Here is a 565,908-nt window from a genome sequence, read left to right as displayed (position 1 = left end):
AACTGACTATCGAAACCAATGTATTAGCTGTAAAGAAAAGGAAGTAAAATAATCAATTGTTTGTTTTGTAGAAGAGGATTTACTCCTATACAGTGGTATAAAATGTCATTATACTTTGGTTTAAAGTTCAACAATTTATATATAAGTAACATCGTTTTATCACATGCTACACCTTGTTTCCGGTTTAATATAACCATCACGTATTTTTTTATATTACACATGTGTAATATAACATTGCTCTTCATCTATTGGTCAGAAAATATATCGCTCCGCATTTATATAAAAAGTTAATTGGCAAAAAGGAACTGCTAATTGGTAATATTCCTGTATACCAAACCTTCAATTCTTATTTTATTTCTATAATAAATATTTGTTTGGTTAGAGTAGTTGAATTTCTTTCTAAATATTAAGAGGATAACAAAGTATGTCGTCTTGATATCTTGAAAAAGCAAATTTAAAAGCGTCCAAAATTTAGTTTATTTTAACCGAAAATGAACATAAACATAATGACGTCACATCTACTAGATGACGTCATGATGTTTATGTTCACTTCCGGTATAACAGAAAGAAAGATTTCGTTAAAATTAAAGTGTTTAGGGTGTGATTTTTACTGGATATCATGTTAGAATGCATTCTTAAATAAACGGAATTAAAACGATCGGGTATATATGCTGTTTTAAATAAATCCTGGTACTACATTCCTGCAATGCATGTAGCGCGGGAAATGACAACACTTGGTGATATTCGGCTCATCAGCCTCGCAGGTGAAACAGGTAGGTTTTTTTTTGCCATTTTATACCGGAAAAAGCATGTGATAAAAAGAATCTGACACTCGTTGTCATTTAATACCAATTTTTATTAAACTCGTCCAGGAAAACTGTTAGTAAGCTCGCCAAAGGCTCGCTAACTAACAGTTTACCTGAACTCGTTTAATAAAAATTGGTATTAAATGACAACTCATGTCAGATCCTCTATATAACAGTATAAATAGTCAACGGCATAAAGTAAACACAACACAACATAAGATTGTATCATTACGTCAATATGATAATAGTCACTTTTAATAATTTGTACGAGTGAACAATCAGATAGGGCAGACCAACTTTATTTAGAATTTAAGTATGCCCCACCCGTTTCGGAGAATTTCTGGCAACCCAGTGCTACGTCAAGAAGTTATATATTAAAAGTTGTTTACCATTATTGTCTTGTAATTTCAAACTGCGTGTTGCCCTAGTGTACACCATACATAGCTACACACTAAACGGGTGTGTAAACAAATTTATATTATTGAGTCTACAACTCATTGTCTGTTACGTATTATTAATAATCGTTAGGAAATTGTTGGCATTCGGTACAAAAAATATATATTCTAGAACTTTAATACCCTCCCCCCTTAAATGTGGTGGAATAACACATTTCAAATATACACATTTATACTTACGACATCCTTAAGAGGGTGTTTGCTTAAGTGTCAATAAGGGTGCATTTAAGTAAGCGAAATAGCGGACCTTAAAGTCATCAAAAACCGACATTAAGAGACAACATTAGCAACTAACATACGACATAATTAAGTACGTTGGCCCAGTATTAAAACATGTCGTTCAAGTAACACCAATTCTATCCATACACCCGTTTGCATGTTCCGTCCTGTGAGCTGCAATTGTTTGCCTAGTAACCTCGGCTGCATTTCAAAGAGCACAAACGCCACATTCATAGCCACATCAACGGTGCTTTTATCGTACCGATGACATCCTAGTCAGATGTCAGGTACCTAACCACTTTTAGAGTATTTTGGTGAAAGCTCGAATTGAACTCGGCACGCCTGATCCATACAAATTTTAAATCAACCACGTTGACAACTCGCCTGCGGAACTAATTGACAATACAGGGTTATTTGAAAATGTTTAATTGTAGCTTCTGGGATTTTGTTGGAAGAAGGGTTGTCTCCCCGTCATATTCAGTCAGGTTTTAGGACATACGATTAATGTAGTCGATTGACTTTGGTCTAAATTTGATAAATCACAAACATATTTCAAAAGAAAACTTTTTAAATCACTAACCATTTATATTTCAATCAGACTAGGTGATTAGGACATTACCTGATGGCCTGTATTTGGTGGCATTAAAAATGTATACTAATGTATACGTTTTTTTATTGCCGTGAAGCATTGATGCCAATACTTTCTTTTTTTAGTCAAGCAGTATATTGATTTGACTCGCCTATTGTGCTGTATTAGACTAATCCGAGTCAAGTTGGCGGACTGTTACATGTACTTAAAATAATTAGTTGTGTTTCGCATTTTCGCATTTAAGTGTGCATTATAATAATTGATTTAACATTTCCTAGAAAGATAAGCAGGACTACCTAACGAAATGGCTAGCCCCGGTGGCGCAATCGGTTAGCGCGCCGTACTTATAGACAGTATAGGCTATGGTATGCGGAGGCTGTGAGTTCGAGCCACACCCGGCTTACTGTTTTTGGTTATTGTATGATTAAACATTCCTGGTAAAGTATTTAGTAGTTAAATACAATACTGACAATCCCGAATACACATGATTGTCTTAACCAGTCTACAGTCAACAAAATACGAAATGTCCCTAGCGTATGTTTTATAGTAATATCTAATAATGTTGTGTATATGTAAGTAATTTAATCTGTATTTAGGGTTCAAATAAGCATTTGACATGAGAATTTCTTTTATTCGGAACTTATTAAAGTATCTATCAAAATAACTGTTTTCTTCATAAACTTCATTTAAACGAGTTTCATTAATTTCATATTCAATGACCATGAGTTATATATTCTATTTATATCATAAGTCTGATGTTCTAATTTTTACCGCTAAATACATGAAAGCTATATACAGCTATTTATTCATAAATTTGGGTCAAAGGTTAAAATATTAGCTAAGTATAAACATATATAGTGACAATAGTTCATGCTTATGACGTCAAGTATGCGTTTGATAGAGCAGAACGTGTATCTTTAATTTGAACTATTTAAATAGATGACGGACGTTACAGAACGACAAATGCCCATTGTTTTACAACAATATTATTTTGGAAGGTATGTAAGAAAAGAAAAATATTTTAAGTTCTGTTTCGTTTAAATATGGTTTTAATATAGCATGTATATAACTGTATGACATACAATGTTGCAATGTTTGATATATATGAAGAATAAAATATGTTTAATAAAATATATGTTTACCAAATAAGAAATGCTCGTTTTTATCGTTTTCTATCGTGTTTGTGTCTTGTTTCGTTGTTGAGGAACAAATTTATGAACACAAACAGTGAAACAACCTTGAAGGTGGGATTAGGAATACTATAAATAGTGTACTAAAAGCTCAATTTCACGGTGTGTTCCAGTTTGAGCATTTTCTTTTTCTTCTGTTTTGTGCTTTTATTGGCTAAACGTACATTCATGAAAACAATCGTAAATGAATTGTTGGCTATTGGGTTCGTCCCCGTAGTTTGTTTCCCGTGTATTATTATATCTTATTTTTAAATTCAGCAAAAAGAACACTTACATATGATAAATATTGTCAAAATTGGACGAATGATATTGTGATTTTAAGCGTGCTATACATATTTTGTTACTGTCAGTAAAAGCCTTTTCCTTTTGCTTCTTTGTTATAGAGAGGTAAGCTTGTATTTTAAGTTTGAAGACAAAATTTATTCCGTATGTGTGCAGTACACTTCTGGTTATAGTTCAGTGCATGGAATAATATATGTGGATAAGTGTGGGTACACAATCGTGACGTCACCAAAGGTACATTAGGACGACCTCGACGTCGTTCGATATACGCATAGACATTGGCAAAGAAGGGCTAGCAATTAGATAACAAGACCTTCATTCGATCACAAGTTTTCAGAAGTGGGCCGGGGTAAATTTGTTGTTTTTTGAATTGACATTTGATATGTGTATCACAATATATATTTTAATAATAATTACCAAGATGTCCATGGCAGTAACATCCAACATATATTAAATATATTGATGCCAGCGCCGGAAAAAATGAATGTCAAAACCACGAGTGTTTGCCTTTATCTGCAGGATGCGATGCAAAACAAGATTGTGCTGACGGCACGGATAAATAAGAATGTGATATTGTTTAAACGCAATTGCCAGAATCTACTAATTTGTGTTCAATATGATAATCTGATGTTCTTTGACTAGATTAATAAAAATGATTAAAGGTTTAACAGCTACAATTTTAATGGGGATAATGGTCGACCAAGTTGAATCATCGCCGTCATCATCATCATCATCATCAACAACATCATCATCATCATCATCATCATCATCATCATCATCATCATCATCATTCTCATCATCATCATTGCGAATAACATTATTTACTCAGCGTTAACAAGGTCAATCATTTTATTTTTCTTCAATTGCAGTTCAGATCCTTAAAACGGAACTACGACTGTGTTTTATCAAGATAAAGCCTATGCCGTGTATAAACGCATGCCCATATGTGCGGACAGAATCACGGCTCGATGCATTCTGTTTTTAAAACCTTTTTAATATCGTTTGTAATTCATTAATTTACTTTTTTGTGAAGGTTTATGAAATTAAGATTTTCTTATGTAATGTTCAATATAACAGTTTCTTGAATGTTAAGCTGGTTCACAAATATTTCATATGCATTTACATGGATAATACGCTAATATAACTTACTTGATGGGGTGTGCATCAATTCGCAATTAATGTGCAATTATTAGTATTTGTTGTGTTGTTACGTTTTTGTTGAACTATAAAAGACAGAAAATGGTTATGGAAATTTACATACTGTTGCAAATGGCATGACTATAGTATCACGCGTACTGATCTCAGGTTTAACCATTTAAATGATCATGGTGATACTATGTATAAAGAATGTATTGCTTACTGAGATCATGAACTTTCGATTATTGTCCGGTAGTAAATCGAAATGCTTTGTCCGATTCGATTCGATTATCGATAGCAAATTGAGTCCGATTTTCAAACACTTATGAACAGTATTTGCTAAAAAAAGATGTAAGATGTAATAATGAGTGCCTTGTTATTATTATTATTTGGAATATGTGATAATTCAGTGTGCGTTACTGCTGTTATATAGCAGGATAGGTGAAAGTAAACAAATGGATATAATTATATGGGTCGGTATTTCACACAACAATTCAGTAGTCATAGCAGTTTTCAATTCTTTCGAAAATGTTGAGTCATTTTACTAGCATGGGCTATACCAATCAGCTTAGTACCTTTTACATGTTTCCCATTGTGAACCAAGTGACGGAAGGCAAATACCATATTGAATCTTTGCTAGAGGCTGTATTCCAGATTTCGAAGCCAATCTGTGGCAACAGAGTTCCGCGTTTGATTTGTAGACTTTGTCAATTGCACATCATGGTTCTCTGAAGAATCGACACGCTTCGCCGATCTGAAGGTGTTGTGAAAGTCACGACCAAGTAACTTAAGCAGAGCTTCGTTTCTGTTGAAATGGGGTTTACCTTTGTTTAAGGCAGCATCGCCTGAAGATTTAGTCGCAACACTTTCCTGTACAGAAGCAGTAAGTTTTTCCTCATCTTCACTGGTTTCTGTATTGGTTCCAACATCTAAGCAATATCAGCCAAATATTTCTTATCCTTATCATTTCGATACGAAAACAAAAGCTGTAAAATTTCATCAAAGTTGAGGTTCACAGACTCTGTGTCAATAATCTTCTCGTTCTCATTCCCGTTTTACCAAAAGGATTCCCTTCATCAACTATAGCATCGGATTCGCTATTTTTTCCACATTTATTTATCCTTTTTGGTATATCTAAACAATTGTATTGATTGTGGTAAATACAATTTGATATATACTTTCGAACACTAACATAGGGGAACGTTAGTTTACTTTAACGAATCTTGTTCACGTAACAATAAAACCATAATTATTATTAAAAGCATGAATATCAATACATGAGTCACCAAAATTGTGTGGGCAGGTTTACCGATCTTTGCAAGTGAACGGGCTTTTATACATGATGTCAGAAATATTACTTTCCAAGTATGTGTACTTGTATTAATTTCAGAGTGTTTAATTTCTGGCTACATTATTGCCTGGTTTTAAAAAAGGAAGAAAATTCGTCTTACACACTGTGCTGTAAAATTTCGTCACTCACAGTGTCCAATCACATTTATGTTTCGATAGTGTTATGGTTATTAAATAATATGTTAACCGAATTTAGATGATTAAAAGACCTTTTTTCAAAAAGTTATGAAATGAAAGAATACAGAAGGAACCAATTCATTTCAATTAAATAGTTTATTAGCACAAACATTCAAGTTCATCGCCTTTACTTATGGCGGTTATATTTTTGTTACATACATGAGAAAAGCATGACAATATTATGACACACATTATTAACACTATTGATATAATGATAATTCAAGTATAAAACGTAATAATTAATAAGATTTTGCTTGAACGGTGGCTTACCCTAATTATTTACTGCACAATATGTATAAATTGACCTCCTCCACTAATAAGGTATGCGGTCAGGCATGTTCTGACAACAGCGGGTATGTTAGTGATTAAAAGGTTATCGTTGAAAGGCCACTGTTCAGAGCATAATTATTACATGTTTTAGTTCAATGGTCAGACTTAAAAAGAAGTAAAAACACAATCGTTTCTAAACCAAGCAATAATAAAAATACAAGAAGGAAAAAACATTTATTGGTTTATGATACTTTTTCGTCTTGAAGTTGAAAGCTATACATATTTAGTAGGTTTAATTTGTGTTCTATTCTGCTCAGCAGATAATAACAATTGAAACGTTTGCATTGTGGACCAACGACAAAAATATCCATCAAACATTCGTTCGTATGTCTCTGTATGAAAGACATACAAGAACAAAATGAAACTCATCTTCAACAACATTCACCTGACACAATATAGATTTACGTCCAGATTGTTCTATATTTCTAAAACAGCCTTCTTCGGTTGCAAGTTTGTGCGCTAAGCATCTTAATCTAGTTAGCAAAATACGATGCTTGTCGTTTTTAATACAATTTAGATAATTGTCGTAACCAAACGTACGCTTAATACTTTAATAAGTTTTTTATTTGGATGACGTTATTAATAGAGAAAACCAGTAAAGGCAATACTGATCATGTAATTTTTGTATGACACTGTTTTATTGAAGCAATGAAATGTCATTATTGTTCCATAAATAACTAAAACCCAAACTATTAACAATTGTTTATCTCTAATGACCATGACCCACGAATAGTTTTATTCACTTGACCACAATACACTTCATGCACCAAAGTACCTTAGTGTTGAGTAATAATTTTGCACCAATATTCCAGAATTCGCTCTTTACGTGCAATATCTAAGAGGAACCTTATATAAAGCTCACCATCTACATTAGCGTTAGTGGTTTGAATTCTCATCTTTAATACCTGTTTCAGACATTTTAAATATATTGTTTCCATATTTCTGCTCCATAATTAAATAAAGGCATGATCATGCATGCTGTCAAACAGATTTAAGTTTTACATTTATCCCCAGTAACACAACGTCAAAAAGTGAGTTCACTGAATACATAGCCTTGAATACCTGGTCGGCTAAAGCCTTTTGCGATCGATAAAATTTGTAATTTGAAAATAGCGTGACTCCTAGATATGTAAAGTTTGATACACAATTAAAAAATGTCAATGTTTTGAACTCGAGATCCCAATTTACAAACCATTGCTACAGGGTTTTTATAGATTAACAGTGATATTCCATTTTTTGCAATAATATGAAGCTTGTTTAAGAGTTTTTGTAGGGGGGTAGCAGAATTTTAAAACAAAACAGTGTCATCTGCAAACAACAAAATGAATATATGTAATTTGTTAAGTGACACAGGTTCAGCAGCATCATCATCATATATATGTGAAGACATATCATTTATAAACATAATGAACAGTAGTTAAGACAAGGTTTTCCCCTGTTTAACACCCATAAAACTTTCAAAATAGTTCGAGACATCGCCATTTGAACGAACACATATTTTGACAGACTAATACATAGATTATAACATGTTAACAAATTTTGAAGACGTATTATGTTTGAGGAGCTTAAACCATATTACATTTCTGTAAACTATATCAAACGTCTCTTTAAAGTCTACGAATGCACAATAAAGCTTTTGTCGTTGATGGTCTATTACTTTGTTAATACTTGGTTGTAAAACAAAAATGCAATCAACTGTATTTTTATTTTGCCGAAACCCAAATTGACATCGCGTTAGTATATCGTTATCTTCGGTCCATTTTCTTAGACAAGTATCTAACATAAGTGAAAATATTTCAGAAAACATACTAGTAAGCTTTATTCCACTGAAATTATCAACTATATTTTAATCACCTTTGTTAGGAACAGGTATCAAAATGCCTTTTGTCCATGATTAAGGATAAGAACCCGTATTGTATTATATACTTAAAAAGTTTACACATAATCGGTGCTAAAATATGTTTTGACTCAATGAATATATCGGGGGTTAACAGATCAAAACCGGGACTTTTTTACTTCTTTAAACTATTTATAGCCTTAATAACATTATCGACATCAAAATCATAGTCAATCTGATCTATTACTTGATCACCAAACCTGTCATTATTTATAACGTTTTCGGCATCATTATCAGTGAAATATTCAGAATCAGAAAATAAAAATGTCAAATGTTCATATTATGCCTATAAAAAACATCGCTGTAATTATTCTTATATTTAATTTTATTGCATACTTTAAATCACACCTAGCTTATTCGCACGCATCGGTATACCAAGGATACATGCTTTGTCCTAGGGGTATTAAGAGGTGTGTTTTCAAGTATTTTACCATTATTTATATCAGCATTAGATGATACAATATTTGAGACAATTTCATGAAGATGGTTTTCTTCATTTTAAATAAAATTTTCAGCTTTCATATTATCCCATACTAATTTATATATACTAACTGGGTCATTATTTTCATGAATATGATTTGAAATAACGTAATAATTGATCTGTTTTGGCACGTGAGAAGAGCAAGAAAAAACTGTCATGTACTATAAAACTTTATAGCAAAGGAAATAATTCACATGATGTAATAACGTAGTCAATTACACTTTTCCCGGTAAATGCCATAAATGTGAAACGCCCAATATCACCATCGTCCCCGTGCCTACAATTACTATGTACTTTTACATATATCAAGTAATTTAAACTCAGATGAGTTACATATCTTATCTTCACTGGTTCCAATAGGTACATGAATGTTATTGTTGTCTATTTGAGTATCTACCAAATTATCACGTATGTTATCGAAATTATTACTAAGTGACCAGTTTTCCAAAATATATATTGAAATCAAGGCCAAAAGTTGTGTATAGTGTCAAATGATCTGAATTTAATATGAGTCAATACTTTCAGCATGTTTTTAAATAACTGACTATTGTGTGTGTTTTTGTTACTGGTTGGAGCTTTTAAATGAGTATAAAGGCCTTTGTCTTGCATTATTTCAAGGGATTGTTTTGAATGATTACTATGAAACGTTTCATTGGTTTGGGATTCCCATTTAAAACAAATTGTGAAGTGCTTTAAATGGGTACATATCAAGAAATAATTCCTCTACCAGTTTGATACTCCAATTATGACGAAATACGAGAACGTTTCCAGAAGAAAAAGAATTTCCGTGTTGACCATATTTTGACAGAGGAATAAGAGTACATGTTACCACAGACCTATAAACCATGACCGTGATGTTACCAACAACTCTCAAAGCATGATTTTGGGTATATCCTATGTAGGGGTATGTAATGCTCTTCATTTTTGCTCCAGATTTAAACGAATATTTAATTTTTTCGGTGTTTATTACACCAAAGAGCACGATTCTTAATTGAGTACTGCTTTCACTTATTTCAAGTTTAAACGCATGCACAACAACGTCTTTGGGGAGGCAAGGGCAATGATGAACTTAAATCAGGTGATGTCACTACGCAGAAGTGAATATATGACCGCTTTAGGAAAATAGATACAAGATAGGTAGAAAGCTACAACTAGTGGATGCAATTTCGGCGAGCCTGAAATCATCGTGTTTTCAAGACATATTCTATAAACATTCTCTTTTGTGTTTGGATCTACATATGTGTAAAATTCATCTGAAAACAGAATCTGTCGAGACGAATTTACAAACAGAATGTAACTGTTTTTAAATTCGTAGACTTCATTTAATAGTAACTCAATTTGTTCACAAAAAGAAAATCTTGACAGCATGATGTTATATGAATACTCGTAAAGAATTTCTGCAAACACATACATAGAATAAATTGTGTCCTTAATTTCACTTGAATATTGCCTTAAAATATCATTCTCTTGCTGTGTAATAGATGCAATGCCAAATGGTATAACATACGAAGATCCAACACCAAATTGCCCAGAACGTGGAACAAAGTCACAAAACCTGCTGAACGTCTGTGTAACAACAAAGTCTTTGTTATTAACATGAATACGCCACTGGCTGTAAACTAGCCTGTCAGTATCAGCCAATACTTCAGCATACGACATCCGCTTGTTTCGTCTGAGTAAAGTGTAGATAAAGTTACTCACTGTTCCGTTTTTACCATAGTAAATTATATCTGAATAAACTGTCCAGAATTTTGCCCATGGCGAATTGAAGTTTACTGGGAAACGTTTCCCCAGGCCGCAAAGTTTGCTGAACACTTGTAAGAATTTATGTTCAGATATCTTAGGAGTCAGTGTAAAGTTGAGACAAATCCTATAATTTGGTACTATAACATCAAGAAATGGTGGTCCACAAGTTCCATCTGGCTTTAATAGTCGAGAGCTGGGACAAAACACAGGCCTGCATATCTAAAATAAACAGAAATGCATATGCATTCTTTGTAAATAAATAGTACAAACATTATCACATATAAACAACAATCCAAATGCTTTCATCGATGATTAAGAATGACACTTACTTTTGAAAGGTGAAACGTTAAGAATGATTCCATATATTTATTTCTTTATCTTGTAGTATGGTTTATATATGATATCAAAAATATGTCTCAAGGCTGAGTTATAATCATGACTGAATGGGATCGAATTGTTCTATTTTAAGATCGATTGTGCAGAGCACTGAAAGCTGTTATGAATCATATTTCGTGTTTAAACATTTACAAGCATTCATTAGAACTGCATTAAATAACATCTCAATTATTATGTTGGGTTGATAATCGGATTATTAAAAAGCGTCACAATAAAAAACATACGTTGACGATGCCCCATGTTGTGCACACACGTCTGAAATGTGTGCGTTTGGCACCGGCTTGCATGTTTATCTCCGTTAATGCTGTGTCCTCTAATAGAACTGTAAAGGCATTTGAAGAACCAAATGGTTTTTGGTGCTCGTCATAGGACAGATACGCCTGCTTTGGGTGTCGACATATGCCTTTATCTCCATGACAGGACTTACAAAAAATGTTTCTGTACCAAGAAACCTGATTATAGTAAGCAGTCAGGACAGGCATGAATGGACCGTGTTCACATATATCTATTAATTTCGTTGACGGAAATGATGATGACCCGTTACATGTACTTATTTGTTTTAGAAAACATTGTAGAACTCTTCTTGGTATTTGAAATGTTTTGTTTGGCAGCATGAACTGAACAAAACAAAATGGCTGTTCATCAAAGTTAGTATTTACTAGGGTCAGTATTTCGTCTAACGATTTAGCAGAAGCTCCATGTGTGTACATTTCGCATGTGAAAATAGTTTTAAGATTCACAGAGTCTTGAACATGATGGCATTGTGCACATCGCTCATTCTTGTAGATCAGTTTTCGTTCAGGGGAATATACAGGACTTAGGGTCCCCCATGAAGCTACTGTTTCTTCTCCACATACATAATTAAATTCTCTGGTGTTTGCCTGCAAAAAAATATTAATAAAGAATATTCGAATAAAGAAAAAACAGCTTATTTGGATTCTACAATATACTTTAACAAAAAATACTTAACTCCTAGTAAGCCCTTGCGATTCTGCAATATTCCATAGAAAACATATTACTATGGGTAGGTAGAAGGCATTGGGGATACACATCTGTCATGTCACAACCACTGAATAGATATGATATAACCAAAGTGTAAGGTTTTTCAGTATGTTGTTATAATTGAGGATTAATATCATACATGCTATTCCATTTTGAATCATATTTTTTACTTTGATTTGATACGTGAAATCTCAATATAAGTTTGTTTTACCATATCGACAAATTTACGACCTAAGACCATAGTTTTCTTTAATACATATATATATATATATGTTTCATGCATTTAAGGTAATACTGTTGCGATGACAAATTAATATACATAATGTTGTCTTGCAAACTAGTTATTGAATGTCGGTTGCAAAAACACCTTCGCACGCAGTTGCTGATATTTTGGGTTAACACTCTCATGGAAATGATATTCAAATTTATTTAAGCTAAATGTTTCTCTATATTGCAAAACCTTTTCTTCTATATAAACATACTGTCAAAAATTTCCAAACATGCGCTCTATTTTGCGTGTACTACCATCATGAGCTTTATTACTGCCGTCTTCAGATATAGCATACTTATATATCTGTCAGAAAATAAAAGTGTCAAATGTTCATATTATGCCTGTGAAAAACATCGCTGCTTTAGGAAAATAGATACAAGATATGTAGAAAGCTACAACTAGTGGATGCAATTTCGGCGAGCCGGAAATCATCGTGTTTTCAAGACATATTCTATAAACATTCTCGTTTGTGTTTGGATCTACATATGTGTAAAATTCATCTGAAAACAGAATCTGTCGAGACGAATTTACAAACAGAATGTAACTGTTTTTAAATTCGTAGACTTCATTTAATAGTAACTCAATTTGTTCACAAAAAGAAAATCTTGACAGCATGATGTTATATGAATACTCGTAAAGAATTTCTGCAAACACATACATAGAATAAATTGTGTCCTTAATTTCACTTGAATATTGCCTTAAAATATCATTCTCTTTCTGTGTAATAGATGCAATGCCAAATGGTATAACATATGAAGATCCAACACCAAATTGCCCAGAACGTGGAACAAAGTCACAAAACCTGCTGAACGTCTGTGTAACAACAAAGTCTTTGTTATTAACATGAATACGCCACTGGGTGTAAACTAGCCTGTCAGTATCAGCCAATACTTCAGCATACGACATCCGCTTGTTTCGTCTGAGTAAAGTGTAGATAAAGTTACTAACTGTTCCGTTTTTACCATAGTAAATTATATCTGAATAAACTGTCCAGAATTTTGCCCATGGCGAATTGAAGTTTACTGGGAAACGTTTCCCCAGGCCGTCAAGTTTGCTGAACACTTGTAAGAATTGATGTTCAGATATCTTAGGAGTCAGTGTAAAGTTGAGACAAATCCTATAATTTGGTACTATAACATCAAGAAATGGTGGTCCACAAGTTCCATCTGGCTTTAATAGTCGAGAGCTAGGACAAAACACAGGCCTGCATATCTAAAATAAACAGAAAGGCATATGCATTCTTTGTAAATAAATAGTATAAACATTATCACATATAAACAACAATCCAAATGCTTTCATCGATGATTAAGAATGACACTTACTTTTGAAAGGTGAAACGTTAAGAATGATTCCATATTTATTTCTTTATCTTGTAGTATGGTTTATATATGATATCAAAAATATGTCTCAAGGCTGAGTTATAATCATGACTGAATGGGATCGAATTGTTCTATTTTAAGATCGATTGTGCAGAGCACTGAAAGCTGTTATGAATCATATTTCGGGTTTAAACATTTACAAGCATTCATTAGAACTGCATTAAATAGCATCTCAATTATTATGTTGGGTTGATAATCGGATTATTAAAAAGCGTCACAATAAAAAACATACGTTGACGATGCCCCATGTTGTGCACACACGTCTGAAATGTGTGCGTTTGGCACCGGCTTGCATGTTTATCTCCGTTAATGCTGTGTCCTCTAATAGAACTGTAAAGGCATTTGAAGAACCAAATGGTTTTTGGTGCTCGTCATAGGACAGATACGCCTGCTTTGGGTGTCGACATATGCCTTTATCTCCATGACAGGACTTACAAAAAAAAATTCTGTACCAAGAAACCTGATTATAGTAAGCAGTCAGGACAGGCATGAATGGACCGTGTTCACATATATCTATTAATTTCGTTGACGGAAATGATGATGACCCGTTACATGTACTTATTTATTTTGGAAAACATTGTAGAACTCTTCTTGGTATTTGAAATGTTTTGTTTGGCAGCATGAACTGAACAAAACAAAATGGCTGTTCATCAAAGTTAGTATTTACTAGGGTCAGTATTTCGTCTAACGATTTAGCAGAAGCTCCATGTGTGTACATTTCGCATGTGAAAATAGTTTTAAGATTCACAGAGTCTTGAACATGATGGCATTGTGCACATCGCTCATTCTTGTAGATCAGTTTCCGTTCAGGGGAATATACAGGACTTAGGGTCCCCCATGAAGCTACTGTTTCTTCTCCACATACATAATTAAATTCTCTGGTGTTTGCCTGCAAAAAAATATTAATAAAGAATATTCGAATAAAGAAAAAACAGCTTATTTGGATTCTACAATATACTTTAACAAAAAATACTTAACTCCTAGTAAGCCCTTGCGATTCTGCAATATTCCATAGAAAACATATTACTATGGGTAGGTAGAAGGCATTGGGGATACACATCTGTCATGTCACAACCACTGAATAGATATGATATAACCAAAGTGTAAGGTTTTTCAGTATGTTGTTATAATTGAGGATTAATATCATACATGCTATTCCATTTTGAATCATATTTTTTACTTTGATTTGATACGTGAAATCTCAATATAAGTTTGTTTTACCATATCGACAAATTTACGACCTAAGACCATAGTTTTCTTTAATACATATATATATATATATATATATATATATATATATATATATGTTTCATGCATTTAAGGTAATACTGTTGCGATGACAAATTAATATACATAATGTTGTCTTGCAAACTAATTATTGAATGTCGGTTGCAAAAACACCTTCGCACGCAGTTGCTGATATTTTGGGTTAACACTCTCATGGAAATGATATTCAAATTTATTTAAGCAAAATGTTTCTCTATATTGCAAAACCTTTTCTTCTATATAAACATACTGTCAAAACTTTCCAAACATGCGCTCTATTTTGCGTGTACTACCATCATGAGCTTTATTACTGCCGTCTTCAGATATAGCATACTTATATATCTGTCAGAAAATAAAAGTGTCAAATGTTCATATTATGCCTGTGAAAAACATCGCTGCTTTAGGAAAATAGATACAAGATATGTAGAAAGCTACAACTAGTGGATGCAATTTCGGCGAGCTTGAAATCATCGTGTTTTCAAGACATATTCTATAAACATTCTCGTTTGTGTTTGGATCTACATATGTGTAAAATTCATCTGAAAACAGAATCTGTCGAGACGAATTTACAAACAGAATGTAACTGTTTTTAAATTCGTAGACTTCATTTAATAGTAACTCAATTTGTTCACAAAAAGAAAATCTTGACAGCATGATGTTATATGAATACTCGTAAAGAATTTCTGCAAACACATACATAGAATAAATTGTGTCCTTAATTTCACTTGAATATTGCCTTAAAATATCATTCTCTTGCTGTGTAATAGATGCAATGCCAAATGGTATAACATATGAAGATCCAACACCAAATTGCCCAGAACGTGAAACAAAGTCACAAAACCTGCTGAACGTCTGTGTAACAACAAAGTCTTTGTTATTAACATGAATACGCCACTGGGTGTAAACTAGCCTGTCAGTATCAGCCAATACTTCAGCATACGACATCCGCTTGTTTCGTCTGAGTAAAGTGTAGATAAAGTTACTAACTGTTCCGTTTTTACCATGGTAAATTATATCTGAATAAACTGTCCAGAATTTTGCCCATGGCGAATTGAAGTTTACTGGGAAACGTTTCCCCAGGCCGTCAAGTTTGCTGAACACTTGTAAGAATTGATGTTCAGATATCTTAGGAGTCAGTGTAAAGTTGAGACAAATCCTATAATTTGGTACTATAACATCAAGAAATGGTGGTCCACAAGTTCCATCTGGCTTTAATAGTCGAGAGCTGGGACAAAACACAGGCCTGCATACCTAAAATAAACAGAAAGGCATATGCATTCTTTGTAAATAAATAGTACAAACATCATCACATATAAACAACAATCCAAATGCTTTCATCGATGATTAAGAATGACACTTACTTTTGAAAGGTGAAACGTTAAGAATGATTCCATATTTATTTCTTTATCTTGTAGTATGGTTTATATATGATATCAAAAATATGTCTCAATGCTGAGTTATAATCATGACTGAATGGGATCGAATTGTTCTATTTTAAGATCGATTGTGCAGAGCACTGAAAGCTGTTATGAATCATATTTCGGGTTTAAACATTTACAAGCATTCATTAGAACTGCATTAAATAACATCTCAATTATTATGTTGGGTTGATAATCGGATTATTAAAAAGCGTCACAATAAAAAACATACGTTGACGATGCCCCATGTTGTGCACACACGTCTGAAATGTGTGCGTTTGGCGCCGACTTGCATGTTTATCTCCGTTAATGCTGTGTCCTCTAATAGAACTGTAAAGGCATTTGAAGACCCAAATGGTTTTTGGTGCTCGTCATAGGACAGATACGCCTGCTTTGGGTGTCGACATATGCCTTTATCTCCATGACAGAACTTACAAAAAATGTTTCTGTACCAAGAAACCTGATTATAGTAAGCCGTCATGACAGGCATGAATGGACCGTGTTCACATATATCTTTTAATTTCGTTGACGGAAATGATGATGACCCGTTACATGTACTTATTTGTTTTGGAAAACATTGTAGGACTCTTCTTGGTATTTGAAATGTTTTGTTTGGCAGCATGAACTGAACAAAACAAAATGGCTGTTCATCAAAGTTAGTATTTACTCGGGTCAGTAATTCGTCTAACGATTTAGCAGAAGCTCCATTTGTATACATTTCGCATGTGAAAATAGTTTTAAGATTCACAGAGTCTTGAACATGATGGCATTGTGCACATCGCTCATTCTTGTAGATCAGTTTCCGTTCAGGGGAAAATACAGGACTTAGGGTCCCCCATGAAGCTACTGTTTCTTCTCCACATACATAATTAAATTCGCTGGTGTTTGCCTGCAAAAATATATTAATAAAGAATATTCGAATAAAGAAAAAACAGCTTATTTGGATTCTACAATATACTTTAACAAAAAATACTTAACTCCTAGTAAGCCTTTGCGATTCTGCAATATTCCATAGAAAACATATTACTATGGGTAGGTAGAAGGCATTGGGGATACACATCTGTCATGTCACAACCATTGAATATATATGATATAACCAAAGTGTAAGGTTTTTCAGTATGTTGTTATAATTGAGGATTAATATCATACATGCTATTCCATTTTGAATCATATTTTTTACTTTGATTTGATACGTAAAATCTCAATATAAGTTTGTTTTACCATATCGACAAATTTACGACCTAAGACCATAGTTTTCTTTAATACATATATATATGTTTCATGCATTTAAGGTTATACTGTTGCGATGACAAATTAATATACATAATGTTGTCTTGCAAACTAGTTATTGAATGTCGGTTGCAAAAACACCTTCGCACGCAGTTGCTGATATTTTGGGTTAACACTCTCATGGAAATGATATTCAAATTTATTTAAGCAAAATGTTTCTCTATATTGCAAAACCTTTTCTTCTATATAAACATACTGTCAAAACTTTCCAAACATGCGCTCTATATTGCGTGTACTACCATCATGAGCTTTATTACTGCCGTCTTCAGACATAGCATACTTATATATCTGTTATAACCTCATTGTCTCACTAATGCATATAACCAATATACATATCGTATGTATTTATTAATTAAACCAATTGGAAACAAATAATAAACAAGTAAGAGTGATACGTTTTTAAATAGTTGTATAACATATTTAAATTCATTCTAAATGCATAGTCACTCTTGGTATATCCAAATTATGAAGCATCCTGGTTAAATTATACTACTGAGCTTTTATATATAACATAACTCTTATTCTTATTCAAGGGCATTATAATTATAAAAGTATTACCATTTAAAAACACACAAGGCACAATACCATGAAGATATAGATCAATACACAGAAGTTGTGTACTATACACGGATTTGGGGAAGAAGTCACTTATAGAAGACTTAAACTAGGCCCTTAAGCAAAGGATGAATAGTAACGGACTGTACCCATCTTTATTCATATACAACTATAATTTTAAATATAAAGAACAGATAACTTACAGAAAACATACCAAATTTGGTGGTTTGTTTTGCTTGGCGTTCTGTAGGGAACTTTACGATTTCATTATGATTTAGTTTAAATGTAAAATTATATATTGTATGTATTGCAGATTGACTTCTCTTTACCTTGTCGACATTTTTAACCGCCTAAAATGCATATATCGCAATTACCAAATGCAAAAGAAACCGAAAGTTACTTTAATTACAATCTTAATTTAGTGCACACAACGTCATTACAAAATTTGCATATCACGTGTCTCTCTAAATATCTTAAATTATATGTTGCTGTACATACTAATGCTTTGCTTTTCCTTACTAAGACGTTTGGGATTTATTTTTGTATCTGGATATGCATCTGAAAACACTTACTCTATCATTATTTTACTCTAAGATATCGAAATGGCAGAAAAAAAGAGATTATAGTGTAAATAGTATATTTGCTTTAGTGGGAGGCAAACCAACGTAAAGACAAGAAAACTACTGAGTTAAAACATCGTCTCAAGTACTAGACCACCATGACTTTCATAACTACAGGATATGTTTTGACTTTTGCATACATTGATAACAGCACGACGTGATAATGTCAAACAACCTATAACGCAACAGCAAAACTATTTACCCGTATATGAAAATTATAGTCTTCAAAACTGATATGTCTTCAAAACAGATATTTGAGCAAATAGCAACACTTGCTGAAGTGTTCAAGCTTTTGGTATCTCGGTTTTAACACTTATGATGATTTGCTACACTTTATATATAATTATTCCGTCATATTCAAAAAGGTGCATTTTATAAAAACATGAGTACCAATCTGCGAATTTCACTAAAAAGCATTGACAATTTTCATTCGAAAATACATGTATTACATTTATTTAAGAAACACAAATTTATTTTTTATATGTGAAATTCAATTTGTATATTTTTCAATTTTTTTCTAGATATTTCTCCAGCCTTTTCCGGCAACTGCACATAAATGGTTCGCAAAACATTATGCTCCGCCCACCTATCGACTTCATCAGCATATAGTAAGTCAGTGGTCTAGTTTAAATTTTCGTTGGTATTTCCCAAACATTTCTTTTTACTAAAGCAGCGTGTAAACCTCAGGAATTTATCAGACATTATATGAGACTCTATCATAGTTATATATACTCACTTTTATATTTGTCTCATATTATTTTATCCTAACTGGCACTGAGGCTTTAAGTGTTTTGGTTTTATTTTCACTTAACAAACAGGGACAACCCCAATAGTCAACAGTTTCACTTCGCACGAGGCTAACGCCATAAATACACTGAACTAGAGGAAACGAATTTGACGATATTCTTTTTCGCACTAAATGATATTGCGTATGGAATCACCAAGCATCATAGTTTCACAGACTTCGTTTTAAATAAATGGAACTAAGTACGAGTTGCCAAAATATCCAATGAACGAATAAGCTTGTGATTAAGCGAATCCGTTTGGGTTTATATTTAATTTTGATTCCTGGTGACCCAATATAATGTTGATATCATTTTGAAAGAGTGCTGCTTGCTGATTATATAATTATATATTATATACATGTTAAATAAACTGCTAAAATTACACACTTAAGACAAAGTTATTGTGGTATTTTTTTTAAATTTATTACGAAATGAAATCGGAAGTAAACATGTCTATTGCACATTATGCCAAGGCCATAACTTCTTGTTTTGTAATACTTTTGTTATTTAAGAATAACTATTACATTTGCAATCTCTGCTTAAAACTTGATACCAGAATAACGTCTGTAACCAGGTATCTACCTTTCACGAAACAAGAAAGGTTAGAAATAACTTCATTGACTTACGGGACATGTTGTGATCATGTACAGCCCAAACATGTCTTCTTTGTGTTTATTTCCCACTACAGAGGGAGTACACGTCAGATGGTCGGCCTCAGCTCTTTTGTTTGTGTACATTTCATCAAAACAGCAATTCATTGACACAGTACACTCTTTTGAACAGCTGCAATCTGAATACAAATGTTTTCTTCATTAAGGACCATTTGTTAAATATGACAATTCATTGCCTACTTTTAAATGACAAATATCTTTAACAGATTATGCCTTCAAATATCCATTCAGAATACATCGGCCGTTTTCAATCGAAAACAACCTCGGATGTATAAGAACGGTTAACAATGTCAGAAACTACCCTGCAAGATGATTGCGTAGCAATTTCAATGTATAAGTTAAACCTAATGACTATACGTAGAAATATTGACTATTTATGCTATTATTGACTTCACTGTGAATTAATTTCAACTTCAAAATATTCGTTGAAACACTACAATAAATAAAAACTATTATTTATGTTTACGAACTACTTCTACTAATGTATTGGCATTTGTGATGGAAAATGGCTGACGAAAACCGAATGGAAATATCATGAAGAACTCTTGTACTTATTCTACTTGAACATATCCACTGTACATATTTTAGCCGCACGAGTAGTGTACACATACAATGTTTGTAGGGTACACACTACGATTTTTTGGTTTTAACTGTCTATTGGCAAATTTAGTTGATCAATAACCTTTTAACCATAAAGGACTTTATAGAAAAATTTCTATTTAAGGATTTAGATACAACAAGTTGCATTTTATTGGGGTATGGTATGAAATTGGGCTGTACAAAATGAAGGACTTCACGAGCATTTTGAACTGCGCCATTGCATACCATAACCCAATAAAATGCAATATGTCGAATTTTAATACTTATATTTATATTCATTTAAATGTTCATTTCTGCTTAAATAAATAGATCATTTAAAAGCATTTTCTCTTTTTTCTTTCCCTGTTGTTCTCAACGGTGAGTAAATTCCTTATTCATGGGTTTAATTTTCTATATTTTCAAAGAAAACATATCTTAACAACGTATTATAACTGTATTGCAGCTAGAAAAATACAACTGGATTCATGAAAAATTAACAATAACAAGAAAACAACAAAAATATCGCCATCTTAGTTCTCATTATATCTAGCGATAATACGCGATAGTAACGTTTGTAAGTCACGAGTGTTCAAATTGGAGAAAATATCAAGTTATTTTACTTGTTGGGCGTTATGTTGAAGAATCAGTTGATGTATGAACCATGTTAGAATACGGTGTTGGTCAAATAAGCAAGTACATTGTCATTTCTTTGGAAGTTAAAATCGGATGAAACGACAGTGGCGGTGGGTTGAGTAACGTGTTTAGCAATGGGAACTTTCGCGGAAGGAAGACCATAGGACGCGAGAAGACTTAGTGTTGAACTGGGCCCTTTCTTCTGGACTACAATATGTTGTTTCATTTCCTCGATTTCATGTTTTGTCAGATGCTTTGTTTTTACCAAATGGCAATTCCGAAATATGTCGTCATCATTGTCATTGAATATTTTTTCAACTGTTCCATTCATCATGAAATCAAAATATACATTAAAATCAATCAAATTATCGTCGCTCATTTTGTTTTAACTGCTTTACTGCAGATTTTAGTTTTGTAGGTTGCCAATAAATTTACTACGATTTCATTGAAGAAAATAGTTCCGTAGTAAATATGCCCCGCCCATTAGCATTATTGCTCCCAATGGACAGAAGTATCGAACAAATGCACGCGATTTCGATGGAAAATGCCATTGCACTTTATACAGAAATAATGTGAAATTGATTAACAACAACCATCGTTAAGGAATGAAGTGTTAAAGTTAATATTGTGTTTTAGTGTAACTAAATCATTTCCGGTGTAAGTTTATCTCAGAACGCTATGTCATCCTGAACATTTACAAGAGGCAATTTGAAACCGCGTGATAACATGAACAGTCAAACGACGAAGTGTTGATACCCGGTGTGTAATAAAATGTCTTACCTGCACACTGGTTGTCACAGGCGTTAATTTTGAGAATTCTGGATGCATTACAACTTTCTTTCATTCGCTGATGGCATTGTTCTTCTGTCATTACATCGAATCTGTCCAGTGTAAAGCAACTTCTAGAACATAGAATTGCCAGAAACAAACACGAGTAGAAACGACGCATTGTAAATAGTGAATGAATGGAAGTATACGACTAGTTACTCAAGTTTAAATACTGTTAGTCTGGTACCTATGAAATACAATTAATGAAAAGGTAAAACTTATTTGTTTTGTGGTTGTCGAAGGTTGTCATCTAATTGGATAAAGAAACCCATATAAACATTATCCAAGACAATTATGGATATAAAAGTGTACATAATTTGATATATGTCTGATATATGTCACTTTGCTATTGTTTATCAGGGTTTTTAGAAAAAAACTTTTGCCGATAATGGCAAGTTTCGACCTCATATATTTTGTTTTCCAGTTTTAACGAATATCATAATCTATTCAAAGAATGCAAAGTTGTTCACCGTTAGCTGTTTTATGATGTCTATGGAAATTAGCGAATAATATTTCATTTTAAATGTAGTATAAGGCAGAAATTAATTATGTTTATAATGATACAGTTAAATGTCAATAACATTGTTATCAATATAATGGTATAAAAATACAATGGTAATGAGATAAAACCAAATGAATTATTACCGAGGTAAATTGAATATGAGTCATTAGAAAATGAAAAAAGGCGGATTGTCTGTAAGAAGATGATAACGCCTGCTACAGAATATTGTGTCAAAATTATGGAGGCTATTCGTTGCCAAAAGTCTAGATGTGTATGTGTGTATTTTATGGTTGTAACATTGATGATTTACCAATGTACATTTTACATGAATGTTTGCATTTCATACTGTACATTTCCATCTTTCAATGCGTCGATTGGAGTTTTATTCTCGTTGCATCTGTTCAACAGAAGTTTCAGACGTGTTTATAGAGTTGTGTATGGTAAACATTAGTCATTTTGAAGCGACCCTTGCCTTTTGGAGCGAAAACTGCCGCGTTATTTTTTCATGCATGGAAACAGACTCATTATATCTATAACTATTCATTCATGTTCTTGAAATCCCCCATTTGAATGTATATGTCTTTGGGTCACAGTCAGGGGCTAGTCATTCTAAAATGCCTTACAGGCGTGGACGGCAATTTAGAATGACTTAGTCAGGGGCGTACCTGAAGGAAGCCTTTTTGAACGTTACCTCTGTATACTTGTGTATGGTTTAGTCATTTAATATAAAACATATGTCTTTAGTTGTTTTTTTCTTTATATACTAAATTGTGCTGGAGCTAAAGAGGTGTCCCTTCTTCTAAAACATTAAAAAAGGGTTTTCACAGATCCATATTCAAGCATTTTGGACACCAGGAGTCATTGAAATTATGTGAAAACAACCCTGTTTATACATGTATGTTCACTATCTTAGTTTTCGAGTTTTATTATAGATTTCGAATTTTAAGCCCTCTATTACAATTGCTGATACTGATTTATACGCACGGGCGTAATGGCGTATCGCTGTGTATGCCCCTATCGTGAACATGATAACATTCTAACAGATAGTGGTATTCATCACCAATGACATATTTTGTAACAAAGAGAATAAGTTCTAAGGTTGTATACAATGTTTAAACGTCGCTGTTTCTCTATGGGATAAAGAGTTTTATATTTCTAAACTTACATAGTAAATTACAATACTTTTACTATACGGAATTATATAAAGATATTTTTCAAAACAGAATTCATTCATAAAGGAACGGTAAAATATTCATGTTGATGAATTGTCTACAGAACTTTGCTATTGCTGCAAAAACTAATCTTTCAATCTGGTACAAATAATTTTGTTGAAACTTACAATGTTATTAACGCTTTGGTTTAAGAAATATTCAAATAGCAAAAGTTCATCCCAGCTCAGATACACCCAACCGCAATTGTTGATAGTTCCTTTGCTCGATTCGACGGAAATAAACAAAAGAATATCCGATTCGTTAGCTCCGCCCATATACCTTCGTTCTTTCCGTGACATTTACCATTTAAAGATTAAAAGTCGACATTTTGCATTTCATTTGGGTATGGTATGTAATGGGGCTGTGCAAAATGGGTGGAGTCCGAAAGACTATTTATTAATCCAAAGAGTTTTCGACACAAGACTCCACTACTATTTTGAACAGCCCTATTGCATACCATACTCCAATAAAATGCAAAATGTCGAATTTTAATACTTATTTACATTTTTTAAATGTTCATTGTTGCTAAAGTAAATGGATCATTTTAGAGCATCATCGCTTTTCTTTCTTTCTTACTTTCGTTGTATTCATCGGTGGGTAAATTAGAATAGTTATTGTAACCTCATTTTATACAACAATGAATGCACAGATAAAAAAGTTCCTTGTTTAAGGAATCATTTCTATGTTTTAAGGACAAGAATATTTAAAAAACGCATAATAACTGTATTACAACTAAAAAAATTCAACTGGTGTTATGAAACATATACATTAACAAGAAAACGACAAAATATACAATATTCTCATTATATCTCGCTATAAAAGCGTTTGTAAGTCACGAGTTGTCAAATTGGAGATAAATTCCAGTCAATTTTCTTGTTTAGCGTTATGTTGAATGAGCAGTTGGTGTATGAACCATGTTGGAATACGGTGTGTGACAAATCAGCAAGTGCATTGTAATCTCTTTGGAAATTAACATTTGATGAAACGACTGTGGCGGTGGCTGGGGTAACCTGTTTAGCAATGGGTGCTTTTGTGGAAGAAAAGCCAGAGGACGCGAGAAGACTTAGTATTGAATTGAGCTCTTTTTCTGGACGTTGTTGGGTGCTCTACAATATGACTATATTGACGCCTAATTTCTCACTTCAAGGCCGCTGACGTTCATTGCTTGAATAGCTGTGGCCCTGATACTTTGTTTTGTGTACCCACCTGTTCTTTTGCTTGTTTTGCAAATTTCAGACATGAAATTGCAGTATGACCGCCTTAACAGAAGCGCATTCGATAAACCAAATGGCTTTTGCGTCAAGGCTTGAGATTGTTTTTTCAAGCAGGAATTGAACATCATCGATGAAGATTTGTCGGTTTTACTAACTTCAACATTGCTATAGGACAACACGGGTCACCTGTCTTATACATTCCGATGGAGCCTCATCCTTTGTTAGCCCACCTTGGAAGTTTGTATTGCTGCGTCTCGTGCTTCAGGGTGACATTCTCAATCCCGTCATGATCTTCAGTAAACTCAAAGTAGTCGATTTGAAGCTGGTGAAGCTGGTGATGAAATTCAAGGCCACGTGACACAAAGTGGAGAGCAAATTGAAACAATATACACTGTCGAAGAATTATAGGAGAGCAGGGAGCACTGGGGAAGAAGTTCGAAATGGTTTTAAGGTCGCTTTGCTCGATGATAGGCTTGTGATTTGTTGGTCGGGAAAGTCCGGCCTTAGCTTGATCTTTCATGAGCCCATCAAATGTCCGATTTACAGCCTTAATTGATATGCCATGAACAATCTCTATGTTGCGACCAAGGTCGGTCAGATGTCTGTTCAGAACAGATCGTATGTTCTTCATACTATTCTAATGGAACACCTTAAACCCAGCTCCGACAACATTTGAGCGCCTTTCTGGTGGCTGTGGGGCGACTTCGCAGTAGAACTTGCTCATATTCTGGCCAAGTTACTCTTCTCAGACAGTAGACATGTAAAGAGGCTCAGCATACTAGATATGTGCCAATCTGGAGTAATTTTCAACACATTTTCCTTAAATATATATTTTTTGGGGGTATTTTAGTATAAAATTAGAGTTAATAATTTTACTATAATGGATGTCTATAATAACGTTTCCCTGTTAAATGAATTCCGTTTATATTTTTATCAACGTGTCAAAATATATTTCTATTGTGAATGTTTATTTTTTAAACACTGTTTGTGTACTTTTTATGTTTTAAAATAAATTTATTTTGTCTATGCGACAATTGGAGAATCAAAATTAAATATTTAACACTGATTGTTCACATAGGATAAAAAAAAACACACGTTCATACCTTGAAATACCTTTTCGGTCCACAGTGTGTTTTCTCTTGTTCTCTTTGACTGGTGAGACTCTTCTGAAACCTTGATGTCTTCCTCACCAACTTGTCTAAAGCTGATACAATCTTCTTGTTTTTTCCTTCTTTTCTCATTTCATGTTTTGCCAAATGTCAAATTCTTTAAAATCACAAAATGTAAATACTTAATTCCAAAATAAGTCGTCATCATTGTAATTTAATATTTCTGTAAATATTTTATCCATCATGAAATCAAAATCTAGATTTAATTTTCTGAACTTGTCAATCGACTTATGTAAATCTGGACTGTAAGTGTTCATTATACGAATGCGAGAGTCGACTGTACGATTGCAGTTTTACATATGCATGATTCGGCTTTCTGAATTACTACATCATATTGTTGGAAGGTATACGATCGATGCTTGAGTGAGTATATACAGTTTACATAGGCAAATATACATTTTGCTACTATAATGACAATTGTCAAATCAATACGGAAAACATGACGCATATAAACAACAAATATCACGTCTACATTGACAAATGTAAAATATTTTTAGTACGATTATAAAGCACATTGTTGGAATTAATACGTCTGGACTTTTGGCAACGAATAACTTCCATAGTTGTTACAAAAACCAACCTGAATCAGTGACTGTTTATGGCAATGTCAAACGCCAATACTGTTGACCTATCACACTTTTGACGTGCGTTTGTTTCCTCTGGAAGCACTGAACGATTTCCTATAAAGCGGAACACAAATGATTTCTACAAACTAGTGTATTATATTGCGAATGCACATGCTGGATGAGAAATTCATATTATAAATAAAATAACACGATAGATATTCGAAGAAGACGACACTTAAATTACGTAACCACTGCGTGAGTATACAGTTCATTGAAATTTAGTGAATTTAGACAATATTGACCAAGATGCACATTTTGACGCTTCAGTTATTATGTTTAAGTCTAAACAATGATAAAAACAAAACGTATCCATGTTAACAAACGTTGAATTATACTGTAAAGTTTTGCAGTATTTCGCATGGCATAGTTAAAATTTGCATGAAAATAACTTTTATGAAAACGGCCGATGAGTAAAAATGGGGACATTCGAACAGGCGGTCGTTCAAAAACCCGCGGTCATTTAAGGTCACAGGTAGGCCTGACCATTATTCCTTCTATTTTCATATAAAATATTTTGACACATGTTTGAAACCTAAATAAGTCTAGGAGTCGAACACCATTGCCGGTCCCTAATACATAAATCATGCGCAAAACCTTATGAATACCTCAAGGTAATTATTTCACACATTTTCCCGAAAGCATGTTCCAAATAAACGTTCGGATTACGCGATAGATGACCCATTTATAGTATTACAAAACGATATTGATAATCTGTCTCGAAAGTATAAAAATGTATGTCTATTTGGAGATTTTAACTCGAGAACAAAAGATTTACAAGATTTTGTCACACCTGACTGTGAAATTTTTCATGAAATGCAGTTAGATGAATTATATTCAGATTTAAACTCGGATACGTCATACTTTAGCGAGTCGAACTTGTGTAAAAATAGATGCAATCAAGATCTCTCCGTGAATAATTATGGATATAAATTAATGGATTTTGTGAAGCTTAACGGCATGTATGTATTAAACGGTAAAACACCAGGTGATTTATTAGGTCACACCACGTGCAAATATGTTAGTACGGTGGACTACTTTATTTCTAGTCCGAATTTTTCGTAATATAGTTAATCTATGTGTGCACGATTTTTGTACCTTGCTTTCCGACGTTCATAATCCAGTGAGCCTTGATCTCATATTTTGTTGTAAATAAACAATTAGTAATGAACGTAATTGTTCCCAAACACATAATACGAATTTATGGGATAATACCAAACCAAACGAATTTGTAAGTAACATAAAAAGAAATGATATATACAATATTATACATGAATTAGACCATTTGCAAGAGCAAAATATTGTTAACAATGAGAATATTAATAATGTTGTAAATAAAATTGGACAGGTCTTTCACGACAGTGCCTAAACGTCTTTCGGTCCGACCAAGTTATCTAGACAGAATATAACCCAAAACAAAGGTAAAAATCAAATTTGGTTTAATAACGAATGTAAAAGCGCAAGAAAAAATTTCCATAGAGCAAAGTTTTTGTATAAACTTCGCAGGGATCCCCACCATAAACAAAGTTTTAATATAGCAAGTAAACACTATAAGAAAGTATTAAACACAAACTATAAAAAAACAACAAAGATTAAACGCTTCTAAGTTAAAACATTTCAGCAAATCTGACCCTAAAAGCTTTTGGAAATATTTAAACGCTCGAAAGCCTAACAACTGCTCTGCATCACTAAATGTAATGTTTGATCATTTTAAAAACGCCAACTCGGGCGATATAACTGAAAATCATGCTGATATCACTACGGATACAAATACGTTTGATATTAAAGCAGATGTAGATATACACATGCTAGATAGCGAAATAACACTTGAAGAAATTGAAAGTGCTGTTAAAAATTTAAAAAATAACAAGGCATCTGGCGATGATAAAATAATAAATGAATATCTGAAATATTCCTTTGATATTATGAAGATTGTGTATCTAAAGCTATTTAATATTGTCTTTAAAACTGCAACTATACCCGAAATTTGGACAATTGGTGTTATTAACCCAGTGTATAAAAATAAGGGTGATATGTGTAATCCCGCTAATTATCGCCCAATAACACTGCTTAGTTGCTTTGGTAAGCTATTTACTACAGTTTTGAATAATAGACTATTAACATTCATTGAAAAGTACGATATGTTAAGCGAATTTCAAACTGGTTTTGGACCAGCACATTCAACAGTCGATAACATGTTTGTTTTGAATATGCTTATAGAACACATGTACACATCTCGCAAGAAATTGTTCTGTGCCTTTGATTCCATTAATAGAAACATGCTATGGTTTAAACTACATGGACATAAGATACAAGGAAACTTTTTAAATGTTGTTAGGAACATATACGAACAAGCAAAAAGCTGTGTTAAGGTGAATTGGAAAAAGTCTGACTATTTCCCTTGTTGTGTTGGGGTCCGGCAAGGAGAAAGTTTATCTCCTTTACTGTTTTCATTCTTTGTAAATGATTTGCATCAATATTTTCTTAGTACCTTGGTTGTAAATGGTATTGTTATTAACAAACATGAACATGATTACAGGTTAATTGATTTTTTAAAGTTATTTGTACTCCTTTATGCCGACGATACTGTTATATTGTCTTAATCTGCTATAGATTTAAAGAATGCACTAAACCTGTATGAGAACTATTGTTTACAGTGGAATTTAACTGTTAATACCTCAAAAACTAAGCTTGTCATTTTCTCTAGAGGTAGACTAAACCACCATACGTTTTCTTTATGTAATGATACAATAGATGTTGTTACGGAATATAAATATTTAGGAGTTATTTTTACTAAAAGTGGCTCGTTTTGTAAAACAAAGGACTATATTTCAAAACAGGCAACAAAGGCAATGTTCTGTTTGCTTAAAAAGTCAAAATATTTATGTTTATCTATTGATTACAAATAGATTTGTACAACAAAATTATTAAACCCACTATACGGTTGTGAATGTTGGGGTTTTGGCAACAATTACATACTCGAAAAGGTTCAATTGAAATTTCTAAAATATATATTAAATGTTAAAAGTAGTACGCCAACATGTATGATTTTTTGGCTTTAATTGTCTATTGGCAAATACAGTTCATCAATAACTTTTTAACCATAAAGGACCTCATAGAAAAAAACATCTTTTGTATTACAGTGTATCGAAATCATTTCCTTGTGTGTTTGTCTCTGAACGCTATCTCATCCTGAACATTTACAGAGACAATAAGAGACCGCGTGACAACATGTGCAGTCAAACGACGAAGTGTTGAAATTCTTACCTGCACACTGGTTATCACAGGCGTTAATTTCGAGAATCCGGGATGCACTACAACTTTCTACCATTCGCTGATGGCATTGTTCATCTGTCATTTCAGCGAACCTTTCCACTGTAAAGCAATTCCTAGATAAAAGAATTGCCAGAAACAAACAAGAATTGAAACGACGCATGGTGAAAACGGTTAATGAATGGAAGTCTAAGACTGGTTACTCAAGTTTATATACTATTAGTTTGGTACCTATGAAATATAATTAATGAAAAGATAGAAATTGCTTGTGTTGTGTTTGTAAAAGGTTCTCATTTACTTGAATAAAGAAACCCATGTGAAAATTATGCAAGATATTTTTGGGGATGTCAATGTACATGATTTGATAAAAGTCAATTTGCTAAAGTTTATTAGGGTTTTTAGAAATAAACTATAGCCGATAATGGCCAGTTTTGACAGAATACTTTTCGCATTTTAACGACCATCATTATTTTTTCAAAATATGCGAGAAGATCACGCTAAGCTGTTTTATGGTGAATGTGTTAATTAGGCGAACAGTATTTCATTTTAAACGAGAATTGGGCAGAAATTTACTATGATAGATTAAATGTCAAAAAATTGGTATCAATATAATGATGGAAAAAACAAAGGTAATTAGCTAATACCAAATGAAATATTTCTGAGTTAAATTGAATAGGAGCCATAAAACAAAAACAAAATAGAGAGAATTTCTAAGAAATATGATACTCGCTTCAGCAGAATTCTGCGCCAAAATAGCGTCTGTGTCGGGTTTTTACTTGATAAGAACATTTGAGGACAAAGTAGTACTCCCGTTCCCGGGAGACTGTAACCAAATGACGTATTGGTCGGTATGGAAACATTTTATAATTGTCGGCGCTGCCGTGTTTGAACGTGGGAAACTTTACACTGAAAAAGTGTGTTATTGGTAGATCGCCGAGGGGAATGTTAATTTGTTAACTTGTTGACTTTTAGTAAAGGATTCATGTGATATAATTTATATATTTTATCTATTTCACTCATATTTTTCTGTAATTTACAGGAAACATGTGATCAACTTTAATTTATTTTGTACAAAAATCTCTTATTCTAAGACAAATTATATATGTTCATTAGATTTTGTATAGAAATCATGGGAGAATTCGGTTCTCCATAAATGAGAGGGGAGTTAAGTCCTCGAGGAGTCTCGTGTCGTTATTCTGTGCATTCAAGTTATCCTGGTGGTATTAGTGGAATCGGAACAGCCGTCGGCTCTAACGACAATCGCTTTTTTCTGTGATTATACGGTGCAATTAATTAGTCAGAATGGCTTTTATATGTGGTTTGCGACGACACGTCATTTCCCAGTCAAATTAAGTTTCTAATTATACATTGTTATTTCCAGGAGTTAAACTGCTTTTCACATGTAAAAATAATTATTACCACAACATGTAAGTTTGAATGTACTTGTACGTCATTTATTTCGTGGTAACGTTATTTTAATATAAAAAGGTAGGTGACGTTTATGTCCTGGTCTTCTTGTTATTTGCCAAAAATGATTTGATCCTTGTGTCTTTAAAAAAGCTGGGCTTGTCTCTGTTATTTCAATTGTATAGTTTATTTATAAGCCAAGAATTGGGAGCTCGTTTTAAGTAACTCAATTTGTAAATGAATAAATGAACATTACTCAAAGCCGCAATCTGATCAAATACCATAATGCTATGATATGTTCGTAGTGATGTTTTTCAATTCAATTCAATTCACTTCATTTAAGCAAACAAGGCCACCGGCCCAAAATACACATTCACAAAAACATTTAATAATGTAGTTGCAACATAAGACTTACATATTTATCATGTTTAACAGATGGTTTACAGAGATTGTTAACTTAAATATTGTATTATCATTTTCAGTAGACATTAAAAATATTATTAACTTAAATTATTACCAGATGAATACTGGGCGAGTACCTAAATCGGAACACTTTGGCCACTATTTTTGAAATATTTTAAGTTAGACTTGCACCACAACTACAAAATTTTCCACCAGCATACTAGGATTCAAGACCAATTGGTTGATATCAACGGCATTTTTTAAGATACTACCAATCTAAATAAAAAGTGCTTTATTAACCGCAATGTTGAAGACTGCCATTTTCGTCCTCGGAGTACCTAAATATTGAACAGTTTTAATTCGTTATTTATTTTTATGTATTCTTTTAAAATTATTGCTCCATGTTTTGTTTAAGTAAATTGATAATTTATGTTATTTCCAGCTTGTCTTTTATTGTCATTTTTTGTCAGTAAAATTTGATGGTTTCAGTAAAATACAGGCTGTACCAATATGCTGTGATTGTGGCAAGCATGAAGTCTTTCCCCCCACATGCCATGTATTGACATTTGAACATGAAAAACTTTAAATGATCGCAGTATTTGAAATTCTTACCGGAGAATCGTGTACCTTGGTACGTGTATCTGAAGCAAGCGTCTTTATTAATTAAAATCATAAATAAACTGATCTTGATCAAAAAAACACTTTTATAATGGGTGTTCCATATTTAGGTACTGTTCCGATTTAGGTACTCGCCCAGTACATATTTAAACAATATTGTCTCCGAATAATATCGAATTTAGGACATTGACAGAATGCATGGTAAGCATAATCAATAACTGTCAAATGTTGATATAGACAATATATACAAAGTCTCTCATCTTGTGGCGTATTTATTTATCTACCGAGTTCAATACCTGATTTTCTTAATTAAAAGACACAAAATCTACTGGTATGTTTCACTATCTTGCACGCATTTATATATCATATCTCAGGATGACCTCAATAAAATAGGCATGATACCTAACAAGAGATAAGCCTTGTTTCAAAATCAAGATTGCTGCTCTCATATCACAGAGCAATTACGTCAAATGGCATGAATATAACGCTTTCATTAGAAATCGGCGCACCAGGTGACCAGTATTTACATACACGAGGCAGTTTTGAATATATCTTTAGTTTCCAAGCGAACTGAATCGTATAAGCTATTTAAATATAAAAAAGAACTTTGTTTCCCGGTAGTCAAACAGTTAAAATAAATTGTTCCTTAATTGTCGCTAGCTTTCATCATATAATAACATAAAACATGTTGGTAAGATTGTTACTTTAGTCGTCGAGTCCTTCAAAAACTTTCTTTAATCCTTTCGGCGACCTCATTGGAAGTGACATGAGCATAACATTAAATGTATACAAGGCATCCGTCACTTATATGCAGGAAACTTTTTTGTGTATTAAATGGGCTCAACATTGATATGTTATTTTTATGTTTATAAAATAGTTGCAGAAATAATTAATGTTCTTTGAAATCCCCCTCTTTTAATAAAAAACTTAAACTTTTCCACCCCTTGTTTTTGTCCACCGAACTACATACTTCAATGCTTTAGACCGCGATTCAAAAGTTTATCAAAGATAGCATTCAAAACTGATTGACGTCACTCTTTGTAAAGGGACTATCATAGATTTATTTAAGGATATGGAAAATATCTCCGAAAACGTTCCTTTGAAGCAAACATAGAGATGAGGACCATGAGCATGTTTAAATGTATAAAATTGAGATGAGTAAACGATTGAAAATGTACAACCTCGCCGTTAAAAAAAATAAGCAGTTCAAGGCTTTTGCAAAATTACGTCCGAGTGGTTATGCTGCCTAAACGCATGAAAAATTAGAACCAACCTTCAGTACTCTGAAGAATTTATAAATAGTGTGTTGTTTGTGGAGTTTTGTGTTGTTGTTCCATGTCCCTGGTTTGTGATTGTTTGTTTTTCTGCTCTATGTCATTGACCCTCCGTCATTGAACGGAGTTTATGTTTAAACCTTCGATTAATGGTCTTGTTTTCAGTAGTTTTTCATATAAATAATGAATGGTCGCCTCTATCTCTTTTAAAGATGCACCCTTACTCCCGAAAAAGATTAACAACAATTCATACAATTGTTTTAATATACCAAAAAGGATAAATAAATGTCGATAACAATGGTTCTTATGAAGGATACAGAGTTTACTTTAAAAGAAAGGTGCAGAAAGTATTTCTACCTTATGAGACGATAAAAAATCACAGTAAATCTTTTATCACTCACATTCACCAATCATTTAATATGTTTGCGTGTTCAGCTATTAAATACGCGGTTACAATCTTGTTATCAGTAATAAATAGTTTCCATAAATGCATTATTCAGAAGGTAGTAGAAGGTTTACCATTCAATTTTATGTTTGGTATACATGTGAATATATTGATTTGAATGAGACTGTCACTTTAAATTGTTCTACGGGTTTCGATATGTCCTCGTCTACGGACTAACTGATTACGTTCAATAGAATGACATACTTTAAACGTGCAATTATATGACATACTTTTAATGAATGTTTGCAATATATGTATATTCCTATGCGAAAAATACATGTTAAAATAAACATAATAAACATAATAAACATAATAAAAATAATAATTATAATAATAATTACGCCCTCCGTCAAATTAAAGCTGAAATATAATATCTACATATAAGTAATCAGTCATTAAATTCCTTTCAAATGATACCAATAATATAACATTAAATGGCGGCATGAGGCATCAAATTTTAATATTTAGGTTAATGGATATCGCAGAGAACTATATTATCTGTTGGTTGAATTAAGTGATACATCAGTATCTATGTAATCTCGTTCAATCATATAGTGGCGTTCGGTGCCCGTAGCGTAATGCCGTAGCGTAACGTCGCGTAGCGAGTATTGGTTGTCTGATTTTAATGAGCTTGGTGTCCATGATGTCTATGTATGTTATATGTGCCCTTTGTTGATAAGGTTTTGTTTATTGTGCAATTATACAAGATCAGAGATGTTCGTTATTCAGTTGTTTACGTTGCGATAATATAATGAGAATTATTCGCTTCGCATAGCAAAGAGTATTGCTTGATTTTATCATAGATACACCTGTTTCCATTCCTGTAATACGGAAAGAATACACGAACGCTTTGATAATTCTCTAGTTGTTGCAATTGATAACGTATGGTTTATAATACAAAATGAATGCATAGCAAAACTGTTAAAACTATGGATGCGAAAAGAATCTTGTCCTTAAACTGCTCAATTGACCTTTCGAAGACGTCAATATATGTGGTGCAAGTGCGAAACCGGAGCTTATCTACATAAGGCTATGTTATATTGATTCGGACATGTTCATCATGGTTTTAGGTCCTAGAAACCATATAAAAGGAGTTTTCAAATTTCAAAATATTCCAAACTAAACCTCCATATATGGGGCTAACAAGTTGTGAAACCATTTTTAAAAGTGTATCAACAATAAACTTTGAAGTATATAAGCCAGTATGTGTGTTTTGTTGCTGTTGTTGTTGTTGTTTTTACATTGACATAGGCAGGAGTCAAGTGTATTGATCTCAAGGAGGATGAAGCTTAAGACAATCATTTATTAGGGAGAGGAATTTACAGTTTTGCTAAACTAGTTTTCTTTTACCTTATGCAGTAGTATTATCATTGTTATTCCAGTATTATCATTGTTAATCCAATTCAAATGTATCCAAAGAAATTTAGGTTTAAATTATGGCAATTATTCTTTAGAAACTAAAAGACAATTCCTGTTTCTTGTCGTTCTGGTTTTTCAAAGTTGACCTTTCCTGCCTGATAAGTATGGTGTATGCTGCGTGTGTGGTGTGTTAGTGGTGTTTGTATTTGTGTAAATGGTGTTTGTACGTTTGTTTATCCAGTTCATTGTCGTTTAGGTCATTAACAGGAATATTTATTTTGTATTGTTTATTTCTAGGCTAGTTCTTGTAGTTTCATTGTATTTTAAAAATTAGAACAATATTCTTGATATAGAATCAGTTTTGTATGGCCTTATCACGTACCGATTTTATGGTCTCCTTTTCATATCTCTCTGACGCATGTCACAAATGAAATTCGGTCGTCATATCATACAAAATCTTGCCCTACAGCACATGTAATTTGATAGACTGTGCAATGACGTATCTGCACTCCCGAGTCGTGTCCTTAGAGAACCTTATATTTCAATGCATTTGATAAATGACCAAACACCTTTCTGAAAACATAGATTAGAACAGGAATCTTGTTTGTCCATTGTCTTAGGATGCTCCTTTCTTAGGTTGCGGTATTGTCATAGCCTTGGTGTCGTCATAGTGCACAAAACATAAAATTTGACCATAACTCAAAAACCATTCACCCCATTCAAATGAATGGTACAATTCACTTGGTACAATTCCCAGAGACAGTTTACAAGTGTATAGAATGGTACATTACTCTGTATTTTATCATTGTCGAGATATGCCACTTGCTGCCAGAAGCAAACAATAACAGATGGGTGGGGGTGTTTGTGGCCTTCTTGTCTTTGATATGTAGTTGCATTAAATTAATTGTAATCCAGAATTATAATAATAATTCATATCAACATGCTGTCTTAAAAATATACAAATTCCAGCCTTTCTTTACGGTACATCATTTCGAAAATCCAAATGGTATGACATTTTAAATAAAGGTGTTGTGTAAAACCTTCAAAGTAGAATATGGACGAAGCGTGCAAAATGAGTAATTGTTTCGAAAGAAACTGAAATACAAATAAACTGTTATAGGAGCAAACCTCCTTAATCTTTGTGAAAAAGTGGTTAAATAATCGTTCGTTGAGAAAACAATGAATATTAAGCTATTCTTTTAACTTTATATATTTATTCGCTGAATTTGACGTTTTAGATATATGTTTGTCAAAGTATTTGAATCAGATCCTCGGGCAAACAAAAATCATGTAAACATATTTTAATTTGAACTGGCTTATAACATGGGAAAACAAAGATAATATTCATATTTAATATCTAGATTGTTCATGAAACTTGCCGCTGATCATCTGCCAGAATAAAGATAAGTGATATACTAGTTACGTGACATATGTGATTCGTATGACTATTGGTTTAAACAGTTATTTTATAAAAAAAGAGAACATGCGAGGATAATCAAACATAAAACATAATCAGGTGGAAATGGATTTACATAAGCTGCTGTATTGCTCGTTTCCCGATCCACAACATTATTTATGCTGATTTATTTTTGTGCATTGTATGTACCATGTTAGGATACTGAATAAACATTGTTTAAACTAACATGATATCAAGCAACTACCATAAAGAAGTACATAGAAGATGCACATGAGAAAAAATGCAAAATGATACGTAGATGTTTTGGACAAAATTAGGCGGAAAGCAAAGCTTACGAAATCTCTCGCTTCGGTCATTCCTTCGAGCTGCGAAAATAAAATTTAGACCCAAATGACTGCTAGACATGCCTGTCTAACCAAGATTATATTTTAACCTGTTGTAATGGGCGGTGCCAAGGACGCAACAGATCCCTTCAGAGAAAAGCATGATCGACGCTGAAGGGTTCGACTGGTCTTGTATATATAGATCCTAAACCTCCACACGGAGAATTGGTTATGCCAATTTGCACATTATCAAGAACATGAATGTACTATGAACGCACCTCCGCCTACAGCCGATCGTTACATTTCTTTCCCTTCCGAGAGGACTCGTCCCGAGTCTTTGCCTTGGATACTAGTGGGTAAGGCAACTTTGAGTCGGCAGTTGTGTTCATCCCACCGCTGCCACCATTTGTAACGTGCGAGGCCAAAGACGCAACAGATCCCTTCAGAGAAAAGCATGATCGACGCTGAAGGGGTCGACTGGTTTTATATATATAGACTCTAAACCTCCGCACGGAGAATTAATAATGCCATTTTGCAAATTACCAAGAACATGAACGTACTATGAATGCAACTCCGCCTACAGCAGAACGTTACACAATGTGTTCATCAAATGAAATTGCAGATTGGCAAGCATTAATATATTTAATATATTAGGCATGCAGCTTTCCCGAGTTATTAAGGGTCCACATACTGTCCTTCATCTTGCGTTTTTAATGTGTCCGCCAAAGAGGATTTATTCTAAGCTTAATACACTACAAAATTCAAGGGCTTGTACTTGGGTCAAAATGTTCAGCCAAAAATACAATCAACAAAGGACACAAAAAACTACACAGTTTACTCTATCCAATTCCTTCAGCAAACACCGACTGCAGTCGTGTGGTTTAAATTAAGCAACTTTTAAAAAAAAAAACTAAACATACATGCATGTCGTTGAAGTTATTTATAAAAATGAAATCAGATCCTTTTGTTTGACATGGTGTTTACAAGGTGGTTTACATGGGCGGGCAAGGTCTAAAACACTATACTGATAAAAGAAGATTTTCCGAAAGGTCGAATATTCATCTGTTCAAATTTTATAAACTAAAAAAAACTAGTTGCTGGATAAATTAGACGATTTTTGTGTTATACCTAAACTCGTTAAAAAGCTCATTAACATCACAATTTGAGACAAAATGTTTGCCATGCCATATCATCTGCAGACGATATTTAACCACAGGGATGATAATAGAAACACATTCTCACGTACTATTGCAGTCTGACCGAGGCCAAGGGTTTTTATGCTTTTTCAGCGAGTGTGTCAAGGAAATTATTTAGTAGTTAGCGTTCACATATGACAAAAAATGTTCCAAAGGTCTAAATTGCCTTTAAAAATTGCAAAGATTTTTGTTATTGCATAGCCTTTTATTTGTGGTGGGATTTGCCTTAATAGTCCAAGTGCTAACAAGTTCTCAAAAATTGCTTAATGATCGTTCTTTTGACTTATGATTTGCAGATCCTAGGAATGTACTCGTAAAAATATAGTTTGTGGCGATGTACATGTTATTGAAGTTATTGTTTGATAGGATGATGGACGGCTGATCGGAGAAACAACAATTAAATTTGCAAACCTTGGTCTCTATTCAATGGCACATGCTTAATCTCGAAAAGTGAACACGAAATTGACCTACAAGTTATCACTCATCTGGCTTGCCAGGTTAAATACGTAGGAAGACCCTCTGCCCGTTACTCTCTTCTCAGTTTGCAGAGCTTCCACACCACATTCATCTAACATGCTGCGTCTTGTCCTAGCGTTGACGGCAAGTATTTTTAAGTTTAATGACATAACTGTACAGTTAATTGAGTGTTAGTTATCGTTCATAATTTGAATTTTATGGAATAAATCATTAGCGAGCGTCGCATATAGGGGAAAGAATTGACTCACCTTCTCTATATCAAGGCGTCTGGGCATTTTATTGAAATAGTTTTCAAATGTCAATCGCAGTTAAGCGACTTCATTGGCGAACAAAGAAGGGCAAACTGTAAGTGTTGTATATTGGTTTCATGCAATCATCAAAACACACTGAAGGACCACTTTATTGATAACATGGTCAATATTAAAAAGGATAGGCTCAATCAAAGGTACTGCTCTGGTGGCAAGCATATTTAAGTTGGTAATTTTTGTTAAAATGTATTGTAAAATGTATGTTTATTTATTAGACGGCTCCAAAATAATTGATCGAAATAGGGTTTTCCCGTATATAAGAGAACACATTCTGGGGTGGTATTCCATATGCAACTTTAGTCAATCTTATGGTCATAAATCATTGACTCCATTCACTGTAGAGATCCGTTATTTATATCGAGAAATCCGATTAGCTACATCGTTCTAAGATCAAATGAACACCAGTATTGAATACCAACCCATACACTAAAAGGGCTTGATGTAAATGTAGGCAAGAATATTTCAAGTAATCATTCGTTATAAGAATTTTCTTAAACCTTTAGGTGGTGGCAGCCGCTTATGCCGCCACGACCGTGTCTCCTGCCCAAATCCTCTACGACGTGAAACACGTAAGTAGACAAGCTCATGACTCAGTGTATTCAACTTTATATTTTTGCTTATGTAAAGTGATAAAAGAAATTTCGTGGGCTGTCCCAGATATTGTATAATAGTTAGTTTTAAAGACAGTAGGAAAAAGGAAGAAAAAAAGAAAAGTATTTAACATAATCCCTTGCAGAAAAGGTCTTCAAATGTCGGGTCTGTGTAAAGTTATTTGCCTGTTTATGTGTGTTTATCTATACAAAAAGTTGTTAACAAAGTTATATTTGTTTTCCTTTACAGAATTTACTAATTCATACATGTTTGCCTATACAAAGTTCTAAATAAAGTTAAATAGTTTGCCTGTAAAATATTATATAAAAAAGTTATATATGTTACACAGCGGAATTTGAAGAGAACTACAGGGACAAAACAGAAATAACAAAGACAAGTAAAAAAAACAAACACTTTTCTTAATGAGGTTGTTTTTTTTGCAAATTCAACACTTTAATAAGACGCGTGTACGAGGGGTTTTAAAATACGCGGTATTAATATACGCGGAGTGCTCTCATTTCTGTAAACAGTTCGTGGTGTTAAAATACGCGGAGTGCTCTCATTTGTGTAAACATTTAGCGGTGTTGAAATACGCCGAATGCTCTCTATTCTGTAAACAATAAGCGGTGTTAAAATACGCGGAGTGCTCTCATTTCTGTAATCATTACGCGGTATTAAAATACGCGGAGAACTCTCATTTGTGTAAACAATACGCGGTGTTAAAATACGCGGAGAACTCTCATTTGTGTCAACATTACGCGGTGTTAAAATACGCGGAGAACTCTCATTTGTGTCAACATTACGCGGTGTTAAAATACGCGGAGAACTCTCATTTGTGTAAACATTACGCGGTGTTAAAATACGCGGAGAACTCTCATTTCTGTAAACATTACGCGGTGTTAAAATACGCGGAGTGCTCTCATGTCTGTTAAAATAAACTGACACTTTTACCACATGTCAATCACAATAAAGCCCGTTGATCAACACCATAAACTTGTTAATGTTGCCCGGCCCAAATTGTAGTATGTACATGTATAATGCCTCTGCTCTACCACCATTTACGCTGTTGCAGCACAAGGCGATGATTGTGATGAGTGACGGCTGCTACGAGTACCACCTTAACCATCAGGATATGGAGGACCAGAAAAACGACGCCACGAAGGCTATTTTGGAGGTAAACGTGTAAATGTCTTAACATGGCGGTACTCAAATATGTATCGATAAACATTTCTTTTTGCAAATAGTATTTCGCTGATGTATTTAGTGGTCCATGTGTTTGACCTCTTGTAATGTGCGACCAACCCATAAAGATATGGAGTAACAGGCAAACGGCGCCACAATGGCAGTCTTGAAGGTAAACGGAATTAAAGGCGGAACCCCGAAAAGTATCAATAAATAAGTTTTTTTGCAAAGATTTCTGTTTAAGAGACGTGAAATTCGGACCTCGGGTCGCGGACCTTTCCACGGCCGTAACATGGCCAGCGAGAAAACAACAATAATGCGGAAGGGTAAACATAAATGTTTAGTAACTATTCAAATCATTTGTTTTCATGCCGAGCTTGCAATGATGATAAAGAGGCAGGAAATGCGACACCACCATATTGACCACATGACCATCGAGATAACAACACTGATGCGGACGGATAACAATAAATGCATTGAAACTATTCAAATAATTTGTTTTAATTTAGTCCAGAATTCTTTCTGAGCTTGCAAAGACGATAAATAAGCAGGAAACGGGACACCGCCATATTGATCATATTAAACATGAGCAAGCATTATGATGACCACTTGACCCACGAGATTACAACAATAACGCAGACCTGTAACCATGCATGCATTGTTAGTGGGCAATATAATTGTTGTTGTTTTCATTTCAGGCCAGAGTGTTAGCTGAGCTTGCAATGGTGATAAATAAGCAGGAAATGCGAAACCGCCATATTGACCATATTAAACATGAGCAAGCATTATGATGACCACGAGATTACAACAATGACGCATGCATGCATGCATTGTAACTGGTCAAAATAATTGTTTTTCATTCTAGGCCAGAATGCTAGCCGAGCTTGCAATGGCGATAAATAAGCAGGAAATGGGACACCATCATATCGACCACATGTCCAACGAGATCCAAACAGCCTGTGCCTCTGTTCCCGTCTACAGCTGGGAGCTTCCCCCAGCAGATACTACTACCTTAATCATGACAGCCACGACTGTTTAGAACCCTGACATTACTTTTGATAAATTCTGATTTCAAAAAAAATAAAAAAATAAAATATTCGAGAGGTAAATTGTGGTTGCAATTGGTGTATTTCTATTAATATCACCTCGTCACCCTAGTACAATAACTGCATTAAGAAATAGGAGCAGTTATTGGGTTATTGCATTCATTTTGGCACCCATTTTTCCCTGTAATGCATCTGACAACATTTATAAAACAACTTGTTTACTCTTTGATACCAAAACACTTACCTAAAGGCCATCTACTATCGGCAGAAGCAGGGTTTTGCTGCAATTGCTTATTACAAATAAAAACAATATTAGTAAATATACCAAATGCCCCGTGGTTTTTGATGTCTTTGGAAATACTGAGCCTAAACAATTGGTCCTTGTGCTATCAAATAAGAGCACTGCAGACTTCTGACTAATGGGTTTTTCAAGCAACATCAATGTTATGCTTTGTTCTGCGGATCTTGGCCGAGAATATTTGGAGAATTTAAAAGAATTTCGCCCAAAAGCGCTTGTAAACAGGAGCGGGCGAAGACGAAATCACGAAATATTTTGTACGCCACTCTCAGTTTTTCAAAAACAATTGTCACAGACATAATATTACATTTTTGCGTTACTTATGCAACATGGCTTAGCTAAAAATCATTGACATTTGATTTGATTTTGTGACGAAAAATAGGAGCAGTCAGTTTAAAAAAAGCATCATCTGAAAAATATGTGTGGTAAATACGTACAACGAAACATCAGTATGGCGTGGCCTATTGTATTTTACATGCCATTAAAGTTAAGCCTATGATTAAAAGTTATTCTATGCAGACATTTGAAATCAGAGCAATGGCAATAAGATATAAATGGCCTACATATTACAAAAGTTTAGTAAATGACCTCAGATATAGAAATAATGTCGTCTGAAATAAACCATTTCTGGTCTTATAGATGCACGATGTTTTAAGTTGTTCTGATGGCGTATTGTACAGCGGGGTTATAAACACAGTACATACATCAACCAACACATGTTATGTCTGTTAAACAAATTTAAAGCTATCAATGGGCTAGACACCAGATGGTCCCAAAATCGGCAACTACATTATTTCCCACAGCAGTGGAACACCGTGTTATTTAGCGACGAGTCGCGGTTTGGCTTGAATCATGCCGATGGACGAATTCGTTGATTAATTTTAAAAGATGCAACGAACGTTATTCAGACACATATGTGCGTCAGAGAACTCGATTTCATGGACCTAAAGTTATGGTTTGGGGTGGAATATCTTTTCATTCTCGATCATAATTCATGGTAGTCTCACATGACGATATTGAGATTAGGTATTGAAACCAGGTTCTTTGACGCAATCAAACGTGACTACGTCCCAACTGGGCAATGCTAGGTTCCACGCCAATCGCGTAGCAACCACCTACCTTCCGATGAGAAATATCAAAGTTCTTCCGTGAACTGAATCACTTGACCTGTCTCCAGTCGAGCAACTATGGGACGTCTTGGATCACTGGGTTCCATGGCGTAATGTTCAATGCGCTAATTAACTTACACGTTTTGTGCACGAAATGTGTGCAGCGATACCACAGGAGAGGAAAATGACCCTGACCCCTCAATGCGACGTCGATGTATTGCAGCTAGGGACGCCATTGATAAACATTTCAGATACTGAGTGTGTTGTGATTTGCATATTTGCCTGATTGTTGCTACAGCAGCAATTAATCTGCTGATGTTATGAATTATTCTTAAATGGTTGTTTACCATTAAATTTAAAGACACTTTCAGAAAAGAAGTTATAGAGGGAAAAAATGATGATCAAAGGTATTGTTGTTGTGGGGGGGGGTTTCAGGGGAAGTATACAGGGGCGGTTCCAGGATTCGACTTAAGAGGGGGCGTTTCTTCTGGGCGTTACCTTTTGACTGGCGCCCCTCCTTCAGAACCGAAATTTATTTGGTTTAAAGTGTTCGTAGGGGCTTAAGGGGTACTCACCGAAGAAAATTTTAAGAATTTCTAGTCCGAAAAAGTGCATTTTGGGAGTATTTTATTCATTTTTTATCCTATATTGAGATAAAAAGTGAACTTGGACGATGGAAGGGGGAGGGGGGGCTTGATCTGTTAGTGGTGTATACAAAAAAAACCGTCAAACCGACATGAACCATACGCTTAGATTTGAATACGTGCTTGTTCTTTGCAAGAATAGTGATGTGAACGTAAAAATCGTGATTTTGAAACAAGGCTTATCTCGTGTTACTTACCATGCACCTTTTATGTATGTCATAGTTAGTTGTCTGCGTGTCTGATAATGAGACATACCAGTAGTTTTTCAAATCTTAGTAAACGATAACCTCCCTTTGCCTTGTTAAACACATAATGATATACATTGTTTTATTTCATAACCAACGTAATCTTTCCGTCTTTTTTCATCTGTAAGCAAGAACTTTGTCCGAACTCGAAAGGTCGACCATCTTTCATGAAACGGGATAGGCATCTTTTTTTATCACAAATCATGATATAAACATCAATCGTTCATATTTATAGGTTATAAAGTTGAACGGATTGTGATTTCAAAAACATTCTGAACATGTTGGGTCTACTTGATCTACTTCTTTAACATTTTCACCACATTGTTTGTACATTTACACTGGATTTGGTCACTTTATCAAAAACACATTGGCTATGTTCAACTATTTTTATTTTTCTAACGAGAAACTTAACTTTTTTCTAATTTGTTTAAACACAAGTGGGAATTTCTCCCCATATGTTTGGGGTCCTGAAACTCTTTAGATTAGTGTTATTTCGCGAACAAAGTGGTATATTGTCTATAGAAAATATAGGGAATTTATTTAGTAATCTGTGACCTATAGCTGCAATGCAACGTGCGTTGTTTGCTGATCAAAAAGGGAAGTCACTGTGTAGAGGATTGGTAATCCACTCTAATCGTCATGTTATCGTCATCGGTACTGCTGTTGGAGTTTACTCGATACACTTATGATCGAACGAATTTCTAAATATGTAAGCACCTCTTCAACTATTTTACTCTTAAAAGTTAACAACAATGTCATTATGCACGTTGTTACCTTTAACGAAGTTCTGGACGATAGGCCTGATGTGACATATTAAAAAATGGTGACAGTTGTTGTTTTTGTAATGTTTTTGGGCTTTGTGGTTAAGTACTGTGCAAGGGTTAAACAAAAGTTTATTCTTTGGTGCATGTTATTCACCAGTCAATTGTAACCACGGCCCCCAGGTCCCGGGAATAGCGGGAACTTTAACTTTCGGTCCAGCCAAGCCCGGGTAAAATCACGAACTGATGGTAAAACCCCCGCCAAATGCCCCCCCCCCCCCCCCCCAACCCAGGGACCCTAGGTAAGGCCCATTCCCCGCTGTATTATGCGCGAAAACAAACCTACCGCATTCACCCGGCACTGCGGGGTCGCCTGGAAGGCCCATTTCCCCGACTATCCCCGGTATACCCCCTGACCAGGGCGGGGGGGGGGGATGGGGGGACGTGGATATAATTGACTGGTGCATTACAAAGGAATTTATTGGGGGATTTTTTTTATAGTACCGAGCATTTAATCTAAAAATAGCATCCGTTCTAAAAATAGCATCCGGCATTTAGAATAATCAAATTGCATTTTGTATCCTTTAATAAATATACTCATTGTGATTCATATTCGGCCCACAACCAGGGGCGTAGCTAGTCCTCTATTCATGTGGATTCATAATTGTGCTAAGGGTATTCGGGGCATGCCCCTCAGAAAATTTTGAAAACCATAGTGCAATCTGTTGCATTCTGGGCGTTCTGATGTGCTTTATTTAGTACTAGAAAAGGGACAGTTTTAGGATCATGTATTCAAGTGCTCATATTGCAACTTTAGCTGTTTTTTGTCAGACTCATGTGGATTCAGCCGCGTACTCGCGTATCGGCACCTACGCCCCAGGCAAAAACATGATTTCGTTGACATGCTGCCAACAAGTCAATTCCAAAGGTGCTGCAGAAAAAGGGTGAAAATTGTGTCTGGCTGTAAGGAATTTGAACATTATGAATTTTACAAAATGATAGGAATTGTGCCTAATTGAAGTAATAGAAGGCTTTATCTTCTTAATATGTCAAGTTTGTGTGTATTTATAATTAATCATATTATCATATTGAGTCAATTTGACATGAAGTCGTTAGCATTTAATTTTATAAAAGCAGAAGGGTGCATGTCCTCGTATAAATGTGGGAAATATAATTTTCTAAGTTTGAATGTATATGAATTAGTAAAAAATTAATTTCCGTTTGAATGTAGCGTAATATCCGCTAGGTGGCGGATAATAGAAGGTTTCGTGCACGAGGAATTAAGTGTAACTGCCATTCGGCTTCGGGCAGTCGACATGTTAACTTCAACTTTTCTTTTTTATCAAAATTCGAAATTGTGTGTTGAAAGTTACTAATGGATTGGTAGAAATACATGTTTAACATTAACATAAGTTATTTACTATGTATGATGTTAAAATGATTAAGAAAAGGTCCTGTTTTATTCAGTTTAAATATATCATTGTGTATGGTTGTATGTGTATAATTGGTTGCCCAAGTGCTTAAACCGGTATTAAATCTGAAATGCTTGAAATGATATTGGCGTTCTGAGTTGTTTTTTAAGTTAGATATTAAGTGTGTTCATGGAAGATGGATGCTACCGAAAATGTTTTTTTAGTTAGATATTAAGTGTGTTCATGGAAGATGGATGCTACCGAAAAAGACAGGGTGCACTACCATTCCATAACTCTATCTAAAACGCTAGCAGATGGGTACCCTTGCTGGTCTTAGTAAGGGCTGAATGATGCAGCCAAAAAGGAGTGCAGCGGCCTTCCATACCCCTATGTTATAAATGGAGGAATATTTCGAAAATTATACCAGAAACTTATATATTCCTTATAAGATACATCCTATGTGCTATTACCTTATGTTTTATAGTTTGGTTTGTTTAAATGTACTTATATGTCACAAGAAAATATGAAGTTTACGTGAATAAAAATCTGTTCTGTTCTGTTCATATCTCTTTCGCTAATACCTTTAAAGAGAAATTTTGAAAATGACACATTGACAGAATTGTTATGGGGGTTTTTTTCTCAGTAGTAGCATATTTTATTGAATAAAAAATGCAGAAATGTCAGTAAACAGAGTTTTAAAAATATCGCAAATTTTAGATAAACAAAGTAAACAAACGCAATGGATATATAAATATGATAAATAAAAGACATTTGAATGCGTCGGTAAATAAAAGACATTTGAATGGGTCTTTCAATGTTACAACATCACGTTACACACATCGTTTACTGCCTTATATCCGCTTACAGAGGAATTTGACGAACTCTGGAACAAAATAACAATTTTCTTAAGATAACATTTCACTTCAATATTGTCAATAAACAAACGCCCGTGAGCCAAAACTTGAATTAGTTCCCTGTTATGATGCACAGAGTAAGGCACAAAAGACGAGAGACATAAAACTGTCAATCAAAATATCTGTGTGGCAGTGGGCGGACGTTTAAACACCCGCGAAAGGTGAAAATCTTAATCATGATTTTAAAAGCCTTAGTAGTACTTAATGATTGCCTATCTGCAACTCCATTGGTTGCAGGTTGTATTCTAAGTTTATCTTTGTTACAAGCCTTTTGTACGCATTTCACACGAAATAAAAAAAAAATGATGTCTGAACCTATAAAACGTGAATGAGCTCTTTAAAAAAAATGTCTCACCGTCCACATCAACTTTCTTGTCTTTGTTGACATCCATCAAATCACACATCTCTTTAGCTTCTTTCTGTGTCAGTGGCTCTCCGAGAAAACATAGAGCTTTTACTAACTCTTGGACGTTGAGTGAATTATTTCGGTCCTGGAAGAAAAACTGAATATAATTTATCGGTAGAACTTAGCTGTACTCAGTGTGTGTATACCACGTGATAAATTGCGTCATAAATGCTACGTCGGAAGGCAACATTTTGCTTAATATAATGACTGAAATCAAAGATTACTTTTCTTGTACCACTTCATTTTAAATAAAACAAAGGGCAGTCTATGCCTCTTAAAGAGCCTCGCCTTTGTTTTATTACCGGATTGGTTATTAGGTTAGATGATTAGTTTCATCAAACACTTCGACAAACCTGTTTTCAAAATAATGTGTGTCAGTGCTCCGTCAGACGGCCGTATTGTGAAAAGGTTTGTCGAAGTGTTTTAAGAAACTAAACTCTCAATCAAACTCTGGTAAAAGACCAAAAGCGGGGCTCCGTAAGCGGCGTAGACTGCGCTATGTTTCATTTAAAATTGTGAAGAAATAATGAAGTTATCTGTGTTGAAAGCCTTCAAAAGAGGAAGTACCATCTTGCAAAACGCCAATTCGTATCGTATTTCTTCTCCTTTTTGGCAAATATGAATATATTGACGATATAAGTAGTATTTTGATCCATTTGGTTTCTGAGATAACTTGTTAATTAATCTAAAAAGTCACGATAAACTTGCCGAATCGCATTATCGTAACTGCAGTATCGGCTGCAATCATAACAACTCGGCCATCTCCGGCAAGTTTGGAGCCAATTCTCTTGGATTGCATTTTGTATCCTTTGTATATAAGGTGTTCCGAATGGACTGCTAGCTAGCAGACGATTTCCGTAGACTCACGGAAATGTACGACTTGAATCGGTAAATAAACCTCGTGTAAAATGATGTGACATTCATAGCTGATCGCTGATAATATATACAGTCGAACCCCGATGGCTCGAACTCCCAGGGACTGGCAAAACACATCGAGGCTCGAAAAAAATCGCGCCAAACGGGATTGTTTACCTTCAGTATAAATTAATCGGTCCTTTACATCTAGTTCGAGCCAACGAGTAATTCGAGCCAAGCGAGTTCGAGCCAACGGGGTTCAACTGTAGTGTGGTATATTACCTTGTCAAATATTCGGAATGCTTCTCTCAACTCGATTTCTACGATTGCTGGGTCTTTAAGGTGTCCCTTCAATAACTCGACGTATTCGTCGTATTCCAAAAAACTGCTCCCTGTAAAATCGAGATTAATAAATGAATCTAAATCAAATAAGACAATACAGCTTATATCGAATAATTGGTACGGGCGAAAGGTCCGGTACCAGTATGTTGCTTCGGATCATTGTTAACCCCAGGATCTGTATTTAAAATAAACCATAAAACAACTGAACTATGGGAGCAAGAACAGTAGCCTTAAATTTCATCAAGATTCTGATTAAAGGCACATCAGTACTTTTTTGCGATATACAATACCTCTCCAGACAGAATAACCTTTTAAAGTTGAAAATATTAATACTGCACTTTTCTGATTTAAGGTTAAATAATTGAAAAAGAAGCTATAATAATGAGAGTGGTAAGGCCAAAACAGCTTTGTGTTGGGATATCCCAGGTTATTAGGAGTTGTGGCATTCAATATAATATTATTGTGGTTAAGTTCATATTAATTCATGTTTATATAACTTGACTGTGAAGAATTATATTTTCTTGCATGTGACCAGTGCTTGAAAAACCCATCTTACAACAACGCGCCACTTCTTATTTCATTTATTGTATGGTTTATGGACAATATATTATGCCATTTCAATAAAGTGCAATCAAATACAGATGTTTGCAAGACTTTTAATTAAAATTGAACATAAATAATCGTTAAAAACGCTATTTTTAGTTATTCAAAATAACTGCGCTCTATGACGTCGGTAAACAACGTCGCACGCGCTTTTTGGTGTAATTGTACGTTTTCAACGTCATTTTTTCCACAAATTGATCAATTTAGATATGCAAGCCTCGTTACCGGCCTACGCACGTGCCCTCGAGTCGGATGTTTCTATCCGTACCGGAAACACATGTTAGATACTTATAGTCTGATATGAATAAATTTCGAGTCCGCTAAACCCAGTTCTTGTGTCATTTTTGAGACGCCAAGATTATGTTTTTTCTGGTAGGGCTCGAACCGACATCACTTGAACCTGTATTGTGGACTAAATATCTTAAAGTGACACTCTAATTCATAATCAATACTTACATATGAATAAAAAACATAATTTTGGGGTGGTAAACCTTTAACTTCTTACTAAATAATGCATTTATGGAAAATATTAATGACTGATAACAAGATTGTAACCGTGTATTTAATAACTGAAAACGCAAAAAAATTAAATGATTGGTGAGTGCTAAAAGATTTAATATGATCTACTATCGTCTCATAAGGTAGAAAGACCGTGTTTTCTGCAATTTCCTTTTATTAAATGATTGGTGAGCGCTAAAAGTTTTCATGTGATCTACTATCGCCTCATAAGGTAGAAAGACCGTGTTTTCTGCAACTTTCTTCAAAAGTTAAACTCCATCATAAGTAGCTTTGCTTTCGACATTTATTCATTCGTTTTGATATATTACAACAATTATATTAATTGTGGTTAATCTTATTTGGGAGTAAAAGTGCATCTTTAAACTTCTATTTACCGTTTTTATCTGCCTTGGCCATGATCTCATCCACCTCTTTTTGGCTTGGGTCTTGCCCAAGAGCCTGCAGCACCTTGCCTAGTTCCGCCTTGGAAATGTGCCCGTCACCATTCATATCAAAGAGTTTAAAGGCGTCCATCATTTCTGCAGAAAGGGGCGTAATTGTGTTTGTTTATTTTCAAGTGTTTAAGGTACGCTTCCCGTACGGGAGTTTTGAATTTGCAGTACAACTCATAAAGCAACTTAAGTTGTATTTTAAGCTTAGTCTAGGCTGAATTTAAAGAAAAACTAAATATGTTTGGGCAGAAAAATATGAACATATGCAAAAACAATGATCTCAATTATTTATTATAACGTAATCATGGGAGGATAAGAGCGCCTGGTATGGTGCCCGAACGAACGTACGCAGGAACACTGGCACCGTGCTCTAACGGACTTAGACAACCGGTTGGCGTGTTATTAACCCCCAAAAAACTACAATCTGATGTTATCTTGTCGTATTATATGGAGAAAATATCCCTCGATCTATGATATTCTAATTCGAATTTCTCATTTTGAAATAAAATCACAATTAATATTTACGGCAACAGTTTAAGGATTAAACAGATTTTAAAAAACACACGAAAACTGCAAACTATATAGTGCAAAACAAAGTTTAAAGCATACCTTTCAGTTGTTCTTCTGAAATCCCCTCTTCTAAAGCCATCCCTATTATCAGAAATAAGGTAAGATAAGATGAATTTTATTTCCAATCATGGGTCATGTTATATGACATGTTAATCACAGTTTACATTATGCAGAAAATAAATTTAAACAATAAGGTAACATATTTAGTAAATGCAAATAAGGCTTAATTTTGATTTTTAAAAACAAACAACATAAGCTCATTTGGAAAACCAATAAACATGTTTCCCATTTCCTTCTTTAGCCTTACTAAATTACACAGAATTCAATTGTTGTGATTAGTGAAAATAATGAAATACCATAAACTAAACTTCTATTTAAGTATCTATTCTTGTTTTAGTAGGCATCTTGTTTGTTGAGATTTTTTCTGTTACCAAAAACTATAAATTTTAAAATTATATTCCTTAGAACACTTTAGACAAAAATATCAAAAAAGTTGTCAAAACATTCAATATGTGAAAGTGCAGCTTTAACTATTGGTGCAATAATACACCTCACAGGGAATCAGTTAGGTCTTTGTTAAACAAATTACACGTTAAAACAATACATTTTATTACTAGTATTCTTTAAATTTTCCCGATAAACTTCTACTGATGTACCAGCATTTTCGATGGAAAATGGCCGAAGCATTCCGGATGCCTTACTATATTTCATGTCATACCTACCACTGCGTGACAACAGTGGTTAGTTCATTTGAGATTGTAAACTTGATTTGCAAAATATAAACATTATAATATCTAAGTAACGAAAATCGGACTCTCATTCAAAATCTACAAATCACATTATTTATCTAAAAACTTTATTGCAATATAATGTAATCTTTTAACACTAAGCTTAGTTCGTAAAGTGGACTGCCATACAAGATCTACAAATATTACTTAAGCAGATATAAAATATTAATAAAACTTTATTGTGCACATGATAAAAAACGAAATTCGGACTTCAATTCAAAATTTTCAAATAACATTATTTATACATATACATGTACTATATTATTTAAAAATTATATAAATTTATCCTTTCATAATAAGCTTTATTTGTATATAATAAATAATAAGCTTTATAGCAATATTAGTTGGAATACACACCTTTCTCTTTGTGAATCAAATTTCCAAAAATATATAAATAATATATTCACTAGATTCTTTTCATGTTCTTATACCAAGATGTTTGAAATGTTCAATTCATATAAATATTAATATCTTATTTTGGACAGATTTGTTAATGCGTTCAGTGTATTAAACACGTCAATAATTTTGAATAAGTTTTAATAGGAATAGTATAAACCTGCATACATCTATAAACTGTACTGGTATTTAATCCCTCTATTGAATTTGGAAATACTTAAATATGGTCAAGTATTGATATACAGACTTTTCCCAAGTTTAAAGGCTCGTTCGCTTCGCTCACTCCGCCCATTCTTGATTATTAAAATGTTACTTCATGCCATCTTACTATTACATATTCGGTGATATTCATAAGTATGTTCAAATAATTAATAAAACTAATAGTGACAATGACAATCCAATGCTTCGCATTAAGCAAAGCAGAATCAACACAAATTTAATAACATAGTTTCGCAGTAATAACTCGTAGTTTAATATGTTATGTGTTAGGCATTCAAGCAGGATATATAAATATGTATATATATGCACGTATAAAGAGGTCTTACCACACCACAAAGTAGTCTGGCACTGCCACTTCTGCACCAAGAAGTACCAGGAAGAATGTGTGTCCATCCATGAACAATAGTTCATTTGCAAGATAAAGATTCATTTGTAAGTATACACTGCGGATCTCCTAGTTCTCAATAACATTATTATATTCGCAGCATCGTTGTTGGAAAGCTGGTGATATCTTGCACCATAGTTTAGCAATTAGCTTAATACTCCGTGTCAAAAACTTTATACAATATTGCCTTTGATAGGTTAGGATGAATAATGCTGAAAAATCTATGATGTTCAACTTCTGAAAGCACGTGAGTTTGTACGGATTGCTTCCATTGTTCCCTAGATGGCATTAGTTCTGGGGCGGTATTCATAAAACGTCTTAAGTCATTTCCTAACTGAAGTGTCTCTCTTAATCTCATGTGTAATAACTTTATAATATCTGATATACTTCATATTCAATAATTGTGTCAAAAATGCTTTTTTCGAACGTTTATATTAAATACATGTATACTCTCATTTAATTTGACGATGAAAATTCCAGGAAATCGACTTAAGTTAAGAAATGACTTATTTTAAGTAGTTTTTATGAATACCGGTCCAGGCATCTGGGTGTAACGAGAATCGATTATAAACTTTTGATACCTACAGGCACACTTACGATTTTGTAAATAGCAGGTATAAATCCTAAGGTAGCATTTCCATCTTTAAAAACAACTGAACATATATTCTTAAGAATATGTTATTCTGGTACATTTTGATCTAAGACAAAAAATTAGATGTAAATCAACACTTTCCTTATAATTACTGACGAGAACAACTTGTAACAACCCTAACCTCACGAATATCTGATCTAGTTCGTATATGAAATCCCTGGATTTTCTTAATTAAATGTTGAAGCCGATTAATTGTAGTTATATCACTAGCTGTAATATTATTCCACAATTCGCAACCATGTACAACAATTGCTTTTTTGCTTATTGACATTTCTCATTAATTTTCGGTTTTAACTTCTTTGAGGCCGAGGTGGTTCGCAGAATTAGTTTGATGGATTAATTTGTCACCATACATAATAGCAACATGAGGAGCAGCAGGCTTATTGCTGAATAAGATAATTTCACTTTCATATCATTTTTCCATCCTTTACAAAAGCAATCATTCGGAACTCCTCGGCCATTTTTATCGAAAACAACCCCGGTTGTATGCCGGTATATCAGTTGAAGTAGTTCGTATTTTTTTAATTATGTCATTAATTAAATGTAGTGTATTAGCTTGTATTTATTGATCTAAGTTTATATTGATTGCCAGTGAAGTGTATTATTGCAAACATAATTAAGATTCCCAAGAGTAAAGTCATTAAGTTTAAGTGCTAAATTAAATTACTACGCCATCTACTTACAGCGGACTTAAACATACAGATTTCTGAGTATGTAAACTTTCCAAATACATCCGAGGTTGTTTTCGATAAAAATGGCCCAGGAGTTCCGAATGAAAAGCGATATATCATGTCCATTTGGAACCACTCGGCCATTTTTTTCAAAAACAACCTCGGATGTATTTGGACGGTTTACATACTCAGCGTTTAAGTCCGCTGCATGTAGATCGCGTAGTATTTTTATTTAGCAGTTAAACTTTGTGACTTAACTCCTGGAATTCTTAATTATGTTTGAAATAATTCAATTCAATGGCAATCAATTTAAACTTAGATCAATAAATACAACTCTAAAACACTACATTTAATTAGTAATATAATTCAAAATTTTACGAACTACTTCAACTGATGTACCTGCATACATCCGAGGTTGATTTCGATAAAATGGCCGAGGAGATCCGAATGATATTATGTCCAGGGGCGGTAACGCTACTGATACAATGTCGTCAGCATGGGAAAGGTTGCCGGTCTTCGTAGATAGTAGAGAGCAGCAATTATTGATGTCGTTGAGTCGAGTAAAAAAAGTCAAAAGGACACAACCTTGGCGAACTGTTTTTTGTATTGCAAATACTAGTTGACTGGTTATCAGTGGATTTAACAAGTCATTTTCGATCGTGAGAAGAAGACTTCAGCGTTTGCAGAGTCTTTCATACAAGTTCCCAAAACTATCCAAGCTTGAGAAATAGACCAGTCGGCCATGCCTACACAAACATCGCTATTTCCTTGTATTTGTTGAAAAATCGTCTCTTGTATATTAGACCCAGTGGTAACACGACTGAAGCTCTTGCGGTAACTTTGCTATTGTTCAAAGTGGAAATCAATGTCATGAATGTGCTTTAGTTTGTTTACACTATTGATTTTGTTAAGTATCACGTTTTGATAAGATTTTGCTAAAACATGAGCTAAGCGAGATAGGTCTGTAGCTGCCGGAGTCTGTTTTTTTTTCTTTGCCTTTGAAGACAGGAATGAGCTCCATTCACATGAGACATGAGAGTCCTTTTTGTTGTATAATATGGAACTGAACAGAACTGCCAGGGCCCTTGGCAGCACTAAACCACAGTGCTCTGCATGTTCATTTAGTATAACATCCATACCGGGGCTTTTCTGTTGTTTTTAACGCTTCAAAAGGTTGGCAACTTCTGTTTGCGATATACCCCTAGTTGTCTTTTTATCCTCTTATAGATTATAATTTTCCATCAATGGTTTTGTCGTTATGAGCACAGTAATAACAAAACAATAGAAAACATGTTTCAAAGCCATTTATAGCATATCCGTTTTTCAACGGTTCGTTAATTACATAGAGATGCTTGTGTTGCGGAGTAGCTTCCAAAACAATATATATACTGATTCCGCGGTCTTATTAGGGTTGTTAACAGCTTTGATTTCAAACTCTTTTATGTTAATAAAGTTGAATACTCCGGAAAGGAGCGTTTAGCCTCTTTATAGGTGCAATACGAGGCATGAGGCGTCCATTTACATCCGGCGCAGGTGGCAGTCTTAGTGCAGCCTTTTCCTCTTCATACCAATAAGGTTTGTCCTTTTTAGTAAATCAACTTACTGCCAATACAAACAGCGTTAGTCATGATCTTGGTTGGAAACTCTACAGAAAATATTGGCAATAGTTCGTAGTGTTAACTGATATAATTCAGTTTTAGGGCCGTTTTCGTAAAACATCTTAAGTCATTTCCGTACTTTAGTCGATTTTTTTTTTAATTTTTCATAGTCAAAGAAATATATATATATCATTTTAACATCAAAAAATGTGTTTTCAATAACGTCAATTACAACAATTAATTTCAGAAATTATTATGTTTTAAGTTTTAATTTATTTATTTTACAACGATTGTGAAAATGTTATATTAATTTATATTGATTCACTCTCGTTTGCACGATGTTGCGCGAGAGTGTGGTATTGTGTTGTGTGGGAAACCGGAGAACTCGGAGAAAACCAAGTTGTCCGGCTTGGCGACCACCAACCAAACGCACATGCACCCCCACCCGAAATCGAACCCGTGTCGCCTTGGTGAGAAGCGAGTGCGCTTTATAAGTCTTTATATCATATGACCGATGAGATATTTAAATTAGGAAAGTAACTAAAGTTGGAAAATTACTTAAGATGCTATATGAATTCCAGTCCAGCTCGTTAAGAAAAAAAATCACGTATAGAACATTAAATGCCCATCCGTAAATTTATTCCAAGCTGCGTTAATGCGAGCAGATGAATCTGGTATTCTGATGGACGTCGCAGTCAGTCTGTAGATCAGTGGTGAATGGTTTGATGATATATATGTTAAGCACTATCCACATAAATATTAATACATCTATACAACCATACAGTCCATAGTGTATGAATATTTTGAATAACATACGCTTTTTTCATTTGATATTTTATAAAATGAAATTAATAGTAAGTTCAATACTAGTACAAGATAACATTATGATTAGGTATGATACATTGTTTGTCTTTCTTTTATATATCAAAATTACTTTTTGGGGAATGCTCTGTATTTTCAACTAAGGGGTATATCGATATGTTCAATTATAACGAATGTCGCATATAATTTTAAAACACTGTATGATTTGTAATAGATGGAACGTATTTATTTTACAACGAATGTCAAAACAGTTTTTACAACAGTATATTAATCACTCTCGTTGGCACGATATGACGCAAGACTATGATCTCTTGGTGGTCGGAATACCCGAAGGAAACCCACTTGTCCGCTTGGTGAAAACAAATTCACATGCGTCCAGGCTTACCCTAACCCTAACACTTGGTGAAAAGCGATATGCTTTACATGATGTGTGTTTGTTTGTTTTTGTAATTGTGGATAAAACTTTAATGTAGGTACCGTCTCCGTGGCCTAGTGGTTAAGCGTCCGCTTACGGAGCGGGAGGTCGTGGGTTCGATCCCTGGTCGCGTCATACCAAAAGACGTCAAAAGTTGGTACAAGTGGCCCCCTTGCCTGGCGCTTGGTATTTAAAGGGTAGTGCTTGGAAAAGTGGTGTACTCAGTACTGGTTTAGCCCAGGAAAGTTTTATCTCGTGTATCGGTGCTTTACACCGAGCACGTAAAAGAACCAAGGGGTCTCTTCGAAAAAGAGCTAGGGTATACCCCGGACTTCCTTGTATCTCTCCACTGTCTCTTCAGCTTGCTGTCACTTCAGCAAAAACAAAGGACCCCGTTGGAAATAAGTGCTTGCACTTTCACGGGTAATCCTTGACCGCAAAGTCGAAAGAAATACACACATACAATAAACTATCAAATAACAACTGGACAGTACATAGTGCAGGGTATATATTCTCCATTATCTATCCAACGTGTTTGGTTTCCTAAGATTAAATTATCGTTGAAATGCCTCTGATTCTAAGTTTAGATAGCTAACACTAAGTAATTTGTTTGTATTTCCTAACTTTAACCAGCCAAACTTTATATGCGCACTATATTGATCTAAAAGGAGAGAAAGGACAAGAAGCTTCGGGGGGGGGGGGGGGGGGAATGTCATAATAATTCAAGGAATCTTGCAAAATTGAAAGACATATTAATCAAGTGTTATCAATAGTGTATAAGAGTTAAAGGTTTTAAAATGCATTATTATTATTATTCCCGCTATAATTGCGGTTTACCATTTTTTATGCTATGATCGTATTATTGTTATACATTCCATTTACCTGCATGTTTGTAATAATATTTTGTATGCGATAATAAGCTGTATATGCTTACATCGAAAATAAACCTTATGTTATGTTATGTTATTAAAGTGCATGTACATGGAATTGTGTCTCTTAAAATCGACACTCATTTTGGTACCAGTAATTGCATAATTATCTTTATAAATAATTTAATTTATTTTCAGATCATTTATCATAATAACTGTTCTAACCATAATCGATAATTGATAAACTGGTGAAAAAAGCGAAAGGCAGTACGTTAAATTTTTCGTCATTAAGGGAGATCACTATATATGAAATTGTAGTCTAAATAGTGGATTGGTATTGGTACGGAACGATACGGGCTTTCCCATGGCTATTCTTCATTTAGAAGGTAAAGGAAGAAAAACAACCAAGGTTGCAGTACATGTTAGTATATTTTGCCATATTTTGTTATTGATTTCTACTTAGCTTATTTCGTGACATTCCATGAATGAAACAGGGTCTATAAACATTACTTATTTGTACTGATGACATGAATATTGCTTTCTTTATGTCCCCGTTACCAAATTAAGACGCTAACATTTTGACATTTTGTTGAAGAAAAAGAGGTCAGTCGGTGAGAAAACAGCTGATAATTGCGAACGTTATAAATATTCGTATACTTTGAATAGTTTAAACTTCACTTTTAGTTATGAATGATATGCATCTTTTATCATTTGACTTGTGGGTATATACTATTACTGTTTCCTTTTTCCTAGACAACTATATTTTTGGCAAAGTCATTGTCTGAGAAACTTGTTATGCAAGATGGCATGTTTCAATAGCAGGGCTTTTTCACCTTCTTTGCAAGGGACCGAAATAAGGCTACTTCACAATTGGGAAAAATGACATATTTTCCCAATTTCCAGATATTTTTTTCACAATTCCCAGATATTTTTCCCAAAAAGATCTTACTTCAAAAATTTACAATAAAAATTTATTCTGTTTGAGCAAATTATTCATTTTATCTTGTAAGTTGACATAAAAAGAATGCTGTATAATTTAAACGTTATTCAAGGACCAAATAGTCCATAAAATTATATTGTTATCAATTCTTTCCCTCAATTTAGAATCAACTCTATGAAGATTAAAACTAATCTCTCTCCTTCTCTTGTCATTGCGTCATGTTAAAAAAGCGAAGTCAAAGACATGATTTCTCCCCCAATAAGATCTACATGTGTATCAATTGAAAGTCTATACATTTTAGACCTATCAAACTTGACCCTGTGGAGTGTTTGTACACATATCATATTAAAAAGGCCATAATTGAAAAAAAAATCAGCTAGATTAAGTAGACTCACATGTAAGATATGAGCCTGTTTTTTGTAACATGAGTTCCAAGTTTCATATGGATACCTTGACCCGTGTTAAAAAGGTGTCTTCAATCATCATATGTGGAATTTCCCATTTTGCTACGTTTACACATTTTAATTAACCAATTTGCAGAATTTCACGCGTTTAAATTTCCCAAAATAAAAAGGCTAGGCCTCTTCACAATTTTTTGTGAAAAAGCCCTGAATAGTGTGCAGGTCAGGAATGCGTATATCTTATTGCATGGAAATTGGATCATTAGTGTACTGCATGCTCAGATTTCATCACTGCACTAGACATCATAAAGACGTGTAGTTAACTTAAATTGAACGACTTCAAATCCCATCTGAATATAATAGTAATACTGCGTTCAACACTATGAGTCTCCCAGTATCCCGAAGACACCACATTATATGGAAAGAAACCAGAACCCTGAATTTAGGTGTCCCTTTGTGACCCCATCATTTGGATGACCCCAAAAACAAAGTGTGGGACATATAGGTTTGCCATATTCCGTCCGTGCGTCCTCCAGTCTGTATAATATGTGAACTTTTGTCGCTCAAACTCCAAAACTATTTTACCTATGGTAAAGAAACCTTAGTGGAATGTTATTAAGGTGTTAAAGTTTCCTGTTGCATTTAGTAAAACTATACAAAAAACAGAAAGCCGACATGCAGACGAATTCATTCATTTTTGAAATTCCGGGGGAATATTGGAAGTTTTTCTTCCTGCCTCAGAGGATATGGCATTAATTTCAATGGGTCAAGTCAATTTCCTATGTTGTGGATAATAAGTGCAAAATATATATATATATTGCACACAAAATTACATTGACATTTTAAGTTCTTATTGGTTTTGAATTTTTTTGTGTGTTTTTTTTTCAGAATGTTGCAGAACCAAGCTTAAGATGTGCTATAGGTATACAACAAAATATGAACAGTTGACAAAATAACTGGTCTCAATAACTTGTATCGGAAGAACAATCTACAGGGTCACCTCAGTTAAATGGTAACCAGTGCTTCTTTCTGTGGAAAAAGGAAGCGGCAACTCCTGAAGAGTACCGGCACAACCAGGGAGGGGTGTGTTCAAGGCATGGAAAGAGTTCAGTCCTCTGTTGCATGGTATCAACAGAAGGTTAGTTACTGCTACAGTGATCAAAATTTTCACAAGCCTGATTAAGACCACCCAAGTCTTGTTAAAATTTAAGATACAAACAACACATTTTTTGCAAATCATGTTAAAATCTAGTTATTGTAATATGTTATCAGTGTTGGTTTTTTGGGGGGCTAAATTCCCATCTTGAAAAAGTGTATATCTTCCTCTACCTAGGTAAAGAAAATCCAACCCCCTTTCCTTTCTGAGTAGCATTGACCTCTTATCATTTTGCAAATAATAAATTGGGCTCAATAAATTATTGCGCCCTATTTATGGATATGTTGATAGGTTTGTGGAATAAAAGGCTTGATAACAATAGCGCTATATTGCATGATTTAGTAACCAATATTGTTCAGGAATTCTTAATTTTCATGCCTGGTGCTATATAAACCCATTCCTTCATTTTAATCTTCTATCCATAACCTCACACAGTAGATAAATGCATTAAAGCTGGATATGAAGTTATATACTGAGGGGATTAACGAGGGGCGGCTGATTAGACCACTATACTATAAAGGAAAGGGTTAAAATAGAATTGGATCTTTATATTAATTCATAGAGTTAAATCTGCTTCTTTTATTAGTCCCTTTTGGTCGGGGATTTTCTAACCATTTTGGGGCCAGAAAATTCAACCCAATTCCCCAAGATTGCTATACATATAACATTTTCAAAATGTGGAAATAAGATTCCCTGTTAACTGTTTTGAATTTTTAAATAAAAAAGTTAGACACCCATTCTGTTTTGGCTTGGAAGAGCTGTTTTATACTTAAGGATGCAAATTTTATCACATTATGTGAACTATTTAAAGCATTCCTCACTTTTAAGCAAAGTTAGAACAGCACATTGTTCGCTAATAGGCCATTGACAGCATTCCTAAAATGTTTGAAAAGACATGGGTTTTTTTGCAACCTGTCTGGTATTTTATGTTCAAATAAAATAATGGTTGAACCAAAATATGTAGTTTTAACTGTTTAAAGCTGCACTCTCACAGATTGACAGATTTTGACCTTTTTTTTTTGGTCTCAGAATCAGCTCATTTTGGCATCAATGCCTTCAATTCAGTTACAGTATACGAAATAACTCACAATAGAATAGATCTCATTTGTTTGGAAAATTTATTTTTCTTAAAGACTTAGTTACACATTTAGACATAAAACATCAAATTGCGAACTTAAATATGAAAACTGTGATATGCTCTTTTACCAGCAATCTTATATCACTGGTTTCGATACATTTACAAAAAATGGCTCATTCAAAGACAAAAAAGTAGTGAAAACATCTAGTGAAATCTATGAGAGTGCAGCTTTAATGGTGTTTAAGATGAGATCTAATCTAAACATTGCCTTATGCAGATTTTAAGCAAGTGTTTTTTGCCATAGCTTAAGCATGACTCTGATAAAAGCTGGATTGCATTCATGCCATCATTTAAACACAGTGATGTTCTTAATTAAATGATGCATTGTGATGTAAAATGAAACGTTCAGACAGACTTAAAGCAGGAATGATGAAATAAAGGATTAGTCCTGATATCTTTCTATGTCAGACTATCATACATTTGTAGAGTTGTTCAATGGTTTGCCATTTGCCTAGACACCTATTTAGAAGCATATTTAAAATGGATATTAAAGGGACTAGACACCAGATGATACATTTGCAAGAAAAAGAAAATTGTCAAAAAATTGACATCATTGTGTACAATGCATTGAATCTTCTTTACTGATGTATCACATGGCTTACGAGACATGCATATTTCGCAGTTTAAGGGCATTTTTTTCAATTCAAAATTTACTGGGGTTAACAACCACTTAATCCCAAAATTCAAAATAGCGTCGCTATTTATTTGTACTCATAAAATATGATTTAAACTGGGAAACCATTATGCATTTTTTTTAACGGGAAAACACATTGTTCGCATTGACATTCTAGACTTGTCATGAGGAAATCCTGTATTTGTCGATTTTGGAACCATCTAGTGTCTATCCCCTTTAATAGCTCTGAAAGAAGTTTCAACAGGAATCAAAGTCCCTTAAGCCTTTGGGCCTGATTCCCTCATACACAAACTGAATAAACAGGATGGAATTTTCATTTTGTTAACATCCCTTGTTCATACAGAAAGAGAGAATAAAAAAGAGAAAAGATCCAGAAAATACTGATGATTAACAAAAAGGCCAGGGAGGGGGGGGGGGGGGGAGGTTACCGTGTATTTGCTTACCATTAATTTAGACCCATTCATCAAGCACATTTTTATTAACAAAAAAATCCTAAATACATGTACTGTAATATATAAGATAAAATGTAGAACATGTAAGTTTGTTTTTGGTGTGTTTCAGATTGGATCATACGACAAGCAGCTCTGGGAACAGTCAGTTGAACAGAAAGTTAAGGTTCGTAATGTCTTTCATTTTGTTAACATTCCATTCGGGGTAACACGAAGTGTGTTTCGGTTATGCGCCCTTAACCTTGATTTCAGTGCCAGAAGATAAAGAACTACTCCTTAAGGGTAGTTTCTTGCACAAGAAAGACTTGTATGTGCCCTGAAACTATGGTGATGGTTTTCAGTGTGAAAATGATACATGTATTAAGATGTAGCTTCACTAAAACCACAAAGGCAGTGAAATCTAACAAATATATTTATGCCCCCGAAGGTTGGGTTTATTAAAATTGCATGTCCATCCGGCTCAATTTCTCGTATCTGGGCTGTTACTTTGTCTTGTTTGGACAGATTTTAAAATAATTTGCCACATGAGTTCCACCTTCCAAGACTGAGTTTTGCATCCACGACCTGTGACCCTACCTCTAAGGTCAAGGTCACACTTAACCTTATAATGATGCTGCATATAAAGACTAGAGTATAGGTGGACATGTCCAGGCTGTTACTTTGTCTTGTATGGACAGATTTTAAAATAACTTGCCACATGAGTTCCACATACCAAGATGATGTGTAGCGTGCATGACCTGTGACCCAACCTCTAAGGTCAAGGTCACACTTAACCTTATATGATGCTGCATATAAGGACATAGAGTATAGGTGGTCATATCCGGGCTGTAACTTTCTCTTGTCTGGACAGATTTTAAAAAAAACTTGCCACTTGTGTTCCACATTCCAAGATGACATGTCACATGCAAGACATGTGTCCCTACCTTCACTGTCAGTTTTTGTTAACAATTTAAAAGACATAGAGTATAGGTGGTTGTGTCCCAATTGAATCATTGTACATAACAATTATTGTTAAGTTTAATTAGTTTCAATAAAGTAATGAAAAGCAGTTTATGTTTGCTTTAATAACAGTTAAATATTTTGGAACAAAATTAAGCAGAGAAAACCCTGTGCAAAATTTTGGTAGTGCGATTGTGACAAATATCTTACGTCCAGTTTTCATGAAAAAGTTAAATTAGCAAATATAGCCAAAACTACAATATAGGACAAAGTCTTTATATCATTTGTCACTTTGAAAAAACTAATATTGTACAGAGAAAAAAAGCCTATCCTTATTCAGTATTCTATTTCGATATGGATTTTCTTTTATTTCGAAATCATAAATTTAATACTAGGAAGTGTTTTCACAGACGACAGACGTGACAGGAAAGGATATTAAATATTTACATTCCCATGCAGAAATTGTTATAGGTTTATCAAATGTTATCAGAACAGAACAAAAGGCTGTGGTACTTCACATGGCACTCTATCAAGGCCACACCTATTGATTTTTTTTGGTCTATGGAATTCAGTTAAAATAATATGGTTATAGCATCACAAGAAAAAATACAATGTTTCCATTTGGGTAATAATTAAAAAAAGCGATTGGAGAAAAAAAAAATTCTACATAACTTATTATTTAGAATGATATTCTTGAATAATGATAACTTTATATGCCTTTTTAAGTGTAATTTTAGCATTTATAGGAACGATTTTTATCAGCCAAATGCCAATATCCTAAAAATAGTTTTTAATTTAAGTCATAAACTCTTGCCCTGGTACCTGATACAGGTTGTACATAAAAAAAACATATGTCCCGGCATAAGATTGTCTGGTAGAGATTTGCATTAGATTTAGTATGGATTAAGGGTCTCAATTTCAATTTCAGATAAAAACTTGTTTATGGACAAAGGCATTATTATCATGCTGTTTAATAAAATGGCACTTTTATTAAGTTATGCTGTAACGCACATTTTATAAAACTCCTAGTTTGGTACCTTTTAAAATTCCAAAATTGAAATGCATTTAAAAAGTCTATAATCTATGCTATTAAAATGACCATGGTCAAGCCATAAGGCAGCCACTATTTGGGGGGTGGGGGCACACCACTGAATGACTATGGTATCCATTTACTTTGCATTGGAGTTGAGTCTTTATCTTTATAATATAATATACTTGTTAAAGGACCATTCAGCATGAAAGAGACCAGATTTAAAGCCCTCTAAACTGAATAATTACCAGCAAACATATTTATTTGGTATGTTTGCATATTCAGCAAAAATGGAGTTTCTTCATTACACATTTCCTAACTGAAATGACTCAAGTCATTTTTCTTAATTATTATCTCACTGGTCAATTGATATATTAACTTCATACAATCTGCAATACTTTATTTTCGTTGATTTTATTGACTATACAATTAATTATGCCCCCGAAGGTGGGCATATTAAAATCGCACCGTCCGTCCGTCTGTCCGTCCGGCCGGCCGGCCGGCTCTGTAACTTTCCCTTGTATGGACAGATTTTAAAATAAATTGCCACATGTGTTCCACATGCCAAGACGACGTGTCGCGTGCAAGACCCGTGTCCCTGCCTCAAAGGTCAAGGTCACACATAGTGCTTATTCACAATGGAGTGCTGCATATAAGGACATAGAGTATAGGTTGTCGTGTCCGGTCTGTAACTTTCCCTTGTATGGACAGATTTTAAAATAAATTGCCACATGTGTTCCACATACCAAGACGACGTGTCGCGTGCAAGACCCGTGTCCCTGCCTCAAAGGTCAAGGTCACACACAGTGCTTATTCACAATGGTGTGCTGCATATAAGGACATAGAGTATAGGTTGTCGTGTCTGGGCTGTAACTTTCTCTTGTATAGACAGATTTTAAAATAACTTGCTACATGTGTTCCACATACGAAGACAAGGTGTCGTGTGCAAGACCCATGTCTCTACCTCTAAGGTGAAAGATATACTAAGTGTTTATTCACAAGGGAATTCTGAATATAAGGACATAAAAGTGTAGGTTGTCAAGTATGGTTGGTATTTTTTATGTTCAGAGGCAATTTAAAATAACTTGCCATATGTATTTCAGACACGTAAAGGCAAGCTCAACTTTTCATGTACTGACCTTGTTCGTAGGTCAATGTCACATTTGGGGGCATTCGTCACATACTGTGACAGCTCTTGTTTTTTAGAAAATTACTTGATGTTTTGTTTTAAGTTGACAATGAAAATTTAGGAATTTGACTTAATTAAGATAAGAAATGACTTGTCTTATGAATACAGGCCCATGATTAAATCAAATAATTATATTACTATCAATATAATATGGATTTTTATCTTGTGTTATAATGATGTTCCAAGTGGTCAATTAGTAAATTTATATAAATTAACTGATATCATTAAGTGGCACTCTCACAGATTGACTATACATGTATTGTCAACTTTTTTTATTTTGTGTCTTGGAATGAGTCGTTAAAGTGTGGAAACCATTGATATTAGACAGCTGACAAAAATCAGATCACAGTTTTCAGCTAACAAAAGATCTGATCACAGTTTTTCATATTTACTTGCAAAATCGATGTTTTATTGCTAAAAGTGTAACTAACGCTTTCAGAAAAAAATGAGTTTTCAGCAGTTTTACAAACAATTCAGAACTGTTCTTTAGTGAGTAATCTTATATGACTGAATTGAAGGCAATGCTGCCAAAATCAACTGATTCTGTGACCAAAAATAAATAAAATAAAAGCAAGCTCCAACAGTCAATCTATGAAAGAACAGCTTTAATTTTCTGTAAGCTGAAGTCCCAGCTATAGCTAATAAAACACATTCAGATCATAAGTGAAATATAATACAATGGAATCCCTTACAATTTCACATTTTATCGACCCATTGACTGTTTACAAATAAATAATATCATTCACTTTTTAATGTCTGTTAACTCTTTCAGTGAATAAACAATTTCTATTACATTTCTATTACGTCGTTTGTTTGTCAGGATTTATGCTCAAGCACGGAGGTGGGGTAAATTTGCAACCCATGGGTATTTTATGTCACATAAAACACAACAATTGGTTTGCCCCCAGGGGGTATTAAAAGGGTTTTATGGTTAATCGTTGACAAATAAAACAAACAAAGGAAGTAAACTGTTATTAAAAACATCTTTATTTATTCTTTTGATTTTTTTTTAATTTCTCGACAGGCTGTTTCTATAAAGGTTTCAATTTTTTTTAAATAAAATATTTATGTATGATTTAAGTATTTTTCTGCTTTAAAGTTACAAATTATCTATTTGGTCCTTCTTGGAGACTCATTATTATGCTATCAGAATGAAGTTCTAAACCTTTTAAAGGGACATGCTTCTGTTTTTGATCAGAAATTAGTTTTCGCGGTAATGCATCTAAAAACACTTATTTTATCTTTATTCTACTCTATTACATCAAAATTGCAGAAAAAAATGCAATTATAGTATAAAAATGTATTGTAGTTTAAGTGGGGCGCAAACACACGCTGTTTAAGTCAAGAAAAATTGGAAAACTGTAACCTTCACCACTAGGCCACCATGACTTATACATTTACAAATGTGATGGATATTTTGACCTTTTAACAGTACACTGATAACATCATATGATAATGTCAATCAACCAATCACACAACAACAAAGTTGTATTAAGTGACCGTTAGAGTTATTAACGCTCATAAAAAATGTGGTTTTCGAAGACAATACTTGCATGAGCTAATATCACAATTTGTTGAAGGGTTCCAGCTTTTGGTGTCTTAGTTTTATCACTCCTAATGATTTGCCATACTTTATTTCATCATACAAAAATGAGTACATTTTACATATAAAACATGAGCCAGTCCCTTTAGGCACCAATCAATTTTACCCACAGTTTGTCCTAAGGGCGGGGATTTTACCCGGGGTTGGCTGGCACGAAAGTCGAAGTCCCCGCTATACCCCATAGCTGGTGGGGCAGTGGTTACAATTGACTTAATTGTGCATTATATGTACATGTTATTACAAGCTATAGTCTTATCTCAGCTGCTATTTTGGAATTTTATTCAATTTTAGATACTTTCTTGATTCTAAATTAGTTTTATGACTGAAACAAACACATACAGTAAATAAATGCTTTATGACAGAATGTCAATGTTCTTTTGAAGGACACACAGATATCCTTACTATTTTCCCGGAATACTGCAACATAATATCGCTAAGTGAAGATGAGAGGTATAAACTTACAGATATTTATATCATATGTTAGCAGGGCTTCTAAAACTTTGGAACGTTAATGTTAGTATCATGAGCGTCATTATTATATCATAAAATTATGTACTTTTCAGTACAAAAAACTGGCATTTTATCAAAAATATTCATTTTTTCTTACTTGCCATATTTAAACGCCCCATAACTGTACCACAGTTTACAATTTGCCAATGTGGGTATATTTGTCCCATGGGAATATGTTCACACATGTAAGCGCAGCATTTAATTTAATTCAATTTCAGCTGATATGAAATTAGGGCCGATATCCTAAATCAGACTATTAAAATATGCATTTTAACCACTGACGAGTGTGAGCCTTTTAACTATTTTTAGCATTATCCTTTCCAGATGTCAAACAACAAAATCACAACAACAAAAACCAGAATTCTAAGAATTCAGTTATGACTATGTCATAGTTGGAAATCCCTCCTTTATTGATCTTTCCAGAAATAACCATTGTTTGCATGACTGCTCAAGGTAATGTGTGTCACAGGGTACAGTCATAGCAGAATTCAGTGACTAAGTTGCAGGAAATCCTTCCTATAACTCATGGAGCATTCATATTTATTTAATAATTTCAGTCAACCTAGAGTTGTCTGAGAGATGTGTTTTTCTGTCATTTTTCCTTTCTTTTTTTGGTTAAAAAAATAGAGCGTTTGCCAGTCTTAGAAAAAAGCATCCGCCCGGCCTCCTGCGTGTCGGGTAAATTTTGGCTCATTAGCGACATTTTTTTAAAAATTTGATCAGTCTGACTGGCACATGAATTTTGAGAGTAAATAAAGCTGGGAAATGTTGATTCCAATATTCTATTAGAAGACAATAGTTTGCATACAGAATTATATACCAAGGATTATGCCATAATGTATATGAAGAGCAATTAATATTTATTTATAATCCCACGTGGTCAATTTTCAGAGTTCTACAAGTGGTAAAAATAATGGCGGATCACAAATTTCCATTCATGGAACTATGAGTGACGTCAGCATATAATGATCAGTTGGGATCCAAAAATTATAAAACAGGAACTAGAGCTAGCATTGAGCTTGTTTTTTTCTGGTTTCCCTCTTTGACATTGTTTGCCTAATAGTAGTACCGGTATGTATACAAGGCTTGGCTTGGTCTATTGAATTAAAGGAAAGCGACAGACCAGGAAGAAACAAACATTAAACAAGCAGTATGAAGCGAATTTGAAAACAGGATATATATATTTGTACAGCTGAGAATCGAATAAATTAAAGTCTCCTGTGTCACATAATGTGTAATTTGTTTCAATAAATCTATTCTTATATAACCATTCTTATTTATGAGCATTTACATTACTTCTACAAATTACATACATAATTTTGGTTTGGTAATTATTTTTGGGGCAGGTTAATTTTCAAAAACAAGTGCTTGGTTTAAATCAAAAGTAAATTTTAAAGACTGGGTTGCTAATTTTTGTTAGTTAATACGTTACGTTTTGCATTTTGTGAAAAAAATCAGTGCGATAAATCCATTGAAAGAGACATCAATTTGATGTGGCCTAAATGTCATTTAAGAGTTCAATAAGTCAAAATTTATATTATTTCAGTAAGTAAATAAACACATCAATACCTGCGCTTTGAAGAATGTACTTATTCACTTTTAGCTTGTTGATTTCGATTGAATGATAACCTTATATGACCCTTCGGTAGATATTTTAAAACTTTCTTAAGTATGAATGCCAACGAGTAGAGATTTATAGATAAAAGAGCTGAAACCGGAGCCATTTACTGATGTAATAAAAATATCTTATTTGTTTACCGAATTCCATTAGTCCTTTTAGAGTACATGAATCATGACCATGCAGAAATAGGTCTATTGTTAACTGTCTAAATGAGTAGAGCTGGGGCTTTTTGGTGTTCTGTGAAGATATTTTGATCGACCTTGAAAATACCCATATCCATCAAATTAATGTCACGCCATAAATTCTGCCTTTTTTTTCACTCACAACTTGACAAGAAACTATGACATTGTTTTTTATGTTGACTTCATATTTTCCTATAAAGCTCATTTTTGATTGTCACAGTGCACTTGTACTTGGGTCCATATAGAAGTATTACCGTATCAATCTCAATGAAATACCACAAATATTATTATGTTTTATAAATGGGTTAAGAAAAGTATCAATTTTAAGTATAATGATTAGATTTTCCATAAGATGCTTCTGTAATATTAGAAGTAGTAGTAATACTCATTTATTTATCTCAATGTTACCACAGATATTATGTTTTATAAATGGGTTAAGAAAAGTATCAATTTTAAGGATAAGGATAATATTTTGCTTAGGATGATTCTGTAACATCGCCGCCGTACACATACATGTACATGGAATAAATTTGAAGTCACTATTTTCGTCATGCTGACAACCTTTAGTGTTGAAGTTATAACCTCCGATCACTTTTATTGCCATAAAATTGGACAATTTATGTTATTTTTATGGCAATCCTTTTTTTACTTACAATTTACACATTCAAATTTATTCAATACTAAAAGGTCTACCTTATAAAACATTCTATAATTTCGTCCACTTTGCCAAATAAACCTCCTTCATCCACGGCACTAATCTAGTATTGTCTATACCTCAATTTCAATGTTTTGATAAAAAAATCCATCTTTGTTTGTGTAAGAAATGGGGTTAATTATATTATACATGAGCTCTATTGCACATGTGTAAATTCCGATAAATTGTAAACTCCAGAATCTCCACCAAGCCCCACGGCGGGTCGTCCAACCAAAGACAGAGCTTATCGATGTAGACCTGGTGCGTGGTTCGACGTTTACAAAGGCGAAACCGCAGGTGCCATGGACATATATCACAATCAAGACTTTCAGCAGGGTTGTGCTCTTCCCTTTCCATTACAAATGGTGAGAATGTTATGAGATTGTCCATTGTTTTGTTTTTATGGTTTTCCCTTTCTTAAAAAAATAAACATTTTTATTTTTATTTTTTTCTTCAGGAGCATTGACCTCTTAATATGTAAGAATTGTAGCAATATATTGCCATTCATTATTATATAACCATAAGTTTTTTTAATAAAAATGTCTGAAAACAAGTTGAACATTGCATCATATTTAACTTCGTATTATTCCCCTTTTTGTCATAACAATGCTTTTTTTCCCTATCGAAGGGACCTGCCACCATTCCCTTAAAAGTGGAAGAAAAACACTGTTGTCCATAAGTTCCGAAAAGTCTTCCAGGGTTAACCCTATCCCTAATATGATAAGAAAACTGTGTAAAGATTAAATGTACATTTAAGGTTGATTAAACAGACATCTGTCGTGTAAATACTAGTTCCCTTATGATTTTTTTGTTTGCATGTTTTCTTATGACTTCCTACACTGTGTTGATGTTCACATACATCTGTAACTTTCTTTGTGCAGGTGGATCCAGGTGTAAGAATGAACTTTATCATATTCTTTTAACTTTGTCTTTTTTTTTTTAAAGTAAATTTGGAATTCCCAGTTTGAGTCAAAATGATGTGTCGGGAGGAAAAACACTGATTGTTCACATGTTTTCCCGTTGTTTTCTACACTACTTCAGAATTATCTGTAACCCACCTGTAGGTCGTATCATACATTGCAGGTGTATCCAGCAGACATCTTTGTTGGTCACATGTTTCCTCAAGGTACTCTTCACACTGCAGATGTTCACATCCATCTGTTACCCAACTGTAAGCTGTATTTTACAATTTTAACTTCTTCTGTAAACTGCAGGTGGATCCAGCAGACGTCCCTGTTGTTCACATGTTTTCTCATTGTGCTCTTCACACTTCAGATGTTCCCATTCATCTGTAACTCAACTGTTATCTGTATTATACATTGCAGGTGGATCCAGCAGACGTCCCTGTTGTTCACATGTTTTCTCATTGTGCTCTTTACACTTCAGATGTTCCCATTCATCTGTAACTCAACTGTTATCTGTATTATACACTGCAGGTGGATCCAGCAGACGTCCCTGTTGTTCACATGTTTTCTCATTGTGCTCTTCATACTTCAGATGTTCACATTCATCTGTAACCCAACTTTGTATTATACATTGCAGGTGGATCCAGCAGACGTCGCTGTTGTTCACATGTTTCCTTATGGTGCTCTACACTCTGCAGATGTTCACATTCATCTGTAACCCAACTTTGTATTATACATTGCAGGTGGATCCAGCAGACGTCGCTGTTGTTCACATGTTTCCTCATGGTGCTCTACACACTGCAGATGTTCACAATCGTGGTCTTCTTCAACAATGTAGGGGATCAGTTGACTCAGGATGTATGTCAAATTAAACTCAACTATTTATAGATCATTTAAAGATCTTTTGAATTAGGTTTTTGATGTTAGTAAAGATCTACTTGTTTTAAGCTAAACAAAGAAAAATCAATACTAATTTTTTTACAATATTGACCTATCAGTTCTGAGTCTAACTGGTTCATAAAGATTAAAAAATGAAAATGATTTTGTAACAGTTGTGATTGTATTAAACAGTTCATGTTGTTACGAAAAAATGACGAAAAAGTAACTGCTACATGTATATACGTACATTTTATGTTCTATTTTGCACTAATTTTATAAGCAATTATTAGAATAGTCATGTCTGATTTAAAGGCCAGCTTTTGACTGAAATAGAAGCTTAAATTTGACTTGTTTAAAAGCCATTGATTGGCTGTTTTATTGGACAATATTTAACTGCTTTAAAAGCTCTCGTTGCACTTGTTTTAAGCCAATATTTGACTTGCTTATAATAAGCTGCATACTAAGATTAGTTAAGACTCTTGAATTTGACTGGTTTAGAAGCTAGTTTAGACACTATAATTTGACTAGTTTCGGAAGCTTGTTAAGACGCTTTCATTTGACTGTTTTAGAATGTAAGTTAATGCGCTTTAATTTGAAATGTTTAGAAGCTAGTAAAGACACCTTATTTTAACTGGTTTAAAAGCTTGTTAAGATGCTTTCATTTGACGTGTTTAGAAGCTAGCTGAGGCGCTTTAATTTGACTGGCTTAGAAGCTAGTTAAGACCATTTAATTTGACTGGTTTAGAAGCTAAATCTTGACTGTTTTTTACAGGAGCAGTCTCTGAGTGAGGTTGCCATTCCGTTCATTCTTATGGTGCTTCTGGGTCTTATCCACTCACAGACGGTGCTGACACATCTGAGGCCCCCTGTGAGGGACAACAAGAGGTGAGCACTAAATCTGGCCAGTATTACAGAAGCATCTTAAGCTGCACTTTCACAAATTGACAATTTTTAAACAAAAACTGTCTCAGAATCAGCTCATTTTGGCATCAGTGCCTTTAATTTAGTCCTATAAGATAACTCACAATAGAACAGATCCCAATTATTTGCTAAACTGCCCAAAAAAAATTTTAAAGCCATAAAACATCAATTATTAAACGTAAATATGAAAACTGTGATCTGCTCTTTTGTCAGCAGTCTTATATCACTGGTTTCCAGACATTTCATCAAAAATTGGCTCATTCCAAAACAAAAAAATGAAGAAAGTTGTCAAACCAATCAATGTGTGAGAGTGCAGCTTTAAGAAAATTTAACACATTTTAACTTAATGTTAAAATTAGGAATCGCTATATTTCTTGAAAAAAAACTAATTCTGTAAAATTTTGTTTTCTTTTTTAAAAACTTTAGTTTCAATTTTAATTGCAGAAAATACACTTAACATTACACTTTCTACCAGTGGAATAAAACACTTAAGAAAATTGTTAAATTTAAGAAACAGGTACAATTTTAACTTAAGATTCCTCCGTAATATGGCCCCTGACTATGGCCCCTGACTGGTTCAGTAAAGCCTTGTTTCAATGGAGAATTAAAAATATAATATATCATAGGTTTATTTTATAACTTTGCTCTTTATTTTCAAAGAATAAACTTAAACTAAAATAAAGGTTGAATATACAAGGAAAACTCAAATGCTTGCTTGTGGGATGTTACCACAGTCTTATATTTGAAACTTCGACTGAAATCAACCTTTTTGAAACGAGGCCCTAAAATCTGTCTTAATGTCTAAGACCTTTGATTGGTTTCTGAGTGATATCTTTTTCAAATAGAAACAAAACCGTGTGTGTATACCACGTAGTAAATAACATCATATCAGCTGTGTCAGAAGGCAACATTTTGCTTAAAATGAAGACTTAAATCAAAAAACTTTTATTTTACTTCACCATTTTAAATGAAACAAATGGTTCTTGGCCGCTTAAAGAGCCCCACCTTTGTTTTATTACCAGAAATTGATAATGTGGTAAGATTAAACACTTTGACAAACCTAACAAACCTGTTTCCAAAATAATGTTTTGACAGTGCTACGTCAGACGGCCGTATTGTTGAAAAGTTTGTCGAAGTGTTTTAAGAATCTATATACTCGGTCAAATGCTGATAAAAGACTGAAGGCGGGGCTTTGTAACCGGCGTAGACTACACTTTGTTTCATTTAAAATGGTGAAGAAATAGAAAAGTTATCTTTGTGTAAAGTCTTCAATCGAAGCAAAATATTGCCTTCCGATGTAGCATTTATGACGTAATATATCACGTGGTATACACACACAGAATAATTCCTTAAAATTAATGTGTAAAAATATTGACCAAGTTTCAAACCTCTTCAGTAGATGTTATTGATCATAAGTAATATTTTTGATATTGAATTCACTGTTTTAGAGAAAGTGAGGAGACTGTTGAATGTTTGTAAGTCTGTCTTGCTAAATGTCCCATGTTTGATTTGATTTTCACCATTTCCTTTGTGTTAGAATTCTAATACAATACAAAGAGATTGTTTAATGGTTTACAAGAAAAATGATCTGTGTCAGGGGGGGGGGGGGGTGATGATTAACCCATTTGGTTCCGAGACCCAGTAAGATAATTATGATTCTGGGCGTTTTCCAAAAACTGATAAGCCATCTGACTGTATATGACCATTATGTTGTATATACACTGATAACATCATAATTATTGGTAAAAGACCCAATGTTGATTTAATATTTGGAAAGGAAATAAAAATCATCACTTGTTTATGTAATTAGCTTGACTATTCGAAGAATAAGTGGGCTATACTACTCGCCCCTGCGTCGGCGTCAGCGTCCGGTTAAAGTTTTAGGGCAAGTTGGGATTTTCACTTACAAGTCCAATACCTTTCATTCAATTGACTTAATACTTCACACAGTTGTTGAGGGCCATCACATGATGAGGTTAGATAACTCCATATTATTCTTTACACAGATTATGGCCCATGATTGACTATGGAACTTAGGTTAAAGTTTTAGGGCAGGTTGGGATATTTATTGATAACTTCTATACCCTTTGTTCAATTGACTTAATACTTCACACAGTTGTTCAGGACCATCACACAATGAGGTTACATAACCCTATATTATCCTTAATACAAGTTATGGCCCCTGATTGACTTAGGTTAAAGTTTTAGGACAGGTTAAAGTTTTAGGGCAAGTTGGGATTTTCACTTAAAACTCCAATACCATTCATTCAATTGACGTAATACTTCACACAGTTGTTCAGAGCCATCACATAATGAGGTTAGATAACTCCATATTATCTTTTATACAAATTGTGGCCCCTGATTTACTATGGAACTTAGGTTAAAGTTTTAGGGCAGGTTGGGATATTTATTAATTACTTCTATACCCTTCATTCAATTGACTTAATACTTCACACAATTGTTCAGGACCATTACCGAATGAGGTTACATAACTCCATATCCTTAAAACAAGTTATGGCCCCTGACTGACTTAACTTAAAGTTTTAGGCAAGTAAAAGTTAAGGGCAAGTTGGGATTTTAATAAAAAAACTTCTATACCGTTCATTCAATGCACTTAATAAAATTCAAAATTATTTACGACCATCTTACAACAAGAAACATAACTTCATTTTAACCCTAAATACAAATTATGGCCCTTGATTTTTTTTTTTTTTTTTTTTTTATTTCTTTTGAAAAGCATATTTGTATATTCTTAACCACATTTTCATAATGGGAAATCAAGTTATTTGAATGACTTGCTTCATTGTTCGGGCGGCTGGTGGGATGGCAGCATCAAAGTCACCTTATGTATCGAATAATTTTGGTAAGGTTTGACATAAAGAGACCAAACTGTAATATTACATCGTTATTGTATTCACTTCTAAGTCAAAGCAGCGTAGTCGGGCGCGCTGTCTTACAACAGCTCTTGGTTTAATTAGCATGTGATTTTAAATAAGTTAGTTATTGGAAGTTAAACAGGTGACGATGAAAAAAATTATAACCAAAAACTACAAATTATTTTTTTACTATTTGAAAGGATTAATCCTAATTGAAATTTGGGTCTGTATTCACTTATGTCTTAGACTCAGGCTCAGGGGACATGATTACAAACAGTCTTAAGTCCAAGTTTAGACTCAGACTCAGGGGACATGATTACAAACAGTCTTAAGTCCAAGTTTAGACTCAGGCTCAGGGGACATGATTACAAACAGTCTTAAGTCCAAGTTTAGACTCAGGCTCAGGGGACATGATTACAAACAGTCTTAAGTCCAAGTTTAGACTCAGGCTCAGGGGACATGATTACAAACAGTCTTAAGTCCAAGTTTAGACTCAGGCTCAGGGGACATGATTACAAACAGTCTTAAGTCCAAGTTTAGACTCAGGCTCAGGGGACATGATTACAAACAGTCTTAAGTCCAAGTTTAGACTCAGGCTCAGGGGACATGATTACAAACAGTCTTAAGTCCAAGTTTAGACTCAGACTCAAGAAGTTTTATTTCATTACAAGGATTAATCATCTTTATTTCATTCCTTTTACAAAAAATAAATATGAATAATTTTACATTTTCCAATAATAGTGAAATTCAGCAATTTTCATTACCAAAAAAAACCCTAGGAAAGTAGGAATGAAATGAAGATTTGGAGATTTGCCACTTGAGTCTGAACTCAGACTTGAGATGGTTTGTGATCACGGCCCCAGGATTTTTCTAAAATCGGGATCATATTCAATAACGTTTTGATTCTGAGTTTCAGACTCGGGCTCAGAATAGCAAATCTTAATGTTAAGAATATCTATAATATTGCTCATTTTTGCAAACAATGTGTGCCTGATTGTAGATCATATTATTTGTAACAGATACAGCAATTTTTACCATCTGCATTTCTCAGTCTGAGTCTAAAAATCAGACTGAAGATGTTAGTAAATTTTGGCCCAGCATTCAGAAGTTACAAATTAAGACTATTGTAAAGTTTTTCGCTGAACATTTGCATTAAAAATGATAAGAAGTCCCTTGAAATAGGTATAAAAGGCTTTGGAACAATTCAGCAAGGATCAAAGCCCATTAAACCCTGGTTTTGGCTTGAATGCCTTGAGGCCAAACAGAATTATATGATTAGGATTTTTAGCATCCCTGCTGTGAATTGATTGATAAAATCCAGCATGGTCTTAGATTTTAATATCCCTGTTCTAGTTGACTTCCAAGTTTGTGTGTCAAGTACTTCTGATTTGAGTGTTTTTTTCTCCCTTGTAATATTGAAAATTTAGAAAAGTGTAAAGTTATGCTGGCATGTGAATTACTCTGGAATGGACCGATTTCTGCAGATCTTACGGTATATAAAGTATAAAAAAACACCTGTGTAGTGAAGAACGAACCCATGTCGGTACAGTCAAGAAAAAGATAGATAACTCATACCATATCCACTCGCCAACAAGGACTTGTACATAAGCCTATAGATATGTTAACCTTCATTGAATACATTTGTATCATCAAAATAATGTCATCATAATTTCAAACAACGGATCACACTAGAGCCTATTGCTGAATCACGTTATTAATGCTTTTCAAAATAAAAGGCAATAATTTGAGCATCAACATTTGTTGAAGGGTTCCCAGCTGACAGTAACATTTTATGATTTTCAACACTTTTTCCTTATCAAGAATAAAAATCCATAAAAAAGTGCATTTTGCAAACTATAAAATGGCTTGTTTAATGTTGAAAGAATAATGATTAAAATTATGAGTATTTTGTTTATATCCCATCATTGCACAAATAATTGTTGAATAACATTCTTTTGTAATAGCTTAGGTAGCATACAGCATTGATTAATTTTGTTCAAGAACTACTTTTTCTTGAAGTTTCAATCTATAACAAAATTAATTATGTACATTACCGGTATATGAAATGAGAAATATGGGTTTTTCATAAAAACTTGTCTAGGATACATACACTCATCCATAAGTAGACATGTGGGATGTTCTTGAAGACATTAAAAATTATCTTCAAGCATATTAACATTCTCCACCCACCAGTGTTTACATGTTAATTAACAAACTTCACAACGTAGCACTTCCCACTGGTCCAATTCCCACAAAACACTTTTCCAATAATAAAAATCATATTACCAACTCCACACAAAATATCGATAACGAAAATGTGACCGTTTTGCTTCCTTTCGAATTACATCACAATGTATGACATCACAGAATAATCTTGCAGGTGCCTTAGTTAGTTAATTCAATTTCGTTGAGTTTTTCAGTGCTAACATTGAGATAATCATATTGTCAATGACTTGGTCTCATGATAGAATTGTTTTATTTACATATACATATATTTTGGATTGGCAGTTACTAAAATGATAAAGAAAGACCTGTAGTGAAATCAAATTGCAGTTATCCATATTGGCTATTCCGATAAACAAGCCTATATTCTTAATTCCAAATCTTGAACAAGTTCTTCACCATTGTTGGGCTTGCAGTTTTTTGTTCACTTTAACCACTAACTTGTGATTAATTGCAGGGATGGTTGGAGAAGGAAGAGATCTCTTTCACAAAATCGCGGGAGCAATAGTACTGAAGGCTTGGCTTCTGGCGTTACCGTGGTAAATGATGGTGGAGCATCTCCCAGCCAATCACGATCAAGCATGAAAGGTCACAAAGGTTCAAGACCTCTAAGGGAGAGAACAAAGGAACGAAGAGTTAGATTAAAGGCCAGTAATCCACGCCAGAATTTGAGACGCGATAATAATGTTGATAAGCCTTCCCAGGAATCCGATGCGGCTTATCACACACTTGATGCGAGTGATTCTGTTCCGGAGAGGGCCTCATCCATTGAACATGATTCAAATGAGAGCGAAATTAAAGGTCAAGTATCAAGGAAAAATGACGCTACTCGTAAGCCTGAAATCTTGCCGAAGGTTGTTGTGAATGGTTGTGAGGTGACGAATATCGACTTCAGTAAGGTGCGCGAAAGCCAAGAAAGTGATTTTCCTGAGCGTTCAACTTCTGAAGACGAAAAGGATTGTATTAATGTCCATGGTGACGATAAGTCGAAAAGATCCAGTCAGTCCATCTCTTCAGACAATGAAGATGTCAGAGGTATCTCTGAGATGGAGAGAAAAAACTTTAGGTGCAATGGAAATGTCCCCGAAAAACAAATTGATAATGTTGTTCAAAAAAATGCCTTAGAAATGAAAACTTCTTTTGAAGGTGTTTCAGTAAATGTTAGTATTGATGCATCTGCAGAGACACTTAAGGAAGCATTGGAAACCAATAGTGAAAGCTCTTTCTTAAATCTGTCTTTAAGCAACTCTTCAATTGAGGAACCCATAAACAATGTTATTGATCTAAAATTATTGACCAATGAAAATTCTAGTCAGACTAGCCTCCCTGAATCTGCTAATAGTCCAAATGTTAAGCAGAGGACTTACAGGAAAATTAATCAGAAAAGATCTTTGTTGAATGCTGAAGATAATACAAAGAGTTCTCCCTCTTCTGAAAGTTCAACTGTACAATTCACAGCCGATCTTGTCCAGCTAAGGGAAATAACTCCAATAAGCTCAAGGGAGAGCACACCAACCCATACCCAATCAGATTGCTTGTTACAAGCTCAGAGAGTAATAAGGGGAGGTAAAAACTTATGTGATAAAACTGACACTGATACAGAATCTGAAAATGAAAGATCTGCGAAAATCTTGCCAAATAGACGTCGTAAGGTGTCTAGTCCAGTTCTGGAATCGCAGTCTTGTGATTCTACAGGCCTACGAAACAGGAGACAGCCAGGGTTACCCCTACTAGAGGCCAAAACCAACAGTATGACAGCACCGAGTTCATCTGAAGGGGAAACAGAAGGGCATAGCTCGGAGTACAGCAGAAGTGGCAGAAGGGTGAGAATTTTTCTTATTTTAAAGATGCACTATTACTCCCAAATAAGATGTACCACATTTGATACAATTGTTTCAATTTACCGAAAAGGATGAATAAATATCGAAAACAATGGGTCTTATGAAATATACCGTATTTCAGTTATATCTTATAATTCGAAAAGCTTACTGCATTTAAAGACCAATTCCTTTTTTCTGTAAAACATTGCATCAACAGTTCAGAACCTTGTTAAAGTTAACTATGTAATTAACATCATCATTGTTCACTTTTGAATTTTCTCTCCTCAGCCATGCTTGATTTATTTAAATTTATCAGCTCATTATTAAATATTTCACTTTGAATGTTAACACCATCTTTAATATCGTCATTAACTTCAACAAAGTAGTGAATAATTGACCTTTTATTATGTCTGTTTTTAAACTGTTTACGATATGCTGAGGCATTAGGCATTGAGATTAAAAACACATTTCAGGGTCGGACGGCAAGCTCGGATGAGTGGGGGGACCATCTTCAATCGGACGTCGAGTCAACATCGGAAGAAACCTCGCAGTCATCGCCGGAGATCTCCGAAGAGGAACACATCGACGAGGAATCGGGGAGTGAAGCCGCTATCACTATGACTACCAGCCAGGCACATGCCTTCAATCTGCTCACAGTGAGTATGTTGGGGGTGGGGGGAGTGGATGGGTGGATATAGGAGTGGGGGTAGAGGTTCAGTAAGCTAGTCAGAGCAATGGTACATGTGAGTGAAATTATAGCATAGCTTGCGTATCTTGATGTAATTTAGGAGAACATTTGTATAAAGGAGTATAGAAAGGGGATGTTGGTCGCACTGAAAGTTGGCCGGGGGATAGGGGGTCAAAGACAGAGGACAGGGGTGGTGGGAGGAGGGGGGGGGGGGGGGTCTGCAAGTAGGCTAATCGGAGGAAGGTGAGGGTTCAGACAAATGGTGGCAAGCATATTGCCTAAAGCTTGCATATGTTAACTTAGCTGAATAGGGCATTTATGTGGCAAAATTTGCTTCTATTTTTTTCCTGATTCAAGTGAGAAAGCAGATTTTGCACAAATTTTATTATTGTTTTAATGTCTGCTTTGCCAAAAGATTAATATTTGAGCTTGCATTTCTTTTGGTAATTTATATATTGCACTTTTAGCTGTCAAACTAAATAATTAGTTTTTACCCACATCAAAATCCATACTGAAGCATAGAAAATGAATATAAATGGTAAAAAGATTCCAACAAAAATATCGTCCACACAAGCAATAATATTGTATAAAAAATATATATATGAAAGAAAAGAAATGTTGAAATCTGCTTTTCCCACTTAAATGCAGGGTTGCTGTTGAAAAGCTTTCAATTTTTAATTCTGTTTAGGCCACACCAAAGTTATGTAGTATTTTTGGACAGATTTTCCGCGCCTTTTTTTCAAAAATGCAAAATGTTTTGTTTTTTATCATGCAACGGCTGCTATTTTTCACCTCAAAAATCGAAAAGAGGCCAAGCAATGCTAAAAAAAAGATATTTTATTGCCAATGCTCATTCCATTTTCAGGCCAAAATCTGTTAAACAAAAAAAAAAAATTGGTGTGGCCTTAAGGAAATGCTTAAATTTGTCTAAAACATTTTTAGTTTATACTTTTATTTCTGTATCAGACTACTGTGAGCATGTTGAAAAAATGAATTATTATTAAATTCACTTAATTATTAAATGATAGCTGTATTTTAACACTTGATATGGTCTCATGTTTTAATACTTCAAAATGCCGAAATAAAACTAATTGATTTTGCAATAAAGTTATTAACACACTCAGGGTAGGAGCATATGATGCTTGCATGATGCAATTATTAGGTTTGCTTTTTTAGCTCAACTGAGCACAAAGTGCTCAGCGTGAGCTATTGTGATAGTGTGATTGTCTGTACGTAGTTTGCGGCGAACGGAGGGGAGGTGGCCAGTATGTTGTCCGATTAGTAAGTTTTGAACCTTTTGTCCAGTCAGGTGAACAATATAGGCCCATGTTGGCCCTCTTGTTATAAGAAAGGAAAAAATGCATGATTAAAGATTGATTTCTTGAGTTTATAAGTTTTTAGTTTGTTACCCCCTTATTAATGATATTGCATGCCTGACACATGGTTATTTAAATGTTTAGTTGTACTTTTTGTGCTTGTTCTATAGAATGCAATGGTTTATTTTGTCAGAAACATTGAAATGAAATTGCATGATATACATTTATTTTGATATTTTTTTTTGGGGGGGGGGGGGACGAAATAAGGCACCACTACATTTACTAAAACATACTCTTTTTTTATTTCCTGGAATGTTTTTAATTTCAAACTTAGTCCAAACAATGCATTTTTACAAACAAAAATGCCCTTTAACCCTCTTTTCAAGATGGTGGGAAAAATAATGTTGTAATTTATGAAAATTATTAATTATATAGTATAAACATTTAAGGTGATTTTAGACAACAAAAAAATCATTTTTTTATTCATTTCATGCATATATTTCATGCTTTTCTGGCATTCCCTATTTTTGTGTTCGCATGCTTCATGTTGTGTGTTTTACTTTTGATTTCTTGCTACTGACATTTTCATTTTTCAATCTTTCTCACAGGCCAGGAGACAGGTAAATAGTCTCTAAACTGAGTGCAGTGTTACCATAAATAGCTCTGTGTTTCTATAAATAAATCTGCAATGCTTTATGGTTATATTTATAAATAACTTTTGAATAGATCTATAAATAGATTTCTGCTAGCAAATAATCTCTAATCTACATATATGGGCCTTTGAAAATATGCATATTAAAGTTGTTTAAGTATATGTTATTGTGAAACTGTTATCACAGATGATGTTGTTAAGTCACCATGATTGTTTGAATGCTGAATTTGATAACTTAAAAGATGTTGAAGGCTGTGAAAAGAGGGAAGCAGAGAAATTGCTTCTTTGTTCGTGAACTTTAAACTAATGATATAAGAGATGTTTCTTAATTTACAAAAGAATTACAATACATATTATTTTTTTTAATAGTTAAAAGAGATAAATGTTTATCTGTAAAAAAGAATTCTTTTCTGAAAATATGAAAATCCATTAAGTCCAGAAACATGTCAATTTAGATATTTTTGCTGTTTGCTTCAAACTTTGAATATACCCCCAGAATGATTGACAGGCACTCCATTGGCTGAGAGCTTTTAAAACAGTGAAGCTTTTATATAAACATAGACATCTGTATTCTGTTTATGTCAGATCAGTTCACTCTTGTAGGCAGCAAACCCCTCCCTCCTTAATCAAACATGCTTAATTGCTTGCCGACCATTAACTCGAACAATTCCCGACCTTCATTATACTAATGTCAAGGGCAGTCACCTAATGGGCTTAAATCTGAATGTGTGGTGGCCTAATTATTACAGTAAATTAAATCAGATTTGGATTAGAATGTGTGCCAAGGTCAAACATTTGTGCCAAGGTCAAACATTGGTGTCAAGGTCAATATCAAATGTAATTGGATGGTAGGACAATAACATTGTTAATATATTTCATTATATATATAGATTGAATTATTGTAAGTGTTTGGAAGGCCAAAGTCTAGCTATGAATAACATAACCAAGGTCAAGTTTAAACCAATGTTTGATAAAATTGTGTCAAGCCCTTGATTGGGCAATTTAAAAAGTGCATCTCACATACTTTTGGACTTGATATTAATGTTAAAAGGGACACATACATTTAATGTTGGCAACAAATTTTGTAAATCTTTGTTTGGTGTTTGTTTTTATTAACTTTTATTGACAAAGACCAAACAGCAACTGGCAAGCATTTATTAGAATTGACTTGTGTAAATCGAAGCATATTCATAACTGAATATAAAATTGGGTTACTAAAACATTTTCCGTCAAATATTTATTGAATAAATTGAATAGAGTTTAATTTGATCTTTTGGTGATATTTTATCATTGAAACAAGCATTTTTCATTGTTACAGCATATTAAAGGTGGATTTATTGCAATATTTGCTGTGTTTGTTTTAGATTTCTTCATTCAAACACCTCACTTTTTTGTACCCTCGTCTGTTTGTTGTCGTTGTTGTTGTTGTTAAAGAAAAAGTCTTTGTAATGTGAAAGCCTTAATTGTGTTGTCGCAATTGGCGTTATATATAAATGTTAACATGCCAAAATCTTTTACCCTGGCCAAAACTCAAAACACAGGTCAAGATATTCAAATGAAACTTGGTACATATGTTGCCAGAGACAATATACATCTGTGTAGCATTGCACGTAACTCTAGCTTGAATATGTGTTGAGTGAAGTCCCTTTTTTGACTGACAAAAACAGACATCTGTTTGCATTCGTTTGCAGTGCCCTCGTATTATAATATTTTATGTATTAATTTTACATTTTTATTTTTATTTCATTGAACAATTTTGAAACATTCTTGGTTTTGTTTTAATATTATTAACTGAAGAACACTAACTGGACTTATCTTAAATGAATTACTATAATATAAAGATTACTTTCAGCATGGCCAGTACAAGAATTTATGTTTTTATGTTGTTGTTTTTTTCTGTGTCCCAGGCAAGACTTTTCTCCAAGGTATTTGTTACCACGTATCAGGCAGTTTTGTACACACTTCTGCTTTCCAATAACTTCTCTTTTTCTCAAAAATATTGTAGGATTCGTGTAGTTGTTTGAGTAAGCCTAGCCATCAATATGAAACATTAATATTAACAAGGCAAATTTCATGATTATTAATTAAAGGCTTAAGTTTTCTTCGGCAAAACAGTTTACTGGTTCACTGGTTTAGGACTTACAGGCTTGGGCTAACTTTCCACCACAGTGGAAGTCTTCTTTTTGTCTCACTTTCTTTGATATCTTGGACATTACTTCGGGACCTAGCATTATGCTTACAAATCAAAGAATATAAACTGTTGTTCTGAAATTAAGTATATAACTTTGAGCAACTTTTAATTAAGCTTTGCTTTTTGAAAATAGTATTAGGACATACTTCTTTGAACAAATAAAATTTAGGACACAACTTTGGGCAAAAATAATTTTGCACATAACCTATGGCAAATAGAATTTCGCTATAATTTTGGCAAATAGAATTTAGGAAATAAATTTGGAAAATGGAATTTAGGACATAAGTTTGAGCAAATAGAATTTGGATATAAGTTTAGGCAAATAAAATTTAGGACAAAAGTTTAGGCAAATTCAGGTGTCTTATAAAATACTAACATGATACATGTATAAGTAAGTCCCATATTGATCTCCATCTTAATTATTGAGTGCTTTTTTATTTGTAGATTTTATTTTATTTTATTTATTTTCTTCTCTCTGCTTTCACATTTATTTTATTATTTAATTTTGTATTTTGTTTTTGCACATTTCAATGTTCTCTATATTCAGGTGTACACGTTTCTCTGTAGCCTATATTATATTTACGATAAACGCATGCAGATACATAATGTAAACAGGCTAGATTATTTTATTACCCATATTTAGCTTGTCTATCTCGAAGAAAAAAGTTTTGGTATTGCCTTGTTATTGATGGGGTTGTTGACTTCATCATTTTACAAAAACTTAATCTTTGCTACAACTCAAAAACTCTTCATGATATTCAAATGAAACTTGGTACAGATGTTGCCAGTTGACATGTATAACAATGCCCATAACTCTGGTTTTAATGATTTTTGAGTAATGCCCCTTTTGCAAAAAATATCAGACGAGCATTTGAGCTCATTCCAAGGTGCTCTTGTTTAATTGTAATCTGCTATTCCTAAAATTATTTGAATATTTAGCCAGTATTGACTAATTTGTCCAAACTGCTGGCAATCAACAACTGCCAAAAGCATCTTTAATACATAGTAAACTTTATGGAGAAAAGAAATAAAAAGATTCAACTTTTTAAAATGTCTATTCCTTCAGGTCAGGAATAAATTCATTCAAAAGGTTTTTTTTGTGTAAAGTTGTCTTTTATACTATGAAATGTGTTCCTTCCATAAAGGTCTCCATAATTTGGTGTTTTTCTTATTATTCATCGCATATTTTCACATATTTTCTGCAAACTGGATGGCCTTTTAAAGTAATACTATGTTTGCTGTTATAGTTTGTTTGTAGTGCAATTTTAATTTTGACTCTCTTTGAATTTCATTTTTTAATTTATTTTTAGTAAAGTATATAAAGCTTATGAAAGATGTTTGCATAAACATTTGCCGATGTTTTATTGAAACTATATTTATCTTATAATAATTGTGAAGAAATACTGTTAGTCACTCTCGTTGGCACAATGTTGCACGAGAGTGTGGTCTTATTTTTGTTGCTGAAACCACAATACCCAGAGAAAAACCCCAGCTAGGTGACCACAAACAAAACTCACATTACCCAGGGTCAAGAATCGAACCTTGGATGCTTTGGTGAGAAGCGAGTGTGCTAACCAATGTGCTTACAGGACATCATAGTTTTTTTACGTTTAATAGAAAAATTTAATCATTATGCAAAATATTCAACAATTACAATATTGTTTTTGACTTGTTGTCATAATGTCAATACTCTTATATTATTCATACAGAATAATCATGTTTTATTTGTGATTGTTTTATCTTGGTGCAATGTGTTGTAAATCCAATATTCAGATGGAATTGTTTGCATCAATTTGATCCATATGTCATAATAGTTTAGATCTCCTTCATGAACACTTTATTTCCAAGCACAACCACAGGGATGTGATGTGTCCGCGAATTCGCAGAATTCCGCGGATCTAATGGCCCCAGGGATCCCTCCTCACCCTGATAAAAAAAAATTATTTGGTTGCTTTCGGTTGTTTAAGATAATATTCCAGTGTGCTTCAAATTTGAAGTCAGGAGAGCCCTCAAAAGAGCTTCTGAAAAGCCAAGAGCACCCCAAGAACCCATGGATGGGCGAAATGGTTTCAGCCCTCCAGCTGCCAGGTCAAATCACATCCCTGAACCATTATATTCTTTTGTCTTATTTCTTTTACTATAGAGTCCTGTAGTATAAGACTTTTAATTAGTGTTCCTCAGGCCCTGTACTAATAGATGTCTTAGTCGTAAACCTTAAGCTACTTAAGAGTGCTCGAGGAAACCCGTAAAGTTACAGGAAAAATCTATGCAATAAATATCCATACACGGTTTGCACCCAATCTGAGGACATGCTTGGTTATTTTACGATCTAAAGCCATACTATCTTTATTGAATCAGAGCCTAGATTTCCGGTTTAAGTCCATTTAGTTAAATTAAATTATTCATAGTCATTAAAAATATCCCCAGCACCCAAGACCTAGTGAATTAAATTGAACAAAAAATAAGACTACAGCTTTTATTTCACTCTAAGCATTTGTGAAAAGACAATTATTTTTCAAAGAAGTAGCTACTCTTTTTTTGAGCATATGAATAATTTGAGGGGAGAATTCCTTATATTAATTGCTATTAAGATAAAATATGATATATTTGAAGTTGGGCATGGCAAGACATTGCAATAAACATAAGCTACAGAGCTTTTTTAACAGACTCGTAGTTTATGATGAAAATGTAACGGGAATAAGATTAAATTTGATATTTTAGTTGTTGTTTTTTATGGGGAGATTTCTGTTTGACAATAGCATTATAACAATAACCATTCATCCATCTGCTCTGTTGTTATTCTGTTTAACTTTGTTTATTTTCAGTCATCCACAGCCGTAAATTCCCATCCACCCGATAAAGGTAAAAACTATATTCTTTCTTTTTGTTTGTTTTGTGTAATTATAATTAGTAAAATCATGTATATTTCATAATTTTACAAGGTAATTAATATGCTAGATGCCTTCAGGTGCCTTTCTCATATTCAGTTTCACATTTCAATATATTAAGGGGCCTTTCTCATATTCAGTGACACATGTTTCACATTTCAATATTTTTAGGGGCCTTTCTCATATTCAGTGACACATGTTTCACATTTCAATATTTTAAGGGGCCTTTCTCATATTCAGTGACACATGTTTCACATTTCAATATTTTTAGGGCCCTTTCTCATATTCAGTTACACATGTTTCACATTTCAATATTTTTAGGGCCCTTTTTATGCCCCCACAAAGTGGCGGCATATAGGGTTGCCCTTGTCCGTACGTACGTACGTACGTACGTACGTACATACGTCCCGAAGATTGTTTCCGATCTAATTCTTGAAAACCGTTTGTCCAATCCTCACCAAACTTTAAACACATGTTTGTGACCATAATATCTTGATCAAGTTCGATAGTCATGGAAATCGCTTTAGTCATTTAGGAGTTACGGCCCTTTTTTGCCAAAAATTCCCGAAGATTGTTTCCGATCTAATTCTTGAAAACCGTTTGTCCAATCCTCACCAAACTTTAAACACATGTTTGTGACCATAATATCTTGATCAAGTTCGATAGTCATGGAAATCGCTTTAGTCATTTAGGAGTTACGGCCCTTTTTTGCCAAAAATACTTCAAAAATATATGTTTCCAATCTAATTCTTGAAAAGTATGTGTCCAATCCTCACCAAACTTTACATACATGATTGTGACCATAATATCTTGATCAAGTTCGATAGCCATGGAAATCGCTTTTGTCATTTAGGAGTTACGGTCCTTTATTTGCAAAAAAAGACTTGAAAAATACGTCCCGAAGATTGTTTCCGATCTAATTCTTGAAAACTGTTTGTCCAATCCTCACCAAACTTTTAACACATGTTTGTGACCATAATATCTTGATCAAGTTCGATAGCCATGGAAATCGCCTTAATCATTTAGGAGTTAGGGCCCTCAGATTATCCTGAATAATCATTATGGCTTATTTTCTGTGACAAAAAATCGAAGTGGGGGCATCCGTGTCCTATGGACACATTTCTAGTTCATATTCAGAGACACATGTTTCACATTTCAATATTTTTAGGGCCCTTTCTCATATTCAGTGACACATGTTTCACATTTCAATATTTTAAGGGGCCTTTTTCATGTTCAGTGACACATGTTTCACATTTCAATATTTTAAGGGGCCTTTAGCATATTCAGTGACACATGTTTCACATTTCAGTGTTTTAAGGGGCCTTTAGCATATTCAGTGACACATGTTTCACATTTCAATGTTTTAAGGGGCCTTTAGCATATTCAGTGACACATGTTTCACATTTCAATATTTTAAGGGGCCTTTCTCATATTCAGAGACACATGTTTCACATTTCAATATTTTAAGGGGCCTTTAGCATATTCAGTGACACATGTTTCACATTTCAATGTTTTAAGGGGCCTTTGGCATATTCAGTGACACATGTTCCACATTTCAATATTTTATGGGGCCTTTCTCATATTCAGAGACACATGTTTCACATTTCAATATTTTAAGGGGCCTTTTTCATGTTCAGTGATACATGTTTCACATTTCAATACTTTAAGGGGCCTCGTTCATGTTCAGTGACACATGTTTCGCATTTCAGTATTTTAAGGGGCCTTTCTCATATTCAGTGACACATGTTTCACATTTCAATATTTTAAGGGGCCTTTCTCTTATTCAGTGACCTGTATTATTTGGGAGCGGAATGAATGTAAGAAAGTTGAGCTGACGGCCCTCGATATTGGCTGGGCTATCATCGAAACTGTGGACAAAATCCCAGAAAGCTCAGACTACATTCTCATTGGTAAGGCCAAAATAATTTTCTTCCTGTAACTTGTTCAAATAAAACATAATGAGTAGGTTATGGTATGCCCTAATTAAATGCTCTAAGACTTTGACCTGAAACGGTATTGCTGTTGACAGTATCCATAACATTTATTTATTACTTGTCTACAGATACATGGCCATATGCGTAATATTTCTAAATTTTAAAACAGTGCCAAAGTGTTGAAATAAAATAAAATAAACCCCATGAATGATTCTTTTGTTTAATATTATATGGCAAAGTTTACATTGAAGAGTTGACTTGTCCACATGTTAATATGTGTAATATTTCTTAACTAGTAGAATGGTGCCAGTGTATGCACATCAAAAATAAATCTATTATGGATATGGATTTCAAAGGATTTATGTGCAATATTATTTGACAATTAGTATTGAAGAGTTTCAAATTTTACTATCAGGCTGTTTTCTATCAATGAATGTATATGAATGTATACTCTTTTCAGGCCTGGCGTTTTCTGTTATAATCAGCGTCACCCCGTTGTGTTTTGTTGCCTTCCACACCAAAGACCTACCTAGTGTTGCCAGCTGGGACATTTTCTCCATGTTCTTTGGCTGGGGCGCGTCAATCTCATGGAAGTACGTAAATGTTAAAGTTGAGTCTTAAAGGGACTAAACACTAAAGGGACTGAACACTAAAGGGACTAAACACTAAAGGGACTGAACACTAAAGGGACTAAACACTAAAGGGACTGAACACTAAAGGGACTAAACACTCAAGGGACTGAACACTAAAGGGACTAAACACTAAAGGGACTGAACACTAAAGGGACTAAAAGGGACTGAACACTAAAGGGACTGAACACTAAAGGGACTGAACACTAAAGGGACTGAACACTAAAGGGACTGAACACTAAAGGGACTGAACACTAAAGGGACTGAACACTAAAGGGACTAAACACTAAAGGGACTGAACACTAAAGGGACTGAACACTAAAGGGACTGAACACTAAAGGGACTGAACACTAAAGGGACTGAACACTAAAGGGACTGAACACTAAAGGGACTGAACACTAAAGGGACTGAACACTCAAGGGACTGAACACTCAAGGGACTGAACACTAAAGGGACTAAACACTAAAGGGACTGAACACTAAAGGGACTGAACACTACAGGGACTGAACACTAAAGGGACTGAACACTCAAGGGACTGAACACTAAAGGGACTAAACACTAAAGGGACTGAACACTAAAGGGACTGAACACTAAAGGGACTGAACACTACAGGGACTAAACACTACAGGGACTAAACACTAAAGGGACTAAACACTAAAGGGACTAAACACTAAAGGGACTAAACACTAAAGGGACTAAACACTAAAGGGACTAAACACTACAGGGACTAAACACTAAAGGGACTGAACACTAAAGGGTCTAAACACTAAAGGGACTGAACACTAAAGGGACTAAACACTCAAGGGACTAAACACTCAAGGGACTGAACACTAAAGGGACTAAACACTAAAGGGACTGAACACTAAAGGGACTAAACACTCAAGGGACTGAACACTAAAGGGACTAAACACTAAAGGGACTGAACACTAAAGGGACTAAACACTCAAGGGACTGAACACTCAAGGGACTGAACACTAAAGGGACTAAACACTAAAGGGACTAAACACTAAAGGGACTGAACACTAAAGGGACTGAACACTAAAGGGACTGAACACTAAAGGACTAAACACTAAAGGGACTAAACACTAAAGGGACTGAACACTAAAGGGACTGAACACTAAAGGGACTAAACACTAAAGGGACTGAACACTAAAGGGACTGAACACTAAAGGGACTGAACACTAAAGGGACTGAACACTAAAGGGACTGAACACTAAAGGGACTAAACACTAAAGGGACTAAACACTAAAGGGACTAAACACTAAAGGGACTAAACACTAAAGGGACTGAACACTAAAGGGACTAAACACTAAAGGGACTAAACACTAAAGGGACTGAACACTAAAGGGACTAAACACTAAAGGGACTGAACACTAAAGGGACTGAACACTAAAGGGACTGAACACTAAAGGGACTGAACACTAAAGGGACTGAACACTAAAGGGACTGAACACTAAAGGGACTAAACACTAAAGGGACTAAACACTAAAGGGACTAAACACTAAAGGGACTAAACACTAAAGGGACTGAACACTAAAGGGACTGAACACTAAAGGGACTGAACACTAAAGGGACTAAACACTCAAGGGACTGAACACTAAAGGGACTGAACACTAAAGGGACTGAACACTACAGGGACTAAACACTAAAGGGACTGAACACTACAGGGACTGAACACTAAAGGGACTGAACACTCAAGGGACTGAACACTAAAGGGACTAAACACTAAAGGGACTGAACACTAAAGGGACTGAACACTAAAGGGACTGAACACTAAAGGGACTAAACACTAAAGGGACTAAACACTAAAGGGACTGAACACTAAAGGGACTGAACACTAAAGGGACTAAACACTAAAGGGACTAAACACTAAAGGGACTGAACACTAAAGGGACTGAACACTACAGGGACTAAACACTAAAGGGACTGAACACTAAAGGGACTAAACACTAAAGGGACTAAAACACTAAAGGGACTAAACACTAAAGGGACTAAACACTAAAGGGACTAAACACTAAAGGGACTGAACACTACAGGGACTGAACACTAAAGGGACTAAACACTAAAGGGACTAAACACTAAAGGGACTGAACACTAAAGGGACTGAACACTACAGGGACTGAACACTACAGGGACTAAACACTAAAGGGACTAAACACTAAAGGGACTAAACACTACAGGGACTAAACACTACAGGGACTAAACACTAAAGGGACTAAACACTACAGGGACTAAACACTACAGGGACTAAACACTACAGGGACTAAACACTAAAGGGACTAAACACTACAGGGACTAAACACTAAAGGGACTAAACACTACAGGGACTAAACACTACAGGGACTAAACACTAAAGGGACTAAACACTACAGGGACTAAACACTAAAGGGACTAAACACTAAAGGGACTAAACACTAAAGGGACTAAACACTACAGGGACTGAACACTAAAGGGACTAAACACTAAAGGGACTAAACACTACAGGGACTAAACACTCAAGGGACTGAACACTCAAGGGACTGAACACTCAAGGGACTAAACACTAAAGGGACTAAACACTAAAGGGACTAAACACTAAAGGGACTAAACACTACAGGGACTAAACACTAAAGGGACTAAACACTAAAGGGACTAAACACTAAAGGGACTAAACACTAAAGGGACTAAACACTACAGGGACTAAACACTACAGGGACTAAACACTAAAGGGACTAAACACTAAAGGGACTGAACACTACAGGGACTGAACACTAAAGGGACTGAACACTAAAGGGACTGAACACTAAAGGGACTGAACACTAAAGGGACTGAACACTAAAGGGACTGAACACTAAAGGGACTAAACACTAAAGGGACTGAACACTAAAGGGACTGAACACTAAAGGGACTAAACACAAGATTGTTACAAATTCAGCAATTAAAGTATTTTCTCAAAACAATACTAGAATTGTCAACACGAGCTATGAGATAATACGGGCTTGAAGACAAACGCGAAGCGTTTGTCTGTACAAGCCCTCTTACGGTTTGTACGTGTATGCAAGGGACTACTTCTTTTTTGCCGGAGTGATAGGCATTAAAAAATTTGGGCACCACTGAACCGTGAAAATGAGAACCAGAAAAGCTTGTCATACATTGTTCATATAAAGCGCGTGCATGCCGGCAAGCAAATTGTACATGTTTAGGGCGGGGTTTGACCTCCGTTAACCAATGAAAATCAATACGGAAATACCCGAGGTACATGTACAATCCACCTTCGGCACTTCCATAAAAGGAGTGGATAACACTTATAATGAATACACGTCTAAAGAGTACTTCTTTTGACCGGAAATTATATTTCATAACTCTGCAATAATAATACAAAACGAACAGAGTTTGTCATAACAATTGTGTTTTTATACCCCACATCTTAGAAAATACCGTTTAAACTGGATATCTAAATAATTAAGTTAAATGTATTTATGCGCATATTACGACAGCTGATGTAAACAATGATTTGCATATAGGCCATTGCAGGTGCGCGTGACGTCTTCCTTCAATGTGTCTATTATATAGAAACTTTCATCATGATGCAATAACACGGATTTAACGTTGCTTTCACGGTAAGTTGTACTAAGAATTATACTTGTTATTGTAAATTCAATCGTTTATACGTTGCTTTTTGGACACCATAATGACATAACGTTGGTTTTTACGGATAATGAACAAGCTAAGCTGATGCAATCGGTATCCAGATATGACCTTCAGGTCATAATTTATGACTTATCACTATACATGCCAAACTAACTGTTAACTGTGCGATTGTGTACTTCGTTTATTGTATTGTAAAATTAAAGTAATGAATAAAAATGTTAAAACTTAAGTAGTGAAAACTAAATCTAAAAAAAAAAACATTCCTTTTTCATTAAAAATCATTGTGCATGCTTACAGTATGGTAAACCTGAGAAGAAAAGTGAGCCTGGTGTGTGGCTCAGACTCACGACCGCAGGAACACTAGCACGGCGCTCTTGCCAACTGTGTTAAATAGGCAACTGGTTTCAACTCACACAGACTAGACTCGTCCGCCCATTAAAGGGGCTGTCTCACAGATGATAAAATAGCGAAACATAGTTTACAATTTATTTAAGTAGGAGATATTTAATATTTTTCCATTAAAAAAGATTACCAGGTAGAATTCATTCATTATGCGTGATTAGCTAGTGGGTGTCCTGAGATTCGTTACAAAAAAACAACTTTTTTTGGTGCTTATAGATCTGTGACACAGTCCCTTTAACCATTTAGGCCGACATGTAGGCACTTCTGCTCTTTTACTGCTGCCACGATTGTGGGTAACCTGAGTGTAATTATGCCCAGTGAGGTGATTATACACAACACCGCAGCCGGAACTCTATATAGCTACTCAGAGCTATCTTGGCGGCTGGTCCTAACCCAAACACACTTCAACCCAGTTTAAAAATAAAAAATGTTTATTGAATAAAAAAAATTGTCATGGCAGACTGGGGCAGATGACTCACGAATACTTTAAGCGCTAAAGATGTATGAATGAAATTACAGAAAAAAACACTTCAGCACAAATAATGAAATCAAATGTTTAGTAATTCATAATTTGTATTAGAGGGGAGGGTTCGGGAGGGGTTTCCCCTCCCGACAACCATCAAATTTGGCATGTTTGACCTGGTTTCAACAAGCATTATAATGTGAGTATTATAGATTATGAACCCAGGGGAGGTTTCAACATAAAAGGCAGTGTATCATTTTGGCAGAATTACATGATAACACTAGAGCTACAGTGTCTTACTGGTGATTTTTTTTTTACAAAGGCTTTCAGAAGGATATCTTTAGGCAAGATGAAATGTATTGACATGTCATGCTTAAACTGGCACATATTTCCGCACAGAATTTCTAACTTTAAGTTAACCTCTTTTCAAAATTATTCAGCTGAAGGCATGTATAAGCATGCAAGACAGTTTTAGACAAACTCTTTCCTACAAAGTATAAAATGACAGTTAAGTTATTAATTATGTAAATGGGGTGGGTTCAATGTTCAAAGCAATGTTTATAATATATATGCAAAAAGCTACAGAAACATGCTCAGTAGCAAAAAGTTTAAACATAAACCCGGTTAAGTGGCAATGAGCAACATAGCTAAGATTATGTAAACCAAAAACTACCGATCACAGTCTCTGTAAAACTGGAAATTATGACAACATTAAATGTAAGTGCGGGGCGACTTTTTACAGCTTCCACACGGCACTCACAAAACTGCTGTAAATATCAATATATATGCAAAAAGCTACAGAAACATGCTCAGTAGCAAAAAGTTTAAACATAAACCCGGTTTAGTGGCAATGGGCAACATAGCTAATATTAACCTTTATTCTCCTGCATATAATACGAAAATGCGGGGTCATCAGTTCAGCACAAAAACAGTGGCGGTTTTTGCAATATTTTTCAGAAGTTTTTAACATGCTTGTAGGTGTGCAATTTACTCTTCCTAACAGCTGTTTTGACTTGAGATAGAATATGGTAGAGAAATAGTTTCTTCTCAATTTGTTCTTAAAACACAGTCTATATGAATTACTAAAAAAGCAATATAATTCATGTAAAATTAACAAGACATTCACAATGCCAGCTCTAATATAGTAAAGCATAGGCATAGCAAAATTCAAAACATTTTTATTATATATGCTTTGTGGTGATTTATAGACATTTATAAACAATAAAAACAATCTTTCACTGTTTCAAACATATTGATATATTTTTTACTGTCTGAAATTAAAGCCTGAACTCAATTTAAACTGGTATGCCAGAAATGTGTTGATTGAGTATGTTGTATAGGCTAAAAGGGTGTCAATGATTGTATGTTTGAGTAGGTGTTGTGCGGTTATTTATTTTCATTTCTTATTATTTTAAACAGACCCGGGAGGAAACGATGATGAACCAGCCAGACAGCCCGCCCGCCACCCGGCCGAGCTGTACTTGGTGTATGCCAGCATGCCGACATGCTAAAATTTGTTAGCTCTTCAAGATCTTATAATGGAAAATTGTATCCAAACTGAAGTATAAAGTAAGTAAGTTTGGTCATACAAGACCATTGATACTGTTTGTTCAATTCCTAATGAATTTCTTTCATGTTGTTTGTCAATCATTTCTGGTGCGGCTTTGATAATTATTAGGCAAAAAAAAATTGTTTGTTAAGGGTAACCTTCCCAAAATTTCTAGGTAGGGTAGGTAGGGATTTTTTTTATTTTATTTTATTTATTTTTTTCAAAATCTGTCGTAAGTTCAGAGTGTTTTCTTGCACATGGCAGTCTTTCCTACATTACTGTCATTGCCTGACCTTGTTTTATCAAATAAACAAGTATTCTGATTAAAATCTGCATTTATCCGCCCTTCCTAACTCTCTATTCGCTAACGAATATTTTTTTTGCTCAGAAACAGAAAAAAATAGTTTGGAGTCGGCGCATTTTTATAGGTAGGGTCGGGTTAACCGAAACGGACATATTTTTTTTTTAAAGCCTAAATAATATTATTTTCTAATGAAATTGCTGACTTGTATTAGTGTTTGGTCTGTATTGTGCATCTATTCGCACATTTTGTTTGCTCTTTTAAGCAAACATTACATTAATTGCAAATTTTATAAGCCATTAATCAAAACTTACTACACATTTGATGCAGCATGATGTTTTCTTCATGCACCAGTCAATTGTAACCACGCTTACAAACCCTAATTTATTGCTTATTTCAATAGCCAGCCTGGTTGCTGTAGCCACAGAGGAATTTTCAAGGACAAGAACTAGTGCTGGTCAAAATGTGGTCTCGTGTGGTTTTTCATACCGGTTCTCGGCAAGGATTTCCGAGAAAGGAATACCGTCTCCAAGTAAGAAGAAATTCTAAGCATGTCTGGTTTGAATGCTTTCAAAATGCATCTGGGTACTCAATAAGATGAGATTAACCTTTGAGTTGTTAATAACTGATTGCAAAATGTCCAAAAGACTATATATTTCATAAAATTGTCCTGGAAATCCTTGAATTCATGAACTTTTCTGCATATTTATCACATTTATGATTCATAAAAGATTGTGTATGCCTCAAATGAGTGTTCACAGGCCTTTTTCAAAATTTAACAGTAGTGGCAGATAGTTTTATTAGTGTAAAACATTGCTTTTGTGTCTTGCTTGCAGATCATGATGTGCCAATAAGCTCCAGTTAGCTGCGGCTGTTAGTCATTTCTGTAGTACTTGTTTATGTGTAAATGATTCCAAAGAGTGAGATTTATAGCAAATCAGGTGTAAATAAGCAACTTACAGACAATGGTGAAGTGCTGTACTCTGAATTAATAATGCCAAATCTAGCCTTCAAAACAGATACTTAAAGTATTTTTTTTTAAATGGGCATAATAATGCTATCTCTGCATTTTCTACATCATGTAGCCACCTCATACATGAAAACACTAGCAGTTGTCATGAATCTTTCAGTTTTGCCTTTTGGTGTTTTTTTGCCATTTCCTTTGTTGCGCCATTTGTCCCAGAAGCAAACAATTTGGCATATAGTGGTGTTTAGACTGTCTATTAACACATGATCACTAAATTTCTTTTGTTAAACTGAACAGTTCTGTTACCTTTGTATATAAGTGGACCAGAAAAGCAAAATTTTGACAAGTTGAAGCATTTCAGTTTGGCTCTTTGTCTTTTTTATATAAAACACTAAGCCGATGAAATGGAAAAACCTTATTTTGCTTAGAAAAAAACCTTAAAAGAGTAGGCAGGCCATTTTTTGTGGGCTGTTCTATAGACACTATTGAAAGCTACAAGGAAAACTTTACTTGGTCAAATTACTCCAATGCATAAGGAAATAATGGCTCTTCAAAGGTTTGCAGCTTACCATTTGTGGGAAATGGCTGTTTCCGCTTTTTTATGAAAATACCACAGGTGCTAATACTTGTCTCATTCATTAAGTGTTTAAAATATAATTGATTAACTTTAAGTATGTGTTGCATATAGCCTGAAGTTGAACTATAGGAGTTTTGAAGTATGTTTCTGAAAAAATGTTGCTTCAATAGGCTCAAGACCACAGTTATCTGCCCCCCGTTGACCAAGATCCGGATGTGAATACAGAAAAAAGAGTGCTTGTGTTCAAGTATCAATATTTTATTAAAGTTGAATGAAAGAGAAGAAACAGGTGACATAGAGCTTAACATAATTTGACACTGTATTGCAAAAACTGATAGTTTTCAGTGTAAAAATTAGAAAAATCATTGCCTGTGGAACTATGAAAATTGCCTACATGTATTAAAATGTATTGTGAATCTGGTTACAACCGGTGTTTGCCTTATTTCTAAACGACATTTCCGAAAAAATGACAGCTAATGTAAACAAACAATAATTACAGAATGAATTGATTAAACTTGAAAGTTGTGTTATGGTAAAAATCTTATATATATATATATATATATATATATATATATATGTATATAAATGTAACTGCAGGGCTTCCGTTAAAGGAAGTTTGGAAGTATATTACTCCCTAGAAATGGGTTAAAACTTCCAAAATTGATTCTTTGGAAGTACAAAAACTTCCATAAATTTGAAGAAAACTTCCGAAGTTGGAAGTTCAAAATATGAAACCTTTTTGTCAATATTACTTTTATGGTCACAATTTCAATCAGTTTAACTATTTTAAGTAAAATTAATTATTATAATACATAAGTCTGTGAATTTGGCAAGTTAAAGTTGCAAATTATTTGATTTTTATTATATACTTTTTGAAAAATAATTGAAAAAGATATTGTATGCGGGAGACTTAAACTTCCACATTTCAGTATAAAACTTCCAAAATTGATTGACAGGAAGTTCATACTTCTAGTGTCAAATTATTAATGGAAGCCCTGGTAACTGTGTTCAGTATAATAAAATAAATATTGCATGGCTTCCAGTGTGACAGTACATATTGTCAACATTCGGGTAAATACTGTACTGTCACACTGGAAGCCATGCAATATTTATATAATGTCGTATTTTGGGATATTACTCAGAACAAAAACATCAAGAAGACTTTATATCAAAGTAATAGCAATGTTTTTGTCATAGTTTAGCGATAGAGTTTCTATCCTATTTTTATCAGAAATTAAACAGCTTTCTATATAATTTCTTTTTATGACATGTGTGATACCTGTTTTTTTCCATTTATTGTGATATCTGATGTTAAAGCTGCACTCTCACAGATTAACGTTTTGACAACTTTTTTATTTTTTGTCTTTGAACGAACAAGTTTTTGCTTAAATATCTGCAAACCAATGATAAAAGACTTCTGACAAAAGATCAGATCGCAGCTTTTCATACTTCCGTCTCAAAAACAATGTTTGATAGATTTTTATTAAACCGTTAGTAACGGTTTAAGTCATAAAACATTTAATTTGGAATGGAAATATGAAAATCTGCGATCTGATCTTTTGTCAGCAGTCTTTCATCACTGGTAAGCAGATATTTACAAAAAAAAAAATCTAATTCCAAGACAAAGAATAAAAAAAGTTGTCAAAACAGTAAATCTGTGAGAGTGCAGCTTTAAGTAACAGCAAAACTTTTATGCGTTTTGATATTGTCCTCCATAAAGTGTGTGCAGAAATGACAACCTCAAATTAGTGGATTTTTCTTTATTTTATATCAATGCTTTAAAGGAAAACAATCAAAAGCAAAAAGTACTTGCTTTAGTTCATGTACAAACAGGAAAGTTATTAACAACTTCTAAACTTGACAAACATGTACATTACACCGCTTAATTAAGACCATGTAGTTACTTTCAATCCATTCTTTTTCAATAGATTATCAGTTATTCTTAGTATAAGCCTTAAATATATTTTAGCATTAACTTATTAATTCACTTATGTTGCCCTCCACATTCAAATGATAAAACATTTGAAACTTGTAAGGCTCACTTATGTTTTCATTTTCAATTTAAAAAAAAATCCATACATTTTTTCTGTTACTTTTTTTATATATTTATTTTCTAATTACAGACTTATTCTTCAATTATACTTACTATAAACAAAACACTTGTGATGGAAATATATTGCAGATATTGAAATGTGCTTTAAAAATATACTAGTTTTTGAAAATGGAAGTAAACTCCTTAAATCTTTTGGTTTGAAAAAATGAAGTTTTAATAAAAGCTGAGTAATGTTCTTAAGTTTGACCTCAATGGGCAATTTATTGCATTCATATTTTTCCTTAACTATTATTTTATTTTTATTTTTTCTGTGTAAACAATATATTTTTTTTAAATGTGATAATGCTGTTGACATGTGATATTAAAAAGAATTGTTTTATTTACTGTTAATCAGGGATTATACTCATGCATTTGGTCAAAGGAATATTTTACTGATGTTGCCGTTAAATCGACAATTCATATTTTATGAAATGGATAGTGTTGAAGTTATTAATCTTCAAATATGAGTATTGAATGTCATTGTTACAAGAATATGATAAATCACCTTAGTGCAATAACTCAATAACTGCATATAGATATAGAAGCAGATATTGAGTTCTTGCACTAAGGTGACCATATACTCATCTTTTACTTTTTTAAAAAATGTCTTCAGTATCAGCTGAATGCTCATGTTTTATCCTCATTATACTTATATGCTACCTAGTTCTTGTTTATAATAATTAATAATTTGTCTACTGCAACATAACTGTATGAATATCACATGACTCATTTACAATGGCCATGTGCATATTTATCTCATATTTTATAGCTTTAGTTTATAACTTGACGATAGTGTATCTATGTAAATTAAGGACTCATAAATAAACTGTGAAATACTTACTGCTTGCTTTATGGAAGGTGTGAAAGACCAATACTTATAAGGATTTACATCTGGTAATAGGAACGATTTCCTTCACACTACTTAGCCGATTTCTTTCAATATGGTCTTAATTACTAATCAAAATACTGAGAGATCATGCAAAGTATGTGGCAAGGAAGATGGCGAACAATAGAGATATGCCTGTATTATCATACTAGTGTTCATTAAATCATGGACAAATAATGGTCTGTATCTTTTACTTCTTCAAAAAAAATGGTTTTCTGGTAACTGGAGTGTAGACCTGATATCAAAATAATTATACAGCTGAAAAGCACATTCAAAAAAGCCTCTTCGTCCTTGCCATATGAATATTCATAAATCAAGGCTCTTTAAAGAACATGTACTGAAAAGTTTTTCGACTTGTCTATATAAAACAGCTTGTTGTTCTTGATGGCCCGAGAGGCCGAAAATGCCGGCCGCCATGTATTGTAGAACACGTGTTTCATAAAAAGAACTACGATTCCGGCAATTTCCGATTTTACTCCTAGTATGTTTCAATTAGTCATTAAGTAAACTTAAAGTGTCCGGCAATAACACTTCAAGCCCGTAGAGGCAGCGCCTTAGTTCATATTACATTACTTTACATGATCAAAATGATATTTTGTCACTGGCTCAGTTTACCAGTCTAAAAATAGCGCATCATTTCCTAGTTTATAGTGTATATATTTAGAATGTGAATGTCATGTGAGAAGTGCAGATACATATACTAACACTATTTTTAAAGTGGGTTTAATAAGTGGTAGACAAACCCAATAAATTTTCGAATTGGAAAAATACCCAAAACCTTTGAAAAGTACATGTGCACAGTAAGCGTTGTCATACATCAATATATAAGATTCAATGTGTTGTACGCAACATATCAATTTTACACAGGGTGTGTCTGAAAATGAATTAACATTCTGAATTTTTATCTTTTAACAAATATTACACTTTTTGTCTTTTAAAAATTATTACATTTTTTGTTCTAACAAATATTACACTTTTTGTCTTTAAATAAATATTACATATTTTTGTTCTTTAAACAAATATGACACTTTTTGTCTTTCAACAAATATTACATTTTTTTGTTCTTTAAACAAACATCACACTTTCTGTTCTTTAATATACATAACACTTTTTGTTCACTTTTTGTTCTTAAACAAACTTAACACTTTCTTTATTGCTGTGAGGAACATTATGCTGTTAAAACTGATTATTGTTTGCTTGCAGGGAAATGCTGATCCATATCAATGCAGTCATACAGAGGTTTTTTCTCAGCGCTATATTCTTCTTCCTTCTCTCTGTGGCCGATAGAACATTTAAACAGGTAGTTTGACACAAGTATATTCAAACTGTTAAAAATTGCAGCTGTCACCAAAATTTATCATAGAAGATTAATCAAATGTTAACATATTGCATAATTATTTTTGTGTATTTCAGTCTAGATGTTAAATAATCCAGCTGTCACAAAAATATGTCATGGTCGATTATTTAAATATTTCTGTATTTCTCTATAATTTATTTGCATTTTATTCAAATTGTTAGAAATTCCAGCTTTCACCAAAATAAATCATTAATCAAATATTTCTGCATCCTCTATAATTTATACACATTTTAATCAAACTGTTAAAAAATCCAGCTTTTACGAAAATAATCCATGGTCGATTTATCAAATGATAATATATTCCCCTTTATAAATCATGCACTTTATTGAAACTGTTGGAACATACAGTTGTTACAAAAAAAATAAACCAATGTCAATAAATCCAACATTGATGTATTTCTCTATACAGTCGAAACCCTTTGGCTCAATATCCCACAGGCCGTAAAAAAAATTTAAGCCACCCAAATATCAGCCAAGTGGGAACGCGTTCATTGTTAAAAACGATTTGGTACTTTACACCAAGCTCCAGCCAACGAGGAAATCGAGCGAAGCAAAGGAGCCAAGGGGTTTCCACTGTTTATGTATTTCATTCAAACTGTTGAAAAATCCAGCTGTCCCTAAAAAAAACATGGCCAACAAATCAAATATTAATGTATTTCTCTTTTTAAGTTTTATTTTGGGAATTTCTTTGATAAATCACTTCTTTCCTGTACAGATCTTTAAATCCTATATCTATTTATAAACAATGTTTCATTTGAGATGACTTTTGTTTCTGTCCGTAAAAATGTATAGTCTTCCTTGTCATTCCAGAGACTGTTATACGCCAAGCATTTCTGTTACCTGACGTCCTCTAGACGAGCCCGGAAGTTTGACTTACCCCACCTTCGTCTCAACAAAGTGCGGAATATCCGTACATGGCTGTCGCTAAGATCATATTTGAAGGTTTGTGTCACTTTAATTAATTTCTTGTGTAAATATTATAATAAATTTTATCTATTTATTTTTTTTACTAATAACCCAAGAAAAGAAAAGTTTGCCCTTATATACAAAATAAGAATGTTCCAGATTATACTACAAAAATCATCAAGAATATTCTCTCAAATTCTATAAGAATCATGTTGTTTAAAAACATCTATACATGGACGGAAGGGTGCTATTAAACACGGACAGGGTTCACCACCCTTCCATAACTCTTTAGCTTAAACTCTAAAGTGGCATTGCAAATTTTAAACATTGCAAAAAAAATTGGCCAAGAAACAAAAAAAACGCTATACAAATTTAAATATGTAATACTGAATTATCTCCCCTTTCTTACAGAGGCGCGGTCCCCAGAGGTCAGTAGATGTTATCGTGTCCTCGGCCTTCATGTTAACACTCAGCATGCTCATCCTGATGTGCCTACAGGTGAGTCTCATGTAGATTGTCTTGTAAATTGCTGATGTTTATAGAGTTGGCAGTTTGCTGTCTTAAGAAAATTAGCTTCATATTACTTATTCACATTGCACTGGAAAATTGTACTTAAAATTAAAATACAGTGTGTGTTTTTATTACTTTTTTTACACTTTCCTGAACTAGTCAATGAGGAACTACTTTTTATACTACATGGCGCTGTATGTTTGCTTACTCATGTATGCAACTTTGAGTTTAAAGAGTTTTGAGTTTGGCATACATGTAGGCAATATTATTACTCAGTATTCTGAAAGAGGCAGACGCCTTCCCCAACTTTTTAGTCAACTACTTATACTGTGATTAGATATGGTTTTATACCCATTCTAGTTCATTACCTTGGGCCTGAGGATATTGTATTAAGATTTGGAGAATTCTAGTTCAGATATTCTAACCAGGACTGTTTCAGCTTCTTAGAGAGGCACACACCTCCCTGAATGATCTGGGAACTACTTTTATTGACCAGGGTTCTTGGTGTATACCTACTCTTGAACGTTAGGATTCTAGTGCTAAGTAGGGTAGATTTTTTAATCACTGATAATTTATAATATTTTTCCAGCTTCTAGAAAAGGCTGGCACCTACCACAATTTCTTAGTCAACTGGGAGCTACTTTAATGGTGCATGGCACTTGGTGTATACATACTCTGGTGCATAACATTGGCTGTACTCTTATTTTCAAGTATTAAGTTTAAAAAAAGAGATTATATTTTTAACTATTTTCATATTACAGCTTCTACCAGAGTCCTACCTGAATTTCTTAGTCAACTCAGAACTACTTTTTTGGTGTTTACATACTCTGGTACTGTTCTTATATCTTTAAGTCTTACATTTAAAAACATAGATTTAATTTCTAATTATTTCCATATAACAGCTTTTAAGAGAGGCAGACACCTACCTGAATTTCTTAGTCAACTGGGAACTACTTTTATGGTGCATGGCGCTGGGTGTATACCTACTCCGGTTCATGACCCTGGGCCTCAGGATCAACAAGAAGTACCGGAACTTGTCCGTACTGATCACGGAGCAGATCAACCTGTACCTGCAGATGGAGCAGAAGCCACACAAGAAGGAAGAGCTCATGGTGGCCAACAATGTCCTCAAACTGGCTGAAAGCCTGCTCAAGGTTGGGATGGCACTAGTTTTTTAAGCCTGTCTGATTTTCAAAGAAAAAGAGTTGATATATTATCATAGCTTTGGTGTATCTGTCATCATCATCGTCCTTGGTGTTATGCAAAACCTTTATACTTGGCCATAACTCAGAAACTATTGAAGATATTAAATACGAAACTTGGTGTACATGTTGCCAAAAGACAATGTGCACAAGTATAGAAGGAGTCTTAACTCGGGTTTTAATCATTGTTGAATTATGCTCCTTTTTAGATTGAAGCACACCAGATGAGTAGTGGTGTTTGCTCTTTGACGCTCTTGTATGCTTCATTTAAAATGAAAGATTTTCATGCTATATTTCTGCTTGTATATTTCCAAAGATTCAGCTTTTAATGACTTTATGACCGTGATGAGTATTAAGAATAAAACACTGAGACATTTATTGTGTGGAAAATTTAACATGGCAATATAAATGCTTTCACAGTTCACATTGAGAGAATGGTGTATTTTGTATGAGTTTGAATTTGTTCCTAATTCACATGTATAAATATTCAGACTACATGTAGGTGAGAATCCTCAATGGCTGTTACTTCTACTTGAACTTACACAAAGCTTGTTGTCACTTAACCATTCAAATGTCCAATAGAGGGATTAAAATGTCGTAAACAAATAATAGTGCATGGTTTTATAATCCATTGGATTACATTGACCACCTCTGACAAACTACGTCTGACAATTGATGAGGCGATGTCAAGCTTCCATTCGTTTCATTCATTCCAAGTGTTTGCTTCTCTTTATCATTAAATGAGCCGCATCGCGCGATTTTGGGCCTTCGGACATAATTATTACAAATGAAATAATCATAAATAAAAAATGCTAAAAATAATGATTTTTTCTATGTAAATCAATTTCTTCCAAACTTCTTTCTATTTAAGGTTTGTCATTGGTGCATCATTTTCTCGATAATTTATGACCATTGGTTTACTCATGTTTCCATAGCAACCTTAAATTTCGTCCTGACATATTTTGACTGGATTGATAGTCTGTGTTTAAAATGGCCAAATGTATTAAAAATACAAAAATGATTCATTATTTTTATCTTAATTTATGTTCCTTAAAGATTCTGTGATAAGATATTGATACAATAATTTTGCACGTCATTTGAATAATGTACTTTCGTTACAACGTCATTTGAATGACGTCAACTTTAGTATTCAAAATGCGCAATACATGATCTCACTTGTAAACACGTAACTTACGCAATTTAAGTGATATCATCATGAAAATTTCAGAATATCTTTCTGAAATTACATGGCATTCAAATACCTCAAAACATTGTAATAGCAAAAAAATGTCTGAAGGCCCAAAATCGCGCGACGCCGCTCAAATGTGATTAATCATTGTTTTCCATTCTTCTCCAGGAGTTGGAGAGCCCATTCAAGATCTCCGGAATATCTGCCAACCCGCTTTTCCTGAACGTAACCAAAGTCGTTGTCCTATCTGCCTTCTCCGCTGTTCTTACTGAGCTCCTGGGATTTAAGCTGAAACTCTACAAGATCAAGTTAAGAGCTTAACTGCGTTGGGATTATTCTTAAAGATTCCCTGAACGTGACCACATGTTGTTGTCCTTGCTGCGTTTTCTGCAGTGCTAACACGGCTTCGGGATTCAAGCTCCATTTCCAAATTATTAAGCTTAGAGCTTTAACAAGTGCTGGAATGGAGTTTAGAGCTTAAACTACAGATGGTTTGAAGCTTAGAGCTTAAACCATACCAAGTTAAAACAAAAGTTGTTGTTGAGCTTAAAGCTGTAAATGAAACGAAACTAAGTCATAACGCTACTGGTATATGACAGAATTAGGCCAATATAGAGCCACAATTATGAATAAATCTAAGGAAAATAACAGCAGGTACAGGGGAGCTTAGAGCTTAAGATATTGTATGGTTTTGATGAAGTGTTATAAGATAAGACTGGGATTTTTCAATTACGATGTTGGGAGTAGAGCTTAAATGAATGAACTTGCACTAGTTCAGTTAAGCTAATGTTTATCTGAGAAGTTCAGTTATAAAGAATCATGACAAGATCATGTTTAGAGCTTAAACTGCAGTCAGGATAGACCTTATCTGACAGGAAGACAGCGCTAATGTTTGAAACCCATTCATGTAGATTCGTGGTTCGTGTTTGTGTTTATACAGATATTTTGTGTTTTACTTCGTTGACAATCATGACTTGATCGATTTTTAAAAAAAAAACAATTTATCTGTCTTCATGTAGATAATGATTTTGTTATATACATGCATTTATTGTCCACCATTTGTTTTGGTGAATTATCATACAAAATACATTTAAAGTGGAACCCTGTTGGCTCGAACTCCCAGGGATCAGCAAATATACCTCTAGCCTTGGGAAATTTGAGCCAAGCGGGATTCTCTACATTCGATGGAAACAAATCAGTCCTTGACTTCCAGGTCTAACCAACAAGGAAATCGAGCAATGCGAGTTTGAGTGAACGGGGTTCGGCTGTAGTTAAATGAACATTGAATGTATTTATCCATTCTATTTTACTTCAACCAATTGTATAAAAAAAACTTGTTAACTCTTTAGTGTGGTTAGTTTATAGCCAAAATGTTTGTGATTGGTCAATATTATCTGATAATGACTACCGACCAGTGAAATCGTTTTAATGTTTAAATTAGCCAAAATATAACCGGTGGACAATGGATTTAAGTTTTTTTTACAATTGGATGATGTTTGTTGTTAAATATTGTATTTGAGTTTATATGTCAATTAATGTGATTAACTCCTTACTACATGTATATTTTATTTGAGTCTTTCCCGATAGTTACTGTTCGTTTTGAATGTTTAAAATATTGAAATGCTGACTTTGCCGCGCATCATGATAATGTTCACGAATAAGGGCCAGTACAGTTACTGTTGTTATATAAGCCACATTAATGTTTTATTTCAAAAATGGAATTCCTTGTAAATGACTTTTACAGTGTACCGGTCGATTGTTCAATTTCAAGAGCGTTAAAATTCATTAAAAAAACATGAAAGTCTATCCAGTTCTGAATATAAACAATAGTGAATTATTAATATACTACAGCGAATTGTTTAAAAATGGTAATTATTTGTTGGTTTAGTAAAAGTTTTTTGATTGGTCAATATTGATAATAAAAAAATACTGTTAACCAATCAAATTGCTTTTTGTGTGCAAACTACCAGTATTCAAAGGACCTGAGGAAAACATATCCAGTTTTATTCAATAGGCTGCATATGTTAACTGATGATATGAAGGAATAACATCGCAATTATTAAACATTGGAAATTGTACTTGTTCTTAAAAAAATCCATAAAAAAACTTAGCAAAATTGAATTATTCTACAGTGATTAAAATTATGTATGTTCATTGAATTGCCAATTGTTTATTTGCAGTTTACATAGGTCATATAATGACCCATATTTTATAACATAGATATGTAATTTTTATGTATTTTATGTTATTTCGAAGACCGGTATTAAAATATGTGTTTCTTTGTTCTTTGACAATTAATTCGAGAATTGAATTTTGTTGTTATATCCGGTCAATATTTGTAAATAGTTTTATGTTGCATTTCCATGCCTTTTGGTGTAAAATATAATTATATATTGAGAGCCGTAAGCATATGATTGTAATCAGTCGCTCATGTTTAAAAAATAACAACATTTATGACATTGTATTAGAATTACATATTTTCTTTCATCATTTATTGGATGTACGTTATAATTGTTTGTCAAGTTGTTTTTTGGTGGATATTGCGATGTAGTTAAAAGATGTCACTTGTATTTAATATAATTATATGTTTATTACTATTGATTGCTGCTTTTATTTTGGGTGAAATATTAAAGAATACATCTTTTGGGAAATTCAAAACTGATTTTTAGCTAGTCTGTGTTTCAGAGAAAACAGGTAGTGGGATTGTTATTACCTTTGGTATTGCTGCCATTGGCATCATCATCGGGCAAAAACGTTAACCCTGGCCATAACTCAAAAACAATTCAAACCATTCAAATGAAACTTGGTACACTTGCCAGAGACAGTATATAACTGTATAGCAGGGCACATTACTCTGTCTTTTAACATTGTTGAGTTATTCCCATTGTCAACTGAAGGAAAAAAATAATAGACAACTGTTGGCTTTTGTGGCCATCTTGTCTGCTATGATAGATAACATAAATTGTAATGCAGAACCCTAATAATAATTCATATCAACATGTTGTCATTAAAGATATTAAATTCCTGCATAACTTGTTAAAAAATAAATTGTTTGGAAGAAAAGCCTCACAAATATAAATGAATCTACGGTAGTGACCTATATCTTGATCTCAGTATTGATGAATGATAGCGAGAATGTTCTAAGTGACGTTAATAATAGAAGCACTTAGAAGTTTTTCGCTTCCATTCCTCCATATATGTTTCTGTGAATTGCCAATGAGGTGCAATATTATAAGTTATGGGTTAAGTAGGTGACCCGATATGGGATATATGATGGGGCAAAGGAAACCATATTAGGTGAGAACGGAGCTAGAATCCTGAATATGGTTTCCTGTGCCCCGTATATCCCACATAGGGTCACCTACTAACCTTGTAAGGTATGTATCATGTTGATAACCTGTTTGAATTAGTCAATTAATGTGAAATGTTTCATTTATTTACCAGAATCAGAAAAAAGATGAATTTTTTGTAGGATAAAAAGATTGGTGACCCAATATGGAATGATATGGGGGCCCAGCTTGACCTGTTCTGGACCAATGGCCTTGCCTCATTCATGTTGGAGGCTTGATATAGCCATATTTTAGATAGTATAGTAATATGACACCATTTCTGGTTTTAATTATTTCATGCAAATGTAAGTTTGTTTATGTGCCGATTGTTAAGAACTTTGTTAAAGTTAACAACATGATTAACGACAGTTAGTTGTTAACTTTGAAACATGAAATAGTTGATAATATGCTCATATATTTAAATAAAACAAGTTCAGCTGACACAGCTGTCTCAGAGCTTGTTACAAAAACTGCAGATCTCAAGTGTGTCCGTTAAACTTCCAGAGCAGTAAAAAAATGAAAGTTAACAACGATTATGTTAACAATGTTGTTAATTTAAACAAAGTTTTTGAACAATCTGCCCAATGTGTCATAAAGTGTTCATCTGGTTTCAGACCCAGTCATGAATTATCTTTTGCCTGGCTGGAATTTCCTGTGCTAAAAGTTTTGCGGCAAACCAGTGCAAATGATTTCTGTTCTTATTTGGATTTATTGTATTGTTTGGTGTTGATATTGTAATATCATTATATTTTTAGTAAAACAATACAAATATTGTACAGTGTAATATTTTTCTTTGTTAAAACTTGTATTAAATATTAAAGACCTAACATTTGTTTTATTGTCAGTAGCTGTATTAATTCAAAATGTCATATGTTTTCTGTATTTACAATTTATGTAAAGGTTATTTTGTCTCATTTGTAAACTGTATACATTTCAAATTGATTGATCAGAAATTCATTACTTTAACAAATGTCTGAATGATAATGCATTTGTGTGTTATGAAACATTTTCAATATAGATTTGATGCATTTGATCATAAATATTTTAATAATTTATAATGGTACATATGACAGATTATGGATTTTTTTCAGTTTGTCAAACAGATGTCTTCTTTTTTCATATACCAGTATTAACTCAGTTGTCTGGAGATTTCAGATGATTTTCATCGACGTTTATGGAGGATAATTGTTCGTTTCAGTGTAAGATGGCAACATATTTCACGAGAGGCATAGTAATAAGTGACATATTTACTTTGATGCTCAAGGATATAAAATGATGGATAACTGTATCTTTTTTCTCAGAAAAGCGTGCAAATATCATTTCGAAAATGACGTTGTTGAAATTGTTTTCCAGTCCTAAGGGCATTAAACTTTGACTTTGGTAAAAATATTGAAATAGTGACAAATATCAAATTATTATAAGTTAAAAATATCATTTGTATTTCACTGTTAATCTCCAGAAAGCATATTTTAAAATATATTCCTGAGAAAAATCATTGTCCATCATTTGCTTATATGTATTTTGTCGTTATAACATTGCAAATCATTATTACTGCTATATTTTATAAAGGTTTTCATTTTTAAACATTCATAATGGACATAAAACAAAATGGTTCCATCTTTTTTTAGTGCAAGATTTTGCTTCACTCTCTGCATTAAATCATTTAATATGTCAAGTTCTTAAAGTTTCTTGTATTTTGGCTTCTTTCCATTTCGGTCCTTGTGTTTATTTTGTAATCCATCTTTTGTGCAGACGGATTAGTTATTTTTGGTTTGATTGTTTATTTTGTTATTTTTGGTTGGTTTGTTTATTTTGTAATCCATCTTTTGTGCAGATGGATTGTCAATTTTTGTTTGTATTTTAGTACACTTCATATTCTGTTGTATTTGTATATTAGTAATGTAATTTGATGTGATTTGTTTGGTTTTAAACACCTGATTTTAGCTCACCCGAGTATGGAGCTTGAAAATGTTTATAAGCTGTGTTTTTCTTCACATATCTCAGATGAGCGATTCAGAGTCATCATGGCCCTCTTGTTTGGATTCAGGGTCATCATGGCCCTCTTTTTAGATTCAGTGTCATCATGGCCATCTTGTTTGGATTCAAGTCAGTAATTAATGCTAGGGATATGTAACATCAAGATGTACCGTTAATGTCCTAATGAATTTGCATGCCCTAATAAATTGCAGGGGATCTCTTCGAGGATCAATTTTTGAAATTTTGAGACTTGAACAATGCTTGCCTTAGCTGTGAACTTTGAAAAAAATTCAACTGTTTCCTATGAAAATCATTGCTTCTCCATCACTTAATTAAATCTATGAGATAGACCCCTTAAGCGAGAAAATATTTCACTGTTATTTCATTATGATAAACAAAAAAGAAACACGATTCGAACACATTTTGAAAAACTTGTCGCCAACACAGAGTAGTTTTTTGTTTGGGTAATTTAAGCAGGGTGAATGTATTGCTTTAACATAAATTATAATACGCACAACTTTGTATTAAAAGTTATTTATTTGCATCAAATTTTACATTGTTATGAAAATTTATTATGCTATAGTTTATTTTATTTGTGTATTTTTTCACTTGCAAAGGTAATTTCACACACAACAATTAATCAAATGTATACATATACAACCGTCTCCGTGGCCTTGTGGTTAAGGCGTCCGCCTACGGAGCGGGAGGTCGAAGGTTCGAGTCTCACAAGGGGCTTGTTCTGACATGGCCGGTTGCCGACCCAGCAGCTAGTTAAATCTAGGGGTACCGATTGCCTTCCTGCCAGGCGCCTGGCATTTGGGATAAGGAATCGGGGTAAAGATGTTTACGAATGTAGGTGTCTCATAAGCCCAACGGGCTGGCCCTTAACTAAGAGGGGTGACACTATAATAAACAAACACTTTCCTTTACTTTTATACAAATAAATCTCCGCTCATGCTTTTTATTTCCTAAATAATGTTAGAAGTAATATATAGCACAGTGTGTTCGCTGTAATACTGGTATATTCATCATTCTTAAAATGAGATGAATTATAATAAAGGTTGAGTTCATGCGTATTATATTATTGTTAGTCAATGTTATAATGTTGTGAAAAATTAAAGGATTAAATTTTATATTAGTTATTGTCACTTTTTTAGGAAGCAGAAATTTTGTTGGCAATTATTCTGCCAACAAAAGGGGGCATTTTAAAAGTTTACCGTCTGTCTATTTGTTCCTTTTTTATGCGGTAACAGTGTAATGCACATTGCGATTTTAAAACAACTTGGCACAGATAAGTCACACGAAGTCAACCTGTTGTGCGTAAGACCCACATCCCTACCCTGAAAGCAGGCATATTCTATTGATCTGTCTGGAACTTCAAGGGTATTTGTCACTTATAGTGACAGCTGTTGCATGTATAGATCAAGATTCACATATGCTCCAGGAGGTAACCAATGAGGTAGTTGATTGTGCCACATCAGTCATGTTCTGACATGATTATTCTTATAGGACAATTTTTCTGGACTGTAACATTACTTTTTCTGGAAAATTTCCAACTTTTGGGCAACAAATCTGGAGAAGTGAGACATTTATATTTATTGGATCTTGAAAATGTGCCATTATTGTCAGTAAAGAAATGAGACAATTATTTATCTTATGGACTGCTGCGTTATTGATTCCACATAAACTGGAGTAATGGGCAGTGAAAATGGGCCAGTTAAAGGAATAGTGGACACGTTCCAGACCTACTGCACAACCAATAGTTTACTAGTCCAAACAACTGACAGTCTCAACACCAAACAGCTGACAGTTCATACACCAAACAAATGACAGGTCAAACACCTTAACCACTGACAGTCTAAAGAAGGAACAACTGACAGTCCAAACAACAAACAACTGACAGTCCAAAGACAGTCCAAACACTAAACAACTGACAGTCCAAACAACTGACAGTCCAAACACCAAACAACTGACAGTCCAAACACCAAACAACTGACAGTCCAAACAACTGACAGTCCAAACACCAAACAACTGACAGTCCAAACACCAAACAACTGACAGTCCAAACAATTGACAGTCCAAACAACTGACAGTCCAAAGACGGAACAACTGACAGTCCAAACAACTGACAGTCCAAACACCAAACAACTGACAGTCCAAACACCAAACAACTGACAGTCCAAACAATTGACAGTCCAAACACCAAACAACTGACAGTCCAAACACCAAACAACTGACAGTCCAAACAATTGACAGTCCAAACACCAAACAACTGACAGTCCAAACACCAAACAATTGACAGTCCAAACAACTGACAGTCCAAACAACTGACAGTCCAAACAACTGACAGTCCAAACAACTGACAGTCCAAACAATTGACAGTCCAAACACCAAACAATTGACAGTCCAAACACCAAACAACTGACAGTCCAAACACCAAACAACTGACAGTCCAAACAACTGACAGTCCAAACAACTGACAGTCCAAACAATTGACAGTCCAAACACCAAACAACTGACAGTCCAAACAACTGACAGTCCAAACAACTGACAGTCCAAACAATTGACAGTCCAAACACCAAACAACTGACAGTCCAAACACCAAACAACTGACAGTCCAAACACCAAACAACTGACAGTCCAAACACCAAACAACTGACAGTCCAAACAACTGACAGTCCAAACAACTGACAGTCCAAACACCAAACAATTGACAGTCCAAACACCAAACAATTGACAGTCCAAACACCAAACAACTGACAGTCCAAACACCAAACAACTGACAGTCCAACAACCAAACAACTGACAACTTCCACACACCAAACACAGTCTGTACGAAAGTTCGTCAGACCTCGGCTCCCGCCAGTAATAGATGCCGAGGTCCGACAATCGCAGCTATATTGTAGGCCCGCGTGTCCGGCAATAATTTTTGGGGCAAAATGATTTAATAGATATGTTTCAAACGTGCATCTTGTTAATTTTAATAACTAAACTATGTTTACTTGATCAAACGAACTTAATCAGGGCGTTTATCGACCCAAGCTCCCCGGGTTTTGATGCACAGAAATCGTAAATGATAAACATAAATTTGTAATATTAATGATTTGAAAGGAGCCGCAAGGCATAAGCTAAATGCCTTTTAAATCAATTAAAGACAAGAGCAATTAACACCCGAAGTGACAACTGATTATCGATCTGGAATCTATACAGTTTCTATGTCAATTAGCAGAACTTAAACTCAATGACATGATAACTCCACCCATAATGCAAATTAATGGATACCTCTGGCTTTTTCGCTTAGCACGATGGTTTCAAACACAACAATGCTTAAATATATTTTGTTTTAGTTTTATTATACCATGTCTATATCAACTTAAAGAATATATTTGTATTAGTTTTTAATGGTCAAAAAGCGCGGGAAACACTGGTGCACGCTTACCGTCTGTCAAGTTTAATGAAAGTGAAAGGAGAACTGCTAAAAACGTTGTCAGTGTACAGTAAAGTTTTATAATATAATAGTTTTATTGTTATCCCATTTATGAAAAAATTAAAACAGTGTTGCAATATATGACAATAGGAACGTTGTATGTTTTTGTTTACTTCCGGACAAAATGAAAAACATGAAAGTGAAACTGAAAGTAGAAATGAGAGATGTCGGTGCAACTCAACAATCACTGTTGCATGTAGGATTCTGACAAGGATGCATAGGGTTACATAACCCATAGTACATGGATAATTCCTGTTTCACGGAACATGTATTAAATAAACAATACGTTCATAAACGTCAGAACATAAGTTTTGACCCTGGGAATTTTTAACCACCTACATGTAAGAGCAGGAAATAAGAAAACAAGTTTTAGTCCAGTGCTCCAGCTAGGCCTAAATAGCAGGGCGTGGCACCCTGCTGTCCTTTTCCAGCCTTCTGCTGCCTTTTTACAACACCCTTCTGTGCCCTTTTGTTTGACAGAGCAAAAATTCAGAAATTAAAGTTTAAAAAATATACATCATTTTGACACTAATTAAATTAAAGATCAAACAGCTAAGGTGTTCATAGCAAACTTCTGATTACTTTAGTATTGAAAGAAGTTACTACACATACACAATAAGGAATGAACATTTTCCTCTTGCAATTATGCTCCATTAAGGCTCATTCATTGCCTTCAAGTGCCCTTTAATGGCCTAGCACCCTACCCTTTTCAAATACTGACTGGAGCAGTAACGGGATTACTATTAAGTTATATTGATCAATTTTTTCTCTTACTTGAGATTTTTATAGAATGAAAAGTGGATTAATACACAGCTGATTCTTATAAAACACTGGAATTTTTTTTTTTAAATTTAAGTTTTGGAATTATAGATAATCATGTACCTTGCAATGCCATCTTATGACAGATGAGAACTATAACCTATGAAAAAAGAACAAGTATTTAGAAAACACGGACAATGACACTTGAAGATCTGATTTTGACTCTTGGGTTTTATAGACCCTGTTGAAAGACCTGACTTTCACTAAAATGTACATAAAATGTTTGGTCCTGCAAAAACTGGTCCGGTCCTGCAATATAGACTGTATTGCAGGACCTCGTTTCCTGCAATGTGACAATGACTTTCGTACAGACTGCAAACAACTGACAGTCCAAACACCAAACAACTGACAGTCCAAACACCAAACAATTGACAGTACAAACACCAAACAACTGACAGTCCAAAGACGGAACAACTGACAGTCCAAACAACTGACAACTGACAGTCCAAAGACGGAACAACTGACAGTCCAACAACCAAACAACTGACAGTCCAAACACCAAACAACTGACAGTCCAAACACCAAACAACTGACAGTCCAAAGACGGAACAACTGACAGTCCAAACAACTGACAGTCCAAAGACGGAACAACTGACAGTCCAACAACCAAACAACTGACAGTCCAAAGACGGAACAACTGACAGTCCAAACACCAAACAACTGACAGTCCAAACACCAAACAACTGACAGTCTAAACACCAAACAACTGACAGTCCAAACACCAAAACAACTGACAGTCCAAACACCAAACAACTGACAGTCCAAACACCAAACAATTGACAGTCCAAAGACGGAACAACTGACAGTCCAAACAACTGACAGTCCAAAGACGGAACAACTGACAGTCCAAACAACTGACAGTCCAAAGACGGAACAACTGACAGTCCAACAACCAAACAACTGACAGTCCAACAACCAAACAACTGACAGTCCAAAGACGGAACAACTGACAGTCCAACAACCAAACAACTGACAGTCCAAAGACGGAACAACTGACAGTCCAAACACCAAACAACTGACAGTCCAAACACCAAACAACTGACAGTCTAAACACCAAACAACTGACAGTCCAAACACCAAAACAACTGACAGTCCAAACACCAAACAACTGACAGTCCAAACACCAAACAATTGACAGTCCAAAGACGGAACAACTGACAGTCCAAACAACTGACAGTCCAAAGACGGAACAACTGACAGTCCAAACAACTGACAGTCCAAAGACGGAACAACTGACAGTCCAACAACCAAACAACTGACAGTCCAAACACCAAACAACTGACAGTCCAAACACCAAACAACTGACAGTCCAAACACCAAACAACTGACAGTCCAAACACCAAACAACTGACAGTCCAAACAACTGACAGTCCAAACAACTGACAGTCCAAACAACTGACAGTCCAAACAACTGACAGTCCAAACAACTGACAGTCCAAACACCAAACAATTGACAGTCCAAACACCAAACAACTGACAGTCCAAACAACTGACAGTCCAAACAACTGACAGTCCAAACAACTGACAGTCCAAACAACTGACAGTCCAAACAACTGACAGTCCAAACACCAAACAACTGACAGTCCAAACACCAAATAACTGACAGTCCAAACACCAAAAAACTGACAGTTCAAATACTCAAAAACTGACAGTCCAAACAACAAACAAGTAAACCTCAAATAGTTTGTTTCGGATAGTTCCTCCAATTTAATAAGAAAAACCCAAAGGTGTGATTTTCCATCACATTATAAACGGAAATTTTTTAAATCAATAGAGTTGACTGACATACGAGCGCAGAGATATGAACATTTTAATAGTTGTTCTCACTTTAGAAATAACTATGTCTTATTAGAGTGATGGAATGGTAAAAACACACCAGATCTTAACAAAAACAATTACTGACTTCTAGAGGGCGCTGCTATAGAGAGACATAACTTCTATTTGTATATGGAGTTATGACCGTCTTGTGCTTCCTTTTATTTTTATAGTTCATAACAGAACACACATAATGATTGCAATGGGTTTTTTTTTCTGTTGTTTCAGTTCGTCCTTTTTATCTCACAGCTATGAGTTTTAACAATCCAAACTAAATCATTTCTTTCTGAGTACCAGTAGTGATGACTGCATATGAACAGCAACACGCAGAAAACAGTTTAAAGGTCTAGATTAAGCTGGTGGTGTGTGAGCTTATTTATACTTGCACTAAGGCCTTGCCCATTCGGCGAGTGCTCTGTTACGATTGTTAGTCATTTTTAGGTTTTTGGAGCATAGTGCACAGACAGAATGTAACCCTGGTTAGAGCTACCCTGGTTCTTTAACTACACCAATGTATAGCACTGTCACACGGGTCCCCCGTTTTATGTCCCTCCCGGAAGACGATTAGTATTTTTAGTGATGCGACGGGGAATCAAACCTTCGACCCCTGGATTGTCATAGTCAGGTGTGTTACCACGGATCCGCCACTAGTTTAAGCCTTCTATGCATATTGTTCATATGTATTAGAGAGACGATGAGATTATCTACTCGAAAAGTGTCAGCCCTACTGTGACACCAGTGCCACAAGAGGGGTCACAGACAGCTATATCCCCCACCTCATGGGGGCATTTTTTGTAACGAAAGCCAATCAATGGTAAGGTAGTTTCTCTTAGGCAATAACTCTTTCAAAAAAGGTCAAATTGCAAAAGCCTGACAATATGCGCTGGGTCACTATATAGTCATAAAAGTAAGAGGAGTTGCGAAGAAACCAATTTTAAATGTAAAATAAAGAAAGGGCAATAACTCTTTCAAAAATGGTCGAATCGCGAAAGCACGACAATATGCGCTGCGTCACTATATAGTCATCAATCTGTGAAAGTTTGGTAGAAATTGTATGAAAAACGTAAGAGGAGTTGCGAAGAAACCAATTTTAAATGTAAACAAAGGGCAATAACTCTGCACTGCTTCACTTTATGATCATCAATCTGTGAAAGTTTGGTAGAAATCGCACGAAAAACGTCAGAGGAGTTGCGAAGAAACCAATTTTAAATGTAAAATAAGCAAAGGGCAATAACTCTTTCAAAAATGGTAGAATCGAGAAAGCCCGACAATATGCGCTGCTTCACTTTATGATCATCAATCTGTGAAAGTTTGGTAGAAATCGCATGAGAAATGTAAGGGGAAATGCAAAGAAATGAATGTGGGACGGATGGACACACACACGCACGCACAGAATCGCGTCTACCATTACTATATCCCCTCGCCTTTTCAAGGCGGGGGATAATAAACAGGAGATGCACAGCTGGGGATTAACATGCCAAACATTCCTTAAACTAAAATAATTCCTTTAAGAGTTTTCACATAATTGGAGATATCATCATTACCGTATATGTCTTTAGAAATTTCCTTGGACTTAAAATAGCATGGCTGTGCATGTTTCATTCAAAGTAGCACCTATAAATTGAATAACATATTTGATGTAATGCCTTCAATGCATAATTTAACAAGAGGCACATCAGTGCCTGTGCTCCACTGGCCAAAAGGTTCAAGCAAAGACCACCTAACGAACATTTTCGTCAAGTTTCATAGAAATACAATCATCAATTTTTGAGGAGAAGTTATTTAAAAAAAAAATTTACTTTAATAGCTCTGGCTGCCATGTTGTGCAGTTGACCGAAATGATTTGGGCAATTTGAGTAAAGGAGCACCAAACAAACATTTCTGTCAAGTTTTATCGAAAAAAGGTCATCGGTTTCGACGACAAGTCGTATAAAGTTTTTTTTATTTTTTAGCTCTGGCAGCCATGGTGTGCAGTGGACTGGAACCATTTAACAAATTTTGGTTAATGACCATCCAAGGAACATTTCTGTTAAGTTTCATCAAAATCTGATCATCGGTTTCTGAGAAGATGTTCTTTAAAGGTTTTTCTATTTTTTTGCCCTGGCAGCCATGTTGTGCAGCGGACCGAAACCATTTGAGCAATTTTGGTTAAGGACCACCCAAGGAACAATTCTGTCAAGTTTCATCAAAATCTGCCTATCCGTTTCAGAGGAGATGTCGTTTAAAGATTTTGCTATTTTTAGCTGTGGCGGCCATATTGTGCAATGGACCAGAACCATTTGAGCAATTTTAATAAAGGACCACCCAAGGAACATTACTGTCAAGTTTCATCAAAATCTGCCGAACCGTTTCAGAGATGTCGTTTAAAGATTTTGCTATTTTTAGCTCTGGCGGCCATATTGTGCAATGGACCGGAACCATTTGAGCAATTTTGGTAAAGGACCATCCAAGGAACATTTCTGTTAAGTTTCATCAAAATCTGATCATCGGTTTCTGAGAAGATGTTCTTTAAAGGTTTTTCTATTTTTTTGCCCTGGCAGCCATGTTGTGCAGCGGACCGGAACCATTTGAGCAATTTTGGTTAAGGACCACCCAAGGAACAATTCTGTCAAGTTTCATCAAAATCTGCCTATCCGTTTCAGAGGAGATGTCGTTTAAAGATTTTGCTATTTTTAGCTGTGGCGGCCATATTGTGCAATGGACCAGAACCATTTGAACAATTTTAATAAAGGACCACCCAAGGAACATTACTGTCAAGTTTCATCAAAATCTGCCGAACCGTTTCAGAGGAGATGTTGTTTAAAGATTTTGCTATTTTTAGCTCTGGCGGCCATATTGTGCAATGGACCGGAACCATTTGAGCAATTTTGGTAAAGGACCATCCAAGGAACATTTCTGTTAAGTTTCATCAAAATCTGATCATCGGTTTCTGAGAAGATGTTCTTTAAAGGTTTTTCTTTTTTTTTGCCCTGGCAGCCATGTTGTGCAGCGGACCGGAACCATTTGAGCAATTTTGGTTAAGGACCACCCAAGGAACAATTCTGTCAAGTTTCATCAAAATCTGCCTATCCGTTTCAGAGGAGATGTCGTTTAAAGATTTTGCTATTTTTAGCTGTGGCGGCCATATTGTGCAATGGACCAGAACCATTTGAGCAATTTTAATAAAGGACCACCCAAGGAACATTACTGTCAAGTTTCATCAAAATCTGCCGAACCGTTTCAGAGGAGATGTCGTTTAAAGATTTTGCTATTTTTAGCTCTGGCGGCCATATTGTGCAATGGACCGGAACCATTTGAGCAATTTTGGTAAAGGACCACCAAAGGAACATTCCTGTGAAGTTTTGTCAAAATCCGCTTATCAGTTTCAGAGGAGATGTCGTTTAAAGTAAAAGTTTACGCACGCACGCACGCACGCACTCACGACGGACAATCTGTGACGACATAAGCTCCATGGCCTTCGGCCAGTGGAGCTAAAAATTAACAATTACAGACCCATTTCGGTTTAACTATTTTGCGATAATTCTACTTCAACGCTGAATTTAACATTTCCAAGCCAATGTATAATGAGGTAAAAATTTGGCTGTTTGAACAGCTGCAGCGTCAATGATGTCAATTGCTTACTTTTTTTCAGCAATAAATTGTAATTTGACCAATCAAGTTTCTTTTTTGTATTTTCAGAAGTATTTTGAATATTTTGCCTTTATCCGAATATGAATGCATTTGAAGTAATATGCAATCATTGAAGGAAGTGCAAAGGAGTTTTTATATTTGTAAAATAGGAGAAACAAGAGCTGTCACAGGAATGTGAGAAATGCCCCCGAAAGACCCGACAGACATTCCCTCATATTTGGGCCTGTTTGTACATGGAAATGATAAATTACTGCAAGATGGAGAGTATGTCAACTCACCTCTAGGCTTAAGCATTCTTCAGTTATTGATCGTAAACAGATTTTTAGCTCATGGTCACCACAATCCAGACCTTCCCATTAAATAACCTCAAAATCAATGAGCTTGTCCTGCTGGTCATTACCGTTAACCTGCCTACCAGGTTTGAGGTCTCTTGACCGAAGTGCTCTTCAGTTATTAAATGGAACCAGATTTTCAGCAGGTCATCCTGACTTTGACCTTTGACCACTTACTTCAAAATCAATAGGGTTTCTCTGCTGATCATAACCAACCTGCCTACCAAATTTGAGGACCCTGGGTCATAGCGTTTTTTATTGACCAGAAACAGATTTTCAGTTTGAAGTCACCAGTACAACCTTGACCTTTGAATCATTGACCTCAATATATACTCGTCATTACCAACCTGCCTACAAAAAAATGAGGTTCCTGTGTCATAGTGTTCTTCTGAAGAGGCCAAAACAGACAGACAGACAGACAGTGTGATTACTATATGCTGCCCTTTGGAGGCATAATTAACACATGTTCATTTCAGCGTTTTAAAATAAAAAGCCATAATTTTTACAAATTTATTTGAACAAATTAAGTTTCAGTCAAGTTCTTTAGAGGCAATGGTTATGACCAACAGTCAGATGAACTCATAAACGATGCAACTCACAATTTGTTAAATCTAAAACCATGTGACTTTTAAAGTAGAATTTTTATAAAATTTAAAAAATTAAGAGACAAAAAAAATCATTCAATTTTTCCATTGAAGACAATTACCAATCATACATCAGTTAAACCACAAAATGTTTAAAAACAATTTTTTTAAAGTCCCTGTGGTAAAAAAAAAGGTTGAAATTTAAACAACAAAGAAATATAACAAGCTATGATACAAAATAAAGCAGTAAATTGCTACATATAGTTTGTTCATAAATCGGCACCTGAAATGTTTTTTGAAGAATACTTAATGTACATGATTGTATCTATTATGAATAAGCATTATAATAACAAAATCAATCAAGTCACAAATAAAATTAAAACTTTACTTGCATATTCAAACTAATTTTAGTCGTAAATGTTAAAAAAAACACACAAAGTAATTGCCATTAATAAATATCACATCATGATCTTCTGCAGGGGATAATAAAAGCGATGGTATGATATTTTCGTTGATTAGTTTTCCTTCTGTATCAAAAATAATGTCTGAGCACAAAATACCATGATGTCGTAAACAGTTTGTGCGAGTTCATATGTTTGAAATAGCGACAATATAATCATACATTTACCAGCAGGTGTATATGACTGTTTATGAAATGCACATAAACAGTGAAGTCAACAGCATTTCTTTGTTTAACAATTCAGGGGATTTTTTTTTTTTCATTTTCATCCCTTAACAAACTTGAGATAGTTACTATTAAGGATAGACAAGGAAATCGTAAAAAATAAATAAAATAAAAACTACAGTCAAAACTCACTTTGTTTACCTCTGTTATCTCAATATTCCAGTTATGTCAAGCTTTTTTCAACTATTTTGGGTTTAGTTTGACATGTTTTGTTTTTTCGTACAATATCAAACTTTTTTCAGTTTTTTTTAAAGGTCCCAATAATTTTGACATAAGGAGTTTTGACTGTATTATTAAAAACAATGAAAAGATTTATATTCTCGGTACTTTCAAGGTATGACACATTAACAAACTTGAGATAGTACCTGTTTAGGATAGACATGGAAATTGTAAATAAATAATAAAATAAAACTTGTGTATTTGTTAAAAACAATGAAAAGGCTAATATTACCGGGAACGTTTCCAAGTATGATACATTAATAAAGCCGTGACATCATAAAAATCTGCAAATCACAAATTGTCTGAAATATCCCATATAAGATTTAAAGAAGGACAATTTTTAACAGACTTACTTTGCTTTTATATTACTGGCATACATTCGGCCACATGCCGATTAAAATCTGAGAAAAATTATCTGTAAGCATCATCTATATGTAATCTCAGCTATTAAAACAAATGAACTGCAAAATAACTGTAAAATCAATAGGACCTTAGACGAAACCCATAAATAATAAATGCATCTCTTTGAATGACTTATGATGAAAACTTGTGATGTATTATGTAGCGAAAATTTATCACAAAAAACAAAAATGCGTAGTTTAAAAATCTCATTTCAAGTTTGAAAATATCTTCATTTTCTAGTGTGAGTTTGGTTTAGTGGTCACCCGGCCAGACAAGTGGGTTTCCTCTGGTTTCCCTTACAACACAAGATCACACTCTCGTGTAACATCGTGCCAATGAGGGATAAATATAATGGTGTAATAACTTATTTCACAATCCAACCATTGTAAATAAATAAGTTTAAACTGTTTTCTAGAGTGTCGAAAATGTGTAAGACCTGTTTTTCTTTGGTCAAAATCAGTCATGGATATAATTTTCATAAAGATAATTGAGATATGTTTGAATTAATCCAAAAAAATATTCTCAGTGGATTTCAGACACTATTTTAATGTTCACATTTACTAAACAAGCAATTCATACAAAATATTTTTCATAAATTTCATGAAGATATTAAATAAAAAAATCTTTATATTGGCAAATGGCAATCTTTAGTTAATATCCTTTCACATTATCCACTGTCTCAAAAAAAGTTATAATGCCCTGTTATTTCCCCCCAGGGATATTACCTCAGCTTCATCATTTAAACCACAGAATTTGATATCTGTTATGACTAGTTTCTGTAAAATGTTCAATCTTAAAACATAAACTGTTTTTATGTGTAAATCTGAATTTCTACCTCAAGCAAATGCAGAATGTTATTGCAAAGCAATATTTATCACAAAACCACAAATTCTGCAAATTAAAGACAGTCCTTAAGACAAGATAATCAACAAAAATTCCTTCATGGCATAAATTTCAACGCAAAATAAATATTTCACAGAATATAGGTCAAAGGCAGTATCCATAAGCATCTTAGTGACAATTTTAAATTAAGTGGAAAATTTCCTTTTATCTATATAGGATTTGAAGAAATCTAAAAATGTTTGTACACCAATATTTTTGAATTAGCATTGAAATGGTCTGAATATTTTAGATGAAATTTAAAGGTTATTTTAAAACATCATTGTCAAAAATTACCAAAATGTTCACCATTAAAGTTGAAAATATTCACTTAGATGCTTTAAAAATATAGCCCCTGAGTACTATGGAACAAAGCTTAAAAAATACATCATATTAGTGTAAAGACTCGGAAGCTACATGTACATGGATGTCACTGAATCAAAAATCTACATTTAGCCTTTCAAAGATTTAACAGTTTTTAATCTGATAAAAAACACGGTCATAATCACAATTTATTGCTACGATAAAATGAGATTCTAAACTGTATCAAATTTACTAATTCTGAGATTCCAAATTATTCCCATCACTCATTGGTCAATTTTAAGCCAATCCAAACACAGTTCTATTCATCAAGCAACCAATGAGAATCTGGAACTACTTGAAACAGCCAATCCAAAGCAAGCTTTTCAAACCAATCCTCATTTAACCCATAATCTGGTGATATCAAGGTGCCAGCAATGAGTTTGCTAAAATAATGCATACTCAGACATCTTCCAACGACAATGTGAGGCCAACCTTCAAAAAATGTTTGTTTGCAGTCACCAACCAAATCAGTGAAATTGTCGAGATTAAAAAAAATAAATTATCCTGCAGTGTGAAAAACATTTTCTGTTTTTTTTCTACAGAGGTGCCTTAGAAGCCAATATGTGCATTCTACAGCAAAAAAATCCCTATCTACCCTTTCCAAAAAATTGTGGGAAGGGAAACTGAAAACAAACATTTTTAATGAGACCTGGTATGATAAAATATCACTGTCACAACCACATAACATTGTAGCAACAAATCCAATACTTCAAGTTTGCACTTGAATATCATTCAATACTGTTCGGTAGTCAAACTTCCCAAATAATGCTGCAGTTTTGAAGTTTTCCACTCACTGCAAACACACACTTGAAACCATCCAATCAGAACAAAGTATTGCTTGCTGTCACATGGGCACACTGTAGCCAATGGCAGCTGTTCTTAAAAGTCACATGACTATCACAATGACATGATAAGTTGCTATTTATAGAAGATGATGTACTGCTAGGAGCTCTGCCCAGGTTGAACTTGTTGAGAATTTTGAGTGCTTCCTCCCTGCCCTGCATCTGAAATAAAGAAATAAAATAATAAAATCTCGGTAACAAATCACAACTAATGGTTTAAGAGGGACCTAATCTAAACAGGACACAATGCTTTTAATGCACCAGTCAGTTTTGTAAACATGGCCCCTCCAGGTCCGGGTAATAGCGGGGACTTTGACTTTCAATCCAGCCAAGCCCTGCGGGAACAAACTGCTGGTAAAATCCCCACCAAATGCCCCCGCACCCTAGGGACCCTTGGTAAGGCCCATTCCCCGCTATTTTTGGTGCGAAGACAAAACCACCGCATTCACCTGGCACTGCGGAGCCACCTGGAAGATAAAAACACGGCCCATTTTCCAGCTATCCCCGGTATACCCCCGGCTCTGGGGGCGGCCGTGGTAACAATTGACTGGTGCATAAAACATGTGTTTGTTTAGCACGATCAAAATTTGATGATCTAGATAAATACAAACGCTTTCTTAGCAGCGCTTGCAATGTTTCACTAGCCCTTGTTAATTTTCATGTTGTTTGGGTGATTGTTTTCCTAAAAATGCCATTCATTGTTCTTACCAGATAAAAGGTCAGAATGTAGCTCACAGGGGAATGATGTCACAGGGTACGTGGGAACTCTCCGGTACACAATTTTTTTTGGTATATTGTGTCCATGATTATTTCATTTGTATTATATCTATGAAGTCCAAAGGTCCAAAAGCAGCAGTGAATATCACATCAGACCAAATAATATAAATCAAACATAAAAAGACTGCAAAAGTGTCTCATAGTGCCATTTTTTTCCTGGGGACCGTTTCAATAAAGATTTTTGGTCAATGTCGTCACGGACCTATAAACCATGGATTGGCAACTCTCATCTGTGTTAATGCGATAAGCTCAAACTCACGCGTGCAATGCGATTTCATTCCGAGATCTTACCGTGTGGTCGTTTTCGAGATGTCCACATCGGCCGAATATATACATGTAGGCACGGACCTATAAACCTGGTTTATAGGTCCGTGATGTACGAAAAGATTAATTAAAACTAAATATGGATTTAATCAGGAATATATTAGGTCCTGATTAATCCTTCGATCATTAGAGAAAATGCAATAACGACACTCTACAAACATATTACATGTGACATGTCGATCGGTGTTAAAAATAATTATCAGCAGAGCTGGCGGAAATCACCGAAGATCGCCGTTAATCACCGATCGGAGATTCTGTGAAATTTTCCGATATTTGCCAAGTGCGCGCTAAGGATTGTGGGTAAATTATTATTTCTTATCGTTTCACCGATATCGGGCAGTTGCCAATCCATGGTTTATAGGTCCGTGATGTCGTAGATTGGAATTATCATAGTATCATATTTTTGTTATTTTGCTACATATTTGTGTGAACTGAAATTGAGCCAGTATAAAAAATGAATGCTAAGTTGAGGAAATAAATATATGAATGATTTGTTGTTTGTGACATTTATACAGATTTATAATTATTGATATATGGACTAAAATCCTTTATTGAAATGGCCCCCAGACAGAAAATGACAAGTTGCAGACAGAGCCTTAGGGTGCTCTTCAGACTGAGTAAACCCTCTTCATTTATTGATCATCATTTCTTGTGAGATTTATTATCTCCAGGGCAAAAGTTCTCACATTTCTTAAAGAATTTGATGGACATGCAAACTTGTCACATGATGTCATGTTTTTTTTTTCAAGGTTGTTTATGCCTCATAATGTAATACTAATTACTTTAAGATTTGATACTTAGGCATGAAAGATTTCTTAGCTGTTCTTGTGCTTAGGGGTACAAAAAGTTAATTTTTACTAACCCAAAAGACCCTATTTTTTCCTCCCGACCCTACATTTTTGTGAGTGAAAATGTTAAAATTTGACCATTTTATATTTTAAAAACGTTTTACATTATTGATATACCCTCATATAAGTAAATTTGATACAGAATTTCGGCTTTCAAAAAAATCATGGCAACCTACCTACTCTAAACAAAAATTGAGATGTTAGTGGAATGAAAGACATTTTTTGCACCACTTATCACCAGCTGAAGAGTGAAAACCAACCCTTGACTGATGTTGGTTGTAGTTCAAGGGACACCACTCCACAATTACCAAAGCCAGAGTTATTGACCTTGAATGTTGTAACTTGTGTACCAAGTTTCGTATAAATATCTTCAACTTTAATCTTCTGCAAAAGGAAACATTCAGTCAAGCTTAAAAAATGATACAAAAAAATGGAATAATTTATAGATAAACCTACCAGGAAAATTGGAACGTCATGATAATTTAATACACATTGGGCTGATGGTTCAGAATTTTTTAACATAAACCTTAACGTCATCATTGTTAACTTTAAATCTGTGTCGAACATTTGCAAGTTTTACAAGGCAATGTAACACTAATTGCAACAGAGGTTTGCAAAATAAAATATAATTAAATCATGGTTTGACTAAATCCCCGAAATCTCTATGGATCAGTTTTGTGTGCAAAGCGTCTGCAAACGTGCAGTGTTGAATAACAGAACCCACAGCTTCACATTCCTGTACCCTAAGGGACTATTTTCCAGACATCTTCTGCACAAATATTCCACACAGTGTGTCAGCTTCATACAGCCGAGGAAATTTAACCTTCTAAAAGTACTTCATGGATTTTATCAGGATATAATATGACGAGAAATGGTATTAACGGACATGTGATGATTAGACAACTAGCATTCTCCCTCTAGGAACTGCCCTTTAGTAACTGTTATTTCTTTCTGAGGAATGTCATGATAATTTATTTCACTTTGGGCTGATTGTTCAGAACTTTGTTAAGGACATCATCATTGTTAACTTTTAAATCCTTATTGCTCTGCAATTTAAAATTGACACATTTTGATCTGCCGTATTTCTAAGAAGACACCTGTTTTAAAGCTGTACAATTGTTTCATCTAAATATATTAGCATGTTACAAAATAGTTCACCTTTTGTTAGTTAACAACAAAGTCGTTTATCATGTTGTTAACTTCTGAAAGTTCTGAACAATCCGGCCATTGTCAAGAAAAGGTACATATTACACAAATAAATAATTCAACAAGCTCTTTAAATAGCTACCTAGACACAAAATTTCATCACTATCCATCAATTTTTACTTAGGTTATTGGGTCAAAACCATTTCTCTATTTTTAGTAACAGTGACCTTGACCCTCTCCCCTCCAAAGCCATTCCAAGTTATCTCGTCACATAAGCTACCTACACACCAACTTTCACTACTATCCATCAATGCAAGCTTAAGTTTTTGAGCGGAAATTAATGTTTAACACGCCCGCCTGCCTTACAATTCCCCTTTTTCATTGAAAACCTGGTTAAAAAGCATGACCAAAAGGTATTCTAGGTATGGACACAATTACAGATGTTGAATATTAGAAGAACAAAGGTAAAAGGCAAAATGACAAAAACAAAAACATTTTCCACCATCCGTTATGTACCTAATTTTCAACAAGTGTTTGTCAATCATAATAGCAAAAGAATATAGTGTGTGGAATATTTTTGGTATTTTCTTTTATTAAAGCATCCAAATGCTGAAATTAATATGTTATTTTTTTGTAAATTTTCAGCTTTTATGGATCTACCCCTTTAAATGATTAGAAAATGCACTACAAAGTGATATCAGCAGCTGGCACACGTTGGCACAGAAACCTTATCGGCAGCATGGTTTACCCTGGCAACAGCTAGAAACCTATCAATTTAAGCAACACTTAATCACGCCTAAAGTCCCCACCTGAACAGTTCAGTTTCTCCATATCCTCGGCAAGCCCCCCAGTGCCAACTCCTGCATGATTTGAGTGGAGTATGTCAGGCATGGCGTTTCGTCGCCCGGTACGCCCCGATGCGATAAACTCCTCCAATGACTGGGTTGGATCCATGTCAGTGCCCGGTGGTGGTGTACCTTCAGCCTTGCTCCCAGTCTGAAAAAGGCAGATCTTATCTTTAGTATCTTAAAGCTGCACTCTCACAAATTGACAGTTCTGAAATATAAAAAAAAAAAATAGTCTCATGATCGGCTGATTTTTTAATGAATGCCTTTAATTCAGTCATATAAGATAACTCAAAATAGATGAGATCTCAGTTGTTTGAAAAATAAATAAATAAAATTGCAATTTTCTCAAAGCGTTTGTAAAGCTTCTAGCCATAAAACATCAATTTTCGACCATGAAAAACTGCGATCTAATCTGTAGTCAGCCTTCTTATATCACTGGTTTGATGACATTTACGCAAAAAATGGCTCATTCAAAGACAAAAACATAAAAACTTGTCAGAACAAACAGTTTGAGTTTATTGGCAATATCAGCAAGTTCATGTCTTAAATTTGGCCTAATACAAACATCATAATTTATGTACAGATGGCCACACAAAAGAACAATTAAACACATTAATATCTGACACAAATATAAATAACTAGGACAAATAACATTCTGTTTATAACAAATAAAAATGCAATACATTACATAAAACCAAGTCAAGAACAAAAGGAGACATTATTTTATCAATAATGATGTCAATTAAGGTGTCAATAATGATACACACTGGTACAAGCAATTATTACAAATGACCTACAAATGACCTTATAAATAATAGATTAGTTGCAAACCACAACTTTAAAGGGACTAGACACCAGATGGTTCCATAATCAGCAAATACAGTATTTCCTCGAAACAAGGCTAGAATTGTCAACACAAGCTGGTATGAGGCCGATAATACATCACTTTACTTGATTAAAAGAATATTTTATCACTAATTCATCTGAGATCACCTGTTTTAGAATAGCGCATAATGATTTCCCAGTTTATAGTGTTTATATTTAGCATGTGAAAGTCACATGATTATTACATAAACACAATTATACCGACACTATTTTTAAATTAACTGGGATTTATGTGGTAGACAGACCCAGTAAATTTTCAAATTAAAAAGATATGCAAAAACTTCCAAAGATTCATTTGTCGTAAGAGATGGTGTATACATCAGTAATTAAGATTCAATGCATTTTACACAACAATATCAATTTGTTATTTTTTGACAATTTTCGGGTTTTTTCTTGCAGTTTTATCATCTGGTGACTAGTCCCTTGAAATGTGGGATTGTGCATGTGTGAGCGACCTTATGTGCACTACGCCATGCTGGTATATGTACACTGTACAAGTTTAGCTTGACATGTATATTTCAACACGAGGAAATTGATTGATGCGAGTGTCTATCAGCCAGTCAACACAAACCGTTTTAAGTGAAATTTCACAAGAGACTTTTAAACTGTGATTTTAAATGTTTGTTTAAATACATATACAAGTGAGCATGCATACACATAGTGTTCCATAACCCCTCTTTGTGGTCAACATTATATTTTGTCCAATGAGAAGGCAATATTTCTCAAGTTTTCCAATACATTTATTTCAGTAAACCAGCAGTTAAATGTTTAAGATTTAAATCAGGTGAAGTGGTATATATCAACAGTGGCTGGCCCATTTAGTAGGTACTTCACGCAATAACATGTAGACCACTTAAGAACTTAAAGGTTATTAGTATGTACTTAATAATTTTGTACATACCTTAACAACCTTTAACCATTTACTAAGTAATAGTTAGATGGTTTTTTTTGTCTTTTTTTCTCTCCTAAATAATTTAGTCAGCAGGCTGGGCATAATGGCAACTAGTCATTGAGAAGAACATAAATAAATTCTAACTTTCTTAATGTTTAGTGCGAAATGCCCCACAAATGTGTTTATATAAGCTAATGCCCATGGAAAGCCTCAGCTTCTAAATAACTCACTTAATCAAACCAATTAACGACTAAAAGGAAAATTGGCAGTAAAACTGTTTTCATACTAAATGGAAATTTCGGTTGTCTTTAAATCTGCTGAATGGATTTTGGGTTATCGGGTGTCCTGTTAAACGACTATAAATTAATTTCCTTGATTTTCACCCAAGCCCGCCCCCTCTTTTTTTTTGCACCACCCCTTAAATTTTATTCATATTGACTCAAATAAAAATGCTGAATCGGGTCTGTATTTGCCAATCGGTCGAGTAATGTCTGGGCACAGTGTTTATTCATACCTATGTTGTCGATGTATAACATTCACATGTAAAAAAGGAGAATTGTTATAAAAGTATTCATGGTTCGTATGGAGACAAATGTATATAATCTCTTATGCAATAAGTAAGAGCATAAACACATATTTAACGGTGAAACAGTCATAATAAAAAGTAAAAAAAATAAAATGTCACCCCCATTTAAAAAAAAAATGATTAAAAATCAAGCAATTAATTTTTATTGGCATATAAACACTAATAACTATCTTTATGACATCATAAAACAACAACAATACGTACCAAAACTTTATAAATCAAAAACAATTTTAACATCTCCATGAAGCATAAAATATCAAATCCATAATTCATACACTTCAGTTCTTATGCTTAATTCAATACTGAACTCATTTACTATTTAATCCTTAATTAAACTCAATAAAATAAATTTTGAATTTTTACCTTTTTATCAAAAGATATACTCTTAAGCACTTTTGGTCCGAATTAAATCCCAAAATCTTCTGAATGAATTCCAAAAGGTAAATGGTTCCTTCTCCAGTTTAAACCTTCATAATACCATTTGTTGAATGAATGTCATACAATAATAAAATCCACACCAATCCTTCTTGTCTCTGAAGGCGCTTATAATCACTCCCACTAATTAGTTATTAGCATACAAACCAACCTATGCAGTATATGCACTGTGTAATGGTTAAAGGTTGTTGGTGACTATATAATGTACTTACAAAACTTGATTTTCAAACTCAAATTATTTTTTTAAAAATCAAAAAATCTTATAATTCCAAACTAAAAAATTACAATGCCAAAAAATATGAAAATCTGGAACCAGTGGATGTAACTAACAATCTTTAAAAAAGTTAGTGGTCTACAATTTATTTTGTCTACAATTTATATACTAAATGGGCAAGCCACTTTTCATATCTATCCTCATTAAAACCAATAACCGCTGACTGCTGATTAACTGAAATAAAATGATTTGGAAAACTTAATTACTAGTTGCCTTCATATTGGACAAAATAAAATGTTGACCACTAAAAAATTAATTGGTCACTAATACTGACCTGAATCATTTATCATTCTGTCGTTAAATGTTGCTTAAATTTGTGATAAAGCTATAAGATTTTATTTCTTATTCCACAACTGTAAAATTTAATTCTTGTTTTGAAAGAAAAATGAAAAGACAAAAATCAATGATTAACAATTAAACCATTTTTTACAGCCCTACTTAAAGCACAATACAGAACCATCATATGATAAAAACCTTGGCTCTGACGTCAAGATAGCGGATCTACGTTATACACATTGATCAAATACAAATCCCAGATCAAGGCTCTTTGGTTTATTTACCACAACCATTTGTATGACACGTAAATAATGATTCAAATTGCGTCATTAATAAACTTGCTTGACATTTAATAGTACTTTTTATTAAACCTGAACTGCAGTTGCATTTTTTTACTTAATAATTGGTTGATGATAAATAATATCAATTCATAATTGAATTAAAATTATACCAATAATAGGCTTCAAGAAATTTGTATGAAATGAACTAAATACCTGCTTTTAATAATTATCCACTAATTATTCAGTTATTAAGAGAATGGCAATTTCGTGAACAAACCATTCTGTCATAAATAATTATTTAGTGAACTACTAATTAATTTTCTTTTTGTTATTCTGTCACAATAATTATAATTATAATTATGTGTAATTATAAAACATGACAGGATAATTATTTATTGAAAAGACATAACAGTTTCATGAATTTATAAAGCATGGATTGTAGATAATAATGAATTTTAATAATAATTTATAATAATAATAATAATAATAAATAGCACATATTTAGTTTAAACTTAATTATTTAATAATACTTTTTAAGAAATTTGTGAAAAAACTTATTACAATATTATATTTTTCAATCTAAATGGCACGATTTTATCCGAGAGTGTGGTCTTGTGTTGTGGGGGAAACCAGAGTACCGGGAGGAAACCCACTTGTCTAGGCGGGTGTACACAAACAAAACTCTCATGCCCCCACACCGAGAATTATCACCCCTTGTTGGGAAGCAAGTGCGCCAACCACTGTGTTACCAAGACAATAGCATGTACATCACCAGCATTCCTCGTGCAAAAAAAGTATCTTAATCAATGAGATAATTATCACTAGCAGATGCGAGAGACCTTTTCATGTTAAAATCATGTCAGCAAAGATTATGCTGAAATTACCAGTACACTCAAATGTACCATTGTGGACTGAAATTAGCCAAATCCTCCCTAATAGTACATCCTTAAAAGATTGTGTGAATAAGGCAGCTTATAATTAACCATACATAAGTATACCTACTGGGTAGATATCGAGGGCATCAGGTAGGGCATTATGTTTTTTTCTATTGTGTTTCATACTCTAGACAAGCTTGCAAACAACATTGATCGATTATTTCCCATGACCTCCTCCAGACTCAATGACGAATTGGACCAGATGGATGATAATGTATACACTCCCTCTTTCTGTCCCTAGTGTAAGGGTGAGTTATGTATACACTCCTTCTTTCTGTCCCTAGTGTAAGGGTGAGTTATGTATCCAAACCCTCTTACTGTTCCTAGTGTAAGGGTGAGTTATGTATACACTCCCTCTTTTTGTCCCTAGTGTAAGGGTGGGTTATGTATACAAACCCTCTTTCTGTTCCTAGTGTAAGGGTGAGTTATGTATACACTCCCTCTTTCTGTCCCTAGTTTAAGGGTGAGTTATGTATACAAACCCTCTTTCTGTTCCTAGTGTAAGGGTGAGTTATGTATACAAACCCTCTTTCTGTTCCTAGTGTAAGGGTGAGTTATGTATACACTCCCTCTTTCTGTTCCTAGTGTAAGGGTGAGTTATGTATACACTCCCTCTTTCTGTCCCTAGTGTAAGGGTGAGTTATGTATACACTCCCTCTTTCTGTTCCTAGTGTAAGGGTGAGTTATGTATACACTCCCTCTTTCTGTTCCTAGTGTAAGGGTGAGTTATGTATACACTCCCTCTTACTGTCCCTAGTGTAAGGGTGAGTTATGTATACAAACCCTCTTTCTGTTCCTAGTGTAAGGGTGAGTTATGTATAAACTCCCTCTTTCTGTCCCTAGTGTAAGGGTGAGTTATGTATACACTCCCTCTTTCTGTTCCTAGTGTAAGGGTGAGTTATGTATACACTTCCTCTTTCTGTCCCTAGTGTAAGGGTGAGTTATGTATAAACTCCCTCTTTCTGTTCCTAGTGTAAGGGTGAGTTATGTATACACTTCCTCTTTCTGTCCCTAGTGTAAGGGTGAGTTATGTATACACTCCCTCTTTCTGTTCCTAGTGTAAGGGTGAGTTATGTATACACTTCCTCTTTCTGTCCCTAGTGTAAGGGTGAGTTATGTATACACTCCCTCTTTCTGTTCCTAGTGTAAGGGTGAGTTATGTATACACTCCCTCTTTCTGTTCCTAGTGTAAGGGTGAGTTATGTATACACTCCCTCTTTCTGTCCCTAGTGTAAGGGTGAGTTATGTATAAACTCCCTCTTTCTGTTCCAAAGGTGAGATTTGAATTGATTCTTCAGAAATTTCAATCTTTGGTAAATAAACAATGAGTATACTGACACCCTTTTTAAGGGGGCCATGAGAAAGTCCCCATAGTGGGGCTGGAACCCATAACCTCTAGGGTGACGGTCAGACAGACGACCTATATTTAAATTTTAAAGTATGATACAAAATCATTTATTTTCAATGTACATAGATAAAACACAGATTGTATAGATTAAAGATTCATCCCCCATGAAAAACCCAACACCATCTATTGTAAAGAGAAACATTTGCCAAGCACATTCCTTTGAAGCAAGGACTTTCTTCCTGTTGGAAGTAGACTCTTGATTTCGACAGGCATCCATTATTTGCTGAGAAAAGAAACACTTGAGATTATAAATTTGGTGCATTAAATTATAACCACATTGATGTCATTTTTGCCTGTGAATTGCTGATTTTCTAGACTCTTAGCAGTTCAGGCATTAATAACTGGTATTTATGCTGCACATTTAGCTTATAAGCCTTTCCAGGTATATTATGTTGCAATGCAGAATTTGAATAAAAATGTTTGTAAAAATTATTATGTATATTTTTTGCTTTACTTATAGATGAACATGAATTTGGCATAAGCCAAGCTGCCAAATTAAAAGTATATTACAAAACAAACAAGAAATAATGTTTTCAAACAGCCGCCTCTGAAAACTGATGTCTCCTCTTAAACAGGAGCTTAGCTTCATTATATAACATTTATGCTCACAAGAAAATATTTATTGATGTCATTGTCAGGATAAATCTGTTTGTATTCACTGTGAATGCACTGAAATGCCACAAGGGAAATCACAACATTGTCACCTACTTCATCTTTGTTGGTTACTTAAACAAATTATCAACTACGTTGTAAGCTATTAAGATATTATCTGGGTGACATTTGACAAAACAATCAAAATAATATAAAAACTGCACTCTCATAGAGGAATCAGATCGTAGTTTTTAATATTTATATATCAAAAATTGTTAATGCAGAAAAACTCATTTTTCTTAAATCGTTCAGTTAAACACTTTAGCAACAAAACTTCAATTTTCAAAAGTAAATATTGAAAACTGCAATCTGATATTTTGTTACCAATCTTAATTTTCACCTGTTTCCAGATATTAACGCAAAGATTGATTCCTTTCAAGACAATTAAAAAATAAAAAAAGTTGTCAAAACGGTACATCTGTAAGTGTGCAGCTTTAAAGCTGCACTCTCACAGATTGAACATTTTGACAACTTTTTTATTTTTTGTCTCGGAACGAGCCAATTTTTCATTATTTTTGCGAAAATCCATGTAAACCAGTGATATAAGACTGCTGACAAAAAAGTAAGATTGTAGATTTTTATATTTAAGTTCAAAAATTGATGTTTTATGCATTTTTCTTAAACCGTTAGTAACAGTTAAGCCATAAAACCTTAATTTTCGAACGGAAATATAAAAATCTATGATGTGATTTTTTGTCAGCAATCTTATATCATTGGTTTGCAGATATTTACATAAAAAACTGCCCTTTCTAAGATAAAAAATAAAGAAGTTGTAAAAATGGTAAATCTGTGAGAGTGCAGCTTTAATGGATATAAACAAAAGGAACATTAGAACCATACAGTACATGAAGCTAAGAGTTTAAAGACCTGGTGTAGAATGCCAAAAAAAAATGTGCATATAATATGTATATTAGATAGTAATTTTACAATTTTACACCGCATATTCAACTGCAAATACTTTCTGCCCTCGAGGTAGAACCCTGTCCCTTTTGGGCCCACACTGTCCCTTTTGGACCAATCCTGCCCTTTTTAATTTCTGGCTAAAACACTAAATGAAATATGTAAATTTGGTAGTTGTTCACTTCAATGGCTTTCTAAATGATTTGTTAAAGGGACTAGACACCAGATGAAACCATTGCAAGAAAAATTGTAAAATTGTCAAAAACTTACATAAAACTTATATATGTGTACAACGCATTGAATCTTCGTAAATGATGTATCACATCGCTAACGACAGATGTTTCTTTCGCAATTTTTGTCTACTTTTCCAATTCAAAATATTCCTTTGTAAAATTATGTATAAACGGTCTCATACTTTAAATGGGTATTAAAAGGCTAGGCTTGTTTTAAGGAAATAGTGAATTTCTCAATTTTGGACCAGCTGGTGTCTAAGTCCCTTTAAGAATCAATCTGGCAATCCCATTGATAGGAAAATGAGTGTACATTAGCAATTGTAACATTTAGAGTACCCTATATATTAAATGTAGCAATACAAAATTTATCAAATGTATTACCCACCTATTTACCATTAGTTAGTCACTGTAATTAAAGGGACTAGGCGCCAGATGGTCCAAAAATTGGCAAATACATTATTTTAACAATACAAGCATAGAACTGTCAATACAAGTTTGTATGAGGCTGATAATACATTATTTTACATTATCAAAATACTAGACAACAATATCAATTTTATGTAGGTTTTTGACAATTTTCTTTTTTTCTTGTAATTGTATCATCTGGTGTCTAGCCCCTTTAAAATATGAGTTTAATTGTATCTATATCTCCCCCATCATTCTCCCCTACTAACGCTATGACATATTTCTCTTTCTCCTCAAATCAAGGGGTAACAATCTTGTTTTCTGCAGACATCTCAAGAATAATTTGATGAAAGCTGAGAAAAAACACTTCTGAATTGATAACAAACAAATCTTGTTATCTAGAAAATGCTTGTAAAGCTATCAAATTTTGCTATTTCAACAGTTTTCTAGTATTGCTTGAGTATATAAATCTCTTCTAAATTGTACCCCACTGGGAATCTGCCCCAATATAAAATCATCATTTTTTGTTTTTATCTCAAATAGACTACTTAATAGCACAAAAAGAAAGTTAGGGCTGTCTGAGAGTTGTAAAGGTGTCTGCCGCACACCCAAGATGTCGTCACCCAAGATGTCGTCACCCAAGATGTCGTCACCCAAGATGTCGTCACCCAAGATGGCGTTGGTTCGAGCCGCACCACATAATCTCTAGTCTTCTCAAAATCAACACCAGGAAAAAAAAAAAAGTTTATCAAGCTCTGCCCGCATCTTTTAGCTGCATTGGATAATGGCTTGAGGCTATCATATTTAAATTGTGTTTAATTACCACAAGTGATGTTAGATAGAAGTGACTGCAATTCCCAGTCAAATCCAGTTATTAGAAGACTTGAAAACAACCGAGTGACATACAAGAAATCTGGGTGCGATACCCTAGCTCTTTGCAAAGAGACCTGATCTAAAAAGGTTCTTAAACATGCCATTACTTTTAAGGTGTAAATTACTGATACACAGTATCAATTTTTCCTGGGCTGAACCAGTGCAGAGTACACAATTTCCCAGTACTGACCACATTCTTTGTGTAAAATACTGATACACGGGATCAATTTTTCCTGGGTTGAACCACTGCAGAGTACACAATTTCCCAGTACTGACCACATTCTTTGTGTAAAATACTGATACACGGGATCAATTTATCCTGGGCTGAACCAGTACAGAGTAAACCATTTCCCAGTACTGACCACATGCTTGGTGTAAAGTACTGATACACAGGATCAATTTATCCTGGGTTAAACCAGTACAGAGTAAACCATTTCCCAGTACTGACCACATGCTTGGTGTAAAGTACTGATACACAGGATCAATTTATCCTAGGTTAAACCAGTACAGAGTAAACCATTTCCCAGTACTAACCACATGGTGTAAATTACTGATACACAGGATCAATTTATCTAGGTTGAACCAGTGCAGAGTAAACCATTTCCCAGAATTGACCACATGCTTGGTGTAAAATACTGATACACGGGATCAATTTTTCCTGGGCTGAACCAGTGCAGAGTACACAATTTCCCAGTACTGACCACATTCTTTGTGTAAAATACTGATACACGGGATCAATTTTTCCTGGGCTGAACCAGTGCAGAGTACACAATTTCCCAGTACTGACCACATTCTTTGTGTAAAATACTGATACACAGGATCAATTTATCCTGGGTTGAACCAGTACACCATTTCCCAGAATTACCCTTTCAATGTTGTAAACTTGCCAAGAGAGCTACTGGTATCATATTTTAACATCTTTCCGTTACCCTATATAAAATGAAGCAATACAAATCGTATCAAAAATATCACTCACATTTTTACAAGTTTAAGCAAAGTCACTGCCATTTAAAGATAAGTTAGATTCTATCTATATCCTCTCCCCCCCCCCCCCCCCCCACCATTCTCACCTACTAACTCTATCTCATATTTCTCTCTCAAATCAAGGTATAAACGATCTTGTTTTGTTCCGACATCTCAAGAATAATTTGATGATAACTTAGAAAAACACTTCTAAATTGATAACAAACAAATCTTGTTATCTAGAAAATACTTGTAAAGCTATCAAATTTTGCTATTTCAACAGTTTTTTAGTATTGCTCGAGTTTATAAATTTCTTCTAAATTGTACCCCACTGAGGATCTGCCACAATATAAAATTATCATTTTTTGTTTTTTATCTCAAACTATCTCATGTTATGTCTCCAAACATTTATCTCTACTTGCACAAAAAGAAAGTTAAATTAAGAACTGTCTGAGAGATGTAAAGGTGTCTATTGCACAACCAAAATTTCATGAGTTTGAGCTATATACCACAATGATCTCTAAGACATGACTTGTTCTCTCAAGATGGATACCAGTTAGTTTAAACTTATCTATTTTACAACATTGTGAAATAAGTTATTACAACATTATATTAATCACTCTCGTTGGCACGATTTTATGCGAGAGTGTGGTCTTGTGTGGTGTGTGGGAATCCGGAGTACCGGAGAAAACCCACTTGTCCGGTTTGGTGACCACAAAACCAAGCTCACATGCGCCCAGGCCGGGAATCGAACCCATGACGCCTTGGTGAAAAGCGAGTGCGCTTACCACTGGGCTAACCGGACAACAATGGACACCAGTTCTTAAGTTATATCAGTTTTCAAAGATTAGAGGTCAAGGTGTCTGCCTCCCATCCAAGTTGGTCCTGGGTTTGAGCCTTTGCACAAACATTGATCTTTTGCCAGTACTGGCTAGTACCTAAGACACAAGACTTCTGCATGAAGTTATATCAGTTTCTAAGGGTGAGAGTCTGCCAATGGTCTAATACATTCCTATAATAAAATGCGTGTTTCTGGGAGAGATTTCTGGGGCAATAGATGTGAATCCAAAGTACCCGTCTTCATTGCTGCAAAATGTCTGCCTGAAATCCAGGTGGCCGTAGGTTTGAGTCCAAACAGAGGGTTTGTTTTTGTCATGTCAAACAGAACATCAGTTCTGGTAGCTACCCAAGAAACAAGACATCAGTTTGATGTCATATCAGTTTTCAAGTCTAGAGAAATAAATTTCTAAGTGCTACATGTTTCTATCCATTAACAATTTAACAGTTTTGAAACTCATGAATATTTCATGGTCTCAGAGAATGTTTTATGGTCTCTTCAAACAGACACTGTCCTGATCAATTAAGTTTCATGGCAATTGTCTATCATGTGTGTTAAGTGTTCATCAAACACTTTCGTTTGTTGTTTGCATGACATAAAGTCATTCCCAGAAACAAAAAGGCCATAATAATCAAGCATTTGATAAGAAATAACAAATGCTTTCTGTCATATTAATAAAATTAATGTGAACTTTATGCAAGCAAGTATTTTTTCAATCGATAAAAAAGTCTTAAAACATTTTTCCTTTAAAACTATGAAGACCTATTTCTGATGATTTGTTTCTCATGACCTTTAGGTTTCTTTATTAATTTGAGTTTATCAAGGTCTGCCCACGCATATTAGCTGCATTATGGCTTGACCACGCTGTGATGCCATCATAACATAAATTGTGTTTAAATGCCGAAAGTAACATGGTATAGCAGTGATTTCAATTTCCCAATCAATCCAGATATGACAAGACTTGAAGAAACAGAGTGAGATACAAGAGATCCAGGTGCATTACCCTAGCTCTTTGTGAAGAGACCTCTTTAACATGCTTGGTGTTAATCACCGATACACAGGATCAATTTTTTCCCAGGTTAAACTAGTACTGAGTACACAAATTCCCAGTACTACCCTTTCAAGAGCTATTGTTACCATATAAATTAAACGTCTTTTGGTTTGCATTGACAGGTATTGAACCCCAGAAAATCTGCACTCAAAGCGAACATGTAATTTCGTGGCTTTTAAGAATATTTTTATGCTTGTATCTATGCATTTTAGAAAACATTAGTAAGCCTTTTTAAAGCTGCACTCTCACAGATTGACCGTTTTGACACCTTTTTTATTTTTTTTGTTTTGGAAAGAGCAGCTTTAAAAGGCCACTTGCAATAATATTGAACCAACAAAACATTCATAATTTATTCCTATATTGTGTTAAACAATGAAAATGCTAATATTCAATAATTTACTTTATTTTATAAGAACTTTAAATTTTATATCTGGCTTTTAACTTTTTAAGTAAAACCATTAATAAGATTCCTAAAAAGTTACACTTTTATTTTAAAGAAAATAACATCAGAAACAAGAGTAAAACAAAAACATACCTGTTGATAACGATGACAAGTACCCTAATAAGATTTTGTAACTTTATTGAAGAAATGTCCAAGGTGAACTGACCACTGGACTGAGAAAACAATTGGGTATATAAATACTGTCTGGGTGGCTGAGTTGGTAAATGTTTTGAGACATTTTTTAATCTTGCCATCAAAGAGCTAGGATTATGGTTTCCTTCCAAACACTTTAAGACTCTTTGTCCAGTTGATAGCTATCACAGTTTGCGTTGATATGCAAGCCTATTTCTTATGATTAGCCAAGATAGAAGAATAGATGTGTTAAAAATAGTGACAACACTCAGATATAAGAATTGAGTGTAGGACAACACCCCCTTCCACCACCCCCCATCCCCTTGATAAAACACCTTCTTCTCATTTGTGTTAAGGTGGACAAAACCCACCTCATCATTTGACAAGAAGGCCCAACACCCCCCTTAGGTTTTATCAATGCAGAAAAAACACCTCCCACTGTCATATTGTGGCTCCCATAAGAATGTTTCCTTATATGGTATTATAACTAGGGATGCAAACGAATATTTGAATATTCGAATATTCGATCGAACGTTTGGTATTCGAATGTCAAAATAGGTATTCGAATATTCGGTGTTTTTGTTGAATTAATAAATTAATAAACTTTTTGCCTACAACTGTCATCTTCGTCTTGTTTTTACAACGATGGACCCCTAATAGGTGTGAACTTGATGACACTATACACGCGTCATATCGGATATATCGCCGGGAACTATAAACAGTCCCCATAATTTTGTATTTACTGGCTGTTAGACAAGTGAAATAAAACACATTCCAATTATTTTGGGTACATTTAAAATGACCATGCCAATTAAGGGTTTAAAAGATCGGCCTTTATACTAATGTTTTGTCTTCACTGCTAATCAAGCTTGGCGATATTGCTCAAATCGCCTTGATGATATGAAGGACATGTGCTAGTTATGTGCTTTAAACTGTTTCCATGTTTTCAATATACACTCTTGCGTACAAAAATTAACTGTATGGTATAACGTTTAAGGATATATGTCCTGTATTGTTGTACAATTCCTAAGGCAAAAGCGACGTTTAGTCATGAGGTCATTTTCTATAAATATATCTCGTAAACATCAATCCCAAAACGAGGCTGCAAGTCCCACGTTGGCGCATATCGTTATTTAACCCGGAAAACGCAATTCCCTGATCTTATTTTGCATTGTTTACAAAAATGAACGCAGAGGAATTGGTACAATTCGTTTTTGTTATTTTGTTAAAGATATATCGCTTTTTCTTGGAATATATTTTGAAAATGGGGAAATTCAGAGGCTAATTTGTGGAACTATAAGGCTTCGTCGCGTGTTCCGAATACGACCAGGAAGGGTAACAGGGCCCCCGCTATTACGTTAGTGAATAATAATAGTTTACTACAATTCTTAAAGGTTCATTTTGGTGTTCGAATATTCGAATATTCGATCGAAAGAATAACCGAATATTCGAATATCACTTTTGCCATTCGTTTGCATCCCTAATTATAACTAATAATAATAATATTAATCTTGTAATTTAATTATAATTTAAACATTCAAACTTTCATATCTCACAATTTGAAACCTAATATTACCGGGTACTTTAACTTCAAACACAATTTCCAAAATTTGATTAGTTCTTCTCAGCCCAATTATCTCCCTTTAATACCAACACGCTTTTTTCGGCACCGCCATGCTCCTAAAACTGTTTGCATTTAAATGATGCTATAATGGCAATTGATCAACCATGTCCTTTCAAAACAGAACAGCAAAAAGTACCGTAAAGATAGAAAAGTACCGTATTGAAGATAGAAAAGTACCTTATTGAAGATACAAAAGTACCTTAAAGATATTGTTATGCAGAGCATGTTTTTCATCTTTTCTAGCAGCCAAAATTTTAGACATTTTTATTCCAAATTGTTTAAAAAATCAATAAAAAAATCCTGATTCATTGTTTGTGCTCATGGTTTAACTTAAGCTAGGGTAGTTTCGTTTGATTCCAAATGTAAGTCAATCTTTCATTAATATTAAATTGAGCTTGAAGTATTTATGTCATAAATTTCCAAAATTAGATATATCCAATTATTGGGTAAAAATGCTCTTCAATGATGATATTTTTAGTTATTTTCAAAATAGAATGGTGAGGCTGCTGTATTACAGGTTATACAAAGTTTACAGGCGCTGCTACAATTAACACTTCATCGAGGTTCTATAAATGGGGGAAAGTAACTGTTATTAAATGCCATAGACGCCCTGTTATAGAATGTAATAACAACATATGTCTGAAACTGCTAACAATCCTCAATTTTGTGTTGGCAAATAGGTGTTGACGACTCACACATTTCAGACAAAAATTGTTAATATTTGATAGAGAAGTGTGTCTATTAGTAAGCACAACCTAATACATACTTCATCATTATTTGCACATATAGTATGGATTAAAGCTGCACTCTCACAGATTGAACGTTTTGGCAACTTTTTTTATTTTTTGTCTTGGAACGAGCCAATTTTTGCAAAAAATCATGGAAACCATTTATATTAGACGGCTGACAAAAAATTTGATCACAGATTTATATATATGAGCTCAAATTTCAATGTTTTATGCATTTTTCTTAAACCGTTATTCGTTAGTAACGGTTTAAGCCATAAAACATTAATTTTCGAACCAAATATGCAAATCAGCGATCTGATCTTTTGTCAGCTATCTTTAATCATTGGTTTTCAGATGTTTACGCAAAAATTTTCTCTTTCCAAGACAAAAAATAAAAAAGTTGTAAAAGTGGTATATCTGTGAGAATGCAGCTTTAAAGTTCATGTTTAACAAATTAAACAAATTGATTTCAGAGAAGAGACAGCAAAAACAGGAATAAGTTTGTATAATTTGTATCACATGAACTTAAAATATTATTGAAATGTGTGTGCGATTAATTAATCAACTCACTTCACATACAACGAAAATAGAAATACAGGGCATAAAATTGAACATGTCATCTCCAAATCGCTTGTTCAAAATACTAAACTATGTCTAAACATTTTCATAAAAGACATATTTAAATTAATTTTTATGCATTACTTCAACAAAAGTACTTACGGTAAACTTACCACTTCTTTTATGCTGAAAAAATGGCAGTTTCACAAAAATAACTCATGTAAACTTTACATAAAAAATTACATTACCTGTTCCATGCGTTGACCATGTGCCCCTGGTATAAACTGTTGGTGGTTTTCCTGCAAAAATATACAAAGTCCTCTACATCTTGGACCGGTAGAAACACAGCCAGGTCTGTCACAAAACGCTACCCTAACAATCGGCTAATCCCCTGAAAATAGATCAATTTAATAATCTTTACAACCATACAGTGAAGAAAAAATATATTATAGGTAGATAGCCACATTATTCTGGGATTTAAGCTAAAGTGTCACACCCTCAGGCCTGTCCCTTATTCATAGCACCCTTCTGCCTTCATGGCATCTAACATGCCTACCCTTTTGCCTTCATGGCATCTAACATGTCTACCATTTCTGCCTTCATGGCATCTAACATGCCTACCATTTCTGCCTTCATGGCATCTAACATGCCTACCCTTCTGCCTTCATGGCATCTAACATGCCTACCCTTCTGCCTTCATGGCATCTAACATGCCTACCCTTCTGCCTTCATGGCATCTAACATGCCTACCCTTCTGCCTTCATGGCATCTAACATGCCTACCCTTCTGCCTTCATGGCATCTACCATGCCTACCCTTCTGCCTTCATGGCATCTACCATGCCTACCCTTCTGCCTTCATGGCATCTACCATGCCTACCCTTCTGCCTTCATGGCATCTAACATGCCTACCCTTTTGCCTTCATGGCATCTAACATGCCTACCCGTTTTCCTTCATGGCATCTAACATGCCTACCCTTCTGCCTTCATGGCATCTAACATGCCTACCCTTCTGCCTTCATGGCATCTAACATGCCTACCCTTCTGCCTTCATGGCATCTAACATGCCTACCCTTCTGCCTTCATGGCATCTACCATGCCTACCCTTCTGCCTTCATGGCATCTAACATGCCTACCCTTCTGCCTTCATGGCATCTAACATGCCTACCCTTCTGCCTTCATGGCATCTAACATGCCTACCCTTCTGCCTTCATGGCATCTACCATGCCTACCCTTCTGCCTTCATGGCATCTTCCATGCCTACCCTTCTGCCTTCATGGCATCTACCATGCCTACCCTTCTGCCTTCATGGCATCTACCATGCCTACCTTTCTGCCTTCATGGCATCTAACATGCCTACCCTTTTGCCTTCATGGCATCTAACATGCCTACCCGTTTTCCTTCATGGCATCTAACATGCCTACCCTTTTTCCTTCATGGCATCTAACATGCCTACCCTTCTGCCTTCATGGCATCTAACATGCCTACCCTTCTGCCTTCATGGCATCTAACATGCCTACCCTTCTGCCTTCATGGCATCTAACATGCCTACCCTTCTGCCTTCATGGCATCTAACATGCCTACCCTTTTGCCTTCATGGCATCTACCATGCCTACCCTTCTGCCTTCATGGCATCTACCATGCCTACCCTTCTGCCTTCATGGCATCTACCATGCCTACCCTTCTGCCTTCATGGCATCTAACATGCCTACCCTTCTGCCTTCATGGCATCTAACATGCCTACCCTTCTGCCTTCATGGCATCTAACATGCCTACCCTTCTGCCTTCATGGCATCTAACATGCCTACCCTTCTGCCTTCATGGCATCTACCATGCCTACCCTTTTGCCTTCATGGATTTAAATGCTAAAAAGGTCATATGTATTTTTCGTTTTGTTTAAACGAGTAAAACTGTGATGGTTCAAACAGGCGGTTGTTTGAGAACTGGTGATCGATCGAGGTCGAGGCTAAGTCCCAACCATTATTCCTTCTATTTTCATATAAAATATACTGACGATGAATCGTAACCGAAATAAGTTGAGGACCCAAGCACCATTGCCAGTCTCAAATACATAAATCATGCACAAAACCTTATGATTACCTCGAGGTCATTATATCACACATTTTCCTGAAAGCATGTTCAAAAATAAACAAACATTGCTAGGTCAATGTGTCCATTTCTCCATTACCGACAGTTGCCCTGTCACACAACTGCAGAATTCTGTCATTTTTAAAAACCTGGCTATTAAAATCCCTACACTCTATTGATTGAAACCACAGTAAACATTACACTTCGCAAAACTACATAAGGGCTAACAATACCCTTGAAGTAAAATGCTATCTGTAACTCCATGAAGTTTTGTTAATAAAACAAATACCCTAAGTAAACTATATTCTGATAGGCAGTCTTTTCTTATAAGTATTCCATCCTTTATGAATGAGCATTAAAATCAATATGACACCATGTGAATGTTTAAAAACAGTGTTGATAAATAAACATACCAACGATAACTACCAATCAATTCCCAATATAACAATACAGCACAGTTTCAGACAATTAAGACACTACAGACAATACATAGCTGGAATATTGACAGCATACTGTCATCCTGTAGGCGAATAATTCAATTTTTGGAATGAGGTTGCTGAGTCTGGACATGTGACAGAGGCACATGGGACCATAAAAAACAATGGCAATTTTTAAGGCAAATATGGTAACAGTAATAACAGTATTCCCCCCTGAGGCCTATTTGGAGTGTTGGTGCAGACATGCTTTCAAAGGCTGAGCTGGAACTCTGACACTGTTTAATTGCTGTGACGTGCTTTACCCCTGCATGTGACATGACGTTAAAATGTTTGGTCCTGTCATGTGTAAATGTTTACCGTAGGTAATCTGTATGACATGCCAAGTGCATGTATTAGGCAGGTTGCGGCAATTAAAGAGTTTCAGAATTGTATACACTAAAGCAAGAGCTAATCAATGGAGTCGCGTTGATTGATATCTTTATAGATACGCCTTTTTGACTTCTCTATCCATAACCTCATAGATATGCCTTTTTTATTCCTCGAACCACAGCCGCCTAGATACACCTTTTTACTAACCATATATACATATTTTTACGCAATTACTATAGAAATGGTAACAGCTGCACGAAATTTGCGCAGAAATAATAATTGATTTTTTTACTTTTACATCAGCAATTGGTTCTAATTTTGTAACATTATAGATGTGTATGGAGTTTCAAATAAATATTTTTTGTTTCAGAAATTCTAAAGTCTTAGGCAACACCAACCACACAATACCACAGATCACAATACCACAACAATTAGACAGAAAAGATAGAAATGTCCATAAATAATTCAGACATTGAGAAAGATTTTACCAGCTTGAAAACTGCGCTTTGACGCTTTTTGTTATGCACCAGTCAATTGTAACCACGGCCCCCCAGGTCCGGGGGTATACTGGGGATAGCCCGGGAAATGGGCCGTGTTTTTTACCTTTCAGGTGGCCCCGCAGTGCCGGGTGAATGTGGTGGTTTTCTTCAGTTTAAATATAGCGGGGAATGGGCCTTACCTAGGGTCGCTGGGGGAGCGGGGGCATTTGGCGGGGATGTTACCATAAGTTCATCCCCGCAGGACGGGGGTTTTACCCGGGCTTGGCTGGACCGAAAATCAAAGTCCCGCTATTCCCCGGACCTGGGGGGGCCGTGGTTACAATTGACTGGTGCATTATTTGACCATAGCAAACTAGGCAAAAACATTTACCAATCCAACTCAAATTTAAAGCTGGTGGGTCAGACAGATTATCTGTTTTACTACAACAAAACCAGTCTTGTGACGTCACAAAACCAATTTACTGTGAACAATTCCCTATCCACGTTTTACACACATCATTTACATTTTATTAGTTTGGTCAACAAATCTTCATGCGTTCTCTGAGTTAATCAATTGCTAGCGATATTAATGCTTTCATTTGGAAACATTCACAACCATCAGGCCGATTTTCTCCTTTTCCCCTTTATGGACTAATGAAAGTGTACGGTAATAAAAAATGTACAAGCTCTGGAACTGAGTGCAAACAGTCCTCTACAAAAAGGAGAACTGATGCCAATTCACTACGAAAATTCCTTTGAAACATTGAGATAAGCTTCAAGTATGCATGCATATCACTTTATTTAAGATTTGTACAAGATCAAAGCTACCGGGTCATGAAAATAAATTTTGATGTGTACTGAACATTGTCTGTTACATCTGTAGCATATAATATGTAAAAACAATCTATTAACCATGCAATCAATGTATCAACATTTTTATTTTTGTATTATTTAGTCTTGTCACTCCAATTAAAAGCTACTTAATTATCATCGCGGGCAACCATGTTACTTTCTACCATTATACTTCAAACACACCATCTGGAAAATTGACTGACAAAATCTTGTTCATATAAATATGTATGAGGCAGGGCTCAAACAACTAATCCTCCAATAAAATCGCATACTGTTAAAATGAAATACTCTCCAATAACTGTGCTGCAAGTTGCCTTCGCAGGCGATTGGTCTTGTTTAAAATTTGTAGTGATCAGGACTGGTGGACTTAGTTCAAAGCGAGATTTTCTACAGGAAAACATTTAAAGTATGAATGTCCGTTCATATGACTGAGCCAGATTTTTGGAGAGGTTTCCTAGTGGAACCTTTAAAACTGCCTCATTAATTATTCGTAATTACGAGATTTGCATCGTCAAATCGCCCAGGGTACACAACTTAGCAAAGCGCAGTAGGGTATCAGGGTATACGACAGTGCTGAATTATGGGTGAACAAGACAGTCAATGCAAGGAAGCTTGCCACTGAATGTTGAAAAGGTAACAAAGAACAAAATTTAATTAAAAAAAAACAACTTCAACTGACATCATTCTGCTTTTTAAACATTTTTACAGTGAATTGACCTCAGCTTTACATGAATGCAAACTTTTTTGGTAACAATTTCTGGAAATCATCTAGTTCTGTTGCAATCAACTACCAGGTGCTTCAGGGATTTCCACAGCAAATGTTGAAGTGGCAGCTTAATGTAATCTATTGCAACTTCAATCAGTGTAATTAGCCTGCATCACACATTCAAAAGCCCATAGCTGTTAGATAATTATGGCAGTCCACTGTGATTCTTTTGGAAATCTGCTTAAATGCTTCCCTTCATGTACTCACATATTTCATAGCCATGGGTCCTCACTAAAAGTAAAAACCTGTGGGCCCAAAGCCTTGTTTTTTTGTACCCATATTAGTTGACAACAAGGCGTCCTACTTAGATGCCCATTGTCATAAATAATGGGTCCCCCGAAAAAAAATGAGTATAGCAGTGATTCAGAGATTTGCATTAGCCAAATGTCTGTAACCTTGGTAATAATAATGTTTTAGGTTGGAAGAAATTTCAGTATACCTATGATTTATATACAACCGAGCTTGCATTATTTTTAGTGCTTAATATTAAATACTATAGAAATTCAGGATAGTGCTTGAAAATCTGGGCCCACAATTAGAAATGTAACGGTCCGTTGTAGGTGGCGGATGTGTGTTCAAAGTATTACATTCCATTATAGACGGAAATACGTTAATAGTATGTATGTTTACTTGGTTGGTAATATGCAAATTAGCTAAGTCTGGGTTCTATGTGAAAGAGAATTTACTGTATATTTTGAAAGACCAGCGGACTCCGTCACGGTCGAGCATGCTTTTCTCTGAAGGGATCTGTTGGTGTTTGTTTGACATCGCACATTACACAAACATTCTTAAGGGCGAGCTTATTCTCAGACTCACAAATTTATAAAGTTACAAAAAGTCATCTTTATTCGAATCCTTTGACAAACTTTATGTAAGAGATACAGGTAGTAATAATTTCCCATTAGCAACTGATTCAACAATTTTTTCCGTGAATGCTCTAAGAAGATTTACATTTTTGAGTCGACAGTCGGAGCTCTGTGAGACTTGAATGTATGTAAACATGGCCCCAGGATTTCTAAGATTCACTGGACTCAGTGGATGCGGAACAACTTGAAACATTGTGGCACGCTAAACCCTTTTCTTCACCGAGAAGGGGCCACATCAGCAGCCCTTAGCTAATCCCTTTATTATACAACTTTAGAGTTAAAAAGCTTATCTTACTATAGAGGCTATGGATAGGAGTCAAAAGGCGTTTCTAAGGGGCTTTGGATAGAGGAGTAATAAAAAGGCTTTACGAATCAAACACCCTATGGATAGAGGAGTAAAAAGGTGTGTCTATGAAGAAAATGGTTTATAGCCATGTTTATATACAGATTGCTCAGAACGTCCCAATTACATAATGCACCAGTCAATTAAACCATGCCCCCCCCCCCCCCCAGGTCCGGGGAATAGCAGGGACTTTGACTTTCGGTCCAGCCAACCCCTGCTAAAATCCCCGCTCTGCGGACATGAACTGATGATCAAATCCCTGCCAAATGGCCCGCACCCAAGAGACCTTAGTTTAAGCCCATTCCCCGCTATATTTTGCACGAAGACAAAACCATCGCGTTCACCTGGCACTGCGGGGCCACCTGAAAGGTAAAAACAGCCCATTTCCCAGGCTATCCCGGGTTTATCCCCAGACCTGGGGGGGCCGTGGTTATAGTTGACTGGTGCATAACCAGGGGTCTTTTGAAATCCTCTCCAAATGTATGAAACTTCTCCTTAAGTAATGATGAAATGGTATCCATGTTTGTTAAATCCAGCAATTTGTAGAGCCAGATTATTAGCAAACATTTCTGAAGATTTTTTGTCAAAAAGTTAACTTTTAACAGACATTGTACTCAGATGACCTTTATAAAATGTTTACAATCTTAAAAAATCATGATCTTGGTATTTAAATGTCATCATGTCATCATGTTAATTAATTGCTGGCAATAAGAAAATGCCACAGAATTGGGAAAGCCTGGATTGATACAGTTCTGCAATTCTGCTTGTTATACAAGATACAATAACAAGAATGGTTTATTAAGAATGTATTTATTAATAATTCAGATATTGCAATCTAGGACAGCCTACAAAAGGACAATATTCTTATTTCCAACAAGTTGTTACTGAATAGATAGCAGATTGGAAAAGATAGTGTTGATACGCTGTCAGAGAGCCCTAAAGTACAATATACTTATTTCCATCAAGTTGTAACTGTAGAGATCTCAGATTGAAAAAGATAGTTTTTGATACAGAGAGCCGGGGTTAAATAATATCCCAGCTGAAAGTCACTGAAAGTTTACCTGTCGCACCAAGTTTTTACCTGTCGCAATGTTAGTTTAAACATATTTATTTTACGACGATTGAAACAAGTTATTACAACATTATATTTATCACTCTCGTTGGCACGATTTTACGCGAGAGTGTGGTCTTGTGTTGTGGGGGAAACCGGAGAACCCGGAGGAAACCCACTTGTGCGGCTTGGTGACCACAAACCAAACTCACATGCGACCAGGCCGGGAATCGAACCCGGGTTGCCTAGGTGAGAAGCGAGTGCGCTAACCACTGCGCTAACCGGACAACCCGGTTCCATGTCGCAATGTTACAAACAGTATTCAGTTACATCAGCCTAAACCTTGATTTTAAGCCTCTTTTTCAAATAAGTTTTGTAATTCCCCATTATAACAGGTCTAGATCTTTTTGGTTAGATGTGTCCTACAGTACTATAATAAATTACAAAAAAAGCCAAACATCATGTAAAAAAAATCAATATTCGGATCTTATAAATGTCATAATTTTTTTCTTCCCTTGCCTCCCAAAAAGAACTCATATCTGGTTCGTCTACCCATGGAACAACTAGATCTTATTCTTTAATTCATCTTTAAATTAAAGATACAGTATGGTTATAAAATGTAACGAATTGTACTACAAGTCAAACTCAGGCACAACATTTATGCAAAAACGAAAGTAGAGTTCTTGTTATTGGCAACGTTAAACAGAGCAGAAAGAAAGTCAGCTCGGTATATTAATCATCATATTTAAGTTAACACGATTGCCGGGAACCACTTCGCCGAAAATAAATACATACGGAATTTTGTAATTTCCGAACATTTCCGTAAAATAAAAGTATTAAAGTACGAGCTGAAATCGGAACCTTACGCGTTTTATCGGCTTTTACGGAAATATGTCGAAACAGGGTTTACAAATAGTGATACTGTACACGGATTAACATGCTGAATAATCATGATATAATAGTTAAAAATAACTCTGAACATTTATTTAGAAACTGAAAGTAAATTTTCTGAAAATTAAACGGTGCTGACTTTAATTTTTCACCGGACATTGTGACCGACCAAAACAAAAGTTTCGTCGGTCAAAATGGAAATATACCGGACATGTCCGACTGTCCGACGGACATTCGCATTGTCTGCAGCTGTTTATTACGGGTAAAATAATATCCCAGCTTTTAATTACAGATTAAATAATATCCCAGCTGTTTATTACGAGTAAAATAATATCCCAGCTGTTAATTATGGATTAAATAATATCCCAGCTGTTTATTACAGGTACAACAATTTCCCAGCTGTTTATTACGGGTTAAATAATATCCCAGCTGTTTATTACTGGTAAAACAATTTCCCAGCTGTTTATTACGGGTTAAATAATATCCCAGCTGTTTATTACTGGTTAAATAATATCCCAGCTGTTAATTACTGGTTAAATAATATCCCAGCTGTTTATTATGGGTTAAATAATATCCCAGCTGTTTATTACGGGTTAAATAATATCCCAGCTGTTTATTACGGGCTAAATAATATCCCAGCTGTTTATTACTGGTTAAATAATATCTCAGCTGTTTATTTCAAGGAACCCTCTAGATTTTTTAATCTGCTGAGTTGGTACCATCTTCATAGTTGTCTTCCATATGAAGAGGTTGGCAATTGAGCCAATGACCTTCATCCCTAGAAACAGAGGCTTTACCAACCAGCTCAATTAGATTGAAAATATTTTGGTTCAATATATCTCTATGATCTTGAATGCACAGAAGAAAGGAACAACTTTGTGACATGGCTAGCCCTGTAGTCTTGTGATAAAAATACAACTATACAAGTTCAAGATAATATCATAAAATACATCCTGTTTCTTCGCATGAAACAATCATAAGACTTAACAGAAAAAAACACATTTCAAATTTTGTGGGGGGGGGGGGGTGCATTTAGCATTTAATCAACTCACATATCAAAAGAGAATTATGAACTAAATTGATTTTGCAATTTGATTTGTATCACAAACAAAATATTGCACCAAAGTTCTCGATCTTACGATGTTTTGTTGTATGCCTGTTGATTAGATGGCAGGCTAATTAGGTTGCTTGTTCAGATTTTTTTAAATGTTAACGACATGATCAACGACTTCATTGTTCACTTTTAAACATGAATTTTTTTATGATTTGCTTATGTATTTGAATAATACAAGTACAGCTGAAAAAATTATCTAAAATCTTCTTAGAAATACAACAGATCACAAGAGTATTTATTGAACTTTTATAGGGTATATAGATTTGAAAATTAACAACAATGTTGTTAACATAAGGCGGAATGTTGAGAAATTTGTCACAGTTAACAACATTGTTAACATCATCATTGTTAACTTCAAAATCATTACTGCTTTGGAGATTGATTAATACAGTTGTGATCTGCAGTATTTCTAACAAGATTTGAAACAACTGATTCAGCTATACTATTTATACAGTGGTTGAAATTAGCATAAGCCCATAAGCCCTGCCCTGGTAAAATGCTTTCTGGGCTTGCTCAAATTCTGAATTTTATATAGCAGGGCTTGTTAAAAAAAATTATGCCAAGCAATAATATATGAATTCAGGCTTGTTCATTCAAAAGTCTAATTTCAATGGCTGTTTATATATAAACATAAAAGCACATCATGAAATATTTTTCTGCAAACAGTTCACAACACTGTTGTTAATCAAGTTGTTAACTTTAACATAAAGTTCTCAGCAATCGGCCTTATGCCTATAATATCAACCACCCAATATTACTTTTGTAAATTGTAAATGTAAGCAAAAGAAGATCACCTTAACTCTTCACACGTAATATCCACTTAATTCCATTTACTCTTACTGGGAGAAACATCACATATTCCTTTATCTGATTATGTTTTTTCTATCCTCGATAAACGATTAAGCTATTGACAAGAAGTCAGTTTCACTCCAGCACTCAATTTATGATAACATCCAACTGATACTACAATGCATTTCTGAGAGAATATTGCCGACTGCCCTGCATACAAAACACACAGTGCAGGAATTTCACATTATAAACATTCCATGGAACTGACGTAATTATGAACCACAGCAGATTATGAAGAGGAAATTCGCTAAGATTCAACTATCCAACAATTGGACAAGCCTGTTAAATACTCCCTAATAAGCACTCGAGAGATGACGTAAAGGTTTTTCCTCTCAAACATTCCACTGATAATACCCAACATATAATGTCATTGATTTTTCCACTGACTGGTGCTCCCTGTGGGTCATTAGAGCACGTAGGTTTTTAAAGTTGTGGCTGTTTTTTCCTGGTTTTAATAGGTATCTAGGAAATAATAGCTTTGTGATTCCGTGCAACTTGGCTTTTAAAGTTGTGGCTGTTGTTTCCTGGTTTAAATTCTTATATATGAAATAATAGCTTTGTGATTCCGTGCATGTAGGTTTTTAAACTTGTGGCTCACATTATTTTCCCAGTTTAAATAGGTATCTAGGAAATAATAGTTTTCTGATTACATGCAACTTAAAGCTGTTCTCTCACAGATATACCATTCTTACTTCTTTTTTTGCATAAATATCTGCAAAACAATGATAAAAGTTTGCTGACAAAAGATCAGATAGCATATTTGCATATTTCTGATAGAAAATAATGTTTTATGTCTTAAACCGGTTAAAAACAAATGCATAAAACATTAATTTTTTAACTTAAATATAAAAATCTGTGATTTTACTTTTTATTGACTGTCTTACGGTATATTAGAACTGGTTTCCATAGATTTTGGCAAAAATTGGCTCATTCCAAGACAAAAAAACAGAAGTTGTCAAAACATTTAATCTGTGAGAGGGCAGCTTTAAAATTGTGGCTGTTTGTTCCTGGTTTAAATTTGTATCTAGGTATTGAAATATAGCTTTGTGAATTCGTGCATTGGATGTTAATTATTTCCTTGCTTTTGTACTTATGGCATATTTAATACCACAATAACATCGTACTGTCATGCTATAATGTACATGTACATCGGTAATTACAATATCAGGGAAGTGATTGACCATGCAGCAGCTCACTCAGAACAAATAAAACCATTTCAGCAATGTCGCTTTGGGCGGCACTTTAGGCCCTAAATAGGGGTGAAAGGGGGTGAAGCACTTTGTCACAGAAACAAACTGGCTTTTTAAGTCGTTTTGAGGGCTCTACTGATTCCAAATTTGAAGCAAACCAAAGTTTGATAACTAACAACAAATAAATTAACAACCAAAAGCAACCAGTTAACTTCCTTTAATCAATTAAAACAGTTTTTTGGTCCCTGGTGCCATCAGATCCTGAGAAATCCATGAATCCAACTGTCACTGGCAAAAAAATATTAATCAAAGCATTTCTCGAGACAATCCAATATGTGGGACATTTTTTCCCAAAGCACGAGCAGATTTAGGGTGTCAGTATTGGATTTTTTTATTAATGTCTTAGTTTGTGAATATTGTGAAAAAGAATAAATAAAATACACCAAATTATTTTACTGAGTGTTTTTTAATCAATATTGGGTAAGGGTGTGCGGCCTTTCTGTTGGGGAAATGGCATCATTAAAAGATCCAAATTTTTACTGAAATAAAACTTGTGAAAAACATTTATTTTTTTCAAAATAGAAATTGGGAATTTTATAAAAAGTACAATGAAGTTTTAGCATTGGGAATAGTGGCAGACCTGGGTTCCCAAATTGTTCGTTCAAGTACAGTGTAACATGTACATGTAGTTATTATAAGGATCTGAATCACTGTAACCTCGTCGCATAAGCAAATGATCAATTTTGGTTCTTTTCTTGATCACAAACTTCAAAAAAGAGAGAAAACCAGTACAATATAAGAGAATCCCTATTATATTATATATACAAAATATACAAATAGTATTTTTTTGGTATAGATTACATGAGAGGCAACAGTTTTGATTTAAAGGTTTTGTGGCCAAAAAAGAGGAAAATTGGCATCTCTGAATTATATACTTTATAATGGGCTATGTACACTGGCCTTTTTGAAATCCAGCATATTTACACTTCACTTGACGGATATCCTGAGTGTCCTTTCACTGTCTTTCTATTTAAAACACTAAGGCAAAAAAAAAATAAATTCGGGGACAGTTAGGTCCTTTTTAAAAACAGGCCGGGTAGGCTAAGTCTTTTTTTGTTTTTTATTTAGCTTTATGTAAGAATGATATTGTCATCATTTATTTTGAAAATAGGGTTTAAGTAATCTTCTGTATAAAGTTTTAAAACCACTTTAAATGTTTAAAACTACATATTAAAACACACACTTGAAAAATAAAAAGAATTACCAACTGACTTTATAAATGGTAGGTCGTAAGTAGGGCTTGGTTACCCAAACCAGAAGTGATTTTATTAGCCCTAAACCTACTGTACTTACACATTTCTTAAACTTAATAATATAGCACCTCGCCTTGAAATTATAGGGGCCCACCCAACGTTTATTTAGAGCCTTTTAAAAGAAGTTAGAGTGGATGCCTCTACTTCATATTCAGGAAGGCCATTCCACCATTGAATTACCACAATTTGATTAGGCTTCGAAAAAAATTGGTTTGGGTTACCCGACCCTACCTACGAATTAGGCGCAGACCCTACTGTTTTTATACACCTTTGGAAAAAAAAATAAAAAAAATATTCATTTTTTTGTATTTTTCTAGTGTGTACGTGTTTTGATTTGTAGTTTAAAAAACCTTTTAAACTTTATACTTAAGATGACTTTAACGCCATTCTCCAATGTCACCTGGACAATAACATTCTTACATTAAGTCTAATCAAAAAAATAAACTTTTTTGAAAAGGATGTAACCCAAACCAAACCATTTTAATTTTTTTGGTCTTACAGCCTCACCAAAGAAACATTCGAGTGATTTTAACATCAGGTATTCAGTTTCTTTTTTGCATTGCCATGGCAACCAGATGATCTCAATGGACCACTTATGAAAGAGGATGGCCAATCCTGTGTTGAGTTACATGTAAAATGAAACTTAATATCCCATTTTCCACCAATTTGTAATGCCTGCGGAAACAAGTAATCTTCACTGTATGCACAGGGAAAATAATAGTTGAATTTGAACACATACATATACATGTACATGAACACTAAATACACATAAATACAGACATCACAAAACCCTCAGTATGACAGTCCTGACCAGTAAATTTGGACTTGCCCCACTTAATTTGTCTGTCTGACTGACAGTTTTCACATCCATGTTGGAACTGCAAGTTTTCTTAGTACCAACAAAATATTGGAGGCTGTCGGTTCGATTGACTGACACTTTTTCTTAACTTTTGAAATGTCTGTAAATATTAATTCATTTTAATTATCTATGATTAATGAGAGACAAATGAGGCCAAGAGATGTTTTTTCAATGCATTATATGATTATTTATGTAGTCCATGCTCATAATATTTCTCCTGTTAAATGGTCAAATTGTGCGAATAAGAGATCCAGATTAGTTTTGTTCATGTTCCTAAAACAAGAAAGATGACTCTTGTATACATTTTGCAAGTGGAATATTTATAAACATGATAGCTTTTAAACCACATACACCCTAAATAAATCTCAAATGCAGTAAAGTTTATAATGATGGATGTCAGAAGACATGATTATTTTGACAATGAGAGGCGCAGATAAATGCGGGCTTGCAAAATCATAACATAAATATTAAAACTCAATGACACAATCGTAGTGCAGAATCATAAAACTGTCACTTCTATAGGCAGATATTTGATTAGCTCAAGGATCATGTGCACCGTACCTTTATCAAAACATACTTTTTTAAGGCAATTGATCATGGGTAAAAATGAATTATTACTAAATATGCTCTTGTTTTTTTAACTTTTAAGGGAATGGTGATCTTGTGGTGCACAGTATTCTCAACAATAAAAATGCAAGTAAACTGGAAAAAAAAGAAAATTTAGATTTAAATAGATTTAGTATGAAACAGGTTAAAGATTCGGCACAAATGCAAAAAATATATAGAAGTAATGTTTTATACCCATTCTTTCAAGAAATGCAAAAAAAAATCACATTAATGGGGTGTCAATTCATTAGAGTTGACTATTATGTAAACCTGTCTAGTTTAACTTGAGGAAAGAAGAAACTACAGGCTTTGGGCTCATTAGCTATTTTTTGTGTATAATTATGTATTTTAGTGAAATATGTTGCATATAATTGTGAAAAATACTTATATTGGTTTCTTTATTGTAGAAATGCTCAAAAACAATCAAACCTCAAGTTCAAGAATGTTTTGTATACATTTCGGACATTAACTAATTTGGGACAAAAGGTTTAAGTCTGCTTTAAAGTGTTTCAATGAATCTACATTGTGTACTTTTCTTTTGATTGAATTTGATACCGATTAAATTTTTGTCATTAATAGTAAGTCAAATAATAAACAGCTTTATCTGAAAACTAAAAAAAAATATGTATGACATTTAAATAAAATAAAATATAGTTATTAATGCTTAAACGTTAAACAAGTGTTATTCATTAATATCATTCTAGTATTAACATTCAATTTATTTAAAAGGAAGTGTTTGGTAAGCCAAGACTAAAGTTATGATAATATAGAGGCTTAGATTTCATAATGACGGGAAGTCAGATGCATTATATCAATTAATATTCAAGTTATAAGCAGAAAATACAAAAAAATATAAGATGCCAGTACCATTTTTTATGTTATTTCATTCTTATCAAAAGTATAGAAACATTTATGATCAAAAATTAAGGTGTGCAGTCCATGCAAGCTGCAATCACAATATGACACATGTAAATTTCATTTCCAAGTTGACTGTTCACCAATATTCTCAATCTGTAATAGTAAGTCAACAACATCCTACAGCTGTATAAGGCCAATTTACAAGTTTTCGGGTTGAAAAATAAAGCATTTGATTTACAAGTGTTGGTGCTGATTTTAAAATATAATCATTAAAAATCCATTTTTTGTTCGAAATTGAAATTGTTAACTGTACTGAATATCTCTTAAGTTGGATAAAAAGTGTGATAATTTCATTACAATATTCCAATATTTAAAAAAATCAGTGGTTCATGCTACTAATAGCTACAAAACATCAATTTTTAACGTAAATATGTAAAATTGTGAACTGATCTTTTGTCAGCAATCATGAATCACTGGTTTCAAACATTTAAGCAAAACTTGGTTCATCCCAAGTCAAAAAAAATTTAAAAAGTGGTCAAAAGTCAATATGTGAGAGTTCAGTTTAAAAAGAGCAGTCAATTAGCAATCGAGCAGTCAATTAGCAATCATCATCAGACAGAGGGCGATCACGTGAATACACCAAGACCCTCATTGAATGATTCACACGTGTTGTTGTTGGGTTTGTTTGTTTTTTATAAAAATCAGGGATTTCAACTGCAGTTTAAAGTAAGCATTTAAAGAATTATTGAGTTGTTTCTTGTACGGTGTGTAGTGAGTACGAATACTAAGGGTTATGTCAAACTCGTAGACGGGTAATCAGACCCACATTAAACGAAGAAACTGTGTCTGACACAGATTAAAGGAGTCAATCAATATCATAAAAAATAGCTTTTGCATTCGATAAGTACCTACCGTTAACGATAATCGAAAATCACTTGGCAATTTAAGGTAAGCACAACAAATGACTAATAACAACGAAACAACGCAAAGGAGTTTATGTAAAACCCGTAGTTGTCCGTACTATTGTGATCCCGACATAATAACTAATATCCATACAAACATACCTGATAAAGATGAGCACTAGCGTCGAATCTATGTATCGGATGATGATGGATATAAGATGATCGTCAAGAAGTAATAAGTCCGTCAGGTCTCAGTCGTGGTCAGTCAAAGTCTGTCTGTTTCCTGCTAGCTGGTTCCCCACATCAGCTTCTACTAGACTGGTTATCATAAATAAATAACGTGACTGGTTCCCAGATCACAACACACCTCCCCCTTCTATTTTTTCAGATGTTTCATTATCTGTCTAGATATATGAAAATAGTAAATAAGCCTTATGTCAATTTGACAAAGCTAAAATATACCCAACCAATTGGGAAATTATTATTTGTGAAAACTTCCCAAATTTTCATTAAAAAGATCACTTAAAACACCCAACCATTGGATGATACCCCATTAACTGAAATGTTTGATATTTACAAATATCTACATATATATATAAATGAATGTCAACTGAGTATTACTCACTTGAAAAGTACCCAGCCATTGGGTTATCACATAAAATTGGTTACTAGTTACCATGCATAACTGTCCACACACTTATGGAGCTGTATGCAATAAAATGTAAAAGTTTGACCCAACCATTGGGTTATAGTACAAAGAAATTGAATGTTATTTAACGAATCTGAGTTATGGCTTATTATCTGTCTTCCAATCTCCTTGTCGTTTATAATTTGTATAAACGTCTGGTATTTTCCATCGTCATGCTACATATGTCTTTTACAGTCGAGTTCCGACATTTGGCTATTTCAGCAGCTACATCCCCAATGAATTTGGGATTGTTCATACTAGCAGCTTTTGACATTTTCAGATATGGAGAATCCGTTTCAATTAATAACCGATTCTGTGGTACTTTCTGCAGTGCTGCTTGCTGATAATTGTCAAAGAACCAGACCATTCCAGTAAACCCAAAATAAGTATTGGGAAATTCCGACAGCCAACTTCTCATGGTCTCAGTTGTGCCAGTAAAGCAATGTAAATGAAAAGGTTGATTTCTGGCAGTGTTCCCACTAGTTTTGATGAGATTTAAACATCTTCGGTATAATTCTCCAGGTTCTTTGTCCCTTTGATCTCTTATATGTAGAATCACGGGAGTCCGGATTGAGACCAAACTTAAAACTTCTACCAACACCTTCTCTTGGTTCTCCCACTTCTCCTCTGGTTCCGTATGATCCAATCCTACTTCACCCAAAGCCACAACATTGGCAAGTTTTAATTGTTGATCTAACTTACAAAGAATTGACGGTAAACTGTCAATGGATGAAACGTTCCGTGGATGTATTCCTACCGAGGCTGAAAAACCGTGCCCAAGATGTGTATAATCTCCCAAAAAGTGTTTGGGATCGCAAAAATTGGCTATTCCACCTACCACTTCCACTTCATTTCTTGGAATTGAACCCACAGACACATTTATCAAATCTTGGGTAGAGCTGAACTTGTTTAAATTTAGTTTGAACAGTGAGCGGTCTAAATGGAAATGACTATCCATGGCTTTAGGTTTGGTTGGCACTGGAATCTCTTGTTGAACAGAAAAATTGTTGTCCCTGGCTTCAGAATTTGTTGGCACTGAACTGACTTGTTGAACCGGTGCCGTTGAAGTATTTATAGAAATTGGTTGTACTGTAGACGAACGAGTAGAAAGTTGGACTGCAGCGTCGTCTGTGTTTGTAGAATGCACTGTTCTTTTTCCTTCAGTTAGAGTAACTTCCAGAGTGTCTGGCATGTTTCTACGAAATTGATGCCTATCTTCAACTGACAGAGTTTGGATAAGTTCTAAAAGGATCCTCCAATGTCCAACCAGTGCCCAAGAATTAATTGGGTTAAACTGGAAATGTTTGGGACAATCCCAATTTTCAAGTTCTTTCCATAATTCCAACCACTCCTTCACTTCATCTGTAATAGGAACATTCTTGGAAATCCAAATTGTTTTTTGACAATAATGATAGAGTTTGACAATACTACGCTTGCTAACAATTTTCTCCGCGAGCCAAAACAAACTTTCAAGCCTAAAATTATGCATTTGGGAATTGTTCATGTTCTTTTGATGAAATTGTTTTGGAAGATGATGATACTCGACGTGTTGACGAAGATTTCTGAAAGCCCCACAAGACAGTGGACACGATTGGTCATTGATACGCACCTTTGACCCTTTGTTTGGAACTGAAGTATTGGGTCCTCTCTGTCTTAATGTCCTATCTCTTAGAAGTTGTGGATCTTGACTGGTTTCATCATCTGAGATTACTATTACATTTGAGTTTGAGTTTATATTGTTATTCATGTCAACCTCCATAGCTTCATCCAATATATTGGATTCTAATTTCACAGGTAGTATTGTCTCATTAATTTGACTAGACGAGATGTCAATAGAGTCTTTAATTTCAGTTTCCACCATCTCCTCTTCACCCAAAAATTGGGGTTCCAGATCCAAAATGGGAACAGATGTATTAATTTCAGTTTCCACTCTTTCATCACCGCCCAACAGATTGGGTTCCAAATCTAAACTTGATTCAGTTGTATGCATTCCACCCAGGTCTTTGGGTTCTAAATCCAAACGCGAGTCATTTGAAATTGATTCAGTTGTATGATTTCCACCCAAGTCTTTGGGTTCTAAATTCAATAGTGAGTCATTTGCCATATCATCTTCATCACCCAAAAGATTTGGGATAACTTCATCTGGGGTAACATTAGAGTCAACACTGAAAGAGTCCACCGGTTCACTTTTAACAGTATTTCCCAAAAAGCGAATATCCCTACTAGAAAAAACGTCATTACCAGTGTCTGTTGATAAACAGGAGTTTCCCTTTTTAATAGGTTGGTTACTCTTTCCCCAAATTGATTCCAATGATTTTAAACATTCGGTCGTTAGAATATTATCTGCATAACTTTTGGCCTCACGGATGAACTTAAAATTCCTACGCCCCTGTGCAATTTGGCATTGTTCTGTAACAATCCTATTAATCTTTTCTTGGTCCTTGACCAAACCTAATTGAAAGATCAATAATTTGGCAGATGGCATTTGGACTTTCCGTGAACAAAGAGTTTCCATTTCCCGTAAAATATCATCGGAATTAACTGGAATTATCTTTTCTGGTCCCTTCCATGATCTCTTTGGACTCCCTTCCAAAGACTCGGAATCTGTCATCCTGAAAAAATAAATACAGTTATACCACCTATGATGCCCTTAATCCCCCCTTTTACAAGCCGGACATTCATACACTTTGATGCTAGCGGCATCTATTTCTGTCACATTCACACATCTACCATGAAACCATTCCTTGCATTCATTGCATTGTATCATGAAACTACCATCATCTGTTTTTCTACATATACAATACAGTTCTTGCCTCTCATCCTTCTCTTTTTCCCTTGTACCCCGGTGGAAATTGTCCTTCAGAATTTCCCTTTCTTCCTGAATCCAAGCTGGCAATTCTGTTACTTTACAGGATTTCATTCTATCATGATTTACCACCGTTTCTATTTTCCGCAGCTTCACCTTATATAGATAAGGTGAAATTCTTTTTATGACCAGACCCGGGCCTTCCCATTGTTTTTCAAGTTTCTTCGACCTGCCTTTTTTCATTGATTTTTTCAGAATATAAATTGCATCCCCAATCTGATATTCTTGGCTGCTTAACCTGAGATCATAATCTTTTTTCATTGTCATTTGGGAAGATTGCAGTACCTTCCTAGCTATGCTATGAGCATTCTGTAAATTGAGTGCCAAAGATGAAACATATCCATCTGCAGATTTGTATACCTCACCTGGGCATGGATATATCAGATCTGCTGGCATAAACACTTCTCTTCCAAACATCATCTTATTGGGAGTGTATCCTGTACTTCTACAGATGGAAGCCCTTAGTGCTCCCGCAATCTGAGGTAAGAACTGATCCCAGTCATTTTGTTGATTGGAAACAAAACATCTCACAGCATCCATCAAGGTTCTGTTATAACGTTCCACCTGTCCATTACCCGAGGGCCTATAGGCAGTTGTTCTTGTTTTGTGTATTTTGAGTAATTTACATAACTCAATGAACAATTGACTTTCAAAGTTTGTTCCCCGATCAGTGAAAATCTCCAAAGGTAATCCCAACCTACTGAAAATATTTACCAACGCATTGGCTGTGTCTTCTGCTGATTGCGATTTGACAGGTACGCATTCTACCCATTTTGTGAATTGGTCTACAACCATTAAGACATGTTGGTTTCCCTCTTTGGTTTTTGTAAGAGGTCCCAAAAAATCAACATGTACTCGTTCCATTGGGCTTCCTGAGTGAAAGCTTGTTAATTCACACTTCGCTTTTGTGTTGGGTTTTTTGCATTGACTACATTCTGGACAAGTTTTCACATACTCTAGTACATCTATTTTTAAGTGAAACCAGAAATATTTCAATTTAATTTTCTCTAGGGTTCGAGTTTCACCTTGATGGCCTGCCAATGGTATGTCATGATTGAGCTGCATTACTTCAGTTTTTAAAGTATCTGGGATAACCAACTGTTTATCCCCAGTTTTGGGGTTAACGCGCCATATGATTTCGTCAGATAAAATAAATGTGTCCCGATTTACCCAAAAGTACTTGGATTGGCAGTTCATTAAGAAGATAGCACCCTCTGTTGGTGCTGATTTTTCCACCAACCATAATCTCAGAACTTTTAAATCGTTATCTTTTATTTGTTCTTGTTTAACAACTTCAGCTTTCAGATCCCACAATTTGGTTGGGGTCAATTTGATCTTTTGTACTTTAGATAACGGTACAGCTTCATCAACCTCTTCAACAAAAGTTCCCCAGGTCTTTTCTAGTCTTTGACAATAGGGACAACCATTACAGGGTAGTTCCCCAAGCTTGGATCCCAACCTGTAATGGTCACACATTTCCTCCCTTGGCATTCTTGACAATGCGTCCGCATTTCCGTGTTTGTTGCCTGGTCTATGAACAATTTCCATATCATAGTAACTCAATTCCTCTAACCAACGGGCAATTTGCCCTTGAGTTTCTTTGAATCGCAAAAGCCAAGTAAGACTATTATGATCTGTTCTTAGAGTGAATCTACGCCCTAACAGATAGTGTCTGAAATGTCTTGTCATTCGTATAACAGCCAACAGTTCTTGTCTAGTTGTACAATAACGCTGCTGTTCCTTAGTCATAGCAAAAGAGGCATACGCAATTACACGTTCTTCCCCCTGTTGTATTTGGTTAAGGACCCCACCAATGGCTTGGCAACTAGCATCAGTATCTAACACAAATGAGTCAGATTGATTGGGTAAACCCAAAACTGGAGCAACCGTCAAAGCGGTTTTCAAATTATCAAACGCATCTTGATGTTTTTTCTCCCAACAAAATACGTTTTTTCCTGTAAGCTCATATAATGGTTTTGCCTTGTGTGCAAATTCCTTTATGAACATTCGATGATAATTTACTAACCCTAGAAATCTTTCCACATCTTTCGTGTTCTTTAAATCAGGCCATTCAAGTAAAGCCCTGATATTTTCTTCCGTTACCTGTAATCCTTCAGGTCCAACCCACCTACCCAGAAATTCTACCTTTGGTTGACAAAGTACACATTTGTTAGGTTTCAGTTTTAATTGGTAAGTACGGAACCTTACAAATACTTCGCGCAAGACCTCCAAATGTTTGGAAAAGGTTTCCCCCATTGGCATGATGTCATCCAAAAATGACAAAAGTGTTTTCCAGTTCAGGCCCCGCAGAACCAGATTCAGCGCCCTAGAAAATGTTGATGGCGCATTACATAACCCAAATGGCATTCGTAAGAATTCATAGGTACCAAATTTGGTAATGAAAGCTGTCTTTTTCCTATCTTCAGAATATAAATTGCATCCCCAATCTGATATTCTTGGCTGCTTAACCTGAGATCATAACCTTTTTTCATTGTCATTTGGGAAGATTGCAGTACCTTCCTAGCTATGCTATGAGCATTCTGTAAATTGAGTGCCAAAGATGAAACATATCCATCTGCAGATTTGTATACCTCACCTGGGCATGGATATATCAGATCTGCTGGCATAAACACTTCTCTTCCAAACATCATCTTATTGGGAGTGTATCCTGTACTTCTACAGATGGAAGCCCTTAGTGCTCCCGCAATCTGAGGTAAGAACTCAAGGTCGCAGCGCCATTATTGTGATCCCGACATAATAACTAATATCCATACAAACATACCTGATAAAGATGAGCACTAGCGTCGAATCTATGTATCGGATGATGATGGATATAAGATGATCGTCAAGAAGTAATAAGTCCGTCAGGTCTCAGTCGTGGTCAGTCAAAGTCTGTCTGTTTCCTGCTAGCTGGTTCCCCACATCAGCTTCTACTAGACTGGTTATCATAAATAAATAACGTGACTGGTTCCCAGATCACAACACAACCGTTAATGATTGTTCCATTAGCCTAATGTTTACCTTTCATTCGATGAAAATGTTTTTTATCACAATTAGTGTTTAACTTTTTATTGTGAAACTCGTAAGTTCTTAGAGACTCTTGTCCATATCCATATCTTTATTATAAATGATTGTTGTTGTTTTTATAAAAAGGGGTCAAATTCCCAGTGTACTGCAGGTTAATTAAGCTGTATGGAGTTCAGGCGCGAGATGAGAAGGGGCAACGTCCGTTGTTTAGCCAGGACCGTATCGGGCAACTCCTACGCAGTGATCACCCATGACAAGCGGCCAATATCCAACTTATTGACTATCTCGGCCCCTGCTTACTGAATATTCTTATTTTTCCTTGACTGTTCCGGCGTGGGCGCGCACCCAACTAAAACCAGAATAGTTCTAGTTAACACACCGAGTGCTTTCAGATGCAGTTACGTGGGTGGGTGGGGGTGGGTAGGGGAGCAGACAAAACATAAGTGACTCTTTAATACGCAATACCAGAATATTATTTCAGATATTGCCCAACATTTTTATCTAAAGGAGAATTCTTGTTTATACTTATCTCAAAATCTTGTCAAATAGTTGCGCTAATTTTATTGGTCTATAAGTTTTAATATAAGTACATTGTAATTAAATGAGACAGTTGACCAAAAACCTGTTAACTTAATAATCTCTTATTTTTTAGAAGTTGTAAGATTTCAAAACAAAATTAATATGATGCAAAAGGTGAGGGCACAGTCTGGAACACTGGTGTATATATATGTATTCACATTCATTTAAAGGTTGTTTTTTATCATAAATCATATCAATAGCCATACGTGTCTTAAGATACGGCCACCGTGTTTCCACACGCCCTTAACAAAACATAAGCAAACACACTCTGCTTATGAGACTCGTTTATTTTGAGCCACAACAGATTCATGGGGTGACATCAAAACAATAGGAAATTCTTCCATTACAACAATTGCCTGAAAAACATACATACACATTTCCGAGTTTCAAATATTCCGATCAACAATTATGAAAAATAATCACCCCGAACTGAGCATGTCACGATTTTATCAGAATAAAAACACACGGGTAAATCAACTTACGCCATGCATTGTTTAGTGACAACATCGAATATTTTTCTCTGGGATACTAGCCGCCCAGGCAAAACCCCGTTTTTCTTTTTTAAATGGACGAGGAAACCTGTGTTCGTAACAATGCGCGAAGCAATTAATCAATGCTTCTTAGACTAACCCTCAAAATATGAGACAACGAACATATCTCAACATGCTCCACTCTACAAATACAAGTAGGATTTGATCATCCCTTTGATTCACATCGTCTTCTATACATGTGTATTTTACTATATATCAACATTAACATTAGAATGTCACATTAATAAAAGATTGTCACACCAATACATGAATGTAGCATCACATCAAAATGTACTGTCGATCAACACAAGTGTCAATTTATTGAACGTTTCATTTTCCATTTTCTTCTCTTGGAGAGGCACCGATTTTCTTCCCTGAAAGATAACAAAAAAGGTATGATAATATTTATAATGTCCATTTGAATTAAGATATTCTATCCAAAGTAGGAAAGTAACACGCCTAATTATTGCAATTTATTAATATACGTACATTTTAAATGAAATTTATTTGAAAGCAAATATATTTTACAGCTAGTCAACTAGCTTATATGTGGATCGAAAACCTTACACACGAGTGTCAATGTGGTCACATAACGCCCACCGGAGTAGAATAGCTTAAGCTAAGCAGGCAGATATTTATGGAAGTTGAAAGGTTTTTTTATGGAATGATTAAAAGAACAGAAGCGCCGGGGAGCGAACACCAATGTAAAACTTGTGTATATTGTCACTGGTACGGTTATTTTATTTAGGGCAAACTTTTCAATGCCTTTTTCCAAAGTCCAAGGAGCATAAGTTAAAAATCAAGCTATTGCAAAATTCATCATCATCATCATCATCATCATCATCATCATCATCATCATCATCATCGGCCATAAGATGCTTAACCCTTACCTGCATTATTACCATAATAAGGTATTTACCAATCATTTTAAATTTGATAAAACGCTCACCGAATTGATCTTGTCCGCCATCAAACCAATGCGTCCTCAATCAGGTATCCCAGATCGTGCCATTAGTCAGACGTCAGTCGATTGCTGGCAATTACCCAAGACACGCTCTGCAGGGAAGACGTTTTCTGCCGAAAGAATTATACTGTTATCATGTAAAATATTATGTTCCTGCAAACATTTGGATAGCAAAAAAAGGCGTACATTATCCTTTAATATATCAACAATAACATTATCACCGACAGCTTAATAATCATCTCCAGCATCTTCTTTAGCATCTCTTTAACATTCTCATTCATCAGCGGTTTGACAATGATAAATCAGACATGTCATCGCTCTGGTGTACGAGAATGCTCGTGTATCATCGATAATTTTAATCCTAGGCTTGAATGATAATTCTACTTTATTTATTTATGTTACACCATTGACATGCACGCTATACTGTGCTATTCCAATAAATGATGTTTTCACTAATTATTTTCCTCATCTTAATTATAAAATCAAAGAAAAGAATGTATTTTTGTTTAGTTCATACCATGGCTGCTCACTGATTGAGCATCACTTTAGGTTGCAAGGGTCCAAGGATCGCTTCCGGTTGCATGGACAGACACTTCCGGTACCGTGGACGATGAACTATTGAACCGATTGATGTACCTCCACTTCAATACAGAATTTATAAAATATATCATCATTAAAAAAAGATAACAAAATAAATAAAAGAGGTCATAAACAAGGGGTGTTCGTAAAGATTGTCAGACATGACGTACAAATATTCAAAATTTATTAAACAAGCATTCATTCAAAATATGTTTGTATCGCATCTAAGACGAATAATTATATTGTTTCCAAAAGTCTTTATTACTGTTAAATCAATCATTTATCCCATTCTAGATAGTATCAGTAATCTTGTACAAATGAAGATCCCTCCTGTTTTTCCAAATGTCTGCAACAATGTGCAATATTAAAATTACCATACACAGAAAATGAAACAGTTCCTGCTACACGAGTTCGGTTAAAGAAATCTTGGGAAATGTGCAGGCACCTTTAACACTTTCACTTTAAGATTTCTAAAACCAACAGAAAATGCCTGTTTCATTTTCGTGTATTTGCCCAATTCACTGTTTTAATTAATTAAATACAGGATAATTTGTGGGGGGGGGGGTCACACACTTGCAAATATAATAATAATTATAATATACATAATTTTTTAAAGTATAAAACACAATCAAACTTCAGGTTGCGAGGGGCATCACTTCCGGTAGAGTGGACGCTGACATCAAACTGATTTATATACTTTACTTCAATTCAATATAGTGTTTAAATAACATATCATAATTAAACAAACACATGTCAAACAGAGGAAATAAACTTATATCATTCAACATTTAATTAAAAACATATTTATTAAATAAGAATATCGAATGTCTTTGATAGTTTCTTATATTGTTGTTAACTTCATATTTCATCAGCTTTTCCTATAAACCCCAGTCTAGACAGTATTGCCAATCTCATACAAAGAAGCTACCTAAGGTCATTCCAAAATGTTCACACCAATGTGCATTTTTATATAAGAATATATGTTTATACACGGAAATGAAATAAATATTTTCTGCTACCCATGTTTGGTTCAAGAAATCTTGGGAAAAATGCTGGCACCTTTTACACTTTCACTGTAAAATTTCTAAAACCAACAGAAAATGCCTATTTGATTTCCGTGTTTTCTTCAAAAGTTCAGATCTTTTTGGAATATTAATACGAAGAATCAATGATTTATTTTCTAAAGTGAATTGATTTAATAATTTTCATCAGTATTGAAGCATACAATAATCACACATCATCTTCTTAAAATTAATCATTATTAGTTTTGTTTGACTATTGAGCAAAAAGCTTTTATTTCTAGCTAGACTGTTTTTTGTAAAAAAAGAGTTAATTATTATAATGCAAAACCTGTTTAATTCACTTTTACTTAAAATGTTTAGTAGATCCCTTGGCTTAAATCAAATTACAATACTAAATATGTGAGCAGATTCAAACTTATCTTTAGAAGTTGTCAATGTCGACGGCAGCTGGCTCGAAGACAGAGGGCGTGGTCGGGTAAAGGTGAAGGCGCGCGTCAAGGACTCGGGTTTGTGGCTTCGTTGATGGAACACCCCTTCAGGCTGCAAGGGGCATCGCTTCCGGTAGAGTGGACGCTTAAACATTAAATGATTCATACAATTATACCTTATTTTTGTCTGATTAATGATAACTTTCGAAATTAAACAATTCCAACTTTAAATAATTTTACCTAGGGCTTTTTTCGTTCTATTTCAATAGATAAAGCGGTAATTATAAAGCATAGAGACTTAAAACATATTTTAATACACAAATATGAGCGAAATAAAACTTATCTGTTGTTTATTTCTGTCGAAGACAGCGCAGATTAAAACTTACGACCCTAACGTCGATGTCGACGGCAGCTGGCTCGAACAGAGAGAGAGAGAGGTGGATATGGGGAAGGGGGGTGGGGGTTAAGGCGTGCGTCTAGGACTCGTTAAGAGTGGACGCTAAAACATCAAAACTGATTCATATACTTTACTTAAATATAGTGTTTACATAACATATCATAATTAAACAAACAAATGTCAAACAGAGGAAATAAACTTATATCATTCAACATTAATTAAAAACATATTTATTAAAGAATAATATCGTATGTCTTTGATAGTTTCTTATATTGTTGTTAACTTCATATTTCATCAGCTTTTTCTATATACCCTAGTCTAGACAGTATTGCCAATCTCATACAAGGAAGCTACCTAAGGTCATTCCAAAATGTTCACACCAATGTGCATTTTTATATAAGAATATATGTTTATACACGGAAATGAAATAAATATTTTCTGCTACCCATGTTTGGTTCAAGAAATCTTGGGAAAAATGCTGGCACCTTTTACACTTTCACTGTAAAATTTCTAAAACCAACAGAAAATGCTTATTTGATTTCCGTGTTTTCTTCAAAAGTTCAGATCTTTTTGGAATATTAATACGAAGAATCAATGACCTATTTTCTAAAGTGAATTGATTTAATAATTTTCATCAGTATTGATGCATACAATATTCACACATCATCTTCTTAAAATTAATCATCATTAGTTTTATTTGAAATAATTAAAATATAAAGCCCAAATATAAAGTCACCTATTGAACAAAAAGCTTTTATTTCTAGCTAGACTGTTTTTGTAAAAAAAGAGTTAATTATCATAATGCAAAACCTGTTTAATTCACTTTTACTTAAAATGTTTAGTAGGTCCCTTGGCTTAAAACAAATTACAATACTAAATATGTGAGCAGATTCAAACTTATCTTTCGAAGTTATCAATGTCGACGGCAGCTGGCTCGAAGACAGAGGGAGAGGTCGGGTTGAGGTGAAGGCGCGCGTCAAGGACTCGGGTTGATGGCTTCGTTGATGGAACATCCCTTCAGGCTGCAAGGGGCATCGCTTCCGGCAGAGTGGACGCTTAAACATTTAATGATTCATACAATCATACCTTATTATTGTGTGATTAATGATAACTTTCGAAATTAAACAATTCCAACTTTAAATAATTCTACCTAGGGCCTTTTTCGTTCTATTTCAATAGATAAAGCGGTAATTACAAAGCATAGAGACTTAAACATATCTTAATACACAAATATGAACGAAATAAAACTTATCTGTTGTTTATTTCTGTCGAAGACAGCGCAGATTAAAACTTACGACCCTAACGTCGATGTCGACGGCAGCTGGCTCGAACAGAGAGAGAGAGAGAGGTGGATATGGGGAAGGGGGGGGGGGTTAAGGCGTGCGTCTAGGACTCGTAAGAGTGGACGCTAAAACATCAAAACTGATTCATATACTTTACTTAAATATAGTGTTTACATAACATATCATAATTAAACAAACAAATGTCAAACAGAGGAAATAAACTTATATCATTCAACATTAATTAAAAACATATTTATTAAAGAATAATATCGTATGTCTTTGATAGTTTCTTATATTGTTGTCAACTTCATATTTCATCAGCTTTTTCTATATACCCCAGTCTAGACAGTATTGCCAATCTCATACAAGGAAGCTACCTAAGGTCATTCCAAAATGTTCACACCAATGTGCTTTTTATATAAAAATGTATGTTTATACACGGAAATGAAATAAATACTTTCTGCTACCCATGTTTGGTTCAAGAAATCTTGGGAAAAATGCTGGCACCTTTTACACTTTCACTGTAAAATTTCTAAAACCAACAGAAAATGCCTATTTGATTTCCGTGTTTTCTTCAAAAGTTCAGATCTTTTTGGAATATTAATACGAAGAATCAATGATTTATTTTCTAAAGTGAATTGATTTAATAATTTTCATCAGTATTGAAGCATACAATAATCACACATCATCTTCTTAAAACTAATCGTTATTAGTTTTGTTTGACTATTGAGCAAAAAGCTTTTATTTCTAGCTAGACTGTTTTTGTAAAAAAAGAGTTAATTATTATAATGCAAAACCTGTTTAATTCACTTTTACTTAAAATGTTTAGTAGATCCCTTGGCTTAAAACAAATTACAATACTAAAAATGTGAGCAGATTCAAACTTATCTTTAGAAGTTGTCAATGTCGACGGCAGCTGGCTCGAAGAGAGAGGGAGAGGTCGGGTTGAGGTGAAGGCGCGCGTCAAGGACTCGGGTTGGTGGCTTCGTTGATGGAACATCCCTTCAGGCTGCAAGGGGCATCGCTTCCGGTAGAGTGGACGCTTAAACATTAAATGATTCATACAATCATACCTTATTTTTGTGTGATTAATGATAACTTTCGAAATTAAACAATTCCAACTTTAAATAATTTTACCTAGGGCCTTTTTCGTTCTATTTCAATAGATAAAGCGGTAATTATAAAGCATAGAGACTTAAAACATATTTTAATACACAAATATGAGCGAAATAAAACTTATCTGTTGTTTATTTCTGTCGAAGACAGCGCAGATTAAAACTTACGACCCTAACGTCGATGTCGACGGCAGCTGGCTCGAACAGAGAGAGAGAGGTGGATATGGGGAAGGGGGGGGGGTTAAGGCGTGCGTCTAGGACTCGTAAGAGTGGACGCTAAAACATCAAAACTGATTCATATACTTTACTTAAATATAGTGTTTACATAACATATCATAATTAAACAAACACATGTCAAACAGAGGAAATAAACTTATATCATTCAACATTAATTAAAAAACATATTTATTAAAGAAGAATATCGTATGTCTTTGATAGTTTCTTATATTGTTGTTAACTTCATATTTCATCAGCTTTTCCTATAAACCCCAGTCTAGACAGTATTGCCAATCTCATACAAAGAAGCTACCTAAGGTCATTCCAAAATGTTCACACCAATGTGCATTTTTATATAAGAATGTATGTTTATACACGGAAATGAAATAAATACTTTCTGCTACCAATGTTTGGTTCAAGAAATCTTGGGAAAAATGCTGGCACCTTTTACACTTTCACTGTAAAATTTCTAAAACCAACAGAAAATGCCTATTTGATTTCCGTGTTTTCTTCAAAAGTTCAGATCTTTTTGGAATATTAATACGAAGAATCAATGATTTATTTTCTAAAGTGAATTGATTTAATAATTTTCATCAGTATTAAAGCATACAATAATCACACATCATCTTCTTAAAATTAATCATCATTAGTTTTATTTGAAATAATTAAAATATAAAGCCCAAATATAAAGTCACCTATTGAGCAAAAAGCTTTTATTTCTAGCTAGACTGTTTTTGTTAAAAAAGGTTGATTATCATAATGCAAAACCTGTTCATTTCCTTTTTACTTAAAATGTTTAGTAGATCCCTTGGCTTAAATTTTTTTACAATACTAAAAATGTGAGCAGATTCAAACTTATCTTTCGAGGTTGTCTATGTCGACGGCAGCTGGCTCGAAGAGAGAGGGAGAGGTCGGGTTGAGGTGAAGGCGCGCGTCAAGGACTCGGGTTGGTGGCTTCGTTGATGGAACATCCCTTCAGGCTGCAAGGGGCATCACTTCCGGTGGATTGAATGCTGAAACGATTGAATCAATAGGATTATATATCTATAATATAATTTAAGAAATACGTTTTTCAAAACAAAATGTCAGAAAGCTCTTGATATAGCTGACACATTTGTTTAGCAGGTCCTTTTAGAATGAGTCGATGTCATGATGTGAACGATTACTTTACAAACAGCCATTGCAAGGAAAACTTAAAACCAATAGAAACACATATGGCATAACCTCACAAAACTTTTCACTTTAATACTACCAAAATGGAAAATGAATCTTTAACACACAATATATACCTGAAAACAGGTAGGTTTGACAACGCCCGCCACTATGAAACGTCCGTATTGTCTCGTTTCTCGCCTTCAAACTGATCAATGTACATGCAAATCTTGCCACATATGACTCTGTTCACTCAAACCTATTAGTGCACATTTCCCCGGGCTAGAAGGCATTGTTCGAATTGTTCAAATACAAAAGAATTATAACACGTCCTATGTTCGGCGAGGCGTAGTTGAAGTATAGGTGCATTTTATTTGAAATACAATTTCATTTAGTTTTGTTATTGTTTTGTATGCATGTTTTTTAATTGACTGAATGTTTTATTATAGCTGCAGAGTGCAATGTAAATCATTGACAGCAATGTTTGTGACGTAGGCAGCGCGATGGACATCATTACAACCACGTGGTTTTCAGATTTAGGGCATAGCTAGAGAACATTCGATGCACAGATGGGTCAGGAACATGCTTCCCCATATATTTCTTTATTCCTAAAACACATCGAGTATGATTCAGATTTGATTTTGATTAAACTTTAGAATATCGAGGCTAATATAGAGAAATCGGAAGTGATTTTTCCTCTATTTCTCTTGCTGTCTGCGTTCGTTAGGTCTACGGTATACTGTATTCTTGTTGCCGTTGTCGTGAAACTAATTGTATCTGGGGCAGTGATTACGAACAGTCTCAAGTTGGAGTTCAGACTAAAGACGCAATATGGCAAAACTAAATTTTAATTGTGATTTTCCTTCTATTAAAGCATTGATGGTGAAATTTGCTGAAATATATTACTATTTGAATGTTTTACTATTATTGACATTGATTTTTTGTAAAAGAAATGGAATACATATGATTTTTTGTTCCTTCGTAAAAATGCTTTTCTGAGCCTGAGTCTAGACTTGGATTTGTGACTGTTCGTAATCATGGCCCCTGGACTCGTCCAAAAACACAACACAATTCCAATCCCGGTCATACGCTTTATGACATGCCCGGCATGGTAGGCTGGCGCGTCAAAGCTGAGCATTTAAAATATGTTCTTTTACCTGCCTGCGATAATGTATCCCGTAATACCGCAAACGTTTCGCCACTGTGGTACAGTGTATTGGTCGACCACTCGTACCGACGACTAAGTTTGCTGTCGACGTTGCAGCCAATCGACTGCGGATATGCCGTTGACGGATGCAAACGTCTTGACGTGCCATCGTTGCACGCATTGTACCCGGTCGTGGACGACCAGAAACGGAGCCGGTAGCGTTGAGCCGTCCAACAAGGCGAGCTATAGTCGAAATGTTATCGTTGAGACATCTAGCAACAACAGTTTGTGGCAACACTCCTTGCATTAATCCCAAAATTCTGTTTTGAATTTCATTAATTAATCTGGGCATTTCGTACATAAAAACAATTTGATATTTTCAATGATTTTCTCATTTTTTAATCCGAGTACACAAACATTAATACAATTAAGTAATATCAAACTGACCACATGGTAAACAAGCACGTAGCGCACGTGGAAATGCACCGGTTTCTCCCTATATAACCTAACGGTCGATTGCGCTTGATAATTTTAGCCATGATTTGTGTATGTCATTGATATATATATATGTTCTTAATGTTTAAAGTGTACCCATTTTGATCAGAATAATAATCAAAGTACCTGTTGAGTTAAAAATTCTTGAGTGTATATACACCAGAGGCGTATCCACGAATTAAGGATAGACGGAGCGGGGCAACCGTACGAACATGAATGTTCTATGGAAGCGTATATCGCATTAACAGATGTAATCTGGTAGTAGAGCCACAATGGGTAAAAAATCAACTGTGCGAAGTAAGCCAAACATACGACATTTGACTTTTGACTTGAACGTCGTGTGGTGCAACATTCACACATTGGACATAAAGAAAAAATAAATGCCGTGCTGGCATGATATTGAACCTTGGACATTGCTGTTACGACATCGGACTTTCAAAAATATGGCTTTTCGATATTTTCTGACATTGTTAAAGTGCAGTAATTCATAGTTATTTCTAGCTAGATAGTTGATAGGAGTGACCCCTTTGATAAATCTGAAGAATTTTTTTTTATATATTTTAGGTTAAATGTCACTAAATTTTGTACAGGTCAAACGACACCAATGCAGGAGTTCATTCCCATCAAATCACCGTGATCCCACTGCGCTCATCAAATCACTGTGAGTGGGATCGCCGCCGCGGGGCACACAGAGGTCGCAGTGCGAACGCAATTGTTATCGGTGGCCCTTGCCCGGCGATCGTTCAGCGTTCTCTGAGACGACACTGCGTCCCTTTCGCGCTTATACGGCGCTTACAATGAGTTTTATGTTTCTTTCTGCGCTCTTACAATGATAGTACGGAGCCGCCACGGCGATCATTGTGCCCCCAATGCTCTTCTACCGCGTCAATCGGCGTTTGCATGACCAACCCAATAGTGTACATACAGTATATTTTATGCAAATAAACATTTATTCCACCATGACTGATGTGCAACAGCAAGCAGGGCTACTGCTTGCCTACATGTATATGCGGGTACAGCAGATCCAGGATGATGTAGACGCTTTGGATCTCATTCTAAGGCGACTACGGAGGAGGGCCCCAAGGCGTAGGATGCTTTGAGTTTGACCATGGCTGGACAAAGGCAGACGGTTGCAGCATGGTCTCAAAAAGTTCGAGAGCAATGGAAGAATGGAGAACTGATGGAGATATCGTTTTTGTAGCAGTGCAAAATAACACGCGAATGACATCGCAGTTTAAGCGCAGTGTACATTGCAGTGCGCGCACCGAAACAGCACGATGCACGTAGTGAGAGCGCCATGAGAGGGTCATGAGAGCACAGACATTCGCCAACTAGAACTCCATAGAAACACAGTAGAACGCCATGAAATTTTGTAGAAACGCCAAGGTCGCCATGGGAACGCCGTGACATCACCATCTTCATGAAAGATATTATTTTTTCCAGCAATCTCACAGCGCTCTTGGAAACGCCATTCTTGCACACCCAAGTTATGGTGCTATGCATACCACATTAGATTTATCATTATCAAATCTCTGATGAATGAAGATGACTAAACGCCAGTCTGCACTTTTGTACTAGAAAAAAAGCTGTCTACACTTCCGTGTTGCAACTGTGCCTTTTGTTTACTTGTACACCCGTGAGCATGACTCATATGTTATCTGATATTCTTATCAAATTGACATATTTCGAAAATCGAAGAATTTGTAATCTTGTATGAACTTTTTATTACAGGGTGGCTACTATTTCGTTTAAATATCATGCGAACAGTGGTGCCTATTCCTATGTTGTTGTTTTTTTCCGGATGTTTCTGGGATATTCCTGGGTTAATGTCCAGGAAATAAAACCCAAATAAACATGTCCAAACTTTTCTGTTATAAAAAAAATCGACCTTTAAATATCTTCTCAAACAATCGCAACACCTCGGCCATTTTCCATCGAAAATAACCTGGGATGTATATGGACGGTTTACAATGTCAGAATTCTTAACATTAAAGTACGCTGCAAGTAGTTTGCATAGTAATTTCAATTTGGAAGTTAAACTTAATGACTACTTTTGGAATCATTTTTTTTTCATTACATTTCACTGGCAATGAGTTTAAACATAGAAACACAAAATACACCTTAAATCACTACAATATTATTTAATTATATAATTTTTAATTTTTACGAACTTCTTCTTCTGCTGTACGGGTATCATACATCGGAGGTTGTTTTTGATGGAATATGGCAGAGGTATTCTGAATGCGTCTCAAATTTATCTAATCAAGTAATCCCCTCTACTACCCTCCCCCCCCCCCCCCCCCCTTTCCAAAAAATATGGTGAATTGTCAGAAGCTTGATGTAATGTCATATTAAGATGTTAAAAAACAATATCTAGGTGTTTGAGAGATGTTGGTTTATTTTGGTAAGATTTAGGGGGGTTGGGGGGTAGAGGGTGGTGGGGGTGAAACAACGCACTGGACACCTGTGTCTGAGACCAACGTAAAGCTGTCTATTCTAGATTGCTGTCACTGAACAAGAGGAAATGGCATTTATTGAGCATGCTCCAGTCAAACTGAAATACTTCGCAGTGACAGATACTTAACAGGTATCTCGGTGGTTTATTAGATATTGACAAATCGTATTTTATCTGTGAGGTAGTAAGTCTTATAGCCACAGACGATAAAAGATGACAATGGGAAAATATTCTGTTCACTTGTTTGACAAGGATTGACTTCATAGTTTTTCTTAGGTGTTTAATAGGGGATAGCTTTGCACTCTGGTGAGATATTGACTCTTTTCTGTATAATTAACATTTTGCTAGTGTTTCTATTAAAGTGATACTCTTATTTAAAATCAATACATAGACATGTATAATAACAAACATAAATTTTGAGGGATAAACCTTTAACTACTTACTAAAAAATGCATTTATAGAAGATATTATTTACTGATAACAATATTGTAACCGTGTGTTTAATAGCTGAAAACGCAAAAATATTAAATTATTGGTGAATGCTTAAAGATTTACTGTGATCTACTATCGTCTCATAAGGTAGATATACCATGTTTTGTGCACCTTTCTTTCAAATTAAACTAGGTACCCTTCATAAGAATCGTTGTTTCAACATTTATTCATCTTTTTTGGTACATTAAAACAATTGTATTAATTGTGGTGAATCTTATTTGGGAGTAAGAGTGCACCTTTAAAATTTCACCATCATGGAAGTATATTGCTGTAAACATACAATTAACATGTAGGAGTTCTCGTTGTCACTGGTTCTGATTATAATTATTTCAAATAGATTGAGCATAATGTCAAGATTGTAAATATATTGTGAATAATTTTCGAAATTAAATGAAACTTGTGTATTTCATAAAGATTGTATCTATATCATAATTGTAATAAAACTGTACATATAGAAAAGGTGACAATTTAAGAATAGGAAACCAAAAACAATGATCAACTTGGAGTTATATATAATATACGCATGGAACTGCATATTACACTTAATATAAAAGCTGCACTCTCACAGATTGAACAACTTTTTTATTTTTTGCCTTGGAATGAGCCAATTAAGGTGAAAATGCATGTAAACCAAACATATAATAAATCTGTGATCTGATCTTTGTCAGCAGTCTTATATCACTGATTTGCAGATATATATATATACACAAAAATTGGCTCATTCCAAGACAAAAAAATAGAAAAATGTAAAAACGGTAAATCTGTGAGAGTGCAGCTTTTAGTTTGTGTATAAGTTTAAATTAAGTCAGTGTTCTGTTGTTGTTTTTCTTAAATTGACTTACAAAGATGGTTTAATTATACATGCAGTGGTCGAATTATGTGGCATGTTGAATAGAATGCTTCTTTGTGTTGTTGGAAAATATCTTGGATTAATTTTTTTGGATGGTTTGTAGTTTGTACAACCTACATGTACATAGTATTGAAATCAGAGAAATCCATCATATTGTTGAATTACACAGTTTCCATTTAATTAAAAAAAACTGTGAGCAATAAATTCTTAATTTATTGATAAAACTGCAATTAATTTGAAACTTTAAGTTCTGAAAGTAGGACCATAAATCTATTTTTCATTGATCAGATTGCTTTTTGTTTAAAACCATAAATCTTATGAAAGGGCACCGCCAATAATGGCTGATTTATTGTGTGTGTTTATGGAAAACGATGATTAAAAAAAATCATTTTTCATTTTTACTTCAGAAAGCCTCTGGCAGAATTGTCAATGGCGCGATCGCATAGAATGGACTTCACCTAAGATGAACAACAAATATACCAAAACCTTTCGAAAGAAACGGTATGTACTTTAATATTTCTTTAATTTGAGTCGAGCCATTGTTTTAATTTTATTAACTGTCCAATTATAACAGTAAAAATTGTATTAACAATAACCTGCTTAAATCAGCAAAATAGAATTAACATTATTTGAGCCACATTGCGCGAATTTGGGCCTTCGGACATAATTTTTACTAATGAAATAATCATTAATAAGAAATGCCAAAGATAACGATTTTTGCTTTGTTTATTAAATTTGTTCAAACTTCTTTCTTTTTAAAGATTTGTGATTGGTGCACCATTTTCTGAATGTTTCCATAGCAACCATGGATTTCATCCCGACTTATTTTGACTGCATTAATAGTCTGTGTTTAAAACAGCCAAAATGTATTAAAAATACAAAAATGATTCATCATTTTTATCTTTATTTATGTTCCTTAAAGAGTCTGTGTTTAGAAAATACCTTATTAAAATCATAAGCTAGTTGTAATACTGATACGTTATTTTTTGCGCGTCATTTGAATAATGTGCTTTCGTAATTTGAATAATGTGCTTTCGTAATGATGTCATGTGTTTGACGTCAAATTTATTATTTAAAATGCGCATTACATAATCTCACTTGTAAACACATATCTTACACAATTTAAGTAATATTATCATGAAATTTTCAGAATTTCTTTCTGAAATATCGCTTTATTGAAATACTTTAAACATTATTATTGCAAATATATATCTGAAGGCCCAAAATCTTGCGATGCGGCTGATTTATTGTTTCCAAATTTGGTGTATCATGTTTGTAGATATTTGATTTCTTTTAAAAATTAATGAATATGAAAAATCTCTTTATATGTGACACTGTAATTCTGTGGAACATGTTGTTTTTTCAGCATACCAACAATCGTTTTATTTTTATATCCGATAAACAAATAGACAGAAAAAAAGAAAACCAATGTCAAGCTAAATATCTTTTACCGGGTATATGAAAATATCTTTTACCGGGTATATGAAAATATCTTTTACCGGGTATATGAAAATATCTTTTACCGGGTATATGAAAATATCTTTTACCGGGTATTATAATGAAAATATCTTTTACCGGGTATATGAAAATATCTTTTACCGGGTATTATAATGAAAATATCTTTTACCGGGTATATGAAAATATATTTTACCGGGTATTATAATGAAAATATCTTTTACCGGGTATATGAAAATATCTTTTACCGGGTATTATAATGAAAATATCTTTTACCGGGTATATGAAAATATCTTTTACCGGGTATATGAAAATATCTTTTACTTGGTATATGAAAATATCTTTTACTTGGTATATGAAAATATCTTTTACTTGGTATATGAAAATATCTTTTACTTGGTACATGAAAATATCTTTTACCGGGTATATGAAAATATCTTTTACCGGGTAAATGTGACACAGTGTGTGGAACCATATTGTCTTTTTTCAACAAATTGACAATGGTTTCATTTTTATTTCCAATGAAAAATTAGACCATAAAAATGAAACAACTATCAAGCTAAAAAAAATCAGCTCATTTAAAAAACTGTTTTCTCGCGTTTAATATGTCATTTTTGCCTGTGCTCTGTTTTTTTTTCCATAGATTAATTAAAAATTGCATCACTTATATAAATTTCTTCTTCATCTATATTAAATGTATCTAGCTAGACATTTAATGTCTTTAATAACCGATATTTTCCAAATTGATAAATTGACTCATTTATATGATAATATTGTAGCAATAGAGGTATGCGATGTCTTCCGATTGACAACTGTTACACAATGTTCAATAGAATCATCTTATCGGGAGTCAAGTGTCTGTTATGTTTGAATAGTTAGTAGTTTGTTTGACAAGTTTCACATTTAAAACTGGTATCTGATTTCTTAAAATCCCTTTGCAGAAAATACTTTTTTTTAAATTTTAATTTATTTATTTCTGTAAAACTAACAGTTTTAGGGGTGGGGGAGGGGTGTGGGGGCACCATGTAGACTTAAAATTCTTATGTTAATATCTGTAAAAAAAAAGAAAAATAATAAAATGCAATGAAATTTGGAAAAAACAAACTAGCCAGCATTTTCCTGGAGGAAGCCCCAGCTTGACTACGGTACATTTCAATTTAAAACCTGTATATAGCATGTAGCTATGTATGTTCTGTTGTTGACAAATTATTTTATTTTGTATGACTATATTCTGTCATTTACTTTTAGATGGTAACATGATAGAAAAATTATCTGACAAACTGCATAAGGTCTTTATAACGTCCAGTAGCAGATGTAGGCTGGGCTTATGGGCATTGTTTGGTGCTTATTATATGTGTCACTCTGGTTAAGGTTAGGATTAGACTATATAATTATACGTTGACAGATTATTTTTTATGGTTTTTGATACGGCATATCCTTCAGTTAGGGATTGGAAGAATCCCATATAACACGTCTATTATTTTAGACTAGGGTTAGGATTCGTTTTAAAAACATATTGGGACAAAGTGCCGCCTTATTGAAATATATATATTTGTAGTCAGCCATTTTCACTTTCTACCAGATATTATATAGACACCACAGACAACTTGTCAACAGTTATAGACTTCCGTAGTTGTGGAACTGGCGTTACATCCGAAAAAACTTTTAAATATGACAATTTACTTGTAATTGACATACTAACCGTGTTAAGGTCCCCAGGGATCAATGTTCTAGTGGTTCAACACTTGATTGTCAATCCTAGGGTCGCAGGTTCGATCATGAGCCTGTCACCACTAAAAACATCTTTCTGGAGGGATGTTAAATGGGGGTCTCATGTGAAAATAATTTACCCTGGTGCAGGTTTAAAGCTGCACTCTCACAGATTGAACGTTTTGACAACTATTTTATTTTTTGTCTTGGAACGAGCCAATTTTTGCGAAAATCCATGGAAACCAGTTATATAAGACTGCTGACAAAAAATTAGATCGCAGATTTTTATATTCAGTTAAAAAATTGATGTTTTATGCATTTTTCTTAAACCGTTAACGGTTTAAGCCATAAAACATTAATTTTCGAACGGAAATATGAAAATCTACGATCTGATTTTTTGTCAGCAATCTTATATCATTGGTTTGCAGATATCTACGCAAAAATTTGCTTTTTCCAAGACAAAAAATAAAAAAGTTGTAAAAATGGTAAATCTGTGAGAGTGCAGCTTTAAGAACCAGAGTAGCTATTACCGTTGTTACTTCCTGTAACATAATTTCATTTTATGTCTAACATCCTCTATATGGTGATGTCTGCTGGGGGTCATGACACACACGAAATCAATGTTATTTAGCGCGCAAATAGGTAAATTGACTATTGAATATATATTGGAAATTTATTTAGTGGTCTCTAACCATTAGCAGTTGCACAGTACATCACTCCATCTGTATTACCAAACTATTCTGGAGAAGTTAAGTCCCTTGACAAAGTTTGAGACTAAATATATCAATAGGGCCAATATAAATTTATTGCTAGATTTTCATCCAAATTATTTTTACACATGTGAATGTTAACAATTGACACCGGCTGGTATAAATAAACGCGGTTCCTGGACAGTACGAACTTATACGCAAATAAAGACCCCAGTTAAACATTTCTATTTGAGTCAATAAACTTAAGGGGTGGTGGAAAGAGGGGGTGTGTGGGGATGAAAATCTAGCAATTAATATATAGTCGCCTTATGCCTGTACGCCCCCCCCCCCCCCAAAAAAAATCTGATTTTTTTAATGCTCCATTTAAGGTTGATTGGATACACAAGTTTAATAAATTATATCAAACTCTGCTACAAAGCTTAAAAGTTTTTCCACTTTCTAACTGCTATAATTTAAAGGGGCTATGCACTGTATGATGAAATAGCGAAAAAAAAAAGAGAAAATTGTCGTAAACTGACATAAACTTGGTATCAATGTGCACAATGCATTATAACTAACTAACTGAAGTACCACATAGTTTACAATTAATTTATTTTTCGCAGTTTTTTCGTATTTTCCATTAAAAAAGATTACTGGATATATATACCTAGTAGAATTCATTCTTATGCATGATTGGCTAGTTGATCTTATCACGTGATATAACCAAGTTAGGAAAATAGCTTAAATATTCCAAACGTTTAGCGTAAACCTTCGTAGCTCAGTGGATACAACACTGGACTGCAGTTTGAGCGACACCGGTTCCAAGCCGGTCACTGACTCGATTTTTTTTTACATTTTTTTTTTTTTTTATCAATTATGATATCAAAGAGTAAAACATTTTACTAAATAATTGTCCTGAGATTCGTTAGAGAAAAGACTTTGTTTGGTGCCAATCTGGTGTATAGTCCCTTTAAAGGTTTTGCTTTATTTTCCCATTCTTGTTGGTAAGCTACTAGTTGAAGTGATTTTAAGTTAGTGTTCAATGTTTTCCGAGGCAAAGTAAATGTTTGCTTAGGTTGAAAAAACATTCAATTAATATGAATTATCTTGGCTATTATGTTTTGATTTCAAATGAGATATTGATATTCTGTAATCATTTTTTTGTCAATGTCAGTTTATGATTCAATAAAACTTTTTGACAAGTTAAACACTTAATGCTTTTTTTTCCAATATTCAATTCTTCAAATGTCAGTCGGCATTTGTTTAGCTTAAAGCCTTTCAAATGTTTCCACAAATTGCTTCGATTCTTTAGATACTCAAAAACAATATTGATATTAGTGTTGGTAACGTAACACTCATGTACAAGAAGTTACACCACTCTGGCTGAAATGTTTCCAATTAGCAAGAGTTATTCCACTTGAGTTAATTCACTTGAGTTTCTCCACTTAAGATTAATTTAGAAGAATGTGTTTTATTCACCCTCTAACTTAAAGAAGTTTGCATGTACATATTATTAATCAACTTTGCACAAGCTTATTATAAGTCAGCACTAGCAAATTATGGCCTTTGCCAAATGCTCAACAGTAATGTTTGGGGGTGGGGGTGGGTGGGGGGAGAGGATTTTGTTTTTGTCTTTCTAGTAAAAAATCCTTTTTCTTAAACCTTTGTAAATATTTCTCTAGAACTCTTCACAGCCAGTTTTCAAAAGATGATTTCCAAAAAAAATTTATTACATCAGTAAAGTAAATATATATGTTCATAAAAGGCCATGAATAATACACAAGTTATAAGTACCACGCATAGCATATACAGGTTGTCTGGTTAGAGCAGTGTTTAGAGTTCTCACTTCCCACCTAGGCGACCCAGGTTCGATTCCCCGCCTGTGGGCACATGTGAGTTTGGTTGATGGTCAACAAGCCGGACAAGGGTTCTCTATGTGTTCTCCGGTTTCCCTCCCAACACAAGATCACACTCTTGCGCAACATTGTGCCAACGAGAGTGACTTAGTATAAGTTAATATAACTGTTTTCTCAATCGTTGTTAAATAAATAAATTTAAGATAAAGCCTACACAGATACTGCATATATTACAGCTACCACTCAGTCGACACAGATACTACACATGTTATATCTATCACTCACAAAACTGAAGAAAATGATAATTAGTATAACCAATAATATTTACAGGCATAAATGAGGGAAGAAGTCTTCGTCAGATGGGAGTGGGATGCATTGTCCTACCTCGAAACTTTGTTTACATGGATACTTCACAGGTCACAGCTACCACTCTCAGACTCAAAGAAATTTTTTGTAATACAACTTTTAATTTTTACAGGCACAGACGAGTGAAGGAGTCTTTGTCAGATGGGGAGGTGGATGGCTCGGCTCGTCTTGAAAGACTGCTGGAAGAACCCAGGCAAATACTGCACACGTTCCAGCTACCGCTGATAGTGTCCTTGGCCAGTGGTATTCCAACAATTAAGGAGAATGGGGTAAGCAGTTGTTGTTTATAAGAATAAAAGTGGATTGATGGTGGGTTTTTTTAAAAGTGTAGACATTTTCAAAGAAAAAAAAGGTGGCCTGAGTTTTTTGAAGGTCTTTTTTGCCAAAGCCTTTGTTGGGCCAGCTGAAGTAAGGCATTGAAATGCATTATTCTTTGATTTTATTAACTTACATCCAGAGTAATATCGTTACTTGGTAATTATAGATTTAATCTATTTTGCGCATATTTTTTTTCGAAAAAAGATTAAGGTGTGGTATAGCCTTCATCCTTGTTAGCATTGTTATTGGTGTCCTCAGTGTTGGCAGTGTCACTGTCGTACAAAAATAACCTGGCCATTTCTCTAAAACCATTCAAGATATTCTAATGTAATTTGGTATGTATGTTCCAAGAGACATGAATTGCAAGTCTTAAAATAAAATGTTAAAAAACAACAAAAGAAAAGTGTTATCTTTACTCGTTGGCGTCTTTGTTGTTTAAAACAGCTTTTGAGTTTAAAGCTGCACTCTCACAGATTGACCTATTTGACAAATTTTTCCTTTTTTTTGTCTCAGAATAAGCTTATGTTGGCATCAGAGTTTTCAAATAAATCATATAGAATAACTTACAATAGAACAGATCATAATTTTTTGAAAAACTGCCAAAAATTAGGTTTTTCTTAAAGCGTTAGTACGGTAACTCTTTTAGCCATAAAACATAAATTTTCAAACGTAAATAGGGAAAACTGAAATCTTATCTTTTCTCAGCAGTTTTATATCACTGGTTTTCAGACATTTACACAAAATTTGGCTCATTCGAAGACAAAAAAATCAAAAGTTGTCAAAACGGTCAATCTGTGAGAGTGCAGCTTTATATAATAACTTGAACATTATAACAGGAACCTGATAAGCCATTGTAAACCTTCTTTAACTCATAGTAATTTATTTTCAAATATTTCAATGTATTAAAAAATTAAATGTTAAGTATCGCCGTAAAGCTTATGATTTTATTAAGGATTTAACTTTGAAAATGTTTTTTTGTGAAAATTTAAAACAAAGTAATAAAACTGCAGTTGTTAAGTTTTGCCTCAAAGTTTATAGTTCTAGTAAGTATTTAACTTTGAATACTTTTTTTATGAAAATTTGAAAAAAAGTAATAAAACTGAAGATTTGTCGGTTTCAATAAATTTACTAATCTAATCATTAATTGCTTGTAAACAATTCAAGTACCCTTTAACATTTATTTTCATCTTTAAATTGACAATAAATTGTTGTCTTTATTGTTAGGTACATAGAATTATCTTTGTATTTAACACTTACGGTCATTTTTCAGTCAAGTAATTCACATTATCGGCTATAGAGCAGAAATAAGATATCTTGTATTTCGAATGAATGGCAGATGGAACAGTTTTCCACCCAGCACTTAATGTTAGGTGATGCTAAAGGCTAAATTTGCGTTAAGGCATAAAAAAAATATGTTTGTTTCAGGTTTCCCGACCTGCTCTATTTTTTGCCCCAAAACTTTGGTTTATACCAGTTTGTTTTAGCTTGATTGTTGCGAAAGCTGATAGCTTATAAGATCACTCGGGAGTCTGTTTCCTGGGTAGAAACCAGCACTGTGTCCTTTTTGAGAGCCATGAGAAAGTACCCCTGGTGGGGATTGATTGGTGGGTCACAGATTTCAATAGACCACTCTCATCTTGGTGGGGATTGAATAATGAGATTTTCCATCCTACCCTATTTTTATTATTTTTTTTTTTTTGGGGGGGGGACATGTGACCTGAAACAAACATATTATATTTTTATGCCTAAAGCGTGTTGTCAACATTTTTTATCTGTACTTTTTTTTCAAATCAGCCCTTGTTCCAGTATTTTAGGATTTCCGTTCGCCTAATCAACATGCAATAGAATTGTTTTGAATGCAATAGAATGAATAATGAATAACTTAGAAAACCTGTGCACATGCATTTTAATTAAGTGTATTGATTATGCAGTGATTTGAAGGTGCGCACTGCAGGATACTGTCAAAATAGTTAATATCTTTAAGAAAATAAGAAAGATTATTTGAATAAATGTTGTTAAAAGATAGTTTTTCAGTTCAGTGTAAAATGGTTTTATTCCAGTGTGATTTTGAGGTATGTATTTCATATCTTTATTAAAAAAAATATATCCTCTTTTTTTCTCCACATTTTAATAGCAGAACCAGATCTTTTTTTGCAAAAAGGATTTGAATGTAATTTAATAACTCAACTTTTCGAATAAAAAGCATTAAACGGTAACTGTTGCAATTATTATTGGCCACAAACAAATTTGAAGGAGTGAGGGTATATAATATTTGAGTCACCAAATTGGTCAGTTTGTTGTAAAAGGTTTGTGGAGCGAACTACTTTCACAGTTCAAGAGGTACATGGATTATCTCCCTTGGTTTTATTGGTATGCTTTTTCACTAAGGTGTGCAGTAGTGCCTGATATGTTTTGCTGGGTCCAAAGCCATCTTGTCTTAGAGTTATGTGCCCTTGAATAAGATTTTTTACACTTTTAGCTATATTCGAGTTTGAGGAGATAACTTTCTCCCTCAGTTTGAGAGATATCACTCTGGTAATATGTACAAATGATTACAATGATGGGTGAAAGTGCCTGACATATTTTTCTGGAATCACCGCCATCTTGTCTGAGAGTTATGTGCCCTTAAATAAGAATTTTACATTTTTAGCTATATTGGAGTTTGTTGATTAATACTTCTCCAAAGTTTTAAAGGTATCACTCTGATAATTGGTACAAATTACAATCACAATGATGGCTAAAACTGCCATGCTTTTGTGATCTACAGCCATTTTGTCTTATGAGTTATGTGCCCTTTGAATAAAGTTTTTACACTTTCATCTATATTGATGCTTGTAGTAGGAACTTTTTCCACAGTCTCAGAGGTATCACTCAGGTACTAAGTAAAAATTATGATGAAGATATGAAAAAGTGCCTTACATATTTTTCCTGACCTACTGCCATTTCGTCTAAGAGTTAATTGCCCTTGATTAATATTAATTCACTTTTAGCTATGTTGGAGTTTGTGGTAGGAACTTTTCCCACAGTTTCAGAGGTATTACTTGAATACTTGGTACACATTATATATCACCATGATGGGAGGTCAGTGCATGGCAAATTTATCGTGATCCAGGGCCAATTCATCTTAAGAGTTACAAGCCCTTGAACATCACTACTAACACTTCATGCTATAATGGAGACCTGCTAATGGAAATGCCTGACAGATTCACATTCAATCATAATTATAGAAGAGCTGGGACATTATAAAAAAAATTAAGCAGGCTATAAAACCGCCAAATTTCCATTAAGTAACAAAAACATCTGTCATATTTTTCTTTAGTCATGAATTGGTTTTATTTTAAGTGAGTTATTTAGAACTGGGTAACATAAAGACATTCGCAGTGGATTTGGCACTGAACACTTTATAAGAAAGTTGTTATTTATTTTTGGTCCTCTAAATGCTTAGAAGGTGCCAGGCTCTGCCTATCCTGCCAACTTAATCGTTAATAGACACTATGACTATAACTAGGGGGGTCAATAATGTTTTGACACTCTGATGGTACTAATGAAATAATGTACTTTAACCAAAAAACACATTAGGAAGAAGTGTCAAATATTAATTCAAAAACATTTTACGAAATATTAACATAGATTGTTATGTTCAATTTCAAAAGCTTTACGATATCATTTTACGCACGTGTTCATTTCTTTCACAGGTTTTAATTTTCAATAACAATTTGCAATACAAAGCTTTGTATGAGCTATTCTATCGTGAGACATGAAAATAAATGAAAAAGCAATTTATCAATCAATTTTTCTCAATTGAATATTAACCTGTCATTGTTTGCGTACTGGTTCATTTTTACTGTGAAGTCGTAAAATAATGTAATCGGCAAATATTGAAGTTTATCATATGTCTGTTAGTTTGGGATATTATTTCTATTTATTTTGTTTCATTACTTTTTCAACAATCCGATGGATGATGACCCTTGTGTCCTGTTTTCTTTGATATGGATTAAATGTTCTCATAGCAAGATGTTTATTTCTATGAAGCTATAGATTTGCCTTACATAATAGTTTGTATGGAGCTATAGCTGCAAAGATAAGAGTTTTTGCTTCTTTGCTAAATTAACAAACATTTTAATGGAAAACATACTATCATGAACAATCTTGGATGTTAAAACATTTGGATTACGATATAAAACAATATGTCACTCACGGGTTATTAGCATAAATTTAAAGGTGGTGATCATGACTTTAATATTGGACTTAATCTTGATGTGAGTTCTTATCTGTGAAATGATGCATTTCTTTTTAGTTTACATTGTATCTTGGAGTAATAAAATGCATAACAAAAGTGAAATGACAAATTTTGAGGTTATTTGGCTAACATTTAGTGTGATGTAACCAGAATGGGAACTATGGTAATATTACCTCCCATTTCATCTGAAATTCGAGAAAAGGTAAGTCTGTTCTTTATAATGAAATGTGAAAATGCTTTTTCCACAGTTTCTTTTTGATAAACAACTGTAACAGTGTAAAGGAGAAAGGTTATTACTGAATTCTTGTTGAAAATTTGAATATTTGTTATTAGCATGGGGGTAAAAATGATCTATAGGCCCAGGATGATTTTTTTTATCGCAGGATATGCTTTTGTGCTTTTTCCACTATATCTTTGAATAATAATAATTAGGGGTGAGAGTACTCTAGTGGTAAAGGTTTTCGCCTCTCAACCAAGAGTTGTGGGTTGATCCCCCAAAAATTTGTACTAGATGCTTTTAGCGTAAAAATATCATTTGTTTGTTTCCAGTTTCATACTCCCCAAAAATATAGTAGGTTGGGCGGAAAATCGTGTTTTTATAAGAATAATAATTGGCAAAATGTTGAATAGAGGCTGAGAATGGTATAAATGTTCGCCTCTCACCCAAGAGGTTGTGGGTTTGATCCCCACCAGGGGTACTTTCTCATGGCCTCTTGAAGGACACAGTAAGGCATTCTGCCCAGGAAATGGACTCGAAAGTGATTTTTAGCTTGTGTCTCAATCAAGCTAAAATAAATAAGTATAAACTGAACTGTGTAAGGGATTGAGTATAGTTTTCACCAAATTCTTGTTTAAGAATTGAATATTTGTAAATAGGGGTAAAGCTAAACTAAAGTTGATGTCTTGGAGGCCGTTTCAGTAATGGATATAGTCGTAACTTCAATTATTTAAATCTGTATAAACGTCACAAAATGGCAATACATCATTTTTTTTTTATATATTTCCTTAACATTGAGTTGATATTCAATGTTGGCTTAATTTCATAGCGCATAAAATAATGAAACTGGGTTACTACGAAAATTTCAATTTACGACTAAAATCGAATAAGATATTTATTGAAACGCCCCCAGGCCATGTTAGCTAGGGTGGTATGGGGTCATTCTCCTTCGCGATACTTTTTAAATCATTTTCCACCATAGCTTTGAATGATAAAACCAAAAAAGGATCAAGAGTTTTAAATTCATTTTTGGGCTTTTTAAGAAAAAAAATGCATGTGCAGGCAGTCCTAGGTGGAGCTTCACCAGCAGTTAACAAATTATATTTAATGGAAAAGTAATAGCCTGTTTCATTATCACAACTAGTAAATCCTTATCCTTAGATATGCCTCAGTGATTTGATTCAGCCTATTGGTCAGCTAGATATACCGGCCAATCAAAATGCTTAGTTTCTAATCTTAAAGTTAAGTTCAATCTAAGTTTTTTATTGAACACGGCCCACTTAGGTCCACACATTGTAATTATTGAATTATATTCTAATGAACTTCCATTTTATATCTGGACATGATTGGAAATGAGAAAAAATATTTATCACAATAAACATTGTCAAAATAAATAACCTATATCAAAAGCTGTTATTGAAAGAAATTGTAAACAGTTTGGCATAATTTAAAATTGTATGTACAAAATGAAACTTGTTGACCAGAGTGACTCCAAACTGTGAAATTTTCTGCAACTGGTCAAAGATTTTCCCTCTTGCTAACAAAACACTGCTTTGAGAGATCTAAAATATTGATAATAATTGTGCTTTATTAAAATTATAATATTTTTTCAATGATTATTTGAATTTATTTTTTAGTTTTATGTTGCATATAGTTTATACGCTTAATAAAGTTTTTGGTTTACATTTGCTTCTGAAGAGAGAAATTCTTACAGGAAAAACAGATTTCATGCTCTTTTTATGTTATCTTTAATTCTATTATAAGTTTAAGACAATCAGTAAACTTTTATGTTGAATCATTATAAATGATGCACATTAAAAAATCAGCCATTTTCTGAGAAATGGAACAGTTACTGTGTTGAAATCCAAAGTGTCTTGGAATTGGAATTTTACAATGGCCGACACTTTTTGGTTGAAGCGTCTACGTTTGAAACTTCAGCGGACAAAGCTCATAAATATTTGTGGGAAAAGCCTTCCTAACAGTGAGGTAGGAAAATGTTATGATTTTAATGTCTTATTCTGAAAGTTTAAGGTTCTGTTTATTAGCAATTTTTTTGTATTTAATCCAGATTTTGGGAAAGTTTGCTACTGTTACAGTAACAATTTTCTGCTGTAATGTGCTGATTTTGTTGTAAAGTTTGCCGAAAACGGAGTCTATGCTACAGTTTGTGTGTCTAGTGAATTGAGTCTCTGCTACAGTTTGTGTCTCTAGTTGTGTCGCCTGAAAAGACGACATATAGGGGTTACTTTTGTCGGCGGTGGTGGCAGCGGCGGCGGCGGTGGCGTTGGCGGCGGCGGCGTCCGCGTCCCATTTTCGCTTGTCCGGGGTATATCTCCTATAAACTATTAGTGGTATCAACTTGAAACTTCATATGTACATAGATATAATTGAGGGCAAGTGCAGTGCACAAGAACTGTTACTCTTGCTTCCATATTTTTTGAGTTATTGCCCTCTGTTATTTTTCATGCTTAAAGTTTTGTCCGGGGCATATCTTGTAGAATATAAGAGTTATCAACTTGAAACTTCATATGTAGATAGATCTCATGGAGGGCAAGTGCAGTGCACAATAACAGTAACTCTTGCTTTCTTAGTTTTAAAATTATTGCCCTTTGTTAATTTTCATGTTTAAAGTTTTGTCCGGGGCATATCTTGAAGAATATAAGAGGTATCAACTTGAAACTTCATAGCTAGATAGATCTCATTGAGGGCAAGTGCAGTGCACAATAACAGTAACTCTTGCTTTCTTAGTTTTAAAGTTATTGCCCTTTGTTAATTTTCATGCTTAAAGTTTTGTCCGGGGCATATCTTGAAGAATATAAGAGGTATCAACTTGAAACTTCATAGCTAGATATATCTCATTGAGGGCAAGTGCAGTGCACAATAACAGTAACTCTTGCTTTCTTAGTTTTAAAGTTATTGCCCTTTGTTAATTTTCATGCTTAAAGTTTTGTCCGGGGCATATCTTGAAGAATATAAGAGGTATCAACTTGAAACTTCATAGCTAGATATATCTCATTGAGGGCAAGTGCAGTGCACAATAACAGTAACTCTTGCTTTCTTAGTTTTAAAGTTATTGCCCTTTGTTAATTTTCATGCTTAAAGTTTTGTCCGGGGCATATCTTGAAGAATATAAGAGGTATCAACTTCATAGCTAGATAGATCTCATTGAGGGCAAGTGCAGTGCACAAGAACCGTTACTCTTTCTGCCATATTTTTAGAGTTATTGCCCTTTGTTAATTTTCTTGCTTAGGTTTTGTCCGTGGCATATCTCGTAAACTATAGGAGGTTTCAACCTGAAACTTATTCCGTAGGTATATCTGATTGAGGGTTCAAATGCCACCCACACTTGAAGTTAAATGGCAACATCATTGTCTATAAATGAATAAAATGCCAATCTAACAGCTATAATGTCGACAGTAAATAATTCGTCAGGCGACACATCCGACTCGCGGAGTTCTAGTGAATTGAGTCTCTGCTACAGTTTGTGTGTCTAGTGAAATGAGTCTCTGCTACAGTTTGCGTGTCTAGTGAATTGAGTCTCTGCTACAGTTTGTGTGTCTAGTGAATTGAGTCTCTGCTACAGTTTGCGTGTCTAGTGATTTGAGTCTCTGCTACAGTTTGTGTCTCTAGTGAATTGAGTCTCTGCTACAGTTTGTGTCTCAAGTGAATTGAGTCTCTGCTACAGTTTGTCCATCTAGTGAATTGAGTCTCTGCTACAGTTTGTGTCTCAAGTGAATTGAGTCTCTGCTACAGTTTGTGTCTCTAGTGAATTGAGTCTTTGCTACAGTTTGCGTTTGTGTGTCTAGTGAACTGATCTTCTGCCACAGTTTGTGTCTCTAGTGAACTGATCTTTTATAACAGTTTGTGTCTCTAGTGAACTGATCTTCTGACACAGTTTGTGTCTCTAGTGAACTGATCTTCTGACACAGTTTGTGTCTCTAGTGAACTGATCTTGTGCTACAGTTTGTGTCTCTAGTGAACTGATCTTATGCTACAGTTTGTGTCTCTAGTGAACTGATCTTGTGCTACAGTTTGTGTCTCTAGTGAACTGATCTTATGCTACAGTTTGTGTCTCTAGTGAACTGATTATGTGCTACAGTTTGTGTCTCTAGTGAACTGATTATGTGCTACAGTTTGTGTCTCTAGTGAACTGATCTTTTATAACAGTTTGTGTCTCTAGTGAACTGATCTTCTGACACAGTTTGTGTCTCTAGTGAACTGATCTTCTGACACAGTTTGTGTCTCTAGTGAACTGATCTTGTGCTACAGTGTGTGTCTCTAGTGAACTGATTATATGCTACAGTTTGTGTCTCTAGTGAACTGATCTTGTGCTACAGTTTGTGTCTCTAGTGAACTGATCTTCCGCCACAGTTTGTGTCTCTAGTGAACTGATCTTCTTCCACAGTTTGTGTCTCTAGTGAACTGATCTTGTGCCACAGTTTGTGTCTCTAGTGAACTGATCTTCTACTACAGTTTGTGTCTCTAGTGAACTGATCTTCTACTACAGTTTGTGTCTCTAGTGAACTGATCTTCTGCCACAGTTTGTGTCTCTAGTGAACTGATCTTCTGCCACAGTTTGTGTCTCTAGTGAACTGATCTTCTACTACAGTTTGTGTCTCTAGTGAACTGATCTTGTGCTACAGTTTGTGTCTCTAGTGAACTGATCTTCTGCTACAGTTTGTGTCTCTAGTGAATTGATCTTATGCTACAGTTTGTGTCTCTAGTGAACTGATTTTGTGCTACAGTTTGTGTCTTTAGTGAACTCATCTTCTGCTACAGTTTGTGTCTTTAGTGAACTCATCTTCTGCTACAAGTTGTGTCTCTAGTGAACTGGTCTTGTGCTACAGTTTGTGTCTCTAGTGAACTGATCTTGTGCTACAGTTTTTGTCTCTAGTGAACTGATCCTCTGCCACAGTTTGTTTCTCTAGTGAAATAGTCTTGTGCTACAGTTTGTGTCTCTAGTGAATTGATCTTATGCTACAGTTTGTGTCTCTAGTGAACTCATCTTCTGCTACAAGTTGTGTCTCTAGTGAATTGATCTTGTGCTACAGTTTGTGTCTCTAGTGAACTGATCTTGTGCTACATTTTGTGTCTCTAGTGAACTGATCTTATGCTACAGTTTGTGTCTCTAGTGAACTGATCTTATGCTACAGTTTGTGTCTCTAGTGAACTGATCTTATGCTACAGTTTGTGTCTCTAGTGAATTGATCTTGTGCTTCAAGTTGTGTCTCTAGTGAATTGATCTTGTGCTTCAGTTTGTGTCTCTAGTGATTTCATCTTCTGCTACAAGTTGTGTATTGGTTGTGCTACAGTTTATGTCCTAGCTAGGGTTTGCATTTTAGTGAATTTAAGTTATTCTACTGTATGCATCCCATCTTTGAATTTTAACATAAAAGAAGTGCATGTATATAATCTGCAATTTGATTGGTTTTTAAGTCAGTTAGTTGAATTTAAAATTAAGTGTTTAATCCATGAGCTCAAAGTTCACCCTATTGATTAATCAGACTTAGCGAGAGATTAACTCTAATTCGACTGTTTTAATATGCACCAAGTGATCATTGGTTTGATATGATTTGGTGGTCATGATACTCTTTGTGCTTTATAAGCATGTCAATATAATTGAACTTAATCTTTTGCTTTCTGTTCAATGGTCAATATTAGGTAAAAACATAAATTTATTCCTTGATGTTTCTATGGTTTTAATTTTGAAAACTTAAAAAAAACCTGTAATCATAGTGTATCACAACCGTTCTGTGTCATAAACATGCTGTTTCATAACCATGCTGTATCACAAACATACTGTATCACAAACAGACTGTATCACAAACATGCTATATCACAAACATACTGTATCACAAACATACTGTATCACAAAGATGCTATATCACAAACATACTGTATCACAAACACTCAGTATCACAGACATACTGTATCACAAACATGCTGTATCACAAACATGCTGTATCACAAACATACTGTATCACAAACACTCTGTAACACAAATATGCTGTATCACAAACACTCTGTAACACAAACATGCTGTACACTCTGTAACACAAACATGCTGTATCACAAACATACTGTATCACAAACACTCTGTATCACAAACATACTGTATCACAAACACTCTGTATCACAAACATGCTGTATCACAAACATGCTGTATCACAAACATGCTATATCACAAATATGCTGTAACACAAACATGCTGTATCACAAACATACTGTATCACAAACATGCTCTATCACAAACATGGTCTATCATAACTATACTGTATCATAAGTGGTGTTGGAAATCAGTTCCAGTTTGACTATCGATAAGCGGTTCCACTCAAGTAACTGATTATCGATAATCGATACAATAATTGTAGCTTTATTTTGAAAATTACTTGCTATCCTTAATTAAGCTTATGTTATGTGTATGTTTGAAGTTATTTATTGTTGTTGTTGCTAGTAGACATATTGTTACTATAACAACTGTTCACTTCCAAAAGTTTAAATGAAATCAAAGGAAAACATTGTTGGCAATTAACCAAATGCAAAAAAATGAGTAGAAAAAAGAAGAAAAAAACAGTGGTTGAATCGATTATCAATTATGACTAAGTATAATCAATTGAAGAAAAAAACACTGGTTGAATCGATTATCGATTATGACTAAGTATAATCAATTGAAGAAAAAAACACTGGTTAAATCGATTATCGATTATGACTAAGTATAATCAATTGAAGAAAAAAACATTGGTTGAATCGATTATCGATTATGACTAAGTATAATCAATTGAAGAAAAAAACACTGGTTGAATCGATTATCGATTATGACTAAGTATAATCAATTGAAGAAAAAACACTGGTTGAATCGATTATCGATTATGACTAAGTATAATCAATTGAAGAAAAAAACACCGGTTGAATCGATTATCGATTATGACTAAGTATAATCAATTGATGCCAATTTCAGGCCCAATCAATTTGCGATTATTATCTATCATTGGAACATCACTAATTATAACCAATCTGTAGTTACGCCCCCTTTATAGTCAATTCCTCAACTTGCCCCTGGTTTATTCACTTCTTAAAAAAAATCATTGTGAGGATTTTATTTTTTTATTATGTTGGTGGCTCGGACAATTTTGAACATCAGCAAACTTAATATGATTATTCTTATAAAACAAATGACCATATAAATAAAGTTGTTAAAATCTAATCCTGTACGTGCTTAAAGCTTGCACTGTTTTGTAACTTGGTACCCGAACGTAATATTTGGGGATTTATTGTTTTATAATCAGATTTATGTGCTACTAATCTTTAAGTTTAAAATTTGTGTAACTGCCATGGATTAAAAGACTAAAAATCTAGTGCGGTATTATCGAAAAAATATATATGGCATTTAAAGTTTTAAAAAATGGAACTGTCTTGTTCATATTTTATTATTAAATAGCCATAAAAAGTTCAAAAAATAAGGAGTATCTTGCTTCAAAAAAAAAAAAAAAAATTAATAAAAAAAAAATTTATGTTTAATTATAACTCATGGAATAAATAACCAAGACACAGTTACTGACCAGCACTGGATTACAAGTGGAATATACATTTTAACATGTAATAAAAAAAACTGGAGTGTAACAATAGTTGAGTTCTGTGTGTATATTTTAAGTTTTTTTTGTTATTTTTTGTTATTATGGAGATATATATAAATTCTATCAAAAACTGGATTTAACGGAATATCTTTGCCATCATGTACGATAAAACGGGCCTGATGCTTGAGTCTGAAAAAACGACCCTCAGTACGGAAAAGTCATCACTCAGTCTTAAAGCTAAAAGGGTAAATGTCTTTATTTGAGTTATTTATTTTGCGTTGTTTTTTTTTTTGTCACGTTTTATAAACCTAAGAATAGAAGTGTTTTGTTGTTGTGAACATAATAGTGTTAACTTTCTATAGCTCATAAAGATTTTGGCTTTGAATTAAGCAACGACTTGTGCACAGTGTTCATTTGTACCACATATCAATGATTGAAACTCACTATTATAAATTTTTGCTTTAAAAAGTATGCAATAAATACTTCCTCGGACTATGATTGAATGAAAGCAATCTCATGATATTTATGGACCTGTATAATAACAATAGTCTTAAGTTACACACAATTTTTCTCACTTTTTTTCTGTATATTATCTGTCTTAGCATATAATCTATAGTAAATATTGATATAAGTTTTTAATTTCAGTTCCGTTTTTTGATAAAATAAGTTATTGTAATTGTCCCAATGTGTCCATGTTGTACAGGCCGTGGTGAGTTCATACAAAAAATTGTAGTTGGCTTTTACTTGGAAATCATGAAAGATACTTAAATGAAACTTGGTGGATATGTTCACAATGTCAAAACACATCAAGGGGGTGTTCAGCAAGACACTGATTACTCTGGCTGAAATATTTGCCACCATATGACTCTTGTGCATCTGTTTTTGAAGGAAAAGAAATTTTGGTTTAGTCATAGCATTGGTGTCGCAGTCTGGGTCGGTGTAGGCGTCATAGTGCAATTTTAAACTTGGCCATAACTTAGAAACCGTTAAAAATATTTAAATGAAACTTAATTGGTATACATGTTGCCAGAGGCTATAACACACATGTACAGCAAGGTTCATAACTCTGACTTCATTGAGTGTTGATTTAGGTCCCTTTTGTACCCAAAACATGCAAACATGTGTCAGCATTTTCCCTCATGCAGCAGCGCCCTTGTCATTCATTTTGCAGTCATTCAGATGTTTTCACGACACAGACACGATTTTGATTTCGCTTTTGCTAGCTTGAATCACAGTTTTTGCTTTACAAACTAATACATTGCATTATATTTACAGCAAAGAAGTTTTATTGGTGACAGTTATGGAAAAAAGGTAGAACACCTTATATTCATCCTCTTTTCATGTATATGTTTGAAGGTATCCGATGTGTAAATAAGCCTTTCCTTTCATCGAGTGATCGGTTATAACGTTATTTTTTATGCCAGGTGACCTGATATAATTTTGAAACTATTTAAAAGGGCGGTGCTTGCTGATTATTAATTTATAAAAAACGAAAGAAAAAAAGCATTTTTAAAGTTGTTGCAGTTAGTAGTTTTGGTTTTAAAAACAGTATTTATTTCAGCAAGTTATACACAAAATCATGAGCTTTTAAAAAATATTCTGAACTAAGTTCGCCTTATCACTACAAATTTTAAAAAAGCTACTAAGACCACTCGCCTGTGGAGAAAACTGAGAATACAGGGTTATTGAAGCGTGTTTTATTGTAAGATGTGATTTCATTGGAAGAAGAGTTGTCTTCCCAGCCTCATGCATATTCATTAATAAAAAGAGATTTGTCAGTCAATTTTATGTATAAAGTGTAACGGAAGAAAGTTGCTGGCGATTAAGATCATCACGCATCCATAAGTATATAATTGTACATCAGATACCTTCTGTTATTGTAAGCCATTTCCATGTTCAAAAGCGCTTGTTTGCTAATATCATACAAGGGTGTTTGTGCTAAGTCCAAATAATTGTATGTGGAGGATTTTTTTATATGGCAAATCTTTCAGGGATTAGAGAAATCCCATATCGAATGTCTATTCTTTTGGACTATTCGTAGCTAGGTCAATTTCAATTTTAAATACCAGTTACAGAGTTACAGTACTTTACCCCTTGTGCTCCCATTATATGCCAGTTTTGCCATTGTGAGCAAACAATTTATTTCACTTTCGCAGCTTGCGTTTGTCAGTACAGTCCAACCCCGTTGGCTTGATCTTGCTTGGTTCGAATTCCTTGTTGTCTCGAACTGGATGTAACCGAATGATCTCTTTATATTGAAGGTTAACATTCCCACTTGGCTCAAATTTCTCGAGGCTGGAAGTATTTTTGCCGGTCCCTTGGAGTTCGAACCAACCAGTATTGACTGACTTGTAAGCTTTGTCCCAAGAAGAACATTAAATGTGCTTGGCTATAAATGATTAATATTTTATTTAGTGTTTTACATAATGCTAGTTAAGGTTGGGGTTGCAAGTATGATAGGGAATTTACGATTTTATCAGCAAACAAGCGCATTTTTATACATAGTGCTTTGGCTTTGAAACTTTCGTAATCCATTGTAGCCCAGTAACATTAGTTGTCCATTAACATACATGTTATGTCTTTCTGTAGCCACCCAGCGTATTTGGAGCAGAAAACAAATCATAATCGATGCAGTTTTTATTATTCTATTAGCAGGGCTGTCCCAGTGATTTGTATGTGTGTTGTTTTTTTAAATAAATATTCAATGGTTGCTTTTGGTTGTTTCTTCATTTGTTATTTGAATTCACAATCCTGTTTGCTTCAAATTTAAACTCAGGAGAGCCCGTAAACAGGCTTTTAAAAAGCCTGTTTCGCTTCTTAAACAGGGTGCTTCATCCCCTTTGACCCCAATTGGGCACTGAAAGCTTCCCGCCAAAACCAATATTTTTCCAATCTACAGTTGTTTTATATGCATTGCATAAAAATTATCACAATTAATCATACATGCCATATTTTCTGGAGACCATTCAGGGGGATTTGTTCAAAAGGCTGAAAATTCAGGGGGATTTTTTTAGCAGGTCTAAGTTGGCGAAATTTTAAAGTATTTTTAGACGCAAGTATGAACAAATGTATTCACATATAGTTTGCTTCGAAAACCTCTTAACTTTTTCATTATACAGAATTATTTTATGTCATGATTTATCATATTTTTATGATAAACTGTCATGTCATATTGTAATGCACTTGCAAAACAAAATATGTCATTGGAAAAATATGTTTTCGAGACAATTAAATTAAATTTACCTTCCTCCAAAGTCTTTTAAAAAATTGTGCTTAATTCTATCAGCTTTGATGACTTTCAGGCAATAAGAGAATAGAATAAATATTATTAATTTCTTCCTTCCAAAAGAGTAATATTTCTTTGCCTTTGATAATTACTACAAATTAATTGATCACTTGTTGTAAAAGTTTACTTTTGGAGAGTTTCGCACACATACTGTGGTTTCACTTTGTCATTATTGCCTGATGTAAAATAAAAAAATAAAAAAAAATAAAAAAAAATTCCGGGGGATTTTTATCTCCCGCCGGGAGACCAGGGGATGGATCGAAATTCCGGGGGATTTTTCACCCCGCCGGGGGATATGGCATGTATGATTAATTTTACGTTAAATGTCCTATTAAATGCACTGGCCTGCCTTGATAGACAGGCCAGGTCTATTGCTCAACAATGCTATCGTTTACTCTTAACTGCAAAACAAAGTAATTTTTTCAATGAAAAGAATATGTGGCAATATTAGAGCACCTGATTAGGGTGGTGATGTCATGCTTATACAGTAAAACGCCCTATTGTATAGAATGAAATGTTCCTGGTGCAGGCAATAGGACATTTACGGTTTTGTAGATGAAAAAATGAAACTGTCTGAATGCATTGCATTGGTTTATTTTTAATTTCTCTGTTATGAATTTACCATATAAATGTGAATAGATACAAAAAAAAATCAAAAGATATGTTTATTCAAAGGAACTAAATATTAAACTTAATATTTAAGATGAATGCAAATTTGGTAGCGATGACTGAAAGAATAAAGCTATTCCTGTACCTGGCTTGGCTTTTCAAGTATGAAACGTAGAACCAATTTCAATGCATAATTGTTTTAGATCAGTTGATAAACCAATATAATTTGCCTTTGTTTAAAATTTGTGTTATTGAAATATAACAGTGGGTTGAAATATATTTCTCCTGTTAATTGTTTTTTTAAGGTCTATATTGTAGAGATGTACAGTTTATACTTTAACCAAGCTGAGAGAAACAAGTGTTATTATGGAATAAAAGTGTTAGAGAAAAATTGGTTTACAGTTTCGTGAAGTTTGAGTAAATTCTGACAAGTATTGGATTTTAAACAAAACCTAATATTTTAGAGAAAAGAATTTTGAAAAAAGAAATTTCTTGATCTGATAATAACATTTTAGGTTTTTAAAAGTAGAATTTAATTGAACAATTATTATTAATTAAATAATTAGTTAATTATTTTTTGCAGACATTTGGTTCTCAAAAGCGATTAAGAATCAAAATGACCCCATGCTGCAATTGTAAGTTTTTTATTAAAATCTCTACAATCTTTTTTCTAAATTTTTTATCTCTCTTCAATGGTATTTATATGATTATTTTTTTAAGTTGTTTTTAGACTCTTTTTTAATTAAACTGAAGTAGAACCTGTACTCCATGTGAATTTAAAGGGAACCACTACAATGTTATTGACAAATTCTCTTACTTTAATGAACAAACAGCAACTGACACATACTTATTTGAACTTTTTTCAAAGTTCTTTTAATCCAAGCCTAAAAATTTTCATACCAATGCTTTTGGGAAAAACAGAGCATTTATTTCACATTTTAAATATTTGCTGACAAAAAATCTCCAAGTTAATTGTTTCTAAATCTAACCCCAAAAACCATGACCTTTTAAAGATAATAATCAGAGACTTTTCATAAAAAATCAAATCTTATTTAAGAGACAACTGAGCCTTTTTTTGCCATTTCTTTTGTTGAAGTTCTTATCTAAAACTTGTTTTACACATAAATATGGAATTGTTCTTTTACTAACAGGTCAGTGCCTCTGTATTGATTCTAAGACACCACAACAATTCTTGTAATAAACTATGGTCAGATATGACTCTCAGTGGGTGAAGTGTTTTGCCATCTGAAGTGTTAATGAAGCAAAAGATTGTAGCAACATGATTATATAAGAGATAGTACATGTCAGAAAAATTGTCAGTGACTAAACAGCAACATAAAGATTTTTCTGGAAATTGACTGGGATTGTATGATCTCATCAGAAAAACTCATCTGTGTTCTTTTTGGATGAAAAAAAAGAAGATTTTTATGGAACTGAGGGATTGTATAAGACAAGATTTCTCTTAAGAAAAATCTGATGAGACTTAACTGTGGGTGAAGGAATTTACATGTTTCTAAGGAATTGACGAGTGCTTCGTTCCTTTGATGTCTGAATGGAATACAAACATGGTGGTTAATGGTTAATTAGGTCTCATTAATAGGTAATTTACTTGATGAATGTGTAAACATAAATGGGTCTATACTTGGAAGGAGAAAAAAACAGATTATAAAATAAGAAAGAAAAATGGACTAGCATTGGAATTGTTGATTTTGTGTAATGAAAAGAAAAAGTCGGATTGTGAATTTTTTTTGGGTAGGAAGAGAGAAATAACCCCATAAACAAAGATAGGAGAGGATAACTATTCTTTTCAAGAATTTTCAAGAAATAAGTAAAATCAGTGTCCTGAAAATTATATGATTTTTTATGTGCTTAATTTTGGTATGATGATATTAATAATGTGCTTTGATATATATAATGATCATTGCATAATTGGAAGGAAAAAAGGGAGGTAATATAATCTAAATTTTTGTGAAAAATATACAATATTAAATTCATCAACATACAGTTGCAATTTGTGTGAAATATTGGGCTAAGTTGTCACAATGGAAGGCCTCTCTTTCCATGAGAATGTGTATAAGAGTACTCCTGTGATTTAATTAAGGGAATTAATAAACAAAAGGGAGTTAATAAGCCTTTAAAATAGGCCAAAGGGAGGTAATTAGCCCTGAAAAGGAGAGTCAAGGGAGATAACAAGGATGGAATACGGAATGAGGCTACCGATGGTGGGTGGGGGTGAAACGAAGAAACATCGCGTGCCTGTACTGCCGGGTGTGGGGCTAGCTGGGCTTGAAAGTATGACTAAGCCCAAACATGGCTCACAGGTACAAGTGTATGTAGTTTGATGTTGATAGTCATTTGTTCTAACATCTATGTATCTTGTTTCCATACTTGTTCTCTATGTTTTAGAAGTTGACAGTAATTTCACAAGGTGTTTGAAATAATTTTAATAGTGTCATGAACTGTTTGCCTTGCTTTGAGACTCATCTAAGTTTTAAATGGGATAGGGCCTATTGTGAACGTGTGCCTTTGGAGAGAGGTGGTGGATTTATTCCACTCCTGGGCCACTTCCATTGATAACATGCTACACAAACCTGTCATACCCCCTAATTTTTCAAAAAAACAAAAATGACATTAAAATTGCCCAAAACTCTTGTATAAAAGAACACTTTGTGATCTGGCATGTATACAAGAAATGGACTGAACATGATTCATTAAAGCTTATAGGCCATGGGCCATTTTCGTACAATAAAGTTATAATATCTACAATCAGGTTACTTAGTGGTCAACATCATATTTTGTCCAATGAGAAGGCAGTATACTTTTATACCAATACATTTATTTCAGTAAATCAGCAGTCAGCCATTATTGATTTTAATCAGGTGAACTGGTAGATATAATCAGTGGCTGGCCCGCTCAGTTTATGCAAAGTGTGTAGACCACTAAAAAAAGTTAAAGGTTGTTAGTATGTACTTTAAAAAAAAAAACGGTTATGTAAGCAGTCACATTAAACCTTTAATTTTTATAAGTTCATTTGAACAACCTTTGACCTTGACTAACATGCCGTGGGCAAGTCCGTTTTCATACAATAAAGTAATAATATCCACAAACAGGTTATATAGTGGTCCATAACCTCTTACACTTTGATATTATCTCCTTTTTATGGACCAATCCTTCCCGTAACAATCACCATTTTGTCAACTTTCTCTCTTTATTATTTTTATAGATTTATGTAAAAGCCACTAGTGTCAAAATATTGTCCTTTCTTTTCAATTGGCCCGTAATTATTTTTTTGAAATGGGCGTTTGTTGAAAAAATCATGAATCTATTAAATGCAAATTTCTGTACTGGTTAAGTTATTCAATGTGGTATCTGTAAAAGGATTATTGTTTTGTATTTTGATCTTATAAATAATTAAAAATATCTGTTTCAGTTCTGCATTTGGAAATTCTATAAGATTGCATGGTTTATTTTTAGTAATTCTTATTATTGATTTAAATAGAATAATTGGTTCGATTGTTTTCTGTTGCATAATGTTAACAAGTCAGTAAATAGAGATTTTAAGCCAATAATACTGCACTTGTGATAGTTTGTTTACAAAACATGACATTTATGTATTCTGTGAAAAACATTGGATATATTTAAATAAAAGTGTGCAGTGAATAAGTATCGCAAATGGAAAAAAGGATAAAATTAATATTAATTTTGAAAATATAAAAATGACAATAATGGAAAAATATTCACTTTTACAGATATGTTTGGGATAATCGTTACAAAAATAGAAATAATGTTTTGTGTGATTTTTGAATTTAGTGTAAAGTGTAAGTTGTATCACTATGGAGTATTATGAAACTTTATATAGAGGTTTAAAGTCTGCTTTGAAGCGATACTCAGGGGAAAATAAATATGAGGAAGATTTCAAGACGATATCTGCGGTGAGTGTATATAACACAGTGTTATAATGATCATTTTTAAGCATTTTAAAATAACATTCAATGTACAGTATATTAAGGGCAAATGTTTTCAAGCTGGCGGGTTCGATTCCCTGCTTACGTACATGCGAGTTTGGTTGGTGGTCACTAAACTGTCACTAAACTGGACAAGTGGGTTTTCTCCCTGTTCTTCGGTTTCTGCCACAACACAAGACCACACTCACCTACAACATCGTGCTGAATCAGTCGAAGTTAATATAACTTTCTTCCTAACCGTTGTAAAATATATAAAGTTTAAACTAAAGTCAGCGTCCTCTTACTAATACTGTTGAAATTCTTGTGAGACTTTTCCCTGTTACAAGCCCTTTGAAACCAGCAAAGTGACTTCAACTAATGAAAGAATAACAAGTATTTCACGTTTTATTGGCTCTGCTCACTCATATGATTGGCAACGCTTATTAGTAATATCAATATTGAGAACATTTTGTCTTCAACTTGAGATATTACTCAAGATTGAAATATATTCAAGATATTATAATTTGATATTACTTGGAATTCATATGTTTCAGCAAATCAAGAAATTCATTGACGTGTTTAAGGTTTCAGCGTACAAGGGATGTAATTCAGTATTGAAATAGAAAGACTAATGCCCCCGTTTGGACTAAATGGCCCTTGATTCATTGAACATTTTATTATGTCCTCCAAAATATTTATGACCAACTATTTGCAGGTTTTGTACGAGTGAAATTACATTGAATGATATTATCTTTTTATATTATTTTGATTAAACTTTGTGAGAGTGTTTCAATAGTTCACTGGATAAGCATAATTTTCAACAGAGGTAAAAATTTCATCCATTCATTGATAAGTCAATATTTATTTATCCATTCGTTGATTGGTCAATATTTATCCATTCATTGATTGGTCAATATGTATCCAATAATTACTATAAACCAATCAGATCACTTAAATGAGCAAATTAACCAAGTTTTAAACCATTGGCTGCAGTTGGATGGATATCCGTTTTGTAAAATAAACTTGAACATATTATAAACCTTTACATTACAGAGCCCATTTCAAATCATATGCTGCAATTATTCATCCATTCTGTAAAAAAAACTAAACATAACCTTTACATTACAGAGCCCAACACATGCCAGTACTCATCGGCATCATCGATCAAAGCAGACGGATGTACAGTCACTATCGCACTCCCAGACGATCCTGCAAACATCCAGTCAGCCGACGGCAGTTGTCCAGCCAAATGCTCATCACCATGGCAACCACATCTCTGCCACCCATCGCAGCAAGGAAAACGGGACAGACTCGGGGAAACAGAACAAAAACGGCATTATTCTTCAGGAGGTATGTTGAAGAATAAAACTCCTTAAAATGCTTCTTGTTTGTCCAACCGTTTTTTTTCTTAAAATCTACTGCCTAGAGCCAATGGGTCACACTAATATTCTGTCACACTACCAACTTATTGTTTACTCTTACTTCTGTAACAGTATGAACAACTGCACTGAAAATTTATGAATATGTTCATAGAAATGAAGAAATTCATTATTTTGTTAACCAGACAGCTTCAGGTTTTCTTAAAAAGAACCCAGAAAATTATTATCTTTGACTGGTTTTCGTGAAAAACATTACTGGGATATAAATCTGATACAAAATTGTTTGGCCCTGCACAAATGTACATGGAATCGGGAATAACGGCATCCGGCCCATGCGCAAATATCTAAATATGCTAACTTTACCTCCACAGGGCAAGTTGACAGCCACCGTTGCCCCGACGACCCTCCCCCATCTCAACCAATCAGAACATCACCATCATCACCGACGGCACAAGGAAGATGATAGTTCCACTCTCCCTTCTCTCAATAAACCTGAGTCGCGACAGAACACATATTCAACCATCGGGACTCCGGAGAGAAGCAAGCGGGACCAGTATGGGAACAAGCTTCCAATGACCCCTGCAGGTAAAAGATAGTGTATTATTGGTTTGAATTTTACAAGTAATTGTTGAAAATTACCTTGGAGCTCATACTCCCCTCCCTTGATTAACTGGAATGAAGGAAACAAGACCAGTTCGAGAATATGCTGCGATGGGCTTGTTTATTGATGAATTTAAATGTACAAGTAATAGTTGAAGGTAACCTTGAAGCTCAAATCCAACTCCCTTGATCGACTGATCGAAATGCAGCAAATGGGACTAGTTTGGAAATAAGCTGCCGTCTGGATTGTATATTGTTGGGTTAGAAAGTAAAACTAATAGTTGAATGTATCCTTGGAGCACATAATCTCCACCTTGTTATTTTTAAATCAGAACATAAACAGACAAAGCCTAGCATTTGATACAAACAGAAGATGTTGTGTTGTCAGTTGATGAACTCAACATTTTTTCAATAAAAACACCCGTATTTGCAAAGGTGAGGCAGTATGTACTTTGGGCACAGTGTGCTCCATAGCTGATATGTATCATCAAAACAGGTCCTGATTTAGCTTTGAACTGGGATGGGCCTGGCTGTTTTACATTAGAGTTTGAACAAACCCTTCAAACCTTTGTGTATGCCAAACTTGTGCTGTTTTTGGCCACAGTTATGACACCAGCAAGTTGGTCCTTGAAATGCTTTGTTTGTGTTTGGTATAAATGTCAAAGTAATTACAAATTTTAAGTATCAACTCAATTAAGCCTTCCCTTCAGTTCTACAGAGGGGTCAACAAGCATGATCCGGTATAACATGTCTATGACACCTGCAGGCTGTTTGTCCTATTGTGTCTTTTGTAAAGTTCAAGTAATAGTTGGTGTTAACCTTTGAACACATACTCCACCTTCTTTTTGGACATAAAAAGAAATTAAATATTTAAGCTGCATGATAGGTAAAATGTATGTCCTAAAGCTTTCTGGTGTCCTTATTTTCAAAGTTTTTCTGTGGCATTATTATATGATGACAGTATTAATTAACAGACGGACAAAATATAACATGTACATGTATACTAATATAGTTCTTCCCTCATCATATTCCAGAGGCTTTAAAACTTTACCGCGGAAAGTTAACATCGTTTGAACAGACAGAAATACTCGACTACCCGGAAATCTGGTTCCTTGGTCTCGAGGCGAAGAAGATTGAGGGAGAGCCGGGAAGTGCCCAGAATAATGGCTACGACGATGAGAATGGTTCATATATTAAGGTGGGTCTATGAAGAAACAAATGCTTGATACTGTCAAACCTTTCTTAGCTTTAGAGCAGAAGAAAAAGATGGGCAATGCATCAAAAAATGGCTATGACAATAAAAATGGTTCATATAATTATTAAAGTGCAGCTGCTGTTCTTAGATAAAAAACAAATTGAGGTATTAAAATTAAAATCTTAAAATTTCTAGATTAGAATTATTAATGTTTTGGCTAACAGATCTTCATTAAAATTCTGCTACAGTTATTAATAAATGCCTTTGAGCAGAAACTGCAAGAAAAGGATTAAAACAAGGATTCTATTCAGAAATTTTCTCTAAGGAATTATGACATAGATATGAAGTTAAATTGCTTATAATTAAATTCTAAATTAAAACACTACCACTATGAATACATGATCTCCGCTCCATAATTAGTAGAGGTTTTAAATTTACTTTGATCGAAGTATCAGCGCATTTAATTTACCATAATTTTCAGTCTGATGCACAAAATTGATCTGAGGGAGATAGGGTTATGACAAAATATCATCTGTATAGATAATTAAAAGGCATGCTTATTTTTGGACCGGTCAATACATTTGTTTTTGTGATCTAGATTATTTCTGTCAATGAATAAAATCAGTCAAGGACAATTTTTATTGGCTTAAACAGTGTGAAGTATTTAAATACTTGATTTATAGATTGTGATACCCATGAAATATGCGCTAAATGTTTACAAAAGTACTACAATGCAATATAAACTGCATTGTTTTTTAAATGCATCTATTTTGGTAACCATTTCAAATGATTTTGCCAATAAATTCTTCAGCAATAAGACCATAAATATATCCCCTTTTTTAAGTTTTATTTTTAATGATTCAATTGTGTTTCATCATACATTTTATCATTCAAAAACAATGACCAGTGTTTAACTAACAAATTAATGTCAAAATATAATTATACTTTTGACAATGTAAAACAGTTACACTCTTTTGCAATTCAGAGTGAAATATGGACTTTTAGATAAAGAAATTGAAATATACTTGTATGATATATTGCCAGGTATTAAATTTGTTATAAATCACCTTGTCTGTGAGGCCATCAAATTACCAGCATTTGGTACCCACTTGGACCAGCCCAACTGCGTTCATACCCCGATAATGACATCATCCCTGCAATTCATTCCTTAATTGAAAAACTTGCGGTTAAGAAGGTATTTTTATGCACTCTGATGACATTTTTGCACTGGGACATGTATATTGTGTTTTTAGATTAACAAAAACAATAATAATCAAATCAAGCAACTAATGATTTTTCAATATTATTATTAGATTGTCTTTGATATTTATTATCGGGTAATCTGAGAATTAAATTGTGAGACTGTTTTACTACATAGAATCACAGTCGAACCCTGTTGGATCGAACAAGCTTGGCTTGAATTTCTCATTGGCTTAAACTGGATGTTAAGGACTGATTTCTATATGCTGAATGGAAGCTTTCCCGCTTGGCTCAATTTTTCGAGGCTTGAGGTATTTTCGCGGGTCCCTGAGAGTTTGAGCTAACGTGGTTCGACTGTATGAACGAAATATTTGAATAAAATGATTTAAATCATTTATGCTAAAAATATTAAAACATTATAGAAATGGGTAGAAAGTTTTTTAAAGCAAAATTTACATTCAACACAGAACGTTTTCTAAATTTGTGTTACCTATTATTTTTCAAATGTTTTTACCTCAAGAAAATAAAGTATTTGGGATGTTTGAAGTTGAGGCTGTGTATGAGTCATCATGGACAGTATCTTTACTGGGCCCTAGCAACCTTATTTATTTGCTTTTTTCACAGTTGGATATTTTTGTGAAATTATTGGACTTTTAACGCTGTTTTTTTTTATCTTGACTCATATCTGTCTGAGGCCTAGCAACCGTCCATAAAATTATTTTTACAGTTTTCACAAAGTGTGATATTTTCACCACACAGGTGCTACACGACCACCTAGTCTACCGGTACGAGATATTCGAGGTGTTGGGAAAGGGATCGTTTGGTCAGGTGGTGAAGGCGTACGACTATAAGACTGACCAGATGATCGCTATCAAAATTATACGAAATAAAAAAAGGTTTGTTGCAGTAGTTATAGATGGTAGTCTTAACATCCTTCAAAACTTTTTATGTCAAGAACGATCTCGAAAAAATCACTCTGTAGATAATGATACAGAACTTATGATATGATGACTGGTTTAAAAAAATGTTTATAGGGGTTGTGTGTGTGCTAGATTGTGGACAAGAATTCAGTTTGCCAGTCATCAAGACTGTACTCTTAAATATTGCATGTTACAGTAACATTTCACGGAGAGTCAGGCTTTTAAAATGCTGTTAATAGACAAGTTGGGATATGAGTCTGTTGTGTGACTTTGCATTGTAAATCAAAATCAGTATTTGTGCCATATATTCAAATGGTACTCTCTTACATGAGAAAAACTACATGTATTTTACTGTTGTTAAGTAAAGGTAAGATTAAATGAAGTTAAATCTTAATGTTTAAGAATGTGTGGCCTGAGCAAAGCCATCAAGCCCTTCTTAATCAATAAGATGTTACTTCAGGTCATCTTAGCATACAGCCTATTGGTTGACACAGTGTCAATGCAAAAGTAGGCAGACCTTTAAACACCTGTGAAAATTGAAATTCTTAATGGTTAAGCTTAGTACCTAATGATTGCTTATCTGCAATTTCATTGGCTGACAATATTGGTTGTTTTCTATATGAAACCTATACCTTCCCAGGTTTCACCACCAGGCGTTGGTTGAGGTGAAGATTCTAGACGCTCTTCGCCGGAAGGACAAAGACAATCAATTCAACATCATCCACATGGGCGAATACTTCTACTTCAGGAACCATCTGTGTATCACCTTTGAGCTCATGGGGTAAATAAGTGTGAATTAAGAGCCATATTGTTTATAGGTACATATCGTACAGGTATTTAGGTCCATACAGTGTGTAGGTCCATATAGTTTGAAGGCCAGTGTAGTGTGTAGTTCAATAAAGTCTGTACTTTTTATGTCCATGATTTTTTTTGGGTAAAACCCCAAAATTTTAATCTGCTACGAAAGTGTCACAGTTTTAAAAGACAACAAAAAATAAATTTGTTTGCAGTTCTGGATATTTCCATATTTTGCATATGATATATTATTCCCTGCCAATGTTTTGCAGGATGAACCTGTACGAGTTGATCAAGAAGAACAACTTCCAGGGTTTCAGTATTGCGCTCATCCGACGCTTTGCCTTCTCCTTATTACAGTGCCTTAAACTCATACAGCGAGGGAAAATCATACACTGTGATCTCAAACCGGTAAGTGACATGTTTAAACTCATACAGCGAGGGAAAATCATACACTGTGATCTCAAACCGGTAAGTGACATGTTTAAACTCATACAGCGAGGGAAAATCATACACTGTGATCTCAAACCGGTAAGTGACATGTTTAGACTCATACAGCGAGGGAAAATCATACACTGTGATCTCAAACCGGTATGTAACATGTTTAGACTCATACAGCGAGGGAAAATCATACACTGTGATCTCAAACTGGTACGTAACATGTTTAGACTCATACAGCGAGAGAAAATCATACACTGTGATCTCAAACCAGTATGTAACATAATTTCGCCTTGTTGCCATTGTTATCGTTAAATCTTGCCTTGGTACCTTTGTTGTTATTGGCAGTATTGTGCAAAACTTCAACCTTGGCCATAAAACTTAAACATTACAGTCAAGTAATTTCAATGAAACATGGTACACATGTTGCCAGAAAAAAATAGACACAAGTATAGCAAAGCTTATAAGCTGGCTTTAATTATGATTCAGTTATTTTGGTTCCCAGTGGTAATAATTATGCTTTGACTTGAGTCCTTGAAAATGGGGAAAAGTACATGAAAAGTACCTGATTTTTTCCCAGGTAGTTGTGTTTGAATCATGATTGTGGTAATTATTTAAACTTTTGAATACTAAGCCTGTTTGAGTAGAAGTAAACTTGTTATAACAATATGGAGTTTACCACAGTATCAATATTACCTGGAAATAACATTTATTAATTAATCAACTTGCCAGACTGTTATTGCTTCACAATTCTACAAGGTGAGATATTAATACACTTGTTAAGGATTGCTCACAATAAAACAATGAACGATTGATGTTGTTTTTTTCTATTTCAGGAAAATATATTGCTACGACAACGAGGGCAAAGTTCTATAAAAGTAATTGACTTTGGTTCCAGTTGCTATGAACACCAAAGAGGTATGTTTTCTCATGCTGATAGCTAATATCTATATGACCAATTGACTTCCATTAAGGTTGTGACACAAATAAATTGGTTTCTGCATTTCAATACAAGCTTAATGTTGGGCAGATCTGATGATTCATAGAGATTTATCTATGAAATAAAAATGGTACTTGAATGTTTTAAACAGTGAAATAACATATTGATATTTTTCACTGTTTTAAAATTTAAGCCTGCTCTAACTTTCAATTTAGTCTTTCATTTTGTTCATACAGTTGAAAGCTGTTATGTTGAACTCTGTTATCTCTGGATATGTCAAATGTTTTTCCGGTCCCGATTTATTTTTTCTGTTTTAAATAAAAATCCGCTTAAATCAATTATTTTATGTCAAGATTGATTTCAACAAAATTTTATTTCACAGAAATGATTTTTTTCACCAAATTTTATTTCACTTCTTGTTTTCTCATCAAATTATATTTCACAGAAATACATATTTTTCACCAAATTCTTATTTCAACTGCGATGCAATATTTGTTCACCTTTGCCTTTGTTTCAGTGTACACATATATCCAGAGTCGATTCTACCGGTCGCCAGAGGTTATCCTGGGTCTGCCTTATTCCATGCCGATAGACATGTGGAGCTTTGGCTGTATTCTTGCTGAATTGTACACAGGTAGGTTCCCCTATAGCAGGATAGTTTAAAAAATGATAATTTGAGTCACTTGATAACTATATACAGTTGAACCCTTTTGGCTCAAACTCCAAGGGACCTGCAAAAATACCTTGAGCCTCGGGAATTCTAGCCAAGGGGTAATGCTTGCTGTCAGTATAAAGAAATCATTATTTACATCCAGTCCGAGCCAACAAGGAAAATGAGCAGAGCGATGTTCGAGCCAACTGGGTGTGACTGTACCCAGAAATTACCCATGTCATCATGTCAATCCCGTCTATCCCGTCTATCCTTCCCGCTTTGGTTTGCCGTCCATTACTTTTTTATCCTTTCTGAGATTTCATTTGGTGGAAGTGACCATCATAACAAAACTGTTGTAACTTGATATAGAAATAGAACGTGTTACCACAGTGTTCAACAAGATGACAACACGTGCCAAAGACCTGGGTTCCTGACTTCAAGGTCAAATTCACTGCTTGCCTCAGAACCAGTTCTGCTGTATACTAAAGCATTATTGATGATGGTGGTTTGTGTCCATTTCATAATTGTGTCATGCATGGTGGATAATTTCATTTTGAAATGGTTTGGCAGAAGTGACCACAATAGGATTACGATGTTTGCGCACAGGACCTGGGTCTCTATTTCTGGGTTAAGGCGCACCTCAACCTCAAAACTTACAAATGGTAGTGCTTTGTGTTCAGTCTGTAATTTGTCATTTATGGTTGGATTTCATTTGACAATTAGTGACCACACACAGAGTCCTAGATTTACATGTAATATGTAACTGAAGCATCTAAATTCTAGACATTTCTAATGAATAACAAAACCAAAAGATAATCAGATTTGGTCTTGTTGTAAAACCAAACAAGACAACCTTTAGGAACGATATGATGCCATGTTTAAAACATTTCATAATAAAATTAATATTAAGTGTCGGTTACATTATGTTGAACTCCTATATTTGCAGGATACCCATTATTTCCGGGAGAAAACGAAGTAGAGCAGCTAGCTTGTATCATGGAAATTCTGGGTCTACCTCCTAACTTGGTGTTGGAGCAAGCCACCAGGAGACGACTGTTCTTTGGTAGGTGCACGGTGTTTTAGCAGGTCTGCTTTTACAGAGAAAACTAGAATGGGCTTTTGAGAAAAGCGCATGTCTCCCCCGAAGGCTTAGTAAACAGACACTTACCATAAAAATGCAAAGGCCTTCAAGTGCTGCTGTTTCTCAGGGAAAAAACGGCAGGTCTTTTATGGACAAAAAACAAAATAAACAAAATGCACGAAAGTTGAAATGAGACGCCAGTTATTGATCGGAAACGGTTTTCATCTTCAAGCCCTTGTGGACTTGACCTTTGACCCAGTGACCCCAACTACTGCATGACCCTTACAAGCATGCAAAGTTTGGAGACTCCAGGTAAAGCAGAACTTAAGTTATTGATTGGAAACCGTTTTTCATCATCACTCTCTTTTTGGACCCAGTGACCCCAAAATTAATACGGATCATCTGCCCAAGAAGACCTACCAGCATGCAAAAGTTCAAGACTCAAAGGCAATAGGAACTCCACTTATTGATCGGAAACCTTTTCTTATGTTCAGGTGTCTGTGACCTTCACCTCTGACATAGTGACCTCAAAAACAATGCGGGTCTTGTACACCCGAGTAACATCTCTACAATTTTTGGTAAACATATGTGAAAGATATTACACGCAAATGATTTTTACATGGAAGGTCACCAAGACCTTGACTATTGACCTTGTTACCCCCAAAACAATTGGGATCATCTAGACATCATGACCAACCTCACTTCAAAGTTTGGTGAACCTAGATCAAAGCATTCTCCTGATATTGCACGGAAATATTTTTTTACATTAGAGGTCACAGCGACGTTGACCTTTGACCTTGTGACCCCCCAAAATATAGGAGTTTTCTAAACCTCATGATCAACCTCCCTACCAAGTTTGGTGAACCTAGGTCAAACCATTCTCAAGATATTGAGCGGAAATGTCTTTTACATTGGGGGTCGCCGTGACCTTGACCTTTGACCTAGTGACCCCAAAAACAATAGGGATCTTCTACACCTCATGACCAACCTCCCTACCAAGTTTGGTGAACCTAGGTCAAACCGTTCTCAAGATTTTGAGCAGAAATGTTTTTTATATTGGGGGTCGCCGCGACCTTGACCTTTGACCTAGTGACCCCAAAAACAATAGGGATCCTCTACACCTCACGACCAACCTCCCTACCAAGTTTGGTGATCCTAGGTCATGCGGTTTTCCAGTTATCGATCGGAAACGAAGTGTGACGTACGGACGGACTGACGGACTACCGGACTGACGGACAGGGCAAAAACAATATGTCTCCCCCAGAGAGGGGGAGACATAATAAGTATAAGTACTGTCATACCATTCACTTTAGGCTGTTGTTGCCAGCGTTCTTGTTGACATTGTTGCCAGCATTGCTGCTGGCATCATCAGTGTGCTTAAATTTCAACATTGACCATAACTATAAAACCATCCATATTATTTAAAGGAAACTTGGTCCAAATGTTGCTCAAGACAATATGCAGATTCACAGCAAGGCCCGTAATTCTGGCATTGATAATTACGGATTTATGATCCATTTTCGACTGAAAAAAACACATAACAGATAAATTGCAAATAAATAATAAAAGTTCCACATTGATGCCATGCTAGAAGGAAAGGTACAATCAATAAAGAATTGCATTTTTGAGTCATATATCTAAACTCAAGACTTGAACAAATGCCCTCAGCTCTTTGTTAGTTCTAGGTGAGTTTTTGTTGTTGTGTAAGACGTAACAGTATCCCAAGTTTTACTGTTCTTTAGTGTGTCATATATAAATCTTACTTCTATTTCAACATCATACAGATTCCAAGGGCAATCCCCGATGTATCACAAACAGTAAGGGCAAGAAGAGGCGTGTCTCGTCCAAGGACCTCCAACAGGCTATAAAGACTAGTGACGCCAACTTCCTAGACTTTATAAGGCGATGTCTCGAGTAAGTTTAACCTTAGTGGTCAGAGATGAGAGTTAACGATTTAATAATGATTTATTGGTCATGCTGCAGATTGGGTCAGAAAAATTGGTTTTCAGGAACAGAAACCTATTAATAATGATCAATTAATATTAGATATTTCATCATGTGCAAGATTTCAATTGTTTTTTTGGCTTCATTTTCTTACAACATATTTCTAATGCATTTTCTTATGTCTTTGTTATTTCATATTTATTCATTCAGCAATGATTAATTTCATTCCTTAAATTCAAGTATCTAACAATGAGTATCAATTTAGAATGTAAAGAAATGGAACTGAAATTGTGAAGGAAAAAAGAAAAGAAAACAGTTTTTAAGGCTATTCTCCAAATGATTGATTATGATGAATTCATTATCCATGATATTGACATATTTTCATATTATAATTAATCAGCGGAACAACATAACACTAAGCAAAATATTTTTTTATATTTCTATGCTTCTTTTCCTAACCTGCCCTTGTCTGTCCCACACCTGCCCCAGGGAAATTTATTATTTCACAAAATAACCAGCTTTGGTGTGGAGTCGTCAAAAATCAGAAAAAAAATATACAAAAATTCAAATATACCACATTTTTATTGTAATGTAAGAGAAGAAAATGTGGATAAGAATCTATGAATTATTTTTCTCTAACCTGAGAGTCAATATTTTTTACAGCTGGGACCCCTCCACACGATTAACCCCCGAGGAGGCGCTGCAGCACGACTGGATAAAGGATGGACTCGTTAACAGACGGAAAGAGCACGCCCAAAAACACTCGAAACATGGTGCCCAGTCTGCCGCATCTGACCATTCAACGGACCCATATAAGACGCCCGCACAGCCGCCCACCAAAGGTGGGTTCTATGATCAATATCTGTCTAAGTTGGTTTGGGAGATTGTGTTCTATTCTGCCACAACTGTTTTGATAGGCTTTCTGAAAATGCCTCTAGCGTGTTTCAGGATCCAGGGCTATTTTCAATTACCAACTTAGATCAAACTTAAGTTAAAGAGTTGAATCCGGGTGTTTTGATTGGACTGTAAATATAACTGGCCATAAGACTGAATGGAATCACTGAAGCATATCTAAAAATAAGGATAAGAATAATATTGAAATCTTCACCAGACTTTTTTCTGGTGCTTGTAAATTAAAGTTTGTGTTTATATATAGATATTTCTGCCTAAATTTCTAGTATATAAAAAAATCACTCAAAACACATTGGTTTTTTTAACTTTTGTTTCTAAATGTTTTGACATTATGCCTTCATCAGTTGGAAAATTCTATGATTAATTTACTACTGAAATACATGACAATATGTAAAAATCATACACAGGTCTTTTTAAAAACACAGCACTTAAAAACATTTGTATGAAGATAAGCTATGGTTTTAAAAACAAAAAATGATTTTTCTGTTGATAAAAATGGATTTAAGATATTCACATGAAACTAAGTACACATGTTTCCAGTGACCTTACACATGTTTAGCAAGGACCGTAACTCTGGTTTGGATACTTTTGGATACTTGCTGTTGGTTGTTTGTTTAGTGCAGTGGTTAGCACACTCGCTTCTCACCTGGTTCGATTCCCGGCCTGGGCACATGTGAATTTGGTTTGTGGTAACCAGCCAGACAAGTAGGTTTCCTCCTGGAACTTTGGTTTCCCCCACAACACAAGACCACACTCTCGCGCAAAATCGTGCAGAGAGTGATTAATATAATGTTGTAACAACTTGTTTCACAATCGTTGTAAAATAAATAAGTTCAAACTTTATAGTTACTGAGCCTGTTGACAATCTGAGAAATAAATACTTATGAGCATTATAGTCAGTTTGCAGGGAAGTTGTTGAAAATGATTATTAAATAATTGCAGAGAAGTCGAAGACAGATGAGTGGAAGTTGAACTTGAAGGAAAGACGAAGCTCGAAGAAAGAGGAGCGTGTACCCCCTGTAGGGGCCTCAGCAGAACAGAGTCAGGATGAAATAAAGTCTCACAGAGGTATGGTTACAGAGCCCCTTTGATTGGTCAACATGCTGTAAAGTACTTGTTTATGTTTTGATTTCAAGGACTGGCATAGTCTCCAATAGTACAAATTTTTTAGTGCATTTAGGTTTAAGTTTTTTGCAAGTTTTGGAACACTGATGATTTTTTTTTTTTTTTAAATATAAGTTAAAATTTTAATTGGATTCTTAATATATTTTGATGGTTAATGATGGTCTAGGAGTAAATATATCAACATCACAAATATTATCTGGGAATGAATTAGACTTACTCACTGAAATATGCAGTGTGCAAAGAAGAATTTTACTAGTCCAAAGGTGCAAGTTGAGGATATATAAATAAAACAATAAAAACTGCAGGGACAGGCCCAGAAGTAAAAAATAAACCCTGTTTAGCGACACAGGGCAAGGGCCAGAACAACAATGAACTAGAGACACAAACATATAAAAGACCACATACACAAATACAAACACACCAAACAGACTACATGTACCCCCAGTCACATCAAAATAGGTTCACCTATAAATGATGGGATTTATCGCCTTGAAATGGTCCGTGAAACATGAGTTTATTGGAACAGGAGTCTACTGGGGGCTGAAATTAGTTTACAGGCCATAATCCACCTTTAGGAAGACTTCCATTAATGTTTGTAAATTAATTTCAAGGTCCAAGTGCCAAGTCAGCGAGAGGGAACAAGAAACAGAGTCATCAGGAGAACACTGGGACAGAGGACGTCCAAATCACCAAGTTGAACCTCTCTGGTGTCCATAGCAACCATCCTGCCCATAGCAACCATCATAGCAACAGCGGTCACCATAGTAACAAGCAGGATACAGACAAAGGCAGTCTTCCACCTATAGCAAAATAGCTTAGAGATTAAATTTCAATTAAGTTGATTTGGGACTGTTTTGTAATTTTAAGTTGTAATCTTAAAATATCTTTTGCTCCTATGGAAGTGCTCAGATTTACAAAAGAGGCGAAATTAGATAACATGTGTTTCTTCTCCTTCAGTTGCAAACTTTCTGTATTTAATTAAGTACATCGCAAAAAGGAGGAAAATTTGTCTCATAATCTGATTAGTGCTTATTTAAGTTAAATAAGCTGGGACTGTGATGTTTTCTACTATTTGCAGATTCCATTTGAGCCTTTATAAAGATCTTTTATGAAATTTGCCCAATTTTTGAAAGTAGATTTTTGGCAATAATTCGAGTCTTGATGAGAATCCAATTATGAAATCAGCCCAGTTTTAGAAAGTAGATTTTTGGCAGTCTGAATATATACATGTAGTTCAAGTTCTGATAAAGATCTTTTTATGAAATCAGCTCAATTTTAGAAGTAGATTTTGGCACAAAGTGTATTAAGAAACATTTATAGAGAGTAATTGTATATATATAGTTATAGAAATTATCAGTCAAAGAGTTAAGCATTATTTTTCATGTTTGTCAAAGTGATAACAAAAGACTAGCTCTTGCCAAAATATATGACAGATTTTACATTTAATGTCTTAACAATCTGAGAAAAAATAAATTAGTATAAATTAGAAGTCAAATTAACATAATCAGTCTATATTTTAGATTGTGGATACATTTAACCAAAAGATTTGGAACTATGTATTGAGGATTGTATTGACAATTAATGACTCGTAGAAAGATGCTTTCAAGAATGAAGTTTAAATATATGAAGTTAAGATCTATCTACAAGCGTATTGCTGTTTATTACCTTTAAGAAACTGACAAGAACTTGAACTTTGAGCTTGTACTTTTGATTGGATTTCAGATAAGTTTTTTTCTGAACATGTTATTTTTTCATAGTTGTTATTTGTTGATTTTTGATGACATTTTATTTGAATTATTGTTGATAAGCTAAATTTCATTTTTGAAAACAAATCGGTTATTTATGATTGTTCAAGAATGATAGAATAACAGGATCATTTAAAGAAAAATTGTTTTTAGCTTCTGATTTTGGAAGAAAAAAGGTCTGGGTATTGGTGATAATATTGGTTACATTGGTGATTGCATCCATCGAAGTGCAAATTTGTTTACCTCAAAAATCATTCAAGATATTCAAATGAAACTTGGTACACCTGTTGCAAGAACCAATATACTTTACATCTAGGCAGTATAATTTGAGAAATAAAAGTCCAGTTTTGTTGGGATCTTGAATTCGTGGAATACCCAACCCATGAAAACCATGAAAATTAATGTCCCACATATAATAATGATTTTACAGTATGCTCATATACAGCAGTACTCTTTCTTTAAATTATCCCCCTTGTTTCACTAAATAAAGAAACACAGGTGAGTGAGTGTTGCCTTTCGCTCTGGTGTTCTTTATTATTATTGCCTATCCATATTTTGATGGCATTGTTAATAAGCTCAATTCGTACTTTGGGCTAAAACAGGAGAAAAATATAATTTAAGTACCGTTATCATTAAATTATTTCATTTGTTCCTTGTTGTGTTTTAATGGACTAATGCTCAGGACATAAATGGTCATATCATAACATTGCAGACGTCGCATAATAATATGAACATGTATCTTTAAATTTCAGGGAATGTTTGAATTGCATTTAAATTATATTTAAGGTCAGTGGTCAGATTTGTATGCAAGTTTCAAGAAATGTACTGTTATTTCATAGCATTTTTAATATAATTTTATTCATAATTATGGTTTCTTTTTGGAAGGACGTTATGCATTGATCCATAGAATAAGAAATATATGTACCAGTGTATTTCGCCAAATATTGCCATGCTATAGAAATATCATTTTTGGCATTATGAGTATAATGTAGTCCAAATAATTTTTTTATCATCTTTGTAAAATAAAAAAATGCAAATAATTTATAGTAATATTTTATCATGCATTACTATGGAAATATTGCTTTTGGCATGATAAGTATATAATGTCCAAATAAATTGTGATCATCTTTGTAAAATAAAAAAAGGAGTAGATAATTCACCTTTATATTTGAATATGTATTTTCTTTTTCCATTTTTAAGTATTATAAATAAGTATTATTTACATATGATTAACTAATAAGTTTCCAGTCATGGAAAAAATCTTACGTTTTTAGTCTTGTGAATTTTAAGTATACTGTGTATTCTTCATATTTAGTTAAAATAGTAATCAATGCACAATAATATTATATAAAAGTTAGTACCTATCTTTGGTTATTGAAACCGTTAAATCTGCTGAGGCTATTTCACCTTGCTATTTCAGTGGTTTAGAAGACCAGAAATAAACAGTTATCTTAGTCTTAAGGCAAAATAACACTTTAAATAACACTTTACTAAGCCAGCTGACATGCCTGATATTCTGAGTAACCCACTAAGTAAAACATACACAATATTATTAACTAAATCAAAATTTGGTGATTGTTATCGTGATCCCATTGGTCGATGAAAGTGCGGACACTAAATATATATATATATATATTTATCAAAAGAAAACATAGTGTATACATATGAAATGTGTATAAAGTTTACTGAAATGTAGATGATCATCGTTTTAATTTGTAAAAACAAATTTTGCTCAATCTCCATATAATCGTTGTATTAAATCTGTAGTTTGTGCATGATGAAATATGTCATATTTAAAACATTTTTAGCTCCACTGTTTTTCAAGAGAAAAAAAATCATGTATTGTCATAGCCTGGGCTTCGCTGTCATAGCATTGGCATCGCTGTCATAGACTGGTTGTCACTGTCATTGTTTGCAGCATTATTGTGCGAAAGCTTCAACCTTGCCCATCCATCAAAAACCATTCAAGATATTCAAATGAAACTTAGCATATATGTAGACAGAGAACTTACACACATGTTAAGCAAGGCCTGTAATTTTTATATTTTGGGGTTTTGCCCTCTCTTTTTTGACAAAGATTGCAGATGAGCGTTGTTGTGCACTTCATGGTGCTCTTGTCTGCTCTGCGGTGCTCCATGGTGCTCTTGTGCACTTCGCGGTGCTCTCGTATGCTTCATGTAGCTCTACTGCGCTCTGCAGTGCTCTTATGCACTCCGTGGTACCCTTGTGCGCTATGTGGTGATCTTGTGCACTCCGTGGTGTCCTTGTGCACTATGTGGTGCTCTTGTGCACTCCGTGGTGCCCTTGTGCGCTCTGCAGTGCTATTGTGAATTCCGTGGTGCCCTTGTGCGCTATGTGGTGCTCCTGTGCACTCCATGGTGCCCTTGTGCGCTATGTGGTGCTCTTGTGCACTCCGTGGTGCCCTTGTGCGCTATGTGGTGCTCTTGTGCACTCTGTGGTGCCCTTGTGCGCTATGTGGTGCACTCCGTGGTGCTCTTGTGCACTCTGTGGGCTCTTGTCTTTAAATCATGTCAAATTATACATAGATTTGTATAAAATATTTATATTTTGTGTTTTACCTGTGATAAGAATTTTTTTTTTCAAATGCATTTACCCTATATATTATTCTCGCTCTTTGAGTAATTGTATAATTAAAGTGTACTTTTTTTTTAAGTAATTGATTTTTTTTTTATTCTTTTTAAAAATGCATTCCAAAGAGTTTTTATTGTTTTGTTCAGTGGTGTAAAATTCATTCATCATTCTATTTATTTTTTAATCACAATGTGTCTTATGGTATCATGATGTTTTTATTTATTTTAAGGGAAATCCAGATAAATTAAATGGCAATCTAAAAATATTTATCAATAAAACATGACCAAGAACTGCAGGGTACTGTATAGCCAGTATTTTTCTGTGGGTTTTATTTTCGAAATATTCTAGAAAAATATATGCTATACAGAAGCCAGTTTATTTCTTTCAATAATGCTATAACAATCCAATGCAAAGCTCATAATAAAACAACAATATAAAGTGTACTTTTTATTGCATTTTTAAGTGATTTAGTACGTTTTTCTGAATTTTTGTTTAAAGTACAGTGATTATTTCCAATATTCAACTGTTAATTGTTAATAACAGAGTCTATTTTTATAGCAATATAGGCTATTTATAGATATATTGGGTGTTGTGTCTGCATAATGACACAATTTGTATGGTGACCTGTATTATTTACCTATTTCAAACAAACAGTCGAAACCTGTCGGCTCGATATCACTTGGCTCGATTTTCTCAAACTTGATGTGAAGGACCGATTTATTTTACTCTATGTAAGTATTCCAGCTTGACTCAATATTGGCGAGGCACAAAGATTTTTGGCAGGTCCCTGGGTTATCGAGCCAACGGGTTTTGACAGTACTGTAAACTATTTTTTCACAAAAAACTTAAAACATACAATATTTAGTCATTAAATTATATTTCTTAGTGAATCAATACGGTACACAATATTACAGTCATGTAATATACATGTTATTATAAAATCGGTTTATTTATATATTTCTGTAAATATTCTGTTTTATGTATACATGTCTCTGTCCTGCCACTACTTATATCAGTATTTTGCATTTTTGTCCGTTTGCTAGTCATATTTTTATCTATAATTTTCATCGTCATCATTGATATACTGTTTGTCTTTTATTTTCTATGCCCTTGGAAATAAGGGACAGAAACCCCCCCCCGTCATTTTGTGATCCAACATTATTACTTATGAAAGCTTGCGAACATTGAACGGGCCTTATAAGTAGTTGTTATCTTAAAGTATAAGATTGCAGTTTTTCAGATGTATTAATTATATATGATTACATTTATATTAAAATTATAGAAGAATGCATTTATCAGCCTCCTTCGTTTTTATGTATAGCTGTAGAAAAATCAAATATAAGACATAATTAAATGTGCCTTCATAATTTATCAAAATGTATCTGTGATGTTTATACATGTTATATTTGATTGATTACTGTATTTTTAAATGCAATATCAAATATTGTGTTGTTATGTATCTGTTATGAAATCAAATGTTTGTTTTGCCATCTGGTCTTTATTTTTTTTCCATTCAAGTGTTTTAAATACTTAGCAGCTAACGAATTGTATAAAAATGAATAACTTTCTGTTTGGCCAAAGTTAGCCAAAACATTATTTGATTGGGGCATATTCATACAATTATTTCTTATAACCAAAGTTATCATATATTTCCTCAAACACTGTTCAAAATATTTAAATTAAACTTGGTACACATGTTGCCAAAACAATTAACCCATGTACCAGATCTGGCTTTAATAACTGTGTCCTTGACCTAGCAAAATTTCAATATTGGTTTTGCATTTTGCTTGGTCAGATGAAAACATGACATGTAAAGACCAAGTTTCATCAAAACATGCTCACACATTCTACTCATCAAAACTCTGGGAAGGTGGGATAGTATTGTGCCCTTGACCTAGTGGCAGCATGGTTCAACAATGTATTAGGCACGAGTCGTCGAGATGTTTTTGTAAACAAAGATTAATTTACATCCTTCGATAGCATGGAGTGGGCATGACATGCAAGGTTAACCTGTTGACTTTATATTGTGACCTTGACCTTGAGCTTGGGTAAAGTGTTTTGCATGTTGAAGCAGCCTTGATGACCAGAAAGGTGACCAAGGTCTAGGAGATGGAGCTTACACATAATACAAGGTATTTCAATCCCTTGACCCTTGTACTGTGACCTTGACCTGTTGCTGTTCCAATATCAGGGCCCCTGATTACAAACAGTCTCAAGTCTGGGTGAGAGAGGTCAAGTGGTAAAGGTGTTCACCCCTGACGTTGTGGGTCCAATCCTCATCCAGAGTCCTTTCTCATGGCCTCTCAAAAAGGACACAGTACTGATATCAGCCCAGGAAACAGACCTCAGAGTGATTCTTATCAGCTTTCAGCTGCTATTACACTTGAGCAAAAATAAATGAGTATAAACCAAATCTGAAATAAAAAAAGAGTTCAAACTGCTTATATTTTTTCATTGTAACTTTCTTTCTAGTAAAGCATTAATGGTTATAAAGGTCTTAATTTATAACTATTTCAAAGTTTCACTATCATTTGCAACCTAAGGTAAACATGCAACTCAAATTTCATCAATATGCTTTCATTCAGGTGTATTAGATATGAGCGGACACAAAGTCAAGGCTTAATGTTATGACCTTTTATTGTTACCATGAGCCTGCAAAGTTCCATTTGGGTTTTGCATATCACATACGTTGCTCAGAAGACATGCCACCAAAGTTTCATCAAAATCCTTCAATGAATGTAGAAAATATGAATCGGACACAAAATGCAGGTCTCCAAGAATAAAAATGGAATGGACCTTGACCTCAGGATGGCTGAAAGGTCACATTATATTATTGTTATAATTATTTCAAAAAAGTGACTCACTCTTGTCCATCCAAATATGAAGGAAGCATGAAACCTATTGTTGTCTCAGGTGGGATGATTTTTATTTTTTATTAGTAGGACCCATCAACTCATTACTGTATTTTACTGTTTTAAAAAAAACTCGGAAAAAATAATTGTCATGCCTTCTTGCCCTTTAACTCTGAAGAACAGTCGGATAATGATAGTCTCATTATTATGATGCTAAAAGTATTGGCGTATATTGTCAATAAAGGTTAAACATTCATAGAGAACTGGATATTTATTCATAAAATCAAATAACAGAATGAATATTGTGTGCACCATAGCAGTTAAATATATATATAAAAAATCATACTTTCATCAAATTTTTAAAAAATCGAAAGTTTAACTGGCAATCATTTTTTTCTTTTTCTTTCCTACTCCAGAGAAAATATGATATTTCAAAGTATGAGTAAAACAATATAAGAAAATTCACCTAATAAATGTTTAAAGGTTGTCTTTTTGAAAACCTCGAAATTAAAATATTACAAAGTAGTATTACCCACCAAAACATAAAAAAACATGTTTTGAAATCTATATCATATTGAACAACACAGTCTATATACGGTACAAGATAACCATACAAGGCAATTTTAAATCTTATGACAGAACAAGAAACATTTCATTTGGTTAAAGTATAGTTTTGCAGAATAAATTTGCAAGAGAATCCATAATAACTAGGGTAAAACAGTTGTTTGTACAATATTAATCTTTTCTCCAAACAATGTCACTTAATTTTCACATTTACACTTACAAGGTTACCATGATTATGCCTGTGAAGTGTCCTTATGACCCACATAACCAAGGTCTTTACCAAAGATTTCCCACAATCCCTGGTCATGTGCCAAGGATTTCCCACAATCCCTGGTCATGTGCCAAGGATTTCCCACAAACCCTGGTCCTGTATCAAGGATTTCCCACAATCCCTGGTCCGGTGCCAAGGATTTCCCACAACCCCTGGTCCTGTGCCAAGGATTTCCCACAATCCCTGGTCCTGCATCAAGGATTTCCCACAATCCCTGGTCCAGTGCCAAGGATTTCCCACAATCCCTGGTCCTGTGCCAAGGATTTCCCACAATCCCTGGTCCTGCATCAAGGATTTCCCACAATCCCTGGTCCTGCATCAAGGATTTCCCACAATCCCTTGTCCTGTATCAATGATTTCGCACAATGCCTGGTCCTGTGCCAAGGATTTCCCACAATCCCTGGTCCTGTATCAATGATTTCTCACAATCCCTGGTCCTGCATCAAGGATTTCCCACAATGCCTGGTCCTGTATCAAGGATTTCCCACAATGCCTGGTTCTGTATCAAGGATTTCCCACAATGCCTGGTTCTGTATCAAGGATTTCCCACAATGCCTGGTTCTGTATCAAAGATTTCCCACAATCCCTTGAATATCCTCACGTGACTGTGGAGTAATTGTTCACTCGTATATAATTTATTGCTCCCATGAGCTACAATACCTGTCATACTGATCTGCACACGTATCTTAGTATGAATCGGAAGCAACAGTTACTGTTCACAAAAGTACCTGGGTCCCAATATCTAGTTCATCGCCTATGTGAGTTATCATATGCCGTTGAAGGGTTCTTTTGGCGGCGAAGGCTTTACCACAAAGATGACAAGAGAACGGTTTCTCACCCGTGTGAATCCTCATATGGATATTGAGATGGTTGGGTCGGGTAAATCCAGTTCCACACACTTGGCAGACGTGTCGCTTTAGTTCTCCTGAAGTGCACATAAATTTATATATTTATACATCTAACTTTCTGATGTCATTTGAAAATATTACCTTACTATAAAAGTAAAGCTCAATCAACATCTTAGACATAGAAAGCGGAAAGAGCTAATTAGTCAAAGCAGTTAGCCATTCAGGGGCCACAACTCTAGGGAGTCAAGGGTGATCTGGATGCTAAATAAACTCATCTGTAATTTAGCACAAATAAACAAAGTCATTATAACGTTCGACAATAGCTTTTCATAGTACCATAGGCAAAATGCAGTTCACCTTGCAAGAAGGAAGTTATCCAATTCAAGGGACAGAGCTCTGGAGAAACTAAAGAATCAGGGTAATTGAGCACATCCCAGAAATTGTACCCATAAACATACTTACCAAATTTTGTGGACATTGGCCAAACATAATTAAAGATTTGGATAGCTGACAATTAGGCCAGACCAATATAATTTTGGGACTGGAAAAAATGTTTGAGTAAGTGAAACATAAAAATATTCTCATTTATTTTTAACACAGGGGCATGCGAAAGCAAACTTTCTTTATCCCATAAAATTAATACTTGAAGGAACATGTTGAACAATTATCCACTGTTGCAATTTCAAACTTGAGAAATGTTTTTAGATAAAACCCTCATTTTCTTTTAAAATACTTTTTTGATTTTTTTAAGCAATATAGCTTTTTTGATTTTTTTAAGCAATATAGCTTTTTTTTTGGCATTTAAGTACAATGTATTTTGAAATATGTCTTTCATTTCAATTTATTCTTTATTCATACTATTAGGAAATAGAAGTGGTATTTTTAATGATCAAAATAAAAGTTTAGGCAATTTTCAAAAGCATTCGGAACTCCTCGGCCATTTTTTCAAAAACAACCTCGGATGTATATGGACGGTTTACATACTTAAAAAGTGGTACGTTTAAGTCCGCTGCAAATAGATCGCGTAGTAATCTTATTTAGTAGTTAAAATTTATGACTTAACTCTTGGGAATCGTAATTATGTTTGCAATAATACACTTCACTGGCAATCAATTTAAACTGAGAGCAATGAATACAACTCTTAAACACTACATTTAATTAATGCTTTTATTAAAAAAAATACGGACTACTTCAACAGATGTACCGGCATACATCCGAGGTTGTTTTTGAAAAAATGGCCGAGGAGCTCCGAATGTTTTCAAAAGATGAAATCTGTCAAATGAAACACTAATTTAGTCTGACCTCATAATATATTTTCATCTGTTAAAAGAATAAAAATGTATACTATGTATACATCACACTTAATAATTAATCAACACATGTAAATATAAAGCATTACAATGTACATGTACACAGATGACATAAGTTTTGGGGTTTTCACAAATGAAATCACTAGTATTATTTTCATCTGTCACACAAGTAATTGTGTTCACTCATAACTATCTGCTCTTGAAGCTTGCCGGTTGGGAAAAATATTGACAGATACATAGATTGGAAGCAAATTTTGTTACTGTTCACAAATCCAACAGTTCACTCTGAATCACTCACATGAGTGACTAGATGCCCTTGAAGAGTTCCTTTCGTCCTGAAGGATTTCCCACACAGATGACAAGAGAACGGTTTTTCTCCCGTGTGAATCCTCATATGGATATGGAGATGGTTGGGTCGAGTAAATCCAGTTCCACACACATGGCAGATGTGTCGCTTTCGTTCTCCTGAAGTGCATACATGATATAAACATAAACAATACATACATTTGATAAAACAAACATTGATAAATATGTTTTAACATGTATATATGCACAAATGTTCCTAAGTGATGTTTCTGAAGATGTGGTCTTGTGCTGTCAAGAAAACCGGAGTAAACAAACTTGTCCTGCTGTTTGATGAATCAAAGTTGACCCATTTGTCTTGCTTTGTGAATGCCAAACCAATTCAAATTACAATGCCAAAACCAGAAAATCAAACCATATCAATTTTAGGGCCATAACTCTAAATGTATCTGGTTGTTGAACTTTAGTTATTCATGCCAATAGATGTTATTACTAGTGTTGGGAATCGGTTCCAATTTTACTATTGATAATCGGTTCCACTCAAGTAACCGATTACCGATAGTACAATCGTTTTTTTTAAATACTAGATAAAACCTAAAGTGAAGTTTAATTCATGCACATTATTAAACTATTAATCATTATATGCATATACGTTATGTCTATGATTAAAGTTATTAAGTGTTATATAAAAAATAGTTCATTTTTACTTGCTCATTGTGGCTTTCATCAGCCATTTTGTTAAAGATAACATCTGAACACCTACTTATATTTTTTTTTATTTTTTTTTCGATGATCCATACATGCCATATTTTCTGGAGACCATTCAGGGGGATTTGTTCAGAAAGGCTGAAATTTAGGGGGATTTTGGTAGTATTCAGGGGGATTTCTTTAGCAAGTTTTAAGTTGGCGAAATTTCAAAGTATTTTTAGACGCAAGTACGAAAAAATGTATTTACATAATATATATTGTTATGAAAACCTCTAACTTTTTCATTATACAGAATTATTTTATGTCATGATTTATCATATTCCTATGATACACTGTCATGTCATACTGTAGTACTGTAAATTAAATTTACGTTCCTCGAAAGTCTTTAAAAAATTCTGCTATCAGCTATGATGACGTTCAGACACTAAAGAGAATGGAATGAATATTATTAATTTCTTCCTTTTCCAAAATAGTAATATTTCTTTGCCTTTGATCATTACTTCAAATTAATTGATCACTTGTTGTTAAGGTTTCCGTTTTAAGCATTAATCAAACCTTTTTTAAACAGTAATTTTACCCTTGTGGAGTTGTTTCTTTACAGTCAGTTTCACTCACATACTGTGGTTTCACTTTGTCATTATTGCCTGATGTAAAATCTCTAAAAAAAAAAACATTTTTTTTTTTTTTTAAATTCCGGGGGATTTTTACCTCCAGCCGGGAGACCGGGGGATGGATCGAAATTCCGGGATATTTTTTCCCCCGTCGGGAATATGGCATGTATGATCATCGATTATAACCAAATACAATCGATTGTCACCGATTTCAGGCCCAACCAATCGATTTTCGATTATAATCGATCATCGGAACTTCACTAGTTATTACCAAGTTTGTTATTTCAAACCATAAACAATCCCTGGTCCTGTGTCGAATATTTCCCACAATGCCTAGGTCCAATATCAAAATAACTGTATTTGTAAAAAGAGCAGATTAATCTTATGTGGCAAAATTGCATCCAAGGACCGTAATTCTAGTGTAGTTACTGTATGCTGGTTTTGAACTTGTTCTACATTTTATTCAAAAAAGTTGTTAACCAATATTATTAAAAACTACTGGTTGCTCATGTTAAAGTGTGAACTAGGAAAATTTGGTCAAATTTTGACAATGCAAGGGCAGTATACTCACAAGTGACTACAGCTGACTAAAGTAGACCTTTAAATAATGTTTCTTAGTTCATTGATAAAGGTTGCTCAAGTTCTTATAGTTAAAAGTGGAACACTTCAGTTTTAACAATTCAATGGTCAGAGAATCTAGGGCCTATAAAGAGAAATTTGGACGTATATTAAAGGGGCTTAACACCAAAATGATACAATTGCATGAAAAAGAGAAAATTGTCCAAAACTTACATAAAATTGATGTTGTTGTGTATAATGCACTGAATCTTACTGACTGATGTATCACATCCCTTACGACACCAGGCCCCGATTTCTCGAAACTTCTTAAGTCTCTTTATAACAGGATTAAGCTGAGCTCACTATTTTTGGTGTTCAATAAATTGCATAGAATACCTTCTTTGAGAGTTTTTTATACTTTGGATAGGAATTATCATTATGATAATCACAATAAACCATTTTTCATTTATCAAAATTAAATTTAAGTACCCCCGGTATGTATTTTGGCTTATTGAAATAAGCAACTTAAGCCTGTTAAGCTTAAAAAGTTTCGAGAAATTGGGGCCATGTATTTTTTTGCAGTCTAAAAGCAAAATTTACTGGGGCTGTCTACCATGCATATCCCAGTAAGTTTAAAAATTGCGTCAGTATATTTATCTGTACTCATAAACAGATGATTTAAACTTGGAAACCATATTGCCCTATTTTTTAAAAAGGAAACACAGATGAAACAGCAATATATTCGATACATTTATTATTTAGATCATGTAAAACTATGTACTATCAGCCTTCTACTAGCTTGCATTGATAATTCTAGCCTTGCTTTGAGGAAATACTATATTTGCCGATTTTGGGACCATCTGGTGTCTAGCCCCTTTAAAGAAAGGAGTCATAATCATCTGCATTGAACCAAACCCTCAATTAATTTATCACTTTGTTTTAAGGGGAAATAAAAAAAAAACAATGTCTGAAATACCAGAGGAGTCTACAACATAAAATTGTTTATTATCAGCAATGCACAATGAAATATTATCTAAACAAGCATGTTTTTAACAAACCTTAAAAAAGTCATACACAACCTCTTCATAACATACAATTAACAGAACGGTACTATACAAATGAAATTCTATAGAAATTGTTAAGAGCTTATTAATTAAAAATATGACTTTATGTAATAGATATATGACCTGAAGTAAAATCTTAATGATTAAGAATAAGCGCAGTGGGCATAGCAACTGAGCCCCTCTTAATCATAAAATTAGTCTTAAGGTCCTCTAACTGACTTAGAATACAACTTCATTGGCTGACACATTGTTAACACAATGTTTAATAATTCATGTATTTAATTTACAGCTGCCTTATCTTTTCTCACACAGACAATTTTTTTCTGGGTTTCATGTTATCTTTGGCAGACAGTGGTTAGTATTTACCTTGACAAAAAATCATACAACATGTTAAATACTAGACACAGTTTAAAAATTTGTACTATCACAAATCCAAATAAATCCTTGTTTTATTAAAGGGACACTGTCACACTTTAACAGGTAGGACATGACTAAATTTAACATTCTTTTAAAGAAAAAAAATGATAGGAAAATTGTTCCCCATATAAAATGAGAAGGTCCCTCTAATCACAAAATAAATGTCAAAAACAGGATTTTCATATAATGTTATGCACTGACAGCGAGTGTGCTCGAAGGGCGTGTTTCCTGCTGAATCGGTTTCCACAAAATCGACATTCGTACGGTTTCTCGCCTGTGTGCGTTCTCATGTGAATCTCGTATGCGGAGGGCCATGGGAACGTCAGTGGGCAGTGGGGACACATATACTTCGGTTTGTTTTCCCTGCCTTGACCTTGACCTTGACTGGTTTCGATCCTTTTAATTTCTTCTGGACTTTCATGCATCTCTGAAGAATAAATATGTTATAAATATTTAGGTTTAGTAAAATATAAATATGAAGTAAAAAATAATACAATAAAATTAAGTAAATTTGCAATTGCTAAAGAAATGCTTTTGTTTTTAATTCACTTTAAATGTGCTTATAAGTTTTATGATGCTACTTTGGATCAGCTAAATCAGAGGTGGCTAATTGATATTAAATTTAAGCCAAAAAATCACATTATTGCCAGATGACTCTAGCTAAAAAATATATGCAGACTCCATTTCTTTAATATGCCAATTCATCTTATGTAGATGAATTAGAAATGACAGGTTCGATCATTAATCTTTCACAAGAGTGCCAAAGAGTGAACCCCAATGCTTGTTTGTATTTTTTTTAGTTCAAAAAGGGGCATAACTCTACAATAAATTAAGCCCTAGTTACAGCTCTTGATGCAGAATTGTGTACTGTCTCTAGCAACCAAGTTTCATTGGAATATTTTGAACGGTTTTATAGTTATGGCCAAATTTACAGTTTTTGCTCAACACCGACGATGACAATACCTAGACTTTTTTCTTCCAAATATGGCCAAGACTAATATGTTATATAAGATTTTTTTTCTTGCAATTATGCTGTATTAACGCAGGACATGTGAGTAAATTCCATGTTTGGTTCTAGGTCTTCTTCGTCATTTAATTGCTCGCTTGCCCTACTGCATCAACACTCGAAAAAATGCGATCAATTCTTAAATGTAAATTTTTAAAAAAATAGTCATTATGATTAAATATTTGTAGTATCATCTGTGTTATGAGTATTTGTTCTTAAAGAGAGTAACCGACAACATCCATTTATAAAAAAAGAAAACCTGATGTTGTTATGTCATATATCATTGGTTAAATGACATCATGCTAATCCAATCCAAGTGCAACATTGAAATAAACAAAACTGAAATATGAACTGATTACTCTTTGCATGTTATACAATATGAACGTTAAGTTTTATGGATATCTATTCAAAGGTCTACTAAGGGGAATGTAAATACATTAAACAAACAGAAAATGCACGAAGTTAAAACAACTCTACTGTGTTAGATGCTACATGCAGGTTATTGTTTGTAATTTGGAAATAATAAAATACATCATTTAAATGGGTTGCGGGCCTTAAGGCCATGTAAAAACAAAGGCAAAAACATATCATTCTAGAACAATATTTTATTTGATAAATCTTACAAAATTGTACACATACACACATATTTCTTAATTATCAACAATGAAACAGATTTATATGGTTTTAAAATATGTATTTTAGTCAAAGCTATTATTCTTATATAACTAACGTTAGTGCATTTGTTGTAAATTTGTACAGTTTGGGAAAAGGACATAGCAATATTATGGTATGTGATGTGTTATATCTAGATAATTTCTTAAACAATACATTTATTAAAGCAATCTGCAAATCGTTACCATGGTGCCATGCTCCAGAACACTTAGGTGAGGGTTCGACTATTCAGAAATAGTTATGAATTTTCCTAGCACTAACTATTTTCTATACAGCTTGGCACTTTATAATTGCAATAAACACCTACAAGGATTTCACATATTGCTTTAGGGGTAATTTGAATCTCAGAGATTTTGTTGAGCAAGCTGTTTAAACTTTGATCTTGATAAAAGATTTTCAAGGAATTAATTTCATTTTTTTTTGGTAAAAAGTAAAAACATAAAAATAATCATATATGGACAAAATAAAAATATTTAAACATCCCATTCAACCTATACTTGTAACAGCCAATAGGAATACAAAGGGTTTCATAATTTATTTTATAATAACATAATGCCTCTGCATAAAAAGATGAACAGAGTGTGGGGATCAAACCACTGACCCAAGAATTATGAAATGCTAGAAGGGCTACTAAATGATCTACTATTTCACCTGTTATTCTTTTCTTAAGCAACAATCCTTACACTTTACCTTGCCATTTAAATAATTAGGTTCAAATAAAACATGATTAACTTAGATTTTTGCAATTTTAACATTGATTAGGGTTCAAATTACCTTAACAGTAAAATTCAACGATTACAAACTGTTTAACAATATAAATTTATAACATTTTCTATCCCTGCAGAACAACATAAAATGAACAATAACAGTCAAAAGAAAACTAAACGAGTATGGACAACTATGTATTCTTTTTTCTTGTTGTTTTTAAATGTAGCAAAATTCAGTTTAAACAAAACTCCAACAGCGTCATGACAATAATGAAACACAACGTTCACAGTCCATCACTATACACATTTCAAATGATCAGAGCAACATTCTACCACCAGCATACAGTTGAAATCACAATATTCATCCATTTCACAACGTCCAACCATTTTACAACGTCCAACCATTTTATGTTCAACCATTTTATAATGTCTAACCATTTCACAATGCCCAATGATTTTCAATGTCCAACCATTTTATGTTCAACCATTTAACAATGTCCAACCATTTCACAATGCCCAACCATTTCACAATGCCCAACCATTTCACAATGTCCAACGATTTTTCAATGTTCAACCATTTAACAATGTCCAACCATTTCACAATGTCCAACCATTTCACAATGTCCAACGATTTTTCAATGTTCAACCATTTCACAATGCCCAACCATTTTACAATGTTCAACCATTTTACATTGTACAACCATTTTACAATGTTCAACCATTTTACATTGTACAACCATTTTATGTTCAACCATTTTACAATGTTCAACCATTTTACATTGTACAACCATTTTACAGTGTACAACCATTTTACAATGTTCAACCATTTTACAAGACCTTAGGCAACATGGACGACCATGTTTGACTTGTCATAGAACCGTTTGGAACAGAGCAACCACAATTAGACCAAAAACATTTTTGTTGTCGGTAACGCCAAATAATTTCAATCAAAAGCCATAATTTCACATGTTCTGGGCATCATGGAGGACCATGTTTGACTTGTCATAGAACAGTTTGGAACAAAGCAACCACAATTAGACCAAAAACATTTTTGTTGTTGGTAACGCCACATAATTTCAATCAAAAGCCATAATGTCACATGTTCTGGGCATCATGGAGGACCATGTGCTTCTTCTTGTTTGTCTTGTTGGACAACGGTTTTGAACACACCATACAAGATTGAGACCACCGATGTATTGTTCTGGTTCAGCCACACAACCTCACTCAAACACCATGATTTCACATGTTTTGGACAACATGAACGACCATGTGCTTCTTCATGTTTGACTTGTCGGAGAACCGTTTTTCACACAGCATACACTTGAACGGTTTCTCGCCCGTGTGCGTTCTCCTGTGGACGTCAAGGCTGGATTTGAATTTGAAACATCGCCCACATATGTCACATGTAAGCGCCGATAGCTTCCCTGACATCTGAAGAGAGGTCACTGAAAATATATACAATAAGATATATTAATATTTTCTAAGTGTAGTATTGTTGTACTGGAGATTGCAGCATTTTCTTCCTATAAATAACACTACCAAAAGTTATGAATCAAGCAGAAATAAAAGAACAACACTACAGTGGATGCCAAAGCATGTCCAGACTTCTCCCAGTCGCACTACAGTTTACTGTTCACCATTTACCTCAAGCCAAAAAATAAATGGTTTGGTTAGGGTGAGATCATTTTCAAAAACAGGTAGGGTAGGTAGGCTTTTTTATTTTTTACTTTTGTATTAGGCTTTATATAGGAACGTTATTGTCATCATTGGAGAATGGTGTTAAAGCTCTCTTCTGTATAAAGCTTTAAAGGTTTTAAACTATGTACTAAAATCCACATTTAATTTTCTTCATTTTTTTATTTTTAACAACAGACTATAAAAAATGTAAGGTTGACCCCCATTTCGTAGGTAGGGTCGGGTAACCTGAGCTAAAACTATTTTTTTAGGCCTTTTATTGTTAAATCTTAAGTCGTCTGTCTTTAATGATTGATCATTTAGGGTCAGTAACCATTTACCAAATAAAGAATAATAATTTTTTTACTCAGTTGAAAATCTTAAATGATTTATTAAATGTTATTTCTTGATAGTTGATTTGCACGGCGCTGCCAGCACCTGGCAATAAAACCTTTGTTTAATATATACACTTCAATCTTTTTCTTAGTTTAGTTTAAACATATTTATTTTACAACGATTGTGAAACAAGTTATTACAACATTATATTAATCACTCTCATTGGCACGATTTTACGCGTGAGTGTGGTCTTGTGTTGTGGGGGAAACCGGAGAACCCGGAGAAAACCCACTTGTCGGGCTTGGTGACCACAAACCAAACTCACATGCGCCCAAGCCGGGAATCGATCCCGGGTCGCCTAGGTGAGAAGCCAGTGCGCTAACCAGTGCGCTAACCACTGCGCTAACCGGACAACCTAAAACAGGATCAAAATGCTTGCTGGGTCTACATCTTTTACAGCATAATTAGAGGTCAGAAAATTGGTTTGATGGTTGCAGTAAATTGCTTAATGAATGAATTAAAATTGTCTTTTCTTTAAAGCAAGTTCCAGGGCTGTTTTTTATAAAAACAATAAGTCATTTCTTAACTAACGTCATTAAATTTTGTCTAACTTAAGTATCTGACTGGTCATATGATTACTTTGTAAGTACTTGATTATATCTGAAATACTTTATTTTCATTGTCTTGAATTAACATAAACAACTTTGTGTTAAAAAACACATTTTACATTTATTTTAATTAGAGCATAAGAAATTAAAAAAAATACTTAGGATAGGAAATGACTTCAGATATTTTATGAATACATACTCTGGTCCAATGAAAGAACAAATAACAAATGTTACAAGATATTTATGTTCAAAATTACAAAATATTAAATCAACACAAAATAACAGCGTTCAAGCAAAAGCTTTATGTGAAAGATTTTATCACATATGTAAGTAAGCAGTTTAACATTTTAAGTTATTACATGTTGACTTAATTATGATTGAAATAATAAAACACAACCACTTTATCAACTTGTTTACAAATTCTATATATTTTCCACGTTTTCCCTAAACGGTAAAAAAAACAAAACTAAAATTTCACATTTTCACATTTTCAATAATACAACGGAAACAAAAAAAAATCTATATTTTGCGCTGACAATTATTATTGTGACTTTCCTGGGCTCATGTTTTCATCATCCTTATCAAATACATCACTTCCTGTGATTTGTGAACAAAATTTCTGTTTAACTGCATCCTGCATGCATCACACTTGAACCGTTTCACAATTTAAGTTGTGACTTCCTACAAACGCCAAATTTTATAGTTTCTATTTCCTGCTTTGATTGTTATAACCAGTGTTCATCACTCTCATCAAATGCGTCACTTTATGAGACTCCAGCACCGACTTCCTGTTGAACTGTTTCCCACACGTGTCACACTTGAATGGTTTTTCGCCCGTGTGCGTCACCATGTGTCTTCGCACTTCTGTCGGATATCGGAAAGGATGCCGACACACGGGGCACAGGTGTCGCAGGGTGCGGCCATATTTGTCGTGCGGAACTCTAGCGATATCTGAAACAGAAACAGTAGTATTTTTCATACTTATTCCTTCAAATATAAATTTGTCACAAAACAAGAAATAGTTACCACACCCACAGCTTGAGTCATTCAAATAATATATGAGCGCTTCAGCGCGAGTTGTATATAACTAACACAAGGGTAGAGCGTAAAGTTTCTTAAGTACCATGTTGTCAAAGACAGCGTTCAATTACAAGTGTGCAATAGTGAACTGCGTTGTAATTAATCCACATGATAAGCATAGTTATGGTCTGCCTTCTTGTTACCATTGTAATATTGGAGTTTAATGTACGGAGGAAAACAGGCGTTCAGGAGAGCGACATTGGGATTGTTATCATTGTTACTTTAATATATTTCATCATTTATGTACATGTGCTGTACTATTTGATAACCTATGCCATTTTCACGCTTCAATAAAAACAAATATGGTTGCTGCCGAAACAAGGCAATGTAAAACTTGCAAAGCTCAATTCAGATGGCAAAAACAAATACGGTCATTTCGAAAAATCGCCCAATATAAACACTGGCATTAGGCTCATCTGTAATTAAAGAATAACCATTAAAATTTGAAGAGTTCTGATTATGAAGAAAACCATATGGTAACTAAAGTTAACGATTGTCAGGTTAGCCCAGTGGTTAGCGCACTTGCTTCACACCTAGGCGCAACCCGGGTTCGATTATCAGCCTGGACACATGTGAGTTTGATTTGTGGTAACCTAGCCGGCTAAGTGGGTTTCCTCCGGGAACTCTGGTTTCCCCCAAAGCACAAGGCCACACTCTCTCATAAATTGTGCCAACAAGAGTGATTAATAAAATGTTGTGATAATTTGTTTCACAGAGTTTGTCAAATGAATATGTTTAAACTAAACTGACTAAACTATAATAAGAGATGTGCTTGACCTGACACCTGAAGGGCTTAAACCATTTTGGTGATGAGTTTTGCCGGCGCTCCAGGCCTCAAATGGGGTCAAAGGAGGTGGAGCATCCTGCCACAGAAGCAAAATTGGCTTTTTAAAAACCCTTTAGAGGGCTCCTATGACTTCAAATTAGAAGAAAACTTGAGTGTCATATCTTAAAACAAATGAAGTAAAAACCAAAAGCAAACAGTTAACTTTTTTTTCTTTGATTTTTCTTTTGTTTTTAATTGAGTAAATAAATCTACAGAAATCACCAAATTTGTGGACATATCACATCCCTGACAGTTTAAATGGCTCTATTATTACTAAGACATTTTAATATATTTGTATTTCTTAATATTTTTTAATGAATTTTTAAAAACAACAACAGACAAATGTGATAGGAAAATATTTATTTTCAAACATCATGAGAATTAACAAATATACAAGCATACAGTGTTTTCATAACTATACACCATTTATGAATAAGTAACAAAAGCCCATTAACAATTTCACTAGCTTAACCCTTAGGCTGCTGATGGGGATTTTAAAGGCTTTGCAAACAGCTTGGAACCAGACCAGACACCGAGCAGACGACAATTTACCCAGCATGCAAAGGGTTAATAAGCACAAAATGATGTGAATTTGTCTGGATTTCAAATCTGAATCATCAGAACATCATAACTGAACATTTATTAGGTATGAGAAATATTGTTAAAAGCAATAAACTCTCATTATTGACTTTTAAAGGATAAAAAATCAAACAAATGATAAACAATTATTTTTCAAGGCAATCAAAAGGTTTAAGGTCAGGGCAAAGAAATAGGGTAGGACGGGAAAACAGAAACATACATTATTTTTACACCTTAATAGACTAGCTCTAACAAGAGTGTGAAATGTACAAACAAACAAAAATTACAATATCTTGTTAAATCATTATCTGGAGTGGTATTCATTATTCATCGTAAATTAATGTAATGGTCATACATCATTGACTTCATTCAATGCATTGGTCAGTTATTAATAACCAGTGATCCGATAAGCTACATTATTCTAAGATCCAATCAAGACCAATATTAAATACCAGCCCTGATGTTATTCAAAGAAAATCCTTTTTCTACAAAATATTGCAGATGAACTAGCAATCTATGACAAGTTACATTTTAACATTTTTGAAAGTAAAGACAACCTTACACCAAAACAACAACAACAAAGTATTTAAGTTTACAATTCAAACAGATTTTCCTAACATTGTCTAAGAAAATTGCAATATCAATACTTACATGTAGCTCTCAAACATAAATAGGTGCAAACAAAGTCACAACATATTGTAAAAAAACATTTCAACTTTTTATACAAATTTTCTAAACAACTTTATTTAGAGTCACGATCTTTATCTTCATCTAGATTTACTGAAATTCATTGCAGGTACACAAAAACAAGTGAAATATCTTCTTGATAATGTAGTTAATACCAGCCTGGTAAACAGTATCCCTCTTGAACAAAAATAATGATCACTTCATACACACCAAACGATATTCACTGAATAGCACCCAAAACATGTTGAGCAGCGTGGACTTTTAGCGTGTGCCGTCGCGTAAATCTTTTCCCGCAGAAATCACAAGCAAACGGTTTCTCGCCCGTGTGTGTCATCATGTGACGCTTTAGCTCCGCCCTGCATCGAGAAAAGGTGCCGCATATCTGGCAAGTCTGATGCCCCAAAGTCGCTAGATCGGCTGAAATTGTAGGAAACAGAGTGTGATATGAATTTGATTAAAATGTTGTTGTTCTTTTCCTGTTTATTATTATGTTCATCGTTCCATCGAGATACAGTACCGCATAACAATGTACATGAGGTAGAGTAGCTGAAATTAAAATAAAGTATGAAGTATAATCATATTAAGATGTGCAAGGTTAGTTTAATCATTAGTTATTTTATAATGATTGTAATGAAAATTAAATCAACGTGTGCTTATACACTCTTGCTGGCACGATGCTGCACGACAGTATGTGGTCTTGTGTGATGTGGGGGAAACCTGAGAATTATTGACAAGTTGTAGCCTAGGTACTCAGGGTTTGACACAAATGGTAGTCCAGTCACTTAGTCAGAGACTTCCAGTATTTTGGTCAGACTACAAGAAATTTTGAGTCAATAGTCCATTGGACAACCAGCTAGGAAAAGTACTTATTTCTTTTTTAACAGTTTGATCCTGCTGAAGCTGTGGAGCAAACTACATGGAAGATATAATGGTGTCCATAATAGAAGCTACAGAAACTACCAAACCAAGATTTTTAACTGTTTTATTTTCATGTGCATCTTTCAAATAGATCAAATAGGAATGGAAATAACAAAAAACAAAACAGATGGCGTTGGTTTCATTTAAGTTAACAAAATACCAGTCGAAATAATGTCAGTTATTATTTTTTTAGTTGAACAATTTCTAGTACATTCAAACTAAGAAATTGTCAGTACATTCAAACAAAGAAATTGTCAGTACATTCAAACTAAGAAATTGTCAGTACATTCAAACTTAGAAATAAAAAAATTTGTCAGTACATTCAAACTAAGAAATTGTCAGTACATTCAAACTAAGAAATTGTCAGTACATTCAAACTAAGAAATTGTCAGTATATTCAAACTAAGAAATTGTCAGTATATTCAAACTAAGAAATTGTCAGTACATTCAAACTAAGAAATTGTCAGTATATTCAAACTAAGAAATTGTCAGTATATTTAAGTTAACAAATTGTCAGTATATTTAAGTTAACAAATTGTCAGTATTTTTAAGTTAAGAAAATGCCAATTGTTTAAAGTAAACATCTTGCAAGTATATGAAAAAATGCCAGTATATTGATTTCAGTAATCAAATTGCCAGAGTTTGGTGTTTCCCATAATATTGTAAAAGGCAAATGAAGGTGAAACACTATATGACAATACCCCCACACATATATCAACTGCAAAACATTGAAAATAATTGCAACATTTAAAACTGAGAACAGCATAAAAGTGACAAATAACACAATAAACAGGATCTGATGTAAGCTGCTAATTAACAGATATTGACAAAATGAAGTTTTTTTAAAGATGCACTCTTACTCCCAAATCAGATTTAGCACAATTAATAATATAGTTTTAATATTTCAAAAAGGATGAATAAATGTCGAAAACGATGGTTCTTATGAAGGATACCGAGTTTATTTTAAAAGAAATAAGCATAAAACACGGTATTTCTACCTTATGTGAAGATATAGTAAACCACAGAAAATCTTTTAGCATTCACCAATTATTTATTATTTTTGAGCTTTCTGCTATTAAATGCATGGTTACAATCGTTTTATCAGTAATGAGTAGTTTCCATAAATGAATTATTTAGTAAGTAGTTTAAGGTTTATCAGTAAAAATTGATGTTTGCTATACATGCGTATGTATTGATTTTATATAAGAGTGTCACTAATTCTTGATTGTTCTTCAGCATAAAAAACATATACAAAAGTCACTTCATGTCCAAATTGGGCAGGAACTTATCCTCTCAGGAAATTTTCTGTTAAATTTTCATTGAATGACCAAAGTTCCTTTGTTTCAGTAGAACATTTCAAATGTGGAGTGCTATGCTTTTCAAGCCCTTTTTTCAACAGTTTCAAATAAAGTAACTCCTAACTACAGTGGACAACTGTCAACTGAAGTAAAGAACTGTGAATAACTGCCAATTGAAGTAAAGAACTGTAAGTAATTGCCAATTGAAGTAAAGAACTGTAAGTAATTGCCAATTGAAGTAAAGAACTGTAAGTAATTGCCAATTGAAGTAAAGAACTGTAAGTAACTGCCAATTGAAGTAAAGAACTGTGAGTAATTGCCAATTGAAGTAAAGAACTGTAAGTAATTGCCAATTGAAGTAAAGAACTGTAAGTAATTGCCAATTGAAGTAAAGAACTGTAAGTAACTGCCAATTGAAGTAAAGAACTGTGAGTAATTGCCAATTGAAGTAAAGAACTGTAAGTAATTGCCAATTACAGTAAAGAACTGTAAGTAACTGCCAATTGAAGTAAAGAACTGTAAGTAATTGCCAATTGAAGTAAAGAACTGTAAGTAACTGCCAATTGAAGTAAAGAACTGTAAGTAATTGCCAATTGAAGTAAAGAACTGTAAGTAATTGCCAATTGAAGTAAAGAACTGTAAGTAATTGCCAATTGAAGTAAAGAACTGTAAGTAATTGCCAATTGAAGTAAAGAACTGTAAGTAATTGCCAACTGAAGAAAAGAACTGTAAGTAATTGCCAACTGAAGTAAAGATCTGTGAGTAACTGCCAATTGAAGTAAAGAACTGTAAGTAATTGCCAATTGAAGTAAAGAACTGTAAGTAATTGCCAATTGAAGTAAAGAACTGTAAGTAATTGCCAATTGAAGTAAAGAACTGTAAGTAACTGCCAACTACAGTGAACTACTGTAAGTAACTGCCAACTGAAGTAAAGAACTGTAAGTAACTGCCAACTACAGTGAACAACTGTAAGTAACTGCATATAACAACTAACAAGACATTTAATAACAAAACAACAGCAGGGATTGCCCCAAAGACAAAGCTTTGCTGTAAAAATCTTCCTTGCAATTTGAACACATGATGAACAATTTAGGTCATTTCAGAGACTATATGTTTAATGTTTCTAGCTTTTCCTCAATGTAAACTCTTTCAGCAAATAAATCACATGAGCGTAGTCAGATCCATTCAAATGATTGTGATTTGCATGTTCAGGCATCACTTTTTTGTAAACTCTACCAGTAAATTGAACACATGATGAACATAGGTCATTTCAGAGGCTATGCATTATAGGTATGTCACTAGTATTCACATGTTGAAAATCTCCAGGAAATCGAACACATGAACAAAGTCGGATCCATTAAAATGATTGTAATTTGCATGTTCACATGGCTTTTTTGTGAACTCTTTCAGCAAATGATAAATACATTCGTAGGTCATTTAAGATACATTTCAGCAGAAATGTGTTTGAAAGTATTACTGAATTGTTAAACTCTGCCGTCAAATTGAACACATGACTAGAATTTCTTTCAGATAAGTGAGGCTATGCAATAAACAGTGTTTAAAGGCATCGTTTCATTTTGAAACTCTTCCGTCAAAATTGAAACGAATTACCATCAGATAGATAGTTTCAGATATAAAAAGCTATGCTTTTTAAGGTCAATCAATTTTGAAGCTCTTTGGTCAAAATCGAACAAATGATCTAGGTTGGATAGTTTCAAAGGCTATGCCTTTTGCAGTGTTGTTTCATTAAGTAACCCTCCTTTTGAAAATCCTACAAAATTGATCATTTAGATAGATGCGTTATCCTATGCTTTTGTAGGTATTTCTTCTGTGCGAATTTTTTTTGGCAAATCGAGCACATATACGGTTTCTCCCCTGTGTGCGAACGAATGTGAGCAGAGACGAAGCATGGTGACCTGAATATCTTACTACATGTTGGACATGCAAACTTCCCACGGCCCAACTTTTTTATTTTGGGCTCAGAATTACTCTTTAGAATGTTAGGCTCAGAACCAGATTCCTGCATTTTGGGCTTGGAACCAGTCTTTTGAAATTTGGACTCTAAACCAGTCAGCTGCATTTTGGGCTGAGAACTTGTGATCTGGAATTTGGGCTGAGAACCAGTCATCTGGATTTTTGGCTGAGAACCAGTCATCTGGAACTTGGGCTGAGAACCAGTCATCTGGATTTTTGGCTGAGAACCAGTCATCTGGAACTTGGGCTGTGAACCAATCATCTGGATTTTTGGCTGAGAACCAGTCATCTGGAACTTGGGCTGAGAACCAGTCATCTGGATTTTGGGCTGAGAACCAGTCATCTGGAACTTGGGCTGAGAACCAGTCATCTGGATTTTGGACTGTGAACCTTTCGTCTGCACTTTGGGCTTTGAACCATTGTTCTGGGTGCTTGTCTCTGAAAATAACACTGAAAATCAAAATATGACCTATAAGTTATAATTGAGAGAGTAGACCACAGACTGTTCCCTGAATGTCCAACTAAAAATCTCAGGACCAGTCACAAGGATTTTTGGCTATGAAAATAAAGTTATATTCAGAAATTGAACTTTAAATTGAGTGGACACTGATTCTCATAATGCTTGTAAATCCATCTTCAATTGCCATTTAATTAATTAATTATGTTCATTTCTGATCTTTTTATCCTTAATGATAATTATACTTTCAATATATATAAATAAATATATCTATATATAAATTATACACTTTATGGTTATTTTTAAAGATTTATCAGTGAAATAAAAATGATATTTCACTGTCTCAAACAGTAAAATAACAATTTGATATTTTCACTGTTTTGAAATTTCAGCCCACACAGCACATGGCTGGGACACAATTTCCACAATATCATTTCTGAAACGACCTACATCTTGCATACAACCTGGCATGCTTTTCTGAAAAAGTACAATTAAATGTCATTTTATATCCCTTTTAAGCTTATCATAAAAGAAACATTGTTTGTTTCACTGTAAGATAGCAATATATTTCACCTCATAAACACCAAAAGTAAATATTGCACTCCAGGCTACGTCACTAAGTTTAGCTTTTGGTGCTTACTCGGTGAAATATATTATGATCTTACACAGGAACGAACAATTATCCTTTACATAAAAGTACTATAAATTATCTAGTTCAGATGTTGAATTACTTGAAAAACATAAGTACTTGGCCTATAATTTATTAATCGTTTAAATTCTGGAAATAAAGGCAATGTTTTGTATTTAATGATAGATCATGTCAAACATAAAAAATAACCTAATTTAACCAAAGTTTTATAAACAGCATCTTAAAACATTTCTTAAATCATATATTTATGTACAACTGATTATAATTAGTTTGTCATTCAGGCATTATATTCCACACAATAATGTTCTTTTTTTGAATATCAAACAATTTTGGTTTAAAAACTATTCAACTATTGCTAAACCTGTCAAAATATTTTTGGACTGTTTAAATGTGTTATTTTGGACTGTTTAAATGTTTCATTTTCGACCGTTCAAATGTATCTTTTTAGGACTGTGTCAATGTGTCATTTTCCAAATGTTAAATGCGTTTTTTATCTCCCGGTAGCTTATGTGAAATGCGGTCGATGCGTTTACATCAAATAGTCGATAAAGTCGGCCATATGTGTTTACATGCACTTATGGGCAATGTCGGCCAAACTTGTATACATGACCTAAAGGGCACCAGATAGAAACATAGCAAGTTTGCAATTTTATTTACAGTATGCAAGACATTCTACAGAAACCAATGCAAATTAGACAAGAGGCCCATGAGGGCTTATGTTTTACTAGCATGACTTTTTTGGTATTTTTTATCTAAAGCATGTTCATACTAGTACATAGGAAATAAACTGAACCCACATTGAAAGGGAATCATCCAGTGAATCATATTTGTAACAAAGGGCAAAGGGGGAGTAACACAACTCTATGTACAAATTGTCTCCCTTAAGGTATACTTTTGAGAGGGTTATACAATTTCAAGGGCCATAATCCAGTCATGCATGGACGAATAGGGCTGGTTAATGAAAGGAACCAAGCTCTCATTGATATCTAACTACTGTATAAGTTTGATTAAGGTACAATCAATACCGAAGACTGTATCATGTTCACAAGAAATTCTTTACGGACAGATGCACGGACAATGGACACCACGCCATCAAATAAGCTCTTTTGGCCTGTGACCAGTAGAGCTAAAAAAAATCCAGACATTATATTATTTTATATTTTACATAAAAACCGATTTCCAGTAATTTTTCTCCTTTTTTGTAGTAAAACAAAAGCAATCTATTCATAAATCTAACAGCTTTAGATTTCAAAAATGATTTGGTGACAAATTCTTTTCACATGGTAAAACCAACCATTAAATTGGCCTTTTGAATAAACAAGCTCAAATGTATACACAGCAGTGTTTGCATAAAAAATTGACAACAAGTCCTGCTATACAAATTCCAGAATTTGACCAAGTACGAAAAAATAAATATAAGCATTGAAGGTTTTTTCTCCAATTTCAAGCTCTGGTAACTATCAGAATTCAAGTCCTTGGTTTTTTTAACAACAACAAAACAATGCAGGATGCAAAACATTTTACATGACAATGAATAAACAAGACAGTCAGTTAAAATATTAGTCTTGTAATGATGGAAAGGGCACTGAATGTGTCTGGTCTAACGCAGGTGACTTGACTTAAATTGCAGACACAGTTTCAGTGGTATGAACAAGCATTTGCATTTTGAAGTGGTGTTTTTACAGTTTCTCATTGTCCGCTGTGACTTGTAACTCATTTTGTTGGACAGATTCACTCATATGGGCAAGTATTTTCATTTTGAAGCGGTGTTTTAACTTCCACGTGTCACATTACTTGAACCCTTTCTCATTGTCGGCTGTCACTTGTAACTTATTTTGCTGGGACGGTTCCACTCAAGTGTGCTAGCATGTGTGTCTTGAGGTGGTGCTTCAGCTTAAATTTCTTGTGGCAAACGGCGCATGAAAATGGTTTCTCGCCCGTGTGTATCCGCATGTGGTTGCTCACGGCGGACGGGTAGAAGAATTCCTTGAAACACAGTGGACACTGGAACTTTCCTGACACCGTCTTCAGAATTGGTGAACCTGAAAAGACACAAAATAATTTTTATGAAATAACAAGGTGAGAAAAGTAACATACATGTAGAAGTTTTCTGAATGGGATAAAATGAGTCATGTTGATTAAAATTGGGTATTCAAACTTTACTAAGAAGAGTGAGAATGATTTCCAAAAAAAAGACAGAATATATGAAGAAGAAAAAATAATAATAATTGTTGATTTAAAAATACATCAACTCTTAGAGCACTTCCTTTATTATTTTTCAAAACATATTGGAGCTGGTTTCCACCCAGGAAATAGACTCGAGAGTGATCTATAAGCTATCAGTTTTCGTCACAATCGAGCTAACAAAAATAAGACTAAACTACCATAAACTAATACATATTGGGAACTTTTTTCACATCCCCCCAACACTGTATTCCTCTTATCTGAAAGTAAATTCCCACTGCATGATCTATCTACATTATGTGCAGTGCTAAAAATATTTAACCCATTGGTTAGGTTACATACTAGGACCTAATAAAACATGGCTGCTGAACAATTTATGAGTAGCCATGCCTTCAAATAAAGTTCAAAAAAAGCCATTGGATAAAATGGAATGGATGTCTTATTGAAATATGAAAGTCAGACCACTTCTGTTGACATTTATGTCTTGTGTTCTTGCGTTGGTTATTTGCAATTGGTTATAACCAAGACTAACATACTAGCTGTACACAGAACAAAAACAGATGTTTCAAATATTCTTTAGATGTTAGGTGATTACATGATGTTCTTCAATGATATATTACAAACTAACAAAATTCTGATTTTCTTAATGCAATATGATTTTACATGTCACGATAATTATGCTTCGTACATCACAAAACACTGGGCCCTGAAATGAACCAATAGTGATAAAGGGCTGCATTCAATAACCACCTTAGATTTGACCTAATTTCAAGATTTGAATCCAAGTGTTTCGATTGGACTGTAAAAATAACTGGCCAATGGACTCAATGGAATCACGGAGGCATGTCTAAGGATAAGAATTAAAAAAAATGATTTGATTGGACTGTAAAAATAACTGGCCAATGGAATCATTGAGGCATGTTTAAAGAATACAATAAGAAGTGTTTTGATTGGACTGAAGAAATTAACTGGCCAATGGACTCAATGGAATCACTGAGGCATGTCTAAGGACAAGAATAAGGACGATATTGAATATAGCCCCTGTTCTGTTACTGATAGGTCAGGACACACAATCAGACGTCTTCAGAGTCCTTATGTAAATTGATAGTCAATTTAAAACAAAGAAACATTAGAAGCATTTTATATTTTTATTACTTTGAAATCTATATACACATGTTATGATTCATAATACAAAATAACACAAGAAATCTAATCAAGTCATTCATTCGTCATAATTCCACACTATAAGGCGTAACTAACTCCATTATAATATATAAAAGTTTCATTGACGTAAAAAAATCAGCTGTAGAATTTCTAGTACAAATATTTACACACATATATACGAGGGGTATCCCAAAAAACAAAAGACAAATGCAATTTATCAACATATTAAATTCCGATAGCTTTGTAGTTTTAAAAAAAACTTTTAAAGGATATTCAGTTATCATCGGTAAATAAATGGGAATGTTTTTGAAAAAAAGTTAATCATATCATTTATTAACAAATCATTGTAAGCAGATCAAGTAGACAAGTAATCTATGAAAGGGTAATTTGTTGGCCAGATATAGTAAATATCTATTCTTTTAGAAGATGATTACAGCATTATTTAACAAGGGTATTGCTGGAAGCGACAAATGCTCCCCATATGCCCATTTCCTATGAAAAGGCAAAAATTCTAATACAATGTAGAAGGTAAAAGCACCAATTATGAAAAAATGGTTAAGGGGAGATTACTTAATAAATATGCACAGAATGATCATGGTTTTCATTATCATCTATCTATATACCAAGTTTTATTTCAATCCCATCAGAAGTGTCAAAGTTATTCTGGGGATAAGGGTGTGACAGACCGAAAGGGCAGACAGACAGACAATGTGGCGAAAATATGCGATTAATTCTGGGAGCATATAAATAAGTAATGATACAAATATTCGTTTTTATGCAATGAGTATCAAGCTTACATAAAACAGTTATTTCATTACTGAAAGCTAAAGTTTTAAATTTAAAAATCATGATTTCAAGTGAAAGGGAGGTGCCGTAAATTGAAATATGAATCCAATATGTGTGAAAATTAAAACATGGTTATTTCAGTGCAGGCATTAAAATATATATCGCATATTAACTAAATACATTCACAAAATCACTATATCTGGGTTAATTTTATGTGTTTTACAAAAGTGTTTGTCTACAAATTGTCTAAAGATTAAATAAGGATATACATCATGGTAATTAAAGATTTTGTTTCCCAAAAGAATCCAAGTCCATGGGTATATATTCCTCCTGGGCTTATCAGCATTACAGTAATTCACTCACAGACAAATGTTTCACTCTGTGTAGTTTCAGCCTGTCTTTTCTAGCAAACCTTTCGGAGCAAACATCGCAGGCATACGGTTTCTCACCCGTGTGAATTCTCATATGGATATCCAGCAATGACTTGGAGATGAAGAACTTGGAACATACCCTGCATGTCGTTTTCTGGCGCTTCATGCTCAACTCGAAAGCCACTGAAAATGGAAACAATACTTTATCAGGTCCAACAGTTGTAATAAAGAAAACTCGAACAATCATAAGACAGATGAAAACAGCGTATTCAATTACAAACATCATTTATTGAATATAATAACTATACAGAAACATTTGTGACTGGAATCATAAGTAAAACTGCTTCTGCTAAGAAATTTTGTTTCTGTTGTTGTTGCTGTTTTTGCTGTTGCTGTGTGTTGTTGTTAATTTGAAAATATTTCATTTATCAAGTTATATATACATAGCATAAAGATAAACAGAAACACATGTACAATGTAGAGAAAAAGAACAGAAAAAAAGATAAATACATCTTGAAAAGTTCCTGTTGCCATTGTTGTTGCTACTGATTCTTGATTGGAATATTTTTATACCTTGGCATTCATTCAAACTTATGCATAATTATCCCAAATCACTCTCTTGAACGAGACGACCACAAGCAGATGCCTGGTTCATAATACATGCACTGTTTGTCTACCTTTCTTAGTAATCCAAGGGGAATAACTCATTACACATTTAAGTCAGAGTATTAATTCAATTTTGGACTTGCTACATACCTTCATTAATAATATTAAAATATATCACAAAATCAATATTAAACACCACACCAAAGTAAAGACAATTATTCACACAATAAATGGACCATGGTCAATTTTCACTAATGTCTTGAGACTGAATTTCAGCTTCAGACTCAGAAAACCTAAGGCTCTTGAATGTTTTAAAATATTCAAATAAGAACTAATTTTGACCTAAGATGTGCCCCTGATTGTTGAACAGATTATTTGCATCACATATATCATTTGTTACCATCCTTGTTCTTATAATAGAATTTTTACTACAAATGTATAATTGAGGTTTTCTGAGACTAAGACTCAATCAGGACATTAGTGATTACATCCCCTGGACCTATGTGAAGTATTTAATCTGTTTATTAACAAGTCTCATTTTTTTAAGACAGACTTCATAATTATTCTGACTGTTTTTTGCATTCACTGTTTGTAAGCTATTCCAGCACGGATCTTCTCTCTGCTTAAGTATTCTTTTCACTCAGGTTGTAGAAATGTTTCACTCGATGAAGCTTCAGTCTATCCTTCCTGCTGAACCGTTCCGAGCACACGTCACACGCAAACGGTTTCTCGCCCGTGTGTATCCTCATGTGGATTTCAAGGGCGTTTCTCGACGCTAACGGCTTGTAGCAAATCTTGCAAGAAAACCTTTTCAGCTTCATCCTGTCGTCATTGGTTACTGAAATGGAAATGAAAATGTTCTAATCAAAATTGTATCGTGTCTGAGACAAGTTCCTTTGATCTCGTCTATTGATCAAATCCCATATTGGAAAGGTAACAAGAAACCATAGCTAAACCATTAGCTTATAAGCATGCAAATAAATTACAATGCTATTCACTTATATTGCATGCTAGTTATTGAACATTGTCCATGACAACATGGTAAAAAAACACACTACCCTCAAGATTAAATTATACATTAGCCCTTCAATGCTCTTGTATAATTTCAATAACAAGTACAATAACTGTTACATGTACTAAGACTTTCCCAATTTGTTACACTAGTGTTTGGCATAAACGATTTTTAAGAAACCCTGTTATATAAAATCCAATTTTTTTTTAGCAAGCCCAAGAAGTTTTTTACCAGTGGGAGTTTTGCAGGCTTATGGTAATTATGAAACCACAGAAAATGTTGAAATTATTATACAAAACAAGAGGGCCATGATGGCCCTGTATCGCTCACCTGTAGCTTTGCTAAATAAAGTGAACATTCTAGTTGCATTGAGATTAGGCTAAAATTGTGACCTCTAATGTGTTCACAAGGTATTTCTACTAATTGACCTACTGACCTAGTTTTTGACCCCAGATGACCCAATATCGAACTTGACCTAGATTTCATAGAGATGATCAGTCTGACCAAGTTTCATAAAGATTAGGTCAAAATTGTGACCTCTGTTGTGTTCACAAGGTTTTTCTAATAATTGACCTAGTGACCTAGTTATTGACTGCGGATGACCCAATATCGAACTTGACCTAGATTTTATAGAGATGATTATTCTGACCAACTTGCATTGAGATTAGGCTAAAATTGTGACCTCTATTGTGTTCACAAGGTTTTTGTACTAAGTGACCTAGTGACCTAGTTGTTGACCGCGGATGACCCAATATCGAACTTGACCTACATTTTATAGAGATGATCAGTCTGACCAAGTTGCATTGAGATTAGGCTAAAATTGTGACCTCTATTGTGTTCACAAGGTTTTTGTACTAATTGACCTAGTGACCTAATTATTGACCGCGGATGACCCAATATCGAACTTGACCTAGATTTTATAGAGATGACCATTCTGACCAAGTTGCATTGAGATTAGGCTAAAATTGTGACCTCTATTGTGTTCACAAGGTTTTTCTACTAATTGACCTAGTGACCTAGTTTTTGATCCCAGATGACCCAATATCGAACTTGACCTAGATTTTATAGAGATGATCAGTCTGACCAAGTTTCATAAAGATTAGGTCAAAATTGTGACCTCTATTGTGTTCACAAGCAATTGTGAACGGACGGACGGACGGACGGACGGACGGACGACGGACGAAGAGTGATCACAAAAGCTCACCTTGTCACTACGTGACAGGTGAGCTAAAAAATAATGGAAAAGGAACAAAGTGTTGAAATTGTTACAGTTACCATGTAATTGTCAAACATTTGTTTTTATTTAAGAAAGGAACAATGTTCACATTGGAAAACAAAGGAGTAAAAAAGGAATAATGTTGATTTTCATACAAACTAGTGTAAAAGGAACAAATTCAAATTGTTATTACAAAATTTAATGGGAAAAAATGTTGATATTACAATATATACAAGGTATATGCAGAACAATGTTAAATGTTATACAAAAGGTGGAAATGGGAAACAATACAATGTTGTACATGATATTATACAGGTGTAAAAGGAACAATGTTGTACGTGGTATACAAAAGGTTGAAACGGACCAAAGTTATACGTGATATACAAAAGGTGGGAAGGAAACAATGTTGTACATGATATACAAAAGGTGGGAAGGAAACAATGTTGTACGTGATACACAAAAGGTGGGAACGAAACAATGTTGTACGTGATATACAAAAGTTGGGAAGGAAACTATGTTGTACATGATACACAAAAGGTGGGAAGGAAACAATGTTGTTCAAGATATACAAAAGGTGGGAAGGAAACAATGTTGTTCAAGATATACAAAAGGTGGGAAGGAAACAATGTTGTACATGATATACAAAAGGTGGGAAGGAAACAATGTTGTACATGATATACAAAAGGTGGGAAGGAAACAATGTTGTTCAAGATATACAAAAGGTGGGAAGGAAACAATGTTGTTCAAGATATACAAAAGGTGGGAAGGAAACAATGTTGTACATGATATACAAAAGGTGGGAAGGAAACAATGTTGTTCAAGATATACAAAAGGTGGGAAGGAAACAATGTTGTACATGATATACAAAAGGTGGGAAGGAAACAATGTTGTACATGATATACAAAAGGTGGGAAGGAAACAATGTTGTTCAAGATATACAAAAGGTGGGAAGGAAACAATGTTGTTCAAGATATACAAAAGGTGGGAAGGAAACAATGTTGTACATGATATACAAAAGGTGGGAATGAAACAATGTTGAACATGATATACAAAAGGTGGGAAGGAAACAATGTTGTTCAAAAATACAAAAGGTGGGAAGGAAACAATGTTGTACATGATATACAAAAGGTGGGAATGAAACAATGTTGAACATGATATACAAAAGGTGGGAAGGAAACAATGTTGTACATGATATACAAAAGGTGGGAAGGAAACAATGTTGTTCATGATATACAAAAGGTGGGAAGGAAACAATGTTGTACATGATATACAAAAGTTGTGAAGGAACAATGTTGTACATGATATACAAAAGGTGGGAAGGAAACAATGTTGTTCATGATATACAAAAGGTGGGAAGGAACAATGTTGTACATGATATACAAAAGGTGGGAAGGAACAATGTCGTTCAAGAAATACAAAAGGTGGGAAGGAAACAATGTTGTTCATGATATACAAAAGGTGGGAAGGAAACAATGTTGTACATGATATACAAAAGTTGTGAAGGAACAATGTTGTACATGATATACAAAAGGTGGGAAGGAAACAATGTTGTACATGATATACAAAAGTTGTGAAGGAACAATGTTGTACATGATATACAAAAGGTGGGAAGGAACAATGTTGTACATGATATACAAAAGGTGGGAAGGAAACAATGTTGTTCAAGATATATAAAAGGTGGGAAGGAACAATGTTGTACATGATATACAAAAGGTTGAAGTGGAATACTGTTGAAAATGTTACAGGAAGGGTTGAAAAAGGGAACAATGTTGAATATGTTAATCCAAGTATGAACTAGAAACAATATTCCAGGATTGGATCATGTTGCAATTGTTTAACCAAAGTTGGAAATGGAACAGTTTGGAATAAGTTTATTGACATATATCTGTACACATTGGCCAATAAGGTCAGGCACATAACGCCATAACTAAAGTACATTATTAAAATGACAGGCACCATTAATGACTATCAATTATTAAACTTGTTTATTATATTAGTTGTCATCCAGGAATCTTTACATAAATAAAACTTTGATGATTAATTTTTGTGTTTAAACACTTTTTATATAGACACTATGGATGCTGTTAAAACAATTTGGAAAGAAATACTTTGGGGCAAATTGGAACAATAATAATCAAGTAATTGACATGAATTGTTCAGAAAACAATGAGCCTTTTGACAAACCTAATGAAGAAAGAAGTTTGGAAGAAATTAAACCACATTAAAAAAAAAATGAAATTATAATTAATGATTATTTCATTTCCAATAATAATGTCAGAAGGCCCAAAATCGATGATGCGTCACATCCCATATCAATTACAACCCTCATAACATTTTATCCTTGCATTAGACTTGAAAGAAGTGTTTAACTCGATGAAACTTCAAGCTGTCCTTCCTGCTGAATTTTTCAGAGCACACCTCACAGACGAACGGTTTCTCGCCCGTGTGAATTCTCATGTGGATCTTCAGTGCTGCTGGGGAAGCAAACGTCTTGGAGCAAAGATTGCAAACGTGGCTTTTAACACGGTTCTGTTCAAGGCCAGACGCAGAAACTGAAATTGAAAGAAATATCATTGTTTCTTATTTTTGAATAATGAAGTCAGTGTTATGACTAGCTTAAATAAAAGCACTAAAAGCATTGAAAGGCTCTAGGCGAGAAAAGTGAGATTTAACTTTTTTTACAATTCTAATCACAGCCAATAAATATCAAATCCAAAGAATATTTTGAGAAGCCCAAGCCTGTGACCAATAAGTGCCTGTCATTACATAATAATAGATAATGTAAATTGATGGATTTTTAATACTTTTAACTTGTTTCAAAACAGTAACTGATAAACCTATATGAGCTATGATATATGAGCAAAGCTTTCATCTCACAAGTTTATTGCTAGTAAAAAGTGAATTCAATGAAACCCAATATTGGCTAAAGTGACAAATAGTCAAAGTAAGGCAGGGTCTTTTAGTCAACACCTTTCCTTTTTCTGCATAATAATCTTTAATAAGCTATTCCACTCGATTCCTCACCACTAAAATTATTTGAGATTCTTTGGCTTGCTTTCGAATTCACATTAACTTTCCAATCTTATGGACATATTTAAATAAAGAGGTATTTTAATTTGCAGTATTTTAAACACCATAATATGTCCCATTTTGTAACACCGGCGCATTAATTTTTTTAACATGTCAAATAGTAGATCTAACGATACCTGATTTTGATTTGCAGTACTAAAGTCTGTAGGCTTGTGGCCTACAGCCTAAAAATGATAACATCAGTACACATACATATAAATTCATGTATATCATTATAAAGTGTAATAGTAACAATATGTAAACTTTATGTGTATATCTGATGATGTTCTTTATGGTACTTTTTCGATTTTATAATGGGTCATATGCTATGTATTCTTTCACAAGTAATGGAAAACAAATAACCAGACACATGTATTTTTAATAGCCAAGTACCTAGGCCTTTTATTACAACTTAAATAATGATAACATCATGGGTGTACACACAACTACACAAAATTATTACGTTAGACCTAAAATAAATGCTTTATGTGTTTTAGGGCAAAAGTCCAAAAAATAATAGGTCAGTAGTGCTATTTACAGGGCAATAGTCCGAAAAGTAATAGGTAGGGTACTGCTATATGTGTTTATAAGGCAATAGGCCAAATAATAGGTAGGGTACTGCTATATGTGTTTATAAGGCAATAGTCCAAATAATAGGTAGGGTAGGGCTATATGTGTTTATAAGGCAATAGGCCAAATAATAGGTAGGGTACTGCTATATGTGTTTATAAGGCAATAGTCCAAATAATAGGCAGGGTAGGGCTATATGTGTTTATAAGGCAATAGGCCAAATAATAGGCAGGGTAGGGCTATATGTGTTTATAAGGCAATAGGCCAAATAATAGGCAGGGTAGGGCTATATGTGTTTATAAGGCAATAGGCCAAATAATAGGTAGGGTAGGGCTATATGTGTTTATAAGGCAATAGGCCAAATAATAGGTAGGGTAGGGCTATATGTGTTTATAAGGCAATAGGCCAAATAATAGGTAGGGTAGGGCTATATGTGTTTATAAGGCAATAGGCCAAATAATAGGTAGGGTAGGGCTATATGTGTTTATAAGGCAATAGGCCAAATAATAGGCAGGGTAGGGCTATATGTGTTTATACTATAATTATAGGGCAATAGTCCCAATAATAATAGGTAGGGTACTGCTATATGTGTTTATAAGGCAATAGGCCAAATAATAGGTAGGGTACTGCTATATGTGTTTATAAGGCAATAGTCCAAATAATAGGCAGGGTAGGGCTATATGTGTTTATAAGGCAATAGGCCAAATAATAGGTAGGGTAGGGCTATATGTGTTTATACTATAATTATAGGGCAATAGTCCCAATAATAATAGGTAGGGTACTGCTATATGTGTTTATAAGGCAATAGGCCAAATAATAGGTAGGGTACTGCTATATGTGTTTATAAGGCAATAGGCCAAATAATAGGCAGGGTAGGGCTATATGTGTTTATACTATAATTATAGGGCAATAGTCCCAATAATAATAATAGGTAGGGTACTGCTATATGTGTTTATAAGGCAATAGGCCAAATAATAGGTAGGGTAGGGCTATATGTGTTTATAAGGCAATAGGCCAAATAATAGGTAGGGTAGGGCTATATGTGTTTATAAGGCAATAGGCCAAATAATAGGTAGGGTAGGGCTATATGTGTTTATAAGGCAATAGGCCAAATAATAGGTAGGGTAGGGCTATATGTGTTTATAAGGCAATAGGCCAAATAATAGGCAGGGTAGGGCTATATGTGTTTATACTATAATTATAGGGCAATAGTCCCAATAATAATAGGTAGGGTACTGCTATATGTGTTTATAAGGCAATAGGCCAAATAATAGGTAGGGTAGGGCTATATGTGTTTATACTATAATTATAGGGCAATAGTCCCAATAATAATAGGTAGGGTACTGCTATATGTGTTTATAAGGCAATAGGCCAAATAATAGGCAGGGTAGGGCTATATGTGTTTATAAGGCAATAGGCCAAATAATAGGCAGGGTAGGGCTATATGTGTTTATAAGGCAATAGGTCAAATAATAGGCAGGGTAGGGTCAAAGTTTGGTTTGTTTTTTTTGGTGATTTTAATACACACATCAGATCTAGTGTGGGTTTTTTTTTTCCTTCTAGTTTGATTATGTTTTTTAACGGGCTTAAAAATCTAGCGGGGGGGGGGGGTGCTAGGTAGGGTCCAGTTGCCTTGAACACAGATATTTTTTAAGGCCTTTCAAAATTGAAAATTGAAAATCAAAGAATAATATTTCAAATGTTTAATGACTTCAAGAGTTAGGAGCAATCTTATTTAATATTATATGACGAAAATCGCACAATCAGGAAATTCAGTTGTATATTTTATGCCAGTTAAGATTTTAACTTTCAAATGCAAAACTTTTAATAAACACCACAGTTTCTGTAAATGAATAAAAAAGCTCTGCAATTTTTGAAAAACAAGCAGATCTTACAAGACCTGGGGTAGTATTCAATAAAGTTCATATCCTTATCCTTAGACACGCCTCAGTGATTCCATTCAGTTGATTGGTCAATTTATGTTACAGTCCAATCAAAAAGCTTAGATTCACTCTTTTTAAGATTGATCTAAGTTGTTTATTGAATATGACCCCAGGGCTCATATTCAATATAGTTCTTATCCTTAGACACAGCTCAGTGATTCCATTTAGTCCATACATTGGCCAATTAATTTTACTGTCCAATCAAAATACTTGGATTGTACTCTTAAAATGAAGTTAAATACAAGGTTGTTAAATAAAGTCCCAGCTCTTATAGAGTATAGGGCATACAGAAAAAAGTTAAAACATGTTAATTTGCTATCATAATTTTTTGTAAGCTATTTTTGAATGACTAATTTCCAAAAGTCAAAACAATTTTCAATGTGGCAGGTACAGCTATATGTAGGTGGTTAAAAAAATCAATCCATAACAAAATCATTGCGCCTACTTAATGAAGATACACAGTAAAATGATATGAATATATCTCAGAAAAAGCTTCGTATCTTTACATTAACTAATTATGTACAATTTATTCATGCACACATTTCACAGATTAGGATCGTTCATATGTGTAATTTGATGGGCTTTAAGTGAAAAACTCCTGGAAAACCGTTTCCCACACGTCGGACAGGCGAATGGTCGCTCGCCAGTATGTGTACGGATATGTAACGTCAGCTCGCTGTTCTTCCGACAAACAAGATTGCAGTAGGGGCAAGGAAATCTGCGACTTGGGTGATCTGAAATAAGAAACGACAGTATTTTTAGTTCATAGCTTAAATTTTTTTTCTTTCATTTTTTAGAAATATCATATTGACAAATCATTAGAAATACATGCGAGTTTTTTTTAATAATGCACACATCTATTTACATTTGAAACAGAACATGGCCACAAATCTGTTATTCCAAGGTCTGAAAGTTTTTTGTTGTTTTTTTATTCATGTCAATTTTGGCTTGAAAGCTTAATTATACTCGCATTTGGGCCTTGCCAATTCGGCAAGTGCTCTGATAAGATTGTTAGTCATTTTAGGTTTTAGGAGCAAGTGCACAGACAGAAAGTAACCCTGGTTAGAGCTGCCCTGGTTCTTGAAAGAGCACCAGTGTATAGCACTGTCACACCAGACCCGAATTTAACCTCCCTCTCAGAAGACAATAAGTATTTCTTTAGTGGTGCGGTTGCAGAGCGTTCATTAAGTTTGCAGCAAACATTTACTGTTTGGTTCCCTGCTTGCAATGTGTGCAATGCCTTGCAACAGGGATACAAATCAAAACGTTTGCAAGCATTTTGTAAACATGTGGAAAAAAGAGTGAAAGCAACAACAGCAGACAAAGAAAACCCTATAATGCATGAGACACAAAAAGGGTGATATTGAAAATGAAGACAAAATAAGGACACATGGTTTTAGATAAACTTGTTTATTAAAATTTTACAATAGATACAACAAACAGAGAAATATTTTTTTTACACAAAACAACAGTTAAACAAACATCAATCATAAGCCCTAATGTTCAGATTCCTTAAACAGTTATATTATTCTTTAAGTTTTAAATGTGGCCATCTTTAAATGATATTAAGCTTAACAGTAAGGCATTAAAATAATAATCTGTTTCCATTTTCATGCCACCTAAAACAAATGAATGTAGGTCGCAAAATAATTTTTTATTGCCAAATTGTTTCTTGAGATTTTTCTGTTACCCAAAAGCTAGAACACCTATAAATTCAGTATAATCATCACAGTTATTGTCAAAAGCCCAAAACACTTTATTTATATTTTTTTTAAACAAAGAATCAAACAAATGATAAAAAAATATTTCTCAAGGCAATCAAAAGGTCTAGGAAAAAAAAAATATGGCTGGTCTGGAGAGCGGAAACAAACATATTTTAATGCCGTAATCGAATATAAACTACATGCATACTCCCTGAAATTAATCATTATTTACAAAACACTTTTCCAACACTCTGCAAAGAATAATCATACATGGATTACAACAGACTGAAAAAAAATAAAATCCTAAAAATGGGGGATTTAGGACTCAAGCACTGACTGGTTATAAGGGGCTTACACCTCAGCTGAAATAGCTTTTGAAGCCATTTATAACCATGTTAAGCTACTCCTTACTATCTTTTAATGTAAATGTTAAAAAAAATACAATGTAACAAATGAACTATTATAAGACTCTCAGCCCTGATTTCAATGTAAATCCTGAACTAATAATCCCTGAATATAAAAATTACATAAATATAATACCTACTTTTAATTTTTTATTAATTGTATTACTTGAAGTAATTAATAATTAGTGTTTACTTTCTAAAATATGTTTAAAAAAACAAACATGAAAGGTTTAATACTACTCAAATCTGAATGGAAATAGAAATGTCACAAGAATGTGACAAATGCCCCCCGAAAAGCCTCGCTGGACAAATAGGCCTGTGCGGACAGAAAGATCAGCCAACATTATTGTTAAAACATATTTTTATGAAAACATTCCCACGCAGTTTGCAACCAACTGTCCTTAAAATCAAAAGGATTATATGCTAGTTATGACCAACCTGCTCCCAAGTTTGAAGTCCCTGTGTTCACAAGTTGTTGAGACTAGAAACTATTAGGATGAATGGATGGATAGACTGACGGACAGGTCTGATAACTTTATGCTACATTTCAAGGGGCGTAAAAAGTTGTTGGCGCACAATAAACAATTTCATCTTATACTGTATACCGGTAGATAAAACGGTAAGACATTTTCTTATTACTACAAGCCATCATAAGTCTGAGGCATCCAAAGAAATAATTGTCTGCTTCTGTTAGTATATTTAATGCAGAAGCATCTTTGGCAAGCTCAGTTTCTTAAAGATGCTCAATACATCAGTCCTTTACGGTTAAACCAACTGTTTAACAAGCTCAAAGGTGCTCACAAGTTCACAGGCGACCATTTTTCAAAAGTGAACTAGACAATTTTTAATTGTTTTTTTTTTTTTAACAATGTTCACACTGTTTTACACTTCTTCTGAAATCTTAATTTTCCAAACAATATTCCTTAAATGCACACAAACGAATATTACAATGCACTGCTGTCCTGAAGGTGCTCCACCCTGGTCTTCAAGTGCACAACCATATGTCCTTTCATGGCGCTCTTCTGAGCAAACCCACGCCCACAGATTGGGCAGAGGTATGGTTTCTCACCCGTGTGCGTTCGCATGTGTCGATTAACCATCCATTTCTCGCCGAACTGTTTGCAACAGACTGGACAAGTCCTCGAGTCATCCCCTCCTGCTGTCATTGGCATCATCGCTGTGCCTGAAACATATTTGGAAATCAGAAATGCTCTTCTTAGAAACCTATCTAAAAGCTATATCCAAGTTCACAAGCAAAAAAAGTTATATACATTAAGACAGAATATCAAAATTTCAGTACATAAATATTAGCCAATTGAATTGAACAGATAACTCTGGGTGTTTCAAACAATAATGCATGCATCCTTATATCCTGACAAGAAACTTTGGCTATAGTAATAAGAGACAAGGAGAGGGCCGCGTCTGTTGATTTTCAGACGAAAAGGGGCATAACGCTAATATCACCATTAAACCTAGCGGTTTGGACTTTGCTGTACACATGTGTATTGTAACTGGCAACATGTGTACCAAGCTCCATGTGAATATCTTCAACATTTTTTTAGTTACAATGTAAAGTGAAGTTTTTGCACTGATGCTGGTAATGCTGACTACAATGCCTAAGCAACCATACTGTTACTTTATCTTTTTGAACAACAAATGAGAGCCAGTGTAAAAATCAACAAATTGGACGCATTTTATAATGTTTAGAACTTTTATTTTACAACCAAACAGAACAATTGTCAATTTTAGCATTCAGATATTAAAATAATTACACACAAAATGAATACACAAAGGTTCATAAATGGTACCCGTAGGTATGTATATATACAACAGCATTACAATGACAAAGTAAATCATATTTAATATTTGTTACAACAATGAATTTTTTCTCTTTGGTAAATTGCTATAAGATACATACTAATTTTTTTTATTTTTTTTAATCAGGAAATTCACTACCAAAAATCAATGAGTAACGTTTACAAGAAATTTACATGAGGGCACCACATCAAGCTCCATCTTGCCCACAGCTCTAAACTAACATCTCTCTCTCTATAACTACCTCTGTAGCACAATGCACTTTCTTTAATGTCACGTATTTGGTTTCTAAAATATTACATCTCAACAGCTACTCTCAATCACACCTATTTAATGGATAATCTCAATTTTCAATCGCACCTACTTTGGACTTTTTCAATTGTCGACGCACCTACTTTGGACTTTTTCAATTGTCAATCGCACCTACTTTGGACTATTTCAATTGTCAATCGCACCTACTTTGGACTATTTCAATTGTCAATCGCACCTAACTTGGACTATTTCAATTGTCAATCGCACCTAACTTGGACTATTTCAATTGTCAATCGCACCTAACTTGGACTATTTCAATTGTCAATCGCACCTACTTTGGACTATTTCAATTGTCAATCGCACCTAACTTGGACTATTTCAATTGTCAATCGCACCTAACTTGGACTATTTCAATTGTCAATTGCACCTTTTTGTATTATGTTATTTCTAAACCTTTTTCAGATTACCTCACTTGTAAATCACACTTATTAAGGATTATCTCATTTCTTAGCCACACCTTTTTTTATTTTCCCAATTGTCAATCACATCTTTATCAGATTATCTCAATTGTCAATCACACCTTTATCGGATTATCTCAATTGTCAATCACACCTTTATCGGATTATCTCAATTGACAATCACACCTTTATCGGATTATCTCAATTGTCAATCACACCTTTATCAGATCATCTCATTTGTCAATCACACCTTTTTTGGAAAATTCCACCAGTCATTCACAACCTCATAGGAGTTTATGATCAACCTTTGAAATAAACGTTGATTAAAAATGACTTATTTTAGAGTTGATAATCAGCCGTCATTCACGACCTATTTCGGAGTTTATAATCAACTGTCACTCACAACCTATTTCGAATTATCGCCATCCTTAATAAAGCCCATTTGGAACCCGTCACTGACGGTGGCCATGTGGTGCACCATGTGGGCTCGAAGGTTCGACTTCACGTTAAACCTCTTGAAGCACACATTACACTCAAACGGTTTCTCGCCCGTGTGAATTCTCATGTGTCGCACCACTTGCCAATTGAACCGGAATGGACGCCCGCATATTTGACAGAAGTGCTTATAGTTCCGGGCCGTGGCTTGGGCTGAAATATACAAACAATAGCAAAAATAATTCAGTTCTAGATCAAAGTTCTCCACCACCATTCCCTTCAAAGTGGAAAATAACACTGAGAGTTTATTTTTTTATATATGGACAATAAGAAGTCAAAAATTGAATGGCAGCTACAGCGTACAGGGATAAAGGTTAGCTTATGTTGACATAAATTACACAACAGCACCTGACAGATTTTTCACTGATGCTTTTATAATGAGGAAATAAAAGTTAACTTTTTTTATTTTATTCAGTTAAGCAAAACAAAGCTCACAACCTCCTGCTATGATTCTCATTCAGCAGGCAGGGTTTATCAGAATACATAAAATAGTGTATCATTCTTAATTTTAATCAAATTTAAAACTTCAATGGAGATTAATTGAATCATTTTGTCAAAGTAATTTTCACATCCAGTTCAATATTTTCTATAATATTAAGAAAATCAACTACTAAATATACATGATTTATATTCAAAAGCTTATGATTAATAAGCAAGTAAAATGAATACATATTTTTTATGTAACACATAAAACAAATTAAAAAAACATTTACAAGTTAAAATTAGACGAATGTACGTCTTTCATTTTCATATATCCTCCCGCAAACACCAGTATATTAACATCAACATAATCTCTTAAATAATCATAAAACACACGACTCTGAATCCCTCCACTTGGAGCAGTCAACAAGTCCACATAAGGCCTAAAATAAAATTACATATGGTTTGGGTTACCCCACCCTACGTGTACGAAATAGGAGACCCTACCCTACCGCTTTTAAAGTCATTTGGTATAAAAGATGATAAAAAATAAGATATTACTTTAACACCATTTTGTCAAAATAGTTCTTACAACAAGCCTAAAAATAATTCAAAAAGCCTATCTACCCTCCCTTTTTTTGCAAAGAATGTAACCCTAACCAACCAAATCATTTTTTTTTTTTTATTTTTTTTTTGGGGGGGGGGGGGGGGGGCGATTAAAAATACATCTTGAACTCAACACACTAAACACCAAGTATGTATATCTAAGGCTTACATCACTTATTCCTTGGCAAAATGTTCATATACAACACTTAATCCCTTGTCAACATTTCACTCGATGTTGAAGAGTATTACCAAACATCGCACTAAGCTCGTCACTTCTACACATCATGCATACACATATTACTACTGATTCAAAGCGTCTAGATTTGTATGTTGAAACAGTCCAGACTCTCGTAAATGCACCACCATGTGTGATTTCAAATTTCCTTTAACATTAAACCTCTTGTGGCAAATCTCGCACTCGTATGGTTTTTCGCCAGTGTGTACTCTGTAATGACGAGTGAGTTCGGCTCGATTTCGAAACACTTTCCCGCAAATCTTACAGCTCCCATCATTGGATGGCATGTCTTGCATAAGTGCCGTTGCCGACAGAGAAGGTTGAAAAATGGCCTGGTCTTGCAACACTGCAAAAAATAAAAAAAGTTTGTCCATTTAATAAATCAGATTTTTTTATTATTTTTTATAATAAAGCTAAATTTCTATAACTTTAAATAAAATACAGGATTTCTAAAAGCTGAAAATTGTAAATCCTAAAACACAGCTGGGAGTCTGTTCAAGTCTGGGACTTTCATGCCCAACGCAGGGTTTAGAAGCTTAAACCCCTTGTAAAATTGTATCCAAAGTCATTTCAAGGTACTTCCTAATGTTTTCTTAAGCCAATGTCAAAGCAAAAAAACCCACAATATTTACAACTTAACAAGAGCCTTAAAAGCCCTAAATCCAGATGTCAGGATTTATCCTGAACTAAATAACCCCTGAAAATATAAATCGACAAAACCTGGCTAAATAAGTCATAATAAATTTCCTAAATGCCTAAGAACATTCATACATAAATATTTGAGTTTTTAAAACTTCTTGGCCCCAATATTTGAGTCGTGAACCTTACGCTGCTTAATTAGAATTCTCAGGAACACCTGTAAAGTTACGAACAAAATCTATGCAATAAATGTCCTAACGATATTTATATTGAAACACAGTTTATGCCTGAACTGGGATTGTGCTTGAAAAATTGCAACCTTTTTTAACACAAGGCCCTTACATCAATGATCTATTCTGTTAAGTGTCTGCACATCCAATTTCCTCAGATGTATAATGATTAAATATACACTTCATTTTTATTTTCATGTAAATGTCCAATGTACGTAAACTAGTTGAGTTGAAACTCAACCTTTTGGATGATGGAATGGGGTATTGGCACTATTGGGGCATATTAAGGATATTATTTGAACCATAGCAATTTTTTTTACTTATTTATTATGTCTAGTACCAGTAAAATCATTGCAGCTTTTTAATAACACTTGATCATACACTTTCTCTTCATTTTTCTTTTCTTCCTTTAGCATAAATTTTTTGACATTTTTTTTTGAAACACACACAATTTAACACAATCTGAATCAGATTCAAATTAATTTTTAATTAAGAAATCTTTAAAAACTATACAACAACAATATACGTATGTTACATGCTAACCACTTCAATATTAATTGTAACTGCCCTCTAATTCATTGAACATATGCCCTCTGATAATTATTACACTGTTTTAACTGCCCTCTATTCCTTGTGAAATGCCCTAAATTTGTCTTAATTGCCATCTATTTATTGTTCAGAACTTTTTTCCTTGTTAATGCCCTCTATTCATTGTTCAGAACTTCTTTCCTTGTTATTGCCCTATTCATTTTAACTGCCCTCTATTCATTTTAACTGCCCTCTATTCATTGTTCAGAACTTATTTCTTTGTTGACATCATGCCATCTATTCATTGTAACTGCCTTCTATTCATTGTTCAGAACTGATTTCTTTGTTGACATCATGCCATCTATTCATTGTAATTGCCCTCTATTCATTGATCAGAACTTATTTCTTTGTTGACATCATGCCATCTATTCATTGTAACTGCCCTCTATTCATTGTTCAGAACTTATTTCTTTGTTGACATCATGCCATCTATTCATTGTAACTGCCCTCTATGCGTTGTTCAGAACTTATTTCTTTGTAGACATCATGCCATCTATTCATTGTAACTGCCCACTATTCATTGTTCAGAACTTATTTCTTTGTTGACATCATGCCATCTATTCATTGTTATTGCCCTCTATTCAGATCTTCTTTCCTTGTTAATGCCCTCTATTTATTGTAATTACCCACTATTCCTTGTTCAGATTGTTAATGCCCTCTATTCATTGTCAATGCCCTCTATTTATTGTAACTCATTTCTTCTATACAAATGTGTAAACATGTGAGATTTAAGATTGCTTTTTAGGGCAAAAGCTTTCTGGCACACAGAACACTTGAACGGCTTTTCTCCCGTGTGAATTCTCACGTGTCTGGCCATATCAGATCGCCATTTGTATTCCTTTCCACATGATTTACACCAAAATAAGCCGTCGGGACTTCTGACTGAAAAGAAAAGAATAAAACATAGATTACTTTAAATCTAGGATTGATGGGCCAGAATTGTTTTCATCAAATTTTATTATATATAATGACACGTTCTTTGATACATTAATCAATTTCTGTACTAATTCATGCTATGCAAAGACCTTTGTTCCTGTTTTTCTTTTTGTTATAATCAACATAAATGTTAACTTCTTTTTCTAGGAATTAATTACCTCATGGTGCTGTACATGATGTGCTATTTTAGGAAACATTAAGTCAACATAATAAATCATTCAAGAAACATGCATTCAAGTAAGTCAACATAACTACAGGTATTCATTCTATAAAAGTTGAACCGATAGATTCATTGTATAATAAGTCAACATAAACCTTCATTTTGGATTCATTAAACACTTTAAATCAACATAAACAATGAAGCAACATAATGGTTTATTCCACAATAAGTCAACATTACTGTTCAAATCCACAATAAATCAACATGTACTCTGAGGCAACATAATTGTTTATTCCACGATAAGTCAACATTACTGTTCAAATCCACAATAAATCAACATGTACTCTGAGGCAACATAATTGTTTATTCCACGATAAGTCAACATTACTGTTCAAATCCACAATAAATCAACATGTACTCTGAGGCAACATAATTGTTTATTCCACGATAAGTCAACATTACTGTTCAAATCCACAATAAATCAACATGTACTCTGAGGCAACATAATTGTTTATTCCACGATAAGTCAACATTACTGTTCAAATCCACAATAAATCAACATATAGACAATGAGACAACATAATTGTTTATTCTACAATAAGTCAATGTTACAGTTCAAATTCACAAGATATCAACATATACAATGAGTAATTGTTTATTCCACGTCACAAGGCAACATAAAAGTTCAAATCCAAAATAAGTCATCATAATGGTTCATTGAATGATGAGTCAACATAAACGATATGTTCTAGAATAGTCAGCATAATTATACATTCTACAATAAGACAAAACAATGATTCATTCTACAGTAAGTCAAGTTACTATTTATTCCACAGAAAGTTAACATAATAGTTCATTCCACAATAAGAAAACATGGTGATTCATTCTGGAATAGTCAACATAATGTATCATTCCAAAATAAATCAACATTATGATTCATTCTGAAATAGTTAACATTATGTTTCATTCCACAATAAGTCACCATGATGATTCATTCTGGAATAGTTAACATTATGTTTCATTCCACAATAAGTCAACATGATTATTCATTCTGGAATAGTCAACATAATACTTCATTCCACAATAAGTCAAAATAATGATTTAAGTGTTTCAATTAATGTTTTTGCATGTCTGTTGTAACACTTTTACTGTAACAAAATAAAGTTTTGTTCATTTGTGTGATACATTCAACATTAAGTCAAAATAATGATATATTCCACAGTAAGTTAACATGATTCATTCTACAGTAGGTGAACATATGATAAATTCCACAGTAAGTTAACATGATTCATTCTACAATAGGTCAACATATGATAAATTCCACAGTAAGTTAACATGATTCATTCTGCAATAGGCCAACATATGATAAATTCCACAGTAAGTTCACATGATTTATTCTACAATAGTACAACATGATGATTCCATAATTTAACATAATGCACGGATCAATATTTCAACAACAAATCACTACATCCTGTACTTGTAAACATTTCACTTTTCAAATGAGTCAACCCATGAGATTTTAAATGTGATTTGAGTTTGAATCCCCTCTGGCACACAGGACAGGTGAAAGGCTTCTCCCCCGTGTGAACACGCATGTGTCTGTCCATATCAGATCGCCATTTGTTTTCCTTTCCACATATACAGCACTTGAATATGCCATCGGGACTTCGGACTGAAAGAGATAAAAATAGGCCATTATAAGAACTTATATTCCAAGATGGTTTCCATCAAATTGAATTTGGTTTCCATCGAATTGAATTATTCTTAATGGTCCATTCTTTGGAGGGTTTTAATAATTTTGACAATTTATCATGCAGTACTACCAGGCCTTTTACTCTAATCAACATAATGGTCCATCCCTTGTGTGTATTTTTAATCATCATCTACATACCGGTAAATTCATTTTATAAAATTAAACTCATCATATATAATCAGGGGTGTAGAAATTAATTCAAGTAGCAGGGAATATCCTAAAAGTAGGCGGGGGGTCTGGGTGTCCTCCCCCTGTTAGGGTCAAGGGGCAACGCCCCTTGTGGGATGAATTTAAGCCTTTTTAACCAAACATTCTAGTCTTCTGGTGCATGTTTATTTTGTAACAGGGAACCTTAACATAAATGTACTATAATATGATACTGAAACTGAGTACTACCCCCCCCCCCACCCACCAGTCAGGGCTAACTAATGAACCAAACTACTGTCAAATTCAGATTCAGGATAATATTATAACATTCCAGACCACATGCCTTGACATTTGCTAGCTATTCCCTCCTAATAATAATATGTAATTTCTTCTCTACCAATTATATACTTTCAGCCACTGAATCACTATTAACCTCTGAAAATTAAACATCTAACTTCATTTTCTGTGGTTCTAGATATTTCACCTGCAGCTAACTTATTCCATTTTAATAACCAAAAGAAATATCTGGACACTTTGTGACATTTAAAGCGTACTAAATTTCACCCAACGTACGTGTAAAATTCATCAAAATAATGGATTATTTTGAGCAGTGACATCACCGCAAGCTTGTTCATTTTGTTTACACCTGGTTAAGTTTAACATGCGTATATAAAATTTACTGTTGCGTAAATGGTAATAGGACTAACAGAAGGCCAGACACGTTCATGTTGCATACTTACTACGCTTTATTGTGTCTGGAAAAAAATATTTATTTCAAAACATCCGCAGAGGGGATGCGACTAATAAGGTCATGTATCGAGCTAATGTTATTGTATTCGGAACACTGGGAAACCCAAACCTAATACTTGAAAAACATCCCAGAGGGGTATGCGACTAATGACGTCACATATCGAGCTATTGCTGTATTGTAGTCGGAACGCGCGGAAAGCAAATTAAACAATACCAACAATCAGGGTTTTAAACGGATGTAAACAGAACAGCCATGACAAAAAATAACAGATTTTATTTTTGTTGATGCGGGGAAATTAGCCGGGTGGAGATGCTAAAGTAACCGGGTTATTTTACCGGCTCCCGGCCCATTTCTACACCCCTGTATAATAAGTCAACATTATGATTTATTCAAGAATTATCTGATGTTTCATTTAACAATTTAAAGCCAACATGATTACATGTATAAATTAATTATAAAATAATGACAACATAATAATTAATTCCACACAAAGTAAACATAATGATATTTTCTACATTTAATGACATAATAGGTCAGCATAAAAATACATTCTACAATGAATAAACATACAAAAAGGTAATTCATTTTTCAATAAGTGAAAATAATACAACTTTATTAGGTCAACATAATGCAGTAGGTGAAAATAATGATTCATTCTAAGTAGGCCAACATAATGATTCAATTCACAATAGATGAAAATAATGATTCATTCTACAATAAGTCTACATTATTAACTGATTCATTCTAAAATAAGTCCACATTAATACTAGGAGTCAACATGACTTATTCAAGAAAAAGTCAACATTATGGTTTCAATAATCCATCAACATAATGCATTCCATAACCAGTTAACATAATGGTTCCTGTTTCATTTAAAATAGTCAACATAGTCATTGATTCTAAGAGCTAACACAATTCATGATTCAATGTTTCACAACAAATCACTTGATCTTGTTCTCACAAACATACACTTCTCAGTTGAGTCATTCATTGGATTTAAATGTTTTCTAATTTAAGATAACATTTATAAAGGCTAATATTTTTTTATCTGTACCTAACGGTAAATAGATTTTATCATTATAGTCAAAATAGTTCATACATAAAAATACATTAAGATTATCTTTTTTTGGAATCAACCTATTATGTATTTGTGCACCTTTAAACATGGAAATATTTTGGTTGAAGATTTCCACATGAACCTACTTTTTTCCACCCTTGTCAGACGTATTTCAAATGAGTTAACATATGACAGCCCAAGTGTGTCTTCTGATTAAAACCTCGATGACATATTTCACACTTGAATGGTTTCTCTCCCGTGTGACTTCTCATGTGGCGGGACATATCAAACCGTCTCTTAAACTCCTTTCCACATATACCGCACAATAAGCCATTTGGACTTCGAGCTGAAAAAGGTAAAAAAACAGATGTCAACAAGAATACTTTCAATTTCATTTTGACTGATAGAAATAAACTAAAGAGATGATAACAGAATGAAATAACACAATCATGTAAATCTAGTACAGTTTGAAGGGATTCTCAAAGACAAAATAATTTGCCAATTTTTCTTTGGGTTTATTATGCAAATTGTGTTTCGTTTATTATGCCAATTTTGTTTTTGGTTTTACCACTTTTTTCTGTTTATTATGCCAATTTATTATCTGTTAATTATGCCGATTATTATTTCGTTAATTATGACATACAGATTTTTGGTAACTTTGCCAATTCTAATAAAAAATAAATAAAAAATAAAAACTGTATAAATATATTTTGGATCCTCTCTTTCTTATTGAATGTCTTCACATGTACACAAATAGTATACAATTGTACAGATAAATATTAACTTAAACAAATATATGCTATGTTATATATTTGTTTACAAACTATTAAAATATATATAAATTATACAAATAAAGAGCAAAATATAGAGGTAAATCTTTACTTAATGAAACATAAATATGAACATATATCAATTTCACTCACTGTCATATTATATGCAATCAACAGCCATTTGTTTTTGTCTACCAAAAATATTTTCTCCTTAAATACACAACAACAAACTATTATAATTAAAACATACTATAAAAAAACCCACACAGGTTAAATAACTTGATAATGTTTCTAAATCATATACTCCTGTATACATCCATAAAGGTCTTTGACTTCTTTTTGGCATGGAACTAGATGGTACATTCTGTTTGGTGGTGTTTACACATGACCTCTTGAATGAAAGAACTACTAGAACACTGTCATTATATTCGGATCCCTAGTTCACTCTAGCTAGAATACTAATACACTCTAAATGGCTCCCTGGTTCACTATAGCTAAAACCCTCACTCACTTAAGCAAGAACACCATTTCCCTCTACTTGGATCCTTGGTTCCCTCTACCTCGAATCCTGATTCACTCTAAGGCTCCCTGGTTCACTATAGATGAACCCTCATTCACTAAAGCAAGAACACTGGTTCCCTTTGCCTGGATCCCTGGTTCACTATAGATGAACCCTCATTCACTAAAGCAAGAACACTTTGCCCCAGGATCCTTGGTTCATTCCAGCTGGATAGCTCCCTGGTTCACAAGACCTGGAGCCCTGGTAAACTAGTTTATACCCTGGTTCACTTAAGCTTAAACACTGGTTCATTCCAGCTGGATAGCTCCCTGGTTCACTATACCTGGATTCCTGGTTAACTTGAACACTAGTTCACTCTTGCTAGAACCATGGATCCCCCTAGCTAGATTCCCACTTAAGGATGGCTAGAACCCTGGTTCTGTGTATTCAAGTGCATTATCATATGAGAGTTGACATGAGTTTTTTGTCTAAAACGTTTGTCGCACACTTCACATTTGTACGGTTTCTCTCCTGTGTGTACACGAATATGGCGGAGAATATCCGACTGCTTCTTCATAACCTTTTGGCATAGACAACACATATACATCCCGTCTGGTGTCCTCACTACAAAAGAAAGGATTTGTTTTTCAGAACTATTGAATATGTTATTTTGTAACCAAATTTTGTATTTCCAATAAAACCAAGTCCTTCACTCTGCACAGAGTTATGCGACTTGCCACACATGCAATTCAAGTCATAGTGAAGCAGTGTGCCGGGTTTCATGCGAATGCCTTTAAATACTAACCAAGGTGCAAGTTAAATGCCAATGATGCAGCCAAAACTAAGACAAATACACTAAAAGACCAGCTTAAATCGGCACTCTCACAGATAGACAGTTTTGCCTCAGAATCAGCTGATTTTGGTATCAATGCCTTCAATTCAGTCCTATAAGATAACTCACAAAATAGGACAGAATCTGATCTCATTTGTTTGGAAAACTGCTGAAAGACAATACAAAAAATAAAATAAAAAGTTGTCGAAACAGTCAATCTGTTAGAGTGCAGCTTTAAATCAAGGAGAAAACTTTTTGGAATTGACAATACAATAATGTCTGTGCACTAGTGTTGGGAATCGGTTCCAATTTTACTATCGATGATCGGTTCCACTCAAGTAACCGATTATCGATAGTACAATTGGTTTTTAAAATACTAGATAGTACCCGAGTTGTAGTTTTATTCATGTACAATATTAAACTCTTAATCATTATATGCATAAATTTTATGTCTATGATCGAAGTTATTTCATCAGCCATTTTTAAAGATAAACATCTGAACACTTACTAATATTTATTTATTGATGTTTTTGTTTTTTTCAGTAATCTATTATAACTAAATACTATCGATTGTCACCGATTTCAGGCCCAACCAATCGATTTTCGATTATAATCGATCATCGGAACATCACTACTGTGAACCAATAGAATTTTCAAAAAAATACGTATACATATTATGCAGTTGCTTGTTCTCTTTTTATTAGATCAACAATCATACAACATTAAAACAAGATATACATAACAAAATATAATTAACTTATCAACAAGAGCAATTCAACAAAACAAGAAATTCAATACAAACATTTTTTAATAAAACAAGAAAACAAATTTTACATTTTAAAGCAAGACCAGTGACATCCAGAAAAAGGTCAAGGCAGAATTTTGAAATCGACATTTTTTTATGTCCTGTGATATCTGTTTTACTCATAAGACAATCATAATTACATTGAAAATATGTAACATTGACCTTTAAAACATGGCTCGACAAGCGTGCCGCCATTTTGCGTCATGGGTAAAACTATGACATCACATTTCAGGACTTTTTCAGCAAATTTTGAAAATTTTAAACACATAAACACTACAAATTGGGAAAATTTTACAGCGTTTCATGAAAAGGCCATTTCTTTTCAAAATGAAATGAAAAATTGACATAAAGGAATGATTAAACACGCACAACTATTATACATCAGCAAAAACAATCATTTCATGATTAAAAAAAAATGTAAAAGTATTTTTGTTATTAGGTTTTAACCTTTTGATATATTGCTGAAAAATCTTTTTTTGAATTTGTAAAAAGCTTTACTAAGCCTCTACTAAACAGAGGAGAATAAGCCTTTGGTCCATATACATTTACGTCTGGGGTTTAAATTTGAGAAGAATTTGTTGAAGAAATGATATGGCAGGAGCAAAAATGGTAAAAGTGGCTGTATTTGTCAAAAATAATCAGTTCCACAATCACACTTTTCAAAAACTGGTAGGGTCGGTAGGCTTTAAAAAAAATGTTTTTAAGCCTAGACAGTGAACAAATATTTCAACATGAAGGCAAAAACCATGATTTATTTCATAAATAAGGTCGACCAGGCCTATGAATGATTTTTAGTACTTGACATTAGAACAAATTTCACTTTCTAACACAACACTAGCTGTTCACATGCTATTAAAATGGCTGAGGACATGTGCTTGAAGATGAGCTTTGTTTAAAAATCAATCCATGTATTTGAAGTGTCTTGTTTCAAACCTACAATGATTGTTTATAAACAAATTTAGGCTTGTTTACTTCCAACGAACCAGGCACAAGAATATTTAAGCTTAACGTGTTAACACTAAACAAATGATTCACATTCTGTTCAAATGGCTCAGCATGTGCGCTTGCAGATGTGCCTTTTGTTTAAAGCTGCGTTCACACAACTCGCACTTAAACGGCCTCGCTCCTGTGTGAACTCGTACGTGAACATCCATCGACACCTTCTGTTTCATGATTTTTCCGCAGTAGCTGCATTTGAAGCCTTGGAGAATTCTGGCTGTAAACAAAAAGGAGTAATGTGAAAAATAAATACCAAAAAAAATAATATTACTCCAATTCTCAAATTCTAATTAAGGTCAGGGCTTTTTACCAGTTTATATGTGGAAGATGTGCACCCTAGCTAAAAAAAAATTCCAGTTTTGGGGCAAAATTCTCAGAGTACTTTTTCAAACATTTTGGGAACAAATGTAGTCATTCATCATAAAGCATTAAATATTTACAAAGAAACTCCATGTAATGAATTGTGAGGTCCTCATTGTATAAAAACCTTCGAAAAACAACAACAGCATCCATGATTACGTGAACAGGCAAAATTCTGAACATATTTATTGGATTTACAACTTTGTGCAAATAAACAAAAATGAAAAACAAAATTTTACATATTTTAATTACACCTTTCACACTTTCAAATTGGACTTACAACTTTAAGCACCAACAGTTGTCCATTAATATATAACTTTTTGGCTTTCAAATATTAATCAAAAGCAGTTATGTCTATCACAATTTTTTTTCATTAAATTCCAGACAATCAGATGACACACTAGAAAAATAAGAAGTGCTCTTAACAGAATTAACCTCATTTTTTGGCTTAAACTGGGTTTCAATAAAAAAAATATCCAAAGGACATTTCTCGCAAAGATTCTGCTCAAATCTTGACAGGTACACCTGAGAACTTATAATAAGCCGCGTAAGGCTACGACTCAAATCTTCCACAGTCATGTTTCATTTCTATTGGTGTGATTAAATTTTCTGCAAAAATCCCCATACAACCGAACACACATTTGCGCGAGGTCTTTCTTCTGTTTTTGTAACTTCTGCTCGTTTATTATATTTATCCTAAAACTCTGACAATTGTTTATAAATAAATCCATTTCTGCACAAATCAAATTAAAAAAATTCCGCAACTGGCCAATCAGATTCGAAATCAATCTTTTTTGAAAAGTCCATTAAGAGAAGTTCACAATCTGTATATAAAGCTTATAATACTTCGATTAACAACAAAAACAAATTTGTCCGCTTATTCATAATAATCTGTTTTATGTTTGGGTTCCCTCAAATGGTTTTAAGTGAACAATCAACATATGTGACTTCATGTTGTATTTCTGCGAAAATCCACGCCCACACACGTCACACGTATAAGGCTTCTCTCCCGTGTGTTTTCTCATGTGTCGATTCATGTCCTTCCGCCATCGATATAGCTTCCCGCACAACTTGCATTGAAGGCCCTCTGCTGTGTTAACTGAAACAATAATGAATATTTTCCACAATTAATTACATAAGGGCTAAAAAAAAAACTGTTCGGGGTAACATCCCCACTTAATATATAAACAAGGATCGCCGGCATTTATTAGGTAGGGTTGTGTTACAGCAACAAATACCAAAAAATTGTAAGGCCTATTAAAACTGCAATATCATTTTAGACCTTCATTTTGAATATGCAATGAAGTAAACCTCAGGTTTCTGTAAAGAAACAACAAATCAATTGTAACTTTTTTATTTACAAATGTACATGAAACAATGACAGGTATCCAAGATATTTGGTCTAATTCATGGAATGTTCATAAAACAATGACACTCATCCAAGTGCGAGTCTAATTCAAGGAATTTTTTGACACTAATCCAAGTATGGGTCTAATTCAAGGAATTTTTTGACACTAATCCAAGTATGGGTATAATTCAAGAAATTGTTTTGACACTTGTACAAGAATGGGTCTAATTCAAGGAATTTTTTTGACACTTGTACAAGAATGGGTCTAATTCAAGGATTTTTTTTGACACTTGTACAAGAATGGGTCTAATTCAAGGAAAGTTTTTGACACTTGTACAAGAATGGGTCTAATTCAAGGATTTTTTTTGACACTTGTACAAGAATGGGTCTAATTCAAGGAAAGTTTTTGACACTTGTACAAGAATGGGTCTAATTCAAGGAAAGTTTTTGACACTTATCCAAGTCTGTTTCGAGGAAAAGTCATGAAACAATGACACTCATCCATGAAAAAGTCACTTAATTATCCAAGTAGAAGTCTGATTTGAGGATTGTTTAAGAAACAATGACACTTATCCAAGTATTGGTCTGATTTGAGGCCTGTATACGAAACAACATCAATTTTCACTCAATCTAGCATGACCTAGTCTATCATGGTATTAACACCTATATTTCATATCATTATCTTTGATGGCACGAAAAAACACTTTGTTTAGGCAGTTAACACAACAAAACAATCAGAAGAATGAAAAAACTCCAATTAAGTCTCTGATAATATTTTAAGTACACTTCCGGAAACTTCTGAACTTCAACGCAGCCATCTGTGGCTTATTTATTGTCGATCGGCTCAGTGAGGATGTGTGATTGCACACGGCCAACCCTACAGTAGTTTCACATCAGACGCCATCTTTAAATGGCCTCAAATTCAATACTTCTGACAAAAAATGAGATATTTATAAATTATTATACCCCAAAAGTGATTTTTTTAATCTAAATTGAAGACACTCAGTCAAAATTTATGTGACGCTGCACAAAATTATGCCTATTTAAGACCATCATGCCCTTCACGAAAATAGAATCCAGTCTTAATTATTCCCGAAGTACCCCGGTTTATTCACAATGTCACATGGCTCTTTAGTGTACTACTCTGCTTTTAGTAACTCACACAACAAATGAAGCAGAACAGTGAAAAAACTCCAACTTGGGACTGTTTCAAAATCTTTTAGTGGTCAACATTATATTTTGTCCAATGTGAGACAGTTTTCTCGAGTTTTTCTCTTCATTTCAGTTAATCAGCAGTCAGCCATTATTGATTTAGATCAGGTGAAGTGGTAGATATAAACAGTGACTGGCTTAGTTTGTGGGTGGTTTAAACAATATTATGTACAACCCTCAAAAAGTTAAAAATTGTTCTTTAACAAAATAAATGGTTATGGGACTGTGTCATATCAAACCATTTGTTTTTTGTGATTATATACTGACAACCTTCAACAAATACTACTCGATTCTAACTGTCCCAGGTTCCAAAGTATGTCCCTAATGTAACAACAAGTGATTTCACATGGCACTTTTGAGCACCTAATTTTGGTTAAAGTGCACCAACATATGCGATTTCACATGGCACTTCTGCGTAAATCCTTTACCGCACACACTACACAAGAATGGCTTCTCTCCCGTGTGTGTTCTCATGTGGCGTGTAATGTCTTTCTTCCATCGGAAGGTCTTTCTGCAGTAAATGCATTGCAGGCCCTCGGCCAACACAACTGAAAGAAGAGCAGTCATTGAAATTAGACTACTTGATGAACAAGCCCGAATTCTTATACTATTGCTTGGCATCAAATTTTTTAACAAGCCCTGCTATATAATATTCAAAATTTGAGCAAGCCCGGAAGACATTTTACCAGTACAGGGCTTGCAGGCTTGTGCTAATTTCGACCATTGGAAAAGGGACAAAATAAATCACTTGAAGCACAGGGATGTGATCGACCCTGCAAATGAAGGGCAGAAACCATTTTGGCAATACTATTAGGGGGGCACCTTCCACCCTAAATTTAGGGTTAAAGGGGGGTAAAGCAAACCTGGCTTTTAAGGAGTCCTTTTGAAGGCTCTCCTGACTTCAAATTTTAACCGAACTCAGCAACAAATAAAGTAACAAACTCAGAAGGGTCAATATTAACAACAAATAAAGTAACACCCAAAAGCAACCAGTTGACTTTCTTTAATATTTTTTTTCCCTGCAGCCATAAGATCCACGGAAATCTGTGAATCCGCAGACAATATTTCCCTAAAATAGTAATTTCTCTTTTAAGTCATGTTTAGTTTGTTTTTGCAACCTGATTTGTCTGCATTCTTGAATATATTAGATTCCGTTACAGGCAATGAAAATTTAATATTTGAAATCCATATAAATTCGAGGGTGAAGAAAAGGAAAGGTTTTGACTGTCAAATTTATTTATTATAAACAACATTTTTCTACTGACTACATAATATTCTGTAATTCATTGAAAACACAACACACACAAAAAGGTTTTGTAGGCATTTAAGGTTTTAAACAGCTTTCTTTTAAGTTTTATTTTGAACAAAGAATCATGAGGAAATTACACTGACAATTCAAATCAGTATCGCTATAATGTATATTCTTTTGTAGACTATAATGTTCTAAGCAACATAATCAGCACTTCTTGTTTAATTTCAGCCTTATACATCTAAAAATCCTTATCACACACAATTAACGGTTTTATCAAATATTTCACAGTACATCCAAGTTCATAACATACAATAACATGATTCAGGGTTCGAACTTAGACTCGCATACTCGCAAAATGCAAGCGACATTTGAAAATTGCGAGTGACTTTTATTCAAGCTCGCAAAATTCTGCGAGTGGCTTTTTCTAGACCACAAAATGTTAAAAGAAAAGTAGAATAAATATGAACTTAATTCACACCCTATAAGTGGCATGTTTACACTACCAGTATAAAAAAGACAGTACGGAGTCACGCTCTAGTAAGTTTTCAAAAATATAACAAATACGGAAAAGGCCGAGTTTTATCTCGAATTTTTCCGAGGCGTGCATAATACAAAGTGAATACAAATGACGTAATCACCGCGCACTATATGTAAACCCCATCAACCTTTGATATATTTCCGCCGAACTGTCAAAGTGAATAGACTTCGTCGATCGATATATTTCATGGTCCAGAGCATCCTCGCTAGATTAATTTTACTGTTTCTTTCATTTATTCTAAATTTATAATGTTATTGCTTTTAGACTTAATGAAATCTGTACCGTGCTTGCCGAATGGATATTACCCGATGGCGAGGGTAAATATACAAAGTGAACAATGTCAAATTATTGGACAGCTTTGTAATCAAAAAGCGTCTAGCATCTGATGAGTCTTTCCTTACTCCCCAAAAAGAAAAAGCCATCAACAAGTTCTAGTAGTTGAGTTACTCAAGATTGATACGTTTTAATATTCATAATTTGTCTTAGGTGTAAATTTCTACTTAAATTTGACAATATTATAAGGGAATAAAGCAAATAATAAAATTGCAAGTTGATTTTTCATTTTGCGAGTTGCCTCAAAAAGCACTCGCAAAATTTTGCGAGTGCTCCTCAAAGTTAAATTCGAACCCTGTGATTTGTTTTAGAAATATCTGAGGCCTTATTAATTACCTTGCACACAAAATGCTTCAGTATAGCTCAGATGAACATGTCCCTACAGTCATAAAGTTAAGGCTTTTATGGAATATTCCACAAATTATATAAAACACAACATACAATAACATAAAAAGGTACATTTGAGGCACTAAAAATGGCCTCACACACAAAATGCTTCTGTATATACCAAGATTGACATGTCCCTAATGTATAAGCTCTTGTCAGTGGTTATAATTCTCACATGCCTTTCACTGGTAAACCTTGGCACTTTTAAGCAGTGTAATCAGTATGTTCTTTAAAGCTTCAATTTCTCTTAATGACAGTTTTGACAATTTTGTCTCAGAATCAGCTTATTTAGGCATTAATGCCTTCAATTCAGTCATATAAGATAATTCACAATAGAACAGACCTAAATTATTTAGAAAACTGCCGAAAATTTCATTAATCATAAAACGTTAGTACGTACACTTTCGAGCGTAAATATGAAAAACTGCCACCTGATCTTTTGTCAGCAGTCTAAATGTATCACTGGTTTCCCGACATTTACACAAAAAATTGGCTCATTCCAAGATAAAAGAATAAGAAAAATTGTCAAAACACACATCTGTGACAGTGCAGTTTCAATTACTGTCCGCTTGATAATTATCTTATGACGTCGTTTTTGTTCCATTTTGATACATTACCCCTGGGCTGGTTCCAGTTAATAAAGCTAATTTCGCTCATTCTACGGTGTCAATATTCATATGAACGAGCATGTGTGATCGCATGTGCGCTTTCTGAGTAAATCCGCGGCCACAGACGTTACACTTGAATGGTTTCTCTCCGGTATGGACACGCAGATGACGTGTGATGTCCACACGAGACCGGAAACTTGATTTTCCGCACAAAATGCACTGGAAGCCATCTGAGGTCTTAACTGAAATATTAACGAGTAAAATATTTTAATGGCATAAAAATTATGACTTTACGACGGATCAAGACATCCATCAGGCTTAAAGTGATTAGAGAAAAACTGACAGGCGAAACGCTGTTGCTAGGATATTTTGAGGTACTTTCAAATGAATGACTAGAAAAAAACATTTCTGAATATTTATTTTTGCTACAACCTCGAACAATCATTTCATCACCATATGTTTTCGCATATTTACAGAATTTGTGTTGGAAAGATTAAGTTATAAAACCATGGTAAAATACAACATGTCCCAGGTTTCACATATATTTCACTATAAAAACTATCCTAACTTCCACACAGGTCCATAAATCAAGCAGTTATTTTTGAATCTTCCTTCATAGGGAAGTGGCCATATTTCCACCCCTTGTTAATTCCCTCATTAAATCACTTAAGAGTAAAAAAGTTCATGAGGCTATCAATAGGAGTTAAAAAGCGTAATTCCCTCATAATATACCTTGGGTAAAAAGGCGTACCAATGGGTCTATCGATAGTAATTTAAGGCGCAACTTTTAAGAAAGGGTTAATCCATGTTTTAGTTTATACTTGGAGTTTCAACTTTCTTATAATGTACACTCAGGTGTCTATTCCTGTTACTCGAGCTACGAAATCGTCTTAAACACACGCTACACTCGTACGGCATCTCGCCTGTGTGGATTCTCATGTGTTTCCTAAGATTTGGTTTGTCACTGAACGATTTCACACATAGTTCACACTTAAACGGCTTGGTAACAATGGAAGTATGTGTGTTCACGTGGGCGTTGAACTTTTCTTCTGTAAGGAAGTTTCGGTTGCAGAATGGGCAGAAGTAAAGACTGTAGTCCGGCCATCCTCGCGGAGATTGACTGCCTTCACCTGTAAGACGTACAAATTTACTATTAAATTGTGTAAAAACCTTTTAATCTTATTCATACAAGAGTTGTTGACTAATCTATTCTTCAATTATTCATACTACAGGGTTGGACAATAATAAGGGGGGTCTGCAACTCATTGATCAGGGATGCGATTGACCTGGAAGTTGAAGGGCTGAAATATTTCGGTCATGAGTTTTTTGGGGGGTAGGGGTGGTGGGTGCGGGAGGGGGGGCTGACACAGGAGGCTCCCAATTGGGGCGAAAGAGGGTGAAGCACCCTGCACCAAGCAAATTTGTAAGAAGGTAGTCTGGCAGACTCGAAATATTAGTAAGAAGATAGTCCTGTGGACTCTGAACATTTTAAAGACAGTCCAACGGTTTCTTTAACATTTGTACGTAGAGAGTTTGGCGGACTTTTAATATTTGTAAGAAAGTCTAAAACTTTACGGAAAAACGTACATGTATCAGATTGACCAGGCATGTGAAACAAATTGAACGCAAATTGACAGGAAATGTAATTAAGTGTTTTCATATATATTTATTTCAAACAATTAAAAATTATTGTTTAAGCATTATACATTCAAAGCAAGCAAGACTAGTTTTGATTTTGCATAGCTCTATAACTGTTTGTACAGGAGCAGAATGTAAGCAACATAAGTAAGTAGCACCTGAATTAGCTAAAAATAAAGGTCCAACCATTCAAGAGACAATTTTCCACTGTAAAATCAACACAGACACTTCAAACAACACATCTCAAACGACTGTTTCTCATGTAAATGGCTAAGAACAGTGACATTGTTACAACAACACTTCACTTGTAGGTTTACCATATCCTCATGAACCTTATGGAACACCTTACAGAATTTTTCTTTTCATAAATTGCTTCAAATTTGTGAGGTCCTTTTATTCATGATTTTTGCAGAACCTGTGCTTCCTGGCTGACATGATTTGTTTCCGTATCTTTATAGTAGTTATTCTTACAAGCCATTGTTTCAATTAGCAATGTTCTTAATAAGTGATAACGATCACGGAATAGCGAATACTGGCAAAAATACACCCCTCGTTGAATTAAGACAACCTACACAAATATTTACAAAGAAGCCGCAAAATATTACACAATCAAGAACATAAGAATTAGGAATTATGATCAATAGTATATGTCAACAAGTCCTAAAATTCATGGTTTAAATATCGTTTTTTCTCATACATCTAATCAGGTGTCGTTTTTTATTACTAGCACAGCTAAACCTCTGTTTACAGACGTGACACTCAAATGGTTTTTCGCCCGTATGGGTTCGCACATGTTTCGTCATGTTGTATCGATCCGCAAATGTCTTTGGGCAGAACAAACACTTGTATGGTTTCTCGCCCGTGTGCAATCGCATGTGTCGAGCCAGTCTCTCACCCGTGTGAAAGAATTTGCTGCATAATTGACACGTGGCAATTTCAGTGTTAAACTCCTCTGCACTCTTCTCGTCAAACTCAGGGTCGAGTTCCAAGTCTGGAAAAAAAAGTTGGAAAACTTTGTTTAATCTGATCAATTTCAATTTTATCTAGTCATTTTCAATTACATTATTACTATTTTTCATTTTTTTCCAAGTACAAGCTTGTGAATATCATAATTAGTGTTTGTTCCCATGCGACATGCAAACAGGAGGACAAGCAAAAGCAACTATTTATATAATATTATCATACAACCCACACAAATACAGTGCTTGCTTTTTACCAGATTGCAGATAACTTTTACCATATTGCAGATAACTTTTTATCAGATTGGAGATAACTTTTACCATATTGCAGATAACCTTTTTATCAGATTGGAGATAACTTTTATCATATTGCAGATAACCTTTTTATCAGATTGGAGATAACTTTTTACCATATTGCAGATAACTTTTTATCAGATTGGAGATAACTTTTACCATATTGCAGATAACTTTTTATCAGATTGGAGATAACTTTTACCATATTGCAGATAACTTTTTATCAGATTGGAGATAACTTTTTACCAATTGAAGATTTTTGTTATACCCTTATTTAGAACTGACTGTATGTGTTGATGTGTGGTCTCTTCCCATGATTTTTGTTAATATGCCTTATTAAGAAATGACTACATACAGATCTATATATATATATGTGGTCTCTTCCCATGATTTTTGTTAATATGCCTTATTTAGAAATGACTACATACAGATCTATATATATATATGTGGTCTCTTCCCATGATTTTTGTTAATATGCCTTATTTAGAAATGACTACATACAGATCTATATATATATATGTGGTCTCTTCCCATGATTTTTGTTAATATGCCTTATTTAGAAATGACTACATACAGATCTATATATATATATGTGGTCTCTTCCCATGATTTTTGTTAATATGCCTTATTTAGAAATGACTACATACAGATCTATATATACATATGTGGTCTCTTCCCATGATTTTTGTTAATATGCCTTATTTAGAAATGACTACATACAGATCTATATATATATATATGTGGTCTCTTCCCATGATTTTTGTTAATATGCCTTATTTAGAAATGACTACATACAGATCTATATATATATATGTGGTCTCTTCCCATGATTTTTGTTAATATGCCTTATTTAGAAATGACTACATACAGATCTATATATATATGTGGTCTCTTCCCATGATTTTTTATAATATGCCTTATTTAGAAATGACTACATACAGATCTATATATATATATGTGGTCTCTTCCCATGATTTTTGTTAATATGCCTTATTTAGAAATGACTACATACAGATCTATATATATATGTGGTCTCTTCCCATGATTTTTGTTAATATGCCTTATTTAGAAATGACTACATACAGATCTATATATATATATGTGGTCTCTTCCCATGATTTTTGTTAATATGCCTTATTTAGAAATGACTACATACAGATCTATATATATATGTGGTCTCTTCCCATGATTTTTGTTAATATGCCTTATTTAGAAATGACTACATACAGATCTATATATATATATGTGGTCTCTTCCCATGATTTTTGTTAATATGCCTTATTTAGAAATGACTACATACAGATCTATATATATATATATGTGGTCTCTTCCCATGATTTTTGTTAATATGCCTTATTTAGAAATGACTACATACAGATCTATATATATATGTGGTCTCTTCCCATGATTTTTGTTAATATGCCTTATTTAGAAATGACTACATACAGATCTATATATATATGTGGTCTCTTCCCATGATTTTTGTTAATATGCCTTATTTAGAAATGACTACATACAGATCTATATATATATGTGGTCTCTTCCCATGATTTTTGTTAATATGCCTTATTTAGAAATGACTACATACAGATCTATATATATATGTGGTCTCTTCCCATGATTTTTGTTAATATGCCTTATTTAGAAATGACTACATACAGATCTATATATATATATGTGGTCTCTTCCCATGATTTTTGTTAATATGCCTTATTTAGAAATGACTACATACAGATCTATATATATATATATGTGGTCTCTTCCCATGATTTTTGTTAATATGCCTTATTTAGAAATGACTACATACAGATCTATATATATATATATATGTGGTCTCTTCCCATGATTTTTGTTAATATGCCTTATTTAGAAATGACTACATACAGATCTATATATATATATGTGGTCTCTTCCCATGATTTTTGTTAATATGCCTTATTTAGAAATGACTACATACAGATCTATATATATATATGTGGTCTCTTCCCATGATTTTTGTTAATATGCCTTATTTAGAAATGACTACATACAGATCTATATATATATATGTGGTCTCTTCCCATGATTTTTGTTAATATGCCTTATTTAGAAATGACTACATACAGATCTATATATATATATATGTGGTCTCTTCCCATGATTTTTGTTAATATGCCTTATTTAGAAATGACTACATACAGATCTATATATATATATGTGGTCTCTTCCCATGATTTTTGTTAATATGCCTTATTTAGAAATGACTACATACAGATCTATATATATATATATGTGGTCTCTTCCCATGATTTTTGTTAATATGCCTTATTTAGAAATGACTACATACAGATCTATATATATATATGTGGTCTCTTCCCATGATTTTTGTTAATATGCCTTATTTAGAAATGACTACATACAGATCTATATATGTGTGTATTGGTGTCAAGCCTCTTTCTATGATTTCATCATGTGTAGTTGGTATGTATAATAAGAGAAATATTTTGATTCTTTTGAATCGGTAAGATAATGTGAACACTAAAAGGCTTATCAGACTGGAAAATAGTCTAAGAAAACATGATTTTGCAATCGTCAGCTTCCCAAGTCACAAAAACAATTTACCAATATGCCATGTTTTTATTTTCATCTCCTCAGGAGCATCAAGTTTTTATTGAAATAAATTTAAACAGCTTCGCAATAGAGAATGCTTCAAAATTAATTGTTTGCGTTCTGAAAGACCTTTCACCCTTAAATATGTGCATACTTGCAAGCCATTTAAAAATCATTTTTACATCAACATAGGACTGGTTGTTGATAACTTTGTCCCAGTTAACGACGTTGTTAACATCATCATTGTTAACTTTCAAATCTTTACTGCTCTGGATTTTTAATGGATACACTTGTGATCTGGAGTATTTCTAAAAATTCGAAACAACGTTACTGTTTAAGTTGTACTTATTTTACTCAAATATATGAACATATCAGCAACTCTTCCACAAAATGAAATTAACAACAATCTCATTACTCGTCGTTAACTTTAACAAATTTCTGTACAATCCACCGAAATTATTGCAAACTTGACTTCAGTAAACACATCCGTCAAAGAATCAGTTCTGGACAATACACCAATTATTGCAAGCTTGACATCTTTTACTTCAGTAAACACATCGTCAAAGAATCAGTTATACAACTTTGTACACGGGTTTTGTTTCATGTTTGTTGAACTTATGCACTCTTAAACTATCACTCCTATTAAAGGTCATCCCGCACAGGTCACACTTGTATGGTCGCTCCCCAGTGTGTAGCAACATATGACGACTGATGTTCTGCCGGTTCCGAATCAACTTCAAGCATTGCGGGCACTGGAAACCGCCCCGCGTTTGGTTCCAAGATGATCCAGACTGGTTTAGAAAATCGGCTGAAAAAATAAAATATCTCATAGAAAACACTATTAAGTTCGACTTGTATATACTATTGTTTAAAATTTCTACATAGTAATGGGATTGTTCAGAACTTGGTTCAAGTTAACAACGTGATTAACGACATCGTTGTTAACTTTTTAACATGAAATATTTGAGGATGTGCTTATTATTGACCCATATATTTAAATAAAACAAGTAAATCTGAAAACGTTGTCTCAAATCTTGTTAAGAATACTGCAGATCAAAGGGTATCCATTAAAATTCTAAAGACTTGAAAGTTAACAACGATGGTTCTAACAACATTGTTAAACTTTAACAAAGTTCTGAACAATCAGCCCAACGTTTCATACATTGTTTGTTATGTCTGGAAGACTAGAGAACCACTTCACAACTCCTCTCTATATTTTTGTATAGAAATATGGTATGGTGATTACATGCAAGTATTGATAAACAATAACTGTTTCTCTAATTTAAAACAAAAACAATACAAAACCTGAACTGTACTTTTTATTTTTTATTGTCTTTGTTTAAAACAATTTTATAGCTACTAATATCAGACTCTGTTTTAAAAGTCAATTGATAAACCTTATCACACAAGGCCAAGGTAGAACATTTATTATGTTGGCTTTATGCTAGGCCCCAATTTTAATTCTGGTACCAATGAAGCACTTTTCAGGCTTTTATGCAAACCAGCCTATGCAAAAAAAGCAACGATATTCAGAATGTAGTCATCGATCATGATTTTAATCACATTAAATGTGAAAAGATTCAAGTTTCACGATTTCTTGTTCAACATGTGCGCATTTAGTATATGCAGCTTGAGTGTGTCACTTCTGGTAAAGCTAGTTCCACACGTGTTACACTTGTGCGGTTTATCTCCCGTGTGTTGTCTCATGTGTCGATTCAGGTTCGATCGATGAGTGTAAGATTTCTCACAATGCTGACACTGGTAGCCCCACAGTGTATTTTCTCCAACCTCGAGGTATTGGCTGTATTCTGAAATGACAACGACTTCTGTAGATAGTTACAAGCTGATATATAAGAATAACAATTGACACTAAATGTTGGGTTCAAGAAAGCCAAGATAACAATTTTTTCCCCTGGTGGTGCTTTAACATAAAACTATATGGGACTCTTAAATTTGTGTAGTTGGTAGTCTGTGTAAAATCATTTTTGCCTGTGTGAAATTATTCTTGCCTGTGTGGGAATCATTTTTGCCTGTGTGAAATCATTTTTAAGTACAGGATAATAGACCCGAACAGTTTTTTACTTGCAGAACAGTGGCAAAATTAATACTCTACGAACCTTTAGAATACAACTTGAATTTACAGGCTGGCAAGAGATTTAACCAGCTTCAATTTTTGTAATCTGTTAATGTTTTGTGCAAACAGAGTTCCGTTTAATCATATTTTTGTAGGAAAGGCTAAATCACGTTTTTCGGATTTGAACTTTTATTCTGCAATAACAATATAAATGAAAACTTCAACAGACAGTTTAAGAGATTGCTAACTTGAACTATTATATATAATTATGAAAAACAAACAACAATTCAGTTCAATATACATTCTTTTAATTCTTTTTAATAGCTGAGCCTATAAAACGTGATCTTCAGTCCATTTAAATGGGCCAAATCTTAAAAAATTGATCCCTGGAAGGCTTGAAGCACATCAATCAAGATTATCTTGTCACTAGATTTATGAGATCAGCTTGATTTGTACAATACCACTTAAGATCTTTAAAATTATTCTTTTATTTAGGGTAACATCCCAAAAAGAATTAGGTAGGGTATGTATGGATTTTTTTCAAGTATACTTTGTCAAGATCATTTTCTAGCAACTAGCACTATTTCTTTCAAATGTCACTCATATACTGCTGTTGTTATCGAGCCTTATCTCTGTCAAAAAAATAAAAACAGCTTTTGTTTAAACAAAATGGTGTTTATGGCCGGAAGACCTTTTTTTCGTGTTTTTTTTTAATTAATAAAAATGCTAGGGTCAGGGGCTTTTTTTAGGTTGGGTTGGATTATCCGAAACAAACATTTTTTTGTTAGGCCTTATTATTCACACTTTGGAAAAAGATTTTTTTTATCACAGCAAACTCTTAAAAAATCACTAGAGTTTGACCATAAGCAATGGTACTAGATTATTATAATCACTCAAGCTGTTCGGTAAATTGATTTCTGTCCTTATTCATAACATGTTGATAGAGTCGATGCATCTGAAGATTATTTTTTCTCGTGAAGCGTCGTCCACAGAGCTCGCACCTGAACGGTTTCTCGACTTCATGCTGCTTTATGTGGCGATACAAACTTGGTCGGTGACTGTACACTTTGTCGCAATGAGGACACTGGAATCTACCCGCCTGGTTTGAGGTAAATGGTTTCGGACCGAAGGCTGAAACGGTACAGGTTCAGTTATATTGTAATGACAAATTGTAAATCATTCTTCCAAGTAAAGAAACAAAATTGCATGAATATTCTCTATCTTGTACCCTGTTTTTTCACTTTTAAAGAAATGGTGAAGGGGCCCTGAAAAAATAAAATGGTTTTGGCCAAAGGGGGCAAAATACAAACATGATTCATTTAATATTCAACTGGTTTTCAAAAATTTAATTCAACAAACATGGACATATTCATTAAATTGGCACTATATTGCTAAAAATATAAATAAAGGGGATTTTAAGAAGGGGAACGGGGCCGAATTTTGGTCCCAAAAAGGGCCGAATAAACAACTGTAGTACATCAAACAACCAAAATGATTTATACATTACTGTTCTTGTAAAAAGGACTTAAATTATTTACACAAACATTTCCAATTAAACTTAAGATCCACATTATAGTTATGAAATGAAGCACCAACAATAGGGCGATTATTGTGAACTTTGTTAAAGTTAACAGTGTGATAAACAACATCGTTGTTAACTCGTAAGTTTAAGTGAAATATTTGATGATGTGCTACTATATTTAACAATTACATCTGAAACATTTGTCTCCAGAAGATCCATAAAGCTTCCAGAGAAATTAAATTAACAGCAATGATATTAACAATATTGCTAACTTCAACAAAGTTTTGAACAATTGGCGAAAAGTCTCCTTTGATACCATGATGTAACAACAAAAAATGAAATACGAAACTTTATTAAAGAATTAAAATAACATAGTAAAAGTATTAAAAAGTCAGCCACTAATGAATAGATGAAAATTACACAACTCACACTTTTTTACAGACACTGAGTTTAAACATAAGTTCCTCGAGCCATCAGATCCGCGGATTTCTGTGAATGCGTTGACAAATTACAACATTGGTAAGGTATAAATTTGGGCTTGTTTGTTAAAGTTTTATTTCATTATTAAAAGGTATTGCCGACATTAAACAGTGTATGACATTGACGTTTGAAACTTTCTATCACTGTTTATCAACTGATGTTGCCAAATAGTTAAGATGTAAAGGTTCTTTAAAATCATAACATGTTTGTAAATAATAAAATAGGTACTAGAAATTTCAGATTGTAAAGGCTTTAACTGCATCTTTATAAATGTTATTAGAATCTATTCACTTTGCACTCAACTAAATGCTAACCTCATAAAACCAACCATCAAAATATCCTCAAATGTATAACTTTATGCGCTCTTAAATTATCCTTCCGGCTAAATTGTTTCCCGCAGACTTCGCACGAAAACATTTCCCCGCCCTCGTGTAGTGTCATGTGACGTTTGTAGTTTCCGGAATTACTCAGAATCTTAAGGCAATAACGACACTGATTTTCCTGAAGTTGACCTGCTCCGAGAGTAAGGGATGCTGCAAGACTGGAAATCTGTTGTCTGTTGTCTGAAATAATAAGATAACACAAAAATTATAATGACATGACAAAAAACTGATTTACCTCTGTTTGCACCCAATAGCATCAGAAGTGATCACGCACAATTTGTATAAATAGTATATTTTTAAAACTACTTATCTGATTTGAATATTCCTGTAGTATATATTTATATAAGGCACAGTGGAATAACTTTGAAGGTAAATCATTTTTTAAAAATTTATTCAAGATTCTTACAATGATAAGTTAGCTGTTGAGCGAAGACCAATGGCCGTCTGTTGTTTTTTGTCAAAAAGGGGCATAATTCAACAATTATTAAAGACAGAGTTATGGGCCTTGAGTTACATGTTCATATTGTTTCTGGCCACATGTGTACCAAGTTTCATTTTAATATCTTGAACATTTCATTAGTTAAGGTCAAGATTAAAGTTTGTGTATTCTGATTTTTTCACGGACAACGACACGAAGGCTATGACATTACCTAGACCTTTTTTTCTTCAAAAAGAGAAGAGCTGAATTACATGAGCTACCTTTTATCACTTAATGGAATGTCAGTAAAAAGCAATAATACCTTATTTCGTTTATTACTTGGCATTTTTCAATGTTTCAAACAGCGCACTTTTTGTTATATCAAATTGTATTAATTATGAATCAGACTAACACAATCACACTCAATTACCAAAGAATAAATATTAAAAATTGCACTTGATAACATTAAAATCGCCAAAGAATTAATCTAAGGAAAGATAAAAACAAACCACAGCATATCATAGATAATAACAATAACTCGTTCTTATCAAAAGGTTTTTATCTCTGCAATGCTCAAAATTAGCACAAGTCTACAAGCCTGCAATATAAGCATTGCACTGATAAAATGTTTTCTGTACTTGCTCATATTCAAGATTCTGGCTGTAAATGATGATGCTAAGTACAAGAATTCAGACTTGTTCGTCCAAAGGTCTCATAAATAATTGCCTTTTTTGTTTAGGTTTTACCATGAATTTTTCGTGAGAGCGGAGACAGATGATGGGCAATCACACTGACTCTTTCATTGCTTTAATTTCAACCAAAACTGTGTCATTCTCATTGTATATAGTTCTTGTATGTGATGTCAGATCACATGTTTAATATGATTTTGTCTATGTCTTTTCATTGCATCTCGTCTTAAAAATTCTCGTCCACAAATATCACAAGAGTGAAGCACCCCTCCCTCATGAATTTTCATGTGCCGACTCAGACTGCTTGGGTTACAGAAAAACTTCAGGCAATAGGCACACTGGAAACCTTCGCTGGTTGACAGAGTGCCCACACTGTGTTTGACAAGGTTTTCTGCTGACATCAGGCTAGTTGACTGGGTATTGCCCCTGTGTGAACCGTGGTGTGCTGAGGAAGAAAATAGGATACTTTTGCAAATATTTGTATCAGTTTGGTTTACCGTTTAAAGGGTATCTATTTTGTAATAATATAATATATATACAGCAAACAAAGTTTAACACAAGTAAAGGATTGAGGAGAAAAAAAGATAAAAGCTTATATGGAACCCTTTTCCATAGGCCTTAAAAAAAACCCATTTCCTTTTGGTTACCGGACCCTACCTACGAAATAGGCGCCAACATTACTGTTTTCAGAGTAAGGTGGTAAAAAAATAAAAAATATTTTTTTTAAATAATGTCTTGTTTAAAACATTTAGAGCTTTATAAAGAACATTACTTTTACACCATTTTCCAATGATGACAATAATGTTCGTACATAAATGCGAATGAAATTAAAAAACCTACCTTAAAGCTGCACTCTCACAGATTGAGCGTTTTGACGTTTTTATTTTTTGTTTTGAAACAAGCAAATTTTTACAAAAATCCATGGAAACCAGTTATATAGGACTGCTGACAAAAAATAGACCGCAGATTTTTATATTCAAGTTCAAAAGTAAGCCATAAAACAAATCTTCCAACAGAAATATGAAAATGTGTGATCTGATTTTTTGTCAGCAATCTTTTATAATTGGTTTGCAAAAACTTTCTCCTGGGATGTGATTGACCTGGCTTGCTGAAACCATTACGTTCTTTGCTTTTTTGAAGACTTTTTATGGTTTTTCTGACTTTAAATTTGAAGCAAACTGGGATATCAACTCTAACAACCAAAAGCACACTATTATCTTTTTTAATCTCATAATCTCATTGGGGGGGGGGGGGGGGGGGGGGGGGGGCTGGGGCCATTAGATCCGCGGACAAATCACATCCCTGTTTCTCTTTCTCTCTCTCTACGTCAAAACATAAAAAAAGTTGTAAAAATGGTAAATCTGTGGGAAACCCTCCCTGTTGTTTGAAAAGAATGTAACCGAAACCAAACTGTTTTTTTTTTTGGTGTGGCCTTGCTATAAACAATCATAGGAATTGATATCCAGATGTGCCAGATTGTATTCATAAAAGCCGTAATAAATCTATGGAATTGTTTACCAGATCTGGCAGCTTAGAAATCATAATTCCTGTTTTCTTCCGTACCCACCATTTTTTTCGGTTGGAATATCCTGTCTGTTGTAAGTCAATAACATGTTTACGGAACTGATTGAGAAATATAACCCAATGCTATGAAGCCAATAACTCAACTTGTTTCTGCCACAAAATATTCCAAATATTACAACCACATAAAAATTAGAAATATCAGGAATAAGCACCAAAAACACGTTTCTAAAACACGTTACATCAATTCTCAATAATGCAATGATTATGAGAGCATTATCTTTATTCATTTCAAAGTATTAGGACAATATATACAACATAGAACATCTAAAAAGTGTAGGTAAAAATATAAACATAATCATTTTCAATGAGAGTTCCATATGGGAAATTTATACATTTTCTAATTTTAATTCTTATCACAAACATAACATGAGGCTGGCATACTGGTTAGGGTTAGGGTTACATCCTTTACAAAAACATACAGGGTAGGTAGGTAGGCTTTTATGTTCTGTTCCATAAACAAGTGTTTTTTTTAATAAAACTCAGAAAGAGTGGTCCTCTACTAACAACTAACAAGACTATCATTTCAAACAAAATTGTGAATGTTTCTTTATCCTTTATTTTCACTGTTTTGTGGCAAAACGACATTTAATTGGATATATTAGTTTAATTCCACATGGTCCTTCCATGAGTTCCAAAGAAAGTAGTCTCAAACTACCATTCAATCGACCTCAAGATCAGTTTTCTATTTATCTTACCATTACACAAATGCCCTTATAATTATGGCGTTAAAATCTTTAAATGGGTAAGTTTGTGTATTTTGAGATGGTCTTTTCTCAAGAACTGTTTCCCACAGACAACACAAGAAAACGTGACACCACCCTCGTGTAATGTTAAGTGCCGCTTATAGTTGCCCAAGCTGCTAAGAATTTTCAAACAGTATTGACACTGATTTTCTGCCAGTTGACCGGAACTTAGTGCGGCGGATGACGCTGGCTGAACTGTCTGTAGTTCTAAAAAATATAAAGAAAACACACCATTAAAATCACATTTTTCATAAATTACAAGCTTCAACATTGAACTATCACCAAATAAAGGGTCATAATACATATCAGGGGCCATGATTACAAACAATCTCAAGTCTTGAGTTCGGACTCAAAGTGGAAAAGTCTGAGTTCAGACTCAAAGTGGAAAAGTCTGAGTTCAGACTCAAAGTGGATAAGTCTGAGTTCAGACTCAAAGTGGCAAAGCTGCAAATCTTCATTTCATTTAATTCCCTATAGCTAGAATAAGAAGGATACTGAAGGATACGTTCAGAATGAATACTTCAATCAATATTTAGACATTTTATTTTCAAACATAAATTTTTTTATTACACTTGTCAAGTTAATTTTAACATATTATCAATGCTCCTGACTTTCGGAATTGTAAGGGATTGTGCCAACTTGAAGAAATATGAGGTTTCAACTGTCAAATTTGTATGTAAAGTTTGTATGTATTTATAATAATAAAAGAATGAATCAAAACAAAGAAATATTTGACAGAGTAAGTATTTAGGCATGAAGGCACTCACCATGCCTGTCTCAATGGCCACAGAAGGATCCTACCAAGAAAAGACAGGGGGCAGCACCATCCCATAACTCTTCAGCTAAAACTCTACTAACAGACCATCATTTGAAACAACTCTATCATCATATAGGTTTCTTTGCTCTTTACTTTCACTGTTTTATGGCAAAACAACCATTCAATGGGCAAGTTTGTTTAATTTCACAGACCAATCCTTTCCTGAGGAAATTGTCTAAAACTATAATTCAAACGACCTTAAGATTAGTTTGCTATTGATCTTAAAAATTCACATATATCCTAATAATTATGGCGTCTAAATCTTTATATGAGTAAGTTTGTGACTTTTGAGATGGTCTTTCCTCAAAAACTGTTTCCCACAGACAACACAAGAAAACGTGACACCACCCTCGTGTAACGTTAAGTGCCGCTTATAGTTTCCCACATTGCTTAGAATTTTCAAACAGTATGGGCACTGATTTTCTGCACGTTGACCAGAACTGAGTGTCACTTGCTGAACTGTCTGTAGTTCTAAAAAATATAAAGAAAACACACCAATAAATTGCAAGTTTCAACAATTCTAGTGATCAATCAAGAATAAAGGGTCATAAATTTCTAAAATACATATCAGGGGCCATGATTACAAAAAGTCTGAAGTCGGAGTTCAGACTCAAGTGGCAAAACTTCATTTCATTGTAACTTTCCTTCTAGTTGCTTTTTAATGAAAACAATTTTTAAGTAGACATTTATTTTTGTAAAATGAAATGAATGAAAAGAAAATTCATTGTAATTTAATACATGTGCTTTTGAACTCAGACTTAAGACTGTTTTCTTAATCACGCCCGAGATATTAAGTTTGAACAAAAAAGGTTTATAGAGTTATTTTTCATAGCAGGAGGGAGGGGGAGGGGGGCATAGTATGGATTCATGCACATTTCACAAACAAGAAGCAATGCCACAGTAGTAAATCGGATGGTTGAATGGTATTCATCTAAGACTTTTCTACCAAGGCCTAAAAAAAAAAATTGTTTGGTTAGGGTTACATCCTTTTTAAAAATAGGTAGGGTAGGTAGGCTTTTTTTTTTATTTTATTTTTTTTATTAGGCTTTATATAAGAATGTCATTTTCATCATTGGAGAATGGTGTTAAAGTTATCTTCTATATAAGCAATTAAGGTTTTAAACTACATATTGAAAAGCAAAACTTTTTTTTTAGTTTTTCATTTTTTTTTTCAAACTGACTATAAAAACGTTAGGGTCGGCGCCTATTCCGTAGGTAGGGTCGGGTAACCCGAACCAAATGTATTTTTTTTTTAGGCCCAATTAACATTTGAACATCAATGTTTATTTTTCCCGGGACACTTCAAGGGAAAACTGTGTCATTTTTACTTAAATTGGAATCTCCTATTTTGCGCAGAAATAAACAATTATAAGTGCGAAATAAGAATAAAAAGAAAAAAAATGTGATAAAGCACTTTTCTTTAAGAATACACCATATTCAAAAATAGAAAAGTATATGCGTTAACATGGAAATTGGGCCGAATGTAGGCCGCAAATTGGCTAGAAAAAACAACAACTCTGCAGCATTATTCACCTTTTGCTGTTAAAAAAGTTTCAAGCATATTATATAATATCACTAAAATCATGAAGATAGAGGATGGAAGTATTTTTATTAAGGAAAGTTTTTTGTCAAAAAGTTCACTTTTTTCTCCGCAAATTATGTACCATACTTCATGAGTTCACAATAACACTTGATTATTCATTTACACTGTCTATCATATCTTTATAATGTACTAGTTTATGCCTCTTCATTGCGTCATGCCGAAGAAACTGCTTGCCACATAGATCGCACGAGTGTAACATCCCACCCTCATGAATTTTCATGTGACGAGCACGATTACTTTTGCTTCCGAAACACTTCTTGCAGTATTCACATTGGAAACCATCCAATTGGCTGGTTGACATAGCGCTCACACTGTGTTCAGAATCTGACAGTGAAGGAAACACATCGCTAGTTGACATAATGCCTGCACTGTGTCTGTTGGGAAAGTAAGCTGAAGAAAATAAAAATTGTATGTTATTTCTAGGAGTTTGGTCTGGGTTTTTTGTACCAAGCATGAAAATGACATAGTTTTCAGAAATGCATTAATCTAAGAGATTGTTATGCCAAGATCGTGTAAAGGTTCCTAGACAACAAGAACATCAAATTCTTCAGGTTTTTCCCCATTCACTACAGTCTGCAAGTCTGTATTTACTCAGATAACACAACCACAGATCTACAATATTTTTCTTCATTTAATGAACAATAACAGCTTTATTTACACAACATACTTTTAATAACAAACTTAAGCTATACTGAAGAATAATTTACAAGAATTGCAATGATGATAAAAGTTTACATACATTTTTGAAGCCATAGAGTGTTTCTGGTTAGATTGTACATCGAGACGCTCAGTGGCATTTATATATGAAGTTTTTAGTTCAACAGAACTTACACTCTATAGTGTCAAATCCTAGGCCTAAAAAAAATAATTGTTTGGTTAGGGTTACATCCTTTTCAAAAATAGGTAGGGTAGGTAGGCTTTTATTTTATTTTTTTTATTTTTTTATTAGGCTTTATATAAGAATATCATTTTCATCATTGGAGAATGGTGTTAAAGCTATCTTCTGTATAAGCATTTAAGGTTTAAACTACATATTGAAAAGCAATTTAAAAAAAAAAACGAAAAAAAAATATATTTTTTTTTTTTAGTTTTTCATTTTTTTTTTTCAAACTGACTATAAAAACGGTAGGGTCGGCGCCTATTCCGTAGGTAGGGTCGGGTAACCCGAACCAAATGTATTTTTTTTTTAGGCCCTATCAATGTGTATATTTAGGATAGTTAATATTTCTCAGTGTTGACACTAATGTCTCTCTAACTAGCCAGAAAATCTGCTAATTATAACCCAATAAATTTAAATACAGCCAAAACATTATTCTTACGGTAGTCTTCTTCAGAAGCCATCAAAAAGATTCTCATGCCATCTTAATAATTAACTCTGCAGAAATTTGGCGTTCGAATTTCATCTTTCATTAAACAGTCATTGAAATAAGACTTGAATGAACAAGCCTGATTCTTAACAAAAAAATGTCAACAAGCCCTACTTTTAGAAATCTGGAATTTGATTTTGAGCAACCAGAAAGGCATTAACAGCACAGAACTAGTGGATTATTTAAACCGCTGGTTCAAAAAGATAAATAGTCTACAACAGGTTTAAAGCCAGTATTTGAAGAGGAAAAGGGCACCTTGTGCTGGGCAGTTAAGAGTCTGAAAACAATAAAATTCAAAGAAAAATTTAAGAATTGTGCTTAATTGAAGTAATGTTATTAGCTGCCAAATAAGTTTGTATAAATTGATGATCATAATTGAAGTTTAAATCAAAACAAAAGAAAGAATTCATTAGATTAAGCAGTACATGCTCTGAAGGCAGAAGGGTGCACAAACTTGCATGAGGGCAGAAAGGTTCAACTATGAAAGGACAGGGTGCAGATCTCTTCCTAAACTCTTAAGCTAAAACAGTACTCGACAATGACTAATTTGATGTCTTTTCAGATGGTCCTTTCTGAGGAACTGTTTGCCACAAACTTCACATGAATGTTGTCTCCCTCCTTCGTGAATCTTCATGTGACGGCTTAGGCTACTTGAGTTGCTTAGAATGTTCCTGCAGTATCGACATTGGAATTCCCCCAGCCGCACATTTGCTGACATAGTACTGACACTGTGTTCACTGGAGTTTAGCGCTGAAGAAAAAAAATAATGTTTTTCTGCACCTTGTACATCAAAATATGATTGTTTTTAAAGATTAGGGTTATAGCTAAAGAGTTATGTAGGTGTGCTTCACCCTGTCCTTTTTTGATAGCACCCTTCTGCCTTTATGGAGACCAGCATGGGCACCCTTCTGCCTTTATGGAGACCAGCATGGGCACCCTTCTGCCTTTATAGAGACCAGCATGGGCACCCTTCTGCCTTTATAGAGACCAGCATGGGCACCCTTCTGCCTTTATAGAGACCAGCATGGGCACCCTTCTGCCTTTATAGAGACCAGCATGGGCACCCTTCTGCCTTTATAGAGACCAGCATGGGCACCCTTCTGCCTTTATAGAGAACAGCATAGGCACCCTTCTGCCTTTATAGAGAACAGCATGGGCACCCTTCTGCCTTTATAGAGAACAGCATGGGCACCCTTCTGCCTTTATAGAGACCAGCATGGGCACCCTTCTGCCTTTATGGAGACCAGCATGGGCGCCTTTATGGAGACCAGCATGGGCACCCTTCTGCCTTTATAGAGAACAGCATGGGCACCCTACTGCCTTTATAAAGACCAGCATGGGCACCCTTCCTGCCTTTATGAGACCAGCATGGGCACCCTTCTGCCTTTATGAAGACCAGCATGGGCACCCTTCTGCCTTTATAGAGACCAGCATGGGCACCCTTCTGCCTTTATAGAGACCAGCATGGGCACCCTTCTGCCTTTATAGAGACCAGCATGGGCACCCTTCTGCCTTTATAGAGACCAGCATGGGCACCCTTCTGCCTTTATAGGAGACCAGCATGGGCACCCTTCTGCCTTTATGGAGACCAGCATGGGCACCCTTCTGCCTTTATGGAGACCAGCATGGGCACTCTTCTGCCCTTGTGGAGACCAGCATGGGCAACCCTCTGCCCTCATAGAGACCAGCATGGGCACCCTTCTGCCTTTATGGAGACCAGCATGGGCACCCTTCTGCCTTTATGGAGACCAGCATGGGCACCCTTCTGCCTTTATAGAGTTAAATGATTCAGATCATTAAATAATTATTTTGCTTTGATTAAAACTTAAAATATGATTATAAATTCATACAACATGGACATATTTTGCAGTTACAAGCTATTATTACTTCAATAAAGCACATTTTCTGACATTTTTTTCTTAAAGTTACATAATGTTCAAATTCTTCAAAGCCTGACTCAATATGCCCTATTCTAAGCAGCACCCTGACCCCATTTAAGAAGCACCCTGTCCCCATTTAAGCAGCACCCTGTCCCCATTTAAGCAGCACCCTGTCCCCATTTAAGCAGCACCCTGTCCCCATTTATGCAGCACCCTGTCCCCATTTAAGCAGCACCCTGTCCCCATTTTAGCAGCACCCTGTCCCCATTTAAGCAGCACCCTGTCCCCATTTAAGAAGCACCCTGTCCCCATTTAAGCAGCACCCTGTCCCCATTTAAGCAGCACCCTGTCCCCATTAAAGAAGCACCCTGTCTCCATTTAAGCAGCACCCTGTCCCCATTAAAGAAGCACCCTGTCCCCATTTAAGCAGCACCCTGTCCCCATTTAAGCAGCACCCTGTCCCCATTTAAGCAGCACCCTGTCCCCATTTAAGCAGCACCCTGTCCCCATTTATGCAGCACCCTGTCCCCATTTAAGCAGCACCCTGTCCCCATTTAAGCAGCACCCTGTCCCCATTTAATGCAGCACCCTGTCCCCATTTAAGCAGCACCCTGTCCCCATTTAAGCAGCACCCTGTCCCCATTTAAGCAGCACCCTGTCCCCATTTAAGCAGCACCCTGTCCCCATTTAAGCAGCACCCTGTCCCCATTTAAGCAGCACCCTGTCCCCATTTAAGCAGCACCCTGTCCCCATTTAAGAAGCACCCTGTCCCCATTTAAGAAGCACCCTGTCCCCATTTAAGCAGCACCCTGTCCCCATTTAAGCAGCACCCTGTCCCCATTTAAGCAGCACCCTGTCCCCATTTAAGCAGCACCCTGTCCCCATTTATGCAGCACCCTGTCCCCATTTAAGCAGCACCCTGTCCCCATTTAAGCAGCACCCTGTCCCCATTTAAGCAGCACCCTGTCCCCATTTAAGCAGCACCCTGTCCCCATTTAAGCAGCACCCTGTCCCCATTTAAGCAGCACCCTGTCCCCATTTAAGAAGCACCCTGTCCCCATTTAAGCAGCACCCTGTCCCCATTTAAGAAGCACCCTGTCCCCATTTAAGAAGCACCCTGTCCCCATTTAAGCATTTAAGAAGCACCCTGTCCCCATTTAAGCAGCACCCTGTCCCCATTTAAGCAGCACCCTGTCCCCATTTAAGCAGCACCCTGTCCCCATTTAAGCAGCACCCTGTCCCCATTTAAGCAGCACCCTGTCCCCATTTAAGCAGCACCCTGTCCCCATTTAAGCAGAACCATGTCGATTTTAATATCTAGCTAAAGATGCACTTACTTATTTACCCTGAAAATGAGTGCACCTGTGCTCATTTATATTTGTGAATACTACAGCTTGATTTTCCATGAAAGACAGCTAAACATTTAGTTCTTAATTCACCACATTGTCTAGACAAGAGAGTCTGTTTTTACTTTTTACTTATATCACAACCACAGATCTATAATGTTTTTCTTCATTTAATTAACAATAACAGCTTTATATACACAACATACTTTTTATAACAAACATTTCACATGTATAGCTAGTTATAATCAAGAATGTTTTACCAGAAATGCAATGATTCACAAACACATTAAATGCTTTTTGAAATTATTTTTCAGTTTTCTGTTCAACATAATCCAATAACAGAAACAAGATTGAACACTTGTTTAACCACTGGCATTATGTTTTAAGTTCAACAAAACGAAAACTCTTTAGTGTCAAATCCTTTAAATGTGTATACTTCAATCCTTTAAATGTGTATACTTCAATTTTTTAAATGCGTATACTTCAATCCTTTAAATGCGTATACTTCAATCCTTTAAATGTGTATACTTCAATCCTTTAAATGTGTATACTTCAATCCTTTAAATGCGTATACTTCAATCCTTTAAATGTGTATACTTCAATCCTTTAAATGCGTATACTTAAATCCTTTAAATGTGTATACTTAAATCCTTTAAATGCGTATACTTAAATCCTTTAAATGCGTATACTTCAATCCTTTAATTGTGTATACTTCAATCCTTTAAATGCGTATACTTCAATCCTTTAAATGTGTATACTTCAATCCTTTAAATGTGTATACTTCAATCCTTTAAATGCGTATACTTCAATCCTTTAAATGTATATACTTCAATCCTTTAAATGCGTATACTTCAATCCTTTAAATGCGTATACTTCAATCCTTTAAATGTATATACTTCAATCCTTTAAATGCGTATACTTCAATCCTTTAAATGCGTATACTTAAATCCTTTAAATGCGTATACTTAAATCCTTTAAATGCGTATACTTCAATCCTTTAAATGCGTATACTTCAATCCTTTAAATGTGTATACTTCAATCCTTTAAATGTGTATACTTTAATCCTTTAAATGTATATACTTCAATCCTTTAAATGCGTATAATTTTGATAGTTATTTTTAATTCTTATTGAACAATGACATCAGGGTTTTTTCTGTCCATTTTTGGAAAAAGACCATAGACAAATAGGGCAGTTTTACGTGGTAAAGTTAACAGATTTGGGAAGAAAATCCTGGCCTTTTTGTCAATTTGGGATAGAGATATTGTAAAAATTGAGCTATTTAAGTTCCTTTGATAATTGGCAACATTGGGAATAAAAATTGTCAACAAAATCCTCATTTTGGGCAACCATTTCTCTGTGAAAATAGTGTATATAAATATGAATGTCACCAAAAAGTGCTGATAAAAATGCATTTATAATTGTAAATGAACACTTTTTCCGAATGACTTTTTCCTTGCGAAATCCCCGGCTAACGGGCAAGGTAGAAGTCGAGAAGCCAGACTTTTCATCTCATTTGGGATTTTTTTCTTGAAATTGGAAAAAAATTGTACATATTTGGCATTGGGAATGGGTCAGACATTTTGACCCATGAGATGGGAAGAAAAATGCCAGGAACATACATGGCTTTAAAGTTGTTCAATCCTTCTAAAGAATTTAATCAGGAGTAACTTGGCAATCTCATTGTGACATGGGCGCCAAAACTTATTTTCATGTTCTACATTCATTAAGAATGAACAAGTCTGAATTTTTACACTAGTGTTAATCAAAAGACTGAAAAGTATTGTTTGTGCTTATTTCAACCACTGGTTCCACAAGATAATACAATCTTCATTCTAAAATGACAATTCTAAAATGACAAGTCCTTTAGATGACTAATTTGATGACTTTTCAGATGGTCCTTTCTGAGGAACTGTTTGCCACAAACTTCACATGAATGTTGTCTCCCTCCTTCGTGGATCTTCATGTGACGGCTTAGGCTACTTGAGCAGCTAAGAACCTTCCAGCAGTATCGACATTGGAACTCCCCCATCTGTGCGTTTGTTGACACAGTACTGACACTGTGTTCACTGGGGTTTGGTGCTGAAGCAAAAAGGAAGTTATTCTAAAACTTGTCTTTAATTAATTAAAAATATGTCCTAAATCTGATTTTAAATCAAAACTGTCTCAGGAACACATTCGGAAGGTAGAAAAAAATCAGGGAATATAGACGTTGTTATGAAAGTAAGTAACTATGGAATAATATTAATATGATCCATTCCTTTGGGGCATTGTGCTAAGCATAACTATGAAAGGGTCATGTTTTGCCAAAAATAAGTTAAACCCAAGATTGTAAGAAAAAGATTTATTTTTGACAATAATAGCTTAAAAAAAATAGCAGAGCAATAAGCATTTTTAAACACAGTTACAGGGGGAGGGTCGGGGAGTAAACTTAAAGTTTCAAAAAAAGTTTCACCTGTGCTAGAACATTTCTAATTATTCTGTGAGGATTACATTTCAACCTTTTATAGAAATTCTTCTGAAAGTATTGTTGGATATGAACAGTGCTCCTCCAGTGTGTTCAAAATTTTGAGTAGATTTAATTAACTTAAAATACCATCATCAGTGAAGTTCTTTTGTGAACTTTTGACACTATTGTTCACTTAAGGTATTTAAAATTTAGCACAACTTATTAAGAATTTCTTTTGTAAAACTGTTCATAAATTAAAATGTTATTAAGTCTGCTTTTTAAATACATTTTTCATAAGGTTTTGACGTTTTACCATCACAAGTTTAAATGTGTCAGCATGTGTCTCTTGAGAGCATCCAGTCTTAAAAACTGTTTCCCGCACACATCACAATATTTAGCATTGCCGCCCTCGTGTAGCTTCACGTGCCGACTTAGACTACTCATACAGCTGAGAACTTTCTTGCAGTAAATGCACTGGACACCTCCCTGAACTGGCTTACTGTTTGACACAGTGCTCACACTGTGTTCACCCATGCTAAACACTGAGGAAAACATCTGGCTGGTTGACACAGTGCTCATACTGTGAACACTAGGGTTTAACACTGAGGGAAACTTCTGGCTGGTTGACGGAGTGCTCACATTGTGCTCACAAGCTGAAATTTTACAAAATGCGATCAAAATTTTACTTAGATATGTTTCTTGCCAATGCACGGCATGATCATTCAATGAGCGTTCATTGAAAAGTATAGATTAAGCCATGACTAGATTATAATTAAGAGTCTAAGAGAACAGTTTGTTCAAGACAGCATTATTTCAAAATCAGTTTTGACACAAACAAATTGAAGCTATGAATTCAAAAAAAAAATAACTCCTTTTTTGCAAACAAAAGCTTTATTAACAACATGGAAAAAAATAATACAGAAAAACATTTTAACCGGAAGATAATATTTATCATTGATAAATACTTTTTGTGGAAATACCTTTCATACAAAAAAATTGCCGCCAGTGTAAAAAGTACACATTTTTTTTGGGAACAGTCAAATCACAATTAAACCACCAAATTTTCATCTGTTCTTTATACTAAATCCAAGTACTATGCTATAATATAATATATTAATGTTTGACTATTTAAACACCAGAATTATCCACGCTTGATAATCAGTCATCGAAATTAGACTTTAGTATACAGTACAAGCCAAAATTCTTATACAATTGCTTGGCATCAATTTTTTTGAAAAAGCCCAGCTATGCAGGGCTCTCGCGAGGGGGCGACTTGGGCGAAGTGGTCGCCTAAAATTCCCAGACTTCGCCCATTTGTATCATCAAAGCGACATTGACTTCGCCGAAATTATAACACATTGTAATACTGTCAATCAACGAGTATTTGGCCACTGTCCCATTAGACATCGCAATTAGCCATTCATAAAATTTGGTAATCTCCTAATCCGATAATTGGGGGGTGTCATCCAATTACCAAAACATCGCCGGTAGGCGGAGCTATTGAAAGTTAACCAATCAGAATGTACATTGAGAAGACCGTGATAAAATGATAAACGTTCGTTAAAATGAGATAGAAAAGGTGACATAATTATAAAAAAAATCGTGTGAAGCATTAATGAAGTTAAAAAGTAATCACCAAATATTTGATTGGTTTTAGTGAAATGTTCATGATAAAAAATTGATTTGTAAACACAAAAAAATATTATTTTTTTTGCTTTATGTAGAGTTTAAATACTTACAGTATCTTTCTCCTGTTTACGATGTCAAAAAAAATCGCGAGATCGCCATTTTGTCAGAACATTTTTCCGAGTTAATTTCTCAACCTCCCATTATGTATTGGTAAAGTTTTCATAAAGGACAGTGATTTAAATGTCATTTGGTTCTTAAATGTCAGCATATTTAAAATTATTTAGCCAGAGACAAGTAAATAACAGCATAGCTGAATGTGACATTCGTACCCTACCCCGAACGTACCAAAATAAGATTCGTCCCCCTACTATATTGACAGTTAATTTATTAGTCATTTTGATTGTTTCAAATCCTTAGCTGTCTTGGTTTTTGTTTCATTTTAGATACTATTTGGAGATAAACTATGTGACATTGACAAATACACTTTTGCTGAGCCAAAAATGATACATTATTTTATGAACATTTTATATAGTTATAGCAATCAATTTGAATGTGAATATAAACTGAGGTGTGTGGTATGGCATAGTTTTTGTATCAGGTGTTACGAAAAGTATCACTTCTCCCTAAAGTCTCCCCACTTCTCCCTAAATTGACTGAAGGGAGAAGTCACTTCTCCCAAAATTTTCAGCCTAGTGAGAGCCCTGCTATGTATAATCCAGAATTTGAGCAAGCCCGGAATTTTATATCATTTTATCAGAGTAGGGCTTGTGGGCTTGTGCTAATTTCAACCACTGTGCAGGATTATATGGTAACGTTCAAATGTGTAAGTTTATGCCGTCTCAGGTGATCCATTCTAAGGAATTCTTTTCCGCACACACTACATGCGTGCAACTGCCCACCCATGTGAAGTTTCAAGTGTCGATTTAACGTGCTTGTCGTGCAGAAAAACTTCAAACAGTAGGCGCACTGCAAATTTTCGTTGTATGGCGTTGATAAAGTGCCGCTACTGCTTCGGGACGCTGAAGAAAAAACAAAGTTTACTTATAGAATTTTGTTTCCATCTTAGAATTTTGTATTAAAACTTCATTTATTGTACAAATGAGTTCCCGGAAGTTCTTAAACCAGGTTAGAATAACACTAAATGAATATTTCAGTTTATTATGAAAAATAACCAGACAATTATTATAAATGGTGAAAAATAATTTTTGATTTCAATCAATTTGATTAATAATTGATTGGTTGGGCCCGAAATTGGTGACAATCGATTGTATTTGGCCATAATCGATCTTTGATTTAACTGGCCAGTTTTTTTTTTTTCTAATTTCTTCTTCTTATTTGCATTCTGTTAATTTCCGCCAATTTTCTCCGTTAGAGTTAATTTATACATTCGGAAGTGTTCTGTTGTAATCCTAAACTATATGGCCGAAAGCAACAACAACACTAAATAAATTACAAATATTTACAGTACATGACATAGTTAAGGATTACGTTATTGTACAAGAATAAAACTACAATTAACTACAATTTAGGTATTGTCAAAAACGGTTTGTACTATTGATAATCAGTTACTTGAGTCGATAGTTAAACTGAAACTAATTCCCAACAATGATATTATTGTTTTATCAGAGGTATTCCAAAGATGCTGTGTTGATTGACATACGAGTCCATTGGAAATTTTATATATACATTCCTCTAAAGATTCACAACTTCAGTGTAAATAATACACATTATATCTTCTTATTTCACACCAGTAACACTGCGTTAAACATCATCATGTTTTAAAACTTATAACGATCGTTTGTTCATCACATGTTTGGTAACAAATTCTTCATGTGAACCATCTTATGAGCCCTCCAAGTGTCCTTGCGATTGAATTGTTTCTGGCAAACTTCGCACGTGTACATTACTCCACCCTCGTGTAAAATCAGGTGTCGCTTTAAAGTGCCCCCGGTGCTAAAAACCTTGAAACAGTATTGGCACTGGTTTTTCAACAGATCGCCTTGGCTGGTTGGAATATCTGAAGAAAAAATACAAACAAACTCAATATATCTTTTTCTTGCAATCTTTCCAACTAACTGCACCCTTTTGATTAGGAGAATTCTCAAATTTGTTTTGAGGAATATAAAGGGCATGACAATTTTTTCAAGAAACTTTATTCATAAAATATTAAGTAAAAATATCTGCACATCTAGTATGTTCTCAAGGAGAGTAAAACTTTGAAAAAATCTACGAGTGTCACCAGAGGCCATGATTACGAACAATGTCAAGTCAGAGATCAGATTCATCTTTATTCCCTTTGTTTACAAAAATAAATGTCAGCTTCAAATACTTATAACATTCACGAAATTTTATCATAAATTCTCAACAAGAAGGAAAATTACAATAAAATGAGGTCAACAGATTTTGCCTTAGAACCATGATAGTTTGTAATTTACTCTTGGCTCTACTGAAAAAAAGAAATTCCCCATAATCAGAACAACCTAAACGGGAATTTCGAAACACCTTTGGGTAAAATTGTATACTTTTTGATGCAGGGAATGAGGCTGAATAACATTCAAGACTGTGAGCCTTGGTATTTCTTTAGTATTTGAGTAGCACACTGATTAAATTAAAACTTGTCAAATCTTTGTTTTCGTGAACAGTTCTGTCATATTATTGACACTTCCACACCATAACAATCAAGAATTTCCCATTAAATCCTTAATCTTGAACAAATCTTATATGTGTAACTCTATGAGCGTTAAGGTGGTCTTTTCTAAGAAACTGCCTTCCACAGATTTCGCATGAATGCATAGGCCCACCCTCGTGTGTTTTGAGGTGGCGTCGGAAGTTTGAGCTGTTGCTGAGTATTTTCAGACAGTAGCGACACTGGTGCTCTGTTAGCTGGCCCGTCACGGCTTCTGCTACTGTCTGATGAATAGTAGATGCTGAAATAATTACATCAACCATTGTGAATCCTTATTATTATATAGTTTAATAACTGGACCATATTCACCTGATCTATATACTATTAAACAGCATAAATTCACAGCTGAATTATTTTCCAAATATAAATTCAGAACCCTTTTATATCCATCATTACAATAAAAGACAAGTAAAAATAATAACAATGCGATCTATAGATATATATTTAACTCGTAGATAGCTTATAAATTGACTGAGTCACTGGCTCAGTTAGTTACGCGATTGTAACCAAAATATATATCAAAAATATTTTATCGCTTTTACTTTGTGTCAACACTGAACAACCCCCATTTTTTCAATAAATGGTTGACAAACCTTGTCAATGTAACCTGATTTGAGAGATAAACACAATAGCATTTTTTTTCTGAAAAAAAAACCCTCATATTTGAGAGTCTCTCAGAACCCAGAATATGTATAAATTTGTATCACTCAGGCAAACACAAAACTTTCTGCACATTTTATGACATTTCTAACATTTTTTATCACACATGCACAACATGAATTTACATGATGCCAGTTTTTCCTGTTACGAAGGACTGGCAAAACCTTTCAATCGGAGATGGTTCCTTTCAAGACTGTGGCAAGGTGTGATCAATTTCCTTGTGAGCAAGCAGCCATCAGAACGGAAAATGAAAAGACACCGCAAATGGTCAAAACACCAGGGACACTTCTTCTATGACGTCAAATTCTGGAAAATGTAAACAATCTCGTCCGCCCTAAACAAGCTGAAAGATCTAGCCTCTGAAAATAACTGTGTCTGATTCATATTCGTTTAACAGTAACCCCATTGAAGCAAACAATAGAAGACAGTTCATGGAAAATGATTATATTAAAATATTGTACAATTCCTACCTGTGGTACTTGGCTTCGTCCAGTTCAGTGTCGCGCCATGCAGAAAATATCATCATAAAATTGAGTCTGTTTATGCAAACTGCATCATGACAATAATGTGTTGCCCTTTTGAAAATTACTACTTTATCTTGAATGTCTTGTGATTTTGTAAAATGTACACCTTCAAAAAAAAAACACTACTTTCAGTATATATTTTTTTCCGTGGAATATCATGCCTACATGTACATGTCACATGATATTTCAACCTTAAATATTTTACTTATTAAAGTGAGCCAAAATCACTTCAGAGAAACGTATGTTGCAATTAACACAATCATAGCCCTTAGTGTACTAATCTTGCATATTTTAAGGGGCCTACCATAAATTCTGACAAAAAAGAAAGGGAGTTTTCCAGCTTGCAAAATAGTTCACAACATCAACATGTTAATGGGAAGAACTACGTTATCATACATGTATATTAGCACAAATAAATATCGATGCAAAGTGAAAACATATCCACATGTGTGTATATATATATATATATATATATAATAACAGGCAAAATACAATCACATTTCTAGTACATATTAGTTAATATGTCAAATGGTTTTCAAAGTGTTCACCAGTACATATCAACAACAACAACATTTGCATGTATATATTTACATACATGTGTTGCAGTTTTGTAAACAAACATTTCTTTATATATAAAACTTCTCAGCACACTCACTGGATTGCTTTGTATATCAAAACACAAGCAAACATTACTAGGGCCTAAAAATGTCTTGCTTCCTAAATATACATGTTCAACCAAGAAATGCTACATGTACATATAATCAATTCATAGCTAAAACATTCTCATCATTAAAATTGTGTGTATACACTTGTTCAATAGGGGCTTGTTTTTTTTAATGGGTCAGGATTTTTACTTTTAAACATTTTTTCAAAATTACCAAATATTTGTAATTTTTTTCATCTAATTGAGTTATAACTTCAAGCAAATTGCAATACTATCCGGTACATGTATACATAAATATATAATTAAAGAACTTAAAATAAGAACCCCTAAATAAATATTATGCAATTTTCAACAATGGCGATTCATTCTTTGCAACCTTAAGAGATGATAACTTTTCTAAATGTTTAACTGTCAGATATACTTTAACATATTTTATATATAGTAAGATAACTTTTAAGAAGAGAATATTATTTCGTAAAAAGCACAAATATATATAAGTATAGAAATGTATTAAAATGAAATTTATAATCTATTTAACAGGTAACAACAAAACACATTTAAGCTGTCCTGTTTCGACTCGTACGTTCCTGTACATTCAATGTGGTCAAATCAAATAGGGAATTAAGGAATTTTTTTGGCTAAAAAGGGAATTTTGCAAACTGACAGCAACAAACAAAAACAACTTTATTAAATGCAGATTGATGTTTCATATATGTATCAAGACACAGTTCAAAATGTTGTGTCAAATTTTGTTTTAATAATTTACATTTGACATGCAGTCGCTTTTTTTAGATTATGTAGGAATGTTTTTAACTAAATTATAAATTTCGGGGGCTAAATGGGAAAAGGGGACTTTTATCGGCCTCAAAATTCAGCCCTGAAGCATGCATGATCAGAAACCTGAAGCTAGAAAATTTGCAATTCGTCAACCAAACTTGCAATATAATAGCTAAATATTTACACATACATTGCTTCTCAACTTTACATTGGGTTTCTAATTCAAAATCGTCTTTCAATGATAACACACTGATGAATTATAAACTCCCTAAATCTAAGAATTTTTTTGAAGACCACATGAAAGTACTTATAGTCGTTGCCGGACTTGCAAAAATGTGTTTTGCGGACCAACCCTCTTGGCTTTTTTATTACTATTCCATGTTCCAGAAATACAAAAGCACCGCACACAGATACAAATGTCGCAATATCATTATTTCATCAACCTAATGAGGGGCATAACTTTAAACAAGTGTCATGGGCCTTGATGAACATGTGCATACTGGCTATGACAAAGTATGTACCAAGTTTCATGAATCATCATTTAGAATTTCAAACTTGAGCCAAGATAGAAGATTTTTAATGCTAATGCGAAGGCTATGCGGTGTTTCTTTTTGACTATAGCCCAACTTTTTTTCCACAAAATATGGAATCACAATCCTAAATACAAATTAATATATATATACTTCTTAATTTATCTATTTATTTTTGTTCAACTTTTAACAAGTCAACTAGTTAAGTTCAGATACATTTGAATAGTCTTACTCTCATTCACATTATTAGGCATTTTGTCACTGTTGCTGACAAGGCTGTCACGATACCACAACTTTTTTCACAGACGAGCTTATCAATGTTTTTTCACAAACTGTTGTTTTGATGAAAGCATTTTACATTAAATTATGAAGCAAAAGTCCTGTAAATACAGACTTGCAGAGTTATTTATAGCAAACGTTCTAGTTCCTTAAATTTTCAAACAATCGCTCAATTAGGACAATCTGTACTGGTTTGAATGTCTCTTTCCTCAAAGGGGTCATATATACTGAACATTTTTACAAAGCCAAGAGAGTTGGTTTAAAGAAATCTATAACAAGCTACACTTACTGTATCCCGCCTGGCCCTGCATATCAGCTGACGAACCAGTCGCCCCTTGACCGTAATCCATCCCTAACGAAGCGTTCGGATCCCACTCTGATTGGGACATACCGGCACCTGCAGTGCCCGGTTCTACACCAGTTATTTCTAAGTCCAGCTCTTCCTCGGTAAGTGCTTCAAGTTTAACATTAATGTCTGGGTCTGAGCCCGGGGTCTGAGGCCCGCTGCCTGACCCCTGCTGCTCCCCTCCCTGATCGCCTGCGGCGAGATTAGACCCGTCTGAGTCACGGTTTTCATTGTCAGTATTAGCACCAGATTCTTGAACACTACCAGTCGTCTCATGTTTAACGTTGCCAGCATCAGTGCCACTTTGGTTTGAAGCTTCGTCACTATCACTTGGTTCCACTTTCACATTTCTCGCACCAGGCATAGCTAAGCCTTGAACACCCTGACCAGGCCCAAAATTAGGGGCTGGGGGTCTCCGAGGGGGTCGGCCCGATGGATAGGGTTGATGTCGTGGTGAGGGGAATCTTGGTGAGAATTGGCGTGGAGATCGGGAAAACCGTGGTGGTTGAGAAAATGCCAGCTGCTGCTGCATCATCTGTTGTTGTTGCTGCTGTTGTTGCAACAATTCCTGCCTCTCTCGTTCTTCTTTCTCAGCTTTTTCCTTTTCTTTCTCCATCTGTTTGCGATGGTGATCTGTGATAAGAAAGAAATAGATGGAAGACAGGCCTAAATAAAGTTTAAGCCAGGTTCTAAAAAGGACAGGGTGCTGCAGAAATGGGACACGGTAAAAAGAGCACATTGTATCAGGATGTGACGAAGTTGAACATAATGAATTTATAATAAAATGTTAGGAATTAGTGTTTAATTGAATTAATACAAGGTTTCAAATGCCAAATGTATAAAGTGTGTATGCATTTATTATCTTATTAAGTTTTAAACAAAATACTAGAAATATTTGACAGTCTGGAGCATTTATTTTTATGAGACAGGAGGGTCTACCGTATTTCCTCGACTATAAGGCGATTCGCTTATAAGACGGCCCCCTAACTTTGCCCATGAAATCTGGTGCTTTTTGTTTCGACTCGCTTATAAGGCGGGGTCAATTTTTAAGCAAATCTAAAATGCTTAAATTCCTCCGAATGTGTAAAAAATGTTCAAGCTCAACGGACAATTATCGACTTTCGCGGTAACTTCTTTTGTTTTACTCATAGAAAATGGCGGTCAACTGTGAGCTCTCTATTTGGAGGTAGGTTAAAAATTAGTACATGGTTACGCATTTAATTTTGCAGGACAGGTCGTTACTTATCGGAATTATAATAATTAATCAATAACAACTTTTGTTTGTTTTAGTTTATTATTTTTAGTGAAGACACCAATGAAGTTCTTCGGCAAAATAAATGGCTTTAATAACATAACTGCGAAAAGCCGAGGCAGTGCATGAATATGTGTTTGTTTAGCAATAATGCTTAATAGGCAATATTGTCCCTTGATTGGCGACGAACATAAAGAATTCATATTCGCATTGTCATTTGTTTGCTTAATCAAATTGACAGTTAGGTACCTACATCATATTAAGATTCCAATTTATTGATTTGATATATCTGTCAAACAAATTATACTGACACGCGCCATGAGAAAAAAATGCAGATCAAACGGTACACTGTGTGACGTCAGAGCACGCGCGGTGAAGAGATTTCGTGTTGTTGTTTACTTAAACGCCCGATACTTGTATCAGCAGACGATATACTGGATAGACGAATAGCCTATGTAAAATTTTACTGATTTTGACTTGAATCTTTTTAATATTTTATCGACTCGCTTATAAGACGGGTCCCCTACTTTGGGGTTAACAATCGGGACCCAATTTCCCCGTCTTATAGTCAAGAAAATATGGTATGTTGGTCTCTATGAGGGCAGGAGGCTGCTATTAATAAAGGCAAACCGTCCATAATTCTTTGGCTTAAATTTTACAACGACATATCTCTTTCCACTGAAGTCCTATAATGTTTAAGTGATGTAAGCTTATTTTTTTGTATGTATATATGTCTTTTCTAAACCATTTTGAACACACTTTTTCTAATTATTTAATCCTAAGTTGAACTTCAGTTATGAAGAAATTTAGATGAAGTACTTGAAAAGTAATTTTAGTCCGGGTTTTTGCAGGACGCACCATTGTTCTTCTATTTCTGTTATTAATTTCAGTTTACTTTCATCTTTTCATAATGTAAAATACACATTTTACTTGAAAATCAGTGTCATAGTCAATGGATTATAATCTTCAGTAAACAACAGCAGTTTCATAGCGTAGAAGGATGATATTATTTATGAACATTTTAAGTCTCTCAATGATTTGTGCTTGAAACTAAGTTTTAAATTAAGAAGATTTTGAGTGCAAAACACTTCGAATGCAGAGACAGACAAGTGACCAAACTTCTGAACATGTCACAAGTTGTTGTTTTTTAATAAAAAAATGCACTACTAAGTGTTCATATTCCTGGTAATCTTAAAAGGTGAATCAGCTTGTCAATAGCTAACGGAAAAGGCATGTTTTAGAAATAGTCTGTATTTAATATACTATATTATCAATAAAATTAAAGAATTAAGAATTCTTTGGATTTTACCCCGTCAACTAAATAAGATGGACACAAGCGACAAGAAAAACAAGACGTAATTTCTTTAATATAGATTCTCTTTTCCACCATCCAAAACAGCAAAAGAAAAGTCTTCTGTTGGAATTCCAATATGGTAGCCATGTCTAAATTTTGCCATAATGTAACAAGCGTTTTGATTGGCCTACAATGATATCAGGTAAATGATTTATTATAGTTTTGCACTTGATTTTTCACTCAAACAAGGGTGACTTCAGTGACTTTTTTGGAATTATTTCCACTGCCTGTGCCTTGCAAATTGGAAAAAAATAATGTATTTTTTTGGAAAAATGGAAATGTTTTCACAAAGGGAAACAGCCTTTGGAAGGCAGTAAATTACACCAAGAACAAGAGCTGTCACAGACAACGCGCTTGACTATTCCGTCGCTTTTCAGTGTAGGGATTGAAAAGTTTTGGCGAAACATGCATGGATCACTGTTAGATTAGATTTCAATGCAATACATGATGTGCAGAGATATTAGCATATATGTGGTTAGGCCTAAAAAAAAAATGTCCGTTTCGGGTAACCAGACTCTACCTATAAAAATGCGCCGACCCTAACTATTTTTTCCCGTTTCTGAGCAAAAAAATATTCGTTAGCGAATAGAGAGTTACGAAGGGCGGATAAATGCAGATTTTAATCAGAATTATTGTTGATATGATAAAACAAAGTCAGGCAATGACAGTAATGTAGGAAAGACTGCCATGTGCAAGAAAACTCTGAACTTCTACAGATTTTGAAAAAAAATTAAAAAATCCCTACCTACCCTACCTAGAAATTTTAGGAAGGTTACCCTAAACAAACAATTTAATTTTTTTGGCCTTACATGCAAAATTTTAACCAGAATTTTTAAGTGTAATAATAAAGGGCCATTATTTTAAAAACACAGTTATCTTACTTGATTATTCAATTAGGTTGGGTGGTTGAATACCATTGTATAAAGTCTCAATGCAATACATCAAGTAGTTGCTGAGATATTATCCTATGTGTGCTAACATGCAAGACCTTAACCAGAATTTCTAAGTTGCTTAATAAAGGGGCAAAAATTATATAATATGAAAGATAGAGTTATCTTATTTGATTAAATAAGAAGGTAAAATGGTTGGGAGCCTGTGTGTAAAGTTTCAATGCAATACATGATGTATTTGCTGAAGCATTGACTTAAAAGTGGTTACATGCAAAACCTTAACCAGAATTTCTATGTTGAATAAAAAAGGGGCCATTATTTGAATTTAGTGCAAACTAGAGTTACCTTACTTGGTTATTTAAGTAGATTGGATGGTTGAGTACCATTTTATAAAGTCTCAATGCAATTCATCCAGTAGTTGCTGAGATATTAACCTATGTGTGCTTACATCCAAAACCTTAACCAGAATTTCTGAGTCGAACAATAAAGGGCCATTATTTTCATAAAATGCAAACTAGAGTTATCTAACTTGGTAAATTAAGTAGGTTGGATGGTTGAGTACCATTGTATCAAGTCTCAATGCAATACCTCAAGCAGTTGCTGAGATATTAACCTATGTGTGCTTGCACGCAAAACCTTAACCAGAATTTCTAAGTCAGATAATAAAGGCCTATTATTTGCATTAAATGCAAACTAGAGTTATCTAACTTGATAAATTAAGTAGGTTGGATGGTTGAGTACCATTGTATCAAGTCTCAATGCAATACCTCAAGTAGTTGCTGAGATATTAACCTATGTGTGCTTGCACGCAAAACCTTAACCAGAATTTCTAAGTCAAATAATAAAGGCCTATTATTTGCATTAAATGCAATCTAGAGTTATCTAACTTGGTTAATTGAGTAGGTTGGATGGTTGAGTACCATTGTATCAAGTCTCAATGCAATACCTGAAGTAGTTGCTGAGATATCAACCTATGTGTGTTTTCACGCAAAACCTTAACCAGAATTTCTAAGTCAAATAATAAAGGCCTATTAATAGCATTAAATGCAAAGTAGAGTTATCAAACTTGGTTAATTAAGTAGGTTGTATGGTTGAGTACCATTGTATAAAGTCTCAATGCAATACCTCAAGTAGTTGTTGAGATATTAACCTGTTAAATGTGTGCTTGCACGCAAAACCTTAACCAAGGGGTGACGCTGACACTTGGGTGAGTAGTATAGCTCTCCTTATTCTTCGAATAGTCGAGCTAAAAATCACTGGACTTCGGGTAACTTGACGTTTATAAAAGGCAGAGTTACATGTGCCTTACATGTGCATATTGTGTCATTCAACTTCTTGAACATTTTTTGAGATCTGGTTACAGTTTCAAGTTTTCACGAGACGCCGCCAACATTCACACCAAGGCTATGAAAATACACAAGACCTTTCTCCAAAAACACTGACAAGCATAAGCCCTGATATCAGGGGTTCTAACAGCAGATATTTGTCAATCCAGAAAAATTGCTCATGTCTGTATAATTATAAGACCCTTAAAATGCTATGTAAGTCATTTTATGATTTATATTAAAGTACTTCCTTCTGTTTTTGAGGCAAATATCCAAGCAAAACTTCCAAAGTCAAAATCTTGGAAGTTCGAAATATCAAATCCTGGTGTCAATAGAACTTTTATGTTCACAATTTCAATTAGTCTTAAAGTAAAATTAATTATTATTATTATATAAATCTGTGAATTTGGCACGTTATAGTTCCATTTTTTTTTATGTTTTATTATTTATTTAAAAATACTGGAAAAAAAAATTGTATTTGGGGAACTTAAACTTCCAAATTCCAGTGAAAAACTTCCAATATTGATGGTCAGGAAGTTCATACTTCCAGTTTCAAATTCTTAATGGAAGCCCTGCTGATTTTATGATTAACCCTGAACTTAAAACCCCTGTGAATTTCAACCCCTGTCGTTTTACTTACACTTGAGGCAGAAGCCCAGGAACTGTGACTTGAAGTCGTCATTGTCCTGGAGGAATGATTTGCCGCTCTCTGATCCAATATGGCTGATCGTGCCGTCTGCAACGCTTGCAGTAAGTATCACGGACTCCTCGTTTGTGTGTTCGGCTAACTGTTCAACCTGGTCAAATAATCAAAATCATATAAATACATGTCATGATCAGACATGCGAGCACCAAAATCTTTCACCAGTGGCGTAGTCATGAGTGAAATATTCCCTTTTGGTGTTCACAAGGTGAACATACTGCTATCTTACACTGCAATAATTATAACTTTTTAGCTAAAACCAGTAACTTTGGTTATTTGGTTTATAAACAAATATTTGAGTTTGCTTGTGAAAATATAAAGCTGACATGAGTCACTCTTGAATCCATTCCTGGGTAGTAACCAGTACTTGTGTCCGTTTTGTAATGCCTTGAGAAACTAGCTCTTGTGGGCTTTGAAGCCATGACCTCTTGGGCGAGAGGCTGACACTTTATCCACGCTCACCCTTTAAACTTTATTTTAATACCTAAATACACATAGATTTTAGAGGGAGATAATTTATTCAACTGACTTAGATTTAAAAAATAAATTCAATCAAGCAAGACCATTTTGTAAATACATGAAGCACAAATCCAGCTGAAACTGAGAGATGACCGACCACTAAGTATATTCCTTGACTCGCGCAATGGAGCCTAATATCGTCAAATGACAGCCCTGCATGGAACACAAATCTAGGTGAAAGAGAGGACCACTTACCAGCTGTTGAATCTGACTCTTGACCACTGCCTTTAGGATGACCTTGTACCCAGGGATCTCCTTTATCACATCAATGTCAGTGGTTCCCATTGTAATACTATTGTCGGCAGTATAATATTAAAGGATGGTTTTTGGTACCAGTAAGCTGAGATCAACTGTTTTCAAACCTGAAAGAGCAATCAAGTTTACATTTTCCGTACGCCCCTGTATGGTTCCCCGGACCTGGGGGGGCCATGGTTACAATTGACTGGTGCAATAGTGGCTAATATATTTAACTTTGCCTTGGCCAGTTTTAAAGCCTGTGACTATTTTTGCCATTTCCGTTATTGATAGGGGAGGGGTAATAGAGGTGTGGCATAACAACTCTGCATATTCCATTGCTCCAGATGAGAAACTAAATAATATCCTAATAAAAAAAATATAGTTGTATGTAACCAAATTTCACAGTTCTGGAAGAGTTGTCTTTCCTATCCAGAATAAATTATGCTACCGAAAGGATATCGTATTGCTGATGATAACAATAGAATAATAACACCTCAAAGTCAGGCTGTAATTGAAAGAGTTAAAATGCTTAATAAAGTAACGGTAAATAACTGCTAATTATGGCCTCAATTCTATTGTTAACTGACCAGCAAGACGCGGAGGAATCCCGCGCACTTGCTCCAATCAATTAACGGAAGATTTTCGTGTTTCTATTCAATAAAGGAAAGATCAGCTGCGCCACATTTGCTACCTACCTATAAATTCATTCGTAGCGTGGGATATTCGTTGTTTTTTTCGACCTAGAGTGTTATAAATTACAAGAAAATCGGTTAGGTTTTAAACCGCAATTCTCTTTCTTTCATTTCTTTTGAACCGTATCTTTCATTAGCCTAAAGAAAAAATAAAGGAAAGAAAATACCAGTCTGGAGTTCCGTCCCCTTATACTATTGTTTTAGGAATATCAAGAAGCGGGAACCAGACAAAGAAAATACCCGTATATATGTGACGTGGCCCTGGGAGAACAAGAATGGTACAGATGCGCCTCTATATCCGGAGCATCGAGGAAAATTTCATAGTTGACGTTCGAATAAGAGAAGGCGTATGTGTGTATTTCTTCAGTAGACCTTACGGTCAAAGAGAACCCGTGAAAGTGCAAGCACTTATTTCCAACGGGGAATAACGGCATAACCTCGGACTTGGACCCATTATCGCGAAAAATTAACATTTAAGGGATTATGTAGCAAAAACCATATTTCGTAAATCTATGCAAGCCCATTAGCACATCATTTTTCTATTTGCTAGTTGGTAGGGTATAAAGTGACCAATGGTAAGGTACGAAATGACCGTCAAAAGGATACAAGATGACCGAATTTTAGAGAGTAAACGATGCTAGGGTACGTAATAAATAAGTCCCAGGTTTTTGGCGACTGAAATTGTTTGTTTTTTTCTTTTTTAAGTTTTTGTTTGCACCCGTCCCCCTTTAACCGCTAAATATTGAATACACTAGCGGATTCCGGTGGGGGGTACCCGGCGCTCGTCACCCCCTCCCTCTCTCCCTTTAAATTGTCCAAGTTTATTTTTATGTCAATACCGGAGAAAAATAACAGTTATAAAATACGGACTAGAATTGTAAAACAATGTCTTTGGGAGGTAACCCCCAGCCAACAATTTAAACCATTAAATTCTGTTTCATGTTGGGGCAGGGTGAACGTTTAAAGGGTTGCGCCCCAAGATACGCTCCTCTAACGTCAATTCCTGGAGTCGCCCCTGCACCAGACCGTAGCCTCGATCGACTCCTTAACCCCATATCATCCATCATTTTTCTACAATTATAAGAGTTAGTTTGAAAGTGGAGCGTAACTTGGGATTTCGATATAAAATTATTCTAAGCCTAAGAGTTTTGACATATTGCCCATTGTAAATCGGACTTGGTTCAATTACGATAGTCAGTTGCGGACTTGAGGTTAGGAACTCGATACATGTAGGTGTATGAATGCGCATGATTTTCTGACCGTGGTAGGTGGAGTCTTGAATCTGCCTGGACAAATGGTCCATACGCACATTTTAGCATAAAAAAATAAATCCCTTGGCGGAGCATGGACATGACCCGCTACACATCTGTCTTACACCCTGGCCATTATCGAACATATTGTCTATCCAGAAGCTTGCCGAAGATGACCGAGTTGTTACGATTTATATGTCTCAATTTCCCCCTTGTGTGTATAATGGACAATAGTAATTGAAATTGATGGAATTTTACTCATTGTTTTGTGATATCTCCTTCGTTGGGAATAAAGACAATCACATATTTGATTATTAAGTTTATTAACAGAATATAACATTATCATGCATATGCAATGTTCACTCAATAACCGATGCATATCTTTCCATATTTACACCTCAACTTCCACTCCTTAAATGAATTGCCTTTCGGCAATTGCGTTCATCAATCGATGAACGCAACATCTTAGGATATGTTCGGATCGTAATTCATTGCATAACAATATACATGAAAGCTATTGATCTTGTTATTGGCTGTATTATGTCTGCAGGTCCCGTAAAATATAGATCAACATTTTTAAAAGTGTTAGTTTATTATATTTTAAATGTATTGGTACCAGAAGTGTTTCAATTTTACGTTTTAAAGTGATTTCAAGTGGTTGATCTTTTCCCGCGTTATTGTGATGTCATTTGAAAAAAAATGTTTCCGGTTATAGTCGGGTCGTTCTATTTACAGAATGGGTAAGAACGGATTACTGAAAGGTTTTCTTAAATGAAATGAAGTATTTTTTTAACAATTCTTGAATGAAATAATGAACTATTGGTGTAAATATAAGGAATGAATTGCGGGGTTGATGTCATTATCGGGGATATGAACGCAATTGGGTTGGTCAAAGTACGCGTGGAGTCCTTCGGACACCACACACATTGACCAACCCAATTGCGTTCATACCCCGATAATGACATCAACCCCGCAATTCATTCCTTAATTGAAAGATTATCATGACTTGTTGGAGCTTATATGAATTCCTATCTGTACACACTACATTAGCTTAATTACCAACTTATATCAATATTTCCAAATCTAAACTTCTTTTTTTCACATGCACCATCAAATTATTTTCTTTGACCTAAATTATTTTTTTAATCTAGAAATTTTATTAATCAAGGTAATCTCTGTCATACTAGGAAATTTTTGCCAAATATCAACACAAGGGTGTCATTAATAACAATTATAGCAGGCGAGTAGAAACAGCATATATCATTGATTATGATTGTGATTGGCTCTCATTGAATTCCTTAACATGTGTGATATTTCTCTTTTCCTGTGAATCATTTTCATCTTGAATAACCACACTATTTCCAGATTTATAAAACAAAAATTGAGGTTTTCTCATTCTTTTTTTGCTCAGCGTTGTGATCACGATTTTCACTATCAACCTTGCGAAGATTGCTTATTTCTTGAAATTTTGACCTAATAATGCCGGAATTACACATATAACAGAATGTGCCGTACTTCTGTACATTTTCAGAAAATCATCATCATCAATTCCCGACATGCAATGTTCAATGCGAATTCTCTTAAGAATAGATCTATTATGTCTCTCATATGCTCCATTTGCATAGGATTATAATGGAGTATTCCTGTTTGATTTTCTTTAGGATTTTGGCTAGAAATTCTTTAAATTCTCCCCTGAAAATTGTCAGTGTGCAACGGCAATGGTAAACCATGAATCGCAAACCATTTTGACATAACTAGAATCAGCTTCTCACAAGTAATCGACTACGTAATCTCTAGCCCAAAGCATCAATACATGCATAATGTATTCACCAGAAGAACCTATTTGTACTAAAATATCGCTTGCCAATTATTCCCACGGCTTGTTCAGAATTTTGGTTCTCCCTGACCTACCAGCCGACAAGATCTACAGAGTTTCACTACATGTTTGGCAACACCAGGTCATCATACTTCCTTGTTCTAAAAAGTGGTTTCATAGCAACAAGTAACACGGAGGACCAATGTGCGCCAATTGCAAGTCAACTATTCTTCTGCCTCCCAGAACTGTATTGCCAACAATACAAAGTTCTAGCTGAATTGCCTTGTAATCTTCCCAGTTACAATGCATTTTCTAAGATTTTAAAGTGACACTCTTATTCAATATCAATGCATACACATGTATAACAAACATATATTTTGACTGATAAACCTTTAACTACTTACTTAATAATGCATTTCTGGAAAATATTAATTACTGATAACAAGATTGTAACCGTGTATTTAATAGCTGAAAATGCAAAAATATTAAATGATTGGTAAATGCTAAAAGATTTACTGTGATCTACTATGATCTAAAATGATAGAAACACTGTGGTTTGTGCACAATTCTTTCAAATTAAAATATATGTATCCTTTATTAGAACCATTGTTCTCGACATTTATTCATCCTTTTTGAAATAATAAAACAATAGTATTAATTGTGGTAAATCGTATGTGAGAGTGCATCTTTATTATGTTTTAGTTATCGATGCAGTGGAAGTTGCCTTTTGCTTAACAAATCAATGCAATCTATGCAATCTTGGTCATTCATATATACTGGCTCGTTTTTGACCAGGTGGTTCATCGATAAGCCTAGATACATTATTGGCAACACCCAAAAGTTCATTTCTGGCATCTGGCTTTGGTATCGGCGTGCAGATGTACTCTAACTACTCGTACTTAAATTTCTATACCACATAGCCATGGGTGAAATCTTTGCCGATATTTTTTCTTTACATCAGACAGACTGCGGCTTGCATTACATATTGAACGTATTACCCTTTTTGTTCCTGTTCTAGTGCATAGCCTAATCCTACAGGGTTTGTATCCCTAGCTGGTGCATTTTTTCTCATAGTAGGCCAGTGTTTCTGAACTATCTAATTTCCGTTTCAATTCAACAATTGCATTTTTTGTTTGTTAAGTACCCCCCCCCCCCCCTCATGTTTTTGCATTTCTACGCAAAAGATACCCATTGGAGCCGAAACGGTCGAGAGATAGAAATATACCTTGCACTATTGTCTCGCGTTTTCGACTCGCTCGCATCTACAACCGTTGATTTCATCCTGCCATATACCTCTTTCAGACAATTCATTCTTGAATTCAAATATATTTTTTTTGCATGAAAAAACAAATATGATAATGAGAACATCGTTGCAAAATTTAACAAAATATTTCAACCGACATTACAAAATCAAACATGCGAGCGATTGGACCACCGGTTTTGCAAATGTCAGTTACGGCCTCTTTCCCGTTTGCCACATGTAATAAGTGTTTTATCATGTTCCACCTTTGTTTCACTGTACACAATCATATCATTCATATTAAATGTTGTCTACTTAACCACGACCTTGGAGAATCTGTTGCATCTGATATTGTTCACTGATACGGCCCACTCCAAATAATAATAATAGTTTATATCGAAATATCCCAATGTGGAAAATTAACCCTGGTTTATATTTTATATTCATGTTGTACATATTTGTAATGCTCCATTAGAATTTTGAATATTGAAATTTCTATTTGTATATAAAATGCATATCTCCTACAAGGAGGAAATAAAGATATTGAATTGACTTGAATTGAATTGAATTGCCCCCTTGTTGTTGGTTAGTCTTAACAATATTTTTTTGTAAAGAAATACATTAAAAAAGGTATTACTTACATGTACATTATAATTAAGGATTGAGGAGATATCTTAAAGCTCATATTTAAACCTCTCTCTTTATCTGTCATTTTATGAAGTCAACAGTGTGGTCATAACAAATGCAAACATCTGAAGCCAAAAAGAAATAATTTCAATAACATTTTTTCTTTAATCAAGAACGAATGTATCAGAAAAGAAATAAATAAGTGGATTGGAAGAAGAGGGAGTAAAAATCAAGTTAAAATTTAACGACTGGTCTGAATTCAGGGGTAATCCTTTTGCATCTTAGAAAATATTTTCGTGACGGAGAAAAATTGTGATGGTTGAATATATATATAATTATGTAGTTCTGTTTGCTTTTTTCTTTTAAACAAAAATTCTCAGTTTGTTGAACACTTTAAAAAAGGATTTGTCTTTGCTGGTGGTAGAGTTGACAGTAAAAGAAATACTTCTCTGTTGATTCGATTTGGCCACATCGACAGAGTGGATCTGGAACAATATTGTTTTGAAAACAAATGCTATAAAAGGGTGCTTAGATACAGTGGGTCATAATGCGTGTATGATCAGGTGTGTCCTTGCGAGTACCTTCGTAGTTAAACGACGGAACATCTGGTCTCTTATAAAGGGGAAAATTAAAGTCTGCGTTTGAATATGGGAAGATAATCGTATTCTCTGCAATTTACAAGAAACTTGCAGTTTCAACGAGCAATTGTTGTTAGGTTGCAAATTATTGTGTATTGCAAAAGTAGTTCCTTGTAGATGGAGAGTTTCTGCGGTTATAGGAAGTTATAACGTACTTGATCTGAGATAAGAGATGAAAGATATGTAGGTGTAAATGATGTTATCATCTTGTAAAACAATATAAGTCTCTGCTGTCTTCGCCGTGATTCAAACCCAGATCCTTCATAAAGTGTTTCGAGAGAGACAAGTTATGTAGTTTAAGTGATAATTCTGAATGCTTCGTGTTGAACTTGTTTTAGTTAATGTTCATCTCGTTGGGTTAGATTTCTCCAGACAACATCACAGTATTCAAGGTTGGGTTTAATAAATGACGAAAATACATTATTTCAAGTGACTTTCTGTCAAGTGTGAACTTCAGTAATCTTAAGGCATTTTCCATGCCTTTTCTTTTATAATATGAATACGATCGTGCCATGTGCCTTCGATTTAAAAAGCGAAACGAAAGTGTTTGTGTGAGGCAACCACTTGTATTTGTGTGTTATCCATACACACTGGAGGATGAATCGGTTTGTTTTGCTTTCATGAAATATTAAGTGACTGGGTTTGTTAAGGATTGAATGCAACTTACCATTTTTCATTGTGATGTTTTGTTGATGTCCGCATTTAGAGATGCTGATGCGGTAACAGGAACGTCGACAACAACATAACCGCAAAGAAACGTATTGCTGACTGAATGTGTTTAACAATGTCATTAATAAAAACAATAGATAGCAATAGCCCGAGGATGAATCCTTTTGGAACACCTGCTTCGAGTTTCAATATAATATATTCAGAGCCATTAATAACAACTCGTTGTGAGCGATCATATAAGTAATTTAAAAACCAGAAGAGAACCAGAAATGTATTTTGATTCGCGTATATGTAAAGACCCATATGCTATACTCTGTCAAAAGCCTTTGAAATGTCACAAAATAATACTCTAACCTCTTTTCTTTCATCGAGGGATTGACAGAATGTATGGAAGAGAAAGGGCAGGTGGTTGACTGTGGAATAATTAGGTACAAAACATTGTTGGATGTACTACTGGTTTGACAGTTTTTTATCGGTATGTTCAGTTGGTAATTATTTACTTTACCAATGCCTGTGGCGAGTTTTGGTTGTTGGTTTTTTCGATGATTTCTTGGTTTAATGGATATCTTAGTACTTCAACTTGTCGGATGATTTTCAAAACACCTAGTTGCATAGCTTCATAAGCTGGGCCAGTATTTAATATTGATCTTATCAACATCCTTCGACTTGCCTCAGTGATTCCACCCAGCCTGTTGGTCAGCTAAATATACAAACCAATCAAAACACTAATCTTAAATCAAAGTTCAATCTAAGTTGGTTATTGAATACGGCCCCAGTACGGTAAGAGATAAGTGATTAAAGGCCTAGTTTAAGGAATGTTTGGCATGATAATCCCCTGCTGTTCATCTCATGCTAATTGCACTGGTGTCACAGTAGGGGCTAATTTCCTGTGTATTCGTTTATTGGCTCAGGGCCATTTAGGGTCCATTTCCAAAATAAAACTTCCAAAAACTGCACAGCAGTATACTCAGATCGGAGATCTGATAAGAGGGATCAAAGCGAGCAGAATAAGATCAATAAACAGAGGTTGTGTACTGTACACAGTTTTTTTCGGGTGGGTGTCACTTATAGAAGGCTTAAACTAGGCCTTTAACTTTTTCCAAACGCTGCATTGTTTACCACGTTCAAATTAAAGTAATATTTGACTAAAATGATCCAGCTACTTGCAAATTTATGTGTTTTCAAACCATATACGAATACAAATTCCGCTGTTTTGATGTATTCTCACAATTTATTTTATTCTCCTACATGTATTTCCATGTTTATCGGGATACACCGTTATATGAGAAATCAGAATCTATTATGAACTTCTCGGGAATGTTGTTTACCATCACTGTATAATGGCTGTTTCTTCTGGAATAACTGTACATATGAATTCGCCTCGTTCATCATTCGTTTCGTTTCAAGACCAGATTGATGTGGGGTGGGGGTGTTTTTTTAAAAATCCGAGCAAAACGATTAAGACAATTATCGCTGTCCTCTTGCAAAGACGTTGGACGTATTTTTTAACTTCATGGAAACATTTCTTTAGTTAATTTTAGCCTATTCGCACTTGCGTATTCTGGTTTTTATGGCGTGAGCATGTTCTACATTATGTACTTTATGTTACCAAAACGACATTGGCGATGAATTCTATTTTGCATTATATCCTCTTTGATAAAAGAAAGAAGGCGTTATTTACTAGCTTTCATGATATAGAAACAATATATTAGCATTTTTTTCAAAGGATTATGTGTAGGAATGATTGCCAAAAGTTAATTAAGATAGGCACATTCATCTCGGTTGTATGTATCCCCCACCCCTCCGGGAATGTAGCCAAACCGGATATATTTTTCTGAATATGTTTTATGCTTCCTAAGTGTACTTTACGTATTTTCTTATTCAAATGCTATATGCTGTAACATCTGGCCCCGAAAGTATGGTTTATAAACTGATCAGATATTTAATTAATATTATAATTTGTCATTATTTTAACGATATTTCTCGTCTACCTTTATTCACATTTATATGTTTTGAGCGTAAATAAACTTGTAAAATTAACACAGCAGTCTTAAAGCTGCACTTTCACATAGTGAACGTTTTGACAATTATTTTTGTCCTGGAACGAGCCTTTTTTTGCTAAAATCCATTGAAACCAGTTTTATACTGAGACTGCTGACAAAAAATAAGATCGCAGATTTTTATCTTTAAGTTCCAAAATTGATGTTTTATGCATAAAACATTATTGTTTGAACGGAAATATCTGCTATCTGATCTTTTGTCAGCAATCTTTTATAATTGGTTAACAGACATTTACGCAAAAAAAATGCTCTTTCCAAGACAAAAAAAGGTGTAGAAATGGTATATCTGTGAGAGTGCAGCTTTAACGCCCACATTACCTATATTGAATATAAATTCTAATTACGAAATTCGATGAAATATCACCAATTATATTACTACATTCCCAAATGTCCGAAGTTATTCAAATTCCCCAAAGAGGTCGGAATGATTAGCTCTCTGTAAACTTCCCTATGAATATTGATATCAAAGAGCACATATTCTTGAATCACGGCCAAAATGTAGTCGATGTATTTATACTGCAAGGTTAAAATCGACATAAACAATTCAGCAATCGGAACACTAGCATTCGCTGTACAAATTCTCTGGAATTTTCATTAATCTAACGCGGAATAAAGAAAAACAGGTTTGTGAGTTATAATTACTTTTGTTGTGATTTAGGAAAATATGCGGTGTGATTTTTTTAATTAAAAATAAGTCATATTTGTTGTTCGGCGATGTAGTTTGTGAATTATAAGATAAAAAGACATATACGTTATATTATATATTTATGATATAATAGTATGCACGTTTTGTGCACCGTTGCATAGAAAGAAATATTTCATAAACAAATTCAAAAATGAGAAGAAGACGAACCTTTATTTGGTGTCAAGACCTACAAACATTTATATGTTTGAACTAGGTCAATATCACATTCTGATAAGCGAAAAAGTAGTGGTTAAAGATTGTTAATATGTAGGTATACTTAAACAAATAGATGCTTGCATGTGACGTCGTGGCATAACCATTTATTTTATGTAGGTAAATATTACATATTATATTAATGTTATATTATAAACTAATACTTCGTAAATATGACCCGATTTACCACGGGGGAAAATTTGTACCTACTAGGGTTAGTTTACCCTCGGGGTAATGGGGATTTGCCCCATGTCTAGATGTGGGGTGAATATGGCCATGTGGGTATTTCATTCGACATAATTACAAAATGATAGAAAAATGAAAACAGATACATACATAATTACTTTTTAAAAAGTCAATTTTTTATCGAAAATATCCTCAGCTATATTTTTCCTAACGAAGCAACTGATACAATGTTTACATCTGATTTAACTAATTCTATTTTTCACGTTTAGGTTTTTGGTCCATCTGGTATGGTTGCATATTACTGCCGTAAGATGACCTTCCAATGGTAACGATGGTAACGTTTGCGAATTGTTTCGTGTTAACCGCTTAACTTTCCAATCGGAACACTTAAGTCAGTATCCAACAGGAATTGTCTATCTCGAAGCTTGCCGGAGATGGCCGAGTTGTTACGATTGCTAACTTTCTCGATAATTACCTAATATAATTAAAATTCGGGAATTGTTTGACGGTAATATAATTAACAGAAGACTAAAAACAGACTTAAAAGTGCCCAGAACTGCCACCTGTTACCTTTTAATGCTGTACAACACTAACAAGTTATCTAGTTGTGGTTTGCGAAATCCATTTAATGAGTAAAATAATAACTGGCTAACTAGATAAAATTAGTGTAACTTCTTATCTATGAATGATTTTCAATGGTGGCATATAACTGCTGTAAGATAACCTGTTAACGTTCGCGATTTCTCTGGAGTTAACCAATTAAATTACGCGATAATTATCTAGCTATCTGGTTAGTATTTGCGCAACTTTTTCGGGAAAACATATATCACTATATAAGACTAAAAGCTGGCTTGAAAGTGCCCAGAACTGCCACCTGTTACTTTTAAAGCTGTACAACATTAACAGGTTAACTAGTTATGATTTGCGAATTTCTCTTTATAAGTCAATAACTGGTTAACGTAATAAGGTTCGTGTTACCACTTAGCTATTAATGCACTTTTGGCTCCTAGCAGTAACTGGTTATCTAGTTATGGTTTGCGAACTCACTTAATAAGTAACACACACTTACTGGTTAACTAGTTAAAGTGAAATTCGCAAATCATAAGTAGATAATCAGTTGAATAAATATATTTAGAGATTAGTGGCAACACGAATCTTATCAAGTTAACCAGTTATTATTTTACTTACCCGGCGCCCCCCTTTGGTGCAAGGAATTATAGGAATCTACTTGATGCATATTTTGTTTTAAAATTATACATTTAAACAGAAATGCACAGCTGAAAATAAAGTGTATAACAGTCGAACAATAATTCAATGAGAGGGCACAGGACCTCTACATTAATTTCTTTATTTTTTATTGGAGGGTAACTTAAAGCGGTAAATAATTATATTATATGTAAATATTTCTATCACAAGCCACTTATTAAAGCTTTAATAATAAGATATATGTATTTTTTTCGACACAAACTATTCGCTTTGTATAAAAAAACTCCTTTTTTCTATTGCCAAATAAAAGCGTCCGAAAAATACCACAGGGGCAAATGTTGGTCGTCTAAACAGGATATTAATTTCATAATGCACGCCTCACGCTTGAATCACGGTTTTAAATCACCATATAAATCGAAAACGGGGCTTTAAATTTTCAGACTATGTGGCTGTCCTCCCCTCGCTTTGCTTTAACATTCATGCTCCTCAGTGCCTTACTAGTCGCCAACTTCCGGTCGACAGTAGGCGGACTCTGTCGGATGGCCGCGGGAGGGCGTTGCGTGGAGACGTATCAGCGGCGCTACTGCGCCACCAGGCGGCAGGGCGAGTGTCGGCGATTTGGTCCGGGATGTAGATGCCGACCGCGCGGCGGAGGGTTCGTGCTTGCGTCCGTCGGAAAGGCGGCAGATGAGACTGGGACGGAGACACAGCGGTGATGACAATACAGACGCCCGCTTTATCAAATCTTAATTGTTCCATTCGGAACTCCTCGGCCATTTTTATCGAAATCAACCTCGGATGTATGTCAGTACATCAGTTGAAGTTGTTCGTAATTTTTTGAATTATATCCTTAATTAAATGTAGTGTTTTAGCTTGTATTTATTGATCTAAGTTCAAGTTGATTGTCAGTGAAGTGTATCATGGCAAACATAATTAATATTCCAAAGAGATAAGTCATTAAGTTTAATAGCTAAGTTTAAGTTTAAACGTACCGTTTTCTGAGTATGTTAACCGTAAAATACATCCGAGTCATTCGGAACTCCTCGGCCATTTTATCGAAAACAACCTCGGATGTATGCCGGTACATCAGTTGAAGTAGTTCGTAATTTTTGAATTATATCATTAATTAAATGTATTGTTTTAGAGTTGTATTTATTGATCTAAGTTTAAATTGATTGCCAGTGAAGTGAATTATTGTAAACAAAATTAAGATTCCCACGAGTAAAGTCATAAAGTTTAACTGCTTAATAAAATTACAACGCGATCTACTTGTAGCGGACTTAAACGTGCCACTTTTTGAGTATGTAAACCGTCCAAATACATCCGAGGTTGTTTTTGAAAAAAATATGGCCGAGGAGCTCTGAATGAAAAAAAAAATGGCAGAGGAGCTCCGAATGACATCCGAGTTTGTTTTCGATAAAAAATGGCCGAGGAGTTCCGAATGCATTGAGTGGAGATTCATGATTATGTGACCGGCATATAACTAGTTCGATTAAAAGTGTGAAGAAATGCGAAACGATTGAAATAATAACAGTTTTACAAAACATTTACAACCAAACGGTTCTGGTGGAATGAAATCACTTCAATCTTCATGTAGTTGTATTGTAATTATTTTGTTGGAGGCATCGTACGTGTGCGTGCACTTTTAATAAATTTGTATTAGTGAAATTGTTCATGTAAATATTAAGCTGGATGGCATCGGTTGAGTTGTCTATACGCGGATTAGTTTCATATATTGTATTTACTCAGTGCTGGTCATACAAATAGATCATCATTCCCTTTCGATACATATTGTAAAAACAATAACAAAGATTACCGAGTACTTGCCACACATCTGCGTCAATTTTATGGGTATGTCACCTCGGACTTAGACCCCGGGTAAAGGCCAGAAGAGCTTATGCGATGGTAACTTGTACGTAGTATGTGCGTCCGTGAGTCCGTGCCTCTGTAAACAATTGCTTGTGAACACGATACAGTCTTCAGTTTTGATTGTATCTCGATGAAACTTGTGCAGTATTAAGATATCCATTAGAGCTCGGTTCCTTTCGAAAACCAGCCAGATCCGGACATGCATGCCTAGATATTGGGCCTTGAAAGTATTAAAAAATCCGAGCGTCCGTAAACAATTGCTTGTGAACACAATACTGTCTTCAGTTTTGATTGTATCTCGATATAACCTGTACAGTATTTATCCATTAAAGCTCGGTTACTTTTGAAAAACAGCCAGATCCGTCCATGCATGCCTAGATTATGTGTCTTGAAAGTATAAAATATGCTATTTTTAGCTAAGTATATTTTTAGCCAAGTCTTCATGAGCGAAGTCTATTTTTAGCCAAGTTTACATGTAAAGTTTACAATTGCTTGTGAATGTTTGTTCAAATTATGCCCCTTGGGGTCATTACTGGCCACGCCCCCGGGTTCACAGGTTTGCTATACTTAAATTGGGAAATGTTAAAAACCTTTTTGTCTGAAACAGCTTTGCAGATCCTTGCTGTTCAAATTATGCCCCTTGGGTCAAAACTGGCACAGCCCCGGGGGTCACAAGTTTCCTAGAGGCTTATTTAAGATTTTTTTTCAAAATCTTCTTGTTTCAAACCACAAGGCCCATACCTTTGATATTTGTTGTGGAGCATCATATGATGACCGTCTAGCTAAACATTTCAAATTATGCCCCTTGGGCAAAAGCTGGCCTCACCCGTTTTGACTTACTTTTTAATTTCTAAAGCTACAGCAATGCAATTTTGACCATGTGTACAGTTTTGCAAACGAGCATCAATGTTGCCCTCTGATGTCATTGACTTTGACCTTTTTACCAACTTTTTATTTTTAAACCTACAGAAATGAAATTTTGACCATGAGTACAGTGTTGAAAGCATATATGTTTACCCTCAGATTACCTTTACTTGGCACATATTAAAATAGTTTATGCAAGTAATCTGCTTACAACACGTTCTATCCTCAGATGTTGAACGTGCAGCGTTTTCAGCTAACCCAAACACAAAAAGTGAACTATATATTTGTTGCCCATTACTCATACGTACATGCTCTGGATTGAAAATGACCACACGAGCCATGCCAGTAGCGCATAGGCCTTCTTTGGCCTCTTGTTTATGGGTATGTCACCTCGGTCTAAGACCCCGGGTACTTGCCACACGTCTGCGTCATTTTTATGGGGATGTCAACTCTGACTAAGGCCCTCTGTCCCCATGTGTAATGCTATGATATATACAGGTGTTTCATAATGTATGGTCCAATCTGTAAAGCTAATAATATTTAATATTTATACAGAAAAAAACAACATACATACATCAGTGTTCATTATCTTATTATAGACCAAATAAAGTTTGGTTTGATATTTGTATGTTGTATTGTTGAAACATATGAAATATTGACGTTGTACGAATAAATTGCTTACTACTACTAACTACTGCTAGAGCCTTTAAGACTACCATGTGAACAGAGCCTATTAAAGCATATCGTGTTGACTGAGCCCATCAAAGCATACCGTGTGAACTGAGCCTATACAAGCATATCGTGTGAACTGAGCCTTGAAGCAAATCGTGTGAACTGAGCCTTGAAGCAAATCGTGTGAACTGAGCCTATACAAGCATATCGTGTGAACTGAGCCTTGAAGCAAATCGTGTGAACTGAGCCTTGAAGCAAATCGTGTGAACTGAGCCTATACAAGCATATCGTGTGAGTGAGTATTGAAGCAAATCGTGTGAACTGAGCCTTGAAGCAAATCGTGTGAACTGAGCCTTGAAGCAAATCGTGTGAACTGACCCTTGAAGAATATCGTGTTAACTGAGCCTTGAAGCTTTTCGTGTGAACTGAGCCTCAAAGCATATCGTGTGAACTAACCCCCAAGCAAATCGTGTGAACTGATCCTCAAAGCATATCGTGTGAACTGAGCAATGAAGCATATCGTGTGAACTGAGCCATGAAGCATATCGTGTGAACTGAGCCTATTGAGGCATATCGAGTAAACTGAGCACCAAAGCATATCATGTGAGTAAGCCTTAAAGCATATCATTTAAAGGAAGCCTTGAAACATACCATGTGAACTTAACATATCAAAGCAAATCGTGTGAACTGAGCCTTGGAGCTTATCGTGTTAACTGAGCCAGAAGCATATCGTGTGAACTGAGCCATGAAGCATATCGTGTAAAGTGAGCCTATTGAAGGATATCGTGTGAGTGAGCCTTAAAGCATATCGCGTAAAGTGAGCCTATTTAAACATATCGTGTGAGTGAGCCATAAAGCATATCGTGTGAACTGAGCCTACTGAAGCATATCGTGTGAGTGGGCCTTAAAGCATATCGTGTGAACTGAGCCTCAAATCACATCGTGTGAACTGAGCCTATTAAAGCATATCGTGTGAACTGAGCCTCATAGCATATTGTCTGATCTGAGCCTTTAAGCATATCGTGTGAACTGGGCGTTGAAGCAAATCGTGTGAACTAAGCCTCAAAGCATATCGTGTGAACTGAGCCTTGAAGCAAATCGTGTGAACTGAGCCTTGAAGCAAATCGTGTGAACTGAGCCTTGACGCATATCGTGTGAACTGAGTTATGAAGCATATTGTGTGAGTGAGCCTTAAAGCATATCGTGTGAACTGAGTCTATCAAAGCACATCGTGTGAACTGAGCCTCAAAGCATATCGTGTGAACGTAGTTTTAAAGCATATCGTGTGAACTGAACCATGAAGCATATTGTGTGAAATGAGCATTAAAGCATATCGTGTGAACTGAACCATGAAGCATATTGTGTGAAATGAGCATTAAAGCATATCGTGTGAACTGAGTCTATCAAAGCACATCAGGTGAACAGAGCCTCAAAGCATATCGTGTAAACTGAGCCTATTAAAGCATATCGTGTGAACTGAGCCTCAAACCATATCGTGTGAACTGAGCCTCAAAGCATATCGTGTAAACTGCGCCTATTGAAGCATATCGTGTGAGTAAGCCTTAAAGCATATCGTGTAAAGCGATCCTTAACGCAAATCGTGTAAAGTAAACCTTAAAGCATTTCTTGTGAAGTCAGCCTTAAAGCATATCTTGTGAAGTCAGCCTTAAAGCATATCTTGTAAAGTCAGCCTTAAAGCATATCTTTTGAAATCAGTCTTAAAGCATATTTTGTGATGTCAGCCATAAAGTATATCTTGTGAAGTCTGCCTTTAGGCACATCTTGTGAAGTCAGCCTTAACGCATATCTTGTGAAGTCAGCCTTAACTCATATCTTGTGAAGTCAGCCTTAAAGCATATTGTGTGAACTAAGCGATTAAGCATATTGTCTGATCTAAGCCTTTAAGCACATCGTTTAAAGTTCGCCTAAACTATAACGTGTAAGTGAGACTTAAGCATATTATGTGAAGTAATCCTTAAAGCATATCGTGTGTGTGAGCCTTAAAGCATATCGTGTGAAGTTGGATTTAAGGATATCATGTGAAGTAAGCCTTAAAGCATAGCTTGTGAAGTTTGACTTAAGCATATCATGTTAAGTGAGCGTCTTGTGAAGTCAGCCTTAAAGCATATCTTGTAAAGTCAGCCTTAAAGCATATCGTGTGAACTAAGCCTTAAAGTGTATCGTCTGATCTGATCTGAGCATATTGAGTGAGGTTCGCCTAAAGCATATCGTGTGAAGTTGGATTTAAGCATGTCATATGAAGTAAGCTTTAAAGCATATCTTGTAAAGTCAGCCTTAAAGCATACCGTGTGAACTGAGCCTTAATTTAATTCGTCTGATCTGATCCTTAAAGCATATCTTGTGAAGTTCGCCTTAAGCATATCGTGTGAAGTGAGCCTTACAGCATAACTTGTAAAGCCAGCCTTAAAGCATAGCTTGATATGCTTTAAGGCTCAAGTCACATGATATGCTTTAAGGCTCACTACACGATATGCTTTAAGGCTCACTACACGATATGCTTTAAGGCTCACTACACGATATGCTTTAAGGCTCACCCACACGATATGCTTTAAGGCTCACTACACGATATGCTTTAAGGCTCACTCACACGATATGCTTTAAGGCTCATTACACGATATGCTTTAAGGCTCACTCACACGATATGCTTTAAGGCTCACTAACACGATATGCTTTATGGCTCACTCACACGATATGCTTAAACTCACTTAACACAATATGCTTAAGCTTGTAGTGAGCCTTAAAGCATATCATATAGTGCGCCTTAAAGCATATCGTGTAATGAGCCTTAAAGCATATCATATAGTGCGCCTTAAAGCATATCGTGTAATGAGCCTTAAAGCATATCGTGTGGGTGAGCCTTAAAGCATATCGTGTGAGTGAGCCTTAAAGCATGTCGTGTGGGTGAGCCTTAAAGCATGTCGTGTGGGTGAGCCTTAAAGCATATCGTGTAGTGAGCCTTAAAGCATATCGTGTGAGTGAGCCTTAAAGCATATCGTGTGGGTGAGCCTTAAAGCATATCGTGTAGCGAGCCTTAAAGCATATCGTGTGGGTGAGCCTTAAATCATATCGTGTGAGTGAGCCTTAAAGCATATCGTGTGGGTAAGCCTTTAAGCATATCATGTGAACTGAGCCTTAATTAAAGCATATCGTGTAGCGAGCCTTAAAGCATATCGTGTGGGTGAGCCTTAAATCATATCGTGTGGGTGAGCCTTAAAGCATATCGTGTGGGTGAGCCTTAAAGCATATCGTGTGGGTGAGCCTTAAAGCATATCGTGTGGGTGAGCCTTAAAGCATATCGTGTGGGTGAGCCTTAAAGCATATCGTGTGGGTGAGCCTTAAAGCATATCGTGTGGGTGAGCCTTAAAGCATATCGTGTGGGTGAGCCTTAAAGCATATCGTGTAGTGAGCCTTAAAGCATATCGTGTGGGTGAGCCTTAAATCATATCGTGTGGGTGAGCCTTAAAGCATATCGTGTAGCGAGCCTTAAAGCATATCGTGTGGGTGAGCCTTCAATCATATCGTGTGAGTGAGCCTTAAAGCATATCGTGTGGGTAAGCCTTTAAGCATATCATGTGAACTGAGCCTTAATTAAAGCATATCGTGTAGTGAGCCTTAAATCATATCGTGTGAAGGAACCAAAGAAAATTGTATGTTCTGAGCATTACAGCATATCGTGTGGAATAAGCATTTAATGATCGCTTGAACTGGGCATATAAAAGGATATCGTGTTAACGGCAAGTACCCACTTCAAACATTTGAAATGTGTTTGGCTTTAGGTTATGTCGAACAATTAGATACAATATGACAATGACGCTACGGATGACTTCACTATTGCTTGTAGCCAATCCATTTTTTTTCATTTGGTTTTATTTGTATACATGTACATTTTGCATGTATTGATATTTTTTTGTACAAAAGAATAATTAATAATAATTAAACAAATGAAACAATTCAACAATTCAACTCACCTATAGGGGCGATACCAGGAATTAACGTAGGAGTAATTTAGGGGCATAACCCCTTGACATTCGCCCTGCCTTCAGAACCAATCCTACAGAAAATATTTTTGGCGTAAAGCGAAAACGCTTTAAAAAAAATATTATATAATAATAATAATAATAATAATAATAATAATAATAATAATAGTACAATCGATATATCGTCGCTGACAGCTTTGTCGTCGACAATCGATAGTGGTTGACCAAAATCGATGTCGCTAATGTTTCTTCCGGTAACTACGGGTTATTTTTTTGTTTAGTGGCAAAAGTCGAGTAAATGTCATTCTTTTCTTTTCGAAAAATTCTCGTTGTCAATGAGTTCATTTTACCAAAGGTGGTCACTCTCTTACACAAATGCGGTGAATGTAAACAGGTTTGCTTAAAAACAAAAAAAACTCCAAAATTACAAATTGTTTTAATTGTTTATATATTTCATATAACATTCAATAACCTGTCTTTATGGTGTCGATGATTGGGTCCAGTACCTGCAAATACTGGGGATCTCGGCTCGATGCATCCTGGTTTTGAAACATTTTTGTTATCGTTTGTAATTAACTAATTTACTCTTTTGTGATAGTTTAATGAAATTAACATATTCTAATGAAATGTTAAAACAACAGGTTATTGAATGTTAAGCTGGTTTACAAATATAAATATGCTTTAACATAGATATTATGCAGAGATAACTTGCTTGATGCGGTGTGCATCATTTTGCAATCGATTTGCAATTATTAAGTATGTGTTGTGTTGTTATGGTTTTTCGTTATTTTATCAAAGACAGAAAAAGGTTATGGAAATGTAAGTGTTCAGATGTTATATTTAACAAAATGGCTGATGAAAGCCATAATGAGCAAGGAAATGAACTTTTTTTTATACAACAACACTTAATAACTTCAATCATAGACATAAGGTATATGCATATAATGATTAAGAGTTGAATACTGCACATGAATAAAACTACAACTCGGGTACTATCTAGTATTTTAAAAACCGATTGTACTATCGATAATCGGGTACTTGAGTGGAACCGATCATCGATAGTAAAATTGCAACCGATTCTCAACACTAGAAATGTACTTACTGTTGCCAAAAGCATGACTATGGCATCCGACGTACTGATTCCATGTCTAACCATTTAAATGATTATAATGATACTATGTATAAAGAATGTATTTCTTACTTATATTATGAGCTTTCGATTATTGTCCGTTAGTAAATCGAAATGCTTGGCCGATTCTTTTCGATTATCGATAGCAAATGGAGTCCGATTTTCAAACAATAACAATAAAAATAATAATAATAATTACTATATACCCTATATACCAAAATTTTATTGGGGGAAACCAAGCATGTTTAAATTTGTAAACCTCTTAAATACGACAAAAAAACAATTATTACACAAATTAGCTATTTATGTTATTAAAGCAAATAAAGTGAGAAATTCTTTAATCAACATTCCTGTGTGATATATATCGTATAGTTATGTATTTTCGCACTCCCGCGATAATTGCGGTTTACCATTTTGTATGCTATGATCGTATTATTGTTATACATTCCATTTTCATGCATGTTTGTAATTATATTTTGTATGCGATAATAAGCTGTATATGCTTACATCGAAATAAATCTTATGTTATGTTATGTTATAATATAATACTAATACTAATATTAACAATGATAAGAATAATAAAAATAATAATATTAATCCCGTTGGCTCGAACTCCCAGGGACCGGCGAAAATACATCGAGCCTCGGCAAAGTCGCGCCAAGCGGGAATGCTGATCTTAAGTAGAAAGAAATCAGTCCTTTATATCCTGCTCGAGCCAACGAGGAAATGGAGCCAAGCGTGTTCGAGCTTTTTTGGCTCGACTGTGTAAAAAGACATCCATCGCCGTCAATGTGTGAACCTTCAGTGGGAAGATGTTACTAATGTTGTTAGAACTTGTGTCCAACCAATTTGCTTTTTGTATACTCTATATTATTGTTGTAAATACCGATTATGTTGAAAGAAAAAAGGCAATAAAATATGTTTAAATCAAATCAACCTTCAGTAACTGAAATACTTCGTTACTTTTTCAGTACTCTGAGAAATGGACAAGAAAGTCCTCGCGATCTGTCTTATCCTGATGGTGATCTGTTCGATCCAGTTGTCGGTCGACAGTCAGCGTCTTTGCCGGCAGTTACGTAATGGACAGTGCGTCGACAGTCCTTGGAGGAAAGCAAAAAAGAGGCCTCTGTGTGCCGAAATCAGACATAACCATGCGTGCAGGGCTGTTCCCGGTCACTGCATGTGCTTGCCGACGACGTCGGGATCAGTGCTCGCGTCACGGGGCGAGGAAAACCAGCTGGAGCAAGACCAAGCTATTGAGAGCTAAAAAGTTTCATTATACGTTTTGAAAGGGTCTGGCTCTCAGTTTCATGAGTCACTCCAGAAAGCTCGGCTATTTAAAGAATCAATACATGGCGATTGCCGAGAAGTTAGGATTGTTCCTGTGTATGTATGCACATGCAATTTATCGAACATATATTCAAAAGATATATCTCAAAGTTTTCCAAAAGACATCTACAAGTTATCCAAATGATATTTTTCAAAGTTGTCCAAAATATATCAATAAAGTTATCCAAAAGATGTCTGCCAAAGTTATCCAAAACACATCTCCAAGTTATCCAAAAAATATCTCGCAAAGTTATCCAAAAGATATCTCGCAAAGTTATCCAAAGGATATCTCGCAAAGTTATCCAAAAGACATCTCCAAGTTATCCAAAAGATATCTCGCAAAGTTCTCCAAAATATATCATTATATTATTCAAAATGGACATTTCGTTGATCAATAAATGAACAGAAAATGTTGAAAATATTGGCCGAAGTATACGTGTTTCACCACTGCGAATGTACCATATTTAGACCTTCGAGAAAGTAAAATCATTTTCGGTAATACATTTGCACTTAAGATACAATTAATACACTAAAATGAACCAGTCGTTGACATTTTTTTCTTCTTTCTATGCACTTAACAGTTGTTTTGTATATTTACGTACGTTTTCTGGATGTTTTAAACATTGTGCTTTGCTGTTTATGTTTTGGAGTATCATGTTGGTCTTAAAGCTGTATTTTTGTTTGATTTTTATTAAAGTGAGAAAAAAATAGCTTTATTGTTTGATGTGAAGAAACGGTCAATGGCGTGTTCAAAAAAAGTCTGTAATGTTTACAGGTTTTCCGAAGTATAACAAACCTATGATCTTTGAAGGTAGAACGCGTTTTTAATGTATAGATAGTGTCTAAGATTAAAAAAACACATGATGATGATGATGATGATGATGATGATGATGATGATAATGATGATGGACGACGCCCGACTATGATGATGATGATGATAATAAATGTCCATGTTAATTGTGAACAAAATGATTGTAAAAATGATTAAACATCATCATAAGTTAAAACAAGATTTCTGTAAGATATGACACAGTGACCTAATTTTTGACCCCATGTGACCAATTTTAAAACTTGTAAGATTTTATTAAGGCAAACATTCTGACCAAATTTGAACATAACTGACTATTCAATACCAATGTTTGGTTCGGGACACAATTTTTACCTACTGACCTGTATTCTGACCCCATGTGACCCAGTTTCGAACTATTCAACAACAGTCAAGGAAAACAGTCTGATTAAGTTTCATGAATATTAGATTGCCTCTAGTGTGTTCCCAATATTTTTAACTAAGATTTGACCTTGTTTTTACCCATATGACCCACTTTTAAAACGCAGTCGAACTTTTACCCAAGAGAACATTCTGACCATAACATAGTTTCGGACAAGATTTTTGAAAGATTTGACCTAGTGATCTAATTTTTTATCACATGTGACCCAGTTTAAAACATGTCCAAGAATTCATCAAGGAAACATTCTGATCAAGTTTCATGAATATTAGACCATACATAATGCCTCTAATGTGTTTCAAAGATTTTTATAAGATTTGACCTAGTGATCTAGTTTTCGACACCATTTCCCCACTTTTACAAGCGGCCCTTATTTCATCAAGGGGTAAATCATGACCAAGTTTGAACATAATCCGACCAATCATTTCCGATCCGGACAAAAAAATCTAAGATTTGACCTAGTGACCTAATTTTCGATCATATGTACTTTATCAAACCTAAAATGTCCGTGTACTTTATCAATTTGGTGTTAGTTCATTTTCGCCTTTGAAATAACTATAAGAAGTTTAACAATACACGCTGAAAACTTTAAAATACATAAAATTTGCTTAAAATAAGATTTTTGTATGAATTATTTACGGCTTACATGAGGTAAACCGATAGATTTGTCAAAAGCCGTGTACTTTGCCTTAGATTTCAACTCTGAGAAATCAGTTGGTCAAGATTTTCAGGAAAACTTTAGAATATTAGAGAAAGTTCTTTATTACCGTGGATAGAGCTCTTAAATGCGGGGTTTATGGTCTTTATTTCACAAAAATTCTCCAAATATTAAGAAAGTTATCTTTAAAAACCTTACCTGAATCGAGACTTGTTGACATTTGTTGCCGTGCACTTGACCAAATAAGTCACGTGGGTTCTCCACCGTGATTCAATGAAGGAATTTATCGAGCATTAGTTTACACGATAGAGATTGTTGGATTTTTTTTAATATAAATGCATTCTCATGTAACTCATTACACTTCAAAGCTGCACTCCCACAGATTGACCATATGAATAACGTTTTTATTGTTTGTCTTGGAATGAGCATTTTTGGCGGAAAATATCTGCAAACCAATGATATAAGATTACTGACAAAAAAAAAGATCGTAGATTTTCATACTTCCGTTCGAAAATTAATGTTTTATGGCTTAAACCGTTACTGACGATTTAAGAAAAAATGCATAAAACATCATTTTTTTGTACTTAAATATAAACAAATGCGATTTGGTTTTTTGTCAGCAGTCTTAAATGACTGGTTTCTATGGATTTTCACAAAAATTTGCTCGTTCCAAGACAAAAAAATAAATAAAAAAGTTGTCAAAACGTTCAATCTGTGAGAGTAAAGCGCCAAAATGTCGCTAATACTTTAACTGTACCTAAATTATATGTTGTTTTTGTTTGTTTTTATCAGTAAAGTCAAACGAGTTGAAAATGATAATGCATTAACAACTTTAAAATAATAAAAAAAACATGTTTTTTTTTCATCAACCTGTATTGTGCGCATTGTGTTAAAAAGTTATGCTACCTACTTTAAAAAAACAAAAAAAACAACAACAATTGTCAGGTATTCATTTGAACATAATTTGTGAACACAAGCCTAAAATAGATCGATTTTATTAACGTTATATACGCTTTTTAGCAAAATATAGCATTTTCTGTCGCTTTTTTTTGGTTTAAAATTCAACAATAGAGCTATCATTTGAACTTTTTGACGATGTTTTATTGTTTAAGCAAGCAATTTCCTCACATTCCATACGGAACTAATTTACCGAATGTGTGATCCAATAAATCTCGATCCTGTCCCTTAAAAGAAGTAAGTGTCACATGTACACACAATAAAACGGGATATACACAACGTCATACAAGTGCATTTGTGTGTATGAAAAAATAAATAATAAAAATTATATGTCGAATAAAATATTTTAAACAACAGTCAAAATTCGTCATGTCGAAGTCGTTTGGACTTTGGAAATACTTCGAGATAACAAAAAATCGTTATAACCGGAATACAAAACATCTCTAACTTTACTAAACACGTTCGAAAAAATCGAGATAACAGAGTTCGACATAACGAGAATCGACTGTGTCAGGATCCCCATGCAATAAAGAAATACAACATATTATACAACCGCACTTTGACCGCCACTATGTCAGAAATATCTGCAAAATAGCATCGATTTTTTTACAAACAATACACTAAAGCAATTATCGTGACCTTGACCTTTGATCCCTAATTGTTTAGGGTTATCAGCTGTTGAAGAAAGCTTCATGGTTCAAAGTCAGACCATTCCTGGGTAGTGCTTCGGAAAAGAATTAATTATGACGTTAACCTTTGACCTACTGACTGCTAAAACAGTTAAGGTCATCTACTGTGGACAATCTTACTAAAATGCCTTTATAAGTTCGTGACCATGACCTTTAACTTTACAATATTTAATTGCATCGTCCTAGGCCGAACGTCTTTTTTTGCGCGGACATAGTTTCTTAGTAAGAATGTCACCAGTCATAGCGATGACTTAGAGAAACAGAGTGAGATACAAGAGATCCGGGTGCGATACCCTAGCTCTTTGTGAAGGGACCTCTTGGTTCTTTAACGTGCTCGGTGTAAAGCACCTATACACTGGATACAGCCTTCCTGTGTTCAACCAGTTCTGAGTACACCACTTTCCATGCACTACCCTTTAAACGCCGTGCGCCAATCAAGGGAGCTACTTGTACCAACTTTAAACGTATTTCGGTATATAGCGCGGCCCGGAATCGAGCCCACGACCTCCCGCTCCGTAGGCGGACGCCTTAACCACTTGGCCACGGAGACGGTCCACCGTTCTCAAGTTCGAGGACAAAGTTTTCAAATACTGTTGACCTTTGATCTGTTACAAATTTTGTTTTTCAAGTAAAATGGTATCTTTGCGCTTGATGTTCCCCTTATTTGTCAAAAAAGGTTTAACAGTAGGCCAAAAGTCAGCTGATTTGCAACCTGTGTGTTACTGAACTATTTATTTAAGGATTTTCTACTCAAAGTTACGATTGCAGTTCTAATTGACTATATCGAAGCTTGTCGGAGATTGCCGAGTTTTGACGATTAGGTCCGATCCGGCCAGTCTTTTATACCGGGCAATATTTTCTTTCCGTTCATTGTTTCTTGCGCTCTTTTGACGTCATCAGTAAAACGGAAGTAAACATGCCGCCCTAGTTTGAAAATCATTTTTTGTATTTTTTTAAGAAAATACTGATTGCTACAAAAACGAACTTTTCCCCATAAGGAATGAACTGAACAAATTCGATTTAAGCATGCTACCACCACTGTCGAACCGGAATACACCAATGTCGGGTGAAACAATCACCAAATTAATCCGTCAAAATTACAAACCACAATCACGTGAGTACTTTTAGGTGCAAGTTTCATTATTTCTGTATAACAGCAATAAAGCAACTAATTGCACATTAGTTATTAGCAACAATAAGGCAACTAATGTGTATAAGTTATTAATTCTGGAAAGTTGCCTTTGGGTAGGTTGTATTTGATGGTTTGCTTACTAAGGTAGTAAGGATACAGTATAGTTATCATACTATGAGCGATCAGGAATACTTTTTTATTATATTGACATTTTTTATGTATCCCTGTAACCCAACAACTCTCTCCCATTTAAACACTGGGCGAAAGTATTAATAGCAATACCATGCATCAATGTTGAATAACAATGCTAAAACTGTATCAAATGTACCAGAAAATGACCAAAACTTGAAGGCAATTTTCTTTAAAGACCTTATTTTCACATAAATATATTCCGGTTAATGAAAAGGGTGTTGCAGTCCACCATTTTGTATAAATGTTGATTTTTGTTGAATAAATTTGTACCCACTCGTTAATGAGTTTTAATCCTCAAGCACACACTCACAGTTACCTTTGCTTTTGTTGAATAAATTTGTACCCACTTGTTTATGAGTTTTAATCCTCAACACACACTCACAGTCACCTTCGCTTTGCTGTTTAGGAGCTAATATTGCTTTTGAGCAGGCCAATGTCAATAACCTGTGCACATAATAAGTGTGATAGATAATTTGTCTGTTGTTTTAACTTGAGATTTAATTATTTTTTGATAATAAATAATAAATCATCGAAAAAATAATAAGTATCTTGAAAACCTTATATGATTGATATCAGTATATATCTCTCTATTTCTATCATCATTACATCTTTTCTTCATCACCATAATTAGACTAGATAATAACAAAGAAAACATCATATAACAACAAGGATGACACAATTTTCACTATTAAATGGTGAAACAAATACTCCAGTTTTTAGTAGATATGAATATAAATGCAATTTAGAAACTTAACATTATAGAAGTTTATAGAAATGTTGTGCTGTGGAATGATTCATTAATATTAATATCAATAACTAAGAAATATCAGTTTCGATTTTCCAGCAACGTTTCGATGAAAATAAGGCTACACGTTAATTTGTTTAAGTCCTAGAAAATTTTTAGTTCCGGGTGACCCAACCCTATCTAATCAAAGCTGCTAACCCTAGTTAATTTAAACAGAAAAGAAAAGGGAAAACGAAAAAAAAATATGGTCTTCCCACCATAAACATAATTTTTTCTTAAAGATAAACTCTCATACTATGTTGACAAAATAAAGCTACATAACAACAGCAATATAGAAGTGACATTTGCAAGAAATTAAAAAGTGCCATTTGCAAGAAAATGATCTTGGCATAATGTATATTTGAAAAAAAGAAAAAATCCCTTCCTTCCCTACCTACCAGTAGTAATTTTAGGAACGTATCCTAGACAAACAAAGCAGGCAGACCGAAGGCCTTAAAAAAGAACATTTGATTTGAGTGACCCGACCCTAACCACAAAATAGGGGCCAATCTTATAGCCAGTTTGTAAAAAAATTAAAAAAATTAAAAAAAATTTTGAAAAGGGTGTAACCCTAACCAAAGCATTTATTTTTGGTTGAGCGGGGGTGGGGGGTGTCAAAGCAAGTCTGCAAGTTATTTGATTTAGCTTTAAATGCATGACTCTATTTGCAGCTGTTCACTACCATCATGAACAAGTTCAGTGCAGGACTGACACTATATGTCAGAAAGAAAAACCAATAGATTACTGGAAAAACAACTTCCACAGACGCCAGGCCAACTTGCAGTGTGGATTCAACAGCTCTTTGACCGAGCCATTCAAGCCGATCGGAGGGGAGGTCATCCTGGACCCCTTAGACCTTGTCCTGTCCACGTTACCATCTGTACATGTGGAGAAGAAGGTGTTTAATGATCATTTAAAATTCTAACAATATTTTGAGAGACAGGTGGTGAAGTCTTAAAAAAGTAGCCCTTATTAAGGTCAAAACAGGATACTAGTATAATGTAGTATTAGTTGGCTTCAAGTATTAATTCGGCAATTGTTTTCAGGTGCCCGCAACATAATTGCCATATGCTAAAATATTAACTAAATCACCAAAATGTAAGACTAAAAATAGTCCGAGTTTACAGTATTTATTCTATGAATACCATTTTGGGGGCCAAATTTGACCTCGTTCCCATCATGAAAAAGCATATCTGTATGTTTTTCCCCGGCCGGGTAAAAAAAAATCCTCTTATAATTATATTTTTTGGAGGAGCATTGACCTCTTAACATTTAGCAAATGTAGCCATATAGAGCCATGTATGACTATGTCTATAGGTTTGTTGAATAAAATTTGCAAACAAGTTGAACATTTTAGGAATTATGTTAGTTTTTCCACCATTTTGCCAAAACGACACTATTTCTACCCTTTTTTATCAGTTTGTTAAGGTAAAGATAAAGTTACAAGCCAGGGTGCCATTTCACTTAAAGCTGCACTCACACAGATTGAACCTTTTAACACCTTTTTTATTTTTGATCTTGGAATGAGCCAATTTTTACGAAAATCCATGGAAACCGGTTATACAAGACTGCTGACAAAAAAATAGATCGCAGATTTTTATATTTAAGTTCAAAAATTAATGTTTTATGCATTTTTCGTAAACCGTTAGTAACGGTTTAAGCCATAAAACATTAATTTTTGAACAGAAATATGAAAATATACGATCTAATTTTTTTTGTCAGCAATCTTATATCATTGGTTTGCAGATATCTACGCAAAAATTTGCCCTTTCCAAGACAAAAAATAATAAAAATTGTTATAATGGTAAATCTGTGAGAGTGCAGCTTTAAGTATCTCCGTCGGAAACCTAATACACTGCATAAGAGTGCTCCGGAAGTCCTGTTACGTTAAATACCGGGCAGAATCTATGACCTAACAATATTTTTTATTGAAACCCAGTTTACGCCAAATTGGGTTATGCCTGGAATTTTACAATGTTGAGTCATACGCTCTTTATTATAGTGTGGCCCAGATGCCCTGCTGTATGTACAAAACAGTGTTGCATGGCGAACATCTTAAGACTTAACAGGGCTTGTAATTTTGTGTGTTTTTTTTAATCATTGTTCGCTAGTCAAAATAAGAATTAGCCCTGCTTTTCGGACTTGCTCAAATTCATGATTATAGTGTAGGAGAACTTGTTATAAAAGGATGATGCCAAGCACTAACATAAAAATTCTGGCTTATTTATCCAAAGGTCTCATTTTGATGACTGAATACAGTATTATAATGCCACGGAAGGCCTTTTCTATAAAAACTTATAAGCCCAAGATTTAGAAAAAAGTTATTACCAAAATACCTACAGAACCAAACTTGATGTCATGTAGCATAACTAAATTTGAGTTTGCATAATTTTAAATATGTTTTTCATAAGAAATTGGTCAAAACTTTGTTAGCTGTAGACTTGAATGCCACGGAAATGCATATATCTTTGCAGTGTGTTATACATGTATCAATAATTCCAATTTCAGGGAAAATGGCAGCAAAGACGGGGAACTGTGTTGGAGGACTTGAGAATGGATGCACTAAGAAAAGATTTAGAAGCCATAGTAAAACTATTGTTCTATATAATTTATGAACCAAGTAATATGAAGTCAATGTTAAATTTATGTATGTCATGAAATAAGTGTATGTGGAATTTTATTCCAAAGACCTCACAGTCAGTTTTACTGATTAAGGTATCGAGTGTACCAATAATTTGGTCGAGCTATTGGTAATACTGTAAAATTTTGATTTCTGGTGAGTTTGAAAAAAGTTATTACAACATTGTATTAATCGCTCTTGTTGGCACCATGTTATGCGAGAGTGTGGACTTGTGTTTTCAGGGAAACCGATGTACCCAGAGGAAATCCATTTGTCATGCTTGGAGACCACGAACTAAACTCACATATGCCAAGGCCAGGTATTGAACCTGGGTCGTCTGGGTGAGAAGCGAGTGCACTAACCACTGCCCTAACTGGACAACCATTTGAAAGATTTGAATGACAATGATGTGTGAAAGTAAATATTTTAAGTTGTTCGTTTGTTTTCCATTCCCAGAGGTCTGAAAGGGGTTCCACAGTTTTCACCACAGAGCTTACTGACACGTGCCGATCTGCAGGGTATGACGAAATCAAGAGACTCTTGAGGGAGTCACGTGATCGAACCATCAGCGTGAAGGCCGGCATACCCTATGAGGATCATGTCAGGGCAGTTGAGGTTTGTTACTGCTCTGCTGTTTTAAGATGTTTTTCGATTAAGTTGGGGTAGTTACATAGCCTTGGTTATATTGCATGAAAAATGTTTATTCATTGAAACTCTGATGGATTTTTTTTATTTAATTTGAGAATATATACAGAGATTGTTTTGGTTGTATATTGTTTTTGTTATATTGACCAGTTAATGCACCAGTCAAGCGTAACCACGGCCCCCTCAGGTCTGGGGTATACTGGGGTTAGCCGGGGAAATGGGCCGTGTTTTTACCTTTCAGGTAGCCCTGCAGTGCCGGGTAAATGTTGTGGTTTTGTCTTCGCTTTAAATATAGCGGGGAATGGGCCTTACCTAGGGTCTCTGGGTTTGCCGGGGCATTTGTCGGGGATTTTATCATCTGTTTGTCCCTGGACCTGGGGGGTGCCGTGGTTACAATTGACTGGTGCATAATTTTACAATAAAATTTTACGCTAAAATTGCAATAGTCTCATTGTAAATTTATGTGATACAAGCAAGAAATATGAGGATAGAAATTCCTGCCATCTAAGTAAATTTAATGTGTGTATACCATTATGATGCACGAGAACTGGAGTGTAATAATATGAGGATCAGGTGGTTTAGTAGTAAAAGTTTCAACCTTTTATCCAAGATGTCTTCCCATCTAAGTTGGAAATTCCGTGCCACATTTGAGTAACTTCCATAGAAACTAAGACCCCACAATTTGGTGACCTGTACAAAAATATCAATTGTGTTTGTGTAAGTACTGTTTAAATAGCAGTCGAAATGTATATTTCCCCTTTCTTTCTGGTGACTTGGGAAAATATGAACAAGATTGATTTGGGAATAATTTTGAATTGGCCCCTACAAAATGACCAAAATACCTTTCCCTTATAATGGGCACCGGTAGTTTAGTTTAACTCTGGAGAAACAGACCAGACAGTGATTCATACATGTATAAGCTTTCACAGTGAAGCTAAAATAAATAAGTGTAAACAAAACTATGATTGTATTTTACAATATTCTTGCAGCAAGAGTTGAGAAAGGTGGAGGAGGAAGCGAACCGTCCAGAAGAGGGAGAAATGGTCCTGAGGTCTGTGTCATCCAACTGTCTGCCTCTACTCACCAAACAGTCCAAGGCTTCATCCAGACCCAGTAGCGTTAAGTCAGGTATGTACAAGGTCCTGAGGTCTGTGTCTTCCAACTGTCTGCCTCTACCCCCCAAACAGTCCAAGGCCTCATCCAGACCCAGTAGCGTTAAGTCAGGTATGTACAAGGTCCTGAGGTCTGTGTCTTCCAACTGTCTGCCTCTACCCCCCAAACAGTCCAAGGCCTCATCCAGACCCAGTAGCGTTAAGTCAGGTATGTACAAGGTCCTGAGGTCTGTGTCTTCCAACTGTCTGCCTCTACCCCCCAAACAGTCCAAGGCCTCATCCAGACCCAGTAGCATTAAGTCAGGTATGTACAAGGTCCTGAGGTCTGTGTCTTCCAACTGTCTGCCTCTACCCCCCAAACAGTCCAAGGCCTCATCCAGACAAAGTAGTGCTAAGTCAGGTATGTAAATGACCATGAAAATGAAGAACTTGTCCGATGATAAATAGAGCATGGTTGGTCCATCAGCTCTCAAACCTGGTATGGAGAGATGTAAGAGCAGATAATTTCTATTGATTTTGAGGTCAATATGTCAAAGGTCATGGTTGGGGTGACCGTGGATATAAACAGCTCATCTGATTGAAAAATAGTAAGCTTAGGCCTATTGTCCTCAAATTTGGAAGGAAGGTTTGTTATGACCTCTAGATGACCCCCAGGACCTTTTTACCCTTCTTTGCCATAGCCGATACCCAGTTAGGGTGTCTCCCCATAGCTGGTAAAAAGACCCTGGCCCCTATTTATTTTGAGGTCAGCAGGTCAAAAGTCAGGGTCATAGTGAAAAAACATTGTCTGATTGTTATTAAGAGTACACTTGCACTTACGGTCCTCAAACTTGGTTATGACCTTTATTTACCGCACAGACATTTAATGTGATTTGACTAGATGGCTGCCATTATGGGGACATAGATGTTTTACAAGCTCAATAATCATGTCATTGTGATCATTCTTGTTTTTCATATTTTCTGCCTTGGAGCCAGTCTTCGACGTAACCCACTCGACCATCGACCGAGTCGAGCTGTTTTCCGCTCGGTCGACTGAAAAAATCAAGTCACTAGCCCGCCCTGTCGAGTGATTTTTTCCCGAAAAATAATTATCCGAAAAAATACGGTATCCGTATCTGTTACAACAGGCTACCTAGACGCTTATTGAAATGCGCTTAATAGACGCTTGCACTATGACTGGTTTACCGCGATTCGCATCAGATCGATAAATGCTTATTCAAAATGTAACATTTCGTGTACTTGAGGGACGCTTGAAAAATTGAGAATGGGATACAGTCTATTCGTGTAGCTGTCATTTCTTCACACTGAACGATGTCGCTTCTACGTTAATTCTAAGGAGCTACCCCGAAAAGAAAGGCTCCTGGTGACAAGCCTGATGCTAAAATGGAGGTAACTAAGGTTTACGAAAAGGCAAGAAAACGAAAGTTCCAGTCAAGACCAAGAGAAGAGGACGACTTGGAAACACTCGACTGAATGATTTGATGGCTATCAAGATCATGTCTCCAACCATCGAAGAGTTCGACCCTAAAGCAGCCATCGCTGAATGGATGGTAGGTTAAATACAGCAGGAATTAATATAGTCATTAAAAAGTATATGAAACTTTATGAATTCAAAAGCATGACAAACAATAATTGAATAATCTAGATATGTTTTAATAATACAATGTACATGTTCACAATTTCAGACCTCAACTCCATCTGGCCAGACGAGATGTGTAGGAGAGCGTATAAAGCAGCCTGCCAGACCCAAGGAGGTCATCACCCATGCAGACTCTGATCTCGACCAGGCAGATGAGATGGACCAGGCAGACGAGATGGCAGACACAAGCTCTCAAAGTACCAGTGAAATCCAGGTATCACAATCAAACAAAAGATCTCAGTTACAATATAACTGTTTGTACTGAATTTTACAATAATTAGTAAATACTATTTTCGGTTGAACAGTTATTTTGACAAGTCAATTTTATGCCATTTCATGCATTACTTTTAGTCAACTACGACATCGCTGGTGCAAGAGAAGATGATGTATGATGGAGACGATAGTGACGGAGAAAGCGACTGCGAGATGTCAGGAGACCTTGTGTTTTCATTGTTGATGGAATACAGTAGAGATTAAAATGAGAAAACAGTTTACTGGTGTTATAGCTTTATTACCTTACACATATATTAAAATATCTCTGTTAAAAAGTTATTTTGGTTCGGGCTAGTGAAACTTGATTCGGGCTAGTGCTTTTTCCAGGCTGCTAGCCCGACTGGGCTAGTGCTTGAAAAAAAATAGTGTGAAGACTGCTTGGAGCTGTTTTATATCTGGGTGATTTTGTTTGAATTCTTTGTGGCTGAGTGATTGTTTTTTGTTGTTTTTTTGCTTTATAATTTCTGATTTTCATGCAGTCTTCTTTAAAACCTTTAAGAACTAACGAGACTTGACACCAGATGATACAATTGCAAGAATAACAGAAAATTGTCAAAAACTAACATAAAATTGACAATGACAATTGTTGTTTGCAACGCATTGAATCTTACTGACGACACATGCATCTTTCGCAGTTGTTGCTCATTTTTCAAAATTTACTGGGGTTGTCTACCACGTAAACCCCAGTATGTTTAAAGATAGCGTCGTTATCTTTATCTTCTCATTAACAGATATATGATTTAAGCTGGGCAATCAGAATGCGCTATTTTTAATGGGGAAGCACAGATTAGACAGTCACATGATTGTTGCGTTTATTCTTTTAATCACGTAAAATGATGTATTTTTCGGCCTCCTACTAGCTTGCATTGACAATTTTAGGCTTGTTAAGAGGAATTACAGTATTTGCCGATTTTTGAACCATTTGGTGTCTAGTCCCTTTAATTATTATAAAATTAGATATTTCCTTTCAAAGTATAATTTTGCTGCAGGGAAAGGCAGCTCACCAGACCTCTTTTTCCGGGAGAAAAAATTGATAGAGATCTGTGAAGCGATGGCCCCGCCACAAATGCCTCTCCTTGGCAGGAAGATTTCCGCCAAGGCAGGACCATTTCAACCTTCTTCAAAGGGCACGAAGAGCAATAAGGTCAACTTGATACAATTCAACAGTGGAATATCAGCATCGTAAGTAATGGCACTTTTTCCTCTTGCTGTGTGAGAAACACACTCATGATAACAAAGGTTAAAAAAAAACCTAGCAATAACATGGCTGGTTTTCTTCTAGGCATTTCTGGGACACATTTTTGGACCTATATTTGCAGTGGGTTTTTTTATTCTCAAGGAATGGTTGTGGGGCCCAATGATAGGGTAAAAATAGCGTTGTGTTGGCAAAAAGGGGGAAAATACTTACATGATTTGACATGTAAGGTTCAACTTCTTTTCAAACCTTTTATTCCAAAATCTTATCAAAATATTCATAAATGGCACTATATTGCTACATTTGCTAAATGTTAAGAGGTCAATGCATGTCCTAATAAAAAAAGTGGATTTTTTTTACCTAGGTTCAAAATTCAGCAAAAAAAGGGACGAAATAAAAAAAAAACGCTGCGATGATTTATTATTAAAACAAACATCTTATTCACATGGAATTATTTTGTTTGATATCTGATGCCATAAATTGTGGACAAGTGACTAAATGGACACAATATAGGTTACACTTTAAAGATAGAAGCATCTTTTTTTAAAATTTTATTGCATTATTATGTTTAACTCATTTCAACAATATAATTAAAACATACAAAAGTACGTGATTTGCATACCAATAAAAAAATGCCCCTGATGAAGTGTTAACCTATACTGTGCCCCTTTAATACACCCTGGATGCCCCTGATGAAGAGTAAACCTATATTGTGCCCCTTTGATACACCCTGGATGCCACTGATGAAGTGTAAATCTATATTGTGCCCCTTTGATACACCCTGGATGCCACTGATGAAGTGTAAACCTATATTGTGCCCCTTTGATACACCCTGGATGCCACTGATGAAGAGTAAACCTATATTGTGCCCCTTTGATACACCCTGGATGCCACTGATGAAGTGTAAACCTATATTGTGCCCCTTTATTAAGCCCTGGATGCCGCTGATGAAGAGTAAACCTATATTGTGCCCCTTTAATAAGCCCTGGATGCCACTGATGAAGAGTAAACCTATATTGTGCCCCTTTAATAAGCCCTGGATGCCACTGATGAAGAGTAAACCTATATTGAGCCCCTAATCAATACACCCTGGATGCCACTGATGAAGAGTAGACCTATATTGAGCCCCTAATCAATACACCCTGGATGCCACTGATGAAGAGTAGACCTATATTGAGCCCCTAATCAATACACCCTGGATGCCACTGATGAAGAGTAAACCTATACTGTGCCCCTTTGATACACCCTGGATGCCCCTGATGAAGAGTAAACCTATATTGTGCCCCTTTAATAAGCCCTGGATTCACTTCTTACAGGATGTTGAGGAAAGAGCGGCAATTGAGGGACCATCATTTGTTTCTCAAATCCTTGTATGGTCTACTTAATGCACTTCATAACATGAAGCTGAGGGATATACGCTCAAAGGTAACTTTTTGTATGGAAAGGGATGTTACTGATGTTGGAAATACTCCTGGCTCAATCTGTTTGAATATCTTTTTAAAGGTTATTCATCAACAAAATGTTTGAATAATTTACAGAGTGCTTTTTTTAATCCCACGCCATGGAATGGAAAGGGGATTATAGGAATGCACTTTGTACATCCGTCAGTCTATCTGTCTTTCCGCGGCATTTCATGTATGGGCTATATCTTAGTTGTGATGGATAACCATTTAACTTGGTACAAATGATGTTTTCATTGAGACAATGTTCTGTGTCCTTGACCCGGGTCCATACCTCAAAGGTCAAGGCTACACAAGACATTTAAAGGTCAGAGTACACATGCTGGTGTCCGCGCTATAATTTACTTATGCATTAAATGAGTACCATATTGGTTGGTACAAATGCTGTCCAGTTACGATGATACGGATTGCTGGTATAATTAAAAGCCTAAAACTTTAATATATTATATTATATATTTCTTAAAGCAATAAATCTTGTTTCGGGGCAAAGAAATAGGGTAGGTCAGAAACCAGAAACAAACATATTTTTCCTTTAACACCTTATTGAACATTTCCAACCAATTACTGTTCAGGTTCCGCTCTCTAGGGAACTGGTTGAGCGGCTACAGAAAGAAGGCAGTTATTCCCGGGAGGGAGAACGCGGCATTGGCAGCAGGGGAACTAACCCTATGTAATCACCTTTATATTATACTTATTTATTGCACTGAACATGCCCTTCGTAATCACATTTATATTGTTATACTTATATATTGCCCCGCACTGAACTTACCCATCATTAGCACATTTATATAGTTATACCTATTTATTGCCATGTACTGAGCTAAGAGAGTAGCTTAGAAACAACCTTTTGATGTGGGCCCCTCCCTCAAAACCAAAATGTATATGGCATGAAATGTTTGCTCGAGCCTATTTAATTACTTTTTTTTACCCATATTGCCATAAAAATTAAACTTGGATCCCCCCAAACGAATCTGCTAGTTTACCTACCTTGGAAACAGTCATCGAAATAAGACTCTTGGTTGAACAAGTCTTAATTCTTATACTATTGCTTGGCATCAAATTTTTGAACAAGCTCTGCTATATAAAATACATAATTTTGAGCAAGACCGGAAGATCTTTTAGCAGTGCGGGGCTTGCGGGCTTGTGTTAATTGCGACAACTGTGAAAATGGACTAGTTTGAATCACGTAAGCTTGAAATGGTCTTCAAAACTAAACTGAATAAGTATAACTGACTGTGTTGTAGACGTCAAAACCTTCGACCACGGATGTCGAATGTGGACCTTGAGAACGAGAATGATCCAGCTGTCCCTATGTCCATGTTTGGCGTCTCAAGAAAGGTCAACCTCCTAGATAAGGCAAACACAAGTGTATTTGGACGCAGGTAACTCACAATATTTGTGCAACAATTTAGTCATTTGTTACTTTTTTTTCTAATTATATCTAGACAAAACACTACTGTTTTTTCGTCATCAATTTATATCTAGACCAAGCACTACTGTTTTTTCATCATCTATTTATATCTAGACCAAGCACTACTGTTTTATCATCATTAATTTATATCTAGACCAAACACTGCTGTTTTTCATGATTAATTTATATCTAAGCCAGACGATACACTACTGTTTTTCATCATCAATTCATATCTAAACAAGACGATACAATACTGCTTTTCATCATCAATTTATATCTAATCCAGATGATACACTACTGTTTTTCATCATCGATTTATATTTAAGCAAGACGATACACTACTGTTTTTCATCATCAATTTATATCTAATACACTACTGTTTTTCATCATCAATTTATATCTAAGCCAGACGATACACTACTGTTTTTCATCATCAATTTATATCTAAGCCAGACGATACACTACTGTTTTTCATCATCAATTTATATCTAAGCCAGACGATACACTACTGTTTTTCATCATCAATTTATATCTAAGCCAGACGATACACTACTGCTTTTCATCATCAATTTATATCTAATCCAGATGATACACTACTGTTTTTCATCATCGATTTATATTTAAGCAAGACGATACACTACTGTTTTTCATCATCAATTTATATCTAAGCAAGACGATACAATACTGTTTTTCATCATCAATTTATATCTAAGCCAGACGATACACTACTGCTTTTCATCATCAATTTATATTTAAGCAAGACGATACACTACTGTTTTTCATCATCAATTTATATCTAAGCCAGATGATACACTACTGTTTTTCATCATCAATTTATATCTAAGCCAGACGATACACTACTGTTTTTCATCATCAATTTATATCTAAGCCAGACGATACACTACTGCTTTTCATCATCAATTTATATCTAAGCCAGACGATACACTACTGCTTTTCATCATCAATTTATATCTAAGCCAGACGATACACTACTGTTTTTCATCATCAATTTATATCTAAGCCAGACGATACACTACTGCTTTTCATCATCAATTTATATCTAAGCCAGACGATACACTACTGTTTTTCATCATCAATTTATATCTAAGCCAGACGATACACTACTGCTTTTCATCATCAATTTATATCTAAGCCAGACAATACACTACTGTTTTTCATCATCAATTTATATCTAAGCCAGACGATACACTACTGTTTTTCATCATCAATTTATATCTAAGCCAGACGATACACTACTGCTTTTCATCATCAATTTATATCTAAGCCAGACGATACACTACTGTTTTTCATCATCGATTTATATTTAAGCAAGACGATACACTACTGTTTTTCATCACCGATTTATATCTAAGCAAGACGATACACTACTGTTTTTCATCATCAATTTATATCTAAGCAAGACGATACACTACTGTTTTTCATCATCAATTTATATCTAAGCCAGACGATACACTACTGCTTTTCATCATCAATTTATATCTAAGCCAGACGATACACTACTGCTTTTCATCATCAATTTATATCTAAGCCAGACGATACACTACTGTTTTTCATCATCAATTTATATCTAAGCCAGACGATACACTACTGTTTTTCATCATCGATTTATATCTAAGCCAGATGATACACTACTGTTTTTCATCATCAATTTATATCTAAGCCAGACGATACACTACTGTTTTTCATCATCAATTTATATCTAATCCAAATGATACACTACTGTTTTTTCATCATCAATTTATATCTAAGCCAGATGATACACTTAGTCTACTGTTTTTTCATCATCAATTTATATCTAACGCCAGATGATACACTTAGTCTACTGTTTTTTCATCATCGATTTATATCTAAGCCAGATAATACACTACTGTTTTTCATCATCAATTCATATCTAGACCAAACACTACTGATTTTCATCATTGATTTATATCTAGGAAAGACGAAACACTACTGTTTTTCTTCATGGATTTACATCTAGCACAGACAAACCACTTTAACCATTTTAACTTGTCCCCAAATTTGATTTATACACAATTTCACCAGGTTATCACGCAATGCAGGCGGTCCTGAGGAGAAGAAGGGAGGCATCGAGACGTGGGAGGATTTACTGAATATTCAACGCATTGAGTATAAAGAAGAACCCCAACCAACAACCATTGGCTTTCAGGTTGGGGTCGTTGCCAAGTTCATGCGCTGGATTAAGTAAGATTTGAAATTCTGGTACCTTTAGAATTTTGTTTTGCAAAATGTTGAAGAAAATATGAACAGGAATCAGTTATCATGTATAGTTTACAAACTTAAATTTGTCTGTTTTAAATTGATCTGACCATTATAAATGATGAACCATGACAATCAGAAATAGGTCTAATAGAAAATATGATGTAAGCAGGAAATATGATTGTGAAATAGGCCATTTTATGTCTGATTTCAGTTAAAATAATGAACCCATTTTTGTTGGCGTTAAAATTTGCAAAATAGTTTATTTCATGTCTGAGTTCAATTGAAATAGAACAAAATTTCAAGGTGCAATAACTATCGAAAAAGCTTTTTCGGTAATTCATTTGACAAATTAGTAATCAACAAGAGATGTTTGTCAAACATTATGCCCCCCCTGAGCGCCATGTTGTCAGGATTATATGGACAATTGAATGTAATATGCATGGACCGAAATGACAGCTGATTTGTTGCCGTTAAGGCAGTTTTAAGATTATGACCATTAAAGTGTGAGGATAGAGTGTGTTATGACCATGACCTTTGACTCTATGAACTCAAAATCCAGAGTCATCAGCTGAAACCTAAATGTCAAGTTCGAGGGCCATGGGTGCAGGCATTGTCAAGTTATCACACAGACAAGTTTTTTTCGTTCAAGGTCACTGTGACCTTGACCTTTGGCCCAATGACCCCTTAAATCATAAGGGGTCATCTACAAGTCAGATGCAACTCCAAGTCAAGTTTGAAGACCATGGGTTCAGGCATTGTTGAGTTATCACTCGGATAACCTTTTACCATTCAAGATCACTGTGACCTTGACTTTTGGCTCTATGAATCCTACAATCAATAAGGGTGATCTACTGGTCAGGCTTAACATCCATGTCAAGTTTAATGATCGTAGGGTCAGGCATTGTAGAGATATCAGTGGGAGAAGATTTGTTAACTTTATTTGCTTTAAAGGTTACTGTGACATTGACCTTGGCCTGATGACCCCTAAAGTCGATAGGGGTCATCTACTGGGCAGGCCCAACCTTCATGTCAAGTTTGATGACCATAGGTCCAGGAATTGTCGAGTTCGCTTTCAAGGTCACTGTGACCTTGACCTTTGACCCCTAAAATCAAAAGGGGTCATCTACTGGTCAGGCCCAACCTCCATGTCAAGTTTGAGGGCCATGGGTGCAGGCATTGTTGAGTTATCCCTCGGACAACCTTTTATCATTCAAGGTCACTGTGACCTTGACCTTTGGCCCAATGACCCCAAAAATCAATAGGGACCATCTTCTGGCCAGGCCCAACCTCCAAGTCAAGTTTGAGGGCCATGGGTGCAGGCATTGTCGAGTTATCACTCGAAAACCTTTTATCATTCAAGGTCACTGTGACCTTGACCTTTGGCCCAATGACCCCAAAAATCAATAGGGACCATCTTCTGGCCAGGCCCAACCTTCAAGTCAAGTTTGAGGGCCATGGGTGCAGGCATTGTCGAGTTATAACTCGGACAACCTTTTACCATTCCAGGTCACTGTGACCTTGACCTTTGGCCAGATGACCCCCAAAAACCATAGGGGTCATCTCCTGGTCAGGCCAATTCTCCAAGTCAAGTTTGAGGGCCATGGGTGCAGGCATTGTCGAGTTATCACTCGGACAACCTTTTACCATTCCAGGTCACTGTGACCTTGACCTTTGGCCAGATGACCCCCAAAAACAAATGGGGTCATGTACTGGTCAGGCCCAATTCCAAGTCAAGTTTGAGGGCCATGGGTGCAGGCATTGTCAAGTTATCACACAGAAAACCTTTAATCATTCAAGGTGACTGTGACCTTGACCTTTGGCCCGATGACCCCCAAAAACAATAGGGGTCTTCTACTGGTCAGGCCCAACCTCCAATTCAATTTTGAGGGCCATGGGTGCAGGCATTGTCGAATTATCACTCGGACAACCTTTTACCATTCAAGGTCACTGTGACCTTGACCTTTAGCCCGATGACCCCCAAAAACAATAGGGGTCATCTACTGGTCAGGCCCAACCTACACTTCAATTATGAGGGCCAAGGGTGCCGGCTTTGTTGAGTTATCACTCGGACAAGCTTTAAAATTATTTTACCATTAAAGGTCACTGTGACCTTGACCTTTGACCCGATGACCCCCAAAATCAATAGGGGTCATCTACTGGTCAGGCCCAACCTTCATGTTAAGTTTGATGACCATACGTCCAGGAATTGTTGAGTTATCACTCGGACAAGCTTTGGTCTACCGGCGGACCGACCGACCGACCGACATACCAACATGCCTGTGCAAAGCAATATACCCCTCTTCTTCGAAGGGGGGCATAATTAGTAATACCATTTCAAATTATACCAACATCACCAGGCCTCAAAATACCATTAAAGCTGCACTCTCACAGATTGAACGTTTTGACAACTTTTTTATTTTTTGTATTGGAACGATCCAAATTTTTGCAAAAATCAATGGAAACCAGTTATATAAGACTGCTGACAAAAAATTAGATCGCAGATTTTTATATTTAAGTTCAAAATTGATGTTTTATGCATTTTTCTTAAACCTTTAGTAACGGTTTAAGCCATAAAACAATAATTTTCGAACAGAAATATAAAAATCTACGATCTGATTTATTGTCGGCAATCTCATATCATTGGTTTGCAGATATTTACCCCAAAATTTGCTCTTTCCAAGACAAAAAATAAAAAAGTTGTAAAAATGGTCAATCTGTGAGAGTGCAGCTTTAAATACTTTCCAAAGGTATTGGACCAGCTTAAATTAGCACAGTCATGATATACCTCGTTTTGGGTTTAATAAAGCAATCACATAGTTTTCTGTATTTATACACATACTATTTATTATAAACATTGCCCTGTTGTATTGGTCAGCAAATAATATAACTCAGCATGTTTGTAAACAAATCAATTGACAAAAGCAATTGCTTATTTGGCAATATTCGAGCAAGTTATACGTTTATTTTTCAATTGAATTTATTATGAAGATTTATTTGAATATAGTAGTTCATTTTCCATCAAATCTTAAGAAGAAAGCGTGGTATTTCGTCTTGATTTCGTGAAAAAGATTTTTAAAAGAGGGTCAGTATTCAATGTTTTAAAACGGGAAATGACGTTATTAACGTATCACAAACTATCATGTCAACTTAATGATGTGATAATCACAATTTAAAAGAAAGTTAAGTATTTTTGTTGTAATCTTTATTGGGTATCATTCTACTTATAAACAGAATTAAAATGATCAAATCTGTGGTAATGAATTATTCTGGGTGATACATTTCTACAACGCATATTACAGCGTGGAAATGACATTGCTTTGAGGTAATTGGCTTATCACTAGAACAGGGGAAACAGGTAGGATGTTTTTTGCTTTTTAACTGGGAAAGCATGTGATAAAAAGAATCAAACACTCCTCATCATAAAAATACACAATGTTATTCAACTCGTCCAGGAAATATGTTAGTAAGCCCACCAAAGACTCGCTTATTAACATATTTCCTGGACTTGTTAAATAAAATCATGTTTTATATGACAATGCATGACAGCTCCTATATATATAGGAATTTGCAAAAATTTAACACTACCTTACCACTTACCGTAGACGAGCAAGTATCAGCCCCGTCCATGGTGAATCTTCTGTGTTCCCTCCCAGCCAAGTTCTTCCTCCTGTGTTCGACCCCCCGGAGAAGACCACGCAGGAAAACAAAGGTTTATACCCTAGCAGGGATTTTTTTGCATTTTGGAAGGTCACATTTGGACCTTTAGGAAAATTTATCACTAAAATTCTTGATTTGGGAATGAAAAATCTAGGTGTAGCTTGACGAAATTGGGAATTCGGTAACTTGCCGAAATTGGGTATTCTGCATGATTTTAAAGAAATTTGCCATTTGGAATGGGTCAGAAAATCAGACCTGTGGAATGGCTAGAAAAAAACTTGCCTAGTCCTACTTTATCTTTTCTGTGAAAATGTTTTATAATATTTAAATCTGAAATCTGGTCAAGGTTACATTAATAAAAAATAAATATAATAAGCAATTATAATTTTCATATATATTGTAATTTTGTGGAATTGATCTTAAATGGGAATATGCAGTGTATAATATCTAATATAAACAAAACATAATCATAATGAGTAAGTCAGTTTTGATTGATCCAATACAGTGGAGCCCAAACAGTCTCACGCACAGCGGACGGGTTCGGGGATAAACACGGTGGAGAAAACGAAGAAACTGCCAATCTGGCAGCAGGTCGCGCAGGAGAAGTCTACAGTCTTCCAGAACATTCAGTAGCATAATTTATATAAAACTAAATTTCATTACCATTCAAACTTTTCTGTTGATTTTCTGGATATGTTCAACTTTTTACAAATATGTTTAATTTGACATGTTTTGTATGTTGATTTAAATGTCAAATTTTCGTTATCTCAAAGTATTTCCCAACTACTTTGGCATAGCGAGTTTGTCGGTACATAATATATATTTTTTTATCTAATGACAGCTTCATTCAAGAAAGACATAACTCCTATTTTTAGCACGTCTGTTTTTTAAAGATGTGTACAGCTGATCACAACTGTGTCCATGCAAGTAAATATTTTTTTTAGGCCAAAGCAGTTTTAAACAAAATAGTCTATTTTTAAGCAAATATGCACTTTATCTATGAGCAATGAACAATGGTGTTAAGTTTGCTGTTAACTTTTACAGAATTTTCAACATTGGCCAAATATATTGCAAAGATGAAAATGTCAAGTTTACAAACCCAGGCCACAGTTATGCTGTTGACACCACATATGTTATTTACGTTGATTTTTTTTACAGAAAAAGGGCTTCAAACCCTGATGCCACCATACCGAGGTTTAGAAGAAATATAGAAAGATTGCGGCAATCGGTACAAAAGGAAAGCACAGCAGAAATAGAGAAAATGGTCAGGTATGCTGGTCAAGAGCTGGTGGGCTTTCATTGCAACCACAAGTTTCTCAAGTTTGGAACATTAAATTCAATGTACTCTGAAATTGTCTCTTTGGAACATTGAATTTAAGTGACTCCAAAATCTTATATAAAGAAACTTTTTATCTTTAAGAGCGCAAGAAGGTAATATCTGGCTCAAGTTTTAAACATTGAATTCAATGACTTAAATTCTTCTCTTAAAAAATGTTTGAATTTTTTAAAGAGCTGGTAGGTAATTTCTGTCTCAAGATTATAACATTGATTTCAATGTGCCCTAAATTCTTCTGTAATAAAACAATTTGAACTTTTAGAGAGCAAGCAGCTAATTTTCACCTCAAGTTTGGACCATTGAATTCAGTGTGCTCTAAATTCTTCTTACATAAGACATCCTGACTTTTTAGAGAGCTGGAAGCTAATTTCCACCTCAAGTTTTGACCATTGAATTCCGTGTGCTATAAATTCTTTTCACATAAGACATCTTGAATTTCTAGAGAGCGGGTAGCTAATTTCCACCTCTAGTTTGGACCATTGAATTCAGTGTGCTCTAAATTTTTCTTACATAAGACATCATGACTTTTTAGAGAGCCGGAAGCTAATTTCCACCTCAAGTTATGACCATTGAATTCCGTGTGCTATAAATTCTTCTTACATAAGACATCCTAACTTTTTAGAGAGCTGGCAGCTAATTTCCACCTCAAGTTATGACCATTGAATTCCGTGTGCTATAAATTCTTCTTACATAAGACATCTTGACTTTTTAGAGAGCCGGAAGCTAATTTCCACCTCAAGTTATGACCATTGAATTCCGTGTGCTATAAATTCTTCTTACATAAGACATCCTAACTTTTTAGAGAGCTGGCAGCTAATTTCCACCTCAAGTTATGACCATTGAATTCAGTGTGCTCTAAATTTTTCTTACATAAGACATCATGACTTTTTAGAGAGCCGGAAGCTAATTTCCACCTCAAGTTTTGACCTTTCAATTCAATGTACTCTGAATTCTTCTCACATAAGACATCCTGACTTTTTAGAGAGCTGGCAGCTAATTTCCACCTCAAGTTATGACCATTGAATTCCATGTGCTATAAATTCTTCTCACATAAGACACCTTGAATTTTTAGAGAGCTGGCAGCTAATTTCCACCTTAAGTTTGGACCATGGAATTCAGTGTGCCTTAAATTCTTCTCACATACAACCTGTTTAGAGAGTGGGTTAAGCTTAAAACTTTCCACCTCAAGATTGGTACAATGAATCAAACTCTTGATTTTTTCTATTGTTAAACATCTTAAATTTTGCGAGCGCAAGTAGCTAATTTCCGCTGTAAGATTTGAACATTGTTTTCATAGTGCTCTAAATTCTTTCCTTATAAAACGTTTTGAATTTTTAGAAAGGGAGTAGCTTATTTCTGCCTCAAGATTGGAACATTGAATTCAATGTGCTCTCAAACATTTATACTTTTAGAGAGCGGTCAGCTAACTTCCACCTCAAGTTTGGAATGTTGAAACTAGAAGAATGCAGCAGTCTGTTTGAGAAACAACTACACCGAATACAGGATGTCAAGGACAAGGCGACTAAGGCCCGCCTTGAGAGCTTCGATGTCTTACCGTCAAAGTGGTAATCATTTTATATGTTTGCCTCACGTAATGTAACATTACTTTAAAAGATGTTTAATATAAAGTAATTATGACTTACATTTTTTGCCTCAAGGTTTTATAAAAAAAATATGCATAATTGGGTAAACAAGTTCCTAAATAATTACATAACTCATTTCCTAACATTTAGATCTTCTTAAAAACTAGAACCCAAGCCCTTAAAGCGACTGTGCACCTGATGATCAATTTGCAAAAAAAAAGAAAATTGGCACCAAAAAGTTTTTTTCTGTAACAAATCTCAGGACAATTATTTAATAAAATGTTTTACTCTTTGATATCATAATTGTAAAAAAAAATACCAAAATGTAAAAAAAAAAATCAAGTCGGAGACCGGGTTCGAACCCCTGTCGCCAAAATTGCAGTCAAGTGTTGTATCCACTGTGCTACAAAGGCTTACCCAAAATGTTTGGAATATTTAAGGTATATACCTAACTTGGTAATATCATGTGATAACATCGACTAGCCAATCACACAGAAGGAATGAATTATACTAAGTAGACATACATAGTAATTATACTAGGTAGACATAACTAGTAATCTTTTTAAATGGAAAAATACGAAAAAAATGCGAAAAATAAATTAATTGTAAACTATGTGGTACTTCAGTTAGTAAATTTCAATGCATTGTACACAGCGATACCAAGTTTATGTCAGTTTTCGACAATTTTCTTTATTTTTTTGCTATTTCATCATACGGAGTACAGCCCGTTTAAGAACTAAAACTATTAAAGCCCTTAACCTTTTACTATGACCTTAACCTTTGTACGATCGATTTGAAATGTCTAACTCATACTGTGTATGATGATGCATAATTTAGTAATCAAGATTCTAAATGAATACATAACTGCTGTTCAGGCATGTGGATCACCTTAAGAACTAGAACTAAAGCCCTTAACCTTTTACTATGACCTTGACCTTTGTAGGTTTGATTTGCAATGTCCATCTCAAATTTGTGTACGATTATGCATAATTTAGTAAACAAGAAAAATCCTAAATGATTACATAACTCCTTTCTCCTTAAGAACTTAAAGCCCTAAACCTTTCACTATGACCTTGACCTTAGTAGGAATGATTTGCCATGTTATATGTGTGTATGATTATGCATGATTATGTAAACAAGTTCCTTAATGATTACATGACTGCTTTTCTGGCATGTGGATCTCCTAAAGAACTAGAACTAAAGCCCTTAACCTTATAACATGACCTTGACCTTTATAGGTTTGATTTGCAATGCCCAACTGATATGTGTTAATTATGCATAATTGGGTAAACAAATTCCTAAATGATAACATAACTGTTTTCCTGGCATGTGACCTAAAGAACTAGAACTAAAGCCCCTAACCTGATACTATGACCTTGATCTTTGTAAGAATGATTTACAGTGTCAAGGTCATTTATGTTTATGAATAAATAGCTAAATACAGAATAACAGGAGAGGGTGAAGTGGTGCAATATTAGCATCACATCAAAAAGCTGGTCACAAGCGTTTGATTTTCACTAAAGGAACAAGCCAGATGTGACTGGTTTCAATCAAGGGACCAGACTTTTAAGTTTGTAATCAAAGCTAACAGAAATTTAGGATAAACTTATTTTTTACGATGTTATATTTCAAGGTACGAGGAAATTAAGGAGAGAACACTGACGCTGGTATCATCGTACAACCAACCTCAGATAATGGAGGCACTCAACAAACTGCAGCGATACTCTCGCATGGACAACAAGACTGTACCACTCCCAAAGGTTCACTGAAAATATTATTTCCCTTCTAATTAACTGTATGTAGTTTCGTTTTGATTATCGATTTTAACGGTCAAGGTCAACTTAAGTGTCAGTAGCAAAATTTTGTCATTATCGTTTATTAAAAGTATATTTTTTTGTAATACTTGTGAGCTGTCTTAAACCATTGCTGGTTTCAAAATGGAGATGGTTCACAAATTGATCACCAAAATAAATCTTCCTCTTGGTTTTCTTCTATTAATTTCTGTGATTTCTTTTAACAGACATGTCAGAACATGCATAAGAGATATGGGGTCGATTGTTCACAGTTTTGTTAAAGTTAACAATGTTATTAATGTCATCGTTGTTAACTGTTAACTATTTTTGTGATTATTAAGGCAAACTTATTTTTGTTTATTAAAAGATTAAACAAGAATTCTGGAATAAAGTTGCACTCTCACAGATTGCATGTTTTGACAACTTTTTATATTTTGTCTTGGAACAAACCAATAATTGCGAAATGCATTGAAACCAGTTATTAAGACTGCTGACATTGAAGATAAGATCGCAGATTTTTATATTTATGTTCAAGAAATGATGTTTTATGCATTTTTAGCTCACAAGAGCACTAAGTGCTCAAGGTGAGGTATTGTGATCGATCTTTCTCCGTCTTCCATCCGTCATTCAGTCTGTCTGTCCGTCCGTCAACAATTGCTTAACATCTCCTCTGAAACTACCAGTCCAAAGTCAATGAAACTTTACAGGAAGCTTTCTTGGGTGACCCTCTACAAAAATACAACAAGGGGTCATGATTGATCAACAAAAACAACAACAACAACAAAATGGCTGACTTCCTGTTTCGCTTTAAAAACATTTCCTCTGAAACTACCAGTCCGAATTCAATGAAACTTTACAGGAAGCTTTCTCTGGTGACACTCTACAAAAATGCAACAAGGGGTCACAGTTGATCAACAACAGCAACAACAAAATGGCTGACTTCCTGTTTTGCTTTAAAAAACATCTCCTCTGAAACTACTACTCCAAATTCAATGAAAGCTTCCTTGGGTGGCCCTGGACAAAAATACAACAAGGGTCATGATTGACATCAACAACAATAACATCAACAACAATAACATCAACAACAACAAAATGGCCAACTTCCTGTCTTGCTTTAAAAAACATCTCCTTTAAAACTACCAGTCTAAATTCAATGAAACTTTACAGGAAGCTTCCTTGGGCAACCTTCTACTAAAATACAACAAGGGGTCGCGATTGATCAACAACAACAACAATCTGGCCAACTTCCTGTTTTGTTTTAAAAAACATCGCCTCTGAAACTACTAGGCCAAATTCACTGAAACTTCACAGGAAGCTTCATTGCATGACCCTCTACAAAAATACAAGAAGGCATTGAAATTGTTTAACAACAGCAACGACAACAAAATGACCGACTTACTGTTTTGCTTTAAAAAAAAATCTCTGAAACTACCTGACCCAATTCAATGAAACTTCACAGTTAGCTTCATTGCATGACCCTTTTCAAATATAAAACAAAGCATCATCATCAGTAAAGATATGTTTAAATTGCAACAATTTTTATAAATGCTTCATCACAGAGTTGTGGCCCATTGCTTAGGTGAGCGTTTTAGGGCCATCATGGCCCTCTTGTTCTTAAACCATTAGTAACGCTTTAAGCCATAAAACATTAATTTTCGAACAGAAATATGAAAATCTGCGATCTGATCTTTTGTCAGCAATCATTTATCATTGTTTTGCAGATATTTACACAAAAATTGCAAAAAAGATAAAAACAATATATCTGCAGCTTTAATGAACTAAGCTATTTAAGTTTTTTATGCTTAAGAACTTTCCAGAAATTGGGATCAGGAGTGTTAATACGTCTTGTTTTGAAAATCAGATACAACTGTCTAAACCTGTTTTATTCTCATGTCCAGGCCAAGCTGTGTCTTCTGATGATGTCCTTACCGGCGTATGACATATGTCAGATCCATGTTCAAAAAGCGCTGAAGGTATATTACTAACAATATACATGTATTCATTTTTGGGCATTGTTGAAGAAAAAAATACAATGTTTTGTCAAATCACCTAGGTTGTCATCATCATCATCATCATCATCATCATCATCATCAAAAGCATAAACATTGACCTTTAATTCGCACGTTTCTACATTTCACATTTGCCTGTAGTTCACACTTTTCTATATTTCACATTTGCCTGTAGTTCAGTTTTCTACATTTACCTTTATTTCACACTTTTCTTCATTTCAAATTTGCCTTAAGTTCACACTTTTCTTCATTTACCTTTATTCCACAAGTTTCTGCATTTCACATTTGCCTTAAGTTGACACTTTTCTACATTTCAGATTTGTCTTAAGTTCACACTTTTCTACATTTCACATTTGCCTTAAGTTGACACTTTTCTACATTTCAGATTTGTCTTAAGTTCACACTTTTCTACAATTACCTTATGTTCACACTCTTCTATGTTTACCTTGATTTCACATTTTCCTACATTTACCTCAAGTTCACACTTTTCTACATTTACCTTTTATTTCAAACGTTTCTACATTTCACATTTGCCTGTAGTTCAAACTTTTCTACATGTACCTTTATTTCACAAGTTTCTACATTTCACATTTGCCTTTATTTCAAACTTTTGTTTCTTTCACATTGGCTGTACTTTACACTTAATTACAAATTATGCTTTCCACTATTTTACATTTGCACAGATTAGTCCTTTAATACCTGGTTATCACTAGCACTTAAAGGTCTATCATTGGAAAATATTCTCATACTTCAATATTTAACTTTTCTTGCATTTTACACTTGTCTACATTTTTCAACTGTCTATTTCCTCCTTGTTTACACTTCACACTTTTCTACATTTCACACTTTCCTACATTTCACACTTGCCTATCTATGTCCTACTTGGACACTGCTAGCACTTATAGGCATATTAGGGGGAAATATTCTCACACTTTCCTACAATTCACATTTGCCTTAATATCACACTTGTCTATCTATATCCTACCTGGACACTGAAAGGCCTATAAGGGGAAAATATTCTTACACTTTTCTACATTTCACACTCACCTAAAGTTCACACTTGGCTAAATTTCACGCTTGTCTATCTATATATATCCTACCAAGTCGAGTCAAGTTTTCAAGGACACTGCACTGAAAGGCGAATAAGTTTCTTACACTTTTTTACTTTTCACACTTGTCCACATTTCACACTTGTTTACACTTACCACAGTAATCTTTATTTCACACTTTATTTTCAGCTGATATTTGATAAAATCCTACTGGGTCAGGAGCCAAATTTTGAAGAATGGCTTAATCAAAGAAAGATTCCCTACATGATTGTTGCTGACACAGTGAGGCCCATGAGTGCCATATACTCGCCCAAACCATTCATAGATGCGTAGTCGGACATTTTTACGTTAAAGGTGAACTTGAAGACTTACACTTAGATATACGCTCCACTATCTCTACACCTTGGAAGAAAACTGAAAAAAAACATGATTTTCTCGAATACTTTTAAATAAAATGGAAGAGAACGTTTTTTTTAAGTAAATAAACCTTGACAATCTTAAATACTTAATGAGGTGTGGCCACCACTTTATCCTAGTTAAAATACTTAACTTCAATTTATAATGTTTAAATATTTATATATTTTTATCTTATTTAAGACTGATGTTAAAAAGTGAAGAGATGGAAATGTTTTCATTTTCGTAAAATGAATAAAAAGCATGACTTGTGTACATGTAACTATCAGAATAAGTTTTCTGTTACTGTGATATAATGTGCAATAAACCTGTTTCTGCTTTGTTAATATTTATTTGTGAAATGTTGACAAATGTGAATTATATGCAATGTGAAATAAAGGCAAGTCTGAAATATAGACAATCATTAAATGTGTGCAATACAGGTGAGTGTGGATTGAAGGCATGCAAGTGTGCAATACAGGTGAGTGTGGATTGAAGGCATGCAAGTGTGCAATACAGGTGAGTGTGGATTGAAGGCATGCAAGTGTGCAATACAGGTGAGTGTGGATTGAAGGCATGCAAGTGTGCAATACAGGTGAGTGTGGATTGAAGGCATGCAAGTGTGCAATACAGGTGAGTGTGAATTGAAGGCGTGCAATACAGGTGAATGTGGATTGAAGGCATGCAAGTGTGCAATACAGGTGAGTGTGAATTGAAGGCGTGCAATAGAGGTGAGTGTGGATTGAAGGCATGTAAGTGTGCAATACAGGTAAGTGTGAATTGAAGGCATGCAAGTGTGCAATACAGGTGAGTGTGAATTAAAGGCATGCAAGTGTGAATTAAAGGCATGTAAGTGTGAAATACAGGTGAGTGTGGATTGAAGGCATGTAAGTGTGCAATACAGGTAAGTGTGAATTGAAGGCATGCAAGTGTGCAATACAGGTGAGTGTAAATTGAAGGTGGGCAAGTGTGCAATACAGGTAAGTATGAATTAAAGGCATGCCAGTGTGAATTAAAGGCATGCAAGTGTGAAATACAGGTGAGTGTGAAATGAAGGCATGTAAGTGTGCAATACAGGTAAGTGTGAATTGAAGGCATGCAAGTGTGCAATACAGGTGAGTGTAAATTGAAGGTGGGCAAGTGTGCAATACAGGTAAGTGTGAATTAAAGGCATGCCAGTGTGAATTAAAGGCATGCAAGTGTGAAATACAGGTAAGTGTGAAATGAAAGCATGCACGTGTGCAATAAAGGTAATTGTGAATTGAAGATGGGCAACTGTGCAATACAGGTAAGTGTGAATTAAAGGCATGCCAGTGTGCAGTACAGGTAAGTGTTAATTAAATGCATGTCAGTGTGCAATACAGGTAAGTGTGAATTAAAGGCATGTCAGTGTACAATACAGGTGTGCAATAAAGTTAAATATGAATTGAAGATGGGCAAGTGTGCAATACAGGTAAGTGTGAATTAAAGGCATGCCAGTGTGCAATACAGGTAAGTGTGAATTAAAGGCATGTCAGTGTGCAATACAGGTAAGTGTGAATTAAAGGCATGTCAGTGTGCAATACAGGTATGTGTGAATTAAAGGCATGTCAGTGTACAATACAGGTGTGCAATACAGGTAAGTTTGAATTGAAGGCATGCCAGTGTGCAATACAGGTGTGCAATAAGGTAAATGTGAATTGATTGCATGCCAGTGTGCAATACAGGTAAGTGTGAATTGAAGGCATGCCAGTGTGCAATACAGGTTAATGTGAATTAAAGGCATGCCAATGTGCAATACAGGTAAGTGTGAACTGAAGGCATGCAAGAGTGAAATACAAGTAAGTGAGAAATGTATACAAGTATGAAATACAGGTAAGTGTGAAATAAAGGCAAGTGTGAACTATAGACACGTGTGAAATGTATGCAAGTATGAAATCAATTAAGTGTAAAATATCAGTAAATGTAAAATATAGAAACTGATGAAAATGCATTGACACATTGATTACCATTCACCTTCACGTATTCGCTAATGCTTTAGTTAGTGTCCGAGATCACTAAATTGTGCACATGTTGTCCTGTTTTGTTCCGTTGTTTTTGAAGTCCGGAAAAAATATTCGGCAAGTGTTCCTCGTGCATTTAATCGATTTTTTGGCGGGAAAATGTAATACAATTATAACAAAGTATCCATTTAAAGTATGCATACTGTTCAATGGAGCCGACATTTCACAATCAAAATAGTTCGTAATAGTGCAGAATATATAAGGTATATCGAATACTACCAGTATTTTAAAATGCTAACTGGTATAATTTCAAAATGTTTTATATCTCGCAAAACGCTGCATTATGTATGAGGTACACACAATTATAACACTGACTAACTTTTAAGCGTATAATATACCTTTTTGTACGAAATTGAAGCTTTGTTATATGACCTTGAAGTCTAATTTATCGTGAGAATCATAAATAGGCGTAAAAATAAAATGTTTGTTTCTTGTTTCATGCCAAAACAAATCTGATTGGGAGGTCGGAATTTTTTTTTATGAGGAAATTGTTTAAAATGTACTCTTACCCAAAAGTGTATGCCTAGGATTATCTATACAATCAGTATTAAAATCATTTGTATTGTTAAACCTGCACTCTTACACCTTGAAGATTTTGACAACTTGTTTTATTTTTTGTCTTTGAACGAGCCAATTTATGCGAAAATGATGTAAACCAATCATATAAGAGATTTTTATATTTAAGTTAAAAATTGATGTTTTATGCATTTTTCTTAAACCGTTAGTATCGCTTTTAGCCATAAAACATTAATTTTCAAACTGAAATATGAAAAAAAATGCGATCTAATTTTTTGTCAACAGTCTTTTAGCACTTGTTTGCAGATATGTATGCACAAATTTGCTCAGTCCAAGGCAAAAAAAATAAAAACAGTTGTAAAAACGGTAAATCTTGGAGAGTGCAGCTTTAAAAGCCAAATACACTCACTTTTAAAAGAAAAAAAATCAAGCAATTGAAAAGCATGTTTCTCAAAACGTCTTGGGCCGGGTCATAGAATAGGGCAGGTCGGAAAACCAGAAACAAACATTATTTTTAACGCCTTATTTTAAAATCGTTCTCCAATATCTACTGCGGTTTATTATTACAGTATAAGCAGCGACAGTGTGGATCAATATAAAGTCATTGAAGAGGATTGGAACGGGGCTTAAAGCGTTTGACTATCCAGAATATCGACCGTAACTCGGCATAATAAACCTTTGTTTACATTATGGACTACATTTGTTATTCAGTTTTCATGTTCTAAATCTTGATTCTTCTTAAAATTAAAAACATCGTTTAAAAGCATAATTTGCGTTCAAAGAGTTTTGTTTTAAAATCCTTTTAACTTGGTGGAATATAATTGTACTAACTGTTTTAAGACAGCTCGTTTCTAGCTTAAGGTTCGGTATTGTGAAGATAAACAATATACATTTTTCTGGATTACTCTAACTGTTTTCGCAGAGGAAATACATACATTTTGGACAAAATGGTACGTATATGGAGTAGCGCTTTCTCTTGATGGTTCGTAAGATTTCTTTTAGGATGTAAAATTGCCATATAACTTTTTGAGTTTCTTGTCCATACATGTATATCCATTACCTAGTTCAAATGATAAACGTTCACTATATACGCTTTAAAGCTGCACTCTCACGGAGTGTCAATTTTTACACTTGTATGTCTCGGAATCGGCTGATTTTGGCATTCATTCCTTCAATTCATTTATATAAGGTAATCCACAATAGAACAGATCTCACTTGTTTGGTAAACTGCAGCTTTTTATTTTTCTTTAAGCGTTAGTAACGCTTTAGCAATAAAACATCAAATCTCGAACGTAAATATAAACGCTGATCTGATCTTTTGTCAGCAGTGTTATATCACTGGTTTCCAGACATTTACGCAAAAGTTGACTCATTTCAAAGAAGAATAATACGAAAGTTGTCAAGAACGATCAGTCTGTGAGAGTGCATCTTAAAGGTTTTCTCAAAATAGAGCCTATCCGTCGAATAATGTTTTAAGTTTCAATGCCATTTGTTGCTTAGTAAGTTAGTATCATTCATTGGAATGGGTTTGCTTACATTAAAGATACACGATGCTCACAAACGATATCAATCATTAGCGGCCCCCCGTTCCACCCTCCCAACCGAAATTTATTTGGTTAAAAAGTTGGTAGGGCGGGGGGGGGACAGGAGGTACTACCCACGAAGATTTTAACAATTTCTAGTCCGAAATGATGCGTTTGGGTGTATTTAATTACATTATTCACTTATATTGCAATTAAAAGTAAACATAGACGACTTAATGGGGGGGGGGGGCGCCCCCTCTCCGGAACCGCTAGTGATAATGTACATGTAAAACTGCTTAGCATCCTTATGCGGACGGAAAACGTGTGTTTACCTATCAATGTGGCCCCGGTGGTTGTGAGGAGGGGGGGGGGGGGCGTTAGAGGGGCAAATAAGGGAATGTATTTGTGGGGTTATTCCAGACATTTGGTTTTTTGACAGGCCCAAATGAGACAGCCAAATAAAAAATAGACTTGGCCGTGTTTCAAGAAATTTTGAACTCTTTGGTTTACCATACGACCCCAGGGATTTTGACAAATTTCTTTACTCCAGGGATTGGAGTAGTACTTGTTGCCCCCCCCCCCCCCCCCGCCGATTGTCCTGACCTTATAATTGCTGCTATAAAGTCGTCTCGTAACGGCTTCATGCACTATCGATCATGTACAAATAAAATATTTAATAAGCCGCAGCATTCCATAAGTGGATATTTAATTAATGGTAGTTCTACAATGGCGCTGTTCGTTACAATATGCATCGTTCCACACTGTGACACTCACACCATTCTAGAGGCCTGAAACCCCCTTATGGTGCGCGATATTCAGGGTTTAAAGAAAAAAAGAGTATGCGGGCGTCAAAAGAGCGCTACTCGTTTCGTAGAAACTCCAAATTTAGCATTTAATCTTGCCATAGATTAGTCGTATTCGACAAAGGTGGTGGGTTGTTCGGTTTAATAATAGCACATGTGAGTTTGGTGTGTGACCAAGCCGGACCAGTGAATTATCTCCGGGTTCTCCGGTTACCCCTACATCGCAAGACCAAGTCTCGCGCAACATCGATTCAACGAAATACAGCTTCCTTCACAATCGTTGTTTAAAAAATAACGTTTAAACTAAGGGTGGTTGAAGGGGGTGAGGTAAACCACAACTTGTTATTTATGTCTTTCAAATGATTTTTTTTTGTGGACATTTTGAACAAACTTCATACTTCATGTAGTGTTTTCATCCCGGGTGGCGGGATGCCCCGAAAATAATATAATTTCACATTTAGAGCTAAATGCCTTTTGTTTGGCAATGTAAAGATCAATGTCCTTAAGTTTGGTACCAACAATACCGTTGACCTGATTTTCAAAATTGTAAACAAAAGAATTGTTCTAAAGCTCAATATTTGTATGTACTTGTGGTATGAAACATGACAATTGACTCCAATGTAAATATTTAATCAATCGATCTTGATAACAATTATAAAAGATATCTTTATGTTTAATATTTATGGAATCGTAGACTGGTATATTTTTGTGGACGATGATATTGTTTAATATTTATGGAATTGTAGACCGGTATATTTTTGTGGACGATGATATTGTATAATATTTATGGAATCGTAGACCGGTATATTTTTGTGGACGCTGATATTGTTTAATATTTATGGAATCGTAGACCGGTATATTTTTGTGGACGCTGATATTGTTTAATATTTATGGAATCGTAGACCGGTATATTTTTGTGGACGCTGATATTGTTTAATATTTATGGAATCGTAGACCGGTATATTTTTGTGGACGATGATATTGTTTAATATTTATGGAATCGTAGACCGGTATATTTTCGTGGACGATGATATTGATTAATATTTATGGAAATGTAGACCGATATAGTTTTGTGGATGGCGTTAATGCTTATTACTTGTGCTTTAACTCAACTAGAAGTACGTGAATCGTATCTGTTGGCTATAGAGAGCGTTCAGACTATTTCTTCTCATGGTCACCATAACATCAACAACTGGGCGCGCGGAACATGTCCGGAGCATGGTTCTGTGTCATTCCTTAGAAGTTCCGAGCATTCCATACAAGCGAAGAGCATGATTCAAATATAAGTATCTATCATGATTGTGTTTCCGGTACGGATAGAAAAATGGCACGCGAGGGCACGCGCATAAGCCGGTAACGCAGCATGCCCGAAGGTCGGATTTTTCGATCCTGACCTGAAAAACATGATTGACATTTTTCTTGCATATGATAAATAATCACTTTGTGGAAATACTGACGTTTAGAAAACGCCCTTTTGAACAGTTCACCAAAAAGCGCGTGCGGCGTTGTACAGTGACGTCTTAGTAATTTTTAAATTACTATTGACGTCAAATAGTTCCTCTAAAAATCGCGTTTTTACGATTATTTATTTTCAATTTGTATTAAAAGTATTGCATACTTATATATTTGATTGCGCTTTATTGAAATGGCATAATATACTTGTAATAAACTCATCTTACATGGGGGTGCAAGACGGGGTTTTCCAGCACTGGTCACATGATCGGAAACACACGTCCGGTATGCAAGAATTTACGCTAAAAGTGTTGTAGTCTAATGAAAAACAGACGCAACATAAATAAGGAACGTTAAACAAATAATCTAGCACATAGAGATTTGAGGATAGGTGAACGATTTAGGGCCTTCATATTAACTAAACCTTATGAATCAAAACTAGAAATGCATAAACATTAACAAGACATGCACTTGATTGAGTCCCAAATGTCCTGAAACCATGGAAACAGTACACATAATAGTTACAGGCGAGTTGGCAATCGTAACAACTCGGTCATCTCCGGCAAGCTTCGGGATAGACAAATCCTGTTGGGATACTGGCCGAGGTGTTCCGATTGGCGATTTGGGATTTATGACTCGACCAAATTGCACGTTTTGTCAATGATCATGCACTGTTCTAGCATTTATGTGTCGGAGTATATTTAAATATGATTTTTTCCCAAGAGTACCATTAAGGCTCTGAATCGCTCACCTATCAGTCACCCCACGGTGATCTAGCAACTCCGTATCACATATTCCTTCCAAACTAGTCTGAATATCAATCAAATTTCAAAGCCGCACACACATGAAATGAAAGCGGCCTCAACCATGCATACCTTTTCCCGACCCCCGTCGGACACCATTCATAGAATGGTTCGGCCTTGGTGTTCCAAAGACGGTATAGACAACGCATAATCTTCTATAACCATTCTGTTTTTACAGGGATGAATACTTAAAATTTCTCTCTCACAGATTTAACGTTTTTACCACTTTTTTTTATTTTTTGTCTTGGAACGAGCCAATTTTTGAAAATCTGTGATCTAATTTTTTGTCAGCAGTCTTATATCACTGGTTTCCATGGATTTTCGCAAAAATTGGCTCTTTCCAAGACAAAAAATAAAAAGTTGTCAAAACGTTCAATCTGTGAGAGTGCAGCTTTATAGAACGTTATATAACTTGAACTCGACTTTGTCCTTGGTAGTCATGAACGCCTCAGACAAGTTCAATATAAAAATCAATCGATTTCAAAATATACCTTTGTCAACAAATTGACTTGATATCTTACCCACGTACGTTTTCTGGCGAAACTTTAATTAAAATTGTATTCTGATCTCGACTTAAATTAGCTTCAAATCATATGACTGAATTATTTACATGAGAATGCCTTAGTCAATGAAGAGTAACGGGGTGGTATGCAACGATGCATTATTAATAATTCTGTAAAGCGTCTGTTAGAGAGAACATACATTTAAATTTAAATTGACTTCACTCTTGGGAATACATTTTTATGCAATAATACACTTCATTTCGAATGCATTTTATCGCATTGATCATTCGGGACTCCTCGGCCATTTTCTATCGAAAACAAGCTAGGATGTATATAATTGGACGGTAAACAATGTCAGAAATGGGTAACTTTAACTACGCTGCAAGTAGATCGCGTAGTAATTTCAATTTAGCAGTTAAACTGAATGACTTAACTCTTGGGAATCTTAATTATGTTTGCAATATTTAAATACACCCCAATGGCAATCAATTTAGACTTTAAAATATACGTCAAAACACTTCAATTAATTAATACTATGATTAAAAATCTTACGAACTACTTCTACTGGTGTACCGGCAAACATACGAGGTTGTTTTCGATGGAAAATAGCCGAGGAGTTCCGAATGCATTTTATCGCATTGCGTTCGGAATTCTTCGGTCATTTTTATCGAAAACAACCTCGAATGTATGCCGGTACACCATTAGAAGTAGTTCGTAAACTTTTGAATAATAGTATTAATTAAATGTAGTGTGTTAGCTTGTATTTGTTGATCTAAGTCTAATTGATTGCCTGTGAAGTGTATTATTGTAAACATAATTAAGATTCCCAAGAGTAAAGTGATTCAGTTTAACTGCTAAGTTGAAATAACTACGCGATTTACTTGCAGCGTTGTTAAATTGTACCGATTTCTGACATTGTTAACTGTCCATATACATACGAGGTTGTTTTCGATAAAAATGGCCGAGGCGTTGCGAATGATCGCATTGTTTGTACTCGTACACGGGATGTGGTCATCGTATCGAAAACATAGAGGCTACGTTCAATCAATTTTATTTCTCTTATAAGAAACGTTACTTTTCTTCTTACGTTGTTTAGTGTTTTAATACACTTGTGAAACTTTCATCCCATTGAAGGTTTTGGGGTCGTGAAACACTAGAAATCAGTGTTAGTTCGCATGCAAATTAGTCAATAGACAATAGAATATACATGAAACATATCTAGTGGTCTCTGACCGAAACATGTGCCCAATGACGATTTGATCACATTTTCTTTCTTTGCTTTATTTCCAGTCGGGGATGCAGCCCACATATGATGAACAGCGTAAGTGCTTTTCATACAGTTTTTTTTCCTGAGTAATGCGCGAGTAGTTTTCCTTACATTTCCCTGAGATTTGTGTTCACAATTATTTTCAGTTGCAGTTTTCGTAGAATGTATCTGACTAAGAAGTCTTTTTTCCTCACGTTTTCTCCTTAGCTAAGTTTCCTACAACATATCCAACTTGAAGGTTTTTTTCAACAACATATCAAAGTGGTTTTCTTAAAATATTCCCGAGTTCGGTTTGTCCAACATTTTCAAGCACAGCTCAAACTTGCTTGGCTCGATTTCGTCGTTGGCTCGAACTGAATGTAATGTACTGAAAGTAAGCAATCCCGCTTGGCTCGAATTTCCCGAGGCTCGAGGTATTTTCGTCAGTCCCTGGGAATAAACGCCAACGGGGATCGGTTGTATGTAAACCGTTACATTGAATTCACTTGAAAATTGATAAAAAATCTTATATTTTAGAGATCGAGGAGATGTTCGGCGTATTTGACAGTAACAGCGACAAAAAAATAACAACGGATGAGTTTGGGATGGTACTTCGGGCCCTGAACTTTAACCCTACGGACAAGGAGATTGCCGATTTTATTAAAAAGCTCGACACAGATAGTAAGTACTTACGGTTTTGTGAACAACATTGATAGACAATAGATAAAGTGGGTGGGTGGGGTGAAGGTGGGTGGGTGGTGTTCGAACATATTTGACATTGACGGTGGTGGATCGTTCACGTAATGGTTAACCAGTATATAATCTAAGTCAAAGAGCTTTTAGAGATTCAAACATGCCTTATGTTTGGTATAATTATTATAACATTTAATGAACTTTACATTTTCGAGATGAAAGCTATGTTCATATACCCCTAGTCTAGTTACTCTAGTAGATGTAACAGTGAGTGTTATAAAACTAGCAAATAATATTTTTAAAAAATCATCAATACACATAACCTACAGGCACTACAGGCACTTAAAATGCCCTTTGTTACTTTTTACTTGTCAGCAGCGTAACTTCTAAATGACTCAATGTATTTTAATCAAATAATACTCATTATTTAAGCATGGTAAGTGGAAATACAGTGTACCTCGGAGTTATGGCCTCTTTTCAAAGAAATAATTTGCCATTGACATGTCTGTGTCCATGCGGATTTCGGGGGTATTCGTCACTCCAATTACATCTCAAGATTGGGTTTGAATATAATTGTAAAAAAGATTAAATCACGCTTGTCACCCCTACAGTCTTCCAACGCTTCCAGCGCTTTTATTTTGAGAAGAAATGGTCTACGAGTACTTATACTTGTAACACAGTTTAATATTCGTTTTGCATTACAGTTAAAACTACCACTTGAAAAGAACCTTAAAAGATCAACCTCGACCTTATCAAGATAACTCGTGAATTTTATGGCTTCATCATGTCCAAATATACAAGCAAAAAAACTGTTAAATATATGAACCAATGACGTCATTTGCACTATTTTTCAGATTCTGGTTTTCTCGAACTCGACGAATTCATAAAATTCTTCAAGGAATACAAAGGCAAACACCAGAATGACGAAAAAGCCATCAGAAATGCATTTAAAGCCTTCGATAAGAACGGCAACGGGATGATTGAAGCCAGCGAATTGCGAGGTATGCTTATTTAACCGAGAGATGTGTGACCTTTGTGAGGTCAAGGCCATATAACCTATATAAACTAGTTTTAGCCCCCAATAGACTCGAGTTTCACTGGCCCTTCAAAGGCACTATCATATATCCCATATTTTATTGAAAATATTTTGATGCGTGTGGTCTGCTGTGGTGTTTGTTTTGTAGTTTTAACTGTTTATAACTGTTATAACTGTGTATCTAATTCATCGGAGCCCTTGGCCCTTGCCCTTTGCCCTCTAAATCACAGGGGTTTCTCTCGATTTTTTTAAACCCTATATATATCGTGACCTGTGTGGGGTCATGGCCATATATACTGGTTTAAGCTCCCAGTAGACTCGTGGACCGTCTCCGTGGCCTAAAGGTTAAGGCGTCTGCCTACGGATCGGGAGGTCGTGGGTTCGATCCCGGGCCGCGTCATACCGAAAGACGTTAAAAGCTGGTACAAGTAGCTCCCTTGCCTGGCGCTCGGCATTTAAAGGGTAGTGCTTGGAAAAGTGGTGTACTCAGTACTGGTTCAACCCAGGAAAGTTGTACCCCGTGTATCGATGCTTTACACCGAGCACGTTAAAGAACCAAGAGGTCTCTTCGCAAAGAGCTAGGGTATCGCACCCGGATCTCTTGTATCTCACTCTGTTTCTTCAGGTCTTCAAATGTCTGGATTTGACTGCGAATTGCTGTCACTTCTATCTAATGTCACTTATGGCATTTAAACACAATTTAAGTCGTTATTCCGTCACGGCGGGGTCAAGCCATAATGCAGCCAAATAAACAAACAGTAGACTCGTGTTCCAGTTCAACTCGTGTTCACTGACCGTTCCAAGGCGGTATCATAAATCCCATATGTTTTCGGCAAAGATATTTGCATTTGTGGGCGTTCTGTTTATGGTGTTTGTTTTTGTGTATGCCGTGTTAATTGTTTTATACATTTTTGTATTTAGTTCATTGTAGTTTGGGCCCTTGCCTTTTGCCTCTAAACCACAAAGTCATAAAGTTTAACTGCTAAATAAAATTACTACGCGATCTACTTGCAGCGGACTTAAACGTACCGCTTTTTGAGTATGTAAACCGTCCAAATACATCCGAGGTTGTTTTCGATAAAAATGGCCGAGAATCTCCGAATGGTGTTCTTACCTTTAAATGGAATACGTTGAATGATTGTTGCAAAGTGGCGGATCCGTGGTCTAGTGATAAGACACTCGACTATCAATCCAGGGGTCGCAGGTTCGATTTCCCACCGCACCACTAAAGAAATACTAATTAATCGTCTTCCGGGAAGGACGTTAAATAGTGGCAGTGCTATACACTGTTGCACGTTAAAGAACCAGGGTAGCTCTAGCAAGGTTTACATTCTGTCTGTGCACTATGCTCCAAAAACTAAGTATACAACCTAAAATGACTAACACTCTTAACGGAGCACTCGTCGAATGGGCAAGGCCCGAGTGCGACTATAAATAAGCTTAAACACCACCATTGTTGCAAATTCATTTCAGCAATCATGCAAAGATGCGGGCAGACATTGTCGGACAGCGAGATTGAAGAGATGATAAAGGTCGCGGACTCGAACCACGATGGAAAAATTAACTACAACGGTAATTTACTATTATGTATATACATATGATAGTTATATAAATGATCATTTGCTTCTAATTTAACAAACACACCAGTATATGGGGGCATCTTGTACATGGTCAAGAATTTCAACTGAATCTTGACGCGCTTGACAGAAATAGAATAAAATTTGTAAATCTATCTCAAGGATATATTAATTTTGATCGTGCAATCACTCCTTGATAGAAGGGCTCCTATATCAACATTATGTTTGATAAAAGTTAAATGTAAGACATGTTCGGGCTAACACGGGCGGCTTCAGGCCTTACCGTTAGAGGCGGGCTTAACTCAGGGGTGTATACCTTTGGACTTGTGCTCCTCTCTTACAACCGTAAATTATTTGGTTTACTGTGTTGGAACATGTATACCTTTGGACTTGTGCTCCTCTCTTAGAACCGTACATTATTTGGTTTACTGTGTTGGAAGTTGTATACCTTTGGACTTGTGCTCCTCTCTTAGAACCGTAAATTATTTGGTTTACTGTGTTGGAAGTTGTATACCTTTGGACTTGTGCTCCTCTCTTACAACCGTAGATTATTTGGTATACTGTGTTGGAAGTTGTATACCTTTGGACTTGTGCTCCTCTCTTACAACCGTACATTATTTGGTTTACTGTGTTGGAAGTTGTATACCTTTGGACTTGTGCTCCTCTCTTAGAACCGTAAATTATTTGGTTAACTGTGTTGGAAGTTGTATACCTTTGGACTTGTGCTCCTCTCTTACAACCGTAGATTGTTTGGTATACTGTGTTGGAAGTTGTATACCTTTGGACTTGTGCTCCTCTCTAAGAACCGTAGATTATTTGGTTAACTGTGTTGGAAGTTGTATACCTTTGGACTTGTGCTCCTCTCTTACAACCGTAAATTATTTGGTTTACTGTGTTGGAAGTTGTATACCTTTGGACTTGTGCTCCTCTCCTACAACCGTAAATTATTTGGTTTACTGTGTTGGAAGTTGTATACCTTTGGACTTGTGCTCCTCTCTTACAACCGTAAATTATTTGGTTTACTGTGTTGGAAGTTGTATACCTTTGGACTTGTGCTCCTCTCTTACAACCGTAGATTATTTGGTTTACTGTGTTGGAAGTTGTATACATTTGGACATGTGCTCCTCTCTTAGAACCGTAGATTATTTGGTTTACTGTGTTGGAAGTTGTATACATTTGGACATGTGCTCCTCTCTTAGAACCGTAGATTATTTGGTTTACTGTGTTGGAGGTTGTATACATTTGGACATGTGCTCCTCTCTTAGAACCGTAGATTATTTGGTTTACTGTGTTGGAGGTTGTATACATTTGGACATGTGCTCCTCTCTTAGAACCGTAAATTATTTGGTTTACTGTGTTGGAAGTTGTATACCTTTGGACTTGTGCTCCTCTCTAAGAACCGTAGATTATTTGGTTTACTGTGTTGGAAGTTGTATACATTTGGACATGTGCTCCTCTCTTAGAACCGTAGATTATTTGGTTTACTGTGTTGGAAGTTGTATACCTTTGGACATGTGCTCCTCTCTTAGAACCGTAGATTATTTGGTTTACTGTGTTGGAAGTTGTATACATTTGGACATGTGCTCCTCTCTTAGAACCGTAAATTATTTGGTTTACTGTGTTGGAAGTTGTATACATTTGGACATGTGCTCCTCTCTAAGAACCGTAAATTATTTGGTTTACTGTGTTGGAAGTTGTATACCTTTGGACTTGTGCTCCTCTCTTAGAACCGTAGATTATTTGGTTTACTGTGTTGGAAGTTGTATACCTTTGGACTTGTGCTCCTCTCTTAGAACCGTAGATTATTTGGTTTACTGTGTTGGAAGTTGTATACATTTGGACATGTGCTCCTCACTAAGAACCGTAAATTATTTGGTATACTGTGTTGGAAGTTGTATACCATTGGACTTGTGCTCCTCTCTAAGAACCGTAAATTATTTGGTTTACTGTGTTGGAAGTTGTATACCATTGGACATGTGCTCCTCACTAAGAACCGTAAATTATTTGGTTTACTGTGTTGGAAGTTGTATACATTTGGACATGTGCTCCTCTCTAAGAACCGTAAATTATTTGGTTTACTGTGTTGGAAGTTGTATACCTTTGGACATGTGCTCCTCTCTTAGAACCGTAAATTATTTGGTTTACTGTGTTGGAAGTTGTATACCATTGGACATGTGCTCCTCTCTTACAACCGTAAATTATTTGGTATACTGTGTTGGAAGTTGTATACCATTGGTCTTGTGCTCCTCTCTTAGAACCGTACATTATTTGGTATACTGTGTTGGAAGTTGTATACCATTGGACTTGTGCTCCTCTCTTAGAACCGTAAATTATTTGGTTTACTGTGTTGGAAGTTGTATACCTTTGGATTTGTGCTCCTCTCTTAGAACCGTAAATTATTTGGTTTACTGTGTTGGAAGTTGTATACCTTTGGACATGTGCTCCTCTCTTAGAACCGTAAATTATTTGGTTTACTGTGTTGGAAGTTGTATACCTTTGGACATGTGCTCCTCTCTTAGAACCGTAAATTATTTGGTTTACTGTGTTGGAAGTTGTATACCATTGGACATGTGCTCCTCTCTTACAACCGTAAATTATTTGGTTTACTGTGTTGGAAGTTGTATACCATTGGACATGTGCTCCTCTCTAAGAACCGTAAATTATGTGCTTTACTGTGTTGGAAGTTGTATACCATTGAACATGTGCTCCTCTCTAAGAACCGTAAATTATTTGGTTTACTGTGTTGGAAGTTGTTTACCATTGGACATGTGCTCCTCTCTTAGAACCGTAAGTTATTTGGTATACTGTGTTGGAAGTTGTATACCTTTGGACATGTGCTCCTCTCTTAAAACCGTAAATTATTTGGTTTACTGTGTTGGAAGTTGTATACCTTTGGACTTGTGCTCCTCTCTTAGAACCGTAAATTATTTGGTTTACTGTGTTGGAAGTTGTATACCATTGGACATGTGCTCCTCTCTAAGAACCGTAAATTATTTGGTTTACTGTGTTGGAAGTTGTATACCTTTGGACTTGTGTTCCTCTCTTAGAACCGTAAATTATTTGGTTTACTGTGTTGGAAGTTGTATACCTTTGGACATGTGCTCCTCTCTTAGAACCGTAAATTATTTGGTTAACTGCGTTGGAAGTTGTATACCATTGGACATGTGCTCCTCTCTTAGAACCGTAAATTATTTGGTTTACTGTGTTGGAAGTTGTATACCTTTGGACTTGTGCTCCTCTCTTACAACCGTAGATTATTTGGTTTACTGTGTTGGAAGTTGTATACCACTGGACCTGTGCTCCTCTCTTAGAACCGTAAATTATTTGGTATACTGTGTTGGAAGTTGTATACCATTGGACATGTGCTCCTCTCTTAGAATCGTAAGTTATTTGGTATACTGTGTTGGAAGTTGTATACCTGTGCTCCTATCTTAGAACCGTAAATTATTTGGTTTACTGTGTTGGAAGTTGTATACCTTTGGACCTGGGCTCCTCTCTAAGAACCGTAAATTATTTGGTTTACTGTGTTGGAAGTTGTATACCTTTGGACTTGTGCTCCTCTCTAAGAACCGTAAATTATTTGGTATACTGTGTTGGAAGTTGTATACCTTTGGACATGTGCTCCTCTCTTAGAACCGTAAATTATTTGGTTTACTGTGTTGGAAGTTGTATACCATTGGACATGTGCTCCTCTCTTAGAACCGTAAATTATTTGGTTTACTGTGTTGGAAGTTGTATACCTTTGGACTTGTGCTCCTCTCTTACAACCGTAGATTATTTGGTTTACTGTGTTGGAAGTTGTATACCACTGGACCTGTGCTCCTCTCTTAGAACCGTAAATTATTTGGTATACTGTGTTGGAAGTTGTATACCATTGGACATGTGCTCCTCTCTTAGAATCGTAAGTTATTTGGTATACTGTGTTGGAAGTTGTATACCTGTGCTCCTATCTTAGAACCGTAAATTATTTGGTATACTGTGTTGGAAGTTGTATACCTTTGGACCTGTGCTCCTCTCTAAGAACCGTAAATTATTTGGTATACTGTGTTGGAAGTTGTATACCTGTGCTCCTCTCTTAGAACCGTAAGTTATTTGGTTTACTGTGTTGGAAGTTGTATACCTTTGGACATGTTCTCCTCTCTAAGAACCGTAAATTATTTGGTTTACAGTGTTGGAAGTTGTGGTTTTGGGGTACTCTGTTTCTAGTCCGAAATTGTGCACGTATGACGTATTTTTTGGGCGATTAAAGGGGTGTTGGCGCGCGCATTGACGCCCCCTCCATTCAGAAATTACTTCTGCAGTTTAATTTGGCCACCTACGGAGCGAGAGATCGTGGGTTCGATCCCTGGTCGCGTCATACCGAAAGACGTTAACAGTTGGTACAAGTACCTCCCTTGCCTGGCGCTCTGCAATTAAAGGGTAGTGCTTGGAAAAGTGTGTTTAACCCAGGAAAGTTGTACCCGTGTATCGGTGCTTTACGCCAATTACGTAAAAGAACCAAGGAAAAAGAGCTAGATTATAGCACCCGGACTTTCTTGTATCCCACCACTGTCTCTCCCGCGTGCCGTCTCTTCAGCAAAAACAAAGGACCCCGTTTGAAATAAGTACTTGCACTTTCACGGGTTATCCTTGACCGCAAGGTCTAAAGAAATACATACATATAAACATACATACACACATAATTAATGCATGCATGTATTCTTTTCAGAGTTCGTCGAATTTATTTGCAAGCCGGTGAAATAGCCTGAGATTCATCTCCATGATCATCACAAAACGTACACTCCCTGGTGCCTCATCATATCTCATCGAAACAAGTGATCTGTCCAGGATGTGCTCATTCATCGATGCCTTGGAATAACATTCATGTGACAAACTGTAAATTGGTGATTGATAATAGATCTGACTTTTAAAAAAGAAAAAAAATCTTCATAGACCGAATGTGACTGTACATTGAACGGATTTATCGCTTCTTTAGTTAACTCTTTATTAACATTTTGGCACCCGGACCTTTTTCAAAATAATATCAAAGATGTATGGCAAATATAATATTATAGAGAATATGTTTTAAATTGCGTTGTATAATACATTTGCCTTGTAAAGTCTAAAAATATAAAAAATACTGTCTTGTATAAAGAGAATATACAGTATATTCAAATGTGCCTATGATGTGTTAAAATTTGTTGCTCAGGACAAGAGACTTATAATGTCGGCTTATTATAGCAGAACACATTTAGATTTAAAAAAAATGTAACCTAAATCACTTTATTAAAACAAGTTAAATTATTGTGGCTTGGAAATATTAGATTCAAACTATCAAATTATGAATGCCAAGACACATAAAGAGCGGCGAAACAATTACGTTATACAATAAACATGTATTACTAATTCAATATTTAGGGGTTCTAACGATCAGGGGCCATGATTACGAACAGTCTCAAGTCCAAGTCTAGACTCAGACTCAGAAAAGCATTTTTATAAAGGAACAAACAATCATATTTATTTCATTTCTTTTACAAAAATGTATGTACATAAAGATAAAACATTTAAATATTAATATATTTTAACAAATTTTACCATCAATACTCTGATAGAGGGAAAGTTACATGAAATGAAGTTTTGCCATAATGAGTCTTGAGTCTGAACTCAGACTTGAGACTGTTCGTAACCACTGCCCCAGGATTCAGGCTTTAATCACTAATGGAAGCCTTTAAGGTATGAATAGTGTACAATAGTATTTTTCTCAGACATTTACACCAAACACTGTAGGAAGTACATTGACATACATTGAGTATAAATATATATGGAAACATTTTAAAAATTAAAGGGGTCTAAACCCTTACTCTGGTTTTGGCATAAATCCCAATTATCAATAATCAGTTATCAACTGAAGTTAATCGTAGGGTCATGCATCATTGACTTCATCCACTCTATTGGTCAGTTATTAATAGCAAGTAATCCGATTAACTACATCGTCCATATATCCAATTCAGACCAATTGATCGAAAATTATCGTCAGAAAGAATCCCTGAATATAGTAATGTTGAAAACAAAACTATAACCATTATTAACTATAACAACAAATAGAAACATCTTCATTTACAACGTTTCAGGTCTTAATTTCAGCAAATTGTATACACAATTTTAGGTATATTTCGTGCCCCCTCCCCCCCTTCCTACCCCCTCTTTATTGACATCCAAATTATTTTGATTGCACGATTATCGTGACACGAGTATGTTGACAATCACACATTCCACTCAGGTGAAGGAAGGGACCTTAACGTACAGAACACAATAGGCCGAGTCTTCAGTACTTTGTTAACGTTAACAACGTGGTTATCGGAATCGTTGTTAACTTTAAAAGTTGGGCTATTTTATGACGTGCTGCTTTATTTAAAAAACCAATAACACAACAAGCAAAGCTGAATCAGTTGCCTCAACTGTTGTGAAAAGTACCTCTGATTACTTGCGTGTCGATGAAACTTTTAGGGTATTAACGATTTGAAAGTTAACAACGATCCGGCTAATATATATGTATAATAAATGAGGTCGCTTGTATTATAACATGTTTTTCTTACAATCGGAGCACCTTGATCTTTTTGCATCGAAAACAAAATTGTTTTCGAGGCGATGTCCTCGGTTGGAAATGACCGAGGTGTTCCGATTGGTATTGTTTTTAAAAATATTTCCGGTTTGGTCACATGACATACAAGATTGATTCAGGTCAACTAAAGTCAAGGTTACTATAATCTACTCTGGTACAAAATATCCTTTCTATTAAAAGCACCTTCTCAACACTGTCTGTGATAGAATTTAACAGTGCTTTTGTTTTTTTTCTTATTGTATTCTTTTTATTTTATTTAATATGTTCGATGATATTTGAGTACATTTCAGTTTCTTGAATGTCTCATTCGAGGGTTGTTCTTTAAGTTGGCGGAATTTTACTTTAAAATCTCAAAACACATATGTTGTTGAAAATGATTGTAAATGGGTACAAATTAAGTTCAATTTGATCTGAATTGATGGTACAAAAAAGGCGTACGAATCCTGTTATTCATGACAACACTTTTCTTTTTATGTTTAAATTCTCGAACTTTAAGAACAACCCTCTTACATGTGTTATACGCCGATATTTTGTAAATATTTAAAACTGTGTAAACACGTAATTATTTCGTTGTTTAATGAATGTTTAATTTTAAGAGATTATTCAATTATTATTTTTTTTAAAATGTAACCGTTTTTTAGACATTTTTCTTGTAACATTTGTTGTAATTCAAAGAAAACTTATATAAATAGATAGCTGTCTCAGTAGGTAATACACTGTGTCTCTAAATGTTGCTTCACATATATAGAGTAATAGAGTAAAAACTTATTTCTAGATTTCAGAAAATAATAAAATATCTGGACCTGATTTCTCGAAACTTCTTATGCCTAACCAACTTAGGTAGCTTATTTTGTTTGACAAATGTCTGTTTGACAAGTTTAACAAAATAATGTGGGGGCACCAATCATTATAAATTCCCTTTATAGTACATAAGGTACCAAACATAGATTTTAAAAAAATCAGCAGTTTACCAAAACATTTTTCAATATGATAATAAACGATCACTTTAATGGCAATTTAAAATTCAAAACTTGAAGTTGTTAATACTTAACGATTCGATATTTAATAATATCTGTTTTTGCAGCACATTATCCATTTATTTTTTCGATTTAGTATTGTGATTATGCAATATATGTAATAACTTGTAGATTTACTAGAAAATAAAACGAAAGAGAAGAAATCAGTTGTTTAAACTCTGGCAGTTGTTTTGTTCAAATGTATTTAGAATACAACCCACATTTGTGCACCAGTCAATTGTAACCACGCCATCCCGCATCCAGGTCCGGGGATAGCGGGTGAAATGGGCCGTGTTTTTACCTTCCAGGTGGCCCCGCATTGCCGGGTGAATGCGGTGGTTTTGTTTTCGCGCCAAAAATAGCGGGAAATGGGATTTACCGAGGATGACCCCGGGGTGCGGGGGTATTTGGCGAGCAGTTTACCAGCAGTTTGTCCCCGCATGCAAGGCGGGGATTTTACTCGGAATCTGCTGGACCCAAAGTCAAAGTCCCGGATATTCCCCGGACCTGGGGGCCGTGGTTACAATTGACTGGTGCATTACTGCCAATGATATTGCTGACAGGCAATCATTAAGTACTAGGCTTAATCATTAAGTATTTCAACTTTCGCGGATATTTAAAAGTCCGCCCGCGCCCACTCATCCGATACACAATCCCCGCGTCAGATTTTGCGTTGACAATGTTTCAGCCAATGAGGTTGTATTCTAAGTCACACATGAACTGAATTAAAATATTTATGATTAAGAAGGTCTCGTTCGCTGCGCTCATTCCATCCATTAAGATTTTAATTGAAATCATTTTACTTTTATATGGGAATAATGGGTTTGCATTTAATAACCATTGACAGTGAAAAATGTATTCACGACCATTTCAAGAAAATTACAGATGACATAACTAGACTAAATTTAAGCGAATCGTTGCCTTGGACACTAGGTTTGCTATAAAGAATTTAGAAACTATTTCACTTTAAAGCAATCCCTCAAGATTTCATTTCATTTAGTTTTCAAGAGGTTGCGGAGCACTACTTGTATGTTTCACTTGAATTAGGAATTCGGTAGCTTAATGATGCTGTAAACTATGGAATGCCGTTAGGGCCATCGCCTGTGAATGTGTTGATCTCAGACGCGATACTCGATAGTACGATGATGAAAACGCGAACTCACGAAAATACGATAACGAAAACGCGACAGTACGATGATGAAAACGCGAACTCACGAAAATACGATAACGAAAACGCGACAGTACGAGGATGCATACCTAACAGTACGATGGTGACAGTGCGGTGTACCATCGTTATATCGCGTTTCCGTTATTGTAGTTTCGTACTGTCGCGTTTTCACCATCGTACGGTCGTGTTTTCACCATCGTACGGTCGTGTTTTCGCCATCGTACGGTCGTGTTTTCACCATCGTACTGTCGTGTTTTCGCCATCGTACGGTCGTATTTTTTTACCATCGTACTGTCGTGTTTTCACCATCGTACTGTCGCGTGTTAAACATCGTTCTATCGAGTACCGCGTTTCAGTTCAACACATTCACAGGCGATGGCCCTAACGGCAATCCGTAGGAAACACTCTTGTCCGAATTAATGACCACAAACCAAACTCAGATCACCTAGGTTTGAAGCGAGTACGCTAACCACTGCGCTAACTGGACAACCTAATTTTAAGTTTTGAACCAAAGATCCATTAACAATCTAATATTTCACTTTTTATGATAAGATATCGAATGTACAAGTGACCCTAAATGACTTATGAAAATGAAAACAATAGTATCTATAACAAATATTGTAGTGAGGTTTTGAAAAATGGGTTCATGTTTCAATTGTCACGGAGCACTGAACAATTTGTGATATAAAATACATGTAGTGGTTATGGTTTGGCATGTGCTTGTGGGAAAAGTTTTGAATGGACTAGCATTTATTTTGGTAAAAAATCGAACATTTAATATATTTTTAGTAGTTATTGGGAATGTGCTCTGTGCTGTAGGAATAACAGAAAATATAGTTATAGTTTTGCCAGAACTATTTTCTAAGACGACAATTAGTTCACTCATACATGCATATAAGTCATTGATAGTGTACTGAAAGACATTTTATTTGCAGAAAAATCGTTAATAATGCAATAGAAAATCGACTGGCATTTAGGTAGAAGTTTTATAAGACAAACATTTTTTGCTAAAGTGAATGTCTGTAAAGTGACTCAATTTGAAAGATTTTGAGCCATAACAATATCGTCATCATGAAATGTGTCAGAAATTCCCTTTAAAACTTGTGTAGGTCTATTTGGGTCAATGGCCATGTTAGAAAAACGATTACACTGGTAACCCATCGGATACGAACGTTTATTTTGTTGTTTTGTGGTTATTTTGATCGAATAAGGAGATGAATGGACAATTGGTTTTGAATAGGCGCATGAAGGCAGTTTTAAAGAGATAAAACAAATTACATTGCTAAAGAAGAACTAACTTTTGAGCGAATCTTCGTTATTGCTAAAGAAGAACTAGCTTTTCAGCGAATCTTCGTTCAACTTATTGCTAAAGAATAACTAGCTTTTGAGCGAATCTTCGTTAAACTTATTGCTAAAGAAGAACAAGCCTTTGAGCGAATCTTCGTTTAACTTATTGCTAAAGAAGAACTAGCTTTTGAGCGAATCTTTTTAAAACTAGCTTTTAAGCGAATCTTCTAAAAAACTAGCTTTTGAGCGAAACTTAGTTATGGGATGTACAGCGTCAATGATAGCTGAAACAAATTCAACAAAGACTAAGAATTATGGCTATCAAAAAGTTTCCCAACCTAAAAAGGACAGGGAAGTCGTTCCAGACTTCACACTCGCAAGTGAAGTAAAAGGTGGGGAAGTTAATTCAAGAAAGGAAAAAAGTGAAGTTACTAAGATGAAGGAAAAAGAAAAACAGGGTGTGGATTTTCTGGATGAAGCGGTCAAGATCCATAACGAATATAGGTAGGACTATAAATAAATCTTTCATAATTTTGAAAAGTAGTACCCTATTATACATACGTAAAACATCGAAAAAAAACGCATTGTATACATTTAATGTGTCCCTGGGGCGGTATCCAATATGCAACTTATGTTTGACAGAGTCAATTTCAGAAATAAGCATCAAAATAATAAATATAACTTATTTTGGCACTTAAGTGAAGCTAATAAACTTTTAGTATTGAAAGCATTTACAAGACAAAAACAATAAATTTAACATTGGCCCTTGCAAGTGCCCCGTTAGGCTCTTTAAATGCACATCAAAAGTGCCCTTTCTGACCTAGCACCTTGCCCTTTTTAAATCCTGGCTGGAGCACTGGTCATACATCATTGATTCCATTCACTATATATTGGTATGTTAGTTATACTTCGCAATCCGATACGCTATATCATTCTTTGATCCAATTAAGACAAATATTTAATACCACCCACAGCTGAACAAGAACGTTCTTTGTATTAATCCATTTTTGTTGTTGTTGCGCTGAATAACGCCCATTTGCATGAGACGGTATACATCTACAATATTAATATCTCCTTTATTTATTACAACGTCATTCGCATCCACACTACCGTACGTAACATTCCTGTTTTAGATCCAGACACGGCGTCGCTGATTTGAAACCATCAAAACCTCTCACAGCGCAAGCGCAGAAATGGGCCAATGAGATTGCAGAACGTGGCATGCTCATACATAGCGAATGTAAACTGACCAATGGGGATCAAATAGGGGAGAACATATATATGTGCTGGTCATCTAATGGAAACAACGAAGTTATAGGTGCTTAGATCTCTCTTCATTAGATTCAACTCATTTAACTTTTTCATAATGCTTGTGTTTCGAAGTTAACTTGTCAATGCACATAATTTAAAAATACAAACATTGATATATTTTTTGGGGGGGCTGCAACTGCAACATTTATTTCTTTATAACCAAATTTTCTAATAGCGTACAAATAAGTATTTGAAATTGAAATTTGATAGAAATTACTACTGCTGCTGCAGCAACAGTAGCAGCTGCAGCAATTATAACAGCAGCAGCAGCACCACCACCACCAGCAGTAGTAGTAGAAGTACAATAGAAGTAGTAGTAGTAGTAAGACGTATTAGTAGTAGTACTAGTACTACTAGTAGTAGTGGTAGTGGTAATGGTAGTAGTAGTAGTAGTAGTAGTAGTAGTGGTGGTAGTTGCGGTTACAGTGGCAGTGACTGTGGCTATAGCGATGGTGGCGATGGCGGTGATGGTGGTGATGTAGGTGGTAGTGGTAGTAGTAGTAGTAGTAGAAGTAGTAGAAACTACTACTACTACTACTACTACTACTACTACTACTACTACTAAATAGGAATAATAGTTTCTAATTATTTCAGCCAGAGATGCAGTCCGCTCCTGGTATAACGGAGTCGTCCATTACAATTTCGACAGCCCAGAATTTTCATACAAAACTGGATATTTCACTCAGGTAGTTTGGACAGAATCAAAATTGCTTGGAATTGCGTGTGCTAAATCTAACGAGGGAAACATCTATGTTGTTGCAAATTACGCACCCGCCGGAAATGTACACGGGTGTTTCCATAGAAACGTGTTGCCAAGAACAGATAGTCCCAGGAACCCGGATGGTAGTTTAATGGATAATATTGATGCATTTTCCAAAAGGGATATAAAGAACAATACTGTCCGTGGTGAAATTAGTGCAAATGAAAGTAGTCCGCGAGGTAAGAATGAAATTGAAAGTGATGACGTCATTAAAAACGTCGATGACGCTAATGAAAATAAACTGATCATGGACAGAGGCCAGAACAAATTAAATGATGATGACGTCATTGAAAAAACAGATGAGCAAATAGAAATGACCTGATCAAAAACATGGGTGACATTATTAATTATTCCTAGAATCACTTGTGGTCAGTACTGGTTTGTAAATGTGTTTTATATAGGTTTTGGATAAATATCATAACACCATGATGTATTTAAATGGTTATTTATTTCTTCTTCATAAAAATACAACAAGTTTAATGTAATTGAGTGAATAAAACAATATACAACAAGAGATGTTTGTAGGAAATGTTAATCCTCCTAATGGCAGACAATTAGTCATTTCGCATTAAAGGTCTGTGTGGTAATTAAACTGTTATCACCATTATCCTTGCCAATTTTCTAGATAGAATTTCAAGTTATTAACCAGTTCTAAATGTTGTTATAGGAGTTGTCGCGTTGTACATGTAGTTCTTAGTAATGCGTCCTCCTGATAGCAGGGAATAAATTAAATGGATGGTACACAGTTAAGAATATTTGCCAATGCATGTCATACAGATATACAAGTAACAGCTTAAAGGAGAATTAAAATGATAAACAACATGTTTATAAAAGTATGAAAATGGTCAAATTCTTGTAACTTTCAAGCAAAACAATTTAGTTATAAAATAATTGTATTAATGGATCATATGCTGGTCATGACCAATCTTCCTATCAAATTTGAGGACCTTCGGCCCAAGCATACTTGATGAAACATTGGAACACGTTTTTCTTCTGTTCGATGTCACAGCGACCATGACCTTTGACCAACTGACAACAAACTTTAAAGTGGTCATTTGCTGGTCATGACAGACACAACAAAGTTTGAGGACCTTGAACCCAAGCAAACTCTAGGTATCAAGTAGACAAGCTTTTTGTGTTCATGATAACTGCATCCATGATCTTTAACCTACTAACCTCAAAAACAATAAGAACCATTTGCAGGCCATGACCAACCTCTATACTAAGTTTGAGGACCATAGGCCCAAACATACTTTAGTTATCAATCGGACAAGCTTTTAGTGATCAAAGTGACCTTTGAACTCCTGACCTTCATATCAAAAGAGGGTCATCTGCTAGTCATGAACAACCACCCTACCAAACTTGAGGACCATAGGCCCAAGCATTTCTCAATCTATCAGACAAAGTTTGGTCTACTGAAGAAGTGACATGAGCAAGCAATATACTCCCCACTTCTTTGAAGGGGGCACAAATTTATATAATACATGTATTTGAAATCACAAAGTGCTAGAAGTACAGAACATCCATCAAAAATTGCATGATACCATGCACTCGAGAATAATAATAGAATTGTACATGTATACACATGTAAACAATCAATAAATTGATACAATTAGTACATCAGCCACTCTGACTATTGAAGGGTATTAAAACTAAACAAAATACGAGTATAAGTAAAATAAATACACAAATATGGCTGAACTTATTTTGTTCTTTTTGTTAACGTTACCCCAAAGATTTAATGTATTAAAAACAATATCTTTGATATAAATGCAATTTCTACTTCTACAAATTTTATAAAACACTATGGGCTCAATAATGTTCTGACAGACGGTCCAGAATTGAACATATCTACACATTCAAAATATCACATTTTTGCATCAAATAAACACAATGGAACCATCTTTTGGGTGCATATGCCTTATCATTTCTTTGAATAAATATTTCTGAGTATATATATTATCTTTTTGGAAACTTATGACTTGATTTGTCAGTTTATATAAATTTCAATTCAAAACTGTGAAATTTACTTAAATTTGAATTGAAATATTTGGTCTTATATATTGTCAAAGATTAGATGACAAGATGGTCAGCCCCACAGTCAACTGTTTCAGTATGATATCTAAGTCATAAACCCGACACTGTTTAAAGATACTAGACACCAGATGGTCCCAAAATCAGCAAATACATTATTTCCTTAAAACAAGCCTAGAATTGTCCATACCAGTTAGTATGAGGCCAATAATACATCATTTTTCATGATAAAAGGATTTTTTGTAGCTGTCTCAGCTGAGTTAACCCGTTAAAAATAGCGCATAATGGATTCCAGTTGATAGTGTGTATATTTAGCGTGTGAAAGTCACATGATTAGTACAGATACATATACCGACACTATTTTTAAAAATTAACTGGGATTTACGTGGTAGACAAACCCAGTAAATTTTGAATAGGAAAAATATGCAAAAACTGCAAAAGATACATGTGTCGTAAGTGATGTTATACATTTTTAAGTCTAAGTTTTTAAGATTCAATGCACTGTACACAACGATTTTAAGTAAATTTATGACAATTTTCTTGCAATGGTATCATCTGGTGTCTAGTCCCTTTAAGAGTGCTCAATACACCCGTAATATTATATAGGTAGAATCCATGTGATAAAGGTTGACATTTTCACCTATTTATGAATGAGACCACGGTAAGTATTCACAAGCTCAGAAAACCAAATTTTTCAATATTTCAAAATACCTGTTAAATAACTTATTTTGGCAAAAGATTTGTGCCTCATTATAGAACAAATTGTAACACATGCGTAGTCCCCCCCCCCATTTTTTATCCTTTAATAGCATTTTTAGAAACAAAATTTAATTAAGCATTTCTGAATCTGAGTCTCCAATTCAGGGCATTAGTGTATATGTACTGGCCGTGAGCTCTCAGAATTGTGAAAATAGTGTCCAAATTTCTAAGATCATGAATTCACCATTGTATACTTCAAACCAGAAACAATGCAAAGACCTCTTTAAGTTCCTTGGTTTGAAGAAAATAAAAAAAACGATAGATTAAACATATATAAACAACAACAGTTATTGTTATAAGTGAACTTTATCCTTATTTTAGGATAGTCAATTTTGGGTCTAATTTTTGTGAAAATGCATACAATTTTTGGATTGTAGTTGGACCAAATATTTGGTAAAAAAAACAACACTGTTACTTACAGCACTACAAACCATAACTTAATCAGCGCTTTATATATAAATAGTTCAACAAAATTTCAAATTTTACAGAATCATATGTCATATTGCAAACAAATCCCTCAAAAGTGAAAAAGGAACAACAATTTTAAAATTTAAGAAACCACTGGCATTTAAGGCTACCAGTAATCAATGTGTGTATAACATGTGATATACTTTGTCATAAATGCTATGTCGGTAGGCAACATTTTGCTTCAAATGAAGACTTAAAACAATAGATAATTTTTATTTTTCTTCACCATTCCATATAAAACAAAATTCACCCTAGGAAGTTTAAAGAACCCTGTCTTCGTTTTATTACCGGAGTTTGATTGATTTTATCAAACACTTCGACAAACCTTTTTCCAAAACAATGTTTTGACAGTGTTCCATCAGGTTGTGGTTTTGTGAAGAGGTTAGTCAAAGTGTTTTAAGAAACTAAACTCTCAATCAAACTCTGATAATAGTCCAAAGGCATGGCTCTGAATGCGGCATAGACTGTGTTGTTTCATTTAAAATGGTGACAAAATAGTAAAATTATCTTTGATTAAAGCAAAATGTTGCCTTCAAACAATGCATTCATGACACGGTTTATCACGTTGTATACACACACTGGTAACATTAACATAGCTTAAAAACACTAATCTTTAAACATAGGAAATACTACACACTCTCGATTTTAGCAAGTACTCAAATCTTACAAATGATTACATCAGTCCCATATCTTGCAAACTGAAGTAATTCCAAGCTTATCACCTTTTACAATAAATCCACATGAAACTCCATCTGCTTGCGCAAGCAATCTCACCATCGTGGACGTCTGAAAGTTTTCCTATCTGTCACATACTGCAGTGTTCTACCGAGTCTCTGAACTAACACATGTTTCCAGTTCGAGTTCTTTCTAACTTGAGCTTGGTAGTCATAACAAGTTTGCTTTCGGACTCAAATATTTGATTTGATTACATACAGCATAGAAGACTCCATGCCTCGAAACATATCTTTGGGACATTCAGCTTCAGTGAGAACCCCGTCTTTCCCGACACTTTTTCCAAAGAGATTTAATTTTAGTACAATAAGACCCTCATTAGGCAAGTGAATTCTTCAGCCCGAATCACTTGAGCGGCCTATAGTGTAAAGTCAAGTCACCCCCTTGTTTCCAGATGAAGTGTTTCACGGTCCTCAGATCCATATTTGGGTTCAACACCTGGAATAAACAAATACCCTGGTATACATTTTTAAAAGACCATGTCAATTCTCAATAATCATTTGGAACAATAATGTTTTATGGCCCCTGTGGCCCCATATCAGACCCTGATCCCGTTATGATACTCACTGGTTTATTACGCACCAGCTCCATGGCTGAAATATCCTCCTCCCTCATCATGTCTGTCCACACTGACCCCCTTTCCTGGCCTCTGTGACCCCATATCGGACCCCTGATCTCAATATAACATTTGTGACCCCCCCCCAAAGTCCTTAGTTGACCCCTGATCCCAATAAGACACCTCTAAATTACACAACAACTCCACTTTCTCTTCAGCTATGGCCAATATATCTTCACCCTTATCATGTCTGGCCCTGTGACCCCAAATTGGACCCCTGATCACAATATGACACTCACCTGTTCATTACAAAGCAACTCCTCTTTCTCCTCAGCAATGGCTGATATATCCTCATCTTCATCATGTCTGTCCCTGCTGGCCCCTGTGACCCCGTTTCAGACCCCTGATCTCAGTTTGACACTCATGGCCTCCTATTGGACCCCTGCTCCCAATATGACACTCACCTGTTCATTACACAGCAACTCCACTTTCTCCTCAGCGATGGCCGATATATCTTCACCCTTTTCATATCTGTCCCAGTTGGCCCTGTTTCCTGGCCCCTGGGACCCCGTTTCAGACCCCTGATTCCAGTTTGACACTCATGGCCTCCTATTGGACCCCTGATCCCAATATGACACTCTCCTGTTCATTACACAGCAACTCCACTTTCTCCTCAGCGATGGCCGATATATCTTCACCCTTATCATATCTGTCCCCGTTGGCCCTGTTTCCTGGCCCCTGGGACCCCGTATCAGACCCCTGATTTCAGTTTGACACTCATAGCCTCCTATTAGACCCCTGCTCCCAATATGACACTCACCTGTTCATTACACAGCAACTCCACTTTCTCCTCAGCGATGGCAGATATGTCCTCCCCCTCATCATGTCTGTCCCCACTGGCCACATTTCTTGGCCCCTGTGACCGTGTATCAGACCCCTGCTCCCAATATGACACTCACCTGTTCATTACACAGCAACTCCACTTTCTCCTCAGCGATGGCTGATATGTCCTCCCCCTCATCATGTCTGTCCCCACTGGCCCCATTTCCTGGCCCCTGTGACCCCGTATCTGACCCCTGGCCCAGGACCTTCTCATATACATGTTCTATCACCTTGCGGACTTGGATCATATCACTTGCTGAAAGTCTGTCCCTATGGGTATCGAAAACAAAAAGCAATTAATTTGTTTATCAATTCATTTTACATGAAGTCTGATTCTGGTCAGCTTTAAACTGCTTCCTCACTGACAACATATTATATTTTTGTCTTGGAATAAGCCAACTTTTGCGTAAATGTATGGAAACCAGTGATTTAAGACTGCTCATAAAATAATAGATCACAGTTTTCAAATTCAATTTGGAAAATTTATGCTTTATGGCTTAAAGTGTTACCAATACTTGTCTGAGACAAAATTAAAAGAAAAGTCAAAAGTTTCAATATGTGCGAGTGCAGCTTTAAAGCTCATACCAAAAGCTCACATTTCTTGAAACAAGTACCAGTTATAATATCACAAAAAATATGCGCTCAATTTAAATCACATTCTCAACAGATTTAACAACATAATTTCAGAAGTTATTGAAAATTGTATTTGCATGGAGAATTTACATTTTTAAAAACAAGAAGAATAACACAAATTTAAACAAGAGTTTTCTCTGGACTGTGATTATAACTTGATAAGTATCTTCCATGGTTGACAGTGTAAGAGAGGTTCATCCCGAGCTTAGGGTCTTTTATGTATACGAAGCTAACCAAGATTGGGATGAAACAATCGAACACAAGCATCCTTGGTAGATGCTTTATCTTCCACAGTAAATCAAAATATAGTTAAAAAGTATTTAATTACATTTTTTACAAACAAGTACTTTTTAACTTGGTCCGTGGGCAAGATTAGGATTTCCAGCATAGCCAAATATTTGTGTCTACTTATCTGGGGTGGTGGAAAGAGGGGTCCATTGGTACTTACTTCTTCATGACCATTTTCTGCCCCATGCTTGGGTGTGGTTGAAGGAAAAACGGCAGCTTGTTGGACTTGGGAGAATTATTCTGAAAGGAGAAAAATTTAACCCATTAAAGCAACAAGTCCATAATTCTACATGTATTTTCACCAATCTGGTATTGAGTTCAGGGAACCTGGCCCTAATATCACAGAATACTTAAGTCAAATATAAATCACAACTCATTTAACCACATAACATTTAGGTTATTATTACAGTTAAACCACTTTGGTTCAAACTCAAATTTCTTGTTGGCTTGAACTGGATGTAAAGGACCAATTTCTATGTTCTTATGGTAAGAATTCCCACTTGGGTTAAATTCTACGAGGCCCGAGGTATTTGCCGGTCCCATGAAGTTCGAGCCAAGAGGTTCGACGGCATATGCTTTGACTCATTTTTAAAGAGCATTCTCTAATTGACAATTGTTGATTGAAAACTTTGATAAAGATTCCAAAATAATATTATTCTAAACAAAAAATATGACAGATTAGATCTCATTGCAGGTAGGCTTTCTATTATCTTTTATTTTTTAATTAGGCTTTTTGTTAGAATGTTATTGTCATCATTGGAGACTGGTGCAAAAGTTAGCTTCTGTATAAAGCTTTAAAGGTTTAAAACTACATATTAAAGCACTCACAGAATTTCTAAAAAAAAATACCAACAGACTATAAAAACTGAAGGGTCGGCACCCATTTTATAGGAAGGGTCTGGTAACCTGAACCAAATGTATTTTTTTCAGGCCTTAAAATATAAGAATCTCAAGTAAATTTTTTTGCTCTAGAATTAGTTTTCATTGAAACACTGTCACAGGTTTTCATCAACACAATTTATGAGGAAATAAGATTTTAAAAAGAGAACAAACACATAAAATTATGCAAAAATAATGATGTTAAGTGGTAAAAAGAGTTGAGGCTTAGAATTGATACATTTTCAAAGTTTTTCAAAGCGACTTATAGTGAAATATATCCCCTCCCCTGGCGGCCATGTTTTTTACGAATAAACATAGGGTGAAGGAACTTGATACAGGTTTACCTAAGGAACATTTCTGTGAAATTATTTTCAAAATATGGCCAGAGGTTTCTGAGAAGAAGATTTTCATACTTTTTCCTTTCGGTTGCCATGGCAACAAGAGTTCTGCATGGAACCACTTTTAATGAATCTGGAAGAGAACCACTCAAGGAATATTTCTATGCAGGTTAGTTGAAATTGTACCAGTTAGGAGAAGGAAAATGAAAACGACGGACGAACAACCAACAAGGACAGACGACGAACAATGACCCTATCACAATAGCTCACGCTGAGCACTTTGTACTCAGATGAGCTAGTAAACAACATTCTTTCTGTTACTTACATGTACAAGAACATCAACGACCCACTGTGGTACATTCTCGTTCAGCAGCATCTGTTCTGACTCACCGCCAGCATCTCGACACAACAGCCGGAACAGAGTCTTCCCTCTACCCACCTCACTGTTGTGTTACGAAGTAAAAGAATGGCTTTTAATACATACTCCGTTAAATATACATACAACTTTCATCAAATATTGATAGGCCAGAGGTGAATATAGCTGTTTAAAAATGGCAATTACAAACATTGAACATGTAATTATGTCTTCATTAAAGCTGCCCTCTCACAGATTGAACATTTCAACTTTTTTTTTTTTTTGAGACAATTTTGGCATCAATGTCTGGAGACCACTGATAGTAGACTACTGACAAAGAATGTCATACTGCAGGTTTTCATATATAAGATCAAAATTGATGTTTGATGCCAAAAAAATCATTTATCTTAAGCCGTAAGTAACTCTTCTAGCCATAAAACATTATTTTTTAAATGTAATCGCATGGATTTTTTCTACTACAGTGACACAAAATTATGACATAGAAAGTTTTCCAAGTGCTTTCCTGATGACTGAATGCAGACCAATTTGTCATAATTTTGTGGAGCTAACAAGTTATACCGATTTATACAGTACCTTCTTTATACTTCACAGAAATAATCAAGACAGTGGAAAAACTGCTAAAGTGGATTATGCCCTAATTTCTTTTTTTAAAAACTTAATTATCATTCCATCAATGACTCAATTTATATCTCAAGCAGTTTTTACATTCACATTAATTTTACCATCATTTAACTTTGAAGAATCCTTTACACTATTTCTCAGCAATTCGAGGTAAGAAATCAGTGACACTCTGCGTCAGTGATGGTTACCAAACAGAAAATAATCTCAAGTATTGTTTAAAAACCGTGGTTATGTTCAAATAAAATTGTTTGACAATCATAAAATAAAATTAATGCGTTTATTTTGAACCAGTCAAAGTTTACCTGAATATAACTGGTGTGTGCATCGGAACCTGGAAATATGACCCTGGGTGACCTTCATTCTCATTGCCATTCATAGAGTCTGAAATATAATGTACGGGGTCAGAGGCAAGAGCAAAATCGTTGGATCTGCTTCAATGATATGAACTATTTTCTCCTTCCTTTGATTACGGGTAAACAAAAATGCTGTTATAATTAGGCCAATATAAATTTATTGCTAGATTTTCATCCAATTATTATTATAATAAGGGCGGGAGTTGACATTTTACTTTTTATCTGAGATGACTGTTTCACCGTTGAACATGTGTTCGTGTTATTTCTTATTGCATAAGGGACCATGTACATGTGTTTCTAAAGAAACCACGAACACAATGGTTACAATTCCCTTTATTTTACATGTGAATGTTATACATTGACACTAAAGGAATGAATAAACGCTGTTCCAGGACAGTCCGGAATGATGGGCAATGCAGACCTTAGTTCAGCATCTTTATTTGAGTCAATAAAATTCAAGGGGCAGCCAAGAAAAGGGGGGCGTGGGGGGCTTACTAGATGAAAATCTAGTAATAATGTTTAGTAGCTTTATACAAAACTTATTTTCTAATCAATCCATGAAATTATGTCTTAATTAAATAGCTACAGTGACAGTTTTTAACAGCATTTTAATACAATTTCAAACATTTTAATACAGTTAATATATGTTATTGAAAAAAAAAATGTGCCATGATTTTTTCTTTTGCAATGAAAATGATCTTCTTAAATGAAACTTGATTGGCTAAGATCCTAACATCCTTAAGAAATATCTAAATATGAATCAATCTTAAGCGAAATAGAAATATATAAATCATGAAGTTTGTATACCTGGCTAAAAATTTGAAAAAGTTATAAATTGTTCTCTTCTTTGTATATATGTATACTATAAACCAAACAACTCTATAGTACATGTTCTTGTATTCCAATCTCACAAATGTTAACACACCTTGCATTTCAAATATGTGTGTCTTAGGCCAACAGTCTAGCAAAGCCTGCAACAACTGCTGTCCCAGGTTTACTGAAAACAAACAAGAGGAAAAATGAATCAGTTTTCTAAGATACGAAAACAGATGCTGAATGAGAGCTCCTTCGGAAACACAAAATACACCCAATGTATGAATATAGCAGTCTCCATTTGATTAAGAGTGTTCATTGACAGCAATGGTAAGATATAGAGGATATTTGTTGATTTTAGTGCAAGATCATTTTTCATTTCATGAGTGTCGTAGAAAAACATATTTTCACGACTAGAATTTCTGGTTCAAAAGTTTAATATTCAAATACAATGGATTTTTAAACTATTTCTTAAAGTTGAAATTTTCATTCTTAGTATGCAGTGAAAATATCAAAACTGATGAAATCAATATTTTCACTGTTGTTATTTCACTGATAAAACTCCATATTTCATGGAAAAGTATGAAAAAAATATTGAAAAAGAGCGCAGCTGAGCGAGAACCTGGCCCCAATTTCTCGAAACTTCTTAAGCTTAACAGGCTTAAGTCGCTTATTTCAATTAGCCCAAATACATACTGAAAACGGATAATGATAATTGAAAAATGGTTTATTCTGATAATCATACAGATTTTTCCTACATAATTTCTAAAAATTCTTGAAGAAGTAAATATAACACATTTTATAGAACAACAAAAATAGTGAGATTAGCTTAATCCTGTTATAAGGGACTTAAGAAGTTTCGAGAAATCAGAGCCAGAGGCTCATCTGTTGTCATTTTTGTCAAAGAAAGGGCATAACCAGACAAATATTGATGTCAAAGTTTAAATTGAACCTTGAATTAGATGTCTATACTGTACATCTCTGGCAACATGTTTACCAAGTTTCATTTGAATAACTTGACCAGTATTTGAGTTAAGGCCATTTTTTTTTTCATTTTCAGTTGAAAATGGAAATAATTCAAACTATTTAAGTCAGAGGCTATGACAACACCTCCACCTTTATTCTTCAAAAAACAGATGTGCTAATAAAAACGAGCTACATAATCTACTTTCATGTAGAGAACAACTTACATTTAGTGTCAGGTATTTCTGGTGACAGCTGGACCCCCAGTTCCTTGGCTGACACCCAGGCTGAGAAACAGTCTTGTTCCTCCAAGTGAATGGTTAACATCTGCCAAGAAGAAATACAATGAACTTGATGCTTATTTTCAGGTCATACAAGTAAACTGAGCTCCAACTGTGTCCAAATAAAGCCTATCAAGAAACGAATCAGTACTTTTCCAGAAAATGGCATGTCATGCTTAGGATAGATTTAAAAGTGTTTAAGTGGTTATAAAAGCTAACATTTCCTTAAAGAAGCCATTCTACAATTTATTAAAAATCACTTTGGTAAACCGAAAGACAAACTATCTAATGAAGTTATATGTCTGGTTCATGTATCTCATTTCACACAATTTTTTAGCTCCAAAGAACACCAGCCGGGCACATAGAGCATCTTAAAGCTGTTATCTATGTCTACAGTACCCCACTCACCCCAGTTTTGAGGTCCACAGAAAACCAAGTTAAGCACAAAGACCATCTTAAACCCATTTTTTATTTCTACAGTACCCCACTCACCCCAGATTTGAGGTCCACAGAAAATCAGTTGAGCACATAAACCATCTTAAACCTGTACTTGAAATACCCCACTCACCCCAGTTTTAAGGTCCACAGAAAACCAGTTGGGCACATAAACCATCTTAAACCTGTACTTGAAATACCCCACTCACCCCAGTTTTGAGGTCCACAGAAAACCAGTTGGGCACATAAACCATCTTAAACCTGTACTTGAAATACCCCCACTCACCCCAGTTTTAAGGTCCACAGAAAACCAGTTGGGCACATAAACCATCTTAAACCTGTACTTGAAATACCCCACTCACCCCAGTTTTAAGGTCCACAGAAAACCAGTTGGGCACATAAACCATCTTAAACCTGTACTTGAAATACCCCACTCACCCCAGTTTTAAGGTCCACAGAAAACCAGTTGGGCACATAAACCATCTTAAACCTGTACTTGAAATACCCCACTCACCCCAGTTTTAAGGTCCACAGAAAACCAGTTGGGCACATAAACCATCTTAAACCTGTACTTGAAATACCCCACTCACCCCAGTTTTAAGGTCCACAGAAAACCAGTTGGGCACATAAACCATCTTAAACCTGTACTTGAAATACCCCACTCACCCCAGTTTTAAGGTCCACAGAAAACCAGTTGGGCACATAAACCATCTTAAACCTGTACTTGAAATACCCCACTCACCCCAGTTTTAAGGTCCACAGAAAATCAGTTGGGCACATAAACCATCTTAAACCTGTACTTGAAATACCCCACTCACCCCAGTTTTAAGGTCCACAGAAAACCAGTTGGGCACATGGACCATCTTAAACCTGTTCTTTATTTCCTCTTCCAAGTCTTTCTTCCCCAAATCTTCAACCTTCTGTGCCTGAAGTAAGATTCAGTTATAGTTTAAAGCATTGATTTCAATGACACTCAAACTGTTAATATTCAAGATCCATTAAAAAAACAAAACAGTTACATGAATAAAGCTAATACAATCACAATGTTTAAACTCGGAGAACTTGCCAAAATTGAAAACCCGAAACTTACTAAGAAATAAAAGTGTGAAATATAAAAACAGTTTTTCAAAACTTTACATTAATGAATACAAGCTTAAAACTTTATGATTTTGTTTCAAGTACGGTGGTTTTTCTGTTCCATCTTTTATATAAATTCTCTCCGATACTTACAGATAAAACGTCCCATAAAGCCACATTTTCATCTGTGTCTTTAGTTAAGATGTGTCGTTTATCATTTAAAACGTAGTACTGCCGTATACTGGAGCCACCTGAAACAAACATAGAATTTTCAGTGATTTTTTTGAGAAATATTTTTGCCTTGCAAATTGGGAAAAAAGTCAAAATTGGGAAAAATACAAAATCAGAACAAAATAGCAAATATACATGTTTTCACCTGTTTATGCATACATTATGCTGTCAAAGAGTCAGTCTTGTCAAGATTTTGTTTATTTTTCAAGAAATGTATTGCTATTTTATTCATTAACATACTCTTCATTTATCAAATTGGTAAAAAAAATATCAATTTTGAGGGTAAATGGACATTTTTTCTCAAGGGCCTATAGAAGGCAGTAAATTGCACCAAAAAATTTCACTGATTTCATACCATTATAACATTTCTATAAGGTAATCACCAATGCAACATAACAAGGTTTTCAATACCAAGTTTAGTCAAGAATCTCACCACCATTCAATTAAAAGTGAAAAAACACACTGCCATGCCTGAACAAAATCCATGTTCAGACCAAACAAGATTGGACATGACCCAATACACACACTCGCATACACTAAAACACACAACACACATCATAACGGACAGTCTCAAGTCCAAGTTGGACAGACCAAGAAATATTTTTTCAGGAAGGAATAAATACAAATTTTTGTTCCTTCCTAAAAAGGACAACATTCAAATAGCAATGATTTCAGCAAATTTCACTTTCAATGAACAATGAAATTAATTTTTGCTATATTGAGTCTCAGACTCAAGAGGCAAAACTGCATTTCATTTTATTGTAACTATCTTTCTAGTTGAGTTTTGATAATGAAATTTTCTGAGTTTCATAACAATTCAAAATTGTTCAATTATTCACATTTCTTTTTGTAAAACGAAAGAATTAAATATGATTCTTTGTAATTTAATAAAACAGCTTTTCTGAGCCTGAGTCTAGACTTATACCTTAAGACTGTTCCTAACAATGGCCCCAGATATCAGCTAGAGGGAGATAAGATTTTAGATAAGATTTTACTTAAACTATTGAGCGCCTCCCTAATTGAGCACCTCCCGTAAGTCTTGAGACTGTTCGTAAGTCTTGAGACCTCTAGTAAGTCTTGAGACCTCTAGTAAGTCTTGAGACCTTTTATAGTAAGTCTTGAGACTGTTCGTATGTCTTGAGACTTTTAGTAAGTCTTCAGACCTTTAGTAAGTCTAGAGACCTTTAGAACCAGGTAAGTCTTGAGACCATTTGAAATCATGGACACAGACCAACATTGTGACAACATGCAGAGCTCAACACAAGCTTGGTAAACAATTAATTATTTACGGTTAATTATGATATGCCATGAAAACAAACCTTTAATGGTGAATTCTGGTTGTAAACACACTGGCGGCATTGAAACATTATCTAGCGATGACTTCATCTGCTTGTTTACCCCCTTTAAACTCTGAAAATGGTGAAAATGGTTATATATAAATGTCAATTCTAGTTTAAATGATACAATACATAGAGGATAATAGTTTGTTTCAGTGTAAGATCGCAATATATTTCACTGAGCAAATACCAAAAGCTATATTTTCATGTGGCATAGCCATGAGTGAAATATTTTCTTTTGGTGTTCATGAGGTGAAATATATTGTGATCTGACACTCAAACAAACAACTTTTCTTTTTATTTAGTATATACAAATTTATTTTAGTTTGATTGTGACGAAAGCTAAGCTTTTAGAATCACTCTCGAATCACTCTCGAGTTCGTTTCCTGGGCAGAAACCAGTACTGTGTCCTTTTTGAGAGGCCATGAGAAAGTACCCCTGGTGGGGATCGAACCCACAACCTCTTGGGTGAAAGGCGGACAGCTATACCACTAGACCACTCTCACCCCTGGGTCACCCCTTCTTTTTATTTGATGCCTAAAAAGCATTTTAAATGACAGTGTATTGTAGTTTTTTGGAAAAGAGCTCAGATACACTCAGTATTAGCATTGAACACTGTTATTGTTAAAAGCCAATAATACATCGATTTCCATGATGAAGAGAAAAGGCGACCCAAGCGAGACAAGACTGTGCAAGGGCAACTGCGAGCTGAGTGAGACCAAAGTCGAAGGCACACAGACAGCCCGAAGCCGGTTACCACAGCAAGATTCCTAGCTCTGGTGACGTGTCCTCTTTTTGCTGTCTCAGCTGAGTTTATCAGTTTAAAATAGCACATTATGGTTTCCATGGTTATAGATTGAATATCAAGCATGTGAAAGTCACGTGATTGGTCCAGATACATATACCAATGCTGTTTTTTAATTAACTGGGATTTACATAGTAGACAAACCCAATAAATTTCGAATTGGAAAAATATGCAAAAAAGCAAAAGATACATTCATCCTAAGAACTTCAATAGGTTGTACACAAATATATCAATTTTATTTAAGTTTCAACAATTTTCTTTTTTTCTTGAAATTTTATCATCTGCTAGTCCCTTTAATAGGAGTAGGTAAAAAACTTAACATCATTACGTACAATATTTGTCACCTTTACTTTAAGGTACTTACATAATTTTTTATACTAGAGTTACTGGTAGATACCCATAAAGACTGAGGTTCACTTTGGGTAAGCTCAAGCTGAAAATAAAGACAACAGGTTTTGAATTCCACAATAACATACCGTAAAGAAGTCAATTAATCATGCTGGAATAATTATAAGAAAGACCTCATGCACATATTATATGAATTCAGCAATAATATACGTATGAAAAATAAATATTCAAAATCATATGCTTTATAAATTTATATGTGTAATAAGTTATCACAAAACTTTCCTGAGCCAGCTTGTTGGTATGATGTTACCCAAGAAATTGGTCCAGGGCTTTTAAGAAGTCTATATTTTGGGCTTTTAAGAAGTCTTTATTTTGGGCTTTTAAGAAGTCTTTATTTTGGGCTTTTAAGAAGTCTATATTTTGGGCTTTCAAGAAGTCTATATTTTGGGCTTTTAAGAAGTCTATATTTTGGGCTTTTAAGAAGTCTTTATTTTGGGTTTTTAAGAAGTCTATATTTTATTTTCAAATTCTTAACAGGCAACCTCATAATGCCAAACTTTTGAATATCAGAGATTTACACCAAGAGCCAGGGTTCTTGATGTCTGTAGCCTATACCAGCTTGATTAAATTTAAGCTTCTCTGTTTAATCATTACCTTGAGTATATGGTCTTTCTCTTCACAGATACAACACCAAGAGTCATGTTTCCTTATGTCCGTAACTCACAACGGCTGTTAAATTAAGCTGTCTGTTTAATCCTTACCTTGAGTATATGGTCTTTCTCTTCACATATACAACATCGAGAGTCTGGGTTCCTGATGTCTGTAGCCCATACCCGCCGGTCCCGACCCCCGGAGTATACCATGGTGAAACTGTCATTCGCCTGAAATGCATAATTAGAACAGTGTTATTTTTTACTGATTTTTATATATAATCTATTTACAGATTGTTAAACATATCACTTTGGTGGAAACTGTTTGAGTGTGCATGACACACATACAATGAACACAATTTGCCAGCTTGAAAACTTATTGCGAATGTCTAAATTTGAGCTGATCCTCAATTTCGCTGCCACTGTCATTTCAATCATTTCATTTCAAGCAAACCACAAATAAATAAAAATAGTGAGCTTAGCTTATTCTTGGAATTAAGATGTTTAGAAGATTTGGGCTTTGTGCTAGTAGTGTCATTTTAGCAAGACCATTAGTAAGTACATGTACCGCATTGAGGAGCTCGAACCCAAAACCTAGGGTGTTAGGCAGGATGTATACCTCTAGACCACGGCGCTATGAAAAAATACTTGTAGTACCTGTAGCATCCAGCCAGAGTCGTCATGAACATGCCTCGGGTGTGAGTCTGAAACCTTTACCATTAGACCACTTATACCCTTGTGGCTTTAAATAGACTGTGAAATCATAATTTTTTGTGGGACATTAATTTTCCTGGATTTCATGGGTTGGCTTTACCACGTGTTCAAGATTCCAATGAAAATTTTACCTTTTATTCTGGAATCATACTGTCTATGTAAAGGGTAGACATGTATTCACATGAATATACACGGTTGCAGTTTACAACTTTTAATTCCTATATATATCATTGATTATTTTATATGAAACGGTCCTTTTTTCGAAAAACCACGAAATTTCAAGCCCACAAATATTTATGATTTCACAGTATTGAACATAGGCAAGCCTTATTGAACTTCAAGATCCCTAGACATACCTGTAGTGCCCAGACAGCGTCGTCATGGACACGGAATGTTGCTATGCAGCGCTGTTGCCCTAGCGACCAAAGTCTTATTGTGCCATCTGAACTGCCAGAAATACACTGAAACAAACAAACATTAATATTCAGATCAAATCTGAGCCATTCTTCATATTATAATTATTGTCCTAAATGAGACACTGTACATGTCTTTAATGCACCAGTCAATTGTAACCACGGCCTTCCCCAGGTCCAGGGGTATACTGGAGAAATGGGACGTGTTTCTACCTTTCATGTGGCCCCACAGTGCCGGATGAATGCGATGGTTTTGTCTTCGCTTTAAATATAGCGGGGAATGGGTATTACCTAGGGATTTGGCGGGGATCTTACCATCTGTTCAGTCCCGCAGGGCAGGGATTTTAGCCGGGGTTGGCTGGACCGAAAGTCAAAGTCCTCGCTAATCCGCGGACCTGGGGGGGCCGTGGTTACAATTGACTTGTGCATAACTTAGTCCAAAATAAAAAATGAATTTTAAAGGCATTTCCCGACTGATTCACAATAATACCATTGAATGGAAGCTTTTTAGCCTACACAATCGGCCCATCGTTATGCAACAAAAATATGTGCTTATTCAGTACCTGCGTCCCATCCCTATTCAGTACTAAAGACTTCACGTTGTCTGTGTGTCCCTTTAGCTTCATTAGTTTTACACAAGAGCGCGGGTCCCACACCCGTAAAACCTTCTCTGTGGAGCCCGAAACTATCACTGTGCCCGCAGGGTTCATTGCCAGACTGTAAATTGAGTCCTTATTTCCATTTAGGCTGGACGCTGGAATAAAGAAAATTCAAGTTTTATGTTGTTGTTTTTGTAAGGAGTAAAAATATGTTTGTTACCGGTTTCCTGACCAACCATATTTTTTTGCCCCGACCCAAAACCTTTTCATTGCCTTGAGAAATATTTTTTATCATTTCTTCGTTTTGTTTTTTTCTTTGAGAGGTTAAAAATGAAGAGGTTTTTTTGGCTTTAAATGCTACTGGTGATGCTAATACAGATTGTATGGATGTTCTTAAGCATACATTTGTAGATTTTGGTGAAGTGAAAATGAAATTAAGTAGAGTTTTCATTAATCATCAGTCAACGGAAAGCAGATCCATTGCAGGTTCAGGCAGGACATGTATTTCTTTACTGAACATAAATCTTTTCAAGAGGTATTGTAGAATTTGTTTTTACGAAAACGTCAACAAAATTTTGCATGGAATATATTGCAATTGTATATTGAGAATATGAAGTTCTCAAAATATTCCCATACACAAACATACTTTATAAAATTAGATGAGTCTTATCAGGTAAGTCAAAGCATGATTGGAATTCTTTCAGTTAAAAATAACATTGAGACTAATAATATAATAATATATAACGTGTTTCCAGTCCAGATAGAAAAATCCGACCCGAGGGCATATGCGTTGCCAGTTAACTAGGCTGACAGAGTTACCAGCGGCACAGGGTGCCCGAGGGTCAGATTTTTCTATCCGGTCTGGACACACATGATTGATATTTTTTCTAGAATACCTTAAATTACTTTTTGTGAAAAAATGAAAAACACATTTTTGTACATTTCACCAAAAAGTATGAGTGATGATGTTAAAAGACGTCATGACACGCAGAACTAAACTTTTATTCACTGCATACGGCAAAAAGTTCCTTCAATATAACATCTTTTAATGGTTATTTAGTTTTGTTTTGCAGCTATATTTTTGTAAAGTTGTAAATGTTTATGGAAATCATTCATTGAGATATTATAATTATACTATTAGTGTATAATAAAAGATATTAAAAGTATTGTATCACAGCACATGACTCAGTCATTGAAATTATACTTTTGGATCATCAAGCCCGAATTCTTCTACTATTGCTTGGCATCAATTTTTTTAACAAGTCCTGCTATATGCGATTCAGAATTTGAGCAAGCCTGTTTAATATTTTACCAGTGCAGGGCATTGCAGGCTTGTTTTAATTTCGACCACTGGTGACTCATGTAGCATGGGGGTGTCAGAAAGAGGTTTAAAGCATGGCTGAACTCATCGGAAATGCCTATCTGGTTTGCTAGAATGTGTTTTCCCCATATGTCTGAGCACCAGAGATACACATGTGTGGGTGGAACTCAATCTCATTATAGATAAAATTATTATTTCAGGACAAAATAGAAAGTATAACTTACTTGTGACTGTGTTATTTGAGGCAGTAAGGGCTGTCAAAGTGTTAACATCCCACAGGAAAATGGATCTGTCCAATCCTGCGGAGGCCACTTGTTCCTTGTCCCGGGCATACGCCAGAGCTTTAACATAGTCCTGGAAGGGTTGAATGATTGGTTATTTAAACATTACTGTTGTGACTCAAATTGTGTATGAAAACAATACAGTCAATAATAAATTACTGTCCTGGGGCGTTATTCATAAAACTTCATTTCATTTCCTAACTTTATATTAAAACGATCAATAATAAATAACAGAGTCCTGAACAATAGATATATTTGTAATGTGAGTGTTTTTACAGACTAATTTTAAGCCTAAATTCAGCCTCATTAATGAACATGTTCTTTTTTCACAAATGTAAAAATAAAATAAAAAATAAAAAAAATGTATTTCTTTTTTAAATTTATCAAAATTAAATTGGACCCCAAACTGTTTTTGACTGAAGAGTTTTTTTTATCACTTTCTCTTATTTTTTATTTTCTTAAAAGCATTTTTGTTCATGTCGAAATCACACATTTTTCCCTATCAAAAGGTCCTGGTCCCATTCGCAAATTCAGTTGAAAACCCTCCACTGACATCAGTTCTTTATCATACTTGTATCACGTCCATACCTTGTGTGTCCTCAAGGTGGACATGCAGAAGCCCTTGTGAGCATTCCAGACCTTCACTGTGGTGTCAGAAGAGGCCGATATCACTGGAAACACAAATACCTCAATCATTAAGGCATTTATAAACAAACCTTTGTGGTTCAGGTTACCCAACCCTTACTATGACAGTGTCACATCTGTCGACCATTCTGTTTTGATAGTCCATTATTTTTGGTGTGTGTGTTTTAATATGTAGTTTAAAAAGCTTTTTACAGATACATATGAAATTAAGCTACATTTACAATCCCAAAAAGTAGACATTTTTCACCAATGTGACTCAAAATTCGCAATCCTAAAAAACACACATTTAATTGTTTAAACCTTAACAAACAAAACAGATATATATATATATCTTAATGCCATCTAATGTATTTTCACACTTAAAGGACCCTGGTGCCATTCACAAAGAGTTGGAAACACTGGCAGTTAAACTGGAGAAAAAAAACTAAGCATGGGTCAATTGTCACCACTTTTTCATGGGGGGGGGGGGGGGGGGGGCAGGCCCCCTTGTGGTTAAGGGCACCCCTTGTTCTGTGGGGGTGAAGGCCCCTGAAGCTCCCGGGGTTTAAATATCTTTAGACCCTTAGTTTTGCATTTAGACATACCTTAACATGTTGATATAAGACAGACAATTTGAGCTTACAATGAACGGAAACTGAGGGATGTGAATGACCTGCCAGCTTAAGGGCTGTAACCATTTGAAATTACAAACTTACATGTTCTACCTCCACAGCACAGTACGACATCATTCACCCAGTCTGTGTGATGCTCCATAGAAAGAACATATGGATCCTGAAATAGTGGAAATAATAGGTTCTATTGACAACAATTCTTAGTAAAACAGAGTAAAGAATGCCTCAGGAATCCGAAAAAACAAATCCATCAATAGGTTCTTGGATACAAGATATAAGAATCTTTATTTAAGGTTTGGTATAGGCTAACAAGAAACATTAGCTCCATGAGCTAATTTCTGACATGAATAACAACAATATCAAAACATAACAAAGAGTTGTTGACCGGGAAATATATCTTACTCAAGCAATGTTCATTGGTTTGAATAATACACAGTAAATACAGATACCGGTTGTTTAATGGGACTTTAAGTTTGTTTTCTTAGGCTGAATTGATATAATATTTGTTTGTATAAGTGAAGTCTCCATGATGATTCAGAGTCTTTGTAATCGTATATAACTGTTGTAAAAACTCATAATATGATGCCATAAGGGAATACCCCTGTAAAGTGATTGTGTTAAAGGGCTTCCATTAGAGAAAGTTTGGAAGTACAGTACTCCCTACAAATGGGCTATTCTTTCAAAATTTGAGTCCATGGAAGTAAAAAAAATCCACAATTTTGGGGAAAACTTCCATAAGTGAAGACTTGGAAGTTCAAATATGAAAACTTGGTGTCAGTGTTACTTTCATGGTCATATTTTCAGTCTTGAAGTAAAAAAAATAATATTTAGTATAAAATTATGGAAATAATTATGGTTTAAGTTGCAAATTATTGAAATTTTAACATACTAGTTGAAAAATGGTGGAAGAAATTGTAGCTTTAAAGAAACTTAAATTTCCACATTTCAGAGAAAAACTTCCAAAACTGAAAGCGAGGAAGTTCATACTTCCAGTTTCAAATTCTTAATGGAAGCCCTGGTGTTATACAGCATTGACTAATGTATCTTTCGCTATAAATCACAAAACAAAAAAAGATATTACGAATATTATATAAATAATATATAAAAATCACACAAACATGCAATGTTTTTAATACAAAATGTATCAAAGATGTTTCTTGAAATTAATAAAACAAACAAGAGCTGTCACAGAATGTGACGAATGCCCCGAATGTGACATTGACCTAGGTCAGTACATGAAAAGTTGATCTTGCTTTACGTGTCAAATACATATGGCAAGTTATTTTAAATTGCCTCTGAACATAAAAAAAATACCACCCATACTTGACAACCTACACTGTTATGTCCTTATATTCAGAATTCCCTTGTGAATAAACACTTGTATCTTTCACCTTAGAGGTAGGGACACGGGTCTTGCACGCGACACATTGTCTTGGTATGTGGAACACATGTGGCAAGTTATTTTAAAATCTGTCCATAAAAGGGAAAGTTACAGCCCGGACACGACAACCTATACTCTATGTCCTTATATGCAGCACTCAATTGTAAATAAACACTAAGTGTGACCTCTACCTTTGAGGTAGGGACACGGGTCTTGCACGTGACACGTCGTCTTGGTATGTGGAACACATGTGGCAAGTTATTTTAAAATCTGTCCATACAAGAGAAAGTTACTGCCCGGACACGACAACCTATACTCTATGTCCTTATATGCAGCACTCCATTGTGAATAAACACTAAGTGTGACCTTGACCTTTGAGGTAGGGACACGAGTCTTGCACACGACACGTCGTCTTGGTATGTGGTACACATGTGGCAAGTTATTTTAAAATCTGTCCATACAAGAGAAAGTTACAGCCCGGACACGACAACCTATACTCTATGTCCTTATATGCAGCACTCCATTGTGAATAAACACTAAGTGTGACCTTGACCTTTGAGGTAGGGACACGAGTCCTGCACGCCACACGTTGTCTTGGTATGTGGAACACATGTGGCAAGTTATTTTAAAATCTGTCCATACAAGGGAAAGTTACAGAGCCGGACGGACGGACGGACGGACGGACAGACGATCGAATTTTAATATGCCCACCTTCGGGGGCATAAAAATAGCAAATTTTGGTTTATACTAATTTATTTAAGCTCGATTGTGACGAAAGCTGATAGCTTATAGAATCACTCTTGAGTCCGTTTCCTGGGCATAAAACAGTACTGTGTCCTTATACCTATACCACTAGACAACTCTCACCCTGACCAAATTTTAAAAAACTTAAGAAATAAATTCTATTTAGAACAATCACCAAAGTGGTTTCCATAATCTTACTTTGTTGGTTGCTCTTGATGTGTTCCATATCCGGATGATGGAGTCTCGCCCTGCGGAGTACAGTCTGCTAAGTTGTGGGTCAAACTGAAGAGCGTTAACCCCGGACCTGTGATGCCGCTCTGTTTCATCCCGAATCACAAAGGAGACCTGTCATGTGATCAAAACAGTCTATAACAACATAACTAGAGTCATAATCATAGAAAAAGCAATTATTTACAAAATCGGGGAGTAACAACGCTTAAAAAAAGGAGAATACGCGACTAAATTTATCATTTCTTTTAAAAGGGTGGAGTAATTCTCAATTACCTTGGACATCTTTTCAGTAACTTTGAGAACTTGTATATATAACAGATACTTTATACCATCATTAATATACAATGTTCAATTCAAGGTGCTGATCAACAAGGAAACAAATGAAGACTGAATGATTTATACAAAGTAGCTTGTATATTTTTCTTATTTTATTTCTAGATAATTGAGCTAGTCGTTGAAACAGTTGTGTTGAGGTTATATTTGTTTAACATTGCAATGATGAACAAGTAAAATAAGACTATGAAGATCATCGGCACAACAAGCCAAAAATTCGATACAACAAGATACAACAATGGCAATTGTCACCAAGATGAGATACAGTACAATCAACGAGTTAGACCCACTTTCCGTTTCCCTCCATGGATTTTCACTATCCCGGCGAACACAATGAATTTATCGACTGTCCGCGTTCCTCGGAGTTTGAATTTAAGGCCCTCGTAGGGTGATCAGCTGACCGAAGAACTATGAACGCGGTTCCTCGGAGGGGTAAACTCTGCGAACACGTGATAAGAATCTAGGCTAAACTTATTTTTTTAATTAAAATTTTCAATCGATTATGACGACTTCAGTAAATTGCTATTATTCTTTTTCCTCTGTCCGTTTAGCATGAAGTTAGCTAACCATAAGAATGCAGTCGTATTTCACTATTTACATCTTATAAAAGTGTTTTTTTCTTATGACTGAATTCATTGATAAACACAGACTAGGTTACTTCTTACACATTTTCCGAAAATCACGCGTTCGAAGTTCAGAGCGCATGGTTGAAGGCCTCCTTGCCTCGTTTTCTATGGAAAATCCCCTAAAACGTCATAGCTATTTTTAACCACCAATAACAAATAGTATATTTGTTATATTGTATTGATCACGCGTGACGTCAGGGGTCATGGTTCAGAATCGTGTAAAATGTCGGATGTTTTAAGATGCAATACAATTAGAGAATGTTTACTATGAACAAGTCAAGACAATATTCAATTAGCGTTTACGGACACAAATACAAATTAAACAGTGGTAAGAATTTGTACGATTTACAATATACATGAGCATTAAAAACAAATAACTTCTGAACAAGAATGATTTCTTGCTTATCTGATTAAACACGGAGTTCCGCTGCGGGGTCATAATCGGACAATTTTCAACGCTATCATATATAAAACTCGGTGGTAAACGAGCTACTTGGTGGAACTCGGTGGGATTTTAGCGAGGGCAACAGTTTAACCTTCGGAGGAAGTCCGCGATCATCATCTTTATACCTCCGACTGAGCGAGGAAAGTGGGTCTAACTCTTTAAGTGTACTGTAACAGCAAAACAGGATTCACACAAAAATTTATTTGAGGGAAAAAATAATTGAACTTTGTAGAAATCAGAAACATACCGTCGAGAAGTGCTATACGAAGAGGTAAGTTCCCAAGTATGTTTCCGTTTGTATTTTCGGACAAAAATATTTCGGATAGACAGCTACCTTCATTTGCTAACACACCCAGTAACATGAGATGATGTCATTACAGGTAACAGTCGTTTTGTTTAAAGATGGTTATTTAAAAATTACAGTGTCAACATTTTGAAACCCAACACAAACCTGAACTTTCTTTTTTGCCATTCCCCAGTTTCCTGTAGAACTTCTCTGTTGGGATGCCATTTGCGTATTATTGTTTGACGTCATCAATTTTTGTGTTAATATTATTTTTTATCGAAATTCCTTGAAGGTTACAGAAAACCATTATTTACGGCGGGTCGCAATATCCACAGTACGCTCCCCTTTCAAATTAAAAAATCAACGCCATATGGCTCAGCGAGTTTGGTTTTGCATGAAGTGAAATAAAATTCACTATTTTGAATTCCAATTTCGAATCACAATAGACTGAGGACATTTCATCACAATAAAATTGCCTTTAATGATACCGTTTTTGAATAAGGCTAAGCAAATTTATTGTTTAGTTTCTCGGCCACTATATTTTATTTTATTTCCTTCATGTTGGTATCAATTCTTTGCTTAAACCAGTCAATAATAAATAAACGAACATCTACATAAGGTGTTTAAGTATTTCAAATGGTGCTTTATGCGGGGCACCGTTACGCGACGTAAATGCAGCGCTATATCTGCCGCTTAGTACGCGGCGTGGTGCCTCCATGTCGCACTGTATACAGCACTGTTTCACAACTCTTCATATTTCAAGAGTTAATTTATGATTTTCTGCCGGTATACAACTTACAGTCTCATTTTCATTCATGGTCATATTTTCGCACCTTTCATTGTGATAGCCAAAGGCGTTACTGTATACCATTGTTATTATAATAGTACACTTATTTATAGAATATTTAATAATAATATAAATAGACTGAATTAGCAACAAACGGAAGGCATAAAAATAATACTGAATTGCTAAAATAAGGCAATTAACTCATTTTCGATGAATTGCCATTCCAGAATAGGGCTTTTAAAATATAATATTATAACATGTAGGTTTTTTTCGTAACGCTGCATGAATTTATACAAATAACATTTCCACGGAAAAAGTAAAACAAATCTGCCATTTAAACCTTCAAGTTCTGTTTAATGACCAAATCCCAGGGTTTCAAATCTTGGGTGAATTTGTACGGGAACTAGCGGTGCTGGTTCTCGAGCCTGGCTCTCAGAGCCACCGCTCGTACGTGTGGTCGTGCATGGTACGAGATCTGTCTCCTCTCTTCTGTCTTTCCTACTGGCTCGTTGAGCCACCATCGTACATGTGTATGTGGTCGCACATGTTTCGAGATCTGTAAAATCTTGATTACTTTCTTATCTTCGCCTCCTTTTCCCACACGACCTCTTCCCTTTACAAACCCTCCCCTCTTTTCTTCTTAAATTTCAAAATAACTTTCTCAACTACCGCATTTTATCTCCTTCATCGCTCTTTACCCCTGTCAATTCACACTTTCGCCTGTATCTCTCCCTTACCTCTATCTATTTCTTTACCACATTCTCTTTCTCCTCTCTCTCTCTCTCTCTCTCTCTCTCTCTCAATTCCCTCTCAAATCTCCCTCCCCATCTCAACCCTCCTTTATCTTCTTTCCCTCTTTATCCCCCATCTTTCTCCCCTCCTCTATCTCTGTGTCCTCTCCTCTTTCTCTCTTTCTCCCCTCTCCTCTTTCTCCCCCTCTCTTTCTCACCTCTATCTCTCACCCCTCCTCTTTCTTCCCCCCTCTTTCTCCCCTCTTCTTTCTCCCTCCTTTTTCTTTCCCTCTTTCTCCCTTCTCCTTTTCCCCTCCTCTCCCTCCCCCATTCTCTCCCCCTCTCTCCCCCCTCTCTCTCATTTCCCCTCTTTATCTCAATCTTTCTCTGTCTCCCCTCCTCTTTCTCCCCCTCTCCCCTCTTTCACCCCTCCCCTCTCTTTCTCACCTCTCTCTCTCCCCCCTCCTCTTTCTCCCCTCTCTTTCTCACCTTTCGCCCCCCTACTCTTTCTCCCCTTTCTCTCCCCTCTCGTTCTCCACTCTCTTTCTCCCTCCTCTTCCCCCCTTTCTCTCCCTCTTCTTTCTCCCCTCTCTCCCCATACGCATAACTAAAGAATTCTAGGCGAATGGAAAATGGACATAATCAGGCATGTCATATGAGTTTGTAAGATTCAACATTCAAAATATTTATTAAAGTAACTTAAATATACATGCTTCTCGTTACATGATATTATAAGTTAAGCACACATATGATCAACTTGAATATTTTTGGAATAAAACGTGAAAAGAATAAAGAAAAAATGAATAAATACCATAACTCATATCATTAAGGTTATATCACAAGATGGTTATTTAATTACTACATAGAGTATTTGTCATATCATGAAATGTAAAGATGGAAACTGACAACAATGTATATAGACAGTCAAAATTTAACGTTTTAAATGTAGTTCGTCACAACTTTAGTAAACACTATTTCAATTAAATATTAGCCGTGTCTTCCCGCCAAAATGTAATGGCAATTCTTCTTTTAGCAGGAAGTTTTGAGGTACTTATCAAAATGACTCTTCTTATACCTGTTGTAGTACACATACCTAGATTAGGATAAACAATCGACGCATTTTCATAGTTTATTTTGGTGTGACAAAGATATACAAGATTTGAAAAAAACTGTGTTCTACAAATGTACAGAAAGAAACAGTAAGCATTTTCTTAAATGTGCCGATCTTTCTTCTAAACTGGCGATCTGCACTCGGAAAAAGATGATGATACCCTTCGTTGACAGAAACAACCATTCGGAACTCCTCGGCCATTTTATCGAAAACAACCTCGGATGTATGCCGGTACATCAGTTGAAGTAGTTCGTAATTTTTTGAATAATATCATTAATTAAATGTAGGGTTTACGAGTTGCATTAATTGATCTCAGTTTAAATTGATTGCCAGTGAAGTGTTTTATTGCAAACATAATTAAGATTCCCAAGAGTTAAGTCATAAAGTTTAACTGCTAAATAAGATTACTACGCGATCTATTTGCAGCGGACTTAAACGTACCACTTTTTGAGTATGTAAACCGTCCAAATACATCCGAGGTTGTTTTTGAAAAAAAGGGCCGAGGAGCTCCGAATGAGAAACAACGTATCGAATGAGATTGACACTAAGTGAACGGTATAAAATCGTTTTCAAGAATAAAGTTCATGGAGTGGTCACTTCTGTTGTGACTGGTTATGAAATCCTTTCTACGACCATTCGCTATGTACCACTGCCCCTGGCATGTACATAAGGTTGCCAGTTCCTTGCAGAAGTGAAGGCACCTAGTACTGGTTAACCGCCCAGGATAGGTGTGCGGTGGTTGAACTGTCACTCTGGGACCCTTCAATGTGCTCACGCCGGGACCCGGAGTATAAACTACTAACACCACCACAAGTGCATCGAGTGTGTCGGTAAGCATAGTAAGAACGTGCATTGGCTACACGAGATATTTTAATACAGACATGATTTTTATCTAATACATCGTAAACAAGCAATTGCTCTTCATTCGGTGCACAATGTCGTTTCAAATATATTAGTTTTACCATGTTGAAAACAATGTTTATTTATATTCATCGAATCGAGGATGTTTAATGCCCCAAACAATGAACCAACTGATATTACTGCCCTTGTAATGCACCAATGCGGGGACTTTGACTTTCGGTCCAGCCAAGCCCGGGTAATCTGGTAAAATCCCCGTCAAATGCCCCGGCACCCTAGGGACTCGGGATAAGGACACGGCCCATTTCCCCGGCTATCCCCGGTATACTCCCGGACCTTGTGGGGGGCGTGGTTACAATTGACTGGTGCATAAGAGCATCATAGCGCTGACTGTCATAGACGGTCGATCAATGGGCAATCTGAACGTTGATTTAGCGATATAGACCCTATATTAAAACATGACCTGGGCTGGTATTCAATATTGATCTTAATTGGATCTAAGAACGATGTAGCTAATCGGATTACTTATTATTTATTACTGACCAATAGAGTGAATGAAGTCAATGATGTATAACCCTAAGATTAACTTAAGTTGTATATTGAATACCAACCCGAACGTCTTCGTATTTAAGGATTTACTAAAATAGTTACATGTCACAGATAAATACATTGAATAAAGCACTATAACATTTATTATAATATAACAAATGTCAGTTTTAGTTTGTCACATGGTTGACAACTTCTTAGGGTGCGGAGATATTGGAATTACAATGGGATTCACTGTGGCCCAAAATAAGGACGCAATTCGGATATTGCAGATTTTGAAATCTTTTTTTATTACAAAAAAACATTTTGTTAGAATTCCAATGATATCACTGAAGTCCAACTGAAAGATGCAATACCGGCGTTGATTTCAAAGTGACACTCTTATTCAAAATCAATGCATACACATGCATAACAATCATATATTTTGACTGATATACGTTACTTACTACTTACTAAATAATGTATTTATTGAAGATATTAGTTACTGAAGATTGTAAGCATTTATTTGGAGCGCAAAAATATTAAATGATTGGTGAGTGCTAAAAGATTTACTGTGGTCTACTATAGTCTCATTAGGTAGAAATACCGTGTTATATGCTCATTTCTTTCAAGTTAAACTCGGTATCACCTTCATAAGAACCAATTTTTACGACATTTATTAATCCCTTTTGATAAATTAAAACAACTTTATAAATTTTGGTAATCTTATTTGGGAATAAGAGTGCATCTTTAAAACAAATGTTTTGTTACATTCACAATGCGTAGTCGCTGAATTGTGCCGACCAGTGAACACACGTACGTGTGCCTACTTTTAATGTTGAATATATATTACATCGTTATCATTGACATCAACACAAACAGACACACTCTTTTGTTTAAAATCATGCATGAGCACAGACGACAGTGCCCTTCACACAATTAAAGTTCATTTTCTGGCCGTGATGAAATATAAGTTTGAGAAAAACATTTTGGGTGCCGTTTGGCGTAAACAGGCGGTATAGTGGGGCGCAGCTCCGCCTCCTCTGTGAATTTTATTGTTACTTGTCATTCATCGGGGGGGGGGGGGGGGGATCCAGGATTTGATGTAAGAGGAGGCGCAACGTAGTGGCGTAACCTTTTGACTTTCACCCCTGCCCTACAACCGAATTTATTTGGTATAAAATGTTGGCAGTTTTTTTTTGCGGGTATTCCCCAAGAAATTTTTAACATTTTCTATTCCATAATGGTACATTTTAATGGTATTAAATTACTTTGTCTCTCCTAAATTGAAAGAAAAGGTAAACTTAGACGATTTTATTTTATCTTATTTATTAATTTATTTTTTGCGAGGGGGGGGGGCAGATGCACCCCTCCTTGAACCGCGTGTGTTTATGGTGGCTTTCATGAATAAAACATCCCACAATTTCATTAAACTTGATAATATTGTAGTTTGATACCTGCCTGGGCCTATGCGAATTAGTTTGTCTGGTCACATATCATGATTAGTATGTTTCGAACGGAAATCCCGGCTTTCTCCCCCGACGTTATTGTTATATAACCTGATGCCAAAGGACGCCCTAGCCACTCCAACAAAGCTTTTAAAATCTTTATCTATAATGTTGCAATAATAAATTCACATTCACCGTAAAAGGAATAGATATAATGGATACTTCTTTCTTTAGTACTAAGAATTCACGGTCCAAAAGACGAGAATGTGGATAATAGAGCCAACCAATCAGAAAACGAGAAGAATACTTCCTTGTTTATCATGATATCATGTCCTGGATAAAAGATAAACTGGTTACCGAATGTGAACAGTAAACCCATATATGATCTACTTATGAAAAATGCGAGCAAGATATTATTAAAGATGCACTCTTACTCCCAAATAAGATTTACCACAATTAATAATATTGATATAATATTCCAAAAAGGATGAATAAATGTCGAAAACAATGGTTCTTATGAAGGATACCGAGTTTTATTTTGAAAGAAAGGTGCAGAAAACACGGTATTTATACCTTATGAGATGATAGTAGATCGCACAAAATCGTTTAGCACTCACCAATCTTTTAATATTTTTGCGCTTTCTGCTATGAAATACACGGTCACAATCTTAGTTTAAACATATTTATTTTACAACGATTGTGAAACAAGTTATTACAACATTTATATTAATCACTCTCGTTGGCACGATTTTACGCGAGAGTGTGGTCTTGTGTTGTGGGGGAAACCGGAGAACCCGGAGAAAACCCACTTGTCCGGCTTGGTGACCACAAACCAAACTCACATGCGCCCAAGCCGGGAATCGAACCCTACCGGGTCGCCTAGGTGAGAGGCGAGTGCGCTAACCACTGCGCTAACCGGACAACCAGGTCACAATCTTGTTATTAGTAATTAATATTTTCCATAAATGCATGATTAAGTAAGTAAAGGTTTATCATTCAAAATTGATGTTTGTTATACATGTGTATGCATTGATTTTGAATAAAAGTGTCACTTTAAAGCTGAGCCAAATAGCTTAGACGTACCAACAAGATGTTACTTACACTTAACAAAATAGCTTAGACGTACCAACAAGATGTTATTTACGCTGAACCAAATAGCTTAGACGTACCAACAAGATGTTATTTACGCTGCACCATATAGCTTAGACGTACCAACAAGATGTTATTTACGCTGCACCATATAGCTTAGACGTACCAACAAGATGTTATTTACGCTGCACCATATAGCTTAGACGTACCAACAAGATGTTATTTACGCTGCACCATATAGCTTAGACGTACCAACAAGATGTTATTTACGCTGCACCATATAGCTTAGACGTACCAACAAGATGTTATCTACGTGGAACCATATAGCTTAGACGTACCAACAAGATGTTATTTACGCTGAAATATTTAGCTTATACGTACCAACAAGATGTTATTTACGCTGAACCATATAGCTTAGACGTACCGACAAGATGTTATCTACGTGGAACCATATAGCTTAGACGTACCAACAAGATGTTATTTACGCTGCACCAAATAGCTTAGACGTACCAACAAGATGTTATTTACGCTGGACGAAATAGCTTAGACGTACCAACAAGATGTTATTTACGCTGAACGAAATAGCTTAGACGTACCAACAAGATGTTATCTATGTGGAACCAAATAGCTTAGACGTACCAACAAGATGTTATCTACGTGGAACCAAATAGCTTAGACGTACCAACAAGATGTTATTAACGCTGTACCAAAAAGCTTAGACGTACCAACAAGATGTTATTAACGCTGTACCAAATAGCTTAGATGTTCGATCCTTGCTTAATGCATTCACAAAGTATTATTATAATACTTATTTATTTTTCGCTTCAATGTTAAACTTAACAGACATTGACCATTGTATTAAAGTTTAATAACTTAATATTAATAATATTGTATAAAATGCAATATTGTGCCGAAATTAGTTATAAAAGTAATTAAAAACATTCGGAGCACCTTAGCCATTATCCATCGAAAACGACCTTGGATGTTTATGGACGGTTCACAATGTCAGAAATCTTTACATTTAACTACGCTGCAAGTAGATCGCACAGTAATTTTAATAGAACAGTTAAACTTATTTATTATTTATGCAATAGTACACTTAACTGACAATCAGTTAAAACTTAGAATAAAAAATACCATAAAACACCACAATTAATTATTACTATTATTTAAAATTTTACGAACTACTTGTACTGATGTACCGGCATACACCCGAGGTTATTTTCGATCGAAAAAAAAAGCCGAGGAATTCTGAATGAATTGAAAATTGAATGAGATTATACCCCAAATTACAAAATTATGTTATCTGCCAAGTGCTGTTTGGTGCCTGTATACATATAGAAGTATGTTTATTTATAGATCAATTTTAAAGAAGAAAAAGATGTCGCAAATAAAATATATGAACGAGTTCCTTTAATTAATGCATTCTGATGCAAATAAAATACTTATTATGTAAGAACGCATTAATTAAGTGTTTTTTAAAGATAACAAATCTTGTTTTAAAGTAAAGCATACGTAAAAAATACAATGGCAAACTCTTAAGTAAAGTTTATGACAACTTTATCAATAAGCTTACATGATTGGACCCAAGTGGTGTCAAGTCTATTTGCAGACGATAACGAAAGGAAACGAATACACCCGAACATGTACGAGAGATAAAAATTGCAAACGGGTATACCCGAAAATGTACGAGAGATAAAATTTGTAAACGGGTACACGGTGCATATCATTCATAATGAAATACACTGCACTAAGGTTTAATTTTCGTTGATTTATTTAACTAGTGATTTAATGATTTCATTTCGGATAAATTATAATAAGTATTCAGGATCAGGATTAGAATTAGTGGATTAACGTTGTCCACGAAGATGGGTGTGCCAGTAAATATGTGATCTGCCAACTGGTCAAGTGGCAACAATTAACAGTAAGTTGTTCTTCTTGTTATGTGCGTAGATGGGGGTGCCAGTAAATATGTGATCTGCCAACTGGTCAAGTGGCAATTAACAGTAAGTGGTTCTTCTTGTTATGTGCGTAGATGGGGGTGCCAGTAAATATGTGATCTGCCAACTGGTCAAGTGGCCATTAACAGTAAGTTGTTCTTCTTTTTATGAACGTAGATGGGTGCACCAGTAAATATGTGATCTGCCCACTGGTCAAGTGGCAACTATTAACTGTAAGATGTTATGTACGTAGATGGGGGTGACAGTAAATATGTGATCTGCCCACTGGTCAAGTGGCAACTATTAACTGTAAGATGTTATGTACGTAGATGGGGGTGACAGTAAATATGTGATCTGTCCACTGGTCAAGTGGCAATTAACTGTAAGTTGTTCTTCATGTTATGTACGTAGATCGGGTGCACCAGTAAATATGTGATCTGCCCACTGGTCAAGTGGCAACAATTAACTTTTAGTTGTTCTTCATGTTATGTACGTAGATCGGGGTGCCAGTAAGTGTGAACTGCCCACTGGTCAAGTGGCAATTAACTGTAAGTTGTTCTTCATGTTATGTACGTAGATCGGGGTGCCAGTAAGTGTGAACTGCCCACTGGTCAAGTGGCAACAATTAACTGTTAGTTGTTCTTCATGTTATGTACGTAGATCGGGGTGCCAGTAAGTGTGAACTGCCCACTGGTCAAGTAGCAACCATTGCCTGTAAGTTGTTCCCCATGATATGTTTATTTTTCCTATTTTTTTTACAATGTTTGCTAAATTGTATCGTTTTAGATTAAATGTGGTTGTTTTATGGTCAAATTACACCATTTAATGTTTATTGTTTTGCAGCTAGAAGCTTGGCATGTAAATTAGGCTTTATTGATAATACAAATCCACAAAAGTTGTATACCAGTAATTGGTATTGATTAAGAGAATGCTTAAATAATCTGCATGCTATTTTGTTTGATCATTTATGGGTTTTTTTCTTTAAAGATGCACTCTTACATCCGATAAGATTTACCAAAATTAATACAATTGTTTTAATATACCAAAAGGGATGAATAAATGTAAAAAAAATCCCAATGGTTCTGATGAAAGATTCCGAGTTTAATTTGAAAGAAAAGTGCAGAAAATACGATATTTTTACCTTATGAGACAATAGTAGATCACAGTAAATCTTTTAGCACTCACCAATCATTTAATATTTGTGCGTTTTCAGCTATTTAATACACGGTTACAATCTTGTTATCAGTAATGGATATTTTCAATAAATGCATTATTTAGTAAGTGGTTAAAGGTTTATCACTCAAAGTAAATGTTTGTTATACATGTTTATGTATTGATGTTGAATAAGAGTGTCATTTTAAAGGGGTTCAGTTTGAGTTAAAGCTGTTTTATAATGCCAATATCTAAGATATAAAATGCAAAATTCTTGAATATAATCATCTGACGATTAATGAACAATGTCGTTTTTATCTGAATCAATCACGAACCCAATGGCAAAAAATCATACCTAGCATCAATTTTACGGAACCCAGACTTGAGGCAACGGCACACAGACCGGCCCAAATCCTACCTTAGTCCAGTTTTAGGACACACAGACCGACCATAACTACGTCAAGTGTTACGGCACACAACATGGCCAAAATCCTACCTAGGTCCAGTTTTAGGACACACAGACCGACGATAGCTACGTCAAGTGTTACGGCACACAGACTTGCCCAAATCCTACCTAGGTCCAGTTTTAGGACACATAGACCGACCATAACTACATCAAGTGTTACGGCACACAGACTTGCCCAAATCCTACCTAAGTCCAGTTTTAGGACACACAGACCGACCATAACTACGTCAAGTGTTACGGCACACAACATGGCCAAAATCCTACCTAGGTCCAGTTTTAGGACACACAGACCGACCATAACTACGTCAAGTGTTACGGCACACAGACTTGCCCAAATCCTACCTAGGTCCAGTTTTAGGACACACAGACCGACCATAACTACGTCAAGTGTTACGGCACACAGACTTGCCCAAATCCTACCTAGGTCCAGTTTAGGACACACAGACTGACCATAACTACGTCAAGTGTTACGGCACACAGACCGGCCCAAATCCTACCTAGGTCCAGTTTAGGACACACAGACCGACCATGACTACGTCAAGTGTTACGACAAACATACTGACCAAAAATCATCTAGACTGACCATACCTACGTCCAGTTTTACGGACAAAGACTGACCCAAATCCTACCAAGGTCCAGTTTTACGGCACACAAACTGAGCACACTTACGTCATGTGTTACGACACAGAGACTGGCCAAAATTATTCACTTCCTAGGTCCAGTTTTACAGCGCCCAGAATGACCATACCTTAATCCAGTGAAACAGCATACAGACCAGACAAAATCCTACCTATGTCAAGATTTAGGGCACACAAACTGACCATACTTACATCTAGTTTTTCGACACACAGAGTGGCAAAAATCATACCTATGTCCAATTTTACGGCATCCAGACTGATCAGACCTACGTCCAGTAGAACGTCACACCGACTGGCCGTATTCATGCATAGGTCAAGTGTTACGGCCGACCGACTGGACGCACACCGACTGGTCGTATTCATGCCTAGGCCAAGTGTTACGGCACACCGACTGGCCGTATTCAAGCCTAGGTCCAGTGTTACGGCACACCAACAAGCCTTAATCATACCTAGGTCCAGTGTTACGGCACACAGACTGGCCGTAATCATACCTAGGTCCAGTGTAACGGCACACAGACTGGCCGTAATCATACCTAGGTCCAGTGTCACGGCACACAGACTGGCCGTAATCATACCTAGGTCCAGTGTTACGGCACACAGACTGGCCGTAATCATACCTAGGTCCAGTGTTACGGCACACAAACTGGCCGTAATCATACCTAGGTCCAATGTCACGGCACACAGACTGGTCTTTATCATGCCTAGGTTCAGTGTCACGGCACACTGACTGTCTGTAATCATGCCTAGGTCCGGTGTAAGTTACGACACACAGACTGGCCGTAATCGTGCATAGGTCCAGTGTCACGGCACACAGACTGGCCGTAATCGTGCCTAGGTACAGTGTAACGGCACACAGACTGGCCGTAACCGTGCCTAGGTCCAGTGTAACGGCACACAGACTGGCCGTAACCGTGCCTAGGTCCAGTGTAACGGCACACAGACTGGCCGTAACCGTGCCTAGGTCCAGTGTTACGGCACACAGACTGGCCGTAATCGTGCCTAGGTCCAGTGTTACGGCACACAGACTGGCCGTAATCGTGCCTAGGTCCAGTGTAACGGCACACAGACTGTCCGTAATCGTGCCTAGGTCCAGTGTTACGACACACAGACTGGCCGTAACCGTGCCTAGGTCCAGTGTAAGTTACGACACACAGACTGGCCGTAATCATGCCTAAGTCCAGTGTTACGGCACACAGACTGGCCTTTATCATGCCTAGGTCCAGTGTTACGACACACAGACTGGCCGTAATCATGCCTAGGTCCAGTGTTACGGCACACAGACTGTCCGTAATCATGCCTAAGTCCAGTGTAAGTTACGACACACAGACTGTCCGTAATCGTGCCTAGGTCCAGTGTAAGTTACGACACACAGACTGGCCGTAATCATGCCTAAGTCCAGTGTTACGGCACACAGACTGGCCTTTATCATGCCGAGGTCCAGTGTTACGACACACAGACTGGCCGTAATCATGCCTAGGTCCAGTGTTACGGCACACAGACTGTCCGTAATCATGCCTAAGTCCAGTGTAAGTTACGACACACAGACTGGCCGTAATCGTGCCTAGGTCCAGTGTAACGGCACACAGACTGGCCGTAACCGTGCCTAGGTCCAGTGTAAGTTACGACACACAGACTGGCCGTAATCATGCCTAGGTCCAGTGTAACGGCACACAGACTGTCCGTAATCGTGCCTAGGTCCAGTGTAACGGCACACAGACTGTCCGTAACCGTGCCTAGGTCCAGTGTAACGGCACACAGACTGTCCGTAACCGTGCCTAGGTCCAGTGTAACGGCACACAGACTGTCCGTAATCGTGCCTAGGTCCAGTGTAACGGCACACAGACTGTCCGTAATCGTGCCTAGGTCCAGTGTAAGTTACGACACACAGACTGGCCGTAATCATGCCTAGGTCCAGTGTAACGGCACACAGACTGTCCGTAATCATGCCTAAGTCCAGTGTAAGTTACGACACACAGACTGGCCTTTATCGTGCCTAGGTCCAGTGTTACGACACACAGACTGTCCGTAATCATGCCTAAGTCCAGTGTTACGGCACACAGACTGGCCGTAATCATGCCTAGGTCCAGTGTTACGGCACACAGACTGGCCGTAATCATGCCTAGGTCCAGTGTTACGGCACACAGACTGGCCGTAATCATGCCTAGGTCCAGTGTTACGGCACACAGACTGGCCGTAATCATGCCTAGGTCCAGTGTTACGGCACACAGACTGGCCTTTATCATGCCTAGGTCCAGTGTTACGACACACAGACTGGCCGTAATCATGCCTAGGTCCAGTGTTACGGCACACAGACTGTCCGTAATCATGCCTAGGTCCAGTGTTACGGCACATAGACTGGCCTTTATCATGCCTAGGTCCAGTGTTACGACACACAGACTGGCCGTAATCATGCCTAGGTCCAGTGTTACGGCACACAGACTGTCCGTAATCATGCCTAGGTCCAGTGTTACGGCACACAGACTGGCCGTAATCATGCCTAGGTCCAGTGTTACGACACACAGACTGTCCGTAATCATGCCTAGGTCCAGTGTAAGTTACGGCACACAGACTGTCCGTAATCATGCCTAGGTTCAGTGTTACGACACACAGACTGTCCGTAATCATACCTAGGTCCAGTGTCACGGCACACAGACTGGCCGTAATCATACCTAGGTCCAGACACACAGACTGGCCGTAATCATGCGTAGGTCCAGTGTTACGGCACACAGACTGTCCGTAATCATGCCTAGGTCCAGTGTTACGACACACAGGCCGTAATCATGCCTAGGTCCAGTGTTACGACACACAGACTGTCCGTAATCATGCCTAAGTCCAGTGTTACGACACACAGACTGTCCGTAATCATGCCTAGGTCCAGTGTTACGGCACACAGACTGGCCGTAATCGTGCCTAGGTCCAGTGTCACGGCACACAGACTGGCCTTTATCATGCCTAGGTCCAGTGTTACGACACACAGACTGTCCGTAATCATGCCTAAGTCCAGTGTAAGTTACGACACACTGACTGTCCGTAATCATGCCTAAGTCCAGTGTTACGGCACACAGACTGTCCGTAATCATGCCTAGGTCCAGCGTTACGACACACAGACTGGCCGTAATCGTGCCTAGGTCCAGTGTAACGGCACACAGACTGTCCGTAATCATGCCTAAGTCCAGTGTAAGTTACGACACACAGACTGTCCGTAATCATGCCTAAGTCCAGTGTTACGGCACTCAGACTGTCCGTAATCATGCCTAGGTCCAGTGTTACGGCACACAGACTGGCCGTAATCATGCCTAGGTCCAGTGTTACGGCACACAGACTGGCCGTAATCATGCCTAGATCCAGTGTAACGGCACACAGACTGTCCGTAATCATGCCTAAGTCCAGTGTAAGTTACGGCACACTGACTGTCCGTAATCATGCCTAAGTCCAGTGTAAGTAACGACACACAGACTGGCCGTAATCGTGCCTAGGTCCAGTGTAACGGCACACAGACTGGCCGTAACCGTGCCTAGGTCCAGTGTAAGTTACGACACACAGACTGGCCGTAATCATGCCTAGGTCCAGTGTAAGTTACGACACACAGACTGGCCGTAATCGTGCCTAGGTCCAGTGTAAGTTACGACACACAGACTGGCCGTAACCGTGCCTAGGTCCAGTGTAACGGCACACTGACTGTCCGTAATCGTGCCTAGGTCCAGTGTAAGTTACGACACACATACTGGCCTTTATCATGCGTAGGTCCAGTGTTACGGCACACAGACTGACCATACCTAGGTCCAGTTTTACTTTGTTGATGCAAAAAATCCTTTTTTTTAAATTTTTAAATGAATAATCATATTTTACTCATTTAACGTTAATGATTAAAAAAGTCATCATATTATTCAAGTACAAATAAAAAAGGAGCCTTTATAAAAAAATGATTAATAGCTACGTCGCCACAAATTTTCCAGTTAAAAAAATCGTCAGAAAATATCGTTTATATTAAACAATATTTTTTACCTGTACCTTAATCATATAATTTATCTTTTTTAACATTAAAGTCAAGTGAGATATACACGATAATGCATATTTTATCATTTGTATTAACCTATGTTTGCTTATTCATTTAGAGTGACACACTTACTCAAAATCTATGAATATACATCGCATGCTAAATTCGAAAGTACAGACAAGATGTTTTGAATTACTACAAAATACTGAAAGACCAAAAACTTAAAAGTTATGTATGTAGTTGGTAGGCAACAACTTCACTCATGATTTTTTAAACGTCATAAAAACGTCATACTTCAGTGATATTTTTCCTGGGATTTCCCTTTCAATTCGTTCGTATGTGTAATACACACGGCATGTTGAAATCGACAAGGACATGTATTTCAGTCAACCTGAATTCTAATTGGAAATTCCAAATCTGACAAAGAGTTTATTCACTTATAAACCAGCAGTCCTCTTAACATTTACACCAATAAGAAATCGCGGTCGCTTCGGTGCGCTTCGCCACCTTAGGTTACCTATTCAGAAAAATATTACTTAATAAACTCTTACCAAAACACATAATTTAAAATGTACTAGTTAGGTGACATGACTATGAATACGCGAAGTCAGCGTAGCGGTCTAGCCCTTCTTAATCATTAAGCTTTTAATTCAGACCATTTAACTGACTTAGAATGTAACCTCATTGGTTGACATAATATCAACGCAAAATCTGACACAGGGAGTGTATAGGATGAGTTGCAGTTGGCGGACCGTCAAATACCCGTGAAAATTGTAATTCTAATGATTGCGATCTGCAACTTTATTGGCTCCAAATGTAGGCTGTGTTCTAAATCATGTACACATATTTTTGCATTGATATTCTAACGATGTTTGTAACTATTTGGTTGATTCATTTGTACACACGTTCGTTACTTTCTTCCTTTATGTCTGTCTAAATATTTGAGCATTTCTGCATGTTGCTAGATTAAATCTTCTTTTATAACAATACTGTCGCTACAAGTGATTTAAACAGCAAAACAGATGAAACCATATTTTGAAACTAGATATCTTTAAGGCCAAAACAGTTCTTTGTTTACATTTACATCTCCAAAAATAGGGTAGTTAGTTAGCAGGCATTTTTTGAGAACCGTGATTCTGAATCAAACCGAACTTTATCAGCGTATATATCTATTGTAGAAAACTTTACATGTTAAAGCTGCACTCTCACAGATTGAACGTTTTGTCAACTTTTTTTATTTTTTGTCTTGCCGAACGAGCAAATTTTTGCGTAAATATCTGCAAACCAGTGACAAAAGACTGCTGACAAAAGATCAGATTGCAGATTTTCATATTTCCGTTCCAAATTTGATGTTTTACGCATATTTCTTAAACCGGTTTAAGCCATAAAACATTAAATTTGGAATGGAAATATAAAAAACTGCGATCTGATCTTTTGTCAGCAATCTTATATAATTGGTTTACAGATATTTACGTAAAAATTTGCTAATTCCAAGACATAAAATAAAAAAGTTGGAAAAACGGTAAATCTGTGAGAGTGCAGCTTTAAATGGTCAAATTCTAACATGTTCACTCAAAAAATGCACAACTTTAGGATATTACGAAAAAAATCCATACTTGGACAAAAAAGAGTAGGGTCGAGAAAAAAAGATAGGATTAGTCGTGGTAGAGGATTTTTTTTTACGCCTTACAATTCATAAGTGTACAAATGTAAATAATATGCTGATTAATGTAAACGTGACTGCACGATAATATGCCGATGAATGTGAAACTGCACGTAGTGCATCAAGATGGTTATCCGATGAGTCTTGATATACAATGAAACAAAACCCGAGCGCACCAAACTACAATCCGAACTCCATATGTCGAAGTTTATTATCTCCATGTTCTGGTTATGACGAACTTTTTTACGAATTTCGTTATCTCGAAGTATTTCCTGAGATCCCCACGACTTCGAGTTTTGACTGTTATATTAAAGTCAAAGCTGTCATTACAATTATTGTTTGTTATAATATTCCATTCCTAAATATTTCGATGATTTATGAAGGACTTTTTACATGTACTGGTTCATTCAACATCCTAATATATTATGTGATGTAAAGTTTTGGGGGTAATTTAATTCAGGAATCTTTGATTTTCATCAAATTCAGAGATCAGTATGAACTATTATCTGTCAAGATTTATTGCAATTGATATTTCAGCCTTTCTTGTCTTTTGAAAGGGAAAAGAAACTAATTTTTAATAATTTCCTCGTTCGCAGAAGACTGAAAAGCTTGTTTTCCAAATTTTGGCGTATTTCGCGACGCAATTTTTCCCAAAATGTCTAGGGTCTTTTTCCCCAAAAATGTGCGGTAAGCCCTGTACATTTGTTAATGCTCACTTATTGTCGTTGAAGTCCACGATTTTGAATAGCGTTGGTAATGCGATTCAACAAATTCATACAAATAAGAAGCACGAACACAAATAACACACCCAGCAATATGTTCGTTGATTAATGTAACCATTTATATTGCATTTTTAACAAACATTATTATTCGTTCGAATGCCGTTCGGACATTCGAATGCTCAATCGATATATCAGCTTACTAAATCAATTTTTATTGTTTATTCGCAAACTTTTGTGAGTTCATTTCTATGATGAAAAAAAAACTCTTCAGGGGCGTAGCTTGCCCTTTATTCATGTGGATTCATAATTGTGCTATAGAGGTCGGGGGGCATGCATCCCCCTTTTTTAAAAAATACAATGGTTCACTCTGGTGCATTCTTGGCGCTCTAATATGCTTCATTTAGTACTGGAAAATGGACATTTTTAATTTAATAAATTAACAAATAACTTTTTCTCTAAAATACCAAACAAATAACCACCGATTTTTTTAACAATTTGCTGTCCTTCTTGCCATTGAACTCTTTAATTACATATTCAATGTCAATGTCCATGTCTGTCTCAGCATGTATTGTCAATAACGACTAATGTAACTTTTGTTAAATTGTTTTGTCAGAATAATATGGATTGAGCCGTGTACTCGCGTATAGGCAGCTACATGCCTGCTCTTGGATAATCCGTAAAGGTGGTGTGTTTGGAAACTACATTGTCACAATATATGTAAACAATGTTGTCAATGCATCTCAACTAGATGGTGCGTTAGGAATTTGTATTAGTTCAGATGAATTGTCACATTACCGATTTCAGAGCCTAAACTAGAAAAAAAATCTCAAAGCTATCTTTTGCTAAGCCGACTTGTGGTGAACTCGACATAGCTGTCATAATGGTTATTCCGCTTATGCGCGTGCGTCCACCCGTCCGGACTGAGCCTTGTCCAGCCTGTATCTTGGCCATGTATTATAGGATTTTAAAATAAAACACACTTGCCATGAAGATTCACCATGATGAGGCTGCATGTCAAGCACCGGATCCAAGTTTGTACCTCAAAGTTCAAGGTCAAACTTAATCAAAATGAGTATTGTTGATAGGACTGGTCTGACCTTGACCTTGTCCGGGCTGTATCTTGACCATGCACTATATGATTTAAAAAAAGCTTGCCATGAAGGTTCACAAATGATGAGGTGGCGTGTCACCACAAGACCCAAATAAATATGTATATTAAAGGTCAAGGTCACACTTAGGGGTCAAGAGTTGAAATGAGTACTGTTGATACTTTGATAAATTTGGTTTATGATACACTTAGAATTCCACCTTTAATTGATATAGAACACCTAGTAAAAAGTAATCAAATGATATGCCATAAAACCCCCATAAAAAGCACTTGCTTATTATTCAACTCCATGTTATTCTGTATTGGAATTGTATTGAAGAGCATTATGTCTTTGCCAAAGGTTTTTCAGCGGCCTCGACATGTCACAATAATAAGTGTCTACTAGGTGTATATACCCTTTGTTGTACAAGGAAGTTCGAATTTGTCAATGACAATTTGACACTGCAAATATTAATGAATTCAAACGGGACTGGCGCATGACATTGTACGCAAAGTGCTCTTATTGTTCAATATCAAACATGATCTTGATTGAAACTAAAAACCATAGAACTAATGCCGAAAGGAAGATACAAAGTTTTGAACGTGTACAATATGTTTTGCATTTAGTCAATGCATGTTGTGAATAACATATTAAAAGGGCATAATAATCGTTTACAACAGATAGATGCTTTTTGTTTTTAATTGTTGTAACTTATTATGGTTAAAGATGCACTCTCACTCCCAAATAAGATTTACCAAAATTATTTACAATTGTTTTAATATACCAAAAAGGATTAATAAATGTCGAACACAATGGTTCTTATGAAGGATACCGTGTTTTATTAGAAAGAAATGTGCATAAAACACGGTATTTCTACCTTATGAGACGATAGTTGATCACAGTAAATCTTTTAGCATTCAATCATAAAAAAGGTCATTTGGGTCCAAACACATGAACAATTTAGTCTACTTAAATGCATACATTCGGGATAAGAGATCATTTGGAAGAAGAAATCACTTCGAATGCATTTAAACAAGCAAACGTGAAATAAATACAAAACAGAGCATATATATATGGTGGGATACAAGGAAGTCCGGGTGCGATACCCTAGCTCTTTTTCGAAGAGACCCCTTGGTTCTTTTACGTGCTTGGTGTAAAGCACCCATACACGTGGTACACCTTTTAAACCAGTACTGAATACACCACTTTTCCAAGCACTACCCTTAAAATACCGTGCGCCAGGCAAGGGAGCTACTTGCACCAGCTTTTAACGTATTTTGGTATATCGCGGCCAGGGATCGAACCAACAACCTCCCGCTCCGTAGGCGGACGCTTAACCACTAGGCCACGGAGACGGATGAACTCAACTTATGTTTACGTGAAAGTTTGTATGATAAGATTTCATTGTATACGTAGTTGAACGTAGTCACTTTTTTGTGTTTGTACATTTGAAGGTCATAGCCACTCGAGTGTGTGGCTAGATGTAATCAGTGACAAACAATACATGAACAAACAAACAGGAACTGCTTTAGAATACACCTCGGCTAATCCTAAATGCATTTTAACTACAATCGTGATTTGAGGTTCAATTAAAGATATATAAATTTAAACCCATCGTACTTCCGGAATAGACGCCCAATCAATAAACAGCGGTGGCAAGTCGCTTCAATAATCTCATTATGCAAATGCATTGATTCCCCTAAATGTATTAAACTATGCATTTATATATCGGGCTTGGTTCTGAATATTATAATTTGTAGCCCATGAATTACTTTTGGTTATTAAAGTTTTAAATTACCGAAATCTTTTATTACGGTGAAATTACGGTTTATTGTATGAAGGATATTCGGTTGTCGGGCGGGCGATTAGGCGGTCAGGCTCATGCCGTTAACATCTTGGGCAGTAATTACGAAGAGTCTCAAGTCTGAGTTCAAACTCAAGACTCATTAAGGCAAAACTGCATTTAATTGTAATTTTCCTTCTTTCAATATTGATGGCAAAATTTGCTGAAATATATTTAATACTATTAGAATGTTTTACTAGTAATAACATATTTATTTTTTTGTAAAAGAAATGGGATAAATATGATTTTTTTAATCATTTATAAACGTGCTTTTCTGAGTCTGTCCCCAATATCACGAAAATACTCAAGTCAAATCTCAATATTAGTCTCAAATCTTTTAATCAAAATACAGCATCATATGATTCAAAATTGTAAATGTTTTACCCTCTTTAAAATCATTCTCTCATTCATTATGTTGATAAAAAATTTGGTCAATATTTGATAGAAAATAAAATTGAGAGCAAAAATTGTACTTGAGTCTAATTCATTATTTTTGAGTTTTACTCAAATACATTTTGTGCTGTAGATTTTTTTTAGAATATTGAGCAATTATGTTAAGGACTAAAACAAATACATTTGGTTCGGGTTACCCGACCCTACCTACGGAAGAGGCGCCTATCCTACCGTTTTTATAGTCAGTTTGAAAAAAAAAATGAAAAACTAAAAAAAAAATATATATTTTTTTTTCTTTTTTTTTAAATTGATTTTTAATATGTAGTTTAAAAGCTTAAATGCTTATACAGAAGATAACTTTAACACCATTCTCCAATGATGAAAATAACATTCTTATATAAAGCCTAATAAAAAAAAAATATTCTTTTTTAAAAAGCCTACCTACCCTACCTATTTTTGAAAAAGATGTAACCCTAACCAAACATATATTTTTTAGGCCTAATCAACAAGATGTAGGTGAGAATGTGCTTTTGAAAATAGTAAAACATTAGTATTTTTTTTAATAATGTCATACTGTAATGTGGACAAATGAGTTGAGACTTAGATTTAGATTTGACTTAAGTATTTACGTGATATTGGGGCCAGATGTTCTCTAAACGCTTTGTAAGCTAGATGTTACATGTTGTTTCATGGTCCCATATACTGTTGGTATCATTTGTATGCATTCGGAACACCTCGGCCATTTTATATCGAAAACAACCTTGCATGAATGTGGACGGTTTACAAAGTCAGAAATCGTACAAAAAACCACGCTGCAAGTAGATCGAGTAGTAATTTCAATTTAGCAGTTAGACTTAATGACTATACTCATGGGAATCTGAATTATTTATGAAATAATACACTTCATTATCATTCAATTGCAACTAAAATTAATACATTAAAATTGATTAATACAATTATTAAAAAAAATACGAACTACTTTTACTGGATATACCGGAATACATACGAGGTTATATTCGATGGAAAATGGTCAATGAGTTCCGAATAAGTTATTTGCTTGCTGATATCTTGAATGTTAACTAAATGACAAAACGAACCTTGTACGTAGAATTTTTAAGTTATTTCAACTGAAATCGGATGTAAAATGATCTTTTTTTGCAACCATTGAAATCCAAATAACTTCTTTGTTAACGACTTCTTTTATGTCATTTAAACAGGATAGTCAAACTGGCGCATTAAAAGTTTCATATTAAAAGTTTGATATAATACCCTTATTTAGTGACTTATTTTAAACGGACTCGCTCATGTTTTTTTTTGTAAAATGCACTTTATTTTTGTATGACGAAATCCAGTCTAGCAAATCACAAGTGGTGTTAAAATTAGGATACTGCTGGCTGGGACCCTTCAACAAATTGAAAATATACAGTCGAAACCCGTTGGCTCGAACTCGCTTGGCTCGAATTCCTCGTTGGCTCGAACTAGACGAAAGTACCGAATTCTTTATACTGTAGGTTAACATTCCCGCTTGGCTCGAATTTTCCGAGGCTCGAGGTATTTTCGCCGGTCCCTAGGAGGTCGAGCGAACGGGATTCGACAGTATGCTCAAATATCGTCTTTAAAGACAACAATTTTCAATATCGTTAATAACAACGGCGTTGAACAACTTCTTTGTTGCGTGATTGGTTTCACATTATGATGTTATGTTATCAATGTATTGTTATAAGGTTAAAATATCTATCTATGTTGTAAAAGTCCTTGTTGCCGAGTGTTTAGGGCGTCGTTTTTTTCTTGATAAGCACCACATTAAAACCATTTTTACTTGAATTTGATTTTTTATGCTATTTCGGTATCGCAGAGTAAGATAATGATAGAATACGTGTTTTCAGATGTATTACCGGAAAACTAATTTTTGGTCCAAAAACATGAGCAAGTCTCTTTAAAGTACAGTAAATACATCGATGTTCAAAATAAGGAAGTGTGAATTCAAGTCAAGACTTTTTTGAAAAACGATACGTTAGTGTTAGTGTTATGCAATCTGCGTGTCTTTTGTTAGTCTCTGCTAGACCTTAGATCTAAGACAGACTTACTTAGACCAAATTTAATGTGCAGGCACCAAACTAGGGATGGGAGATGGGAGTGAAAGGCGGGGGGTGCGGCTGCGGAAAAATTGAGATATTCTTTTCAGAATAATTTTAGTGCTTGTATAGCTCCTTACCTACCACACAAAGAGTCACCAAATTTTACACAAATGTTAACTGGCATATGAAGTTGTGCATACGAGTCTCGTTTATACATAAATATATTAATGACAGTGTTATGGCCCTTGACCTAGTCAGTAAAAAAATGTTTTATTGTTATTTTGTAGCACACATTGCCCTTTAGCAACCATTGACGTTTTTCACAACTTTGCTTATTCTACGTAATGGTAACCACTGCCCCAACCCCAGCCCGGCGTGAGTGTGGGGGATAGCGGGGGCTTTACCAGGGATTGGTCCAAAGGCCCCGATATTCCCCGGGGTGTGGGCAGTGGTTACAAATCACACGTGCATAACTAGTGACTTATTGCAATGGACATTGGAACAAGTAAAGTTTGAAAAATATTTTTATCAGTCGGGCCAAACGTCATTTCAAACGTTTTCGCATAAAGATCAATTGGTTTGGTTCACATTTAAACCGATCTTACTAATTCCTTGCCAGAATCTACGTCTCTAAAAGTCTAGTTTAAAGCTTGGTTAAGTGGACACAAAAAACTAAGTCCGATATTGATGAAACTTTATCAACCACTACTGTACTAGTTTGTGTTTTAATTGTTTTTATGCGGCGAAAGTGTGCCTCTTTGCCACATAAGAAAGTCCTGTTTATGCGTTGAAAATCACCACATAAACATGTGTCGTTACAAAGCTACCGCATCAAAACGAGGTCATTTGTATACAACTGCTTTATGCATTAAAACGAGGTCATACGTATACCTCTGCTTTATGAATAAAAACGAGGTCATACGTATACCAGTGCTTTATGTGTCAAAACGAGGTCATACGTATACCACTGATTTAGGCATCATCACGCGGTCATACGTATACCTCTGCTTTATGAATCAAAACGAGGTCATACATTTAAGCATTCAAACGAGGTCATACGTATACCACTGCTTTATGCATCAAGACGAGGTCATACGTATACCACTGCTTTAAGCATCAACACGAGGTCATTTGTATACCACTGCTTTATGCATCAAAACGAGGTCATACGTATACCTCTGCTTTATGAATCAAAACGAGGTCATACATTTAAGCATCAAAACGAGGTCATACGTATACCACTGCTTTATGCATCAAGACGAGGTCATACGTATACCACTGCTTTATGCATCAAAACGAGTTAATGCGTAAAGCACTGCTTTATGAATCGAAACGCGGTCATACGTATACCACTGCTTTATGCATCAAAACGAGTTTATGCGTAAAGCACTGCTTTATGCATCAAGACGAGGTCATACGCATACCAGTGCTTTATGCATGAACACGAGTTCATACGTTTACCACTGCTTTATGCATCAAAACGAGGTCATATGTATACCACTGCTTTATGCATCAAGACGAGGTCATACGTATACCACTGCTTTATGCATCAAGACAAGGTAATACGTATACCGCTGCTTTATGCATGAACACGAGGCCATACGTATACCACTGCTTTAAGCATCAAGATGAGGTCATACGTATTCCACTGCTTTAAGCATCAACACGAGGTCATATGTATACCACTGCTTTATGCATCAAAACGAGGTCATACGTATACCATTGCTTTATGCATCAAGACGAGGTCATACGTATACCACTGCTTTTAGCATCAAGAGGAGGTCATACGTATACCACTGCTTTAAGCATCAAAACAGGGTCATACGTATACCACTGTTGTATGCATCAAAACGAGGTCATACGTATACCACTGCTGTATGTATCAAAACGAGGCCATACGTATACCACTGCTTTAGACATCAAAATGGGGTCATACGTACTCGTTTGTTAAAAAAAATGGCTTCTGAAACTATCTGGAGCCTAAACCCGTATTTATTATCGTAATGTGACATTATACTTTTATATTTACAGATTTGTTCTCACTGTGACGGATATCAGCACGGCGATGAGAGAAAGTACAGACTCCTTAGAATGCCCTTTTGTTGTAAGACATACTTTGTATAACGTGAAAACATGGACAATGGAAGACCATATGTAAGTACGAAACCTCTGGACACAGGCATGTTTATGGATACGAAGACAATTTGTTTGGTGACATTGTCGTCAGTTCTGTCTGTTGCGTTACTAGGGGTCATATGTTGTATATTACGAATTAAATTGTCGAAAAAACGTAGAAGACGACCACCTTCCAATAGACAGACTTTTGCAGATGGGGAAAGACTTACGAATCGCATGAATAATATGAGTCACCAACAACTTCACTACTTTCCTGAAAGGGCATCAGTAGTTCCATATCAGGTTGACAGAAGACAAAACCGCTTGGAAAGTCATACGCCGAATATTTTCATTATTCCAAGACCCAGATATGAACCCAATACTTACCAAACTTGGTCAGATGGTTCAAGTGCGTCCAGACTATGCTCAGGTGATGAAGACCGGCGTGTGTTCTATCCCGGTAAAACTTCTGTAATTAATCCAATGTACGGAGAGGAGGATGACGCATCGTCTCATATCATCCCCTCATTCTTACTTAGAGACCTTTATGTTGTCACAGAGCGAAGTTCAACCAAAACAATTTGCAACAAGCAGGTGGTCAGTATATGTCATGAAGTGGACTATTTAGGAGACCTTTTGATATTAGACAATATGGGTATATCATTGAAAGTTCCGAGAGGAGCAGTCAGGAGAGGAGAGAGGAAACGAATTGCTCTTCTTTTAAACTGGGATCTTAGTGACAATCCTAATATGGAAAATACCGAAAGCTTAGTAAGTCCTGTGGTATACGTCGGTCCACATAATCTGAAGCTGGAAAAGCCCTGTGTTCTCACATTCCGCCATTGTGCTTTTGACACAAGACAAATTAAAGTTCTTAGGAGCGAGACGGATATAGATAGTGCCAAAGACTGGAAAGCTATGTGTGAGAATGACGGACGGTCGGACAGTTGTTACCTCACAGCGGACGAGTGTCAATTGACTATTGACAGTTTCACGCTTTACACCTGCATCCAAACGCCCCATGAAGATAACCCGGGCAAGAAATGGCTTCAGATAGCAGTTTTTGCATGTCCGTTGAGAAGAAACAGAAATCACCATCAGGTAATTACCACAAATTCTTTCGAGGTTAAACAACGCTAACATATATAATCAAAATACAGTATAGGGGTACATTCCGTCAGTGAGGACCGGTATTCGCTCTCAAATTGCCGATATCGTGCGCATCCTTACGAACTATGGCACAAGTGTCCTAGTAAAAAAACTGCGATCGTTCGAACAGTGGATCGGTCGAACAGTGGATCGGTCAAACAATGGATCGGTCGAAGTCGAGGCTAAGCCCCGACCATTATTCCTTCTGCTTTTCATATAAATTATACTGACGATGTATCGAAACCTAAAGAAGTCGAGGGCTCGAGCACCATTGTCGGTCCCAAGAACACAATTCATGCGCAAAACCATATGATTACCTCTAGGTAATATCTTCACATTTTTTTCCGAAAACGTGTTCCAAAATAAACGAACGATTTCAAGCCCTAATTTCTCGAACAGTCTTAAAGGTGCTCTCCCAAATCAGATTTACCTAAATTAATACAATCGATCTAATATACCAAAAAGGATGAACACATGTCGAAAACAATGGTTCTTATGAAGGAAACCGGGTTTAAATTGAAACTTTGATTGATTTATTAATTTGAAAAAAAAAATGTTGCAGTAAACACGGTATTTCTACCTTATGAGACGATAGTAGATCGCACTTAATCGTTTAGCACTCAACAATCATTTAATATTTGTGCGTTTTAAGCTAGTAAAAACACGGTTACAATCTTGTTAGCAGTAATTAACATTTTCCATTAATGCTTTATTTAGTAAAAAAGTAGTTAAAGGTTTATCACTCAAAATATACGTTTTTTATACATATGTATGTATTGATTTTGAATATGAGTGTCACTTTAAGTAGCTTATTTCAATAAGGCAAAGAACACTCTTAATTTGGAATTTGATTAATGAAAAACGGTTTATTGTGATTGTCCAAATGATAATTTATCTTAAGCGTAAACTCTTTTGAAGAAGTAAATATTACAAAAATGATTAAAACACAAACATATTGAGCTTAGCTTAATCCTGTTATAAGAGACTTAAGAAGTTTCGAGAAATTGGGGCCTGGAGGTATTAACATTTTATATACTCAAATAGATGTTTCGATAAAACTATTATACGGATTGTAATACATTCAGCTATAATGCACGTATCGATAACGACCTGATATCTTTATTGACACATTCCTAAAAGCCTGTCAAATATTTGCTCTCAATAGATGACTCATATATTTTTTTTATTGTTTACATTTGGAAATGAACAGGTTTTAATTTACATTTAAAGCCCTTCCACCAAACTTTTGTGTGCATTTGTAAATTGTCATTGACAGCGCGTCAATCTTAGGCGTGAAACACTAAATTATTGGTGTCACTTACCCCCGACCGACCCTTTTTTTCTGTCCCACCCAACACTTTTTGCGTTTTGATCGTTTGGATCGATATGTGGATATTCTAAGAGTTTCCTAAATAAAGGATTTTTTTAGTGAACTTGTAACGGGGGTTGACTGTAGTGATACACCCTGATATAGGTCGGTATGGTACACAATCCCTGTTCTTAAAAATATAATAACAAAAAAAATAGAAAAGTTTCATAAGGTGATTAGTTTCATTAAACACTTCGACAAACCTGTTTTCAAAATAATGTTTTGATAGTGCTCCGTCAGACGGCCGTATCGTGAAAAGGTTTGTCGAAGTGTTTTAAGAAACTAAACTTTCAATCAAACTCTGGTAAACGACTGAATGCGGGGCTCCGTAAGCGGCGTAGACGGCGCTATGTTTCATTTAAAATGGTGAAAAAATAGTAAAGTGATCTTTGTTTAAGGTCTTCATTCGAAGCAAAATGTTGCCTTCCGACGTAGCATTTATGACACAACTTGTTGCATGGTATACAAACAAAGGGTTTGTATGGTACAGAAAAGAAAAGAATAGAAAAAAGTTATGCCTACTTCCTTTTTCGAGATGTACGTAGAAACAAAAGATATTATTTCTGGCCTTACTATCGCCAATAAATTCTGCAAAGATTGCTTCTTGCAGCGAGTGATAGACCCCTGCATTGAATCATATTTTTGCGATAAGATGCTAGTCGTATTCAAGCGGTGACCTGTGATTGTGTGCAGACTGCTTCAAACCTTATCTGGACAATTGCACAGGGATATTGTAAAACATATCCATTTATCATCCGTTACCGGGTAGTTTTGGAATGGACAAACAAACGAACATTGCGGATTATAAAACAGAACTTACACTTTTAATCTTAAGCCATGAAAAAGGCGACTTCTTTCAATCTCAAGGATTAAGTTATCCGATGTAAATAGAAACTCGTCAGTTTATTCAGACATCGGCGATAATGTTAGACTTTGATACCATGGTCCGAATGTTCAGAACTTAGTTAAAGTTAACAATGTGATTAACGACATTGGGCCGAATGTTCAGAACTTTGTTAAAGTTAACAATGGGATTAACGACATTGGGCCGAATGTTCAGAACTTTGTTAAAGTTAACAATGGGATTAACGACATTGGGCCGAATGTTCAGAACTTTGTTAAAGTTAACAATGTGATTAACGACATTGGGCCGAATGTACAGAACTTTGTTAAAGTTAACAATGTGATTAACGGCATTGGGCCGAATGTTCAGAACTTTGTTAAAGTTAACAATGTGATTAACGACATTGGGCCGAATGTTCAGAACTTTGTTAAAGTTAACAATGTGATGTACGACATTGGGCCGAATGTTCAGAACTTTGTTAAAGTTAACAATGTGATGTACGACATTGGGCCGAATGTTCAGAACTTTGTTAAAGTTAACAATGTGATGTACGACATTGGGCCGATGTCACGTAACGCTAACGCTCAATTAACTTTCGTGATAGTTCGTTCAGTAACCAACCAACAACTGTTCAAGTGTTCCAAGTCTTTATTGTTCCACGTTCTTTCTAAGTATAATAATCAGTATATTATAAAGTATCATACGGGCCATATGTCTAGTCCACGCCCAAAATCTAACCTAACTAAAATGAGTAACATGCGTTCATATATACTGCTGATCTCGTCCAGTTTGTGACAGGTATGCATATCTAATATCTTATTATAGACGAAGGGATGTATTCTATAGTCATGAACTGTCACGCTAATTGGTCTAATAGCCAGCGGCTATCACGAACTGTCAGCATCTAAGTGTATCTACATTTGATCCCCATGATGGAGTATTTACTTTTTGATACAAATATGGAGTATTTACTTTTTGATACAAATAAATTTTGAATTCTATTATTGATTTTTGGTAATTACTTTAAAGTGTTTCATACGTAACTTTTATGTTACGTAACACTTTAAAGTTGATACGTAACGACGGTTACGTGACATTCGTCCGATTTTTCTTAAAAGAAATATTTCATCATGGGAATTATTTCATCTTACTTAATATATTTTAATTTAATTTCGTTTCGATATCTGAAACCAGAGAAAAAAATTAATGTTTCGTTTTGCCACCAATAATCCTTGCGTTATACCTTTTATCCCAATAATTTTTTTCCAATAATTTTTATCAATTTCAAGCGGCGCAAGCAACGCGTTTCCGCCCTAATCTTATTTTTAGGAAGTGTCATAAAGAGGTGATAATTATTTCGGTAAAGATCGGAGAAACTATCATTACTTAAACCCGCAGGGTGAATTGGTGTCAAAGTGAATTGCTCGCGAGAATGATGACACTTGCTAATGATGAGGTGTCAACAGGAATGGTGTTAATGTAGACTTTTAATCTGAGAGAAATACTCTGCGGTATTTAACTTGAGAAAAACTCTGTCAACTATAATTGATTAATGATAAAGTAGATGATTGGTAACAAAAATTTAAAAGGAGATGGTGAATATGAAGGTACGGTTTTGTTTTGGTTTTTATAAGAAATATGAAGAAAACAAGAATACATGCACATAAATTATACCCGAAACCAAATAAGAAAAAAAAATAATCAACAGAAACAAACACAATACACTAAAATCGAAATAATAATAATAAATGAAGTCAACACTTTCGAAAAGTCACTGAAATTGTCCCTTGTCGACACTGTTGACGTCTATGGTAATGTTCGTGGATGGTGACCGTGGGCGGTCACTCGAGCATCCGGAGCACGTCCATGTAAGCGGCAATACCGGAAGGATGGGCGAAGCTGCTGGTCCTTGAGGCGGCAGCTCTAGATGCGCTGTGGCACGTGTCCAAACGCTTTGGAACACGGCCCGTTTATTGGTGAGGGCTCTCACCGATCTACGAGAGACTGTGGAATCGGAGCAGCAAACGCAGACATGGAGTTGGCGTTGGGCTGCTACAGGGTGAATTTTCTCATGTACTTCAGTGAATAAGTCCATAAATAGATAAATGATTCTTATGTACAAGTTCATTAATGATGTCCATCACTATTTCTGCATCGGAGTTTTCGATCTCGTTATTGACAGTTCAAAAGCAGAAGGTCCCGGTGGCTGTCAACAATATTAATTGTGGCCCTCAGGGTTTAATTCCATCCGATCCAAGCAAGGATAAAGTCGTTGGATGGCTTCGGACATCGGGTGCGCAGCCGACGTTGATTGGTTGCAGATACCCGGTTTTTCAGGCCTCGCCTCTGATTGGGCGAGAGTAGATTCCTCACTGGCCTTGTAGACCACCTGACTGTATTGTGGGTGTGGTTTGGGACGCGATCGGTCAGGAATACATTTCAGAAAGGCAGAAGGATATTTACAAAGAATGAGAACGGTCACACTGACAAGCAGAACACCAGCTGCTATGATTGTAATTATTTTCCATAGTGGCCACCCAGAGGATACGTCAAGGACAGAATTGGGTAAGTAAATTAATTTATCCATTAAAGCTCTTAAGGGAAGTTCGTGTATCTGTTTCAATTCATCAGGCATTTCAATTTTTGAGACGTTAGTAAGAATTTTATGGAGAGGATCCCAGATTCGAAGTGATGTGAAATTGGGAAGTACTTGATAATGTTCATAATTATTTAATAGTAGTCTTGAGCTATTTGTAAACCATGACCCCAGTGTAAAATGTTCATTATACGCTTTGCAGTTCATTTGCAACGATAGCAAGCGTAAAGGAGCTTCTACTGTCTTTTTGCTATGAGTTTGAATGGAGTTTTGGCATATGATTACAAATGTTAAGTCCGTTTTGGAAGCGATCATCCAAATACCATCATATAGATATTCCGCGGCTGGTAGGCGTTTATTTGGTCTTGTTATGGTAGAGCATTGACTTTTGACTTTATTGTTTGTTTCATAAATAAGGCTGTAATACAGAACTGGGATAAACTCATTTGATAAAGCGCCGAGCGAACTTCGCAGAAGGGACTAATGTTTTGTACACAAGATTGTAATTCAAATTCAGTTAGGATGGAGAATTGAGTTCGTTTTTTTTAGTAATCATTCGCGTAGAATTTATTAATCTCTGATCAACTTGATCAAGAAAGTTTGCAAACACCTTAGTGTCAAATGCCGGTGTTAATTGCCAGTGTGTTTTTGAAACATCACTCATGCCAATCGCGAACCAGAGTACAAGGTAATTAAGATAATTCATCCTTGTTTCTGAAAATAGATGATTAATATAATTGATAACCATCAATCATTAATAATCGAAGTGTAGGTATTTACAGTATTTACAAACAATTACAGTATTTTCACACAATTACAGTATTTTCACACGATTACTGTATTTTCACACAATGCACTTATATAGTGTGAAGTCTTTTACATATGTCAACATTCTTAAAGCAACTCGTAGTCGCAAGGTGTAGGTGTCTGATGTTTAGCACATCGTATTCATAAGAAAGGTATTGTGATTACAGCATAACGGACAAACATTTTAACATTGTTTTTATCGCGTTCTTTTTATGCCTCGAATCCTTCTTATGTTTTTTGACGTTAAGTGGGGGAGCTGAAACAGCCTCAATATTCATTGCTTCATCGTCGCTAGACTCAGGGGTTATCAGATTATCAGAATCAATATGATTTGTATCTGCGGGTGGGTTATTTAGATTGATGCCGCTCATAAGAGATTCAGAATCAGAACTGCTTAGAGTATCATTTGTCACCTCTGTTGGCATCTCTGTGACTTTAGATTTATTTCGTAGAATCTTTTGGAGTTCTGCGAGGGGTATTTCATTTTCACTATCAGAATCGGTGCCAAGTTCTTGCTTAACTCTTTTTGTTATAGGAGGTAAATTAACTTGATGGGGTTCTGAATCAATGGGCTCAGAATCATTTGAATCAGAACTTGATAAATCACTTGGTGGGACAACATAGTTTGCTCTTCGTATAGGTCGTTTATTAGTTGTTTTGGGAATTTGCCATTCGTCAATTTTTGCATGTCGTATTTGTTCAGCGTGCACTTTAACAATAGAGTTATCAAGTTGGTTTTTTATTAGGTAGGTTAGTGGTGATTTCTGTTCGATTATCCGATAATACGGTTTCCATTTAGCATCCAATTTATTATGTCTTTGAAAGTTCTTATAATAGACAGGGTCATTTAAATTAAAGCGTATGTCTTTGGCATTCCTATTTGCATACTCTGCTCGTTTTCGTTTAGATTTTTTAAGCTGTCTGCGGACTTCTACAAATGCCTTATGTTGCGCATTAAGCATAATTTGATAGTACTGTTCTCCATGGTATTTCATTCTGGGCTTAAGTAGATTATCGATTGGAAGAACCGGGTCTCGATTAAAAAGAAGGAAATAGGGTGAATGTTTAGAACTCTCTGATGTTGAAAATCGCATTGCGGCCAAGGTCATGTTAAGATGTACATCCCATTGTCGGACATTACCCTCTACTAGTTTTGATAAAATGTTATTGATAGTTGCATGAGATCTTTCATTTTGACCGTTCGCCTGAGGGTGGTAGGTGGAAGTTTTTACATGATCTATGTTTAATTCTTTCAGAACGGCCTGGAAAGCATCGCTAGTTACTTCGCTACCATTGTCGGAGATTAAACGAAGGGGAGTTGAGTATCTACAACAGATTTCTTCTACCAGTAAGTGTATTAAGGTATCTGAACTTTTGTCAGGTGCTGGAAAAGCCTCTACAAAGCCTGAATACATATCTAAGAAGCAAATTATGTAACAATTCCGACTTAGCGTTTGGGGTAGAGGCCCCTGGACATCCACAGACACTACTGAGAATGGGTATGGTGCCATGTTCAGGCGGTCTTGCATGGGTGCTTTTATTTTGGTTAAATTCCGACTTTGACAGGTAACGCATTTTTCAACATATGCGTGTAATTCTTTAAACAGTCCAGGCCAAAAGTATTTTTGTTTAATGGTTGCAAATAACCTTTGGCTACCCGGGTGCCCGTTATTATCATGATATTGCGTAATGACTAAAGGTGTTAAATGGCTGGGAATTACTAATCTCAAATTTGGCTCCTCATCGGCGTTTGATAAGTAATACAGAATGCGGTCTATTTCAATATATTTATTCTGCTCCGTTTTGCTAGGCTGACCATGTCGCAGTTTCATCTTTAATTGTAAAATATTGGCATCAAGATCTTGTTCATTAGCCATTGACATACTTTCAAATTGTTTCACTGGTTCTACGAAAGAATCTTGTTCCTCATATTCTTTATCAACAACCTGTTTTTTATTTAGATAATGGGAATTGATGGCGTTGACTTGCTTAATATTCTCTGGAACATAATTTTCGGAAATTTGAAAGGTGTTATCACTTATATCCGGTTCGTAATCCGTGGGTGGGTCAATTTGGATAGTATCGGACGATGGGGGGCGACTCAAGAAATCTGCTATGATATTATTTTTTCCGGGTATATATTCGATTTTACAATTATAACCAGCTATGCCTAACGCCCAAAGTTGAATTTTCTTGTTTTGCATGGGAGACTCTAAAAGATATTTTAAGGGTTTATGATCGGTCCTAATAACAAATTCAGCATTGTGTAAATAATGGTCTAATTTTTGTAATGCGTAATGTATGGCAAATGCTTCCTTTTCCACGGTACTCCACCGCGTTTGTGTATCGGACAATTTATGTGAAAGCAGATAAATTGGTTTTTCATTAGCATAATCCCCAATCTCATTTTCTTCACATTTTTGTGTGAGGCATGCTCCGATATTTTTATCTGAAGCGTCTGTATATAAAATGTAAGGCTTGTTTATGTCCGGATAAGATAAGTAGGGAATTTTCGTCAGATTGTCTTTAAGTAGTTGAAAACTTCGTTCACAGTCTGGTGACCAAAAGAATTTGACTGTTTTCCTAGTTAAGTTAATCAATGGCTCAACCATTTCGGAATACTTTGGACAAAATCGGCGGTAAAAGCCGGCAGCTCCCAAGACTGACCTAACATCTCTTACACATTTAGGAGTTGGAATTTGTCTAATTGCTTCTACTTTCTTAGGGTCTGGTCTGATTCCTAATTTATCAATAACAAAACCTAAGTACTGCGTTTCTTCTTGCATGAATTGACATTTCTTTAGTTTTAATTTGAGTTTATGTTTTTCAAGTTGTTGGAATACTTTTTGGAGATGTACCAAATGTTCTTCCTTTGTTTTTGAAAATATTAAGATATCGTCTAAATACGCAATGGCAAAACTTTCACAGCCTTCTAATACTTGGTTAAGTAATTCTTGGAATCGTCCAGGAGTTCCACAGAGTCCGAAAGGACAAGTATTAAACTCATAAAGACCTCGGAATCCGGTCGTAAAAGCAGTCTTTTCTTTATCTTGTTCTGCAAGTTTCATTTGGAAATACCCTGATTTAAGATCAAGCGAACTAAACCATGAACTTTTACCTAAAATAGCCAATATGTCATCTATGAGAGGTAAAGGATAAGATGTGGGTTTTGTAATTTTGTTTAATTGTCTGAAATCTACGCAAAATCGTTTAGTGCCATCTTTTTTATCTACTATTACAATGGGAAAACTCCAAGGACTATGTGACTTCCTAATTACCTTTGCCTCAAGCATTTCGTCAATTGCCTTGTCAATAATTTTCCTATTATTCAAAGGTGTGCGGTATGGTCGTAATTTAATTGGGGGGTGATCTCCTGTCTCGATTGTCATGGTAACGGTGTCAGTTTGAGTAAGATCGGAGTCGTTTTTAGCGAAACGTTTTCGATTTTGCATTATAATTGGTAAGATCGTTTCAGCATGATCTTTGGGTACTCGTAAGTCTGTCAAAATTTCATCATCAGTCATTGGATTACCTTTAACCGAAGTATTTTGAACAGAAGCAATCTCTTGAGCCTCTAATTTTTCAATTTTGCCTATAGCACTGCCTTTCCTTAACTTAATTGTTTTATGAGTGTTATTTATAATTGCAATTGGAAATGTACGTTTGCTTTGAAATTTAACCACGGAATTAACAATTACAAGGCCTGGTTCAGAATCTAAAAATGAATTGTTTATGTTTTTAATCTCATAACATTTTTTTGTATCTATATTGGGATTTGATTTTACCTTACCATTTAATAAGTACTTTGTTTGTGGTTTCAAGACAGTACATTTTTGAAGTCTCACAATTGATGCAATATGTAAATCTTCTTCCAAAGGTACATAACTGTCATCTATGCGCATACATTCTAAATCAAAATAGAGTCTTACCCCGTTTTTTGATAAAAAATCCCTGCCTAAAATGATATTTCTATTTATGTTTGGGACAACATAAAATTCGTGCACTTTGTGAACTCGGCCGATTTTAAATTTTAGTTGTACTGAGCCATCAACTTGTAGCGAATTGCCGTTAACTGATTGTAAATGAGCGCGTTTATTTGAGAGTTTAGGTTTGTTTTGTAATAACCTTAGGGCCTTTCGACTAATTAAACTAACTTCAGCACCTGTGTCTACTAAACTTCTAAAAGAAATGTTTCCTACTTTTATCAGACATGAATTTGGATTCCCACAAATTGCTATAGTGAATGTTGACATATGTTTTCTCCTATCACCGACTTCTTTATGATAAGAGACTCCTAGTTTTTTTGATTACGTGAGGCGTAATATGGTCTCCTGCCATTTCGACATTCCCTTTGAAAATGACCCATTTTCCCACAATTCCAACATTCAATCTTTGATTTCCAATCGTTATTTGGCCTATCACTAATTTGGTTATTTTGAACTTGAAATTCTTGACCTATGGCATTTATTTCGCGTTTTCTTGATTTACAATCTTTTATGTTATGACCGGGCCGTCTACAGTATATGCAGTATTTATTTGGTCTTAAATGATCAATTTCCATAGGTTCATGCCTATCATTGATGCTAATATCATGCCTGCTATTTTGACTCGGCGCATTACCTATTCGAAGATTAAATCTAGTTCTAAGATTTTGTTCGTTTGTTGCACTACGCACCGCGGCTTGAAGAGTATCTGGATTTTCTCGCATTACTTTCATTTTTAGGAAATCATGTGCCAAACCATCAATAAAGAACCCTATTAGTTGCCTTTCAATAACTATTAGGTCGCCGTTATGACCTACAAAAGCTTCTTCCGCCATCGTTAAAAGTCGTTCTGCATATATTTGAACATTTTCCCCTGGTGTCTGTTTTATTGCCCTTAATAGACAGAAAGCATGTTGTGGATCTTGTACTTCCGAAAATCTTGATTTTAATTCCCCTTTTAGTGTTTCCCAGTTATCATCAGGGTTACTTTTTAGATATCTTTGTATAAAATCACTAACTGCATTTTTGCTAGACTGATAAGCTACCATTTTTAACCTTTCGCTATCTAGACCCGTAAGAACGCCGTATTTTTCAATATTTTTTATCCAATATTTGAATTGTTTCGTATCCCCGTCAAAATATGGTACTACTTGTGCTATACTCTGAGTGCCTACTACAGCCGAAACATTTTGTAATTGTTCCCCTAAATTTTGAAAAATTCTGCTAATATCTGATTCTGCCATTTCTCTATGTTATCCAATAAAACCGAAATTGTCACTCACCCCTTTTTCGTTTCAGGTGGTCTAGTACTTCGCCGTTGTGTTCCACGTCAACCTTGCTCTTATCCTTGGTCAGCAGGCGCCAAACTTTTACGTGTCACGTAACGCTAACGCTCAATTAACTTTCGTGATAGTTCGTTCAGTAACCAACCAACAACTGTTCAAGTGTTCCAAGTCTTTATTGTTCCACGTTCTTTCTAAGTATAATAATCAGTATATTATAAAGTATCATACGGGCCATATGTCTAGTCCACGCCCAAAATCTAACCTAACTAAAATGAGTAACATGCGTTCATATATACTGCTGATCTCGTCCAGTTTGTGACAGGTATGCATATCTAATATCTTATTATAGACGAAGGGATGTATTCTATAGTCATGAACTGTCACGCTAATTGGTCTAATAGCCAGCGGCTATCACGAACTGTCAGCATCTAAGTGTATCTACATTTGATCCCCATGATGGAGTATTTACTTTTTGATACAAATATGGAGTATTTACTTTTTGATACAAATAAATTTTGAATTCTATTATTGATTTTTGGTAATTACTTTAAAGTGTTTCATACGTAACTTTTATGTTACGTAACACTTTAAAGTTGATACGTAACGACGGTTACGTGACACCGAATGTTCAGAACTTTGTTAAAGTTAACAATGTGATGTACGACATTGGGCCGAATGTTCAGAACTTTGTTAAAGTTAATAATGTGATGTACGACATTGGGCCGAATGTTCAGAACTTTGTTAAAGTTAATAATGTGATGTACGACATTGGGCCGAATGTTCAGAACTTTGTTAAAGTTAACAATGTGATGTACGACATTGGGCCGAATGTTCAGAACTTTGTTAAAGTTAACAATGTGATGTACGACATTGGGCCGAATGTTCAGAACTTTGTTAAAGTTAACAATGTGATGTACGACATTGGGCCGAATGTTCAGAACTTTGTTAAAGTTAACAATGTGATGTACGACATTGGGCCGAATGTTCAGAACTTTGTTAATGTTAACAATGTGATGTACGACATTGGGCCGAATGTTCAGAACTTTGTTAATGTTAACAATGTGATGTACGACATTGGGCCGAATGTTCAGAACTTTGTTAAAGTTAACAATGTGATGTACGACATTGGGCCGAATGTTCAGAACTTTGTTAAAGTTAACAATGTGATGTACGACATTGGGCCGAATGTTCAGAACTTTGTTAAAGTTAACAATGTGATGTACGACATTGGGCCGAATGTTCAGAACTTTGTTAAAGTTAACAATGTGATGTACGACATTGGGCCGAATGTTCAGAACTTTGTTAAAGTTAACAATGTGATGTACGACATTGGGCCGAATGTTCAGAACTTTGTTAAAGTTAACAATGTGATGTACGACATTGGGCCGAATGTTCAGAACTTTGTTAAAGTTAACAATGTGATGTACGACATTGGGCCGAATGTTCAGAACTTCGTTAAAGTTAATAATGTGATGTACGACATTGGGCCGAATGTTCAGAACTTCGTTAAAGTTAACAATGTGATGTACGACATTGGGCCGAATGTTCAGAACTTTGTTAAAGTTAACAATGTGATGTACGACATTGGGCCGAATGTTCAGAACTTTGTTAAAGTTAACAATGTGATGTACGACATTGGGCCGAATGTTCAGAACTTCGTTAAAGTTAATAATGTGATGTACGACATTGGGCCGAATGTTCAGAACTTTGTTAAAGTTAACAATGTGATTAACGACATTGGGCCGAATGTTCAGAACTTTGTTAAAGTTAACAATGTGATTAACGACATTGGGCCGAATGTTCAGAACTTTGTTAAAGTTAACAATGTGATTAACGACATTGGGCCGAATGTTCAGAACTTTGTTAAAGTTAACAATGTGATGTACGACATTGGGCCGAATGTTCAGAACTTTGTTAAAGTTAACAATGTGATGTACGACATTGGGCCGAATGTTCAGAACTTTGTTAAAGTTAACAATGTGATGTACGACATTGGGCCGAATGTTCAGAACTTTGTTAAAGTTAACAATGTGATGTACGACATTGGGCCGAATGTTCAGAACTTTGTTAATGTTAACAATGTGATGTACGACATTGGGCCGAATGTTCAGAACTTTGTTAATGTTAACAATGTGATTAACGACATTGGGCCGAATGTTCAGAACTTCGTTAAAGTTAACAATGTGATTAACGACATTGGGCCGAATGTTCAGAACTTCGTTAAAGTTAACAATGTGATTAACGACATTGGGCCGAATGTTCAGAACTTTGTTAAAGTTAACAATGTGATTAACGACATCGTTGTTAACTTTCACATCTGAAATATTTTCATTACGTGCTCACATATTTTAATATTGAACCAGCTGGCTCAAATCTTGTTAGAAATACTGCAGATCACAAGTGTATCCATTAAACCTCTAGAGCACTAACGGTTTGAAAGTTATCATCGGTGACCTGAACAATGTTGTTAACTTTTGAACGTGAACTATTTGATGATCGGCTAACATATCTAAATATAAACCAAAGTTCAGCTGAAACTGTTACCTCAAAACGTGTTAGAATGTAGCAGATAACAAATGTATTAATTAAACCTCCAGTGTGGTAACGATTTGAAAGTTGGCAACGGTGGCGTAAACAGCGCTGTCAACTTTAACAAAGATCTGAACAATCGACCCCATTTGTTCTAATCATCTCATATAATTTTGGTATCATTTTAACACTGGATATTGAAATTTGCTGAATATGTATATATAAAATATATGACTTAAAATGTTTAATAAGGAGTTTTAATAAGGAGTTGATAATCGATTGTATCAGTGTAAGATAATACAGTCGAACCCCGTTGGCTCGAACTCCCGGGGACCGGCGGAAATACCTCGAGCCTCGGAAAATTCGAGCCAAGCGGTAATGCTTAAATTCAGTTTAAATAAATCGGTCCTTTACATCAACTTCGAGCCAACGAGGAATTCGAGCCAAGAAACTTCGAGCCAACGGGGTTTGACTGTATATATAACCAAGTGAGCACCAACAGCTATATTTTCCACGAGCTGTTTACGAGGCTTAAAATATTACGATAAATATTAACATTAGATACATAACTATATATATTTTTATCCATACGTTTCATTGGCAATCGACGTTGTAACCCGATTTATATATGGTATCACAATTACATTTAGCATAACTAGGGCTTCATTTAGGGGAATGTTGATAACCATGTTCTAAGCATTAAACAAATCGTTTCACATCACAAGGGGTCACTGTTTAATGGGCTAGCTTAAACTTTAGACTAAAACTGCTTGCAAGCTGCAAAGGAAATTTTAAAAGTGTGGGGAGAGGGAGGAGGGGGGGGGGGGGGGGGGGGCTAAAGTGTTTAATCAGATAAAGTCATAGTTCTTTTGAAAATCTCAATGTCGTTAAATCAGACCTAAAGATTGGCTATCAATTAAACAAACAAGAATCACACGCGACAGCACACATGTGCATACATCATTTACATTTTAACTTAATTATTTTACAGCAATTGTGACACTAGTTTTACAGTTTATAGTTCATCCACTCTCGTTTGCACGATGTTTCGCGGAAGAGTGATATTGTGTCGTGTTGGGGGTGGTGGGGGGGGGGGGGGGGCGGAGTACCCGGAGGAATACCAAATTCACTTGCGCCCAGGCCTGGAATCGAACCCGGGTCGGGTCGCCCAGGTGAAACACGTGTGATTTTACCACTGCGATAACTTGACAACATTCACTTACATAAAAAAAGCATTTGTAATCATCATAATACCATGCTTTAAACATGTTTTATACACTATCGTTGGTATCACTATCACATTTAGCATAACTGTAAACATTGGCTATCAATTAAACAAACAAGAATTACTGGAAGTCAACATTCATCATGCACTATCGATACAACGATTTGGCATTTGTCCCATTACATGTACCTTTATACAGCATGACTCGTATAAGCAGCATATAAGTGTGAGGTTGATAATTCATAGGCTAGTTTAAACCTCCAGTGAGCTCCTTTATTACTGACCGTTCCATGGCGGTAACCCCTATGTTGGTGTGAAAAGTTAATTACTCATAAGCTAGTTTAACCCCCCCAGAGACCTCCTTTATTACTGACCGTTCCATGGCGGTAACCCCTATGTTGGTGTGAAAAGTTAATTACTCATAAGCTAGTTTAACCCACAGAGACCTCCTTTATTACTGACCGTTCCATGGCGGTAACCCCTATGTTGGTGTGAAAAGTTAATTACTCATAAGCTAGTTTAACCCCCCAGAGACCTCCTTTATTACTGACCGTTCCATGGCGGTAACCCCTATGTTTATGTGAGAAGTTAATTACTCATAAGCTAGTTTAACCCCCCAGAGACCTCCTTTATTACTGACCGTTCCATGGCGGTAACCCTTTTGTTGGTGTGAGAAGTTAATTACTCATAAGCTAGTTTAACCCCCCAGAGACCTCCTTTATTACTGACCGTTCCATGGCGGTAACCCCTATGTTGGTGTGAAAAGTTAATTACTCATAAGCTAGTTTAAATCCCCAGAGACCTCCTTTATTACTGACCGTTCCATGGCGGTAACCCCTATGTTGGTGTGAAAAGTTAATTACTCATAAGCTAGTTTAACCCACAGAGACCTCCTTTATTACTGACCGTTCCATGGCGGTAACCCCTATGTTGGTGTGAGAAGTTAATTACTCATAAGCTAGTTTAACCCCCCAGAGACCTCCTTTATTACTGACCGTTCCATGGCGGTAACCCCTATGTTGATGTGAGAAGTTAATTACTCATAAGCTAGTTTAACCCCCCAGAGACCTCCTTTATTACTGACCGTTCCATGGCGGTAACCCTTTTGTTGGTGTGAAAAGTTAATTACTCATAAGCTAGTTTAACCCCCCAGGGACCTCCTTTATTACTGACCGTTCCATGGCGGTAACCCCTATGTTGGTGTGAAAAGTTAATTACTCAAAAGCTAGTTTAAATCCCAAGTTACCTCCTGTTTTACTGACCTTTCCATGGCGGTAACCCCTATGTTGATGTGAGAAGTTCTTTACTGATAAGCTAGTTTCAATCCTCAGTGACTTCTTGTGTTACTGAATGGCTGGTACAAAACAATAAACATGATCCCTAAAACATTATGCGTTGGTATTTTTCAGATCCGTGTTTATTTTCTCAACAAGACGAACTGTGCATTACAATGGGCCATTCAACGAGAGCAGGAATTTGGCGGGAAACTGGTTTGCCCCGAACACGTGTTTCTCTTCGACGGAAAAGACCATGATATGCTCACTATTACTAAGTATGATTATATCATTCATTTATTTACCAATCAATTATAACCACGCCCCCCCCCCCAACCCCAGGTCCGGAGAATAGCGGGGACTTCGACTTTCGGTCCAGCCAAGCCCGGGTAAAACTGCTGGTAAAACCCCCGCTTAATGCCCCCCCCCCACCCACCACAGGGACCATCGGAAAGGCCTATTCCGCGCTAATTTTTGGTGCGAAGAAAAAAACACCGCATTCACACGGCACTGCAGGGCCAACTTAAACGTAAAATCACGGCCCATTTTCCCAGCTATCCTCTGTATACCCTCGGACCTGGGGGCGTGGTTACAATTGACTGGTGCATTACAGTTGGCATTAACAGCACACAATACATACACTCGGCGTAATAGTTAGATGACCTGAATTAAAATCTTAATGATTAAGAATGGGCGGAGTGAGCAATACGAACGAGCCATTAAACAGACTTAGAATACAACCTCATTGGCTGACACATTGTCAATGCAAAATCTGTCGCAGGGAGTGTATATCGGATGAGTGGGCGCGGGCGGACTTTTATACACCTGCGAAAGTTGTAATTCTTAATGATTAAGCCTAGTACTTAATGAATGCCTGTCAGCAATTTCATTGCCCGTACATGTAGGTTGTATTCTACGTATAGGTTAGAGTAAATTAAGTAATTTCTGCGTGAATAAGTAACCTAAGGGAGATGGGCGCTGTTAAGCGATCGTTATTTCTTATTCACGAAGAAATTACGTAACAAATTCTAATCGACTTAGTATTAACCCCTCCGAAATTGTTTCAGTTTAACATTTTGCAAATAGCATGCGCCTGTCAGAAAGACCTGTCAATCGGTACATGACCACCTCCCAAAGATGGTGTCATTAATCCAGTATTGGCACTGCAATTGCTTTGTGTATTTAAACAGTAGGCGTGGCTATATGCGCATGCGCAGTAATAGCAGCTATATGCGCATGCGCAGTAATAGCAATTTAATTAATCTTGAAGACCCGTCTTCAGCATAATTTACTATTCTTCACAAATAAGTAACTTAACATTTTAAAAATCTAGCGCCCCTGATTGGCTGAAAATGTAGGACAAAAACTAATAAAAAGTTATGTTCTAGGTCAGAGGATTGTAAAATCAGAAGTTCAAAGTAAATAAACTGATTACAGATTACAAAGTCAAATATTTGGTCTACTTTTTGGTCCGTATTTTCGATGGGTTGCTTTATTAAAACAATATTAAATATTATTTCAATGTAACGTACTCTTTCGGCTCCGGGGGTGTGGAGGGGGGGGGGGGGAGCACGCCTCACCCTTCATAAAATCGTCTAAGTTAATAAACGCTAATGTTTTCGTAGGGAAGTACCCACAAATCCCATGCCAACACTTAAAACCAAATATATTTGGATTCTGATGGAGGAATGCAAGTCAACAGGTTACGCCCCTAAGTTACGGCTCCGCTAACGTCAAATCCTAGGGCCACCCCTGACATTATCAGGACAGCATGAGGTAGAAAAATGTTACCGCTCCTGTCTATCCGTCAAGCTGCATTATATTGATGTAAAGGCTGTAATGATTTGTTGAATATTTGCAGGGGCGTACCTAGGCATACTACAGTACGTCCGGGCGTACAAATCCATCTTAATTCCTCCGATTGGGTGAATGCTAAAAGCGCGTGATTAGAAATAGCAAATATAGATGGCAAAGTGGTTTATATAACTTGTTTTGTTTGTCAGATCCCCTGAATGTTGGCGAAACAGGTCATTCATCTGCGAATTCTCTGAAATATTTCCTTAATGGGGGGGGGATACCCTTCCCGTCCCACCTAGTTTAACATATTGATACCAAACTAATGAAAGACCTTCAAATATCGATAGCTCGCTCATGTGTACGTACGTGTAATTCAAAATGCTTCAGGTACGCTTATGATTTGCACCGCTAATATTTCCGAAGGTGCAAATGATAAAGGCGTAAAATCAACGGATTGAAACCTATTCATTTTCCTAACTTTATATTGAAGTATCTAGCCTTTTCACAAAGAATGCATTTGCTATGAGTATAGACGGTTTATAATCTATAACGCTGGTAATCTTTAATCACACAGACGGCTCACTTAAACCAAATGCAACGCTTGTAACAATTCAATGATCTAATGAGTATTTAAAGCTGTCCTATCGCAGATTGACCGTTTGGACAAATTTTTATTATTTTTGTCTTGGAATGAGCCAAATATTGTGTGAATGTATTTAAATCGTTGATAAAAGACTGCTGGTAAAATATCAGGTAGCATTTTTAAAAAAAATATACGGTCGAAAAAAATACGGTCGAAAATTATTGTTTTGTCGGTAAAAGCGTTCCTAACGCTTTAAGTAAAAAATATGCAGTTTTCCAAACAAGTTAGGTATATTTATATAGTGACTTATCTAATAAGACTGAATTAAAAACATTGATACCACAATCAGCTGGTTTTGAGACAAAAAAGAGTTGTCAAATCGGTCAATCTGTGAGAGTGCAACTTTAAAAAATGCATTAAATCACAACCGGTCTTTTCAGGTAGACTCATGCTCCTTTTTAATAAATCAAATTTAGTATTTTTGCCTGTTAAATTTCATGTATATAAATCATGCGACGGTATGCTATTGTTGTTCATAGTTAAAATACCATGTAGTCGAACTCCGTTGTCTCGAACTTGCTTGGCTAGATTTCCTCGTTCGCTCGATCTGAGTGTAAAGGACCGACTACTATCTAATGAAGGTTTAAATTCCCGCTTGGCTCGTATTTCCCGAGGCTCGAGGTATTATCGCCGGTCCCTGGGTGTTCGAGACAACGGGGTTCGACTGTACTTATTAACAATCATCGGGCCCCGATTTCACGAAACTTCTTAAGCTAAACAGGTTTAAGTAGCTTATTTCAATTAGCCAAAATACATAGTTAAAATGAACTTAAATAAATGAAAAATAGTGTTTCGCGATTATCAAAACGATTATTTCTATCTAAAGTGTAAAAACTCTTAAAGAAGTTAATATTAAGCAGTTTACTGAAAACCAAAAATAATAAGATTAGCTTAATCTTGTTATAAGGGACTTAGGAAGTTTCGAGAAATTGGGGCCTGATACCCCGATACATTACTGCGCTTTGCTTCGTTGTGTACCGTGGACGATTAGGCTAGGAACATCTCGTTATCAGCAATACTTAATGAGGCAGTTTCATTGGTTCCACAAGGAAAATTCTTTGGAAAGCTAACACTAATACTAATGTTTGATTCCATAAAAATGTATTCTGGCGAAAGATCAAATTGAACTTGGTCCGTCTAGGACATTTCAAATGTTAAACCACGTTACTTAGACCACTCGCCTACGGAGACAGCTGACAGTAAAGGGTTATTAAAGATATGCAATTATAGCATGCGATTTTATTTGATGCTGCCTCGTGCATGTTTATATAAACGAGCTTTTGTCAGTCATTTTTTCCACGGTTTTTATGAAGTATAACGGAAAAATGTGGTCCGGTTAGCGACAATGCATATCAAATATAGCCAATGTCTTTATTTATTTCAGGTACATTTCAGAGGGTTGGGAAGTCCTTGATCATGGCCAAGACAAAGAGCCATTTTTGAACATTTGGCACGGGAAGTGCCCCTTTGTGCCAATCTGTTATAAGAAAACAGGCCCCGTCGAGGGCAGTGGACTACGCCACGTTGCCATAGAAATGAGCCTTTGCATAGAAACATATCAAGAAACACTGGAAAGCTCTGCTCATAAGATCATTGCTCAGGTTTACGAAGATGACGTCACACCAGAGTGTCCTCAATCTCCAGCGGCGTGCCAACATCCGGATATTTTCATTCAAATAAATAACTCCGGCAAAACCAACACGTCTGGTTACCAAAGTAACGTAGTGTCCCGTCCACCAAGCATTCCGCCTGGCTCTAATCAGCTGGATAGAAATAGGATTAGAATTGAAATTAACAATGACTCCGCCAGAAACTCTGCAGCCGATTCAATAACATGTCCACGTAAGGTTATTCCGTACCAAGTAAGAAAAGATCTCATTTTGCTACTTGATCCTAAAATGTCAGTTTGTGGTCAGGACTGGCGTGACCTTGCAACTGCATTGGACAAAGCAGATAATATAGACTACTTAGATGGGAAAGACAGTCCTACGGCCGAATTATGAACATTGTTGAGAGCAGAAATATGTCTCTGAATGGCTTACGCAACATTCTTGTAAACATCGAAAGACTCGATTGTGTTAAAGTCATCGATGATTATCTGAAACTTCAAAGACGTGATGCCAGTGAACATTGCATGGATGATGACGATGAATATGACAGGGGAGGTAACCTGGAGACTCGGGAATCGTCGTGGACGCAGAGCGTTTATGTTGGAAATGAGTCAAAAATAATGAATGTACGTGGTCCGGCATCACGAACACATTCTGTTCAAAATGACTATTATGACAGAGATAGGAGTAAATCTAAAACTGTATACAATTCAAATAATTTATAGGAGAACGCTGACGTAAATTCTGTGATGTATTTTAAGCGTTGTCACAAACGGCCATTTTTCATGGAAAACAAACTCGGATATATGCCGGTACATCATTAGAGGTAGTTCGTAAAATGATTTATAATAATATTACATAATTGTAGAATTTTAAGAGTAATTTGTATTACTAAGCTCAAATTGATTGCCAGAAAAGAGTATCATTACATAAATGATAAAGATTCCTTAGAGAAAAGTCCTAAAGATTAATTGCTAAATTGAAATTACTACGCGATCTACTTTCAGCGTAGTTAAATGTAAAGAACTCTTACATTGTAAACCGTCCATATGCATCCGGTGTTGTTTTCAATGGAAAAAGCCGAGGTATTCCGATTGCAAAATTGAGTATCTGTCAGAGCACACAAAGGCATGTGGATAGCATTGTACGATATGATAAATTGGTGCACGCTTTGACAAAAATGGTACATGATCCTGTAGCAGCCGTTGTATTATTGGTTACACGTAATTTCCGAAAAAAATGCATGTGTACCTTTATGAGGACTGTTAAAATACTTATATTTTTTATAACTTATAAAGTTTTTGATATCTTCTCATGATATTTGGTGAGAATGTAAGTTAAGGTGTTCTTATAAAACTGCAAAAAGGCAAAGTGCATTTCCATTTAGTATTCCTCCTTCCCCTCCTCCTCCTCCTCCCCCTCCTCCTCCTCCTTCTCCCCATCCTCATATTCTTATTCCTCCTCCTCTTTCATTTCAACCACCTTTCTCTTATTCACTATATTATTTTATCACGGTAACATCACGTTACATAGGCAATTGTTTGTATGTTAATGTTAAGTAATTAAACATATATAATAGTTGAAATCACTTTTAAACTAATGCGAAGACAGTATTTTTTCAAAATAATCGTTTTCATAATTCCATATTTACCGACGTAGTTCAATAACAAATCATCTCAGCTTAGTAAACAAAGAAGAAAACAAATTAGACATGTTTAAATGACAAAGCATACCCCCATGTTTTCCTAATGATTCATTCTCTAACATGTACAAGTACATATTTCAGTATGTGTATACCACGTGATAAATTGCGTCATAAATGCTACGTCTGACGGCAATATTTTTCTTTGAATGAAGACTTTAAACAAGATAACTTTACAAGTGTGTGTATACCACATGATAAATTACGTCATATATGCTACGTCGGAAGGCAACATTTTGCTTAAAGTGCAGACTTAAATCATAGATTCTTTTACAACACCATTTTAAATTAAACAAAGGGCACTCTTATAATGCCGCTTAAAGAGCCACGCCTTCGTTTTTTTACCGGAGTTTGATTAAGTGATTAGCTTCCTCAAACACTTCAACAAAGCTGTTTCAAATATAATGGTTTGTGCTCCATCGGGCAATTTTATGAAAAGGTGTGTCGAAGTTTTATCAGAAACTTAACTCTCAATCAAACTCTGGTGAAAGACCGAAGGCGGGGCTCCGTAAACGGCATAGACTGCACTATGTTTCAATTAAAATGGTGAAGAAAAAAGAGTTATCTTTGTTTTAAATCTTCATTTTAAGATAGATATTACCTTCCGACGTAGCATATATGACATAATTTATCACGTGGTATACACACACACTGTATTTCAGAGGTATTTGCGAAAACATGCTCGGTAAGGGCCAGTAAGCAAACATGACTTCAACTATTATATACGTTACTATTGATTTTGATGCTCTTATAATGGTGGCGGATCCGTGGTCTAGTGGTTACACACTCGACTGTCAGGGGTCGCAGGTTCGATCTCCCGCTGCACCATAAACAAAACGTATTAATCGTTTTCCTAGTGGGACGTTAAATGGGGGTCACGTCTGGTAGTGATATACACTGGTGCACGTTAAAGCACCAGGGTAGCTGTACATTCTGTCTGTGCACCATGTTCCAAAAACTTTGTGATTCGTTGTACTAATAAAATATTGGTTATATGTTAGAATTGCACACATATCTGAACCAAACTTCGTTAGAATCTACCCAAATGAGTAATTAAAAAATGATGACGTCAAAATGTTGACGGAACAACATTTTTCTTTAAAATCTCACTACAGTAATGCTTCCTGTTTAATAGTGCTGTACAAGTTCATACAAGTTTATATACACCGATTTTAGTACTAAGACTGTCAATATTTAAGTTTACTATAGAAAACATCTGCTTATTTTTACATCAGGAAATCGACAGAAAAGTGCAAATTGAACACAATAAAAGAACGACAATGTCTCAGCTTGCTGTGCTTTATATGCGAAACATTTTTTTAAATAAATGTATGCTTTGTGTACCATTGCAGCGTTGCTTTTTTCTTAAGACATCCTATACTCTGTGGTCAAAATCTTATCTAAAAATAACGCAAATAAATAAAACAAAATATGCTGTATATGGTCATTTTGTATCTATGAAAACTAAGTAATTTTGCTTCATTGGGCTTGCTCTGCTTCACCTGTTACAAAGGGACTCGCTCGTGTGTTTGGTTCCAAAACTAGTTTCCCCGTAAATGCCTTTGAAAACACATATTTTATAATTATTTTACACAATGATATCGAAATGGATAGTATAAAAAAAGTATATTTTGGTTTTAGTGGGGTGCGAACCCACGCCGGTAGAGTTGAGAAAGAACAGTTAACCGACTTCTTAACCTGTAGGCCACCAGAATTTATTCAACAGTGACGGATATTTTGACCATTTGACAATACATTGATAACATCACGTGATATTGAAATCAACCAATCACGCACCAAAAAGGCCGTTATCAACGCTAATGAAAATTGTGATCGTCAAGGACAATTTGAGCAAATATCAACATTTTCTGAAGGCACGAGGTTTTGGTATCTTAGTTTTAGTAATCACCATTTTTATTTCTTAATAAAAATGCATTTTACAAAATTTGAGCGAGTCACTTTAAAATATTACTCTGTCATGACCTGGATGATTTTTTTTGCATATTAAGAGGTATGCTATTATAATAGTTCTGTGATATGAATAAATGTGTTATTGTACGGTGTAGTAACGTATTTTTGAATGGCCCTCTTACTGTCTCCGTTAAAGCTGCCCGCTCACAGTTTGAACGTTTTGCCATTTTATTTGTTTTTGTCTTCGAACGGACCCTTCTTGCGAAATGCATGGACACCAGTGTTATAAGACTGCTGACAAAAAATCACATCGCAGGTTTTCAAATTTCTGATCTATTTCAGATCTGAAATTTTGTCAGCATTTCAAGACACCCCCCCCCCCCCAAAAAAAAAAAGTGTTCAAAACGGAAAATCTGTGAGATTGTAGCTTTAATAGCGGGAACAACTTTTGTTATAACTTTCGTTATGAGTCTCATATCAACACCCCCCTCCCCTGTACTTCAACGGGTAAATAATTGAAGAATGCCGTGGGTGTGATAATAAATAAGCTTGATTTCATTTGATATTTTGGCACGAGTATCGTTGAATGCATAAACATTTCAGATGAGGCCACAATTTGTTTTTGTTTGCGGTTTCTCTACCCACACGTTTAAAAGTATGAAGTATGATTTGTTCTTAAACTTTGCTTAGTATGCATCTTTTGGCAACAAACGTCCCTCTGCAGGAATTTGATTAAGCCTGTCCGATTTACTGGGTCGGCGGGGTAAACATGAACAAATATTTTAAAGGACGGCTTAGGCTAATATAAATTAATTGCTAGATTTTCATCTTTTTTTAATAAAATGGGGCGGGGGTCGACCTTTTCTTCTGAGATGATTTTTTTTTACCGCTGAATAGGTGTTCATGCTCTTATTGCATAATGGACCATACACATGTGTTTCTAAACGAATCTCGAAGTTGAACACGATCGTAACAATTCTCCTTTTTTACATGTGCATGTTATGCATCAACACAGTTGGTATGGATAAATGCCGTTCCCAAACAGTCCCGGACCAATACGGAAATCCACACCTTAGTTCAAGCTTTTATTTGAGTCAATAACATAAAAGGGACGGCGGAAAAAAAGGGGCCGGGCGGGGATGAAAATCTAGCAATAAATTTATAAATAAATTTATAGTCGCCTTAAGGTGCATGAATGAAACTTCCTGGTATGGATCAAAAGATATTTGTAAGACGAGAATACAGGTATCTTGGGTAATCTTTCCTATATACAGCTCATGTATATATCACTAGAGGGTGGGGAAACGGGGGTGGGGGGAGTCACCCCCGGCTGGTTTGTCCAAAAGCGTATCACTTGAACGTATTACTTGATAAAATGTAATGATTTACAGTTTTTAATGGTCTACATTATTTTGCGTAATCTTTCCACTTCCTGGACCAGCCACAGTTTATATTTACCACTTTACCTGATTAAATGAAAAAACTGATGACTTCTGATTTGCTGATATAAATGTATTGGAAACATTTAAAAATACTGCGTTCTCATTGAACTAAATATTATGATGACCACTTATTTGCGGGTATAAATGCTCTACCTTTTCCATTTTAATGAAATCCAAAAATCGAGTCCAACGATTACGCATCATTTTTCTTTATTTAAGTTTAACTTATTTCCACTTTTTAATATGATCGAGGTCAAGTGATTTGACAAAGATAAAAGGGATTAACTTGACAAGTATGGTTTGATAAGGACAATAAACGGGGTTTTTATTCACGAGTTATCTTTGCCCGTAGTGACTCAGAGGTTATCGTGTTTTTGAACTCTTACAGACGTAAACTATACAATGCACATTAAGCAGGTCTAGCCGCAGCATTTCTGAAGATAAAACCTCATACATTTATCGATCATTTTATCGTAGATGTTAGATAATTTGTTACTAAACAGTTAATTTTTATTTTTATCTTTACAAGTTGCGTTATTTGTATTATTTATTTTCTTATCAAAATTACTTTATTAAACAGAGATTAATTTTCCATCTCATTAATGCACCTTCCATGTGTTTGAATGTAGGACTCGCTATGGCGTCTAAGTCGAAGTGAGATATTTTTTGAAAAACATACAAAAAGTCATGAAAAGTTAATTTAAACTAACAAGCATTTTTTTTTATATTTCCATTTCTGGAACTCGCTCAATGTTCCACTGAATAAATAGACCTTACAATATGCTGTCGTCTGCTCGTTTATTTCGCGGCCATGGTAAAGTGCCATGTTTACAACTAATATAATGGTGCAACAGAGACTACAGGGCCGATGCAATGGTGACTACAGGGCCGATGTAATGACGATGAAGCAGGGGTCGATTTGGGGTGAAAAACCAGACTAATACAGTCGTGATCGTATACCAGATATGTGATACAGGCGTTGTAAAACCATACTAAACTTAATCGGAATTTGTCAACATTGCAGCAAAAGTTGTCAAAATTTAAACGCATACGTTTTTTTTTGTGGTTGGTGAAACGAACAAACTTTAAAACAAAGCGATTATAGAGTAGATTGTTTCTCTATTTGGTTATGGACACAGCTTGCGAGAAGATAGTATGCCAACTCGTTTAAAGCATACCATTATGCAAATTATGGGTAATATTAAATGAACAATGTAAGTCAATCTATATGTCATACACTCTTGACTTTATTCATGTTATTGGTTGGTTATTTACACAACGCAATCCGATAAACTATATCAATCTTATATAAAATTTAGCCAATATTGAATACCACACAATAACAGATAATGTGGCTCGTACACGTTATTTAGAGTCAGGGGCCGTTTCAAAATCGATCATAACCAATAACCTGCCTCGTCCACGTGGTTAAGAGACGGGCCGTTTCAAAACCGATCATATTAAACCGATAGTGTAACTCGTTTAAGTTGTTTAAAGTCAAGGGGGCGTTTCAAAACACATCATAACCGATAATGTGGCTCATCCACGTGGTTTAGAGATAGGGACCGTTTCAAAACCGATCATATAAAACCGATTGTAAAGCTCGTTCTCGTGATTGAGAGCCTGGCTGTTTCAATAAACGACTGAAGTTAATAAAGACTGAAGTTATATTATCTTAAATGTAAAGCAAAATAATGTAACTTGGACGGTGCACTCTCACAGATTGAACGTTTTGAAAACTTTTTTATTTTTGTCTTGGAAAGAGCCAATTTATGCGAACATGCTTGTAAACTAGTGATATAAGACTGCTGACAAAACATTATATTGATGACTTTTATATTTAAATTCAAAAATTGATAATTTGTGCATTTTTCTTAAACCGTTAGTAACGGTTTTAGCCACAAAACATTAATTTTGGAACGGAAATATATAAATCTGCGATCTGATCTTTTGTCAGCAGCCTTATATCACTGGTTTGCCGATATTTACGCAAAAATTTGCTCATTCCACAAAAAATAAAAAAGTTGTAAAAACGGTAAATCTGTGAGAGTGCAGCTTTGAAGCGGCTACCATGTGTTGAAAAAAAACCCCACAGAAAAACAACAACAATATAATGTGAAATGTTACCAAATGCTTGGAATACTTAAGACTTATATGTCAAATAAAGTCAAATAAATGTGCCATAATAAATAATTATTTACAAATATGACAGAAAACGCTGGATAGTTTGCCGAAAAGCGTTAGCAGCGCGATTTTAATTTTAATGACTTTAAGTTTGGATTTACAAAATTGTGTTATTATGCGTATTTACCAGTTCCAGTTTGGTGTTGTACATAAAAATAAGTAAAATAAACCAATCAGAAAACATTAATTAAGTCATCAAAAGAAAATCTGTCACTTTGAAAATGCAACGGAAACTTGGTGCAGGACCAATAGTCCGAAAACCCCATTAGGATCATGATGGAATTTAATTACACAAGAAACCGATTGTTCAGAACATCGTGAACGTTGACAACGTGATTCGCGACATTGTTGTGGACTTTTAGACGTGAACGTTTTGATGGTGCCCTCATACCTTTGAATATGACAGTTGTCACAGAATCAAGAAATACTTCAGATCACAAGGGTGTTGGTTATCCTGGAATCGCACATGGATACATATTAACGTTAATGCCATTTAATATAAACATACGCGCCAAGTGAATATAAACAGCGAAGGGCAGTAACTCATTTTAACAAGCAGCAAACTGGACCCAAATTGCTTATCTCCCTTCATATCTTAAACATTTATCATGATGTATACAAGCCTCGTATTGAACCAAATTTTGTGAATAAATTGAAAGAAAACAGCGATACATTTTTAATGAACGCATTTCCAATGCATATTTTGGCCATTTTGATAGAAGCGGCTTATTTTTAAACAATGGCGCGGCTATCCCCGAATCATCAAGATGGTCCATTCGGAACCATTCGGAAATCCTCGGATTTTTTTTATCAAAAACAACCACGGATGTATACATCAGCAGAAGTAGTTCGTAAAATTTTGAATTATATCCTTAATAGAATGTAGTGTTTTAGCTTGTATTTGTTGATCTAAGTTTAAATTGATTGCCAGTGTAGTGTATTATTGCAAACATAATTAAGAGTCAACGCAGATACAATACACGTACGGTACGAATAAATGAGAATAGAAAATACGGACAAAGGACGGAACGAACTGGCGTTACACAAGCGGGTGCGGGGGGGGGGGGGGGGCACACCCGAAGCGCCCCTCCCCCCTAAAATAGTCCAAGTATTTCAATAAAGGAGAAGTAATAAAAAGTAATAAAATACGCCCAAAATACACAATTTCGGACAAGGAAGTGTTAAAATGTTCTTTTCCTGAACCCACATGCCAACACTTAAAACAAAATTTGCTTCCAATGTAGAGTTGCAAGTCAACAGCTTACGCCCCTAAGATACGCGTAATCTTACGTCAAATCCTGGATCCGCCCTTGGGTTCGATCACCAGCAAGAAATATTTCTCATGACCTTTATAGAAAAATAAACACACTAGTACTGATTTCAACCCAGGGAAAGGACTCGAGAGTTTTTCAAATCAGTTTTCAGCTATCAGCTGAAATACATAAGGGTAAATAAAAAAAATGGTTATAGGTTCTTTACTTGTCCAAAATAATCTACTTCAGGTATAAAATATGGAGATCTATGGCTTATTTTCTTTCTAAAGAAGAGTAAAAATTGCCATGCTTAACTATGGATCCACTAAAATCTAGGATTTAACGATTTTAGAAACATTATCTCACTTATTCATATATTTTGATTTGTAGTTTAAATGAATGTTTTAATTATGACAAGTTTATTTACTGATAAGCAGCAGGCTTAATATAGGGATAAATAACACATAAACGACACAAGGAAAATTTACAATATTAACACGTACTCATAATGGGAACGGCTATTAAACTTTTATTAACAATTTATTAAACGTCCATTAAGTGCAGTGACATAGACGATAAAGGCTACACACATCAACTGTTCGTGAATGTCTGAGAATTATATTTGAGGGCACATGCTGCTACAAACTTATTATGCACGTGAGTTATTGTTTTTATACTACTACTACTACTGCTGCTGCTGCTATTGCTGCTGCTACTACTACTGCTACTTCTATTGTTTTTGTTGTTGCTGTTGTTACTGATGCTGATGTTACTGCTGCTGATGCTGCTGCCGCTGCTACTGCTTCTGCTACTACTACTACTACTACTACTTATAATAATAATAATAATAATAATAATAATAATAATAATAATAATAATAATAATAATAATAAATAATAATAATAATAATAATAAAAGTAATAAAAGTACTATTAATAATAATAATAATAATAATAATAATAATAATAATAATAATAATAATAAAAGTAATAAAAGTAGTATTAATAATAATAATAATAATAATAATAATAATAATAATAATAATAATAATAATAATAATAATGAATGATGATGATGATCATGATGATGGTGTTTCCAGACCGGGAGGTGCAATGGTGGGCCCTACCGCTACTCGCTGTTGTGTTGGTCCAGTATTGTCTGCCTTTAGTGTCGGCGTCCACCTGCTATATCCACCAAACAGACCAAACCCTGAACAATTGTGAATTTAGTAACTGGTTTCCATGGAACTGCACGAAGTGTCCGAATAATTTTCCCGGAAATATGATGAAAACCCAACGCTTAAGAGCGATATGTTGCCAAATTTATCAAGCCTTGGATAAGTGTTTGAAAGAATGTTTGAAACCACCAGACAGTGATAAAGAAAACGATTTTTGTGCCAATGTGTGTCCTCTTCGCTACATAAAGATTCCTTCAACTATAACCTCATCTACAGCAGCGAAAACACCAATAGCACCAAAACAACCACAAAATATGTCAACAAACATACAGCCACCAGCGCCAGCTATTTTTTCTAAGGGTGCAACAATGCCAACGAGACGTCATACAAATACACCGACCAAGATAACAACGAAACACGTCCGGAGTTCATTAAGCAGTACACTACTAAGTGTTTTCGGACTTTCATTTTCGTCACCTCGGAACGCTAGCACTGTGACGCAAACATATTCGACCTACAAGGCTCCTGCACAATATCCTACAAATAACCCTGGCCCTACACTCGGCCCCAGGGAGGGTCACATGTGTTACCTCGGCACCTTCAAACTGAAAAGCGATCCCCATGCTCCAAGTAAGTAAACAAATGTAAATGATCAATGGTCGAACAATATACGCTTATTACACTTAGAGAATGTCAAAATAAAACAATTTGTCGGTAGTGACAACAATTATTTTGTTCCTCATTTTATGTTCCGTTGAAGTTCAGTTGAGAGCTAGGAAATGTTTATTTTTTGTTAAACACTTTAGTTAAGTCATTTTTAGGCCGCAGACTTTAGTTCCGCAAATCGAAATGATGTTTCGTCAGATCTACTTTGTGACTTGAATATTAAAAAAAATTGATGCACCGTGGTAACAAAATGGTACGTATGGTGTAATGCGGGTTAAAATAGTGCGAACATAAAACCCACTTTATTTAAAAACGTTTATAAGATTGCAACTTTAATTTGAATTTGAAAGCAAGCCGAATATTTATCATAAAAAAATCTTGGTAATGATTCGAGGGGAATAGATAATTTAAGATAGTTTCGCAGAAAATGGAAATATGTCGACTAAAAGACCCCGCCTTTCTTTACTAATCAAAACGTTCTCTGCCAATATCGGGTTTAATAAGTTCAATTTACAATACCAATACACTTGCAAGATGAAGGCAATGTTCATATATATTAGTATATTCATGTAAATGTTTTTCAATAACTGTAATGAATCAAGCTAATCGTTTAAAAAACCCATCAATTTCCAATTCTTAGGTTATGACAGTCAGTTTCCGCGCATAATGAGACAACTGAAAAGTATTGACCAGACTCTGTTTCCGCGCATAATGAGACAATTAAAAAGTACTGACCAGACTCAGTCTCCGCGCATAATGAGACAACTGAAAAGTATTGACCAGACTCTGTTTCCGCGCATAATGAGACAACTGAAAAGTATTGACCAGACTCAGTTTCCGCGCACAATGAGACAATTGAAAAGTATTGACCAGACTCAGTTTCCGCGCATAATGAGACAACTGAAAAGTATTGACCAGACTCAGTTTCCGCGCATAATGAGACAACTGAAAAGTACTGACCAGACCCAGTTTCCGCGCATAATGAGACAATTAAAAAGTACTGACCAGACTCAGTTTCCGCGCATAATGAGACAATTGAAAAGTATTGACCAGACTCAGTTTCCGCGCATAATGAGACAACTGAAAAGTACTGACCAGACCCAGTTTCCGCGCATAATGAGACAATTAAAAAGTACTGACCAGACTCAGTTTCCGCGCATAATGAGACAATTGAAAAGTATTGACCAGACTCAGTTTCCGCGCATAATGAGACAACTGAAAAGTACTGACCAGACCCAGTTTCCGCGCATAATGAGACAATTAAAAAGTACTGACCAGACCCAGTTTCCGCGCATAATGAGACAATTAAAAAGTACTGACCAGACCCAGTTTCCGCGCATAATGAGACAATTATAAAGTACTGACCAGACCCAGTTTCCGCGCATAATGAGACAATTAAAAAGTACTGACCAGACCCAGTTTCCGCCCAAAATGAGACAACTGAAAATTACTGACCACACTCAGTTTCCGCCCATAATGAGACAATTGAAAATTACTGACCACACTCAGTTTCCGTGTCGTCTGAATTCGTTGAAAATTACCGACCAGACTCAGTTTCCGTGTTGCCTGAATTCGTTGAAAAGTACCGACCAGACTCAGTTTCCGTGTCGTCTGAATTCGTTGAAAAGAACCGACCAGACTCAGTTTCCGTGTCGTCTGAATTCGTTGAAAAGTACTGACCAGACTCAGTTTCCGTGTCGTCTGAATTCGTTGAAAAGTACCGACCAGACTCAGTTTCCGTGTCGCCTGAAGTCGTTGAAAAGTACTGTCCAGACTCAGTTTCCGTGTCGTCTGAATTCGTTGAAAAGTACCGACCAGACTCAGTTTCCGTGTCGTCTGAATTCGTTGAAAAGTACCGACCAGACTCAGTTTCCGTGTCGTCTGAATTCGTTGAAAAGTACTGACCAGACTCAGCTTCCATGTCGCCTGAACTTGAAAAGTCTATCTGTATCTTTCGGGTAATGCAGTGGACCTGATGGGCTCTGTTTTGAGCAGTACATTTTGACAAAGACTGATAATTCCCAAATGCTAGCAAATATAATTACTGGAATGCAATGTTCTTGAAGAAATTAAAAAGAGCAGGATAATTACAATGAACAAAGACGGGAAGAAAAGAAAAGATGATCCGATTGATTATTGTGCGATTATCCTTGCCTCTGTTATTTTAAAACTTTATATATTTCAACTACCTCATTGATGTCGATACGGCGTGTGTGTAAGCTTATTTATAATTGCATTCGAACAATGCCCATTCGGCGAGGGCTCCGATAAGATTGTAAGTCATTTTAAGGTTTTTGGAGCATATAGTACACAGACTGGTTAGAGTTCTTTAACGTGCACCAGTTTAGACAGACGCGTAGCTATAGGGCCAATTTGGGTTACGCAGATCGAGATTAGTTCATTGACGGACAGCATATTAACCCCTTTACACCCTTAAACCCCCCATCAGCCATTTAATTTAAATTCGGATTTTTTGGTACGACACTACGCGCAAATCTACGCGCCTGGTAGAACACTGTCACACGGGTTCACGGCGAGGCGGGGATCTACCCTTGGACCACATAAGGCAATGTAAACATTTAAAATATGAACTCCTCTCCGTTAAATGAAATTATCAAATAAAATATAAATCATACTCACGTTTGTTCATGTAAACATAAGGCACAGCTCCACCACGGAAGTGTCGACAGCTCTTTTTCTTTGCACCACCGTAAAGTGGTGGAGCTGGCGTTTAGAGGCTGTGGTACTGCAACTGGCGAACGTAAATATAATACATGAATATAGCTGTCATTCGCATTGACTAAATTACTTTTTATAATGCATGTACTTTGAGGTGCATTGAATAAAACCCCATCAGGAGTTTGTATTTGCACCATATCATAATTATACTGTATAAGCAACTTAGTTCTCCCTTGAATAAAAACCTTTAAGTTTGAAATCGGTGATTTTATCATTTATTTGATTGTATTTGTCTGTATATCAGAAATTGTTCGATAACCAGAGGGACCTTTTGCCATTTAGAGCATTTAAGTTATGTGCCGTATAAGATAACCGGCAACACGAATACTATCTAGTTGACCAATATTAGTATTTTATTTACTTAGTGGAATTCGCAAATCGTAACAAGGTAACCAGTAACTGTTATAGAAACATAAAATGCATTTATAGAGAAGTCAGTAACACGAATTTTATTGAGTAAACCATTTGTTATGTTACTTATTAAGTGGAACTTGCAAACCATAACTAACTTGTTAGTGTTGTGCAACATGAAAGAGTAACAGGTGGCTGTTCTGGACACTTTCAAAGCAGTTGTTAGTCTTATGATATTTATATAACCGAAAACTTTTGCAAAATATTAACTATATAGCTAGATAGTTATGGATAAAATTAAGTGGCTATGACGAAAGAATTCCTGAACGCTCACAGGTTATCTTACGACGGTATGGCTTTCTTGTTTTCGGGTTATAAAAGGTTTCATCCTTTGACATTTTTGCAAAAATTGCAAGTTATCGCTGTATGTTTGCTGACTATTGCTTATAAGCTCTTAATAAGGCGATCACTCTGCTTTTTTAAGTTCAAAACTCGTTCTATTAAATGGGGTTATTCACAAACACTCCGTATGAATGTATGTTCTCAGGCCTTATGACCAACACTTGTTTCCAACGGGCCCCTTTGTTTTTGCTGAACGGTCAGCATGCAGAAGAGACGGTGATGAGATTCAAAAAAGTACGGGTGCGATACCATAGCTCTTTTTCAAGGAGACCCCTTGGTTCGTTTACGTACCCGGTGAAAAGCACCTATACACAGCGTATAACCATTTAATCTTGTACTGAGTACATCAATTGCCCAAGCATTACCACTTTTATGAAAGCCCTAGGGAAGGCAGAAACTTTTAACGTTTTTTCGGCATGACGCGGCCAGGGATCGAACAAAAGACCCCCGCTCCGTTGCCGGACGCCTAGATTAATAGTGGCGGATCCGTGGTCTAGTGGTAGCACACTTGACTGTCAATCCAGGGATCGCAGGTTCGATTCCCCGCCGCACCACTTAAACAACTAATCGTCTTCCGGGAGGGACGTTAAATGGGGGTCCCGTGTGACAGTGCTATACACTGGTGCACATTAAAGAACCAGGGTAGCTTTAACCAGGGTTACATTCTGTCTGTGCACTATGGTCTTAAATTGACTAACAATCTTAACGGAGCACTCGCAGAATGGCCAAGGCCCGAGTGAGAGTATAAATAAGCTCACACACACACGCACGCACGCACGCACGCACGCACGCACACACAGCCGGCCGTCTTAACCACTAGAGCACGGAAATGGACGATTAAAATTTAAAGCCAACACAAATTTGCGAAAAAAATGTTTTAAATTCATACGCAGCGGGAAAAATCATTTAACTGGTCACTCTATATGCTATATAGCATTTCAAAATAAAAACTATGTTCACACAATCACTGACTATTTACTGAAATAGGACCATTTTACACGTTGACGCCGAGAAGGGCACGTTCGCACTCGTGCTTTAAATGCCTAGTTTAAGGAATGTTTGGCATGATAATCCCCTGCTGTGCATTTTCTGTTAATTGGTGTCACAGTAGAGGCCAATATCCTGTGTATTGTTTTATTGGCTCAGGGCCATTTAGGGTTGACTCTTTTTTATTAGACCACGCCTACTCTAATCCTAGAATCGGCATTCGCTATTTCATTGCTCCATTTCTCATATACACGTTGTATAATCAGAAGTATATATACAACTCTTAAAACACGATTTCTTCGAGGCAAAATGGATCACATTTGATGAACAGTTAAGCATGAAACTATATTCATAGGCCAAGAAAAAAAATCTGTAATATATCAGGCACCTATTCTTAAAACGTCTTTCATGGTTTAATTATAATCATTTAATATACTATAAAAGCATGTTCTGGTTGTAGGTATCTGTTTCGTCTCAATGAAACCTTAATAATAAAAACAGCGGGTATATAAGATACAGAAGAATGAAAAACGAGCCAGGGCCAGTTGCAAATTGGTTATATTGATCGTGGTGAATTCCGTCTAAAATGCAATTTGAGAAGTATAATGACACAAGTATAGTTAGCTAAACCCTTACTCAAGCCGTTTACGACAAAACTTTTACCTTCACCAGGTAGGGGTCGGGCATTGGTGTATGTGTACTGCGGTGTATCTTCCGATGTATAAATATCAAGTAAACTTTATCCCCAAAAAGGGATTTTTGTAAAGCCATACCAAATCACTTTTTTTGGTTAGCTTTATTCAAACATCTGAAAATCTCTAAAAGCGTTATTGAGAAAAAAACAACGTCAAAACATGAACCATTTTGATGAAAAAGACAAAATTACAGATACTTTTCATGTCGAACTCAATATCATTTACATAAATGCAGAAAATAGTATTCAATTTAGTTCTCCGACCACCCGTTTAAAAACAATTCCGTCCTTGGACTCTTAACGGAATTCCGATATGGCAATTCCAGTTATGGCAAATAGGTTAAAATCGTTGCCTTGCAATGTGCACAGTAAACATTAATTCTCTGACCATAGATAATTCGTGAATGAGCCAAACCAAAATACGCTTTGTCTGCGGTATGCAAAGTTGAATGGTATTTGGATTTCATGGGTCTTTAGATTGAGGAACAAGAACCAAACCTCCTCGCTTAAGTTCACGTGGTCTAAGTCGGTTAGACACCTCGTGGACGTATCTATGACAAATATACCCTCCTTACGCTCGGGTATATATGTCATAGATACGTCCACTCGTTGTCTATCCTATACGTAGATAATTGCATTGTATCATTAATATATATAAACAATATGCATTCATTAATATAATTTTATATAAACAATATGCATACCCAATGTATTTATTTATCAAACCGATTGGAAATCAATAATAAACAAATAAGGGTATACAAGTTTTTAAATTGTTATTTACATATATTATATATTTAACTCCATTTTATATGCATGGTCACCATAGTTATATCCAAATTGTGAAGCATCCTGGTCATATTTAAATCATATTTATGGGCTATTATATATTACATTAATCGTATTCTTATTCTTTGGCATTGTTATTATTATTTGAAAAAAAAAACAACAACAAAAAACTAAAAGACAAGATTACTTGTCCATTTCTATATTAAAACCTCCAAAACTGCACAGCAGGAAACTCAGAGATCTGATAAGACGGCACAAGGCAATTAATTTAATATCAATACACAGAGGTTGTGAACTATACACGGATTGGGGTGGGGGGTGCTTACTTATAGAAGGCTTAAACTAGGCCTTTAACATTGCAATTCTTGTTTACACACAGTGACCACCCTTTGTTTCAGTCTCGGTCTGTGTGCTGATCCTGGTCTGCACTTGTGTGGTCCTCACCATCATAGTGGCCTGTATCATCCGGAGACTCTGCCGGAAGAAACAAAAGGGGCGCTCACCTCGTGTGAAACCGTTCGTACCCAAACTAGGGGACAGTGTGTGGTGAAATTAATATTTTGTTTCACGATAAATAAAAGTTATGCGTGCGTTTTATCTATTTTACAATTCTTAATCACCATACAGTTGAACGTTAAGGGGCTATACACTATGGAGGCTATTCGTTGCCAAAAGTCCAGACGTGTAATTCCCACAATGTGCTTCTTAATCGTACTAAATATCTCTTACATTTGTCAATGTAGACGTCCTATTTGTTGTTTATATTCGTCAGTTTTTCCGTATTGATTTGTCATTTGTCATTATAGTAGTCAAAATGTATATTTGTCAGATCGACCCTGTATAAACTCACTAAAACATATATCGTATAACTTGCCTTTAACAATATGATGATGTAATTTAGAAAGCCGAATCATGCATATGTAAAACTGCAATCCTACAGTCGACACTCGCATTCGTAAAATGAACATTTGCAGTCCAACAAGTCCAGGTTTACAAAAGTCAATCGACAAGTTCAGAATTACAAGGATAGACGATTTCGCCTATACCTTATATGGTAAATGTCACCGAAAGAAACGAAGGTGAATGGGCGGAGCTAACGAATCAGATTTTCTTTCGTTTATTTCCGTCGTAAATTTTAAATTATCTAATATTACTTGCAATCTTAAACATTGCAAAAAGACAAGAAAGTGTCCTCTAATGGTAGAATTTAAAATAGTGTTTATAGTAATTTAAAGCTGCACTCTCACAGATTGACAGTTTTGACAACCTTTTTTTTGTCCCAGACTCGGCTGATTTTGGCAGCAATGCTTTCTATACAAATAATAAGATTACTCACACTAAAACAGATCTAAATTGTTTGGAAAACTGCCGACATTTTCATTTTTCTTAATACGTTACTGTAGTATCACTTTTAGCCATAAAACATCAATTTGCGAACGTAAAACTGAAAAACTGTATCTGATCTTTTGTCAGCAGTCTTATACCACTGGTATCCAGACATTTACGCAAATTGGCTAATTCCAAAACAAAAAATAAAAATAGTTGTCAACACGGTCAATCTGTGAGAGTGCAGCTTTAAAAGAAAAATAAGACAATGAGACTTTTCATTATTGAAGTATAATTTATTGCTAATGACTTACATTTTGTTGTGTTTAAGTCAAGTATCATTTTGCATACATCTCATTTCATGTCATATGTGCGTATTATTAGTTACTTACTATTATATAGACAAAAACATGTTGTAAATCATATATTATTTTATTCGACATGAAATAATTTATAATCCACCCTGTTTCAAAATCATAGTCCATAATGTCATAATATAGATGATTCGTAATGTCCATAATAACGTTCGCAATGTCCATGGTCCAAAGTATCCATAATTGGTTTAAATAGAGCCGAGTGATAGCGGAAATTTCCGAAAGACGTAAGGAGGAGTTAAAATATGGTTAAGGCGGAGTTAAGACATGGTTAAGGTGGAGCTATCTATAAATAAAATTAAATTCATCTCGTAAACATGTTGAACTGCGAATGAAAAGTCACCACCATACAATGTACTTTGTAGAACTACGAACTGAAATCTGCCTTCTACACACCGCAATGTAAAACTCGGCATGTGACTTTCACAGAATGACGTGTGTTTAACATACACAACTTTATAAACACGACTGAATCGTCTGTTGAATAGATGCAACGAGAATAAAACTCCAATTGGTACAATGAAAAATGAAAATGTGCAGTGTAAAATGTAAACATACAACCGATGAGTTGGCGGTTGTAAAATGTAATTTGGTAAATCATCAATGTTACAAACCTAAAATACACACATACACGTCTGGACTTTTGGCAACGAATAGCCTCCATAATACACCTGATAGTCCAAAAATCGGAATTCCTAAAAACAAACCTAGAATTGTCAATTCGAGCTAGTATGATACCGATAACTCATTACTTCAAATGACCAAATTAATATTTTGTCGCTTTCTCAGCAGAGTTGACCGGTTTAAAAGTAGCGCATACTGGTTTCCCAGTTGATAGTGTTTATATTTAGCATGTGAAAGTGATGCGATAACTACAGTTACATATACCGACGCTTTTTTAAATTGACTTATTAACGCGGTAGACAAACCCAGTAAATTTGGAGTTGGAAAAATACGCAAGAATACGGAAGACACAGCAGTATCAAGTTTTTTACTTTTTTTCTTGCAACTGTATCATCTGGTGTCTAGTCTCTTTAATGTTTTACAGTTCATTATAAGATACATGTATTATCATGCTCCATATACCGCCGATATGTAGGTCACTTATAGGCCCGATGGGCCGGGTGTAATTGTTAAACTATTTATTATGAAATGTTATTATGCTACGTACACATGTCACTATAATAAACAAATTACTTACTTACTTACATCAGTGTGTGTATACCACGTGATAAATTGCGTCATATATGCTACGTCGGAAGGCAACATTTTGCATAAAATGGAGACATAAATCAAAGATAATTGTTCTTAAACTACACAATTTTAAATAAAACAAATGCCAGTCTATGCCACTTAAAGAGCCCCACCTTCGTTTTATTACCGAAGTTTGATTAGGTGATTAGTTTCCTCAAACACTTCAACAAACCTGGTTCCATAATAATGTTTTGACAGTGCTCCGTCAGACGGCCGTATTTTGAAAAGGTTTTTCGAAGTGTTTGAAGAAACTAAACTCTCAATCAAACGCTGGTAAAAGACCGACGGTGGGGCTCCGTTAAAGGCGAGGACTGCGCTATGTTTCGTTTAATATGGTGAAGACATAGTGAAGTTATTTTTGTTTTAAGTCTTCATTCGAGGCAAAATATGGACCCCCAAGACTTAATTCGTCATTTACCTCTTTTTCAACTTATTTGTTTTTGTTTTCTGAACGAATTTTTGATAATTTTACACGAACATTGATCAACCTCTGTAGTACCCCCCAAGACTTAGGTCGCCATTTACCTCTTTTTCAACTTATTGGCACCACAACGGAAGACATGTTGAAGCAGTATCAACGAATAAAAAATGTGGCTCGAGTGATTCTCCGACGTTCACTGGCAACACAGAAATGCTCTTGAGTGTAGAAGCATTTGGAACTCCACGGCAATTTTCCATAGAAAACAACGTCGGATGTATGCCGGTGTATCGGTGAAAGTAGTTCGTATTTTTTTAAATAAATCGTATTAATCAATTTTAGTGTTTTAACATGTATTTTGTATAAATTAGTTTAAACTGATTGCCAATGAAGTGAATTATTAAGATTTCCAAGAGTAAATTCATTGAGTTTCCTGCTAAATTGAATTTACTGTGCAGCATAATTAAAATTTCTGATATTGTACATCGTCAATATACATTGGAGGTTGTTTGCGACGGAAAATGGCCGCAGAGTTTCAAATTGTATAAAGCAAATACTACGCGATTTAAAGCATACAGAAGCAGAACAAGAAAAGTATTTTCCATCCTGATATACTTAATGAAGCTGTGACCCCATGTGTTCAACTTGAACCAAGTTTGGTACAGCGGCATGCGTGCAAGAGTATAATTTAGAATGTTAATAATGTTTTTATCGTTTCAAATGCAAAAGTTTCTTTTCTTTCAAAAATAGATTTGTTGGGGGATCATTTTAATAATGAATGAACAAGAAAGTTCCTTGTAAATACAGGGTGGGAACCCACGTGACCGATTGATGAACAGTACGGCAAATATTGTAAATAGTAGGTCCATATTCAGATGTGATTTCTAACGATAACTGTCTTAATACACGGATTTTTTCATAATAAGACCTACCTACAAAATGCATAAAACTTGCTCGAGCTATGATTATCGTATGAATTAGTTACGGCTAACCCCAATTGTAGTAATGAATTTGTCAAGAGCCGTGAACTTTGCCGAAATGTTCAACTACGAGAATTCAGTTGGTCAAGATTTTTAGAAAAAGTTTATGATGTTAGAGAAAGTTCTGAATAACCATGGGAAGTCCTCTTCATTGCGGCATTTATTGGCTAGATATGACTAAAATTCTCCCAATTTCAGGAAAGTACTGTTTAAAAAATCTACCTGATTCGAGACCTATGTTTAACAATTTTTGTCGTACACTTGACCAGTAAGTCACTCTCTGCCGTGTAATATCCAAGTCTTATTTAAATTTAAACGGTGTGTTTATGTTTACTTAGTTCTGTAACATTTTTGTGTTGTTATGAAAACTTCAATGACGTCAATATTGACATTGTTTGTATTGTCAAATCGTTGCAGAGCATTAACACAAAACAAACTCTTTATTAATTTTAATAACTTCAGAATTTCATCAAATTGCATATTTTCTAATGTATTTCCTCGCTAATTTCTGTCCCGCGGGTCATTTCCTGATGCATTTTTTTTTCTTCCTTGTAACATAAAAATATTCGAATATCTTGAGGAACGAACGCCAAAGAGATTGTTTCTTGTCCATACTTTAACCATGAATGTACTGAGGAGTGGTATCATTGTTTCGTTATTATCATTTTTACGAGGTAGGTATTTATTGTTTACATACATTATGTATATTGTATGGTATGTTGTTATTTCCCGTTTGATTTACTCTATTGTTTGTTAAATAAATCATTTCATTGCATACTCTCCGGTGATTTATAGATATTTATCAGTTAAGTGAAAATAAATATTCATCGTTCCAAACAGTAAAATAATATTAAGAAATTTTTCACCGTTTTGAAATTTTAGTCCGGTCTCAATTCGCAATCAAACGTCAGCGCGCACCGGTATTGGGCGCAATTTCAAAGTCATTTTCAATGTGAAGTTACGTTTGCATACAGTTTGGCGCCTTTTTCTGAAAAAAACAACAACTGTCATTTTATATCCTTTTTAAGTATAATTATAATAAAAAGAAGAAAAAAGAGTTAATTTCAGTGTAAGACCGCAATATATTTCACCTAATGAACATCAAAAATATAATAATCAAGAAAATATTTTACACCTGGTTACGCCACTTGTGAAATATAGCCTTTGGTGCTCAATCGCTGAAATATATTACAATCTTACAGTGAAACAAACAACTATCCTCTATGTTTTCATCCGTTTTACTTAATCTTTTGTTTGCAATATAAGTTGTTCTCAAGTCAAGTCAAGTTTCCTTTATTTCACTCATTCCAATACAAACATGGATAAATGAGGTAATATTATACGATAAATTTCACAAAGGCAAACGAGTGAAATGCATACATACATATATAGATTTGGTTTCTTACATTACAATTGTATGGCAGTGTATTTCATAAATATTAAATTGCCACTTTTATCAATTTGGTTAAATTCTTGTCACATACATGAATTAATAAATGGAGAATCAATAAAATTGCTTTAACGAAAAGTATTAAGTTCTAAAGTGATTTTCTCAAACAGATTTGATGCTGGCAAAATTGCTTGAATTACCAGTTTTGTTTAAATTGAGCAAGTATTAATATTTAGTTATTGCACTTATTTTTGGACCAATGAGACTTGAGTATTACTCAATCTTTCTCCTGTTTGAATTTAATTGGTCGTTGATTGTATTACGTATAACGAATAAACTGATAAAGTTAGTTTCGATTATATATTGTTTCCAGAACATGTAATTGGCAAAAGGATTTATTAATAAAGAGAATCGAACCGACAGCGAAATGATTAGCATTCATGTGAGACCTAAAAAATACATTTGGTTCGGGTTACGAAATTGACGCCGACCCTACTGTTTTTAAAGTCAGTTGGAAAAGAGCAGTTAAAAAAAGTGTAAAATAAAAAAAAATAAGTGTTTGTTTTAATGTATCTTAAAACCTTTAAATCTTTATTCAGAATACTACTTTTCTAAAAGTGACTATTTTTTATGGAAGGGGTTTTAATGGTATCAGCATAGATTTGTTCAAACGTTTTGTATTCATGTGTAATTGGTAAATGTTTGTTTATTGCCTTTACAAACATTGAGAACAAGAAAGGCAATAAACAATCTCCTTGTCCTTCACCTTTGACACATGAAAATGTTTCATTCCACTTATACCAATACCAGTGTGTGTATATCACAGAATTAAAATTAAAGTACCAATCTTATATGGCACACCGGAATTTTAAGTACAATATTTAGGCTATCGGCATGCCCGAATGTTTTCATTGTGATGAAGTTAAAGCTCTGACAAACGGTGGCGGTTTACATAAAAGTTGATCGGAAAAGGGACATTGTGGGTGTTTGATGTAATCAAAATCGATTATGAGCTGTTTTAAAAGTTTTGTCAAACAATTTTTGTTAAAATTAACACACTTACTAAAGGGATCTGAAAACCCATTCCTACAATCTTTCTCAAGCAAGTGATATTTTAAAAATATTTTGTCAATAAAATTATCTTAACATTAATAAAGTCGTTACTTTGTGTGAAACCTTCAAACGGAATCCATGTTTTAGACCGGCAGGTACAATGGTGGTCCCTACCGCTACTCGCTGTTGTGTTGCATGTGCTACTGCCGGCGACCGGCTGCTATGTCCAGCAAACTGACCAGACCCTGCGCCTTTGTGAATATAGTGACTGGTTACCGTGGGATTGCAGTCAGTGTTTGAATAACTACCCGGGAAATATCAGGAAAACCCTACGCGTAAGAGCGATATGTTGTCGTTATCAAGATCCAATGGACAGTTGTTTGAACGCATGTTTGAAACCACCGGACAGCAACAAAGAAAACGAATTTTGTGTAAAAGTTTGTCCTCTGGGCCACACAATAACTTCTCCGAGTTTTAAACCGAATACGACCTCTACTTTGAAACATCCAAAACCTTCAGTGAAAAACATTCTGACAACAGCAACACCGTCTCAATCAACGTCTCCGTCAACCCATTCGTCCACGACCGCGAAGATTTCTGCACAAGTATCTGTCAACAACACCGTACATACAGGAAGCCTCGGGCAGAGTTACTGGTGCTTCCTCGGCTCGTTCAGACTGAGGAGCAATCCTCGTGCTCCAAGTAAGTCAACAGAAGACGATCAATGGTCGTACAATAGCCTGCTTATTTCATTTAGGAAATCGCGAAATATAAGTACATGTATATCGAGTTTGTGTTTTCGTTTAAGTTTACATTGAAAAAAGATTAATCATTTTATGTTCGTGTAAACTTAGCCTATCTATTGTACGTTTCACATACAATGGAGCCAAGGTTTTCGGTAAGAAAAAAAATGCTTTTCATTCAAATGTTATCAAAACTTGCTGACATATGGCGATATTTAAAGTCCAACTAAATCATTTTTCTCTTTTCTCAAATAGCATCAATAAAGTGTTCACGCTGCGTTCAAGAAATAATGCTGCACTCTCCTCTCAGAACTATTTAAAGAACGACTTGGCTATTTATATCTTTTGAATCACTGCGCGCATATCTATGACAACCAAAAATGATCAAGAACTATTTTTACAACGCACAAAAGAGTTCCAGCGAAAACTTACATTATAACTTTATTTTGTTTAGCTGAGGTGGGAGAAAAAGCATCCAACATGGCCGTTCGTGTAAGATAGGTGCATACCGACCCTCGCGCTGGGTGTTCTGCGGAAACTAAGCAAACACCCAACGCTCGGAATCGGATGAACCTATCTTTGTTAATGCGAGCGGCCATGGAAGATATGTATAATCATAAACGAACGGTATATGCTTTTTCGCATTCATGCTTTAAAGCTGCACTCGCTCAGATTGACTGTTTTGAAAACTTTTTTTTGTCTTGGAATGAGCCAACGTTTCGTTATGGTTATTCTGACTCGTGGCAAGACAAAAAATGAAAAAAAATAAAAAGTTGTCAAAACGGTCAATCACTGAGAGTGCAGCTTTAACATTGCAATTCTTGTTCACTCGCAGTGACCACCCTATGTTTCAGTTTCGATCTGCTTGCTCATCCTGGTCTGCATCATCGTGGTCCTAATCACCACAATAGTAGCCTGTATCGTCTGGAGCCTCAGCCGGAAGCCGAAAAAGGCGCGCTCAGCTCGTGTGAAACCGTTTATACCCTGATTAGGAGACAGCGTGTTGTGATATGGAACTTTTTGTTTCAAGATGATTGAATAATTATGATGTGTGTGTTGTATGTAACTAGTCCGAATACAAGCCCTTAGATGGTAAATTGTATTGAAAACCAATGGTGCCGTTGTAAGGAAATATTTCGACCCTCATAGTATCACAATCCCCCCGGTAATTATTCTTTATAAAACTCCCGGGTCATAATATATCGACTCCCGGGTCATTATATATCGACTCCCGGGTCATTATATATCGACTCCCGGGTCATAATATATCGACTCCCGGGTCATAATATATCTACTCCCGGGTCATAATATATTGACTCCCGGGTCATAATATATCGACTCCCGGGTCATAATATATCGACTCCCGGGTCATAATATATCGACTCCCGAGTCATAATATATTGACTCCCGGGTCATAATATATCGACTTCCGGGTCATAATATATCTTCTCCCGGGTCATAATATATCGACTCCCGGGTTATAATATATCGACTCCCGAGTCATAATATATCGACTCCCGGGTCATAATATATCTACTCCCGGGTCATAATATATCGACTCCCGGGTCATAATATATCTACTCCCGGGTCATAATATATTGACTCCCGGGTCATAATATATCTACTCCCGAGTCATAATATATTGACTCCCGGGTCATAATATATCTACTCCCGAGTCATAATATATCGACTCCCGGGTCATAATATATCGACTCCCGGGTCATAATATATCGACTCCCGGGTCATAATATATCGACTCCCGGGTCATAATATATCGACTCCCGGGTCATAATATATCGACTCCCGGGTCATAATATATCGACTCCCGGGTCATAATATATCGACTCCCGGGTCATAATATATCGACTCCCGGGTCATAATATATCGACTCCCGGGTTATAATATATCGACCCCCGGGTCATAATATATCGACTCCCGGGTCATAATATATCGACTCCCGTGTCATAATATATCGACTCCCGGGTCATAATATATCGACTCCCGTGTCATATTATATCTTCTCCCGGGTCATAATATATCGACTCCCGGGTCATAATATATCGACTCCCGGGTCATAATATATCTTCTCCCGGGTCATAATATATCGACTCCCGGGTCATAATATATCTACTCCTGGGTCATAATATATCTACTCCCGGGTCATAATATATCGACTCCTGGGTTATAATATATCGACTCCCGTGTCATGTTATATCTTCTCCCGGGTCATAATATATCGACTCCCGGGTCATAATATATCGACTCCCGGGTCATAATATATCTTCTCCCGGGTCATAATATATCGACTCCCGGGTCATAATATATCGACTCCCGGGTCATAATATATCTACTCCCGGGTCATAATATATCGACTCCCGGGTCATAATATATCTACTCCCGGGGCATAATATATCTACTCCCGGGTCATAATATATCGACTCCTGGGTCATAATATTGCGACTCCCGGGTCATAATATATCGACTCCCGAGTCATAATATATTGACTCCCGGGTCATAATATATCGACTCCCGGGTCATAATATTGCGACTCCCGGGTCATAATATTGCGACTCCTCCATACCTAGTAAAATGATCCCTTACGAAGAATTTCGATCCCATTGAAAAACGAAACCTGAAACCATTTTACTTTGTGTCGAGGACCAGGAGATTGTCATTATATGGGGGTCAATCACCTGCCTCACACCGGGTTTTGAATAAAAACATAATCATTATCTATCCTATCCACGTGAATAACGCACTATTCATATTAACTCACTATGCATATTGACGTTCTATGCGCTAGCGGATTCAGGGTGGGGGGGCACTCCAGCCCCCCCCAATCGTCCAAGTATTTATTTTAATTTAGGAGAAGAAAAGTAATAAAATACGCCCAAAATGCAACATGTCGGATAGGAAATTGTTAACATGTTTTTCGGGGAAGGACCCCCAACCCCCTTTCAACAATTGAAACCAAAAACAAATTCGTTTCTCAGGGAGGGGCGCATGCCAAAAGGGTACGCCCCAAAGTTACGCCCCCTCTAACGGCAAAACCTAGAACCGCCCCTGATAAGCATATTATTTTTTTGTTATATAATGACGTTAACCGTTTAAAAAGTGGCTACAATTAAAAAAATCAGACATGGAATATGCTGTTTCAACTAACAGTTAATGTTGACTTTTCAAACGCTGCTATATGCTTTACTATACAATATGTTAAAGGGACTTAGGCTGTGAAATACTAACCAACTATGATTTAATCCTTGATACATGTATCATTTACACATCAGTTAAACTACATTTTTCAAATACGAATGAATTTCTGCCTCATATTTGTGATTGGAGCTCGTGTTTGTCATGAATATGCACGTGCTGTGGCTCTGACGTGCCGTCTGAAAAACCACCAACGTTCCAACAGCAAGAAATATTCGCACTGTGGTTCTCATATGACACAGTCATACACCTTGTGATTCACACGTGACACAGACTCATTGTGGTTCAAACGTGACACAATCAAACACATTGTGATTCACAACTGACACAGCCATACACAGTGTGGTTCACACGTGACACAGTCATAAACATTGTGGTTCACATCTGACACAGCCGTACACATTGTGATTCACACGTGACACAGTCATGCACATTGTTGTTCACATCTGACACAACCGTACACATTGCAGTTCACACGTGACATAGCCATACACATTGCAGTTCACACGTGACACAGTCATACACACTGTGGTTCAAACCTGACACAGCCATGCACGTTGTGGTTCACATCTGACACAGCCGTACACATTGCAGCTCACACGTGACACAGTCATACACATTGCAATTCACACGTGACACAGTCAAACATATCGTGGTTCACATCTGACACAGTCATAAACATTGTGGTTCACATCTGACACAGCCGTACACATTGTGATTCACACGTGACACAGTCATGCATATTGTGGTTCACATCTGACACAGCCGTACACATTGCAGTTCACACGTGACACAGTCATGCACATTGTTGTTAACATCTGACACAGCCGTACACATTGTAGTTCACACGTGGCACAGCCATACACATTGCAGTTCACACGTGACACAGTCATACACATTGTGATTCACACGTGACATAGTCATGCACATTGTGGTTCACATCTGACACAGCCGTACACATTGCAGCTCACACGTGACACAGTCATACACATTGCAGTTCACACGTGACACAGTCAAACATATCGTTGTTCACATCTGACACAGTCATACACATTGTGGTTCACACCTGACACAGCCATGCACACTGTGGTTCACATCTGACACAGACACACACACATTGTGGTTCACATCTGACACAGCCATACACATTGTGGTTCACACGTGACGCAGCCATACACATTGTGGTTCACATCTGACACAGCCATACACACTGTGGTTCATATCTGACATAGCCATACATTGTGGTTCACATCTGACACAGCCATACACACTGTGGTTCACATCTGACACAGCCATATACACTGTGGTTCACATCTGACATAGCCATACACATTGTGGTTCACATATGACCCAGCCATACACACTGTGGTTCACATCTGACATAGCCATACACATTGTGGTTCATATCTGACATAGTCATACACATTGTGGTTCACACGTGACACCGTCCTACACATTGTGGTTCACATCTAGAATAGCCGTACACATTGTGGTTCACACCTGACATAGCCGTACACATTGTGGTTCACATCTGGCATAGCCGTACACATTGTGGTTCACATCTGTCATAGCCGTGCACATTGTGGTTCACATCTGACATAGCCGTGCACATTGTGGTTAACATCTGACACAGCCGTGCACATTGTGGTACACATCTGACAACGCCGTGCACATTGTGGTTCACATCTGACACAGCCGCGCACACTGTGGTTCACATCTGACACAGCCGCGCACACTGTGGTTCACATCTGACACAGCCGCGCACACTGTGGTTCACGTCTGACACAGCCGCGCACACTGTGGTTCACGTCTGACACAGCCGCGCACACTGTGGTTCACGTCTGAAACAGCCGCGCACACTGTGGTTCACGTCTGACACAGCCGCGCACACTGTGGTTCACGTCTGACACAGCCGCGCACACTGTGGTTCACGTCTGACACAGCCGCGCACACTGTGGTTCACATCTGACACAGCAGCGCACATTATGGTTCACATCTGACACAGCCATACACATTGTAACTCACATGTGACTCCCGCTTTACACAGGAAACAAAGCAGCAGCAGCAGCAGTAGCAGCAGTCTTCGTCGTCGTGGTAGTGTTAGTAGTAGTAGTAGTAGTAGTAGTAGTAGTAGTAGTAGTAGTAGTAGTAGTAGTAGTAGTAGTAGTAGTAGTAGTAGCAGTAGCAGTAGCAGTAGCAGTAGCAGCAGCAGCAGCAGCAGCAGCAGCAGCAGCAGCAGTAGCAGTAGCAATAGCAGACGCATCAGCAGTATTATTAGTAGTAGTTCGATAATGACATCAATTTACACCAATATGTCATTATTTTTTTCTAAAATTGTCAAAAAATACTTCATGGTTGATACGTTAAATGACGTTAAACGTAAAAATTGAAACGCTAATGACAAAAATTCATTAAACAAATAATTTATTAACACTTTTCAACATTTTGATGAAAGGTTTTCGCGGCCTGCTGACACCATACAAACAATAACAAGGTGAACAATTTTCAATTTATACTGATTCACGATCCGAAAATAGCCGAAGATGTTGCGTTCATCGGAAAATATTTGCATTTACCGAATGCCGTTTATTTAAAGAATTGTAGTTGAAGTGTGAATATTTTATTTAAAACATATCATTGTCGTCTTTTACAATTCTATTTTGAATAAAATAACAAATAACATAAAATATCATCGACTAGCTTTGCTATGCCAGCTGTATCGCCAGTCCACATTCGCATGGTTTCAACAGTCGATGAGAACCACATTATATATAATTGTATAGAACAGAACAGAATGTTTATTTAACTTGAGCATATATAGCTAATCGTTATAAACACAGAAACAAATATGGATATTAATTACTGCATGCATTAAAGAACAAGATGAATAATTTTGCAATTTATTATTTATAATCAAGGCCCAGTTTATCATGTAGTTCCCGGTATTGTTCTGTAATAATTGCATTGCAAATACAATTGTCTTGTTTATATTGTATAACGTTAGAAAATACTTAATAATACAATTTTGTCGCTCAATATATAATGGAAATCTGCCTATCTCTCCATAAAGTGACAAGAAATTTGTAGAGTATTTGACGTTAAGAATCCACGTGCAAATTTGTCTATGTACCTTTTCCATCACATCCGTCTGAATATAGCAAAATACGTCTGAATTATACTAGTAGTTCAAATCAGACAAAACAAACGCATTAAACAGATTAGACGTAAAATCAATAGGGACCGGTTATATATACATGGCCTTAAACGGACTCTACACCAGATTGGCACCAGAAAAAGTGTTTTTCTGTAACGAATCTCAGGAGAATTATTCAATAAAATGTTTTACTCTTTAATATCATAATTGTAAAAAAATTACCAAAATGTAAAAAACAATCGAGTAGGAGACCGGGTTCGAATCCGGGTCGCCAAAATTGCATCCCAGTGTTGTATCCACTGTGCTACGAAGGCTTACCTTTAACGGTTGAAATATTTCAGCTATATACCTAACTTGGTAATATCACGTGATAACATCGACTAGCCAATCACGCATAAGGAATGAATTCCACTAGGTAGACATACCTAGTAATCTTTATTAATGGAAAAATACCAAAAAAAAAACTGCGAAAATAAATTATCTGTAAACTTTGTGGTACTTCAGATAGTAAGTTTCAATGCATTGTACACATCGATACAAAGTTTATGTTTGTTTACGACATTTTTTCCCTCCATTTCATCATACAGAGTACAGTCCCTTTAAGTGAATTCATAGAGCACTCTGCTAGCCACCTACATGAAATATCAACCACTGGAAAAAAAAACAACAATACCGAGGCGGTTAATTAAACAAATTGACAATGTCAACAGCTTGATCATTATAAATCCACTTTACATTTTAACCTATACGCCAACCTTTTCTAAACACCATTATCTTAGTTTTTCCACATTGACCGTCAAATTTCATTTGCTACACTAAGTTATTAAATTATTTAAAGAGTCTTGTAACCACTCCCTCGTCTCTGACAAAATAGCTGTGTCATCTGCAAACAGCAATAAATATACTGAGATCTCATCAATGGTGAGACCTGTATCTAGGCTTTGTTGTAAATGAAGTTCGATACCATTGAGGTAGAGAGATGGGCAAATCGGGGAAGTTATTTACCGATGAATCAAGCTGTCAAAGAAATCAGACTAAGACCCAAAGTGTTATATGCACATTTTCACCTATTCAACTCATTGAAAGGCCAACAGCGAAATTAAAAAAGACCATTGAAACAATCATTGAGAAATCGAATTATATATATATATATTATGTTTAAAACACACAAGAAACTACTATTTCATACGCCCAGCTCAGCAATGCTCACCGATGCGATTTTAGCCCTCTGTCAGTATGTGTTTGTTTTCTGTGCAAGGCGGATTTCGCCACGATTTCTGAAATAACCGGACCACACTCTCAAATTACATATTGCTAATGAGCTTTTATTTAACAAATTAATTCAATGTTGTAGCACATGTTCTTTTTCCAGATGATAATTAAATCAATACGCTATTGTCACAGTATTTTGAGCCGTTTATTCTTGGTTTAACCATTATTTATTTTGACCCGAACAATTTCACAAAACACATATACATGTACAGGGATAATAAAAAAGTACAGAATGAGATCGAAAGTATTTAGACAGACACAATTGCTTTATTAAGAAGAAAGCAAATTGCTTTCTCTATGCCTCTAATTCATGCAGCCGTTTATTTTTTCCATGTTAAAGTGACACTCTTATTCAAAATCAATTCATACACATGTATAACAAAAATAAATTTTGAGTAATAAACGGAAAATATGAATTTCTGATAACAAGATTGTGACCGTGTATTTAATAGCTGAAAACGCAAAAATATTAGATGATTAGTGAATGCTAAAATATTTACTGTGGTCTACTATAGTCTCATAAGGTAGAAATACCGTGTTTTCAGCACTTTTCTGTCAAAATTAAACTCGGTATCCTTCATAAGAACCATTATTTTCGAAATTTATTCATCCTTTCTGGTATATTAAAACAATTGTATTTATTGTGGTAAATCTTATTTTTGAGTAAGAGTGCATCTTTAAACCTAAATACATCACAAGTTCTGTGCATTTGTCGTTTAACGTAAAATTATAGGCCAAGGTGATGTGAAACTTATCCAGTGGTATATCGATTGCTTAATTAGTGTATTTCCCATTTACCTGGACGCCAGCACCTCAAAATAGGATATTTTCAATATAAGGCAAAACCAAATTGATGTTTCGTTCCGCGAATTTACCGCTCCTATTTTTTTGAAAATGTAAAAAATATTACTTTTTTGTGCGCCCGCTCCTATTGTATTTTAATCGCCAACCATATTTTTTATGGTATTAATCTTTTTAAAGGCTGAAAAAATAATCAATTATAAATTTTCTACGCCAATCCTAACGAATGTCTAAATACAGTTGCAAATTATATTAAAGTGATTCAGGTAGATTTTTATAATTCGTTTAAAACTTTTTCCAAAAAGTAGCGTTATTTTTATCATGAATGATCGTCATACTTAAAACATGTTTTAATTATATTAAAAATTGGTATATCCATATTATGTGTGTACTAAAACGAATGAATAAATAGTATGTGTTCGGACATTTCCCCAATGTTTTTTAGAGTTTCAATTCAAGATTGCATTCAAATGGGTTTAAGGGAAATTGTATTGAACAAACTTTCTTTTTTATATTGATTATAAGAAAAAAATATTTTCGCTCTTCGTTCGCTTCGGGTTTTATGAAAACTAACAGAATATTGTTGTTTTTTTTTTCGCTCGCTCGCTCGATTATTTTTCTGTGCGAAAATCCGAGGAACGAAACATTAATTTGGTGTGGCCTAAGTTACCACGCTATTTGATTTAAAATGTCTATTTAAAAATACACATGTCCTGTTAGACAAAAAAATAGAATATTTTCGAGCGAATGCAAACCATGACATATTTTTTTATCATTTTTAATTTGACATTTTACCTACATTTTAAGCAAAGTATAAAAACAACCACGTTATTCCTAGGCAAATATATCTTGAAAAAAATATTACTTGAAAAATGAACTAAGAAAATTACATTGTCTGACTGGAAATTATATCTGAAATCACTTCAACCTTGGCAGCAGTCAATGTTTTCATCACAAAAAAAATGTTGCACTTAGGATAGGAAGTTAAGCAGTACCTCTTCCAGTAATAATAATGTTTAAATTCATAGTGTTACGTACTAAGTTTCTGTCGCGCTTTTCTTTTACGCACTGAGTAGGCATGTAATAAAACGTAAGATTGTAATAAACTTCACCCCGTAAACAACCATAGAAAATTTCAGGGTCGGATCCAGATTTTGACGTCAGAGGGGACGCAACGTACGGGCGTACTTAGGGGCGTGACTTACACTCCTGCCTCAATAAAAAAACATATTTGGTTCAAAGTGTGGGTTGGGAAGTAGTTTGGGGGTATTCTCCCAAGAACATTTTAATAATTTGTAGTCCGAAATTGCGCATTCTGGGCTTATTTTTCTCTCCTATATTGAAATAAAAGAAATCTTGGAATCTTGGACGATTGGGGAGGCAATCGTCGAGTGCACCCCCCCCCCCCCCCAACCCCGTCGTCTACGCCGTCAGACAAGGAAAAATATTTGTGTCTGCCAGATTTTGCAGGCAACACGACACACTCCAGGAACTCCCTACTAGAGTTTAATATAAATAGAAATGGAAAATATGATCACAGAACTCCCTTCAACGGATGCAAGGGAGGCAACCAGTACATTTTATGACAAATGATACATATATAATTACATGTATATATACATATATTTATTTCCTCCCTTTGTTAACAACTACAGCTTTGTCAATTAATATTTTGTATATTTACTACATATTTATCTTTCTTAACATTAATGTCGTTTATCCCAACTATTTTCACAAAATAATGTTTTTATGTTCACAATTTTATATATAAACACCGTAAGCAACACACTAAGCAACACCTCCATAATCATGCCACCGCACTCTGCCTTAAAGGCTTGGTGCTGCCGTGCACAGATTAGAGAAAAGCTGGGACTAGAAGCAGGGTGGCCCGTGCCTCCCCTGTGCCGACAAGCCCACAACATATACGCCAAAAAATCAACATGGACAGTAATAAGCTGATAGACTGGGAGCGCGCGAGAATAATTATTATTGAAGAGTTAAAATAGTGTGTGTATACCACGTGATAAATTACGTCATATATGCTACGTCGGAAGGCCAAAATTTCCTTAAAATGAAGACTTAAATAAAAAATAACTTTTCATTTACAACACCATTTTAAATGAAACAAAGGGCAGTCTATGACGCTTAAAGAGCCCCGCATTTGTATCATTTCCGAAATTCGACGATGTCATTAGTTTCATCAAACACTTCGACAAACCTGTTTCCAAAATAATGTTTTGACAGTGCTCCGTCAGACGGCCGTGTTGTGAAAAGGTTTGTCGAAGTGTCATAAGAAACTTAACTTGCAATCAAATTCTGGTAAAAGACCGAAGGTGGGGCTCCGTAAGCGGCGTAGACTGCGCCCTGTTTCATTTAAAATGGTGAAGAAATAGTGAAGTTATCTTTGTTTAAAGTATTTTTTCAAACCAAAATATTGCCTTCCGACGTAGCATTTATGACGCAATTTATCACGTGGTATACACACACTGTAAAACATTAACTAGATCTAATTCAGCGACGTGAAAGTGGTGCCTGCCTTGAGCTTCCACCTTTTGAATAGGAAAAATGAAAGAAACAAACACTTGAAAACATAGTGATAATCAGTAGGACTGATATAACAAGAGCAATACATTTCAATTTAAAACTCAGAATGAATATATTTTCAAACTGTTGATCGAAGTCATGTGAAATTTATTGAAACACTTTTCCAGTCACTGGTGGTTAAAGTTATAGCTATTTAAAACTTTGAAGTTGCATTAAACAATTAAATAAATACACAATTTACAAAAAGACACTATATTTGATGCGGAGTACTCAGTCGCGTCATAATCGATAAATTAAATTCAGGGCAGTCTCTCAGTGTTGAAGCTGCAACCCATGTGTTCAACCCATTAACTCTTGAAAATAACCCTTTAAAGCTGCCCTCTCACAGATTTACCGTTTTTACACCTTTTTTTATTTTTTGACTTCGAAAGAGCAAATTTTTGCGTAAATATCTGCAAACCATTGATATAAGATTGCTGACAAAAAATCAGATCGTAGATTTTCATATTTCCGTTCGAAAATTAATGTTTTATGGCCTAAACCATTACTAACGGTTTAAGAAAAATGCCTAAAAGATCAATTTTTGAACTGAAATATAAAATTCTGCGATCTAATTTTTTGTCAGCAGTCTTTTATAACTGGTTTCCATGGATTTTCGCCAAAATTGGCTCGTTCCAAGACAAAAAAAAATGTTGTCAAAACGTTCAATCTGTGAGAGGGCAGCTTTAAAGGGTTATTTTCAAGAGTTAATGGGTTGACCACATGCAATTATTAACAAAACAATAAGAACGAAATGTTTACCATTTTTACTTTTTAGAATAATGGAAAAGAGAAATATGACGAACTCAACAAATGGCAATTGCAGAAGTGTCAGACTAGACTCTCTCGTGTAAGGAAAAAGAGAATAATGTATGTAGCTTTGAATACAAAATGTATACTATTTGTTTTTTGGTCCCTTTGCAACAAACCTGCTCAAAATACTGTAAAAATGTGGAAGCGCTTTAAAATGAGTAATATGTTGTAAAGCAAATTGGAAATGTTCTTACGAATGTGACTCATTCTGACTCTATATCTGCATACATGTATACCACATTCTAGCTTGTGCTATTTATAGAGAAATAAGACACCATGACGTACATCAGAATGGACGAAATGATCTTTCTACATGTCAACTCATTGTTTTCCAGATTGTATTGTGCTTATCTAATAAACCGTGCCTCTATGGGTTACAAAGATATCTAAGATAGTAAATTATTGGAATAAAAGTTACAGTAGCGTGGGCCACATGTTTGCTTTGAAGTTAAACCATCTATATTCGCCCATTCTTAGAAACTAAATCTTAATTGAACCTTGTAAATAAAACAGACCACGACTGATCTCTCTTCTTTTGTCCTAAAAAAATAATAAACATTGCCATTTTCATGCTATGGGTCTCTGCTCAAAGTGTTAGCGTATAACATCTTTCTGACTCTGCTAAGTGTTCGAGTCATTTTTCACTACCAAGCGTAATAAATCAACTCCTTTCAGATCATATTGTGCATATCTAATTAACAAACTATGTATCCATGGATAATAAAGGCTATTATTTTGTATGCAAACAACAGCAAGTGGGCTGCACGTTTGATTTATAGTAAAATACACTCTGTATTCGCTCATCCATGGTCACTAAACAATAAATTGAACCTTATGAATAAAGAATAATATCTCCCTGCTGTTATCCCGATGAAATAACAAAAACAGGGATGTTAAAGTTATGGAACACTGCAAATAAAATGTGTCCTTAAACAGAACATTTTTGTCGCCGCCAAACTGTCAACTTTTGATCTAGTCAATTTTCATTAACAACTTTTCTTGTTCCTTTTCTTTATCGAAACTCTTTTAAAGGCAAATGCAGTTTTTTAAAAAGTGTTATGAATTTTCATATTTAACTCTTTTGACTTAAATAATTAAAACCAAATAGGGCATATATTTTCGGTACATACTAAAACGAGTATTAACCTTTTAAAATGTTTTTTTTAATAAATAGCTACATAGCCGCAATGTCCCCAGTTAAAAAGGCGCCAAAAAATCGATGATTTTCTGTTTTTTGATCAGTTAAATTGAAATAAGTTACTCATGATAATGCATGAAGTAAAACCATTTTTGGGGCATATATATATATATTTATCACATTGATCACCTTGTATCTTTGCTTAGATTTTTTATTTCGTTCATATATAACCATTTAACAATAGTTTATATACATTCTATCTATATATGTATGTTTTATTCTCCAAATACTTTTTTAAGTGTTTTGTCTATTATTATAATTATGTATTTTCCTATCAACATATCGTCACTAATGGAGGCAATAAAGTATTGAATTGAATTGAATATATATATCCTGTAATTTTCTTTGAATCACAGAAATGTTTGTGCCCTATCAAAGATTTAGGTGCTCTCATTTATCACCCGTTTTTAAAATCAATACATACACATGTATATCAAACATACAATAAAAAAGTGTGTGTATTCCACGTGATAAATTGCGTCATAAATGCTACGTCGGAAGGCAATATTTTGCTTTGAATGAAGACTGTCAAAACCTTAGTTTGGAAACAGGTTTGTCGAGGTGTTTGATGAAACTAATCACCTAATCAAACCCCGGTAAAACACGAAGTCGGGGCATTTTAAGCGGCGTAGACTGCCCTTTGTTTCGTTTAAAATGGTGATGAAAAAAAGAAAGGTTATCTTTGTTTTCAGTCTTTATTTTAAGCAAAATGTTGCCTTCCAACGTAGCATATACGACGTATTATTTATCACGCGGACACAATTGAAAATATTATCTTACACGCGGACACACTTTAATAAGACATTCTTGATGTATGTTTAATTACGCGTTTTTATACAAATATAAGGCAAACATTCCGAGATTCCGTATTTGTGCCTTTCAGAAATTATGATACTTCTGATACCGTCGAGAAATGCTTTTCAATTGCTGTGAAATGTGACATGAATAGATGTCCTTTAATGAACTTTTTTTTGAACTCGATGTGAATTCTAGAACATAATTAACAAACTATCTATTGGCAATCGTGAACTATTAATCATTACTAATTATCGGAAATTATTTTCTAATGTTTGCTGGTCCGTCGTGTAAATACATCTTCACAAATCGTGATCGTCAAATAAAAAACACTTTCTATACGTTGTTTTGTGTGGACCAATATTTGTGGTAGGAATTGGGAATTGAAATCAATGTACTTGATAATTGAATGCTTTTGATAATGAACATTTTTAATTATAGGACCATGTGTTTTTTTTGCAATTCAAAGAATTAATTAATATAAGTCCTAGTTCGGATATCGGGTCGGTACTTGGAAACAATTCAACAATTGGAAATGAGTAAACCAAGTAAGTGGACGTTATTTATTTTTTAGATCGTGATATTTAATTTGTGTTTATTTTTTTAAGGAAATTGTTCAGGAATTTGTATTTCTTGACACTTAAAGCGGTATGTCCTTCCTGGGTCGCAATATTTTTTTTTAAAATCATTTAAAAATATATTTTTTTTCTGCAGTTTTGGACTAATTAAAAATGATATTTTCTTTTTCAATTCATGAGATTAAGTTGTTTTTACATTATAATATTTAGTTATATCATTACATTAATTGCTGTTTAATTTCCATATTTGGCTGATTAACAATAAAGATATATCATTGTTGTTGTTGATTTTCGACAATTTAATTTGTTTTCTTTATTGTTAAATAAATCGAAATTTTCAAATTTTAGTAGTTTTTATTTGCATACTCAGACAGAATTATTGTTTATCGTTGTACGGATCGTCATTTGCGCGCCACCTATTTCGGTCAACATTTCGGAGCATTATACAAACAGAATATCTCAGACAGTAAAAATGCATTTCTGTATGCTATTTAAGAGATGTGATGAATACAGTATGTGTGTCATTTAAAGCGTATTATGATAACAGCATTTACAATGTGTGTATACCACGTGATAAATTACGTCAAATATATGCTACGTCGGAAGGCAACATTTTTCTTGAAATGAAGACATAAATCAAATATAACTTTTCTTTTACTAAACCATTTTAAATGAAACAAAGGGCAGTCTATGTCGCTTAGGGAGCCATGTCCTCGTTTTATTACCGGAGTTTGATAAGGTGATTAGGTTCATCAAACACTTCGACAAACCTGTTTCCAAAATAATGTTTCGACAGTGCTCCGTCAGACGGCCGTATTGTGAAATGGTTTGTCTGAGTGTTTTAAGAAACTAACTCTCAATTAAACTCTGGTAAAATACTAAAGGCGAGACTCCGTAAGCGGCGTAGACTGCGCTATGTTTCATTTAAATTGGTTAATAAATAGGAAAGTTATCTCTGTTTAAAGGCATCATTCGAAGCAAATATTGCCTTCCGACGAAGCATTTATGAAGCAATTTATCACGTGGTATAAACACACTAACATTTAAAAGCACCGAAACTGTCTCTTAATAAGATCTTATATAATTATGGTCATTCGGAACTCCTAGGCCATTTTCCATCGAAAACAACCTTGGGTGTATGCAGGTTCATCGGTAGAAGTAAATCGTAAAATTTTAAATAATAGTATTAATCAATTGCTGTGCTTTAATGTGTATTACCTTTTATAAGTCTAAATTGATTCCAAGTGAATAACATAATTGCATAAATGATTAGTATTCACAAGAGTAAAGTAATTAAGTTTAACTGAGGTTGCATTCGATGGAAAATGGCCGAGCTATTCCGAATGATATATGGTCCGTTTTAACACCGAACAATTTCTCAAATTAAATTTTATCGATATTAAAGGCGTACATTATAGGTTGATGCTAATTTATATTTTTTATTTTAATGCATCATCATGTTTAATTCATTTGACTTTAAGGATAAAAACGAAAAAAGTAAAATATGATTTAGGCACTGATAAAAATAATATTACTTGTAGCGATATTTTGAGGCCTTTATAACTGGGGGATTTGTGGCAAAGCAGCCATTAATTATTATGATGTATTTTGCAAAGGCTTATATTTCTTTATCTGTATCTTAATCATATGCTTTTTGTTATGTTGCTATTATAAATGGCAAAGGAGTTTAACATGATACTGCACTAAAATAAAAAAAAATAGCATCTACCTAAATTGTTGCTCTCACAGAAATACCATTTTTGTAACTTTTTTTTATTTTTTTGTCTTGGAAAGAGCAAATTTTTGCGTAAATATCTGCAAAACAATGACATAAGATTGCTGACAAAAAATCAGATCGTAGATATTCATATTTCCGTTCGAAAATTAATGTTTTATGACTTAAACCGTTATTAACAGTTTAAGAAAAATGCATAAAACATCAAGTTTTGAACTTAAATATAAAAATCTGCGATCTAATTTTTTGTCAGCAGTCTTATATAACTGGTTTTCATGGATTTTCGCAAAAATTGGCTCGTTCCAAGACAAAAAATAAAAAAGGTTGTCAACAGGTTCAATCTGTGAGAGTGCAGTTTTAAAAGGAAAACGATACTAAGAAATATAATATTATAAAAACAATTGCGTGTTTTCGTTTATGTTTGCCAATCATAGTTTGTTTGCTGGACTAAAACGTATGATAAAAACATTATGTAAATTGATTGTGATGTATGTGATAGCAGTCTGGTAAAGTGATATTAAATACCTTTGCGGTGATTCCCTTAAAGATGCACTGTTACTCCCAAATCAGATTTACCACAAATAATATCATTGTTTTAATACTACAAAGGATGAATACATGTTGAAAACAATGGTTTTTATGAAGGACACCGAGTTTAATTTGAAAGAAAGGTGCAGAAAAACACCATATTTCTACCTTATGAGACGATAGTAGATTGCTGTAAATCTTTTAGCATTCACCAATCATTTAATATTTTTGCGTTTTAAGCTATTAAATACACTGTTACAATCTTGTTATCAGTATTTAATATTTTCCATCAATGCATTATTGAGGAAGCATTTAAAGGTTTATCATTCATTTTTTTAAAGTTTGTTTTACATGTGTATGTAATGATTTTTAATAAGAGTGTCACTTTAAGATCAAGGCGAGGCAATGCAGACCAATCGGTCCTCACCGCTCGACAGAGATAAAGCAAATACAGGCTCTGGAAAAGCAGATGTTAAAAAGATCAATGTCAAACCGCTGATGCCATCAAGACAGCTCAGTAACAGAAACGTCAAGAACAGTAGTGCAGTGGATACGTTTACCATGTCGATGAAAGCAGATTCACCCAAAGAGAAAATGAGCCATGAATCTATTCAGGAGATCCTGAATAGGATGTCAGTGGACCCAAACTGTGCAGGTAATTATTCCTTTTACAAGTGTGTGTCGTGGTTTTTATATAGATATTGGGTGTGTAATGCACCAGTCAATTGTAACCCCCCCCCCCAGGTCCCAGGGTATACCGGGAATAGCCGGGAAAATGAGCCGTGTGTTTACTTTTCAGCTGGCCCCGCAGTGCCGGGTGAATGCGGTGGTTTTGTTTTCGCTTTAAATATAACGGGGAATGGGCCTTACCTAGGGTCCCTTGGGTGCGGGGGCATTTGGCGGGGGTTTTACCATCTGTTCGTTCCCGCGAGGCGGGGATTTTAGCCGGGGTTGGCTGGACCGAAAGTCAAAGTCCCCGCTATTCCCCGGACCTGGGGGTCGTGGTTACAGTTGACTGGTGCATAAGCTTATTTATAGTCGTACTCGGGCTAGGACCATTCGACAATTCGCTCCGATAAGATTGCTAGTCATTTTGCTAGGTTTTTGAGAGGTATTGCGCAGACTGATTGTAATTCTGGTAAGGGCTTCCTTGGTTCTTTAACGTGCATCAGTGTATAGCACTGTCACACGGGACCTCCATTTAACGTCCCTGCCAGAAGACGATTAGTATTATTTTTAGTGTTGCGGCGGGAAATCGAACCCGTGACCCCTCCTGGATTGACAGTCAAGTTTGTTAACACTGTACCACGGATCCGCCACATTTCAATTACATGTGTTTGTCGTGGTTTTTGTGTAAATATTTGAACTGCGTTTGCCTAAAAATGTTGACTAGTGCTCATACAGAAAGAGCGCCAAAAATTGAGAGGTCCATTTAATTTCTGTTCTTACTTGTAAACTGTACATTTCAAAAAGGGGATTGCCTGATCATTTTGATCAGTTGACTGTGTAATAGGGAATTGGTATTTCATGTATAATGACTTTAGATCGCCTAGATTTGGCGATGAATAACAGATTTCGCGATTTAGTTGGATAGTGAACTATATACCTGGTGGAATTGTGAATTCACCAATGACTGTCGATTATTATGAGTGGCATCGCAAATTTTGAAAAGAACCTCGCAGAATGAAAGCCATCAGCAATATATTTCTTTAAGAGAAGTTGTCAGCGGACAGGAGTTGGACAACATGTGTTCTAGTTGGTGTGGGTGTAATTCTATTTTTTTGGGAGGGGGGGGGGCATTAGCAGATATTCGATGACCAAACATCTATAAATCTTTAGACAAAAGCAAAACTCATATTTGTTTTGCAGAGGCAAGGTCGGGAAAGATGGCAGCGGACAGGTGGAGGGAAAGGTCCGCCAAGGAGATCTGCAACGAGTTTGTTAACGACACAAGCTTTACGGCTCTGACCAGAATTACCAAGGTAGTCTATTCAGTTTTGTTGTATGAACTGTCTTGTATATTTTCGTATTTGTTTTATTTATTCTTAGTTGATTCATGATTAACTAATTACCATAATATTGTCTTTCAATCATGTCTAACTAACAGTTTTAAGAGTCAAGAATGAAAATTGCAAATATCTGTTAATTCTAGCTTTTCTTCTAGCATAGCTTTGATGGTGAACTTTACTAAATCATATTACTATTTTGACAATATCAGATCATTTTAACACATTTTTTTTCAACCACTCAGGCAAATCACTGGTACAAGAGGTTGCTGTGGTTACTGGCCTGTCTTTGCATGATCACGTGGTTGACTATCCAGATCGTGTGGCTGTTCCAGAAATACTTCACGTACGTAAATTCAATGTACAAACATACAGCCGAACCCCGTTGGCTCGAACTCCCATGGACCGGCGAAAATAAACCAAGCCGCAGGAAATTCGAGCCAAGCGGGAATGCTTACCATGAGTAGAGAGAAATCAGTCCTTTTCATCCAGTTCAAGCCAATGAGGAAATCGAGCCAAGCGAGTTCGAGTCAACGGGGTTTGACTGGACATTCATATGTTCAATAAAAATGATATTGCAATTCATTATCTTAACCCTTATTAAGTAGATGTTAATTAAGGACTGAATCACGTAAATGTTAATTTGATGGCAGGAGAAAAATGTTGAAAATGACATTCATTATTAGACACTATTACCCTGTTGGAAACTTTTCAAATTTTCTACGAACCTCTTAACGTATTGATTGTTCTTATTGCATTCATTGTAAGTACGTTGAATTGTAAATTGATTTTGTTCAAGTCTGACTTCAACGGTTTCAAAGTAAGAATAGCATTTTCAACATTTCAAACAAATTGTTTATATGTGAATTTTACTGGCAAACGTTCAAAAGTTGTTAAAAACCAAATGGTTTGTTTAGAGGTCGTTCCAAAAGTACATTAAGTAATATTCATGTCAACGTTCCGAAAAATTGTTTTATTTGTGAATTTTACTGGCAAATGTCCAAAAGTTGTTAAAAACAAAATTATATATTTGCGGCTCGTTCAACATTAAGTAATATTCATGTCAACGTTCCCCAAAAATGTTTTATTTGTGAAATACATAGGAACATTTCCAAGAGTTGTTAAAAACCAAATGGTATATTTGGGTGTCGTTTCAAAAGTACATTAAGTAGTATTAATGTCAACGTTCCGAAAAAAATGTTTTATTTATGAATGTTGCTGGCAAATGTCCAAAAGTTGTTAAAAAACGAATGATATATTTGGGGGTCGTTCCATAAGTACATTAAGAAATATGCATGCCAACGTTCCGAAAAATTGGTTTTATTTGTGAATTTCACTGGCAAATGGCCAAAAGTTGTTAAAAAACGAATGATATATTTGGGGGTCGTTCCATAAGTACATTAAGAAATATGCATGCCAACGTTCCGAAAAAATGTTTTATTTGTGAATTTAAGTGGCAAATGTTCAAAACTTGTTAAAATTCAAGTCGTTCCAAAAGTTATATTCATTTCCAGTTGGCCGGTTGAACACTCCGTGGAGGTGAGGGCCGTACCAAACCTTAAGTTCCCGAGTGTGACCATCTGTAACATTAATCCACTGAAAGCCTGCACACTGAAAGGAGGAGAGTTTGAAGCCATCGAAGACATTCTAGAGTTGGACGATAAAGACATGCTGTTTGACGATTACAAAAATGACAGGATGCGAGAATGGCTAGAAGGTGTTATTGCTGTTGTTTTTGTGTTGCGGTGTTGTTATTGTTGTTGCTTTTGTGTTGCGGTGCTGTTATTTTTGTTCTTTCTATTGTTATTTTGTCTGATACAGTTTTATTTACATTTTATTCGTATGTTTGAACCTCATTTTAGGGTGAGTTTTCACATCGCCCATCGTCCGGTGTCTGTCGTCCGTCCGTCCACAATTGCATTAAACCGACATCCCTTCTAAACTATGTAGCCAATTTAGATGAAACATTAGTGGGTTGTTCCTTGGATGGTGCTCTTTCAAAATTGTTCAAAGAAATGAATTTCGTGAAGAATTTTGATTGCGATGTTAACCGAAAGGGAAATCTTCTTGACAAAAACCATTTGGGCTAGAGCTTAGATATTTAGTGTGTAACATTGTCTAGTAGTCCTCTCCCCAGTTCGTTCAAATAATGCAACTAAGGTCAAAACTGGTCCTGCCCCGTGGGTTACAAGTTTCTTACATACTTATTTAGGGAAATCTTTGAAAATCTTCATACCTTGATATTTTGTATTTAAATACAAATTGTGTATGTATAAAGCAGCACTCCACTAAGTGTTTTTTTTTCAAATTATACCCATATGACTAAAACTGACCACGCGCTGGGGTTCGCAAGTTCCCTATGGACTTATATAAGAAAATATTCCTGTCAGAAGCATCATGCTGCGGTCCTTCACCAAAAAAGTCACTGGAGACAAAACTGGCCACGCCCTGGATTTCACAAGATTCCTAAAAACGTCTAAAGGGAAATCTTTTTAAATCTATTTTTTTTAAAATGCTAGGCTCAGACCCTTGATATTTTGTATGTAGCATTATATAGCGGTCCTCTATCAAGTTTGTTTAAATTGGGCACCTGGGGTCAAAACTAGACCCGACCCGGAGGTCAAAATTTCCATATAGACTTATATTTGAAAACAACTTATAAAATATTCTTGTCTAAACCGCAAGGCTCAGACCCTTAATATTTTGTATGTAGCATCATACTGTGGTCTTCCACCAAGTTACCTCAAACTATGCCCCTGGATACAACACTGGCCACGCCCTGGGGTTCATCAGTTTCCTACATGTGCATATACTTATATAGGGAAATATTGGAATATATTTTTTTCTCAAACCACATGGCCAAGACCTTATATATTCGTTTATGCAGCATCATATGATGGACTTCTAAAAAGAGTGTGTAAATTATGCGTCTGGGGATAAAGCTATTTGACCTACTCTTTCTAAGCTACAACAATGAAATCTGGACCATATACAGTTTTGAAAAACAGATATCAATGTTTTCCTGGGATGATCTTGACTTTAACCTTTCGAACTCCTTTCTTATTTTTGAAATTTAGCAATGAAATTTGCCCAGTGTGTACAGTTTTGAAAATAAAATACCAATGTCGTCTATAGATTATTTTAACTGTGACCTTTTGACCCTCTTTTTATTTTTAAAGCTGCAGCAATAAATTTTGGACCCTGAGTAAAATCTTGAACGATATAATATCCATGTTGTCCTCGGATGACCTATGCTATGACATTTTGACCTACTTTCTTATTTTTAATGCAACAGCAATAAATTAACACCATGTGCACAGACTTTGAATACAAATATCAATGTTGTGCTTGACCTTGCCTATACCTTTTGACCTTCTCTCTCATGTTTAAAGCTACAGAAATTCAATGAAGACTATGGGTGCAGTTTTACAAACCATTGTCAATGTTGTCATTGGATGACCTTAACTTTGAACTTTGACCTACTTTCTTATTTTTGAATCTACAACAATGAAATCAAGACCATGTGTACAGTTTTGAAAATAAGCATCATTGTTGTGCTTGGTAGACCTTAACCACTTTAACATTTGACAATACTCAATCACAGTTAAATCCCTAGTTCATATCATTGCCATCAACACATAAACTCAAACATATTCATATTAAATAAAGGTTTAAATTTTCATTCATGTGAGATATTTAGGACTATCATGGTCCTCTTGTTGTATTGTTTGTTTACTAAGGTGTTTGCGGCTAACGTTTGCAATTTGGTTTGCAGTGTTTGTGTTGCGATATAAAAAGGGGTACAAAACACAACAGTTAGCTAACGCGAGCGACTGTTAGCATTTACTGAACCCAGAACGTGCTGAATTGGAGTTTGTGTAGCAAACTTAATCCATATTTAAATGGAATTGTTCTAAAATTGGATGCACACGATCATTATAAAGTTGACTAGTGACATACTTATGTTTTGTCAGTGACGACCTTTCCCTCTTGTTTTTGTATTGAAAACTTTAATCTGATAGCTGTAAAGTTTCGTGTGTGAACTACATCACAGCTGTACCGAACGATTTGTTTTGATATTTCGTACACACTGTTGCCGTGCAGTGTACTCGTTTAAATTATAATGGTAAAGTCTTATTTATATCTGGCTTGTGTTGGTAGAGAAATGTGTGGACACACCTTACAATATTAAACTATATAAAGAGACCATAACTCTGTAATAGACGATCTGTCCAGAAAATGCAGACGACATACACAACTAGTAGGGTTTTAGCTGAAGGGTTAGGGAACGGTGCTACATCCTGTCTTTTTAGCAGCACCCTTCTGCCCTTATTGAGAAAAATAATACGATGATAACAAATAACCAAATTCAAAAATAAATAAAATAATCAGCATCAGATTTCTTAAACAGAGTTTTATTGCAAACTTCAAGTTGACAAATAAAATATATTCGGCTAAAGTTGTGTAATAATGACGAAGGTATTCAAATGTATTCATTTGTTACATATTAAAACAAATAAGATTGTCAAAATCGTGTTATGAACATCAGCAACACAATCCGTTGCCTGGGGCCATAGGTTATGAACCGGGAATTATGAGACCGGATGAGACCGGATTTTACGAGGAGAGACCGGGAAATAGTATCGCCCACCATTCTGCCTTCGTAGAATAAAATTCTCAAGACTGTCAAAAATTGTTACTGTTCAAGATTATAAATACATATCCTCTTATTCAAAATAAAAAAATACACTTGTATAACAAACTTTAATTATGGGTGATAAACCTCTAACTACTTACTAAATAGGGCATTTTTGGAAAATATTAATTACTGGTAACAAGAGTTTAACCGTGAATTTGATAGCTGAACACGCACAAATATTAAACGATGGGCGAATGCTAAAATATTTACTGTGATCTACTATCGTCTTATAATGTTAAAATATCGTGTTTTATGCACCTTTATTTCAAACTAAACTCGATATTCTTCATAGGAACCATTGTTTTCGACATTTATTAATCCTTTTTGGTATATTAAAACATTTGAATGAATTGTGGTATATCGTATTTGGGAGTAAGAGTGCATCTTTACTAGCCTGATTTAATGTGCCTTTTTACTCCCTTAACACCCTGTCCCTTTTCTGAAGCACAATGTCCTCTTTAAATCCTAGCTAAAATCATACAACAAGACCAATATCTCCTGTGAATACATTCCGGAAATGAAATTTGAACGAAATCCCATTATTTTGAAGAAAATAAATGAATTAATATCAAAATCATGATGATGACCACGCGCTAAAAATAGTAGTCCCAACATTTGATTTAAAATAAAAAAATAGAAATAGGTCAGTTTGAAGGTGAGCAATTCAACAGTTAATAAAACTGCTTTAACCAAGGAAATAACAAAGCCAAAACTGTAGTGAAAGCAACATTGATATAAACACAATTATAAATAGATAGACTAGACTGAGTACCAATTAATTTGTATTACTAAATTCAAACTGAATCCCAGTAAAGTGTAGAATTGCATAAATAATACCATTCTTAAGACTAATGCACCAGTCAATTGTAACCACGGCCCCCAGATCCGGGGAATAGCGGGGATGTTGACTCTCGGTCCAGTCAAGCCTGGGTAAAATGTCCGCCTTGCGCGGACGAACTGATTTTAACATCCCCGCCAAAATGCCCCCGCACCTCAGGGACCCTAGGTAAGGCCCATTTCCCGCTATATTTGACGCAAAGACAAAACCACCGCATTCACCCGGCACTGCAAGGCCACTGGGAAGGTAAAAAACACGACTTATTTCCCCGGTATACTCCCGGACCTTGGAGGGGGGTAATTACAATTGACTGGTGCATTAAGTACTAATGTTTGACTTCTTAATTGAAATTCCACTCGAAATACTTGCAGCGTAGTTAAATTTGAATAATTCTGACATTGTAAACCGTCCATATGCATGTGATTTTGTTTTGGATTGAAAATGCCGAAGAGTTCCAGTTGGACTGACTTCGTTTTGTCGGTGATTATGTTATAATTTACTGTTCAATTAACCAATCTCGAACTCCATTCCGCACAGTGTAATGTAGTGCTTTCAGACACGACTCGGAATAAAATGATGGCACCAGATTGAGTGAAACATGTAAAATATATCACTATTATACCCCACGTTATACGTTCGGACTGTAATGTTATGCAATGCTTCGTCTTTGATCTATTTATGTTTCATGTTAAGTAATGTTTCGTTTTTGATCTATTTTATGTTTCATGTTAAGTAATGCTTCGTCTTTGATCTATATATGTTTCATGTTAATTAATGCTTCGTCTTTGATCTAATTATGTTTCATGTTAAGTAATGTTTCGTCTTTGATATATTTATGTTTCATTCGCAAGCAATAATTATAAGCTGCACTCACAGATTTACCGTTTTGACAACTTTTTTTATTTTTTGTCTTTGAAATAAGCCATTTTTGCGTAAATATTTTATAGCCAGTGCTATAAGACTGCTGACAAAAGATCAGATCACAGTTTGTATTTCCACGTTCAAAAATTAAACTATGGCTAAAAGCGTTACTTAAACTTTAAGACAAATGCATAAAACATCAATTTTTGATAATAAATATGAAAACCTGCGATCTGATCTTTTGTCAGTCTTATATCACTAGTTTCCATGCAATTTCGCGAAAATTGGCTCGTTCCAAGACAAAAAAATAAAAACAGTTGTCAAAACGTTCAATCTGTGAGAGTGCAGGTTTAACTGCAATTACGTCGTTGCGAATGTTATCAATTAAAGCGAATTGAACTGACTTTGACGCCAATCAAAGTCGTGGTTCCCAATGGACATGAGTTGGAAGTCGTTTTTGTAACGAAAACAACATACATAAATTTATGTGATAACCCAATATTTCAATAAAGCAACATTTGCTTTGTAATGGACAACGAACCGTTAAACATAATTACAATTTTCACTTAGTTCATTAATAAAACGCAACGGTTCCAAATACCAAAGCGTAACGACGTAATTATATTCGTCGAATTAATAACGGATAAATTGAAGAGGAACAGCGGAGCAATGAATGTTCCGGGTTTTATAAATGGCCGAATGGTAAATATTTTATACACGATGAATGGGTCTCAAAGGTATAGCCGTAACAAATAAAGCCTTATTTTATTGGAAGTAGTATAATAAAAAACTAATTTCGATTTATTCTGCACTTTAGCTAAAGAGCTACGATGGTCCTAGGATATCGTCATACAAAAGTTCATTTGGAACAGCCAAGATATAGTGGCATATAACTGCAGTCAGATAATATGATAATGGTTGCAGTGGTTAGCGCACTCGCTTCTCACCAAGGCGATCCGGGTTCGATTCCCGGCCTGGGCGCATGTGAGTTTGGTTAGTGGTCACAAAGCCGGATAAGTGGGTTTCCACCGGGTACTCCGGTTTCCCCCACAACACATGACTACACTCTCGCGCAACATCGTGCCAACGAGAGTGACTTAGTATAACCTATCATAGCTTTCTTCACAATCGTTGTAAAATAAAAATAAATAATGTTTAAACTAATCTGATAACGTTCGCGAATTGTTTCGTGTTAACCGCTCAATATTCTCGATAATTGTCTAGTAAGTATTTCGCAAATTTTTTCGCGAAACGTTTTCGGTAGGATAAATATCATTTGACTAAAATATGCTGGTAACTGCCATCTTTTACCTCTCCGTAGTCTAGAGGTAACACACTTGAGTGTCAATCCAGGAGTCGCATTTTCGATTCCTTGCCGTACCATTAAAAATATATACACTAATCGTCTTCTGGGTGTGACATTAAATGTGGGTACCATGTGAGAGTGCTATACACTTATGCACGTTAAAGAACCAGGGTAGCTATAATCATGGCTACATTCTGTCTGTGCAGTAAGCTCCAAAAACTTGATATAACTAACAATCTTATCGGAGCACTCGCAGCATGGGCCTAGCCCGAGTGCAAGTACGAATTAACTGACAAACACACATTACCTCAAAAACGGAATAAATGTTTGGATTTAAAGTTTGGTCAAAGCAGAAGTTTTTCGTTTTAATGTCACCCAGGGATGAAAACGAAATTTAAGGGTTAATTGATAAACAGGTAATTTAAAGGGACTGGACACCAGATTGTTCCAAAATCGGCAAATACAGTATTACCATCAAAAGAAGGCTAGAATTGTCAATACGAGCTAGGTCAGGCCTATAATACAATATTTCAAATGATTAAAATATTAATATGTTTTCGTTGTCTAAGCTGAGTTTGCCCGTGTAAAAATAGCGCATACCAGTTTCCAAGTTTAAAGTATGTATATTTAGCATATGAAAGTCACGTGATTAGTGTAGATGCATATACCGACGCTATTTTTGAACTGAATTAACGTGGTAGACAAACTCAGTCAACTTTTAAATCGGACCCCCCCCCCCCGCAAAAACCTCGAAATATGTATACATGTGTCATAAGCGATGTAATACAGCAGCAGGTAAAGTTCTATGCGTTGTACATACCGATCTTAATTTTATATAAGTTTTTGACAATTTTCTTTTTATCTTGCAATTGAATCACCTGGTGTCTAGTCCCTTAATTAATGCTTAATTAATACCATTTAGGTAATTTAAATACAATCGAGGTTGCTTTCATTCTAAACATCTGACATTTTTTTTATTCATACAGATTCGGTTGATACAGATAACGGTACAAAAAACGACTACGACGATGACGAGTTCTGGTCGAACTATATGCAACAACGGTCATTCAACAAATGGAACGCCCTTGAAAACGATACGGAGACTGCCGAACAGTTCTATGCGGACATGGACGATTCGCACACGGCCAAATTAGCATACGCGACAATGGCAGCAACACTGAGGACGGATGAGTTTAAGAAATATGGGCACCAGATTGAGGACCTTCTAATCTCCTGTGTCTATCAAGGAATGGCTTGCTCACCAAAGTATGTTTGTAAGAAAATGTGTATGTAGAATAAACCGGTTTTAAATAACTTCAGAAACAGCCCTGCTAAAGGGGTATAATGTATTGATGCAAAATTATTATTCTTAAATGTTATGCCAATTCAATTCAATTCAATTCAATTCAATTTTCAATAAGTTTAATTCATAAGACTTTAATCATCCAATCAAAAATGCATAAGATTTGTGTACAGATAAAACGGAACGCTTTGTTTTACTTCAAGGTGAAATATGTGGCAACGTAGCTAATAATTGAAAAAAACAACAAAACAAACAACAATACGAATATACATATAAAGTCGTATATGTCTTCATCTGCACACACATTTTCTGTTTTTCTCATAAAAGGTTGTAAGTAAAATATAATAATGCATTAAAATTATTTATTATTTTGTGAATTTATATTGTGTCCATTTAAATAACCTTAAAAAACTTAATTCGAATGGTAACCTGATTAAAAAAATGTTATCACGAAAGTTGACACAAACCTCTCTTTATCGTTGTAACATTAATGTGTCAAATAATTATTATATAGGTTAACAGCATTTCCTTAGTCCTTAAAAAGGCAAATTCTGGTTCTGGTTACCAGAACCTACCTACGAAATAGGCCCCGCCCCTCCGTTTGTAAAAAAATGCCTGCCAACTCTACCTGTTTTTGAAAATGATTTAACCCTTTTGAAAATGATTTAACCTTACCCAAACAACGAATATTTTTTAGCCGTAACAATAATCTTTATATAATTTATACAAATTTTGTATTACGCACAGTTTCTTTTTTCCGTTAGTATATATCAATGAATCGACCAAATATTAACAAATCTGCGTAAAAAAAATGTTTGTTTCCGGTTTCCGGGCTACCATTTTTTGGCCCGACCCAATCCATTTTAATCGCCTTGAGAAATATATTTAATCATTTGATTGATTTGTTTCTTTTAAAAGTTTAAAATGAAGTGTATTTGGCTTTAAACAATAGCTGTGTTGGTAATACTGCTTGTAAACGTGTTCTGAAAGGCCAAGTTGAAGCCTTCTATAAGTGCAAACCCCCTCCCCCAAACCCGTGTATGAACACATCAAGACCTCCATTATTTTTTAAATGATCGTTTCTTTTTTGTAAGTTTATACATAATAGGAGCCATTATGCAATTACCTCTTCAATACAGGATATAAGGATTGATTTAAATGCAGCCAAGTACAAATGTTTCTATAAGCCTAAAACGATTTGTACATTTGATAACATCATCAGTGCTACACTTGAATAAAGCGACACCAAAGAAACAAACATTGACAAGTGTAAACTCATATGGAATGCTCTGTATTTTTAGACATCAAATTACCCAACTATTAATTTGAACAAATTGTTTCGAAAATTTTGCTTGAGGAAACAAACGCATGGTTTTGCGGTCAGCTTCAACAATATGAAAGAGCTTCTGCATGTAGCTATTATTTCAAAATGCCTTCATAAAATGATACCGCAGATTGCCGTTTGGCTGTTTTAAGTAAATGATGTTTCAACACACATGTTGGAGCACTGTCATTCATGTTTTTTTTTCAAAGTGCGCCAGTTTTCGGATAGAACGAACCGACGAAACCGCCTCCGGAGGGGGTTTCGATAGTTTCATAGAACAGTTTTGGTTTGCGTAAAACAAACGATTAAACTGGTTTTCATTTTATTTGAAACTGCCAAACAAATGCACTGTTCGTGAAACCAATATAAAACCATAACTAGTTTATTTCCAACAAAACACAACATAGATCGTAACTTGTTTTCAGCAGACACGGAGCCAAATTCTAAACTCATATCTTTCATTAGCTTAAAATGTTGGTTATAATCTAAATACTTCAACAGTTTTCAAAATTAAAATTCATAACGAATATTGCATTTATCAAGCTAAAATAGGGATGAAAAAATAAGTAATATATATGCATATCTGGTGTTTGTTATACGCCTGAGAAAGAGATATTTGGCTTTAAAGTTGCACTCTCACAGATTCACCGTGTTGACAACTTTGTTATTTTTTTGTCTTTGGACGAATCAATTTATGCAACAATGCATGGAAACCAGTGATATTGTACTGCTGTCAAAAAATCAGATCGCAGATTTTCATATTTAGGTTAAAAAATGATGTTTTATGCATTTTTCTTAAACCGTAGGTAACGCTTTTAGCCATAAAACATTAATTTTCGAACGGAAGTATTAAAATCTTCGATCTGATCTTTTGTCAGCAATCTTTTATCATGGGTTTGCAGATATTTACGCAAGAATTGGCTCATTCCAAGAGAAAAATATTAAAATTGTCAAAACGGTAAATCTGTGAGAGTGCATCTTTAAGTAATTCATTAACCTATGATTTCAAATTTACATTTAACGGATATTTGATCCGAGTGACTGCTGTAAATATCTCTTAAATAATATATCAAGAATATTATGCTTGTTTTTGTTATTTTCCTCGCCATTTTTTTCTGCCGTTTTTGACATTTGAGCTTGACGTTAACTATAGAATCAATTTAATATGATTGCACCGTCTCGTTATCTGCAATTGAGAACATGAATTGCTGGCGTAAGGTATACCCATAAACAACAACAAATTTGACATCACCTCAAATTAACTAGCATGCTATATTTCTTTTTTTTCTATTCAGAAACTTCACCTATCTGCGGAATAACCTTTACGGCAACTGCTACACCTTCAATGCGTTCGATAACGGGCACGACTCATTGTCAACAAACTACGCCGGTCCGCTAATGGGTTAGTTTTGAATGTCATTTAATACATACTTGAAAACAAGTAATACATTCACGGCGTCGAGAAAAATAATTTGCATTGTTTCTATATTGGAGCAAATCATTAATGCTTCAAATGTTTATGACTTGAATAACAAGGACTTATTTTATGACGTGAAATATAAAAAATGTCATTGTTTGTAAATTAATGCAAATGCTTAATGCTTCAAACAGTTGCGAACTTTAATTGTCTGGTGATTTCCACGTTAATGGGACATGATAGGACCGTGATCATGATGTTTATTGACAATGACGTCAAACAGCTTTTGTTCAGAGGTTCAAGATCAAGTTCAATAAAACAATGGCCACTACATTAGCAAGCAAATTAGTTTGAATGAAACAAAATCATGTTAAGGGCCTATCACGGTGTAAAACGGGTGTGGAAGGTCAAAAATAAGATCGTTTCAAAAGTTCCATGTTCTATTTAGTTTTGAGGAACAATCTATTATAGAGAGAAAAACATAAATCCTTTGTGACATGTTTTGGGGTAATAAGACGTTGACACAGGTTTACGAAAGAAGATTTTAACAGATTTTGGAAATGTCTGTCGACCATATTACAATGTTTTATTGTTAAAATGCCCAAGAATACCAAACAACAATATCTTGTGAGTTCTTGATGATATCTTTTCAAATTTCTAGTTTTCAAATAAAACAATGACAAATAGTGAATTAAATTCATTTCCTGGTGACAAAAGTGCACATATCTTTCTTAAATTGCTACATTCACCACAAAGCATCAAGGCATGGGGATTGGGTAGTACTTACACCAAAACAGCCTCATTTTGTATACAAACATTTCCGGTTTACAACTTCCTTCGTATGTGCTTAACTGCTAATTACAGCTACACATGTCGCAACGGAAATATTTATCATGCTTGCTAAATAGTAAACTTTACATCTTAATAAAAAGAGATAACTTTACACATTTAATATTTTGGTTCTTCAAACGACATTTGAATACACAGCGCCACAATACAACAGCCATTGTACAGCTGTCGAAAAATCGTAACCAAAATCATGTTAAATCCACAACGATCACGGCCAAGCATTGCGAGACACAGCGCCACAAGACAACATCCATTGTACAGCTGTCGAAAAATCGTAACCAAGATCATGTTAAAGCCACATTGGTCAAGGCCAAACATTACAAAAACATCGCCACAAGGCAACAGTCATTGTGCACCTTTCAAACTTAAAAGTAACCAAGATCGTGTTGAGGCCACAACGATCACGGCCCAACATTGCGAGACACAGTGCCACAAGACAACAGCCATTGTACACCTTTCAAACTATAGTAACCATGATCATGTTAAAGCCACAACGATCACGGCCAAACATTGCGAGACACAGTGCCACAAGACAACAGCCATTGTACACCTTTCAAACTATAGTAACCATGATCATGGTAAAGCCACACATATCTCGGCCAAACATTGCGAGACACAGTGCCACAAGACAGCAGCCATTGTACATCTTTCAAACTATAGTAACCATGATCATGTTAAAGCCACAACGATCACGGCCAAACATTGCGAGACACAGTGCCACAAGACAACAGCCATTGTACATCTTTCAAACTATAGTAACCATGATCATGTTAAAGCCACAACGATCACGGCCAAACATTGCGAGACACAGTGCCACAAGACAACAGCCATTGTACACCTTTCAAACTATAGTAACCATGATCATGGTAAAGCCACACATATCTCGGCCAAACATTGCGAGACACAGTGCCACAAGACAGCAGCCATTGTACATCTTTCAAACTATAGTAACCATGATCATGTTAAAGCCACAACGATCACGGCCAAACATTGCGAGACACAGTGCCACAAAACAACAGCCATTGTACACCTTCCAAACTATAGTAACCATGATCATGTTAAAGCCACACATATCTCGGCCAAACATTGCGAGACACAGTGCCACAAAACAACAGCCATTGTACACCTTCCAAACTATAGTAACCATGATCATGTTAAAGCCACAACGATCACGGCCAAACATTGCGAGACACAGTGCCACAAAACAACAGCCATTGTACACCTTCCAAACTATAGTAACCATGATCATGTTAAAGCCACAACGATCACGGCCAAACATTGCGAGACACAGTGCCACAAAACAACAGCCATTGTACACCTTCCAAACTATAGTAACCATGATCATGTTAAAGCCACAACGATCACGGCCAAACATTGCGAGACACAGTGCCACAAAACAACAGCCATTGTACACCTTCCAAACTATAGTAACCATGATCATGTTAAAGCCACAACGATCACGGCCAAACATTGCGAGACACAGTGCCACAAAACAACAGCCATTGTACACCTTTTAAACTATAGTAACCATGATCATGTTAAAGCCACACATATCTCGGCCAAACATTGCGAGACACAGTGCCACAAAACAACAGCCATTGTACACCTTTCAAACTATAGTAACCATGATCATGTTAAAGCCACACATATCTCGGCCAAACATTGCGAGACACAGTGCCACAAAACAACAGCCATTGTACACCTTCCAAACTATAGTAACCATGATCATGTTAAAGCCACACATATCTCGGCCAAACATTGCGAGACACAGTGCCACAAAACAACAGCCATTGTACACCTTCCAAACTATAGTAACCATGATCATGTTAAAGCCACACATATCTCGGCCAAACATTGCGAGACACAGTGCCACAAGACAGCAGCCATTGTACACCTTCCAAACTATAGTAACCATGATCATGTTAAAGCCACACATATCTCGGCCAAACATTGCGAGACACAGTGCCACAAAACAACAGCCATTGTACACCTTCCAAACTATAGTAACCATGATCATGTTAAAGCCACACATATCTCGGCCAAACATTGCGAGACACAGTGCCACAAGACAACAGCCATTGTACACCTTTTAAACTATAGTAACCATGATCATGTTAAAGCCACACATATCTCGGCCAAACATTGCGAGACACAGTGCCACAAGACAACAGCCATTGTACACCTTTCAAACTATAGTAACCATGATCATGTTAAAGCCACAACGATCACGGCCAAACATTGCGAGACACAGTGCCACAAGACAACAGCCATTGTACACCTTTCAAACTATAGTAACCATGATCATGTTAAAGCCACACAGATCAAGGCTAAACATTGCGAGACACAGTGCCACAAGACAACAGCCATTGTACACCTTTCAAACTATAGTAACCATGATCATGTTAAAGCCACACAGATCAAGGCTAAACATTGCGAGACACAGTGCCACAAGACAACAGGCATTGTACACCTTTCAAACTATAGTAACCATGATCATGTTAAAGCCACACAGATCAAGGCCAAACATTGCGAGACACAGTGCCACAAGACAGCAGCCATTATAGACAGCTATTGTACGCCTATCGAAATATCGTAACCAAGATCATGTTAAAATCACACAGATCAAGGCTAAACATTGCGAGACACAGCGCGCCAAGAAGACAGCTATTGTACACCTATCGAAATATCGTAATCAAGATCATGTTAAAATCACACAGATCAAGGCTAAACATTGCGAGACACAGCGCGCCAAGAAGACAGCTATTGTACACCTATCGAATATCATAACCAAGTACCGGTTAAAGCCACAAAGCAATCCATTTAAAATTAGTAATAGCATATTCACGTAAAAACACGGCATACTATTATTTAAAAAATACGAATTTCTTCTGCTGATGTATCGGTATACATTTCGATGAAAAATGGCCGAGGGGTTAAAATTGTACAAAAAGTAGACATTCATTTTAAATCACTGTAAATCTGGTAAATAGTAAATGTGTTCCATACATAATAAATACCAGTTCCACATTACATTATTCATATATTTACGTTACCACTGATATATGGCTTCTTTATGATTCTGTTTCTAATATATGTTTCTATTAATATTTCAGGTCTAACACTGGACCTAAATATAGAACAAGATGAGTATATAGCAGCTCTGGCCCCTGATGCTGGTGTGAAAGTGGTCATTCACGAAAGAGGCACCTACCCCATTCCCGAGGATGAGGGACTGTCCTTATCACCGCACAGGAAGACGTCAATTTCTATGGAAAAGGTAAATGTCCTTTTAGCACTAATCCACAACTTATGCAAACATCCAATTCCGGTGGATGAGGAGTTATCCTTGCCGCCGAACTGGAATACGTCATTTTTTATGGAAAAGGTGTCGTGTTAACAGTAATCTACAAAAATGTAAACATTCGCCTTTCGGAGGAGGTGGAGATATTCATCCTTGCCACCGAACAGGAAGACGTCAATTTGTATGGTAAGGGTAAGTATCCTTTTAGCAGTAATCCACAACTTATGCAACATCCAATTCCGGTGGATGAGGAGTTATTCTTGCCGATCGAACATGGAGACGTCAATTTCTATGTTAAAGGTTAGTGTCCTGTTAGCACTAATCCACAACAAATACAAACATCCAATTACGGAAGATGATGAGTTATCTTTGCCGCCGAACAGGAAGACGTCAGTTTCTATGGAAATGGCATCTGTCCTGTTCGCACAAATCCACAACTTATGCAAACACCCAATTCCGGGGACATATCTTTGCCACCAAACAGGAAGACGTCAATTTCTATGGAAAAGGTAAATGTCTTGTAAGCAGTAATCCACTACAAATGCAAACATCAATTTCCGGAGGATGAAGAGTTATCCTTGCCGTCGAACAGGAATACGTCAATTTCTATGGAAAAGGTTATTGCAGTAGCCCAAAACTTCAAACATCTAATTCCAGAGAATGAGGACTTATCCTTGCTGTCGAACAGAAAGACGACAATATCTATGGTAAAGGTTAGTGTCCTGTCCGCACTTATCCATAACAAAAAATACAAACATCCAATTCCGGAGGATGAAGAGTTATCTTTGCCGCCGAACAGAAAGACGTCAGTTTTTATAGTAAAGGTAAGTGTCCTGTTCGCACAAATCCAAAACAGATGCAAACATCTAATTACGGAGGATGAGGAGTTATCCTTGCCGTCGAAAAGGAATACGTCAATTCTGATGAACAAGTCAAATGTCCTGTTGCATATAGTTATCCAGGAAAGGGGGACGTGGGGAAACGGGAAAGGGGAACGTTTCCCATTCCCGAAGATGAGGAGATACCCTTGCCGCCGAACAGGTTTACGTCAATGTGTATGGAAGAGGTAAGTATCCTATTAGCAGTAATCTATAACAGATGCAAACATCCATTACCGGAGGATGATGAGTTATCCTTGCCGTCGAAAAGGAAGACGTCAATTTAAATTAAAAAGGCAAATATCATGTTGCCTTTTGTTGTACATAGTAATCCAGGGAAGGGGCACGTTTCCAATTCTGGATGATTAGGGGTTGTCCCTGCCGCCACAGGAATACGTCATGTTTATGGAAGAGGTTAGCATCCTGTTAACTTTTGTTGGAAGTAGATCATGTTAGTTTAAACTTGTTTATTTTACGATGATTGTGAAACAAGTTAAAACAACATTTTATTAATCACTCTTGTTGGCACGATATTACGTGAGAGTGTGGTCGTGTGTTGTGCTTGAAACCGGAGTACCCGGAGGAAACCCATTTGTTAGGCTTGGATCACATAAGAGGTACCTAAACCATTCCGGAGGATTTGCATCTTCTTCTCCGATTTTTTTTCCGAATAGAAAGTTATAGTTTTACACGAGGTATACTCACACCGGGGACCGTAGAGTGTAGTCTATGTCATTTCAAACGAAAAGAAAAACATGTTTTTGTTTTTTTTGCTGACCTGTAAAGTGATATTGGCCGAGGATGCAATGCATCTATCCCATACCCTGTAATGACGATTTTGAAACTTTATCTCATCTTCTTCCAAAGGATCACGTCTGTCTTCTCGAGGATATAATAATAATGTCTTATCGGGGATTATATAAAGTTCGTGGACTAATGTATTTTCAAACACATCTTTTGAAAGAAAAACAATGTTTTTCAATAATACTATGTTGGTGTTATCTACCTACAACAAATATATAAAAATATTTACAAATAACAAATGTATACTACATGGAACACAGCACATAAACAACTGAACGGAGAACTTTGTACGACGAAATTACGTCAAGATCTAAACATCGTCAATATTTTTCAACATAATCACTGTTATACGTTATACATTTCCGATGTCGCTTTATCCAAGAGTCATAAATACAATTTATCTCTGTACCAGTCACTGTACACTTTTTAGCAAAGGAATTCAGGTACGGTCTTCCGTCTGTCTTCCATCACAATCTGTCACACCATTTCTACATTTGCTCTTTCTTCTATCGTACTTGAAGTGTTTTTTCGGCAACATATGAAAAACGTCTGTTTTCTCGGAGATTTTATAAATGACGTGTGTTACAAGACGTACCGGTTTAGTTATGTTTGTGAGTAGAAACATACTACTTGTTTCTTTCAAATCAAAAGCATTATTGGATGTGGTATGTGAAATCGATTGTACCTTGACTTTTAAGGCGAGCATTACCCGGCTTCCACCCCCTCACGCTGACTGTGGAACAGCGGGAGTCGGTGTCGAGAACTACTACACTAGGGACTTTGGTACGGCGTACGGGAAGGAGACGTGTTTTAAGTCATGCTTGCAAACGCAGTTCAACGATCTCTGTGGTTGCTCCTCCCCGTTTTTCTACGTTCCACCGGAGTTTTCTGTTTGCTCCATCAATGACAACAGTACAGGTACATGGAATTTAACAAAGATTTGCATTAGCAAACATGCATGTTAGTTACATACATATGCGTATATCCAACCAATGTCTGAATTTACGTAGCGATCAAATTGAGTAACTTTGAGGTATGAGAATTCTTCAGTTCATTTGTAGTTTACAAACATACGACGCTTTTGATAACTGCACTGTATATTGTTTAAGCCAATCACCAATATCTTACTATCTTATACTGCATTTTAAATTGCAGATGAGCGAATTGTTTGATCGAATACTGCATTTGTAATTGTAGAGGCACCAATTAATTTGATCTTGTACTTCATTTGTATTTACAGACTTCAATTGTAATTACAGGGGCACCAGTTCCTATGATCTTGTACTTCATTTGTAATTGAAGAGGCACCAGTTCCTATACTATTGTACTCCATTTGTAATTACAGGGGCACCAGTTCCTATGATCTTGTACTTCATTTGTAATTACAGAGGCACACGTTCCTATGATCTTGTAATTCATTTGCAATTACAGGGCACCAGCTCCTATGATCATGTATTTCATTTGTAATTACAGGGGCACCAGTTGCTATTATCATGTATTTCATTTGTAATTACAGAAGCACACGTTCCTATGATCTTGTACTCCATTTGTTATAACAGGGGAACCAGTTTCTATGATCGTGTACTTCATTTGTAATTACAGAGGCACCAGTTTCAATGATCGTGTTCTTCATTTGTTATTACAGGGGCACCAGCTCCTATGATCATGTATTTCATTTGTAATTACAGGGGCACCAGTTGCTATTATCATGTATTTCATTTGTAATTACAGAAGCACACGTTCCTATGATCTTGTACTCCATTTGTTATAACAGGGGAACCAGTTTCTATGATCGTGTACTTCATTTGTAATTACAGAGGCACCAGTTTCAATGATCGTGTTCTTCATTTGTTATTACAGGGGTACCAGTTTCTATTATCACGTATTTCATTTGTAATTACAGAGTCACACATTCCTATGATCTTGTACTTCATTTGTAATTACAGAAGCACACGTTCCTATAACCTTGTACTTCATTTGCTATTACAGGGGCACCAGTTTCTATAATCTTGTACTTCATTTGTAATTACAGGGGCACCAGTTACTATGATCTTGTACTTCATTTGTAATCACAAGAGTACCAGTTCCTATGATCTTGTACTTCATTTGTAATTACAGGGGCATCAGTTCCTATGATCTTGTACTTCATTTGTAATTACAGAGGCACCAGTTACTATGATCTTGTACTTCATTTGTAATTACAGAGGTACCAGTTCCTTTACTATTGTACTTCATTTGTAATTACAGAGGCACCAGTTTATATGATCTTATACTTCATTGTAAATACAGAGGAATCAGTTCCTATGATCTTGTACGTCATTTGTCATTACAGAGGCACAACTTTCTATGGTTTGCTTCATTTGTAATAACAGAAGCACAAGATCCTATGATCCTGTACTTCATTTGTATTTACAGAGACACAAGACCCTATGATCCTGTACTTCATTTGTAATAACAGAGGCACAAGATCCTATGATCTTGTACTTCATTTGTAATACAGAGGCACAAGATCCTATGATCCTGTACTTCCATTTGTAATTACCAGTTCCTATGATCATGTACGTCATTTGTAATTACAGAGGCACCAATTAATATGATCGTGTACTGTATTTGTATTTACAGGGGCATCAGTTCCTATGATCTTGTACTTCATTTGTAATTACAGAGGCACCAGTTACTATGATCTTGTACTTCATTTGTAATTACAGGGGCACCAGTTTCTATAACCTTGTACTTCATTTGTAATTACAGAGGCACCAGTTCCTATGATCTTGTACTTCATTTGTAATTACAGAGGCACCAGTTTCTATGATTTTGTACTTCATTTGATATTACAGGGGCACCAGTTTCTATAACCTTGTACTTCATTTGATATTACAGGGGCACCAGTTTCTATAACCTTGTACTTCATTTGATATTACAGGGGCACCAGTTTCTATAACCTTGTACTTCATTTGTAATTACAGGGGCACCAGTTTCTATGATTCTGTACTTCATTTGTAATTACAGAGGCACCAGTTCCTATGACCTTGTACTTCATTTGTAATTACTGGGGCGCCAGTTTCTATGATCTTGTACTTCATTTGTAATTACAGGGGCACCAGTTTCTATGACCTTGTACTTCATTTGATATTACAGGGGCACCAGTTTCTATAACCTTGTACTTCATTTGATATTACAGGGGCACCAGTTTCTATAACCTTGTACTTCATTTGATATTACAGGGGCACCAGTTTCTATAACCTTGTACTTCATTTGTAATTACAGGGGCACCAGTTTCTATAACCTTGTACTTCATTTGATATTACAGGGGCACCAGTTTCTATAACCTTGTACTTCATTTGATATTACAGGGGCACCAGTTTCTATAACCTTGTACTTCATTTGATATTACAGGGGCACCAGTTCCTATGATCTTGTACTTCATTTGTAATTACAGGGGCACCAGTTCCTATGATCTTGTACTTCATTTGATATTACAGGGGCACCAGTTTCTATAACCTTGTACTTCATTTGATATTACAGGGGCACCAGTTTCTATAACCTTGTACTTCATTTGATATTACAGGGGCACCAGTTTCTATAACCTTGTACTTCATTTGATATTACAGGGGCACCAGTTTCTATAACCTTGTACTTCATTTGATATTACAGGGGCACCAGTTTCTATAACCTTGTACTTCATTTGTAATTACAGGGGCAATGATTCGTGTGATCCCACGCTGATATGATATTGCAGCGACACAAATTACTGCGATATAACGCTGGATAGCAAATTTCTGAGGCACCAAATTTCATCTTCTTAATATTAAGCTTGTTATTTTAGAAGAGTGCTACTATAGCTACATGGATGCAATGATTTCGGACTGCAATGACAAATGCCCGTCCCCATGCAGGTAATGTAAAGGCGGTACCTAACAATTCTTGATAAACATACCTAGTTTTTTATATATAGTATGTATGCACTGTGCTGCTTGTGGAGTTTTGTGCAGTTCTTCCATGTTTCTTATATACTATCTTTGTTAAATATGATTACCACTCCCCTAAAGGATATGTATAAGCAGCAAATTTCAATTTGATCACCACTCCCATAAAAGGAATAATATGTATAAGCAGTATAGTTCAATGTGATCACCACTCCCCTAAAAGGAATAATATGTATAAGCAGTATAGTTCAATGTGATCACCACTCCCCTAAAAGGAATAATATGTATAAGCAGTATAATTCAATATGATCACCACTCCCTTAAAAGGAATAATATGTATTAGCAGTATAATTCAATATGATCACCACTCCCATAAAAGGAATAATATGTATAAGCAGTATAATTCAATATGATCACCACTCCCATAAAAGGAATAATATGTATAAGTAGTATAGTTCAATATGATCACCACTCCCATAAAAGGAATAATATGTATAAGTAGTATAGTTCAATATGATCACCACTCCCCTAAAAGGAATAATATGTATAAGTAGTATAATTCAATATGATCACCACTCCCATAAAAGGAATAATATGTATAAGCAGTATAGTTCAATATGATCACCACTCCCATAAAAGGAATAATATGTATAAGCAGTATAGTTCAATATGATCACCACTCCCCTAAAAGGAATAATATGTATAAGCAGTATAGTTCAATATGATCACCACTCCCCTAAAAGGAATAATATGTATAAGTAGTATAATTCAATATGATCACCACTCCCATAAAAGGAATAATATGTATAAGTAGTATAGTTCAATATGATCACCACTCCCCTAAAAGGAATAATATGTATAAGTAGTATAATTCAATATGATCACCACTCCCATAAAAGGAATAATATGTATAAGTAGTATAGTTCAATATGATCACCACTCCCATAAAAGGAATAATATGTATAAGTAGTATAGTTCAATATGATCACCACTCCCCTAAAAGGAATAATATGTATAAGTAGTATAGTTCAATATGATCACCACTCCCTTAAAAGGAATAATATGTATAAGCAGTATAGTTCAATATGATCACCACTCCCATAAAAGGAATAATATGTATAAGTAGTATAGTTCAATATGATCACCACTCCCCTAAAAGGAATAATATGTATAAGTAGTATAGTTCAATATGATCACCACTCCCTTAAAAGGAATAATATGTATAAGTAGTATAGTTCAATATGATCACCACTCCCATAAAGCTATAATATGTATAAGCAGTATAATTCAATGTGATCACCACTCCCATAAAGCTATAATATGTATAAGCAGTATAATTCAATATGATCACCACTCCCATAAAGCTATAATATGTATAAGCAGTATAATTCAATATGATCACCACTCCCCTAAAAGGAATAATATGTATAAGCAGTATAGTTCAATATGATCACCACTCCCTTAAAAGGAATAATATGTATAAGTAGTATAGTTCAATATGATCACCACTCCCTTAAAAGGAATAATATGTATAAGTAGTATAGTTCAATATGATCACCACTCCCTTAAAAGGAATAATATGTATAAGTAGTATAATTCAATATGATCACCACTCCCCTAAAAGGAATAATATGTATAAGTAGTATAGTTCAATTTGATCACCACTCCCTTAAAAGGAATAATATGTATAAGCAGTATAGTTCAATATGATCACCACTCCCCTAAAAGGAATAATATGTATAAGTAGTATAGTTCAATATGATCACCACTCCCATAAAAGGAATAATATGTATAAGTAGTATAGTTCAATATGATCACCACTCCCCTAAAAGGAATAATATGTATAAGCAGTATAGTTCAATATGATCACCACTCCCCTAAAAGGAATAATATGTATAAGCAGTATAGTTCAATATGATCACCACTCCCCTAAAAGGAATAATATGTATAAGCAGTATAGTTCAATATGATCACCACTCCCATAAAAGGAATAATATGTATAAGCAGTATAGTTCAATATGATCACCACTCCCCTAAAAGGAATAATATGTATAAGTAGTATAATTCAATATGATCACCACTCCCCTAAAAGGAATAATATGTATAAGCAGTATAGTTCAATATGATCACCACTCCCATAAAGCTATAATATGTATAAGCAGTATAGTTCAATATGATCACCACTCCCATAAAGCTATAATATGTATAAGCAGTATAGTTCAATATGATCACCACTCCCATAAAGCTATAATATGTATTAGCAGTATAATTCAATATGATCACCACTCCCATAAAAGGAATAATATGTATAAGCAGTATAGTTCAATGTGATCACCACTCCCCTAAAAGGAATAATATGTATAAGTAGTATAGTTCAATGTGATCACCACTCCCATAAAAGGAATAATATGTATAAGTAGTATAGTTCAATATGATCACCACTCCCCTAAAAGGAATAATATGTATAAGCAGTATAGTTCAATATGATCACCACTCCCCTAAAAGGAATAATATGTATAAGCAGTATTATTCAATATGATCACCACTCCCATAAAAGGAATAATATGTATAAGCAGTATAGTTCAATATGATCACCACTCCCCTAAAAGGAATAATATGTATAAGTAGTATAGTTCAATATGATCACCACTCCCATAAAAGGAATAATATGTATAAGCAGTATAGTTCAATATGATCACCACTCCCCTAAAAGGAATAATATGTATAAGTAGTATAATTCAATATGATCACCACTCCCCTAAAAGGAATAATATGTATAAGCAGTATAGTTCAATATGATCACCACTCCCATAAAAGGAATAATATGTATAAGCAGTATAATTCAATATGATCACCACTCCCATAAAGCTATAATATGTATAAGCAGTATAGTTCAATATGATCACCACTCCCCTAAAAGGAATAATATGTATAAGCAGTATTATTCAATATGATCACCACTCCCCTAAAAGGAATAATATGTATAAGCAGTATAGTTCAATATGATCACCACTCCCCTAAAAGATATGTATAAGCAGCAAATTTCAATTTGATCACCACTCCCATAAAAGGAATAATATGTATAAGCAGTATAGTTCAATGTGATCACCACTCCCATAAAAGGAATAATATGTATAAGTAGTATAGTTCAATATGATCACCACTCCCCTAAAAGGAATAATATGTATAAGCAGTATAGTTCAATATGATTACCACTCCCATAAAAGGAATAATATGTATAAGTAGTATAGTTCAATATGATCACCACTCCCCTAAAAGGAATAATATGTATAAGCAGTATAGTTCAATATGGTCACCACTCCCATAAAAGGAATAATATGTATAAGCAGTATAGTTCAATATGGTCACCACTCCCCTAAAAGGAATAATATGTATAAGCAGTATAGTTCAATATGATCACCACTCCCATAAAAGGAATAATATGTATAAGCAGTATAGTTCAATATGGTCACCACACCCATAAAGCTATAATATGTATTAGCAGTATAGTTCAATATGGTCACCACTCCCATAAAAGGAATGATATGTATAAGCAGCAAATTTCAATATGATCACCACTCCCATAAAGCTATAATATGTATTAGCAGTATAGTTCAATATGGTCACCACACCCATAAAGCTATAATATGTATTAGCAGTATAGTTCAATATGGTCACCACACCCATAAAGCTATAATATGTATTAGCAGTATAGTTCAATATGATTATAACATAAGCCCATGAAGGCTGCGATAAGTATTAGAAATGCAAATACCACTTTCAAGAAACTTTTGCCAATTTCTTTCAATTGAATTAAGTAGCGAATATATAATGCTTGTTAAAAGTAAAGATCGCGTAAAATTTGCAGTTCAAATATCCGTATACAAATTTGTCAGAAATTGAAAACATTCATTGCGTCACTGGTAATTGTTTGTAATTATTAGGGCCACTTTTCAAGTTTCTCATTAAAATATTTATTAATACCTTAAAGATCGCAATATAATCTGGAAAATAATATCATTTGGGTGCATCCAAGCCCTGATATTTGTCCATTAAGTTAAAACATGCCACTAAAATACACATTTCCAACAAGCAATCGGAACACCTTGGCCATTTCCCATCGAAAACAACCCCCTCGGATGTATGCCTATATATCAGTAGAAGTAGTTCGTAAAATTAAAAATAAAAGCATGATTTATTATAGTGTTATAATGTGTATTTTGTACATCTAAGTTCAAACTGATTGTCAGTGAAGTGTATGATTGCATAAATAAGCAAGATTCCCAAGAGTAAAGTCCTTGAGCTTACCTTACTACGCGATCTATTTGCAGCGTAGTTAAACGTTAAAAGTTCTGACATTGTTCATATACATCCGCGGTTGTTTTCGATGAAATTAGTTCGAGATGTTCCGTTTGTAAAAACAAGCTTATTTTAATGTTTGAATATATATATATATATATATATATATATATATATATATATATATATATATATATATATATATATATATATATATATATATATATATATATATATATATATATATATATATATATATACAAATGTTAAACACTATTATGACATAAACACAAGCCGTTCAAAATATGATCTAAAGAGCCCAAATGGTTAATACACATGACACGAAGCAGTCGCATAACCAATTACTTTGTGTAAGTACACACTAAGATTCTTCAATTTTAGTGGTCTACATTTGATTGTGTCAACGACCTACTAAAATCATTCATTTTCTATATCGATTGCTTCACCTGATTTTAATCAATTACAGCTGACTTCTGATTTACTTAAACAAACGTATTAGAAAACTTGAGAAATACAGCTCTGTCACTGGACAAAATAGAATGTTAACCACCAATTAATAAAGGTATTCGAATTATACTCATATTATAACCAATGACAATATTTGCCTTCAGTGACACGAAGTACACGCTGACGATGTCATTGTCGCAGTGGCCATCAGACAAATACGAGGTATATTGTATTGTCTTATTTCCCTTTCTTTTTGAAGGCACACTGTATAGGTTGATGCATATATTATTTTTGAATTTCAATGCATTACGATGGTTAACTCATGACATTTATGATCTGTGTACAGATTAAAAATTGCAGTTTTTATAAAGAAAATAATTTTGAATAATTGCTACGTGGCCACAAATCCCCGGTGAAAAAAGCGCCGAAATGTCGCTATTTGTACCTCAATCATATGCTTTTTTATGATCAAGTCAAATGAGTTAATAAAAATAAAAGTTTTTACATGAAAATTTATTGTGTGCCTTTAATTCTATCTAAACATAACTTTATATTTCGGACATATCTTTAAAAAGTAAAACGTTAAGTCATCAGGCAGAAATGTCTTACATTGTCTCTTTCAATGTCATGCATCTTTTTTGTTTTTCCAGCCTCATCTACTGTCCAAGATTTCCAAGTCCACAAGTTCCTTTATGGATGACGAGAGGAGGTCAAACAGGTACAAACGAGTAACATGTAGTAACATGTAGTTCAACCAATCGGAACTCATCGGCCATTTTCCATCAATTTAAAACATTGCAATTAATTATTATTTTAATCATTATTATTATTATTTGTAGAAGTAGTAATAGTATTTTTATTACCATTATTATTGTTATTATTTTATCATTATTATTATTATTATTATTATTATTATTATTATTATTATTATTATTATTATTATTATCATTATCATTATTATTATTATTATTATTATTATTATTATTATTAATAATTTTACAAACTAGTTCAGATTACTACCTGCATACATCCGAGGTTGTTTCCGATGGAAAGTGGCCGAGGTGATCCGAATGTTGTTCTAAATATAACTACATCAAGCAGAGTCAAAGAGAAATTATTGCGACGATTTTTGGGCTGTATATTAATGAAATTAGTACCTTTTTTAATGTTTTGTGTACGTTATTCTGAATGACCCTCGTTGTTTCATGAATAGTTGTTCTTTCCTTTTTCAATCATACGAACAGCAAGAACATGTTGGTGAAGGTTGACGTGTTCTACAAGGAATTGATGCTTGAGAATATCGAACAGAAGAAGGCGTATGAGGTAAAACATTAATTAAAAACATTTGTTTTTTCTCCGAGTCACATGAAATTGTATCAAAGCTGCACTTTCACAGATTGATTGTTTTGACAACTTTTTTTATTTCTTTGTTTTGGAGCCAATTATTGCGTTAATGTCCAGAAACCAGTGATATAAGACTACTGAAAATAGAGTAGGTCACAGTTGTCATATTTGCGTTTGGAAATCGATCTTTTATGGCTTAAAGCGTTACTTACTTTTATTGTGAGTTATCTTAAATGACTAAATTGAGGGCACTGATGCAAAAATGAGCTGATTCTGAGCCCCAAAATAAAATAAGTCAAAACTGTCAATTTGTGAGAGTGCAGCTTTAAAACAATTTAATTGTGTATTATTAGAAATAAGAATGACAACGTAATTGAAATGAGATTTAAGCCTCCTTTCGTGCAGCCATATGAATGTAATTTGAATAAAAATCATAGATCTCAAACCAGGCCCCAATATTACGAAAATACTTAAGTTATGTTAAAACATTTTAAATCCTTTTATTTCACAGTCCATGAATCTGATCTCGGACATCGGCGGTCAGCTAGGACTGTGGCTAGGCTTATCAGCGATTACAGTGGGTGAACTGATCGAGTTCTTCGCCTCGCTGTGTCGAGTTATCGCCCGGAAGTGTTGTAAGAAGAACAAGTCAGGACCCCCCAGCAAGGCCGAAGAGGCTGGGCTGCCTGATGTGGCGTAAACAGCAGTCGCAGCGCATGCGTGTGCGAATACATTGATATATGTTGCTACTGCACATGTATGTGAGAAGACAATGATACAATATATGTATCTATTGCGCATGCGTGTGAAAAGACAACTGTTCAATATAAGTATCTATTGCGCATGCATTTGAAAAGACAACTGTATAATATATGTATCTATTGCGCATGCGTGTGAAAAGACAACTGTTCAATATAAGTATCTATTGCGCATGCATTTGAAAAGACAACTGTATAATATATGTATCTATTGCGCATGCGTGCAAACATACACTCAACTCAAAACTCATCTTATTTACGAATTCAGGTTACAATGTATGCAACAACCTGCATAGGATATATAAAATGCATGTTAAATTATTGGTATTCGGGTACAGGAATTCGGAATAACTGATTAATAGTACGTAATATAATAACCATCCATACATGTACGTGTATAAGCTTAGCAGGGCCACTGTTGTTTTATCCCGTCTGTAAAATGGGGCTTACATTATTTTCTTAACAACTTTTCTAATTTGTCCGTTTCCAAATTCCAATATAATTAAAGATTTACATATTAACTCGATTAGAACGTTAAAAACAAAATGACATAGAATTACTGTAGCAAACCTATCCGTTTAATCGCGCATTTTTACAAGTTTTACTGAGTTACTATCCCTTCTTTATTAAGTAGGAAGTATCTACTTCGCATGGGCGAGCAAAGTCGTTACTATTTAAGGAATGAACGCAATTGGGTTGGTCAATGTGTGTGGAGTCCGAAGGACTCCACGCGTACTTTGACCAACCCAATTGCGTTCATATCCCCGATAATGACATCAACCCCGCAATTCATTCCTTATATTTACACCAATAGTTCATTATTTCATTCAGGAATTGTTAAAATAATACTTCATTTCATTTAAGAAAACCTTTTAGTAATCCGTTCTTACCCATTTTGTAAATAGAACGACCCGACTATAACCGGAAACATTTTTTCAAATGACGTCACAATAACGCGGGAAAAGATCAACCACTTGAAATCACTTTAAAACGTAAAATTGAAACACTTCTGGTATCAATATATTTAAAATATAATAAACTAACACTTTTAAAAATGTTGATCTATATTTTACGGGACCTGCAGACACAATACAACCAATAACAAGATCAATAGCTTTCATGTATATTGTTATGGAATGAATTACGATCCGAACATATCCGAAGATGTTGCGTTCATCGATTGATGAACGCAATTGCCGAAAGGCAGTTCATTTAAGGAATGGAAGTTGAGGTGTAAATAAAGTGGAGTATGTTTCTATTTCTACTGTGCTTGCGAGCGCAAATACAATACTATGACTGATTAAGCATCTACTGTGCATGCGTACGATACTATATTTTCCATGTATATCTACTGTAAATACGATACTATACTTATATGTTTCTTCTTAATTTTTTTAAACATGGACTTTGATAAAACAAGACCCATATTTAAATATTGACAGACTAGATAATGTAAGACAAAAAATGTCACTTTCTAAACTATTTGTTACCTCTGCTTGCCCTTTTCAAATTTCTTGATTATTTTAATGATAAAACCACAACAATACATTTTGATGAAATGGGTCAGCGTTCTGTTTAGTTTCGTAAAGGCATAGCTTTGATTAAGTCAACATATGTATCTAAAATGTTAAATTTATCAGATTCTATTTTCGTAATTTTAGAATACTCCTATAATTGTTCTCTGTAAGCTTTCAACATACCTAAAATGATGCCTCCTGTATGAACACTATCTTGTGATATTTCTAATTGTGATAGATTATTTACTCCCTCACTTTTGTAAAATCATTTTTGTAAGTGGTATGTACAATGTAAGAGCTACTCTTGTATATTTAAACCATTCTACACTTCGTCTCAAGAGAAACACAAATAAACAAATTAATATTGTCTATTTGAACTCATATTTTATACACAGTGACCTCCCCTGACAAGCAGTGTAGATCCATGAGCCGGAAAAGCTGAATTTCAGCTATATCAACCTTTTTAAAATGGTTTTCTACCGTCTTATTTGGATGGTTTTATCAAATAACAATTTTACAAGGTACAATTTAGGTTAGAATACAAAAAACAGGGGTACAATTTATGTTAAAATACAAAGAAAAAAATAGGACATTATTCACAATCTTGACCGATATGATATTTTAGTATCTTTGGTCACGTGATTTTCATGGTGGCAGTGATTACTGTACTGTAAGGGAAGTAACACGGCGCGGAGTTTGATCCGGGGTGATATTCAATATCAACTCCAAATGTCGAAGCTACAGAATCCCATATTTTCAGTAGCAACGTTTTATATTTAATCTTGGCAATTTGATCAGACATTGCCGAAGTTACATTTTTTTAGTTCAAATTTCTGGTTCGGCATTTTTGCTTTTCCGAGAGATGTCCAATCAGTGCTCGACATTTTGATCACATGATAAAAACACTAATTTCCCATTGTACTTTTGCTTTTCCGAGAGATGTCCAATCAGTGCTCGACATTTTGATCACATGATAAAAACACCAATTTCCCATTGTACTTTTGCTTTTCCAAGAGATGTCCAATCAGTGCTCGACATTTTGATCACATGATAAAAACACCAATTTCCCATTGTACTTTTGCTTTTCCGAGAGATGTCCAATCAGTGCTCGACATTTTGATCACATGATAAAAACACCAATTTCCCATTGTACTTTTGCTTTTCCGAGAGATGTCCAATCAGTGCTCGACATTTTGATCACATGATAAAAACACCAATTTCCCATTGTACTTTTGCTTTTCCGAGAGATGTCCAATCAGTGCTCGACATTTTGATCACATGATGAAAACACCATTTTCCAATTGTATTTTTGCTTTTCCGAGAGATGTCCAATCAGTGCTCGACATTTTGATCACATGATAAAAACACCATTTTCCCATTGTACTATTTACTCGTGCAATTAGATGTGGCTCGCCTATATGACTTGAGTGATGTTAAAATTCCGAAACAGAAAAAAATGCAGCTTCGGCTTTTTGAAGTGAGGCCATCGATATGCGACTTCAGTCAATCTTATGGTCATACATCGTTGACTCCATTCACTGTAAAGGTCCATTATTCATATCGAGTTATCCGATTAGATACATCGTTCTTAGATCCAATTAAGACCACTTTTGAATACCACCCCTGAATTTAAAGGGACGCCTTCACGTTTTGAAGGGTGGGACATCGAAAACACTAATTTAGTGAAATGAGAGCAAAATGCTTGTTTCGGTGATAAACCACCATCGATAGTTAAGATTTAGAGCTATAGGGTTAATACTTTCTTAGTATATATTATATCTGACAGAAAATGCTCTGTTTTGCCGAAAGTTCTTAGTAGCACTATTGAAGCTTGAACTATTTAAGGCTTGTGTTTACAAAACTCGTTGTGACCTCAGGAAATACTCATAGATAAAGAAAACTCGATATAACGGACAAACAAAACATGTCTTACTAACCCCAACATATTTTAACAAAAGTTCGACATAACCGGAACATCGAGATAACGGAGTTCGAAAGAGCGAGTTTCGACTGTATGTTCAAATGTCGATCTGCCCAATTGCTGATTGACGTTTGTTCATAAAAGTTTGTAACATCACCTTGTTTGAACAAAAATGCTAATTTTGCTGCTAATGTTTGGACGAGTGCCTTTAAAGTTGAACATATGTGGTATTGAAGATATTAAAAAAGGTTTGGTAATGCTTTTACCTTGTTAATGTTCAATTTGAGACTCTGGCATACTTACTCTTTGTAAGTGACACTGTTAAAATTGTACGAAAGAAATAGATTTAGTAAAAAATATCATTCTTTTTACTAAGAACGTGTATAAAATGTCTCAAAACAGACCACATATATATAAGTATATATATTTAAGAAATATAACACACAACTGAGGGCCACATGACATTATAAGAACCGGCCAGTAAGCCACCGAAAGTGTATATGTACATATGGCAGCATTCGGAACTGCTCGGCCATTTTTCTCGAAAACAACTCCGGATGTATATGGACGGTTTACATACTCAGATATCTGTATGTTTAAGTCTACTGCAATAAGATCGCGTAGTAATTTAATATAGCAGTTAAACTTAATGACTTAACTCTTAAGAATCTTAATTATGTTTGCAATAATACACTTCACTGGCAATCAAGTTAAACTTAGATCAATAAATACAATCTAATACATTATATTTAATTAATGATATAATTAAAATAATTACGGACTACTTCTACTGATATACCGCCATACATCCGCGGTTGTTTTCGATAAAATTGGCCGAGAAGCTCCGAATGAAATCCCAGTTGTTTGGTCCACATATATTCATTCGAGGATTTGTTCAGAAGTAGTAGTTGGGGGCAAAACGAAATTTATAAAGACAAATGGAATATATGGAAACAAGAGGCCCAAAAGGGCCTATGCTCTACTGGCATGGCTTTTGTGGTCATATCAATCCATAGCATGTATGACATATAGTTTATGTTTTGTATTTGGGTTACCTGAAAACGTAGCACGTTCAACATCTGAGCCCAGAAAGTATTGTAAGCAGATTAGTTGCATGAACTATTTTAATATGTGCCAAGTAAAAGTCATCTGACAAAAAAAAATGCTTTCAAAACTGTACTCATAGTAAAAATTTCTGTAGTTTTAAAAGTTAAAAAAAGTTGGTCAAAAGGTCAAAGTTAAGGGCATCCTTGGACAACATTGATCAATTTGAACAAACATTCACAATCAATTGTGCTGAGATGGATGCACAACACACAAAAAGATTTTCAAACCTTTCCAGATTTATGTTTACCAAACCTGTGAACGCTTGGTGTGGCCAGTAATGACACCAGGTGCATAACTTAAACATTCACAACTAATTTTGTTAAGATGAGTGCACAAACTACAGAACTTAAAGCTAAAAAATGGCCTTTGGGCTTTCAACAAGAACAAGGCAGAGTAATTCACAAAATCAACTACAGAAGCAAAAAGCAACTTGTCTCTCAAAATCCTAGACTTGCAAATTGTCTCCCTTAACTCTAGACTTGAATTTACATGTAGATGTAAACTTGGCTTAAAATAGAATTCGCTCATGCAGACCTGGCTAAAAATAGAAAGCATTTCTTTAAAACTTTCATGGCCCATAATCTAGGCATTCATGGGCGGATCTGGCTGGTTTTCGAAAGGAACCGAGCTCTAATGGATACCTAGATACTGTACAAGTTTCATTGAGATACCATCAAAACTGAAGACTGTATCGTGTTCACAACCAATTGTTTACACAATAGCATTTTTTTATACTATCAAGGGCCATAATCTAGGCATGCATGGGCGGATCTGGCTGGTTTTCGAAAGGAACCGAGCTCTAATGGATATCTAGATACTGTACAAGTTTCATTGAGATACAATCAAAACTGAAGACTGTATCGTGTTCACAAGCAATTGTTTACAGACGCACGAACGCACGGATGCACATACTACGTACACATTACCATCGCATAAGCTCTTCTGGCCTTTGGCCAGTAGAGCTAAAAATCAATAAGACTGAAATTCGTTTCTAAATTATTTATATATTGCAAAGAATAAGACACTTATATATCCAGGTGACTAATTTAGAGTTTATTTCCACACATACACGTATACAGAATGTGTACATGTTCATAAACAACCAATCATTAAAGTGTATAAGACTATAGATAATATACACTATTGCTTTATCTATAATTAAACCTTCCATGATTGGACGAAAAGCAATTTTCCTAAACAGAATAAAACGCCATATTGACCTGTCTATCAATTGACCGGAAACAGTTTATCATATGACGTCATAATAACGCTGGAAAATCATTTCAAAAACATCATTATTGACTTGTCTTTTTATAGAGTGGAAACAGTTAGTCACATGACGTCATAATAACATTGGAAAATCATTTCAAAAACATCATAATTGCCTTGTCTTTTTATAAACTGGTTACAATTTATCAGATGACGTCATAATAACACTGAAAAATCATTGCAAAAACATCATAATTGACTTGTCCTTTTAAAGACTGGAAACAGTTTATCAGATGACGTCATAATGACGCTGGAAAATTATTTCAAACACATCATAATTGCCATGTCTTTTTATAAACTGGTTACAATTTATCAGATGAAGTCATAATAACGCTGGAAAAATCATTTCAAAAACATCATTATTGACTTGTCTTTTTATAGACTGGAAACAGTTTGTCATATGACGTCATAATAACATTGGAAAATCATTTCAAAAATATCATTATTGACTTGTCTTTTTATAGACTGGAAACAGTTTATCATATGACGTCATAATAACATTGGAAAATCATTTAAAAAATATCATAATTGACTTGTCTTTTTATAGACTGGAAACAGTTTATCATATGACGTCATAATATATCATGTGGCATCATGTAATAAAATGTTATAAACATTCATGGTAGCAACTCACAAAAGTTATTGTTTATATAAAGTTTTAAGAAATACATACAAAGAGTTATATGTAACATTTATAGCACAATTCTGGTCACCTATTGCATCATGCACACTCATAAAATTATATAATGATATCATCATTCAAATACCCATGGATCTAGCCGATTTTCATCAAATGCCCATGGATCTAGTCGATTTTCATCAAATGCCCATGGATCTAGTCGATTTTCATCAAATGCCCATGGATCTAGTCGATTTTCACCAAATGCCCATGGATCTAGTCGATTTTCATCAAATGCCCATGGATCTAGTCGATTTTCATCAAAACAACGTCAACCATAGTATCACAATTATTCCTATGTAGCAGACATTATGAAAACATACCATATCAGTAAACCATTACTGTATTGCAACGTTTACAACATTTTAAATGTTATATGGCTGTAACACATACACATAAGTTCTCATAGTATAAAGCGTTTTCAACTTTACCAAATTCAATCTTATTCTGATATTCAAATTTAAATCTCATTTAAAGGCGTTTCGAATTTTGCAAATTTAAATTAATTCCGATATTCAGACGTACACATAAGTTTACATTTAACAACGTTTTAACGGTAACTTGGCAAAATTCAATGTTATTCTAATATTAAAATAACTGACCGATACATACTCTAATTCCAATCAAACTACCAATCAATCACCAGATATCTTAACTACATGTATATATTCCACCCAAGCAACAAACATGAACACATCTTCAGAAGACAACAGCGACAGCAACAACAACAACACCTAACAACCGCACCGGCTTCTAGTCTGAGCGCCTTCTGACAAATTAATTGTAGAACCGTCACTAAGTTTGTCACTCTTTTGTGCCTCGGGCAGGCAATACTGGAACATGTAATCAAACACCTTGGCAACGTTATAACCCGTTTTCGCCGAGGTCTCAAAATACGGGTCACCGTCTAGCTTGGAGATGTCTATATCATTGTTAATTTCTCTTGCAAACTCGATGGCTTCATCTATGGAGATTTCCCGGTTGTCCTGGTCCAGAACGTCACTTTTGGTTCCAACGACAACTTTGAGACAATCATCTTTTGCGGATTCCAGTAAAGGTAGAAAACGAGCCCTAGAAGAAGAAGAATATATTTACACTAGCTTTCCCTAGATTCGCCCAAGTTAACTTTTCATATTTATATTGGAGAAAAAAGGTAATAAAAAGGTCATAATCCACTGATTCTGAATTAAATTGTTAAACATTTAGGGGGGGGGAGGTACTCTCAAACCGCCCTTGTCTACAGTTTAAACCATATAAAATTCAGTAATGAGGGAGGGGTGCATGGTAAAAGATCCCCCCCCCCCCCAATAAATTACGCCCTATCTAACGACAATGCCTAGAACCACCCATGATTTTTCAATGATGGAAATAATTGGACAAATGTAAATGTAATCTACAATTTGGAATTCTCATGTGGTGTTGTCAGGAAAAATAATGAATGTATCTAAAAATTCTAATTGAAATATTACACCACCTTTCACTCTTGTTACATTATGTGAATATACATCGAAAATATACATCAGTTTAATGTGTTACCTTCTTAAAATGAAGGTGTTATTATCATTATTATTATCATTATTATTATTATTATTATTATTATTATTATTATTATTATTTTTATCATTATTATTATTATAAACAGCAGAATTCAAATTTGAATCTTTCATTTACACCAATCCTTAACAGACTCGTTAAAGATGCACTCTTACTCCCAAATAAGATTTACCACAATTAATACAGTTGTTATAATATAATAAAAAGGATGAATAAATGTCAAATTCTTTGGTTCTTATGAAGTATAACAAGTTTAACTTGAAAGAAAGGTGCCGAAAACATGGTAGTTCTACCTTATGAGACGATATTAGGTCACAGTAAATTTTTTAGCACTCACCAATCATTTAATATTTTCAGGTGTTCAGCTATTAAATACACAGTTACAATCTTGTTATCAGTAATTAATATTCTGAGGGAGGGACAAAAATCAAAAGGTTGTGCCCTCTTTAAGTCACGCCTCCTCTAACATCGATTCCTGGATCTGCCACTGGAAATGACTTACCAAAGAGACTCATAGGTGGTGGTTGTGTTGAGATCAAAGGCTAGAATGGCCGCCCCGGCATTGCGGCAATAAAAGGAGGACAGACCAGTGTATCTCTCGTCACCCGCCGTGTCCTGCAAAGATACGTGGTCAAAGAAATAATATACCTCAATTGACCGGTCGCCAAGCAAAAATTGAAAGGATATATGGTTGAGGAGAGTATATACCTTAAAGCTGCACTCTCACAGATTGAACGTTTTTACAACTTTTTTATTTTTTGTCTTGGAACGAAACATTTTTTTGCGAAAATCCTTGGAAACCGCTTACGGTATTTAAGACTGCTGACAAAAAAATTAGATCGCAAATTTTTGTATTTAAGTTCAAAAATAGATGTTTTATCCATTTTTCTTAAACCGATAGTAAGGGTTTTAGCCATAAAACATAAATTTTCGAACGGAAATATGAAAATCTGTGATTTGATCTTTTGTCAGCAAGGTACGTTGATAGACACATACAGGTTTGGAAAACAACAGATGTGTGGGAAGGATTTTCCAAATACGAAATGATGTATTTTCACTGCTGGATAATTCATACATAAGCAAAGAAGCAATGAAGCAGACAACTACCCATGCAGTGTTTTCCCCACTTTTAAATCTTGAGGGATTTTTTACCTGGGTAGGGAGAAATATATACATTTTCATGGGAAGAATGTGACCGAATTTCAGCCACCAAAAAGGGCCGAAAAAACTTACAGCTAGACTAAGCTTAAAATTGTATTTCCGATTATACGTTGTTAGATAATATATTATTGAAAACATACAAACAGAATGGCATATACTTTCTATTTAGCACAATCTCATGTACAAAATATTTATTTAAAATAATGAAGAGTTATTTACCCAAACTGCAACATTGTATGGTCCCCATTGCTTCAAAAAGAAAGCAGCTCCAATAGTCTGCAAAAAAGCACAAATTTATTACTGTGTTCAATAATCAGATGTCACTAAAAAAAATCTATGGAAATGCAGACATTGTCATACAATGTGCTGGTAGAAGGTGAAAGGTTGTAGCATTATATTACACAAGTAGGAAAAAATATTGGATAGATATGTGCAGGCTTGAGAAATAAAATTTAAAGTAAAATTCAAGCAATGCAATAAAAAAACTGCACCCAAAAAGCCACATAAATGTGTAGAAGAGGAATGTTGCATGATAGCCTGCATAAATATGGATATTTAAACATTTTAAAATGTCATTGCCATCTATTCATATACCAAGTTTCATTAAAATCCGTTAAAACATTCCAAGATATGGCCTGAACAAACACCTGTTATGGAAAAAAATCAGGTTAAGGGGAGATTACTAAATAAATAAGCAGGGTAGGATTGTTATTCTACATACCACACTTCCTTACTTGTCATCTATATATATGCCAAGTTTCATTTGAATCCCTCAAACATTTCAAGATGCGGCCTGGACAAGCACCCATTGAGGAAAATAAGATGATATGGGGAGATAACTAAATAAATATGAAGGATAGGATTATGGTTCTTGGGCACTGCACTTCCTCATATGTCCATATTTCTTTTATATAATTGTCTACATTGCAAGATACATTTCAATCCCTTTAGTACTATCAGACAATCATCCACCATCAAACTTGTCAGGTTAAGTTGAGGTATTTAAGAGAAGAAAGCTTAAAATATTCAGGGCAGGATTATGGTTCTTATGCACTGTCCTTACTCTTATTGGCATCTACATGTGTAATTTAATCAAAATATGGCCCAGACAAACTCCATTTTCAAAAACTATCAGATAAGGATTCTCAGGGGAGATAACGAAAAAAGACAGTGAAGAATTATGGTTCTTAGGTACTGCACATTTTTTCTTATATCCATAATTAATTTTAGTTTCACTTCAAGAAGCCCTTTATCATTTTCTAAGATTCATGTATGGCCCAAACAAGAACCCAATTTAAAAAACGAATATCAGGTAAAGGGGAGATAAATAAAAACATATGCAGGGCAGTATTATGGTTCTTGTGAATAGTTCCATATCAATCACTTTAAAATTTTCAGAGATATGGCCCGGACAAGCACCAAGTTCCAAAAAATGCTTTAGGGTTGATAATTTTATAAATTGCATGACTGGATTACGATTCTTAAGTACTGCAATTCCTCTCATTGCCATCTACCTATATTCCGAGTTTTATATCAATTTTCAAAGAAATGGCTCAGACAAGCACCAAATACATGTATGAAAAAAATAAGGGGAAATAACTTAATAAAGTACGAGTATGGTCCTTATGCACTGCACCTTCTCTTAATGACATCTATCTATATACCAAGTTTAATTTCAATCCCATCATTAGTTTTAAAGTGCAAGCACCAATTATGTAGAAAGTAGTTAAATTGAGATTATGAGTATCTATCATGGCCAAGAGTGTAAGATACATGTAGGCTTATCCGAACCCGAGTGTTGGGTGTTTTGTGGAAATGAGGTTTACCAAGTTTCCGCAGAAAACAAAATGCACAAGAGTAGGGATGAATCTATTTTACACGAGCAGCTATGGTTGATGCTTTTCTCCCACTTCAGTTAAGCAAAATAAAGTAAAGAATGTGTTTTTGCCCTTCAGAGAGCATAAAAATCACATTAGACATTACGGAATAATGATGACTAAAGGACGTACATGTAAATTTATTAAGGAAAAGTCACGTTAGGTAACATAACATAGAAAACAACTCACTGGGGAGTGAGTGGTAAATGTTCCATCGATGTAGCGGCTGATAAGAGATGTCTTCCCAACTGCGTAGTCCCCCATTATGATGACTTTGGCATCACTGAAATAACAATCATTTATGCACCAGTCAATTGTAACCATGGCTCCCCCAGGTCGCAGATTTATGGCTGAAACCATTACTAACAGTTTAAGATAAATGCATAAAACATCAATTTTTAAACTTAAATATAAAAATCCGCGATTTAATTTTTTTGTCAGCAGTCTTATATAACTGGTTTCCATGGATGTTCGCAAAAAGTGGCTTGTTCTAAGACAAAAAATTCAAATGTTAAAACATTTAATCTGTAAGAGTGCAGTTTTATGGTTGACAGCATCAATAATATTATGGGTGTAAAATTCAATAAACACACAATCTGTAGCATTTTTTGTACCATCAAAGACCATGTTGACTATTTCCAAAAATTGTTGTAATGAGAGTTTGTTGCTGGAGTTATTTCATGTATTATAAAATTAATAGTGAAGCAGTCATCATATTAGACTTTTGGATTAACAAGCCCGAATTTTTATACTATTGCTTGGCATCAATTTTTAAACAAGCCAGATAAGATTGTATAAAATTCAGAAAGACATTTTACCAGTGGAGGGCTTGTGGGCTTGTGTAAATTTCGCCCACTGGCGAAAAGATTTGCACAGTGCCATAACAATTGACTTAAGTGAATGTGCAAAGTAAAGTTTATAAACATTCTAGTGCAGTCAATTCACAATGTTTTGTGTTTCTTTATATAACGCTGATTATCTTTATGCTTAGTATGAATTGACATGATGATGATTTTGTTATATATTATTTATTGTTATCTTGTATGTATATGAGGGAATAAAATAAATGTACATAAATACTCATTCAGAATTCTTTGGTTAGTCTCATATTTTAAATGTTGATATTGCGCTAATAAATCCCCTGGTCTAAGGTTGACTGAAACTCAACAGGTTTTTACTTGGAGCCTTTCGTTTCGAAGTCACTCCTTTAAAAATTGGTTAGAAGCAGGCCTTTGCCTACCTGTTTTAGGAAAAAGACATTAGATGCTGGGAAAAATATTCAATGAAGTATTTTATGTTTGAAATGGATGATTAAGGTTTATATACATATTTTACCATGTAAGTGTGAAGCTATTTTGCACGAAACAAGCATTAAATGCATTAAAATACATGATATACCTTTCCAATAAAACGAAACTTGACTGACACAGACAACAATTATGTCAAGCAGAACAACTCGACCCAATTGTAATAACTCAGCCACCTCAGACAAGCTTCGAGATAGACCTCGTAAATACAATCATAACAACTCGGCCATGGCCGAAGTGTTCTGATTGTTGTACAATTGTGAACTGCAGATTTGCAGGTGCTCTTTATGTATATATCGTTATGTTTTGACAGAATGAAATGAAGGAAACCCCATCAAACTCATAATTATTGGATGACTATTTATTTTTTGTGTCTGGAACTCGTATAAAATAACATTATCTAGTAATTTTCTTGTTTTTATGATATTTTATGGACACTATATACTATAAAGCTGCACTCTCACATATTTACTGTTTTTAAAACTTTTATATTTTTTATCTTGGAAAGAGCAAGTTTTTGCGTAAATATCTGCAAACCAATGATAAAAGATTGCTGTCAAAAGATCTGAGCGCAGATTTGCATATTTCCGTTCGAAAATGAATGTTTAATGGCTTTACTAACGGTCTAAGAAAAATGCATAAAACATGATTTTTTTTAACATTAATATGAGAATTTGAGATCTATTTTAATGTCAGCAGTCTTATATCTCTGGTTTCCATGGATTTTCACAAAAAATTGGCTTGTTCCAAGACAAAAAATAAAAAAGTTGTCAAAAAGTTCAATCTGTGAGAGTGCAGCTTTAACCCAGAATCCTGATCGGAATAACTACCCACTTTTGGTACAAAACAGTTTGTACGTAAAGAATTTGCCATATCAAAAATCGTAAAAAAATCTGTCAATGTACAATTATTTGGACTAGAACGGACAATGATTTTGCTACGGGAATGGGTCCGATGATCAGACCCTTGGGTACTTAAGATAAAAAGGCCTGTCCGGGGAATAGCAATTGACTGGTGCATTACATAGATAGACTGTCACTCTGTTTCAATTTTTCAGGCATCTTTTAATATCTCTCAATTAATCTAGTTTATTATGGATTAGTCCAAATAATTGAACGTTTACGGATTTTTTTACGATTTTTGATATGGCAAATCCTTCACGTACAAATTGTTTAATGTCAAAAGTGGGTAGTTATTCCGATCGGTATTCCGGGTTAAAGCATTTAGCATCTAAAACATATCATAAAAACAAGAAATATTATCAGATTACATTATTTTATATCAGTTCCATACATAAAAATGTCATATCCTAAGAATAATTATGAGTTTGACATGTTTTTTTTCATTTCTTGCTGTCAAAACATATCGATATATACATGAAGGGCACCTGCAAGGCTTCAGGGCACAGTTTTAAAACAATCGGAACATTTCCGCCATGGCCATTGTCACGTTTGTATTTATGAGGTCTATCTCGAAGCTTGTCGGAGGTGGCCGAGTTATTAAGATTGGGTCGAGTTGTTCTGCTTGGCATAATTGTTGTCTGTGTCAGTCAACTCTCGTTTTATTGGAAAGGTAAATAATGTGTTTTAATGCATTAAATGCTTGTTTTGTGCAAAATAACTTCTCACTTACATGGTAAACTATGAATATAAACCTTAAAACCATAAATAATTTTAGTTAATACAATTTCAATATTTTTCAAAACATCCCCATTTTTTGCACAAACCCGTTTAGATGTTAGGGAATGAAAGAATCCATAACTATTATTTTAGACTAATAATGGATCAGCTGTATTCAAATTAAACCAGACAGAGTGCAAGCTTATGAATTGTAAGATGGATTATGCATTTTGAAAAACGTTGAAGCTAACCATGTTGAAGATACTTAGATTTTAAAATAATTGAAGACAAATGGCATGCCTATCATTTAATATTTGATATATTGAATTTTATATTTGTTTTTATATGTTAAGCAAATAACTTACGCCTTTTTCCTCATGGCCGAGCCCGAAGCCATCGTAAATTTTGATAAAAAATAAACACTAATTAAATTAACATTCTAATCATGTGGTGACACTCTTGTCATATCTAAAAATTACTTCTTAAAACCTTATCACACTAAAATTTGTCATCCACCCACAACCCGGAAGTGAGAATGTAAACAAACAATGCGCTTGATTGTCTTAAGTGAGTTTTAATCGAGTAGAAAAGGTTGTTTTCTACCATTATTATTCAAAAGGGTGTTTGGTCTTCTCGGCACAATTACGTTTTCGGTACTTCGCTAAAAAGGATCAGAGGTCGTTTCGTAGGGGATATTTTCACCAGTGCAGTTCTTTATTTTCAACTTAAGACTTTAATGCACCAGTCATTTGTAACCACGGTCCTCCCAGGTCCGACGGGGAATAGCGGGGACTTTGACTTATGGTCCAGCAAGCCCGGGCAAGATCCCCGCCCTGCGGGGACGAACTGCTGGTTTAATCCCACTTAAATGCCCCTCCCCCCGGCACCGTAGGAACTCTGGTTAAGGCCCATTCGCCGCTATTTTGGGCGTGAAGATAAACCACCGCATTTACCCGGCACTGCGGAGCCAAGTGGAAAGTAAAAACACCGCCAATTTCCCCGGCTATCCCCGCTATACCCCCGGACCTTGGAGGACCGTGGATAAAATTGACTGGTGCATAAGGAAAGTTTTGGTCTAATCCTCAATATTTATCACACCGGATGTGGCTAAAATACACTCATGTATAGAAAATTCTAAAGTTTAATCATGCCAAAAGGGCAACGGTGTGTAAAGGAAGAACATGCCAAGCATATAGCAATGGTAGTGTTCGGAGTTTAAAATTTCACGTTTGCCTACAGAAAGACCATGGAGTTACCGTTGAAGAACTAGGGTTAGATGATGACAGTTTTAAAGGACATATTCAGTGTAGGTGTTTTTTGGCTTACACTTATACCAGCTCTTCATAGAATACTTGACCTCTAGGAGGCTGTTTACAAATAAGCCCTGTCCGTCTTATAAGTTTCTAACGGGAAATAATACCATACACATATTTAAATCCTAGTAAGCATTAGCCAGTTATTCCAACCATATCTTAAACACTGAAACAGTTCCAGAAGATGGATCCCAATTGACACACTGTCTGTACTCTCAGACAACTGACCCACTGAGTGTATGATGCTGGGATTGATGAAGTATGGCGTTGTTAGAAACATACATGAAAATAAGCTGAAATACACATCTGCTAGTATGCATCTAGTTTGCTCACCTTGACAGCATGGATATAGGTGCTGAAACTCAGAAGACATTGTCAGATGTTGGGAGTGGAGACTGTATGACATGCGGGAGTTTATGGAGCTTTTGCTCATCACTTGAAAACAAAGCTTCTTCTCAATTATAATGTCGTAAGAATAATTCAGTGTTTTTAATCCTGATCAAGAGAAGGCTCAAAACAACACTGCTTTGCCAACAATTGAATGTATACTATTTTTTCTAAAGGGACAGATTAGTAAGAGGTGTTTGGTTCAAAGTTCAACGATGATGACAATGTTAATTGATATTATTGATGGAAAATATCCCAGGAACACATTGTTAATTATTTGATATGATATGTATGTTTGTTATTCATGTCGGAAAATAGCTCATTGAGCTAATGTTTCTTGTAAGCATATATCCGACAATAAAATACAGATTATTGTATCTTGTATCTTGTCTTGTACCGCACGGCTGTGCGGAGGTTGAGACCGAAACTGAATATTCTATCGATGCATCATTTGGACTTGACTCCATGAATACTGTAAACATAAATAATGCAACATTTAAAGAATAAAAATACATAAAAAAGATAACATACTAGACAGTATTGATGCATCTATAAACTACACTCTTTACAGCATGCACAAATATTTTTCTATGGAAATCGATCGTTTATCCGAACTATTTTACCATCCGAATACTGTGTAAATTGAATGCAAATGTTAAGACGGCATTTTATTTATACAATGTCAAGTCAATTTTGCTGTTGATTTCATAACTTGTACATACGATATACCAGAGTTTTACATTAGACAGTGTCAATTCAAAGAGAAATATGTTAAATTGTGGAGGTCTTCCTGAATTCCTCAAATGTTAACAGATGATGATTTCTAATGTGAAGATGCGGGGCCAATTAAACGACGGCCCTAGTACCCTCTGGCCTAAACAGCGGTCCATTTTATTAAATAATACAATTACAAGGCTAATTTATCAGTGTTTATGTGTGTACTTTACTATAGGGGAAAGACACTACTTACGTTATAATCCTCACTAAAACGTTTCAGAAAAGTAATATTATTGACACTTTGCCAGCACATCCAAAATGTATGTTCATGTGTATAGGAAATAGACGGAAGCAGGTTGATAGATTAGATGTCGAATGTTTCTGTGTATTTGTTAAGTAAAATATTTACGATTGACTTACCTTAGCCGCCACAGAAATTTGATAATTACAATGTTGGCCTGATTTTGGCCACCATTTTTTCCGCTATTAGCCATTCTCAAACAATATTCATGTATATAAAGTGTATTCTGATTGGCTAATTACGTCGTGTGCATGTCTAAATTATTTCGTAGCTCGTGCACACGACAAAGTACCTTGTGCGCTCGACTTAGTAACTCGTGCGAACGACATAGTATCTCGTGCGCACGACTTAGTAACTCATGCGCACGACTGAAGTATCTCGTGCTCAGGCTGACTTAATTTGTCGCGCGCTCATTCACATGTCAGCTCGGTGCCACCGTATCGGAGAGCCAATTGATGATACACATACTGATTTCCCAAAGGTTGCTTTGGCAGTTTTTTTATTAGCTTGGCCAGTTTGATTGATTATACGACTAAAACCCCAGAAGAGCTATTGAAAAAGTTTCTTCTAACGGTTTATAAGCGGACCAAGCACGATACATTATATTTAGAAAAGCCCTGCTAAAAAGCTAATGTTTATCTTTCGGAGAAATATTTCTGCTTATCTATTTATAAATCTGTATTTATCTTTTTATTTATTTATTCATTTATTTATTAATGCATGTATTTGCTCACTTATATATGCAACACACTTATCGTCGTATAATTCAGATACAGTTACTCGTTTTTTCTTCAAAAGTGTCCTCTTACAGACGTAAGAAACCGTTTCGCTAGGACGTACACAAAAGCGTCATATGATTAATATATTTCCAAATTCCACCTGTCAGGATTCATGCGCTGTCTTAAGTCCCCTATATGTCCACGCTTCTCGCAATGGATTGAACGTTGATAAGTGCAATCTGTTGTATGTTTTTTCCATGCTTTGATAGACACAATTACTTTAAAGATGTACTCTTACTCCCAAATAAGATTTACCACAATTAATAGAATTGTTCTAATATACCAAAAACGATGAATAAATGTCGAAAAGAATGGTTCTTATAATGGTTACCGAGTTTAAATGGAAAGAAAGGTGCAGAAAACACGGTCTTTCTACATTATGAGACCACAGTAGATCACAGTAAATCTTTTAGCACTCACCAATCTTATTTTGCGTGTTCATATTTTAAATGAACGGTAACAATCTTGTTATCAGTTATTAATAGTTTCCATAAATGCATTATTTAGGAAGTAGTTACAGGTTTATCAGTCAAAATTTATAATGGTTGTACATGTGTTTTTATATAAGAGTGCCACAACAAGGTCCAAGGTAGGCTTTCTTAAAACGAGGTAATTTTCCTTGCTATATAGTGGTTGCACACAAACACTTCTCCTGTAGGGTAACCAAGTCACATTTGGACCTTATTCAATGCTTTTACTGGATATTCCCAAAAAAAACTGAAATAATAATTCATCAAAAAAATGAACATAACGAAAAAAATAATTTCAATATTTATTTAAGTTAAAACAATATCAATATAGTTTGATACAATACAATACTTTAAAAGATAGTCTTAACGTCCCTCCGCACAAAAGACAAACACATGTTTCCATGGGGCAAGACTTCGATATTTATTTTGGCACATGTTGGAACAGTGTGGCACACACAAACGCATATAAACAATTTTCTTTTAAAGCAAATTCTCTACATACTTAAACAACACTGAAAAGCTTGAACATACTGTTCCATTCTGTCAGGTTACCGGCCTCTCCGGCACATGCCCTGATCAAACCTGTATACTACCAGTCGTCAAAAATAAATAATGACAAAGTTTCAAAGAGTCTTAATTGCGCCTCTTAATTCTTACTAACGGTGATACAGATTTGATCATATATCCTTCATAGGAATGACAGCCGCCCACGAAAAACACCCGGTGGATGAAACGTGTTACCGTAGCGATGCACGTAGGGGTTTACTAAAACAGATAACCCCTAATTCATTCCTCAGAATATAGGAAATACGGAATCCATCCGGACATGCATGCATGTATAAACACATATCAAAAATATGTATACAAACATCTTTTTTCGAATTTGAATAAAACCGATGTTCGCTGTTATAAATCAATACTATAACTGATTTGCCCGCCAATTTAACCGACTACCTTAGCTCGAATACCACGTGACCTTCACGCTTAAATGACCCGCGCATCGATATAAGAATGTGACATCAATACGAGAACGTCATCGTTTTAAGAATGTCACATCAACACCTTAATGTCACATTAATACAACAATGTCACATCAATATACTAATGTCACAAAAATTGAAATGTCACATCAATATAAAAATTCACATAACATTTGAATGTCACATCAACATAAGAATGTCAAATCAACATATGAAAGCCACTTCAGTATAATAATGTAACGTAATCATTATTATGTCATATCAATATAAGATTGTCACATAAATGTAAAAGTCTTATCGATCAACACAAGGCCCAAATGCAGAGCGTCGATGTATTGAATATTTCATTTTCCATTGTGTTTCCCGTGAAAGGCCGGATCCAGGTTAGCAACCAAGCCATTGTGTCATCTGAGGTGTTACACATTGTGTCATCACTAAGTTGTCACACAGGGCCAAAAGTGCTTAATGGAAGACAGGTATGTGCGGCTTTCGGGCTAAAATTGTATTAAACAACAAACTATCAATCATGTCTAGGTATCTTGGTGACAAAATCGTTATCCTTGAACATGACATGATCAGCATCATCACCAACAGCATCACACTCATTGTTTTAAAATTATAATTTTAATCATTTACTTAGATATCAATTATAGTTTATATCTTTGTTGTACGAATGCTATTCGAACGAACTAGAGTTATATTTCCATTTAATATTATCTTTATTTAAGATCTAAAATTCAATTAAGCAAAGTTTTGATCAATTCGTACCGTTGCAAATGTCACTGATGGAGCATCGTACAGGTTGCAAGAGGAATCATTTCGAGTTGCAAGGTGGGACACATCCGGTTCCTTGGATACTGAAATATTGAACCACATATGTGTCTAGTGAGGGTTAAGTTAAAATCGTCATCATGATTAATAACAGAGTCGATCAAGGGTAATAATTTGTATTTAGGATAATATGGAATTTTGTAATCTTATTCTTAGATGGCCGGCCGTGTACAATTGTTAAGAATGAAATCCATTTAATGAACCTCATTTCATATCTTAGTAAAAACCAAGAAGTTCTAAGTCGATAACATTGAGGTATGTAACGTTATTGTTTGATGACCTAAACTAAGCCCCACCAATGTGCAATATTGAATTAATATATATAAACACGAGCATACTAGTATCTAATAGGCATTTTCTACTACTCGTGTTAAATTAAAGAAATCTTTGGAAAGGATTCTGGCACCTTTTAGCACTTTCAAGGTTAGATTTCTAAAACCAACAGAAAACGCATTTTCACTTATCGTGTATTTGAAAAAAATGAATAATCAATTAAATGGACACCATTTTTAAAGATTAATTCATTATAAGGCTATGAAATATAATGTGACCTACTCAGCGAAACATTATTTCGAGATAATTTGGTTTAAAAACAAAACAATGCCGAGCCAAATAGTGCAAACAAAATTTATACAAAAAGTAAGGAAAAAAAATACATATATCCATATATCTTTGTTGATGAAGTTGTCCACATTACCATACGTAAACCTGACTGTAACTAAATTTCGTTACGCCTTTTCGCCAACACCACTGCAAAGGTCATCTCTTCCGGTTGGATGGCTGGCCACTTCAGATACCTTGGACGCTGTAACATATATATTTTTTATAAAAAAAAAACGATGCAGTAACTTATTTCAATAAGTGGTTTATATATAAAATAAGCAAGTGTCATAATTAGATAAACATTTGTTAAACATGTGAATTAAAGAAGTTATAAACAAATGTCATTCGAATTCAGTTAAATTATGTTCATTCAACAAATAATTTCATATGAATTAAATCAGTATTAATTGTTTTGCATTCTCATTCATGAGGCCTTTCCTACCAGTTGATTATCAACCACGTTTAGACTTGTACAAATGAAGCCCCTCCAATGTGAAACATTTTATTTAAAAACATTACATTTTGACATACACGAAAATGAAAAAGACATTTTCTGCTACCCATATTCGGTTAAAGAAATCTTGGGAAAGGATGCTGGCACCTTTATAGCATTTTCACTCTAAGATTTCTAAAACCAACAAAAAATGCCTTTTCAATTTTCGTGTATTTGCAAAAAAATATATAATAATACGAAGAATCAATGATATGTTTAATAAAATAATTGATAAGAACCTTAAAAATGTTGTCCACATATTTGAATTAATTCATTTTAAGGCTATGAACTATAAAATTACATACTTAGTGGAAACATTCTTTCAAGATGGATGTTTTAAAAAAGATTTGCAGAGCCAAATTGTGCAAACGAAATCAAAACATGAAAGTGAGCAAAATAATACATATCTTTGTTGATGAAGTTGTCCACATAACCTTACGCAAACCTGACTGCCACTGTAGCCGCATTATGCCTTTTCGCCAACTCCACTGCATAGGACATCTCTTACGGTTGGATGGCTGGCCACTTCAGGTACCCTAGACATATATAAAATAAGCAAGTGTCATAATAAGATAAACAGTTGTTAAACATGTGAATTAAAGTAGTTATAAACAAATGTCATTCGAATTCAGTTAAATTATGTTCATTCAACAAATAATTTCATATGAATTAAATCAGTTTTATATTGTTTTGCATCCTCATTTCATGAGGCCTTTCCTACCAGTTTATTATAAACCACGTTTAGACTTGTACAAATGAAGTCCCTCCAATGTGAAACATTTTATTTAAAAACATTATATTTTGACATACACGAAAATGAAATAGACATTTTCTGCTACCCATGTTCGGTTAAAGAAATCTTGGGAAAGAATGCTGGCACCTTAAAGCATTTTCACTGTATGATTTCTAAAACCAACAGAAAATGCCTTTACAATTTTCGTGTATTTGGAAAAAAATAATAATAATACGAATAATTATTGATATGTTTAATAAAATAATCGATTGATAAGAACCTTAAAATTTTTGTCCATATATTTGAATTAATTTATTATAAGTCTATGCACTATAAAATGACTTACTTAGTGAAAACATTCTTTCAAGATGGATTGTTGTAAAAACAAAAAAAATCCTGAGCCAAAAAGTGCAAACAAAATCAATACAAGAAAGTGAGCAAAATAATACATATCTTTGTTGATGAAGTTGTCCACATAACCTTACGCAAACCTGACTGTAACTGTAGCCGCATTACGCCTCTTCGCCAACTTCACTGCATAGGACATCTCTTCCGGTTGGATGGCTGGAGACTTCAGGTACTCTGGACATATATAAAATAAGCAAGTGTCATAATAAGATAAACAATTGTTAAACATGTGAATTAAAGTAGTTATAAACAAATGCCATTCGAATTCAGTTAAATTATGTTCATTCAACAAATAATTTCATATGAATTAAATCAGTATTACATTGTTTTGCATTCTCTTTTAATTAGGCCTTTCCTACCAGTTGATTATCAACCACGTTTAGACTTGTACAAATGAAGCCCCTCCAATGTGAAACATTTTATTTAAAAACATTATATTTTGACATACACGAAAATGAAAAAGACATTTTCTGCTACCCATGTTCGGTTAAAGAAATCTTGGGAAAGGATGCTGGCACCTTAAAGCATTTTCACTGCAAGATTTCTAAAACCAACAGAAAATGCCTTTTCAATTTTCGTGTATTTGAAAAAATAAATAATCCGAAGAATCATTTACATGTTTAATAAAATAATTGATTGATAAGAACCTTATAATGTTGTCCACATATATGAATTAATTTATTATAAGGCTATCAACTATAAAATTACATACTAAGTGAAAACATTCTTTCAAGATGGATGTTTTAAAAAAAGACAATGCTGAGCCAAATTGTGCAAACGAAATCAAAACATGAAAGTGAGCAAACTAATACATATCTTTGTTGATGAAGTTGTCCACATAACCTTACGCAAACCTGACTGCAACTGTAGCCGCATTACGCCTCTTCGCCAACTCCACTGCATAGGACATCTCTTCGGGTTGGATGGCTGGCCACTTCAGGTACCCTAGACATATATAAAATAAGCAAGTGTCATAATAAGATAAACAATTGTTAAACATGTGAATTAAAGTAGTTATAAACAAATGCCATTCGAATTCAGTTAAAGTATGTTCATTCAACAAATAATTTCATATGAATTAAATCAGTATTATATTGTTTTGCATTCTCTTTTAATTAGGCATTTCCTACCAGTTGATTATCAACCACGTTAAGACTTGTAAAAATGAAGCCCCTCCAATGTGAAACATTTTATTTAAAAACATTATATTTTGACATAAACGAAAATGAAAACGACATTTTCTGCTACCCATGTTCGGTTAAAGAAATCTTGGGAAAGGATGCTGGCACCTTAAAGCATTTTCACTGCAAGATTTCTAAAACCAACAGAAAATGCCTTTTTAATTTTCGTGTATTTGAAAAAAAAAAAAATCCGAAGAATCATTTACATGTTTAATAAAATAATTGATTGATAAGAACCTTGAAAATGTTGTCCACATATATGAATTAATTTATTATAAGGCTATGAACTATACAACTGCATACTAAGTGAAAATATTCCTTCAAGATGGATGTTTTAAAAAAAAGACAATGCTGAGCCAAATTGTGCAAAACGAAATCAAAACATGAAAGTAAGCAAACTAATACATATCTTTGTTGATGAAGTTGTCCACATAACCTTACGCAAACCTGACTGCAACTGTAGCCGCATTACGCCTCTTCGCAAACTCCACTGCATAGGACATCTCTTCGGGTTGGATGGCTGGCCACTTCAGGTACCCTAGACATATTTAAAATAAGCAAGTGTCATAATAAGATAAACAATTGTTAAACATGTGAATTAAGGTAGTTATAAACAAATGCCATTCGAATTCAGTTAAATTATGTTCATTCAACAAATAATTTCATATGAATTAAATCAGTATTATATTGTTTTGCATTCTCTTTTAATTAGGCCTTTCCTACAAGTCTATTATCAACCACGTTTAGACTTGTACAAATGAAGCCCCTCCAATATGAAACATTTTATTTAAAAAATTATATTTTGACATACACGAAAATGAAAGACATTTTCTGCTACCCATGTTCGGTTAAAGAAATCTTGGGAAAGAATGCTGGCACCTTTTAGCATTTTCACTGTAAGATTTCTAAAACCAACAGAAAATGCCTTTACAATTTTCGTGTATTTGGAAAAAAATAATAATAATACGAATAATTATTGATATGTTTAATAAAATAATCGATTGATAAGAACCTTAAAATATTTGTCCATATATTTGAATTAATTTATTATAAGGCTATGCACTATAAAATGACTTACTTAGTGAAAACATTCTTTCAAGATGGATTGTTGTAAAAACAAAAAAAATCCTGAGCCAAAAAGTGCAAACAAAATCAATACAAGAAAGTGAGCAAAATAATACATATCTTTGTTGATGAAGTTGTCCACATAACCTTACGCAAACCTGACTGCAACTGTAGCCGCATTACGCCTCTTCGCCAACTTCACTGCATAGGACATCTCTTCCGGTTGGATGGCTGGAGACTTCAGGTAATCTGGACATATATAAAATAAGCAAGTGTCATAATAAGATAAACAATTGTTAAACATGTGAATTAAAGTAGTTATAAACAAATGCCATTCGAATTCAGTTAAAGTATGTTCATTCAACAAATAATTTCATATGAATTAAATCAGTTTTATATTGTTTTGCATTCTCTTTTAATTAGGCCTTTCCTGCCAGTTGATTATCAACCACGTTAAGACTTGTACAAATGAAGCCCCTCCAATGTGAAACATTTTATTTAAAAACATTATATTTTGACATAAACGAAAATGAAAACGACATTTTCTGCTACCCATGTTCGGTTAAAGAAATCTTGGGAAAGGATGCTCGCACCTTAAAGCATTTTCACTGCAAGATTTCTAAAACCAACAGAAAATGCCTTTTCAATTTTCGTGTATTTGAAAAAAAAATAATCCGAAGAATCATTTACATGTTTAATAAAATAATTGATTGATAAGAACCTTGAAAATGTTGTCCACATATATGAATTAATTTATTATAAGGCTATGAACTATAAAACTGCATACTAAGTGAAAATATTCTTTCAAGATGGATGTTTTAAAAAAAAGACAATGCTGAGCCAAATTGTGCAAAACGAAATCAAAACATGAAAGTGAGCAAACTAATACATATCTTTGTTGATGAAGTTGTCCACATAACCTTACGCAAACCTGACTGCAACTGTAGCCGCATTACGCCTCTTCGCCAACTCCACTGCATAGGACATCTCTTCGGGTTGGATGGCTGGCCACTTCAGGTACCCTAGACATATTTAAAATAAGCAAGTGTCATAATAAGATAAACAATTGTTAAACATGTGAATTAAGGCAGTTATAAACAAATGCCATTCGAATTCAGTTAAAGTATGTTCATTCAACAAATAATTTCATATGAATTAAATCAGTATTATATTGTTTTGCATTCTCTTTTAATTAGGCCTTTCCTACCAGTCTATTATCAACCACGTTTAGACTTGTACAAATGAAGCCCCTCCAATGTGAAACATTTTATTTAAAAACATTATATTTTGACATACACGAAAATGAAAAAGACATTTTCTGCTACCCATGTTCGGTTAAAGAAATCTTGGGAAAGGATGCTGGCACCTTAAAGCATTTTCACTGCAAGATTTCTAAAACCAACAGAAAATGCCTTTTCAATTTTCGTGTATTTGAAAAAAAAAATAATCCGAAGAATCATTTACATGTTTAATAAAATAATTGATTGATAAGAACCTTGAAAATGTTGTCCACATATATGAATTAATTTATTATAAGGCTATCAACTATAAAATTACATACTAAGTGAAAACATTCTTTCAAGATGGATGTTTTAAAAAAAGACAATGCTGAGCCAAATTGTGCAAAGGAAATCAAAACATGAAAGTGAGCAAAATAATACATATCTTTGTTGATGAAGTTGTCCACATAACCTTACGCAAACCTGACTGCAACTGTAGCCGCATTACGCCTCTTCGCCAACTCCACTGCATAGGACATCTCTTCGGGTTGGATGGCTGGCCACTTCAGGTACCCTAGACATATTTAAAATAAGCAAGTGTCATAATAAGATAAACAATTGTTAAACATGTGAATTAATGTAGTTATAAACAAATGCCATTCGAATTCAGTTAAATTATGTTCATTCAACAAATAATTTCATATGAATTAAATCAGTATTATATTGTTTTGCATTCTCTTTTAATTAGGCCTTTCCTACCAGTCTATTATCAACCACGTTTAGACTTGTACAAATGAAGCCCCTCCAATGTGAAACATTTTATTTAAAAACATTATATTTTGACATACACGAAAATGAAAAAGACATTTTCTGCTACCCATGTTCGGTTAAAGAAATCTTGGGAAAGGATGCTGGCACCTTAAAGCATTTTCACTGCAAGATTTCTAAAACCAACAGAAAATGCCTTTTCAATTTTCGTGTATTTGAAAAAAAAATAATCCGAAGAATCATTTACATGTTTAATAAAATAATTGATTGATAAGAACCTTGAAAATATTGTCCACATATATGAATTAATTTATTATAACGCTATCAACTATAAAATTACATACTAAGTGAAAACATTCTTTCAAGATAGATGTTTTAAAAAAAGACAATGCTGAGCCAAATTGTGCAAAGGAAATCAAAACATGAAAGTGAGCAAAATAATACATATCTTTGTTGATGAAGTTGTCCACATAACCTTACGCAAACCTGACTGCAACTGTAGCCGCATTACGCCTCTTCGCCAACTCCACTGCATAGGACATCTCTTCGGGTTGGATGGCTGGCCACTTCAGGTACCCTAGACATATATAAAATAAGCAAGTGTCATAATAAGATAAACAATTGTTAAACATGTGAATTAAAGTGGTTATAAACAAATGCCATTCGAATTCAGTTAAAGTATGTCATTCAACAAATAATTTCATATGAATTAAATCAGTTTTATTAGTCGGCGCCCAGAAGGGCGCCGACTATATTTGATATTACTTTAGAAATATTCCAACTTAGGGACTAGTTCATAAATTGCAGAACAATGCTTTCAATAGTTTAGTGATAAAATATGAAGTTTTTGTATTTTTTATAAAACTTTACTCTTTGATTGATAATGAAACCTTAAATTATAATAGCCCTGTTTATTGAAAATTTTAATTTTAAATACCAACTCAATCATAACAACTCGGCCATCTCCGAGATAGATACAGGCCGAGGTGTTCCGATTGATATCAATAGATGAAGGTTACACGGTACTATTACAATATCCATTGTTTGTAAACCTCCTACGCAGTAATCTCCCTTGGTGACAGCAAAAATGCCGAGTTTTGAAAATTTAACCTTGAGCTTAATTGTTTGTTTTGAAAATGTCATTCGAAAGAATGAGCTCCAGGGATTTCCCACTTGATGTATAATATTTTTTATCCCCGTTCTATATACTCATATAAGTGAAATGTGTTACAAAAAATACAAATATAAAGCAAGGAATTAACATAACATGCCGGTACAAATAAAAGGTGAATTTCATGTTATTGAAATCTATGTTCTAGACCATATTTCTTCCGAAGAAACGTATGTATATTTTTGTTATAATTTAGTTTTAACCGGAGGATTAGCTTTGGAAAACCCCCAGAATATCTATAATTTCGGGCTTAAACTATTGTAACAATATTATAATATTAACCATAATGTCCTTCAAGCATATGTACACCCAACATAAAAACAAATATTATCATTGAAATAATAACTTTTTTTGGTTATCTGCATGCACGTTTTTCTTCTAATTTCATTGCGCCGACTTGATGCTATGCATCAACTTTTTTCTTGTATTGTTTTGCATTCTCTTTTAATTAGGCCTTTCCTACCAGTTGATTATCAACCACGTTTAGACTTGTACAAATGAAGCCCCTCCAATGTGAAACAGTTTATTTAAAAACATTATATTTTGATATACACAAAAATGAAAAAGACATTTTCTGCTACCCATGTTCGGTTAAAGAAATCTTGGGAAAGGATGCTGGCACCTTAAAGCATTTTCACTGCAAGATTTCTAAAACCAACAGAAAATGCTTTTCAATTTTCGTGTATTTGAAAAAAAAGATGATCCGAAGAATCATTTACATGTTTGATAAAATAATTGATTGATAAGAACCTTGAAAATGTTGTCTACATATATGAATTAATTTATTA

The 565,908-nt window shown here is 35.0% G+C and overlaps 13 protein-coding genes, 2 long non-coding RNA genes and 1 pseudogene across 62 annotated transcripts; 10 read left to right on the top strand and 6 right to left on the bottom strand.

Moving 5' to 3' along the window:
* The first annotated feature begins 39,335 nt into the window (after window positions 1–39,335).
* LOC128204678 (uncharacterized) lies at window positions 39,336–42,382 on the top strand. Its single transcript, XM_052906076.1, has 4 exons — window positions 39,336–39,385; window positions 40,074–40,139; window positions 41,234–41,335; window positions 42,209–42,382. The coding sequence occupies exons 1-4, from the start codon at window positions 39,359–39,361 to the stop codon at window positions 42,380–42,382; spliced, it is 369 nt and encodes a 122-aa protein (XP_052762036.1). The 5' UTR covers window positions 39,336–39,358.
* Window positions 42,383–47,342: 4,960 nt separating this feature from the next.
* On the bottom strand, window positions 47,343–52,778 carry LOC128205497 (calmodulin, striated muscle-like). The gene is made up of 6 exons (XM_052907191.1): window positions 52,644–52,778; window positions 51,538–51,579; window positions 50,872–51,015; window positions 49,316–49,425; window positions 48,128–48,263; window positions 47,343–47,741 (listed from the first exon to the last, which is right to left on the bottom strand). The coding sequence occupies exons 2-6, from the start codon at window positions 51,575–51,577 to the stop codon at window positions 47,710–47,712; spliced, it is 462 nt and encodes a 153-aa protein (XP_052763151.1). The 5' UTR covers window positions 51,578–51,579; window positions 52,644–52,778; the 3' UTR covers window positions 47,343–47,709.
* Window positions 52,779–58,659: 5,881 nt separating this feature from the next.
* LOC128205490 (protein PHTF2-like) lies at window positions 58,660–113,191 on the top strand. 2 transcript variants are annotated; one of them, XM_052907180.1, is made up of 16 exons: window positions 58,660–58,734; window positions 60,543–60,792; window positions 63,144–63,197; window positions 70,998–71,164; window positions 72,448–72,538; window positions 73,356–73,468; window positions 79,061–80,426; window positions 80,897–81,079; window positions 88,096–88,132; window positions 89,946–90,068; window positions 90,553–90,685; window positions 102,792–102,888; window positions 103,756–103,887; window positions 104,263–104,349; window positions 105,264–105,515; window positions 106,921–113,191. In XM_052907180.1, exons 2-16 carry the CDS (start codon window positions 60,664–60,666, stop codon window positions 107,071–107,073), a joined length of 3,117 nt encoding a protein of 1,038 aa, XP_052763140.1. In that variant the 5' UTR covers window positions 58,660–58,734; window positions 60,543–60,663; the 3' UTR covers window positions 107,074–113,191. The 2 variants fall into 2 exon arrangements, with proteins under 2 accessions (XP_052763140.1, XP_052763138.1); XM_052907178.1 differs by having other exon boundaries at window positions 72,448–72,562.
* Window positions 113,192–122,637: 9,446 nt separating this feature from the next.
* Window positions 122,638–161,371, bottom strand: LOC128205498 (cAMP-dependent protein kinase inhibitor alpha-like). Of its 3 annotated transcripts, none has more exons than XM_052907194.1 (4): window positions 161,270–161,371; window positions 145,677–145,819; window positions 130,020–130,206; window positions 122,638–126,277 (listed from the first exon to the last, which is right to left on the bottom strand). In XM_052907194.1, exons 2-4 carry the CDS (start codon window positions 145,683–145,685, stop codon window positions 126,216–126,218), a joined length of 258 nt encoding a protein of 85 aa, XP_052763154.1. In that variant the 5' UTR covers window positions 145,686–145,819; window positions 161,270–161,371; the 3' UTR covers window positions 122,638–126,215. The 3 variants fall into 3 exon arrangements, with proteins under 3 accessions (XP_052763154.1, XP_052763153.1, XP_052763155.1); XM_052907193.1 differs by lacking the exon at window positions 161,270–161,371 and adding an exon at window positions 155,477–155,803; XM_052907195.1 differs by lacking the exons at window positions 145,677–145,819; window positions 161,270–161,371 and adding an exon at window positions 133,405–133,577.
* Window positions 161,372–168,887: 7,516 nt separating this feature from the next.
* Window positions 168,888–170,923, bottom strand: LOC128205500 (uncharacterized). Its single transcript, XR_008256261.1, has 3 exons — window positions 170,431–170,923; window positions 169,899–170,023; window positions 168,888–169,323 (listed from the first exon to the last, which is right to left on the bottom strand). It is a non-coding gene; the product is annotated as an uncharacterized LOC128205500 (long non-coding RNA).
* Window positions 170,924–189,921: 18,998 nt separating this feature from the next.
* On the top strand, window positions 189,922–226,775 carry LOC128205491 (dual specificity tyrosine-phosphorylation-regulated kinase 4-like). 5 transcript variants are annotated; one of them, XM_052907181.1, is made up of 16 exons: window positions 204,225–204,295; window positions 204,448–204,499; window positions 205,016–206,185; window positions 208,937–209,158; window positions 209,559–209,772; window positions 210,822–210,985; window positions 212,942–213,078; window positions 213,743–213,883; window positions 214,170–214,308; window positions 215,172–215,253; window positions 215,793–215,909; window positions 216,874–216,990; window positions 218,793–218,922; window positions 219,616–219,794; window positions 220,807–220,932; window positions 221,601–226,775. In XM_052907181.1, the coding sequence occupies exons 3-16, from the start codon at window positions 206,060–206,062 to the stop codon at window positions 221,801–221,803; spliced, it is 2,097 nt and encodes a 698-aa protein (XP_052763141.1). In that variant the 5' UTR covers window positions 204,225–204,295; window positions 204,448–204,499; window positions 205,016–206,059; the 3' UTR covers window positions 221,804–226,775. The 5 variants fall into 5 exon arrangements, with proteins under 5 accessions (XP_052763144.1, XP_052763145.1, XP_052763141.1 ...); XM_052907182.1 differs by lacking the exon at window positions 204,448–204,499 and having other exon boundaries at window positions 204,230–204,295; XM_052907184.1 differs by lacking the exons at window positions 204,225–204,295; window positions 204,448–204,499; window positions 205,016–206,185 and adding an exon at window positions 189,922–190,010.
* A 2,511-nt stretch (window positions 226,776–229,286) lies between these two features.
* LOC128206704 (zinc finger protein 263-like) lies at window positions 229,287–321,849 on the bottom strand. 41 transcript variants are annotated; one of them, XM_052909357.1, is made up of 6 exons: window positions 321,723–321,849; window positions 320,986–321,152; window positions 320,209–320,365; window positions 314,691–315,380; window positions 231,470–231,636; window positions 229,915–229,938 (listed from the first exon to the last, which is right to left on the bottom strand). In XM_052909357.1, the coding sequence occupies exons 2-6, from the start codon at window positions 321,073–321,075 to the stop codon at window positions 229,930–229,932; spliced, it is 1,113 nt and encodes a 370-aa protein (XP_052765317.1). In that variant the 5' UTR covers window positions 321,076–321,152; window positions 321,723–321,849; the 3' UTR covers window positions 229,915–229,929. The 41 variants fall into 41 exon arrangements, 40 of the variants coding, with proteins under 40 accessions (XP_052765304.1, XP_052765317.1, XP_052765315.1 ...); XM_052909351.1 differs by lacking the exons at window positions 229,915–229,938; window positions 231,470–231,636 and adding exons at window positions 290,919–291,107; window positions 292,375–292,504; XR_008256553.1 differs by lacking the exons at window positions 229,915–229,938; window positions 231,470–231,636 and adding exons at window positions 297,276–297,399; window positions 297,960–298,480.
* Window positions 321,850–330,451: 8,602 nt separating this feature from the next.
* Window positions 330,452–342,880, top strand: LOC128205167 (uncharacterized). The gene is made up of 2 exons (XR_008256187.1): window positions 330,452–330,642; window positions 341,813–342,880. It is a non-coding gene; the product is annotated as an uncharacterized LOC128205167 (long non-coding RNA).
* A 3,846-nt stretch (window positions 342,881–346,726) lies between these two features.
* LOC128204677 (uncharacterized) lies at window positions 346,727–372,344 on the top strand. The gene is made up of 17 exons (XM_052906075.1): window positions 346,727–346,814; window positions 348,480–348,706; window positions 350,317–350,394; window positions 350,885–351,043; window positions 352,063–352,201; window positions 355,087–355,279; window positions 356,609–356,717; window positions 357,325–357,422; window positions 357,997–358,134; window positions 360,228–360,386; window positions 364,007–364,113; window positions 364,567–364,690; window positions 365,220–365,330; window positions 366,810–366,962; window positions 368,614–368,740; window positions 370,672–370,746; window positions 372,021–372,344. Exons 1-17 carry the CDS (start codon window positions 346,727–346,729, stop codon window positions 372,162–372,164), a joined length of 2,229 nt encoding a protein of 742 aa, XP_052762035.1. The 3' UTR covers window positions 372,165–372,344.
* Window positions 353,456–354,452, top strand: LOC128206644 (uncharacterized). Its single transcript, XM_052909235.1, has 3 exons — window positions 353,456–353,735; window positions 353,871–354,038; window positions 354,176–354,452. The coding sequence occupies exons 1-3, from the start codon at window positions 353,667–353,669 to the stop codon at window positions 354,299–354,301; spliced, it is 363 nt and encodes a 120-aa protein (XP_052765195.1). The 5' UTR covers window positions 353,456–353,666; the 3' UTR covers window positions 354,302–354,452.
* A 3,042-nt stretch (window positions 372,345–375,386) lies between the features above and the next one.
* On the top strand, window positions 375,387–392,193 carry LOC128207034 (neo-calmodulin-like). Its single transcript, XM_052909830.1, has 6 exons — window positions 375,387–375,732; window positions 381,157–381,187; window positions 381,650–381,793; window positions 382,660–382,806; window positions 384,315–384,413; window positions 389,127–392,193. The coding sequence occupies exons 1-6, from the start codon at window positions 375,730–375,732 to the stop codon at window positions 389,159–389,161; spliced, it is 459 nt and encodes a 152-aa protein (XP_052765790.1). The 5' UTR covers window positions 375,387–375,729; the 3' UTR covers window positions 389,162–392,193.
* Window positions 392,194–393,936: 1,743 nt separating this feature from the next.
* Window positions 393,937–396,987, top strand: LOC128206028 (glioma pathogenesis-related protein 1-like). The gene is made up of 3 exons (XM_052908149.1): window positions 393,937–394,994; window positions 395,624–395,808; window positions 396,396–396,987. Exons 1-3 carry the CDS (start codon window positions 394,750–394,752, stop codon window positions 396,881–396,883), a joined length of 918 nt encoding a protein of 305 aa, XP_052764109.1. The 5' UTR covers window positions 393,937–394,749; the 3' UTR covers window positions 396,884–396,987.
* A 3-nt stretch (window positions 396,988–396,990) lies between these two features.
* Window positions 396,991–421,333, bottom strand: LOC128206027 (WD repeat-containing protein 48-like). The gene is made up of 19 exons (XM_052908148.1): window positions 421,216–421,333; window positions 419,328–419,474; window positions 417,089–417,164; window positions 416,337–416,419; window positions 415,692–415,821; window positions 414,111–414,301; window positions 413,491–413,595; window positions 412,532–412,651; window positions 411,787–411,855; window positions 410,600–410,690; window positions 409,203–409,300; window positions 408,791–408,898; window positions 407,484–407,583; window positions 406,406–406,477; window positions 405,430–405,508; window positions 404,456–404,573; window positions 403,074–403,153; window positions 402,070–402,262; window positions 396,991–400,992 (listed from the first exon to the last, which is right to left on the bottom strand). Exons 1-19 carry the CDS (start codon window positions 421,297–421,299, stop codon window positions 400,900–400,902), a joined length of 2,037 nt encoding a protein of 678 aa, XP_052764108.1. The 5' UTR covers window positions 421,300–421,333; the 3' UTR covers window positions 396,991–400,899.
* A 7,915-nt stretch (window positions 421,334–429,248) lies between these two features.
* Window positions 429,249–470,566, top strand: LOC128205646 (uncharacterized; annotated as a pseudogene).
* A 34,297-nt stretch (window positions 470,567–504,863) lies between these two features.
* LOC128206907 (amiloride-sensitive sodium channel subunit gamma-like) lies at window positions 504,864–538,354 on the top strand. The gene is made up of 14 exons (XM_052909645.1): window positions 504,864–505,015; window positions 507,700–507,963; window positions 509,178–509,290; window positions 509,560–509,660; window positions 510,829–511,031; window positions 518,005–518,284; window positions 520,941–521,047; window positions 525,025–525,188; window positions 527,593–527,812; window positions 530,721–530,790; window positions 535,752–535,809; window positions 536,238–536,305; window positions 536,832–536,910; window positions 537,443–538,354. Exons 1-14 carry the CDS (start codon window positions 505,003–505,005, stop codon window positions 537,629–537,631), a joined length of 1,929 nt encoding a protein of 642 aa, XP_052765605.1. The 5' UTR covers window positions 504,864–505,002; the 3' UTR covers window positions 537,632–538,354.
* A 4,918-nt stretch (window positions 538,355–543,272) lies between these two features.
* Window positions 543,273–552,228, bottom strand: LOC128204186 (ras-related protein Rab-20-like). The gene is made up of 5 exons (XM_052905563.1): window positions 552,066–552,228; window positions 548,964–549,057; window positions 547,117–547,173; window positions 546,239–546,351; window positions 543,273–545,253 (listed from the first exon to the last, which is right to left on the bottom strand). Exons 1-5 carry the CDS (start codon window positions 552,095–552,097, stop codon window positions 544,917–544,919), a joined length of 633 nt encoding a protein of 210 aa, XP_052761523.1. The 5' UTR covers window positions 552,098–552,228; the 3' UTR covers window positions 543,273–544,916.
* Between the last annotated feature and the right edge of the window lie 13,680 nt (window positions 552,229–565,908).

This window comes from Mya arenaria, chromosome 10, assembly GCF_026914265.1.
Source record: "Mya arenaria isolate MELC-2E11 chromosome 10, ASM2691426v1".
In the NCBI taxonomy this organism is placed as follows: Eukaryota; Metazoa; Mollusca; class Bivalvia; order Myida; family Myidae; genus Mya; species Mya arenaria.
This window is presented reverse-complemented; position numbering and strand designations above follow the sequence as displayed.

Coding starts and splice junctions, on each gene's coding strand:
- LOC128204678 (XM_052906076.1), top strand. CDS start 39,359: ATGCTGCGTCTTGTCCTAGCGTTGACG. Junction 39,386..40,073: donor GTCTTGTCCTAGCGTTGACG/GCAAGTATTTTT, acceptor TTAAACCTTTAG/GTGGTGGCAGCCGCTTATGC. Junction 41,336..42,208: donor CCACGAAGGCTATTTTGGAG/GTAAACGTGTAA, acceptor TTTTCATTCTAG/GCCAGAATGCTAGCCGAGCT.
- LOC128205497 (XM_052907191.1), bottom strand. CDS start 51,577: ATGGCTTTAGAAGAGGGGATTTCAGAAGAACAACTGAAAG. Junction 51,016..51,537: donor TTCAGAAGAACAACTGAAAG/GTATGCTTTAAA, acceptor CCCTTTCTGCAG/AAATGATGGACGCCTTTAAA. Junction 48,264..49,315: donor CATTCCGAATATTTGACAAG/GTAATATACCAC, acceptor TTTTTCTTCCAG/GACCGAAATAATTCACTCAA.
- LOC128205490 (XM_052907178.1), top strand. CDS start 60,664: ATGGTAACCAGTGCTTCTTTCTGTGGAAAAAGGAAGCGGCAACTCCTG. Junction 90,686..102,791: donor GGCGCGTCAATCTCATGGAA/GTACGTAAATGT, acceptor GTTTGCTTGCAG/GGAAATGCTGATCCATATCA. Junction 105,516..106,920: donor TGGCTGAAAGCCTGCTCAAG/GTTGGGATGGCA, acceptor ATTCTTCTCCAG/GAGTTGGAGAGCCCATTCAA.
- LOC128205498 (XM_052907194.1), bottom strand. Junction 126,278..130,019: donor GGAGAAACTGAACTGTTCAG/GTGGGGACTTTA, acceptor TCTTTATTTCAG/ATGCAGGGCAGGGAGGAAGC.
- LOC128205491 (XM_052907181.1), top strand. CDS start 206,060: ATGGAATACGGAATGAGGCTACCGATGGTGGGTGGGGGTGAAACGAAG. Junction 209,159..209,558: donor ACGGCATTATTCTTCAGGAG/GTATGTTGAAGA, acceptor TTACCTCCACAG/GGCAAGTTGACAGCCACCGT. Junction 214,309..215,171: donor TACACTGTGATCTCAAACCG/GTAAGTGACATG, acceptor TTTCTATTTCAG/GAAAATATATTGCTACGACA.
- LOC128206704 (XM_052909318.1), bottom strand. CDS start 321,075: ATGGGAACCACTGACATTGATGTGATAAAGGAGATCCCTGGGTACAAG. Junction 320,366..320,985: donor AGAGTCAGATTCAACAGCTG/GTAAGTGGTCCT, acceptor TTATTTGACCAG/GTTGAACAGTTAGCCGAACA. Junction 247,648..314,690: donor GCAGGGCCAGGCGGGATACA/GTAAGTGTAGCT, acceptor TTTGATTTTCAG/TGTTATTTTCAGAGACAAGC.
- LOC128204677 (XM_052906075.1), top strand. CDS start 346,727: ATGCTACCACCACTGTCGAACCGGAATACACCAATGTCGGGTGAAACA. Junction 357,423..357,996: donor AGCAGGGGAACTAACCCTAT/GTAATCACCTTT, acceptor ACTGTGTTGTAG/ACGTCAAAACCTTCGACCAC. Junction 358,135..360,227: donor ACAAGTGTATTTGGACGCAG/GTAACTCACAAT, acceptor CAATTTCACCAG/GTTATCACGCAATGCAGGCG.
- LOC128206644 (XM_052909235.1), top strand. CDS start 353,667: ATGGCTATCAAGATCATGTCTCCAACCATCGAAGAGTTCGACCCTAAA. Junction 353,736..353,870: donor CAGCCATCGCTGAATGGATG/GTAGGTTAAATA, acceptor TCACAATTTCAG/ACCTCAACTCCATCTGGCCA. Junction 354,039..354,175: donor AAAGTACCAGTGAAATCCAG/GTATCACAATCA, acceptor CATTACTTTTAG/TCAACTACGACATCGCTGGT.
- LOC128207034 (XM_052909830.1), top strand. Junction 381,188..381,649: donor GCCCACATATGATGAACAGC/GTAAGTGCTTTT, acceptor CTTATATTTTAG/AGATCGAGGAGATGTTCGGC. Junction 384,414..389,126: donor TGGAAAAATTAACTACAACG/GTAATTTACTAT, acceptor TATTCTTTTCAG/AGTTCGTCGAATTTATTTGC.
- LOC128206028 (XM_052908149.1), top strand. CDS start 394,750: ATGGGATGTACAGCGTCAATGATAGCTGAAACAAATTCAACAAAGACT. Junction 394,995..395,623: donor AAGATCCATAACGAATATAG/GTAGGACTATAA, acceptor TTCCTGTTTTAG/ATCCAGACACGGCGTCGCTG. Junction 395,809..396,395: donor TGGAAACAACGAAGTTATAG/GTGCTTAGATCT, acceptor TAATTATTTCAG/CCAGAGATGCAGTCCGCTCC.
- LOC128206027 (XM_052908148.1), bottom strand. CDS start 421,299: ATGACGTCAAACAATAATACGCAAATGGCATCCCAACAGAGAAGTTCT. Junction 419,475..421,215: donor TGGCAAAAAAGAAAGTTCAG/GTTTGTGTTGGG, acceptor ATCACATGACAG/GTCTCCTTTGTGATTCGGGA. Junction 407,584..408,790: donor CTGTGGACCTTAAAACTGGG/GTGAGTGGGGTA, acceptor TCTTCTTGGCAG/ATGTTAACCATTCACTTGGA.
- LOC128206907 (XM_052909645.1), top strand. Junction 507,964..509,177: donor AGTGGACCCAAACTGTGCAG/GTAATTATTCCT, acceptor TTTGTTTTGCAG/AGGCAAGGTCGGGAAAGATG. Junction 518,285..520,940: donor GGAATGGCTTGCTCACCAAA/GTATGTTTGTAA, acceptor TTTTCTATTCAG/AAACTTCACCTATCTGCGGA.
- LOC128204186 (XM_052905563.1), bottom strand. CDS start 552,097: ATGGCTTCGGGCTCGGCCATGAGGAAAAAGGC. Junction 547,174..548,963: donor CATTTACCACTCACTCCCCA/GTGAGTTGTTTT, acceptor GCTTTTTTGCAG/ACTATTGGAGCTGCTTTCTT. Junction 545,254..546,238: donor ACCACCTATGAGTCTCTTTG/GTAAGTCATTTC, acceptor TTCTTCTTCTAG/GGCTCGTTTTCTACCTTTAC.